Raw genomic sequence first — 569,154 nt, 5'->3', positions numbered from 1 at the left:
GACAGGAACGGTCGATGACATGCCTCGCTCAGGCCGCCCAATGGCTACTACTGCAGAGGATGACCGCTACCTACGGATTATGGATTGGAGGAACCCTGACAGCAACTCGACCATGTCGAATAATGCTTTTCGTGCACCCACAGGACGTCGTGTTACGACTCAAAGTGCACGCAATAGGCTGCATGATGCGCAACTTCACTTCCGACGTCCATGGCGAGGTCCATCTTTGCAACTATGACACCTTTCAGAACGGTGCAGATAGGCCCAACAATATGCCGAATGGACCGCTCAGGATTGGCATCATGTTCTTTTTCACTGATGAGTGTCGCATATGCCTTCAACCAGACAATCATTGGAGATGTGTTTGGAGGCAACAACTCATGCTGAACGCCTTAGACACATTATCCAGCGAGTGGGGCAAGGTGGTGGTTCCCTGCTGTTTTGAGGTGGAATTATGAGGAGCCGACGTACGTCTCTGGTGGTCATAGAAGGTGCCGTAACGGCTGTACGATACGTGAATGCCATCCTCCGACCGATAGTGTAACCATATCGGCAGCATATTGGCGAGGCAGGCGTCTTCATGGATGACATTCGCGCCCTCATCGTACACATCTTGTGAACGACTCCCTTCAGGATAACAACATCGCTCGACTAGAGTGGCCAGCGTGTTCTCCAGGCATGAACCCTTTCGAGAATGCCTGGGATCGATTGAAAAGGGCATCTTATGAAGGACGTGGCCCAGCAACCTGTCTGAGGGATCTACGCCGAATCGCCGTTGAGGAGTGGGACAATCTGGACCAACAGTGCCTTGATGAACTTGTGGATAGTATGCCACAATGAATGCAGGCATGCATCAATGCAAGAGAACCTGCTACTGGGTGTTAGAGGTACCGGTGTGTACAGCAATTTGGACCAGCACCTCTGAAGGTCTCGCTGTATGGTGGTACAACATGCAATGTGTGGTTTTCACGAGGAATAAAAAGAGCGGAAATGATGTTTATTTTTATCTCTAGTCAAATTTTCTGTACAGGTTCCGGAAGTCTCGGAACGGAGGTGATGCAAAACTTTTTTCGATGTGGGTGGTTATCTACTTAATAGAGACAGTGGTTTTCCTCTTAGTAGGACGTGAAGCCCTGTACTGTCCAGCAGCAAAACACAACGTTTTGCGTTGCGGGCGCCCGAGTGTCTGAAAATAGTGTGTGCCTGCAATATATCGTTACCGGCGGTGTTCTACTAATGGTGGCGCTGCCAATCCAATATTGGTGGGCGGCAGCTGTGGTGAGCATCGCATGTGTCGTGTATGGTCTGTCTAGGACGATTTACAGTCTTGGCATCATGAAAGCAAGACCACCCCAATGTCATCCCAGCATCCCCAACCTCCTCGGACAACACACTGTAGAAGTCCTGGATCCGATGGGAAGTGACCACTTACCAGCACTCCTCACGATCTCCTAGACACAACCTCATCCTCATACTCCCCATTCCAGTCTCCATCCAGGAGACACCCCAGACTACTTCAGGACCGACTGGAACCCAGATTAGAAGCCACTCGCAGACCTTCCAGCAACTTTTCGATATCTCTCACGCCGCATCCTTCCTGTAGCAGACCTTGTCAGACAATATATCCATCCACATTCCTACCAAGGTCATATATCTTCTACATTCCACCCTTCTCTCATCAGCCCTACTCCTCCTTCGAGAATCCCATCAGGTGTACCGCTTCTTGCTGCGAATTCGTGACTGGGATACGCTCACATGCCAATGGCAAATACAGAGACACATTAGGAATTTATGAAATGCAGAAAAAACCGATACTGGTGCTAGACATGCATCACACTGTACGCTACACTCTCCATAAACTCTTTCAAGTATTGGAAGGCATTCCAACGACTCACAAGCGATAACCCCATACCTCACTACCTGTTACTGCACAACAACCGTCGCTTACCTGATAACCTGAGGGAACATGACCTTTTTGTACCATATATCTCCCACATTTTCTCCATCCCTGACGACCGTCATTTTGATTACTTCGTTCCATACCACCCACGAATGTACTAACACTCCTGCCCCGCCTCTGGCTCCCAGCTTTGAGTACTTGTGTAACATATCACACACAGAAGTAAATACACAGAACATGACGTAAAACACATACTTCACAGAAAACGCAACACTTCCCCTGGTCAGGACTAAATCACCTATCAACACCTTAAAGAATGCCCCCCTCTCCTTTCTCGTCACCCTTCTGACCCTTTATACCACTACCCTTTCCACAGGCTACAATCCTGAGCTCTGGAAAACCTCAAAAATCCTACTTTTCTTCAAACCACACAATACCCCAACTGATGCTTCCTCCTACCGGCCCATCTGCTGCACGTCATTGTTCAGCAAAGTCTTCGAATCCACCCTCTACTAACTCATCCATCAACACTTGAACCAGCACCAGCCCCTTCTAACTAACCAGTATGGCTTCCGACCCAGTTTCTCTTCTGATGACCTACTCCTGCACCTCACCCATCTCCTATCCCTCCAACTCAACTCCCGTAAATCTGCTATTTCTGTGTCCTTCGACCTAGAGAAGCCTGTAATCATTTATGGAATTCTAATCACCTTTTCAAACTCAGACAGATGTACTTTCAATTAACTATGTCCACTTTATTGCATTCTTCCTATATAATCGCCGATCCTTTGTCATTATTAACAATACCAGTTCTGGTACCTTCCATCTCCGTTAACCTCTCTACACTGTTGATACACGCAGCTCCCCCCCCCCCCTCTCAAACAGTCAATCTCCTTCAGTATGCTGATGACACTGCTTTCCTCATTCTGTACCCTACACTCCCACAAACCCAAAAATCCCTCCAAATCCACCTCAATCTGTTTACTTCCTGTTGTAACCAATGGGCTCAACCCCTCCAAAACCAAAGCATTAATTTTAGGATGAACCACCCACATCTTTCACCTCCATGACTTCTACCTCACCATTTGTGACCATATACCCAGTTAATTATTACACTTAAATATCTTGCACGAGCCACTGACCTGGAACTAATATGGAAACCTCACCTACTAACCACCCAACAGAAACCCCACAATAGACTAAAATTACTAACTGGTCAAACTTGGGGTTACTCCCCTCCACTACTCTCCACACTTACAAAATCCTGCTCTGACCCATCCTCCTGCAATTGATGCATGGATATCCACCTCACCAAATTTCTGTAAATCCCTCCAGATACTCAATTGCCATGCACTCTGTCTTGCTTTCTGCATCCGTTTACCTTCTCCCACATGGATCCTCTGCGATCTCATCAAATTCTCATCTCTCCTCACACACATTGAACACCTCCTCATCTCCGATATTATCCGCAAACTAGATTCCAGTAACCCCATTGTGTCGCCTCTCATCATAACCCTGGTATGCTGCCAGGCCTTCTCAGACACAACCATCCATCCTTACACCTAAATGCCTATCTCAACGCAATTTCAACCAACTCCCTCCTCCAGGCAATGAGATCCGCCCTAATATTTATCCCTCTTGGTAACTTTAGCCCTTCTCCGCCTGTCCCACTTCACATAAGAGCTCTTTTCTCATTTTCTCTCTGCACCCAGCCCTATTCTTTCTTCACTCTACGCCGAGTGAGATGGCGCAGTGGTTGGCACACTGGACTCACATTCGAGAGGACGACAGTTCAATCCCGCGTCTGGCCATCTTGATTTAGGTTTTCTGTGCTTACCCTAAATTGCTTCAGACAAATGCTTGGGTGGTTCCTTTGACAGGGCACGGCCGACTTCCTTCCCCGTCCTTCCCTAATCTGATGAGACTGATAACCTCGCTGTTTGGTCTCTTTCCACAAATCAACACAACCTTTCTTGTACCACTGCCTTCCTCACACAGCATTACTCCTCCTCACCCTCTGTCTTTCCCACAATCTACATTTCGACTATCCACTTTATCTCCTACCTATAATCTCCATAGTTTCCCCACCTAACAGACCCACATCCTTTTACCCACACCCCTTAACCTCTATAAAACATATTCTCTCCTCCCACAATTATCATCTAGGGCAGGTCCCTCTGATGTTAAATGAAAGTGCAGTGCTGCAGTGCTTTCTTCATAGAAGAGTATCGACTCATCACAATTTTGTTCTTTAAACTGTGTATTTTTTCGTCATTTTAGCTGTCTGTCATTAATCTTTTTAATGTATAATCTAAACCATCTACATACATTTTTCTGTCTTCTTTGTTATATCTTATGAATGCTTTTGGTTGAGGAGCGGAGTATTGTACTGCTGGCGTCCACCCTCCCCACACCTCCCCCTCCCCCGCGCCCATTTGGGGCGTGGGCGATGAAATAACAATAAATAAAAAAACAAAACGCGTGGGCATCAGTTTTCAGTGAGACTCAATAGCAGCAACATTCCACCGAAGATGGCCAACAAACAGATCGTCGAAATATCGAATCATGTTGCATTTTTGATCCGGCAGCAAACTCGAGGAGGCTATCAAGAATTATCACGCCGGGAAAGCCTATGAAGTTACATATAGTTACATAGATTAGATGCTGGCGCAGGTTGTTCGATGTTCAAGACCTCTGTTCATAAAGCTTACATTGATGTCGACGTCTTCTACCTTGTAAACAGAAATTATGAAAGGGAACGGAATTATGTAAATGTTCCTTAGGAGCAGCATATTCTCTAGTGAAGAAGAAGACAAGTCTATGTAACTGAAGGTATGGTTGACTGAGGAAAATCTTTTAAAGAAAACATTCAGGATTGCACACAGAGGACTCAGAATATAATTACAGTTTAAATTTCACATTTACTTTGAAAAAAGTAAACTGAAAGGCCAGAATGTTTTAATGTGTCAGGTAACAGCGCAGACATTAATAACAGGAGACATGTAGAACAATTAACAAGGGAAGTGCGTGACCATGAGCGTTCAGAACCACTCGAAACATGCTAGGATAATAAATAGCTCATTCCAGAAACAATGGTACGAGTAATTCCAATGTAAAACTTGCGTCTTACCACGAGAGGCATTTGAATGGTCACCTATTCAAGATCTAAGAGAGAAATTTCAGTAAAGCGAAGAAAGAAAATGTTATGTGGAGGAGCTTATATTTCCTCTTTCGCTGCTTGCGACAGCGGAGACGGAAAACTATTTACGGGATGGATACCAAATTCCACAGGAATGATGTTCAGACTGTGCCCTGCAGGCCTTGAATTGTTAGTAGTGTTTGTGTCACGACTTCCCGTTAGGTGTCGGTACTGGTACGGCGACGTAGGGTTGAAACACAGACATCAGTGTGCATTACAGGTGCGGACATCAGCATGAGTCTAGACAACGTTAGCGGGGCCTTAATCTGAAAGTTGTTTTATGAATACAACAGCAACAGAGATGATGCTCTTTGAGAGTATCGACGCATTAGGGGCGTATGGAGAGGTTCTTTCTCTATATAGGGGTTGAAGAACATGATTCAGAAGTTCGAATCAACTGGCGACCTGGGAATTGCTACTAGGATAGGCCGGCGGCCTATTGCGTCTCAGATTGTTGAAGATGTTAATGTTGTCATGGATGAGAATGCTGGACGCAATGTGCGATCTTCAAGCAGGAAACGAGCTGCGTCGCGACAGCTGACATTGCATGGTCCACCGTTGCGAACAATGTTGCGAACAATTGTAAAACTGTATCTCTAGTGAGGTCCCAGGCTGTTGTCGATACAAATGGTTGTTGCGAGGGGTCTCCGTGCGGTCTAAGGCGTCTTGTCACGCTTCGCGCGGCTCCCCCCCCCCCCCTCCCCCCCCCCCCCCCCCCCGTCGGAGGCTCGAGTCCTCCCTCAGGCATGGGTGTGTGTGTGTTGTCCTTAGCGTAACTTAGTTTAAGTTAGATTAAGTAGTGCGTAAGCCTAGGGAGAAGTTTGTGGCACAACTTGACTAGAAGAAGGGATCGGTTGGTAGGACATGTTTTGAGGCATCAAGGGATGACAAATTTAGCATTGGAGGGCAGTGTGGAGGGTAAAAATCGTAGAGGGAGACCAAGAGATCAATACACTAAGCAGATTCAGAAGGACGTAGGTTGCAGTAGGTACTGGGAGATGAAGAAGCTTGCACAGGATAGAGTAGCATGGAGAGCTGCATCAAACCAGTCTCGGGACTGAAGACCACAACAACAACAACAAGCCTAGGGATCGATGACCTCAGCCGTTTGGTCCCATAGTCCTTACCACAAATTTTCAGTTTATAAATGGTCGCCACATTGAGCAACGTTTGTAATCTGGAACGTAAACACTAACACTTTTAAAGGCACAGCGAGAGTAAACTTGTAGTGAAGCTTCAGCTCTCGGCTGATACACATCTACACCGCGGCAAGTTAAGAGTTTATATTTTTGCTGTATTTTACTCGTATTTTTTATCAAACATGACACTCATTGAGTGTCTTTGTGCATGCATCCTGCTGATAATTCCCTTGGTACTTAGTAAAATTTCATAACATTACAACAACCTAAACCATACATTTTTTAGATCTTATTTTAAGAACCTGAGACCAAGAAAATTTAGTAGTGACTTGATTTCAAGTATTTGTCAATATAAAATCAATTTAAAATCTGTTTTAACTGATATTTAGATAGTGTTCGTCATTGTGATACCTTACATCTATCTCACAGTTCATAATTACTAGAATGTCCATAATATTTAAAATATTTTGTTTTATGGAAGTCCTATCTTTCACTCATACTTTGTTTATATATATATATATATATATATATATATATATATATATATATATATATATATAATTTTGACTTAGTCTTTTTGTCTTTGCTTATACAGTTTAAGGTCCACAGTATTCCTCACTCCATACTTCCTTCTTGATTTGGGAAATATCAAATATTATGCATTGGAATGCAGTATATTCGCCACCTCAAAGCGTCCTTTACATATGTGGAAAAAATTGGAAATCTCAGCAGCAATTTCTTTAGATTTTTCATGTGATTTCACAATAATCACTTCACAAATTAGTATTTTGGTCAGTCTACCCTGTCCACCATGCCTTTTCTTACCTTTAACACTTTGCTTAAATGCTCTCTAGCCAAATTCTTCTTTTCATCCATATCCATGTCCATCCGAGTTCGAAATAGAATATTCTCCTCAATAGTATTTGGCTCTGTTATTTCCATCATAATTTCAGTGGGTGTAAACCCTGTACTCTCATGAGTAAATTGTTTAACACTTCTATCTGACACATATTTTCCCCAAGTACTGTGTTTATCAGCACAGAATGTCTGGCACAGCCTGCCTATTTCTCTTATACAATTCTTGGCTTGATTACTTGTGACATGGTAAGCTGCTATGTATTTTAACTCTACTCCCTGATATCTCATACTACTTTTCCATTTCTTGGAGACAAACTGAGATCCGCTATTCATTAAAATGCCTTTAGGTTTGCCTGCTTGTATAAGATAGCCCTTGATCATCTTATCATTCACTGTTTTCCAATGGCTTTTCTCAAGGGGTGCAATCTGATAAATTTAGAGAACGCATCCACTGCTGCTAAAATATAACGGAAAACACATGTTTTTCTTAATATTGGATCAAAGAGATCCAAAGCAACTAATTCTAACACATCATTGGGCAATATAGGTTACATGAGACCCCTACTCCTTTGGTTGGTGACCTAAGCTTTTTGATATAAGTTAGAGGTCTTTATTCACTCATGCACTCTCCTAGTCACATTACTAAAATATACTAATTCCATTAACTTTTCTACGCTCTTTTTACTCCCACAATGCCCGTAACTCTCATGGATAGAGTCAATTAAAGTGATCACATGTTTTTCTGGCCATCACACCTTCCACACATCAGTAGTCACATCTTTCCTTCTGAACAGTAGGCCATTAAATATACACTAATACTGTGATACTTTATCATTCCTCATTTTACTAAGTTCAGATTTTACCAATTTCAGAAATGGTTCACTTTTCTGTTCCCTTCTCAAGTCTCTACAGATACTTTTGATTTCCTTCTGTGGCTTAACTCCTTTTATGTAATAAACCCTTTTCCACCCTTCAGTTCCTAAAACCATCCTCAGTGTCTTCCATACCTATTGGTAACTTTGGTAATGCATCTGCTACAACAATCTATTCATCCTTTATATAATGTATTTCAAAATCAAACTGTAGTAAATATAATACCGATCTGGTTAACCTGTCGTGTAGATGTTTACATTGTGTCAGAAATGTCAGTGCCTGATGATCAGTATATATTACCACTGTATGTCCCCATAAAACGTTGTACAACTTTTTAAATGCTCATTAATTGCTAACGCCTCTTTCTGGTGTAGTGTAGTTGTGCACATATATACTTAACGTTCTACTGGAAAATGCTATATATTTCCTTTCCTCTTTCCCATCTTTGTTCCATATTTCAAATAGATGTACTCCTAAGCCATAGGAACTGCTGTCTGTCTCCAGGCAAAATGGTAGTCCTAAATCCAGATGACTCAATATGCTTCCCTCACTCAGTTTAGCTTTAAGTTGTTCAAATGCTGCTGACATTCTTTCTTTAACAAGCCATTAAGTGCTAGACTGTTAAAAGCTTGCTCAGATACAAACTTTCTATAAAAACTACATAATCCTAAAAATGATCTTAGCTGTTTCCTACACTTTGGAACTCGAAATTCTTTTATAGGATTAATTTTTTCTGGGACTTTCCTGATTCCTTCATTCGATAGCAAGTACCCTACAAACATAAACTCAGTTTCAACAAATTCAGATTTCTTTAACCTCAAAGTCATTCCATGTTTTCTCAAAGCTTGGAACACTTCCCTTACTAACAAACAATGATCTCCCCAATTCTTGGTGGCCATGAAACATCATCCACATACACTGTAGTTTTACTACACAGATCTTTTCCTAACACTCTATCCAATGCTTGTATGGATATGGATACAGATATATTCAATCCAAATGGCACTACATAGTACTGGTAGCATTTTCTACCAAACGAGAAAGCAGTATACTTCCAATGTTCCTTAGCTAATGGGATCTGCCAGTACCTGTCAGTTAGGTTAAGACTGCTCAAATACTTAATTCCATTAAAATTTTGAATTATTTCATCCAAACTATCAGCTTTGTCACATTCCCATTCAGTAATATTATTCAACTTCCTTGCATCTAACATTACTCACATTCCACCATCTTTTTTTACAAGACACATGATTGGTTTATTATAGTTGCTATTACTTCTTTCTATCACTGCCAGTTTCTCCATTGTATCCAATTCCTCAGCTACCACTTTTTGCTACTGGGATCCCAAGAGGTTTCATATAAAAAGGAGCATGTGGTTTGATGTTAAACCAACACTCAAATCCAATTACTCTCCCTGGTTCCTCTGAAAATACTTCCTTATTTTCCATCACTACTTAATGTGTTTCTGACCTTCACTTATTATCAATTTCAGTAATTTCAATAACTTATTGCCTAAATATTTCCTCTTTGGTTTTTACATCATCGTTATTTTTTACAGGCTGCTCATATTCTGTATTGTCGTAGTAATCTCCACACAGTGCTTCTATAACCCTCAAGCAGCCTAATGGTTGTGTGTCACCAACAACCTGTCCCATGAACTTCACCTTCTGTTCTATACCTAGTTATTTGAATGACATTAACCCTTGATCACAATTGATAATTACATCATTGGCATTCATCCAACCTGAGCCAAGAATAATATTCATGCTCAGATTAGGAATTACTGAGAACATACTTTCGATGATACACTTTCCAATTTTGAATGAAAAATATGCTTGTTTCCTAATGGGCGTACTCAGTTTTCCTGTAGCAATAATTATCTTTAAACCAGACACAGACATATCTGCATTATTAGTATTCTGAGCCAAATGTTTCCATAAGCTCTCTACAATACCTGTTACTTCACTCACTGTGTCTCCCATGTAACTTTACTTCAGTTATCTGTTGTCCTACTTTAGTTGACGTCTTTACCTCCTTTTTCTTCAATAAATATTGTTCTATCGCCTCATCAGTTCATTTGGTCAACATAACATGGCCTACTCTATTAGTCTTATTGGGTGGTTTCTTTGTCTGTCTAATTTCTATTCGTTTGGAGATATGTGATTTTCCCTAGCATCTGATTCAGTCGACCTTCCCTAAATCAATCTTAACTCTTATCTAGGGGCTTCTTTCTTTTCCTGCCTACATCCTCACATATTCTTTTTGTGGTGTCCACTGCTCTTCCCTTTCTTTCTGAAATTCCTTTACAGCAGATCTATCATCCTCCTTTACACTTTCCTCATCACTATTACTTTCATTACGCCTATCCCTTCACATTAAAATTACATTTACTTCGTCTTCTGCGGTTTCTCGCTCTGTAGTTTCTAGATAGTCTGACCCCAGGGCTTTTTCCAAGGTTCACTGTCCAATGCCTGGTAGACTTTCTATATTTCCTGGCCTACAAACTTCACTGATTGTATAGTCCCTGACTATTTTCTCTTTAGTTGCCTCATTTACATCATATTCCAGTAAATTATCACCTGGTAGTTCCCCATCATCCATTACACCTATATTACATAGCTCATGTTCATTTACAGTAGCACATATACTAATAATCTCCTCATCCTTATCCTTCCTATCACTATCAGTTTATTCACTATGGTCACTGGAACTCACTATCCTCTGACTCCTCACTATCATTCGCAATGGCAGTACTACTTTCAATATTGTCTGCTGTATTCACATTGCACATTTCTTCGAATTTCTCCTATATGTTCTTCATATTCTCTCCCTTCCCCTTCACATATTCAATTACATTTGCACCTAATCTGCATAATGTATGTACCCAGTGATCATATTCCTCAGTCTCTACATTACCAGAGCTCTCATTGGTTTCTGTTATAACACTTCCTACCATATCTACTACCATCGTGTGCTACGTCTCTGGAAACGCAGTTTGCCTTTTGGAATATTCTTTCCTTAGTTTTATATTCCTCTACTGGAAAAATATCATCTATGCATACCTGAAAAGCCTTCCTCAGTATATGATATCTCTGCATCTCCTGTTCTGTAAGCATTTCAGTCAAAATCCTGTACCCATCTTAATTTAGATTCCCATTCTCTCTTTCACCAGGATTTTATGTCTTAGTCACACTAAGCACAGTATTTATCATTTCTATTTTTAAATTCGCAATTAATTTTCGATTTATCAGTCTATCTTTCACCATAAGATCTATTCATCTTGAACACCCTTTAATTAGTTTACCTTTGCTGTTGTGGTGTCCTATCTTCTCTATCTGCTCCAGTTCTGTCTGTCACTGTTGCGACCGATTGTTTCCCTTATCACCACGTGGGTAATAGGTCCTAGAACTGTAACCAACTCTATGTCCATGATCTCTTCACCTCTCCTACCTCCGTTTGACATCACTGCTCTGACAGCATATTCCTTATTCTCATTTCTGTTATTATTATTGTGGTTATTGTAATTATTGTTGGATCTGTTTTGATTATTGCAATAAGATCTCTATTCATTAGCTCTATTCCATGCATCAAGTTCATCTACTGTCCTTAAGAATGTTGCTGTATCACAGTTGCCCAAACTGACATAAAGCTGTACACTCCAAGGCAGCATCCTAAGCAACACATGCAATGGATGTTCTTTGCTATCAATCCCTTGACATGTTCAATCATTCTACATAAACCTTCACAATACTCTCTCATACTTTTATCGCCTGGCTTCTATATGGCGGTATATCTAAACATAACTGATAAACTTCACTTTGTTTACTACTTGACCAAAGTTCTTCCTAAAATTTATGCAAAAATACCATCAAAGCTTCACATTCTTCAGTAACTTTAATGACCCCGTTACTAACATCGCCATTGAGACTATTTTCAGCTGTTATTACTCTCTGTTTTTCTTGGAGTTCTTTAGGGATCAACTTCCTACATGACATCATAAAACTCATTGGATGAATTTCACCTTTTGGGGCGAAATTTTCTATTTCAATCCTTAACTGATTTTGGCATGCACCTCCAAATGCAATATGAGGTGCTAACATACTTTTATTCTTTAATACAGTAACTTTTTTCTGATAATGAATTATTTTTATTATCTACTTCAGTATTTATTTTAGTAACAGTTTCATTTAATCTCTCAGGCACAGATTTTCCAAAGCACTGAATTTTAATATCAGTTTCAGTTTGTACTTCCTGGACAGTAGTTTCTACAGTGCTTATCCTTTCCTCGCAACTGCCTCTCCTTTCATTAACTACCTGTTTTGTTGCTTCTTCATTACTTTCTGGTCTACAAACTCCATTACCTCTTCCTCCAGTTCCTCTTTTAATGACTTACACATTAAGCCTGCATTTTCGTCTAACTTCCCACCCAGTTGTGTGACCTTATCTATTAGTGTTTGTATGGCCTGTTTGTGTTTAATTGCAAACGCCTCTATTGACTGATTTATATGAGTTATCAGTGACTGTTGTAATTGATTTACCTTTTACGTGGTTTGATCTTGTTTAGCATCCAGTGCTTGTATTTACTGGATATGTTGACTAAATTTCGCACCTACAGTTTGCATAGTTTGACTCAATTTTGTATCTACATTGAGCATAATTTTAATTTCCTTTTGTATTGTCTTACTGAATTGTGTCTTCATTTGTGACGACATTGCCTGCAACACGCTCATTATTGGATTATCCCTATCGAATGTGTTCAGACCTACTCCCATTTTCACTGATCCTACTTCAGTAGGATGTATAATTGCCTCGTGTACCTCTTTTTGGTCTGAATCTATTTTTTCTTGCTCGATATTCGAAAGTGGATACATAATTGAATCTTCTGAACTTCCCTGGTCGATATCTATCGGCGCTTGCTTCACTGTTATAAATTCTGTACCTTTTGTACTTAATGCACTATCTTGTACACTGTTGATGTTTGCTTTCCCGCCTATGGCATCCGCTTTGTCCATGTCTGCTAATAGTCTATGATCCTCTTCTAGTGACTGCTTGTCGCCATCCTGAAAAACTTTCTAATATTACATAGCCAAAGTAAGCAATTAATTTTTAAAATGTTCCTGTTCACACTTACTAACTTCCGATTAATGTGTGAACACTTCTTAACACTGTTCTTACCTAAATCCTCTTTAAAATTTTGTTTCCTAACTTTCGCAACATCTTTGCCTACATGTTCTCTCAACGCTAGGTCCAAGTAAGAAAGTCCCATCACCAGGAAGTCACGTGCGGTGCCCCATCCAGTTCTATCCTTATATGCATCAGTTTTCGCTTATAAATGACAATGGCCGGCGATCGGAGTCATAATTATAATGGAGGACACTCACATGCAGTAAGAAATCAGTGTTGATTTCACTAATCGCTCTAGGCGCTGCTGAGCTAATCTGTTACCACACAATCTTTAATTTAGAAACCGATGTAGTAACTTGACAAGTAGGCAGTGGGGAGGAGAGCACATAATATAAGTAATAACCACTTTGAAATAGAGACATATACTGCTTATGGACAATATGAATCCTACTCATGTATCACTTTCATTGCCGCAGAAAAAGACACTTTCATCTGTACAGAATGGATCTGTTTTAAACTTGAGACACTTTTATGTAAAACAACACTGAAATGTAGAGTGAAATGATCCTGCTAAGCATTAAAGATCCATAGCTACTGTGGTGGTGTTTTTCAAGTTCTTGTAACTTATAAACATCTTCCTTTGATATTATCTTTACATAGAATTGACCACTGACTGAAAATGACTTTTTACACCCATGTTTTCTGATAATTTTCAGCGTGAAGAATTTTTGAACTGAGTACTTCAGTGCAATGTAACAACATTTTCCTGCACTTTTGTTGAAACATCAATTTAGTTTGTCACATGCCATGAATCAGTAAAACCGTATGTTCTGAACACCACAGCAATAATCTCTTTGTAATAATGAAAATATGCACAATACCTTTTGTTGCCTTCTTCTGCAACAGCCATTATTATGCTTGTCAATGTGATAAAATAGCTGGTACTTACAACACTGTCTGATGCTTTGCTTACTATGGTAATAATAATTTCCAGCGCTTTATATATGCCTAAGTATATTCGGCTTATGACCTTAAAATGTTGCTAATTAAATATCACGGTATATGAAAAGGACATACTAAACATGTACTGAAATAACAACACTGTGATGAAAAAAAATGGCTATGAGCACTATGGGACTTAACATCTGAAGTCATCAGTCCCCTAGAACTTAGAATTACTTAAACCTAACTAACCTAACAACATCACACACATCCATGCCCGAGGCAAGATTCGAACCTACGACCGTAGCGGTCGCGCGGTTCCAGACTGAAGCGCCTAGAACCACTTGGCCACACCGGCCGGCACTGTGATGAAGCATGTTTTGTTTTTAAACGCTTGTATTACTTAACTTGTAGAAGAAGATGATCAATCATGGTTTTTGCAATATGTCAGTCACTATGGAAAATAGAATATAATTAACTTCACCATAGAAATAAATACGTCAGTCCTTTTGTTGTGTTGAGCAACATGTTGCAGCCTCCAACGAGATTTTGCTAGTGACAGATGGCTTAACAGATTTCACACAGTGGCTTCCACGTTGTAATTCCCATTCTAATATTGTCCAGTACAGTGGGTAATGCAGTAACATAATGTTTGCCTCCTTCACAGCAAACAATGACTTCCCAGTGGCTCTCGTAACAATATTGCCACTTCTGCTTGGTTCAGAAATAGCAGCTTAATATCGTAGAATTATGTGTAGCAATAACTTCCCGTCCATCCAAGGTCATTTAACAATGATCATGCCCCTCTTAATCACCACATAATACAGTACGTGGGCATCACACCACACATTACTTCACAATCTTTTCGACTCACAAAGTGAACTGTTCTGGAGCTTTTTGTCACAATGTTTCTCCCAACTTATCCTTCTGTGGGGGAATCCCTTTAAATTTTAACTTAAGCCTAAACCCATGATTCGTTTCAGTTGTCATTACGAAGTTTCTTAATACTTTTAAGGCTAAGATCTACTTAACAATATATAGAAATTAACACAACAAACTTTATTTACAGCTATAGCTCGCGTCATGTAAGACAGCGTTTCTGCACGTAGAGGCAGATCAGTGAAGGGATGAGAACTGCGCGTGAGTGGCAGCACAGAGCGGGCAAACAAAGTCCACATTGCTGAATAGCTTTGCTGCAGACAACATTCAGGCTCATTTGCCTACAGTACATCGTATTATACGTTCAAATCTATGAGGGGAACAGTAAATATTAAAACCAATTTCGATCAGTCGTCATGAGAGAAATATTAACTTACATCTTGAAGACGTTGCGTCCACTGCTCCACAGATTTACTCTGCGTGAAGTCAGGAGGCGAAAACCGCTGACAGCTTTGTAAAATCGTGAAGTACAATTTTCCTGAAAATGACTATTGTCTAACGACAAGCTCATTGAAACTGCTTGCAATAATTATCATTTATTGTGATTTGAACTGTATTATAAGTAAAAATTTAATACACAACAAAATTAACTTAAAGCACAAACCGAAATCGTTAATTTGTTTGACATCTGCTTCTACTCAATAGAATTTTTAAAAATGTGTGTGTTGATGTGTTTGACTGTAATTAAGTGTAATCACTGCTCTTAAAAAGAATTAGTGGTAGTAGAAAAGACTATTGTAAAAATGGTCACATTTTTCGCTGTTAATGGGTTATTATGAGTGTAAACTAACTCGTTCGACTTTACAGTGAGAGATGGCATTGAACAAGCAAAAAATCAATCATCATCTGCGAATAACTCCAGAGAATGATGACCGATAACAGCGAAAACCACCAATATCTCGACAAGTAACAGTTATTGTCATTTTAAGCCGTTATACAGTTCATGCCTTGAAAATGACAGGGGCTTACATGTGGAATTATGGACTTTTAATAAAAGCTGCATTCTCGCATGTAATTAGAGCATACAACGTGATGGGAGAAGTTTAACATCTCCTTGGGCAAAATGTTGAGCATTATAGTAGATGTAATTCAAAGGTTAGAACGTCCTAATCAAAAAAGCTTGGAAGTTCTCATTATTATGTACGCAACTGATACTTTGACAAACACATTTTTAAACCACAAGTCTTTAAAACTAAGAAATATTATTACTTTGTTCCAAAAAGTCTACATCGCTCTGCTACCATCGCTTCTATTTGAATATGTTTCCAAACAATCTGATTGTAAATCTACAATGATAGGTTCAAGGCTATCCATCATCACTTTCCTGTAAAATTATTCTTTCTGAAGCTTTTCAGCATGCCGCAAGAACTGTGCCCATGCTACAGGTGGGGTATTGCCTACTGCCTCATGCACAAGCGATTCAGTGAATGTTATCTTAAATGTTTTTTTTCTTCTCCCACATAGCCTTATCCTTTGCCAAAACTATGCGACCCCATTCACGTGCAAGGATGTCAAGTTTGTATGTTCTGTCACTTGACTTGTATAAATTAAGGAAGTGCAGGAGATCAGCACGAGTGGGGTTTATACTGTGCTTAATATTTTTATTTTGAAGCCAGGGAAAAATACCCGCCTTTCTGATGTTTATTCTTGGTGTTTTCTCTGTAACAGTTGAATTATAACTAGCAGTGAATGTCTTCGAAGCAAGGTATGCCAAGAATTGTGAATCACGTCATGAAACTGACAGCATTCATTTCTGAATGATAGTCACTGCTGATTTTTTAGATGTAAATACAAGTTTACTCCCAGAAACAAAACCAGAAGAAGAATCAGTATGCAGAATCATTATCCTCAAAGACACGAAGAACTTCTAAAATTTCTTTGTAGTAATATTGGTTAACTGTTTGTCCAGGAGGCACCCACTCTTTATCGATGTGCTGCTTCGACTAGAAGCAGCTAGTAGACCAAGGCCAAAGATTTGTTCCTACGCAAGCCTGTGGGGTTGCCACTTCTTGCAAAGAAAATCAGTCTCATTACTTTATTGTCACACCTCCTATAGTTCCGTATAAACCAATAGAGTTCATTGACTATGTCTTTTTGATCTGTGGGTATTGCCTCATTTTCAGCTTGCAATTCAGTGACAGACATCAGGAGGGACAAGTATCGAATCAACAATATTGGCAGAAATAGGTGTGGAGTCTACAGAAGCAATATTTTAAATCCTAGATTGAGAATCCCGAAAAAACATCGGGCTGCGCCAGAGTGTCGTCAACATGTGATGACCACAGAGACTGAGGTGATGTCAACACCACCTCGATCGAAAGTTGCGGCTCATGTGCTGACATCGTGGCGGCAAGTTTGATGCCATCAGGCATAACCGGAGTCACCGTGGTAACGGAAACCGGAATATGTGGGGGAGATTCCGGAAACATTTTTTCAGATTCCATAATCTGTTGCGAAGCATCTACTACGCTGTCAATGCTACTAGCATCCCTATTATGGCAGTCTTTATTATTTAAGAAAGAAGTTATCGGTAGAGGAGCACTGTTACCACGTCTAGTCGAGGGCGGAACGGGGGAAGACCTACATCAGAGGAGGATGACAGCTCTCGTTAAGAATCTACTGCAGAAGGCTGGTGGGAAACGGTGGAAGAAGCCTCTGCAACAAGGTCGGCAACCATTAATTTTTGGCGCTGTACTCAGCCATTTTTAAGCACAATTACCCGTTTAAGACAGTTAGTGCGTACCAACTTGCCCCTCATAAGTATGAAGAACACAGTAACCGCAAATAACCAGATGGGAGGGTGTATTTACTTTAATGTGCATCTCAACTGATCGAACACCATTACAGCATTGCAATTTATGTTGTGCAGACCAACGTTCATTACGAATCAATTGAACAACACGCCACCGCAGCTTCCTTGAGATAATTGTAATCTACTTCTGGGGGTAAACTATCAATCCGAACTGTGCTAACAGAACCACCCCTGTGACGAAACGACACCTGCTCACAATGTTTTATGCAAAAACTTACCTAGCAAAACAGGGATAAAGAACTTCACAAAAAGGCAGTTAGGGTCAATAGGAAATATACTAACTGTATCTGGTCCGATGTAATGCAAATCGTGTCCACTATCCATTCATGAGTTTCCAACGAAGTTGACTGAACATTGCTGATTGACTTGTTAAACTGATAACTGGGCGTACTCTTCCACAGAAACAATCGGGTAGCCATGGCAGTATGCGCAAAAGTTGCTAAACAAAACATTTCACAACACAAACAGTAAAATTACGAGACAAAGGAGACCAGCGGACAAAGAAACGCCACCCACACAATCTAAATATTCACAACTCGAGCAGGACGTCCAATCTCTGTCGTGTCTCAAGCGCAGTTGTAGACCTACGAGCCCTGTGATATCACGAACGCGAAATATTCTGGTGCAGACCATCCCGCGAAATCGTCCAGGGGTGCACTATAGATATGGTGTCAGTTGGATGGATTGGGGGTGGGGGGGGGGTGCTTTTTGCAGACGCTGCTCAATTCGACAGAATGTGTGGCGACATGGTGCATTATTGGAAAGTGCTGCTGCCCTTCCATAGAGTTCATGGCGACACGGAGCATTATTGGAAATGTAAAGAAACTGGTTCTCTACATCTAAAAAGAAAACCTTTTAAATAATAAAACATGACCTATAAAAGGGATCTGATTACCCCTTTTAGTCATGGACGAAAAAGAAAATACTTCAGTACAATTATTATAGAGATGCGATAAAAATCACTTTAACGGGGGGCCAAATGAACAATTTAAGTCAATATAATTCCAGTAACCTGCAAAAGTAAAAACATATTACTGTAGGGGCCTACATAGACATCGCGCATTTGCTAGATGCCCACGAAATGCGTAATTTTCTATTGAAGCTGACAGCCAATGAGAAAATAGGTGCGGTTTTCAAGCAGTAATGGCGGACAGCATCAGCTGGTAATATATGTAATTTTATGGTAGCTAATGTTACCACACAAAAAATAAAATATGTACTCCCTCCAAAAGAAGTTACAAACAAACATTAAAATAAAATTATTATGAGCAGCAAAATGTCTGAGAAGAATTTTGAAAGAAAATTATTAATTGAACTTTGGCGGGTTTTCAACACTGTCAACAAGACGAAACAATGGAAAGAATATTTATTGGAACTAAACAAAATTGAGATGTTGTGACAGTAATATTCAAACAGTTAATTTAACTGCAATTGTCTTTAATCTTGAAATGAGAGAGATCGTAATAATTTTCTATTTAATGTCTTAACCGTTGCTGCAGGCAGTGCGATGACGTCAGCGGTAGTCCGCGCGGACAATGTGTGAAGTGAATCTTGGCTCGTGGCGTGAAGATAATGATAGACCCTCCTGTTTCATTAATTTGCCAGTTACGACGGTGGTCCACGTCTCCGTTGTAGTCGAATCAGCTGGCAGCACTGGCGTGATAATAATAGTTCCAGTATGTGCGTTGTTACGCGTGCGACGTTTTATTATTAAAAGTTTATTAATCACGCGGTGCGGGTAGGTTGGAATTATGCAATGTCTTTAGTATTTAAGATATATATCCGGTTAATGCCAATACTTCGCACAGGAAAACAGTCACATGTGTTTTTCACTATAACAGTCCGTTAAACATCAGTTCAATTACGTCGTCGTCTTTACGACAGTTTGAATGATATAATAAATGTTTATTGATCAAATCACAGCACTGTTCTTTCACTTAACACTTTGGTTTGGCCCATTTTCACGCAATTCTAACAGTTAGTGTCTCCTCACGACAATGGTGTCTGGTTCCTGGCTAATTCTCACAAGTTCACACAGTTCGTAAAATCGTCACCGCAAACACTCAATATACTTTTCAGGTTTTACTGTTCACTTAATAATGCACGATCTCCTATTAACACAGCGGACACACCGTAATTAATTGTTCCTCCGCGTATCACCGTCTTTCACGCCGAAATTTACAACGTTTTACACCCGCAAACCGACCACGTACCACAACACACTCGCATGCGCTCTATCGATAGTCGTTCGCTCCCTCTCTGACACAATACTTCTAGATTAGATTAGATTAGATTAATACTAGTTCCATGGATCATGAATACGATATTTCGTAATGATGTGGAACGAGTCGAATTTTCCAATACATGACATAATTAGGTTAATTTAACAACATACTTAAGTTAATATAACAACTTTATTTTTTTGTTTTTCTTTATTTTTTATTTTTTTTATTTTTATTTTTTTTATTTTTTTCTTTTTGTTTTTTTTTCTTTTTTTCTTAATTTATATCTAAAAATTCCTCTATGGAGTAGAAGGAGTTGTCATTTAGAAATTCTTTTAATTTCTTCTTAAATACTTGTTGGTTATCTGTCAGACTTTTGATACTATTTGGTAAGTGACCAAAGACTTTAGTGCCAGTATAATTCACCCCTTTCTGTGCCAAAGTTAGATTTAATCTAGAATAGTGAAGATCATCCTTTCTCCTAGTATTGTAGTTATGCACACTGCTATTACTTTTGAATTGGGTTTGGTTGTTAATAACAAATTTCATAAGAGAGTATATATACTGAGAAGCTATTGTGAATATCCCTAGATCCTTAAATAAATGTCTGCAGGATGATCTTGGGTGGACTCCAGCTATTATTCTGATTACACGCTTTTGTGCAGTAAATACTTTATTTCTCAGTGATGAATTACCCCAAAATATGATGCCATATGAAAGCAATGAGTGAAAATAGGAGTAGTAAGCTAATTTACTAAGATGTTTATCACCAAAATTTGCAATGACCCTTATTGCATAAGTAGCTGAACTCAAACCTTTCAGCAGATCATCAATGCGTTTCTTCCAATTTAATCTCTCATCAACGGATATACCTAAAAATTTGGAATATTCTACCTTAGCTATATGCTTCTGATTAAGGTCTATATTTATTAATGGCGTCATACCATTCACTGTACGGAACTGTATGTACTGTGTCTTATCAAAATTCAGTGAGAGTCCGTTTACAAGGAACCACTTAGTAATTTTCTGAAAGACAGTATTGACAATTTCATCAGTCAATTCTTGTTTCTCAGGTGTGATTACTATACTTGTATCATCAGCAAAGAGAACTAACTTTGCCTCTTCATGAATATAGAATGGCAAGTCATTAATATATAATAAGAATAACAAAGGACCCAAGACTGACCCTTGTGGAACCCCATTCTTGATAGTTCCCCAGTTTGAGGAATGTGCTGATCTTTGCATGTTACGAGAACTACTTATTTCAACTTTCTGCACTCTTCCAGTTAGGTACGAATTAAACCATTTGTGTACTGTCCCACTCATGCCACAATACTTGAGCTTGTCTAGCAGAATTTCTCCGAGGCTAAGCAAAGATTTACATAGCGTATAGAACCAGAACATTCATATTCGTACAATATAAAATATAAAACAGTAGCAAAATGAATGAAGAAACAATGTGACGTATTAACAAATAAAGAATAGTTGAAACACATAGCATATAGAACCAGAACATTCATATTCGTGCAATATAAAATATAAAACAGCAGCAAAATGAATGAAGAAACAATGTGACGTATTAACAAATAAAGAAGGTAATGCACAAAAGAAAAAAAAATTATCTACTTTCGGGGATAGCAATGTCTTAACAGCAAACACTGTTTTCGGAGGCGCTGTGGCTCGCAGAGGGCGGCCTTCCGGTGCTATTGGTATCTGCATGTAGGGCTGAGGCTGGACTCGTACTGCCTGCTGCTAAGTGAGTGTTTTTTGTGATATGGCTTGCAATAACGACTGCGCGCAATGCCGCTATCTTGTTCGGGATGCAACGGTAGACACGTGTTCGAACGTCCTTTAGACATCTTGAGCCCTAAGCTGTGATGAGTTTCAGGCAGTCGAAAGTACTGTCTATCAAGACTGCGTAAGCAAATGGGTGAGAAACTCAGGCATCTTCGAATGGTTAAGTTTTGAATTATCGTATCCATCGTTTTCGTAGAGTTGGAGTTATCATGTCTGGTTCGCATGCAAAAAGTCTCCATTCTCTCCCGGACAGGACTACTGTTTTTCTGCTTCTGTCGGATTCTATTGAAATAGCGCTCCTGTAAGCCTGGCTGAATCGTCCGCCATGTTTTCCCCAACTCTGACATTTTGGCAATGTTTACCTTGCGGGTGGTTAACCTATTTACGCGACTTTTTACAATATTTCTTATAGAAGATTAGGTATTGCATGTATGAAGTTCACCGAACGGTAATTCATGTTTAGAGAGATCTTTCAAATGCCATTTTTACATAACACAAGAATTGAAATGTATTATTACATGGCAATGAAATGTAGTCTCAGAACTTCCGCGGTATTTCGTAAATATTAAATGTGATAAGTAAAGAACTCAGTCCCAATGTTCTTCAAAATCAAATATGAGCATTATGCAGTAACAACCTCAGGCTATTTATTATTTTTGATCTGTATATAGGCACTTGCAGAAGCGGTATTGTTTTTCTAATTATAAGTAGGTACTTTAAGAAATGCGGCATTTTTATTGTAAATGGGGGAGGAAATAATATTGTATCATGTTCCAGTGAAACGAATTTTTATTAATAATTTCCTCTATCATTTAATCAGTATTCATATTGTGTACTTCATGATAGGTCTGTACAACTCAGTGACAGTGTTCAAAAAATATCAGAAAATAGTTCTGTAGCTCTATCTACGTATAACACACTATCATAAAGCACGGAAGCCACTGTGTTACATTGCCCTAGATTCTGTTTCCACAGAATTAACGTCTATAATTTTGGTTTGTTAGGTATTCAAGATGAGTAGATAGCCTGTAGAGTCAGTGCCTTTGCATAACTCTCTCCTGGAACATTGTGATACAGATAACTGTTTTTCGTATATCTGTGTTTGCTGTAGAGCTTGTGTATGCAAACTGTGCTTTGAGTGGATACCCAGTGTATATATTTAATAAAAGTTTGCTTGGCTAAGTTAGGGCTTATTAGGACATAGCCAGATTTCTAACAACAAAATTGTCAAGACTGTAACAGATTTAATGTGAATGCAAGCATTGATTGGGAACAATATTTACAATTTCTATTCCATTTATATTCCAAAGTTTTCATGCATATATTTCACAGCTTAACATTCACATTTACTGTATTCATTTCTAATCAGAAAATGCCATAGTTTATCCAGATCCACAACATTGAAATATGCAAGTAAAATTGGTGGTTTTATTGTTACACTTTGCAAGATGGTGGGCAGTGCCAGTTTTCAGGAGTGGGGAAGAGGTTTGCTTTTGACAATGTATTTAGAAAACAGAAATAAATGAGTTTAGCTGTTTTATTCAGCAATAAAAATAATCATAGTAAAAAACAATTTTATTAACAATTAGCACAAAGAATTTACATACAATAGGTTGTAGTACAAAGTTTTACATTTGTAAACTACACACATGAAATCCTAGAAAGGAGAACAATACACCAAATGTACAAACTTAAGCCCACAAATAAAAATACCAAATAAATGTATGGTTTTAGAAAGAGAACATATACATATTGTTCTTTATTTATTGTAAATTTTAAAATAGAATCTTTAATTTACACTTTGAAAGTGGTTTGCAAACATTTATATTATGAAAAATGTAAAATTCTGAATTGAATTATCCACTGAAATTTATACAATTTTCCAACATTTGAAATGTAATTGTAAGAAGACATTCAGATGTAAAAATTTCTACTTAACAGACTTACAAATGAGGAACATCACAAGGATTTATTTATTTTTATTACTTTATTTTAACTCCGCCATTTTTCTCTAAGGCCTCATCTCACAAATAATGAGGGAGGAGAATGAATCACTTTAAAAAAACCTGGGTGGTTCTGGCTCCAGATAGCAACACCTGCTGAGGGTCCCTGCCTGGTGTTACAAGTAAAGTCCCAAAATCCAGACATGCCTGTGTGATAACCACTGGTAAAACCTAAACACATACCAATAATCATGAAAGGACAGCAGGAAATAATCCACTACCTGGAGCACTAGTCAGTTGTGTAGTGGAACTGATCATTGGATTCCAGAAGAGAAGAACTGATGCTTGTCACAACCCTAAATATGTATTACACAGGAACACTTAATTTGAACACACTACCAAAACTAGGTAAATTGAAACAACTGGCAAACACCATAGATTAATTCAATTATTAAAGTTATGGCACTACAGGAAACAAGATCTTCAGGTCAGACCACTGTGTGTCTGAAAAGTACGGGATGTACAAAGGGAAACTAGCCATAACCACAGTAGACTTAGCACCGGCTTTTCTTCGTGCTTGATAAAATACATTTTCCAAACCATTCTGCATCAACCTTCCTGGCATCAGAAATTTGAAACCCTTTTCAAAAAGATCTCTTGCAACGTTCATTACACTAATACTAGGCATTATAACTCCTGTCTGAAGAGGTTTCAATCCTTTCCCAAATTCTGTGTCTTGGAAAATTTAAAGAACAGATGTGAAGAATTGAAATTTCTTTTCACTGTTCTTCCCTGTTATAGACTTCTTCAAGTATCTAGCAGACATGATAGTAAATCACTCATGCACTAACCTAATCCACCAAGCAAAGGATAGAGCATCTTTACTTATTTGTTGTAAACTAACAGCCTCCTCTAAAGCTGCAGCAGTTTTAATGGAAAACAGATTAACAGCTGGTGCAACATTCATGGTGTTAAAATGGGTTGGAAACAAATGCATCCTGCTTAAATGACAGAGCGATCTCAAACGTTCTTCAGACACTGTTTCCATTTCCCAAACCTCTTTAATGTGTCCTCAAGATACAACTTTAGTATTAGACTTTCTGCTTCGCATATTTCCCAAGGTGAAATGATAATACGAGAAAGAAAAGCAGATCATATGTTTTTTAATAAATGAGATACATCTGCAAAAGTGTGCATATTTTGAGAACCATCTATTTGAATTGTAGTATTTCTAGTGCTCCTGTTAAGACAGACTCCCAGAGAACTCCACAGTGCCTTGTTATTGCTCCCCATATCTGACAATCGAGCTCTAACACTGAGACCAAAAGCTCTAACAGCAGTAACTGAATTTGTAATCACCTGCTTCATCTCTATGCCAGTAGTAGATGGGCCTGTAATTTCATGAGCAATAACATGTTTCCATCAATTTTTAAGTCCTCCAATCCTTTCTTTGTATCCCAGGGTAACATGTCCAGTAAATGAATTACTTACAATATCATAAGCCGTACCTGCACACAGTTCCATTGCATCCACAGACATGCAGCATTCCCTGTCATTAAAGTCCATGACCTCTATTTTTGTTTTGAGTAGTGCTATTATGGACTAAATAATCCAATAATTTAAATATATGCCCCTCATTCTCCTACTGAATGTGCTGTAGTGTGGCGTGGTATATCCACACGATCTTAGGAAGTTATACCCATACTTACCTAAAGCTAAACATAGCTTCAGGCCTTCAATAATTCCCTCACTTGACCATTCAAATATTGAATGTCTCTCAGTTTTTGTCATTTCAGTCTGCTCTGCAGATAAAAATTTCAGCATGCTTTTATTTTGTACTTCTAACTCAGTTTTTAAGGAAGCGTTCTCTCTTTTCAAAACTGTAATTTCCTCATTTAATGCAGCCACACTAGTGTCATCAGCATGACCCTGAAAACGAAGGAGCATTTATTATTATATTGTATGAGAATGAAAGTCACATACTAAAATGTAATGAATAAGTGTAAATCTGGGATGGAATTCATTCATTCCATGCATTAACTGTTTAATTCATGTCATTTTAACAGGTAATTTTTATATGTTATGTGCAACTATTCTGAAATATAAGAGCGAGATCAAATAATGGGAGAACCATAATAATGGATATTGAAAAAAATCAAATATTAAAATTACGAAGTATTGCGACATGAAAATCCTAACCAGCGTATTGAAGAGTTATTATAGCCCTTTAGGCCCCTACCCCCACGATCGTGAGGGTCTGGACTGACTTCATACTTTTTGTTCCCTGGAGCTAGAATGCAACTGAAGCCGGGAACGAACGATCGTGAGGGCTACTTTGGTTCATGAAGTACCGCCGAACGCCGCTAGATCGCAGCTCCGTCCACTCTGCTGTTTTGGCGGGCTTCTTTGTCTTCAGGTGTCGTTGCATGACGTGTAGCAGTTGTGTTTGCGTGTGATTCTGAGGAATTGTTTGGATTCAGTCTGTTTCTAGACATCTCAAATAATTTGTGTATTATCGAAATATCCATTTTGTGTGATTATTGCGGCTGTGGTGCTCGAAAGTGTCTCCACCATCACATTCGCGAGGGTTAGGCGTTGCCGCAGTTTTGACTTATTGACGTTAGTTTTACTCTACTACCTTTTTTCGCATTCTTGCATGCTGATTAATGCAATGTATATGGTGTAATGTATTGGAACATTTTTAGATAATGAAGCGACTTACTGAGGAAGATATTTTGTAGTTGCTTGATGCATCAGACTTAGAAGTAAGTGATGAACACGATTCTGAAGATTCGTTTGTGGCAGAAAATATTGGTGTATCGAGTTCTGATTCCGATACAGATGAAATACCAGTTCAAACTGCATCAGAATCGTCAAGGAATAATAATCAACTGAAAGTAGACACTCTCAGTTCTCCACAAGTTATAAAGAAGAAAAACCTATCAGGCGGAAAATATCTGTGGAAGAAAAAATTATTTAAAGCTAAGCATCACCCAGGACCATTGAACTTTTCTAGAATGCAGGTAAAATATACGCCTTCTTTCTGGGTTACTGTAATATATTTTGTTCTGTAAATGAGAATTTGGTCCATTGTAAGCTGTTTGTTCTGTTTTCAAATCAATTTTCTTTTCTGTTTACAGATCCATTGTGTACTCCTCTCCAGTATTTTACCACATATTTTGCAGATGAAGTCTTTAAGATTGCTGAAGAACATACGAATCGTATACTGTGTGGAAGCATGGAAAAAGCATTAAAACAGATGCAACAGAAGTTAAAAAATTTATAGCTGTCAATCTGATTATGGGTTGCATCAAACTTCCTCGATTGAGATTATACTGTACCACTGAGTATGGCTATACTCCAGTTTCGAGAATCATGTCAAGAGACAGGTTTCTGGCACTCAGAAATGCTTTTCACGTGGTTGATGCTTCCTCTGCCCCAGATAATAATAATAAACTGTGGAAAGTACAGCCAGTTCTTGATGCAATAAGAAATGCGTGCCTGAGTCTTCCACAGGATCATGTTACTTATTCAGTTGATGAACAAATGATACCATTTACAGGTCGCTGCCCACTGAGGCACTTTGTAAAAAACAAACCTCGACCAGTTGGATTAAAGAACTTTGTACTTACTACATCTGCTTGTCTTGTATTAGACTTTGAAATATATCAAGGTGATTCAACTACTCTACAGACTAACGAGTTTGGATTAGGCCCTTCTGTGATATTAAGATTGACACAAACTTTACCTCAAGAAAGCTTCATCTACTTTGGTAGATATTTTACATCATTGCCTTTACTGGAGAAATTGACTGAAATGAAGCTCTGTGGAAGTGGAACAATAATGGCCAACAGACTAAAGGGCTTGCCTCTCACTGATGCAAGTAAGAGGGTTCATGGACAGAGTATAGAACATGTTGCTGAAAACTGTGATTCAGTAGTTGTAGAATGGAAAGACAGCAACAAAGTAATCATGGCTTCAAACTGCTGTGGCTCCTCACCGACTGAGCCTGTGCAACGTTGGTCCAAAATTGATAACAAACACATTGAAGTCGATTGTCCTTCTGTGGTGTGCAAATATAATCAAAACATGGGTGGAGTTGACGTTTGTGACCAGCAGATGGAATGCTACAGAGCCTGGTTCAGAACTATGAAATGGTCGTGGAAAGTAATTTTGTACTTTGTGGACCTTGCTGTGGTAAATGAATGGAACTAATACATGAGAAGCATCAAAGGGAACAATATTCCAAGAAAAGAACAGAAAGATTTGCTTCACTTCAAATGAGAGGTAATGGATAATTTGCAATACCACATTATTTTATGTTTACGTTAATGTTATTTGATATTGTGTTATTTGATATAGATATTTGAAGTTATGTTATTTGATATTATTCTATATTTCTAGGTAGCAGAAGGACTGCTTGCAGTTCTACCTGAGGATAGGAGGGTATTAAGTGACAGTGAGACTGAACAAGAAGGAGATGCACTTCCTGCAGCCAAAAGGTCTAAAGTCTTTAATCAACCTGCAAATCTACCATGCAGTGACAAGCGCTATGATGGATATGAACATTTTCCAATTTCTGATGATATGCCAGCACCACGCACTTGCAGATACGAGCCATGCAAAAGTTGCAGCAAAATGCGGTGCAAAAAGTGCAACGTATACTTGTGCCTGTCGAAGGACAAGACATGTTTTAAGGACTTTCATGTTCCTCCCAAATAGAAACAAAGAAGGCAAACATTCATTTAAAACTGCTACAACAAGAGTTTTGTACATTTTTGTAAAGATTTACAAGCACAATACATGTTGCATTCTCTAAAGTATTTTGTATTCGTATTTACCCTCACGATCATGACAGTACCGCCCCCCCCCCCCCCGGAAAATTTTGAACTCCAAAATTTTTCTTAGTTTTCTAGTAACATTTAAAGCTAAACAAATATGGAAAAGCATTGGGAAATGAAATCACTTTTTAAAAAATCTTCAGGTTGTAACAGGATAGCTACAGAATGCAATGAAATAATATAAGATAAAACTTACACCTGTATCTATATTTTTTGGAATAATTTCAGCAGGTTGTGCACATGTGGCAGGGCCATTTTCTATTATCTCAATGGACTGAAAATAAAACCAAAGTTAAAAATTACCTCTAGGGATGATTTTGCATAGTTGTGAAAAATCGTTTCTTTCTTAAGGAGTCCCTGGCCCTTCTTCCGCTTACTGGTTAGTAACTTTGGAGGATTGGGTACATCAAATATAGTTGGCACAGCTGTTTGCTTAACCTTTTTCAAGTCTGTTGTTCTCAAACTGTGACTCTTCAAAATGAGCCTGAAACAAATATGTATTATTAGTGTAAAACATGTACTATATTGCTAAATGATAGAGAAGATATTATTTGGAGAAACATACAGCCTACTTTTTATTGTGTAAATAAAGTGATTACCGGCATTCTAAATTGTGTGTGTGTGTCATCCATTACAAATAGTCACTTTTTGTTAATCCAAACAGTACATGTGTTTAGTACTGTCACACCAATCAAGCAATAAAAATTATAGTTTTAGGAGCACCAAAGATGAAAAATTTAGCCAAAATAGTCACAAAGGTTAAAATTGCATTGAGGTGGTTGTGGTTCCAAGTGCACTTAACAGTAGTCTGTACCTATAACACAGCAAAACAATATACTGTATTTTCAAAAAAGTGGTTTTCATTAATAGCTCTAGTGTCACTCCAGCATCCGAAGAGACTGAGTGTGATTTTTTGTATTGGTGTGTTTCTGAAAAATTATTTTCTGAAACAACTTATGTCCTTTGGAAATATTAATATTATTAAATAAATATACTGTAAGTGACATTTATTTTGCAGTCTGGTTAATCTACTCCTTTGGGTTTGTCAATTTCATGCACCATGTAGTCTAGATACAGGTTTACACAGCAAGTAGGGTGCGAACAGGAATGTTCCAGATGGTGTAGATGTTTTCAGCATTTTTCCCATATTCAAATTCATGTGAAGATTTTGTGTTTATTATAAACACCCCTATTCACGAGTACTCATTTCCATTTGACACAATATACTAAATTCATTCTGTATTCTCCCTCCTTTTACCCTTGAGAGAATTGTTGACAGACTGCAAGTAACCACAGAAGATGAGATCCTAAAATATCATAAATGCACCTTTCGTTTATCATACTATCATCATAGCTCAAATTGTTCTGCCCTTAGTGACTCCAAAATGACTGTTATACAGGACGAAAACCATTCTAAAAGACAATTACGTATAAAGACACTTTTCGTGCTTTCCTTAGAATTATTTTTCAATAATTTTTCAGGTGCCCTTTTCTCACAAGTTTCGCAAGTATTTTAGACAATTTTCTTATCAAAGATTCTGTTAACATCACATTACTTACAGAGGAATCAGTATTCACACATTGTTCATGCAGAAAGCAAGTAAGGTCGTTTTTGAGTATCAAGGCGCAATATTAATACCGTGGCAAAACTTTACAGAGGGCCGACTGCGTTTTTGTCTTCGAGTTTGTGGATATAGAAAAACATTTGATACGAGCTGTCAAAACGTGGGACAATCTTGGGCATAAATGATCAATATTTTTTGATTAAAGCCATGATATAGAATTCATACTGCTATTAAGTCACTTTGTTATAAACACACAATAATTGTTGCTTGTTGAGTTATGGTCAAAACTTTTTATTGAAGATTACCGTATGTTACATTTGCATAACAACCAATCCACTATAAAAATACCTTAACTGTCATTCGTCGTTCTGTACCTATATAAGACATGAGTTTAAGTATTATTATTCAGTTTGTGTATGTATGCATATTTATGATAACGACATACAAATACAAAACAATAAATATTTTTGAAGGATATCATTTTCACCAATGACTGTATTTTATTTTACACATTGCAGTTTAGGCTGTACAGCCATTTTCAAGTGTTGCTGAAAACTACAAAAAGTCACCATAATGAATTCCTCTCCATTTTGCTACTTCCGAAAATTCTCAGGCCTCGAAAAATTTTGAGACCAACAGCTACAGCACAGTCTTCGACTGGAGGGAAAAACGTAATTTTATAGAATAGTTTTCAGGTTTATAACTACTTTCATTAACATAAACTTCCCATACACAACTGAGCGCCAGGTCCTGGTTCCCAATTCTCTCAGCAGCAATTATGGCCCATCTTTCTCTTCGGTCAGGGTCTCTCGGAAAACTGAACATGGGAAAACCATTTTTGCAATGTTACTGCAGTTCACAGCTTAGCAGCCACCCATTTTCAATACGTATTCTTCTCTAGATTCAATGAAAATACTCCATGGCTATCGAGAATCGTATATAAACACGCAGCAGTAGGCAATACTTTGGGGCAAAGATGGCGGACACTTCATCTTGGTTTATAGGAGACTTATATTGCAGTGAACCACATCATTTGTGGATTTGCTGCGTATACCTCATTGTGCAACTACTGCATTTATTGGATTTTTAGCACGTATGGGGTCCTTGGAATTTTGGCACGTGGGGGTTCCCTGGTTCAACTGTGGGCGGAAGCACTTCCTCAAGACTTAGAAAGGTATAGTGACATTCATTTGCTACTATCTCTGCCCAAAGCCTTCGAAATCACCCTCATACATCTGACCAGTATTTGAATTGCTCGCATCACTGCCGCTGGGCTCGCAATGCCTTCTGAAAAAAAAAGGGAGTGCTTATTTTGCTGATATGACTTGCAATAGCGACTGCTCGAAATGGCGCTGTCTCGTTCTGGATGATACGGCAGACAAGTGCCCGACCACCCGAAGGCCGATTGAGCTCTTAGCTAGGACAGGTTACAGGCAGTCAAAAGTACTATCTACAAGGGTTGCGTGCACAAACGGGGAGATGCTGAGGCTTGTGCCAGTGCACTAGTTTGGAGTTATTGTGCCCACCGTTTCCATTGTGTAGTGGTTATCACGGCTGCTTCACGTGCAGAAGGTCCCAGTTTCGATACTGTACATGAACACGATTTTCCTGCCTATGTCTAATTTTACTCCAGTGAGCCACATCATGTATGGATCTGCTTCATATGGATTCGTTGCACAAGTACCACAACATCACTACCGCTTGGTTTGCACTACCTGCTGCTAACAAAGTGATTGTTTTTGCTGATATGACTTCCAATAACGACTTCGCAAAACGGCGCTATCTCTTTCGGGATGCTATGACAGACATGTGCTGGAGTGCACTGAAGCCAATTTGGACAATATCGGAGTTATCATGTCCGTTCTTTCCATAGTGTAGTAGTTACCACATCTGCTGCTGATGCTGAAAGTTCCCATTTCGATCCCAGGCGGTAACTCCATTTTCCTGCTTCTGTCTGATTCTATTGCAGTAAGCCATGTCATATGTGGATGCACTGCATATACCTTGTAACACTTGATTGAAAACACATGCAGTCGATTAGCACAAATTTATTTTAACTCACGACCTTCAATCATCACATTACATGACTCTCCTAGCAGGCAGTGGGAATAAATTGCGTTTATGTGGAGTAAAACATGATAAATCAAAATTAATTCTTATCGACTGACCCAGGCATAATGCGAAGTGCGAGAAGAATTCTACAATACACGGCCCATGAAACCCTCGTGGAAACTTTGCCGGCGTGATCCAACAAATTAATCAGTGGCCTAACTCAAGCCAGAATGGGCGCAATATCAACGAAATCAGTGTGGCGGGCGTCGTCGTTGTGAGGACGTTGGCCAGCCTTGTGGTGCTGCAAGGCTGCACTCATCTATTCACTCCTAGCTATCTTGCTCAGTACATAGCTGAACGAAAACTTTCTACCCCCAAGCTCAATCGTTCTGTTTGCTAAGTCCTAAACTGCAGAGATGCTCACTCTCTCTCAGGCAAGCTGAGTAAAGAACGCCACGTCCGCACTCTAGACAATCTGGGAACAGAAGACCTCTACAGAGACTTCTGCCAGTCTGCTCATTGCCTCGGCTTCCCCTCCAGCAAAATCACTTACGCCAATTGCAGCACAAGTCGCGTTAATTACGCGTCGCTTCCTAGCGCCGAACAACGTCTGCTCTGGGAAGAACAAATTCGCACAAAATTTCCCTTCCTCTCAACTTCTGCTATTTAGCTCCTCCCAGGCCACCCATCAAGGCTAGCATCTGCATAAAACACCAATTTTTCCGAAATTCTGACTCCCAGGAGAGTACTTCAAATGCCTTGGTTCTACGTTCCCATCAGAGGCCGGCGTATTTCATTCTGTCACTCTTCACCTGATTTACTTCTGACTCTGCAGACTGTGAATTCAGCATGAAGTTGCTATAGTCACGAACACACATATTTCGGCCTCTGTTGACTGCTCCACCATAGCTTTGCGCAGCTTTCTCGCATGTTTCACTGAAAACGGGATGACGGACATTTAGCAACAAGCTTACAAGTTCTCCATCTGCTTCTCAGTACACCAGCATGGGGTCAACCACCCCCTCACTGTCACTCATCTTAAGGCAGCTGGGGGCTGCGCCCTGTTACTGCTTTATCAGAGTTTGACCCACCCTAAGCTGCCTATTGTCGCTTCCCTTCGCCGCTCCCCAGCTGCGCACCACCACCCGGCTGCAGTCAACTCTGAATACTTCCCTTGGGATAAACTAGCCTCCAGTAAATCGACACGTTTTCACAAACTTTTCACGTTGCGTGAATTACTTTAAAACCGTCACCCAACATTAATTATTCCTATACGTCCATACTATACCCTCTACAAGATGCATTGTGCTTTGTCAGTCATTTTTGTTCAGCCCTACTGTTCGCTCAACGTGAATTCGGTGATCTTTAATGACTTCATGTAAGGGGCGTAGTTCTTGCCATCTTACAACCTTAGTTGTGCAAGTACTGCATGTATTGGATTTTTAAGCTAAAATGGCACCCTCGCTACACGTTTACTGTGAAGCAGACTGCAGAACAGCAGTTATCGTAGCATAGCGGTTTATGACATTTGCCTAACTTCCAGAAGGTCCCTGGTTCGATTCCGGGCCATAACACTTTTCCCACGCTGCAGACGTGCTGACATTCGTATGCTACGATCTCTTCGCAAAACCTTCGAGATCACCATCATACATCCGACCAACATTTGAACTGCTCACATCACTGCCGCTGAAACACTTTTTCCCGTCACTAAACAAGACGACTTAAGATTCATTTGCTACGATCTCCACCCGACGCCTTCGAGATCAGAGTTTGAATTGCTCACTTCGCTGCCACTGGGCTTGCCCAACCTGCTGCTAACAAAGTGATTTTTTTTTTTTTTTTTTTTTTTTGAGATATGACTTGCAATAACGACTGCACGAAACTCAGCTATCTCGTTCTGGATGATACAGCAGACTCCCTCTCGAGCGCCCCAAAGACTTGTTGAGCCCTCACCTGTGAAGGGTTTCAGGCTGTCAGAAGTACTGTCTATCAAGGTTGCTTGCGTAAACGGGAGGGAATCTGAGGCTTCTTTGTGTGCACAAAGTTGGAGGGGGAGGGATTGTGTCTGTCGTTTCCGTATTGTAGCTGTTACCATGTCTGCTTCACATGCAGAAAAGGTCTCCGGTTCAATCCCGCGTGGGAGCACTATTTTCCTGTCTATGTGGGATTCTAATCCAGTGAGCAATGTCATTTGTGTTTGTGCTGCGTATACCTTCGTTGCACAAGTACCGCATTTATTGGATGGCATCCTCTCTACAAGTTCACCATCAAGCAGAGTGCAGAGAGCAATTTCCGTGGTGGTAGCGGTTATCGTGTCCGCCTAGTACGTGGGGGTCCATGATTCGATTGTGGGTGGAAGCACTTTTTCAAGGCGTTAAGCAAGGCATAGTGACATTCATTTTGCCACGATCTCTAACTGAAACCTTCGAAATCGTCTTCATACATCTGACCAGTGTTTGAATTGTTGACATCACTGCTGCTGGGCTCGCACTGCCCACAGCTATCTTTTTTTTTTTCATTTGCTTAGAAGTGCTTCCGCCTATGGCGGCTGGACTTCATTTATAGTTTTCAACATAATTTTATTTCATTTCACTTTAGTAGGGCATTTGAGCTGTTGTCGCCCCTTAAGCCTAATATGGTGATTGCTACAGTTTTTATGTAGTCTATTAACTCCTTATGATGGCTCTGGGAACTCTCACTCTGTGCCATTCTCGGAGTTCGAACGCTTCCAGCATATTCTAGGTATCTGGTTCTATTTCTTAATCGGTCCATTTTTTCCAACGGTTTTCCAGTTTTTCCTGTGTTTGTTGTGTGACTTTTGGCATATTGCGTTCAACATGTAAGTCGTTTATTTCAGTCCACCAAAGGCCTTTGAGCATTATCCTGAATCATCGCTTTTGGACTTTTTGCAGCATTTGATGGTTTGTGTTGCAAGTTGTCCCCTACGTTGGACAACTGTATAATAGAGCTGGTAGTATTGTTGTGATACACAGTTTTAATTTTGTTCGGATTCCCATTTCTGTGCTGGCCAAAAGTGGGAATAATGTAGGGCTATGTACTAGTTTGATCATTTTCTCTTTTTTATATACGATCTGTGTTTTATAGGTCAGCTTATTATCCAACATTACTCCAAGATATTTGTCCTGATTTCTCCAGTTTGTGAGCCGGCTGGTGTGTCCGAGCGGTCGGAGGTTCGAATCCTGCCTCGGGCATGGATGTGTGTGATGTCCTTAGGTTGGTTAGGTTTAAGTAGTTCTAAGTTCTAGGGGACTGATGACCTCAGATGTTAAGTCCCATAGTGCTCAGAGCCATTTGAGCCATTTGTCAATTTATGTGTGTTCCATTTATTAGTAATTTGTCTCGTAGTTCTGCCCTCTTCCTCGTAGACATTATTGCTTGTGTCTTTCCTGCGTTTAATTTGACATGGTTTTCGAGTGCCCATTCTTCTATGGTGTTTAGCTGTCTTTGCATCTTCGTGATCACAGTGGTCATTCTACTAATACTTACATGTTAGGCGGTGTCGTCTGCAAATTGAACCAATACTACGTTGGGTGACAGAGGTATATTGTTAACATAAATTATGAACAGTATCGGCGATAATACCCACCCTCGAGGAATTCCTTGTTCCAAAGAATTTATGCTTGATTGTTGTTTTTTACGAAGAATTTCCTGTGCTATAGAAATTCATCCATGCATCTGCGGTGAAATTTAGATTTTGTAGTTCTACGATAAGGCGATCTTTCCAGACTTCACCATAAACTTTCTCTACATCTATGTTATCATAAGCTTTCTCTACACCTAGGAAAGCTGCTGCCGTGTAATAGCTCCTATTAATCTTATATGTAATGTTTTCGGATATGCGTGAGAGTTGCATCTCTGCCGATATTGTAGTCTGAAATGCAAACTGTTCTCGACAAATGATCTCACTCTCAAGCAGTGGTTGTTTTAGCCTTTGTAGGGTTACTCGTTCGAAAACTTTGGTTCCAACCTTAGCTGGAAGGAGGTTCTGGGATAGTTCTAAATCTTTACCATGTTTTGGTATTGGTACAATTCTAGATGTTTTCCATTGCGCCGGGAAATCTTAGTGTCTGAGACGTCCATTGAAAGTTCGTGTTAGCAGCACTATCGATTTTCTTGGTAGCTGTTTTAATTGTTCATTTGGTACGCCGTCTGGGCCTCGGGCTGATTTTTTGCCCAAATTGCTAGTTATTTTTCAGAACTCAGTCGGGGTCGTCAGTAGTGGCCCTTGTATGATCGGTGTTCTAATGTCTTCGGCGTATGGGTTTTCTTTGTCAGGGATCTCTGCAAATATATACACTTTAAATAACGGATCGAATACTAAGACTGCTGCTTCCTCGATGGCACTCTTTGGTGGTTTTTGGCAGCGAAAACATATAACAGTGTTCCAGTCCTCTCTGCTTTGTAGGAGGAAATGGTCAATTCTGTCTTCCCGCTTTCCGATTCTCCACTCAAGTGCACGGCATGTAGTTCTCGGGATGATTGTCGTAATTCTCTGTGGTTGTCAAGGTTTCGAAATTTGAGCCATCTTTATCGATCTCTGTTCTTTAAGGTCTTCAAGTCTTGAAGGAGAGGAGAAAACTTTTCATTGAGCTGGTTTTCGCTTGTCCATGTTATCATGTCTCGTCTGTACACTGTTTGAATTTTATTTGTGGGTGTTGCTATCGTTTCTTCTATCTCTTGTCTATTATTTAATGCCAGTGTTGGCTGTATATTATTATTGAGGTACGCGTTATATTGGTCCAAGTCTCTATGTGTTTCTGGGTGTGGGAATTTTGGATCAACTGCTTTCGTCAGCTTTAACTGGATCGTGTTCTGAAATTAAATCGTTGATTATGGTTATTCTTAGGTTTATTCTTAGGTTCTTTATCAAAATTATGTCAAGGACGTCTGGTCTATGGTTGTGTGCTGTCGTGAAGTGAGTCGGTTCTTCCGGGCTAAGAGTGATGCACTGGCGTTATTCTTCCATTTCATGTAATTTTGTTCCCCTGGGATTGGTTCTCCGCGAGCTCCAGGCATAATGTTTAGCATTTAGGTTCCCCTCCCCCTCCCCCCCCCCCCCCCAACAGAATTTTGTCATATGCATCAAAAATGTGAAATAAGTCCTCTTCGACTAGTTGCTAATTGGAGCTGAGATATACAGCAACAAATGTTATTCTTCCATGTGCTGCTTCAATCCCCACTGGTGTTCCTTCTAAGTTCGTTAGTTGTGGTAACAAAGTGCTTGCTTTTTTTTAAATGACTTGCGATAACGACTGCGCAAAACTGCGCTATCTCGCTCGGGATGCTACGGCAGATACGCGCTCGAACACCCGAAGACTTTTTGAGCCCTCGCCTGTGATGGGTTTCAGGCAGCCAAAACTATTGTTTATGAAGGTTGCGTGCGTGAACGGGAGAGAAGCTGAGGCTTATTCTAGTGCATAATGTTGGAGTTATCGGTACGTCGTTTCCGTACTGTAGCGGTTATCCACTCTGTTTCACACGCTGGAGGTCCCCAGTTTGATCCCGGGCGGGAACACAAACGGGAACACTATTTTTCTGCCTATGTCAGATTCTACTCCAGCGAGCCACCTCATGTGAGCATGTGCGCCATCTACCTTCGTTGTGCAAGTACCCCATTTATTCGATTTTAACCTAAAATGGCAACCTCGCTACAAGTTCGCTATGAAGCAGAGCGCACAGTAGCAGTTTCCGTAGTGTAGCCATTATCACGTCTGCCTTGTACTTAGAAGATCCATGGTTTGATTGAGGGCGGAAACACTTTTTCTCCACGCCATACATACAAGACATACTGACATTCATTTACTACGATCTCTACCTTAAATCTTCTTAATCATCTTCATAGATCCTACCAGAGTTCGAATTGCTCAAATCAAATATGAAATTCATTCGATACCAACGAGCAGCTTTTTGCGCTGATTTGAGGATCTGCAAATGCGGTAGATAACCACCGACGTGCGATTAGTTTGCTGAAAACAACAGTGCTCGCCGGGGATTTGAGCTCGGAACCTCCTGCACCCGAAGCAGAAATCATGTACCATTTCTAGCCCGTCCATACGCAGCCGAAGTTGTTCTCATTATCTGGCTACTCCGCCAAGTAGAATTTTTGTTCAGTAGTGTTTGGTATTCATTTTTGCGCGGGTGTAGGCCTACTTTTTTGCATTTTTTTTATTTTTCAGTTACCCAATTTCATAGAAAATTGGTCCCTCTCTTAATAACGGAAGAAAATTATGTTAAAGTGAAATATGCGTCAAGCCTCTCAGATTCATAAGAAAAACGTAAATTCTTTCTACCACTTGAGGTTAAATTTTTTCAGAAAATAGACCTTCTCTGCTTACGAAAGAATGTGATTAAAAAGTAAAAATAAAATATATATTTTTGTCGTAGTTTTTCATGAGAACTTAGTCTCACGCTTCTTGCAGGAACTTGGTTTCTTTTCTAGAATGTCTCGGGAAAGGAACTAAGAAATTCGTGAGCCCCTTATATGTAATCGTACAAAGGTAACAACTATGCAGTTCGTCTCAGTCTTTTTCTGTTACAGTGCACTGAAGCATTTTGTACCATTTCTCTGTTTAGGAGGCACGCATAAGTTTTTGTAGTTTTTAGGATATGGTACTGCATCTGGAGCCAGAAAATCTGCGGCGGTGTAGACGTTAGGAGATGTTCTGTTGCTAACTTCCGATTGACTATAAGCCAAATGTCTTTTACCCTTTCAGACATACATCTGCGTTCTCCAGTATCAAGAAGATTGCATGACGCGCACGTGGGCGAGTTTGTGAGATGTATAGTATGCAGCTTTGAATTAGTTGGTTTTTTCCTGTTGACTACATTATACGAAGTTGCTTTCACTTTGGAGGGTAAGTTCCGGTCGTGGATGTTTTCCTAACTGCAGACTAATCGTTGTTAGGATATTTTTTAGTGGTACTAGTTTCCTTGGTTTCCAAGTATGAATAAATTTCCTTTACTTTCGTCACCTGCTGTTCTCCGAGACTCGATGAGATGTAACTGTACTGAACGAGAAAACTTTTAGATGACAAAGACCAGTTGGTATACTACGCACATTAATTGGCGGCTGGAGACTGGCAGAAGCAATTCGTTCAGCGAGTGGGCCGTTAAGCTGTCTTCCAACTGTTCCTGCTGCTTGTACATTCGACACAGGTATAACGCTCGTAACTTATAATTGACATCATCGAAGTTCTGTCCTCCTTTCCTTGTGGAGAGCGATGGTGTATCGAACTTGACTTTTAAAATTTTGCCTTGGCTCATTAAGCTTCCTATTACCGACATAAGTCTTTTGGCTGTTTCTAAGAGTATCGGCAAATCTTGTGCAAAGTAGTTAAGCTTGGCTGTTGTACATACACTCATCTTCAGGAAAAAAAACCGAACCCCTTGAACGACAGGATATATGACGTTCATATTCTCTGTTCATGTACATTAGTATGTTTCGCAGAAATGATTACTGAACAGTGTCGGCTAGCAGGTACGAAGTCAACATCGATATCGCTGCGCAACACCACCTACCGGTAAACTATGCCTGTGGCCTCGTTGTCCATACAAACTGGAGGTAACTGATAAGTCTGCCTTGAGCAGGCGAACAGTACGCCTCGTAGACGTATGCGCGAACCGTACCGTCATATCAGTGAGTCTGAAAGAGGGCACTTTATTGTCATGAGAGAATGTGATGCATCCATCCGGGAAATTGCTGCTCGTGTGGAATGTTTCGACAGTGAAACGGGTGTGTGCAGAATGGTTCACGGAAGGCCGTAAAACACGACGAGATGGGTCAGGTCGCACCAACCCCAACACTTCATCTTTATTCGTGAGCAGGACGCCCACATCATTTGCGTAGGCATTGTACACTATTTTCTTGCCATTTATGTACAATCCTTGTAGGGGATGCGCCAGTGTCGTGACGAGAGGTTCTATTGCTAATGCGAAAAAGGCCATTGATATTGGGCAATCTTGTCATACGGATCCAGTCATCTCAGTCTCTTTACTGAATTGACTGTTTACCGTTATTCGTGCTGTGCTGTTTCTTAATATTTGTTAACCAATCATCACGAATCATGGTAGGAATCAAATTTCTTCCATGAATCCGAGAAGATAGCTATGATCTACTTCTACTAAGGGCCTCCTGGAAGTATAATGACACTAAATGCACTTTTTATTCGGGAGACATCTGCAGTTGGTATTACCCTTATTCGCATATATTCTGATGGATGTTTCTGTCTCTGCCTACACGTCTTTGGTAGGGAGCAAGTTGTAGAGTGCATTACATTTTCATTTTTCTTGCTAATACGTGGGCCACGATCTTGCAATCACTATCGACTGACTTGACTGCGGGCAAGTTTTCAATTCCTTTGCTAATTGAATTTTTAGGAATTAGAGTTATCATCCCATTAGGAAATTCTCTAAGAGCGCCCACGTTTCCATTCATCAGTTCGTTGAACACGTACAGCAAATCGCTGTTCATTTGTGGCCAGAACACTTGCTAGAATTCACGGGGATATTATCAGCTCTCGCAGATTTACTTTTAGAACTCCGTGCTATTGGATCTTTCAGTTCGTGCTCCTCTGGCTCAGTTGAGAGATTTTCTACTTTCTGTGCGCTAATTCTGCCTGATAACGATCCTAACAAGATATTGCCACGCCTCGTCGTCGCTAGGTTTGTTGGACATTATATCTGAGGTATGTTTGTGAACTGCGTCTTTAATTTCACTCTGTTTTGCGAGACTGGTTCCATCAGTTAACTTCTGTCAAAATGGTTCTGTTTCCTCTCTTATTCTCACGTATCACATGGTACATATCTGTTTCTTCCCTGTGTACGATGTTTCGTATCCTCGTTCACATTTTAAAACCTTCTGATGGTCGCCACTTCAGAACTAAAAGTTTTGTTTTGATTTTCTGAATCAGTGTATAGGTCTCTACTACTCGTATGTTCAGCGTGTTCAATCTCTAAGGCAGCTAAAATAAGACTCAGTCGTCTTTTTAATCTAGAAGCTTTTCTGTAGTGAGTTGTCAATCAGTATACTTCTTATTTTAGGCTTAGCACACTGCATCCACCAAGCTACAGCGGAATTGTATAGCGGGAATCGTTCTTCGCATTCTTTCCCTATATTAGTAAATGCCACGTGACACTCTCATCTTGCAGGTGTTACTGTTAAGTTTCCATACGCCCCTCTCTCGGTAAGTCTCTTGTTTCTTCTCAATTTCTTGTGATCGTGTACGCAGCGCAGTCAGAAAAGATAGCGGGCCTGACCTCTGACTGATAGCGGGCCTGACCTCTGACTGGTGTTCATGCTTCTTTAAGTTGGACGATACTGTCCAGCCTGCTTGCTGAGTGACTGTTAAAATATGTGAAGGCGGGCTCTGCGCCATGGTTATTTTCCCACGTGTCGGTTTACTGCAATTGGTGGACTATTCGTTGCAGTTCTATAGATTTGTTGAAATTCGGTGTCTCGTCTTTCGGGCTGAGGGCAGAATTACGTAATCTTGATTATTATCGAATAGAGGAACGATTTCACTTTTAAAAAATTTTGCTATTGCGCGCCTGTTATTGTTGCCACACGGTGCGTAAACGTTGTGATGCGGGCGTTATTAACGGTCGCCGCAGTGCCTCTACGGTTTGCAAGCTGTTCTGTTTGCGTGACATGGATGTCTTCTTCCGTGAGAATAGCGGCTCCCAGTTCTTCATAGGCGCCACGGTTGATTTGGAGTTGTGCCCACGTATCTTCTATAATTTAAAATATGTTACTTCCTGTAACAATAGTATATCAACATCAGCTTCTTATAAGAAGTCTTGCAGATGTTGTAAATGCTTGGCGATGTTGTAGGCTTGTGCTGCGTTCATATTATCTTTTTCATTATCGATGTCAACGTTCTTCGTAATCTAGTCCGGCAAAGTTGTATCCATCGTGTTCGATTGATCTTCTTGTTGGTCAGGAACCTGTCCCACTCCTGCAGTTTCAGTCATTTCCTCATCTCATTTCATTTCGTCCGACTCGAAGTGTTATTTTACTATTTTTAATTTCGGGGAGAACCTTCCCTGTATCGTAATTGGCTCTCACTTCAAATCTTTCAGGTAAAAAGTGGTCCAGTGGTATGGGGCATGTAACGCCGGAAATGCATATCCTTCTATTTCCGTCTATTGTACTATAGATTTTTCCTTATTTTGTTACCTGAAGATATGACATTTCTGTGTCTTTATATATTGTAATTGTTTTACTATTTGTATATATATATATATATATATATATATATATATATATATATATATATATTTATGCTTTTATGTCGATTTGTAATTGATTTGTTTGTAAATACTATTTGTATTTTTACGCTGGGTCTTGCCTAGGGAAAACTATGCTATTGAACGAATACATCGATAGGTCGTGTGGAGAACCAAAGTGTTTAGGATCTTTGGTAGTGTTAACTCTGCCGCGTGGAGCGCGGGCAGAGGAGTCTGGCTGGAGTAGTGCGGTTGAGCAAGTGTGTTGTGTGACGCTCCCGCGAGTTGCCGCGCTTTCGGGGTTTGGCAGCATGTAATTGCGTTCGACTTGCTATGATAGTTTCTGACACGGTGTCGCGGACGGGAAGCATTAGCTGGCGTACATCAAGAGCCCATTTCGCCTGGTGACAGTGTCGAGAAGAAGGCGCGCCAACATCCAGCTTCTGCAACAGCGACGGCCGACAATGAGTGGCTGTCGCCACCTCCTCGACCGACGACTTCAAACCTTCAATCAACCAACAAGGAAGACTGGAAGCACGTAAAGTTTTAGAACTGTATGGCAGACCTCAGCTTTTCAAACTTTTAAAATTATTGCATCACAAAATTACAGCAACTTAGCATGAACGTTTGTTGCTCATTGTCCCAATTGCATTACCAAGCAGGGTCCCTTCCTTTTCCGGAATGAACCCGAGTGTCGTTGAAATTCAAACGCCAGCATCAGTCGATTTCACTGCTTTAATTTCAAAGTTCAGTTAAGGTATTCATAGCTGGCTACAATATTTAGACTACACAAGCACAAATGAAGAGTGCGAGTTTTGTTACCGTATTTTAGCTTACCTGTGACTGCAGCTCAGCTTGGTACGTACTAAATGTTACTATTGTTAGTTGTCCAGAATCATTTAATTCAAGTTCAAAGTTAAATCTCTTATTTCTAAATTGCGTAGATTGAAGTAGCTTTTGAAATGATTGTTGAGGTAGCCCAAGACTAACCTTATTTTATTGAATTTCGTAGTGCTTCAGAAACAAAGTTCACTATTAATTTCAGTCACTAAATTAACTTTCAATTTTCCGGTTTTATTAATTCTTTTGCTAAATTAAGTCAGAGTGTAGCGAAATTTATTACTTCTGACAAACATTCAGTGTTCACACAACACATGTCAACCTTCAGTTGCCACGCTTTTCGTGCTAATTATATGCGCATTAATCTTTCATTTTCAGTTATTATAGTAGTTGTCCATAGGACTGGCAACCGTAATTTTCCCCAAATCTCACATATCCAATTAACACCAATTAATTGTTAACGTAACGACCGCACATTTACTTTCTTTATTAATTTTACCCTTTTCTCAAAATTAATTTTCACCAATTTCATTTTCATTTTTCCTTTCATTTAGATGTAACCCTTTCCTCCCTCTTTACCGACAAATTAACTTCGGTGATGATTGTTTTTCCCAAATTTCCATTAGGTGCATGCAGTTTAATTTTTTACTGTCATTAAGGTCGATAAGTGAGGGGGAGGTTACAGGCATAGTGTAAAATTTTTCGCTTGCAACGGAACAGAAGCACGCATACTCAAAACAGGTGGTTCTTCATGTGCTCTGTTGCTGATTTGCTCTGCCTTTTCTCACAAAGCTGGTGCGAGTTGTTCAGCGCCCTTGTCTCCTGTTTTTATGCTTTTCTGAACGACTGCCTCTTGTGAAGGTTTCAGCGTTTCTCCTTGCCGCATTTGTTTCCTGCTCCCGATCCTGTTTGCTGGTAAGTGGAGACCCGGTTTCCTTGTTGTTTCCTGGAGTGTGCTTCTTCTGAGGGGACGTAGTCAATTCTAGGGTTTTTTTTTTTTTTTCGTCAGAGCAGTTGTATTAGGTGCTTGTTCTTGGCGCTTCGGTTGTGTTGTCACTGTCGAGAATCTGACGTGCATTACCAATTCCCTGTCGCATTCATTGTCGTGCTGGGTAAATTCAGGAGCGTGAGGTATATGGATTTGTCTGGTGGCTTCTGGTGAATAAGTTAAAGAAAGGTAGCGTTGACATGGTCGGGGATCTCACAGCTTCACGGGCCGCTAGCTAGGCCACTTGGCTCTCTACACATCACGACAGACATGGCCTGCCTGTACGCCGCACGACGCTCAGGTTCCTGGCTGAGCATCACGTATTACGATAGCACGATAACCATAGACATTTAAGTATGAGGGTATGTGCTTGTATGAAAGTACGTGCTTGTGTAAATCTACTTGCAGTTGCCTAATTCCACTCATGACGGGAAACTTGTGAGCAGAAGACCGCTTTTCCACAAAATTGCAGATTATTCTTCTGTAAGGAGCTTATCACTGAACTGGTCCGATCAGCAGTGATGTCAAGAAGTAGCTCAAAGATACGAGCAGTGCTAATTCCAAATCCAACATGCCTAACACAAACTTCACTAATATTGCCTTCGTGATGTTTGTACTTAAATGTTCCACCACTAGGTTCTACAATTTTGTCACACATTTCCTTGTTTCTAAGCTGTACATACACTGTGCTGCTTCTCAAAAGAAATTTTCGCAACTTCTTCTAGCCCTGTCTCAGTTTCCAATGAATTCGGTCTCTGAACGTTCTAGTTAAACATAAATTCCCATGCCTCTCTTCTATTAGGCTGATTCATCTCTCCTGCTGATATGAATCCATCAAGAGTCTCAAATAAAACAGCTAACTACTGCAACAGGAGCTTTGACTTGCCGAGCGAAGTGCAGCAGGTCGCTGTGGATAGCACACGCTGGAAGACCGAGCGAGGTGGCACAGTGGTTAGACACTGGACTCGCATTCGGGAGGACGACGGTTCAATCCCGCCTCCGGCCACCTTGATTTAGGTTTTCCGTGATTTCCCTAAATCACTCCAGGCAGTGCCGGGATGGTTCCTCTGAAAGGGCACGGCCGACTCCCTCCCCATCCTTCCCTAATCCGATGAGGCCGATGACCTCGCTGTCTGGTCTCCTTCCCCAAACAACCCAACCCAACCCCACACGCTGGAAGTCCGCTCGTCACTGCCGCCAAATGCCGACCTCCCCTAGACCGGCAAGTCCTCTGACAGCACGAACACGAAATTTTCCACTGCAGTCTTTCCCAAGGAATTCTCTAAGGGCGCAACATGAATCTGACGTAAATTGGCAAGATAAGAGAAGCGCCTTCTGCGGGTGGTACTATCCTGTGGCGACAGGAAATATTGCAAGCAACCCTCATGTCAGGAAGCGGCGTGGCTCGCGGTCGGTGGCCTTCAGGAGCTATTGGTACCTCCTTGAAGTGCTGTTACCACGGTGACCGCACTGTCTGCTACCAACGAATTGATTCTTTTTGCTGATATGTTTTGCAGTAATGATTGGTCATAACGGCGCTATCTAATTCTGGACGCTACGGAAGATACGCGCTAAAGCACCCCGAAGTCTTTTTGAGCGCTTAGTTGTGATGGGTTTCAGGCAGCCAAAAGCTTCACTTTTTCACCGCGCTAAACAAGACATACCTGCATATGTTTACTACGGTATCTTCCCGAAACCTTTGAAATCATCTTCATACGCCCTACTAGAAGGTAGATTACACATATCAAATATGAGATTTATTCAATATTGAACGGGCATTTCTTGCGATGACTTGGAGAGAATCGAATGCAGGAGGTAGCCACCGACGTGCGAGCAGTTTGCACAAAATGCAAGGTCTCGTCCGGGATTTGAACCCGGGACCTCCTGCACATGGAGCAGGAATCATACCCTTTTCCTTTTTTTCCAAAGACAATAATACTCATACAATTACATCTTTCCAAATGCAAAAAAACAACATATACAGAAGACTGTGTGCCGGACCGAGACTCGAACTCGAAGCCTTTGCTTTTCGCGGGCAAGTGCTTTACCATCTTTTTTACCTAGAACCGCTTTTTTACCACTTTTTTAATTTTTAATTTTTTATAGTTTTTATTTTTGCACAAACGGATAAGGGAATGCCGTTACTCTTCGGTGACATAACCAGAATAATAAAGGTCGCCCCTTTACGACACGAGGATGCTCCATGCTATAGCCCACTGCGGATTTTCCGATGCCTGTCGTCTCGTCAGTGTGTTGCTTCCGTTGTTTGTTCAGTCTCATTAATGAAAGGAACTGGAAAGAGGTTCGAAGGTTATCTTCTCATGTCATTGATAATCCAGCTGCGAGGTGGGTTGTGGAATGTGCTCCAAAGAAAATTAGAAAAATGTTGCCTGTATTCAGGGTTCTAGACGATCGCACAATGTCGTTCGCTGAGGTAATACCAAAAATCGGGTGCGGTTGGTTGGTTGGTTGGGGGAGGAGACCAAACTGCGAGGTGATCGGTCTCATAGGATTAGGGAAGGAAGTCGGCCGTGCCCTTTTCAAAGGAACCATCCCGGCAATTGCCTGAAGAGATTTAGGGAAATCACAGAAAACCTAAATCAGGATGGCCGGACGCAGGATTGAACCGTCGTCCTCCCAAATGCGAGTCCAGTGTGCTAACCAATGCGCCACCTCGCTCGGTCGGGTACTGTCTTTTCGCCATTGCCGCAATAGGCAGTGGACAGCGTGGCCGCTAATCCACGTCACAGAGTTCATTTTTACTCTTGGAAAATACACCCCATCTGGGAAAAGAAGTGATCGTATAGTTATCCTGTTGGGAGTCGTGCGTGTGAGAAAAGCCAGTCTCTGATGCACCAAATACCAAACGTCCTTTGCCGGCCCACATTCGAAACGACGTTCATCCGTGTCAGTCACTTGGCATGTGGCACACAAGTGTGAGTCGGCGAGGTGGATGTGATGTAGGCAGGATTGGCACAACTGTTTCCCATAAACAGTTACGTACCATGCAGATTGCACGTCAGTATCAAGGGTGGTGGCATTCACTGCCTGCCACACAGCACGCCACTTTGTAGTGGGGTGTTTGCTTTCAATCACATTCGGCGTCCTGTTCAGTTGCATGGCAGCATGTATCACCATCGTTGTCATCGAGTGTGTGGGTAGTAGTGCGGTGTGAATGTAGCTTAAATCAAGGAAGAATTAGCTAATGTAGAAGAAAGGTTACAGAAGAATGCTGAAGATTAGATGGGTAGATCACATAACTAATGAGGAGGTATTGAATAGAATAGGGGAGAAGAAGAGTTTGTGGCACAACTTGACTAGAAGAAGGGATCGGTTGGTAGGACATGTACTGAGGCATCAAGGGATCACCAGTTTAGTACTGGAGGGCAGCGTGGAGGGTAAAAATCGTAGAGGGAGACCAAGAGATGGATACACTAAGCAGATTCAGAAGGATGTAGGCTGCAGTAGGTACTGGGAGATGAAGAAACTTGCACAGGCTAGAGTAGCATGGAGAGCTGCACCAAACCAGTCTCAGGACTGAAGACGACAACAAACAAGAAGAAAGGTGCTCGGATGTCCGATATCACAGGGGGTGTGAGTGAGGTGGGTCTTAAGGCCTCCAGTAACATACTTGTGAGGCACCTCGATCTTCATCACCACAGGTGCAGGTGACAGCTGACGAACAGGGCCTTGGCTTTGTTCTGAACATGACAACATGACAAAGGCCTAAAACCCTCTGCTCCTCGGGAGAGGTTAGGGACTCGTAAAAAATCTTAAATAACATGCCTGTACTAACAACAAAGGATCCCAAAACCGCCAACATGCAGTGAGCCAGAGTAAGTGGTATCGGGAGTGGGTGATGCGTGACGCCAAATATACGTTATATCGCATCCGTTGCAGGAGGTCTGGATTTCTAAGACGGTGGTCACTTATTCCTGCTCTCATCTGATTCAATAAACGCCTGTAGTTATGGGCTGTCGAGCGCTTCACGTCAGATGAGAAATCAATGCCAAGACAGCGATTTGTGTCACTGAGCCATAGTGGTGCGACGCTCTCGTCGGATAGACCTCTGCCTATAGACAGGGCGTGCGATTTATGGACATTGAGATTGCTCCCAGATGCCGCGCCGTAGGTGGCCACTCAAGCCAGTACTGCACGAACATCGTCATTACTGAAAAGAAGGAGTACCAGATCATAGGCAGTGCAGCAAAAAGTGTGTCAACCAAGGGACAAAAAAATGGCTCTGAGCACTATGGGACTTAACATCTGTGGTCATCAGTCCCCTAGAACTTAGAACTACTTAAACCTAACTAACCTAAGGACATCACACACATCCATGCCCGAGGCAGGATTCGAACCTGCGACCGTAGCAGTCGCGCGGTTCCAGACTGCGCGCCTAGAACCGCTAGACCACTGCGGCCGGCCAATCAAGGGACATCCCAGTCAGGCATTGTCGTAGGCCACAGAGTAGTGGTTCCAGGACGAGGGCGTACAATATCGCCGAAAGAGGGCAGCCTTGTCGCACCGAGCGCTGGATCTGTATCGGCGGCGTGACACGGCCATTATATAACACCTTGGACGTCGCGCCGCGTAGGAGACGCATCACTACCGCAACTATGATGTCCAGATACCCCATTTGTCGCAGTATCTCCATCAAAAATGTGTGGTCGACTCTGTCATAGGCCCGGCTGAAGTCGAGTGAGGCAAAAACTCCTGGCATTTGACGAGCGTTGGCTAGTGTGATCATATCTCGATATTGGCATAGTGCAGTGAAAATATTGTGTTCACCACCTGACGATGCCTGGTTCTGCGATACAACACAATGGACCGATCACTTTAGGCGTGCTGCCAGAAGCTGGGTGAAAATCTTCATGTCACTGTTGAGTAAGGTCAAGGGGCAATAATCACTGAGCCTGAAACCGCCTCGTGGTTTGTGTATGGGCACAATCAGTCCTTCTAGGAACGCCCCAGGGATCTGTGCCGTGGGAGACATAAGATTGCTGCAAATATCAGTCCATGCTGGTGCCAGCAGTTGCTGGTATGTCCGATAAAATTCCAGAGGAAGCCCATCAGGTTCCAGAGACTTATGAGCAGCCCCCGCCTGTATTACTTCAATGATTTGCTCCTCCATTACAACTGCAGTCAAATCTGTTGCCGCTGTCGGAGAGATCGTGCCATAAGTGAGTTGAGAGACTGCGGCGATCACTCTGGGGGATGTCGGTGTTCCGAGTACAGTCTAGTGTAGTGAGCATGAAGGGCATTTCCTTTATCGCTCTGGGTATCAAGGTGTCGTCCGGCTTCCGTCGTGATAGCGTGGATCAGTGTCCTGCGTCGGCGCCATCGTGGTACATGGACGGTTCCCCCTGGGCCACTCTGTCTTGAGTGCACGCTCTGATGATCGCACCCTCAAGGTGGCAATGTGTAAATCTGAGGATCTGTGCCTTGGCACGGTTCACCGTCACCTGCCTGGCAGGTGTGTATGGCAATGTTGTACATTCCCTTAAGATGCTGTAATAAAAGTACATGGTATGTCTCTTCCCAGCTGCTACATCTCGACCATAGCCTATCAAGGTCTTCCGGAGGACTGGTTTAGCACAGAGTAACCACCACGACAGAGTAGACCAGTAGGTGCCACGCCGGTGACTACAGGAATCCCACGTGTTCAGCATAAGTCGTCGACATTCACAAGAGGCTAGGTGGGCGACGTTCAACTTCCAAGGACAACAGCTCGGCCATACCTTCTGGCGGCCGAGGGTAACGGCGCAGATTCAGGCGTCGTGGTCAGTAAACGCTGTGGGCCAAACTTCGGCAGCTCTCATCACCACAGCTATGGAGCGCGAGATGTAAATCCGGTCGATGCGGCTGGAGGAATGGCTGGTGTAGTGCATAAATCCGGGCCGATCGCCACAAACATGTTTCCACGAGTCCACCATTTGAAGATTATTTATAACTGTCAAAAGTTCTGTGCAGGGAGAATGGTGTGGTAACTGAGCCTTAGGTGCTACAGTTGAAGTCCCCTCCTAATATCAAGGCGTCCTGAAGGCCCAGAAGGAGGGGCGTGATTGTATGAGCTTGGAAGGTGGAACGTTTGCGATGCCGACTAGGACCCGACGGCGCATAGATGTTAATAAGTTTGACTCCTTTGATAGTAAGAGTCATGCCACTGGCGTCAGGGAGATACTCGACGGCTTCTGCGGGTGTATCTACGCGGAGGAGGTTCGCCACACCACTGCCATTGGCCGACGCATGTGAGACCCACGTCTTGTAGCCATAGGGTTCCTTGAAGTCTTCGACATACACCTCTTGAAGGAGCGCAATGTCGATGTCTGCTGCATTGAGCAGATCCTGTAGCATGGCTAAGTTATGTCGGGCACGTATGTTATTGATGTTAATCGTTGCTAGACGGCATGTTTGGTCAGCCAGGTTGGCAACTGGGTTTTTTAGGGGGGCAGGTGTGGGCGGCAGGGGCGGCCCCACAGAGGCTGACGGTACAGCCGTATGCACTGTGGTTGGTTGGTGCTGGGTACAGCTGAGGGAGCATCTCTGCCCTCGGCATCCTCTGGGCACTGTGGCTCACCCTCGACATCATACGTCCAAGAATCAGATGCAGCAATTGGTAACTGTTGATTAGTGCTGTCATTAGAGCGCTCACGCGCGTGTTCAGTAGCAGAAGTGGTATTGTCCGTCAGAGGCTCAGGATTTGTTTTCGCCGTAACATCGTGACGGGATGGGCGGGTTGTGGTGGTAGAGTCCTGTGTGTCATCTGACGCTGGTTCTTCATCCTGGTCACACATCCGAAGCAGGCGATCATCGGCTGGCGTACGGCGCCGTTTCTTGTGCTTTCGTGGGGACAGTTGTTTTCGGACATGTTCTGTGTCAGAGTGCGGGCGGCAATAGTCCGATGCGATCTCCATTGGCAGGAAGGCAGAAGTCGGGACAATTTCTGTTTCTACTTCCATCTTCTCTTTGGGCTCATCTTGTTGGCACAATTGATCACTATCTTCAGGCAAGTCTGCCGATGACGTCGTGGAGGGAGATATGGTGTCCGCAAAACTGTCATCGACCATTGACTGCAGTATGGTGTTTCGATCCTGGGCAGGAAAAGCTGTTGCGTTTGCTGCCGTTGCATACGTGATGGGAAATGAAGTAGGTGTTGCTGGGGACGGAACTTCACCAACCAGTGTCTGAGTCAGTCGGCGTTGAGTACAGGCCGATCGGACACGTCCTTCCTGGCCACAGCCAGCAGAAGTACGTGGTTGTCCTTCGTACATGACAATGGCCCTGGAGCCTCCAATTACTAGATAGGATGGTACGTGCTTTGTCAGTGCAATCTTAATTTGTCGCAATTCGTTTAAGACAGGGCATGTCTCAAACGTTTGCCATTTTTCAGCCAGGTGGCTTAGCACGTTGCCGTACGGTTTGAAAGCTGTCACCACAACATCTGGAGGGACTTGGAATTGCAGCTCGAAGACCCTCAGAGCGCGAAGGCCTAATCCAGCGTGGTCGATCGTTACAGATCCTATGTGGCCATCAGGACGTTTAAATTTATGTCCATGAGTGTGTCGGCACACAGCATCAGTGCAAGCCTCTTCATTGATTAGTTTTATGTATACGACACTGTTTGTTATAGAAAAGTGGATCCCAATGGTGTCTTGAGGTGCAATACGAAGTTCTTCCCGGATGAAACGTTCAATGTCAAGTGCTCGAGGTCTTGTGTAGTCCGCTTGAAATGTGATCTTAATTGTGGACTTGCGGTACGAGTGCGCCATGGCATACCGGGGGACGTACGCGTTACACTCGCCGCACCGGAAGGTAAACAGGAAAACAATCGCGCGCGCGGTACGCTAACAGGCGGGACACGGGCACTACGTCCTTGTCCCACCGCTACTAACAGCGAGCTTAACCCTTAGACCACTTTCTTTTCTCTCTCTTTCTCTAAAAGACACAGGTTTTCCTCCAGGGAACGTGGTAATCACCTGCCCGCTAGTTGACGTCAGTTTTAAAAAATTCACTTTTTCACTTTGTAGCATGGCATACTCCGGACATATTTCATGATGACGAACGCCAGCAGTCGTGAGTTCAAATAGCATCGATGAAACCTGTTGTTGCACCAACGGTGGTATTACGATTCACAAAACAGACACTCGCGCTTTGCTGCGCTGTATCCTTTGCAGATGATGAGCGCTCTTGTCTTCCACACAGGAAACAGGAGACCTTTGGCAGTAGTGGGTTCGATCCAACACCTGCGAAAAGACTGGTGACCGAAACTAGCTCCTTAGATCGCGTTTTTAATTACTTTTTCCTTTTTTACAGCCAGATATTCTAGCAACTTTTTTTATCAGGTGTTCTATCCACTTTTTCCCTCTTTTCTTACAGAATTAAGAAATCGAACGTTAAACAGGCAATAATGTTGGCCGTCAGCTGCAGGCCGGTGGTAACGATACGGGCCGGCCGCTGTGGCCGAGCAGTTCTAGGTGCGTCAGTCTGGAACCACGCGGCCGCTACGGTCTTCCCATGTGAAAACACTTTCTCCCAAGTGAAAATACACTTTTTCCTGGGTGAAAATGGATTTAATCTCTGTTATGTGACAATATACTTTCCCTCGGTGCTGTAAAACGCATTAATCCTTCGAATCATAAGACCAATGCAGAACTTCCTGCAACTTTAGGAAACGAAACCTAGCAAAAAACGATGCATTTTGGAAAGATATTTAATGGTGTTGCTGAGGGAATTAGATTAGGAAATGAGACACTCAAAGTAGCAAAGGAGTTTTGCTATTTGGGGAGCAAAATAACTGATGGTGGTCGAAGTAGAGAGGATATAAAATGGAGACTGGCAATGGCAAGGAAAGCGTTTCTGAAGAAGAGGAACTTGTTAACATCGAGTATAGATTTAAGTGTCAGGAAGTCGTTTCTGAAAGTATTTGAATGGAGTATAGCCATATATGGAAGTGAAACGTGGACGATAAATAGTCTGGACAACAAGAGAATAGAAGCTTTCGAAATGTGGTGCAACAGAAGAATGCTGAAGGTTAGATGGGTAGATCACATAATTAATGAGGAGGTATTGTACAGAACTGGGGAGAAGAGAAATTTGTGGCACAACAAGACTAGAAGAAGGGATCGGTCGGTAGGACATGTTCTGAGGCATCAAGGTATCATCACCAATTTAGTATTGGAGGACAGCGTGGAGGGTAAAAATCGTAGAGGGAGACCAAGAGATGAATACACTAAGCACATTCAGAAAGATGTAGGTTGCCGTAGGTACTGGGAGATGAAGAATCTTGCACAGGATAGAGTAGCATGGAGAGCTGTATCAAACGAATCTCAGAACTGAAGACCACAACAACAACAACAACATTTAATCTTTAGCAACATTTACGCTGCATAATTTCGTATTACGAAAGTATTAACAAAAATTCCAACGAATACAGCACCGTAGCTTCTGAAGCGTTGAAATCCAGGTTGCAATCATCGTTTGTCAGCCATCATAGCTGATGTTATGTGATTTCCCAAGCCAATGACAGCAGATATTCAGAGCATAGGGCATGTGATATAGTCAGAAAACAGGAACATCGTCGTTACGTAGTATGAACACAAAAATAAGAAACGTTAAATAGTTTAAATTAATATAGATACACAGTGTAGCTGCGTGAAAAGCTAAGCTTTCACATATAATGTTGGTCGACAAACAGTTATTGCTGTTCTTTTTTTTTCAGTTTGTGGTTAGGAAGGATCTTAAGTGCACAGCTTAAATTGGAGTAGCTGAATATTTCTGACAAGAACAATTATAAATTTCACTGCTGTGCACGAAACATTTTGGGGTTACTTGACTGAACACAAGTTTCGTCAAGCACTTACTTTTCCATACAAAGGCCAGTTAAGTGTGGAATTACCCAAGAGCTCACTTCATGCTTTTTTATTTAAACATAAATATACTCTTGCCATCTTTATTATATAATATGTAATCTATGAAAAACTATAATAAACATAAAAACATAACATTGAAACTTCGTCTTTACCTTTAAAGAAATTTCAAATACAAATGTATCAGTAACATTTTAAGTACCGGTAATAGCATGAATGGTTGGTCTTTTGGGCCCGAAATTTTTCTGAGTTGTTGGTCCACAATGTTAGGCTTTTCGTAAGGCTCTAACACTTCATGACTTATGAAATTCGTCGCACAGTCTCACGTGTAACATAATTCATCTTACATAAAAGGAAATGTATCTTGAAAGTAATGGTTTGCAAAAGACCATTCGCAACGTTTTCCTACGACCTGTCAGAAATGTAAGCAGTTGTGGCATCACACACTTTGAAGTGAGGTCCACGTGAAAAATGCATCAAAAGTACTTTGTCTTTACAAACGATTGCATAGTCTCTGGAACATTTTGCTGTCGGTAGACACTTGTGTTCATTGTCTTTTGTTGTTGTATATGGCGCATTTTCTTTGCAACTGCAGTTTTATTTTGGTGCTGTTGCTCCAGATTGTCCCACTCCTCAATGCCGATTCGGCGTAGATCCCTCAGAGTGGTTGGTGGGTCACGTCGTCCATAAACAGCCCTTTTCAGTCTATCTAAGGCAAGTGCGATAGGGCTCATGTCTGGAGAACATGCTCGCCACTCTAGTCGAGCGATGTCGATATCCTGAAGGAAGTCATTCACAAGATGTGCACGAATTATGGCGCGAATTTTCGTCCATGAACACGAATGCCTCGCCAATATGCTGCCAATATGGTTGCACTGTCAGTTGGAGGATGGCATTCATATATTGTACAGCCATTATGGCGCCTTCCATGCTTACCAGCAGCGTACGTCGTCCCCACATAACGCCACCCCAAAAGAGCAGGGAACCTCCATCTTGCTGCACTCTCTGGACAGTGTGTCTAAGACGTTCAGCCTGACTGGGTTGCCTTCAAACATGTCTCCAACGATTGTCTGGTTGAAGGCATATGGCACACTAATTGGTGAAGAGAACATGATGCCAGTCCTGAGCAGTCCATTCGCCATGTTGCTTGGCCCATCTGTACCACACTGTATGGTGTCGTGGTTGCAAAGATGGACCTCGCAATGGACGTTGGGAGTGAAGTTGTGCATCATGCTGCCTACTGCGCACTGTTTGAGTCATAACACAATGTCCTGTGGCTGCACGAAAAGCATTATTCAACATGGTTGCGTTGCTGTCAGGGTTACTCCGAGCCATAATCTGTAAATAGCAGTCATCCTCTGCAGTAGTAGCCCTTGGGCGGCCTGAGTGAGGCATGTCATCGACAGTTCCTCTCTCTCTGTATCTCCTCCATGTCCGAACAACATCGCTTTAGTTCACTCTGAGACGTCTGGACACTTCCCTTGTTGAGAGCCCTTCCTGGCGCAAAGTAACAATCGAACCGTGTTATTGACTGTCTAGGCATTGTTGAACTACAGACAACGTGAGCCGTGTACCTCCTTCCTTGTGGAATGACTAGAACTGATCGGCTGTCGGACCCCCTCTGTGTAATAGGCGCTGCTCATGCATGGTTATTTGCATCTTTGGGCAGGTTTATTGACATATCTGAACAGTCAAAGGGACTGTGTCTGTGATACAATATCCACAGTCAACGTCGATCTTCAGGAGTTCTGGAAACTGGGTTGATGCAAAACTTTTTTTGATGTGTGTATTTTCTTGCTTATGTTTTATTGCTGCAGTATTATTCTGCAGTAGCAGGCTGCAGTAAAATGCTTTGGTAGAGTATCAGTTCTTATCAGTTAAAATTACAAAAATTTAACCAAAAACTAAAACAACGAAAATTTAAAAAATTCCCAGAATTTTAAACAATTCTGGGGCTTTTCTTGGGTTTCTCCTTAATCAAAAAATTCTCAGGTTTTTCATGGATTTCTCAGTTCTGACGCAATTAACCTTTTTCGCAGTAAAGTGTGAGGAATTGAGAAAATAGCACTGTGTTTGCAATAATTGCATTTAAAATATAACACACAAGCAAGACCTACATGCATCTTTCTTTTCAATGACATACCACAAATTTGTTTGCAGCACAAATTGTTCTCCGAAACATATGATAAAAAAGACCCATTAATTATCTCATATTTTGTAGTCTCAGCATTTAATTACTTGTATTGTTATCTAGTTCCAATCAGTTTTCTTCTTGAAGAACTTTCAGTGGCACCACCATCAATCAAAGTATCAGTATCAATGTCGAGGTTAGACACTACTAGGCATCAAATATTGGTGTAGACGATGAAACAGACGCATTATGAATATCCTATCAGTTACTTTCTTGCACCAGTGTACATGCTTTTTTAAACATTTTCAGACTGTGTCCTCAATCTCTTGGCGCATTTAAGGGAGGAGAACTGTGTGACTTTGCCAAATACGACTTTCACAACAAGCACATGGATTTTCTCACAAAAGAAACAATACAAATGCCACAGAATCGATTGTCAACTGTTTTGCAGCGTAGCCAACAGAACGGAAAACTCCCTTATGCTCAATTATATTTCTGGTTAGGCAGGCTATGTCACACATGTTTGGTGTCTGATACACTGTACAGAACATTGTGTGCCGCAATTTTTAAAAAAATTAAATGCTTCTGTGCACATCATCTCTTTATTTTATACAGTTTTAAATAGGAAACCTTAAATATTTCTAAACTGCATTTGCCTGCTAATTGGGTAGGTCGAAATGAAGCGGTTCAATAAAAATTATGTTGGTTGCTTGACCGTTTTGAAATATTTAATTTCTTTTATATATGATTACCATATAATTGAGAAGTTCAAAAGAGTTTTTAAGAAAATTTTAGCTTTCACCTTTACTGCATGGCGGCCATTTTTGTTTTTAAGTGCATGACTATTTTTCAGTTTAGAGACATTAGCAAAAATATGAATATCTCTGCACTGGGTTAAGTTACAAAATTGCAATTGACATGATTGTTTTTAGAAAAGTGTCCTCTAAAACATTGTGTATTACACAAAATACCCTTAATTCAAAAATAACCAGTCAAAATGACCTCTATATGATAGCAATGTACTGCAAAAATTTCAACATTGATATCTGACTGTGAACAAAGATATGAATTTTTGAAAATGAGGAGATATTCACATTACTCTACAACTGATCTTATGGTTGTTGCCTATTCATGTGTGATATTGGCGGGATATACTCAATTACTATTGAAGTAAGGTACTGAATTATTTACAAAAAGTGGAAAATCACTGAAATTAACATTTATATTATTCTGACATACTAAAATAAATATTTTCAACAAACATTCTTCGAGATGTGACTGTTCCTAAACCTGGTGGTGAATGTTAAGAACACTTATTTCTTCAGACAGCTTCTGTGATATAGAATAAGACCTCCCAGTTGCTGTGGTAAGCTCAAGCACTAAAAGTTTCCTTAAAACATTTTTCATTGGTATCCAAACTTTGTCACTAGTGGATTTTTTGAATGATGTTCTTAGGCCAGCAGGGTGGTAAAACTGAATGTGGACCGTTGTAAAAGGGTATGAAAGACAATACTTACATTATGTGAGGTACCAAATAAGCCACTGTAAATGTAGCTTAAAGGAAAAACGCTCATACGTCGTAATAAAACGTCTAAAAGCTATAAAACTACTTTGCAGCAGTAAAGAAAGCAATTCCATAGTTGTTTTATTTTATTTATTTATTTTATCCATCTTTCAGCATTAACATGCAATCGATGTCATCAGAAGAATTACAGCTATTTGTACATTATGTTTCATACAACAAAATATTACATGGTAAAAAATATAGCAGTGTTGTACCCTATTAGCTTATAGCTGCCTCTACACCCATACCTGTACACAACAGTATGCCTTAATTTATCAATAAATTAGGTCATCTTCACAACTATTCTGAAATCATTCTATACTATAGAAAGTATTTTCCTTCATCCACACTTTGGTTTTAGTTTTGAAAATATCCAGTGAAACCAACTGAGCCAGTACAGGTAATGTGTTGAATAATTGTATGCCTATGTATTCATAGCTAGATTGGGTTTTCTTAAGCCTGGTTGTGGGTATATCAATCATATTTGTTTGTCGAGTATTGTGCTGATGAACAGATTTCCTTATAGTGTAGTGGTTTTTCTTTTCTGTTTAATAGACAATAATTTATGTAAGGAGATAGGACTGTGAGAATTTTTAAGTCTTTAAAATAAGGCCTACATGAGGTCTTGTTGTCTGTGATTCCATAAAGACGTCTAATTGCTTTTTTCAGCCAAGTTAAATCTTTTTTGGCTCCCAGGGAGTTACCCCATAAAAGAATGCCATATTGTAGATAGCAGTGAAAGAAGGCATAGCATGAATGAAATAACAAATCTTGTCCAACACAAGTGTATAGTTTGGTTAGTAGGTAGATAACTCGTGATAACTTTAGACATACATAATCTGTATGTGTGTCCTACGATAATTTCAAGTCAATGTGTATTCCTAGTAGTTTAACACATGATAACTCAGTGTTTCTGTTTGATATGCTGAAGATTATCTTGACAGTCTTTTCATGGTTCATTAGCTTTAAACCAGATATTAGTTATTTTGAGACATTCTTCACTTTCCTCCTTGAATTTGTTTATATCCTTTCTGAAATTAGCTAATGTTGTGTCATCAGCATAGACGATAGATTTACAGGGTAAGTTACTCAGAAAGTCATTTACAAATAATATAAGTAGTAGAGGGCCAAGCACTGAGCCCTGAGGAACACCGTGTTTTAAACTTAGTCTGTAACTTTTGGCCATTGTACTTTACAATTTACCTATTTTCTATTGCTGAGGTATGATCCAATTAGTGAGAGTTCCAAGTGTTTGATTCCATAGCAACACAGTTTACCTAATAATGTGCAGTTAATTGAGTCAAAAGTCTTACTCAAGTCAATTTTGATGGCTTCAACAGATAATTCTAACTCGAATGAGCTTTGTACAAACGACATAAGATTTTCAACTACTTTGACTATTGATAAGTTTAACCTAAATCCGTACTGAGAATCATTTAATATATTATTGTCTCATAGGTGTATGCATATTTGCTGCAGTGTGCAATATTTTATTATTTTTGAGAGAATAGGCACAAGTGAAATTGGTCTATGATTATTGATACAGGACTTGTCGCCCTTTTTGTAAAATGGTATGACAACTGTCTTTTTGAGACAGTCTGGAATTTGTTCACTTGAGAGCATCCAGTTTATCACTAGGCAAAGAGGATATGAAATGAGATCTACAATTTTTTAAATTGTTGCTACATCTGAGCCATAAACGGCAAGAATCTTCAACTTATTCGCGTTTGAAGCAAAAGTAAGTACATTTACAAAAATATTTTTGTATGAAGAAGTCGAAAGAAGTCTAAGATTGAGCAAACCATTAGGCTCTATAAAAAAATTGTGTGTCAGGGTAAGTGTCAGACAACAAGAGAAATATATGCTTTTGGGCATGAAATATATATTTACATTATCTTGTTGTTAAGAAAGTAAGCTACAGTTTACAAATTCAAAGGTTTCTCTTCACGAACAAGTCACAGTTTACGTCACTGAAATTCGGCTGTTTTTAGATTTTTGTATCCCTTGGCAATTTAGAAATGCATGGAACGCAAAAATATAACAATTCTTCGTTACTTAATCACAAAAATAAATAAAGTGAAATCGGCCTTAGGACATCGAACTTTTTGTCTCATTCCATGTAAAATTCAGTATTGTTAGTTATGGAAGTTTTTAATCTCTTGTAAGTTGTCATAATGTTTTGAAGTGTCTAAGCTGCCTACACAGTTTTTAGGACCTATAATGTGCTTTACAGAAAAGCTCTTGAAGATATACCCAACAAACTACAAATTCCATTTTTTATTACCTTCAATGACTAATTCTATACGTTTATGCGTGTTGAGGATTGCGCAGATAGATTGGTGTGAACCCTGTTTTCTCACAGATGTCTGCACAAACTTCATGGCCACTACTTTCTCTCCTTAAGCTGGAGTTGAATTTGATCTTTAAGTAGCAGAGATTTATGTATTTCTCTTGAGAAGTTCATATCCAACTACAGCAGTTTAGTAGCTAATGGTTTTATGTAATATCCTTTTCAGCAGAGTGAATTTGCCAATGGCACAAAGACCATTGTAACTATATTTCATATTCCTGGAGATGGAGACGTATCTATCGACATACTTGACTGGAATGGAGACCCAGTAACAGCTGTCTGGTTTTGTGTTGTAATCTAATTAGCTAAATGAGTCTATTATTAGAGTAAGATCTACGCAACCATGTTTACGTCCTTTTTGCAAGTGTTTGAAATATTTCGAAAAGTGGGCGAACTGTTTCTATAGTCACAGCAGTAGTGGTGCAGAAAATTATTTGTTTAAGATTTTTCGCAACATGGAATAGCCTGTAAGATACACTGTGATGCAGGAATTCAGGATTATTAATAATACTACTACAGCAAAATGGTATGAATTATGAATAAAAACTGCCTGTGCTGTCTGATTGGCATTAGTGTTTTGCCAATAAGTAAAAAGTAAATTAAAACTGTCACTTCTAATGACAGTGAATGAAAAAATAAACAAATTGTCAAACACATTTTTTGTGCTGAGAATCATGATAAAATAGGTGACTGTACATGGGATTCATAATTTTACACAGGTCTCGGAAACGAGGTATTTAAGGATACAGGGTACTTATAAATGGTGGAAAAATCGAAACTTTTTATGACTTTATTAAATTCTATAGTGTATCCTGATTACATTGATACACATTTTATAGGGTTTCAAATGAAAAATGCCCTACATATACCAAATTTTAAAGTTATGATCACGTATGCCGCCATTCCCCCTTTATTTCTGTTACAGAAACCAGTATTATTCCGAAAATAACTGTGAACTTTCTGCTTCCAGCGATTAAACAAATGATAAACTGTATATGTTGGTAACACTGCACATTTCTAGTGCCTGTAAGTGATTATCTTTGCTAGTAATTACTTTTGTTTCGCTGAAGCAGTTTATTCACGTGTTACTGAATGCTGCCCAAGTGCTACGTGCATTTGTGGAAGTACATATATTTTCAATAAAAGGAAATTCTGTGGTAACCAGTTCACAAACAAAGCAAGCCACACTGTTGAAATTAGCAAGGTCAATTCTAGTGACCGATTCTACCCGTCAGCTTTGACCAATGATGGAGATCCATATGTAGGGGGACGTGATTCGAAAGATTGAGGCTGACTGTAGAAGTAATAGTCATGCTAACCTACTATTTTTCTAATCTGTCATGCATGAAGCAAGGGCTTCGTGTGGCACTGTAGTAGGCCAGTTTTTATTTTGTAGAGAAGTCTGTAGGAAATTTATAAAGTGTAGGGGATCATGTCTATGTATCAGTTCTTCAGGGAAAAACTCACACATGGCACACCCCCTGGTGATGCAAATTTTTGTGTTAACAGTGATGCTATTTGTAGTGGATTTGTTCCTGTTGATGTCGGCATCTTATCTTCCTTGATAAATGGAGTGGAGAAATGTTAACAATGTGATGGTGTAGGCTGTCTGGAAATAACTGAACTACAAAGATAGCAGGAAGGGTTTAGCATCAAAATGAGTTGTTCAGTGTAGATCCTGCAATAAATCTACCTTGAAAATTGTGCACAGTTCATATGATGTGAATTTGAAGTTAGTGTATGCAGTGCATGCAATAGGATAAGGAAAGAAGGCTGCTCAAAGGTTTTGTGGTTTGATGGACCTTCCTCCTCCTCCTCCTCCCAGTAGGTTCAGCAAGTACATAAAAATACTTTTAGGTGCCTTGATGGTTGTGTCTAAAGCACCTATGAAACATGCAGTAGAAGAAACTGTAAATATTAGTGGACTCAGAGACATTTCTGTTGCACTCGATGGGACATGGTAACATCGAGGATTCATTCCTTGAATGGTGCTGTAAGTGCTACATCTCTGGAGAATGGTAAAGTTGTTCATGTTGAGTGCTTATCTAAGTACTGCCACACCTGCCATGGTAACACTGAAAGATATGTTGAACATCAGTGTTCTAAGAATTATTATTGTTACAGTGGAAGTATGGTGAGTGATGGAGCTCTAATGATATTTCAGAGGTCGGTGCCCATTTATACCATTTGATATACTAGGTACCTAGGCGATGGGGCTCTACAGCTTTCAATAAACTTAATGAGTTCAATGGTTATAGTTATACATTGGTAACAAAACTGGAGTGTTGTGGACATGTGCGAAAGAGGATGGGTGTTAGATTGTGGAAGCTGTGAAGAGAAATGAAAGAAAAGTTGCTATCTGATGGAAAATCTCTTTCTGGCCGAGGCAGATTGACAGAAACTGAAGTAGACCTTCTTTGGAGTTATTATGGACTGGCCATTAGATGAATGCAGCTCTGAATGATGTTACAGCAATGAGAAAAGCTGTATGGGCCACCTACTTTCATAAGTTGTCCACAGGTGACCACTCTGTTTGCAAACTTTGCCCTAAAGGAGCAGATTCTTGGTGTGGTTACCAAAAAGCAGCCAAAAGTGGTCAAATATACCATCATAAGCATTCTCTTCCTGAGCCTATTATGAATCAAATAAAGCCAATTTTTAGAGATCTGAGTGACCCTTTTTTGCTTAGTCATTGTCTTCAGGGGGGGCACTCAGAATACAAATGAAAGTTGCAATCTTTGCACACAGGAAAGATTAGCCTAGAATGTTTCTGTAGGACTAAATAACATTAAAATTTGGTGTACTAGATGCAGTGATTTGTTCCAATGATGGAGTGATAGGAAGGTTGCAAGTCCTGAGAAATTTAGGCATGAAATGTGGCTTCATATGGAAGATCAATTGCTTGCGTGTGACAAGACAGTGGGTGCATAAAGCTGAAAGATTTGCTCTTCAAGTTACCAAAGAAGCAAGAAGTGCTAAAAGGAATGCCAAGACAAAACTTGAAGATGAAGAAATGCTGGATGATGAAGACTATGCTGCAGGGATGTTGTCAGGCACCGTTTAATTGGACTCATATCTTCATTCGCAATTTCCCACAAGTTGTATTTTTCAGAATTCAGACACAAATGATTCCTAAAGATTATAAAGCATTGCTCTAATTTTTTTCTGTAACTTGCAATAGTCCATACTTATGTAGTAGACCTAAGCGTTATTGCAGAATCAACTACATTATAGAAAAATAACATTTTTACTAGGAAAAAATTATAAAAATTAAAATGTAAGAGGTGATATTTTTATCCCTGTAATATACATAATTGGTGGAATTAAATAGGTCTTGTACCTCAGGCATCATGTCATGCATATCTTGTAAAAATTTGGTCTCCTTCAGATGTTTAATATTGGATTAAATGGTACCTCAGTTTGAGGAAACATTTTGGAAAAAATGCATCAATTTTTTTATAATTGTTTTAATAACCATAAGTAGGTTCAAAAATATTCCAAATACTTCTAATTTCTTTAGAAAAGGTGCTACATTACCTGATGCCAGCAGAAAATCTGTAAAACATATACATTGTAAACAGTGCCTAAAAGAAATAGTTGTTGATTTTTGCATAATATTGAGCTGGGAAAGTACACTGTGTCCTTAAATTGCATATAAGGGAAATGAAACATTCTATATCAGATTATTCAAACAAATATTTTTTATCAGTTTTGATGAAATCTTGTATAAATTATACACATGAAAAGCTTAGTATTTAGCATGCAGGAGATATAACTTTGTGGCAACATAATTCTTTGCGCACTTTCCTGGGATAGAGAAGTCTGAGACTTTCAGAATTACAAGTCAGGTGAATGGTCTTGAAATGTAGTCTGCAGTAAGGCCAAGCATGTTAAAGAGAAACCTGTGTGTCTCAGCTTCTCAAACGATTTTTCACTCTCCTACAGCAATGAAAAAATTTGGAAGTATTGTTAATTTCTAATAATATTTTGGTTGTCATGCCTGTATCTTGGACAATTTGGCGATATTAAACCTCTATCACTGCCCTATGTTTTTCGATTTTTCCAAATGAAAGTTGTATTAATATACACAAATGCACTATATCCAAAACACAAGAACAGTGCGCAAGTGTCTTCTGTACGCTTTTGCTACAAAACTGAAGCCAGCCGAGCACAGACTATTGGAACCAAGATTTGCTGTCGCTAGACATGTCTTTGAGGAACAAAACCAGTGACAGTTTCCTCAGTTTGCCTGTGTTGTGACACAGTAAACAAGGTTTGAATGTGAAACTTCCTGGCAGATTAAAACTGTGTGCCGGACCGAGACTCGAACTCAGGACCTTTGCCTTTCGCGGGCAAGTGCTCTACCGACTGAGCTACCCAAGCATGACTCACGCCCCACCCTCACAGCTTTACTTCTGCCAGTACCTCGTCTCCTAGCCAAGTCAAGCAATTGAAATAAAGCTACCAAAGCTGGTTACATTTTATGTCCTCATTTATCTCATTTCTTTATGACACTAACAATATGTATGATGCAACATAACAGTTCATCTAAAATATTTACCTTAAATTTTTGCACTTCTGCTTTCAGCAACACCTAAATCAAAATCTAATAGTGTTGTATTTGAAGACCTTCATGATCAGAGATTGGCAATACCATGACCAAACCACTTATTAGAGTGACTGAGATGTTGCCTTGCATACAGTGTAGAAAGTGGAGCCCCATCATGCTGCAAATGTATTGCAGTCCATGTACCCAGCACAACATCCTCAAGGTCAAGTAATGTATTTTCCAAGAGCATGGTTTTTGTCTTGTAATTTATTCTGCCAAAATAACATAACTTATTGACATTGCCTGGTGAATCATTCACATCATGTGGTGTAGAAAAGTAAAATTGGAAATTTGATTTCACTGTACAGTGTGGACTGCCCTCATAGCTTGGTTCTGTACAGTGCAAGTGGTTTTGTCAATAAATAGTATCAACAGAAGCACATCAGAACTGGCATTTAACTGGTAACCAAATGAAACATTTGGGGTATTGTTGCATGTGTGAAGACGTTGTGCATGCTGCATGTGAAATCTGTACAAGCTTTTTCAAAACAATATTTGAATCGGGGTCAGTATGAGAACATTTTTCCATGTAACTGTCTTAACATTTGGTACCTACCTCTCTGCTGCCTTTTTTTCTATCATGCTCTTTGACCTGAGTCAGTTTTCACAATTAACTGTGATATACACATTGTACAAATTTTGCACTAGGGCACCTCTCACTTAGCACCCCAAGTGGGCACTACGATTTCATGAGACATCCTATGTAGAAATCTTACAGTTGTGGTGCCCCAAGCAAAGGCTTGTGCCACTTGGGCCTTAAACCAGTGCTAGTTTGAAATATACAGACAAGAAACATCAAGGTGTGCTAGTTGGAATGGTATTACAAGTCTCTGGCCATAAAGGTCCTCAAATCTAACACTATGAGATTTTTATTTACAGGGTTCATGAAGGTAGAAGTGTAAAAAATAATGGTAAATATCGTAGTTGTTAGAACATATTGTTGTTCCTCCTGTTTTGTTGAATTCCTCATTCAGATAAAACATACACTGCACACCTTTCCACTTACATGCATTTTGAAGAAAAACTATCAGGTTTCCACCCAGGTGGCAGTAGTGAGATACTCTGACATTTTGAGGAGTATCATACAATCACCTCCAAACCCCAGAACTTTTCATCAGTAGTATTTGATGAAAAGTCTACATCCACACTTTTATGCAGTGTGTTTTAAAACTCTGCTAAACACAATACACTGAAATTCAGTTTGTTTGGGTGTGTCAACCACATACTTCAACAGCAATAGGACTGACACCATCTTACGCCATATGTGCATTTTTGCATTTGTGGCGCCGATAAACTCATCACCAGAAATGTCGATACATAAACAACCCATCTTTGCATTGTATTTCATCTCTGACTTCTTTGCTTCCCTCCATGTTAAAGTTCAGTTCCGTATGTGTTGTTCTGCCATGATGTGCAATAAAATATAGCTCTCAACATGTTGGTGTATTCTCTGGAGAAAACCACCCTGAATCCACCACAGTGGTGACCCCGAATTTCTTTGTTTTTTGTTTTTGCTTTCTGACGGTGCCTGCGACGGTTATTTTCGTGTGTTTTACAACAACAGTGTTCAAACAATGACTTCGTCTGCATGCCTAACACCCGATATTGTGACAAATATGATGCACCATGTTGCTGGTGATGTACACCTGCCAGGATTGCAACATGATGTTTCTTCTTCGATGGCTCCCCTGGTGTCGCTCGATATTTTTGAGCCTGTAATAACAAGTGAGGTTAGGAACGCGCATGACTCTGGTTACCAAATGCCTTTGTTCTCACCACCTCATGTATCTACCTCCATCAACCATGCCACCACTACTTACGACTCTCGATGCAGTGCGCTACAAATGTCAAACTCCATTAATGTTTCATTGGACAATTTTCCACTGCCGGAGCAACAATTCTCGATGCCCTACTCCATGATACCCCACATTAACTACAGCCACGTGATCGGCACTGCCAAGCTCACGGGCTTTGCACCTCAGCTACCAACCACACGTGCTGCTACTTCTGTCCCACATCAATATGTGCCTTCCGACTTAGGCACAACAGCCTGCAACATGAACAACAAATGGTCTAGTGGGCCTAACAACACCCTACGTTCTACTACTACGGCCCAGGGCTCTGTGCCTCAGCTCTCACCTTATCTGAACGTGATTTCCAGTGGAGTGACTATGAACAATGAACCATTTTACCACTCACCCCATGTTCAGCATCACTATACACATGGTGCTTCGGTTCAGCCAACACCTCCGCTGCCTCCCTGCCACACAGGTGATTACGGCTCAGCTCTCTCGCGAGCTATCAGCATGTTAACATGCGCCCACAGTCCATGAATTATTTCTCACCTGTTGCATCTGCGCCGGCTCCAGTTGAGCTTCCGCAACCATTTTTGGCACAGCCGGGTGACTCTTCTGCATCGGCCATCCGCGACGTGCCACCTTCCATGAAACACATCTCTCCTGTTGCATCTGCGCCAGCTCCTGTTGAGCTTCCGCATTCGTTTTCGGCACAAACCGGTGCCTCATCCGGGTTGGCCTTCTGCAACGTGACAACATCATCCTCCACCACAATGTGCCACCTTCACTCTACCACAGGGCCAGTTCACAGCTCCATCGACCTCCCTGACCACGCCGTGAAGGCTCGAGAACGCTACTGCCGCCCACGCTTTGGACTTCACATCTCCTTCCGCACTTCACCCCCAGGCTGCTTCGAGGCTGCCACCACTTGCGAAACTACTCAAACTGACTGCGTTCTCCATCGAGAACCCCGAAGTTGAGCAGATCTGTCAATACTATTCGCTTGATGGCCACTCACGGTATATTTGTCTCATGAACAATCTCCACGACCATGCTGACTTGATTCATGATTTAGTCACCACTCCTCCTCAGGTAGACGTATACGCTTCTGTCAAGAGGACGATACTGGAATGTGTTACACGGATGTCGACTGAGAAGGTCCAGCAGCTCATCTAGGAGGAACAACTCGGCGATTCGACTCCATCACAGCTGTGGCGCCGTCTCCGACTCCTTGTTAAGAACCAGGCCATGCCCGATAACACGCTGTTGTCAATCTGGATCAAGAAATTTCCTCTTTCTGTCCAGACTGCCATCTCTTGCCTTGAAGATCAAGCGACTGACGTACTTATCCACGCCGCTGACCGAGGTCATTCTGCACTACAACGCGAGCTTCACACCCGGCAAACAGAACCCACCTCCCGCCAACAGTTTCACCCTCCCCCTGCACACCGCAGATGCCGCATTAATTTGGACACCAGTAACCACTCACCAGCACCGCCGACGGCCTCACCCCCTCCTGCAGTCAACTTTTCGGCATGCACCGACCCTCATCTTTCCCCCTTGGCTACGGGCTCTCTGCAGGATGCACATCCACATTACCCCTACTGCTACTTCCACACACGTTTCGGTGATGAGGAACGCTGGTCGCAGGTAAGTTCACGTGCCGCCTCCTGCGCACAAGACAGGCACCTCCCAGTGCTTCACTCAGTTCATAAACGACCTAACATTTGTTATATGTCAAAGACATGTCTTCAGGACAACTGTTCCTCATTGACACGGGTGCTGATGTGTCCCTACTGCCCACGTCTCTAGCATCCGAGAACATTCGTTCCCACCACACGTCACTACTTGCCATCAACTCCACTGAACTGCAGTGCACTGGTTCGACATCCCACTCTGTTACGCTCTCTACGAACTGCAAGCTCGAGTGGACTTTCCTAGTCTGTGATATTGACGAACCTATCATAAGCACTGATTTCTTGCGCCGCCACAAACTTTCCCCGGACATAGTGCGCAACACCGTGTTTCATCACCTGACAAACACTCACTTTCCCTGTGCATTGTTGAGCCCTCACTCCTTGGATGCATCTGTTCGTGCTCAACTAGTACACACATGCTCGTCTCTTTCGACTGCGCTGCTAGAAATTACACACAAGTGTTTCATCGAGCAAGAACAGTTCGCTTGCCTACGCAACAAAAATTTCGAGCTTGCCCGCCGAATCCACAAAAAGCAGTTTGAGCTCTCCATCGCTCTCAAGAAATTAAAAACACTTCAACAAGAACAAATCAAGGTTAATAAGTGCATCGACTGTACAGACAATCCTATTTTCGTGTGCTCCTCATCCATCACCTCTATCAACTGTGCTGTCACCGCAATGTCGTACACAGACATGTGTAAACTAGGCCCCTGTACTGCTGTCGCCACATGTACTGACAGCCCCATAGTGCCACGCCCTCCTTGCACCACAGTTGTTGACTCTGACTTGTGTACCATTGGGCATGCATGCCACACCTCACTTCAGCCTGGCCTGCCCCCAGTGGACGATCTTGCAAACTGTGAAACCACTGCTCCTGCGCGCCACCGTGTGAACTCAATGAACTACACAGACATTCCACTCGCACCTGAATGCAATTCACATTTATTGACCGAGACCGTGCTGCCACAGGCTGCACCTACGGCCGCTGTGCCTACTAGCGATTCACGAACCCAATCAAACTTTCACGATTCCCGAGTTTGTGCTTCGGGCCGGTGGCCATCTTGTCGCGCTCACTCCCGGGACATGTCGCCACCTCGGGTTCCTTCAGAAAAGCTGACCTACACCGAATGCAGTAATCCTGCTCCGTCTGACTCGCATGATGCGAGCAGTACACAAACAGCCTCCCTTGCATCAGGTAACATCGCTGTGGTTACTAACGGAACAATGCACAGATTGTGCCTCACACCGGGTCCTCCCATCTCTAGTAAACCCCGGAGACTTTGCCCCGAGTGCCTTTGTGATCTCAAAAAGCAAATCACAGAGCATTTAAACACTGATGTCATTGAACCCTCCACCAGCTGCTGGTCCACTCCCATTCATGAGATCCAAAAAAGACGGGACCTGGCGCATGTGCGGGGATTACCGTCGCCTGAATGCGAGAACTATTATGGACAACTACCCTGTACCAAACATTGCCGACTTCACCAGCGCACTATCGGGTGCATCTGTTTTTTCCGTCATCGACTGTAAACGGGCTTACCACCAAATTCCAATGGCCCGTGAGGATATTGAAAAAACAGCAATCACCACGTCCATATGCCTCTTTCAATTCCGATTCATGCCTTTTGGATTCAAAAACGCCACACAGACGTGGCAACTCTTTATTAACGAGGTTTTTTTCGGACTCATATTCTGTTTTGCTTACCTCGGCTACATACTTGTATTCAGCTCCTCTGTTGAGGACAATCTACATCACGTGCAGAACTTTCTAGACACCTTGAAAGCCGCAGGCATCGAAACCAACCCCGACAAACTACAGCTGCAACAGCCTGCTGTCATCTTCCTTGGGTTCCAGGTATCGGCTGACGGTATCTCACCTTCACTGGAGAAAGTACAGTTCATCTTATATCTACCAAGACCTTCTTCATTCAAAGAACTTCGGCGTTTTCTTGGCACCATGAACTACTATCGAAAACACCTACCCCGAGCCGCAGAAATCCAAGCCCCGTTAATCGACGCTTTGGCAGGAAAAAACACCTCCAGAACCTGGCCTGTGCAGCGGACACCAGAAATGACAGACTCTTTCTCAGAACTCAAGAAACTCCTCGCCAAAACCTGCACAACCGCACATCCCCACCCCGATGCGCAACTTTTCATAACAACAGACGCCAGTGACTCTGCCATCAGCGCTATTATCAGCCAGACAGTCTACGGCCAGACCTCGCCCCTGCAGTTTTTCTGCCGAAAGCTCAACAATGCCCAATGCAAATATTCCGCGTTCGATCTCGAACTGCTGGCTGTGTAAGAGGTGATCAAACATTTTCAAACAGACGTCGAGGGGCGCTCATTCTATGTTCTCCTTGACCACAAACCCTTGGTAGATGCTATAATGAACCCCCCGGCCGACCCTCAACCACATCGCTTACGTTATTTCGACTTCATTTCACAATTCACCACCGATGTCAGGCACATAAAGTGTGCTGACAATATTGTTACTGATTTTCTTTCCCGTGTTGATGCTGTATCTTTCCTTTTGGATCTTCTGCTCTCCCTGAACTCCAATCCTCTGACGAAGATACACAGAAATTAATCTCCCATCCAGCTTCTCCTCTACACCCTGTCCTTACCACCATTCCCGGTATTTCCGGCGAAGTCTGGTGCGATGACAGCAGGGGCACACTCCACCCCATTATCCCCCGCATGCTCCGTTGAGCTGTTTTCAATGCTCTTCACAACTTTGCTCACCCTGGCATTCGAGCTTCAGCCCGCCTAGTCTTGGAGCACTTCGTTTGGCGAAACATCAATGAAGGCTCGCAACAGTGAGCACGCGAATGCCCTGCGTGTCAATACAACAAGGTACACGAACACACCTCTCCCCTTCTCGGCACCTTGGAAGCTATTCCCCCTGGGCGATTTCAGAACGTGCACATCGACATTGTGGGCCCTCTTCCCGCCTCCAATTGTTTCCGGTACATACTTTCCACCACTGATTGTACTACTCGTTGGGTCGAAGCCGCCCCTCTTCCCAACATTACTGCAGAAACTGTCGCTCGTTCTTTCACTGAGTCGTGGGTATCACCTTTCGGTTGTCCCTCAGTCATTACCACTGACCAGGGGCATCAGTTTGAGTCGGCCCTATTCAATGGCATTTGCCATACCTGCGGAATCCGACGCATACACACAACTGTTTACCATCCACAAAGCAATGGCCTCATTGAGCACTGGCACCGCACCCTCAAGGCGGCTCTCCACTGCCACAACTCCTCATGGACGGAGGCCCTGCTGCTTGTACTTCTCGGTGCTCGTGCAACCTACAAGGAAGACATCAAAGGGACAGTTGCAGAATACGCATTTGGACAAACCCTGGTCCACCCAGGAGAACTTGCCTGTCCTCCTGCCTGTCACTCTCTTTCACCCCTACCCTCGTTCATTGAACATGTGAAATCCCACTTCTCCAACCTGCTGTCCCCGCCCCCCCCCCCCCTCATCTGCTCACACATCTCCAACGGTCTATGGGTCTATGTACCCACTTCCCTTTCCGACTGTAATTTTGTCATGCTCCGGGACAACTCTGTCCGAGCACCTCTCCAGCCCCCATACTCTGGACCTTATCGTGTGCTTCGATGATCCACGAACATGTTTGACATCCTGATAAAAAATTCTCCCATCACTGTGTCGTTGAACAGACTCAAACCAGCTCATGTTGAGCCCGAATCTATGCCATCACCTGACACAAGCACTTCACTCCACCTACTACCACACGACGCTCCACCTTTGCTCCCTCCCTCGAGCGATCACTCACCGTCGTGTGCCCGAATCTATGCCATCACCTGACACGAGCACTTCACTCCACCTACTACCACACGACGCTCCACCTTTGCTCCCTCCCTCGAGCGATCACTCACCGTCGTGTGCATCTCAGAACTCCTCATCGAGCTCGTTGCTGAGCTCCCCGCCAACCACACTCTCTCAATTGAGCTCACAACCCACAACCACAAAACTACTCACCGCTACCTGTGTCGAGCACATCCCCGCCTTCGCCTGCCTCACCGTGTTGAGATTTTTCTCCCCCCACTCCCCTGGTCAACACACCCTCACTTGAGGTGACAGTCCCTGTGCCCTCTGACATCATCCACGAAATTTCTATAATACTCACGGACGATTTGCTATTTATCATGTGTTTCTCATCTCCCAGTGATAATTCTGTGATACCATGCCACTTGATTAAGTGTGTCCCTCTGCCGCCTGACGTTGACCTCGAAACGCTCCAGGCATTCGTAACACCTTCGGCCGACATCGCCGTGATTGCTCTGTACAGGCCCACCTCCTCCCAACTCACACGGCCTGTACGACAACCGGCTCACTTCCACGATTTCTATGTCAACTGGCCAACCCTCACAGCTCAACGACTTCCAACACCACTACCAGAGGACTCCTTCGAGCTTACTATTAAAGTTCAGTTCCGTATGTTGTTCTGCCATGATGTGCAATAAAATATAGTTCTCAACATGTTGGTGTATTCTCTGGAGAAAACCACCCTGAATCCACCACACATTAAAGAAAATACACTGTCAAATGAAAAGTATTTTAACATCCCTCTGGAATTCAGAACTGACCACTAGATGTCACAAGAGGCAGACCCACCAGTATAATAGGAGGTGGGGATTATTGTGCTGCCAATAGAAAAGCAGTAATAGCAGAAAAAGTCGGTGAGGACAGCTCAATAATTTTGATTGTGAACTGGCCATTGGAAGTCACTGGAGTAGCAAATCCATTAGGAACACTTCAACCCTTCTACAGCTGCAGAAGTTGACTGTTAGTGATGTGGTTATGGAGTGAAAACATGAAAGAACAATGTAGCTAAACCACGCTTAGACAGATCTTTTGTGCTGATGCACAGGACCATTGAGCATTGCAGAGGATGGTTGTAAACAATCACATAAAATCAGTGGAAGAAATCACCCGAGTTCTGAAGTGCTACCTGCAGTCCAGTTTGCATGACAACTGTATGTAGGGAGCTGTAAAGAATGGGGGTACAGTGGTCAAGCAACTCCTCATAAGTGACACATTTCTGTAGTCGAAGCTGAGCAGCACTTGAGGTGGTTTCAAGTGTGATGCCCCCAGACAATGGATAACTGAATGTAATGATTGAGCGAAGAATCATGCCAAACCCTGTAGCAATCTGACGGGAGTGTTTGGGTTTGAAGAATTGCTGGAGAACATTAGGTACAGTCATGTAATGCCAGAAGTGAAGTGCAGAGGTGGTGATGTTAGGATACAGAAGTGTTTTCTGTGGCTAGGGTGTTTTCCCCCTACTGCACTTAGGAAAATGGTAAATAATGAAGCATATGAACACATTTTACAGCATTGTGTACTGTTTACAGTAGAGGAACTGTTTGGAGGTAATGGAATGTATCAGTGCAATCTGTCTTAAATGGTTTCTGGACAAGGACATTCCTGAGTTGGACTGGCCAGCCCAGAATCCTCACTTGAATCCAGTGGAACATATTTGGGATGAATTAGAATGTTGACTTCACTACAGACCTCAGCATCCTACATTCCTACACTCTCTGCTTCCAGCTCTTAAGGAACTAAGGGCTCACATTCCTATACAGATAGTCATAAACAACATTGACAGTTTCCAGAATGAGATTTTCACTCTGCAGCGGAGTGTGCGCTGATATGAAACTTCCTGGCAGATTAAAACTGTGTGCCCGACTGAGACTCGAACTCGGGACCTTTGCCTTTTGCGGGCAAGTGCTCTACCAACTGAGCTACCGAAGCACGACTCACGCCCGGTACTCACAGCTTTACTTCTGCCAGTATCTCGTCTCCTACATTCCAAACTTTACAGAAGCTCTCCTGCAAACCTGGCAGAACTAGCATTCCTGAAAGAAAGGATATAGCGGAGACATGGCTTAGCCACAGCCTGGGGGATGTTTCCAGAATGAGATTTTCACTCTGCAGCGGAGTGTGCGCTGATATGAAACTTCCTGGCAGATTAAAACTGTGTGCTCGACCGAGACTCGAACTCGGGACCTTTGCCTTTCGCGGGCAAGTGCTCTACCATCTGAGCTACCGAAGCACGACTCACGCCCGGTACTCACAGCTTTACTTCTGCCAGTATCTCGTCTCCTACATTCCAAACTTTACAGAAGCTCTCCTGCAAACCTGGCAGAACTAGCATTCCTGAAAGAAAGGTTATAGCGGAGACATGGCTTAGCCACAGCCTGGGGGGTGTTTCCAGAATGAGATTTTCACTCTGCAGCGGAGTGTGCGCTGATATGAAACTTCCTGGCAGATTAAAACTGTGTACCTGACCGAGACTCGAACTTGGGACCTTTACCTTTCGCGGGCAAGTGCTCTACCAACTGAGCTACCGAAGCACGACTCACGCCCGGTACTCACAGCTTTACTTCTGCCAGTATCTCGTCTTCTACATTCCAAACTTTACAGAAGCTCTCCTGCAAACATTTAACATTAAAAGTGTCTCCAGTAGAGTTGATGTCATGATAAAAGCTTAGGGTGGACACACCCCACATTCTACTTCTGATCAGATACATGTGCCATTTTAGTGACCAAGTTGAAATACTTATCTGATACTTTATTTGGATGCACTTGCATTCCTGAAGATATTAGAAAGAACAATATACTGTAATATAGTAGTTTGATTTAAAGGGAGCAAAGATATTTAGGGCATTAATATTGTGTGTCAATACAGCAGGTAAGCAAGACAAAAACTACTTCATCAGTGACAAAATTAGTGTATAAACTTGTTTTCTGTTTTAAAAATGGATTTGAAAAGTATATAATTACCAGCATTTGTTTGCTTCAAATGGTCATTTGTATCACATTCCACAATACAACAGAATACTAACCAATAGATCAGGCATTGAGTGGCAGGCAGGTATAACGAAAAAGGCCGGCCGGTGTGGCCGAGTGGTTCTAGTTGGTTCAGTCTGGAACCACGTGACCGCTATGGTCGCAGGTTCAAATCCTGCCTCGGGCATGGATGTGTGTGATGTCCTTAGGTTAGTTAGGTTTAAGTAGTTCTAAGTTCTAGGGGACTGATGACCTCAGATGTTAAGTCCTATAGTGCTCAGGGCCATTTGAACCATATAATGAAAAATGCCAGCTAGAAATTATTAGCTATCAGACCAACCCCTTGATGGACATATAAAAATCAAAACACACACACATTCACAAATGCATAATTTACACACACATGGCCACTGTTATCTCTGACTGCCCAGGCTCAACTGGAACTGTATTTGAGGTGAGCAGCAATTTTTTTGGAGTAAGCTGTGGTGGCACAGAAGAGGTGTGAGGCAGGGATAGGATGTATGTGTGTGATAGAGGGGGGTGGGGGGGGAGGTTAGTGCTGTCTGTGGGGGTGTGCAGTGATGGATAGTATGGTATGCTGCTAAGTGCAGTGTTGGAAGATTGTGATAAGGGGAGGGGGCAAAAGGGGAGACAAAAGAAGTAGAGGAAGAGAAAGGACTATTCAGGTGTGCTGATGGGATGGAAAGCATGTGTAGGGCTGGAGTGGCTGCAGGCAAGGCAACAGGCAGATGGAGGACAGAAACTAGTGATGCTTGAGGACTGGTAGCTTATGGGAACAAAGGATATGTTGCAGGGAGTGTTCTCACTAGAATAATTCAGAATAACTGGTGTTTTGCCAATAACTGATGTTTTGTGGTAAGAAATCTTGTGGTACTGACTGCAAAACAGTCACTGAAGTCAAGCACATAGTGTTGGGCAGCGTGTGCATCAACTGGATGGTACAGCTGTCTCTTGATGATTGTTCAGCAGTGGCCATTGATGCAGACAGCCAACTTGTTAGTAGCCTTGTCCATATAAAATGTGGAAATTTCTTGTACTCTCTCTTTCCCAATCATATCCTTTGTTCAGTTAGAAAGGAGGACCTCCATCATGACTCAAGATCACCCAGGACTGAAGGAACTGAATCACTTCCTCCATCAGGGTTTTGACTACCTTCCATCATACCCTGACATGAGACATATGCTACCTATACTCCCACAGGGGCATCCTACTGCCCACCCAACCTATACAATATCCTTGTCTTTTTCTGTTCCACCCTTGCTCCAAACCTCTTGCCTCATATCTGTGCAATAGATCAAGATGCAAGAGCAGCATGATACATCTTCCCACTGTCACCTACTCCAGTACTGCCACAAACATTTCCTACATCACACTAAGGTAGCTACCAACTTAGCAGCAACCACTGTGCCACACTGTATGTGGGCGTGGGCACCAACAAGCTACCTGTTCACATGCATCTACAGTTACATCTATATTCTGCAAACCACTGTGAAGTGCATGTTACAGGGTAGTCCCACTGTACCAATATTAGGATTTTTCCATTCCATTCATGTATGGAGTTCTGGAAGAATGTTGTCTAAATGCCTCCAAGCATGCTGCAGTTAATCTAAACTAGTCCTTTCATCCCTACGGGAGCAATAAGCAGTGGGTGGTGTTTGTGTAGTCTGACAATCATCATTCAAAGCTAGTTCTTGAAATTCTGTAAGTAGGGTTTGTCAGAATGTCTTACGTTAATATTCAAGAGTCTGTCAGTTCAGTTTCCTCAGCATCCCAATGGCATTCTCCCATGGATTACACAAACTTGTGAGGCTCCACACTGCCCTTCTCTGTGTGTGTTCATTATCCTATTTGGTATGGTTCCTAGACACCTGAGTGATATTGTAGGATGGGTCACACAAGTGATTTGTAAACAATCTCTTTTGTAGACTGACTGCTCTTCCCAGTATTCCACCAATGAGCAGAGGTCTACCACTGAATTACCCATGGCTGAGTCTATATGATCATTCGATTTCATTTCCTTGCAAAGTGTTACATCAGGGGTATTTTCATGAGTTGATTGTTTCCAACCATGCTGAACTCATCTATGGCTGTGTCAAATATATTTTGCAAGTGCACAGTTTCACATCCATAAACATTTAAAGCAAGTTGGAAATGTCTGCACCACTTTGAAATCTTCCCAAGATTTGACTGAATATTTATGATGGTCCTTTAAGACAGTACTTCATTACAGATGACTGTATTACCTGCAAAACTCTTTTACTATTAACATTGTCCACAACATCATTAATATATAACATGAACAACAAGGGTCCCAACTCACTTCTTTTTGGTGCACTTCTACACCTGTTGATGACTCTCCATCCTAGATAACTTGCTGTGTACTCAACAAAAAATCCTCAATCCAATCACAAGTTTTGCTTGATACCATATACAATCATACTTCTGATAAAAAGCATAGGTTTGGTACTGAGTCAAATTTCTTTTGGAAATCAAGTAATACTGCAGCTATGTGACTGCCTTGACCCAAAGCTTTCAGTAGATCATGTGAGAAAAGTGCAAGTTGCTTTTCACATAATTGATGTTTCTGGAATCCATGCTGTTTGGTATGAAGGTGGTCATTCTGTTTGAGGTACCTTATTATATTTGAGCTCAGAATATGTTCTAAGAGTCTACAATGAGTCAATGTCAACGATATTGGATGGTAGTTTTGTGAGTTGTTCTATCACCCTCTTATAAAAGGACGCTATCAGTGCTTTTTTCAAACTATGGAGTACAGGTTTTTGTTCAAGGGATCTGTAGTAGATTATAGTTAAAAGAGGGGCTAACTCAGCTGCAAATTCAATTTAGAATCTGATGAGGATTCCATCAGGCCTTAGATGAATGGATAAATAGCCACTGCCAAATTGTGGGTAGTAGACAGTTGGATCATCCAGTTGCAGACCATAGTGCTCTGCCTTTGCCATTTAGATTCTTCCCACTGACATTAGCCTTATTGCTGTTGAAGAATATCATCAACACATTCAAACAAACTTAATTTCAGATTACTGCGGTTTGCAGAGTTTTATAACCCACTGCATAATGTGTGAATGTAGACTTTCCCAGCACATACTACTGATAAAAAGCTTTGGGATTTTGAAGTTGAGTGTGTGACACTCATCAAAATGTCAGGCTATCTCACTACTGCCACCTGGCTAGAATCCTAATAGCTCTTCATCGCAATGCATTTATTACTCAACCTATCACAACTTTCTAATACCTAGAAGTATCTATCATAAATAATTTAAGGTGGAATTGCCATATAAATCTATCAATGGGGAAGGGAAATGCCACACATATCTATTAAATGAATCCTGAGGCGGAGGAGGAGGAAGAGATTAGTGTACGACATCCTGTAGACATCAGGGTCATTGGAGACAGAGCAGAAGCTGAGATTAGGCAAGGACTGAGAAGGAAATTGGCCATGTGCTTTCAAAGGAACCATCCTGGCACTTGCCTGAAGCAATTTAGGGAAATCCAAGATCACAAATTTCAAAAAAATTCAAGAAAAACATTACATGCCCAAACATACATCCTATGTAAATGATATGATGCTAAACTTTAAGGAATTCAGGCTCATATTGACAATACGAGAGAAAGAAGGTTGCTACTCACCATATAGCAGAGATGCTGAGTTGTGATAGGCACAGTAAAAAGATTCACAGAATCATAGCTTTTGGCTAATAAGGCCTTTGTCAGCAGTAGACACACATACAGACATGCACACACACACACACACTAGTGCAACTTGCGCACACATCTGCGGTCTCAGAGAGCTGAAACTACACTGCGAGCAGCAGCACCAGTGCATGATGGGAGTGGCGACTGGGTGGAGGTAAGGAGGAGGCTGGGACAGGGAGAGGGAGGGATAGTATTTTGGGAGTGGCGGACAGTGAAGTGTTGCTGTTTAGATGGAGGGCAGGAGAGAAGGTGTGGATGGGGGAAGGGTAAGTAGCAGAAAGGAGAGAAATAAAAGTAAAAAGAAATTAAAAGACTGTGTGTGGCAGTGAAAGGAAGGCTGTGCAGTGCTGGAATGGAAACAGGGAGGGGGCTGGATGGGTGAGGACAGTGACTAACGAATGTTGAGGCCAGGAGGGTTACAGGAATGTAGGATGTATTGCAGGGAAAGTTCCCACCTGCACAATTCAGAAAAGCTGGTGTTAGTGGGAAGGATCCATATGGCACAGGCTGTGAAGCAGTCATTGAGATGAGGGGTATCATGTTTGGCAACGCATTCAGCTACAGGGTGGTCCACTTGTTTCTTGGCCACAGTTTGTTGGTGGCTGTTAATGTGGACAGAAAGCTTGTTGGTAGTCATGCCTACATAGAATGCAGCACAGTGGTTGCAGCTTAGCTTGTAAATCACATGACTGGTTTCACAGGTAGCCCTGCCTTTGATGGGATAGGTGATGTTAGTGACCAGACTGGAGTATGTGGTGGTAGGAGAATGTATGGGACAGGTCTTGCATCTTGATCTATACCACGGTAGGAGGGGGGGGGGGGGGGGGAGGATAGTGGGTAGGACATTTCTCATTTAAGGGCATGACAAGAGGTAATCAAAACCCTGGTGGAGAATGTAATTCAATGCTCCAGTCCCGCATGGTGCTGAGTTACGAGGGGAATGCTCCTCTGTGGCCAGACTGGTGGGAGACTGAAAAGATAAGGCACGGGAGATTTGTTTTAGTACAAGGATGAGAGGATAATTATGGTCAGTGAAGGCTTCAGTGAGACCGTCGGTGTATTTAGAGAGGGACTGTTTGTCACTGCAGATGTGACAATCATGGGTGACTAAACTGTACAGAAGGGACTTCTTGATATGAAACAGGTGGCAGCTGTCGAAGTGGAGGTATTGCTGGTGGTTAGTAGGTTTGATATGGACGGAGGTACTGATGTAGCCATCTCTGCGGTGGAGGTGGCTTGTTGGGTAGAGTAGGACCAGGTGAAGCAAATGGGGGAGAAGTTGTTGAGGTTCTGGAGGAATGTGAATAAGGTGTCCTCACCTTCAATCCAGATAGCAAAGATGTCATCAATGAATCTGAACCAGGTGAGGGGTTTAGGATTCTTGGTTTTTAAGAAGGATTCCTCTATATGGCCCATGAATAGGTTAGCATAGGATGGTGCCATGTGGGTGCCAATAGCTGTACTGCGGATTTGTTTGTAGGTAATGCCTTCAAAGGAGAAGTAATTGTGGGTGACGATATAGTTGGTCATGGAGACTAGGAAGGAGGTTGTTGGTTTGGAGTCCATAGGGCATCTGGGAAGGTAGTGTTCGATAGCAGTAAGGCCATGGGCATTAGGAATGTTAGTGTACAGGGAGGTGGCATCAACAGAGACGAGCAGGGCACCGTGTGGTAAAGGGAAAGGAACTGTGGAGAGTCGGTCGAGGAAATGGTTGGTATCTTTTATATAGGAGGATAGGTTCTGGGTAATAGGTTGAAGGTGTTGGTCTGTGAGAGCACAGATTCTCTCAGTGGGAGCACAGTAACAGGCCACAATGGGGTTTCCTGAGTGGTTGGGTTTTATGGACTTTAGGAAGCATGTGGGAAGGTGGGAGTGCGGGTAGTGGTATGGGTAAGTAGAGAGATAGACTCTGGGGAGAGGTTCTGGGATGGGCCTAAGGATTTGAGTAATGACTGGAGATCCTGCTGGATTGCTGGAATGGGATCACTGTGGCATGGTTTGTAGGTGGAAGTATCTGACAGCTGATGGAGTCCTTCTGCCATGTAATCCTTGCGGTGCAAAACTACGGTGGTGGAGCCTTTGTCTGCAGGTAGGATTATAAGGTCGGGATCAGTTTGTAGATGGTGGACTGCAGTTATTTCTGTGGATGTAAGGTTAGTATGCATGTTGAGGGATCTGGGGAATGGTGATGAGGTAAGGTCTGAGGATAAGAAATTCTGGAAAGTTAACAGGATGGTTTGGAGGCAGTGGGGGTGGATCACAGTTGGATGGAGGAGAGAACAGAGTTAGGCAAGGTTCAATATTGGTCTTTGGTTGAGTCTGATTGGTCAGGTTGGTGGTGAACAAGTGTTTCCACTGTAGGGACCGGGAGAAGGAGAGAAGGTCTTCTAGTCCTGCATGGTTGAATTTGGGAGTGGGGCAAAAGGTGAGGCCTTTGGAAAGGACTGATATTTCTGTGAGACTAAGGCTTCTGGAGGAAAGGTTCATGACTGTGTTGTGGGTCTGTTTAGGTTTTGAGTTCTGCGTGGTGGTGGGAAGGAGTTTTGGAGGGTGGGGTGAGTGTAATATGTCTGCGAGACAGGGTTTGTCAGCTATGAGGGGGCATGGGGGAGGTTTGGAGGTTGTTGTAGAAGTGATGGACAGCGGTACTCAGAGGCAGGAGTAGGAAGTGAGCAGGATAGAGAGCTTTTTGACGTGGCATTGTGCATGTTGCTCAAGTTCCTGCAGGGCAAGTGTTTCAATGTGTGTTATGGGTTCCAGGAATTTGGGATTACATAGCAGGAGAATTTTGCGGATGGAGAGAAGGTACTGCAAGGAGGATTGGGCTTGTTTGATTTGGTTTTGCAGGACTATGTTGGTGAGGGCTAAGGATTGGCAGAATCTGAACAGGCCTATCACGACTCAGCATCTCCGCTATATGGTGAGTAGCAACTTCCCTTCTCTCGTATTGTTACGTTCCAATTAGGCTCATATTGAGGAATACTGAAAGACTTTCAACCTGCACACCATCAATAAATGGAAGTGGGAAAATGATTCTGGTGCAACATGAACTCTGTGACACACACTGTGTGGCATCAGGAAATAAGGGGAGAGGAAGGTTAAAATATGAATAATGTAATACATGGGAACATGTCACTCACACTCCAATATTAAGAAAGATACTTCAAAACTACACAGGAGGAGAAACTTCATTTGCTCTTTTGTGTTCTGACAATAAGTAAAAAAGTATCAGTTTCTTATAAGCTTTAGTAAATGAAAGTAACCCCTGTCAGATGCAGCTTTTCAGAGTAGAAGATCTTTTCTCTTGTGTGACCTATTGTCATATTTTACAGCTTCAGGGTGGAACAACAACACACACACGCACACACACACACACACACACACACACACACACACACACAAAGACCATTGTTCTGGTGGTCACTGAGGCCGGACTCAGGCCTCGGTGGCCAGACACAGTGGTTTTGTGTGTGTGTTTGTGTGTGTGTGTGTGTGTGTGTGTGTGTGTGTGTGTGTGTGTGTGTGTGTGTGTTTAGGAGGCCTGTTCACAGCCTTAAAGGCACTTTAAATAAAGCCAAATAGAATGTTATCATAAAATCATATAACACGAGGAAGTGTAAGTCATTAATGAGTTATTCAAATAATATGAAAGTAAAACAAAGGTGATTGCCAGCAGTTTCCTTGAAAACTGTTATTCATCACAGCCACAGTGTTGCACATCCATAATGGATGAGAGTTTTTATTTTTTGAACAGTCCCTTAATTTTTACTGTTATAGCCAATCTGTCTTCAGTATATGACTTATAGGTAAACCAGATGCAATAGATAAACATTTCTTTGTGATTGTTGTACTAGACTGGACTATCCTGTAGTGTTACTTTATTTCCTTTTCTGTTGTATGATTATGGTTGTCAGTTGAATTTTTCTACATGGTGTTCATGCCTAATCAGCTGTGCTGGGAAAGTTCCTTTCATCCTATTGGTGCTGTAAAGTTTTATCACTTGAAAAGTTACTAATAATTCATAATTACTGAAGTGAGGTAATTAATGTGGATGAAATCATCATCGTCATCTCATTTTATCTGTGTATATATGATCTCACATTAAGTATTGGTAACTAGAATGTAAGGTTGATCGTTTGGAGGAAGAAAAAAAAAAGATGAGTTGCTTTGCCTGACACTTTCTTGATATTATACAATATGTAATCCTATATATTATGTAAGCATAAGGATGTATATTATAAGCATATGTATCACATACATACATTTCTTGTTTGTAGGTTTTCATCATAAAACTTATAGATAGAACTTTCAACTGTGGATACGGGGTGGAAATTTATGCCTACTGCTCTCATATTTATACAGATTTGACGCAAGTTACGTCTAACTTTTTTTCACAAAGAAGCTCATTACAAATTTTAACAATGTAGGAGTAGACAGATTACTACTTACGATAAAGAAGACACACAAAGTTACAAACTGGCACAATTAAAAGACACTTATGTATAGCCTTTGGGCACAGCCTCCATCAGTAAAAGACACACACACACACACACACACACACACACACACACACACACCATTCACACGAGTGCCAATTCCAGTGTCTTGACCTCCTGTGGCCGAAAGGTAAATGTCTTAATTGTGCCTGTCTGTAATCTGACATGTCTTCTTTATGGTAAGTAGCAATCTGTCTTTTCCTACATTGTTGCTATTCCTATCTAGAGTTTCCATTGTTTCATTACAAATTTTAGTATTTTAACTAGGTGTCTGTAACATTTTAGTATTAGCAAAAAAAGGGGGATGGGCACTGTTGGGTATTATACACATTGAAGTTATGGTGTTGTTGCTGTTGTTTTTGTTGTGGTCTTCAGTCCAGAGACTGGTTTGATGCAGCTCTCCATGCTACTCTATCCTGTGCAAGCTTCTTCATCTCCCAATATCTACTGAAATCTGCATCCTTCTGAATCTGCTTAGTGTATTCATCTTTTGGTCTCCCTCTACGATTTTTACCCTCCATACTGTCCTCCAATACTAAATTGGTGATCCCTTGATGCCTCAGAATATGCCCTACCAACTGATCCCTTCTTCTAGTCAAGTTGTGCCACAAATTTCTCTTCTCCCCAATTCTATTCAGTACCTCCTCATTAGTTATGTGATTTACTCATCCAATCTTCAGCAATCTTCTGTAGCACCACATTTCAAAAGCTTCTATTCTCTTCTTGTCTAAACTATTTATCATCCACGTTTCACTTCCATACATGATTACACTCCATACAAATACTTTTAACAATGACTTCCTGACACTTAAATCTATACTCGATGTTAACAAATTTACCTTCTTCAGAAACACTTTCTTTGCCATTGCCAGTCTACATTTTATATCCTCTCTATTTCGACCATCATCAGTTATTTTGCTCCCCAAATAGCATAAATCCTGTACTACTTTAAGTGTCTTATTTCCTAATCTAATTCCCGCAGCATCACCCGATTTAATTTGACTACATTCCATTATCCTCATTTTGCTTTTGTTCATGTTCATCTCATGTCCTCCTTTCAAGACACTGTCCATTCCATTCAGCTGCTCTTCCAAGTCCTTTGCTGTCTCTGACAGAATTACAACATCGTCGGCGAACCTCACAATTTTTATTTCTTCTACATGGATTTTATTTCAAACTCAGAATTTTTCTTTTGTTTCCTTTACTGCTTGCTCAATATACAGATTGAATAACATCAGGGATTGGCTACAACCCTGTCTCACTCCCTTCCCAACCACTGCTTCCCTTTCATGCCCTTCGACTCTTATAACTGCTATCTGGTTTCTCTACAAATTGTAAATAGCCTTTCACTCCCTATGTTTTATCCCTACCACCATCAGAATTTGAAAGAGAATATTACAGTCAACAATGTCAGAAGCTTTCTCAATGTCTACAAATGCTAGAAACATATGTTTGCCTTTCCTTCATCTATTTTCTAAGATAAGTCGTACGGTCAGTATTGCCTCACGTGTTCTTATGAAGAGAGGAAAACTACAATGCATTAATCTTCAAGTCATGAGATTTGTAATTTAAGTTCTTAATTAATAATGTATATTTACATCAAAATTAAAATGTTGGTTTTGTGTAAAGTAAGGTCACTTGATATTTATCAGAAAAAATTTTGATAGCGTATGTAATGAATTGATTTTAACAACTTTTTGGCTGAATATCTGAGTGTTAGATCTGCAGTCACAACATACACTGATGAATCCACAGCTAACCACATGAAACATTCCTGACTTCAGCTAGACAGTTAAAATATATGGCATGGGAGACTTAAAAAAACTTTTTACAAGTTGGTAATATGTTCATTAAGCTAACCATCTGGCCACACAATGCTCTCAATCCATGGAATAAAAGAAGAGACACGTGTATAGACTCCTGGTGAATCTTTTCCAGCACAGTAATTCCCAAATGATGTCACTCCAATAACATGATACACATCTTCATCTCCTATTTTGTATGATATCTGAAGTGGTCCACCAGAATCACCCTGTAAAATTAAAATTGTTAAAAAATTTATTATAGTAATGGAATAATGATTCAAGAGAAAAATTTTGGAATGCATTTAGTGTTAAGAAATTGAATTGGTTTTGGTGTTATTGAAAAAAGGCTTGGTAACTTACTTGTAAATGTTGAGATGCAAAACAAAGGATCTAATATAGTGAAACCATCTTTTCCATTTCAGGGAAAATACAGTTGAACTTTATGAACAAAGAGGACAATGAATTCTGTATATAGCAATTTTCACTCTAAACAATAAAGACAGCTAACTTTTAGTTGAATACTTTGAACAGCTACTGAACAACTTTGAACCATAAAACAAACTTGCAGCGTAATGCATACAATAGGACTTTGATATGAATATCACAGAAAGTCGAAATCAACATACTGATGGAAAGACACAATGAAAGGGACTGCTAAAATATTGAAGCTAGAACCCCGAGACAGTGGCCATGTATGTGCAAGTTGTGTTTGCATGAATGTGTGTGTTTTGCATTGCAGAAGGAGGACTTTTCTGAAAGCTTTTTGTTTTAACGGTCTGTTTCAGTGTGCCTGTTTGCAACTAAACACCTCCTATGTGTGCTGAGAAGCAATCTATTCTTTCCATGTTATTGTTATTTCACTCAGGACTTTCCATTCTCAGACTGGTCCTCCCTCAGTAGCAGTGTGGTCAATGCGACAGAATGTCAATCCTAAGGGCCTGGTTTCGATTCCAGGCTGGGACGGAGATTTTCTCCACTCAGGTACTGGGTGTTGTCTTGTCCTAATCATCATCATTTCATCCTACTTGATGCACAAGTCACCAAAGTGGTGTCAAATCGAAAGACTTGCACCCGGCGAACCCGATGGGAGGCCCTAGTCACATGACATTGTCAGACTAACAGAAACGCTTACTGATGCATTAAAAGAAAATAATAATAAATAAAAAAAATAATGGGGGTAACTGTACTGTTTTCATTAATCATTAAGGTAAATCACTACCACCAGATAACACAAGCTCCTTCCCTTGTCAGTAATGTTATTAAATGGACAAGCAGAACCCAAAATTAATGACTGTCAGACTGTTTTCAAAGATGGATGAGGATATGTGGAACAAATCAGGAATCTGAAAGCATTACTGAAGGACAGAAATAAGAAATACATAGCTGTATTTTTTACATTATGAAAGCTTATGGTATTTGTAATAGGTGTGTTCTTTATGAAATCCATATAGATACATAAAAGAGTACTAAGGTACTGCTACTAATAAAATGCATTGTCACAAGCATCATTGTAAGAGTTTTATTCATGAGTGAGATTTTGGGATCACTTGAAATGAAAATAAGACTGAAATGATAGTGTGGTCTACCTCCATTGCCTTAGAATAGTTTCCTCATTAAAGCCATCAAAGACTGGAGAAAAAACACTTGAAGAATAAGGAATTATGGGCGATATTACAGGTTGCAAGCAGCAGAACATTCCTGCCAGTTGATTATTATACATTGGTAATGAGGTATAATTGTCAAAATGTGCTGGAAAGTTCATTGTAAATTCATTCAATGGCATCATATCATTAATTAATTCTTTGAATGTGTGAAAAATGTACAAAGTGAAACCTACAACACTCTTAAAGAAACTGTTAATGAAACTCAAAGTGCTCCAATATCTGCTATAGTTGTGAGAAACGCATTTGAAGCCATTGCACAAGAGAAACTCTGACAAATGAAATTATTGAGAGAAGACGAAACAAAACCAAAAGTTTGTATATTTGCAGACAGCCAAGGATGAGATTTAGCCACTATTCTTATGAATATGCAATCTAAATATTCTGTTACTGACACAGCAAAACCCAGGGCCCCTTTCCAGCAAATAATTAAAGATTTAAACCCTCAACCAAACAATGTTTGTGTAATTATTACTGGAGCTAATGATGTTTATAAAAATGAGTCGTAAAATGCAATCACAGCATTGCAAAATGCACTGGAAAGAATCTTGCCAAGAAAAACAATCGTTGTTAGCATCCAACACAGACATGACTTAATAAACAGTTCATGTTTAAATAATGAAATCAAATTCATAAACAGAATGTTTCAAAAGGTGTGCAAGGCATTCGAGGATGTGGAGTTTTTGGACAGTAATTCCGAAGAGAGAAACCAGTTTACTCGACATGGAATGCACAGGAACCGGCTAGGAAAACGTGTACTTGCTAAAGCGCTATTAGCAGAAACATTCAAACTATTTGAAAACACCACTCCTCCAATCACACTAAAAGCACCTGTGCCCATTGAAACTGTACCACTGGAAGAAATACAGACAGTGTTGTCAAAATACTCGTTCAAAAGTAATGAAACAGCTGAAGGAAAGACTTCATATGCAGCAGCACCTGTATGTGAATCAACACAAACAGGTCTTCTATATAAAAGCAAGACAGCGCCAGCAGTTACAACTCAAGTGGGAAGAGTTAGTCCACTACCAACTTCTGATGCAGCAGCAGCCTTTAAGGAGGAAGAATGGTCGTCAGTAGCAGAAACAGCAACACCAACCTCCACGGGATCAAGTGTACCAGTTGACTGGGTAGAAACCACACCAATAGAAGATCCACCCTCTATGGCAAAAAGGAGCACAGTAGTGACTGCAGCTGCTCCACATGAGATCAAGCAAGTCCTCAGCTGCAAATGGAGATTTTTTATGGTACTGGGGCAGAAGGGGGAAGGTTCCAATCGGAATGTAAGTAATGCAGTTAATTACAACAAATGTGGGTGTTACCAGCACAACAGCTCCCCATTCCCTGCAGAAAACTGTTCCTGTAATACTGGTATGTCAAAAGAAACACAGTTAGACCAATTTATTGTAAATATTGATGAACCAACAGGCGCAAATTGTGCTCATATTCTCTGTCTGACAGAACACTATGCCACTGTTGGCATCGAAATGCTGAATATTCCAAACTATGTATTAGCTACCTCCTTTTGTAGAAAGCATATGAGCAAAGGAGGGGCAGCTACTTATGTGAAAAACAGCCTGTCCTTTGATACAATAGATGTAGAGAAATATTGTGTACAGAAACACTTTGAGGCATGTGTCACAGGAATAGTAGAAGCTAACAAGAAACTGGCAATCAAAGCAGTATACAGGGCTCCATCTGGTAATTTTAAAGTATTCATGAAACAATTAGATTCTGTGCTATTGCATCTCACAAAGCAATACAGGAATACTATAGTGACTGCAGATATTAATATAGACTTTCTCGGAAGCTCATCCTCTAAGACAGAGTTTGCAAATTTAATGCATACCTATAATTTTGTCTCCGCTGTCAGTTTTCCCACAAGAACTACTGCCACTTTCAGCACTCTAATAGACAATATCTTTGTAGATATGAGCAGAACTCATTACATCAACGTTGAAAAAGTCATAAATGGTCTCTTTGATCATGATAGGCAAATACTCACAATTGACAACTTTAATATAAATCAGAGCAAAGCTGGTGCATAGTGGAAAACCATTAGAAACACGAATGAGGAAAATATCCAAAACTTCAAATTATGCATTCGGGAGACTGACTGAAGGTATGTTTATCTTGCAAATGATGATAAAATATAATGTATTTACTTATGAATTATCAAGTATATTTGAAAGTGTCTTTCCAAAAAAGGTCTGCAGACTACAGAACAGGCAATCAAACAAAAAACTATGGCTCACCAAGGGCATAAATATCATGCCAGAGACAAAGAGAACTGTATATAATATCCAGACAATCCAATAATCCCCTCCATATGAACTATTATAGGACATACTGTAAAATTTCAACTAAAGTCATTAAAAAAATCTAAAAGTATGTGTATAGAATCTTAAATTAATTGTTCAAATATTAAAATCAGAATGATCTGGAATGTAACAAAAAAGGGAAACAGGTATTGCACCGTCTGACAATGCAAAAACTGCTGTCCTAAAAATTAACAATTTGGAAATAACTGATAGTAAACAGATAGCAGACACTTTTAACAACGACTTTCTAACTGTCACTTCTCAAATAGGTTGCAGTGGTGACCTAAGGGAGGCTGCAGATATTCTGAAACCTAACCTCCCACAAAGTTTTAATGATATAAACATACCACGCATAACTGTCAATGAAATAACAAAAATAATTCATTCATTGAAAAGTAAAGGATCTTCAAGTATCGATAACATCTCTAGTAAACTGTCGAAAGCCTGCAGTAAAGTGTAGTAGTTACTCACGTTTGTAACATATTTCTTTATGAGGGAGTTGTTCCAGAGAGAATGAAATATGCCATTGTGGGAACTCGTTTCAAGTCTGGCAATGCTATAGATGTCAAAAATTATTGTCCTGTCTCTCTCTTAACAACGTTTTCAAAGGTTCTTGAAAAGGCAGTATATATCAGGATTGTGGTACATCTTGATAAACTTAATATTATTAACCATAGACAGTTTGGTTTTTAAAAAGGGGTTTCCACAGAGCGTGCCATATACTTGTGGCGGCAGCACCGTCCAACGCACGGAGGGCTGAACTACGGCACTGCCGACACAAGTAGGGGCAGCTGTACCGTTATGCGGAATTTCGGCAACGGTGCGTCGCACACCGGACCACACGGGAACAAAGCTGCCACCAGTACGAGCTAGTCGACGCGACGCGACACACGTCTCCCCAGTTCTTCCGCCACGGACCACGTGCGTCGAGTCAACGTGACTCCGCCGTAAATGCATACGCGCGGTTGTAAACGCAGTCGCCGTTAAATTGTCTTTCGCTTCTTCGCGGACGTTACGGCGCCTCCGGTCGCGCCAAGAGCAGAACATTCTGTGACGCGGCCTTTTGTCTCGCTCGGTCCACGCGGCCGCGCCACGGCTCGTCACTGGAGTGTGCACCCTCCGGGATCGGTGACCGAGCCGTGCCACCAGTGCAACGCGCCTATATAGGCGGACATTAGCGAAGTATATTATTTGTCATTTATTGTAACGGCGGGAAAAATAAATGTGTCCTGTCCAGAAACCGCTTTAGCCATTTATTGCCACAAAGCCTCTCCCATGAGCATAGTGCGTGGGCACGGCGATAAATGCCGGTTCACTGCACATGAGCGACTGTAAGCGGGGATACAACACGTTCCCGCTTCATACTCATGCACAAATGATGTCTTGGAATCTATTAATAGTAAGAAGTGAGCAGTTAGTGTCTTCTGTGATCTTTCCAAGGCCTTTCATTGTGTAAACCATAAGATACCCTTGGGGAAGGCCTATCATTATGGAATCAAAGGGCCTATAGGTAATTGGCTAAAATCATATCTCGAAGACAGGAAACAAAAGGTGGTTCTAAATGGCTGCAAGAGAGGATATTCTGATCTAGTGGATTCTGAATGGGGCAAAATACAAAATGGCTCTGAGCATTATGGGACTTAACATCTATGGTCATCAGTCCCCTAGAACGTAGAGCTACTTAAACCTAACTAACCTAAGGACAGCACACAACACCCAGTCATCACGAGGCAGAGAAAATCCCTGACCCCGCCGGGAAGGCAAAATACAGCATGGAGCTCCCCAGGGATCTGTCCTTGGACCCCTGCTGTTTTTAATATATGTTAATTATCCCCCCCCCCCCCCTCCCCGCCCAAGAACCATGGATCTTACCATTGGTGGTGAGGCTAGCGTGCCTCAGCGATACAGTTAACCGTACCATAGATGCAACCACAAAGGAGGGTTATCTGTTGAGAGGCCAGACAAATGTGTGGTTCCTGAAGAGGGGCAGCAGCCTTTTCAGTAGTTGGGGGCAACAGTCTGGATGATTGACTGATCTGGCCTTGTAACACTAACCAAAACGGCCTTGCTGTGCTGGTACTGTGAATGGCTGAAAGCAAGGGGAAACTACAGCCGTAATTTTTCCCGAGGGCATGCAGCTTTACTGTATGGGTAAATGATGATGGCATCCTCTTGGTAAAATATTCCAGAGGTAAAATAGTCCCCCATTCGGATCTCCGGGCGGGGACTACTCAGGAGGACGTCATTATCAGGAGAAAGAAAACTGGTGTTCTACGGATCGGAGCGTGGAATGTCAGATCCCTTAATCAAGCAGGCAGGTTAGAAAATTTAAAAAGGGAAATGGACAGGTTAAAGTTAGATATAGTAGAAATTAGTGAAGTTCGCTGGCAGGAGGAACAAGACTTTTGGTCAGGCAAATACAGGGTTATAAATACAAAATCAAATAGGGGTAATGCAGGAGTCGGCTTAATAATGAATAAAAAAATAGGAGTGCGGGTAAGCTACTACAAACAGCATAGTAAACGCATTACTGTGGCCAAGATAGACACACAGCCTACACCTACTACAGTAGTACAAGTTTATATGCCAATTAGCTCTGCAGATGATGAAGAAATTGAAGAAATGTATGATGAAATAAAAGAAATTATTCAGATAATGAAGGGAGACCAAAATTTAATAGTCATGGGTGACTGGAATTCAGTAGTAGGAAAAGGGAGAGAAGGAAACTTAGGAAGTAGGAAGTAGGTTACAGTACGCTTGTTCGCCCAATGCTTGAATACTGATCGGCAGTGTGGGATCCGTACCAGATAGGGTTGATAGAAGAGATAGAGAAGATCCAACGGAGAGCAGCACACTTCGTTACAAGATCATTTAGTAATTGTGAAAGCGTTACAGAGATTATAGATAAACTCCAGTTGAAGACTCTGCAGGAGAGATGCTCAGTAGTTCGGTACGGTCTTTTGTTAAAGTTTCGAGAACATACCTTCACCGAAGAGTCAAGCAGTATATTGCTCCCTCCTACGTATATCTCGCAAAGAGACCATGAGGATAAAATCAGAGAGATTAGAGCCCACACAGAAGCATACCGACAATCCTTCTTTCCACGAACAATATGAGACTGGAATAGGAGGGAGAACCAATAGAGATACTCAAGGTACCCTCCGCCACACACCATCAGGTGGCTTGCAGAGTATGGATGTAGATGTAGATGTAGATGTAGGTGAATATGGATTCTACATCTACATCTACATTGATACTCCGCAAGCCACCCAACGGTGTGTGGCGGAGGGCACTCTAAGTGCCACTGTCATTACCTCCCCTTCCTGTTCCAGTCGCGTATGGTTCGCGGGAAGAACGACTGTCTGAAAGCCTCCGTGCGCGCTCTAATCTCTCTAATTTTACATTCGTGATCTCCTCGGGAAGTATAAGTAGGGGGAAGCAATATATTCGATACCTCATCCAGAAACGCACCCTCTCGAAACCTGGCGAGCAAGCTACACCGCGATGCAGAGCGCCTCTCTTGCAGAGTCTGCCACTTGAGTTTATTAAACATCTCCGTAACGCTATCACGGTTACCAAATAACCCAGTGACGAAATGCGCCGCTCTTCTTTGGATCTTCTCTATCTCCTCCGTCAACCCGACCTGGTACGGATCCCACACTGATGAGCAACACTCAAGTATAGGTCGAACGAGTGTTTTGTAAGCCACCTCCTTTGTTGATGGACTACATTTTCTAAGCACTCTCCCAATGAATCTCAACCTGGTACCCGCCTTACCAACAATTAGTTTTATATGATCATTCCACTTCAAATCGTTCCGTACGCATACTCCCAGATATTTTACAGAAGTAACTGCTACCAGTGTTTGTTCCGCTATCATATAATCATACAATAAAGGATCCTTCTTTCTATGTATTCGCAATATATTACATTTGTCTATGTTAAGGGTCAGTTGCCACTCCCTGCACCAAGTGCCTATCCGCTGCAGATCTTCCTGTATTTCGCTACAATTTTCTAATGCAGCAACTTCTCTGTATACTACAGCATCATCCGCGAAAAGCCGCATTGAACTTCCGACACTATCTACTAAGTCATTTATATATATTGTGAAAAGCAATGGTCCCATAACACTCCCCTGTGGCACGCCAGAGGTTACTTTAACGTCTGTAGACGTCTCTCCATTGATAACAACATGCTGTGTTCTGTTTGCTAAAAACTCTTCAATCCAGCCACACAGCTGGTCTGATATTCCGTAGGCTCTTACTTTGTTTATTAGGCGACAGTGCGGAACTGTATCGAACGCCTTCCGGAAGTCAAGAAAAATAGCATCTACCTGGGAGCCTGTATCTAATATTTTCTGGGTCTCATGAACAAATAAGGCGAGTTGGGTCTCACACGATCGCTGTTTCCGGAATCCATGTTGATTCCTACATAGTAGATTCTGGGTTTCCAGAAATGACATGATACGCGAGCAAAAAAACATGTTCTAAAATTCTACAAGAAATGAAAGAAGAAGCCGCCTGGTAGAATTTTGCACAGAGCACAACTTAATCATAGCTAACACTTGGTTCAAGAATCATAAAAGAAGTTTGTATACATGGAAGAAACCTGGAGATACTGAAAGGTTTCAGATAGATTATATAATGGTAAGACAGAGATTTAGGAACCAGATTTTAAATTGTAAGGCATTTCCAGGGGCAGATGTGAACTCTGACCACAATCTATTGGTTATGAACTGTAGATTAAAACTGAAGAAACTGCAAAAAGGTGGGAATTTAAGGAGATGGGACCTGGATAAAATGACTAAACCAGTGGTTGTACAGAGTTTCAGGGAGAGCATAAGGGATCAATTGACAGTATTGGGGGAAAGAAATACAGTAGAAGAAGAATGGGTAGCTTTGAGGAATGAAATAGTGAAGGCAGCAGAGGATAAAGTAGGTAAAAAGACGAGGGCTAGTAGAAATCCTTGAGTAACAGAGGAAATATTGAATTTAATTGATGAAAGGAGAAAATATAAAAATGCAGTAAATGAAGTAGGCAAAAAGGAATACAAAGTCTCAAAAATGAGATCAGCAGGAAGTGCAAAGCGGCTAAGCAGGTATGGCTACAGGAGAAATGCAAGGATGTAGAGGCTTACCTAACTAGGGCTAAGATAGATACTGCCTACAGGAAAATTAAAGAGACCTTTGGAGAAAGGAGAACCGCTTGTATGAATATCAAGAGCTCAGATGGGAACCCAGTTCTAAGCAAAGAAGGGAGAGCAGAAAGGTGGAAGGAGTATCTAGAGGGTCTGTACAAGGGCGATGTACTTGAGGACAATATTATGGAAATGGAAGAGGATGTAGATGAGGATGAAATGGGAGATATGATACTGCGTAAAGAGTTTGACAGAGAACTGAGAGACCTAAGTCGAAACAAGGCCCCGGGAATAGACAACATTCCATTAGAACTACTGACAGCCATGGGAGAGCCAGGCCTCACAAAACTCTACCATATAGTGAGCAAGATGTATGAGACAGGCGAAATACCCTCAGAAGAATATAATAATTCCAATCCCAAAGAAAGCAGGTGTTGACAGATGTGAAAATTACCGAACTATCACTTTAATAAGTGACAGCTGCAAAATACTAACACAAATTCTTTACAGATGAATGGAAAAACTAGTACAAGCCGACCTTGGGGAAGATCAGTTTGGATTCCATAGAAATGCTGGAACACGTGAGGCAATACTGACATTATGGCTTATCTTAGAAGCTAGATTAAGGAAAGGCAAACCTAAGTTTCTAGCACTTGTAGACTTAGAAAAAGCTTTTGACAATGTTGACTGGAATACTCTCTTTCAAATTCTGAAGGTGGCAGGGGTAAAATACAGGGAGTCAAAGGCTATTTATAATTTGTACAGAAACCAGATGGCAGTTATAAGAGTCGAGGGGCATGAAAGGGAAGCAGTGGTTGGGAAGGGGGTGAGACAGGGTTGTAGCCTATCCCTGATGTTATTCAATCTGTATATTGAGCAAGCAGTGAAGGAAACAAAAGAAAAATTCGGAGTAGGTATTAAAATCCATGGAGAAGAAATAAAAACTTTGAGGTCCGCCAATGACATTGTAATTCTGTCAGAGACAGGAAAGGACTTAGAAGAGCAGTTGAACGGAATGGATAGTGTCTTGAAAAGAGAATATAAGATGAACATCAACAAAAGCAAAACTAGGATAATGAAATGTAGTCGAATTAAGTCGGGTGATGCTGAGGGAATTAGAAGAAGGGATCAGTTGGTAGGATATGTTCTGAGGCATCAAGGGATCACCAATTTAGTATTGGAGGGCAGCGTGGAGGGTAAAAATCGTAGAGGGAGACCAAGAGATGAATACATTAAACAGATTCAGAAGGATGTAGGTTGCAGTGGGTACTGGGAGATGAAGAAGCTTGCACAGGATAGAGTAGCATGGAGAGCTGCATCAAACCAGTCTCAGGACTGAAGACCACAATAACAACAATGATTTACCCCTGTCCATTGGTAAAAATTGTGAATTCCCAATGTTTGCTTATGATACAAAGCTTTGTAGTAGATGGTAAGTTTACTGCTGATCTGGAGACTGATGTTAATGATATACTCAGAGAAGTTACAGCTTGATTTTCAATTAATTCTCTTTCAGCAAATTTTTAAAAAACTAATTTTATACAGTTCCACTCAAGAAATAAAACTCCAGAAAATATAGTAATTGCTCATGACAACCAGGAACTAGAACAGGTGCACTCCACTAAATTCCTAGGGGTTCACATTGACAGTAGGCTCAACTGTGAACTGCATGTGTCCCTTACTCTAAAAAGACTTTCATCAGAAACTTTTGCTTTAAGAATCATTGCTCATTTTGGGAACATCAACATTTTAAAATCAGCTTACTTTGGATACTTTCACTCATTAATGAGTTATGGAATAATCTTCTGGGATAAAAATAAATCTTTACTGCTCAGAAGAGAACAGTCAGAATCACGTGTGGGGTTCCTCCATGAACCTCATGTAAAAAACTTTTCACAAAGTTCGAAATACTGACTACAACATGTCAGTACATGTACTCTCTGATGAATGTTGTTAAATGTTCATACCATAACTACAACACTAGAGGTAAAGAAGATCTACATGTCGAACAAAAAAATTTGTCACTTGTACAGATGGGAGTAAAGTATGCTGCTATAAAGACTTTTAATGCATTGCTTAATAATATTACATGTACAAGAGAAAATGAAATGCTGTTCAAAGGCATTTTAAAAAAATACCTGCTTGGCCATCCGCTGTACTCCTTAGACGAATTCTTGTCCAGAAATAATGCACTCCCTTAATAATAGATGTATTTAGTCTCTTTGTTATTAGATGGATGATATGATATTACTATTATAGTGTGAATGTTATAGTTATAATGTTATAGTGTGAATTGCTATACTAGTTAAATGACAGCTTGTAAATGAGAAAAAGTGATACTTATCAATATCTATATCATTGTATTATATTACTATTCAATAGCATTAATTGTATTTGTACAATTGTATTGACATGTTCCACATCCAGGCGAATGACTCGCATGTACAGATCCATCGAATATGCGTACCAAATAAAAAAAGTAAAAATAAAATAAAACCACTTAATAAGTAGTAAGTCACATATATATGACAGAATACTAAGTAGTAGGCAAGAGTAAAGCATCAACTCTGTTGGAGACATCTCAAGAATTGGCAATAGTAATCAGTCATCATTTAGCAACATTCTGAACAGAAAAGGCAACTCATATGAAGCATGGTTTATCATTGTTAAAAAAATACTGCACTGTATTACAATTACAGAACTTTAAGGAAAAAAATGAACACTGTTGGCCATTAAAATTACAACACCAGGAAGGGCAGGAAATATTGATATTTTACTTACTGTGCATGTACAATATAGTAGTATGAATATATGATTGAATTTGTAGGTGATTTGAGGTTATAGAGTGTATAAAATTTAGTATACAGAGCTGCCACATCTGGTAGAAACAGTGGCTGTAACCTGAGTAGAAAATGAGTCAAATTCAACTTAGATGACAGATACAGGTACGTCATTCCACGCTGTTTCAACTTTATGTCAGACATTATCAATGTTAGTGGCTGACAAATAGTGACATGCCCATCTCTTGGTAACTTGTAACCAAACTTTTCAGTGGGTGCATCTATTTGTATATCTATATCCACTTGATAATTCTGCAATTCACAGTTACAGGCCTAGCAGAGGGTTTGTCAAATCACTTTCAAGCTATTTCACTATCATTCCACTCTCAAACAGCATATGGGAAAAATTAACGTTTACATATTTCGACGTGAGCTCTGATTTCTCTTATTTAATTACGATGACCATTTCTTGCTCTACAGGTGGGTGCCAACAAAGGAATTTCACTCTCTGGGGAGAAAGTTGGTGACTGAAATTTCATGAGGAGATGCTGCTGCAACAACAGATGGCTTTGTTTTAATGATCTTCACCCCAATTTGCATATCATTTCCATGACACTCTCTCCATTTTTTGTGATAATACAAAATGAGCTGCTCTCCTTTGGACTTTTTCAATATCCTTCATCAGTCCAAACTGATGTGGATCCACAATGCACAGCAGTACTCCAGAAGGTGGTGGACAAGTGTAGTGTAATTAAAGTCTGGAGTAGACCTGTTGCATTTTCTAAGTGGTCTGCCAATGAATCACAGTTTTTGGTTTGCTTTCTTCACAACATTATTTGTGTGATCATTTCAATTTAAGTTATTCAGAATAATAATCATTCAGTATTTAGATATGTGTGACTGAAATGTAATGGAATCATTTTAGTACTCATGTGAATGACTTTTCATTATTTAGAGTCAATTGCCACTTTTTGCACTGTATGCACATCTCATATATATCATTCTGCAGTTGGTTTTGATCACCTGATGACCATTATAGATGGTAATGACAGCGTCATATGCAAACAGTCTGAGAAAGCAGCTCAGATTGTCTCCTAAATCCTAGATCAGGAGCAGCAGAGGGCCTATAACACTTCCATAGGGAACAACACACATTACTTCTGTTTTTCTTTTTTTCTATTGAGCACTGTATATTGTGGCCTTTCTAACAGGAAATCCTGAATCCAGTCTCACAACTGAGATGATACTCCATAGGCAAGCAGTTTGATTGGAAATCACTTGTGTCAAAAGTCTTCTGGAAATCTAAAAATATGAAATCCACTAGACATCCCCTGGTGATCTTACTATAAACCATAAATGGTGTATCATGAAATGTCAATGTCAGATTGCATATGTTTTTAATGAGTGCTTTTCTTCTGTTGGAAAATCTGTCAATGACCATTTTAAGAATCTTCAGCATAGATATAAGGGCACTCCAGTCAAACAAAGCATATACTTGGACCCAACCAATAGCAAGGAAGTCAAAACATAGTAATGTCATTAAAAAAATAGAAAATCAGCAGGCTATGATGGATTGTCAATCAGTACACTAAAAAGATGTATAGATAACATATCTGACGCCATGGCCACAACAGTAAATGATGTAATTGCATCAGGTTGTTTCCCAAATAGTCTAAAGATAGCACAAGTAACCCCGATTTACAAGAAAGGTGATAAATCTAAAATTGAAAACTACCGACCCATCTCAATCTTACCTGCATTTTCTAAGGTAGTTGAGAAAGTTATTTATACTAGACTAATGACATTCCTGAGTCAACACAAATTAATATTTGAGAATCAGAATGGCTTTATGAAAAACAAGTCAACTTCAGTAGTAGCAGCACAATTAATAGACAAAATAATAACGGCCATAGAGAACAAGGAGTATGTAACTGGAGTGTTCCTTGATCTAGAAAAAGCTTTTGATTGTGTCAACATCACCATATTACTTGACAAGCTGTGGAATCTGGGTATCAGAGGAACTGGCTATGAGCTAATAAAATTGTATATGAGCAATAGAAAACAATTTGTCTTGCTTAAAACAAACAGTGGGTCATACAAATCTCAAATTACTGATATCAAATATGGGGTGCCTCAAGGTTCTGTGAAGAAGTTGTGGGTCAGGATGAAGCTTCATCCTGACCCACAACTTCTTCACTTTTGAAAGCCAGACATACCAACAACTAAAGGGAACAGCCATGGGTACCAGGATGGCCCCCTCGTACGCCAACCTATTCATGGGTCGCCTAGAGGAAGCCTTCTTGGTTACCCAGGCCTGCCAACCCAAAGATTGGTACAGATTTATTGATGACATCTTCATGATCTGGACTCACAGTGAAGAAGAACTCCAGAATTTCCTCTCCAACCTCAACTCCTTTGGTTCCATCAGATTCACCTGGTCCTACTCCAAATCCCACACCACTTTCCTTCACATTGACCTCCATCTGTCCAATGGCCAGCTTCACACGTCCGTCCACATCAAACCCACCAACAAGCAACAGTACCTCCATTATGACAGCTGCCACCCATTCCACATCAAACGGTCCCTTTCCTACAGCCTAGGTCTTCGTGGCAAACGAATCTGCTCCAGTCCAGAATCCCTGAACCATTACACCAACAACCTGACAACAGCTTTCGCATCCCGCAACTACCCTCCCGACCTGGTACAGAAGCAAATAACCAGAGCCACTTCCTCATCCCCTCAAACCCAGAACCTCCCACAGAAGAACCACAAAAGTGCCCCACTTGTGACAGGATACTTTCCGGGACTGGACCAGACTCTGAATGTGGCTCTCCAGCAGGGATACGACTTCCTCAAATCCTGCCCTGAAATGAGATCCATACTTCATGAAATCCTCCCCACTCCACCAAGAGTGTCTTTCCGCCATCCACCTAACCTACGTAACCTGTTAGTTCATCCCTATGAAATCCCCAAACCACCTTCCCTATCCTCTGGCTCCTATCCTTGTAACTGCCCCCGGTGTAAAACCTGTCCCATGCACCCTCCCACCACCACCTACGCCAGTCCTGTAACCTGGAAGGTGTACATGATCAAAGGCAGAGCCATGTGTGAAAGCACCCACGTGATTTACCAACTGACCTGCCTACACCGTGATGCATTCTATGTGGGAATGACCAGCAACAAACTGTCCATTTGCATGAATGGACACAGGCAGACAGTGTTCGTTGGTAATGAGGATCACCCTGTGGCTAAACATGCCTTGGTGCACGGCCAGCACATCTTGGCACAGTGTTACGCCGTCCGGGTTATCTGGATACCTCCCACCGACACCAACCTATCCAAACTGCGGAGATGGGAACTTGCTCTTCAATATATCCTCTCTTCCCGTTACCCACCAGGCCTCAGTGTCCGCTAATTCAAGTTGCCGCCACTCATACCTCACCTGTCATTCAACAACACCTTTGCCTCTGCACTTCCGCCTCGACTGACATCTCTGCCCAAACTCTTTGTCTTTAAATATGTCTGCTTGTGTCTGTATATGTGTGGATGGATATATGTGTGTGTGTGCGAGTGTATACCCGTCCTTTTTTCCCCCTATGGTAAGGGGGATTGGAATGACTCCTTACCCTCTCCCTTAAAACCCACATCCTTTCGTCTTTCCCTCTCCTTCCCTCTTTCCTGATGAGGCAACAGTTTGTTGCGAAAGCTTGAATTTTGTGTGTATGTTTGTGTTTGTTTGTGTGTCTATCGACCTGCCAGCGCTTTCGTTTGGTAAGTCACATCATCTTTGTTTTTAGCTACAACAAATATAATGTTGATAACAACAATATTTGTAATATTGTGATCGTATACTACCGAATGTAAAATGCATCAAAATGTAAAATTTATTAATACAAACAAATCTTTAGTTTGTAATTTATAAGCTGATGTATTCAGAAGAATAATCTGTATGATACCCTGAAACTGTATTATTTCTAGGGATTGTATTTGATTATTTGATGTTGAATAAATATTATTATTATTATTATTATTATTATTCATTACTTCGTGGGAATAAAAGGCTAGTATTTTCTGAATGCATGTTGGCTATTGGTTAATAAATCATTTTCTTCTAGGCAATTCATAGTGCTTCAACACAGTATATGTTTCAAAATCCTTCTGCAGATCAGCATTAGTGGTATCGGTCTGTAATCCAGCAGGTCACTCTTATTTCCTTTCATGGGCATTGGTGTGACTTGGGCACCTTTCCAGTCTTTAGGATCAGATCTTTCTACTGGTGAGCTGCTGCACATCATTGCTAAGTATGGAGCTACTGTATCAGCATACTCCAAAAGAACCTGACTGGTATACAATCGGGATCAGAGACCTTGCCTTTATTAATTGATTTAAGCTGCTTCACTACACCAAGGGTATCAACTTCTAAGTTACTCATGCTGGCATTTATATTTGATTCAAATTCTGGAGTACTTACTTCATCTTCTTTGGTGAAGAGACTTCTGAAAACTATTTAGTAACTCCGGTTTAGTGGCAATGTCATAAGTAAGATCACTGTAGTTCTTGTGTAGTGAGGGTATTGATTGTGTCTTTCTGCTGGTGTAATTTACATATGACCAGAATTTCTTTGGGTTTCCTGTCAGATTTTGAGATGGAGTTTCACTATGGAAATTATTAAAAGGATCTTGCATTGAAGTTCATGATGAATTTTGAGCTTCTGTAAAACTTAACAGATCTTAGTGCTTTTGCATTCTTATAAATTTGGCATGCCTTTCTTTCCATTGCTTTTGCAACATCATTTTGAGCTGTTTTGTGTACCATGGGGAATCAGTACCATCTTTTGTTAATTTATTTTGTTTATGTCTCTCAATTGCTACTGATACTATTTCTCTGAATTTAAGCCATATTTGGTCTATGCTTATGTAGTCAGATTGGAAGGAATTTCAGTTGTGTCTTAGCAAGGCATCAAGTGAATTTTTATCTACTTTAAAAAAAAAAATAGATGTACTTCTTGCATTTATTTTTCGGTGGTTTGGGTGTTGTAGTACTCAGTCTCACTAGAACAACCTTGTGATTGCTAATCCCTATATCTACCACAATGCTCCCTATTTGCTCAGGATTATTTATTCAAAGAGGGCAAGTATTTCATCACAACAATTTAAAGCCTAGATGAGCACCTGAAGTAAATATTCTACATAATTTTCTGAAAAAGCATTCAGTATGATATTGGATAATTTTTTTACGCCTACCACCAATCATAAACATGTATTTTCACCATTGAGGATAGATTGAAATCTCCACATGCTATAATTGTGTGAGTGGGGTACATATTTGATTTAACACTCTAGCTTCCTTTGAAGTGTTCAGCAACAGTACCATCAGAGTCAGCAAGTTGGTAAAAGGAACCAATTATTAATTTATTCCAGTTGTGATGTCACAGAAAATGTTAATGAAAAGACCCAATATTACAGTAGAACTAACAATGGAGTAGTGATTGATGGAACAAATGACAGCTACAGTGAAGAGGAACCATACATGGTTTGAAAAGTTGTTAATAAAGTAATAAAAAACAGAGTTCAGACAAAATTAATATTGTGTAGAATTCCATACATATATGATATTCCAAGCTAAAACCTCTCTATTTATAAATTAAACAACAAAATAACAAAACCAGCAGCTAAGCATGAGCACGTGACAATGACAAACATCTTTCTCAGCAGTAATGATTAAATAAGGCATAACTGCATATGGTATCAAAATGAAAAAAAAAAAAAAAAACTTTGTGTAACAGATTGTGTACATAATGTGATTTTCCACTGTGAGACAGTTTTGGAAAACGATGTTTAGTATTTAGCCTTTCCTACGTCATTTTCTGTTTCAGCACCATTATGGTCAGAGAGTAACTGAGATAATGACTTCAATCTGTTTCCTGATTTAATGTTAAGACCAGAAATTCTCAGGTTTTCTATCAAATTGGTAGATAGAGTTTTACTCTTTTATTCATCGAACAGTTCATGCATGGCCCTCCTCATACTAATTTTGGCTTCATTAAGTTTTTATTTGTGTGTGAGGTTTTGGTTACATACAAAATTTGCAGTGAAGCTTTCTCTACTGTTGTAGCAGCTTCCTAACATGGCTGTCAAACCATCCCTCACAATTCTGCTCAGTACATTTTCTAAAGTGTGTTGTATGATGATCTCAAACATTTGTCTATTGATGTTCAGTATTGTCAGTGCTCGACATGAAATTTTCATGATGAACTGTCCGGTAATCTGAAATCTGCATCTTGTCACACTTGCTGAACAGATAAATCTTCCTGTCTTTCTCTGTATTACTATTACAGCCATATTCCACCATGCAGTGATCACCATGTGATTATTAATTACCTGTTCTACATTAATTGAGTCACAGAGTTGAGGCCTGTTTGTCACCAGCCGGTCTAAGATGCTATCTTCACAAGTTAGTTCTCTGATTAACTGCTCAAGGTGATTTTCAGATAAGGCTCTTATAACCGTTACCTACCAAATGCCTGAGTCAGATTAGTCTCCCAATCTTTAGCTGCTAAGTTAAAATCTGCACCTAAATCTGTAACATCACCACGAAATTTTCGGAAAATATTCTCCAAGTTTCCCCTCAACTGTCTTGCCATTACTATTGCTGAGGCAGGGTATATACAAGTATCTGATGACCATGTTTGATGTACTTTTAAAACTTATTTTCACCCAAATTATTTTGTGTTGTGTACCCAATGACACTCCATACGCTCAAACCTGGTGCTGTGTCTACAGTGATCAGCAAGAACATTATGACCACTGACCTACAATCAATATAAACCCATCAAGGTGATAGCAGCATCACCTGGTCAGGAATGCTGCTAGTCAGACACACACACCTGGTGGATGTAGCATCAGTGAATGTGCTTTCCACATTTATGATGGGCAAAGCATGCAATCTATCTGAGTTTGACTGAGGGCAGATTGTGATGGCTTAGAGGCTTGCCAAGAGCATTTCAGAAACTGCATGACTTGTCCATTTTTCAAGGACTGCTGTGGTGAGTGTCTTCAGGACATGGTGAAACAAAGGTGAAACCATGTGTAGGTGTCACAGGGTTGGGTAGCCACCCCTCATTGCAGATTTTGGATGTCATAGGCTGGGCAGACTGGTAAAATAGGACTGGTGACAAACAGTGAAGGATCTAACATCGGACTATAATGCTCGGCAGAGTACAGGTGTGGCTGAACATGCAGTGTACCTAACACTTCTAACAATAGGCCTCTGCAACCGATCACCCACTGAATGCACCAATGTTAACACCATGACACCGGCAACTGTGACTGAAATGGGCACGTGAACATTGGCAGTAAATGTTGGCACAGTGGCAAAGCATTGCATGGTCTCCTGAATCCCAGTACCTTCTTCATGATGTTGATTGGAGGGGATAAATCTGTCATCTTTCAGGGGAACAGCTCCTTGACAACTGTAATGTGGAATGGAGACAAGCTGGTGATGGCTCCATTATGCTCTGAGCAACAATCATGTGGGCGTCCATGGGTCCAGTGGAGCTCATGTAAGGCACCATGTTGGCCAAGGAGTATGATACACTGGTTGCGGACCACTAACAGCACTATGACGATCATGTTTCCCATAGCTTCCATATTAGGATTTATCACCACTGTTGTCTGTGCCAAAGGTGGACATACCAGCTACTAGGTAGGCGGTCATAATCTTCTAGCTGATCAGTGTGTATGACAATGATAAATGCTATCTGGTAATATTCATCCTTCTTAGAGCCTCCATACATGGATGCATCCTTTGTGAAGCTGTGGTGCCACACCTCTATCCGGTTTTGTCATAGGCAACATCACTGACTATCAGTCTGCCCCTCTGTTGTTGTGTTAAGAAAAGCTGCAACAACGGTCACCATGCTGACAGTCTATGATGCAACAGCCATCATTGCTCTGTCTGTGCGAATATGTATCAGTTGCTGTGAACAACCCCATTTCCTGATTCAAGGTAGGTGACATCACTGTGGGCTCCTTCATCCCTTAGTGAACAATATGTCTGCCTTCTCAGGTGCTAGTTATACAGGGAGTGGAGTTTAGTATACCTGAAACCATGATTTCATGTTTGCATGACAGTCACAGGAACCTTATCAATGCAATATAGTGAATCAATAAACTACACCTACATCTACATGGAAACTCTGCTAATCACATTGAAGTGCCTGGCAGAGGGTTCATCAAACCACCTTCACAATTCTCTATTATTCCAATCTCGTATAGCGCGTGGAAACAATGATCACCTATACCTTTCCATATGAGCTCTGATTTCCCTTATTTTATTGTGGTGATCATTCCGCCCTACGTAGGTCAGTGTCAACAAAATATTTTCGCATTCGGAGGAGAAAGTTGGCGATTCGAATTTCGTGACAAGATTCCATCGTAACAAAAAACGCGTTTCTTCTAATGATTTCCAGCCCAAATCCTGCATCATTTCTGTGATACTGTCAGTCGAGGCGGAAGTACAGAGGCAAACTCTTTGCCTTTACAAATGTCTGCTTGTGTCAGTGTATGTGCGGATGGATATGTGTGTGTGTGCGAGTGTATACCTGTCCTTTTTTCCCCCTAAGGTAAGTCTTTCTGCTCCCAGGATTGGAATGACTCCTTACCCTCTCCCTTAAAACCCACATCCTTTCGCCTTTCCTCTCCTTCCCTCTTTCCTGATGAGGCAACAGTTTGTTGCGAAAGCTTGAATCTTGTGTGTATGTATGTGTCTGTTTGTGTTTCTATCGACCTGCCAGCGCTTTCGTATGGTAAGTCACATCATCTTTGTTTTTAAATATATTTTTCCCACGTGGAATGTTATATATATATATGAATATAATAGAGGGAAACATTCCACATGGGAAAAATAAATCTAAAAATAAAGATGATGAGACTTACCAAACAAAAGCGCTGGCAGGTCGATAGACACACAAACAAACACAAACATACACACAAAATTCAAGCTTTTGCAACAAACGGTTGCTTCATCAGGAAAGAGGGAAGGAGAGGGAAAGATGAAAGGTTGTGGGTTTTAAGGGAGAGGGTAAGGAGTCATTCCAATACCGGGAGCGGAAAGACTTATCATAGGGGGAAAAAAGGACAGGTATACACTGGCACACACACACATGTCCATCCGCACATACACAGGCACAAGCAGACATTTGTAAAGGCAAAGAGTTTGGGCAGAGATGTCAGTCGAGGTGGAAGTAAAGAGGCAAAGATGTTGTTGAAAGACAGGTGAGGTATGAGTGGCGGCAACTTGAAATTAGTGGAGGTTGAGGCCTGGCGGATAACGAGAAGAGAGGATATACTGAAGGGCAAGTTCCCATCTCCGGAGTGCTGACAGGTTGGTGTTAGTGGGAAGTATCCAGATAACCCGGACGGTGTAACACTGTGCCAAGATGCGCTGGCCGTGCACCAAGGCATGTTTCGCCACAGGGTGATCCTCATTACCAACAAACACTGTCTGCCTGTGTCCATTCATGCGAGTGGACAGTTTGTTGTTGGTCATTCCCACATAGAAAGCTTCACAGTGTAGGCAAGTCAGTTGGTAAATCACGTGGGTGCTTTCACACGTGGCTCTGCCTTTGATCGTGTACACCTTCCGGGTTACAGGACTGGAGTAGGTGGTGGTGGGAGGGTGCATGGGACAGGTGTTACACCGGGGGCAGTTACAAGGGTAGGAGCCAGAGGGTAGGGAAGGTGGTTTGGGGATTTCATAGGGATGAACTAAGAGGTTACGAAGGTTAGGTGGATGGCGGAAAGACACTCTTGGTGGAGTGGGGAGGATTTCATGAAGGATGGATCTCATTTCAGGGCAGGATTTGAGGAAGTCGTATCCCTGCTGGACAGCCACATTCACACCGTGCAGCAGTATTCTAAAAGAGGACGGACAAGTGTAGTGTAGGCAGTCTCCTTAGTAGGTCTGTTACATTTTCTAAGTGTCCTGCCTATAAAACACAGCCTTTGGTTAGCCTTCCCCACAACATTTTGTATGTGTTCTTTCCAATTTAAGTTGTTCGTAATTGTAATACCTAGGTATTTAGTTGAATTTACGGCTTTTAGATTAGACTGACTTATCATGTAATCAAAGTTCAATGAGTTCCTTTTTATACTCATGTGGATGACCTCACACTTTTCGTTATTTAGGGTCAACTGCCAGTTTTCGCACCATTCAGATATTTTTTCTAAATCATTTTGCAGTTTGTTTTGATCTTCTGATGACACAACAGTGTCATCTGCAAACAACCGAATACTGCTGCTCAGATTGTCTCCCAAGTCGTTTATATAGATAAGGAACAGCAAAGGGACTATAACACTACCTTGAGGAACACCTGAAATCACTTCTGTTTTACTCAATGACTTTCCATCAATTACTATGAACTGTGACCTCTCTGACAGGAAATCGCAAATCCAGTCACATAACTGAGATGATATTCCATAAGCATGCAATTTTACTATGAGCCACTTTTGTGGTACAGTGTCAAAAGCCTTCCAGAAATCCAAGAATACGGAATCGATCTCAAAGCCCTTGTCAATAGCACTCAGCACTTCATGTGAATAAAGAGCTAGTTGTGTTTCACATGAATGACATTTTCTAAACCCACGTAGACTGTGTGTCAATAGACGGTTTCCTTTGAGGTAATTCATAATGTTCGAACACAATATATGTTCTAAAATCCTGCTGCATATTGACATTAATTATATGGGCCTGTAATTTAGTGGATTACTCCTACTACTTTTCTTGAATATTGGTGTGACCTGTACAAATTTCCAGTCTTTGGGTACGGATCTTTCGTCAAGTGAACGGTTATATATGATTGTTAAATATGGAGCTAATGCATCAGCATACTCTGAAAGGAATGAACCTAATTGGTATACAGTCTGGACCAGAAGACTTGCTTTTATTAAGTGATTTGAGCTGCTTCACTACTCCGAGGATATTTCCTTCCACGTTACTCATGTTGGAAGCTGTTCCCAATTCGAATTCTGGAATATTTACTTCATCTTCTTTTGTGAAGGCATTTTGGAAGGCTGTGTTTAGTAAATCTGCTTTGGCAGCACTTTCTTTGATACTATCTCCATTGTTATTGCGCAGAGAAGGCACTGATTGTTTCTTGCTGTTAACATACTTCACATACGACCAGAACCTCTTTGGATTTTCTGCCAGGTTTCGAGACAAAGTTTCATTGTGGAAGCTGTTATAGGCGTCTCGTATTGATCTCCACGCTAAGTTTCGAACTTCTGTAAAAGATCGCCAATCTCGGGGATTTTGCGTCTGTTTAAATTTGGCATGTTTGTTTCGTTGTTTCTGCAACAGTGTTCTAACCCATTTTGTGTACCAAGGAGGATCAGTTCCATCGTTTGTTAGTTTATTTTGTATAAACCTCTCAATTGCTGCCGATACTATTTCTCTGAATTTAAGCCACATCTGGTCTACATTTATATTATTAATTTGGAATGAGTGGAGATTGTCTCTCAGGAAGACATCAAGTGAATTTTTATCTGTTTTTTTGAATAGGTATATGTTTCGCTTATTTTTCAAGGATTTGGGGATTACAGTATTCAATCTTGCTATGACAACCCTGTGTTCACTAATCCTTATACAGTTTTGATGCTGGTTATTAACTCAGGATTATTTTTTGCTAAGAGGTCAAGTGCGTTTTCACAACCGTTTACTATTTGTGTGGGCTCATGAACTAAGCTGCCCGAAATAATTTTCAGAGAATGCGTTTAGCACAATTTCAGATGATATTTTATGTATACCTCCAGATTAAACATGTATTTTTGCCAACATATCAAGGGTAAATTAAAGTCACCACCAACTATTATTGTACGAGTCAGGTACATGTTTGAAATGAAACTCAAGTTTTTCTTTGAACCTTTCAGCAACTGTATCATTTGAACTGGGAGGTCGGTAAAAGGATTGAATTATTGTTTTATTCCAGTTGCCAACAATGACCTCTGCCCATACTAACTCACAGGAATTATCTACTTCAATTTCACGTCAAGTTAAACTACTTCTAACAGCAACAAACATGCCACCGCCAACCATGTTTAGCCTATCTTTTCGGAACACCGTTAGGTTCTTTGCAAAAATTTTGGCTGACCTTGTGTCCGGCTTTAGCCAGCTTTCAGTGCCTATAACGATTTGAGCATCAGTGCTTTCTATTAGTGCTTGGAGCTCTGGTACTTTCCCAACTCAGAGATGACAATTTACAACTGTTATACCAATGGTTGCTGTATCTATGTTCTTCCTGTGTTCAGCCTGCACCCTTCATGACTGAAGCCCATCTTGTTTTTTCCCAGGACCCTCTAACCTAAAAATCACCCAGTCCACACCACACAGCCCCTGCTACCCGTGTAGCCACTTCCTGCTTTTAGTGGACACCTGACCTATTCAGCAGAACCCAAAACCCAACCACCATTTGGCGCAAGTCGAGGAATCTGCAGCCTGCACGGTCACAGAACTGTCTGAGCCTCTGATTCAGACCCTCCACTCAGCTCTGTACCAGAGGTCCGCAATTGGTGCTGTTGAGTATGTTGCAAATGGTCAGCTTTGCTTTCATCTTGCAAGCAAGACTGGCAGTCTTTACCACTTCTGTTAGCCACTCGAAACCAGAGAGAATCTCTTCTGATCCAAAGCGACACACATCATCGGTACCAACATGAGTAACCACCTGCAGTTGGCTGCACCCCGTGCTCTTCTTGGCATCTGGGAGGACCCTTTCCACATCTGGAATGACTCCACCCAGTAAGCACACGGAGTGCACATTGGTTTTCTTACCCTCTTTGTAAGCCAAGTCCCTAAGGGACTCCATAATGCACCTAACATTGGAGCTCCCAACTACCAATAGTCCCACCCTCTACAATTGCCCGGATCTTGCAGGCTGAATGGTTTCCTCTGAAACAGGACAGGTGACAGCATTCGGACCAGTGACAGTGTCAGCCACAGACAGCACCTGGAACCTGTTTGTCAGACAAACCGGGGAGGCCTTATGTGCCACCGCCTGGGAAGTCTTTTGCTGCCTGCTTTGCCCCGGGGTGACCTACCACTCGACCAATGTGAGGGGTCAGCCTCAGTTTGAACAGTAACTGGGTTGGCCACCAGTGAGGACCGGTCAGAGGACTCTAATGCACTGGACATCTGTTGGATCCCCACGGCTGGCCCACAACAGTGGTGCCCATCCACTGCAGCCTCAAGCTGTGTAACTGAAGCCATCACAGCCTGAAGCTGAGAGCAAAGTGTCACAAACTCGGCTTGCATCCACACACAACTATCGCAGTCCCTGTCCTTACCAAAGACCGTGGAAAACTAAACTATGCAGATAAATTGACTATCGGCACGTGCTGCACAACTCTACTGTAGACCCTGATGAAAATGCACAAACTGTGTCTTGTAATACGCAGATATTCAAGAACTTAGCTACTGAAGCACTCAGGTGAAACTAAATAATTTTCCCCTGATAAGGGACTTGTAATATATCACAAAATCAGTTTACTGTGGCTATTAGATTTTAAATTTACACGCAGAACCTCAAGAAACTGAACTATTAAAGCACACAGATGATATAATAAAATTAGCTCCTGGTTAGGAACTCGTAAATGTCACAAAAGTGGTTTACTTATCTGTTACTGCATCTGTCATGGTCGGTTATTGCTCCTTGCCTGACTGACTAACGCCAACAAGCGGTCACACTCTGCAGTCTTGACAGACAACAGTCAGTACTGTTGAATTTGAATTACATCACATGATATATTTTTCTCTTTCTTGCACAAGGCATAACTTGATGTTTTCAGAAACAATCAACATTTAAATGCAATTTCAAAATGAGAAACCTTTTGTGTGATTTTTCCTAATACGCAAAATGTGGATGGCATTTCTCCTACCAATTTTTATGGTGCACTGAAATGCTAATAATCTTTATATGCAAGTATGTAGTACACTTTATACGTTTTTCATGTTGTTTTCATGGTGATAAAATTTTAATGGTCAATAATGAGTTTTATGTATTCCAGGAAACTTCTCTCCCCGTATCTAAGCATTTTTATTCTCCCCCCCCCCCCCCCCCCCCAATTAATCTCTATCTCATTGGGTAGAGGAACATCTGGCACCAGAAGTTGGTATTTGTCTTAAATTTTGTTTGTACTTCTGTTTTCTGATGCCTGGTAAAAAGGGTTCTCATTTTCCTCTAATTAATAATTTTCTTGATGTGGCGTACCACAATCATGTAATAATGCATAATTAAATAAATACAGGTAAACAACAGCTGAAGTGTAACCTTGTACAATGTCTGTTTAGATAGATAGTTACCATTTCCTTTAGTCTTTTCAAGATGTTTTCGTGTATAATCTGTGACAGTTGTTCAGCCGTTGAACCAAATACTAAACAATTTTTATTCATTGAAGTCCTAACTACATTAACAGATCTATTACACACTGCAGACATAATAGATTACCTGGGTTTGAAGTTTCATACATGCAGTAGTAAAGCATATTACAGTAACATACCTGACAAGTGTCTTTGTCTCCTGAACTGACCCCGGCACATATCATTGATGGTGCAATTCCATGAGGCAGAGATGTGATCTTGCCAAGACTTTTCCATAAGTTATTGCACTTTTCGTTATCTACTATATCAAGATTAACTTTCTGCAAAATGTCACTTGATTTTCCAGCTGCAAGACAGAACACCATCAAAAATGACAACAATATCTGACAGTAAGACTTCTATTTTAAGTGTGGATTTTAACATATTACTCACAATGGTCAGTGGGAGAGATCAAGAGGTTTGTTTCATCATTAAATATCATTTAAGTGTGAAGGCAGTGGTAGTGTCAGCACCCAGAGAAGATAGTTATAGCTAGGTATGTGTGTGCATTAACAATGTAACATAGACTAAAAAAATCAACAAAAATAATCAATTTTTGAAAATATAATATAAAAGGATAGAGAAAAAAATCTACTCACCAAGTGGTGGCAGGAGAACACACGCAGTAGTTGACAAAATATACAAGCTTTTGGAGACAATGCCTCCTCCTACTGGCTGAAGAGATGAAGGGGAAGAAGGAAGGATAAAGGGAAAGGACTGGTCATCCAGAACCGCAGATCAAGGGATGAGAAGCAAGTCTGGTAAGTATCCTCTGACCTGGGGTTTTGGGTGACTTTTTTGTAACTCTCCCTAGTTTCTAAAAGTTTCCAGTGCTTTTCCTTCATCCCTCTCCCTTCCCCCTTCAGCCCTTCTACTAGAAGAAGGAACCACTGCTTCTGAAAGTATGCACATTTAATTAACTTGTGTGTGTGTCTCCTGCCACCATTTAGTGAGTAGATTTTCTGTTATATCCAGTTAAAAATTAGATAAATAGTATTTAACTTCCAAGGGCTTGATACAATAATTGAATTGCAGAACTGGGCTTACTGTTGGATGCTTATGACTGTTATGTATTGCTGTTAAACTGATGTCTGAAATCAGATATCCTAGAAATACTGAATAATATCAAGGCGAAGGTTCAACTTTGGGTTTTGATCCAGTAAGCATATCTGAGCTGTCATGGATATTCTGTCAAGTAAATACATTACTTTTTGGTACCAAACCAATGCTAATTTTTACTGTAGTGCTTGTTAAAGAAATTTAGAATTATGTAATGGCAAAGCAGTCACCAATCTGAAAGTTGATTGGTTGGTTAGTTTCATGTTACATGCATCATTTTGTATGATACATCATAATAACATAGAATGAGTCATTTTACATTCCACTGCAAATTAATTTTTTATTATGGCTACATCCTGAACATTTGTAAGTTTTATCAAGAGTTGTCAATTGTATTGCTGTGTAAAATATGATTTGTTTCAGTATGAACCATGAGAAGAGCAAATGAAGTCAAAAGCCTACTTTTAACAACTTGTCAATAAAAGTAACATGTCAATGCAATCTATAAATGAAAGGTGATATTGTACATTTTTGAAACATGAAAATGACATGTAATCCCAAAATGTTTTCATCACATTATTCTTCAACAGTTTTGATAACTGTTGTATAAAATTAGGTATTTTAATTTTTGTTTCAATATGTAAAATAAAGGAAAGGTAATGACTCACGTACTGCAGTCTGATGTGTGGTGCATAGGACACATAACATAACAATGTGTTCAGTAGGTTTCAATCCTTCTGACACTAGTTCTAGTAGCAAGTACACTCATCAACATACAGAACTACACTGAGATCCAAAGGTACACAATCACAGCTATGGTGGCACTGATTATTGATTGTTGAGAGCACAGTTGCCTGGGTTGAGGACCTGGAGAAGGGGTAGGGAATAATGCGTGATGCAAGGATGAGTTATTGGTGTAGTGTGAATCAGTATCAGCCAGGATTGATGACTCAGTGGCTGCTCAAGATGGAAAGTGTCCCGCTACCTTCTACCACTGCAGTTAAGACAGACGCATTTCCATCACTGTAAAGGACAGGGTGACATGTGAAAGCTGCCATGCGATGTACCAGATATGTTGCTATTACTGTGCAACATTCCCTGTGGGTATAATAACAAAATAGACAACCAACTGTCTACTTGCATGAATGGCCCTTGCCAAATGGTGGTGAGCCTGTAAATCTGCAAATATGACTAACAACTACTTTTTGTGTGCCATTTGGATATCCCTTCCAACAGAAATTTCTCTTAACTATATAGGTGGAAATTGTGTGTCTAGGATATCCTTCATTCTTGCAGTCCCCCTCTCCTAAACCTCCACTAATCTGTTTCCCACTATCTCACCTTAGCTCTTTGCTTCTCTCACCTGTCTACTCCTCTCCTTCCTTTTTCATCACCATCTCACTTTCCATTCCTTGCCTTCCTGCCCCTTCTCACTCTCTCCCTTTTTTCCTCTCTACCCCCTACATGCTCTAACCTCTGATCTCCGTTCATCTTATTGTGCAGCCACTGAGTCATTTCGTGAAAGACCTGCCTCTCACAACCCTGCTACAACCTCCTTGCCTCATGTGTCCTACCCTGACCATCCCCACCTTCATCTACCCAGACAACTGCTTTCAGTAACTGATATTCAATTATCAGTGTCGCCACAACTGTATGTGTGTGTTAAAGCAAGTGCAACAGTTTTCTATTACATGTTTCTGTGCGCCTCAAACCAGTTCATTCCCTACATTACATGTAGGCAGTTGCATATTTATAGGATGATCACTTAAAACAGATCCCTGAAACTTACTAAGTGCCTTTCATGGGATAGTTTGTGTCCATCTTCAAGTATTTGCTAGCTCAGTCCTTTCAGCATCTACATGCCAATTTTCCATAGCTATAAAGAAAAATGGGAATGAAGAAAACAACAGGGACCATTCATGCCGCCCTTATTTCCAAATATTCAATATCTCATGTTAGTTCTATTTGGTGTGGAATTACTGTAAAATAAGGCAAATGTATGTGTGTTAGCAATCATCTTCGTAGGTTCATTGTATTTCCTTAGTATTCTACCAATGAAACAAAGTTTACTGGTTTTAATTGTGACTCACTGACTTGTTCGTTATAGGATACTTCATGTTTTTATTTTTTGATGTGTACTATTTTACAGTTCTGAACATTCAAAGCTAACTGAAAATTTTTACAGTACTTTGAATTCTTTATCAACATCTGGGAGCTGTCTTGCTTGCTTTCACCAAAGTCTTTTGTAATGGTTTTGCTGCATCTGCTAACTTCTTGGATAATTAGATTGTTCTCTTGAAATTTTTCCATCAGAGGATTTATTGTGCAGCAAGCATGACTGTAGCTGGGATCATGTGGGTTTCTGTGGGATTCTCAAGAGTAGCACTGTGTGTTGTGTGGGTCGCATCTAACAAAACTGGTTATAGTGAGATAAATGTACTACCCAATATTGGATGAAATGAACTGAACGATACCATGATGAAAAGGTAAAAAACAAAAATCCACTACTACAAAGCTATGCAAAAATGTTTAAATGTCAATGTTTACAAATACTTAATATAATTACAATGATGATTATGGACTTCTCAAAAAGATAAACAGTTAATTGTATTTTATTTATGAAATGTATGCCCCAAATATTATTATGCATAACTAGATCAATATATGATAGTAACTTCTTTGCTACATGTTGTTAGAGGAAAATCTTTGTTGGTTGCAACTTGCATGAGTTGGAAGTGTGAGAATGGAGAATGAGTTGTGTGTGTTTTATCGATTTGTATTGTGAAGTGAAATGGATGAAAATAGATGTGTGATTCTACAGAAAGTCCATCAGATTTCACATTATAATTGAAGTAGTAACTCAATCACCCTCAACACAATTATAGGAAGATGAATCACAGAAAGGAGGAGTACAAGGAGCCATCAATGTACATCAAAGAAGAGCAACTAAAAATATGAGTATTGTTTTATTAACATAACTGGTAATTAAAATTCAACTGTCCCTGTAACTCGCTGCAGTGTGTCACTATCTCATGGTGGCAAGTGCTGTGAAAATGCGACCAACTGCCAAAATTACTAACTTACTCCAAACATATCTAAGTTCAACACTGGACAAGAAGAGGCTGGGGATGGTCAGAGTATGGTGGCGTTGCCCATGATTTTCTTGAAGTGAAATGTGAATACTGTGTTGGACTATTTTTCTTCTTGGAGACTGAAAGATATTGTGAAAATTTTATGTGAACAATCAGCCAGATATGAACCATAGCTATCAAACAGCAAAATAACACCAAAAAAGGATTTTGCAAACAAGAAGCAAAAATGATGGAAAAAATAAAAAAGTGAGGTGAACAACTAACAATGTTGACATCCAACAACAAAGTTAAGTACTGGAAATACTTTATTTATTTATTTATTTATTGGTGAAGTGTTTCATTGTGTAAGTATTAACAATGACAGTAATGAAGAATCTGGACCAATAGGAAATAATACAGATATAAGAGACTTAAATAGTGTAGTGAAACAAGAACAGGAAAATATTAGTGATGAACTTGTTTAACAGCAAAAATTAAGGGATGAATTAAAACAAGATGGTGATAATGACATAAGTATCATGCTGTCACCATTAATCAAAATTAGCAGTGATAATAAGGATCAGTTAATAAAAATGATCAGTGATAGTAAGCATCAATTAATAAAAATGAGTAATGAACAGTTCACAAAATTCAGGCAGTCAATAGGAATGTTTTGTGATTGTGTTGGAAAAAATACAGCGCAATTAAATGATAATGAGAAGCAGTTAACAGAAATTGGTCATTTAAAAGTCTTATTGAATACTAATACAATCAAACAACACTCCTGATCAGTGTTTGATTGTATTGGTAAAAATACAGCTCAAATAAACAATATTAATCAAAAAATTGATAGATTAGATGTATGAATAGAATCTGTTGATTTATAAAAGAAAGAAATTGAACGTAACTTTAATGATGAAGTTAAAAATGTCAAAGATGAGATCACTGAAGATAGGGAGAAAAACAAAATTGCTTTTAAAATGTGCATGAGGAAGTGAGAACTGTTGACAAAACTGTAAATAGTCAAATTTGGACTTTGAAAACAAATGTTGATAGTAAACTGGTACTTGTTGAATGCAGTTTTGTTAACAGGTGAAAACAGTAGACAGCAAACTCACAGGAAATGCAAAATTAAGTAAAAACAAAACTAGCACCCTAGAAAGTAGTGTTTCTGTTTTGTGTAAAAAATTTGAAGAATTGTCTAGTAATGTAATTAATCAAAATTGTGTTAACAGTGTTGGTACCATGTTTTGCAACATTCGACTGAAAAACTTTTCAAGTGAAGGTAATTTACACTCTGCAGATTTTCTGCACAATTGCAGAGATAATTTTGTGTCTAATATGACAGATACTATGAAAATCAAGTTTGTTGAAAAGTTTCTGGAAGGTGAAGAATTAAGTTGGACAAATAAGTGTACTAACGATGATGGTGTGGTAACCCCTTGTCACCAGTTTGCCAAACCCTTGTCACCAGTTCTGTAGACCCTCTTTGCCAGTTTTGTGAAGGTCTCATTGCTACTGCTGTGGAGGCCAAGTTGCCACTGTTGTTACAGTAGGCTGAGTTTGTGAGTTCATGAAATGGCTTCTGGTGCAGTACACCACTAAGACAATTACTCCCTGTCACTATTACACAGCTATGCCTGAGGTCAAGTAACAGGACAGGAGAATGAAAGTTCTACAACACTCGAAAAATTTAGTAACAAAGTCAGACAAATGAGTTAAAAAGGTTTACTTATCTTTGCAACTTGTTGAATAATGAAGTCTGCAACACTGCATTAATGTAACACAAAAAGGCCCTCAATGGCTAAGTGCAAATAATCATGGGTAAATTTCTCAGTACATAGCAAATGATTTTCACAACAACTGTCTATCCACTTCTAAGAGTTCATTAAATGATGTTCCCTGTCTAAATGAGCCCTGGTCAATAGTCTATAGCCAAGTGAGTGAGAGCTGCTCTTCTATCGTCCAAGTAGGCTTCTGTCCATTGCTGTCTGGTCATTAGTGGACTGTACTCAGCCGGCAATTCGCTGAGGTGAAGTTGATATCCTCATCCTCAGTGCTGCCCATGGTGTAAGTGGCAAGTCTCTGTGGCACTGGCACCAGCTAGAATCTTTGCACCTGTGGTGCTTTTGCCCTGGCTGTGTCTTGTTTGAATGACACAACAGGCAAAACTTATGCACACTCTCAGAAAGGATTTTTAAGTATATTTTGGTCAAAGTTGGAGAAAACAAGGAAATACAACTACAATAGACACACACATTTTGAAAGTGTTACTAATCAAAATTGTCACAGTAATAATCACAACAGGAGAGTACACCATAATCACAGTGGTAACAATTATCATCAGAAGGAACAGAATAGAGTAAATGGTAACAATTTTCTTTCTGAAAAGCAAACACAGTTGTAGCAAAATGAGAAAGAAAAGAGAAAAGTTATATGTATCTGTTCCACAAAGCAATTGAATGTGGTAACGTATTAGTTTGGAATGTGCATGTTGTGACTCGCCGATCTTTCAAAGTGCCACCGCGCAGTTACGCGTGTCCTCTACATGCGGCGCTGCCTGCCAGCCATGCAGCAGCAGCGCCACCTAAGCTGCCAGCCAGCCAGCCTGTGGCCGCTAGACTCGGACTCAGTTATGATTTGACTGTTAAAGTGTACACACATCTTACTCTGTTTACTTGATCTGTGACTTTCATGTATTGCATCTTCCTTGAAATACACTTGTTCAACTTGAAGTTATAACAATTGGTGACGAGGTTGTGATTTTTCTTTTCCAACTTTCACCCACATGTTTCCACGGCTACTTTAGAACAACTATTGCAAGGTCTCATAGAACAGCAAACACTTCTCACAAATGCAATTCGTGATTTCGTCGCGGCATCAAATGCGGGGCGTCTCTCGTCATCGTCTCTACCTCCTTTTCCTCCTTACGATGAGACAGCGGAAGACTGGTCTGATTACGAAAAACGTCTTTGACAACACTTCTTGGCATTTCATGTTGTGGATGAACAAATATGTAAGTCTCTGTTCCTTTCATGGATTTCACCTCAAATGTATTGGTTGTTGTCGCAATTGGCTCCTTTGAACGATCCTGCGTCTTTGTCCTTTGCTGAAATGTGCTCACTTCTGTCCGTCTATTTTCAAAAGCAAACACATGTGGTAGCCCCTCATGTTGCCTTTTATCATTGTCAAAAACAACTGAATCAATCCTATCGTGCTTGGGCTACTGAACTTCACGGCCTCAGTAGAAAGTGTCAATTTGTTACTGAAGTTCACAAAGAATCCTACACCGATTCCATGGTACGGTATGCTATTATCCAATCGGTGCCCGACAAAGAAGTTAGGCAACATGCCCTTCAGTTGGCAAATCCGACTCTAGGATAAGTCTTATCCATTGCTCAGTCTTTTGAAATTCCTTGCGCCGCTGGAGTGCAAATATAGGCATGGGGCGACGTCGAGGAAATACAACCTCTGTGCGATGTTGATGAAGCGTGTGGCATGTCCTCACCAGCCGAGGTGACCGCAGTACACTCCCAAGTGCAGCCTCGGCCTAACTGTAAACAAACCTCTAAGAAACTGCAGCAAAACCCACGGCAGCTCCCTTCATGTCCGTGGTGTTTTACGAAACATTCACAAGAAGATTGTCCACAACATTGGGCCGTGCGTCACAAATGCAAAAAAAGGGTCATCTGTCATCTGTTTGCAAATCCGACCGCATACATGATGCTCATGAACATGACACTGATTCTGATTCTGTGTTGTCTGTCAATTCCACTTCTTCCCTTTCAGGGAAGTTATTCCTCACTGTCCAAATACTTGGTCGAGATGTTCGCATGCAGGTGGATACTGGTTCTGCTGCCGCTATCATCAATTCTCAGACTATATTCAGTTGGGTTCTCCAAACGTGTCACCAGTCACTAGGCAATTACGGACTTACAATAAACAGAACATTTCTCCCTTGGGACAATGTGATGCTGAGGTATCTTACAAATCTGTCATTCGCACTGTTCCCATATTTGTTGTCGATGGACCATTCCTGTGGCCCTTTGTGATCAGGTCAAACGGGAGCTGGATCGTCTCACTGCTTCAGGGGTCTTGCTTCCTGTCACTTCCAGTTAGTTGTCCTCTCCTGTCATTGTCGTTGCTAAGCCAAATGGTGATATTTGTCTCTGTGGCGATTTCAAAGCCATTGTAAATGCTCAATGCCTTATTGACACTTACCCTATGCCTCGACCTGAAGAATTGTTCACTAAACTTGCTGGAGGCCAGTATTTTTCTAAACTTGACCTGTCAGAAGCTTATCATCAACTTCCTCTTGACGCTGCTTTCTGACAGTTTCTGGTTCTTAACACGCCTTTTGGCCTCTATCAATACCAACTATTGCCATTCAGGGTTGCCAGCACCCCTGCTCTCTTTCAGCGATTCTGGGAACAATTATTGCTCACTGTCCCTGGGTGTATAAATTATCAGGACGACATTGTTGTCACTGGCTCCACCACTGACAAACATCTTCAAAATCTCCGCACACTTTTTCATGTCTTACAGTCTGCCGGTCTTAAGTGTAATCTTCAGAAATCAAAATTTTTTCAGGCATCTATCACATACTTGGGGTTTCAACTCTCTCGGGATGGTATTCATTCGCTTCAGCAAACTGTCGCTGCAATTGATGCCCTTCCTCGCCCTACATCTGTTAAGGAACTGCAGCCCTTCTTGGAGAAAATAGCATATTATTACAAGTTTTTACCGTCTGCTGCTTCGATGGCTAAGCCGTTGCATCGCCTGTTGCATAAAAACGTGCCTTTTCATTGGTCCACATCATGCGATGTGGCTTTCCAGAAATTGAAGACTATGCTGAAACAGGACCCATGCCTGGCTACTTATCGACCTGGCCAACATCTTGTTCTTGGCTCCAAACTGCTCACGGATGCCCAACAAAAGTATTCTCAAATTGAAAAAGAAGCTTTGGCCATTATTTATGCTCTTCATAAGTTTGGTGTTTTTCTCTATGGATCCAAATTTCATCTTGTTATGGATCACAAACCACTTGTTTCCTTGTTCCATCCATCAACGTCACTTCCCGACAAGGCTGCACACCGCCTCCCGCGTTGGGCTCTTTACTTGTCTCGTTTCAATTATGAGATTCATTTCCAGCTGACAGCTCAACATGCGAATGCTGATGCACTGTCTCACCTTCCCATGGGTCCTCATCTGGCATTCGATAGAGATGAACTTTTGTGTTTCCACCTGGATGTTGCCAAGCAGCGGGTTGTGGATGGGTTCCCCATCACCGGGGACTGGCTGGCAGCTGCTACAGGTTCTGACCCTACCCTCTCCAGGGTTTTACGCTGTATTCAGAAGGGTTGGCCAGATTGTCCATCTGCTAAGACTTCTGATCTGTTGCGGAACTACTACGCTTTGCGTTACCGCCTCACGGCTAGGGATGGTGTTATCCTCCTTTCCACTGAAAATGCTTCACCGCATGTTGTGGTACCTGTGTCTTTGCGTGCTTCGGTCTTGCGCCTCCTTCACCAAGGGCACTGGGATGTCTCTCGCACAAAATCTCTGGTGTCCCATCATGTGTACTGGCCCGGTATGGACTCTGAAATCGCACACACGGTCGCTGCCTGTGGCCCTTGCGCGTCACAGGCCACCACCCTGAAGTCATCTTTGTCACCATGGCCTTTGCCTGAGAAGTCCTGGGAGTGTATTCATGCTGACTTCGTGGGACCTTTTTTTAGGTACTTTGTGGCTTCTCGTTATTGACGCCTACTCTAACTTTCCTTTCATTGTCCATTGCACATCGCCTACCACTGCGGCAACCACCAATGCTCTAGCTGGCATTTTCTCTTTGGAAGGCCTTCCCTCTACTCTTGTTACTGATAATGGTATGCAATTTGCCTCTTCTAATTTTGCGGATTTTTGTGCCCGTCACGGCATCATGCATGTCACGGCCCCTCCGTTCCATCCACAGTCAAATGGTGAGGCTGAACGACTGGTACGCACATTTAAGGCTCAGATGAGGAAACTCCTGACTTCTTCTGCTGCTGATGATCTACCAGGAAGTTTCATATCAGCACACACTCCGCTGCAGAGTGAAAATCTCATTCTGGAAATATCCCCCAGGCTGTGGCTAAGCCATGTCTCCACAGTATCCTTTCTTTCAGGAGTGCTAGTTCTGCAAGGTTCACAGGCGAGCTTCTGTAAAGTTTGGAAGGTAGGAGACGAGATACTGGCAGAAGTAAACCTGTGAGGACTAGGCATGAGTCGTGCTTTGGTAGCTCAGATGGTAGAGCACTTGCCCACGAAAGGCAAAGTTCCCGAGTTCGAGTCTCGGTCGGGCACACAGTTTTAATCTGCCAGGAAGTTTCAACATTTATATAGTTCTAAACATAAATTTTATATAACATAAATTCAATTTTCAAATGATTTACAGTTTAAATGTTGGTTTAAAGACAGGGGTCTCAGAGACCACATCTCATAGTAAACATTACAGAAAGTGTTAAGGGTTAGTGGTGAACCGTAAAATGAGAATATTTTGTGAGAAGTGATAATTAATGAAAATGTCTTATGGTTTATGATGAGAATAATTATAATAATGGTGATTATGCTGGTGTACTGTGGAGAACTATGTTGAGGAAGCAATGGACTAGAGCGTTTGTATTACATATGGTAGTAATTTACAACCAGGAAATCGTGTAAAACATTATTGCTAAGTATCTGTAGGTGGAGAAAGTAGTTAATGGAGGAATCTAAGGTAAGAGTGAAAGTAAAATTTTAGCTTAGTTTTGAAAACATGAAACTATAGAACCATATGGAATAATAATTTAACTGAGCTACTATATAAAAAAAAATAGTTTCCAACTATATTAAGTAAAGAATGATATTAGAGGAAAGCAGAAATCAAACATTGTAGGCAGATTGTAGTGTACAGTGAAATGATAAATAGAGGTGAAATCACTGCTACTTGAGCTGTGGAAAATTTTCTACTATGGCCAAATTGACTATCTGATTTATTGTTTTTGCTTGTGTTTGTCTTCTACTGTCTCCGTGTGTGTGTGGTTCAAATGGTTCAAATGGCTCTGAGCACTATGGGACTCAACTGCTGAGGTCATTAGTCCCCTAGAACTTAGAACTAGTTAAACCTAACTAACCTAAGGACATCACAAACATCCATGCCCGAGGCAGGATTCGAACCTGCGACCGTAGCGGTCTTACGGTTCCAGACTGAAGCGCCTTTAACAGCACGGCCACTTCGACCGGCCGTGTGTGTGTGTGTGTGTGTGTGTGTGTGTGTGTGTGTGTGTTAGATTGGTTACTGCTGCTACAATGGCGGGTTATCAAGATTTGAGTCAGTCTGAAAATGGTGTTATAGTTGGGGCACGGGCGATGGGACACGGCATCTCCGAGGTAGTGATGAAGTGTGGATTTTCCTATGTGACCATTTCATGAGTGTACTATGAATATCAGGAACCTGGTAAAACATCAAATCACAGACATCACTGCAGCTGGAAAAATATCCTGCAACTACGGGACCAATGATGATTGAAGAGAATCACTCAATGTGACAGAAGTTCAACCCTTCTGCAGGTTGCAGCAGATTTCAATGCTGGGCCATCAACAAGTGTCAGTGTGTGACCTACTCAACAAAACTTCATTTTTATGTGCTTTTGGAGCTGAAGGCCGACACACGTACCCTTGATGACTGCATGACACAAAGTTTTATGCTTTGCCTGGGCCCGTCAACACTGACACTGGACTGTTGATGACAGGAAACATATTGCCTTGTCAGATGAGTCTCATTTCAAATTGTATCAAGTGGATGGATGAGTATGGGTATGGAAACAACCTCATGAATCCATGGACCCTGCCTGTCAGCAGGGGATTGTTCAGGATGGTTCTGGAATGGTGTAGGGCAAGTGAAGTTGGAGTGATATGCGACCTTGATATGTCCAGATATGACACTGACAGGTGACACATATGTACGCATCCTGTCTAATCACCTGCATCCATCCATTCATGTCCATCGAGCATTCTGACAGACTTGGGCAATTCCAGCAGGACAATGTGACACACCACACGTCCAGAACTGCTACACAGTCATTCCAGGAACAGTCTTCTGAGATTAAACACTTCTGCTGCCCACCAAATTCCCCAGACATGAACACTATTGAGAATATCTGGGATGCCTAGCAACATGTTGTTCAGAAGAGATTTCCACCCCCTCATACTCCTATGGATTTATGGACAGCCCTGCAGGATTCATGGTGTCCATTACCTCCAACATTGCTTCAGACATTAGTCAGGTGTACCATTTTTTTTGAATCTTCAATGTATGTGTGTGTGTGTGTGTGTGTGTGTGTGTGTGTGTGTGTGTGTGTGAGTCTAGTAATCTAACATAAATGAGCTTATATGTGTAAAAAAATTAAATTTTTGACATAGATGAGTCAGAGTGAGAAAATATGACTATAGTTAGTCATTGTTAACAATGCCAAAACATCTAGTATTTTAATGAATAAAAAAAAACTTATGAAAAATGAAAAAGTAAAAAATTTATAAGCTGTGGCAGTTCAGTGATTATTGTAGTTTCTTGCAAGGGAAAGGCATAATGAAGAGTGTTGTTTTTCAGACCATTGTGAAGTTAATGATTAATGTATTTTTTCTTGGCTTATAGCACATGTTTTACTATTATGAATAGAATACAAGACTTACAATGCAGAGCAATTTTTCTCTTTGAGGCATATTGGTAGTATTATGTGGTATTGTGTGCTATTATGTGATGTTGATGAGGTTTATGTTGAAAAGAAGTGCTGTGATATGTGAAGGTTTATTGTCTTATGAACTATAAAGAGTATGTGAAGTTTATGGGGTTTATAATGATGTTAGGGGAATGAAATACTGTAGACTTAATGGTTCTCTGTTTTGTAATGCATTGTTTTTCTGATGATGATGATGATATGCTGTAGGAAATTATGAGACATGAATACAAGGAAGTTAGGAAAAATGATGTTGAGCATTAGCCTTTGATTATATGGTTGATGTTTATGAGAGCTTGAGCTGGGTCTCAATTGTTGAAAATTTCTGAATTTTATTTAACAACGGTATGATCGATAGCACTGGCATGAGAAAGAGTTAGTACTGGTAGGAAATACCTTCCATACCATGCTGCTGAAAATAAAGTATTAACACATTATGAAGTCATTTCTATGTTAATTTTAGGCATGGTATCTGTGTAAAAAATGAATATGGAAGCTGAAAAATGATCTAGAATAATTTGTCATCCAATGAAACTTTGCACTTCTTGTGTTCTAGATTTGGGAATGTGTGTGGAAGGCAGCAAATCATTTCTCACAAAATAACTGAACTTTATTATTCTATATATAATTTACTTGTGTTTACTATGACAGATTTTCTATATTATTTTGTATGTCTTGAACTTTCATATTGTCCCGCTGAATCAGTGTTGTTGTTGTTGTGGTCTTCAGTCCTGAGACTGGTTTGATGCAGCTCTCCACGCTACTCTATCCAGTACCTACTGCAACCTACATCCTTCTGAATCTGCTTGGTGTATTCATCTCTTGGTCTCCCTCTATGATTTTTACCCTCCACGCTGCCCTCCAATACTAAATTGGTGATCCCTTGATGCCTCAGAACATGTCCTACCAACCAATCCCTTCTTCTGGTCAAGTTGTGCCACAAACTCCTCTTCTCCCAAATCCTATTCAATACTTCCTCATTAGTTACATGATCTACCCATCTAATCTTCAGCATTCTTCTGTAGCACCACATTTCGAAAGCTTCTATTCTCTTCTTGTCTAAACTATTTATCATCCATGTTTCACTTCCATACATGGCTACACTCCATACAAATACTTTCAGAGACGACTTCGTGACATTTAAATCATTACTCGATGTTAACAAATTTCTCTTCTTAAAAAACACTTTCCTTGCCATTGCCAGTCTACATTTTATATCCTCTCTGCTTCGACCATCATCAGTTATTTTGCTCCCTAAATAACAAAACTCCTATTCTACTTTAAGTGTCTCATTTCCTAATCTAATTTCCTCAGCATCACCTGACTTAATTTGACTACATTCCATTATCCTCGTTTTGCGTTTGTTAATGTTCATCTTATACCCTCCTTTCAACACACTATCCATTCCATTCAACTGCTCTTCCAAGTCCTTTGCTGTCTCTGACAGAATTACAATGTGATCGGCGAACCTCAAAGTTTTTATTTCTTCTCCATGGATTTTAATACCTACTCCGAATTTTTCTTTTGTTTCCTTCACTGCTCGCTCAATATACAGATTGAATAACATTGGGGAGAGGCTACAACCCTAAATCACTCCCTTCCTAACCACTGCTTCCCTTTCATGCCCCTCAACTCTTATAACTGCCATTTGGTTTCTATACAAATTGTAAATAGCCTTTCGCTCCCTGTATTTTACCCCTGCCACCTTCAGAATTTGAAAGAGAGTATTCCAATCAACATTGTCAAAAGCTTTCTCTAAGTCTACAAATGCTAGAAATGTAGATTTGCCTTTTCTTATTCTAGCTTCTAAGATATGCCGTAGGGTCAGTATTGCCTCACATGTTCCAATATTTCTACGGAATCCAAACTACAGTTCATAACCAATAGATTGTGGTCAAAGTCCACATCTGCCCTTGGAAATGTCTTACAATTTAAAACCTGGTTCATAAATCTCTGTCTTACCATTATATAATCTATCTGAAACCTGTCAATATCTCCAGGTTTCTTCCATGTATACGACCTTCTTTTATGATTCTTGAACCAAGTGTTAGCTACGATTAAGTTGTGCTCTGCGCAAAATTCTACCAGGCGGCTTCCTCTTTCATTTCTTAGCCCCAATCTATATTCACCTACTACGTTTCCTTCTCTCCCTTTTCCTACTACCCAATTCCAGTCACCCATGACTATTAAATCTTCGTCTTCCTTCTCTACCTAAATAATTTATTTTATTTCATCATACATTTCTTCAATTTCTTCGTCATCTGCAGAGCTAGTTGGCATGTAAACTTGTACTACTGTAGTAGGTGTGGGCTTCGTGTCTATCTTGGCCACGATATCAGAGTTATATATAAATTTTTCAGTTTTTTGGATGTAGTCACAATAATAAATTGTGACAGCAGCCTTCCCCTTGTTAGCTCCTGGTACATTTATAATTTAGGTGTTTAAGTGAGTCTATATGTTTTGTATCATTACATTTATGATGACCTGATCTGGATAGATATTGGCTAGCTTTTACTGCTCAGTCCATTTGTTTGAAGTTATTGAGTTTGCCTACACACAAACAATGTTTTTTTTCTACAATAGTGTTTTTATTATGCCTGGTCTCAACTAAAGCGTAATATTAAAAAGTATATCCTTATTTTGAAGATCCACTTCACTGTGTCATTTTTACATTCACAAGATTGACTACTTTGTCTGAAAACAATTTTTTAAACACGTATTGAAGGCAGACAGGAAGTCAAGTCAAATGGATATAAGGAAAATAATGTACTCAACATTTATAGCAAGTTATGGTCAAAATATGTGACAAGGAGACAACAGGTTCACATAACAAGAAGTCTGTTACTATGTCATACAACATTTAACTTTCGAAAAGAGTTGCACAGGCAGTCAGAAAAAGAAAAAAACTGGGTTTCAAACAAAAGGTACAGTTGGTTCAAGGTTATGCCACAAGGTTGGCAACAACAGCAACAAATATTTGAAATCCTGCATGTGCAAGATCAGCCCCAAGGACTGTGAAAAGTTTTATATCAATCAGATGGAAAAATTCACAAATCATTTTAGGGAATATGTATAACTGAAATAAGAGAGCATTCGGTAAACATTTGGGTAAAGAAAAGCATGTGACAGGAAATATGCAGGCAAACAGCAATGTACTGATAAGGTCACAAAATGACAAATGTTGAGTCTACTGTAGGAAATGGAAATTTATGTGTATGTTGTTGTGGTTTTCAATCCAGAGACTGGTTTGATGCAGCTCTCCATGCTACTGTAGCCTGTGCACGTTTCTTCATCTCCCAGTGCCTTCTGCAACCTACATCCTTCTGAATCTGCTTAGTGTACTCATCTCTTGTCTCTACAATTTTCACCCTCCATGCTGCCCTCCAATACTAAATTGGCGATCCCTTGATGCTTCAGAACATGTCCTACCAATCAATCCCTTCTTTTAGTCAAGTTGTGCCACAAATTCCTCTTATCTCCAATTCTAGCCAGTACCTCCTCATTAGTTATGTGATCTACTCATCTAACCTTCAGCATTCTTCTGTAGAACCACATTTTGAAAGCTTCTATTCTCTTCCTGTCTAAACTATTTATCGTCCATGTTTCTCTTCCATACATGGCTACACTCCATACAAATACTTTCAGAAACAACTTCCTGACACTTACATCTATACTTCATGTCAACAAATTTCTCTTCTTTAGAAACACTTTCCTTGCCATTGCCAGTCTACATTTTATATCCTTTCTACTTCAACCATCGTCAGTTATTTTGCCCCCCAAATAGCAAAACTCATCTACTACTTTAAGTGTCTCATTTCCCAATCTAATTTCCTCAGCATCACCCAATTTAATTCAACTACATTCCATTATCCTTGTTTTGCTTTTGCCGATGTTCACCTTATATCCTCCTTTCAAGACACTGTCCATTCTGTTCAACTGCTCTTCCAGGTCGTTTGCTGTGTCTGACAGAATTGCAAAGTCATCAGCAAACCTCAAAGTTTTTTTTTTTCTTCTCCATGGATTTTAATTCCTACTCCAAATGTTTCTTTTACTTCCTTTACTGCTTGCTCAATATACGGATTGAATACCATCGGGGATAGGCTACAATCCTAACTCACTCCTTTCCCAACCACTGCTTCCCTTTCATGCCCCTTGACACTCATAACTGCCATCTGGTTTTGAAAGAGAGTATTCCAGTCTAAAACTTTCTCTAAGTCTATAAATGCTAGAAACATAGGTTTGCCTTTCCTTAATCTATCTTCTAAGATAAGTGTAGGGTCAGTATTGCCTCACATATTTCAACATTTCTACGGAATTCAAACTGATCTTCCCCGAGCTCAGCTTCTACCAGTTTTTCCATTCATCTGTAAAGAATTCATGTTAGTATTTTGCAGCCATAACTTATTAAACTGATAGTTCAGTAATTTTCATATCTGTCAACACATTCTTTCTTTGGGATTGGAATTACTATATTCTTCTTGAAGTCTGATGGTATTTTGTCTGTCTCATACATCTTCCTCAGCAGATGATAGAGTTTTGTCAGGGGTGACTCTCCCAAGGCTATCAGTAGTTCAGTAGTTACATGTATAGAAATTGAAAACCAGGATAAGTGCTGAAGAAACAGAATGAGTTTAATCTGGATTCTTATTTATGATGTACTGAGAGCAGCAACCTGGCATGCAGCGTGTACAAAGTCCACCAGCAGCAAAGAGACTGGGCCTCCTTCTACAAGCTCTGCCATAGGGAAACAACAACTTCTAACAGAGAGGCCATTGTGCATGCTAGTTAGATTCCATTCCAAATGCATTACTGATTATTGAGATTTTAATTAAATAGTCATGGTTTTGTTGATTATATTCCCCTATGGTTATGTTTAATTGATTTGTCATGCTAGAATATTTCTATTAACACATTTGAGGTTACTGTTCCATCTTTTATTATGACCTTTACACAGTGATATGATATTTACTCTGGCAGAATAATGGCTTTCTAGTGTTACTGTTTACCCATTGTACATGGTTTTTAAGCATGGATTTTATTTCCACATATTGGATTTCAATTTATGTTTTATTGTCAGATGCTCTTTTTGCCATAGGAAAGAATTTTAATTAACACTTTAGTGTATTGCATTTTTTTACCTCTGAATTTACCCTACTGTTCACTTATGTACACTAGCTCAGTGGTCTGTACTGTTCTATATAATGTCCCCAGGACATCACCAGCATTTACTTTGTACCTATGTCTACAGATATTGTTGATATTTATATCTATATATTTTGCATTGTGGGGTGGTGGGTAATTATCCTAATTGATCATTACTTTGTTATGTCATTATAATAGACACTTAAATTGTCTGTGCATGCTTTACACCTACCTTTGCCATTTACAAGAGCCTGAAAACTGTTTTTTGCTGTCAGCCGGTAAGTGGTGGAGAACATACCGACTGTAATTTCTAACCTGCAAGTCGACATTACTCTTTGCGCTCACTGAAAGAAAGTGTTCCTACTTTCTATTTACTCATTGAGATCAGGAACTATGACTAAATTTTTTTTAAAATTTTAATTATTTGATATATTGCATAATAAACCACATGCACAAAATATTATAATATTCCTAATGTTAATAATAATACCCCTAAAGTCAACTCTGCCCAGCTCTGATGTCATCCAAGGCCCAATGCATGCAGACATTTGACTAACATGAACAAATTTCCATCTCAGAGTGAAGTGTCTTCTCCCAGTATCTGTCTAGCTGTATTTATATATTGGCACAGTGGACCACCAAATGAAACATGCCCTAGACAGAGGTAGCAGCACCTGATAGGACCCTTTCTAAGACCTGTATTAATTAATAGGTCTGTCATTTAACAAATAACTGTCTTCTTAATATTTACATAAAGAGAGTTATGTTTTCGTTACTGAAAAAGTTTTAGCTTGACTGCATTTAAACTTTGCCAGACAGAATTTTTAGAATGTAACCAACAGTAGAAGATGATCTCTGATCTGCCTCATTGATATTCCTTGTATTTATAGTTATTTATGATACATTCTTGAAATGTGGTGCAGATGCATTATTGTATTACTGTAATTGAGAGCTATAATCGGAAATTTCTTTTCCAAAAAATTGATTTATAATGAATAAGGACACATGCATTCCAAATTTGGTTTTTAGTGAATAACTTGAAAACTAATGGAGGTAGCTTATTGGTGTGACTTAGTTACTGTTTTTACATGAGTCTGAGGCTAAAGTATGAATTTTCATCTTTCTGAGTCTAATATTTAGCACCACCAATTTTTGTTAAAAACAATGACTTTGGTCAAAATATGCTGACATTTGTAAATTTTAATTATGATATACTTTTCCATATTCTGACCAATTTTAGCTGCCTAGTTTTATTATTTAGTGCCACAATTTTTTTTTTTTTTTTTTTTTTGCATTCGATATTTTGCATAACATATTAATTTGATCATTCTGAGACCTACAGTGTTAACATTAAAATACTGAAGCATACACTGACTAAGTTTGTTAAAGTATTTTAAATTTTAATTTTACTCTTAGATTATGGTATAATCCTGTGTATGTTAAGCACAGACACATTACGCTGATGTGACTCTGGTAGTAGTGAACTCAGCACTCTCTCTTGCCTCTGTACCTCAGATACTGTCACAGCAGTTGTTTCGCGTCAGTATGCATTGTTGTTAGTCATGTTATTGTTTTTTTATTTGTCACTCATGTATTTCTAGGCATTTTATAGATTATCTTCATTTAATTGGACGAGTTTATCATCCCGCTGTTGTTGTGTTCATAACAGATCTGAAGATTGCAACAGCTGGAACTGCAAATTGTACAACTTATGTGATCAAGACAGATCTTTACAAATAAAATGTATGTATGTCACCACCTAAATTATTATCTGACTACATTAAGCTGTCATAAATGACACTCACTGAATATCTACAGAGGAGGCAGTTCAATGGGTTTATAAATTTGCAGATACACATTGGTGCCTATATTTGTGATGCTCTGCAGCATCATTAGATGAGCTTTCTGGACACTATTATATCCTCACTTCATTCTTACAGGTATCTTCTACAATATATTTTGTATGTGGTTTTGGAACATTTTGTACTTTCAAATCAGGTAATAATTGATTACTTTTGAAGTATTATGCAAAGCAGTTCATTATGACTTCATGTTGCATTACTCATACAAATTATCAGGTAAATAATTTTTTGCTCTTACATATTTGCAATAGGGTGTATTTTTTTTTAATTTATTGCCTTTCACTTTTTATACTCACCATACTCAGTTTTACCCCAACCAGTAGCAACTGCCATGCTGACTGAGAATTTATCATGTGTGTAGAGACAAGCAGGTCGTATAGACCACGTGAAATTCACACGCTCACTAAGACGTAACAGAGCAATATCATTGTATTTGCTTGGTCCTTTGTATTCAGGATGGCGCACTAATTCTGCAATGTGATAATCCACAGGATGTGCTCCATCATGATCACTTTTCAGATTATGCTCACCAAGACGAACTATCACTGCAGGATACCTGTAATTTGTTAAAGCACCTTTTTGTTAAGAAATAAGTAAAAATAATGTGTTTAAAGACAAATTAGTAACATTTTCTATAACTGACATCAGTATGGTTCACAGTTTGTATATGAAACACTGCAAATAAAATGTTTCATTTTAGCAGCTCAGATGTAATGACTGTTAACAAAAATTAATGTGCCTTAAATAAAATTGTATCCTATTGATGGAAGATAACTCCCCTGCCTATGAAGATGTTGCTGTTACATACACTGTCTTCAGTGTTTGAAAATATCTTACAAATTCTTGAATGTTGTTAGTAATAGAATTTCCAGTAAACCATTTATTTAATTGGACTGTTGGCTGGTGATCATATTCATGTAAAATGTGCAGAAACTGCAGCAGAGCTGGTATATAACCTGTCTGCTTTCACTGGCAGCCCCACCTCTAATGGGGAAACAGGCCTGTAATAGGAGAGGAGTAGGATGTGCTGGGTGAGTGAATCTTGCAGGTTTTGCACTTGGGTCCTTTATAAGGATATGGCCCTTGAAGCAAGAGGTTAGGGGTGGATGTGGCATAGTGATAGGGATAAACTAGGTTATTGTGTACATTGGGTGGGATGCAGAAAACCACTTTCGGAGCATGGGAATGATTGTGAATAGGATGTTCCTGTTTTCTTGGCATAGTTAAAACCTTGATGAAGGGCAAAGTTCAATTGTTCCAGCCTGCAGTGGCACTGGGTTATGAGGGGTCCACTACTTTACAGCTGTCTCTTTAGAGTTGTGGAAGGATAAGGTGTGTGTGAGGGTGTGGCATGGGAAAATTGTTTGTAAACTAGGTTTGGGGGACAGTGCCAGTGAGAAGACCTTAGTAACATCTTCAGCACACTGGGCAAGGAAATTCTGGCCACTGAAGATATGACGTCCACAGGTGGCCGGAATATAGGGAAGTGATTGATGTGTTGGCAAATGTGCCAACACATTGTAGATAGAGGAGGCCGAAATCTAACGCAGACAGGCATGAATTCTGGAACAGGATAAGTAGTGAATGCTAATAAGAAAAGTATGCAGCTCCTCGAATACTTAACTTTTATTTATCCTTGTTGTGAATACAGCATTCCGGATGAGACATTTCATACTATAACTATCAAACTATCACTTGCTATGTAAGGCTAATGGCACCTTGCTAGGTCGTAGCCATGGACTTAGCTGAAGGCTATTCTAGCTGTCTCTCGGCAAATGAGAGAAAGGCTTCGTAAGTGTAGTCGCTAGCAAAGTCGTCGTACAACTGGGGCGAGTGCTATCCCGTATCTCGAGACCTGCCTTGTGGTGGTGCTCAGTCTGCGATCACACAGTGGCGACACGCGGGTCCGACATGTACTAAATGGACCGCAGCCGATTTAAGCTACCACCTAGCAAGTGTGGTGTCTGGCGGTGACACCACAGTGATCTTTTGGTGTGGAATGGATAACAGCTTTCTAAATGCAGGTACTTTGTTGGTTAGTGGGCTTAATATGGACAGAAGTATGCATGGAGCCATCAGGATTGCGGAAGTCAGTGTCCAGGAAGGTGGCGTATTGAGCTGAGGACGACCAGGTGAAGTGAGTAGGAGAGAAGGTGTCAGGGCTGTGGAAGACTGAGGATAGGGGTGTGCAATTGGAAGGATGTTGGAGAGGTAATGTTTGATAGCACAAGGCTGTGGACATGAGGGATGTTAGTGTCTGGAGATGGAATCAACAGTGATAAGTATGGACCCAGGTGGTAATGGAGTGGGAATTGTTGAGTGTCAGTCAAGGATGTGGTTCACATCTTTAACATGAGCAACTGGTTAGTGGTGTTCATTGACAGGAGCACAATATCTTTTAGTGGGAGCACAGTAACCAGCTACATTGGGGCGTCATGGATTGTTGGAGTCTACTGTTTGGTGAGCTGTTACCTTCTGTCTCAAAAAATTTACATTCTGCCAGGACTTTCCACACTACATTAATGAAATAAATGTTAAGTTCTCCAAAGTATCTTGAGATCTACTGTAATTGTTTTGTGCATGTCTTTTCAAAATGCAGTCTCAATGAACATCATGTGTTTAGTGCATGTATGGAAGAGGCACACGGGGATGTGGAGGGTGATGGTGATCCTAAGTTGAATTCCACTGTAGTGTTGATGCAGGTACATTCAGCAACAAATGCACAGTAATACAGCTGATGGTGACTAATTTTGAACTTAATTCACAATTTAGTGCAATCTGTGTGCTACTCATCATTTATACACAGGTAAGTCATTATCTTTCTAATATGTTGTTTTGTGTAAATGTGATCAGTAACTATATTTGGTGATATTTTGTTTAATTTTATTAAATTTACAACTAACACTAATAGACAATATTCATGAGAACACTTTTATTTCGTTCCATTGTGTCTTTGACTAATATGTAAAACAGCAATAATGGTTAGCAGAATACAATCCTAGTTGTGCTGAGGTCTATACTCACTTTCCAATATGTGTGCAGTGTGCAGCAGTAAGGACATAATATTCACTGATTAATGATCCCCCACAGTTCCATTCCAGATTACCATCAACTTGATAACCAATAGCAGCCTGTTAACATATATTGTTTATCACACATATGTAGCTAAGTAGTAGTAGAAGAGAAGTTTTAAAATGATAGGGAAGATAGAAAATCTTGTCAGTTGAGTATAGGATAATATCAGCAACAGCAGAACATAGTGTAATAGGATTCATGAATAGGAAGGTAGGCAGGGAGTGAGTTACTGTAAACAGTTCAGTTATAAGGTTGTTATCAGAATTGACACAAATGAACACCAATACTATAGTTCTGGTGCACATACTGATGCTGCAAGCAGGAAACGAAGAAAGAGAAAATGTGTATATGGATACTGAACAGGTAATTCAGTATGTAAAGGGAGATGAAAATCTAGTAGTCTTGGGGCATTGGCATGCAGATGTAGAGGAAGGAGAAGAAGAAAGGATCATGGGAGAATATGGGCTTGGCAGTAGAAATGAAAGGACGAAGACTCAATGCTGCCATATATTTCAGCTTTTAACAGCAAATACTGTTTTAAAAATTACAAGAGGAGAAGGTACATTTTGAAAAGGCCAAAAGGTATGGGAAGATGTCAGAAAGGTTACATCATAGTCAGGCAGAGATTTCAAAATGAGATATTGAATTGTAAGGCATACCCAAGAGCAAATATAAACTCAGATCACAATGCAGTAATGATGAAGAGGTACACTTCAGATTCTCTGTGGCTGTAGATACTGTCATGGTGAATAGCTCATTAGGTGCTTCAGTTGAAGGTGAATGGATACCTATAAAAACTGCAGTCACTGAAAGTAAAAATAAAAACCTTGGTACGAGGAAAGTAATTGTGAAGAAACCAAGGCTAACGGAAGAAATATTTCAGTTGAACAACAAAAGAACAAAGTGGAAAAATTTTCAGGGAAATTCATGAATACAGAAATAAAAGTTACTTTGGAACGAAATAAATAGGACGTACGTGGTCATAAGGCCAAACAGTTGCACAAAAAATGTGAAGAAATTGAACAAGAAATAATTGTTGGAAGGACTAACTCCATATATAGGAAGCCAAAACAACCATTGGCAAAATTAAAAGCTAGCGAGGTGACATTAAGAATGCAATGAAAATTCAAGATGGGTGGAAAGGGTATATTGAAGGCCTCTACAAGGGGAAGACTTGTCTGCTGATGTGTTGGAAGAAGAAACAGGCATAGACAGGGAAGAGCTAGGGGATCCAGTATTAGAATCAGAACTGAAAAGAGCTTTGGAAGAATTAAGATCGAATAAGGCAGAAGGGATAGTTCAAATTCCACTGGAATTCCCAAAATCACTGGAGGAAGTGACAACAAAACCACTATGCAGGTTAGAAAGTAGAATATGTGAGGTTGGTGGTATATTTTTGGAGAAACATCATCCACACAATTTTGAAGAATGCAAGAGATGACAAATGTGAGAATTATCCCACAATCAGCTTGGCAGCTCATGTATCTGAGTTGCTGACAAGAATAAAACTGAAAATCTGTTACATGATTATTAGATTGAATTTATAAAGGTAAAACTCGAAGTGAAAGGATATCAATGTTAAGATTTAGTAATGACATTGCAATCTCTGTGGAACTGAATATATATTTACAGAAACTGTTGAATGGAACGAGCAGTCTAATTAGTAAAGAATATGGGCTGAAACAAATTGTGGAAAGACAAACATAATGATAAGTAGCAAAAATGAGAATAAAAACTGATGATCGTGAAGCAGATGAAGTTAAGCAATTCTGGTGCATTGTAAGCAAAATAATTCATGACATATGAAACAAGGGATACATAAAAAGCAGACTAGCAGAACAAAAAGTACCAAGCATAGATTAGAGGAAGGAATTTCTGAGAATGTGCATTTGTACATTGCATAAAGATGTTAGGTAGTGAATCATGGACACAGGGAAAACTGGAACAGAAGAGAACTGAAGAATTTGAGATGTGGTGCAACAGAAGAATGTCAGCAAATAAGTAGACTAATAATGTAAGGAATGAGGTGGTTTTCAACAGAACTGAGTAAATGAATCTTTGGAATATATCAGGGAAAGCTTCCATGTTACTAGAGGGAACTGTTGATGATTTGATTTATTATTGGTCCTGTAGATCATACAATTTGTACAGCAAAGCACATCATGATATAGGACAAGTCAATTTGAAAAATTATGTTAAGATGGTATATGATGAGAGATGACAGTAGTGGCACATAACTCACATAGCAGAATACATATAAGAGATACAGACAGAATATGAGTAGCAAACAATAATTAAATTATCTTACTAAGTAGAAATATCTACAAGTGAATATACAGCTTATTACAAGTAATTAAAATATTGTGGTATAAAGTGCACATAGCAGAATAAATATATGAGATACAGACAGAATATAGATAAGATACAATAATTAAATTATCTTACTAAGTAGAAACATCTACAACTGAATAAACAGCTTATTGCAAGTAATTAAAATTTTGTTTCAAGAAATTCATGTATGGAATAGAAACAGTGATTTAGTAGCAATTCCTTTAATTTAATTCTCATTATTTTTGGGTTTTTGCTTGTTTTTATGTCTGTTGGGAGGTGCTTGTATATTTTAATGCCCATACATTTAACCCCATTCGCATATAATTTTGTGTTGTGGGCTATAATTTGTAACTGTGTGTTGTTTCTGGTGTCATGTGTGTGGCGGTCTGGATTTCTGTCAAGGGTGTCCCAGTGCCGTATTGTAAAACAAGCTAGCTCCAATATATAGAGGCATAGTAGTGGTAGGATTTTTAGCTGTTGAAATAGTGGTTTACAGTATTCAGTTCTTTTTTTACATTTGATTATTCTTACTACTTGTTTTTGTAACTTGAAAATTGTGAGAAAATCAGAGCTCTTTCCCCAGAAGATTAGGCATAGCTCAAGAAAGACTCAAACAGGGCATGGTACATTACCTTCAAGGTATCTACACTGGCTGTGTCTTTTAATGATTGTAATAGATAGCAGGTTTTACTAAGCTTTTGTGACAATGCCTCAATATGTGGTTTCCAATTTAGTGTGTTACTGATGGTAAGTCCAAGAAATTTGGTGTGCTGCCTGTTCCTAATGTCATCTTTGCTGATAACTGTAACTGCATTGAAGGGGGTTAGATTTTGTGTAGTATGGAAGTTCATACTTACAGTTTTTTTAGTATTTATGAGTAGTCTGTTTGCTTCAAACCATGATTGTAAAGGACAAGTAGTTTCATTAACTGCATCTTGCAATGTGTCACCTCTACTGGTTATCAGGATATTTGTGTCGTCCACATACAGAAAGGAGCTGGCATTGGGTATGTGTTCTGGGAGATTATTTATGAACAATATGAAAAGAGCAGGGCCGAGGACAGGCCCCTGAGGGACACCATTTGTTGTATGTAGTATATCTGACCTGCAGTTCCTGAATGTCTCTGATTTTCTTATTTCTACATATTGCTATCTTTGACTAATGTAGCTGTGGAACCAATTGTGGGCTACACCTCTAATCCCATACTTATGGAGTTTCATAAGCAGCAGTTTGTGGTCAGCCATATCAAAGGCCTTGGACTGATCAAGAAATATACTGACAGCAGGTTGTTTATGGTCAACAAAACTTCAGCAGTTTTCTCGAAATGCATACAGAGCATGTGTGATGGACCTATTTTTTCGAAATCTGTATTGGGAAGATGTGATTATGTTGTTGGAATTTAAACATATTTCTAATCTACTTATCATACAGTATTCAAATATTTTTGAGAAGGCAGATAGTATAGCAATTGGCTTATAGTTTGTCATGTCTGATAAAAACTGTAGAAGAAGTCAGAGTCCAGAATACATTCAGTAAACAGTTGAGAAAGCATGTTGCAAGTGCTATTCTAAAAGAATAAGCAAATGTTAGTATGGTGCCCATGTCTGCAATGGTAGTGATGCTAGTGCAAAGTTACACTTAGCAGATCATTGAGATTTTCTGATCTGCACCCACATCATTCAACTGTAGGTGAGTGGTTTCCTTTCCTATGTCCTGCCTGTGGTTTTCATTCTGGAATTCACATTACTGTAGCAACAACAAAAAATGTACTTCACATAAAGTCAGAAAACTTTACATCAACTAAAAACATCACTTATAATATAAACAAAATAATAAGTGGGAAAATGAACACTTAAATCTCTCTGTGTGAGCTCAGATCTCTCGTATTTTATTATAACAGTCATTTCTTCTTAAGTATGTGAAAGCCAACAAAATATTTTCACATTTGAAGGAGAAAGTTGATGATTTGAAATTTCATGAGAAACACTGTTTTAATTATTGTCAGCCCAACTCGTGTACTACTCTCTTCCATTTTTGCAATAATGCGTTTCTTTAAATTTCCTCAGTGTCCACCTTTAATGTTATCTCTGTAAGGATTCCATGCTGTGCAGCAAAACGCCAGGAGAGGATGGGTGAGCATAATGCAGACAGTCTCTTTAGTAGATATGTTGCAACAGCTAAGTATTCTGCCAACATAATACACTCTTTGGTTCTGAACCACATTTTCTATGTGAGCATTCCACCAGATTAGGCTGTTTGTGATTGTAACTCCAGGTATTTATGTGAACTGACAGGTTTCAAATTTGTGTGATTTACCATGTAACCAAAATTTAATGAATTTGCTTTTTTACTCATGTGGATGACCTCACAGTTTTTATTGCCACTTGTTGCACCTCACTCGTATCTTCTATGCATCATTTTGCAATTGGTTTTGATCTTCAGATGACTTTATTTGTCCATAAATTTCAGCATCAGCAACAAATAATCCAAGGGAGTAGCTCAGAGTGTCTCCTTAATGTTTATATAAATTAGGGACAGTAGAGGGCCTGTTACAGTTTCTTGTGGAACACCAGACATCATGTCTGTTTTAAACACTGACTTTCCATCAGTTACTACAAACTGTGACCTTTCTGGCTGGAAATCATGAATCCAGCTGCACAACTGTATCAACACTCTCTAAGCAAACAATATGATTCGAATCCACCCATAAGGAACTGTGTTTAAGGTCTTCTGGAAATCTAGGCATATGGACTTAGCTTAAGATCCACTGTTGGTATCATTCATTATTTCACGTGAACAAAGAGAGTTGTGTTTCATGAGAATAATATTTTCTGTGTGTGTGCTATGTACCAAATGCTCATTTTCTGCAAGTAATTCACACTCTTTGAACAAACTATGTGTTGAAATCAATTTTAGTGATGGGGGCCTGTGATTCAGCAGATTATTTTCTTTTCCTTCCTTAAGTATTGGTGTGCAACTTTTCAGTTCCTAAGTACAGATCTTTCAGGGAGTGAGCTATGGAAATATTGTGTTGACATACTCTGAAAGAAACCTAGTTGATATACAACATGGACTTGAAGACTTGCCTATATTTGGAGATTTAAGTTGCTTAGCTACACTGAGGACATCGACTTCTAAGTTACTCATGTTGGCAGCTGTTCTTGATTATAATTCTGAAATATTTACTTTGTCTTCTTTGCTGAAGGAATTTTGGAAAGCCATGTTTATTAACTCTACTTCATTAGCACTGTCACTGGTAACATCACCACTGCCATCACACAGAGAAGGTACTGACTGTGTCTTGGCACTGGTTGCATTTCGGTCAACGTATAATAGAAAATAAGAGAACAATATATGTTGAAACTGGTGATATGCAATATATTTAGGAACGCATTGCGAATGAAGAGTGCAATTTTGATTCTTCCCAGAATGAATCTTTCAGTCAGCAGTGAAGCGTAAGCTATTTAAAAACTTTCATGACTGAGGAAAACTGTTTGTTAGACCAGAACTCAAACCTGGAACCTTGCCTTTCGTATGCTATGCTCTTACCAACTAAGTGATACAGTCATGACATTATCAGCTCTCACAGAATTACTTCTTCCACTACAACTCTCATACTTACCAAACTTCACAAACTGTACATTGACAATCAAAACTAGACTCACAGCCTCAGGCTGTCACAAGATGCACATAAATCCTCAGCATGTAAGAGCACAGCAAGGAAGAGACAAGGTCCCAGTCTGGCACACAATTTTAATTAGTCAGGAAAATTTCAATTTTTATTTTAGTTTATAAGATCAAATTTTGCTGCTGTTAATATTAATATAATACTGGAAAATGGTGTATGGAATAAATATAATGAAATAATGTGAAGAGTCATGGTAACCATTTAGGATATAATTGAAAAGTTGATAGGCAGATAAACATAACTGGAATTATGACTAAGTTTTCAAATGCTTCATTCCTGGGAGCTAGTAGACATGCAAACCTTCCACCCCCCCCCCCCCCCTCCCACACACACACACACACACACACACACACACACACACACACACACACACACACACACACACACAAAACAAGCATGTGGAAATGTGCACAACAGCATGTGACTACACTTTCCTGGCATTTGAAATGTGTATGGGGGTATGTAAACTCCTTTACTGAAGTAGTTGATTGAAATCTCTGGTACATTTCATGATTGAAACTTATTTTATTTTTATTTACACACCGAGTTCCATAGGACCAAATTGAGGAGCAAATCTCCAAGATCATGGAACATGTCAGTACATGAAATTACAACATAAAAGTAATAACAGATAAAATAAAATGTTCACAAACACAAAAAAAGGCAATCCATAAGTTTAAGTACACACAATCAACAACACAACAAGAATCAGCTTACTTTTTCAAGGAACTCCTTGACAGAATAGAAGGAGTGACCCATGAGGAAACTCTTCAGTTTCAATTTGAAAACATGTGAATTTCGTGTGGTAGCTTATAGAAAATGGATGCAGCAGTATACTGCACACGTTTCTGCACAAGGGCTAAGGAAGTCCGATCCAAATACAGGTTCGATAGAGACACTAACAACTAGACACTTTGTTCACAACTGACCATATGGTTTTAATTTTATCCTGTGAATTAGCTATTCTATTTGCATACCACATACTCTTTGCCTTACTAATAACATTTTTAAGCACCTTACAATACTGTTTGTAATGGGCTACTTTAGCTTCATTGTGACTACTTCTCACATTTTGATATAATTCCCACTTTGTTTAACATGATATCCTTATCCCACTAGTCAGCCACCCTGGCTGCCTATTACTGTTAGTACTTCATTTCGAATGTTCTAATGGAAAGCAACACTCAAAGAGCATGAGGAATGTGTTAAGGAAAGCATTATATTTGTCATCTATGTTATTGGCACTATAAACATCCTGTCACTCTTTTTTCTTGACAAGGTTTAATAAAACTCTCTATTGCTGTTGGATTAGCTTTCCAATATAGTTTCTATTTATATATAACATTTGTTTGAGTACAAAAGCCTTTTAGTGTTAAACTTTGTGCATCATGGTCTGAAAGGTCATTCGCCGTTTTACTAACAGAATGCCGATCTAGTAATGAAGAATGAGCAAAAATATTGTCTATGGCTGTGCTACTGTTCCCCTGCACCCGAGTTGGAAAAAAAAAAAAAAAAAAAAAAAAACACACACACAATCTGCATCAGATCAAATGAATTTAGATCTACCAACATCCTTTTTCTTGCACCATCATACACAAAATTTTTATTTAATTCACCACATATAACTAATATCTGGTACTTCCTACAAAGGGAATCAGGAGCACTCTCTAGCTTGAGCAGAAATGCTCTGAAGTTGGAGTCAGGGGACATTTAAACAACAACATTTAAATATCTGTTCAGTGCAGTGATGTGACAGATCTATGGACTCCAATGAAATACTTTTTTTTATGTACATAACCACTCCCCCACCCCACAAGGAACTCCTTGAAAAACAGTCAGCTAATCAGTACCCATGTCAAGGGAGCTTCTGAATTGTCAAATTATTTAAGTGGTGTTCTGACATACCAATAATTTCAGAGTCAACATCTATAAGCATTTCACTAATTTTATCTCTAATACCTCTTATATTTTGATGAACTATGCTAAATCCTTCTCTACTTGAGAACATGACATCCTCTGAAGGTGAGCCCTTAGTTAGAGGGACTTCCTTTAAGCAGGTATACCTATCAGCTGGCTTCAATTTAAAAATGGTGTACCTCTAATGCCAATTACTACAGGAATTTTTCCATGAGTGATCCCACCACTACCCACTACACTGTCACCTAAAAGCTTTGCCACCCTCCCCTTCCCATACCTATTGAGGTGCAGGCCATGGCTAGTGAAACCTGATCTACTGATAGACTCAAGTGGCACTACTGTAATGTGACCCATGCCCTCTGCCATCAGTGACCCCTCCAGCCCCATGTTAACGTGCCTAACAGCCGCATTAAGATGATGCCAATCATGATGCTGAAACAGTTGCATAAAATGCACATTAGTGCCACCAGTTTGAGTAGCTATCTTTACAGGTGGCCACCTACATTATATTCTCCGTTCCTATCAAGACAGTTTCCTGCTTCACCCACTATCACTACCTGATCCTCCTTTGTAAAATTTCTACATAACTCCCCTGTGCTGTCAGTCACCTGAGCCAACCGTGCACTAGGCTTCAAAATGCTGGTGACCTGGTACTAACTCCCCAACACCTCCTGCAACTGCTTGCCCACACCTCTACTGTGCGAACTACCTAGCAGCAGAACTTTCTTCATTCTGTTTGACTTTGCAACTAACCAAGGCCTCCTAACTGCTGCATGTTGCCTACTTCTAAAGCAAGAAATTTACTAAACAACTTTAATACACAGAAAACACAGCAGTGAACATATGTAAAATTTATTAATACAAACAAATCTTAGGTTGTAATTTATAAACTGACGTATTCAGAAGAATAATCTGTATGATGTCCTGAATCTGTATTATTTCTAGGGATTGTATTTGATTATTCGATGTTGAATAAATATTATTATTATTATTAAACAGCACAAAACACCACTGAAAACTATTAAATTTAATAACCACATAGCAGTGCGCAAATAACTATGTTAGTACTTAGATTTATACCCGCTACTACAACTGCATGCCAAAAAATGTAAACACAGTTCTGAGACATGAGGCTCGGATGAACAACTTAAGCACACTCACAAATAACAGACCACTCAAGTCAATAACACAGGAAGGAAGACTGAGATAAATGAAAATCCACTAATAAGTTACTTTTTCAGCAAATGTTAACACTATTAACTTTAAAATAAGTAACTGAAGACAAAAACTTTATAAAATATTGATGAGCAACTTCAACAGCAGTCCAGTGTACATGACGTCACACTTACTAATGTATGACATAGTGTAGATGGTGATGTACAAGTAAACATTTCATTCAGTATGTATTGTAACTCTTACCTTCAAGTTACTGTCAAGTGCAACACAAATTTGTAAAATATAAGAAAAAAGTATTTCATTTCATCAGTTATTTTGAAACAGAAGAGATACTTAGAGATACGTAGGAAATCCTACCTACATGTTTAACACTGTAGTTCTCTATCACACAATCTATTAAATATGAAATAAATAATATTCAAAATTATATAAAAAAATAAAACGTTTTGGTTTGAAGGTCATTATTCAGTATTTAGTCATTAGTATCCTGAAACTAACAGTATAGTTAGGTTTGTTAAAAATATTGTATTTAAAGAAGAGAAATCACAAAATTATGATGTAAACAAAGTAGGAAATACCATCCTTCTCATACTGTCTGTTGAGTCTCCCTAACCTGAAGATCTGGGTGACTTTTCTGAACTCTCTCCATTTCCTAAATCTCACCAGTCCTTTCCCTTAAGCGCTCTACCTTCCCCTACAACCATTCTAACAGAAGAAGAAGCTACTGCCTCTGAAAGTTTCTAAATTTAAATGCCTTTATATGCTTATTACCCTCCTACTGCTTAGCAAGTAGACATTTTATTCATCTAGTTAAGTTGTATACTAATAATCAATCATAAGTATCTACCACAAACCATACCCAAAGAAATCATTACCTGTGCTATGCCTTAATCACATTGACAAATGATGATTTTCTTTCTCACTTTAATTTAAGCCCAAGAATTTCAATAGAAAATCAGACATTTGTTCACATGTGGCAATAAAAAAAAGAAAAAAAGTGTCTTAGGAGACACAAAAAACACACATTTAGAGAGAAGTAGGATAAAGCTTAACACAAATTTAAATACACATAAATAGCATTGTTTGTCATTACAACTTCACTACAGGATGCATATTGCCTGCATCATCTTGTTATGAGTTTGTTAAGGTAAGCAACATTGCCCGTCTCTTTGTTTATTGCCCTGAAATTATTTAATGGAGTGCAAAAAACTCATCTTCCTTTGTCCTGATGCCAGTGCTGGAGAATAAGAACCAAATCTTGTATTCAGTGCATGATACAACCTCCTCCAAAATTTTCAGAATGTTGTTGGGAATATGACAAATGACTACAGGAATGGTTGCAGCTCTGTTGCAGAAATGTTTTATTTATTACTACTAATGGCTGCAGAAAACTTCGGATGTAAGGACAGGTTATTGTAGGATAGTGACTTCTTAACAGTATCTTCAGATCATATGAACTCCCTGTAGAAATTGTTGTAGCTTTAGCTGTAGAATTAAAGACATTTTTAAACTCAAACTGAGTGTAATTTCACAAATTCATAGCTCTATTACATATGACAACAAATGCTCAAGTGGAGCCTTCCACATAGGTCATTGAAAATACTCTTCTTGCAGTATCTGAACACGATGATTGTTACAAATCAATTTAAATACTTTTCTGAACATTGTACAAATGCCCTTAATACTATAGTGACACAGTCACTACCTCAGTGGTTCCTTGGATGCAGTATAGGAGAGTCCATCTTTTATACATATGGTAATGATAGAAAAACTGAAGACTTGAATGTCAGAGTTTAATACTGTGTTGACTTTAGAAACAAAGCACAAGCTCAGATTAGGATAGAATGTGGAAAGGAATGAAACATGGCATTTTTCAAGGAGCCAACCTGTCATTTGACTCAAGAGGTTTAGGACATCACAGGAAAGTCTGACAGCATGGGTGAATGGGACTTTTAAATGCAACAGATCTATTAAAATGACTGCCTACACTATGGTTATCTATTCTCTTCTGGAGTACTGTCATTCAGTTAGGATCCTTACCAGGCAGGGTTAATGGAGTACCTCAAGAAAGGAATACCTCGAGAAGGTCCAGAGAAGGGCAGCACGTTTTGTATTATTGAATAATAAGGGAGAGAGTGTCATAAACACGTTATAGGATTTGGGGGGTGGACATCGTTAAAACAAAAGGATTTTCCCATTCTGGTGGAATCTTCTCACTAAATTTCAATGCCCAACTTTCTCCTCTGAATGCAAAATATTTTGTTGATTCCAGCTTACATAGGGAGAAATGATCATCAGCATAAACAGCTATGATCAGCATAAACAGCTATTGGTTAAGAATGTTCAACAGTCAGCAGATATTTCAACTACCCAATTTTAACTCAGTCAATGTGAAATGTCAGCTATCTTTATTGCATCAAAATATTAGAGGACTGAGAAATAAAATTAATGAATTAATTATCTGCATTGATGAATTAGAGTCTTCAAACCCAGCTGATGTAATCTGCCCCTCTGAACATCATGTGACCACTGGTATAGAACTTTTAAGTGTTACAGTGTTTAGGTTAGCATCTCACTTTTGTACAGAAGAAATGGAGAAAGGAGGAGTTGCCACATTCATCAGGAACTGTCATAAATTTAAGAACATAGATATTCATAAACTTTGCCTAGAACAGCATATGGATGCATGTGCAACAGAAGTAGAATTTCACAAAAAATTCTTCATAATATTAAGTGTATATCAAGCACCTGCAGGTAACTTTAATCTGTTCATAAACCACCTTGAAGCTGTATTGGCCAATTTAACAACGAAAAACAAAGAAATAGTGGTTGCTGGTGATTTCAATGTAGATTTCCTTAAAGACTCTCCCAATACGAAATTATTTGAGTTAGTAACACTATCATTCAACTTAATTCCCACTGTAAAGTTCCCCACTAGGGTAGCCAATTGCTCACAAACAGCCATTGATAATATCTTTATAGAAAAGACAAATGAACAAAATCATATTACAAAACCAATAGTCAATGGCCTCTCAGACCTTGACATGCAGTTCGTTCTGTTAAATGTTAATAATCAACAGGATATAAAATCTGTTAAATCTGAGCTGAACAGGGTAATCAATAAGGCAAAAATTGATTATTTTAGGACACTCCTCAGAGACATGCACTGGGCTGATGTTTACAGTGCTCATGGCATGAATGAAAAATATAACTCTTTTGCTAATAAAGTGCTCACCTTATCTGAACACTGTTTTCCCCCAAAACTAACCAAGGTTAGAGCAAATTCTACAAAGAAGCCATGGATTACTCAAGGAATAGGGGTATCTTGTAAAACAAAAAGAAAACTCTATCTGTCAATCTGAAACAGTTCTGATGTTGACGCTATAGCACATTACAAGAAATACTGCAAAATATCAAAGACTGTAATATGGACATCAAAGCAAATATATTACAAGGAAAAGATAGTCATATCAGATAACAAAATAAAGACAGTATGGGATATAGTAAAGGAGGAGACCGATAGAACCACACATGAAGAGGGACAAATAGCATTAAGAGTAAATGATACATTGGTGACAGATGTGTATAGTGTTGCAGAACTTTTTAACAAACATTTTATAACTATTACTGAAAAGATGGGGTTGTCAGGTTTTGTAGATGCTGCTATGGAATACGTCAGACCAGACATTTCAAGTAACTTCCATAATATGAATTTGACCCACACTACCCCAGCAGAAATAATGTCCATCATAAAATCTTGAAAATCAAAAACATCTAGTGGGTATGATGAAATTTCAACAAAGTTAATTAAAGAATGTGATTCAGAGTTAAGTAACATATTAAGCTACCTGTGTAACTAGTCGTTTATCAGTGGAATATTTCCTGAATGGTTGAAACATGCTGAAGTTAAACCTGTTTAAGAAGGGAGAGATAGCATCAAATTTCCATCCAATTTAACTTTTGCCAGCATTCTCAAAAATTTTTGGAAAAGTAATGTACAATCGGCTTTATAACCATCTTATCTCAAATTGCATACTGTCAGAGTCACAGTCCAGATTTCTAAAGGGTTCTAAGGCTATCTACACTTACAGTGAAAATGTACTTAATTCATTAGAGAAAAAATTGCAGGCAACTGGTATATTTTTTGATCTGTAAAAGGCATTTGACTGTGTAAATCACAATGACCTTTTAAGTAAATTTGAATATTATGGTGTAACAGGAAATGCTGCAAAATGGTTCAAATCTTATATCTCTGCCACAAAACAAAGGGTACCATTAGGAAATAGACATGTATTAAGTTATCAGGCATCATCCAACTGGAAACTAATTACATGTGGGGCCCCATAAGGTTCAATTTTAGGGCCCTTACTTTTTCTTGTGTATATCAATGACCTTTCATCAGTAACATTACCAGATGCCAAGTTTGTTTTGTTTGCTGATGATACAAACATTGCAATAAATAGCAAGTTAAGTGTAGTCTTATAAAGATCGGCAAATAAAATATTTGTGGACATTAATCACTGGTTCCTAGCCAATTCTTTGTCAGTAAACGTTGAAAAAAAAAAAAAAAAAAAAAAGCACACTACATGCAGTTCATAACTTGAAAGGGGTGTCCCACAAGAATATGCCTAACATATGATGACAAGCAGATAGAAGAATTGGACGGTGTTAAGTTCTTGGGATTACAGCTTGATAATAAATTTAACTGGGAGGAGCACACCACAGAACTGCTGAAGTGTATTAACAAATCTCTATTTGCAATGCGAATTGTGTCAGACATAGAGGATATAAAAAAATGAAAAAGCTAGCATACTATGCTTACTTTCATTCCATAATGTGATATGGGATTTTTCTTTTGGGGGGGGGGGGGGGGGGGGTTATTCATCAAGCCACGCTAAAGTTTTCCGACCACAAAAATGTGCAGTAAGAGTTACATGTGGTGTGAACTCAAGAACATCCTGCTTAAGCCTAGAACTAGGTATACTAACTACTGCTTCCCAATGTATTTATTCCTTAATGAAATTTGTCATTAAAAATATATCACTTTTTCAAATCAACAGCTCAATTCATGTGTGGCGCCAATGAAGTCGACACCAGTATCGATCTGAGTATCATCTTTGAACTAAGCTAAACATTATCTTTGTGCAGTTCCACCATCAAGTTCTTTGTAAGCCTTGCTTGTGTAAAGAGGTGAATAAATGAACTCCTGATAATAAGGTGGTGTTTGGTGTAACTGACTTGAGGATCCACCACACTGGTGACCCCGAGTTGTAACGTCTTCCGTTTTCGCCGTTTTACTGTGTCCGCGTTGTCCGCATCGGTTATTTTCGCGTGTATTACATCAACACAACATTTGAACAATGGCTTCGACCCAACACCTAACGCTGGACTTTGTGATCGACATGCATCGTGTTGCAGGCGATGTACACCCGCCAGGACTGCAACACGATGCCTCTCACTTGCCGATTACGCCAATTTTGCCGGACATTTTCGAGCCTGCAACAATAAGTGAGGTTAGGAGTGTGCATGACTCCGGCTATCAGACGCCTTTGTTCCCACCACATGTGCCCTCCCTCATCAACGGTGCAGTTACCTCTTACGGATCTCTGTGCAGTGCGGGACCAATGCCGATTTCTGCAAATGCTTCATTGGACAACCTACTACCACTAGGACAACGATTTGCCACACCACAATCCGGGGAGTACCATGTGGATTCCTGCCATGTGGCTGGAACTGCTTTGTTCACAGGTCAACCTCCTCAGCATCCAACCATGCCCGCACCTGCCTCGGTTCAGTATCAGCACATGCCTTCCTGCTTCATACCTCGGCCTGCAACAGGAACAATAGCTTGTTATCTGTGCCTGACCTCCAACTCCATCCTACTGCTACACCTCAGTGTTTTGTGCCATGTCATTCACCTTATCCGCACACCGTTTAGAGTGGTGTGACTATGAACAGTGAACATTCACACATTCCGTCCGACGTTCGACATCATTTCCACACTGTGCTTCTGGACAGCCCACACCTCCACAGCCTCCCTGCAACACAGGTGACTCTGGCTCTGTCCGCACATTGAGCTTTCCACGGACTAGCACGCATTTTCAAACTTTGAACTTTTTCTCACCTGTTGCCCTGCACCGGCTCCAGTCGAGCTTCCGCTTCCATTCTCGGCACATCTCGATGCCGCATCCACGTTGGTCTTCTGCGACACATCAATCCAAACACACCCGCAAAGTGTTGAACTTCCGCAACCGCAATCGACACATTATGGTGTCTCACCCGTGTCAGCCTTCTACGTCACGATGGATCGCGCTCAACCACAATGCGTCACCTTCATGCTGCCACCCAACCAGCCGTCGTCGCCACATACCTGGAGACACACTCTCCTGGAATACTGCAGCAACAGCAGCTCGTTTCAGGCAATGCCCCAATGAATTCAACTCAACCTGTTCTTCTGAACATTCTACAATGCTTACCGACGCTGCCGCCATTCAATCCCGACAGGGCAACAACCTGGTTCTTAATTGTGGATGAAGTGTTCGACCATTTCAAACTCGACGAGTCAACCAGATTTCTGTGCCGTATTACCCACCTCCACGACCAGGAGGACTTGATTGCTGACCCGGTCTCAGCTACCCGGTACACTCTGGCCAAAAAGACAGTTCCACGTCAGCTTGCGTGCTCAACTGAGACAGCAATACGGCAAGTGCTCCACGCTGAGCAATTAGGCAATGACAAACCTTCCCAACTCTGGAGACGGCTACGGGCCCTGGTCAGCGACGATCTACTCTCTGACACAGCTCTCCTTGCCATCTGGTCAGATAAACTACCTCCTCACATCTGCTTTGCTCTGGCTCAGAGGTCTCCCGAACCTGTCGAGCAACGAATGACAATTGCTGACAAACTACATCATGCATCACTGCTCTACTTTGCCAGCCACTGCCTACCTGGCAAGTCTTAGGTCCAGGCTCTTTGTCCCGCAGCCGGATGTGGCCAGGGCCGTACTGTACCGACTGTTCCGCTCGCTCCGGGAAGCAGTAAACAAGCAGCTGGGATGTCACCGGCTCCACCCATGGTCACGTCCCCTCCGGCATCCGAACCTGCTGTGGCCACCGAACCTCACTCACTGGCTCTGGCAGCGAACTTTCTGCAGGAAATACAACTGCACTACCCATACTGTTAATTCCACACACGGTTTGGTGAGGCAGACAAAACTGCAGACTACCCTGTTGCTTCCCAAACGCCAATTGCAGGTACGTCCGGGTGCCTGCTCATAACATGACAGGCACCTCCCAGTGCTCCATTCTGTCTGGGAACAATCGGATAATTACGGATGACTTTATATTAAAGACATTTCATCGGGATACTTTTTCCTAGTGGACACAGGCACCTACGTCCTTAGTGTTGTTGAACATACACCCTCATCATACTTCACTGCAAGCCGTGAATTCAACTAAACTACAATGCTCGGGTTCAACCTCCTACGTCGTCTCACTCTCCGCCAACTGCAATCTTGAGTGGACTTTCTTAGTGTGCAATATTGAGGAACCTATACTAGGCATTGACTTCTTGTGACACCATAAACTATCGCCGGACCTAGTGCGAAACCCCATGTTTCATCACCCATCCAAAACTCATTTCCACTGTGCTCCGTCAAGCAAACCCCCCTGTGACACATCGGTCCGGGCTCATCTCATCCGTACATGCTCATCTCTGTCGATGACATTACAAGAAACAACGCACAAGTGCCTTGTCAAGTTTGAAAAAGTCACTCGCCTACACAAGGAAAACTTTGAGCTCTCCCTCCGGCTCCACGAAACTCAGCTCCTGCTCTCCAACGCAGCAAAGGAATTACAGACACTGCAGCAAGAACAAAGCAAAGTCAGTAAGTGCGCCAAATCTGCTTGTAGTCCCAGCAGCCAAGCGTCCGTGTGCTTACCTCCTGCTACCCCTCACAACTGTGCTATCAAGTCTACCATAACATGTACTGAAAGTTCCACAGACCACACCCCCCTAACATGGCAGCATTTGACACTCGGCCGGACACGAGTGCGCATGCGCGACGAGCGTCACGTGTTCCCGAACTGACAGCTCCTACCCCTCCCCTTGTGGACAGCACCTCAAACTATGCAACTTGGGATCCTGTGTGACGCCGTGCGACCGCCACTGTCAACACAAACAGTGCACTCACGCCAAGTGCTTTGTCTGCGACCGTGCTGCCATAGGCCGCGCCCTCGGACAATTGATTCACTAACGCTTCACGAGCTCTACCGAGCTCACCCGACCATGGTGCCAATGCCTCGGGCTGGCGCTCATCTTGTCACGTTGACTCTTGGGACACTTCGCCACCTCAGCTTCCGTCGGATCCGCCGAGTGGCTCTGAACATCACGGCCACACCTCGCCTGCCCTGCCCACCACACATTGTAAACAAACCTCCTCCCATGCCGCCGGCAACATTTCCGCCAACACCAACAGCACAGTTCACAAGCTTCACCTCACACCAGGCCCTCCGATCTCCAGTAAACCACATTGACTTTGTCCCGAGTGCCACTCCGACTTTAAAAAGCAGATTTCTGAACTTCTAAGCTCCGGCATCATTGAACCCTCTGCCAGTAGCTGGTCTACACCCATTCACATGACACCCATGAAAGACGGGTCCTGGTGCATGTGCAGAGACTACTGTCGACTAAACGCACGAACATTTATGGACACCTACCCCATACCCAACATTGCCGACTTTTCCAGTTCCCTTGCAGGTGTGACCACGTTCTCGGTCATTGATTGCAAACGTGCCTACCATCAGATCCCGATGGCACCTGAAGACATCGAGAAGACAACAATCACCACCACAATTGGGTTATTTCAGCTCTGATTCATGCCCTACGGTCTGAAAAACGCAACCCAGACCTAGCAACGCTTCATGAATGAAGTGCTATTCGACCTACAATTCTGCTTTGCATACCTTGACGACATTCTTGTGTTCAGCCCCTCCGTCGAGGACAACATTCGACATGTGCAAACTGTTATGAACACTCCGCGGCAGCAGGCATCGAGACCAACCGGTTTTCGGGTCTCTGCCGACAGCATTTCACCACTCCCTGAGAAGGTACAAACAATACTAAACCTACCCAGACCTGCGTCATTCAAAGAGCTCTGGCACTTTCTGGGGATGGTTAATTATTATCGCCGACATCTACCTCGGGCTGCAGAGATTCAGGCTCCACCGTCTGATACCTTGGCAGGCACCCACACTTCTGGATCTCGGACTGTTCCATGGACTCCTGCTATGACTGATTCTTTCACCACCCTCAAAAGTCTTCTTGCCAATGCCTGCACCATCGTGCATCCTCACCCCAATGCGCAGCTTTTCATCACCACAGACGCGAGTGATACTGCCATCGGCGCTGTCCTTAACCAGACAATCGACGGCCAGACTTCGCCTCTGCAGTTCTTCTCACGCAAGCTCACCAGCGCACAACAGAAATATTCAGCGTTTGACAGGGAATTGCTCGTGGTCTATGAAGTGATCAAGCATTTTAAGACTGACGTTGAGGGACGCACTTTCTATGTATTAACGGACCACAAACCCCTGCCTGCAACCATTACAAACCTGCCAGTGGATGCGCCTCCTCGCTGCTTCAGATACATGGACTTCATATCTCAGTTGACCACTGATGTCAGACACATAAAGGGTGCTGACAATATAGTTGCTGATTTCCTTTCACGAGTCGATGCAGTTCATTCGCTGCTAGACCTCTCTGAACCGCCTAGCCTCCAACCCGCTGATGAGGACACACAAGACCTGATTTCAGACTCTACCTCTTCACAACACTTCATCCGCGCCACCTTCCCTGGCATTTCTGGCGAGATCTGGTGTGAAGACAGTACGGGCACGTTACGCCCGCTCATCCCAACCACACTCCATCGAGATGTCTTCAACACACTGTGTAATTTAGCCCACCCCGGGGTTCGTGAGTCCACACGCCTCATTGCAGAGCACTTTGTGTGGAGAAATGTCAACAAGGACTGCCAGCAATGGGCACACTTCTACGTTGCATGCCAACGCTGAAAAGTACACAAGCACACTTTACCCCCCCCTCGGAGCCTTTTCGATCCATCCTGGGCATTTACAGCATATTCATATTGACATTTTCAGCCCTCTCCCCCCCCCCTCTAACAGCTTTCGACATGTCCTCTCGTCTATCGACCGAACAACTCGCTGGGTCGAGGCTGTCCCCATCCCCAATATTATGCCAGAAACTGTTGCTTGAGCTTTCGTCGAGTCATGGGTATTGCGTTTTGGATGTCCAGCTATCATCACGACTGACCAGGGCAGACAATTTGAGTCAGCCCTGTTCAATGAGATTTGTAACATATGCGGCACCCGGCGCATCGATACCACAACATATTACCCGCAAAGTAACGGGCTAATTGAGCACTGGCACCGCACTTTCAAGTCGGCTCTTCCTTGCCACAACTCTCTATGGACAGAGGCCCTTCCCCTTGTGCTACTCGGCATTCGTGCGATCTATAAGGAAGACCTCAAGGGCACAATAGCCGAGTTTGTATACGGCCAAAACATTGTTCTCCCTGGCGAACTTGTGAGCCCTTCCAGTCCTCTCCCTCAGTCTGACTTACCTTCCTTCATGGACCACGTCTGACGCCACTTCATCAACCTCTATATCCCTCTGCCTGCTAGCCACTCCCACCCTAAGGTTCACGTCCCGAAATCTCTGGACAATAGCGAATACGTCATGCTCCGAGATGACACTGTCCGTGCTCCCCTCCAACCTCCATATACCGGCTTTACCGAGTTCTCCGGCGCTCAGCCAACACCTATGACATCCAGGTAAAATATTCAGCTGTCACAGTCTCTATCAACAGACTTAAGCCTGCTCATGTCGAGTCTTCTTCTACCCCCCTTCAGTCCAAGACCACGCCACTCACTGCCCTGGCTCACGACGCTCCAACCACTTCCTCCAGGTCGGACTTACACACTCAATCGAGTGACCTCCAGCTCCATTCATCAAGCTCTCCTCCAACCTCGCTCCCTACTCTGGTCTCACGCAGTCCGTCGAGTGCCCCATGCTCCCCACGTCGAGCTTACCTACGATCACGCCCTCGCTGCTGGGCCCTTTGCCAATCCCTTTGACCTCTCCCCATTCACCTGCCTCACCCTGTCGAGATTTCTCATACCCCCCCATCTTGAACATGCCCTCGCTCGAGGTGTTTGTGCCTGTTCCCCCAGACATAATCCACATCTCTATAATACTACCCGATACACTGTTCGTCGCTTGTTTCCCTTCATCCAGTGCTCATGACACAACCTCCACCATTCCCTACCACCTTGTGAACTATGTTCCCCTCTCGCCCGACGTCGACCTGGACATGCTTCGTGTGTTCGCCACGCCCACCAGAGACATCGTCGTCGTCGCTCTGTTCTTCCCACAAACTGCCAGCCTACCTGTCGCCGCATGACCAGGATGCCCAGTACGACGCCCAGTGCGCTTCTACGACTTCCAGGTTTGGTGGCTGGACCTTCCTTCACGACACAGCTACCCACACAGCTACCCGACGATACTGTCACGCAGACCGTGGTCCGGCTCCTGCGAAGGAGGGGGAGGAGGGGGGGGGGGGCGCTGTGTGGTGGCGATGAGGTCAACACCAGTATCGATCTGAGTATCATATTTGAACTAAGGTAAACATTATCTTTGTGCAGTTCTGCCATCAAGTTCTTTTTAAGCCTTGCTTGTGTAAAGAGGTGAATAAATGAACTCCTGATAATAAGGTGTTGTTTGGTGTAACTGACCTGAGCATCCACCTCACATTGAATCAATACTAGAAATAAGAATAATATTCACAGGGATTTAAAGTCACTTACTCTTGTACAAAAGGGTGTGCATTATTCAGGAACACACATTTTCAATAACTTGCCAGCAGCCATAAAAAGCTTAACAACCAACGAAATTCAGATTAAGAGAAGCCTGAAGGATTTATTGCTGGTGAACTACTTCTACTTCATTGATGAATTTCTCAGTAGAACCGACTGATTTGTGTGTGTGTGTGTGTGTGTGTGTGTGTGTGTGTGTGTGTGTGTGTGTGTGTGTGTGTGTGTTGTGTTCAATTTCAGTGTAAATAAGTAGTAGTTCTATTACATGTTTATTACCTTATAAATAAAAAAACTTTTTGATCTGGAAAAGGCTGTTCATATGGCAGACTCAATGGACACAAGATAATCAGTGATAGAGCAACCCTGGTGGAAGCCACCCTGACATGGAGCGAGCAGACCACGTGACTCCAGGACCCAACCCAACCGCCGACATACCATACTTTTCAGTAGCTTACAAATAACATTGGTGAGGCTGATGGGCTGATAGCTATCCACATAAAGCGGGTTTTTACTGGGTTTGAGCAGTGGAATGATGGTGCTCTCCTACCAATGCGATGAAAAGATGCCATCACACCCGACCCGGTTGAAGATGATAAGGATATGTCACTTGTAGTCAGATGAGAGATGTTTAAACATCTGGCTGTGGCTCTGACCAGGGCCAGTAGCTGTGTTGGGGCTATCTGCAAGGGCACTGAGGAGCTCCCTCTCTGTAAATGGGGCGTTATAGGATTCACTGCAGCACATAGTGAATGAGAGGATATTCCCTTGCAGTGGCCGTTTGAGTGCGTGAAAGGCTGGGGGGTAATTCTCCCACGCAGAAGCTCAATCAAAGTGCTCAGCAAAGTGCTCTGCAGTCACATTTGCATCGGTAGATAACACACCATTTATGGTAACCCCGGGGGACTCCTGTTGGGGCCTGGTACCCGAAGACGTTTCGTCTTTGCCGAGACTTGGGAAGGTGATGTGTTGCACCCAATGGTCAAGACGTTATCTCTACCAACACCCCTGCTTCTGTCATTTGATAAGGTAGTGAACACAGGCATGGAGCCATTTAAAGGCTATGAAGTGCTCGAGGGAAGGGTGCTGCTTATGCTGCTGTAGAGCTCGCCGACACTCTTTAATTGCTTCAGTGACTTCTGACGACCACCAAGGGACTGCCTTATGCCTTGTTCGCCCTAAAGAGTGAGGGGTCACATTTTCTACATCTACATCTACATCTATGTGATTACTATGCTATTCACAATAAAGTGGCTGGCAGAGGGTTCAATGAACCACCTTCATGCTGTCTCACTACCATTCCACTCTCGAACGGCACGCGGGAATAGCGGGCACTTAAATTTTTCCGTGCGAGCCCTAATTACTCTTATTTTATTGTGATGATCATTTCTTCCTATGTAGGTTGGTGCCAACAGAATGTTTTCACAATAGGAGAAAACTGGTGATTGAAATTTCATGAGAAGATTCTACCGCAACGAGAAACGCCTTCGTTTTAATGATTGCCACTCCAATTCATGTATCATGTCTGTGACACTATCTCCCCTATTTCATGTTAATACAAAACGAGCTGCCCTTCTTTGTACTTTTTCGATGTCATCCATCAGTCCCACCTGATGCAGATCCCACACTGCACAGCAGTACTCCAGAACAGGGCAGACAAGCGTAGTGTAAGCAGTCTCTTTGGTGGACCTGTTGCACCTTCTAAGTGTTATGGCAATGAATCATAGTCTTTGGCTTGCTCTACCCACAATATTATCTATGTGATTGTTCCAATTTAGGTTATTTGTAATTGTAATCCCTAAGTGTTTAGTTGAATTTACAGCCCTCAGATTTGTGTGACTTATTGTGTAATCAAAGTTTAGCTGATTTCTTTTAGTACTCAAGTGAATAACTTCGCACTTTTCTTTATTTAGGGTCAATTGCCACTTTCACACCATACAGATATCTTATCTAAATCATTTTGCAAGTAATTTTGATCATCTGATGACTTTACAAGACAATAACTGACAGCATCATCTGCAAACAATCTAAGACAGCTACTCAGATTGTCTCCTATGTTGTTAATATAGATCAGGAACAATAGAGGGCCTATAACACTTCCTTGGGGAATGCTGGATATTACTTCTGTTTTACTGGATGACTTTCCATCTGTTACTATGAACTGTAACCTTTCTGACAGGAAACCATGAATCCAGTCGCACAACTGAGGCAATACTCCGTAGGCACACAGTTTGATTAGAAGACGCTTGTGAGGAATGGTGTCGAAAGCATTCTGGAAATCCAAAAATATGGAATCAATTTGACATCCCCTGTCGGTAGCACTTGTTACTTCATGAGTATAAAGAGCTAGTTGTGTTTCACAAGAAAGATATTTTCTGAAACCATGCTGACTATATGTCAATAAATCATTTTCTTCGAGGTACTTCATAATGTTCGAATACAGTATATGATTTAAATCCTACTGCAAATTGATGTTAGTGATACAGGCCTGTAATCCAGTGAATTACTCCTACTTCCCTTTTTGGGTATTGGTGTGACTTGAGCAATTTTCCAGTCATTAGGTACGGATCTTTCTGTGAGAGAGTAGTTGTATATAATTGCTAAATATGGAGCTATTTTGTCAGCATACTCTGAGAGGAACCTGACTGATATACCATCTGGATCGGAGGCCTTGCCTTTATTAAGTGATTTAAGCTGCTTTGTTACACCGAGGATATCTACTTCTATGTTTCTCATCTTGGTAGATGTTCTTGATTGGAATTCAAGAATATTTACTTCGTCGTCTTTGGTGAAGGAGTTTTGGAAAACCGTGTTTAATAATTCTGCTTTAGTGGCCTTGTCATCAGTGACTTTGCGGTGGAGCGGTTCTTTCCGTCCCTTTTCGACGAACCTGCACCTACCTGTGAACATTGTCTCAGCAGATTAGTAGGAATGCCAAGTGAAACCTACTGTACTTTGATGTGAACCAGGCTGCAATTAAAGTCACTAATCTACGTTTTGGGAGAAACATGAAATGAAAGACTGGAAATTCTGTCCCCAATTAATATATTCTGAAACTTAGGTGAACAAGTATGACTGCCAAGCCCCTGCTAGTCTTAACAGAGTCACTCGCAATCCCTATCACTCACGTTAGCAAGTTTATGGTGTTGCATTTCCCGAAAACATAATAGCTACAAAAATACTAATTGTTTTTGATTGAGAATGCTCGCCAAATATTAAGTCTGTCGATACTAAATGCAGTCACAGTTTTTAGCCACCTGCTCAATACGCCATGTGGAATATATGTCTTTTCTCGTCACAAAATTCACTTAAAAATTCCGAAATTTCTACACACACATCGGAATAATTATGCCGTCACTTCCCAACACTTTTGATGTATGAAACACTGCTAGATCCAGCAATTTATCATTTTCATCGGAACTACTACTGCACACGTCCGATCTCTTTCATGGCTAGGCTTCGACTCTTTCTCTAGAACACTCTAAGTCTTCTCTACCAGCAGAGAAAAGTGCACGAAGAATATTGCTTTACCATTGGTCAGTTTACTCAACAGCCAATAGCAAAACAAAACTCTCCCGCGTCAGTCGGCGCTTTTCATCCATAACCAATCGCAAAATAGTAAACCTCACGACTGCACTTTTTACCGATGTAACAATCTAATATGCCGAAGTTTTGCTTGTGCATAAAGTTATTTACTAATGTTATTTATACCTGAATTAACTTTCTCTTTACCATAAACTTACTTTACAAATCTATTCTACAAAAATCCTCTTTGTCCATATCCATACTTCTTCGAAATGTTCCCAGACTAAATTCTACAACATAACTCATTAAACAATTATCTTCATATTAACCTTAAACCACACATACGCATCATTCATACTGCTAAAACACATTTACAACATTTTACATTCATAAAAAGACATAATAACACTTTATGAAAATATTAGAACAGTTTACGAAAAACATTCTATTACTTTAGTGCACTCTAGTGGGTACAATTGAAACTAAAATCACAGTCCCCCTATCCAATACTGTCCTCTATCGGCTGATAAATAAACTATGTGCGCGTCCAGTCTCGCATCACCATCTGTCACTATCCAGCTCTGAGACACATCTCCTACTTAACCGCCTCCAAGGCAGGATCGTTATACAGCGCTACGCCTCAACTTCACCGTTGTTATCGCACAGTGAAATTATTGTTTGTGTCTTGCCACTGGTGTGCTTTACATATGACCAGAATCTCTTTGGGTTTTCTGCCAGATTTTGAGACAGAATTTCGTTGTGGAAATTATTAAAAGCATCTCACATTGAAGTACGTGCCATATTTCGAACTTCTGTAAAACTTTGCCAATCTTGGGGATTTTGCGTTCTTTTAAGTTTGGCATCCTTTTTTCGTTGCTTCTGCAACAACGATCTGACTCGTTTTGTGCACCATGGTGGATCAGTACCATCACTTATTAATTTACATAGTATATATCTCTCAATTGCTGTTGATACTATCTCTTTGAAAACATTCCACAACTTTTCTACACTTACATGATCAAATCGAAAGGAGTGAAGACTGTCTCTTAAAAAGGCGTTAAGAGCATTTTTATCAGCTTTTTTAAATAGATATACTTTGCGTTTCTTTTTTATGGTTGTAGGTGTTATGGTATTCAGCCTAGCAGCAACTGCCTTGTGGTCACTAATCCCTGTATTTGTCACAACACTCACTATTTGTCCAGGATTATTTGTTGCTAAAAGGTCAAGTATGCTTTCGCAATCATTTACGCTTCGAGTGGGCTCATGAACTAATTGTTCAAAATAATTTTCTGAGAAAGCATTCAGTACAATTTCGGATGATGTTTTATGCCTGCCACCAGCTTTAAACATATAATTTTTCCAGCATATCAAGAGTAGATTGAAGTACCACCGACTATAATTGTATGACCGGGTTACTTATTTGAAATGAGACTCAAGTTTTCTTTGAACTGTTCAGCAATTTTTTCTGAGTCGGGGGGTCGGTAAAATGATCCAATTAATAGTTAAGTCCGATTGTCAGGTAAAACCTCTACCCATACTATTTCACATGAACTATCTACTTCAATTTTGCTACAAGGTAAACTACCTCTGGCAGCAATAAATACTCCACCACCAACTGCATTTAATGTACCCTTTCTGAACACTGTTACATCGTTTGAAAAAATTTCGGCTGAACTTATTTCCGGCTTTAGCCAGCTCTCTGTACCTACAACTATTTGAGCTTCAGTGCTTTCTATTAGGGATTGGAGCTCTGGTTCTTTGCCAACACAGCTACGACAATTTACAACTAAAAAACCAATTGTTTCTACAAATACCTTACTGTGTATTACCTGCCCACTTTCTGACGGATGCCCCTTCTGTGGTTCCCTGAGACCCTCTAACCTAAAAAACAGCCCAGTCCCTTCCACACAGCCCCCACTACCCATGTAGCTGCCTCCCGTGTGTAGTGGACTCCTGACCTATTAAGCAGAACCCAGAAACCCACTACCCAATGGCACAAGTCAAGGAATCTGCAGCTTACACGGTCACAGAATCACCTGAGCCTCTGATTCAGACCCTCCACTCGGCTCTGCACTAAATGACCACAGTCTGCTGCAGATGGTGAGCTCCGCCTTAATCTCAGAAACAAGACTGGCAGTCTTTACCATTTCCGCTAGCCGCCCAAAACCAGACAGAATGTGCTCCAATCCAAGGCGACACATGTCATTGGTACCGACATGAGCCACCACCTGCAGTTGGCTGCACCCTGTACTCTTCATGGCATCTGGAAGCACCCTTTCCACATCCAGAATGACTCCCCCCAGAATGCACACGGAGTGCACATTGGCTTCCTTCCCCTCCTTGGCAGCCATGTTCCTAAGGGGCCCCATTACGTGCCTAACGTTGGAGCTCCCAACTACCAGCAAACCCACCCTCTGTGAATGCCCAGACCTTGTGGACCGAGAAGCTTCCTCTGGAACGGGGTGGATGACTGCATCCAGCTCAGAGACATCGTCGGCCACAGATAATGCCCGAAACCTGTTCGTCAAACGAACTGGGGAGGCCCAACGATCGGCCCCATGGAAAGTTTTTCACTGCCTGCCAGACTTTGCAATGATCTCCCATTTGACCATGGGTGAGGGGTCAACCTCAGTGCAGGCACTTCCCAGGGAGGTCACAGCAGTGGACCAATCGGAGGACACGTGGGACGTGCTCGGCGTCCCTCACATCCCTGTGTCCGATCCCCCACAGTGACACCCCTTGGCAGCAGCCTCAAGCTGTGTGACAGAAGCCAACATAGCCTGAAGCTGTGAGTGAAGAGTCACCAGCTCAGCTTGCATCTGTACACAACATTCACAGTTGCTATCCATTACTGCACTCGTCCTGTTTGAAGCTCATAAAAATATGTAGGAAGCAAACGGTGTACTCGCCTTAGGAACAATTGTTGTAGACACCTGCTCAACCATCACATCAATGTTATCATGTGGGGGAGATTCAACATTGACAGCAGAGGTGAAAGTTTCCCGGTCTGCCTTGTTTAAAGCCCATCTGGGCAGGCAACTATGGGCCTGTCGCTGGGGCAGTGACAGGAAGATGGGGATGTGGTCACTACCACATGGGTCGTCATGTGCTCTCCAGTGGATATATGGGAGAAGTCCTGGGCTGCAAATTGATAAATCAATGGCTGAGTAACTACCATGAGCCACACTGAAATGTGTGGCAGCCCCAGTGTTTAAGAGGCACAGGTCGAGCTGAGACAGTGAAGTTTCAATATCTCTGCCTCGGCCATAAACCATGGTACCACCCCACAAGGGGTTATGGGCATTAAAATCTCCCAAAAGTAGGAAATGTTTAGGGAGCTGATCAATCAGTGCAGCTAACATATTCAGGGTTACTGCACCACCTGGAGGAAGATATACATTGCAGACAGTTATTTCCTGCATTGTTCTGACAGCCTCAGCTTCAAGAGAGGTTTGAAGGGACATATGTTCACTACAGACTGAGTTTAGGACAAACTCCACCTGACACTCGATTATAGTTGCTACAGTTCCTGTAATATCCCTTATAGCGGTGGAGGGCAGGGGTTCGCATTGCCGGGAACTAGGTTTTCTGGAGGGCAGTGCAGATAGCAGGTGTAAAGCTTAACAGTTGCTGTAGCTCAGCCAGGCAGTGGAAAAAACTGCTGCAGATCCATAGGAGGATGACATCATGAGACTGGGAAGGCATGGAACATTCAATGAGGCAGTTTACACCTCAGGGTCACCTGCTGCCACTGACATTTTGCCTGAGCAGTCTATATGCATTTTGTCTGAGGGTCTGGCGAGATCTAGGTCCCCAGCGGACACCAAAATCTCCACTCCATCCTCAGATGCAGAAATTGTAGGTAGCAGTGGTGTGGGTGCCACCGCAATTTCTATGGTCTTAGGGGTTCTCATTTTGGATTTCTCTTGCTGCTCCTTGGGTTTCCCTGGCTGGGAGGACTTCACTGATTCAATCTCTGGGACTTAGGATGAGCATGAAGCCCTACAACCAGCTGCTTTTGGGTTCTTCAGCCACAGGCGGGTGTCATATTTCCCACTACCAGAATCCTGGGAAGGGAGTGACCCAAGGGACCCGTTCCTAGTGAGAGAAGTTGAAGAAGACTTACGCTTCTTCAGCTTAGAAGTGGGGACTGATGCCCCCGATGGTTGGGGGTGTGTTGCTCCTAAAGTAGGTAGTGCAGGAGCAACAAGGAGGGAAATGCCCCCCCCCCCCCCCACCATCAAGGGGGCAGGTGTAGTCTTCCAGCTCTGACAGGTGACTTGGGTTGGTGGAACTGAAGGTGCCAGAACTGTTGTAGCGGCGGTGTAAGATGATGTCACATGCACAGGATGCAGGCTTTCAAATTTTCTCTTAGGCTCAGTGTAGGTCAGTTGGTCCAGGGTTATGGAGGATCCTGTAGTCTGGTGAGCAAGGCCAATGGTGCTCTCCACAGTTGACACAGATGGGAGGCAGGGCACATGGAATATTGGGATCTGATAAGCATCCGCAACCTCGGCATGTAACACTGGAAGTACAGCGGAAAGACATATGGCAGAACTTCCAGTACTTAAGGCACTGCATTAGAGGAGGGATATAGGGCTTTACAGCACAGCGGTACACCATCACTTTGACCTTCTCAGGCAATGTTTCATCCTCAAAGAGCGAGAAGAAGGCACTGGTGGCAACCTTATTATAACCTCTGACATGCTGGACGAAATGTACACCTCACCACTCTAAAGTGGCGTGCAGCTCATCGTCAACTGCAAAAGAATGTCCTTGTGAATTAGGATACCCTGGACCATATTTAACCTCTTATAGGGTGTGATGGTTACAGAAACGTCCCCCAGTTTCTCAGAAGCGAGCAACTCCTGTGACTGGGCAGAGGATACTGTTTTGATCAAGACTGACCCAGATCTCATTTTAGACACGCCCTCCACCTCCCAAAACTTGTCCTCTAATTGTTCAACAATAATCTGAGGCATCATCATCATGAAAGATTGCCCATCAGCTCTCGAACATACAAGGTACCGGGGCGAATAAGATCTGCTGCCATCCTTAGCCTGACGTTCCTCCAATGGTGTTGCCAGGGAGGAGAACGATTTGGGGTTGTACTTCTGTGCGCTGGATTGAACTCGCGATCGCTTAGAGACTGCTGCTGTTTCACCACCAGCAAGAGATGATAGACTACTCTTCATCATGTGTCATCCACCCTGATGCCACCCACTCTGACCAGGAGCCCTCCCCACGGGCGCCATCCAGCTGCAGCAAAAGCCACCTGACAGGCTGGCCATTGCCAGGTGTCCCGATGCCCCAGGGGGATGCCCCTTGGCATACATGGGGAGTTAACGGTGCAGGCATCAGCAGAGTGATCCCTATGTGGTCAGGGGGCTACAACCAATAGGGTACATGGCTTCCCCATCACAACAGACTGGCTACCGTACTGGACATCAGGTGCAGAAAAGTCCATGGTCATCGTCAATGCAGAAAGCGACTCTGCATATGCACGCAACTAGGAAAGTGTCCTCACCCAAGAGATGGAGAATGGGTGGGACTGCAATGCAAAGATGATAAAGTGGGCTAAAGATATCAATGCACAATGGCCATGATGCACCATGTAAGGCGTTTATCATTCAAGATCATACTAAGCAGTGAGGCAGCAGTTTGAGACTTCACTCAAATGTCTTTAAGTGCTAAGGCATTTTAGATGACAAATGTGGCCATCTCATGTCTTATAATAATTCAGGAGTTCATTCTTTCATCTCAGAGTTAGATACCAGATGATTAGTTTCTTTTGCAGTCATTACTTAGTTTTGAACTGGGATGATACTTCTGTATGAGACTCAAACACTAGAAAAAACACAGTGCCCACTGTGACTTTATAAATGTGCATCTCTGTGTGTATGCAGTCTGTTCCAGATTATTCTGAATAAATGTGTATTGACAAAATCTGTTCTTGTTTCTTGATGTAGTGCACATAGTTTTATTCCATATTACACCTTAATGACACAAGAATGTCACAATATAAAATTCCTATTAATTAAATTTTGTGTACAATGCATGTCTTAAGAAAAATATTCACATTATCCAGTATACAAGGGAACACCATGGAAATACACATTTGATAATGTGACAGTTCACAGCTAACACATAGAGTAAATCATAAGTCGTAATTGGTTGTAGTGCGCAAAAAATGTAAAAGTAACACTGATTTAGCCTACATTAAGTCAGAGAACATCAAAATTTTAATTTTAGTTTATGAAATAACATAATGTAATGAGAAATTTACTCTGCTCTACTTAAGTCTGCCATACTAAGCAATAATTTCATTATTTCATAAATAGTCAGTTATATACAAAATGATTTCATGTGAAAACTTATGCAGAACTGTGAAGATTTAATCTCAGCATGAGAACAATTTGAGTAAGTTTGGCAGTGGTTGTACTAATATAGTGCTAATCTACTGATAATCTAATCACTAATAACATAGTCAGAAGAATTTGCGAAGATAGTATGGACATGAGGCAGTTAGCCATTTGTGTACCAGCGACACTTCATTACAAGAGGAAGCATTTGCATTGAGTATGCTAAAATGAACAGACATCAATGATGCCAGTTCATTATGTAGGTGTGTTGTTAGTGAACATGGGAAGCTATGTCAGATATGTTTTTATTTAGCAAAAAACCAAAAGCAATTATAATCTATCAAGCATATACAAAGGAATGCCTCTAAACACTACAATGCCTATGAGTCAAATGACATCTTTGGGTAAGTGCAAAATCTCCTGTAACTGCTTGAGCCTTTAGCAATGACATTTGTGCTGTGTAATTAATTATGTCCACCTGCTAGTGTTATAGGTGTTGATTTTGTCCTACAAGGCAACAATGTTCTTCCACGAAAGGCCAACCTCACACTATTGTCCTAACCTAGTGGTAGTACATCATCTGGAATAGCCATCGTCTACCTAACTGGGAAGTGCAGCCACAGTGGTATGACCCCATGCAACTGCTCAACTGTAAGAAGTCGCATGACTATTATGTGTTACTTCTACAGCCAACTTTAACACTGTAGCTGAAACCCTAGTGTCAGATATGTATGTTGGTGTGCTTAATCCCTTGTTTACCTTATTCAGCTGCTGCTGCTGCTACATTTTTATATTGCTGTACATTGACTCAAGGTACACTTTTGATTGTGATTGTGCTAGTCACTGCAAATACTGATTTGGTTTTCTCTTCCACCTGAACTGTGCCCATTGCTTTGGCATCTAAGCTTTCCTATGACAGCTTACAGTAAATAGATTCAATTGTCCTCTTATCAGCAACTCTACTCAGAGCTGGGACAGCCCAACTACATTATGACATCCTGTCCATTACTACAGGCTTCACCCTCTCCATATCCACAAGTCACTTGTACTGCAGTAGCAGTGCTACATTTTTGTACTGGTTTCAGAAGTGGTGCTGTCCTACAATTAAATGTGATGTTCACCCCTACAACTACATGCTCATCTTTTACACCAAGCAATTCAGTGGTCATGTCAGATGCCTTAGATCATGTATGAACAAACGAAAAATATTAGTAGCACGCTCTATTACCAATAGTGTGTTTAGCTTATTCCTTCCAAATTGAATGTGTTACTGAGAGTTTCAAAATCATTTTCATTTCATTTTGAGTTTGTAGTTGGGAGAAGAATGACTGTATTTGAGGTAAAAAGTGCTTATTATGTTGATATTTTACTAAAATCATTCACTTCAAAATTCTGGTGATGTCTCTGTGTAGTAATAATTTATGATTTTCACTTATTACAGTGTTGAATATTAGAGTTGACTGCAGAAATGGAACTTATTCTGTGTCATAGTTATTCATAGTGAATTTTTCCTATTTTCTTCATAAACATAACAGTAAAGTAAATTTCAAATGGTTCAAATGGATCTAAGCACTATGGGACTTAACATCTGAGGTCATCAGTCCCCTAGATTTGTTGTTGTTGTTGTTGTGGTCTTCAGTCCTGAGACTGGTTTGATGCAGCTCTCCATGCTAATCTATCTTGTGCAAGCTTCTTCATCTCCCAGTACCTACTGCAACCCATTTCCTTCTGAATCTGTTTAGTGTATTCATCTCTTGGTCTCCCAATACGATTTTTACCCTCAACGCTGCCCTCCAATACTAAATTGGTGATCCCTTGATGACTCAGAACATGTACTACCAACCGATCCCTTCTTCTAGTCAAGTTGTGCCACGAACTTCTTTCTCCCCCATCCTATTCAACACCTCCTCATTATTTATATGATCTGCCCATCTAATCTTCAGCATTCTTCTGTAGCACCACATTTCGAAAGCTTCTATTCTCTTCTTGTCCAAAATAGTAATCGTCCATGTTTCACTTCCACACATGGCTACACTCCATACAAATACTTTCAGAAACGACTTCCTCACACTTAAATCTATACTCGACGTTAACAAATTTCTCTTCTTCAGAAATGCTTTCCTTGCCGTTGCCAGTCTACAATTTATATCCTCTCTACTTCAACCATCATTGCTCATCAAATAGCAAAACTCCTTTACTACTTTAAGTGTCTCATTTCCTAATCTAATTCCCTCAGCATCACCCGACTTAATTCGACTACATTCCATTATCCTTGTTTTGCCTTTGTTGATGTTCATCTTATACCCTCCTTTCTTGTCACTGTCCATTCCGTTCAACTGCTCTTCCAAGTGCTTTGCTGTCTCTGACAGAATTACAATATCATCGGTGAACCTCAACGTTTTTATTTCTTCTCCATGAACTGTAGTACCTACTCCGAATTTTTCTTTTGTTTCCTTCACTGTTTGCTCAATATACAGATTGAATAACATCGGGGATAGGCTACAACCCTGTCTCACTACCTTCCCAACCACTGCTTCCCTTTCATGCCCCTCGACTCTTATAACTGCCATCTGATTTCTGTACAAATTGTAAATAGCCTTTCGCTTCCTGTATTTTATCCCTGCCACCTTCAGAATTTGAAAGAGAGTATTCCAGTCAGCATTGTCAAAAGTTTTCTCTAAGTCTACAAATGCTCAAAACATAGGTTTGCCTTTCCTTAATCTATTTTCTAAGATAAGTTGTAGGGTCAGTATTGCCTCACGTGTTCCAGTATTTCTATGGAATCCAAACTGAATCCCCCCCCCCCCTCCGAGATCGGCTTCTATCAGTTTTTCCATTCGTCTGTAAAGAATTTGCGTTAGTATTTTGCATCCGTGACTTATTAAACTGATTGTTCGGTAATTTTCACATCTGTCAGCACCTGCTTTCTTTGGGATTGGAATTATTATATTCGTCTTGAAGTCTGAGGGTATTTTGCCTGTCTCATACATCTTGCTCACCAGATGGTAGAGTATTGTCAGAACTGGCTCTCCCAAGGCCGTCAGTAGTTCTAATGGAATGTTGTCTACTCCCGGGGCCATGTTTTGACTCAGGTCTTTCAGTGCTCTGTCAAACTCTTCACGCAGTATCGTATCTCCCATTTCATCTTCATCTAAATCCTCTTCCATTTCCATAATATTGTCCTCAAGTACATTGCCCTTGTATAGACCCTCTATATACTCCTTCCATCAGAGATTTAGGAACCAGGTTTTAAATTGTAAGACGTTTCCAGAGGCAGATGTGGACTCCGACCACAATCTATTGGTTATGAACTGTAGATCAAAACTGAAGAAACTGCAAAAAGGTGGGAATTTAAGGAGATGGGACCTGGATAAACTGAAAGAACCAGAGGTTGTATAGCGTTTCAGGGAGAGCATAAGGGATCAATTGATAGGACTGGGGGAAAGAAATACAGTAGAAGAAGAATGGGTAGCTTTGAGGAATGAAATAGTGAAGGCAGCAGAGGATAAAGTAGGTAAAAAGACGAGGGCTAGTAGAAATCCTTGGGTAACAGAAGAAATATTGAATTTAATTGATGAAAGGAGAAAATATAAAAATGCAGTAAATGAAGCAGGCAAAAAGGAATACAAACATCTCAAAAATGAGATTGACAGGAAGTGCAAAATGGCTAAGCAGGGATGGCTAGAGGACAAATGTATGGATGCATAGGCTTGTCTCACTAGGGGTAAGATAGATACTGCCTACAGGAAAATTAAAGAGACCTTTGGAGAAAAGAGAGCCACTTGTATGAATATCAAGAGCTCAGATGGAAACCCAGTTCTAAGCAAAGAAGGGAAAGCAGAAAGGTGGAAGGAGTATATAAAGGGTCTATACAAGGGCGATGTACTTGAGGACAATATTATGGAAATGGAAGAGAATGTAGATGAAGATGAAATGGGAGATACGATACTGTGTGAAGAGTTTGACAGAGCACTGAAAGACCTGAGTCGAAACAAGGCCCCAGTATTAGACAACATTCCATTATAATTACTGACGGCCTTGGGAGAGCCAGTCCTATCAAAACTCTACCATCTGGTGAGCAAGATGTATGAGACAACCACAATACCCTCAGACTTCAAGACGAATATAATAATTCCAATCCCAAAGAAAGCAGGTGTTGACAGATGTGAAAATTACCGAACAATCAGTTTAATAAGTCACAGCTGCAAAATACTAATGCAAATTCTTTATAGACGAATGGAAAAACTGGTAGAAGCCGACCTCAGTGAAGATTAGTTTGGATTTCGCAGAAATGTTGAAACACGTGAGGCAATACCCTACGATTTATCTTAGAAAATAGATTAAGGAAAGGCAAACCTACATTTCTGGCATTTGTAGACTTAGAGAAAGCTTTTGACAATGTTTACTGGAATACTCTCTTTCAAATTCTAAAGGTGGAGGGGTAAAATGCAGGGAGCGAGAGGCTATTTACAATTTGTACAGAAACCAGATGGCAGTTATAAGAGTCGAGGGGCATGAAAGGGAAGCAGCGGTTGGTAAGGGAGTGAGACAGGGTTGTAGCCTGTCCCCAATGTTATTCAATCTGTATATTGAGCAAGCAGTGAAGGAAACAAAAAAAAAAAAAATCGGGGTAGGTATTACAGTTCATGGAGAAGAAATAAAAACGTTGAGGTTCACCGATGATATTGTAATTCTGTCAGAGACAGCAAAGCACTTAGAAGACCCACTGAATGGAATGGACAGTGACAAGAAAGGAGGATATAAGATGAACATCAACAAAAGCAAAACGAGGATAATGGAATGTAGTCGAATTAAGTCAGATGATGATGAGGGAATTAGATTAGGAAATGAGACACTTAAAGTAGTAAAGGAGTTTTGCTATTTGGTGAGCAATGATGGTTGAAGTAGAGAGGATACAAAATGTAGACTGGAAATGGCAAGGAAAGCATTTCTGAAGAAGAGAAATTTGTTAACATTGGGTATAGATTTAAGTGTGATGAAGTCGTTTCTGAAAGTATTTGTATGTAGTGTAGCCATGTATGGAAGTGAAATATGGACAATAAATAGTTTGGACAAGAAGAGAATAGAAGCTTTCGAAATGTGGTGCTACAGAAGAATGCTGTAAATCAGATGGGTAGATCACATAACATGAGGAGGTATTGAATATAATTGGGGAGAAGAGGAGTTTGTGGCACAACTCGACAAGAAGAAGGGACCGGTTGGTGGGACATGTCCTGAGGCACGAAGGGATCACAAATTTAGCATTGGAGGGCAGCGTGGAGGGTAGAAATCGTAGAGGGAGACCAAGAGATGAATACACTAAGCAGATGCAGAAGGATGTAGGTTGCAGTAAGTGCTGGGAGATGAAGAAGCTTGCACAGGATAGAGTAGCATGGAGAGCTGCATCAAACCAGTCTCAGGACTGAAGACAACAACAACAACAACAACAACAACATCAACAACATGCAACAATTAACTACTGGCATATTTACCATGTGAGGAATCTCTCCAATATCAGCGTCCGTACCTCCAACAACGAAATGAAAAGTTAATGGATAAGGAATTTTAGCTTCCTCTTCCAAAGGCCTTTTATACTCATCACATTCTGAAAAGGAGTATGTAGAAATGTGTTATAATCTCAATGAAAATGTGATAAAAATTTAAACAATGAAAAATTCAGGATGGAATGTAAAAATGTTATGAAAAGAATAGTTGCTAATGACTATATAGCAGAGGTACTGTCAGAGACAGGCACAACAAAACGACTGTCAGAAAGTGAACTTTTAGCCACACACATGCACCTACTCATACAAATGCAACTCATGTGTGAATGAGTTGTGTTTGCATTTGTGTGTGTGTGTGTGTGTGTGTGTGTGTGTGTGTGTGTGTGTGTGTGTTCTATTTTTGACCAAGGCCTTGTTGGGCATCTCAACTGTGTGTTGAGAAGCAAATACCCCTTTCATAATATTGATAATAAATTTGGATGATACACAGGTTGACTAAAATGCAAGTAAGACAGCACATAAAATTAAAGTTCGATTTTGGTTTATCTTCGATTATAATGAAGTGTGCCAAAATAGAATGGTGACATCTTAAGCATGCAAGATAACAGAGCAAAGAGAGTGGCAGAGTATCAGGTGGCTAATCTTGTTGTTTAACAGAGCAGTGTGGGACTCTCCTACCTGTTGTTACAGCACTCCTTACATCAACATTTTTTTTTATTTTGTCTTCTTTTGTTAAGAGCAAATGGACAATAGTCACATGAAATAGCTAATTTCTTGTTCAAGCTTTATTTAATTGAAGTTTACTATTCACTGGAGAGTTTTCAGACTACTGATGATAGTGACACATTCACTTATTGTGAGCATATTTTCTTTGGATGGTTTACTATACATGTAAATGATGTGGAGAAAAAATTTTCAAAACTTCTGCAATTCCAATCTTAAATAATGATTATTTCCAAAACTCAGTACCACAGTTTCTTAGGCCTGATTTTTCTGACTCTAAAAATTTCTATTTCTAAACTTGTTAGTTTTTTATTACTCAATATGGAAAATTGGAATTTCTTGGCATTTTTGTTGCCTCTGGGAATCCTCACATATACAGAAATCAGAAACCATCCTTGTTAAGTAGTACATATTAGAAACAAATAAACAAACAAACACACACACACACACACACACACACACAAATAAAATTATTCAAATGGGATGGGAATTGGCAGCTGTGTGTAAATGTACAAACAAATGACTACAATTCAGAAGTATTGAATGATTTATTAAAGTGAAAGAGCTTCACAATTTGAGCAACTCAGTAGTGCATTGGTCCACCTCTGGCCCTTATGCAAGCAGTAATTCAGCTTGTCATTGGTTGACATAGTTGTTGGATGTCCTCCTGAACGATATCGTGCCTAATTCTGTCCAAATGGTGCATTAGATCATCAAAATCTTGAGATGGTTGGAGGGCCCTATCCATAATGCTCCCAACATTCTCAGCTGGAGAGAGAAATCTGGCAACCTTGTTGACCAAGGTGGGGTTTGGCTAGCATTAAGGAAAGCAGTAGAAACTCTCACCATGTGTAGGCAGGCATGACCTCACTGGAATGTTAGCCTAAGATGGCTTGCCATGAAGGTCGACAAAACAGGTCATGGAATGTTATTGCAGTACCACTGTGCTGTAGGTGACAAAGTAGTCCTGCTATGAAAAAAAAGATGCTTCCGAAAGATGGCGGCTCATACAGAAGTTTTAGTAAGTGGTTCTGTGCAAAATGCCTATATTGCAAATATAAAGTGCATTGTATGTAGTGAAAGACTTTTAAATGGTATTAGACTATGTTCAGTGTGCCAAAAATGGATTCATTTCAACTGTATCTCACCTTTCGATGAAGAAAACATGAAATGCGCCTGTGGTGTAATTAAATGCTGTTTGCGAATGGTGTATTTATAAAAACATGGTAGTGTACACGAAGGAAACATAGTTTCTACATTAGAACAGGACTTATTGTGTGCAAAGCAATTTATAAGTAATCTGGAAACAGTAATAAATGAACTCAAACAAGAACAAAAAGTGGAAAATGAGCCCTTTATTAGGCCTACAAAAAACTGGCGTGTGAAACAAAATGAAAAACACTTCGAATTAAAAACAATTAACAAATATGATCTGCTAGATAAAAATGAAGATACAGTCAACCAGGGAAATAAGAAAAAAGATTTCACATCTCCAGGAAGTACCTGGAAGAAGCAAGAAAATATTAAACATTTGCGAAATCTTGCGCCACGTGAGAAAAATAAGAAAGGTGATGTTTACATATTTTTAACTAGCGATGGAAAAGGCTTAGCAGGTATTATGGCCACTATGCAAAATAAACTAAAAGTAACTGGTTTTACCCGTCCGGGTGCCCCTCTAAATGAAGTTCTAAAAGATTGTGAAACAACAGTGATATATGGTTCCAAATGTGTTATTATTGGAGGAGGAAACGATGTTTATAAGAACAAAAGTGTAAATGCAACTAGGGCTCCAAGAAAATCGTTAGAAAAACTTATACATTCCGATGTATACATCGTAAGCATTCCACATGGACATGATCTGATAGAAGCTTCATGTGTAAACAGAGAAATTGTCAACACAAACAGAAAATTCAGGAAGGTATGTAGCTTTTTCTCTAATGTTACATTTACTGAAGCAACAAGATCAGTGAGAGAACATTTCAGAAAGCATGGCCTGCACAGAAACAACTATGGTAAACAAATCCTGTGCAAAGAAATATTAGAAAAAATTAGCAGGACACAAGAACAAGTACGTAGAACCATACCACTGTCAATGAGTGAAGTAATAGAAGATACAATACAGTATCCAGTACCAGACTCAAAACAACCACAAGATGGAAGAACGGAAGAGGAAACTACACTCTGCCCTGAAAAGGAGTTAAAAGAAGTGTCACCACCAGCAGAAAAAGAAGCAGTGTCGACACCAGCAGAAAAAGAAGCAGTGTCAACACCAGCAGGAAAAAAGCAGTGACCTCACCAGCAGGAGGAGCAGTGTCAACACTAGCAGAAGAAGCTGTGTTGTCACCTACACAAGAAGACGCTATGACAGACATCCCGCAGGCAAGATACAGGAGAGGAGAGAGAACAAGGAAGCAAAAGCATCTCAAGGACCAGGATTTTTTTGCACCAGCAGGTAAAGAGAAAGGTGCCATACAAAATCAAAAGATCAACACAAATATTAATAATATAAGAATCTTGCAGCAGAATGTACAGTATGCATCCAGTAAGTTAGAACAGACAGAAGTACTAGTAGCTGTGGAGTTACCACATATATTTATTATGTCAGAACATGGGCTGAAAGGAAATGAAATTAATGTTTACAACATACAGGAATATAAAAGAGTTGCAAATTTCTGTAGATCTGAACACAAGGGTGGAGGGATTGCAGTCTACGTACACAGTAAAATAAGGGTACTATTCCATGGTCAGTAGACAACTGTACAGAAATGCTGTTTGAAGCTGCAGCAATACAGACAACATATTATGGGGAGAAATGTGTGATAATAGGTATCTACAGATCACCAAACAGCCAGATAAATGGATTTCTAAAAGAGTTAGAAGTACTGTTGGATAAGGCTAGCAGGGAATTCTCTTATATCAAAAGCAAGATGGCGACGAGTGTAGTGATGCATAGTGAACGAGTGAATAAAAGTTACTGTTCTGTCGTAAAAAAGGAATCCTGTGTAAACTGTAAAAGTGAAATCGAAAAACTTAACGAACGCATTTCAAGTTTACAAAAAGTTGTAAATGTTTTAAGACGTGAGATTTCATATATAACTAATGAAAACTGTGAGCTGAAGAAGTTGTGCCATATTCTAAATGATAAAACAATAAAGCCACAAAACGGGAACCTGGTGAGTTATGAGAAGTGGAAAGGAAGCAATAGACAGGCATCAAAGGCAGCAAATGAAATTATAATTACAGATAAAAACAGGTACAGTGTTCTGTCGAATAGTAGTGATACCTGCAATAAGGATATGCAAAATGCTAGTGAAGTGATGCAAAACAGTGAAACAACGTTAGAGTAGATAAAAGTGTCACTAAAAGGTAATCCCTTGTCCACTAAAAGAATAACAAACTCCGTAAAATCTGTCACATTTTGCGATAAAAACAAATACGACGTTTTGCAACAAAGTGAAAATACAAATAAACAAAAACCGACGTGTGTGACAAAGAAGAAAGAATCAAAAGTCGACGTCTTTGGAGACAGTCACGCCAAAGGAATTTCTCAAGAACTGCAAGAAAATAGTAAATCAACTACAGTCACAAGCATGGTTAAACCAGGTGCTGGTTTCAAAGAAGTGACGGAAAACATCATAAAATATAACTATCACAAGCAGGACAGTGTTGTAATCTGCGCAGGAGCTAAAGACATTTACGAAAACAATGCTATGAAAATGTGTAAACAGTTCTTGAGTCTTTTGCTAGTACTGTCAAATACAATCATTTTACTGGTGAACTTTACCCACAGGCATGATTTACCTGAATGGTCATGTGTGAATAAGGAAATTCACAGAATTAATGCGAAACTTAAAAGTAGTTGTAGGCTATTCAGCAATGTGAAATTAATTGACTCAAGCACACTTGACAGAGAATGTTTTATGAAACATGGGCTTCACCTTAACAGAAATGGAAAGGCCAGGTTAGGAAACTTAATAAGGGAAGCAATTAAATGCAATTACAAAGTGACAGCCACTGAACTGGGATGGTATAAATCTCCAAAAGCAGAAACACCAGCAAAAACAGGAGCAGCACGCAAATGGACCATCCAAAAAACAGTAGCAACAGAGGAACCTACTACTGAACCAACAGCACGAAGAATCCTGTCAGCACCACCACCACATCCACTACCATTACCACCACCACCACTTCCAACCACAGAAGCACTAGCAGCAACAACAGCAGCAGCAACTGAACCAACAACAACAGTAGCAGCAGCAACAAAACCATCAACAACAGTTGCAGCAACACAACACTGCCTAAGGAGGAGTCAAGGACAAGGTACATCTACATCATTAAATAAGGATTTTTTATGGCTTCAGACAAAGAAATGGAAAAGATTGTGACAAATCAGCAAGAAAATTTGCAGATAAGTCACAACTACTATGGAAAAAACAGCACATTGCCAGGTAATGACAAAAGAGAAAATACTTGCAAAACAGTCAGGATAATGTGTCAGAATATTCAATGCCTCAGAAACAAAGTACTAGATCTAGAAGTAGCTTTAAATAATCTTGCTGATGTCTCTTGTATTTGTTTATCTGAACACTGGTGCAAGGCTAGTGAATTAAGTCTCATAAATATAAGCAAGTTTAATTTAGCAACACATTATTGCTGAAGTGTTTTTAAAAATGGTGGGGTATGCATTTACTCTAGGGTAGGACTGTAGTTCAAAGTGAAAACAGAATTGGACCATCTAAATATAGAAAAACATTTTGAATCATGTGCCATAGAGTTAAACACTGAGGAGAAGAGTGAAAAACTAGTTGTCCTTACAGTATATAGATCTCCACTGGGTGACAAAAACATATTCTTCAAAAAAATAGAAGCAGCATTAAACACTTTTTATAGTAATGAAGTGAAATTATTTTTATGTGGAGATTTTAATATTAACCTTTTAGTTGAAAGTGATGAAAAAAGACAGCTTTTGAGTATACTCAGCAGCTTCCACATGAAACCACTCTTTACAGATGCCACCAGAATAACAGAACTGTCATCTTCTCTTTTAGACAATATTTTCTCAAATATGGAGAATGGTATCACTGAGCCACTAAACGTAAACTTAGGTCTTTCGGATCACAATACACTATTAACAGACATAAATTACTCTATCCCCAAGGCAGTAAAATATAAGTGGAGATACAAAAGGCACTTCTATACAGAAAAAGTAAATACTTTCATCCAGTTGTTAGCTAATGAAACCTGGGAAGATGTCTTTGCACAAACTACAGCCGAGGAATCTTTCAATGCCTTTTCTAGTACATTCATGTCCCTATTTGGGATGTGTTTCCCAAAAAAGCTCACAAAGATCAATGTCATGCCTAGGAACTCAAGCCAGTGGATAACACCTGCTATTAGAGTATCTAGTCAAACACTAAAACATATCAGTCAACTCAAAAAGATAACAAAGATGAACACTTCACAGATTATGTTAAGACATACAAGAAAATTTACAGGAAGGTGATCAAAAAAGCCAAGACAATGCACAATGACAGTGTAATTGCTGGCTCAGCAAACAAATCAAAAGCTATATGGAATGTAGTAAAAAAAGAAATAGGCCCAAGCAAAAATGTTAGAAATCCAGATGACTTTGTTTTAAAAGATGATCAAGGTGTGCTAGTCAGAAATCATACTTTAGCAAATTACGTTAATGACTACTTCATAAATAGTCCAATCAATCTGCATAAAAATTGTCCTAAGATTAGAATAACATCAATCCCAGAAGAACAAAGTGTGAATTCATTATTGCTACCTCCCACAAACAAATTGGAAGTTAATCAAATAATAAAAACAATGAAGAATAAAATGTCCTCAGGGATTGACGAGATACCTTGCTCAGTCATGATGAGATGTGCTAGTGTCATATCAGACCCACTCTCACACATCATAAACATATCATTTTCAGAAGGTGTCTTTCCACAATGATTAAAAATTGCAAAAGTAAAACCATTGTATAAAAAGGGCAATATACATGAAGTGGGAAACTATAGACCAATAGCTTTATTATCAGTATTTTCAAAAGTAATAGAGACAGTCATGAAAAACAGAATTACAAATTACCTCGAGAAATTCAGTCTATTGTCTGTAAACCAACACGGCTTCCGCAAAGGAATGAGTTCAGAGTCAGCCATCACCCAATTAATAGAAAATATTGTAATGGGGCTAGATAAGAACAACAGTACAATAGGAATAAATTTGGACCTCTCAAAGGCATTAAATACTGTCCAACATGATATCCTGCTAGACAAATTAGAATATGTCGGTATACGAGGAGTAGCTAAAAAGTGGTTTCAGTCATATCTCCATAATAGGAAACAGGTAGTAGAAATTGCAACAACAAACAGTAAAAACCAAAGTATTGTTTACAGATCGGATATTCAGACTGTGCCAATAGGGGTACCGCAGGGGAGTGTTCTAGGACCTCTCCTATTTCTTCTTTACATAAATGATATCAAGACTCCAGTAAATAGTACTCATATAACCCTGTTTGCGGATGACACAAACATTGTAGTAACTGACATAAACCGGGTATTGCCAACATCTGCAACCAGAGGTATAGAATATTTGCCAAATTGGTTTGAAGTGAACAAATTAACCATAAATATCTCTAAAACTAATTGTATCCATTACAGGAAAGCAAAGTTACACTCTGATCTAGATCTCAGAATACAAAATAAAGAAATTGTGAGAGTTGCTACCACAAAATTCTTAGGTGTACATATAGATGAAAATTTAGACTGGAAATCTCATATCCTGTATCTCTCAAATAAGTTAAGCTCTGCTTGCTTTGTTTTACGCGTTATTAGCTTTGTATGTAGTAGGGAATGTAGCAGAGCTGTTTACTTTGCTTATATACATTCTGTTATTACCTATGGCCTCATCTTCTGGGGTCATAGTAAGAAAAATCTGAGAACCATCTTCACTCTACAAAAACGAGCTGTTAGAATAATTACCAACAGTTCAAGGCTAACTCCTTCAAAGCAATTATTTAAACAGCTGAATATTCTACCCCTACCGTGCCTCTATATACAGAAAAGCGTAATTAATATAAAACAAAATATTAACAATTTCCAATCCAACTCGGATCTACATACTTACAACACAAGAAAGTGCTATGACATTCATATAAAAAGAGTTAACAAGGCTTTGGCGCAGAAACAAACAAACATACAAGGAAGTAGATTGTATAACAAACTACCGGTAAAGATAAAAGAAATAAAAAAATTGTCTTCATTTAAAGAAGCAGTATTCAAATTTTTAATGACCAGCTGCTATTATAATGTAAAAGAATACCTGGAATAGCTCCATACTAAACAATTATATTTATGTACTCTGTGCCAATAGTAATTTTTATCTGACTGTTACTATGATCTAAATAAATAATATGTACAAAACTGCTAGAATTGTATGTGTTTATCTAAATATCAACTGTGTATTCCATGTAAAAAGTCTTTCTCATACATCAATGTAAATAATCAAAGTTGTACATGCTATTTCAATGTGGTCTGATGTTACGTAGTCTACTATGCACATCTGTATTTTGTATAGTATTGTTCACCCTATATGTGTGTATATATGTATATATACTATGTATTTTTTTGACAAAATCCATGCAATGTAAATTGTCTCTGGATGAGTAAACTACTACTACTACTACTACTACTACTACTATATAATTGTAGCTGGTGACCTAAATATTAACACGCTAAAAGACAACTGTTATACAAGGAGTTTTCAAGATCTGATTGAAACTTATGGACTTTATTTAGCAGTAGACAGTCCCACGAGATACTGTAAAAATACAGAAATATTAATAGATCATGTGATCACTAATGTGCAACAGAGCAGGCAGACAGTACAGGTCATAAACACAACTATTGTAGACCACTATGGGGTAGTAGTTGAATTAGTAGGCAACATAGGAAAGCCAGAAAAAATATTTAAAGAGTTTAGACAAACAAAGCAAATGAACATAGATAGGCTACAAAGGCTATTGGAAAGCGAAGACTTTAGTGAAGTATACTTAACAGAAAATGTAGATAAAGGATGGGAATCATTCTGCAAAACATTAGGCCATTACATAGATGTGGCATGTCCATTGTATGTAGAGAAATAAGTAAGAAGATAAATAAAAATTGGGTCACAGTAGAGGTAAAAAGGGAGAGGGAAGAGGTGAAAAGCATATATGAAAAGTGTCAGTTAAGGCCAACCCAAGAAAACAGGGATGCATATAGGGAAAGGAAGAAAACATACATCAAACTTATAAAAGACACTACATCAACATATTATGAAAACAAGATAGCAACTTCAACAAATATCACAGAGACCATATGGTCTCTCATAAATGAAAAGAGGAAAGGTGCAGGTGTGGAAAACACAGATAACATAACACATAAAGTAAATGGGGAGGGGGGAACTGAGGGATGCACAAAATGTCAGCAATACTTTAAACAAACACTATATATGAAAGTTGTGGACAAATTAATAACTCAAAATAATATTTCCAAAATAAACACAATAAAAATTCCATGCGAGACAAAATGTTTATTCCTGACCCCAACTAATGAATCAGAAACTGTAAAAGTAATACATAGCCTAAAAACAAAAAAACACTGAGGGACTTGATGGTATGTCCACTAAACTAATTGATTGCTGCTCACAATGGGTAGTAAAGCCATTGACCTGTCTGATAAACATATCTATAGAAAAAGGAATATTTCCAATGTGCCTGAAAAAGAGTAAAGTGATCCCTATACATAAAGGAGGCTGCAAAAAGACCCAGGAAACTACAGACCCATAACCATTACATCTGTACTCTCTAAAAAAAAAACCATAATAAAATACAGAATATTAAATTTTATACAAACATGCAGTATTCTAAATGATGAACAACATGGATTCAGATAGGGCAAATGTACCAAAACAGCAATAGCTGAATTCCTAACACTGGTAACTAAAGCACTTGATGAACAGAAGTAAGTCTGTGATATGTTCCTGGACCTATCTAAAGCATTTGATTGTGTACGTCATGACATCCTATTAGAAAAGCTTTATCTTCATGGTATAAGGGGAAAAGCAGCAGACATCATTAAATCGTTTTTGGAAAATAGAAAGCAGTGTGTAGCAATCAAGCAAAAAGTGAAAAATAATATTACAAGTGTCTTTTCAAATTATGAAATTGTTACATATGGAGTTCTATGTCATTTTTATGATGTACTACAAGGACGCTAATAAATTGAATTGAACCATACACTAACAGGCTCACTCTGTGACAAAGCAAGCTGGGATTTTTTTACTTCCCCTCTTGTTTTGCCATCTGCCTGTTTAAATTAGTTTTTCCAATTTTAACTAATTACCATACTATTAATGTACATGAGTATAATCTGCATTTTCATAAAAGAAAAGGTTGGCCCTCAGTTTTAAAGAATATAATACCAGATCTGATTTTGTGCTTAGCTTTAGGTATGTAATTGTTTTTCTAATTTATTTTGACTATTCCTCGTTAGTATCTATTGTTGCAGAGTGAAATTAGTAATAGTTTTTTAACTTAAATTCTATTGTTGACTTATAAACAATATAAAGTCTGCAATAATTATAAACATTTGGAAGACAAAACACTAGCATTCTTAAAGGATCTACTTGGCCCAATTCGAAAACATGTTAGTAAATCCATCCCTTAATTAATCCCAAAGTAATTAACAATTTTGTCAGAAGTATTGTTTGTGTAACAATATCTGTCAATTTCATCAACTAAACAAATAATTCGGCCTAACTCACGTAGTAGAAGAAACAAGAACAAATTTTTCAATGTATTCAGTTAGTTTAATGAGTAAAGTTTTAACTGTAATTTCTATAAATTAAACTTTGAACAATGTTTAGTTTCAGTACCTATTATTGTGAGGTTATATAAGGGCCCAAATCCATGGCCAATCAGACAGGAAACCTGTGTTAACTAGAACAACAACAATGCTTCAACTTAACTGTGAAATAACTGTTACACAATTAGGCCGTGTGTTAAAACAATAAGTGTCTGCTACATGTGTACCTTTCTATTCTTCAAGAACTGTAAACTTTGTAGTTAGGTTTCTACTTCTCATAGATGTTCAATAGTAAACTATTGTAGCAGTACGTGAAGGTTTGCCTGTAAATTATTAAAGAGGCTTATGGAAAGTTAAAACAATAGTGCACTGGCCACATACAACTGTGTTTTATTGGGGGCATGGGTGGGGGTGAGGGTTGTGAACAGTGAAATTAAAGTACTGTGAAATGCAACTGTGCACATATTGACTACAATATTTACAGTATTTCTTTTTATTTTTTATTTTATTGAACTGGGGACCTAGCAGTGGTTCACAATCCCACAACAGGCTACAGCAGTCCACCCCCCCCCCCCCCCCCCCCCCTTCCGGGAACATCTCACACCAGACGAGTGTAACCCCAAATGTTTGCATGGTAGAGTAATTACAGTGTACGTTTAAATGGAGACAGTTTTTGCACAGCAATCGCCGACATAGTGTAACTGAGGTGGAATAAGGGGAAGCAGCCTGCATTCATCGAGGCAGATGGAAAACCACCTTAAAAACCATCCACAGACTGTCTGGCACGCCGGATCTCAACACTAATCTGCCAGGTGGATTCGTGCCAGGGACCGGCATGCCTTCCTGCCCAGAAAGCAGTGCATTAAACCCCACGGCTAACCGGGTGGGCTTATTTACAGTAGTCAGCGTTGGAATTACAAATCCCATTTTTTGACCAGTGTAGCAATGCTTATCTATTTGACAATATTATAAATTAATGATATGAATTAGTAATTCCGTTTGGTAAGTCACATCATCTTGGTTTTTTGACAATATTATAATATTGATGTCAGCAACCAATGGAAATACGTAATTATCTGCATAGTATTTTTTAGCAGATGTTTCTGATTCGAGAACCATTTGTTTAAATATGTACACTAGTTATCTGAAATATGCTCGAGTCCCCAATTTGGAGCTTCTAGGCAGCTTGAACTGCACGCCACAGGAACTTAGCAGGAGGTGTGCCAGTCTTGTGCAGCTTTGTGTTGCTGCACAATAAACCCTGTGTGCAGCAACCAAGGTTTTTTTAATTGAATTAGGGGGATAGGTATGTGGATCAATTTATTAATAATGATACTACAATGTTACATCTCCAATTAATCTAAACTCTTCTACTGTACCATGTCCTCTCATCCAAGTAAACACTCCTGCTGGCCCTGCTGTTCTCCTATTGTATGTAGACAATGTTAAAGGCATATCACTGGTATAAAATGATTTACTGAAGTCCTTATTAGCAATTTCAGATGTACAAAATGTTTTATACACTACACATCCCTCTCATTAGCCCAGCTAAGGCAACAGATTTGTATCTACCCATAGCCACAGTAATCCATCCATTGTCATGACCAAGTGATCCAGTACCATCAATAGTGAAAGACATCCTGCACGAAACAGAAACATAAAGACCTGAAAGGAGATTGGTTTGTGGAGTTCCTTTGACAGGCCAGAGCCTCCAAAATTTTTGGTTTGTGCAGTTCCTTTGACGGCCCAGAGAATCCAAATGTTTTAGTGTACATATTGCTGAAAATCTAGATGGGAAGAAGCATATTACTGAGCTTCTCATACAATTAACCAGCTACTTTTGCTCTTCATACAACTGCTAATCTTAGAAAAATACTTATCAATCTCCTGACATATCTTGCTTATATCCACTCAACAACATCTTATGGAATAATTTTCTGTGGCTGGTTACCACTAAGCAAGAAAGCATTGACTGCACAAAACTGAGTGGTGAGAACAATATGTGGTGTTCACCAATACTTGTCACACAGGTACCTCTTCAAGCACATACGTATTCTATCTATGGTGTTATGGTACATATATTTGCTAATCAAATTTGTAATAAATAATCCATTACAATTTGAGAAAAAGAAGTGGTGTCCTTTCCTACATAACTAGAGGGAAAAATTACCTTTATTACCCATTGTTAAAACTGTCAGTGACTCAGAGTGGAGTCCAGTAGGCAGCAACAAAAATTTTTGATCATTTTCCCAGTATTCATTTTCCCAATACCATAAAATGTCTGATAGGTAGTGAAGCAAGTTTCAAATCTAATTTAAAATCATTTCTCTTGGACAACACCTTCTATCCTATTGAATATCTGCTTAAAAACTGGTAACCAGGAAAGAAGTAGTGTAGTTGCATGAATAGGATTAAAAATAATGATTTGTTCATTATTGGTAACAGTAAGCATGTAAACAAATCCTGTAAATAGACTTATTCCGCATCATTTAAATAAAAGGATCATTCAGATTATGTATGGAACATATAACTAACTAACAATATTTTAAGTGATAAACAGTGTAAAGACACTTTTTCGTCTTACAAAATGGAAAAAAAATTACAGTTCATCATGTAAATAGTGCAGTAAATATATTACAAAAGGCATAAACTGGGCAAAGTGCAACATTTCGCTTCATGAAAGTGAACAAAAATTAATTTCAATGATCACACACACACACACACACACACACACACACACACACACACACACACACACCACAAACACCATTCATGCGCAAATGACCACCAGCACCAACAGATAGTGTCAGGATGTTGTGGTGGGGGGAAAAGGGAGCAATAGAGGCAAGGAGTGGGAAACGACAGGCAGATTCATTGGCAGTGGGTGGCAAATAAACAGGATTGGATATAAGAATCAAGAGGAGATGATAGGACAGAAGGGATGGAAACTGTTGTGTGGAGAGTCTGAGGACTGTCTGTTACTGTAGGTTGAGGCCGGGATAATCACAGGAGTGAAGAATGTATAGTAATGATAACTCCCATCAGCGCAGTCTAGAATAGCTGGTGGCAGAGGGAAGGATACAGATGACTCAGATAGTGAAGCAGACATTGAAATCAAGTGTGTTATGTACAGCTGCATGTTGTGCACAAGACAGAATACTTTGCTCTTGGCCATGGATTGGATGTGGCTGTGCGTCCTTGTGAACAACTGGTTGGTAGTCACACCAATATAAAACACGTTCAGTGACTGCAGCAGTGCAGGTAAATGACATGGCTGCTTTCACAGGTGACCCAGCCATTGATGGGGTAGGATATAGCTCAGGCAGGCTGGAATAAGAAATGATGGGTGGGTGGATTGGGCAGGTTTTGCACATGGGTCTTCCACACGGATGTAATCCTTGTAGAAAGGGGTTGGGATTGGGAGTGGTGTAAGATGGACTAGGGTGTTGTGGAGGTTGGGTGGGTGACAGAATGCCACTTAATGAGGGATGACAAGTATCTCAGGTAGGATGTCCCTCATTTCATGGCATGATGATAAGTAATCAAAGCCCTGGCAAAGGATTTGGTTTAGTTGTTCCAGTCCAGGATGGTGGTGCTGGGAGATGAAGGGGAAACTCTTTCATTGCTGGTAATTGGGCATTTGGGGGGAGGGGGGAGTGGCATGGGAAATTTGATAGCAGATGAGGCTTGGGGATAGTGTCTATCTGTTGAGGCCTTGGTGGAACTCTCAGAGTACTGAGCAAGGGAATTTTTGTCACCGCATGTCCCCAGCTGGCCAAGCTGGATGACGGGGAATTTTGGCTGTAAAAGGGATGACAGCTATCAAAATGCAGATACTGTTGGCAGTTGGGTTTAATGTGGGCAGAGGTGCAATGAACCCATTACAGAGGAGGAAGTCAACATCTAGGAAAGCAACATGCTGGGTTCAAGATGACCACTTGAAGTGGTTGGAAAGGAATGTATTGAGGTTTCGACGGAAAGAAGATAGGATGTCTTGGCCATGAGTCCAGAGCATAAGGATATCATCAATGAATCTGAATCAGACTAGAAGTTTGGTGTTTTGGGAGGCTTGTAAGGACTCCCCTAGACGGTCCATAAAAAGATTGGCATAGAAGGGTGCCATGCATGTGCCCATGGCTGTACCATGGATTTGTTTATATATCTTCCCCTCAATGGAGTAGTAGTTGTGGGTTAGGGTAAACTTAGTAAGGTGAATGAGGAATGAGATAGTGGGTCTGGTATCTGAAGGACCTTGGGAAAGGTATTGTTCAGTAGCTGTAAGACCATGGGCATGAGGGATGTCTGTGTATAGCAAGGTGGCATCAACAGTGACGAGTAAGGATCCATGGGATGAAGAGGTGAGGGAATTGTGGAGAGTTGGAGAATGAAGTGTTTGGTGTATTAGTCTTTTTGACGTATTTTTTGCATGTTTTACATATTCATGTGTAATTCTACATATCTGTGCATACTGTTTCATGTCTGTGTGTATTTTTGCTTATCTGTGTGTATTTTTTCTTGCTCCATCTCTCTGCAGCAGCTGAGGAAAATAACCATTTCCCTGGCTAAAACCTAGTCTCACATCCTGTTTCTCAAATGTTGCCTAAATCATCAAATCCCCCCAAATGGCTTAACCATAAAGATTCCTGTCTCTCAATCCTACACCTCCCTTCACAATGACCTACACCTTTTCAAATTCTGCCAATCCCAGATCCTTACAAACCTGGTACTGTAAAAACACATCTCTGTAGCACTGGCATCCCATAACCACCTCTGTTCCCTCCAGAATATACTAATGCTCTGCAACCCCTATTCCATACATCACACACCGAGTGATGTGGCACAGTGGTTAGACACTGGACTCGCATTCGGAAGGACGATGGTTCAATCCCACGTCCAGCCATCCTGATTTAGGTTTTCTGTGATTTCCCTAAATTGCTCCAGGCAAATGCCGGGATGGTTCCTTTCAAAGGGCACGGCCGACTTCCTTTCCCATCCTTCCCTAATCCGATGAGACCGATGACCTTGTTGTCTGGTCTCCTTCCCCAAAAACAACCAACAACCAACATACATCACAGCTTTGAAATTGAGTCACTTGCTCTCTATTACCTGGAGGAGCATTCCAGACACCACCTACATAATTTATGCAACCTGCTAACATGCTACTGCTGCTTTGGGGCACCACTTTCCAACCCCCATTGTACCCACAGTGTTCCTATTCATCCATCCCTCACAGCAGCTAAACCTTTCCTAGCTGACATTTCCAACTTGCCACCCCTCCAACTTCCTTCAAACTCTCCACCAAATCCAGGGAGAAAACATACCTGTAACACTGTTGTTAACCTTTCCACCACAGGCCCTCAGCTCCAGAGAAGTTTCAGTCCTATCTAAATGGCTCACCTTTAGTCCTACATCGAAATTTAACCATGCTGGGCTTGTCAGAGATCTGCTCTTCTCCACCCAATCCCTGCAGTGGAGGCCCTTCTTTGCCACCAGGTCCTCCAAGCAAAACCGCCATAATTCCAACAATGAATTCTGCCTCTTTCATTTCATACCACCATCCAACTGTGATTTTTCCACTCTCTTTTCTAACCACTTGCTGTTCGCCCTCCAGGAATTACTTAACTCCAACTTAGACACACCATCCATTCCCAAGTCCCTTCCTCAGAACACCAACCTTTTTGCAGCAGAAAGTACAATTACACACAACCTTAAAACAAATCCTGACCAAATCATCCTACTTGCATACAAAGCTTCCACCACAGTTGTTATGAATCATAGTGACAACCTGGCAGAAGACTTCCATCAATTATCTGACTCATACCAACCACTACCTTCACTGTCTCTCCACCACCCCAACCATTTACTTCCTGGATCTCTACTTGTCACTGATGATGCCACCTCCCTCTACACCAAAATCCCTCATGCCCACAGTCTTACTGCTGTTTAACACTATCATTCTCAACGTCCTTCAGACTCCAAACCCACTAGCTCATTTAACATATACCTAACTAACTTTATCCTAACCCGAAATGACATCTCATTTGAAGGTAATGTATATAAACAAATCTGCAGCATGGCCATGGGCACCCGCATGGCACCCTCCTACGCCATCCTTTTTATAGGTCATCCAGAGGAGACCTCCCTAGCCTTCCAGAACACAAAGACCTTCATGTGGTTCAGGTTCATTGATGATATCTTCACAATCTGGATTCAGGACCAAGACACCCTATCTTCGTTCCTTCACAACCACAACACCCTCTCTCCAATCTCCTTCACATGGTCCTCCTCAACCCAACATGCCACTTTACTAGATGTTGACCTCGTCCTCTCTGATGGCTCTGTCCACACCTCTGCCCACATTAAACCCAACAACTTCAAACAGTACCTGCATTCTAACAGCTTGTGATGAAGCAAATTGGGGTATTTTTACTTCCCCTCTTGTTTTTCCATCTGCCTCATTAAAATTCATTTACTTATGTCTGACTAATTACCGATAACATATGTGAGTATAATGTGCATTTTCATAAAAGAGGAAGGTTGGCCCTGAGTTTTAAAGAATATAATACCAGATCTAATTTAGTGCTTAGTTTTATGTATGTCATTGATTTTGTAATTTATTTTGACTATGCCTAGTTAGCATCTCTTGCTGTAGGATAAAATCAGTAAATGTTTTGTAACTTAAATTCTATTGTTGACTTGTAAACAAATATAAATTATATAATAATTATAAACTTTTGGAGGAGTAACTAATGGTATTCTCAAAGGGTCTATTTGGCTCTATTCAAAAACATGTTAGCAAAGCCAGCTCTTAATTAATTCCAAAGTAATTACCAGTTTTCTCAGAAGTATTGTTTGTGTAACTGTATCTGCTAATTTCATCACTTAAGCAAATAATTTTGGCAAACTCTTGTAGTAGAAGAAACTGTTACAACGATGCAAGTTTTTGAAGTATTCAGTTAATTTAATGAGTTAAGTTTTAATTGTAATTTCTTAAATTAAACATCAAACGATGTGTAGTTTCAGTGCCTACTATTGTGAGGATATATAAGGGCCCAATTTTTGGTCCCGAGACAGTCAGTCCGTGGCCAAGTTTCAGACAAGAAACCTGTGTTGGTTAGATCAACAACTATGCTTCAACTTAACCATGAAATAAGTGTTACACCAATAGACCATGTGTTAAAACAATGATTTCAAATGCATACAATGCACATTCTTTCACAGACTGATAGATAGATAGACAGATAGATAGAGAGATAGATAGATCAGTCAGCCAGTATGTCCATCAGTCAATCGCAACATCTGATAATTCAAAAACCTTAAGAAAAACTGGAACTTACTCTCTTCACTAACACGCTTCCTAATTTGCTGACTTGAAGTGTTACCAGATTGTGTAGTGGGAGACTGGAACTTTGAGACAAGGCTGCTGTTTGGTGAAGTGGTTGTTGAGTCAGGTATTACATTTGGTTGTGTGTCAGGCTTCCTGTAGGAATAAATAATTCCAATTAAGCTATGAAAATAGGACACAGGAGTAACATCTGTTGAAAAAGTCTATATCTTATAATATTGAGAAATATGTAAATTTCATAATTTTGTGACCTCTCAGCACATCAATTGTATGTGCCTTATATTTAGATGCTAGCCTAAGATGAACAGTCCTTTAGAAAAATTAGTATGATGTTTCCATTTAACACCACATTTGAAAACAGACAAATAATTTTGTATGGATTATTGCTGAGGGATGCTTCAATAACAAATAAAACTAACTGAGACCTATTTAGAGCAAAGTATATAATCTGTAACTCAATGTCTGGGCTACAGGTTTTATTTGTCACATCAGTTATCTTCCCTGAAGTATTGTGTGTGTTCTGTTTTAAAGATTCCATTCAAATGTTCACTATGTTGCACTGTAACCAGATTGCTTATCAGTTATGTATTGTGTTCTTCAATTTTAATGGCAGTATCAGAGAAGACATCCACTCACTACACAGCATATTATTTATCTTGTCTGAAGTGATTTAGGTAAACACAGAAAATGTAAATCATATGAGTAATTGTCTTTCCTCATTCCATTGTTTGTATTCTATCACTGATTTCCAAGTACTGTGTTACTTTACTTGATTTCAAATATTTCTATGCATTATATGCATTATTGTTACGGGAACTGCACTATTCATTCACTCATTCATTCCTTCATTATGATCTGACAATCAAATAATCAAAGAGACTGTACCAGGATTTGGCACAAACAAAGGTATAAACAAATGTAGTGAAGCAGCCATTAGGAACTGAATTACTGACTGCTATCAACCATTTATGTTTACCTGAGCTAAATTTAACACAGTAAAACTAACAAGAAACTTTGACTCTGAAAAGGGTTGCAGCTTCCTTATTTGCACTACATAAATGATGCTGATCTCTTTCTAGCTTGTTACAAAGAAGACCATATTGCTGTTCCTCACAGAACAACAGTTCTATTTGTACACTTATTATTATTCTCACTACATGTTTTGGAGAACTGTATCTTGGTCATCAGATCTTGTGGCACTACGCCACCATATTTTATGTTAATTGTGATTTTTGTTTTATTCCTGTAGCGTATTTTGTCAATATTTTCCTTAGTTCCCTGCAATGAAGCTGAAGCGTAGCCATATTTACGTATGCAAATGTTCTCTTGGTACCAGCACCTCCATCAAATGTGGTTGAAAATTTGTTATGTGGAGCCAATATACTACAAATAATGTGGCCCAAAAAGGATTTGCAGTTCAAACACTTTGCTTGCACTTCAGTTGCTGAATGAACTACTGTTTATGGCCAGATCATGTGTCACCTACTATAATTTATGCACCGATGAACAGCTTGCCACGTACTACACTCCTATAATGTGACTGAGTGCAATAACCTAGTACTTAAGTGATTAAACACAATTATTAACATGCAGCAAGTAAATTAATAACACAGTTACCAAGTAGAGATCACAAATCACTGTCCTTGCCATCTAACAGTCAACTTGACTGGTTGGTTTAATGTTTAAAGGGACAAAACAATGAAGCCATCAGTCCCTCCTACCTGAAACAGACAATTCAACAACACTACACATAATTGAAAGGGATACATAAAACCCAAGAAAAGAAAACCCCAAGGTTTATCAGAGCTCAACAAAGCCTAGAAAGAAAACAAGGAAGAAGAAAAGAGGGAAAGGAAGGAAGTCTGGTGAGGTGCTCAGTCCAGGGAGCCGCTGAAGGCCCTCAAAGGCAGAAACTGTGAGAACATGTGAGAAAGGGAAGAAGAGTGAGGAATAGATAGGGCAAGGTCTGAAACAGAGCATCAGGCACAGACAGCCATTGCCCAGTCAGGACAGAGGTGGCAGGGGGGTGTCCTGTCAACTTTCCATGGGCTGACAAGGCTGACATCATCCCTTAGAGAACGTGATAAAAGCCTCTATTATCAATAAACTATAAAACCAGTTCAGCCACTGAGGCATCATCTGCTAACACCAGGGGTAGTGAGTGAGGAGGATTGAGTCCACTGCAGGGTGACTAGGTTAGGACAGTCCAAAAGGATTACAAATCCTTAGAATTTGGTGGCATAATATTGATTGAAGGTTTGGTGCCAGAATACAAATCTCAAGAGGCGGCCTGTCAATGAATTCATTCCCTGGGATCTTGATGTGACTTAAGGGTCCAGACAGAGCTCACCAAGCATCCACATTGTCTGTTGGCGAATAGGGAATCATGGATCATCAGGACCAAGAAATGAAAAGGAAAACACTGGTAAACACCTTATAAACTGCTCAAGGAGTCGCTACAGATGGGGAAGGATTCACCAGTGCAGGAATGAATATGCTCAAGAGCACGAGAGATGGCTATCAACTATGCAGTGGAAACACTGCAGCCATTTGGTAAGGAGCAGAATTCATTACATCCCACATGATTGTAAGTAAAGCCAGTATGTTTGGCAACCATCATGCCACCAGTACAGACTACTTCTGAACCATAAAACATGCCTAGAACGATGAAGAATTGCAGCTGAGGACCTCAGGCAGAGCCAAGTCTTTCAGACCTTATGATAGGTCAAGACAGAGCTGTGGATGGGGGATGCACCATGGAGATGTATGTGAGCAGGCTCAGAGAAGAAATGATAAATGGAAAGCTGCAGTTTTGAAAAAAAGGGATGGGATGCAGATGGTGGTCATAACCTCAGACTTGGGCCCTCATTGTGAGAGGCATATCTCTGTATCTGGGAAGAGGGGATGGCAGTTTGGGTGCTCCAAGGAGCAAAAGATGCAGAACACATGAGCAATCAACTGTTGCTGGCAGAGAACTCACAAAAGGGGAATCCCTGCCTCCACTAGAAGGCTGATCATGGGGCTAGTCTGAAAGGCAATAGTTGCCAGTCAGTCACGCTACACAAGGAAAAGGCAACCCAGTCCACATTAGTACAGGCTCACCTGGGACGCTGTCCAGGCAAGTGCTGCTGAAAGAAAGATAAGATGGCCAGAAAATGATCACTGTCATACAAATCATGAACTTCACATTGAATGGAATGGAGGAATCCAGGGCTACAGATTGAAAGATCAATTGCTGAGGAAAAGCCATGTGCCACACTGAAGAGTGGGCACTCTAGTGTTGAGGAGGCAGAGATCAAGCCCTGCTAGCAGGCCTTAACAGCCCTGCCCCCATCAGTGGTCACAGTACCGCTCCACAGACGATTATGGGCATCAAAACCAACAATGAGAAGGATGGTAGATGGGAGATGTTGAAGGAGGGGAAGAAGAGCAGGAAGTGTACAAGGCCAGTTGGGGGGGGGGGGGGGTGTTATAAAGATTGCATATCGTTACTGCACAGTGTAAATGGATCTGAATGGTTACCATTTTTAGTGCGGTATGAAGAGGAACCATGGAACTAACCACGTCTGTGGACCAACGTACAGACACCACTGGAGGCTTGCAAAGGGCTGGCCTACTTCCGGCAGAAGGCTTGGAAACCATGAAGAGTCAGTGAATGAGTATGCGTGAAATGAGATTCCTGCAATACAAAAAAAGCTCCAGAGTAGGGAGAAAGAAGAGACTGCAATTATGGAAGGTCATGGTAGTAACCATTACAGTCCATAGGAGGACAGTAGTTGTGCCTGCCGCTGGGGCCAAGCGGTTCTAGGTGCATGAGCCCGGAACCACACTGCTGCTTAGGTTGCAGGTTCGACTCCAGCCTCGGGCATGCATGTGTGTGATGTCCTTAGGTTAGTTAGGTTTAAGTAGTTGTAAGTGTAGGGGACTGATGACCTCAGATGTTGAGTCCCACAGTGCTTAGAGCCATTTGAACAGTAGTCATAGAGTCTGTAACACCTCCAATTTACGTATCTCGACCCGATCGGATCTGATAGCAATAGCAGCACAAAATAATTATTAATTAATGTGACCGTGTACCTAATGGGGCTGGCAATCGGATTTGACTGCTACGGAGTTGTTACATTCCATTTTTGTCCTTCTCAAATGCTGTAATAATGAAATGTCTGGTGACAAGAAGAACGCCAACACAGCTTCATTAATCAAGAACCTATATTCGTCTCTAAAACACAAGAAAAAGGAGACAGCCACTGCCTTCGTCATACATATTTAATAACAGCTAATCTTGGCACAGGCTTCTTCGTTATTCATAATTGTCACACGCTAAATACAATCATTGCAATCCAACACTGCAATCCAACATTGCAATCCAAATGATGCCGGTGCGGTAGACGCAAAACCACAAATATCGGCACAGAAATATCACTGATCACTCTCGTAATTGTACTTCTTCACTTTCCCGTATTATTCTAAGACAAAGGGGTTAAACCGCAGCGATGGCCACTCCCTTTGTCGGTCAGCCTTGTATTACCACAACAGGTCTCCACACGGCTCGGCCCGCAGCTTGGGAACTGACTCAACTCACACTCGCTCTCGCAACCCGACACTATCGATTGTTTGCCCTGTCGACCTGTGCCGAGTGCAAACTTGTAGTAAGGGCCTATGAACCCCTTACAAGTCCAAATAAATTAGAGGGATGGGCCAATACACCCTGGGATGATGAGAAGTCTCATCCCAAAACTTCTCCTTTGGAGGGTGAGAGGAGGTGTGGCTGGGAAGAGAGTAAGTTGTAGCATTATCAGGAACTGAAAGCCAATGAGCAGCCTTGAGGTCCACAGAGTATGGGTTACACATCTGACACAAACTAACAGGCTGGAGACAGTGGGTAGGGGGCTCCTAGAGAGACCCCATCCCCAGTGGGGCCAAGAGAAATAGATTTTAAAATTTTATGAAGCATTTTGCAATTGGAGCAAAACAGCAATTGTATAAAATGCTAAAAATCAAATAAAAACAGGCTCAGCGGCATCTTCAGATTTTTATTCATTATCAACCAGTTTCAGCCCTTTCCTCAGACAATCTTCATGTTTTCCCTGGTGAAATTCAGTAACAATATATATTATTATAGAGGGATGAAAATACAGCTAAGCAATATCTAACATATAAGCTACAATGATGAAAAAGTATGATGTTACATGTGTTATCACTTGCACGGACTGTAAGTTACTGTTTAAGGTCCTGGTTATAAAATTGGACAATGTTATCTTCAAAATCTCTACGTATTACTTAGTATTAATGAAATATTCCTATAATCATGTAATGCTGTATTGATGTAATGTTGTAGCAGTGGGTGGACTCTTATAACAAAACATACTAATCTGCCTTTGAAAGTACTGTGTGTTATACTGGAATTCATGATATGGTCTACATATGAGACATGGTCATGACAGATGTGATGATGTGGCTTACACTGTTTCAATCCTAATCTGTGAAGATGATCTGTGACTGAAACTCGTTGATATTTGGGTTTTAAATAAAAAGGCAGCTGATAGCCAAACATGCATTTTATACATTACCTGATGGCTGTTAATAGTCAACTTCCAAAAATGACCAAAAGTATAGTTCCACCAATAGACACATGTGAAAGCAAAAGGGACAAACTATTTAGCTTTGAGAACTAACAGGTTCTTCATTGGCAGGAGGGGGTATACATTGGGTAAGGCACCTCACTCAGAACCTGTGAATGAGAGAATGTAATGGACCTGGTTTTCTAACATAATCTTCTCTTTACAGAAATAGGTGATGCCATAGAAATATTTCTGAATCTTGTGTAAATTAAAATTATCTCAGCTGTTTCAATAGAAGAACTTCATATGAATTTGTATACAATGTGTTATGTTTCAGGTTAAAATATGTAAAAAGAAATTAATTTGTTAGCACTCCGTATGTACAGTTAAAATTACTCTTCTTTTAGAAATATTTGAAATTAAGAAATATCAGGCATACTTCATGTTCATATTATTAATTGCATAATCTAACACTAATTATTAAATTTATTTCTGGATTCATTTATAAAATAATGTTTTATTTTGTTGATGATTCTTCTTTTGTCAAGAATGTTTGTAAACTCTTTCACTTTGTAATCTCTTTCGAATATTGTGAGTACTGCAGAATATAGGTAGGATTAGTGGACATGTCTCTGATGGAAACAGACATGTTTTTATGATAAATACTAACAATGTGATCTGCGGTGTGATAGCAGTGTTAATTGTAAAGACGGTGTGATATTAAAAAATGTGACAAAGAATAAAATTCAATATAATACAGGCATATCTTCATCAGTTATTTAGTCATCTGGAACTCACTAAGTCAAAATTCCAGCCACAGTAACGTACCCCTAGATGTGAGAACTGCAGCTAACAACAACAACAAGAGAAAACGAAGATAGGTAAAAAAGTTTTTCTTTTATGTATCTTATGCCTCCAAAGCTTTCTAAACTTATGCAGAGAGAGAGAGAATTTTAATAGAGATGTGTGGAAGGGTAAGATTACAAAACCCGCTTGTAGTGAGAAAGAGAGTTGTTTGACTCATTACTTACCTGTTATATGTTGTATGATTGTTTTAGGAAAGAACACCAGAATGATGTACAAAACTACGGGTCTAGTGAAGCAGAGGATACAACCCATCGGCTTTGACCAATGATGTCAGAATTGGCCAGAGAGCATTTATTACACAGATGAAAGAGCTGACAAGACCATTCAGAAACAAAGGAATACAAGAGATGAAAAATATGGTTGACATATATCAAGGCAAGTAGTATTTTCACGTTGAGGATATCGCATGTTTGTATTGTATTATTTCCGTGGAAAATGCAGGGGAAAAATGTATGGAAATACTGGTAGCACAGAATACCTCATGTTACATATATATGGGTTGTATCTTGAACCTCATTAGAACTGTATTGGTTAACTGCACTAGGGGATACAAGTTTACCGTATGTTGATTTCTTCATTTTCGTTAGTAGTAATATCCTGTTGTTCAGTTGAACTATATAGATCAACTGAAGCTCAGGATACAAAGTATCGATAGTTGAACTGTGGCAAGGCCCAACACAGATACCGTGGCAGAGGGTGGAATGCTGATGGGTAGCAGAAATCTGGTAGCTTGGAAGTTGATCTTTGTGCTTCACTTTTGCTATTAGCATCAAAAGCGGAAAGAAAAGGGAAAGAAAAGTAGCCCATAATGAAGTACGGGATACAAATTGTATTTGTGTCATCTAAATGCCTCTTCGCGTTGTTCAACTGAGGTACAGGTTGCAAATGTAACATACATCCATTTCCACATTTTCGTTAGCAGTGTGTGTGTGTGTGTGTGTGTGTGTGTGTCTAACAAAGATGATGTGACTTACCAAATGAAAGTGCTGGCAGGTCGACAGACACACAAACAAACACAAACATACACACAAAATTCAAGCTTTCGCAACAAACTGTTGCCTCATCAGGAAAGAGGGAAGGAGAGGGAAAGACGAAAGGATGTGGGTTTTAAGGGAGAGGGTAAGGAGTCATTCCAATCCCGGGAGCGGAAAGACTTACCTTAGGGGGAAAAAAGGACGGGTATACACTCGCACACACACACATATCCATCCACACATATACAGACACAAGCAGACATATTTAAAGACAAAGAGTTTGGGCAGAGATGTCAGTCGAGGCAGAAGTGCAGAGGCAAAGATGTTGTTGAGTGACAGGTGAGGTATGAGTGGCGGCAACTTGAAATTAGCGGAGATGGAGGCCTGGTGGATAACGGGAAGAGAGGATATATTGAAGAGCAAGTTCCCATCTCCGGAGTTCGGATAGCCACCGTCCGGGTTATCTGGATACTTCCAACTGACCTGCCTACACTGTGACGCATTCTATGTGGGAATGACCAGCAACAAACTGTCCATTCGCATGAATGGACACAGGCAGACAGTGTTTGTTGGTAATGAGGATCACCCTGTGGCTAAACATGCCTTGGTGCACGGCCAGCACATCTTGGCACAGTGTTACACCGTCCGGGTTATCTGGATACTTCCCACCAACCTATCCGAACTCCGGAGATGGGAACTTGCTCTTCAATATATCCTCTCTTCCCGTTATCCACCAGGCCTCAATCTCCGCTAATTTCAAGTTGCCGCCACTCATACCTCACCTGTCATTCAACAACATCTTTGCCTCTGCACTTCTGCCTCGACTGACATCTCTGCCCAAACTCTTTGTCTTTAAATATGTCTGCTTGTGTCTGTATATGTGTGGATGGATATGTGTGTGTGTGCGAGTGTATACCCGTCCTTTTTTCCCCCTAAGGTAAGTCTTTCCGCTCCCGGGATTGGAATGACTCCTTACCCTCTCCCTTAAAACCCACATCCTTTCGTCTTTCCCTCTCCTTGCCTCTTTCCTGATGAGGCAACAGTTTGTTGCGAAAGCTTGAATTTTGTGTGTATGTTTGTGTTTGTTTGTGTGTCTGTCGACCTGCCAGCACTTTCATTTGGTAAGTCACATCATCTTTGTTTTTAGATATATATTTCCTACGTGGAATGTTTCCCTCTATTATAACTATATATATATATATATATATATATATATATATATATATATATATATATATATATATATATATATATATATATATATATATATATATATATATTGGAATAGGTAGTGTTGAAGGACGGGATACAAATTTTAGTTGTGTCAGGCATTTCGCCTTCAATGTCGGTAGTACAGATTCGAAAAAATCTGTACTGATACTAGTGCTGGGAAATGAAAGAAGAACGACAGCTGCAAAATTTCTATTATGTACTGGAGAACACGAAAACTTACGTAATGGTGTAGTAAAACAATGAAATACATCAAAATAGTCAAATGCAGTAAAAGAAAAAAAACTGGAAAACTGAACTTACCACATGGGAACTTCTTAAAAGAACTGAAGCTCAAATTATCTAACATTTTTTGGACGGTACATTTGCCCAACACATTTAACAAAACATTTAAGTGGGCAATATGTTTAGGGAATACTACGCCTCCATGAATATTCGTCTAAGTGACTTTAAGTGTGGAAATCTGGCATTTCCCCTTCCCTACAAGAGATTCCACAGCTGACCCATAACCCTCTACGCTGTTTGTGCAAGTCCCTGTGGATAATGATCTGAACTCAATATTGTGATTAACTATTAGATGCTTATAACCCCTTTCCCCTAAACCCTTATATGAAGAAAAACCATCTGAACTTACAATGGAACCCTCTGCAACATGATCTTCAATTAAACTGACCAAAACGTCCTTCCTTTGATTGGGTACTACTTTAAACACTACCTCATCACACTCTTGACCTAAAGCTGCAGCCCCCCAAACCCATAATCCCACTGGAGGTTCCCCCCTGTTGTGCTTCCTTTTGCCAAAATGCGACTCGTCAATTTCGACCACAACAGATTTTTTGAACCATGTCCCTCATCTAACGGACGACCACAACCAATCTTTGCTGCAGCACCATACAAATAAGTCGTGAGTACAGCAATGAGATAAACTTGTGAGGCGCATAAGTTTGCCGCACTCACGACATCAAACATACTCGGCAGTGAGACCACACATCTGTAAAATAAACAAATCATGGCCAACATGTCTACACCCATAGCCTCTCTCACATCATCCAGGTTCATTGGAACAGATAAATCCATATCTACAAACGAAAATAAGATACTAAAATTTGTCCTAAAATAAGAAACTAATAGTCCAAATTACCACAATATCACTAAGAATGAAATTAATACCAAATGAATAGCAAACAATTATTTAAATAAATGCACATGAAGAATATTTTGAGCAATATGTAGTTATCTCCTTTAAAATCACATTCAGTTATTTTAATGTACAATGATAGAGCTTATCTGGAACAAAGAACTGTTTTATTATCTATGGCTGAAAGTGACGACATTATTATCTATGACTAATGTATGACATCATTGGTCAAAGCTGATGAGTTGTATTGCCTGCTTCACTAGACACAAAACTACTCCAGACCATGGCACATCATCTTAAATAAATATTAATTGTGACCATTCAGCCATTTGTAACAGTACAACAGAGGTGACTGCAAGCAAATCTTTTATCTATCACTGGCAATAGATATGCAATGGAGTCTGTTTTACAATTATTGTAGTTTAAGTAACTTATTTTTGTGAGACTGAAAATAATGAAACTGATCTGTTATTAATGGTGATTTGATTATTTTCATTTTTATATTTTGATGTTAAGTCTTCATGATTCTGTCTACTAACAGTACAACAGAGGTGAATGCAAGCAAATCTTTTATCTATCACTGGCAATAGATATACAATGGAGTCTGTTTTACAATTATTGTAGTTTAAGTAACTTATTTTTGTGAGACTGAAAATAATGAAACTGATCTGTTATTAATGGTGATTTGATTATTTCCATTTTTATATTTTGATGTTAAGTCTTCATGATTCTGTCTACTGGAAAAAGGTCTTGAATCATGAAATTATAGTAAAGATGTCTGAAGGACAGTGCTGTATAGTTGGCACAAGATTTTAATACTCTACTAGAGAACATGACTAGATCTTGGAGACTTATGACTGATTAGTGTAAGGTTTTGGAGTTTTTTGGGCCATCTCTTTTGAAAAAATAGTTCTCGGTTGTGTAATCTGTGCCTGTTTGACTAAATCTAATACATCTGTATTTCGCTCATTATAAATAGATGAAAAGTTTGCTGTCACTGTAAAGAAGTCACCACAGAGTCTAGTGATCAATTGTTTCAGTGTGTCATTGTTTCTGGCACAGTATCAACAAAGGACTCTTCGTTTCACCGTTCATGAGAAAAGTCGTTTTTAATAATCCTGCAACAATACAAGTGACATACTTTTTTCTTGTGGGTTATGACTGGCAACCAGGTATAGTGCAGTCATCCTTAAACTACAAAGTGTTTAGAAAAACTGTTAATGAAAACAATCTCTGAAAGTGACACGGTGTAAGGTAAGTATTAAATTGGAATTACTGTGAATGAAGACTATGGCACTATGTATTTCAGTATTGAAGAATGACCACTGGGTACAGCAAATTTCTTACATATGATGCAGAGTAATGAATGATAAATACTTGAATAAAACTATATGTTTTTTATAACTGCTTTCAGGTGATCGGAATGGTTCACTAAAATGAATCAAATATGATATAACATACAATGTGCTCATGAAGCAATTTTCTCTGTCATGTTCCCTCCTCCAGGAATGAACTACAGATGTCCTAGGGCTTAAGTAATGGAACAGAATGGTATACACGATACCAGGCAGCAGCAAGCTCCTTGGAGGATGGCCGTTATAATATGGAGCCCCAACAGCAGCTGAATGCCACAGGAAGTGCACCTCACATGTGCATACTGGGTTCAGAAGGCCAGGAGAATGGCTCAGCCATGATAGAACCTCGCCGTGGTCGCAGACAACATAAAGAACTTCAACAGAGCCATGATAGTGCTAGGATCGCGCCTATCGGGTGCGGACCCAATAGGGAATGCCTTGTGTTGTCCACTACCTCAGAAGAGTGACACAATGGGCACGGACCAAAGAAGGAGCGTCTAGTGACTGATACCACTGCCAGAAATGGAGACAGTGGGCGCTGATGGCATAGGGAGCACCACACACCACCCAGGCATAAATATGGGACAAGGTCAGCTCGTCAACCAGTCTCAGGGAACACCTGATGAAGACGCCGAGTTACGACATTGAAATATCGTGTTGGGAAGTCGCAGACCACCAGCAGTACACCTAATTCTATGAGATGCCTTTGTGATGTATGGCACTTGTGTGTCAATCACGCTTACAGTACTCCTTACAACTATCCCTTAGTCAACACAGCTGAGGAACATTCAGTACGATTGTACCTACACGCAGCCATGACATAATTTTAATGCAAGATATTATTTGACATCGCATCCAGCAAGAATGTAGCACATGATGTACTTAAAGCTGTCAGCCGTCAATCAGTTATACTAGTATTTACTAGTATCTACAGTTTTGACAACAGTGGAGTGCAACATGTAAAAAGAGTTGTAAGGTAAGATTTTTTACCTGGGTGGTTGATCTCCTGCGATTAGTTGATTGGAGGCAGCAGGATCTTCACAACACACGATAGCTACACTGCCTTGGAAGCCACATATGTCCAGCTCAATACCTTTGTACACCTTGTGGATAGCTGATGGACATAAACTGATATACAGGCACTTCCCAGAGCCTCCATTCTTTAGCTGGCACAGTTCACCTTCTGTAACAATAAAAATAGGTGTAACTGAAGTAACAATGCTCCTTTAAATGATCTAAAGCCACCTGCAGTTGTTCTTTTTCTCTATTTGTTGTATAATTCACCTTTAAAAATGATGCTAGGAATATGAATTTGATTGTGACTATGTGCCATCAACAAATTTTTGGTGAAGACATTTGATTAAGGGCTAAGATCAAAATTGTGTAATTGCATCGCAAATATACAAGATTGTGACAGCTTCATGCAACATTAAATCATTTAAAAGATTCAATACAGCTGTGAACCCAGCATCAATGGAGATCATCAAACGATATTCCCTTGTAGTAGCTACATGAACATAGGGTAGAAACCACTAATCTAATGGCTATAAGCTATCACTGGTAACTACAGCATGCCACAAGTTTCATAATAATTTCTGAAGCCCTTAAACATATTTTCAACTGCCTACCCCCATGAACCATGGACCTTGCTGTTGGTGGGGAGGCTTGCGTGCCTCAGCGATACAGATGGCCATACCATAGGTGCAACCACAATGGAGGGGAGTATCTGTTGAGAGGCCGGACAAATGTGTGGTTCCTGAAGAGGGGCAGCAGCCTTTTCAGTAGTTGCAGGGGCAACAGTCTGGATGATTGACTGATCTGGCCTTGCAACACTAACCAAAACGGCCTTGCTATGCTGGTACTTGCGAACGGCTGAAAGCAAGGGGAAACTACAGCCGTAATTTTTCCCGAGGGTATACAGCTTTACTGTATGGTTAATTGATGATTGTGTTCTCTTGGGTAAAATATTCCGGAGGTAAAATAGTCACCCATTCGAATCTCCGGGCGGGGACTACTCAAGAGGACGTCGTTATGAGGAGAAAGAAAACTGGTGTTCTACGGATCGGAGCGTGGAATGTCAGATCCCTTAATCGGGCGGGTAGGTTAGAAAATTTAAAAAGGGAAATGGATAGGTTGAAGTTAGATATAGTGGGAATTAGTGAAGTTTGGTGGCAGGAGGAACAAGACTTTTGGTCAGGTGAATACAGGGTTATAAATACAAAATCAAATAGGGGTAATGCAGGAGTAGGTTTAATAATGAATAAAAAAAATAGGAGTGCGGGTAAGCTACTACCAACAGCATAGTGAACGCATTATTTGGCCAAGATAGACACTAAGCCCATGCCTACTACAGTAGTACAAGTTTATATGCCAACTAGCTCTGTAGATGATGAAGAAATTGATGAAATGTATGATGAGATAAAAGAAATTATTCAGGTAGTGAAGGGAGACGAAAATTTAATAGTCATGGGTGATTAGAATTCGAGAGTAGGAAAAGGGAGAGAAGGAAACATAGTGGGTGAATATGGATTGGGGGAGAGAAATGAAAGAGGAAGCCGTCTGGTAGAATTTTGCACAGAGCATAACATAATCATAGCTAACACTTGGTTCAAGAATCATAAAAGAAGGTTGTATACATGGAAGACTCCTGGAGATACTAGAGGGTATCAGATAGATTATATAATGGTAAGACAGAGATTTAGGAACCAGGTTTTAAACTGTAAGACATTTCCAGGGGCAGATATGGACTCTGACCACAATCTATTGGTTATGAACTGTAGATTAAAGTGTGACAATAGCATTTAAAACTAATAACCCCCTACAGATGAAACTGAAACACACAATTGGAGACTCAAATAGATACCAAAAGTCAGGCGTTTATAAAATAATATGTAATGACTGTGAGAAACAGTATATTGGCCAAACTGACCGTAACTTTTTAACACGTTTCAAAGAACATACTACTGGTACTGCACATACCAAATGAATATTTGGTCAACATCTTGATGGATATAATCATTCTGAGTGTTGCATTTCTAGCAATTTGAGAATATTACATACTGTGCCAAAAGGACCATTGCTAAATACCTTAGAAGAAATTGAAATTTTTTCACTTCACAAAAGTAATCCATTATCTGTTTTAAACGAACAACTTCAGTTCAAAGACAAACATTTCTTTGAGCTTTTCGATGGTCTGCTTTAGAATGTTTACTCTTCTGTCCTTTGTTTTAAAAAGCTTTTTTTAAATTTTTTTTAAAATTTTTAAAAATTATTAAGACTTTTAGCAAATATTTTATCTTTACATTGTAATTGTATTTTACCAAACATTATTTTATGATTGACTATCTGTTTTAAAATTTTTGCTTATATGCTTTTAGACTGCATATTGCTAATTCACATCGTTTTATTTCTGACACTGGCTCATAATTTTATAATTTTAAATTCTTTCATTGTTATTTGCTTATATGACTGTCATATAACTTGAGGAATAGCAATGCCTTTATAAAAAAAAAAAAAAAAATGGCACATGTAATCTACATATCAACTTCACAGATAATATTTCATATATACGGACAACTACTTCGTATCGTAATTGTGCAGCATGTAGTATACATGTCAGCTACAGATTATTGTAGCTTACTCTTTAAAAATCGTTTCAATTAAAGAGATGTTGCTGCTCAATAATACATCGTCCGACATGACAGTCTTTGCCATTCCACTTCGCAACAACTTCATTGGAAAGAAGCCTGCTGCCACATCTTTGCACTGGCGTTTGTCCTCACCATGGCAACCACTAGTTTGACTATCAACTTTACAACAACTCAGTGAAAAAAGCCTGCTGCTTCATCTTTGCAACAGCATCCAACTTCACCATAGCAACCAGTGGTTCCAAATGGTTCACTGACATGCCTTGAGAGGGCAACCCATGTACTGCCAAACCAAAGTTCATTTTCCTACATATTTAAATATTTTTAACGCTTCTTAATTGACAACAACTGTTTAATAAGCTAAGTTTAGTGTGTATTTATTTCTAATTCTTGACAATGTTCTTCTTTTAACTAAGAAATTTTAAATTATAATTCGACTTATAACTCATTGGTTAGTAATGACATCATGCAGTCAGGAGTGGGTGGAGCCTCCATTATACATAGCAAGACGTGCACTGGTTTCTCCAGTATTGATTCTCCAACAGAAAGAGGTTCCTACTCAATGGTAATTCAACGTTTTATAGCTTTATAGCTTTATAACTTTATGTATTTTCTTTAATGTATGTAGCCCGCTTATTAGAGCTTTGTATACAACTTGTAGGTCTGAAGATGACCACAGTAGTGGTCGAAACTGGTCACCTTGTTAAATAAATCGTGATCAAGACTGTTTTTAATAGTAATTATCGCTATATCTATGCTGAAGATTCTTAAAATGGTCATTGACAGTTTTTCCAACAGAAGAAAAGCACTCATTAAAAACATTTGCAATCTGACATTGACATTTCATGATATGTCCTTTATGATTTATAGTAAAATCACTTGTTGATCTGTCCTTACAATCCCTAAAGCTATTTATTACTTTCCAAACAGCTAAACCTGTGTTTGTAGAGTAACTTAACATTGTGGCTACATATTTACTTTTAGTTTCTAGCAGAAGATCTTTATAGTAATCCTGATAGTTCTTAAATTCTACCTTTAGTCTATTATTATTGTTATTATTTATCATTTCATATTGGAAAAGTCTAAGTTTCTCTCTTGCTGTTTTTACTTCATGATTTATCCAGTTATTTTTTTGTATCTTTTTGCAGTCATTTACTGTAAAGGTCATTTCTGGACATGAGACATTGAAGCAATAATAAAAATCTGATGAAAAATCACTGAAAGTAATGCTGTTTTATTCACCCCATTGTAAGCTTTCCAGCAAACTGTTGAAATCTTTAACATTTTTGTCATTGGTGATTCTTTTTGTCACATATAGTTTCTCTTTTCTATTGACATGAAGATTTTCAGCTTCTATCAATACCTGTACTGCGTGGTGGTCAGAAATGGCAAGCTTCAAAACTGATGCACTGTATGTAAAGTGGGACATGTTAGTTATAATGTTGTCAATGCATGATTTTACACTATTGACCTCTCTAGTGGGCTCGTTTATCAGAAATGTTAAGTTAAATTGAGCTAGTATTAGCATTAGTTTTTTAGATACAGGGTCATTGGACAGCAAGTCAATGTTTATATCTCCAGTTAGTATTATGTTAACCCAGCCATATTTATTGCAGTGTTTACTGACAATGTCAACAAGCAGGTCATTAAGAACATCAAAGAAACTATCTAGGCTACCAGATGGAGGTCAATGAGAATCTAACAGTCATGGGAGATTTGAATGCAGTTGTAGGGGAAGAAGTAGATGAAATGATTATAGGAGAACATGAGTTTGGTGGTAGAGATGAGAGAGTATAAAGACTAATTGAGTTCTGCCATAAATTTCAGCTTGTGACATTGAATACTCGGGAAACAGCTGGGAGAGACAGGAAGATTCCAGATAGAATGTGTCATGGTCAGACAGAGATACCAAAATATAATACTGGACTGTGAGGTGTACCCAGGACAGATTTAAACACTGATCAATATTTAGTAATAAAAATGAGTAGGCTGAAGTCAGTAAGAATCAATGTGCAAAGAAGTGGGATATGGAAGTGTTAAGGAATGAAGACACATGCTTTAATAACTCTGTGGCTATAGCTACTGTGACACTGAATAGCTCAGTATGCAGTTCATTTGAAGAGGAATGAACATCTATGAAAATGGTGGTCATAGAAGTCAGAAAGAAGAACATAGGTACGAGGAAGGTAATTGCAAAGAAAGCATGAGTAACAGAATAAATACTTCAGCTGACTGCATGCGTGCCAACTACTTGGCATGTCTGGGCTTGTAGACCAGCATACATAATCTTGTGGGTGCACCGCATCCACAAAATATTTAGTTTGATAAAACAAAATAAAATAAATACTTCTCACTTGCCTTTATCAAAACATAATGAGCTATTAAAATGCTGAGATGAAAGCTAAAACTTCTGCCCTCTAAAACATATCTGTTTGTCTGAGATGTCACTGTGCAAATGCAACTAACACACTCCATGCTCCCCCCTTCCTTGGCTTTCTCTGTCCAAGTTGAAGGCACTCCCAAGAATAACAACTGCACTGTACAATGAATGGGGCCTATCTTTTTGGCTTGCTTTCATGTTTTGTTACAAGTGGCATGCTACAATATGCTGACTCTATTCATCAACAATTATTTTAAAATAACTGCTTGTCACTACTGGGCAATAATAAAGAATGATTTGAGACACAAGGAAGCTGATTGTTACAGACTAACTAAATAGTAATTTTCTTTTTAACATGACAGCAGTGTCATTTATGGTTTCAGCGAAATTGTTTTCATGTAATCTGGATTGTTATCATTTTGTTTGTTGAGACAATGGTTTGAAGCACATGGTAGCTTATATTGTAGACTTAAGGGTATTAGTGCATTGATAGCTAGTACAAAGTAGAGGTCTACTGATGGAATGCGGCGGTCAAAAACTCTTCGTCAGTCAAAAATTACCTCAGTTTTCAAACGTTGTGTGATTACTGGATGTGTGTGGACAGCTGAAACACAATATTGAGAATTGCTTCTGTACATATCTCTTTGTTTATATTGCGTGGGAATTACAACACACTCCTTTAAATTTCTATTTCTATCTACTGTAATGAAAGTTACGTTAGTTTATGATACATTACACATTTTATATTAGGAGGTAAGGATTTTTATTGCATACATGATTGAGAGTTTCTTCAACTTTGTCTCTCAATTTGTCTGGTGACTCATCACTGATAAGGATGCTGCTATCATCTGCAAATAGTATTGCTTCCCTGTATTTGACACTCTGGGGAAAATCATTGATATATATTAGGAAGAGTATTGGCCCAAACACACTTCCCTGAGGGACTCCTATGTTAATATGTTCTGGTTTGGAAATGTGTTTTGTCAATCTACTGAACTTTGTATGTGAGATCTCTACACACTGTACCCTATTTTCCAAGTACGATTGAAACCAATTATTTACTGTTCCCCTTATTCCTAGTGTCTCCATTTTGTTTAGTAGTATTTTGTGGTCTACCGTGTCAAATGCTTTGTTAAGGTATAGGAATATGCCTGTTACATGTTCACCTTCATCAAGTGCTTCTAAGACAAAATTTGTGAAGTGAGCTACTGCTGAACCTGTGCTTCTTCCTGGCCTGAAACCAAACTGTTCTTTACACAGTAGGTTGTACTTGTTTAGGAAATCCAGTAGTCTCTTTTTCATTATATTTCCTATTACCTTGTAAAAGGATGAGAGTAATGAGATGGGCCTATAGTTTTCTATATTTTCTGGATCGCCTTTCTTAAATAGAGGCAGGACTTTTGCACATTTTAAGTATTCTGGGAAGCAGCCTGCAGTGAATGATTCATTTATGATGTGTGCCAAAGGATGTTGTATGCTGTCAATGCAGTCCTTCAGTAAGCACACTGGCACTTCATCTAAACCTGCTGATGTTTTATTCTTTAGATTCTTCACAACCATCCTTACTTCTTCTGTAGAAGTCAGTAACAGTGAGTTATCCATATAGTTCAATTTTTGTTCAGGCTGTTTTTTGCCAAACTTTTGCTGTAGCTTGGTAGCAACACTGCTGAAGTACTCATTTACAGTATTTACTAGTGTATTTGGGTTATGTATAATAGCACCATTATGTTTAATTTGAATGTTTACTGTTTTTAATTTATTACTGTTTGTTTCCTGTTTGGTAACAGTCCAGGCTGCTTTAATTTTATTTTCTGCCTTTTATATAATACTGTCATTGTGGGCTTTTTTTGCATCTCGTAATACTCTTTTGTATATTCTTTTGTATGTGTGGTAGTAGTTTAGGAAACCAGGATCACTATGGTAGTTTTTTAACCTGTTCAGTTGTTTGAGTGTTGCAGAGGATTTCCTTATTCCTTTGGTCAGCCAGGTATTTCTTTTGTGTGAGTGTACTGCAGTTTGCACCTTTGGGAATGCTTCATCAAATCTGAGTTTAAATAGTGACATGAATTTAGAAAATTTCTTATTTACACTAGTTTCAGCATACACTTCTTCCCAAGTTATACTGTTTATTTGCTTGGCAAATTCTGATCTGTCTGGTTTGGAGAAAACACTTCTGTATGTGTATGTTTTAGTTTTATTGTCTACATTTATGTTTAATTTTAGGATTTGACAGGAGTGATCAGAAAGGCCAAGGTTATCGACAATAATTTCACAACTTTCTTTATCTATGTCTGTGATGATGTGATCAATTGTTGATGATGAGTTTTTGGCTATCCTCATGGCTCTGTTAACTAATGGTGATAACTTATAACAGCGCAATATATTCAAGAATGAGTTACAGAATCTATCTGGGTTTTGTGTGTTTATATTTAAGTCTCCACAAATGAGAACCAAATACATTTTAACCAGAGTTTGCTCTCATTTCTACAGCTTTTAAGTCAGGTGTAGTACTGACTGAGTTAGGGCAGTCTCAACATATGCTTGTAGTACCAGTATATTTTACTTCATCACAGCACAGATCTTTATGAGACAGGTAGTGTTCATAAAAGATCATAAATGAAGGATAATTATTTTTAAAAATGTCGAGATTCCCCAGAAAACACATACTACATGCCACCAATGGTATGTACCCACAGAAATTTTGGAAAGTTGGTGCCCTTGCTTGACTGACAAAAGAAGGAAGTATAAAAATGTTCAGGCAACTTCAGGAAGTCAGTTAGGAATGAAATAAATAGTAAGTGCTGGGAACCTAAGATGACACAACTGAATGAAAAAATATGAAGATATCGAAAAGAAATGATTTTCAGTACAAACTCAGCATATGGGCAACTCATAAACTTTGGTGAAACTAAAAGCAACAGTGATAACATTAAAAGTGCATTGGGGATTCCTCTGTTAAATGCAAAGGAGATAGTGAATATTTTGAAGGAGTACACTGAAGGTCTCTATGAGGTGGAGGATTCATATGATGATATGATAGGAGAAAAAGCAGTGAGAGCTGGTGGGGATCCAGTATTAGAACCAGAATTTAGAAGAGCTTTGAACACTTAAGACCAAATAGGGCAGAAGAGATAGTTAACATTCCACTGGAATTTCTAAAATCATTGGGAAACCAGCAACAAAACGATATACGAGGGCTATCCACAAAGTACATTACGTTTGGGAATTAAAAATAAATAAAGTATTGGAATTTTTTTTAATTTTATACAGATGAAAGCCACACTTAAATACTACTTTTCTACATAGTTGCCATTTAAATTAAGGCACTTATTGTAGCAATGGATGAGCTTGGAAATTCCTTCGTTGTAAAATTGTGATATCATCAGCGAATAATGTGAATTTACATGCCAGACTAGTACATGATGGTAGATCATTTATAAAAACCAGGAATAATAGTGAACCAAGAATTGAGCACTGAGGCACTCCAAATGTAATGGAACTCCATTCATAATGTGAGGAAACATTACATACACCATTCAAGACAACTTTTTCTTTTCTGTCTTGGAGATATGACTATAGCCAATTGCCTGCAACTCCACTTATTCCTACTAACTCTGCTTTTTGCAAGAGAATCTGGTGATCAACACAGTCAAACACTTTAGACAAATAACAGAATCTCATTAACATTTTCTAAAACTTCATTTGCAAGTGCATAGATTGTGTCTTCTATTGAATGGCCCTTTTGAGAGCCAAATTGGCTCTTGCTGAGAACTGTATTCTTCATGAGATGATCAGTAATTCTTATGTGTATTAGACTTTCTAGAATATATATCTAAAAACAAAGATGATTTGACTTACCAAATGAAAGTGCTGGCAGGTCGACAGATACACAAACAACCACAAATATACACACAAAATTCATGCTTTCGCAACAAACTGTTGCCTCATCAGGAAAGAGGGAAGGAGAGGGAAAGACGAAAGGAGGTGGGTTTTAAGGGAGAGGGTAAGGAGTCATTCCAATCCCGGGAGTGGAAAGACTTACCTTAGGGAGAAAAAAGGACGGGTATACACTCACACACACACACATATCCATCCACACATATACAGACACAAGCAGACATATTTAAAGACAAAGAGTTTGGGCAGAGATGTCAGTCGAGGCAGAAATGCAGAGGCAAAGATGTTGTTGAATGACAGGTGAGGTATGAGTGGTGGCAACTTGAAATTAGCGGAGATTGAGGCCTGGTGGATAACGGGAAGAGAGGATATATTGAAGAGCAAGTTCCCATCTCCGGAGTTCGGATAGGTTGGTGTTAGTGGGAAGTATCCAGATAACCCGGACGGTGTAACACTGTGCCAAGATGTGCTGGCCATGCACCAAGGCATGTTTAGCCACAGGGTGATCCTCATTACCAACAAACACTGTCTGCCTGTGTCCATTCATGCGAATGGACAGTTTGTTGCTGGTCATTCCCACATAGAATGCGTCACAGGTTATGCAGGTCAGTTGGTAGATCACGTGGGTGCTTTCACACGTGGCTCTGCCTTTGATCGTGTACACCTTCCGGGTTACAGGACTGGAGTAGGTGGTGGTGGGAGGGTGCATGGGACAGGTTTTACACCGGGGGCGGTTACAAGGGTAGGAGCCAGAGGGTAGGGAAGGTGGTTTGGGGATTTCATAGGGATGAACTAAGAGGTTACGAAGGTTAGGTGGACGGCGGAAAGACACTCTTGGTGGAGTGGGGAGGATTTCATGATGGATGGATCTCATTTCAGGGCAGGATTTGAGGAAGTCGTATCCCTGCTGGAGAGCCACATTCAGAATCTGATCCAGTCCCGGAAAGTATCCTGTCACAAGTGGGGCACTTTTGTGGTTCTTCTGTGGGAGGTTCTGGGTTTGAGAGGATGAGGAAGTGGCTCTGGTTATTTGCTTCTATACCAGGTCGGGAGGGTAGTTGCGGGATGCGAAAGCTGTTGTCAGGTTGTTGGTGTAATGCTTCAGGGATTCCGGACTGGAGCAGATTCGTTTGCCACGAAGACCTAGGCTGTAGGGAAGGGACCGTTTGATGTGGAATGGGTGGCAGCTGTCGTAATGGAGGTACTGTTGCTTGTTGGTGGGACGTGTGAAGCTGGCCATTGGACAGGTGGAGGTCAACATCAAGGAAAGTGGCATGGGATTTGGAGTACGACCAGGTGAATCTGATGGAACCAAAGGAGTTGAGGTTGGAGAGGAAATTCTGGAGTTCTTCTTCACTGTGAGTCCAGATCATGAAGATGTCATCAATAAATCTGTACCAAACTTTGGGTTGGCAGGCCTGGGTAACCAAGAAGGCTTCCTCTAAGTGACCCATGAATAGGTTGGCGTACGAAGGGGCCATCCTGGTACCCATGGCTGTTCCCTTTAATTGTTGGTATGTCTGGCCTTCAAAAGTGAAGAAGTTGTGGGTCAGGATGAAGCTGGCTAAGGTAATGGGGAAAGAGGTTTTAGGTAGGGTGGCAGGTGATCGGCGTGAAAGGAAGTGCTCCATCGCAGCGAGGCCCTGGACGTGCGGGATATTTGTGTATAAGGAAGTGGCATCAATGGTTACAAGGATGGTTTCTGGGGGTAACGGATTGGGTAAGGATTCCAGGCGTTCGAGAAAGTGGTTGGTGTCTTTGATGAAGGATGGGAGACTGCACGTAATGGGTTGAAGGTGTTGATCTACGTAGGCAGAGATACGTTCTGTGGGGGCTTGGTAACCAGCTACAATGGGGCGGCCGGGATGATTGGGTTTGTGAATTTTAGGAAGAAGGTAGAAGGTAGGGGTGCGGGGTGTCGGTGGGGTCAGGAGGTTGATGGAGTCAGGTGAAAGGTTTTGTAGGGGGCCTGGGGTGCTGAGGATTCCTTGAAGCTCTGCCTGGACATCAGGAATGGGATTACCTTGGCAAACTTTGTATGTGGTGTTGTCTGAAAGCTGACGCAGTCCTTCAGCCACATACTCCCGACGATCAAGTACCACAGTCGTGGAACCCTTGTCCGCCGGAAGAATGATGATGGACCGGTCAGCCTTCAGATCACGGATAGCCTGGGCTTCAGCAGTGGTGATGTTGGGAGTAGGATTAATGTTTTTTAAGAAGGACTGAGAGGCAAGGCTGGAAGTCAGAAATTCCTGGAAGGTTTGGAGAGGGTGATTTTGAGGAAGAGGAGGTGGGTCCCGCTGTGACGGAGGATGGAACTGTTCCAGGCAGGGTTCAATTTGGATAGTGTCTTGGGGAGCTGGATCATTAGGGGTAGGATTAGGATCATTTTTCTTCATGGCAAAGTGATACTTCCAGCAGAGAGTACGAGTGTAGGACAGTAAATCTTTGACGAGGGCTGTTTGGTTGAATCTGGGAGTGGGGCTGAAGGTGAGGCCTTTGGATAGGACAGAGGTTTCGGATTGGGAGAGAGGTTTGGAGGAAAGGTTAACTACTGAATTAGGGTGTTGTGGTGCCAGATTGTGTTGCTTGGAATTTTGAGGTTTTGGAGGGAGTGGAGCTGGAAGTGGGAGACTGAGTAGATGGGAGAGACTGGGTTTGTGTGCAATGAGAGGTGGTTGAGGTTTGCTGGAAAGGTTGTGAAGGGTGAGTGAGTTGCCTTTTCGGAGGTGGGAAACCAGGAGATTGGATAGTTTTTTGAGGTGAAGGGTGGCATGCTGTTCTAATTTGCGGTTGGCCTGTAGGAGGATGCTCTGAATAGCCGGTGTGGATGTGGGAGAGGAAAGATTGAGGACTTTTATTAAGGATAGGAGTTGACGCGTGTGTTCATTGGCTGAGTTGATGTGTAGGTGAAGGATTAGGTGGGTGAGGGCAATGGATTGTTCAGTTTGGAACTGGTATAGGGACTGATGGAAAGAAGGGTTGCAGCCAGAGATGGGAACTTTAAGTGTGAGGCCTTTGGGGGTTATGCCAAATGTCAGACAAGCCTGAGAAAACATGCCTTCACCCTAGTACCCTCCGCAAACATGCCTTCACCCTAGCACACCTTCTAATACCATGTCACCCTCACAACACCCCCACAACGACCCCATTAAGTTTTATTTACATTCCCTCCGCAAACATGCCTTCACCCTAGCAACAACCATTTCAGCTAGTTCTAATAACTTTTACTTTATTTCCACTTCTGTTTTTCGCACATCACTGATCATTTTTAGCCGCTCCCCACAGGTTTTAACGTCATTATTCACATTTGTTAGCCCCATTTTTGTAATCTTTCACCACAACACCACTCCTTTTAATACATTTACACGTTTTTTCGAAATTTTCCCGAATTTCTCCGTCCTTTAACGTGTTTTAGCGGCAACACAACCACCTAACCTTCATGCACATCGCTGTCTACCTTCCCAAGTTCACCACAGGATCAACTTAACCAACACTTCTTCGCCTTTTTTCATACCAGATCTCCAGTTACTTTCTATTTCACCCTTATCTCTCCCCATATATTTTTATCTTTCATTTTCATTTCAACCTCATGTTACACTTTCCACCTTCTAATACCATGTCACCCTCACAACACCCCCAAAACGACCCCATTAAGTTTTATTTACATTCCCTCCGCAAACATGCCTTCACCCTAGCCAGATTACGCTCGCATATTTTATTTTCCCAGGCTTGTCTGACATTTAGCATAACCCCCAAAGGCCTCACACTTAAAGTTCCCATCTCTGGCAGCAACCCTTCTTTCCATCAGTCCCTACACCAGTTCCAAACTGAACAATCCATTGCCCTCACCCACCTAATCCTTCACCTACACATCAACTCAGCCAATGAACACACCCGTCAACTCCTATCTTTAATAAAAGTCCTCAATCTTTCCTCTCCCACATTCACACCGGCTACTCAGAGCATCCTCCTACAGGCCAACCGCAAATTAGAACAGCATGCCACCCTTCACCTCAAAAAACTATCCAATCTCCTGGTTTCCCACCTCCGGAAAGGCAACTCACTCACCCTTCACAACCTTTCCAGCAAACCTCAACCACCTCTCACTGCACACAAACCCAGTCTCTCCCATCTACTCAGTCTCCCACTTCCAGCTCCACTCCCTCCAAAACCTCAAAATTCCAAGCAACACAATCTGGCACCACAACGCCCTAATTCAGTAGTTAACCTTTCCTCCAAATCTCTCTCCCAATCCGAAACCTCTGTCCTATCCAATGGCCTCACCTTCAGCCCCACTCCCAGATTCAACCAAACAGCCCTCGTCAAAGATTTACTGTCCTACACTCGTACTCTCTGCTGGAAGTATCACTTTGCCACAAAGAAAAATGATCCTAATCCTACCCCTAATGATCCAACTCCCCAAGACACTATCCAAATTGAACCCTGCCTGGAACAGTTCCGTCCTCCGTCACAGCTGGACCCACCTCCTCTTCCTCAAAATCACCCTCTCCAAACCTTCCAGGAATTTCTGACTTCCAGCCTTGCCTCTCAGTCCTTCTTAAAAAACCTTAATCCCACTCCCAACATCACCACTGCTGAAGCCCAGGCTATCCATGATCTGAAGGCTGACCGTCCCATCATCATTCTTCCGGCGGACAAGGGTTCCACGACCGTGGTACTTGATCGTCGGGAGTATGTGGCTGAGGGACTCCGTCAGCTTTCAGACAACACCACATACAAAGTTTGCCAAGGTAATCCCATTCCTGATGTCCAGGCGGAGCTTCAAGGAATCCTCAGAACCTTAGGCCCCCTACAAAACCTTTCACCTGACTCCATCAACCTCCTGACCCCACTGACACACCGCACCCCTACCTTCTACCTTCTTCCTAAAATTCACAAACCCAATCATCCCGGCCACCCCATTGTAGCTGGTTACCAAGCCCCCACAGAACGTATCTCTGCCTACGTAGATCAACACCTTCAACCCATTACATACAGTCTCCCATCCTTCATCAAAGACACCAACCACTTTCTCGAACGCCTGGAATCCTTACCCAATCCATTACCCCCAGAAACCATCCTTGTAACCATTGATGCCACTTCCTTATACACAAATATCCCGCACATCCAGGGCCTCGCTGTGATGGAGCACTTCCTTTCACGCCGATCACCTGCCACCCTACCTAAAACCTCTTTCCTCATTACCTTAGCCAGCTTCATCCTGACCCACAACTTCTTCACTTTTGAAGGCCAGACATACCAACAATTAAAGGGAACAGCCATGGGTACCAGGATGGCCCCTTCATATGCCAACCTATTCATGGGTCACTTAGAGGAAGCCTTCTTGGTTACCCAGGCCTGCCAACCCAAAGTTTGGTACAGATTTATAGATGACATCTTCATGATCTGGACTCACAGTGAAGAAGAACTCCAGAATTTCCTCTCCAATATCAACTCCTTTGGTTCCATCAGATTCACCTGGTCGTACTCCTAATCCCATGCCACTTTCCTTGATGTTGACCTCCACCTGTCCAATGGCCAGCTTCACACGTCCCACCAACAAGCAACAGTACCTCCATTACGACAGCTGCCACCCATTCCACATCAAACGGTCCCTTCCCTACAGCCTAGGTCTTCGTGGCAAACGAATCTGCTCCAGTCCGGAATCCCTGAAGCATTACACCAACAACCTGACAACAGCTTTCGCATCCCGCAACTACCCTCCCGACCTGGTACAGAAGCAAATAACCAGAGCCACTTCCTCATCCACTCAAACCCAGAACCTCCCACAGAAGAACCACAAAAGTGCCCCACTTGTGACAGGATACTTTCCGGGACTGGATCAGATTCTGAATGTGGCTCTCCAGCAGGGATACGACTTCCTCAAATCCTGCCCTGAAATGAGATCCATCCTTCATGAAAACCTCCCCACTCCACCAAGAGTGTCTTTCCGCCGTCCACCTAACCTTAGTTCATCCCTATGAAATCCCCAAACCACCTTCCCTACCCTCTGGCTCCTACCCTTGTAACTGCCCCCGGTGTAAAACCTGTCCCATGCACCCTCCCAACACCACCTACTCCAGTCCTGTAACCCGGAAGGTGTACACGATCAAAGGCAGAGCCACGTGTGAAAGCACCCACGTGATCTACCAACTGACCTGCCTACACTGTGACGCATTCTATGTGGGAACGACCAGCAACAAACTGTCCATTCGCATGAATGGACACAGGCAGACAGTGTTAGTTGGTAATGAGGATCACCCTGTGGCTAAACATGCTTTGGTGCACGGCCAGCACATCTTGGCACAGTGTTACACTGTCCAGGTTATCTGGATACTTCCCACTAACACCAACCTATCCGAACTCCGGAGATGGGAACTTGCTCTTCAATATATCCTCTCTTCCCGTTATCCACCAGGCCTCAATCTCTGCTAATTTCAAGTTGCCGCCACTCATACCTCACCTGTCATTCAACAACATCTTTGCCTCTGCACTTCTACCTCGACTGACATCTCTGCCCAAACTCTTTGTCTTTAAATATGTCTGCTTGTGTCTGGATATGTGTTGATGGATATGTGTGTGTGTGCGAGTGTATACCCGTCCTTTTTTCCCCCTAAGGTAAGTCTTTCCGCTCCCGGGATTGGAATGACTCCTTACCCTCTCCCTTAAAACCCACTTCCTTTCGTCTTTCCCTCTCCTTCCCTCTTTCCTGATGAGGCAACAGTTTGTTGCGAAAGCTTGAATTTTGTGTGTATGTTTGTGGTTGTTTGTTGTCTGTCGACCTGCCAGAACTTTCATTTGGTAAGTCAAATCATCTTTGTTTTTAGATATATATTTCCTATGTGGAATGTTTCCCTCTATTATAACCAGACTTTCTAGAATTTTCGAGAAAGCTGTCAACAAAGAGATAGGTTGATAGTTGATTCAGTTTTATCGTCATTTTTGTACAGGAGCTTCACTATGGCATACTTAAGTCTACTGGGAATAACACCTTTCTGAAGACAAGCATTGGAAATATGACAGAGAAAGTCCCTTATCCACACAAAAGAATATTTCAATAAATTACTAGAAATATTAACAACTCCTGCAGAGTTCCTGCTTTTTAGAGATGTGATGATTTTTCGAATCTCATCTAGAGTGACAGGATTAAGGCATCTTTCTGGAATTGTGTTTGAATATACAGCTTGACAAAGAGTTACGGCTTTAGAGACATTGGGCTTGCAACCAATCTGTTGATTTTCTGTTAGGAAATGTTTATTAAAAATTTGAGCCATACTTTTGGGGATATCTACTGGGGTACCTTATATCTGATTTTATGTAGATCTTGTTTATTTGTTGTATCTCTTCCTGTTTCTTTTTTTTTTTTTTTACAATGCTCCAAATTTTCTTTATTTAATTATTAGAATTATCTATTTTCTTCTCATAATAAATGGCTTTTGATTTGTGTATTCGTTTCTTTAAAATTTTACAGTATAACCTACAGTGTTCATATTGTTCTACATCTTTAAGTAATCTTATTACAGCATAAGTTTCCAATTTCGTTTTACATTACTGTTTTATACCTTTTATCATCCAAGGCTTACTTACAGAATTGGAAGCACTGTTTCTGACCCATCTCTCTAGAAATATTTCTTCAAAAAGAGCACAGAATGCATTAATAAAACAGTTAAAATTGGCATCAATATTATCAAGGCTACATACTGAAGACCAATCCATTTGCTGCAACCTGTGGTTGAAAGTTTTCTTTGCCGCTTCATTCATTAAGAACAGTACTGTAAGTGCAGAATGGTAGAACACAGAGTTTCAGACTAGCAACTTGCAAGCAACTGGATAAGGCACTTTTTTCCTCCATCCACATTTCCTGGATGGCCCGCTCATCCATATACATGGGACAATCTCGAGAGGAGGCAGAATGGTCGCCATTACAATTGGTACAACAGGGAGAAGCAGGCGGACAATCACCCTCATGAGCATCACTACCACAGGTTACACATTTGGCCAGGTGTCGATATGACATTCAAGTGTGGTTGTAATGGAGACACTGATAGTAGCACATCAGGTTCAGAATGCATGGTCGTTTTATGATAACTTTGTAGCCTGCTTTGATCTTTGACAGAAGCACCACTCTATCAAAAGTGAAGAAAAGAGTGTGTGTGGTTACTAAGGATTTATCTATCTTTTTTGTCACCTGATGGACTCCAATGACACCCTAACCAGAGAGATATGTTTGGATTTTTGCCTCAGTCAGGCCATCGAGCAGCCTAGTGTAAATAGCACCATGGGAAGAATTCAGGGTTTGATGGGCCTTGAAACAAATGGGATAGCTGTGGAGGAACAAAGCTGCAAGTAGTTGTTGTGCTTGACAATCAGAAGTTGTCTCCAAATCCAAAGTGCCATTGCATTAATGAGAGCAGGATGTCACAGGGCCAGAAATATTTCATTCTCTACCCATTTCCGAAACAGAATGTTCCATACGTCCACCTCCAACTACTATTCCACATTCGGTGTCCCGTCATGTGGTCATAATCACATCAGAAACCTTTTCACATGAATCACCTGCGTATAAATGTCAGCTCCACCAATGTTATTTGTGTAACCAATCTCTTATCAGCGGAACATTTCTAGACTGGCTAAAATATGCTGAGGTTAAGCCTCTTTACAAGAAGGGGAAAAAAGAAATACCATCAAACTATCAACCATTTTTACTTTTGCCGGCTTTCCCAAAAATATTTGAAAAGATTGTGTTCAAGCATCTCATTAAGCATGTGACTGCGAATGATATATTGTCCAGTTCACAGTAAAGCCAAGGAAAACAACAATAATAGTAACAGCAACAGTATAGGGTCTACATTTTGTTTTTCCTGATTTTTTTTCCCCTTTTTTCCTGAATTTTGGTGTGACGGCAGTTTCACCTGAAGGCATTATTTTCCTGAACTTGAAGCAGTTTTTTAATAACTGCACTGATTATAGAGAAGCTAACATTATTGTTAGACAGAAGCCTTGACTATTTTACTGGCATGCTTTGTATTTTTAGATTTCATAGATACAATATTCGCATACAGATGATAAACAATGCCAATGATTCTGTGAGGGAAAATTTTTTTCTGGGATATAATAGTACATTTTGTGGGAAATATACCACACAATTGTGCAAAAAAATGTGACTACTAAAAGTAGGTGGGTGCTATCCAATTACATTACAGCAGGGACTAAGGGAATCAGCCACATACTCACAGCATGCATATTACCCTTAAGATTTATATCGGGGACAGCATTAGAGGAAACAGATATGGATGTATGCACCACACTTGAATGGAATGCTTTATGAACCACATGAAGAATAACAACTGCCAATGCTGTCCAGAGAACTTTGGTGAAGGAATTTTGGAAAACTAATAACTGCTTTAGTGACACTATCATCATTAATATTACCATTGAGTGAGGGTATGCAGTGAGGGTACTGACTGGTGTACTTTACATAAGACCAGAACGTCTTTGGATATTCTGGCAGATTTAGTAACAGTTTTTCATTTCAGAAGCTATTAAAAGCTTCTCACATCAAGTCCACACTAAGATTTGAACGTTGTTAAAACATTGTCAGTTTTGGAGAGAGTGCTCTTTTCAGATTGTCATGTTTTTTTTTTTTTTTTTTTTTTTTTTGTTACATAACAGTTCTGAACTGTTTAGGTACTGTGGGTGCTGAGTACCACCTTTAATTTGTTTTGTATAAATGCCTCACTTGCCACCGACACTATTTCTTCCAATTCCAGGCACATCCAGTAGTTGGGAAATAGTGGAGTAAGACAGTGGCGCGTGTAGCCGTACTAATAAACCGATCCGTGAAAAATTACGAGTTTTTAAATCCTGTGTGTGTAAAATGCAGTAAGAAGGTGAAATATGGTGTTAAATTATGTTCGTGGTCACAGAAATGGATCCATCGTCAATGTTTAAATGTCTTAGAGGAAAAAAACATGACCTGTGACTGTGGAAATGTGCACTGTAACTATCGTCATATCGTGTGTTTACAAACGGAATGCGAAGAAGAATGCACGACTTCTTCATTAAAATATGATCTTATGTTAGCTAAACTATATGTAGAGAAGCTTAGATCAGTGATAGATGGTGTACAGAAGCTGGAAGAAGTGATAGACCATTCAAAGGGTAGTGAAACAGTTGTAAACAAACAAAACGGTAACTTTATTAGGCCTAAAAAGTTTTGTCATGTTAATCATGACGAAAACAACTTTCGTCTCCCACAAGCAAATAAGTTTGAATTTTTAACGTGTGGTGAATATGAAATATGTGAAAAGAGCCAAAGAAAGGAAGTACTTTCATCAAATGCAGCGACCACAAATCATTTCAGTAGGCCTACGAAGTCCTGTAATAACAAGAAAGGAAATACCAGAAAATACATGGCACATACTTATCATGCAAACAAGATATCTACCAATACAGGTAAGAAGAAAAAAGAAGATATTTTCATACTTTCAGACAGTCATGGAAAGGGCTTAGCTGACATTTTGTGTAACATGCAAAGTATATTCAAGGTTAGTGGAATGACGAAACCGGGTGCCCCTTTGTGCAAAGTTTTAAAAGACTGTGAACATTCTTTGAAGCTGGGAAGCAACTGTCTAATAATAGGAGGTGCTAACAATGTTTATAGGAACGAGGGCAAACTCGCCACAAGAGCTCTAAGAAGTACATTACAGAAAATTACAGATGTCAACTTCTTCATTGCCAGTATCCCACAAAGTCATGATCTTATAGAAGAATCCTGTGTCAACAAAGAAATCACAGTTACTAATAGGAAATTTGAGAAAATCTGCCGAAGCCTCCCAAATGCCACATATGTGGACATACCATCTGCAGAGAGAAGTCATTTTACAAGGCATGGGCTTCACAGAAATAAACTCGGAAAATCATTCATTAGTCGAGAAATCCTTAATGCAGTGAAGGCAGTTAAGGACAAGAATAGCACGACCATACCACTTCCACCACCAAACACAGCAACTGAAAATTTCCAACAAGAAAATGAAACTGAATCACTGACAACAGGTCCAGCACTAGAATCTCCACTTTCTTCAAAAACAGCTGAGATAAATGATTCAACTAGGACAGAAGTTTCCAAAGCAGCTTCAACAGAAGCATCTACATACTATGAAACTGCATCATTAACAAGAAAAAAAAACACCTGATGTGCCAACAGCCAATGACCTTTCATCAGTCTTGGCTGCTCCTCAGTCTTCAACAGTGAAAGACTTTTCACCAGCTTCACCATCATCAGCAGTAACAGAAGCTAACAGAAGAAGCACAAGAACCAGGAAACTTTCAACTCTGCAGGATTTTTGGTACCCGGCCTCAGTTACAAGACTAACATAAGGCAGATACCTTCAGATACACCAACTTCCAAGTCAAACCGGCAACAGACTCACCTCCACTGTCATCAACAGAAGAATAACCATGCCACCAGCTCATTTAAAGGATTTTTTAGCATCAGGTCTAAAGGGAAAGGCACCACCAAGATAAGTGAAAACAAATGCCTAACAGTGTTTCACCAAAACATTCAAGCCATAAAGAACAAAGCACAACAGCTAGAAGTAGAATTGGAAAAATTTGATAGCCAAATTTTGTGTATCACTGAACACTGGTGCAAAGGGAAGCAAATTGAACACATTGCATTAGCCTCATTTGACCTTGCATGTTACTATAGCAGAATCTCAATGAATGGTGGAGGTTCATGTATCTATGTAAAAAAAGGTATGTCATTTAAAGTAAGATATGATCTTGTAGATCTATGTGAGGGCAAACATTTCGAACTTTCCGCTGTTGAAATAATAGGACCTGGCATAGCAAAAAAATTAGTCATATTTTGTGTGTACCGCTCTCCCAGTGGAGACATTGATATATTCTTCTCAAAACTGAATCAAAGCTTAGACAAGGTTTCTGGACTAAAAGCAAATGTAATTATCTGTGGTGACTTAAACATTAATATGATGAAGCCTGATAAGGCTAGCAACATATATGTGAATATTCTAAGCTGTTATGGAATATCCTCCCTTGTTAATTGTCCAACTAGAATAACGAAAGAATCCTCTTCATCTATAGATCATGTAGCTACAGATATTGATAGTAAAAAATGTCATATTGTTGTCCAAAACCTGGGCCTAGCAGACCACCTCTGCCAGATCTTAAAAACTAACATTCATGTAGAAACTCCTCCTAAACTTTGTACATACAAAAGAATGTTTTCCAAATCAGCCCTGCATCAGTTTAAATCCCAACTAGAATATGAAGATTGGAGGGAAGTCTATGCAGAAACCAACGCTAATCAGAAATTTATCAAGTTCATGTCAATTTTTAAACTCAGATTTGAAGAGATGTTTCCCAAAACTCTTTATCAAATTAAAACTACAAAGAGAAATCAGTGGGTGACTACAGGTATCAAAAAATCCTCAGAAACTCTTAGATATCTCAACTCCATAAAAAATAATCAATCTAACCCAGAAGCTCTGCAATCCTACAAAAAGTACAGGAAAATTTACAGAAAGGTGTTACTAGCCGCAAAAAAACTTTCAAACAACAAAATATTACTTGAAGCTGAAAACAAGAGCAAAGCAGCCTGGAACATCGTCAAACAGGAAACATTTAACTCTGCTAAAAAGGACCTCAATTCACGTATTAAAAACAAAGATGTACCAGTAGGTAACCCTAAAAAATTAGCTGATTTTGTAAACTCATGTTTCAGTAGTATTGCAAAAAAAATTACAGCAGAAATTTCCAGATACGTATGATTTACCTACTCAGAACCAGCCAATAAACTCAATGGTGCTCTTGCCAACTACAGAAAGGGAAGTGGCACTAGTAGTACACCAACTAAAAAATAAAACTTCAGTAGGACTTGATGAAATCCCAGTCTGCGTAATTAAAGATTGTATAGACTCCATAAAGGGCCCATTAACAGACATAATTAATGAATCTTTCGAATCTGGATACTTTCTGGAGTACCTAAAACAAGCAAAAGTTATACCTATCCTTAAAAACGGAGATGTGGAAAATGTAGAGAACTACAGGCTGATCTCTATACTGTCTATCATTTCTAAAATAATAGAAATACTAGTCAAAAAGAGACTGCTAAATTACCTGAATAAATATAATCTTCTTTCCAATGACCAATTTGGTTTTAGGGCTGGAAAAGGCACACAATATGCTATAGCACAGTTCACTAAAGTAATTTTAGAAGCACTGGACAAATGTGAAAATGTAAGTGGTATCTTTTTAGACTTGTCCAAGGCCTTTGATACAGTTGACCACAAAATCTTACTTCATAAATTAGGGCAAATAGGAATAAGAGGTGTGATAAGGAAGTGGTTCAAATCATACTTGGAAAACAGAGTTCAACGAGTTGAGATATAACAAGTTTCAAACAATTCCCTTATAAAACACCTGTCTGACCCAGAAAATGAGAATATAGGCGTCCCACAGAGAAGTGTATTAGGCCCAATATTGTTTCTTATATACATTAACGACTTCCCACAAAGTATCAGACATGGCGAAAAAATACATTTTGCTGATGACAGCAACATAGTAATAACAGGTGAAAATCCAACACAACTGTCAGAAAGAGCAAACGAGGCTCTCAATGATGTCCACAACTGGTCATTAAAAAATAAAGTAACCCTACATGTAAAGAAAACTAACTATATTAACTTCCACTTGAACAAAAAACACAATGGCACTAGAATAAAAGTTAATAATAATGAATTAGAATGTGTAACAAGTACCAAATTCTTAGGGATGAATGTAGATAGCCAACTGAAATGGACCATGTCAACATTTTGGCAAAGAAATTATCCACAGCATGCTATGCTCTTAGAATCCTTGCACCGGTATGCAATAATACCTGTCTTAAAATAACATATTACGGATATCTACACTCAGTCCTCAGCTATGGGATCATGTTTTGGGGAACAAGTGCCAGTAACATACAAACTGTGTTCAAAGTACAAAAAAGAGCCATAAGGATGATAACAAATAGCAACAACAGGGCCCACTGTCTAGAATTATTTAGAAAGCTAGGAATTCTAACTGTTTCTTGTGAGTATATCTTTCAGAACATAATGTTCACTAAGAAAAATCTCAACATGTACAACACAAACAGCCTGTGGCGTAGAGCACCATAAAAATCGGTATTTGTTCTGTGCGTAAGTGTGCTATCTTTGAGGAGAGGGCTTTGGAGAGCATGTTGGACGCTAATGACAGTTAGCCTCCGGACTTGTATCTGTGTAGACGCTAAGTGTGAATAAATCTGTATATGAGAGAATTCTAGTTGTTTACCTACAACTATACCATATTCCCTCACTGGTGACCCCGTTTTTGTGTAATACGCGTCAGAGTTACCACCTGAAGGTTATTTACACGTCTACCGCATCGGGTTTCTCCGCGATCGCGAGGGCCTTTGTTCAGCTCCAGACAATGGCCTTTCAGCATTCACCGCCGCCCGGATTCCAGCAACATCTCTCCAGCACTCCTGCCGCCATAGTGGACATGCCGCAAGAATCTTCGGAATCCTTCAGCCAGAACATGCAGTGGAATTCATCGAGTGCTGCCAGTTTCTTCCAACCGCCAGCGGTCGTGGACTCTGGCTTTGTTAGCCTGGACCTTCCCACGTGTTCTCCACAGAGTGTTGGTCGGAACATTTCTACTCCTGTGTCGAACACACAATTCAATACAGTTCATGGCGTCAAGCAAGGTTTTGCTACTTTGGAAAATCCAGTAGTAAATTCAAACTCGAATCAGTTCCCGCCACGTGTGTATCCTGCGCCGGCTAGTCAACAGGTGTTCAATGCTCGCCAAACAGCAAATATCACACTGAGTGTGCATCCTAGTGGACATGTGTGGGATCCTTGTGTTGCTTCTAATCAGGTCAACAATTCTGTGCTGGACAGTAATTACTCCGACATCTACAACAAGCCCCACCACTCACGGTCGAGTGAATACTGTGTGCATAACAGACATTCACCGGCGTACTTAAGCACTTGTGGCTTCTCTCCGAGCTACCATGTCAATGAGAATGCACATTTTGACTACGATCCTCACACCGTTCGAGCGTCCGTCGCTTCTCAGCTGCCCCCCCGGCGTCAAGTGAATTTCGCGATTCCCACATTACGGGACGCCAATAATCCGGACTCGCAATCTTCTGCATGCTCTACTTCCGTCCGATGTAATAGGCACACCTCCGCAGTGACTGCAGTGCCGAATCTGCCGAAATTACCAGACTTCAAACCCGCTCACCCAGAGTTCTGGTTTAACCTTGTTGAGCAAACATTCAATGTGTGTGCCTTGGACGACGATGCACGCTTTGCCTGCCTCATGAACCATCTTCACGACCGCGTCGATTTAATTTATGATCTGGTCAAAGCACCCCCCCCTAGCAGGGAAGTATGCTGTGGCGAAACAAACGACACTGGAGCGCGTCTCTAAAACCAGGAGAGAAAATGTGCGACAGCTCATCTACGAAGAGCGTCTCGGCGACAGGTCTCCGTCCCAGCTGTGGCGGTGCATCTGTCTTCTCGTCGATGAGCAAGTTATGCCTGATGACATGCTCGCAGAAATCTGGACTGAAAAGCTGCCTTTGCCTGTCCAGACTGCAATCTCTGCGTATGAAGATGGGCCAGTAAATGAACGTTTACGCGCCACCGACAGAGCATACTCCGCCAGGCAACGTGAGCTCCGTGCACTGCATTCTGGACGTGACCGCACTAAGATGCTTTCTGACGCCACGCCCTTGTCCGGTGCTGCTGATAACAAGTTTTTTAAACTAGCAGCCCTGCCTGCACCTTCAACTCCTCGCAACGACAGTGCATCGGCCTCTGTGGAAGACTCTGGGGCACGTACTCCATCACCTAGCAACTACCCACAGGAGCACAGGCCCGCCCAACCTTACTGTTTCTTCCACGCAAGATTCGGGGAGCAAGCTCGCAAATGCCAGTCACCGTGTTCTTACCCAAACTCCAACCGCAGGTAGGCTACGGTGCCACCTCCTGCGATGTAAACAATGGGCCCCATCCCATGTTGCACTCCGTTTCTGACAATAACAGTAAGTGTGGTCGATTCTATGTTCGCTATTTACGATCAGGTGTATGTTTTCTGGTAGACACTGGCGCAGATGTCTCTTTGCTGCCGGTTTGCGTAGCAACCAATAAAGTGCAACCACACAAAAGAGTACTTCGTGCAGTGAACTTGTCTACCCTACAGTGCTCGGGTTCCACTTTGTATACAGTGAAACTTTCGCCCGAGTGCAAGCTGGAGTGGACGTTTCTAGTGTCAACAATTGAAGAACCTATTCTCGGAATTGATTTCCTCAATTGATTGTCACTAGATTTTGTGCAAAATACTGTGTTTTACCCCTCCCTTAACAAACATATTCCTTTCGCTTCGCCGAGTGACAGTTCGGCCAACACCAAACATGTGTGCTGTGCTAAGAAGTGTGTAAACCTATCCTTGGAGCTGCAATCCTGGACAAACAAGTGGCTAGTGGAGTGCACCAAGTCTTCTAAGTTGCGGATGGAACGTATGGAAATGCTGCTGCATCTCCGCGACATACACCACGAGTTGGCCTCCACACAACAACGCCTCGCGGCACTACAAGCAGACGACTCGTCGGCTACAGACAAGGTCAGTCCATGCCAATCTGGTGTTCCCGTGCCCACGCACGTTAACGACAATGTTGTGAACTCTCTAAACTGTGTCAGCACCCCCTTTTGTAATGATAGGGTATGCCCGAGTGCTCATGCTCCTTGCGTTCCGAAGGGACAATTAACTTGCCAAGCTCGTGCCAATGAACTACGGCCATCTGCTGTCCGGCCACGCCCACTCGTGCCTACAGCGCTTGTAGCGGCACAGCCCGCTACCAAGAACCAGTGTACCAACCTCGCCCATGTTAACACGTTTGCGGCCTTTACACAGCCTACGAGCGGGTGGCACACCTGTACTTCCGTGCCCTCAGCGCCACAGCTTGGCCCGTCCGCCACTGCCTACTCCGCTTCACGGACATCTGACTATCGTGCTGCGCCACGTATTGCAGTAGTCACTAACGGCACAGTTCATCGGTTACGTCTAACCAATGGGCCGCCCATATCGCAACGTCCACGCCGCCTCAAGCCGGAATTTATGAAAATTGCAAAAGAACAATTGGACTATCTGTTACAAAAGGGAATAATTGAACATTCTTCCGGTTGCTGGGCTAGTCCTATCCTGTTTGACCAAAAGAAAGAGGGTACTTGGCGTATGGTCGGAGACTATAGGCGTTTAAATGCCCGCACCATCATTGATAAATATCCGGTCCCATACATCGCAGACTTCAATCATGTGCTCGCAGGTGCAAAATACTTCTCTGTTTTGGACTGTAAGCACGCATTTCATCAGATTCCTATGGCTCCAGAGGACATTGAAAAGACTGCCATAACCACTCCCTTCGGGCTGTTCCAATACAAATTTATGCTGTTTGGGTTGAAAAATGCCCCCCAAACGTGGCAGCGTTTCATCAATCAAACTTTATCCCATCTAGACTTTTGTTTCGTATATATGGTCGACATATTGGTTTTTGCTTCTACTTTAGAACAGAGTGAGGAGCGTGTTCAAGTCGTGACAGATATTTTAACAGCCGCTGGAATTGAACTGAACAATAAAAAGACTCAATTGCACCAGTCATCCGTCACATTCCTAAGTTATGTTGTGTCATCGGACGGTCTGACACCACCACAGGACAAGATCAAGCCTGTTCTCGAGATGCTACGCCGTCAGACCTACATGGAATTACGCAGTTTCATCGGAACAGTTAATTATTACCGGAAGCATTTGCCAGCCGCTTCTGCGGTGCAGGCTCCTCTCACAGATGCTCTCGCTGGCCCACAAACTTCTGGCACCCGCCAGGTACCATGGACACCAGACATGGACAAGGCATTTAATGAACTCAAACAGCTGTTGGCCTCTGCTGTCACTATTGCTCACCCACGGGCGGACACCACAATGTTTATCACTACTGACACTAGTGACAATGCTATCGGCGCAGTACTGAGTCAGACATACAACGATGTTACGACCCCCCTGCAGTTTTTCTCAAAAAAGCTAAACAACGTGCAGAAGAAATACTCAGCATTCGACAGAGAACTACTTGCAGTTTACGAGGCCATAAGACACTTCAGAACTGATGTTGAGGGACGAAATTTCTATGTGCTCACTGATCACAAGCCGTTGGTTCCTGCCATAAAAAATCCTGCGGCTGATCCGCCCCCACAACGCTTTCGTCACATCGATTACATCTTGCAATTTACAAATGACATTCGCTACATCCGAGGAGCGGACAATGTGGTCGCTGATTTTCTCTCGTGTGTTGGTGCTGTCACAACCTTAATTGACTTAACGGACCTACCTCGGTTGCAATCGGCAGACCCCAATACCATGCAGTTAATTTCAGACCACAGCTCCTCTCTCCAACTGGTACGCTCTACTTTCCCTGGCATATCTGACTTAGTGTGGTGTGATGAATCGACTGGTACATTGCGGCCATTCATTCCTAAGCCGTCCGCCCCAGTAGCTGAGTGGTCAGCGTGACGGATTGCCGTCCTCTGGGCCCGGGTTCGATTCCCGGCTGGGTCGGAGATTTTCTCTGCTCAGGGACTGGGTGTTGTGTTGTGTTCATCATCATTTCATCCCCATCCAGCGTGCAGGTCGCCCAATGTGGCGCCGAATGTAATAAGACCTGCGATATGACGGCCGGACCTGCCCCGCGAGGGGCCTCCTGGCCAATGACGCCAAACGCTCATCATCATCATTCCTAAGCCCCTTCAACGCCAGGTCTTTGACAAACTACACACATTAGCACACCCTGGTGTCAAAGCCTCCACCCGTCTGATAGCTGAACGGTTTGTCTGGAGAAACATGCGCCGTGACTGTCAGACTTGGGCAAGGGCATGCATGGTGTGTCAACAGAACAAAGTTTCCAGGCACACTTCTCCACCCCTTGGCTGTTTTGCCCAACCTCCAGGCCTGTTTCACCATGTTCATGTCGACCTCGTAGGCCCTTTGTCCCCCTCCGAGGGTTTCCGTTACTTGTTTACAGCTATTGACAGGATGACTCGGTGGGCTGAGGCTGTGCCTATTCCGAACATTACCTCTGAGACAGTAAGTCGAGCATTCTTAGATTCGTGGATCTCTAGATTTGGCTCACCTGTTTACCTCACCACTGACCAGGGGCGACAATTCGAGTCTTCAGTTTTCTCTGACTTATGTAAAATGGGTGGTATTGTCAAAATTCATACTTCTGCATACCACCCCCCAAAGCAATGGGCTTGTCGAGCGATGGCATTGCACTCTGAAGTCTGCCCTGCGTTGCCATGACTCACTATGGACAGAGGCACTGCTCTTCGTGCTTCTTGACCTTCGTGCGACTTTCAAGGAAGACCTCAAGGGGTCCGTAGCCGAGTTTGTATATGGCCAACCTCTGGTTTTGCCTGGAGAATTAGTCACTTTGACCCCACTTCCATGGCCCTCTGAACTCCCTTCACTTCTCGAGTGGGTGCGCTTGCACTGCAGCAAAATTCAGCCGCCACCTCCGGCTGCTCATACACCTTCGCACGTGTACGTACCGTGCACGCTAGACTCTTGTGAGTACGTGTTTCTCAGAGATGACTCAGTCAAAGCCCCGCTTCAGTCGCCCTACACAGGTCCTTACAAGGTCGTCAAATGCTCTGAGAATAACATGGATCTCCTCATAAAAGACTCTGTAACCACGGTCTCACTCAACCGAGTGAAACCAGTTTTCATTGAGCCTCAGGTGAACCTCCCTGATTCTGCCCCTATTTCTCCCACTCCTGCTTCGAGCGGCCATCTATCTTCCCACACCATGCATTTGGGTATTTATTTTCCACAGCGTGTTTCTCTGCCGAGCACTGCTCCTTCTCCGCGTTCATCTAATTCGAGTGGTCAATGTTTTCGGGGCTTCACTCCTCACAGCCCTCGCAGTCGAACTGCCAACCACTCGGATTCTGCCATTGTGTTACCATCTTCGTGTGACAGCTCTTTGTCACGCCGTTCAATCCACGCTGGCTCCTCGTTACCTTTGGTCATGCTCCCTCGTCTGTCAGCTGATCGCCCGAGGTTGTCTCTTGCGCAGTCCAGTGCACCTGCCACCCCCCTCTTAGCAGATGCTTCCCCCAGCCATGGATTTCCCACACCTCCCTGCCTCCCTATCATTACTCGTACAGGTGCCATCCAAGAATTCACAACACATGTGCAGCCTGATGACATACATAAATTATCTGTTGTAGCAGATGGTGATACAGTGTGTGTGGTACTCGCGTGTGACAATATGGAGGGAGGAAGTGCAGAATCTCGTGTGGTGCGCTGCTTTAAATTGAGCAGAAGTGCTGCGTGTGGCAATTTGCGTGCCTTTGTTAGGCCTTCTGGCAAGGTGATTCTCCGCCTGCCGGCTGACGAAGTGCTACACCTTCACTCCAGGACGGGACGTCGTCTTCAGCCGCCGGCGTCGCTTGCTGACTTCACCGTCGATGTACCGGGCTTCACCCCCCGGTCTCCTACCAGTTGACCACTTCCGCCTGACGCAGAAGAACTGTGCGTTACCTTCCTAACTTCTCACCCCCCCCCCCCATTCACAGGGACGTACTCCATCCTGCACAGGGGGCGGGGGGGGGGGGGGGCTATGTGGCATAGAGCACCATAAAAATTGATATTTGTTCTGTGCATAAGTGTGCTATCTTTGAGGAGAGGGCTTTGGAGAGCATGTTGGACGCTAACGGCAGTTAGCCTCTGGACTTGTATCTGTGTAGATGCTAAGTGTGAATAAATCTGTATATGAGAGAATTCTAGTTGTTTACCTACAACTATACCATATTCCCTCAAGCCTAATACATGACCATGAAACAAGAAAGAAGGACAGGTATACACTCGCACACACACACATATACATCTGCACATACACAGACACAAGCAGACATTTCATATGTCTGCTTGTGTCTGTGTATGTGCGGATGGATATGTGTGTGTGTGCGAGTGTATACCTGTCCTTTCCCCCAAGGTAAGTCTTTCCACTCCCGGGATTGGAATGACTCCTTACCCTCTCCCTTAAAACCCACATCCTTTCGTCTTTCCCTCTCCTTCCCTCTTTCCTGACGAAGCAACAGTTTGTTGCGAAAGCTTGAATTTCATGTGTATGTTTGCATTTGTTTGTGTGTCTATCGAACTGCCAGCACTTTCGTTCGGTAAGTCACATCATCTTTGTTTCAGATAAATTTGTAAATACTTTGACTTGTCCTATATCATTGAAAAAAGATATCTAAGGATGAATAAAGCTGCTGCTACTACTACTACTACTACTACTACTGTGATCCTCCCCCTCTTCTACCTAATCACCTGCTGCTCACTCTCCAGGAATTCCTTAATTAGCCACACCTTCCTTCCCCAGGTCCCTTCTCCACAACACAAACCTTTCAGCAGTAGAAAGACTGAAGACACACGACCTCAAAACAAATCCTGACCTAATTGTCCTACCTGCTGAAAAAAGGTTCAACCACAGTTATAGTGAATCACAGTGACAATTTGGCAGTAAGGCTCCATCAATTATCTGACTCCTCCACATATACACTCCACAACAGTGATCCCATCCCGTAAGTCCAATACATCTTGCAATGCCTGCTTAAAGACTTAGGCCCTTCCCAGCCCATCTTCCCTGAATCCATTTCCCTCTTGACCAGTATGACAACCTTCTACATGCTCCCCAAAATCCACAAATCCAACAATCCTGGATGCCCCATTGTGGCTGGTTATTGTGTCCCCACTGGACGAATTTTGGCCCTAATTGATGGACACCTCCTACCTATTGCCTGTAATCTAGCCTCCCACATCAAAGATACCAACCACTTCTTTCACTGACTCTCCAACATCCCTACCCATTTACCTCCTGTATCCCTACTTGTCACTGATGATGCCAACTCCCTGTACACCAAAATCTATTCTCAACGTCCTTCAGACTCCAACCCCACTACCTCTTTTCTCATACACCTTACTAACTTTACTCTAATCCACAACTACCTCTCATTTGAAGGGAAGGTATATAAACATATCTGCAGCACGACCATGGGCACCTGCACACCAGCCTCTATGAAACCTTTTTAAGGGCCATCTACAGGAGACCCTTCTAGCCTGCCAAAGCACCAAACCCCTCATGTGGTTCAGATTCATTCATGGTACCTTCATGATCTAGACTCAGGGCCAAGACACCCTATCTCCATTCCTTGACAATCACAACACCCTCTCTCCCAGCCACTCCAAGTGGTCCTCATCAACCCACCACATCACTTCCCTAAATGTTGACCACCTCATCTCTGATGGCTCCATTCACACCTCTGCCGACATTAAACCCATAATCAACAGTACCTGTATTTTGACAGCTGTCATTCCTTTCACATTAAAAGATCTCTCCTGTACTGCCCGGAACCCCAAGGGTATCCTATCAGTGGTGACAAATACTCCCTTGCTCAGTATGCTGAGAGTCCTATGATAATGTTACGGCCTCCTCCAAAATCATTATGAACTGTCTGATACCACCTTTTTTTTTTACATGGACCCATGTATTTATCATTCGATTCAGTGCTTCCTAGGGCCTTTTGTGTGTATTTTTATTAGTATTGTTCAGTTCAGTTTGCCCAAAAAACCTATTTTTATTTGTAAATGCATATAGAATATTCTGAAATGACGTAAATTCTTGTGATTGTTAATAGATGGTTGTCATTAAAAAAAAAAATATACATATTCCACATTGAATACCAAATCATGAAACTGAAGTAACAAATATTTGGCAACAAATATTAAGAGGCTGTAGAAATGTTGGCATAAATAACTGATGCCTCTAATTACCATAATTGCAACTGGTAAATTAGCTAACACAAAAAACCTCAGTCAAATTCAAAAGAAAATAACAATTATCATCCAGTTATGTCCCGAATGAAAAATAGCCCACAGTCAATTTGAGACAATTTCATAACGGTTGCTGGTGTTGCTGCCATGATGAAAATAATCCAGTGATGTAATTTGATACATTATTTATTTTTTATGTAATTCATTGTAATTAATGGTGCTTTTAAATTATGCTCTTGTTACACTACCCTAGTTTACAAAATTCTGGCATCTAAGAAAACGTGTGTATTTAATTTATGTAATCTGGTGAAGCACAGTGTGTATATTTCGAACAAATGTTAGCAATAAAATCCAAATGTGTGTATTTAATTTATGTAATTTGGTGAAGCACAATGTGTATACTTCAAACAAATGTTAGCAAAAAAATCTATACAGTCACTAATTATGAAATTAAGGTAAAATCAAAATAATTGTTGAAATCAGATTGTGAATTAATTTTCACATGTAAAACCAAAGATGATAAATATAATATGTTATTTTACATTATAAGTTATAACGTGTACAAATGTAACAACAGTTAGTTTAGATGAAATTGTTTTTAATTGTGTGTGTGAAATCTTATGGGACTTAACTGCTAAGATCATCAGTCTGTTTTTAATTGTAAGTTACATTTTGTTTACCTCAGGAGTCTGTGCAGTTTGATTGTAAACTAATGTCAATAAGTAATTTTGTCAAACTTGAAACTTTAGTAATGCTCTTATCAATCATCAATGAACCAGGCAAATACAAATTTAAGTTAAGTGCTAATGATCCGAAGAGATTGTTACACCACCAAGGCCTACACAGACAGAAACTATCACACCACCAAGGCCTACACAGACAGAAACTATCACCCAGCCTAGTCTGCTAACAGATCTCCCATGCCATTTCCCCTCACATCCTGCAATCATCCCACCACCCCAAGCACCAGCTACAAAGGAATGTCCCTTCATCACCCAGTACTACCCTGGACTGGAACAACTTAACCACATCCTTTGCCAGGGCTTAGTTACCTATCATCATGCCATGAAACGAGGGGCATCCTACCAGAGATAGTTTCAATCCCTAATTAAGTAGTTTTCTGTCAGCCACCCAACACCCACCCAACCCCCACAACACTCTAGTCCATCCCTACACCACTCCCAATCCCAATGCCTTACCACAAGGATTACTTCACTGTGGAAGACCCATGTGCAACACCTGCCCAAACCACCCACCCAGCATTTCATATTACATTCCTGTCAGAGATTTATCCTACGCCATCAGGGGTTGGGCCACCTGTGAAAGCAGCCTCGTCATTTACCATTTCTGCTGCAATCATTGCACACATTGTTATATTGGTATGACTACCAACCAGCTGTCCACCAGGATCAACGGCCACATCCAAACTGTGGCCAAGAGCAAAGTAGGCCATCTTGTGGCTCGACATGAAGCTGTACCTAACATACTCGATTTCAATGGCTCCTTCACTACCTAAACCATCTGTATCCTTCCCTCCACCACCAGCTATTCTGAATGTGCGGATATGAGTTATGTTTACTACACATTCTCCACTCCCATGATTATCCCGGCTTCAACCTACAGTAACAGATTGTCCCCACACCCTCAACCCAACAATTTGTACCCTCTGTCCTACCATTTCCTCTCCATTATCATCTCCCATCTTGTTTATTTGCCACCCACTGCCAATATATCTGCCTATCTTTTCCTGCTCCTCTTCTTGTTTTCTCCTTTTCTTCCCTGCCTCACTGCCCAACAAACACTTGAGGCTGTATCTGTGGGCATTCTAATCTCTGCCACTCTACCAGACAGCATTTGTCTCTCTCCCCAACCATAGAGTACTGTCCCTTCTCCCTACCGATTGCTGCTCGCATTCCACATGATACTTGCATTCTCACCCGGAAAGCTGGAGCTTGTGGACATGTGTGCCTGAGGTGTGCTTGCCTGTGTGTATGAATCGTGTGTGCCTCTCTTTTACTGATGATGGCTGTTCCCGGAAGCTTCATGTAAGTGTCCTTTCAATTGTGTGTGTCCGCAAACCTAACATGTCATCTTTATGGCAAGTAGTCATCTGTCTTTTCCATTATTGTTGATAATTCTACCTAGTGTTTCCATTGTTTCATTTCGACAAAAATGTGTTTAAAATTCATAAGTGGTGATTTTCCTTGGTTTGCTCTGAGTGTTTACAGTGTGAAACAACTGAGCTATTGTTTACAGTAAAGTCTAGAGATGAAACAATAAAACTGTATCTCTCAGAAAGGAGATTAAATCCTTGAAAAAATCAAAGTATCAGTTAGCAAGTGACTCAGCATACTGTGTACGTGGAAATTCATTGCCAAGGGCTACAGAAAATTGTGAATATTAGCATGCACAAATTGCAGCAGAAAAGATGCATAGAACTTATCACTTGGAAAATCCATAAATAAATGCAGCTGGAGAAGAGTGACAAAAAAGCAAAAAGAAAAACATGGAATTGATTTGTCTGACAAGATAACAGAAATAAATTTCTTGATATTGGTAACTCAATATTGAAAATGTGGTGGTTCCAAATTGTGATATTTTTGTTCACCCTGGCATGTGATCACAGCAAATGTGCAGACATTTTCAAAATATTGTCAACACAAAACATGCCAACTACAAAAATATAAATGATCCTGAGATAAAGTTCAAAGATTAGATTCGATTCACTTTTCATTCCATAGACCCAGAAAATGAGATGATTCTTGTGGGTGTTGACCATGTTTGAAAGTTAAACATAAAACATTTGAATATAATACTTACTATCCTGATCATTTGTCAGGAAATTGTCGAAACAGGTGATTACAATGTGGTAAACTGGAACAGCTAATATTTACAGAATCAGAATGAACCATTGGTATGCACTATTAATAAATTTATCATACACAAAATACCTGATCTTGACTTTTGTGACCAAGTGCTGTCAAAACAGAAATCTAGCAGATTTTACTTAAGTGGCTTAACAGTCTCTGTTAAACTATTCAGCTATAGAGTAGGAGTTGCCTATCAAAAAAGTCTTTCATACTCTATTTCAACCATGATTTAAAATTCATTTTGGGACAAATTCTACTCATAGCAGCAGCCAGGAAGAAATTGTAAACAAAGCACAAAATTTAATTTTCTCAGCTAAAGTATGTACACAGGCTCAACACTGGTAATTAGAGTGACAAGCTTGGAGCAATGTTACTTTAATAAAACAAACTTCTGAGCAAAAAATGTCTGGGGAGGGATGACATGCACCTAAATAGACTAGGTACAATGGCTTTAAGTAAAATGCTTGTGGATATTTGTAAAAGAAAACTTTGAAATAAGGGAAACTGATAGGGTCTGAAGGGACTGATATACATAAAATGTCCTCTGAAAATGAAATACATGAATATGTTTGAAATGATAGAGACATCAAACTCATTCAAAAGGACAACTGAACAAGAAGAAGAGAAAGTGCTGAATGTAGTAAAAATAAACTAACAATCTTACAATAAAGTATACAGTGTCTAAAAAACAAACAATTAGCGGTTGAACTGGAGGTCATAGAAGGCTATGTTGCCTGTATCACTAAACATTAGTGCAAAGAATCAGAAATTAATCATGTAATCTTAATGTCTTACAAATAGTGCATGTATTAGAACATGTATAAAGTGTGGAGACTGTATCTATGTGAAAAAAACTATCCGTGTAATGTTAGAAGAGATCTATGTGCAGTTAGTGAAGAAAAGCATTTTCAGTTAACTGCAATGGAATTAAGGGACCAATACAAATGTAAATAAACTAATTACTTATGTTTATGCTGATAATCTAGTGGAGACATTAATATAATGGCGTTGATAGGTCACATCGACCATACAAATTACAATCTTTGGAATATTAACTGCTCTGATGAGCCGCCATGTTTAATTCAGTCTGCCTTTGTACTTCATGTGTATCAGTCTTTATGGTAAAATATGTCTGTATACAAAAAACTTGAGAACTGTTTATTATGTATACTATGATTCGTATTCAGAATCCCATATTGGTGCCCTGGACAAAAAAGTTCTACGTCTTCCGCGACTTCCACGCCGGTCATATAGATTCAACAGGTTTCACGTCTGACACCAAGGGTACACCACCGAACATTCTTTATGAAGATTTGGAGGCCCAGCTCTTGCAACCAGGCCAACACAACCTTCTGCCGTCGGTTATTTCTCAGCTAAAGGACAATGATCTATGATCTCCGACGAAGATAACCTCTACTTTAGCAACTCCATAATGACCGAGTGTTACGCAGTTACCTCAAACAATGGACTCAGGCTTTATTTTACTGGATTACGCACAACAACAAGGGAAAAGTGAAGTGGATGATCTGCTAAATAGTGTGACGATCGATCACTCGTATGAAGTTCAAAGGGACTGAAATTTGCACACATGCTTTGATCCTCTACGTGCCGCAATGTCAGTTACAGTAGTGCCATGTGCAACACCACCATTTGTGCAAAATGCACACGCAGTCAACTATTACCAAGTTATGCCAGCATCACCTTCCTCACAAATCAGTAACAGACATTTTTATGCATCCAGTTTGCCACAACAAACCACCAGATCGGTGGCCCAGTTTCGCAACCATGTGGGTACAATAGCAGCCAACATTGCCTCTTCACCCAGCAACATTGTACTACAACTGTGTGACTGCCAACAGGTTTCACCAGTGTTTTATTGTCCTACCACGAAGCGTGCGTGGCCAGTGTGTGCGGAAAACTCTCGTTGTTTCCATTTTAAGCTCCAGGCAATCTCCCCCCACCCAGGGGGGGGGCCTCCATTCCGATCATACTACCACTCACTTCTTCCTCAGTACCGTCTGCATCTGCCACGCTGACCTTCCACATCATTTCTGAGTTGGACAATGTCAGTGCTATTTCTGCAATTTCCAGTCCAGTTTACGGGTCCTCATTACTCACCGCTCACACGTTCACTCCCACGGTACTGACAGTGCCTGCCGCATCTTGTTTTCAGGCATCTTCAGAGACTTCCAAGATACGCCGAAGCCACCTTTGTCTCCACCTCCAGGCCGCATACCCAAGCTACCTCCCCTATACAAGAACAATCCAGTTTCATGGTGGAGCACCTCTTCGAGCTGCATCAAGTGACTGATGACAACTCCAAGTTCCTATGTTCGGTCACACACCCTCATGGCCACTTGGATTTAATTTGTGATCTACTTGTGCCTCCAATGCGACTGAAGTATGAATTCACCAAGAAAATGTTATTGGACTGACTTGCCTGCTCACCACAAGAATTGATAATCAAGATTCTGTACGAGGAGCACCTGGGGGACCACACTCCATAACAACTTTGGCACTGCCTCAGGTTACTCGTGAGTGAACACACAATGCCAGACATCACTCAGTGGGCGGTATGGTCTGCCAAGTTACCTACCGACCTACAGATACACCTACTGCCGTACTCTTTTGAGTCTAACGGTTCTCGCCTATGCATCACAGATCAGCTGTATGTGCTCCTGCGCCAGAAACACCCAGCTCATCCCCCATCTCTGTGTGACACGACACCTCCTGTTTACCAGCCGTCTGCAGGCAGGGGCAGGGCCTGTTCTGCTTCCACACCTTCTTCGCCATCAGGCAGTATTCATTTGCTCTCTCCTCTTTCCGAGCACGCAAGACTTTATCACACTCCATACGTCCTGGTCTACATCCCAGAACAGAGCATTGAGGACAAGCCTCCCCTGCTATCACAGTCACCACCACCACCACATCCGACTCATCCATACTGTTGGTACCACAAGATTTTTGGGGCTAAGGCCAAGAAGTGCAGGTTACCTTGCCAACACCCAAATGACAACTGCAGGAACTAAGTGATACCGAGTCTTGCGGGGAACTTCACAGGCATCCCCTAACATTGCACTCTGTCCACTCATCCCCTCAGCCAAGCAGTAGTTTACACGTGACAGACCTTTCGTCACAGTTTGTTTATCTAATTGACCTAATTGAAACTGGTGCTAATGTGTCTATCGTACCTCAATCATTGGCTCCTACCGACTTGTCACCGACAAGATGTCAACACATCAACGTTACAAACTGTCGGTTCTGTGAAAGTGATGGTGCATCTATCCCCTTCTCTGCATTTCCTGTGGACCTCGTACATCACCGATATTTACGAACCTATTCTAGGTATGGATTTTTTGTCCCATTGCAAGCTCTCCCCGAATGTAGTCCAGTGTTCAGTGTTACACCACCTGTCTAACACTCAGATACCATGCTCCAGCACCCATACTCCTTTTTCCATTTCTGCCACAACATGGGATTTAGTTCACGAGTGTTCTGCCCTCGCAGGCAACATTGTGAACTGCATCACTAACCTACTTTCAGAATATGACTCAGCAGTGCACCTCCACCGGGAGAATGATGAGCGGAAACAACACATTGCTCACACTTCAAATGAGCTCGCTGCAGCCCGCACCTTGGTGTTGAAACTGCAATCTGCAGTTCCTTCACCAGATTGAACTTCATCACCAAACATCAGTTCGAACACTCATCAGGTTAGTTCAAAAACATTCAAAGCACTTGAAGATTCGTGTTCAGTGACTTCCCCGCTGCCCAAGCACCCACTGCGTGCAGTGCCTCGAGTTTCAAACAGTGTCTCTAATAACAGTCGCTTATGCAGCACAACCATGCCCACTACGCAGGCAGCTGCCCCACTTATTGATAAACATTCCCCCTCTCCCATGCACCAGCCGAGCAACTCGATGGCCATCACTGTCCCTCGCATGACGCCAGCGCCTCTCTCACCCTCGCCGGTTACCCAAGGAAAAGTTAACAACAGACAGTCGTTGCTCACCCCATTCCACTCCATGCTGTGCGTGCAGCTCTACAAACATGCGCATACCGTGCTCGCGTAATTGGCATGTGACTTTCACGCTGCCTTTTCCCACTCATGCTAACGGCTATGCCTCATCGCACCACACTCATCCCAAAACTCCATGTCAGAATGTTACTCAACATCATATGGAGTTCTCAGTCTCTCCCATCACTGACAGAATGACACACAAGATAATCACCAATGCCAGTCCTCCTATTAGACACAAGGTTAGACACCTCAACCCCATTAAGTTGCATGTGGCCTGGCAGCAAATTAACAAACTTCTGGAGGCAGGCATTCTACAGCCATCAGATAGTAATTAGTCTTTTCACCTTGTCACCAAACACAATGGTTCTTTTCGAATGTGTGGTGATTACAGACGTTTAAATGCTTGCACTGTCATGGAAAATTACCCCGTGTCAAACATAAACGATTTCACTCATATGTTATTGGGCGCCATAATATTCAGTGTGATTGACTGCAAACATGCCTATTACCAGATTCCCATAGCACTGGAAGGCATTCCAAAGACTGCAATCATCACACCGCTCGGTTTGTTCCAGTAGAACTTCATGCCATTCGGTTCAAAGAATGTGGCATAAATGTGGCAACATTTCATTGACTCAATCTTACAACTATTCGAGTTCTGATTCACATACCTGGATGACATACTCATTTTCAGCTAATTGACTGAAGGCCACGAAGATCATTTATCTCAAGTCCTCCAGACTTTGGCATCCAACAATGTCAAGGTCAACAAAGGAAAATTCCAATTGTGTCAGTCTTCTGTTACAGTTCTGGGTTACACTGTCTCCGCAGATGGAATACAGCCTCACAAATCCTGTGTACAAGCTATCACGTCATTGCCACCCCAAGCCATGTACAAAGAACTCAGACGTTTCCTAGGTACTGTAAATTACTTCCACCATCACCTACCTTCTGCCGTTGATGTGCAGGCCTCGTTGACGGACTTGCTCTCTCACAAGCAAACTATGTGCGTTAAAACCATGCTAGAGGCTTTCAGTGCTCTTAAAACAGCTTTAGCTCACACAGTCATACTCGCCCACCCTGATCCATCTGCCGATTTGTTCATCACTGCGGATGCCAGCGGCATTGTGGCTGGGGCAGTATTACAACAGAGCAAAGGTGACACGGTTTCACCACTTCATTTCTTCTCCAAAAAACTGTCTACAGCACAGAAGAAATATACTGCTTTTGATAGAGAGCTTCTGGCGGTGCACGAGGCCATCAAACATTTCTGCACTGATATCGAGGGCCTTCCTTTCTTCATTCTTACTAATCACAAACCACTGGAGGATGCCTTCTGCAACCTGCTAGAGGATCTTCCCCCCCCCCCCCCCTCTCCTGACATTTCCGCCACTCCGACCTGGTCTCTCAATTTACTATGGACGTACGCTACATCAAAGGCATGGAGAACATCCCCACTGATTTCCTCTTGCGGATCAATGCCGTTTCAAGTATCGTCAATTTATCCAACCTCGCCACGCTACAGGCTTCAGACGAGGACACTCAGGTTTTGCTCACGGACCCGCAGTCTTCGCTCCTGTTTACCAAGGCTCAGTTCCCTGGCATTTCACATGAAGTGTGGTGCAACTCTTCTATGGGCATTCTGCGGCCTTTGCTCCCAGTCACGCTGTGCCGAGAGGTTTTTGATACCTTGCATAATCTCACCCACCCCAGCATCTGAGCCACCACTCACCTTGTCACCAAGCATTTTCTGTGGGAAGATGTGAAACGGGACTGTCAAACATGGACATGCAGCTGCATTTCCTGTCAACGAAACAAAATAGGACGTCACACCTCTCCACCACTTGGCAAGTTTGACATCCCTAAGTGACACTTCCGTCATGTATGTATCGACCTTATAGGTCCCCTGCCTTTGTCAGAGGGCCATAGGTATATCCTGCCCACAATAGATCAAATGTCTCATTGGGTGGAAGCCGTCCCCTGACCCATCATCACAGCAGAAACTGTGGACAAAGGATTAGTTTCTTCTTGGATCGCTAGGTTTGGCTGTCTGTCCACCATCACAACCAACCAGGGTCAACAATTTGAATCTGCACTTTTTACAATTCTCTGTAATCTTTGTGGTATTAAAAAGATCCATATGACAGCCTACCACCCACAAAGCAGTGGGTTGGTGGAATGATGGCACTGCACCCTTAAAACTGCACTCAGGTGTCACGACCATCTCTGGTCCGAAGCGCTTCCGTGGGTGTTTGTGGGCCTATGTTCTACATGTAAACCAGATTTACATGGGACGATTTCCGAATTCGTTTTTGGCGAAAACCCGGTTTTACCTGGGGAACTAATTCTCCCCCAAGATCCCGGGGATTCCCCCTCCTTCCCAGACTTTATCAGAATGTTGCATGCACACTTTAGAAACAGACAGCTACACCCACCTGTCAGTCATTCCCTACCTGACACTTACGTGCCGACCACACTCAGCTCTTGCTCACATGTCATGTTCAGGGATGACTGTCAGACAACCCTTACAAACCCCTTACCTCAGCCCCTTTGAAGTACTATGGAAGGGTGAGATGACGTTTGACATTATGACAGAAGATCACCTGCAAACCGTTTACAGAGGCTTAAGACTGTCTTTGTAGACTCCAACACCCCTCTGCCATCCCAGTCAGACTGCCTGAGCACATGTTCTTTTGACGAACTTGCTAACAAGTCCATTCAAACTACAGTTGGGTTTGCTCCATCCATAGAATGATTCACCACTGCAGTTCGCAGGTTCCTCTGACATGTCATCATCACCCCCATTCACAGGTTTTGAAGACATTTCTGGCAATAGAGATGCAAATGCCCCATCCTTTGTTTTTCACTGCAACATACCAACTGACCGTGTCAATGACATGTCGATTATGGCATTACATAATTGTGTGCTTGTACTGCTCATCAACAGCACAGACCCGACCCTCACTGAGGAACTCAATGTCAAGATAGTGGACAATTTGTCCCTTGCACAAGAGTGCAACCCGTCATGTGTTCGAGCTTTCATTTCTTTCAATGGCCCAGTCCGCATTTGGAGAAGGCACTCTCACAAGGTGCCTCCTCTCCCATACCGCTACTCCCGAGTTGGCCGACACATCATCCCCCCGCCCCACTCCTCCGCTGGTTTTTGGATTATGAGTTGGACCAGCAGCCGCCCACTGCACGCCACCTCGATGGAGATGGAGCTTCCGGTCATGCGCCTGCCGCCTCGCACCACTCACGCCGACGCTGACACCTACACGACCACCCCTCAGGTCTCATAGTACTCATAGTACTGCGATGGGGGGGGGGGGGGGGGGCTGTGAGGCATTGATAGGTCACATCGACCACACAAATTACAATCTTTGGAATATTAACTGCTCTGACGAGCCGCCATGTTTAATTCAGTCCACCTTTGAACTTCATGCAGTATTCATTTGTATCAGTCTTTATGGTAAAATATATCTGTATATAGATACCTTGGGAACAGTTTATTACATATATTATGATCCATATCCAGAATCCCATAATATATTTTTGTATAAACTAAATCAGGTTCTTGATATAATATCCACTGTAAAGGGCAACTTCCTGATATGTGGAGACTTAAATATAAATACACCGAAAACTGATGCAACCTGTAATATTTTCTTAAGCATCACTCAAAGTTTCAATTTATTGCAACAAGATTACTAGACCAGTCAGCAACAGCTATTGATGATGTGCTAACAAATTCAGGTAAAGTAAACTGTAGTGTGAATGTAGTAGATCTAGGATTATCTGACCATTCCAGTCACATTGTAAGTACTAAAGTGGCTGCAGTAAAAACAAAGAAAATGCATATATGTAGATGGAAATTCTATAAACCAAAAACTCATGAGTTTATCAAACAAATAGAATAGCAAACACAGGAAGCAGTATGCACAGAAGTAGATGCAAGTCAAAATTTAAAAGATTCGTGACTCTGTTCGAACTAAAATTTGAAGAGATTTTTCTTAAAATATTATGTCCATTGTCTACAGTGGAACGAAACAAACGGATGAGAATAAGCATCACAGAAAGTGTCTCAAACACTCAAGTACCTCAGTCTATTAAAAACAGCCCATCTAATCCAGTCTTCTGTACTTTTATTAATGGTACAGTCAAATATACAGGCAAATGCTGCTTGCAGCAAAGATAGCTCATAATTCCAAATGGATACTTGTGCTGAAAACAAAAACAAAGCAGTATGGAAGTCTGTGAAGCAGGAAGCAGGTACCAGAAATTTGAAAAAATCAAATGTAAAAATCAAGGACAAATGCACTCTATTAAAAGATTCAAATGATTTGGCAAACTATGTAAATAAACACTATATGACAACAAAAATAATGCATTTTTGACAATATAATGCAACTGTGGCAAACAACCACTTCAGCAGTATAGGAAGAAAATTGCAGGAAGAAATTCAAACAGCCACTTATGCCACAAAGCCAAACAAATATGTTCTGCATTCAATGGTATTACTGCCCACAATGAAGGAGGAAGTCTACAAAGCAATTCACAAATGGAGAAACAAAATTTCTGTGGGTTAGGATGAAGTACCAACTTGTCTAATTAAGAACTGTATTAAGAACCTAACATCACTATTATTTGACATTATAAACTGATCATTTAAAAACAGTGTTGCTTTTCTTACTACTTATAATATGCTAAATTACTACCTCTCCTCAAAAAGGATGACACTGAAAATACAGAAAATTGTATGCCACTCATTACTTTCTGGCTTTGAAAAAACAATAGAAACTAAAATAAAAAGATAGACTTATGAACTTTTGTTGTTGTTGTTGTGGTCTTCAGTCCTGAGACTGGTTTGATGCAGCTCTCCATGCTACTATATCCTGTGCAAGCTGCTTCATCTCCCAGTAACAACTGCAACCTAATTCCTTCTGAATCTGCTTAGTATATTCATCTCTTGGTCTCCCTCTACGATTTTTACCCTCCACGCTGCCCTCCAATACTAAATTGGTGATCCCTTGATGCCTCAGAACATGTCCTACCAACCGATCCCTTCTACTAATCAAGTTGTGCCACAAATTTCTCTTCTTCCCAATCCTATTCAATACCTCCCCATTAGTTATGTGATCTACCCATCTAATCTTCAGCATTCTCCTGTAGCACCACATTTCAAAAGCTTCTATTCTCTTCTTGTCCAAACTATTTATTGTCCATGTTTCACTTCCATACATGGCTACACTCCATACAAATACTTTCAGAAACGACTTCCTGACACTTAAATCTACACTCGATGTTAACAAATTTCTCTTCTTCAGAAATGCTATCTTTCCCATTGCCAGTCTACATTTTATATCCTCTCTACTTCGACCATCATCAGTTATTTTGCTCCCTAAATAGCAAAACTCCTTTACTACTTTAAGTGTCTCATTTCCTAATTTAATTCCCTCAGCCTCACCCGACTTAATTTGACTACATTCCATTATCCTCGTTTTACTTTTGTTGATGTTCATCTTATATCCTCCTTTCAAGACACTATCCATTCTGTTCAACTGCTCTTCCAAGTCCTTTGCTGTCTCTGACAGAATTACAATGTCATCGGCAAACCTCAAAGTTTTTATTTCTTCTCCATGGATTTTAATACCAACTCTGAATTTTTCTTTTGTTTCCTTCACTGCTTGCTCAATATACAGACTGAATAACATCGGGGAGAGGCTACAACCCTGTCTCACTCCCTTCCCAATCACTGCTTCCCTTTCATGTCCCTCGACTCTTATAACTGCAATCTGGTTTCTGTACAAGTTGTAAATAGCCTTTCGCTCCCTGTATTTTACCCCTGCCACCTTCAGAATTTGAAAGAGAGTATTCCAGTCAACATTGTCAAAAGCTTTCTCTAAGTCTACAAATGCTAGAAATGTAGGTTTGCCTTTCCTTAACCTAGCTTCTAAGATAAGTCATATGGTCAATATTGCCTCACATGTTCCTATATTTCTACCGAATCCAAACTGATCTTCCCCGAGGTCGGCTTCTACTAGTTTTTCCATTCGTCTGTAAAGAATTCGTGTCAGTATTTTGTAGCCGTGACTTATTAAACTGATAGGTCGGTAATTTTCACATCTGTCAACACCTGCTTTCTTTGGGATTGAAATTATTATATTCTTCTTGAAGTCTGAGGGTATTTCGCCTGTCTCATATATCTTGCTCACGAGATGGTAGAGTTTTGTCAGGACTGGCTCTCCCAAGGCTGTCAGCAGTTCTAATGGAATGTTGTCTACTCCCGGGGCCTTGTTTTGACTCAGGTCTCTCAGTGCTCTGTCAAACTCTTCACGCAGTATCATATCTCCCGTTTCATCTTCATCTACATCCTCTTCCATTCCATAATATTGTCCTCAAGTACATTGCCCTTGTATAGACCTTCTATGTACTCCTTCCACCTTTCTGCTTTCCCTTGTTTGCTTAGAACTGGGTTTCCATCTGAGCTCTTGATATTCATACAAGTGGTTCTCTTCTCTCCAAAGGTCTCTTTAACTTTCCTGTAGGCAGTATCTATCTTACCCCTAGTGAGATAAGCCTCTACATCCTTACATTTGTCCTCTAGCCATCCCTGCTTAGCCATTTTGCACTTCCTGTCGATCTCATTTTTGAGACGTTTGTATTCCTTTTTGCCTGCTTCATTTACTGCATTTTTATATTTTCTCCTTTGATGAATTAAGTTCAATATTTCTTCTGTTACCCAAGGATTTCTACTAGCCCTTGTCTTTTTACCTACTTTATCCTCTGCTGCCTTCACTACTACATCCCTCAAAGCTACCCATTCTTCTTCTACTGTATTTCTTTCCACCATTCCTGTCATTTGTTCCCTTATGCTCTCCTTGAAACTCTGTACAACCTCTGGTTCTTTCAGTTTATCCAGGTCCCATCTCCTTAAATTCCCACCTTTTTGCAGTATTTAAATAAATATGACCTCCTTTCCAATGCAGTTTGGTTTCCAATCAGGAAAAGGTACTGAATCAACACCAACTTATGTAGCGGAAAATATACAAAAGGTATATACTTCTAACTAACATAAGCATTGAAACAGTTGGGCACAAAAAATTGTTAAATAATCTAGACGAACTGTGAATAAGTGGGGGGGAGGGGGGGGGCGGGGGGTGAAAAAAGTGATTCCAGTCATTCCTATAAAACAGAGTGCAGTTAAGTGAATTTAGATACGTATCAAGTAGCTCCAAATATATTGAAAAAACCTACTTATTATGACCCTAAATACGTAAAAACACAGGTACTGCATGGTATTGTGCTAGGTCCAGTTCTGTTTCTTATTACGTAAATGATTTCCCACAAAATATCAAGCATCGTCAAACAATTTTGTTAGTAGATGACTAATGTACTGATCACTAGTAGATTACTAGGAGCACTAAGAGAGAAAACTGAAGACACACTTAGCAACATACATGAATGTGTAATAAACAATAAAGTCACCCTTAATATACAGGAGAAAAGCACTACAAACTTGTAACAAATAGCCAGACTACAATCACCTAAAATTAAATAATGAAGTTACACAATGTGTGGAAAGCACAAAACTTCTGAGAATATATGTTGACTGTCAGTTAAGGTGGGCAGAACATGGGAAAATACTGAGTAATAGAATGTCTACAGCATGCTATGCCATCTGAATTCTTACATCAGTATATAGTATTTCATGTATCAGATCAGTGTATTTTGCTTTTATTCATTCTGTTATTAGCTGTGGCATAATTTTTGGGGAGCAAATAAGTAAAATATTTAAGCTGTATTCAGCCTGCAAAAAAGAGCTCTAATGACAAAGAGTAGAAACATGGCTCACTGCCTCAAACTTTTTAAATGCTTGAAATATTGAGGGTACTTTATGAACATATTTTTGACAGTGTTATGTATGTCAATACGTATTGACCACTACGTTAAAAATTGCTTAGTACATGATTATAAAACCAGAAACTGCTACAATTTGTTTCTGGACATATAAAACATAAATTAAAACTCTGCAGAGGTAACTGTACAATGCCATTATATTATATAATAATTTACCACAACATATAAAAGACATAGATACTGGCTACTCTTTCAAAACAAAACAAAGATTATTCACAAAATAAAAGTTTTTACTGGGTAACGGAGTGCCTGAATTAAAACATAAAACAGGTTACTTCTTATAAGAAGTACTGTTTACAATGTGTATTTGCTCATCAAACAGCAAGCTACATAGCTCATTAATGCATCAGCATCAATGATGGCACATCAGGAGGCTAGCAAGTTGCATATCTACAATTCAGTCTGCTTTCATAGTTTACTTCTTAGTCTTGTCAGATGGTTAGGATGTGTGTATGACGTGTGTGGGTGAAGGAGCAGCTACCTGCAGTTTGTGGACAGCTGAATGTGCTTTTGGCCATGTTCAGTCAATTTCAGGCTGCTGCCTCAAGGTGTAGCATGGAGAATCTGGCTCATTACATAGGACACCTTAGTTGCCACTTATTTTGACCACAAGCTTTGCTTGCAAGGCATTTACTAGTTCTGCAGAAGGGTGCAAGCAGGCACTCGAGGGGGAAGGGTTTACTAGTTATTGAACACCAATGTTAGGTGCATTATGGAGAACTTTAGGCAGATAGTGTTCAGGACTGGAAGAAACCCAATGTACACTCCGCATGTCTGCAAGGGACCTCATCTGAGATGTAGAGGGGGGTTCACTGCGGCTATTGAGCATGCAGAGTACAATCGTCTACACGTTGTGCCTCACATCAAAACCAATGATGCCTGTTGTGTGGGTTCTGAGATCATCCTCAGTTCATACAGGCAGCTGGTGGAGGTGGTGTAGACTTTTGGCCCAATGTGTGGGGTGCAGGCAGAGCTTACAATTTGCACATTGTTCCTAGAGTTGATCGAGGATGTTTGATTTGGACCACAAGAAGGGTCTCAGCCAAAGGCTTCATTAACTCTGTAATGCCTTGGCTGCAGATTCCTGGACCTGCAGTATCATGTGGTTATTTGTACAACTTCCCTTGATAGGTCAGGAGTGTGCTACACAAAAGAAGCAGCTACTCGGGTAGCAAAGTACATGTGGAGTGCATGTGAGGTTTTTTTAGGCTAGACGGTAGTTTGAAATGTTCTGATGAACACTCCCAAATCACTAAACAGCAAGGTAAGCCTGACAGCATTCACAATAAAAGCCCTTTGACTGACAAAATTATATCATAAACTGTTGTAGTATTTGTAATAAAGTTCCTAAATTTACTGGTCTCCATGAAAGATCTGAGACTCATATTATTCTTGGGACCAAGAGCTGGTTCAAAACCTGAAGTGGAGAGCTGAGATATTCAGAGAGTCATGGAAAGTATATAGCAAAGACAGACCAGAGGCCATAGCCTCCTATGGCCTCTAATCTATCTTTGTGATATTGCAGTTGAAAAAGTATTGTCTGGTATCATTTAAGAGGTATAGGTGAAAGCAACTTAATTGTTGAATGTTTTTACCAGCCACCTGATTCTCCTGTGACAGTTCTAAAGTCATTCAAAGGAAGTCTATGGTCAGTAGTGCATAAATACCCAAATCATGGAATGCCAGTTGGAGGCAGTTTTAACTTACCGAGTATATACTGGGATGTCTATGGATTCATTGCAGGGGGTATAGACAGACAGTCATTCAAAATACTTTTGAACTAGTTTTATGAAAACTACTATTGAGCAGTTAACTCAGGAGTCACACACAAAGGAAGTATCTTAGACCTTATAGATACAATCATGCTGGATGTAATCAACAGTGTCCTACAGAAACTAGAATTAGGAATCATAATGTCATTATAAGGAGAGTTTTTCTATCAGATAGAGCACACAAACAGTTGTTAGCATCTCATGTAGACAGTGAACTGACATCACTTAGTTCCAGTATTATGGATGTAGAGGAATTATGAGCAAAGTTTAAGTAGACTGGAATTCATAGTCTGGAAAGTTATGTGACTAGTAAGTGGATAAAGGATGTGATCTGGAAGATGCTGAGGAAGCAGAAGAGAATGCACAACTGACAAGCAATGGTTAGTACAGATTCATGTGTCTGTCAAAAGAACTATGTGCAAAGCATATGACTACTAGCATCACACCTTAGCAGAAGATGTGGCAGAGAACCTGAGAAAATTCTGGTCCTATATAAGATTGCTAAGCAGGTCTAATGCTTCCATTCAGATCCTTGCTGATAAGTCTTCCATGGCAGTCGCAGACAGCTAAACAAAAGCCAAAATTTTAAATTTCAAATTCAAGAAACTGTTCACACAGCAGAATCATACAAACATACTGTCACTAACCATCAGACAGACTCCCATATGGATAACACAGTAATGAGCATCCCTGGCACAGAGAAACAACTGAAATATTTGAAAGCAAATAGGTCATTAGGTCTGGATGGAATCCATGTTCATTTTACAAATAGTACTCTATAGCACTGGCCCCTATCAAGCCTGCATTTATCATGAATCTCTCATGCAGCACAAAGTCCAAAGTGACTGGAGAAAAGCACAGATGACTCCAGTATGTAAGAAAGGTAAAAGAACGGTCCCACAAAATTACAGACCAATATCCCCAACATTGGTCTGCTGCAGAATCCTTCAAGATATTCTCAGTTCAGATTAACAAACTTTCTTGGGACTCATAACCTTATGTCCACGAACCAACATGGTTTCAGAAAGCATCACTCGTACAAATCTCAGCTTGCCCTTTTCTCACATGTTACATACTGAACAAGGGCTGAGGGGCAACAGGCAGATTCCATGTTTCTAGATTTATGGAAAGCATTTGACATGGTGTCCCATTGCAGGCAGCTAATGATGGTATCATCATATAGGTTAAGTTCACAGATATGCGAGTGGGTCAAAGATAGAACCCAGTATATGGCCCTCGATGACGAGTGTTCATCAGGCACAAGAATATTGTTAGTAGTGCCTCAGGAAAGCGTGACAGGAGCACTTTTCTTCCCCATACACATAAATTATTAATGAGATGCTGGACAGGATGGGCAGCTATCTTGGTTCTTTGTTGATGATGTTGTAGTTTACAGTAAGGTGTCAAAATTGAGTTGCTGTAGGAAGATACAAGATGACTTAGACAATATTTCTAGTTGGTGCAATGAACGGCAGCTTGCTCAATGTGGAAAAATGTAAGTTAATGCAGATGGATAGGAGGAATAAACCTGTAATCTTTCGGATACGGTATTACTAGTGTCCTGCTTGACACAGTCAAATCATTGAAATATCTGGTGTAACATTGCAGATCAATATGAAAGGGAACAAGCATGTAAGGACTGTGGTGGGAAAGGTGAATGGCTGACCAGTTTATTAGGGGAATTTTAGGAAATAGTGGTTCGCCTGTCAAGGAGACTGCATATAGGATGTTGGTGCTACCTACTCCTGAGTACTGCTCAAGTGTTTGGGATCTGTACCAAGTCAGATTGAACGAAGACATTGAAGCAGTTCAGAGGCAGGCTGCTAGATTTGTTACTGGTAGGTCTGATCAAAAAGAATGTTAAGGAGATGCTTTGGGAACTTAAATTGGAATACCAGGGGAGAAGTCAACATTCTTTTTCAGAAACAATTTGAGAAAATTTAGAGCACTGGCATTTGACACTGACTGCCGAATGATTTTACTGCCACCAACGTACATTGCATGTATGTACCATGAAAGTGAGATATGAGGAATTAGTGCCCATATGAAAGTGTATTGGAATCCTTACCCAATCCGTTACCCCCAGAAACCACCCTTGTAACCATTGATGCCACTTCCTTATACACAAATATCCCGCACGTCCAGGGCCTCGCTGCGATGGAGCACTTCCTTTCACGCCGATCACCTGCCACCCTACCTAAAACCTCTTTCCTCATTACCTTAGCCAGCTTCATCCTGACCCACAACTTCTTCACTTTTGAAGACCAGACATACCAACAATTAAAGGGAACAGCCATGGGTGCCAGGATGGCCCCTTCGTATGCCAACCTATTCATGGGTCGCTTAGAGGAAGCCTTCTTGGTTACCCAGGCCTGCCAACCCAAAGTTTGGTACAGATTTATTGATGACATCTTCATGATCTGGACTCACAGTGAAGAAGAACTCCAGAATTTCCTCTCCAACCTCAACTCCTTTGGTTCCATCAGATTCACCTGGTCGTACTCCAAATCCCATGCCACTTTCCTTGATGTTGACCTCCACCTGTCCAATGGCCAGCTTCACACGTCCATCCACATCAAACCCACCAACAAGCAACAGTACCTCCATTACGACAGCTGCCACCCATTCCACATCAAACGGTCCCTTCCCTACAGCCTAGGTCTTCATGGCAAACGAATCTGCTCCAGTCCGGAATCCCTGAAGCATTACACCAACAACCTGACAACAGCTTTCGCATCCCGCAACTACCCTCCCGACCTGGTACAGAAGCAAATAACCAGAGCCACTTCCTCATCCTCTCAAATCCAGAACCTCCCACAGAAGAACCACAAAAGTGCCCCACTTGTGACAGGATACTTTCCAGGACTGGATCAGATTCTGAATGTGGCTCTCCAGCAGGGATACGACTTCCTCAAATCCTGCCCTGAAATGAGATCCATCCTTCATGAAATCCTCCCCACTCCACCAAGAGTGTCTTTCCACCGTCCACCTAACCTTCGTAACCTCTTAGTTCATCCCTATGAAATCCCCAAACCACCTTCCCTACCCTCTGGCTCCTACCCTTGTAACCGCCCCCGGTGTAAAACCTGTACCATGCACCCTCCCACCACCACCTACTCCAGTCCTGTAACCCGGAAGGTGTACACGATCAAAGGCAGAGCCACGTGTGAAAGCACCCACGTGATCTACCAACTGACCTGCCTGCATTGTGACGCATTCTATGTGGGAATGACCAGCAACAAACTGTCCATTCGCATGAATGGACACAGGCAGACAGTGTTTGTTGGTAATGAGGATCACCCTGTGGCTAAACATGCCTTGGTGCACGGCCAGCACATCTTGGCGCAGTGTTACACCGTCTGGGTTATCTGGATACTTCCCACTAACACCAACCTATCCGAACTCCGGAGATGGGAACTTGCTCTTCAATATATCCTCTCTTCCCGTTATCTACCAGGCCTCAATCTCTGCTAATTTCAAGTTGCCGCCACTCATACCTCACCTGTCATTCAACAACATCTTTGCCTCTGCACTTCTGCCTCGACTGACATCTCTGCCTAAACTCTTTGTCTTTAGATGTGTCTGCTTGTGTCTATGTATGTGTGGATGGATGTGTGTGTGTGTGCGAGTGTGTGCCCGTCCCTTTTTCCCCCTGGGGTGGGTCTTTCCGCTCCCGGGATTGGGGTGGCTCCTTGCCCTCTCCCTTGGAGCCCGCTTCCTTTCGTCTTTCCCTCTCCTTCCCTCTTTCCTGGTGGGGCGGCGGTTTGTTGCGAAAGCTTGAATTTTGTGTGTGTGTTTGTGTTTGTTTGTGTGTCTGTCGGCCTGCCAGCGCTTTCATTTGGTGGGTCGCATCATCATTGTTTTTAGATATAAAAACAAAGATGATGCGACTTGCCGGGTGGGGGTGCTGGCGGGTCGACGGACACACGGGCAGGCACGGGCATGCACACGAGGTTCGGGCTTTCGCAGCGGACTGTTGCCTCGTCAGGGTGGGGGGGGGGTTTGGTGGGGAGGGTGGGGAGTCGTTCCGGTTCCGGGGGCGGGGGGACTTGCCTTGGGGGGGGGGGAGGGGGGGGGGGAGGGACGGGTGTGCGCTCGCACACACGCACACATATCCATCCGCGCATGTGCGGGCGCGGGCGGGCATGTTTGGGGACAAAGAGTTTAGCCAAACTCTTTGTCTTTAAATGTGTCAGCTTGTGTCTGTGTATGTGTGGATGGATGTGTGTGTGTGTGTGCGAGTGTATACCCGTCCTTTTTTCCCCCTAAGGTAAGTCTTTCCGCTCCCGGGATTGGAATGACTCCTTACCCTCTTTCCTGATGAGGCAACAGTTTGTTGCGAAAGCTTGAATTTTGTGTGTATGTTTGTGTTTGTTTGTGTGTCTGTCGACCTGCCAGCACTTTCATTTGGTAAGTCACATCATCTTTGTTTTTAGATATGTATAGATAGTTGTTTTTACTCTTGCTCTATTTGTGAGTGGAGCGGGAAAGGAAATAACTTGTAGTGATACAAGGTACCCACCACCACGAGCTGTACTGTGGCTTGCAGAGTATCTATGTAACTGTAGATAGAAGTAATAATTAACTAAAACTATGAAAAAGAAATATAATTACATTTTAAAAAATTGACTGCCATTTACTGCATCAGAAGTAAATTTTAAGCCATATTGATTTCAAATGCCTACAATGTAAATTTTTTCTTAGACAAATAGATAGACAGAACCATCAGTCAGTCTGTCCATAAGTTAACTGCAACAACTGATAATTAAAAAACTGTAAGAAAAATTGAACTTACTCTTTTCACTAATACGCCCCCTCATTTCCTGACATGAAGTGTTGCCAAGTTGTGTAGAGGGAGACTGGAACTGTGAGCCAAGGCTGCTGTTTGGTGGTTTGGTTGTTGATTCAGGTATTCCATTTGGTTGTATTTCAGGCTTTCTGTAGGAATAAAAAATCCAACTTAAGATATGAAAATGGAACAGATGTAAATTTGTTGAAAAGCATATTTCTTATGATAATATTGATAAATACATAGATTTTGTAATTTTTTGACTTTTCAACATTGACAATTGCAACAGAATACACTTAATATAAATTGAGTGTGCCCTATAGTTAAATGCTAGCCTAATATCAACAGTAATTTAGAAAAATTAGTACAATGTTTCCCTTTAACACCACATTTGAAAACAAACAAATAATTTTGTATGAATTGTTGCCCAGGGAAACTTGAATAACAAATAAAACTATTTGAGACCTATTTAGAGCAAAGTATTTCATTTGAAAATCAACATCTGCGCTACAGAGCTATTGTTTGTCACACCAATTATCTTCCCTGAAGTATTGCAGAGTGCATACCATGCCAGTATTGTGTGTGACCTATTTTAAAGATTCTGTTCAAATGCTCCCTATGTTGAACTACAACTAGATTGCTCATCAGTAATGTAGTGTATTCTCCAATTTTAATGACAGTATGAGAGAAGACATCCACTCACTCCACAGTAGATTATTTATCTTTCCTGAAATGATTTAGGAAAGAGACAGAAAACCTAATTCAGGTAAGTAATTGTCTTTCCTCATTCCATTGTTTGTATTCCATCACTGATTTTTCAAATATCATACTGATTTCCTTGACTTCAAATATTTCTATGCATTATATGTATTATTGTTATGGCAACTGTACTGTTCAGACACTCATTCATTCCTTCATTATGCTCTGACAATAATCAAAGAAACTACAGGGTTCTTGGCACTAACCAAGGTATAAACAAATGTAGTGAAGCACCCATTATGAAATGAATTGCTAACTGCTATCAACTATTTATGTTTATGTGAACTAAATGTGACACAGTGAAACTAACAAGAAAGTTTTACTCTGAAAAGGGTTGCAGCTTCCTTACTTACACTATATAAAGTTGATGATCCATTTCTAGCTTGTTGCAAGGAAGACCACATTCTTCTTCATTATAAAACAACAGTTCTATTTGTACACTTATTATTATTGTACACTACATGTTTTGGAGAACTGTATCTTTGTCATCAGATCTTGTGGTGCTGGGTCACCACTTTTTATGTTCGTCAATTGTGAGATTGCTTTTATTCCTGTAACGCATTTTGTCAACATTCTCCTTTGGTTTCTGCAATGAATCTGAAGCATAACCACATTTACCTATGCAAATATGCCATTGGTAGCAGCACCTCCACCAAATTTGGCTGAGAATTTGGTGGAGGAGCCAGTATACTACAAGTAATGTGACCCACAAAGGATTTGGAGTTGAAAACACTTTGCTTGCACTTCAGTTGCTGAATGAACTACTGTTTATGGCCAGATCAAGTGTAGTCTATTATAATTTATGCACCGATAAACAGCTAGCCATGTACTACACTCAGTTGATGTCCTATAATGTGTCTGAGTGCAATAACCTAGCACTTAAGTGATTAAACACAATTATTAACATGTAGCAAGTAAATTATTAACACAGTTATCAAGTAAAGTTCACAAATGACTGTCCTTGAAATCTAACAGTCAACTCAATTGGTTGGTCAATGTTTAAAGGGGCAAAACTATGACGTCGTCAGTCCCTCTTACCAAGAACAGAAAAGACAATACTACAAATCATAGAAAGGACTAGTGCATGAAACAAAAGGAAAGAAAATCACCAGGTTTATCAGAGGTTAACAAGGGCTAGAGAAAGAACAAAGAAGAAGAAAAGAGGGAGAGGAGGAAAGGCTGGTGAGATGCCCAATCCAGAGAGCAGCCAAAGGCCCTGAAAGGCAGAAACTGCAAGAACATGTGAGAAAGAGAAAGAGGAGAAAAGTGAAGAACAGATAGGGCAAAGTCTGGAGGAGTCCACAAAGCACAGACAGCCATTGCCCAGTCAGGGCAGAGGAGGCAACAGGGTGTCCTGTCAAACTTTCAATGGGCTGACAAGGCTGACACCATCCCTTAGAGAACATGATAAAAACCTTTATCATGAAGAAACTGTAAAATCAGGTCAGCCACTGAGTCATCATCTGCCAACACCACTGTAGTGACTGTGGAGGATTAAGAGTCCACTGCAGGCTGAATAAGTTAGGATAGTCCAAAGAATTCCAAATCCTTAGAATTTGGTGGCATGATGCTGACTGAAGGTTTGGTGCCAGAATACGAATCTCAAGAGGCGGCCTGCCAATGTATTCATTCTCTGGGATCTCAACATGACTAGAGGGTCCAGACAAAGCCCACCATGCGTCTGCACTGTCCGATGGAGAAAAGGGAATCCTGGATCATCAGGACCAAGAGATGATAAGGAAAACACTGATAAACAGCTTGTAAACTGCTCAAGGAGTCGCTACAGACAGGGAAGGATTCACCAGTGCAGGAATTAATAGGCTCAAGAGCATGAGAGATGGCTACCAACTCTGCAGTGGAAACACTGCAGCCATCCAGCAAGGAGTAGTATTCATTACATTGCACATGGTTGTAAGCAAAGCAGCGATTGGTATAAAAGGCTAAAAACCAAATAAAAACAATCTTGATGGCGTCTTCAGATTTTTTATTTGTTAACAATCATATTCAGCCCTTTCCTCAGACAATCTTCACACTTTTCCCCACTGCCATTCAGTAATAATACATATACAGTATACAGCGTTGAAAATAGAGCTAAACAATGTTTAACATGTAAGCTACAATGATGAAGAAGTAATATGTTACACCCATTATGGCTACTGTTGGTGGCAGATGGAACAAGATCAATACTAGTAAGGAGGTCACTGCCAAATAAGACTGTTTTTGTCGAAATTATATACTGTAAGCTCTGCCCATTGCCTGTAGTATTACATTATCGACAACCCATCATGCATGAGGTATGCTATATTGATTGGTATAGTTGAATTTGTAAGAAAAATAAATACAAAAATTACATAATTTAATTTCGCAATTCTAATTGTGTCATAATTAATTTAATTAAAAGAAACAGAATGACAGGCATGCTGTAAGTTTTATTGCACACAGGCTGCCCCCTGTGGGCGTTTATATGTACTCGCTAGAGCAGAGACAGCTATATTTGGCTGCTATAGCGATGGCTTGCAAATATTGATAGTTGCACTGTGGCAAGGCTCACCACAGATACCATGGTAATGGATGGGGTGGCTTGGAAATTGATCTTTGCACTGCAGTTTTGCTTGATGATAGTAATGGAGACTGACTGCCACTATATGGCCTCCAGTGGTCAGAATAAACCACTTACATGATAGCTTGCATGGACTGAACATTACTGTCAAAGATCCTGGTCATAAAATTGGACAATACTGTCTTCAAAATCTATTTAATATTAATGAAATATTCCTATGATGATGTAATGCTGTAGGCAATGGGTGGCCTTTTAAAGGCAAACACACTAATCTGCCTTTAGAAGTCCTGTGTGTTATATTGGAATTCATGATATGCTTTACATATGAGATGTGGCCATGACAGATGCGATGATGTGGCATGAACTCTTTTAACCCTGATCTGTGAAGATGATTTGTGACTGAAACTGGTTGATATCTGGCCTTTATACATTACTTGACAGGTTTTAATAGCCATCTTCCAAAATGTTTAAAAGATCAAAATTATAGTTCCACCAGTAGACATATGTGAAAGCAAAAGGGACAGACTACGTAGCTTTGAGAACTAACAGACTCTTCATTGAGCAGGAGGGAGGTATACACTGGGTAAGGTGGCTCACTCAGAACCTGTAAGTGAGAGTTTGTAACAGAACACCCCTTTCTAACATAACAACTTGTATTGAGGAAGAGGGTTGTGTCTGACTCATTAATCACCTCTATGTGTTGTATGGTTGTTTTAGAAAACAATGCCAGAGTGGTGTACAAAAACTACTGCGGACCATGCCACATCATCTTAAATAAATAATTGTGACCATTCAGCCATTTGTAACAGTGAAACAGAAAAGTATGCAAGCAAACCTTTTATCTGGCACTGGCAATAGATTTATAAAGGAATCTGTTTTACAAGTATCCTAGTTCAAGTAAGTTATTTTTGTAAGATTGATAATAATGAAATTGATCTGTTATTAGAGGTAAAATGGTTATATCCATTTTCACATTTGACATTAAATTCTTCATGATTATGTCTACCGGTACTGAAAAAAGGCCTTGTTTAATCAAATTATAATAAATATGTCTGAAGAACAGTGCTGTATAGTTAGCATAAGATTATCATTCTCTTCTAGGTAACACGAGTAGAACTAGGAGACTTATGACTCATCAGTGTAAGTTTTTGGATTTTTTTTCGGGGGGGCTATTTCTTTTGAAAAAATAGTTCTTGGTTCTGTAATCTGTGCCCATTTGTCAAAATCTAATACATCTGTACTTGACTGATTATAAGTAGATGAAAAGTTTGCTGTCACTGTGAAGAAGTCACCACTGAGTTTAGTGATCAATTGTTTCAGTCTGTCATTTTTTCTGCCACAGTACCACCAAAAGACGCTTCATTTCACCTTTCATGAGAAAAGTATTTTCAGTAATCTTGTATAACAATACAAGTGACTTACTTTTTGTTTTTGGGTTGTGGGCTGGCAACAAACTATGATGCAGTCATCTTTTAACTACAAACTCTGGTTAGAAAAACTGTTAATGAAAACATTCTCTGAAAGTGAGACAGTGTGAAGAAAGTATTAAGATGGAATTACTGTAAATGAAACTTCCTGCCAAATTAAAACTATGTGCCAGATCGAGACTCGAAATCGGGACCTTTGCCTTTCGCAGGCAAGTGCTCTACCAACTGAGCTGCCCAAGCATGACTCACACCCCATCCTCACAGCTTTACTTCGCCTACTTTCCAAACTTAACAGAAGCTCTCCTGCAAACCTTGCAGAACCAGCACTCCTGAAAGAAAGGATAGCCTACTGTGGAGACTCGGGTTAGCCACAGCCTGGGGGATGTTTCCAGAATGAGATTTTCACTCTGCAGTGGATTGTACACTGATATGAAACTTCCTGCCAGATCTGATGAGTATGGTTTAGTGAGAATGTTGAGTGACTGTGAAATGAGTGAAAATGCTGATACTGGTGATGTATGTGTGGAAGCTGATGTTCATGTGCTAGGCAATGAAAGTGAGAATGACAGAGTAATTCCAGATGAAATTGCAGTAGATAATAGACAGGGAAATGAGGATGTGGCAGAACAGAGTAGTCACAGTGTTGAGGTTGTTAAAGAAGTGTGTGAAGAGAGAAATGAGTTTGGTATTGAAAATAATATTAAGTGTGATGGTGATGTTTCTAATGAGAGTGTTTCAGATGATGATGATAAGGATGTTGATGATATGTTACTTACAGAACTAGACGGGATGGTATATGTAGAAGTTAAAGTTGATGATTTGCTGCTGAATGATTATGGAATTTCTGGTATGTGTTCGAGTAATGAGTTAGAAACAAGTAGAGCAGTGCCTGATAGATTAATGTTACCAGTTGATGTTTATGAAAATGGAAAAGAAGATCTAATTAGTCATAGAGTACTAAGTGAAGTCAATGACTATAGTAGCAAATGTCAGTATGGTGTTCAAAAGTGTAAGGTTTAAAGTGAAATTTGTCAAAGTGTGTACTCAGAGAATAAAATTGCCATGAAAAATATGGAACAGTCTCCTGGTGGTAATATGATTAGTGAATGTGTAGAATCTGTAATAAAAAGTAGTGATTGTGATAAAGGGGTGAATTTTTGGGATATAGAAGAGGATTTGTTATCTGAAAATGATGACAATGAAATGGGTAAAGAATTTGTAAGTCCATATATTGTAGTAGAGATTAATGATTGAAAAGGAAACTGTCTTCTCGATACAGGCAGCCCAATTACAGGAATATTGAGAAAGCTAAGAGACAGGATCAAAAATAATAAAAATTTCACAGAATTTATAATAACAGGGGTAAGGATAAAAGGGGCAACAGGAAAAAGCAGTAAGCTGATTACCAGACAAGTCTTACTTGAATTTAAGATTAATGATGTACAATTTACACAAGGATGCTTAGTATTTGATGAATCGAATGAAAACTTGATACTAGATATGAACTGGATTGTTAAGGCCAATGTAAATTTTATCTGGGGTGATATGAAAATTTCATTTCATTTCATTTTCATTTCATTTTATCATCTACCTGTATATCATTTACATGTTGTAGGAATTGTCACAACAAAGTTATCATACTAGTACAAGTACTACAGACATAATAATGGAATATCACTTTCAAGACATTTTTTAAAAGTACAAGTTTAGACATACAAATTAAAATTTTTGGTAATAAATTTACACACAATCAAAGTACTCATCTACATCATAGAAAGTTTTGCTTAAAAGGTAATTTTTAAGTTCAGTCTTAAATTTTACTCCATCTAGTATTGCCTTCATGTACACTGGCAGAGCATTGTAGAGTTTTATTCCAAAATAACTTACATGCTTTTGGGTTTGTGTTGCCCTTACCCTTTCTACATACAAATTCTTACGAGTTCTAGTATTATAATTATGGCAGTCCTCATTTGTATGTAGATTTTTCATATGTGCTCTTGTACACATAATGCTTTTAAAAATATACAGCGATGGTATTGTGAGTATTTTCAATTCTTTGAAAGGGGGCCTACAATGAGTTTTTGGAGAGTTATGTGTTATGATTCGTACAGCTCTTTTCTGAAATTTGAAGATATCTGTTAAGCTTGATTTAGTTTTACCCCAGAACACTATGCCATAAGACACGATGGACTGAAAGTAAGCAAAATACACTAGTCTAGTACAGTCTGTGCTGCATACTCTAGATAATATCCTCAATGCAAAACATGCCGAATTGAGCCTGTGGGATAAGTACTTGAGATGGTCTTTCCAGCTTAAGTTTTGATCAATGTGCATGCCCAAAAACTTTGTGGATTGTACACTCTCCCTTAGTTTTAACTGGAGGTCCATATCTTGAGTTGCTTTGCCATACTGTATATAATTTGTTTTACTTAGATTAAGTGTTAACTCATTAGCATTAAACCAATGTTGAATATATTTCAGGACTATATCAGTTGTGGTGGTTAATGATTTTTTAACATCACTTATAATTATGCTAGTGTCATCTGCGAACAACATTATTTTGGTAGAAATATTAGGATTTTTTATGTCATTTATATAAAGCAAGAATAATAAAGGACCGAGAACACTGCCCTGTGGGACACCTATTCCCAATTTCTTTGCATCTGAGACCCACTTGATTTTCTGATTTTTATGCTCTGCGATGATTTCTACCACCTGAGTTCTATCTTGAAGGTAAGATTCAAACCACTGCTTCACAACTCCCCTTACACCCATTGCCTCCATCTTGTTTAACAGAACTTTGTGATTTACTGTATCAAAAGCTTTAGATAAATCTAAGTTAATTCCCACTACACATTTTTTAGTGTCGAGGCTCCTGACAATCTCTTTGGTATAGGCATGGATATCTGATTCTGTGCTGTGGCCTGAGCAAAAGCCATGTTGATTGCAGTTTAGAAGTTTGTGAGCATCTAAGTAATTTATGAGTCTGGTTTTCATTAATTTCTCTAGAATTTTTGAAAATGATTGGAGAAGGGATATTGGTCTATAGTTTTCTACCTTGTATGGATCTCCTTTTTTAAACAGAGGTCTAACCTTAGAGATTTTCAACCTCTCAGGAAACACACCTTCGCTGAAAGACAAATTGGCAATATGTACCAGGGGCTTTATAATTTGTTGGGCAACTTTTTTTATTATTGACACAGGCACTTCATCCACACCTGCAGACATTTTTGATTTTAGACTCTTTATCACCTTTAATATTTCATTATCATTTGTGGGAATTAACAACATACTACTGTCTACTTTTGGGGCTGTTAATTTCTCATGTTTAGTAAAGTTTTTACTTAATGACACTGGTACACTTAAAAAGTAATTATTAATGTAATTTGCCAGAGTTTCATCTTTTAATTCAATATTTTCACTATTTTTGAGTACTATTTCCTGATCCTTGAGGCCCTTACCTGTTTCCCTTTTCACAATTTCCCAAATAGTTTTTGATTTATTACTTAGTAATTTTGCTTTTGTAATTACTTTTCTACATATTTTTTTGTAATTTGTTACATATTCTTTAAACTTGGCGTCAGTCCAACTTTTCAGTCTATAGTTAAGCATTTTCATGGTCCTGGAGGAATTTCTAATACCTGTTGTGATCCAGGAGTTAGCATGTGTATGCCCATATGTGTTTGTTTTGACAAGTTTCTTAGGAAAACACATTTCAAAATTCAACATAAACAGGGAAGAAAAAACATATGCAGTGTTTGTGCTAGTTTGTAACAGTACTTCTGCCCATGATTGGTTAGTCAGTGTATTTATAAAGTGACTGCAACAATTTGTGGAGAAGGTTCTTTTGTACATTTGGTATGAACTATTTTTGGTCACAGGGGCTATGGGAAATTTAAGGATAAGTGCACTGTGATCAGATATTCCTAGGTCAACATATATTACATATATATCTATGGCATCTATATTTGTGAAGATATTATCTACGAGACTTTTTGAAGAGTTTGTTATTCTTGTAGGGTTAGTTATATGTGGATACAAATTGAAGCTATGTAAAACATTCAGGAACTGATCTTTGGATGCACCTTCAGCCAATAAGTTGACATTAAAATCTCCACTTATAATTATTGTTGATTTTTTATGATGTAATATTTTGAGCAATGCCTCTAACTTATTTCTAAAAATTTCAGGATCACCACATGGTGATCTTTACACTGACCTTATTATTAATTTACTCTTTTGCATATTCAACTGTATTGCTGCAGCCTCAAAATGTTTTTCTTCATTCAAGGATTCAGTTACAGTCATATTTTTAACCTTTACTCCAGGTTTTACATAAATGCAAACACCGCCATGTCTTGTTTCCTTCCTGCAAAAATGGCTTACTAATTTGTATGGGGAAATGCAAATATTTTCTAGTTCATAACTCATGCACCAATGTTCTTGAATGCAAATACAATCTATACTAGCTTCACTGGCTGCAATCTCAAGTTCTAATATTTTATTTTTAATGCATTGTATGTTAAGGCTCATTATTTTTAAATTATTGAAATTAGATTGAGAGGAGTTTGTACTCATGTTTCCCAATGTTACCGGCTGTTCCTTGCCGAGGCTGGGTACCAAAAATCCTTAAGAATTACACGTTTCCTGCTCCTTGTATTTCTTACTCCTGGACGTGCCACCATACTTCTTGTATCTGTAGTTGTAGCTGCTGTTTCAGTGGATGCTGAAGGTGTTTCTGAAGCTGATGATTCAGTGGATGTTGGAGATGCCGCCAGTTTTGATGCTGAGTCTGGTTTTGTAAGTGATGTTCCAATTGATACTGGAAGTGATGTTCCAATTGATACTGGAACTTTTGCTGAAACTAACATTTGTTGAGCCAAAAAGTGGAATTCATCGGGAAACGAGTATTGTAATGGAAGATCATGGTCTAAGTAGTCAGATTAGATAGCTGCAAGAGGCTGACGGTAATGGTTATTGTGAGGAAGGGGAAGAATTTGGTATTGATGAGGGTAGTGCTAATTATTACAGTAAACTAGTAGCTAAAAAGGTACCTGAAACTGAAAGCTTTAATGCAGAGAACAGGAGAGAACTTGAAAATTTTTGTGGGATTATAATGGCATATTTGATATAAAACCAGGGAGAGTAAAAGGGTATCAATGTAGAATAAAATTGAAAGCTCATGACCCATTTTTGATAAAACTGTATGCTATCCCTGTCTGTAAGAAAAAGGAAGTAGAAAGAGAACTTCAGAAAATGGAAAGGTGGAAAATAATAGAAAGAAGTTATAGTTCTTACAATAACTCATTAGTGGTAGTTTTGAAACAAGATGGGGGTATTCGTTTAGTGCTTGACTCTAGATACCTGAATAAATATTTGGAGAGAGAAACTGACCACCCTGAATGTATAGATGAACTACTAGGCCTAAATAAGTTTGAAAATGTAAAATATATGACTAGCCTTGACTTGACTTCTGGATTTCATCAGATTGAATTAGAAAGAGATTCTAGAAAATACAATGCATTTTTGTTTAATGGGAAATGTTTTCAATATTGTGTTGTGCCATTTGGTTTAAATGTATCTGTAGCAGAATTTATTAGGGGATTGGACTTTGTTTTGGGTAAAGAATTCTTAGAAAAGCTAATTATTTATGTGGATGACATTTTGGTATCAAGTAAGACCTGGGAGGAACATATTCAAATTTTAAAGGAAATTGGAGAGAAAATGAGACAGGGGAGTATGATTATGAAATTAGAAAAATGTAAGTTTGCAATGAAAGAATTAAAATTTCTTGGGCACTGCATAAATGAAAAGGGGATTTTGCCTGGTGGAGAAAAGATTGAGGCCATTGCAAAATTCCCAAAAACCTAGAAATAAAAAAGGATTTAAAATCTTATTTTGGATTAGTAAACTTCTATCGAAAATATGTGACAACACAGGCACTTAATGCACCATGTTTGAACAATTATGCTTACTTATCATGTTTGTACAGTTATAATGTAGTTGTGTTAATTTACATCTTGGATATGATACTTTCATTGTGTTGATGATGTTGTACTCTCATTGTGCTGGAGATTTTGTGAAAAGTTGAGAAAATGTTTAGAGTTTACTTACGATATCTGTGTTGTTAAAGCAATATACTATTACTTTACAACTGAGATGTGATTAAAATTAGGTCAGACTGTTTGTAGCCTTATATTTATGTTCTCATTTGGTTGGTTCTGTTACTATACCTATTGCGTGAAAGTCACTGGATAAACGTTGATTTACTATCAAGTATGAAAACACTTTGTCATGACCTTGTCCTTGGCATGTATTAGATCTACTATGTAATTGGAAAAGGAATATTTTCCAGAAAGAAATTTATTATGTTTGTATTACTTCAGTAATCAGTTTAGATTAGATTAGATTAGTTTTTCGTTTCATAGATCCTTGTTCAGGAGATCCTCATGAATGTGGAACATGTCAATTAAAAAAAAAATGTTGAAATAACAATACTAATAGGATGAATATATACAACACATAATTTGTTTCTATTAAAAAATTCGTCAATGGAGTAGAAGGAGATGGCCACTAGTAAGTCTTTCAGGCTCCTTTTAAACTGATCTTTATTTGTAACTAATTTTTTTATGTTTGCTGGCAAATTATTGAAGATGAGTGTTCCTGAGTAGTGGACTCCTTTTTGAACTAAAGTAAGTGCTTTTAAGTCATTGTGCAGATCATTTTTGTTCCTGGTATTGTATGTATGAACTGAGCTGTTTGTTGGATAAAGAGAGATATTATTTAGGACAAATTTCATTAAGGAGTAAACATACTGAGAGGCAGTAGTTAGTATACCCAGTTCTTTGGAGAGGTTTCTACAGGACATCCGTGAAGTTACTCCACAAATAATATGTCTTTTACATTAAAGGACTCCTAAGAGTGTTTGATTAGTAAGATGGCGGCGCGTGTAGATGTACTAATAAACCGATCCGCGGAAAATTACGAGTTTTTAAATCCTGTGTGTGTAAAATGCAGTAAGATGGTGAAATATGGTGTTAAATTATGTTCGTGGTCACAGAAATGGATCCATCGTCAATGTTTAAATGTCGTAGAGGAAAAAAACATGACCTGTGACTGTGGAAATGTGCACTGTAACTATCGTCATATCGTGTGTTTACAAACGAAATGCGAAGAAGAATGCACGACTTCTTCATTAAAATATGATCTTATGTTAGCTAAACTATATGTAGAGAAGCTTGAATCAGTGATAGATAGTGTACAGAAGCTGGAAGAAGTGATGACCATTCAAAGGGTAGTGAAACGGTTGTAAACGAACAAAACGGTAACTTTATTAGGCCTAAAAAGTTTTGTCGTGTTAATCGTAACGAAAACAACTTTCGTCTCCCACAAGCAAATAAGTTTGAATTTTTAACGTGTGATGAATATGAAATATGTGAAAAGAGCCAAAGAAAGGAAGCACTTTCATCAAATGCAGCGACCACAAATCATTTCAGTAGGCCTACGAAGTCCTGTAATAACAAGAAAGGAAATACCAGAAAATACATGGAACATACTTATCGTGCAAACAAGATATCTACCAATACAGGTAAGAAGAAAAAAGAAGATATTTTCATACTTTCAGACAGTCATGGAAAGGGTTTAGCCGACATTTTGTGTAACATGGAAACTATATTCAAGGTTCGTTGAATAATGAAACCGGGTGCCCCTTTGTGCGAAGTTTTAAAAGACTGTGAACATTCTTTGAAGCTGGGAAACAACTGTCTAATAATAGGAGGTGCTAATGATGTTTATAGAAACGAGGGCAAACTCGCCACAAGAGCTCTAAGAAGTACATTACAGAAAATTACAGATGTCAACTTCTTCATCGCCAGTATCCCACAAAGACATGATCTTATAGAAGAATCCTGTGTCAACAAAGAAATCACAGTTACTAATAGGAAATTTGAGAAAATCTGCCGAAGCCTCCCAAATGCCACATATGTGGACGTACCATCCGCAGAGAGAAGTCATTTTACAAGGCATGGGCTTCACAGAAATAAACTCAGAAAATCATTCATTAGTTGAGAAATCCTTAATGGAGTGAAGGCAGTTAAGGACAAGAATAGCACGACCATACCACTTCCACCACCAAACACAGCAACTGAAAATTTCCAACAAGAAAATGAAACTGAATCACTGACAACAGGTCCAGCACTAGAATCTCCACTTTCTTCAAAAACAGCTGAGATAAATGATTCAACTAGGACAGAAGTTTCCAAAGCAGCTTCAACAGAAGCAGCTACATACTATGAAACTGCATCATTAACAAGAAAAAAAACACCTGATGTGCCAACAGCCAATGACCTTTCATCAGTCTTGGCCGCTCCTCAGTCTTCAACAATGAAAGACTTTTCACCAGCTTCACCATCATCAGCAGTAACAGAAGCTAACAGAAGAAGCACAAGAACCAGGAAACTTTCAACTCTGCAGGATTTTTGGTACCCGGCCTCAGTTACAAGACTAACATAAGGCAGATACCTTCAGATACACCAAATTCCAAGTCAAACGGACAACAGACTCACCTCCACTGTCACCAACAGAAGAATAACCATGCCACCAGCTCATCTAAAGGATTTTTTAGCATCAGGTCTAAAGGGAAAGGCGCCACCAAGATAAGTGAAAACAAATGCCTAACAGTGTTTCACCAAAACATTCAAGCCATAAAGAACAAAGCGCAACAGCTAGAAGTAGAATTGGAAAAATTTGATAGCCAAATTTAGTGTATCACTGAACACTGGTGCAAAGGGAAGCAAACTGAACACATTGCGTTAGCCTCATTTGACCTTGCATGTTACTATAGCAGAATCTCAATGAATGGTGGAGATTCATGTATCTATGTAAAAAAAGGTATGTCATTTAAAGTAAGATATGATCTTTTAGATCTAGGTGAGGGCAAACATTTCGAACTTTCCGCTGTTGAAATAATAGGACCTGGCATAGCAAAAAAATTAGTCATATTTTGTGTGTACCGCTCTCCCAGTGGAGACATTGATATATTCTTCTCAAAACTGAATCAAACCTTAGACAAGGTTTCTGGACCAAAAGCAAATGTAATTATCTGTGGTGACTTAAACATTAATATGATGAAGCCTGATAAGGCTAGCAACATATATGTGAATATTCTAAGCTGTTATGGAATATCCTCCCTTGTTAATTGTCCAACTAGAATAACGAAAGAATCCTCCTCATCTATAGATCATGTAGCTACAGATATTGATAGTAAAAAATGTCATATTGTTGTCCAAAACCTGGGCCTAGCAGACCACCTCTGCCAGATCTTAAAAACAAACATTCATGTAGAAACTCCTCCTAAACTTTGTACATACAAAAGAATGTTTTCCAAATCAGCCCTGCATCAGTTTAAATCCCAGCTAGAATATGAAGATTGGAGGGAAGTCTATGCAGAAACCAATGCAAATCAGAAATTTATCAAGTTCATGTCAATTTTTTAACTCAGATTTGAAGAGATGTTTCCCAAAACTCTTTATCAAATTAAAACTACAAAAAGAAATCAGTGGGTGACTACAGGTATCAAAAAATCCTCAGAAACTCTTAGATATCTCAACTCCATAAAAAATAATCAATCTAACCCAGGAGTTCTGCAATCCTACAAAAAGTACAGGAAAATTTACAGAAAGGTGTTGCTAACCGCAAAAAAACTTTCAAACAACAAAATATTACTTGAAGCTGAAAACAAGAGCAAAGCAGCCTGGAACATCGTCAAACAGGAAACATTTAACTCTGCTAAAAAGGACCTCAATTCACATATTAAAAACAAAGATGTACCAGTAGGTAACCCTAAAAAATTAGCTTATTTTGTAAACTCATGCTTCAGTAGTATTGCAAAAAAATTACAGCAGAAATTTCCAGATACGTATGATTTACCTACTCAGAACCAGCCAACAAACTCAATGGTGCTCTTGCCAACTATAGATGGGAAGTGGCACTAGTAGTACACCAACTAAAAAATAAAACTTCAGTAGGACTTGATGAAATCCCAGTCTGCGTAATTAAAGATTGTATAGACTCCATAAAGGGCCCATTAACAGACATAATTGATGAATCTTTCGAATCTGGATACTTTCTGGAGTACCTAAAACAAGCAAAAGCTATACCTATCCTTAAAAATAGAGATGTGGAAAATGTAGAGAACTACAGGCCGATCTCTATACTGTCTATCATTTCTAAAATAATAGAAATACTAGTCAAAAAGAGACTGCTATATTACCTGAATAAATATAATCTTCTTTCCAATGACCAATTTGGTTTTAGGGCTGGAAAAGGCACACAATATGCTATAGCACAGTTCACTAAAGTAATTTTAGAAGCACTGGACAAATGTGAAAATGTAAGTGGTATCTTTTTAGACTTGTCCAAGGCCTTTCATACAGTTGACCACAAAATCTTACTTCATAAATTAGGGCAAATAGGAATAAGAGGTGTGACAAGGAAGTGGTTCAAATCATACTTGGAAAACAGAGTTCAACGAGTTGAGATATCACAAGTTTCAAACAATTCCCTTATAAAACACCTGTCTGACCCAGAAAATGAGAATATAGGCGTCCCACAGGGAAGTGTATTAGGCCCAATATTGTTTCTTATATACATTAACGACTTCCCACAAAGTATCAGACATGGCGAAAAAATACTTTTTGCTGATGACAGCAACATAGTAATAACAGTTGAAAATCCAACACAACTGTCAGAAAGAGCAAACGAGGCTCTCAATGATGTCCACAACTGGTCATTAAAAAATAAAGTCACCCTACATGTAAAGAAAACTAACTATATTTACTTCCAATTGAACAAAAAACACAATGCCACTAGAATAAAAGTTAATAATAATGAATTAGAATGTGTAACAAGTACCAAATGCTTAGGGATGAGTGTAGACAGCCAACTGAAATGGACAAACCATGTCAACATTTTGGCAAAGAAATTATCCACAGCATGCTATGCTCTTAGAATCCTTGCACCGGTATGCAATAATACCTGTCTTAAAATAACATATTACGGATATCTACACTCAGTCCTAAGCTATGGGATCATGTTTTGGGGAACAAGTGCCAGTAACATACAAACTGTGTTCAAACTACAAAAAAGAGCCATAAGGATAATAACAAATAGCAACAACAGGGCCCACTGTCTAGAATTATTTAGAAAGCTAGGAATTCTAACTGTTTCTTGTGAGTATATCTTTCAGAACATAATGTTCATTAAGAAAAATCTCAACATGTACAACACAAACAGCCTAATACATGACCATGAAACAAGAGCTTGTCACCACCTCCACCTAGATAGAAAGAACAAGGCAAAGACGCAAAAAAAGTATATTTTAGAATGGGATAAAACTGTACAACAAATTACCACAAGAAATTAAAGAAATAAATGAGCCCCTCACTTTCAGACAAAAGCTTAAAACCTTTTTAGTAAGTAAAAGTTGTTATACTGTAAAAGAATATTTAACATAGATGTAGATTATTAGCAACATATGACATTATCACCAAAATAATATGTAATTATAAATATGTGTATGACTAGTTATAAAAACTACATAAAATATGAGAAACCTGTTTAATTGTAAATGTAAATGTGTGCTCATGTGTTGTAATCTGATGACATCCATACAATATTTATTGTTCCATGGATGAATAAATAAATAAATAAATAAATAAATAAAATAAATGTATTACACGCTTTTGGACTCTGAAAACTTTTGTTTGACTTGAAGAGTTACCTCAAAATATTGTACCATATGACATTATTGAATGAAAATAGGCGAAGTATGCAACCTTTATCATTTTTATGTCGCCTATGTCTGCTAACACTCGAATTGCAAATACAGATTTGTTAAGGCGTTTCTGCAGTTCTGTGGTGTACTTTTCCCAACTGAATTTATTATCAAGTTGTAATCCCAGGAATTTAAGACTGTCAACCTCTTCTATCTGCTCTTCTTCATACTTTATGCATATGCTGGGTGGAAACCTCTTACAGGTTCTGCATTGCATATAGTGAGTCTTTTCGAAGTTTAATGTCAGTGAGTTGGCTTTAAACCATTTATTAATATTCATGAAAATATCATTAGCAGACCTTTCTAGAACTACACTCAACATACTATTTATTGCAATACTTGTGTCATCTGCAAACAAAACGAACTCTGCTTCTGGAAGTGTAACTGATGAGAGATCATGAATGCACACAAGAAAAAGCAATGGCCCTAAGATGGATCCTTGTGGGACACCACATGTAATTTCTTCCCATTCTGATGATGACTTAATTCACTAGTCCCCTGCTCTGACACCCTTTGTTTCCTGTTAGTGGGGTATGACTTGAACCATTTTGCAGCACTGCCTGCGACACCATAGAATTCTAATTTATTTAAAAGGATGTTGTGGTTCACACAATCAAATGCCTTTGACAAATCACAGAAAATACCTGCTGCTTGTAACTTGTTATTTAATGAATTAAGTACATTTTCACTGTAGGTGTAAATAGTCTTTTCGATATCAGAACCCTTCAGAAATCCAAACTGTGTTCTTGATAATACGTTATTTGTGATCAGATGGTTGAGAATCTGCTTGTACATTACTTTTCCTAAAATTTTTGAGAATTCTGGCAAAAGTGAAATCAGTCTGTAGTTTGATGATATCTCTTTATCCCCTTTCTTGAACAGAGGCTTAACATCTGCATATTTTAGCCAGTCAGGAAATGTCCCAGTTATAATTGACTGGTTACACAAGTAACATAGAATTGTACTAAACTCACAAGAACATGCCTTAATTAACTTTGTTGATATTTCATCATAACCACTAGAATGCTTTGTTTTTAAAGATTTTATTGTGGAAGTTATTTCTTTTGGTGAAGTAAGTTATATATTCATGTACCTGAAGCTATTTGTAAATGCTAGTTTCAGATATTTCAGGGCATTATTTACTGATCCTGACAGTCCGTGGAGCATAAAAAAACCTAAACATCGAGGATTTGTATTCATGGTATAGTTATGGTTCTTGCCGACATTTACTTTCAGTTGAAGACTAGTGGATTCATTAATATGTATCTGATAAGGGAATATATATTTATCCTACCTTTTGAGTGGGTGAACCAACCATTTTAATCCTAGTATTAACCCATTCATATTTAACCACTAATACTTTACTCTATGCCTTAACCTATGTTGGATTTTTCCTTATCAGTGCCCAATTTTATTCACTGTCTGATCTGATGTTGCTACATCAAGTCAAATGTGGTGATGACCAACAAGAAATCTGTCAACTAGTTGTTGAATAGTATGTATTCTGGAAGTAACCTGCTGGTACTTAATTTGCCAATGTAAATCTGATTCTACAGTGGCATGTGGCCATGGTTGACCTCAGTATCTACGAGAAGATGCTGAAAATTTGGGATGATGACTTTAAAGCTACAAGAACAAGGTGCCTTCGACAGTTATTGTGGGCAAATCCCTTTATCTGTCCTTGTGGTTTCCCGATCTGAAATGTTCATGTCAGTTCAGTGGTTCTGGAGTCTCAGTTTGACTTTTAAAGAAATGAGGACGTTTAGTCCTACAAGTGGTACAGTCGTTATGTCTATGTGTATTTCAACAGTTGAAAACTGAAATAATTTTTCCATGAAAATAGATGTCTGAAAGGCTAACAATTATTGTTTATTGTAAATTGCTTGACAACTTACTATACATGAGATAATCATCCGTTTAATCTGGTCTATCTAGACTTAATACAATGATATACTGTTACATGCGGTATCATTTCTCTTAATCACTCATTGTCAATGTATTCTCAGACTTACGAGAGTTTATCTGTGTGTGCTGCTGCTTGTAATATTTTTTGCCTACACTTAATACAATGATGTACATTTCAAAATCTTAAACATGGCTGAAACAGCAACTATTGAAATTCTTCATGGTAAATGAACCACGGTTTCAGTATATCTAAATATACCTTCATCAGGAGTAAAATACACCTGAACAGGAAGACACCTTCATTAGCAAAAACTTAGCATCGGAACTGAGAAAGAAAAAACATTATAGCTTAAGTAACTGTAGAATTACCAGAGTATTACAGGCGCAAAAACTTTTAGTCACTTACTAAAATCACATCCTGCAATGGAGATTCATAAAACAATTGTGCCAAAGGCATCATCAGTAGTTAAAATATCATCTCCATCTATACAACATAATTATGGACATAGGGTCGATGCGAACACTGCTTAGCATCAGTACTTTGCCTATGAACTAGCGTGAAGAGGGTGTGAAAGCCCTAGGGCAAACAGTTTCACCGAGACAGGGCACTTGTGGTACATGGGAGACATTCACGCACATTAAAACCCATGGATACATACTGATGTGCATCAAAATTATTAAAAGTTGCTCTAATTCAAACCTTCTGTGTTAATAAATAAATAATTTTGTTGTATGTTGTCACCAAATTGATAAACAGTTTACTTATGTATTTATTTTGCTACATACCAGCACTCAAAGTTGTGAACACTTATAACAATAATTATTATTATTATAATAATTATAATAATAATAGCTCTTTATTCAACATCGAATGGTACACTGCACATGTACAAAGAAACAGTAATGATTAAAGTTATTTGTACAATACACAATACACATTCTTCCGAATATGTCATTAATTTACAACAGAATTACAATAAGATGTTTACTGATTTCTATTCACATAATTTCACAAAGCATTTGTTTTTCTTCATATAAATATGGTACTCTTCTAATGTGTAGAAAGGGTGTTTTACTAAAAATTTCTTAAGCTGATGTATCAGTTTAATTGTAGGAAGAGCCATGACTGTACTAGGCAGTGCATTAGCTAATTTTATACCTGCATACTGAGGCCCCTTTTCGTAAAGTGCTGTTCTGTGGCCGCCAATGTAACATCTCTCTTTATTTCTAGTATTGTACTGGTGGAAATCTGAATAAGTGTTTGGGTGCAGTCTTTTCACAAGCAATATGCCTTTTAGAATGTATGTGTTTATAACAGTTAACACCTCTGTTTTTGGAAACAAGTTGTGACGGGATTCCTTGTATTTTGCTCCACCCCTTTTTTGAAGAATGAGTAGCTTATCTAGATTAGCTTTCGTTGTTGCCCCCCAAATTTCAATAGCATAGTTCAAGTGAGAGGAGAAAAGAGCTTGGTATGCAGTCTTTAGGACTGCAGTATCTCTACAGAACTTGCTAAAAGAACTGATTGCAAATATATTTTTTGACAATTTAGTTGCTAGGGAGTCAATACGTGTGTCCCATTTCAGGTTGCTTTGGATTGTTACGCCAAGGAATTTTACTCTAGACTCTTTATTTACCAATTCGTTGCCAATGTATAATTTAATTTCAATATTCGAACTACTATTGTTAAACTCCATCAAACTTGTTTTACTAGTGCTTGCATTTAAGTGGCTTTCATTAAAAAACTGAACAATTTCTTTTGTCACATTATTACACTTGGCCTCTAGTTCATTACATGATTCCTTTTTAAACACAATGGCCGTGTTATCAGCATACAGAACAATTTTGGAATTTATAGTACAGTATTTAATACCTAATACATAGATCTAGAACAGAAGGGGGCCCAAAACTGAGCCCTGGGGCACGCCATATTTTATGGAAGTGATCTTCGATTTGTAGACACCACTTTCCGTTTTAACTAGAACAAACTGTTTTCTATTGCTCATATAACACTTTATTAGGTCATAAGCAGCGTTTCTAATTCCCATGTTCCATAGCTTGTCTAATAGGATGTCAATATTCACACAATCAAAGGCTTTTTCCAGGTCTAGGTATACACCTGCCACATGTTCCTTGCTTTTGATACCCCCTAACACCACTTCAGTTAGTTGAGCAGCTGCAGTGCTAGTTGATTTACCTTTTAGGAATCCATTTTGATTTTCAAACATCAGGTTGTGTTTGTTAATAAAGTTTATATAACTTTGTATATATAAGTTGTATATAACTTTCTCAACTATTTTGGAAAAGAAAGGAAGGATTGAGAGTGGTCTGTATTTTCAATTTTGTTGTTGTCACATTTCTAAAAATGGGTGTTACCTGTGCTATTTTTAGTCTGTCTGGAAAGGTGCCTGATTCTATTATATTGTTGACTGCTACAGACAGAGGTAGAGAGAAATTTTGGCTACAGGCTTTTAAAACATTAGTATTTAGGCCATCATGCCCAGCTGAATTAGAGGGTTTTAGAGAGCTAATGATGCCCATTATTTCTGCACAGTTTGTGGGGGCTAGATATATAATATGGTCACATGTATTACCTTTAAAACTGTAGTGCATGTTTTTATGTTTGTCATTTATGGCTTCCCCTACAGATGAAAAATTTTCATTAAAAATATTTACGATTTCCAGTAGGTCTTTTATGAGGATGCCATTGTGGTTAATAGTAAAGTCCATACAGGATTTGTCATTGTAGGTTCTAAAACTGTTTATGACTGCCCAGATGCCAGCAGTTACGTTGTGTGAGTTTTGAAGCTTATTTGAAACATGGTTGCTTCTGGTCTGTGTGAGTAAGTCCTTATAGTGTGCTTGATATATTTGAAGGCTTCCTTTAGTCAGGAATCTCTCTATTATTCAGCATTGCACTGTGGAGTAGTTTTAATTGTTCCCTCGCTTCAGTGACATTACTATTTACCCAAATATTTTTGTTTATATTTTTTGTTTGTTTCTTTTTTGTGATTACAACTGGGCATGTGGTATCAAAGCAGTAATAGAAGTCAGCAGCAAAGCTATCATATGAAAGCTATTATTTTCAAACCATTTTGTTTGTGCTAGCATTCAGTTTAGTCTATCTATGTTGTCATTATACATCATTCTTTTAGTGACAAACTGTTGCTTTGTGGTGACAGTGGGGGCCTTAATGGAGCTCCAATTTATGCTGTACTGCATGGTGATCTGAGATGGCTAGGTTTAAGACAGATGCACTGTGGGATAGGTTGGTCATGTTTGTTATTTGTTTATTTATTTTATTTATTTATTTGTCCATATAAATCTCTTTTTAAGTACATACATTGTACACAGGATATTGGACAGAAAACATTTTTTGGCTATTGGATTTTCAAATATCAAACATAAATTTTATAAATTTTTATGACAAATTGGATCTATAAAGTTAATAATTACAAATTTTTGAAATACTGTATATTTATAACTTATTTCTACAATTAAAGATACAAATTACATTTTTTCTTGCATAAGATACTGTGAGACTGAATAGTAGCAGTTTTTCAGAAGGTAGGATGTCACAGACTTTTTAAAGCTTTGTAGTTCAGTAAGAGATTTTATATGTCTTGGTAATCTGTTGTAAAGTTTTGTTCCTGCATGATATACACCTTTTTGGCATAATGTGGTGTTACAGTGATTGACATGTATGTCACTGTCTGACCTGGTACTGTAATCATGGACACTTTTGTTTTGAGGAAAAAGGTTTTCTTTTCTCAGTATGCTTTTTTTGACATGCGTGACTATTTCCAGTATATAAATACAGGGAAGGGCTAGGATCTTTAGATCTTTAAAGAAAGGTTTGCATGATTTTCTGCTACTCACTTGTTTCATTATTCTTATAATTGCCTTTTGTTTCCTGAAAACTGTTATGGCCTGATGTACATTTCCCCAGAAAATGATACCGTACTTCAGTATTGAATGTACACGAGCAAAGTATACAGCCCTAACTGTTTCTGCACTAGTACTGTTGCATAGAATTCTTACCACATAGCTCATTTTTGCTAGTTTTGAATTTAGGGCTGTGATATGAGTGTTCCATTTAAGATTTTCCTGGATATGAATCCCAAGAAATTTAGTTTCATTGACAGAACTAATGTTTTGGTTATCTATACATATTACAGGTTGTGCCGGATTTTTATTTTGATCAGTGTGGAAATTCATTAGTACAGTTTTTTGGGGATTAACTATTAGCCTGTTTCTGGTAAACCATTCAGACACTCCTTTTGTAATATCTTTTGCAGATGCAGTAAAATTTTCTTCATTATTCCCTTCAATCAATAGACTGGTGTCATCTGCAAACAGTACTGGTTCAGAATCCCTAACGTGTGATGGAAAATCATTAATGTAGACCAAAAAAAGAAAGGGACCTAAAATGGAGCCCTGTGGAACACCATGAGTTAGTCCACATGGTTCTGAAACGTGTACCTGGAGTTCATTTCCTTCTGTATACTTAATTTCAGTTACCTGAGAACGATATTCCAAATATGATTTGATCCACTGATTTGGCACACCTCTTACACCATACCAGTCGAGCTTCCTCAGGAGTATAGAATGATCAATCACATCAAAAGCTTTTGTTAGGTCCAAGAATAAACCTGAGATATTTCTGTGGTTGTCCACTGCATTTACGACATGGTTTATCAGATTGAAAGTGGCAGTTTCAATTGATCTCTGTGGTCTGAAGCCATGTTGACACCCAGAAATAATATTATTCTTGTCGAAGAATGTAATTAGTTTTGAAAGGAACACTTTTTCAATAATTTTCGAAAACCCTGACAATAGAGACACAGGCCTATAGTTACCCATACATTGATGATCACCTTTTTTATATAGGGGTATTACTTTTGCCATTTTCAGTTGCTGAGGGAAGACACCACATGATAAGGATGAATTGCATATGTCCAATAAAGGTGAAAGTATTTGTCTTGCTGTTATTTTTATAATATAATCTGGAATATCATCAATACCAGTTGAGTACTTACTCTTCAGTGAATTAATGGTATTTAGGAGCTCTGTTGGGCTTACTGGACTGAGGAACATGGATATATTATTTATTTCAATAGATGAAAGTTCTTTCCATGTTGTATTAGGTGAATTTCCAAATTTTTCCTTCACTAATTTCCCAGCAACAGTTGCATAGTAAGAATTGAAACTATTTGCAACTTCCCTAGGGTCAGTGACATTCTTGCCATCATGTGATATCACAATATTTTTGTGAGTTGTCTTCTTCCCAGTAAGATCCTGCACAGCTTTCCACATGGACTTAGTTTTATTGGATGACTTCATAATATATTTGTCATTTTCCTTAATTTTTGCATCCTTTATGATGCGTTTCAAAACTAGCTTGTATTTTTTGAAATAATTAATAAATTCTGGACTGCTGTTAGTTTTTGACTGCAGAAAAAGTTCCCACTTCCTTTTACAAGATACTCTGATGCCTGATGTAATCCAGTTTCTGAATCTATCTATGCTCTTGGAAATAACTTTCCTTTGTGGAAAAGCTATGTCAAAGTTATGCTTGAATATGTTCAAAAAATGTTCCATCTTTTCGTTAGTATTAGAGGTATCATATACTTCTCTCCAAGATTGTTCACTGATTAGGTACTGGAAGCATTCAATATTTTTCCCACTATAAATCCTTTTATGGATAACATTTTCTATACTGGTCGAAGTGTGATTTACAGGTATGGTCAGTAATTGTGAAAGGTGGTCACTATAGCCGGTATCAAAGTTTTCTGATGTACACTTGTCCATGTTTACACATACCTGATCAAGGAGAGTGACACTAGTTTTAGTTACATGTGTTGGAGAGCTAACAGTAAGACAAAGATTGTAGGCTTTTATAATATTTAAAAACGTTTCCCTGTGAGGGCTATGGCTCAGAAAGTCAATATTAAAATCACCACATAGTACCACTGTTTTCCCAGTTGTCTTAAGTTTGCCTAAAGCAAGGTCCAATTTTTTGAAAAAAACACTTATGTTGCTAACAGGAGATCTATACACACATAAAATAATAGTGTTTTCAGACATTAACTCTACAGCTGAGATTTCAAAGTCTCTTTCACAACCAAGTTTGCAAACAGATGTTATACTCTTATAATCTACATTTTCTTTTACATATATACAAGTTCCCCCATGTTTTGATTCCATTCTACAAAAGCAGTTTGCAAGGTTAAAATGTAATATTTTTAAGTACTGAAAATACTCATTTTGTAATCAATGCTCACAAAAACATAACACTGAAACATCTTTCCATTCACTATTGAGGAGTATATTTATTTCATCAACTTTGTTTGTTAATGACTGTACATTCTGGTGTACAATCTTCAGTCTATATTTGCAATTTAATTCTGCATCACATTTATTTGTGTTACAGTCTACTTCCCTAAAAAATGCCTTTCACCCTTTTTATAAGACATTGCATCTTTCTTTATGACCCATTTGTCCAAAGTACTTTGGACTGCTTCTATATTAGGCCTATTGTGATTCCAATTTACTAGACGACAGATTTCTTCAACCAAAAATTGTTTCCCAATGTGATTTAAATGAAGGCCATGGCTGGTGTGCATGGACCTGTCTAACGTGCTTACGTTTATTAAGTTCACGTACAGAAACTTTTTGCATACAGTATCTATCTCTTTGTTTACTCTTTCTATTAACTTATTTACACATGACCAAGGAGGAAGGTCGTATCTGTGTGGTTGATTTACAACAGCTACACTTGTGTTGCTTAATTTGGGTAGCACACTTTCAAGAACAGTGATGAGTTCACTACCTTTATCTCTGGCAACATCATTCGCACCTGCAAAAATTACGACACAGTCTTTTGGGTTAAGGTTTTCACACGATTTTACCACTGTTTTTGTCACTTCTGCAATGCCTGCTCCTGGTTTGACAAAGGCTTGGACACTTGCGTTAGTTTGTGTATCTGCTACCTTTTCTGCTATCTGACGTCCATGATTATCGGCAAAAATCAACACTTTTTGTTCTTTTTTGCGCACTTGAGGCCAGTCGACTGATTTTTTAATCACATTTCTTTGTTTAGGATGCGACATGCGTGAAAAATTTACAGTGCACGGCTGTTGTTGTTTGTAATTATTATCTGGACTCATATGTTCCTAATTGACATTGTTTGTGGAATCACGTTTGTCATTATAACTATTTGATGCACTTACTTTATTATTTCCAAGTTTTGTACTGGTTTCCACAGTAGTTCTTCCTTTGATTACATCACTCGTAGCTGATATTTCTTCCAGGTTCAGACCATGCTCTGTTTGTTGAGTTTTACAGCCAAGATGTTGCAGCTGTTTCTCCAATAAGGCTACAGTCCTTTTAAGTTTACTGATTTCACTGTTTTTTGCAGTTAAAACGAGACGAAAATAATCGCAATGTTTACATGTCGATGTCACTGAATTTGCATTTGCTACGGTTTTTTCACTAGATTTTGATCTTGTAATGATTTCGTTTGCGTTTTTTGCTTTAACTTCGCAGCAGTAACATTTTCCAGGTCGAACAACGATACTTTTTTTGCACTGAATACATAAAGACTCATTCTTTTTTACGTTTTTCGCGGCACTCGATTTTCGTGAACCTTTTTTCACCGCCACCTTGATGTTGTCAAGACATGTTTTACTATTGCCAATTTCTCTAGTGGGTTCCTGAATGAGTGTGGTCAGGTTAAATTCATCACACAGGCGAAGTAACTTTTTAGTGCTGACATCATTTGTTAATAAATCTATATTTATATCCCCTGTAACTATAATATTTACATGATCATTTGGCCCAGAAAATGTTGTGTCTATATATACAACAAGTCACAATGATTTACAAAAAAGGTATCTGCATTTGCCGCAGGTGGCCTGTAAACACCGATAACTGTTATGTTATCTCTACCACGTTTTAGGTTTATTGCAGCAAATTCTGAAACTCCTTCCAAGCAGAAGGCACTCACATCAATAACATTAAAACTACTTTCATTTACAGTGAATATTGCTACACCTCCCTGAGTCTTGTCTTTTCTACTGAAGGCTGTGCAGAATTTCATACACAGTGGTTGACTAATGCTAATCAGAGCTTCATTGTACCAATGTTCAGTTACAACTAATATATCGGGTTTGTCAATCAGTGAAATTACATCTAGATCGTTATGCTTATTTCTAAGGCTACCAAGATTCTGGTGTATGATTTTAAGGCTGAGTTTTACGTGCTGGACCTTAGAGGATAATTTTGGACTAGCAATGAGGCCAGCAGGCTTTACAAATTTCCCTGCCTTGCCGGCGGTGGCTGGTGTTATGGCAGATTTTGTTGAGGTGGGTTGTACCACCCCATGGCAATGGACTTCTTTTCATCACTTTGTGAACAATGTCGCCTGACTTCCTCAATAATTTTGCTACTAACAATCTTTTTGCCTCTTTTGTTCATGTGCAGACCATGAGATGTGTGCACTTCCCTTTCTAGATAGCTGACATTTACTAGAGACACATTCTGAAATTTATTACATAGAGCTTTAATATTATCATTTGTTTTATGAACTTCCCAGTTCACAATTGAGTGTTTCATAAGATCATGCCTCTGTGGAATGTTGACAACAATTGTTTTAGTGCCATTTAACTTACCCAGTACCATTTTCATATGTCTATTTGCATCATTTGCTTGATTTCTTGCTACATCATATGAACCTCCCATAATAACGACACAGTCATTGGATGAGAAGGAGTCACAATCCTGCATGCACGGTTTCACCACAGCAGAAAGAGGGACTTTAGGCTGGATGTGGCCTACAGCTGCAAAGTTGTCTTGCATATTTTCGATGTTTTGTGCTATTTCACGTCCATGGCTGCCTCCATGTAATAGAATCCGGTCCTGCTTGTGTTTCTGATTGTCGTCGGTTCTTCTGTTTTTCTCTAGTAGGGACGATTTCTTGCATATACTTTCACAGATTCCATTTCCTTGGACGGTTTATTTACGTTCAGTTTCACGTTTTGCACACGAGTTTGGGATTTTGTGTTTTCTGAACTTAACAGTGACAGTTTTTTTTTTCTTTTTTAGTTTGAAGGATTACATCTGGTTTGCACGGACTGAACTCGTTCTTGTTCCACTATTTCATCGAGAGTTTGAAACCTGTTTTGAGTAATGACGGCGGGAAAGCTTTCCTTGGTTTTTAGTTTAGGCCTACATTCGTTCATCAGGCGCTGTTGTTCAAATTCACACACTTTCTTATTTAAGAGAGTATCTTCAGCATTTAGGCTCTGGATTTCACTTACCATATCGTCGACTAGTCCAGATAACTCACACCTGCAGTCACAAATTTTTGCTTTATGATTGTTATCTGAGCTCTTAACGCAGCACTGACTACAGTTCCAGCATGTTATAAATTCATTATTTTCTTTCACAGATGATTCGACTTTTGCACACCGAAAATGATACGAGTTATTACATTCCTTGCACGTGATTCCGGTTTTCAGCACTTTTCCACATTTTTTACACTTTTCTCCGTCAAAACACGGGTTTTTACGTAAGCTAAGAACTTTACCATTACTATTTGCCGCCATTAATGTCTTGGTGATATTAAGCCGTTTTAATTCCCCAGCTGATATTTTAAATCTCCACTTACAGTACGCCTTGATTTGGTTTTCTTTTTCTGGCATAAATGCATGGTCTTCCATCCTTTTAAATAGTCCTACAGTAAGTCTGTCTTTTCTTAGAATGATAACACTATATTTTGTGTTTCTGTGTCTTTATGCCAGTGCTCAGTGACACAAACTCACTAACTACTGTGCAGTTCAAAGACTGGAACTCAATTTCCAATTGTTGTATGTTATTTTTTATTGAATGATTGTTTTGATGATGGATTGTTTAGTCTGCAAAATGCTCCATGTTACTTTCCGAATGATTGCTTTTCCTTTACGACACAGTATGTGTATTATTTGATTTTCCAGCCCACTCACTATCAATATATGGTCTTCCTTCAAAACATCCTTATGTAAAAACCTTAAGTCCTCTATCACTTGACTTACTCCCGAATATCATTTGAAAATGCTGGTGCCCTTGTGTACTGATCTTAAGCTTTCCTGCATCTGACGACCTGAACCTCAGTCACGCCTACTGTCTAACAGGAGCACTTTCTTCTTCCCAACACACTGAACATTCCTAGACTTTCTAATATCAGCTTAAATATGCTGCACATTTCTAGCTGCTACTCCTAACTAAGGGTCTTCTCAATCAATGAAGATTTAATGAGAAATAATGTAGACTTGGTGATTTTGTACTCTGAGAAAGCATTTATATTCACAATAGACAGTAAGTATGTTGCAATGTGAGCATTATGGTACAAGAGATACCTAACCATCATGTTGTATCAAGTAAACAGCAATATTTGGTCAGAGCTGCCTTTTTGATGTATGGCACTTGTTTGTTAATCATGCTTACAGTACTCATTACAACTTGTCACCACTGTTGAGGAACAGTTAGTACAATTGTATCTTCCTGCAGCCATGATATAATTTTAATGCAAGACATGCACATCCACCAAGAGTGTCGTACATGATTTACTTAAATGTGTCACCTGTCACTCAGTTATACTACTATTTACTAGAATCCAATGTTTTAACAACAGTGAGGTACAACATGTAAAAACAGTTGTAAGTTAAGGTTTTCTACCTGGATGGTTGATCTCCTGTGATTAGTTGTTTAGAGGCAGCAGAATCTTCACAACACACTATGGCTACCCTGCCTTGGAAGCCACATATGTCTGGCACAATTCCTTGGTACACCTTGTGGATAGCTGATGGACATAAACTGATATGCAGGCACTTCCCAGAGCCTCCATTCTTTGGCTGGCACAGTTCATCTTCTGTAACAATAAAAATAGGTGTATCTGAAGTAACAATGCTCCTTTAAATGATCTAAAGCAACCAGCAGTTGTCCTTTTTCTCTGTTCATTGTACAATTCACCTTTACTAATGATGCTAGGGGTATGAATTTGATTATGACTATGTGCCATCAACAAATGTTTTGGTAATACATTTGATTAAGGGCTAAGATAAAAGTAGTGCAGTTGCATCAAAAATAATGAAGAATGTGACAGCTTCATGCAATAGTAAATCATCAATAATTCAACACAGCTGTGGGCCCAATTTCAATGGAGATCATCAAACAATGTTTCCTTGCAATAGCTACATGATACATAGGGTAGAAACCACTTATGTAATTGATATAAGCTATCACTGGTAACTACAACATGCCATAATTTCTTAACAGTTTTGGAAGCGCTTTGACATATTTTCAACTACATTAATATGAAACTTTGATAGCAACCACACAGTTCTCTGTCATATTCTGGAAATCAGCAACAGGTTAGAGTACCCAGTGCACTGTCAATTTATGCTGTGTATATTTTAACACTCACTGCATTAGTTACAACACTCACAAACCTTATGACTATCACATCTGCTGGTGTACGGAGATAGTTTAGTACTTGTATAAAAGTAAACTAAATATGTATGTTGTACAATGAAGTGGACTCTTGCTTGTTCTATTGTGACTGTTGTCTGAACTGCAAGTTGCCTACAGCTGATGTAATACAAGCCTTATTTGATATTATTAGTAACATATACACATCAGTTTTATCTACTAAGAAATTCATCAATGAATCAGAAGCAGTTGGCCGCCAACAAATCCTTTAGACACCTCTTAAACTGCAATTTATTAGTAGTTAAGCCTCTTATGGCTACCTGCAAGTTACTGAAACTGGACACCTTTTTGGACAAAAGTAAATGGCTTTACTGATTTCAGGAAATAAGCTGTTGGTTTGAAGAGAGACCTGTGGTCTAGGGGTAATATCTTTGACTAGCTATCAAAACATCGTTAGTCCTAGTTTCAAACCCCACAATTGCTTATATTTTGAACAAAATCATCAGAAATGGTAGCCAAAGGCTTCCAGAATAAGAAGTCACCCCCAATCTGTGAAAAGCCTTGTCAAAGAGGATGGACATGGAGACAGGTTCAGTGACTCTTTAAACCTTGGGATAGGAAACTGCACCTAAAAGGCAGAAGAAACAGCTTTGATCAAATGCATGAGGATGCAGAAGGCAATGGAAACTGCTGCATTGAAGATACACAATGTGTACCCGTAAGACAAGAGGCCAGCAAATAAATAATTAAATGTATTTATTCTCTCTCCATTGGAAAAAGAATCTGGAAGAGTCCTCCATTTGGATCTTTGGGGGGGGGGGGGGGGGAAGGGAAGGACAATGCCATGAAGGAGTGGACCTTGAGGAAAACAGGGAATAAGCAACAATTTGATAACAATCTAAGAGCTCAAGCTTGGAACGTCAGCATGTCAGAAGTTTTAAATGGTAAGGAAGCTAAGAGGTCTGGGTTAGGTTGTTTGGGGGAGGAGACCAACAAACAGCAAGGTCATCAATCTAATCGGATTACGGAAGGATGGGGAAGGAAGTAGGCTGTGCCCTTTCGAAGGAAACATCCTGGCATTTACCTGGAGTGATTTAGGGAAATCAGGATGGCTGGACACAGGATTGAACCGTGTTCCTCCCGAATGTGAGTCCAGTGTGCTAAACACTGCGCCATCTTGCTTGGTAAAAAAAAAAAGTCTGGCTCAATCTAGATATAGTGGGGTTTGTGAAGTGAAATCGAAGAAGACAAGGATCTTACATCAGATGAGTACAGGACAATATTAACAGCATCAGAAAATTGTATAACGGGAATGGAATTCATTATGAATAGGAAGGTTGGCCAGGAGGTGGGTTATCGTTCACTGTTCAGTGACAGGGTGGTTGTTATCAGAATCGACATAAACTTACACCAACAACAACAGTTCATGTATATATACTGATGTTGCAAGCAGACGATGAAGGGATATAAAATGAGTATGAAGGTAAAGAATGGGTAATTCAGCTTGTAAATGGAGATAAGAATCTAATAGTCATGGGAGATTGGAAAGCAGTAGTAGGGGAAGGAGTAGAAGGTAGTATTATAGGAGAATATAGGCTTGGCAGTAGAAACAAGAGAGGATAAAAGCTAATTGAATTCTGATATACATTTTTAGCTTGTGACAGTGAATACTCGGGAAAAGGCCAGGAGAGGCAGAAAGATTCCACATAGAATGTGTCTTGGTCAGGCAAAGATATCAAAATAAGCTACTGGATTGTGAGGCATACCCAGGACAGATACAAATCCTGATCACTATTTATTAATAATGATAAGAGGCTGAAGTTCAAGAGACTAGTTAGAGAGAATCAACGTGCAAAGAACTGAGATATGAAAGTATTAAGGAATGAAGACACATGCTTTCATACCTCTGTGGTTATAGACACCAAGATAATGGAGAGCCCAATAGACAGTTCAGTTGAAGAGGAATGGACATCTACAAAACATGTGGTCACTGAAGTTGGAAAGAAGAGCATAGGTACAAGAAAGGCAACTGCAAAGAAACCATGAGTAACAGAATAAACACTTTAGTTGATTGCATGTGTGCTGACCACATGGGTGCACCTGGGCTTGGGCATCTGCATACATAATCTTGTGGGTGCGCCACATCCACAAAACTTTTAGTTTGATAAAAACAAAATAACATAAATATTTCTCATTTGCCTCTCTCAAAACGTAATGAACTATTAAAATGCTGATATGGAGGTGAAAATTCCTGCCCTCTAAAACATGTCTGTGTCTGAGATGTCATTGCGCAAATGCAACCAAGCCTTTCTCTGGCCAAGATGGACGCACTCCCAAGAATAACAGTTGCACTGTACCATGATTGGAGTTCCATCTTTTCAGCTTGCTTTCATATTTCCTTGCAAGTGGCATGTTACAAATGCTGACTCTATTCATCAACAATTGTTTTAAAATATCAGCTTGCCATAAATGGGCAATAATAAAGAATGCTCTGAGATATATGGAAGCCGATTGTTACAGACTGACTAAATAGTAATTTTTTGTAACGTAACAACAGCGACATTTTTGATCTCAGTGAAATCGTTTTGAAATAATCTGGACTGTTGTTGTTTTGTTTGTTGAGACAATGACTTTGGAGGACACAGTAGCTTATATTGTAGACTGAAGGGCTGTTAACACATTAATAGCTATAGTGCATTCATAATTACTTTAGGACTGACAGTTCGGAAGCAGCACAGGTGAGCCCGGGACAGAGTTACTAAGACCCGCACGGAACTTGTGCGTAATCTCATGTTTCATTCAACTCGCTCACACACTCTAAGTATTAGATCTTTAAATGTGGAGCCGATGGTAGCTCGTTGCGAAATAGATTCACAATGCGATGGTTTCATTTTTAGTTTTTTAAAATGTTTATGTAGACAATAAAACGATAGTTTTCAAGAAACAACTTTTCGATGACTTTATCAAATTTTCGACATGCGAATGAAATGTCAAGAAAACATCAAATTTTCAGCTGTTTCAAACCTTAACTGTGTCGAAGATCTCTAATGCGAGATACACGATTGTAAATAATATGAAGAGCAATCGTCTGCTCGCGTACAGTAGCGATAGGCAACAGATGTCTATATCTGTAAACACCTGATATACTTCTTATATGCATCCTTATTTCCAGCACAACAAAAAATAAAATAACGTTTGTTTGGTATCTTAAATTGGACAACATCTATTCTGAGAAAGAAAAACAATACAAAAACGATCAATGTATTGCAGACATTATTTTGTATACTGTAATATGTATGCACAGATTGAATTCTAGAAATGTACTTTCTTTGGAATTAATATTTGATAACGCCGTCATATTCAAATTTCAAAACTTAATGTGAATTAATTTTGTTATGCCAGTACTTACAAGTGCAAACTGCGCACTCGAAACGTGTAGCTGAATCCGTTTGTGTTGCATCTCTATGTGAATAATGGTAAAACCCCATTGACATCATTCTCGTCGCTTGAAGTTTCGCTGTAACTATTGCCATTTAGAGAGATAATCATCTCTTCCACTGAAGTCTCCAAAGCACCTTCATACTGCCATGCTCTATCCATAATGTTGCGTGTGTGTTTGACGGCTTTCTTCCAGTCTTCAAAGGTAACATGAGTAATAGCTTCTTTAGTACGTGCTTCTACTGCGGAGAGCGTAAATTTTTGGTTGTTCCTGGCAACGCAAACCTCTAATTTGGGACTATATCAACTCTATAGGGTTGAAGTGACAGAAGTATGGTGGCAGCCTGACGACTGTATGCCCATATTTTTTTGCCAGTTGGTCGATTTCATATTTTGGAAATTGCGGTGTATGGAAGTTTATTTTTGCAGGTGGGCCTGTGTCTAATTCGTCCAGATACATTTGAACCAGAGTTTGATCTCATTTTTGTTGCTTGCAAGTCAGCTGTGCTACTGACTGAGCAAGAGCAGCTCAGTGTATGCTTGTTCAAATGGTTCAAATGGCTCAGAGCACTATGGGACTTAACAGCTGTGGTCATCAGTCCCCTAGAACTTAGAACTACTTAAACCTAACTAACCTAAGGACATCACACACATCCATGCCCGAGGCAGGATTCCAACCTGCGACCTAGCAGTCGCGCGGTTCCGGACTGCGCGCCTAGAACCGCGAGACCACCGTGGCCGGCAGTGTATGCTTGTAGTACTGGTATATTTTACTTTATCAAATCACAATTCTTCATAACACAGGCAGTCTTTATAAAAGATTATAAATGCAAGGTAATCATTTTAAAAAATAATGAGGCTCTAAAGAAAACATATACTACATTCTGCCCCTGGTATGCACCCACAGAAATTTTGGAAAGTCGCCACCCTTGCTAGATCAACGAAAGAAGGAAGTACAAAAACGTTGAGGTAACTTAAGGGAAGTCACTAAGGAATGAAATAAATAGGAAGTGCTGGGCAGCTAAGGCGAAATGACTGCATGAAAAAAATGTGAAGATATCGAAAAGAAATAATTTTCAGGACAGACTCAGCGTACAATAAAACTCGTAACTTTTGGTGAAACTAAAAGCAAGGGCTATAACATTACAAGTGCATTGGGGTTTCCTCCGTTAAAAGCAAAGGAGAGAGTGAATAGGTGGAAGGAGTACGCTGAAGGCCTCTAGGAGGTGGAAGATTTATATGATGACATCATAGAAGAAAAAGCAATGAGAGTTGATAAGAAAGAGATAAGGGATCCACTATTAGAATCAGAATTTAACAGAGGTTTGAACACTTAAGACCACACAGGGCGGAAGAGACAGTTAACATTGCATCGACATTTCAAAAATCACTAGGAAACTGGCAATAAACCGACTATTTGTGTTGGTGTTTGGAATGTATGAGACTGTCGATATACGAGGGTAGTCTGAAAAGTTTTCGGAATGGAATAGAAAAAAGTACTTACATCACTGAAACATTTTTTAGTTTTCAATGTAGTCTCCTTGTTGATCAATGCGCTTGGTCAAACGATGTTCCAGTGCTTTGACCCTATCTCGAAAATGAGTTACCTCCAGGCCTGCAAAATAATTGTCAGCTCAAGTTATCAATTCTTGTTAAAGTCAATCTTCGTGCACCAAGAAAAATTTTCAGTTTTGGGAAGAGATGGAATACTGACGGAGACAAATCAGGTGAATAATAAGGGTGAGGCAACAATTCACACCTTAGTTCGTGTAATTTTGCCGTGGCGATGGCACGTGTGTGGGCGCGCATTGTCTTAATGAAGATGACTTTCTTCCTTGACAAACCTGGCCTTATTTGGCGTATCTTTTGTTGCAGTTTATCCAGGAGGTTAGCATAGTATTCTCCAGCAATTGTTTGCCAGCGGGGAGATAATGTACAAACAGAATCCCCTTCGCATCCCAGAACACTGATGCCATGACCTTTCCCGCTGAAGTAATTGTCTTTGATTTCTTTGGTGGCAGAGAATCAGCATGTTTCCACTGCCTTCGACTGTGTTTTATCTCTGGGGTATAGCAGTGCACCCAAGTTTCATCTGTGGTCACAAACTGGCGCAAAAAATCTTGTTCGTTTCTGCTAAAACGGGCCAAACATTGTTCCAGTATGTCCATTCTTATGCGTTTTTGATCCAGCATCAAGAGTCATGGCACCCATCTTGCAGATGATTTTTTCATTTCTAATTCTTCAGTTAAAATGTGATGTAGCCTTTCAGATAACATCTGGCAAATGTGAGCAATTTCATGCACTTTCAATTGGCTATAACACATGACTGTTCCGTGCACTTTTGCAATTATTTCTGGAGCAGTGACACGTCATGGCTGACCACTTGGCGAATCACCATCTAAGCTATCCCAACAAAATTTAAATTCATTTGTCCACTTGGCAACAGTTGACTATGAAGGAGCAGACTCCCCAAGTGTATTCTGGAAATGAGCATGAATGTCCTTTGCTTTCATACCTTTCTTTACGAAGTCCTTAATTATTCTCCATCTTTGCAAATCACTACACGGGAATTAGAACAAAGCGATGTCACCACCACAGCTCTCTTCCAAGAGCACTGATGTGGCACATGTTTACAGGCAATAGTCCAATGAATATCATGTGAACAACTCTGTTATTTATTTTATCCATCTTTCAGCATTAACATGCAATCAATGTTGTCAGAAGAATGACAGCTATTTGTAATTGTGTTACATAACAAAATATTGCATGGTAAAAATATAGCAGTGTTTTATCCTATTAGCTTATAACTGCCTCTGCATCCATATCTGTACATAACAGTAAGTCTTAATTTGTCAGCATTAACATGCAATCGATGTCGTTAGAGGAATTATAGCTATTTGTACATTATGTTTCATATAACAAAATATTACATGATAAAAAATATAGAGTGTTGTACCCTATTAGCTTACAGCTGCCTCTACACCCATATCTATACACAACAGTAAGCCTTAATTTATCAATAAATTAGGTCATCTTTACAACTATTCTGAAATTCTTCTGTACTATAGAAAGTATTTTCCTTCACCCAAACTTTGGTTTTAGTTTTGAAAATATCCAGTGAAACCAATTGAGTCTGTGCAGGTAAAGTTTGATTAATTTTTGCCCGTGTAGTCGTAGCTAGATTAGGTTTTCTTAAGCCTGGTTGTGGGTATATCAATCATATTTGTTTGTCGAGTATTGTGTTGATGAACAGATTCCCTTATAGTGTAGTGGTTTAAGTGTTCTATTTAATAGGCAACAATATATGTAAAAAAATGCGACTGTGAGAATTTTTTAAGTCTTTAAAGTAAGGTGTACATGAGGTCTTGTTGTCATTGATTCCATAAAGACATCTAATTGCTTTTTACTGTCAAGTGAAAATTTTTTTTGGCTCCTAGGGAGTTACACCTTACCCAATAAAAGAATGCCACAATGTAGATGACAGTGAGAGAAGGTGTAGTATGAATGAAGTAATAAATCTTGTGTGTAGTTTGGGTAGTAAGTAGATAACTTGTGATAACTTTTGACACACATAAGCTGTATGTGTGTCCCAAGTTGACTGCAAGTCAACGTATATCCCTATTAGTTTAACAGATGATAATGCAGTGTTACTATTTGATTGACTGAAGTTTATCTTGACAGTCTTTTCATGGTTCATAGTTAACTCAGTAGCTTTGAATCGGATATAAGATATTTTGAGACATCTTCACTTTCTTCCTTCAATTTGTTTATATCCTTTCTGCACTTAGCTAATGTTGTGTCATCAGCATAGAGGATAGATTTACAGGGTAAGTTACTCATAAAGTCATTTAAAAAATAATATAAATAGTAGAGGGCCAAGCACTCAGCCCTGAGGAACACCTCATTTTATACTTAGAGTCTGTGACTTTTGGCCATTATGTTTTACATTTTGTTTTCTGTTGCTGATGTATGATTCAGTTAGTGAGAGTTCCAAGTGTCTGATTCCATAGCAACACAGTATCTAATAATAATTTGTGGTTAACTGAGTCAATAAGAATGGCTTCAGCAGATAATTCTGACTTGAATGAGCTTAGTACAAAAGAGATAAGATTTTCAACTGCTTTGACTATTGGTGAGTTAGACCTAAATCCATACTGAGAATCATTTAATATATTATTGTGAGATAGGTGTATGCATATTTGCTGCAGTATGCAATATTCTATTATTTTTGAGAGAGTATGCACAAGCGAAATTGAGCAATAATTATTGATACAGGACTTGTCATCCTTTTTGTAAAATGGTATGACAACTGACTTTGAGACATTCTGGAAAGTTTCTACTAGAGAGCATCCAGTTTATCAGTATGCAAAGAGGATATGATATAAGAACTACAAGTTTTTTAATTACAAAGTTTGACAGGCCATAAACATCTTCAGATATGGCTAATTTAGAGGTTGCTTTAATTATATCAATTACTTGTACTTCTCTCCATTTACAAGCTGAAAGTATGTTTGCAACGTTTTGTTGAAAACTTCTGTCAGATGTTGGTTGAAAGATAGGTGCATGTGTAGAATTGGAATTCTGTTTCTCCTGCGTTGAGAGACTAAGGTTGGCAGAGTTGACAAAAAAGTGATTGAAATCATCAACAGTAATGTTAGCAGCATCTGTGTTGTCTTTATAGTTTATATCAATACCTAGCTCTGCTATTATTACTTTCCATGGGGCCTCACATTTATTGTGTGATTTTTTAATGAAATCACCATTTGCTTTATATTTGGCTATTTGAATTTCAGATCTGTATTTTATTTTCTAATTTTTGTAAGTTTCTGTATCTACTGTTCCCTTTTTGACCTTATCATGATAAGTAGTTACCAATAGTCCTAGTTTTTGTAATTGAGGTGAAAACCACTTCTGTAAGGTTGAGTAGCTAGGTTTCCTGACTGTTTTTTTGTTTTTTTAACAGTGGACAGTATGTATGGAAGATTTCAGAAATCATTTTGAGGAATGTGCTGAAGGCTTCATCCACATTTCTGGAGGAATGTATAACAGTATTCCAGTCTATTGACTTAAGTTCTTCTCTGAAAATAGTCTCACACACTGAGTTTGTTTCTGGCCTTCTTTTGGTTTTACAGTAGTTAGTTTCATCCATATACCTCTATGGTACGACAGGTAATCGGTATTAAATAAGCCTAGCTCGAAATGACATTTGTATACATTTGTTATTAGATTCTCAAGACAGAAGAAATGCCTTGTAGGACTTCATTAGCATGGAAGAGATTATAGGATCTTAATATATTTACTAAATTAACATTACTGGCTTTTATTTTCCTAATGTCTATGTTTAGATCCCCAAAAATTAATATTTTGTATTTAGCATTCTTTTCTATACTGATCGCAAGTTTTTCTAAACATTCTATAAATTGTTCTACATTACTTTCAGGAGTGTGATATAAAGAAAACGTTATGAGCTGTATGCTACGTATAATCAAAGCAGCTGCTTCAAAAACACCTTTAATGCATAAGTCACTAACTTCAAGAACAGAAAACCTTAAGTCTAGATCATTGCTAACATATATGGATGAACCACCATAAGATTCACTGGGTCTGTAGTAGTAGGTAGCTAATTTGAAACCTGATGGTACATACAGTTTATATCTTCTTCCTTTAACCAATGTTCGTTTACACATAAAATCATTCTTTTGTTACTTCTTTATAGTATACCAAGCTCATTCTCCCCCCTCCCCGCCTCCCCATGAACCATGGACCTTGCTGTTGGTGGGGAGGCCTGCGTGCCTCAGCGATACAGATAGCCGTACCGTAAGTGCGACCACAACGGAGGGGTATCTGTTGAGAGGCCAGACAAACGGGTGGTTCCTGAAGAGGAGCAACAGCCTTTTCAGTAGTTGCAGGGGCAACAGTCTGGATGATTGACTGATCTGGCCTTGGAACACTGACCAAAACGGCCTTGCTGTGCTGGTACTGCGAATGGCTGAAAGCAAGGGGAAACTACAACTGTAACTTTTCCTGGGGACATGCAGCTTTACTGTATGGTTAAATGGTGATGAAATCCTCTTGGGTAAGATATTCCAGAGGTAAAATAGTCCCCCCTTTGGATCTCCGGGCAGGGACTACTCAAGAGGATGTCACTATCAGGAGAAAGAAAAGAGGTGTTCTACGGATTGGAGCATGGAATGTCAGATCCCTTAATCGGGCATGTAGGTTAGAAAATTTAAAAAGGGAAATGGATAGGTTAAAGTTAGATATAGTGGTAATTAGTGAAGTTCGGTGGCAGGAGGAACAAGACTTTTGGTCAGGTGAATACAGGGTTTTAAATACAAAATCAAACAGGGGTAATGCAGGAGTAGGTTTAATAATGAATAAAAAAATAGGAGTACAGGTAAGCTACTACAAGCAGCATAGTGAACGCATTATTGTGGCCAAGATAGACACAAAACCCACGCCTACTACAGTAGTACAAGTTTATATGCCAACTAGCTCTGCAGATGACGAAGAAATTGAAGAAATGTATGGTGAAATAAAAGAAATTATTCAGATAGTGAAGCGAGACGAAAATTTAATAGTCATGGGTGACTGGAATTCGAGAGTAGGAAAAGGGAGAGAAGGAAACGTAGTAGGTGAATATGGATTGGGGGTAAGAAATAAAAGAGGAAGCCACCTGGTAGAATTTTGCACAGAGCATAACTTAATCATAGCTAACACTTGGTTCAAGAATCGTAAAAGAAGGCTGTATACCTGGAAGAATCCTGGAGATACTAAAAGGTATCAGATAGATCATATAATTTTGGGCACCCATCGTGCACAGAACTTACGGTAACCCAATCTTGCTGTCACTATCTCGTACAAGAGAGTCTTAGAAATCTGTGGAAAACCAGTAGACAACTCCGACGTTGAGAAACGTCGATTTTCACGAACTTTTGCATCAACTGTCTGAACGAGTTCGTCAGTCACCAATGATGGTCTACCACTCCTCTCTTCATCATGAACGTTTTCTCGTCCACTTTTAAATAAACGTACCCATTCACGGACATTTCCTTCACTCATAACTCTTGGTCCGTACACGGCACAAAGCTCACGATGAATAGCTGCTGCAGAATATCCTTTGGCTGCAAAAAACCTTATGACAGCACGCACTTCACATTTGGCGGGGTTTTCTATTGCAGCACACATTTCAAACTGCCACAAAAACTAAACTAGCGCAGGTACGACGTTCACTCGACCACGGCTTGATGCAGACTGACCTGTTGAGTGCGTGAACGCACAGATGGCGTTGCTACTCCCCCCACAACCCGCACTGTGACCAATCGAGGGCTAGCAGAAATCCTTGGATAACAGAAGAAATATTGAATTTAATTGATGAAAGGGCAAAATATAAAAACACAGTAAATAAAGCAGACAAAAAGGAATACAAACGTCTCAAAAATGAGATCGACTGGAAGTGCAAAATGGCTAAGCAGGGATGGCTAGAGGACAAATGTAACGATGTAGAGGCGTATATCACTAGGGGTAAGATAGATACTAACTACAGGAAAATTAAAGAGACCTTTGGAGAAAAGAGAGCCACTTGTATGAATATCAAGAGCTCAGATGGAAACCCAGTTCTAAGCAAAGAAGGGAAAGCAGAAAGGTAGAAGGAGTATATAGAGGGTCTATACAAGGATGATGTACTTGAGGACAATATTATGGAAATGGAAGAGGATGTAGATGAAGATGAAATGGGAGATATGATGCTGCGTGAAGAGTTTGACAGAGCACTGAGAGACCTGAGTCGAAACAAGGCCCTGCGAGTAGACAACATTCCATTAGAACTGCAGATGGCCTTGAGAGAGCCAGTCCTGACAAAACTCTACCATCTGGTGAGCAAGATGTACGAGACAGGCGAAATACCCTCAGCCTTCAAGAAGAATATAATATTCCCAATCCCAAAGAAAGCAGATGTTGACAGATGTGAAAATTACTGAACTATCAGTTTAATAAGTCATGGCTGCAAAATACTAACGCGAATTCTTTGCAGTCGAATAGATAAACTAGTAGAAGCCGACCTCGGGGAAGATCAGTTTGGATTCCATAGAAATATTGGAACATGTGAGGTAATACTGACCCTACGACTTATCTTAGAAAATAGATTAAGGAAAGGCAAACCTACGTTTCTAGTATTTGTAGACGTAGAGAAAGTTTTTGACAATGTTGACTGGAATACTCTCTTTCAAATTCTGAAGGTGGCAGGGGTAAAATACAGGGAGCGAAAGGCTATTTACAATTTGTACAGGAACCAGATGGCAGTTATAAGAGTCGAGGGACATGAAAGGGAAGCAGTTGTTGGGAAGGGAGTGAGACAGGGTTGTAGCCTGTCCCCGATGTTATTCAATCTGTATATTGAGCAGGCTGTGAAGGAAACAAAAGAAAAATTCGAAGTAGGTACTAAAATCCATGGAGAAGAAATAAAAACTTTGAAGTTCGCCGATGACATTGTAATTCGGTCAGAGACAGGAAAGAACTTGGAAGAGCAGCTGAAAGGAATGGATAGTGTCTTGAAAGAAGGATAAGAGATGAACATCAACAAAAGCAAAACGAGGATAATGGAATGTAGTCGAATTAAGCAGGGTGATGCTGAGGGAATTAGATTAGGAAATGAGACACTTAAAGTAGTAAAGGAGTTTTGCTATTTGGGGAGCAAAATAACTGATGATGGTCGAAGTAGAGAGGATATAAAATGTAGACTGGCAATGGCAAGGAAAGCATTTCTGAAGAAGAGAAATTTGTTAACATCGAGAATAGATTTAAGTGTCAGGAAGTCGTTTCTGAAAGTATTTGTGTGGAGTGTAGCCATGTATGGAAGTGAAACATGGACGGTAAATGGTTTGGACAAGAATAGAATAGAAGCTTTAGAAATGTGGTGCTACAGAAGAATGCTCAAGATTAGATGGGTAGATCATATAACTAATGAGGAGGTATTGAATAGGATTGGGGAGAAGAGAAGTTTGTGGCGCAACTTGACTAGAAGAAGGGATCGGTTGGTAGGACATGTTCTGAGGCATTAAGTGATCACCAAATTAGTATTGAAGGGCAGCGTGGAGGGTAAAATCGTAGAGGGAGACCAAGAGATGAGTACACCAAGCAGATTCAGAAGGATGTAGGTTGCAGTATGTACTGGGAGATGAAGAAGCTTGCACAGGATAGAGTAGCATGGAAAGCTGCATCAAACCTTGCATGCAGTAGAATCAGTCTGCCCCCCTTACCAGACAGCATTTGCATTGTTGCTTAATCGTATTGTCTGTCCACCCCCAATTAACTACGTGACCAGAATTAACTCACGTTTCATCGAACCAAACCACTTCATTAACATTTACGCTAAATATTTGTCTTGAAAATCAGCATCGCAATGCAGCAATATCCTCCCTTTCCATCAATAGCGAAAAGTCCTCATTCTTTAAGTGTCACCAATAACTTTGAGAGTGTGGGATGTTCCTTTCTGCGATATTAATTGTAAACATGTCGATGAACTGCATCCTCTGCAAATGAATCTAAAATTCGTAACACGCTTGTAACACGCTTATCCATAGAACGTTTCTTGCCGGGAGTACCAAGTTTGGATGGTTCACCAGCTTTCTTTTTGTCTCAAACACATCCTTCCTAATTTTTACGACAGTGTTTTTGTTGATATTCAGGGCTGCTGCCGTTCCATCTACTACCTTGCTAACGGAGAGTAGTGAACCACCATTAAGTTTATCACTCTCAAAGTAAGCTCTTAACGAACAAACCATTTCTCTACACTATCCTCGTAAAGCAGTCCCCTGTCCATGAGAACGACTCGAACTTTTCCACTTCTAACTTTCGATGCACTTTTTTCTGACATGTTAAAGAAGACAACGGGTAACTGTCACAGAAACAATATGGTACTCCTAACCCGCAACAAAACAAACACAGCGTGCAGCTATCGCACAGACTCATTCACTGCAGCTAAATCGCGGCACAGGTGGACGTGTTGTGGACTGAAATTTGGCTCCTCAGAGTGCACATGCCTGCTGGGCTGTGGCTACAGCCATCACGGGACTGGCTGAATCCGAGCCGTGCCTCCGCCGCGGCCTTCTCCCTACCACTTCCGTCGTAGCTGTCAATACTAAAGTGATTTTGAATAGACTATAGTACAAAGTAGAGGTCTACTGAGGGGATGTATGGGTCAGAAGCTCTTTGTCAGGCAAAAATTTTCACAATTTTCAAACGTTGCTTGATTACTGAATGCATGTGGAAAGCTGTAATACAGCATTGAAAATTGGCTTTGGGAAGGATAACGGCACCAGAGAGGCAGTTCTAGTGTTGCGACTGTTAATGGAAGCAAGACCAAAGAAAAACCGAGACCCGCTCAAACGATTTGTCGACCTGGAAAAAGCTTTTGACAATGAAAAATGGTGCAAGATGTTCCAATTTCTGAGAAAAATAGAGGTAAGCTGTGTGGAAAGATGGGTAATAGAAGAACGGGTTCAAATGGTTCAAATGGTTCTGAACACTATGCAACTTAACTTCCGAGGTCATCAGTCGCCTAGAACTTAGAACTAATTAAACCTAACTAACCCAAGGACATCACACACATCCATGCCGGAGGCAGGATTCGAACCTGCGATCGTAGCGGTCGCTCGGCTCCAGACTGTAGCACCTCAGTAGCTCGGTACGGGGTTTTGTTGAAGGTTCGAGAACATACCTTCACCGAGGAGTCAAGCAGTATATTGCTCCCTCCTATGTATATCTCGCGAAGAGACCATGAGGATAAAATCAGAGAGATTCAAAAATGGTTCAAATGGCTCTGAGCACTATGGGACTAAACTGCTGTGGTCATAAGTCCCCTAGAACTTAGACCGACTTAAACCTAACTAACCTAAGGACAGCACACAACACCCAGCCATCACGAGGCAGAGAAAATCCCTGACCCCGCCGGGAATCGAACCCGGGAACCCGGGCGTGGGAAGCGAGGACGCTACCGCACGACCACGAGATGCGGGCTCAGAGAGATTAGAGCCCACACAGAGGCATACCGACAATCCTTCTTTCCACGAACAATACGAGACTGGAATAGAAGGGAGAACCGATAGAGATACTCAAGGTACCCTCCGCCACACAGCGTCAGGTGGCTTGTGGAGTGTGGATGTAGATGTAGATGTAGGAAACATATAAAGCTTAACATGAAGCGTTGAGTGACTAGCAGGAAGAGTTTGTGTACCTTCAATTTTAAACTTTTAAAACATAAAAAATGAAATCCATTTTGGCCCTGAGAATATAAGTAAATGCAAAAAGCGCATAGATAAAACGCGGTAGAAGTTAAAATATTTACGACAGCCTAAGAAAGTTTTAATCCACTTCTAATGCGAAGAAAAATATACAGGGCGTCCCTCCTAAGAATCGTCATGCGCACTTACTCTGATGCTTCGACAGTTATTTGTAACCATTTAGCTGTATAAATCATTTAAAATTTGCAATTTCGTTTTTGTAACATGATGCTGGCGTCGCTACGTCTTTAATGCGACGCCCATGACGATAGAAAACATGGGTATGTTTTCGATTACAAACAAATTGGTTTTTACAGATGGTTTTTAAAGCGAAGCTTTACCGCCCATTCAGTAGTCTACTGGCGTATTTGTTTTTATCAGTATGTGTTAAGAGGGCAGCAAAACCGTAAAAATGACCAGTAATCCAGCAGTAACTGAGCAGCACTCTTCCGTGGCGGTTGAAGTAGTCGCGCGTCAGTTCGTGTTTTACTGCCCTGTTAATACATAGATAAAACAAATACCGCACTAGACTAATCTGAATGGGCACTTAAAGTACCTCTTTAAAAATCACTTTGTTTGTAATGGGAAAGAAACCGGCACTTTCCGTCGACAAAGGGCGACGCATGAAGGGCGTGATGAAATTAATTTGTTTGGGTTGTCTCCAGGGCTACATACTGCCAAATTTAAAGCGTGAAAATCTGCCGAACGTACCCCCGACACTTCGATCATTCACCCATTGACACTCTCTCTCACCCCCCCCCCCCCCCCAATTCCACAGCCCACCCCCACCCTCACCCACACACACAAAAAGGCGAGGTCGATTCTACTACGTGTAAGCCCTTATTTTTAAGCTGCATTAGAGTACGGTACACTGAAGCACTATCAACTAGAAACAGAAAATAAAACAAATACAGAGGGCTGCAATGACATCCAAAGCAGCTGGGAAAAAATAAAAACTGGTATTTTCGAAGCAGCAGCGGAAGTAATAGGAAAAGAAAGGACAGAGAAAAGGAAGGAATGGATCACTAATGACCTACTAAATATGATGGAAGTAAGAAGGAAATTAAAAAATTCTGTGAAGAGGGAAGACCAAGAGAAATACAGGAGTCTGAAAAACAGAATCAACAGAGAGGCAAAACAAGCAAGAGAAAAATACCTTGATGATCTCTGTATTTCAGTTGAGGACAACATGAGAAAGGGAAATATTGACAAGGCCTATGAATTTGTGAGACATTTCTTTGGAGACAGAAGAAACAAGTGTTGGGCTGTGATGGATGAAGATGGCAATATGTTGGATGACGATGATGAAGTTGCAAGAAGATGGAAACTATATATAGGAAAACTGTACAGAGGACCAGAAATGTCTGAAAACATCATGGAAGAATAAACAGAAGTAGATGCACACAAGATAGGTGAACCTATATTAAAGGAAGAGTTTTAACTAGCTCTGAAAACACTGAAAAACAACAAATCGCCTGGTATAGAAAATATCCCAGCTGAACTTCTGAAATATGGAGGAGCAAAACTGAATCAGGAGTTGTATAATCTTGTTTTCAACATGTACGAGCAGGGTAAAATTCCTACAGACTTTGAGAAAAACATTACGATCCCCATTCCAAAGAAGGCAACTGCTACAAGATGTGAAAATTATAGAACGCTCAGTCTAGTTACTCACGCCTCTAAAATAGTAACCTCAATTATCCTAAAACGCATAGAACAAAAAGTCGAAGCTACGCTCTCCAAAGACCAGTTTGGATTCCGGAAGGATAGAGGAACCAGGGAAGCAATATTTGCTCTAAAACTAATAATAGAGAAACGACTAGATAAGAACCTGACAACATACATAGCTTTCGTAGATGTAGAAAAAGCCTTTGATAATGTTGGATGGGATAAGATGTTTGAGGTACTCCAAAAAGTAGGAATAGACTATAAAGACAGAAAAATGATATGGAAGAGGTGCAGATACGGAAAGGTGTCCGACAAGGTTGAGCACTATCCCCTGTTATCTTTAACCTATACATTGAAGAGGTGCTGAAAAAAGTATGGGAAAATTCACAGACAGGTGTAGTAACTCATGGCCAACGAATAGATATGATAAAATATGCCGATGATATAGCTGTCCTAGCTGAAAGTGAAGAAGATCTTGTAGTTCTACTGAATAGAATGGATAAAGTTATGGGGGAAGAATATAACATGAGAATTAATAAAGCAAAAACAAAAGCAATTGCATTCGACAAAAAAGATCAAGTGAAAGTCCAAGTTAATGTAGGCAATGAACTGCTTGAATAAGCTGATAAATTTACTTATCTGGGCATTAATATTACCAGGAATGGAAGGAGCAAGGCAGAAGTGAGAAGTAGAAATGATCAAGCAAGGGCTGCTTTTAACAAGAAGAAAAACATCTTAACATCTAAGAGCATCAGCCTTGAAATCAGGAAAAGATTTTTGAAATCATGTGTGTGGAGTGTGGCATGCTATGGGTGTGAAACATGGACTCTCGGGACGGAGGAAGACCAGAAGCTAAATTCTTTTGAAATGTGGTGCTAGAGACGCATGCTCAAAATAAAACGTATCGACAAGGTCACAAACGAAGTGGTTCTGGAAAGAGCAGGCGAGAAGAGAAGCTTCTGAAATTTCATTGTTAAAAGAAGACTGCAATTTACAGGCCATCTATTAAGACATAATGGACTCCTGAACACAATCATAGAGGGATATGGCGAGGGAAAAAGACCAAGAGGAAGATCACGGCTGAGGTACATGGACCAAATCGTGAAAGACGTGGGATGTACCACCTATAAAGAAATGAAGAGAAAAGCTGAAAGACGCACAGAACGGAGACAAGCTGCCATTGTAGCAGTTGCAAACCAATCCTTGGATTGAGCACTACAGAAGAAGAGAAGAAGAGTACGGTACCATGGTTGTTTGCAGTGCGTTAATTAACAATCCTATCAAGTCATATGACCGACTACTGGCATACATTACCATAGCGCAGCGATAATATTCACATATCGCGTCAGTGACAGGCGTCACATTTTCTCCCTGTTTAGCCATATGCACACACAAGAACATTAATTATTCGTGGATTCAGATGTAGACTCACCAATGCTTCCGGCGTTGGTTGCCGCTACGAGGAGCAAAAGCACGATTGTAGCAGATGGCCACATCGAGGGTCCCACGCGGGACAGAAAACGTCGCGTTGTCATATCGCTAACAACCGAACGTGTACATGGCACGTCGTACTCCGCGGATGTCATCAGACGACTGAAGCGCCCCACAGACGGTACCCGGTTGGTGGCTGCGCTCTCGGCTGACGTCACAGTTTGGAAGCCCGCGCACGCGTGTAGAAAGCTGTCCCGTTCCCACCCGGATGTACCAGCCTTGTTGTTGGGGTGCAGCTCCTCAGAAACCATTCTGCCTCACCGCCGGCGACACTGCCTTCCTATCACCGTGATCTTCGCGATTCCGGTACAGGGTTAGTTGTTATTTCCACAGGTTGCCTCTTCATCTATACGTAAATATACATCTACATCTATACTAAGCAAGTCACTCTGCAGTGTGTGAGCGAGGATTCTTTGTGTGTCAGCGACACTTCCCTCTTTTTCATGTTCCGGTCGCGAGTAATTCCCGGAAAGAACGATGGCCGATAAGCCTCCGTGTGGTTTTGAATCACTCCACTTTTATCTTCATGGTCCTTCCGCGAGATGTACATAAGAGGAAACTGATGTGTTGGTAAATGTGCCAACACCTTGTAGATAGAGGAGGCCGAAATGCACACTATCTAACGCAGACGGGCGTGAATTCTGGAACAGGATAAATAGTGAATGCTAATAAGAAAAGTATGCAGCTCCTCGAATACTTAACTTTTATATCTTCATTGGTTTACAACGTTCTTGGTGATACAAGTGAGACTCTATCTTGAGGTACATGCAATGTTACAAATGGCGCCTTGCTAGGTCGTAGCCATGGACTTAGCTGAAGGCTATTCTAACTGTCTCTCGGCAAATGAGAGAAAGGCTTCGTCAGTGTAGTCGCTAGCAAAGTCGTCGTACAACTGGGGCGAGTGCTCGTCCGTATCTCGAGACCTGCCTTGTGGTGGCGCTCGGTCTGCGATCACACAGTGGCGACACGCGGGTCCGACATGTACTAAATGGACCGCGGCCGATTTAAGCTACCACCTAGCAAGTGTGGTGTCTGGCGGTGACACCACAGAAACATTACATTTTCTGACTCCTCTGGGAACGTATGATCTCGGAACTTTGTCAGTAAGCCATACCGCGATGCAAAACGCCTCTCTTACAGGGTCTGTCACTGGAATTGGTTGATCTACTGCGAGACACTTTAGTGCTTATAAGGGAACCTCCCCATCGCAGGCCCCTCAGATTTAGTTATAAGTTGGCACAGTGGATAGGCCTTGAAAATCTGAACTCAGATCAATCGAGGAAACAGGAAGAAGTTGTGTGGAACTATGAAAAAAATAAGCAAAATATACAAACTGAGTAGTCCATGCGCAAGATAGGCAGCATCAAGGAGAATGTGAGCTCAGGAGCGCCCTGGTCCCGTGGTTAGCGTGAGCAGCCGCGGAACGAGAGGTACTTGATTCAAGCATTCCCTCGAGTGAAAAGTTTATTTTTTTTTAAATTTCAGACAATTATCAACGTACAGGCACTCACACATAATTAACTTCGCTCTCCAAAATCCCAGGACATGTTCAGATTTGCTTGGACATATGCAGGATTTGACGGTATACACACGGAAAAATTTGAAAACGTTAAAAACATATGTTTTGACAGAACACAGGGTAAACTGTGCGACTGTGAAGCTGTTGCATTCATTTGTTACAGTTTATGTGAAAAACTCTTATGTTTTCATCACTTTTTTGGGAGTGATCATCACATCCACAAGAAAACCTAAATCGGGCAAGGTAGAAGAATCTTTTTACCCATTCGCCAAGTGTACAAGTTAGGTGGGTCGACAACATATTCCTGTCATGTGAGGCACATGCCGTCACCAGTGTCGTATAGAATACATCAGACGTGTTTTCCTGTGGAGGAATCGGTTGACCTATGACCTTGCGATCAAATGTTTTCGGTTCCCATTGGAGAGGCACGTCCTTTCGCCTACTAATCGCACGGTTTTGCGGTGCGGTCGCAAAACACAGACACTAAACTTATTACAGTGAACAGAGACGTCAACGAACGAACGGACAGATCATAACTTTGCGAAAATAAACTTTTCACTCGAGGGAAGACTTGAACCAAGAACCTCTCGTTCCGCAGCTGCTCACGCTAACCACCGGACCAGGGTTCATACCAAGTTCATACTATCCTTGATGTTGCCCATCTTGCGCATGAACTACTCAGTTTGTATATTTTGCTTACTTTTTTCATAGTTCCACACAACTTCTTCCTGTTTTCTCCATTGATCTGTGTTCAGTTTTTCAAGGCCTATCCACTGTGCCAACTTATAACCAAATCTGAGGGGGGTGCGATGGGGAGGTTCCCTTGTTAGTAAATGACGCTGCAACGAAACGCGCTACTTTTCTTTGGACCTGCTCTATTTCCTCTATCAGTGCTGTTGTTACGGATCCTAAAATGACAAGCAGTACTCAGGTACTGGTCGAACGAGTGTTGTAAGATACCTCCTTTGTTGATGCACTATATTTTCTGAGGATTCTTCCAATGAACCTCAGCCTGGCATCAGCGTTTCCTGCTATTAGTTTTATGTGGCCGTTCCGCTTTAAATTGCACCATGCGCATACTCTTTATTGTTTCATGGACGCAACTGCTTCCACTGATTGTTTTGCAATCGTTTAATCATACAATGAAGAGTCATTCTGTCTAAGTAGTCGCAATACCTGCACGTTACGTTTGTTTATGCTGAGGGCAACTGCCACGCGTTCCACCAAACGTTGACCGTCTGCATGTCTTCCTGGATTTCGCTACAATTTTCTGGACTAGCGACTTCTCTGTAAGCAGCAGTATAATCCATGAAAAGCCTCATAGAAGTCCAGATGTTGTTACTATTTAATTTACATACGGGGCGGGCCATTTTAATACATAGTGATGAGTAACTCGTGGCAGAGATGAGATACAGCGAAGTGTTTGTTGTAGGTGGCATAGAGGGGCACGCACTGATAATAATTGTCGTGCCAAGGTGATTCGGAGGTTAAAGTGATTTTTAAAACGGGAACCCTTGTATTGATTAAGATTTAAAAGAGTGCCAAATTTTACGTATAAAACCGTACATTTTTCAAAGTTATAGCAAGTTTCAATGAAGGTCAAATGAGCAAATATGGTTTTAGTTCTAGTAAGGATTAACTTGAAATACAAGAGGGATAAAGCAAAATACAATGTTAGATACAAATTGAAAGAGGCATAAGGAGTCATATATCTTACCAATAACTATGATGTTAAAGGTGACTACTGGAGGTTATTCGAAGGTTGAGGTTTGTTTCATAGTGAGCCCTATTTGTGACATCCGGTTTAGAAAGAGTGAAGAGAGATTTGAACTTTAAGTTTTAATTAACTAATTTACTGGCAAAAATCAACACATCACAACGCCTAAATGTTATTCTGACATTTGTGAGACAGAAGAAACAAATAAAACGTAGATAATTGTTTAAAAGACGTCGAGTGAGTCCTGTCACCTCTCATTCCTCGTGATGCTCAATTTAAAGAGTTCCCATCCCTTTCACTTTGCACCTGGAAATTAACCATTGAATATGTGGTGTCACCGCCAGACACCACACTTGCTAGGTGGTAGCTTAAATCGGCCGCGGTCCATTTAGTACATGTCGGACCCGCGTGTCGCCACTGTGTGATCGCAGACCGAGCGCCACCACAAGGCAGGTCTCGAGATACGGACGAGCACTCGCCCCAGTTGTACGGACGACATTGCTAGCGACAATACGGACGAAGCCTTCCTCTCATTTGCCGAGAGACAGTTAGAATAGCCTTCTGCTAAGTCCATGGCTACGACCTAGCAAGGCGCCATTAGCCTTACCTAGTTTGAGAGTTATCGTATAAATGTCTCAAGAAGAACGTTGTAAACCAACAAAGAATAAAGTTAAGTATATTCCAAAGCTACGTATTTTCTTTATAGCAGTCATAACGTATCTTGTTCCAGACTTGACGCCAGTCGGCGTGTGTGTACGCGTGCCTTTCGGCTCCCTTCTCAGTGTGGCGTAACTAGCTTGTTACGCCACAACAGAATATATGCTCAGAGTGACCAGCGTTTGCTTCAAATTATAAATTAATCCTCCGTAGGAAATATCTGAAAGCGGAAAGCAGGGTATCTCGTAGAATGGCTGCACAAGGTCTCAGGATACTTTCGGTCGTGAATTCTCTTGTCGTTGGCTGCTGCTCGTAACAAATATTTTTTGAATATACACACAGGCAAAAATCAGGGAAGTTAGGTAAGGTGAATAAGCGAGCCATACAGTGGTACGACCATGTCCAATCCATTGGTGCGGATATCGTTCATTTCAAAATGCCCTTTAGATCCGGTGAGTAATGTGTCAGTGCACCATCGAACTGCCCCAAATTCTTTGTCTGACCTCAAAGTCAACATCTTCAAGTAAGCGCGGTAAATGGTCTGTCAAGATTTCTAAGAAATCAAAAAAAAGGGACCTGTCAGATAGCCACTGACAATTCCACACTAAAAATTAAGGCTCCAACGATGCTGATTATCAACAGTTGTGTACAACTGTAGATGGACATCCGACCAGTAATGACAGTTGTGCCTGTTTAATTGACCAGTATTTGTAAATAAGGTTTCATCTGGAAGGGACGTGAACACCTCTTGATGATGTACAGCCCTGCGGCAAAATGCAAGGCATTCTTCGAGCTTCCGAAGCCTTAGTTCTTGCGTCATTATGATATGGAAAGGATGAAATCTCTGAGCCTTTAGGATTCTGAGAACCTTAGACTTCGATAATACTAGATCCGTTTGAATTTGTCGTGAACTAATATGAGGATATAGCTGTACCACAACAAGAACTGCTACGACTCGATTATAATTTTCCCGACATCCATTACTATGACGTACACGACGTAACTACCTTCAGGCTATGTCAGTCAGATGGCGAATAGTGACGTTACTTGGGAAAACGTCTAGCATCAGTTGCAGCCACGTGGACGTCTACACCCTGACGCTCTCCTAAAATCGTAATCATCTCTGCAATTCCATTTGGAATGTACTCAAGCGTTGTACACTACTGGGCAATAAATATGCTACGCCACGAAGATGACGTGCTACACACGCGAAATTTAACCGACAGGAAGAAAATGTTGTGATATGCAAATGATTAGCTTTTCAGAGCATTCACACAAGGTTGGCGCCGATGGCGACACCTACAACGTGCTGACATGAGGAAAGTTTCCAACCGATTTCTCATACACAAAGAGCAGTTGACCGGTGTTGCCTGGTGAAACGTTGTTGTGACGCCTCGTGTAAGGAGGAGAAATGCGTATCATCACTTTTCCGACTTTGATAAAGGTCGTATTGTAGTAGATCGCGATTGCGGTTTATCGTATCGCGACGTTGCTGTTCGCGTTGGTCGAGATCCAATGATTGTCAGCAGAATATGGAATCTGTGGGTTCAGGGGGGTAATACGGAACGCCGTGCTGCATCCCAACGGCCTCGTATCACTAGCAGTCGAGATGACAGGCATCTTATCCGCATGGCTGAAACATATCGTGCAGCCACGTCTCGGTCCCTGAGTCAACAGATGGGGACGTTTGCAAGACAACAACCATCTTCACGAACAGTTCGACGACGTTTGCAGCAGCATAGACTATCAGCTCGGAGATCATGGCTGCGGTTACCCTTAACGCTGCATCACAGACAGGAGCGCCTGCGATGGTGTACCCAACGACGAACCTGGGTGCACGAATGGCAAAACGTAATTTTTTCGGATGAATCCAGGTTCTGTTTACAGCATCATGATGGTCGCATCAGTGTTTGGCGACACCGCGGTGAACGCACATTGGAAGCATGTATTCGTCATCGCCATACTGGCGTATCACACGGCGTGATGGTATGGGGTGCCATTGGTTACATGTCTCGGTCACCTCTTGTTCCCATTGACGGCACTTTGAACAGTGGACGTTACATTTCAGATGTGTTACGACCCGTGGTTCTTCCCTTCATTCGATCCCCGCGAAACCGTACATTTCAGCAGGATAATGCACGACTGCATGTTGCAGGTCCTGTACGGGCCTTTCTGGAAACAGAATATGTTCGACTGCTGCCCTGGCCAGCACATTCTCCAGATCTCTCACCAATTGAAAACGTCTGGTCAACGGTGGCCGAGCAACTGGCCCATCACAATACGCCAGTCACTACTCTTGGTGAACTGTAGTATCGTGTTCAAGCTGCATGGGCAGCTGTACCTGTACACGCCATCCTAGCTCTGTTTGACTCAATGCCCAGGAGTATCAAGCCTATTATTACGGCCAGAGGTGGTTGTTCTTGGTACTCATTTCTCAGGATTTATGCACCCAAATTGCGTGAAAATGTAATCACATGTCAGTTCTAGTATAATATATTTGTCCAATGAATACCCGTTTATCATCTGCATTTATTCTTGGCGTAACTATTTTAATTTCCAGTAGTGTAGGCATATGATTCAACCAAATAAAGCGAAATCGAATCGCAGTTTTAGCGAAGTGAGGACTCGTATTGCCACTGACACAAGAACACTGTTCCAGCATGCGGACGTGTGTGACTCCTCTCTCTCATCCCGCACTCTCCGAGGGTCGAGCACTGTGGCTCCAGACGATCACCCTCTCGTTCGCTCTACCAGTGGCACCGTACAAGATCATCAAATTAGACTGTGTCACAATCTACAGCAATAGAACCACCTACTGGTAATCAGCAGTTACTTCATCTGATTCAAATTTAGTAAATAAACGAGACTATTATGCGTATAAGTTGTGTTACAATAGATCTTATCCATTTTATTGCCTTCTCGACTGAGCAACTTTTTATCCCTTGTACTACGGGTGCATTATTAACATTTATAAGCGAGAATAGTTCTGGGACCTTTGCATAGGTGCATATGTGTAAACATTTTGTTTCTCCGAACTGCTTTGACGAATCAGAACAAGTCTTATCGATCTTGTGGAGAGAATTCTCTGTCCTGAAAGACTCACATGTGCACGCCACACATACTCCACTACCGCAGTAACAGCTTCCCACGTGTATTGCGCGCCTGACCTGTTATAAGGAACCGTAAAATTCTCCACCCGATAGCGGATGTCAAGAAATTTGCATCCAAAACCGTCGCAGAATCATGCAAGTTTCTGATTTTTACGTTCGACTTTGCTCCAAACCAGAGGACCACGGTCGCTCAGGGAGCAGTGTTGCTAAACCATCGCTGTGCTTCCACCCCCGGGTGAATCTAGCTGTCTCCAACAAATCAGCCATCAGCTTGTGGGGACCGAGGCTGGTCTCTGAACCCAAGGGGCAAGAGTCGTTAGTGCCTTCAGTGCGCTCTATCGCTGCCGGCAGAGGCTCCTTTGACGTTCAGAGAACGCTATTCAGCGTGGCTCTTCGTCCAGCGAAGTCGGACTAGCATTTTCCAAAGAAATTATAATACCACGAAGAAAAGCATGGATTTACAATACAGTACCTCATGAAAAGCATTCGGACAACTTGTAGTGGATAATAATATGAAGTTTGTCCACCTTTCGCCTTTATGGTGGCTTGAACTCTCCTTAGGAATGTTCAATGAGTGATTGTCTGTGGAGAAATGGCAGCCCATTCTTCCTCAAGAGCCGAAACCAGAGAAGGTAGTGGATCGGATGTTGGGGTCTGAAGCGAAGTCGACGTTCTAACACATTGCTCTTAAGTAGCTACTTTATTTCAGGAAATTTACTGTCCGCCCACTACTTTGAAGCCCATGGTAATGACAGGGTGCACTGTCATAGTGGCACAAGCACTGAACCATTCCTTTGCTAGATGTAGTACACAGCACTGTAAAATGGTTCATCCCCTCCCACATTTAGCTTTGCCCTTAGCACAATGAGGGGACCACAAACTGACCACGGAAGACACCCCATACCGCAACATGACGTCTACACGGTTAATGTTCTCCAGGAAATCGCCAAACACAAATCTACATCTACATCTACATCCATACTCCGCAAGCCTCCTGACGGTGTGCGGCGGAGGGTACCTTGAGTACCTCTACCGGTTCTCCCTTCTATTCCAGTCTCGTATTGTTCGTGGAATGAAGGATTGTCGGTATGCCTCTGTGTGGGCTCTAATCTCTCTGATTTTATCCTCATGGTCTCTTCGCGAGATATACGTAGGAGGGAGCAACATACTGCTTGAATCCTCGGTGAAGGTATGTTCTCGAAACTTCAACAAAAGCCTGTACCGAGCTACTGAGCGTCTCTCCTCCAGAGTCTTCCACCGGAGTTTATCTATCATCTCCGAAACGCTTTCGCGAATACTAAATGATCCTGTAACAAAGCGCGCTGCTCTCCGTTGGATCTTCTCTATCTCTTCTACCAACCCTATCTGGTACGGATCCCACACTGCTTAGCAGTATTCAAGCATCGGGCGAACAAGCGTACTGTAACCTACTTCCTTTGTTTTCGAATTGCATTTCCTTGGGATTCTTCTAATGAATCTCAGTCTGGCATCTGCTTTACCGACGATCAACTTTATATGATCATTCCATTTTAAATCACTCCTAATGCGTACTCCCAGATAATTCATGGAATTAACTGCTTCCAGTTGCTGACCTGCTGTATTGTAGCTAAATGATAAGGGATCTTTCTTTCTATGTATTCGCAGCACATTACACTTGTCTACATTGAGATTCAAGTGCCATTCCCTGCACCATGCGTCAATTCGCTGCAGATCCTCCCGCATTTCAGTACAATTTTCCATTGTTACAACCTCTCGATATACCACAGCATCGACCGCAAAAAGCCTCAGTGAACTTCCGATGTCATCCACAAGGTCAGTTATGAATATTGTGAATAGCAATGGTCCTACGACACTCCCCTGCGGCACACCTGAAATCACTCTTACTTCGGAAGACTTCTCTCCCTTGAGAATGACATGCTGCGTTCTGTTATTCAGGAACTCTTCAATCCAGTCACACAATTGGTCTGATAGTCCATATGCTCTTACTTTGTTCATTAAACGACTGTGGGGAACTGTATGGAAAGCCTTGCGGAAGTCAAAAAACACGGCATCTACCTGGGAACCCATGTCTATGGCCCTCTGAGTCTCGTGGACGAATAGCGCGAGCTGGGTTTCACACGATCGTCTTTCTCGAAACCCATGATGATTCCTACAGAGTAGATTTCTAGTCTCCAGAAAAGTAATTATACTCGAACATAATACGTGTTCCAAAATTCTACAACTGATCGGCGTTAGAGATATAGGTCGATAGTACTGCACATCTGTTCGACGTCCCTTCTTGAAAACGGGGATGACCTGTGGCCTTTTCCAATCCTTTGGAACGCTACGCTCTTCTAGAGACCTACGGTACACAGCTGCAAGTAGGGGGGCAAGTTCCTTCGCGTACTCTGTGTAAAATCGAACCGGTATCCCATCAGGTCCAACGGCCTTTCCTCTTTTGAGCGATTTTAACTGTTTCTCTATCCCTCTGTCGTCTATTTCGATATCTACTATTTTGTCATCTGTGCGACAATCTAGAGAAGGAACTACAGTGCAGTCTTCCTCTGTGAAACAGCTTTGGGAAAAGACATTTAGTATTTCGGCCTTTAATCTGTCATCCTCTGTTTCAGTACCATTTTGGTCACAGAGTGTCTGGACATTTTGTTTTGATCCACCTACCGCTCCATGTCACTGCCATAGGATACAGTGTGATCCGTCACTCCAAATCACTCGTTTCCAGGCACTCCCTGTCCAGCAGTCCGCTCCTTACGCTACTTCCAGCGTCGCTTAGCACTGACGGCAGGAATGTGTGGCTCATGAGGCGGAGATCCACCACTGGGCTCCATCCTTTTTAGCTCCGTAGGCACAGTCATTGTGCTAGCTGGATTGCCGGCAGCACTTTGGAACTGACGAGTGATTTCTTCTGCTGATTCAGTGCGATTTTTTACAACCACCCTCCACAACGCTCGACGTTTGCTGTCCATCAGTACATGAGATCAGTCTTGTATTCGTTTATCTGTGATTGTTTCTCTACGGTTCCTCTTCACAGTCATATCACCAACTTCGGAAGTTTTAGAAGGGTTGAATGTATCCCCGGTGAATTAGTCACATGGGTGACACCCAATGACTAGTACACATTCGAAGACACTTGGGCTCTACTGACCGACCCACTGTTCTGTTACTGCTTCTCTATTGTTAACACAATCTGCCTCGTATTATATGGGCGCTTTCGCCTCTGGTTGACACGTAGTGGTCGATGCGCATTACACAGGGGGATCTGGATACTCCTGATCAGATAGCGTATCTAGCGATAGATTTACGAAAGCATACAATGAGATGCATTGACTGAAAAACATTTAATACGAAAGCACATAACATAAAAAAAATCGTTTAACACGAAATAGTTGAGGCTGTCCATAACTCCTGCTATCACTTTAAAAACCCATAACTTGGAAACTATTAGACAGTATATCGAGGTTTTATTTAAAACATTCTTGGTATTCTTGCCGTATCAGTTCTGGATAAAATCTCGAGCTTTCGACGATTACCTGCATCGTCATCGTCAGGAGCTGACTGTCTTCACTCCTTTTTTTTTTTCTTTATTGTGATTTCTTTCCCCTGCCCCATATTGGCAGAGGAGGGCTGTCAGCGGTACAATCCGCTGCTCTTCAGCCGAGTGACATGACAACTTAAAATAAAAATAAAATGTTACATACATAAGGCGATAAAGGGGAACTTAAAACAGAAAATGGGAGAAAATGGAGGTAAAAAGTAGACTAACACGGAGATGTTCATGGAGGACAGTTAAAAAAGTTACCAGAAAGTTAAAAAACACAGTTGGCGATTCTTCAGAACTCAGAGAAGACACTGAATGGACAAGCACAGGTTAAAAGTCGGCCACAGTAGTAAAAACACTCCGGAACAACACACTTAAAAGCCACTTGGAGCACACACGACGAAGAATAAAACTGCCAGGCGGGACCTGCCGAGGGAAAGGGCAGAGAGGATGGGAAAGGAGGGGAGAACAAGGGGCAGCAGGGGAAGCAGCGGGACGAAGAGAGGAGGGGCATCAGTGGGTACACGAAGAGGCCGGAGACACGTGGGGCGGGAGATGAAGGGGGAAGACAGGGCAGCAGGGGGTGCAGGGACACTGAAAGGAGGCACAAGAGATGGAGGGGGAGTAGTCTTCACTGCTGCTGTGGTAGCCTCTATATAGTCCGAAGACGGCTTCTGATTGGTCGGCTTATGATTGGTCGGCGATTATCTACTGCTGTCGCAGACGGTGTCACTGTGTGCGCCGGTGGCGTCACCGCTTCCGTTTGAACGTAAACCTTGGAAGGAACGTCTATGCTGCTTCTCTGCATCAAGCGCTCGTTTCCATGCACAGCTCAGATGGTATCCACTATCACGGTTAAAGTTCTTTTGGCTCATTCTTATTTCAACAGCCTCCTTAACAACAGAATCCCAGTACGTGGAGGCATGGGACAGAATTTTAGTTTCATCGAACAATATTTTTTGTTTGTTCGTGAGGCTGTGCTCCGCAATTGCCGATTTCTCCAGTTCTTTATTTTTAATATAGCATTGGTGCTCTGCACAGCGGTCGGAAACGGTACGAATCGTCTGACCTATATAACTGCTTCCACACTCACAGGGTATATTATAAACTCCATGGAACCTGAGGTCGAGATTGTCCTTAACAGGGCGCATCATCTCCTTAATTTTCTTAGGAGGACGAAACATCGGTCTACGCAGGACTCTCCCTATTTTGCTAGAAATCGCGCCACAAAAAGGAAGAACCGCAGTCGGTGTTTCATTCTGTGAGGTTGCAGCATTTTCACGTTTCCTTCTTTTGGATAACGCTGCCTTTGTATCGTGTGCACCATAGCCATTCTTTCGGAACACGTTTTTCAGATGGTTAATTTCGGACCTTAAGTGGTCCTCGTCAGAAACAGTTTTGGCTATATATACCAACGTGTTCAAAACGGCTCTCTTCTGAGCAGGATGATGGAAACTCTGTTCATTCTGTATACCGTAAGCCGACGCATACCGATTTATACCTGAATGCACCCCCTAAGAAAATTAAGGAGATGATGCGCCCTGTTAAGGACAATCTCGACCTCAGGTTCCCTGGAGTTTATAATATACCCTGTGAGTGTGGAAGCAATTATATAGGTCAGACGATTCGTACCGTTTCCGACCGCTGTGCAGAGCGCCAACGCCATATTAAAAATAGAGAACTGTAGAAATCGGCAATTGCGGAGCACAGCCTCACGAACAAACATAAAATATTGTTCGATGAAACTAAAATTCTGTACCATGCCTCCACGTACTGGGATTCTGTTGTTAAGGAGGCTGTTGAAATAAGAATGAGCCAAAATAACTTTAGCCACGATAGCGGATACCATCTGAGCTGTGGATGGAAACGAGCGCTTGATGCAGAGAAGCAGCAGAGACGTTCCTTCCACGGTTTACGTTCCAACGGAAGCGGTGGCGCCACCGGCGCACACACTGACACCGTCTGCGACAGCAGTACGTAATCAGCGACCAATCATAAGCCGACCAATCAGAAGCCGTCTTCGGGCTACATAGAGGCTACCACAGCAGCAGTGAAGACAGTCAGCTTCTGACGATGACGATGGAGGTAATCGTCGAAAGCTCGAGATTTAATCCAGAACTGACACGGCAAGAATACTGAGAATGTTTTATATGTTAGTACCGTCGCAAAAAACGTTTTGTTGTAAAATATTCAGCAGCTCAGATTGATTTTTTTTTTCTGTTATGCCAAAATTTCAATCCGTGTCCCACTCGTCGCTCGTAGAACATCGAAGCGGTATTCGCGTTCTGCCCTTGTGCGGGTCAGCAGTGGCGCATCAAAGGTTCTGATTGTACACTCACTCTTTGACGTAACCTCAAACAACCTGACGTCGGGAGAGAGCGGGTCCATACGACGAGATCATCACGATCCATCCGTCTTTCAGGAAGTGTGTCATACAGCACGTTCCACGCATTCAAACTTCAATGTCGGGCTGCACCATCAGAGTGAAAGACTAAGAACGGCTGCAGCTCTTCGATCTGCAGTAGCAGAAATTGGTCGTTCATGACCAGGTAAACATTTCCCGTTATGGTTTCTTTTTCAGCGAAGAAATATGGATACATCACCCTATCGTGCATTAGACCGCAACAGATATGATTAACGGTATCATGTAGGTTTTCGGAGCCTGCGACCCTTTGGTTTTGTCGATTCACATGTCCAGAAGTGTAAAACCTGCTTCATCTGAAAACAGGCACTTAGTCATCATCAGCATCCATGATGACCAACATGGAACATGCAAATGCATATCGCAGAGGACTATCTTGCATGGTGACCAATATGGAACACCCAGATGTGTACCGCAGAGGATTATCGTTAAACTGCAATACTTGGACCATTTGCATTACATACACAAAAATCTTCATGCGACAATAAACTAATGAGACTGATATGAAAAAAAAGTTACTTACCGTTTTAGTCAAGTTTAGTGTTGTCTCCTTCAGAGTAGTTCCCTTCTGATTGCACACACTTTTTCCAGCGCTTCTGGTGCACCATTTCTGGAACTCATCTTCTGGAATATCCTCCAAGACCCTCGTCACAGCTTTTTGGACATCTTGTGTTGTTTCAAAATGGTGTCCCTTGACCGCCGTTTTGACTCTTGGAAACAGAAAAAAGTCGCACTGAGCGATATCTGGTGAATAAGGTGGCTGTGGAAGTACTAAAATTTGTTTTGAGGTTAAAAATAGCTGTACTGACAGAGCGTATGGGATGGCGCATTATCGTGATGCAGAATCCATTATCAGCAGTGTTGGCATAGACACGAAGAACTCTTTTACGAAGTCTTTCTAAAATTTCTTTGTAGCAACATTGGTTAACTGTTTGTCCAGGAGGCACCCACTCTTTATGAACAATTCCCTTGGAATTAAAGAAGCACACATTCATGCATTTCACTTTTGACTGTGACTTGCGAGCTTTTTTTGGACTGGGTGATCCGTCTGAGCACCATTGCGAACTCTGGCGTTTTGTCTCTGGATCGTACTGAAAAAACCAACTTCCATCACCAGGGCACGTAAAGTGCCCTCCGCCACACACTGTTGGGTGGCTCGCGGAGTATAAATGTAGATGTAGATGTAGATAACACGGCTCAACAATTCTGGATTGATTTCCGTTTGCTCTAACATATCGGCTGCCACATTTTCCCGTGTTTCTCTCTGTTGTGGTGTGAAATTTTTGGGGACCATTTTTGTACAAATCTTTCTCATACCAAGATCTTCACTTATTATTAGACGAACCGTTTCTCGATTGATGTTCAGTTCTTCTGCAATCATTTTCACGGATAATATTCGATCAGATCGTACGAGTTCACGCACCCGGGCCAAGTTGACATCCGTCCTTGAGCTTGATGGTCGTCCACTGTGGTCTTCATTTTCAACATTCGTTCTGCCTTCACGAGCTCTTGACATAACCTCCTCTCCAAAAGCCTTCTGAAGCTTACCGTAAGTTGTCGTCGCGTTTTCAGCCAATTTAACGCAAAAAGAAATGGCATACCGTTGCGCAATATTATGCGGTTCCATTTCCTTGACGAGAGACACAAACACGTGTTAACTTATTACAGTACAACTCACGACTGAGCAGTTGCATCGATGTGTCTCTTGGAGTAGAAGCAGCTTATAGACCAAGGTTAAAGATATTGTGCCTACGCAAGCCTGCAGGGTTGCCACATCTTGCAAAGAAAATCAGTCTCATTACTTTACTGTCACACCTCGTATTCTCGCTGTATATTCGATTGCCGGTGTTCCTAAATTTTACATCAGCACAGTTATATTTTTCCTCATGACAAACAGAGGTAGTTTTTCAGATCCTAATGCTTAGTATCAGTGCCGTGTTGTGATCCACCACCTCACTTCCCTGTCGCCAAGCATTAAATGCAACGTAGACTACAACCCGTGACTGGTTGGTCACAGTGGCGAAGCTTGTTAACAGCTTTACCACAAGCATTATTTAATACTATTCCATTCCTTCTACACGTCTTCGTGTGTAGACGTTTTCATATGTTTTCTCTTTGGGTTGTACATACAGTGCTGGAATACTGCCACAACTTGATCTCCATTTTAAATTACCATTAACAGTATAGAGTTAGACAAGTGCAACTCTTTATACATTTGCATTTTAAACTGTTTTCCATCAACTGCCTTATCTTTAATTACCGCTGTTTTCATTCCAATTTATCTTACAGAGCGCGTAAAAACATAAATTTACCGTACCTATATTAGGATGAAAAAGCAAAAAAACGATTCTGACACAAAACCCGCTTATCTCAACACACAATTCAGCTACTTCGACACACTCATAACTGAATTCAAAACTTAACCAAAGTTTTTTGACAATGGTAGCATCCAAAGACATAAAAATGGCAGCAACCATTATTTACTTTGTTAGGCGTAATAAAATAGATAAGACAATAATTCTGGGTGATGTCGCGATCGCTAAAAACAGCTACATTTGTTCATTGCAGAAGAAAAATCTCTTCGTGTAAAACTATTTTTGTTTCGTATTAAAAAAATAAATCCTGAAATTCCGTAGCATTTTGTAGGGATCGCAGTACAGGGTTTACAAAAAGTCTCTTTATCACTTCAGAAAGTCCTAAATTGGGAACTATTAGTGATAGAGACAGTAGTTTGTTGTTAACTGGGTAGAAGACCTGGAAGTTTCTTTTATTTTTTGCTGCGGGTTTGGTTTGTTGTGCATCAGTACGGCTACAGACCAGGAGAAAGTGAAATGTCTCATCTGGTACGCAGATTCTAGACGTCAGTGTGGGAGGTCATCACAGGCAGTAAACAAATACAGTGAGATGAGTCAAAAACTGCAAAGAGACAGGCAGTGTCAAAGACCCGTCTAGAAACGGGTCTCCCCCATCTATTTCAAGCACGTGTTGACAGGGTGCAAGGTGCATTTCGAAGCAGCCCTCAGGAGTTAAGTCGCCGTGCATGACGCGGATTGCAGGAGGCAAGATCAGCTACCCATAAAGGCTCCCTTTATGTTAGTTAACAGCACATGAATTTATGTCACCGTCTGACTTCTACATTACAATCGATAGTTCAATACGAGTTTGTCTTTTTTTTTTTTTTTTTTTTTTGTACAGATTCCACGTTGCCAAAAACTCTACGAACTATCATCGAAGCAACGCGTACTGTTCCACTGTTTAGGCACCTTGCCTCGCTTCGGGCGGTTCCTCCCTTTGGAGGTTCGAATCCTCCTCCGGGCACGGATGTGCGTGTTGTCCTTAGCGTAAATCAGTTTAAGTCAGATTAAGTAGTGTGTAAGCCTAGGGACCGATGACCTCAGTAGTTCGGTCCCATAGGAACTTCCCACGAATTTCCAATATCTTTTACTGTTTACAATGCATTTTGTATCTGCCATGACGTTGTAATTCATCTCTAATTATCTCTCCAAAGAAAGACGACATTAACTTTCAACAGCTACCATTCAAAAATGAGAACAGTTAAACGAAATCGAGCAGGAAGAACCCCGTGAACAAGTGCCTTCCTTTTGTACTGTATTCTAAAATATTGGCAAAATCAGGCCTACAGCTCCTCTTCTACGAAATGAGGTATTCACTTCGCCCTTCACTGCTTTCGCACATTTGCATGACTCACAGACTGCAAAAGCATTTGTAAGCATGCAAATTCCTCCTGCAGCGATGGCGCAGTTTCCCTTGGCAGTTTCTCCGGGAAAGAAAAGGAAGTTATGAAATTTTATATACAGAGAATTAAAAATATCAGTACTGAAGAGAGGAAGTATATATTTATCTAATTAACAGAGACAGTGGTTTTGCTCTTAGTGGGACGTGAAACGCTGTACTGTCCCGCATTAAAAAACAACATTTTTCGCTGCGGCCAGCCAGTGTTCGAAAATAATTGAGTACGATATACCGTTGCCGGCGGTGTTCTTCTAATGGCGGCGCGACCGGTCCAATATTGGAGTGCAGCAACTGTGGTGAGCATCGCATGTGCTATGTACCGCAAGAAAGGAAGAATGAGTTGATTCTTGGTGTTAATAACGATCATCCTCGTTTACCTCCTCTGCATTACTGCAGATGACGTGTCACTGAGCTCATTTGTTCTGTGCATGCAGTACACGTGAGGCGCCTAGTTGCTTCCACTGCACTGTGCGGAATACGAGGTTCTGTTATAGTTCACTAACCTGCTGTCTTCAAGTTGATGTCCCCAGCGCAGAAAACAGCACGCAGGTCGTAGTTTCTGTATCTTGAGGCTGAAACTGACTTTTAGCGAGGTTCTGTTCTGAAATAATGTATCGCTTCTTTGGGATGCCACTCGCGTATTTTAATATAGCCACACGAGATGACTACGTGATCTTAATACACCACCTCCTGATACAGCAAAGTACATGATCAAACACAATGTTTACGAAAATGTATCTTTACACTATTTGCGGCACGTGTCTGTGCCTCACGACTACCGGAGTGAATCTTTTAATACTGAATACTGGCAAACACATCCTGCCACAGACTGTACGTCTCGACTGCCTAATCCAGAGTGACGAACAGGAACATAAATAAAAAATTGGAAACGCATCCTACGACAGACAATATGTCTGTTCTTCTCGACTGCTTAATCCAGAGTGACGAACAGCCCGAAACACTTCGCACGCCATACCAGAAAAGGCGTGACCGGAACGCTTCCCAAGTTCAAAAATGGCTCTGAGCACTATGGGACTCAACTGCTGAGGTCATTAGTCCCCTAGAACTTAGAACTAGTTAAACCTAACTAACCTAAGGACATCACACACATCCATGCCCGAGCCAGGATTCGAACCTGCGACCGTAGCGGTCTCGCGGCCCCAGACTGCAGCGCCTAGAACCGCACGGCGACTTCGGCCGGCGCTATTCCGAAGTGCTTCGTCTGAAATTTCGTCAGTCTTTTGTTTTTGATTTAAATTGTTCTTAATAATTCTAAAATGACTGATTGATAGTCAGCTGTTGAGAGATATTTATATTAAAAAGTGAAGTCATTCCAATGAGTAGTTTAACTAATAACAATAACTATGCTTTAACGTTTTGGCGCCCTTGCTCCGAACACAGCAGCCAATCACAGAGCAGTAGCATTATGCAGGCGGTCTTTCTCACGGAAATGGTACCGAATCTAACATCTATCACAGGTAGGTCACGCCACATTTCGTCATCTTTATTCTTCTTGCATCTGCACTGCTCTGGGAACAGCTTCTTGGAGCCTAATATGATGGGTGACTAAGCCAGAAATATTACACATGTAAGGTGCGAAGGGCTATGTAGGACGATTTACAGCCTTGGCATCATGAAAGCAACACCACCTAGATGTCATCCTATCATCTCCAATCTCCTTTGACGCCTCACTGCAGAAGTCCTCGATCCGATTGGAAGCGACAACTTACCAGTGCTCCTCACCATCTCCTACACACAACCTCATTCATGTGCACCCCATCCAACTCTCCATCCAAGAGTTATCCAAGACTACTCCAATTACCAACAGAAATGCCTACCGGGACTTCATAGAACCCAGACTAGAAGTCACCCCAAGGCCTTCCAACAACTTGACGATATTCCTCACGCCACATCCTCCCTGAGGCAGACCGTGTCAGAGGCAATATCCATCCACATTCCTACCAACAGCCTGCATAATCTCCGTCCCACCCTTCTCCCATATGCCCTAATCGTCCTTGGAGAATCCCATCACGTGTACCTCTCCTTCCTGCGAATTCGTGACTGGGATACGCTCACACGACAACGTCAAATACAGAGACACATTAGGAATTTATTAAATGCAAAAAAGTCGGGACTGGTGCCAGACATGCACCAGACTGCACGTTATACTCCCCATAAACTCTTCCAAGTATTGGAAAGCATTCTATCGACTCACAAGCAATAACCCCATACCTCACTATCTGCTCCTCCACAACAACCATCCCTTACCTGATAGCCTGAGGAAAGTTGACCTTTTGCATCCTATATCTCCGACCTCTTCTCCATTCCTGATTACTGTCATTTTCATTACTTCCTGTTGCAAGCCATCCACGAATGTACTAACGCTGGTGCCTTACTCCTGACTTCCAGCTTCCACTACTTGAGCAGTGTTGTGACTTGGCAAGACAGCCAAGCCACTATGAGATAGCTGAAAGGCACGCGTTTAAGCTCACGCAGGCTGGCGTGAGGTCTGGAACAGTTAAAGGAGTTGAGTCTAGTAAAAAAAGTACGTAGCTTCTGGAATACTTAACTTTAATCCATAATTCGTGAACATCGGTCTGACGGTACATTCATTTCAAGATAAATAGCAAATGATAATGGCGCCTTGCTAGGTCTTAGCGAATGACGTAGCTGAAGGCTATGCTAACTATCGTCTCGGCAAATGAGAACGTAATTTGTCAGTGAGCCATCGCTAGCAAAGTCGGCTGTACAACTGGGGCGAGTGCTAGGAAGTGTCTCTAGACCTGCCGTGTGGCGGCGCTCGGTCTGCAATCACTGATAGTGGCGACATGCGGATCCGACGTATACTAACGGACCGCGGCCGATTTAAAGGCTACCACCCAGCAAGTGTGGTGTCTGGCGGTGACACCACATTCCTCCCCCGCAAATCGGCGAACGGTTGTGGGGGAGGACCCCATGTTGACGTATGCGATGAGGTGGGGAGCCTAACAACAGGCGAGGCTGTGCCACCCGCACCCTGCCATTCGGTCCGAGGGGAGCTAGGAAACGCCTGAAAACCTAGTCCAGGGTGCACGCCAACATGCGGTGTATGCGCCCGTATAGAGACAGGAGGGGCCGAAGGGTCGACCTCCATCGGGTCGGGGCACCCGACGGGCGAAGACGCCATGTGGTCCGGAGTGGGCAAGAGGTCCATGGCGGAGGACAACTGGTCACGGGAAGCGATCGGTGGTGCGTGACCCAGGGAGGCGCCCGGCGGTTGCAGCGACGCGTCCACTGCGGGCGTCGCCGGCGGGAGAACAGGCGGCGGCGCGTCGCCATGGGGCAAAATGGAAGGCAGCGTCGGTAACACCTGGGGATGAGGCGAGCCAGTAGATGGGTCCCCAGGGCGCTGACCAGACAGTACCGTCGCTGAAAGCAGACGGTTAGCGGCAGAACCTGTGCGACGACAGAGGCGCAGCTGATTGAGATGCCGACGCACCTCACCAGAGGCCCCCAAAACCAGATACATAGCGCGGCCGAGGCAGCGAAGAATGTGCCCTGCAAGCCAACGCCGCGAACCTCGATAGTTGCGATAGTAGACAACGTCGCCCGGAGCAAAAGCAGGTGTCTGCCACTGCACAGGAACCTGATGCGGCGGATGTAGCAAAGACATCAAGGTTCGATGAGGGCGACCGTGAAGCAACTCAGCCGGCGAGCAACCATCTCGAGGCTGAGAGCAATACAGGGACAAAAAGGGCAATAAGGCGTCCTCCCGAGAATGCGACTCTTTCAACTTCAACATCTGTGACTTGAAAGTCCTGACCAATCGTTCAGCGGCACCGTCTGACTGGCGAAAACGGCGCGGACGTCAGATATTGGATACCATTGGCCTTGCAGAATGACTGAAATTCGCGGACATGAATTGTGGGCCATTGTCGGAAACAATAGTCTGTGGAAGACCTTCAATGCAAAAGATAGCCGATAACGCTTGGATGGTGGCAGAAGACGTCGTGGAAGACATCCGGACAACAAAAGGAAAATTACTGAAGGAATCGACAACAACCAACCATCGAGCATTCCAGAATGGACCAGCAAAATCGATGTGTAAGCGTTGCCAAGGGGAAGTGGCTTTTGGCCATGCAGAGAATTTCCGCGGTGGTGTGGAGTGTTGTTCGGCACACGACAAGCAAGAAGAGCACATATGCGTAATCGCGGCATCGATTCCGAACCAAGTACAGTGCTGACGAGCAAGTTGTTTCGTTCGCACTATACCCCAATGTCCTTGGTGGAGAAGCCGTAAGACAGAGGACTGTAACGAACGTGGGACCACGACCCTGGACTGATCATTATCGGAACGCAACAACAAAACACCACGTCATACAAAAAGTCTCTCTTGTGAGCGAAAAATCGGCGAACCAACGGATCCTCGATCCGTGACTTTGACAAGGGCCATTGCGTAGCAACAAAACGCAGAACGGAAGCAAGGACAGGGTCAGCAGCTGTGGCTGTAGCTACCCGACGAAAATCAATCGGAAACAATACGACCATGTCATCGGTTTCCGAATCAATGAACATGCAAGCAAGTTCAGAAGAATCGAATGCTCTATCCTCAGCAACAGTCAAACGGGACAATGCATCGGCGTTTCCGTGCTTAGCAGTGGACCGATACAAGATATCGTAGCGGTACTGCGAGAGAAAAATAGACCGGCGAATGAATGTCTGCGCAGTATGTGGAGGTACAGGCTTGGTCGGATGAAAAAGCGATGTCAAAGGTTTGTGGCCTGTGATGACGGTAAAGTGACGACCATACAAGAAATCATGAAACTTTGTAACACCAAATACAAGAGCCAAAGCTTCTTTCTCGATCTGTGAATAATTTCTTTGCGCAGACGAGAGCAATTTGGACGCAAAGGCAATAGGGCGATCGTGCGAACCATCTTTGTGTGCAAGCACAGCACCGATCCCAAAATCCGATGCATCCACTATCAACAAAAGGGGTTTCTGGGGATCGAATGGCGTAAGGCAGGTATTGGAAAGCAACGCCGATTTCAACTGGCGAAAGGCGCGTTCGCATTCCGTCGTCTAGACGAACGGAACACCTTTACGGCGTAAGCGATGAAGCTGAGCTGACATGGAAGAGGCGTGGCGCACATAGCGATGATAATAATTGATTTTTCCCAGCACACTCTGTAGCTGCTTCAAATTCCGCGGCGAAGGCAAGTCTTGTATGGCACAGAGGTGCTCGGGACTGGGATGTATGCCTTGGGCATTGAGTACATGTCCCAGATATGGTAAGTCCCGAGCAAAAAACACACATTTGTCCTTCCGCAAGCGAAGACCATTTTGTCGCAAGACCTGAAATAATGTTCTGAGATTGGCTAAATGTTCTTCTTCCATCTTTCTGGAGATCACAATATCGTCCAGATAGTTTGCTGCAGTAGGGACCGACGCACAAACAGTTTGTAGATAGTGCTGAAACAATGCAGGGGCGGATGCACACCCAAATGGCAGTCATTTGAATCGGTACAAACCAAGTGTAAGTAGGCTGTTTAGGTTTTTTTATTGGTAACGCCACCTCTGTATGAAAATCACTGGCTGTGCTGTGGGCAGTCTGTGTCTGCTTTGCATTGTTGTAATACTCGCCATTGTAGTGTTAGGCAGCTGGCTGTGAACAGCGCGTAGCGTTGCGCAGTTGGAGGTGAGCCGCCAGCAGTGGTGGATGTGGAGAGAGAGATGGCGGAGTTTTGAAATTTGTCATGAACTGCTATATTTATATATGATGATATCAAGGTAAATACATTGTTTGTTCTCTATTAATATCTTTCATTTGCTAACTATCCCTATCAGTAGTTAGTGCCTTCCATAGTTTGAATATTTTATTTAGCTGGCAGTAGTGGCGCTCGCTGTATTGCAGTAGCTTGAGCAGCGAAGATTTTTGTGAGGTAAGTGATTTGTGAAAGGTATAGTTTAATGTTAGTCAGGGAATTTTGAAAGTCAGATTGCGTTGCGCTAACAAAATATTGTGTGTCAGTTTAAGCACAGTCTTGTATAACTGTTCAAAGGGGACGTTTCATATGGCGACCCTGCCAGGATACCTCACTGGAATCTTCTGATTTTTTCTTGTAGTTTGTGTATTTAGTGTAGCTTTTGTTTATTGCTAGCGCGTAATTGTAGAGAGAATCTCCTTTGTAGTTGTAGCCTTTCATTGTTGTACAGTAAAACAGTTGTGGCATGCATGTAGATTTGCACCAAGTATTTCGCAGCTACGCTTGCAATTAACTAGATATTATTTTCAGTGCTATGTTAATGTGTTCTCCTATTTTTGCACTTCAAATTGTGCTTTTCTGTGTTATCGTGTGAAATATTGTGACAATTATGGCGTGTGAAAAACGTAACACTAGGCTCCAAACTAAACTGAGAAATAATAGTGACGACGAGCATAGCTTATCAGCGCCGCAGAGTAATGAATTAACTAATGTTCAAAGTAGTAATTAGGTAACTGTGCACAGGGAAATGGAGCGGGCGTCAAACAATGGCGTGGACAGTGAAACAATTAGTGAAGAGGGAAGCATTATCGATCGATCGGTCGGCAACAGCTCGCCTCAGGAAGCCGAAATGACACGACACGATCTCGCAAATACTGTAGATTCAGGTTTTGGATCCTCACCGTTTTCTCAAATAAGTCAAGACACATTTTCTGCTTGTCAAAATGTTTCCGGTGTAAATTCACTGCCGAAAAGCACTGAGGAACATGTTTCAGACACCAATGCATTGTTATTACAATTAATACAACAAATGGGACAAACACAGCAAAAGCTTCAAAAGTTAGACACAGTGGAACAAAATCTCAAAAAGTTAGACACAGTGGAACAAAATCTTAAAAAGTTAGACACACTGGAACAAAATCAGAGACAAACACAGCAACAGCTTCAAAAGTTAGACTCATTGGAACAAACTCTTGAACAAACGCGTGAAGATTTAACTACTGAGTTACATAACATTGAATCGAAATGTCAAAAAGTCTGTAATGACGTAAAAACTCAAATTTGTGAGCATTTTCAACATATTTTTTCGCGGCATGAAAAGGCATTACAGAATCACGAAGCAGCCATAAAAGAACTGCAAATTATTGTTCATGAAAATCATGAGACTTTGCAAGCTAAATTTGACTCAGTTGCATCTACCGATTCGGTTACGCAACTTGCAAAAACTCAGGAAAACTTAAAGAACACAGTAGATTCGATTTCAACACAAATGGACACTCTGAAACTTGGTTCAGAAAAACACATTGAGGAAATGTGTTCACTATCGGAGAAAGTAGCCGAACTTTCGGATCAGTTCACTAACTTATCTACGAAGGTAGATGATAATCTGAACGACACAAAACCAGTAGTCTTTAATGACACAGAAGAGTGCGAACAAATTAGGAAATTCAAACAAAATCAGAATCAAATTAATACGCAACACCAAAGAGAAATCCGGGAAGTACAAGATCAGCTGACTCAGGTAATACAAGAATTACGTATTTCAGAGGCCACTCGCGCTCCAATACGGGAAGAGGGACTTAGAAATACGGAACAACCACAAAATAATAACACAGTACACTTTGGAAGTTATGAAAGAAATTGGCAATGTGCACCGAATTTTGAAATGGAACCGCCGAAACGACGTAACAATGACCGATATGCAACTCGCCGACATGATGACTTTGACTATAAGCTGTTCATTACTACACGTAAATTCAAAACATTTAAGAATTCTGGCAACGACATTCATCCACAAGCATGGCTCCATCAATTCTCTCATTGTTTTCCTCCCAACTGGTCGTTGGAACACAGATTAGAATTTATGTGTGGCTACTTAGAGAATGAACCAGCTGTAAGAATGCAATCGGTCATTCACGATTGCCACAGTGAAGGAGAATTTTACCATGCCTTCCTCTCAGCATATTGGTCTCAAGCCACACAAGACCGAGTAAAACATAGCATCATAATGATGAAACGTTTCGAACAATCTGAATTTTCCAGTCTTATGAAAAATTTTGAAGACATGTTGCATAAGAATCAGTATCTTTCAAACCCATACAGCCCCTCAGAACTCATCCGCATTTGCTTAATCAAACTGCCTGAACATTTACGACATATTATTTTGGCAGGACGTTGCAAAGACGACATTGAAGCTTTTCAGAGACTCTTACAAGAATTAGAAATTGACACAGACAGTCGCGGGATGCGAAAACAGGAAAACAATCACTACAGGTCACATCCGTCACAATTCCGTGACGACAGAAACGATAACTGGACGCGACAAGGCTATTCTCACCACACAAATCGTGACCAAAACAGACACCACACGTATGACAATCGGTGGCAGAGTAGTAATAATTACAGGGAAAGATCACCTCTCCGCAGTAATGACTATCACAGAGACAATCAGAGAAACAGACCATATGGGAACCATAACACTTATTATTACGGGACACAACGGTCCACCGTGCAGTGATAATTCAGGGAGAAATTCTCCACCACTTAACCGAGAAGAAAGAAACTACAGGAACTACCGACATGACGACAGACGATATGATCGTAACGACAGACCTGAATTGCATCAGAACTGGCGGGATTCAAACAGAGCAGGGCCTTCTCGTCAGAGTGAATTTGTAGAAGTTAGGTCTCCAAATCCCAATAACGGCGCTCGCCAACAAAGAGACAGACAATGACTCGCACAGCGGGCAGCCGCGTGCGCCCGCTGGCTCCGAGAAAAATAACATAAGACGCTAGCCTTGAGAAAAATTTTAGCATTCTTTACCGACGTATACCGCATGACAATCGCATTCGAGTTCAAACTCTGAGTACTATGAAGAGTAAAGGATTTCACCACACTTCACATATAAAACCGCTTATTGAGAGATAATCTGCTTTTTAACTTTGTCTTTGCCATAAAACTTTTCACTTCACATTTATAGTATGCTTTGTCAGACTTAAGAAACTGTTAACATGCAACAATGTTTGAAGTGAAATATCCAGTCAAGAACCAAGAGAACTTATTTAAACAGAAATTACGAATGCATTGTTATAATGGACAGACGACACAGTGTTGTTAGTTGTACATTCTTGCTTGTTAGTTGCACGATTACGTAACGACTATCAGGCTTACATACTTAGGACACATACTGGTACTGCTAATGAGATTTTAATGGAACATTTTGGTTTACTTGAAAATACATTCTGGGTTTAAAGTACTTTCTGTGAGATACCAGAGGACACAGTGGTTAGTTTATGTGACAGCTACACGATATTATCACGACGCTACTAATGAGTGACAATTTACAATGTTGCTTTTGCAGTGTATCTGTTTTATATCTGCACAGTTTTCTGAATTCTTCTAGGAAGAAAAACATGTTTTAGTAGTAACTTTTGTGGTATAGCAACAATGAGACAGCCTTTTTCGTGGCATAACAATACGTTACTGTACAGTACTTTCTTCATCACGCCAATAAGCATAATAACTACGATATCTATACGCAAAGCATTTCACTTTTGTTTATCATGTGGTAAGTACATTGACTTCTGCAGAACTTAGCTTTCGGAGGACGATAACTACGACACTTCCACAGAGATTATGTTGCGGCAAGATGCACAGTTTAGCGCTACAGTACACGCATTTGAGTGATCAATCTTATACTTAAAACACTTATTTTTAAATATTTTTTTAATTACAAAGAAAGTTTTCCGTGATACATTTCATTCCATTGCTGTAATTTGTAATACCTGGGAGTATAATTACATTTATCCTCAGGTGGGTATACGCCTACTTTGTGTACCATGTGTGTGGCAACCACAAGGAACCCTAGCTAATATGGTATTTGCTTATACAACTTTACACATCGGTACCATATTTCTCTAACACAGAATTACACAGCTATCTGATCATTTAACTGAGAGATAAGCATTTTTTTACTACATCAGTGACAGATGTTTACGTAATTACACAGTTGGATAACTTCACACTTATGAAACTGTATTTTGTCTGTACTGTGTGAACTGTTCATATTTTTTTTGGAACCATTGTGATACTATGAGAGCTTTGAATGATGTATTTGGTATGGATTCATGATTTTTAAAGTACATTTGAGGCAGATGACACTTTTGACATGAGCAGAGAATTTTTTTAATTATTGGAGGAAGCTACGACGATTTTGAGATTTGACTGAGGTGTTATGATGTTATTTTTACGACGACGATGTGTATTATGCTGCTGAGGTATGTTTATGATTAATAGGCTGAGGCTATATGAGTTATTTGATTATGCTTCATATATATAATGACGAAATATTGACGAGTGTCGATGGATACGTATATGTGTAATAAGGTAAGGAGTGATGAATAGTGGGTAGGGACTCTTGACTTGTGAAACAGGATGTTGGAAACCAAGAATCGTACTTTGAGAGTCATGAAATGTGTGTAAATGCGTGAATGTATCACAATGCCGGCGAAAATTTTTTTGGACACTTATATTTATAGGATTTTGTTTCTACAGATTTGCAACGCTAATTCTTGACCTGTGAAATATTTTTATGTGAGACTGTCACTGTAGCAGAAACTGCTGTCGTAAATATTTCTGTAAGAAAGTTAAGTGACCACCTGCACGTAATACGTCGCGGGCACCCACCTGGGCGACAGCCGCCCGAAAAAAAGCCATTAGCCTTTCAGCGGCACAGGTAGAAAAAAAAAAGGGGGCGCCATTAACCTCGCTTCTGACATTCCTTTGCAGAAAGCATCGCAAAAACGACACGGTCGAACTTGAAAACATATGATTACACTAGCTCTTAATTTACGATATTTACTGAAATGCCTAATGAAATGACGAGAAATATTTTTACATCTGCACACCTGATTATGACAAGCTTCTTTCTACGAGAGTTGAGAGAGTTTCTACTAACTTATGAAATGTCACATGACTATTGAATGATATTTTTATGCTTTGCTTTTCATAGTTGCTTATTTCATTTGATATCTGGTTTCCAGCTGTGTTGCAGCATTGCTTTTATAAAATGAAATGCATTTGATAATGTGAACACTTTCTGTCAACAGATCTATTAAATAATTATTTTATGATCCACATTCTTTAAAAAAGGAGCACTTGGAAAGGAAAGAACAATAAGAAGGAACTAGTAACAGTAACACATAATTTTCTTTTCAAGTACATGGTAATATTTCTTTTTACAATCAGTTGTTGTGGTGCACCACTTTAATTACATAGATATTAAGATGTGAATATACATTTCCCTTATCTGCATTGTTGTTTTTACTGTAATATTTTTTCTGCTTGAGCTATGTCATGTTTAGGTATAAGTTACTGCTGTTTGCCAGGCGTAGTGTTACTGAATTTGACTTTGTGTTACTCTGCTAAGCCAATTTTACTACTCATTTATTTTTATTGTTGCTGCACGTTGGCTCATATTAGTTGTAATGTTGCATTGCTTGGTAATTTAGATTTACTGTAGCTTGCTTTGCTATTTTCCATTTTTTTTGGTCATTGTTGTTTGTGTTACTTATTTTGTGCTGCTGCACTGCCTCGTTCCTTAGTTTAGCATCTGAGCTCAGTAGATTTAAGTTAGCTTAAGAGGGGGTAGACTGTATAAGAAACTGACTATGGAGAATAGGTAAAGAATGCATTGCGAAGTTATATGAAAACGATTTGGGCCCAAATGAGTATTGTACAATCAGAAATAATTATTTTGAAAGAAATATGAACAGACTACAGAAAGCAGGCTTAGATAGGACTTTTTGGGAATAATGATGAACAAAGGGAGATCTCCATGCAAATGCCAAATACTGCAGTAAAACAAACCCTGTCCTTTCCCTTTTGTGTTATCCCACTATATGTTTGTGTACCCATGTGTATTTGTTTTCTTCCTGTCTCTGTGTACTGTTTCATAGAACATTTTTCTCTTCTAATACTAAGTTACATTCACTATGATGAGGAATACTGTTATCCTCAAATACAATTGGCATTAATAATGTGTTATTTACTTTGTAAAGATGTTTAGACATTATTTATTCTGTTTTGTGTTAATGCTCATGTGTGAAGTTGATGTTTCGAAAGTTATTCTGATCTTTTATGTATGTACTCATGTCATAATTCCTGTAACACTGATGTATATGTCTATTTCTATTCTTTTGTAACGCCTGTTTTACTACAAATGTTATCTGTATTGTTATGTTCTTTAATGATGTATTTTGTACCTTTGTAATTGTATTCTCATGTTATAAAATTGTAATTGACACCAGTTCATCTTATTATTAACTTGTAAGTTACATTTCACTGCACACGTTTCTGTTGGTCATAGTATATGGACAATATGTGAGAAGTAGGGACTGTTAGTGTTTGCACGTGTGTTAATAATTCAGCAAGGGACTGGATAACAGCATTGTTGGTTCTAAGGACAGTTCCAAAAACTTTGTGAGTGCACAAGTGGTGGTTTATGGACTTTCTGCATTATCCGCAAGACCCTTCAGTGGTGATTGTGCACCTGCACAGTCACAACAGATGGCTGCTGGCCATCTCTACAAGGACTACAGTGGGTCTACATCTTTGGTGGCCCACCAACGCCATTATTTCTACAAGGACTACAGTGGGTCTGCATCTTTGATGACCCACCAACGCCATTATTTCTACAAGGTCTGCAGTGGGTCTGCACCTCTGGTGGCCCACCAATACCATACTCTCTACCAGGACTACAGTGAGTCTGCTCTGTGATGACCTACCTACCAATATTCTTCCAAACTACGACTGACTCTGCTGTGGGTTTGCTCTGTTGTCGCCCATTATCTGTCAGCAAGTCAAGAGTCAGCACTGTCTTTCCGTTGGAAGGACAACACTACTTCTTCAAGACTGCATGGAAATCCACTACTTCCGTGTGCATTTTCTTTTACTGCTCAGACTTTGAGAAAAACACTGCAATTTTACTGTGACGAATGATGAGGACTGTCTTTATGGACTGTGAGAAATGTTTAGCTTTTGACCAACATTGTATCAATAAGTGTGTGCATTTGATTTCTTTGTTATTGTAATAATGAAAAATTTTTTTCAAATCTGTATTGGCCACTGCCCAATCCAATTTGTAAAAATTTTTTGTGGGGAGCATGGGGGCTATGTAAGTAGGCTGTTTAGGTTTTTTTATTGGTAACGCCACCTCTGTATGAAAATCACTGGCTGTGCTGTGGGCAGTCTGTGTCTGCTTTGCATTGTTGTAATACTCGCCATTGTAGTGTTAGGCAGCTGGCTGTGAACAGCGCGTAGCGTTGCGCAGTTGGAGGTGAGCCGCCAGCAGTGGTGGATGTGGAGAGAGAGATGGCGGAGTTTTGAAATTTGTCATGAACTGTTATATTTATATATGATGATATCAAGGTAAATACATTGTTTGTTCTCTATTAATATCTTTCATTTGCTAACTATCCTATCAGTAGTTAGTGCCTTCCATAGTTTGAATCTTTTATTTAGCTGGCAGTAGTGACGCTCGCTGTATTGCAGTAGCTTGAGCAGCGAAGATTTTTGTGAGGTAAGTGATTTGTGAAAGGTATAGTTTAATGTTAGTCAGGGAATTTTGAAAGTCAGATTGCGTTGCGCTAACAAAATATTGTGTGTCAGTTTAAGCACAGTCTTGTATAATTGTTCAAAGGGGACGTTTCACAAGATGCGTGTTAACCACTGAAACGTGCTGGGATTCTTCGTCCACCGGAATTTGCAAGTACGCATCTGCTAGGTCCAACTTCGAACAATATTTACCCGGGCACAGTTTGTCAAAAAAATCTTCTGGGCGGGGTAAAGGAAAAGTTGCAGTCACTAGTTGTGGATTCACTGTTGCCTTGAAGTCCACGCAAAGTCTCAATTTTCCCGAAGGTTTTTGCAAAATTACTAAGGGTGATGCCCAGAGAGAAGCCCACACACATTCAGTTACACCTTGTGATTCCAAATCGTGTAATGTCCTTGCGACCTCATCACGCAATGCGTGGGGAACATTGTGCGCTCTGAAAAATTTCGGTTGCGCGTTTACTTTCAGTTCCAAATGTGCCCGGTGCAAAAATGTCTGCAAATTCTTCACATAGACGAGAAACACTGGCTGAAGGTACAGTCTGGTTCACTGATAGGGTCTGAGTGACCATAACAAGTTAAACAACTGAAATAAATCTAAACCAAACAAGTTCACTGCAGAAGAAGAACAAAGGACGTAAAATGACACAAGTTTTGTTTGTCCCTTGTATGTTGCAAGAAGGCTGCACTGTCCTAACATAGGGAGCCCGTGACCTGAATATGTAGTTAGCTTAACATTTGCGGCACGCAACAGAGGTGTGCCCAGCTGTTTGTACGTGTCTTGATTGATCAGCTCCGGTATCGAGCTGGAACGGTATCACTTTGCCGTTAATGGCCAAGTCTACAAAATGTTTATTGTCCTGCTGACGACAAGAGCGACTGTCTCGTGCAACATGAACTGACACTGGTACAGAATCACTTGCGACATGACGGGATTTCCGGCGATGTCGACGCACACAATGTGTGGGACGAACACAGTCCCTGTGAGAGAGAGTGGCACTGGGCGAAGTGGAATGAACTACATGAATTTCCATGGGCGAAATTTCACGAGCCTGAGTACCCTTGGTTCGATTTCGATTCCAGCGCGAAGCAAAGGGCCTGGAATGGTTTTGAGCTCCCGATCGGAGCTTTTTCTGGCAAACACTTTGAACATGTCCTTTTTTATTACAGAAAAAGCAAATAGCCTGGCGTGACGGGCAGTTCCCACGCGAATGTCTAGTAGCACACCGCGGGCATGATTTAAGCACTGCATTTGCTTGCTTGCGTGGCAGACGTGGGCGGAGAGCCTGGTGGCAGCTGCGCGGACGGGCGCGAGGGCTGTTTACTGTTCCATGCAGCTCACCCGGCGGGCCGGTTAATGTGACACATGGCTGGTGAAGTTTCAAATGATGCCTGAGCAAAGTCAAGTGTGTCCTGCCGATCCAATATGTCCATCACTTGTTGAATGGAGGGATTGACTAGTTTCAAAAGCTGTTCCCGTATACGAACATCAGAAACGTTCTGTGCAATAGCATCACGTACCATAGTATCTGAATAAGGGAGGCCACGTTGACACTCAAAAGCACAATCCCTAGTAAGGCCTTGCAAGGTTGAAACCCACTCCCGATTAGTCTGACCTGCCGTACGTTTTGTACGAAAGAAGGTATACCTTTTTGCAACTACATTGACTGATTCTTTGAAATATGCATCTAATGCAGACAAAATTTTGTCGTAGGACAGCGTTGCTACGTCGCGTCAGGGAAATAATTTGACTATCACATGGTACGTGGTCACTCCGACGCATGCCAACAAAAAAGGCTGCCACTCGTTACCTTGAATTCTGTAGGCGGCGAGTTGAAATCCAAATTGGCGTGACCACTCCATCCAGCTTTCCAGTGCAGCATCAAACGGACGAAAAGGTGGTGCAACAGCGTGTTGTGGCTGTGGCAGCGGTGGAGCGGCGGCTGCTGCATCGTTTTGCATTGCACGTTGACCCTGGACGAGCTGTCCAAGGGCATCCAGTAACGCCTGCGTCTGCTGATTCTGTAAGCGATAAAATTCGGACAGTACACCTGGAGATTGTGGCGAAGCCATTACACAAGTAAATCAGTCTATCAATACGAACGCAAAATCCTCGTCGTCAAACTGTTGTGACTTGGCAAGACAGCCAAGCCACTATGAGGTAGCTGAAAGGCACGCGTTTAAGCTCAAGCAGGCTGGCGTGAGGTGTGGAACAGTTAAAGGAGTTGAGTCTAGTAAAAAAAGTACGTAGCTTCTGGAATACTTAACTTCAATCCATAATTCGTGAACATCGGTCTGACGGTACATTCATCACAAGATAAATAGCAAAAGATAATGGCGCCTTGCTAGGTCATAGCGTATGACGTAGCTGAAGGCTATGCTAACTATCGTCTCGGCAAATGAGAACGTAATTTGTCAGTGAACCATCGCTAGCAAAGTCGGCTGTACAACTGGGGCGAGTGCTAGGAAGTGTCTCTAGACCTGCCGTGTGGCGGCGCTCGGTCTGCAATCACTGATAGTGGTGACACGCGGGTCCGACGTATACTAACGCACCGCGGCCGATTTAAAGGCTACCACCTAGCAAGTGTGGTGTCTCGCGGTGACACCACTGGCAGCATACCACAAACAGAAGTTAATACACAGCACCGCGCATATACTTCACAGAAAACGCAACACATCCCTTGGTCAGGACTGCATCACCTATCGATACCGTAAAGAATGATCCCTCTCCTACTCTGTCACCCTTGCGACCTTCATACCACTGTCACCTCCACACGTTACTACCCTGAGCTCTAGAAAACCTAAAAAATCCTACTTTTCTTCAAACCCCACAAAACCCCAACTGATGTATGCGTAAATCTACTATTTTTGTGGCCTCGGACAAAGAGAAAACCTAAAACTGTGTATGGCATTCTGGTCACTTTTTAAAACTCCAGACATACACAGTTGCAATTAACTATGTTCACCTTATTGCGTATTTCCTATCTATCCGCCCACCCTTTGCCACTATAAACAATACCAGTTCTGGTACCTTCTGTCCCACTGCAGGAGTGCCCCAAGACTCCGACCTCTCTCCTCACCTTTAACTCATCTACACTGTTGATGTACATCACCCCGCCCCCCCCCCCCCCCATTTTCCCCAACAGCCCATCTCCTTGAGTGTGGTGATGATACCACTTTCCTCACCTTCTGCACTACACTCCAGCAGTCCCAACAATCCCTCCAAACCCACCTCAATGAGTTTACATGCTGTTGTAACCAATGGGTTCTCAAGATCAACCCCTCCAAAACCCAAGCACTAACTATAGGATGAACCATCTACACCTTCGCCTCCATGACTTCTACCTCACCATTTATGACCATCTATCCAGTCAACTAGCACATTAAAATATCTTGGACTAACCCTTGACTGGGAACTAACATGGAAGCCTCACCTACTAACAGCCCAACAGAAATCGCACAATAGACTAAAACTATTAACTGGCCAAACGTGGGGATTACATCCCTCTGCTATTCTCTGCACCTACAAAATACTACTCCGACTCATCTTCTACTATGCAAATGATGCATGAAAATCTGCCCTACCATATTTCTATAAATCCCTCCAGATCCTCGAATGCCATGCACTCTGTCTTGCTTTCTGCATCTGTTTACCTTCCCCCACATGGATCCCTTACTATCTCATCAAGTCCTCATCCCCCCTCACCTACACTGAACACCAGCTCATCTCCTATATTATCCGCAATTTAGATTCCAATAACCCCATTGTGTAGTCTCTTATCACCAACCCTGGTATGCTGCCACGCATTCTCAAACACAAACCTCCATCCCTACACCTCCATATTCTATCTCAACGCAGCTTCAACCAACTCCCTCCCCTAGGCAATGAGATCTGCCCTATTTATCCCTCTTACTGACTTTAAACCTGTTACGGTGCTCGCTTATTTCCAAGTCCGTCTCGATCTTAGTGCTGAGTTTTCACTCAGACGGCGCTTTGGCGTTAGGCGGTTGTTTCCGTGTGTGATGGCTGGCCGGGGCTTAGCTAGAGACGTGTGAGGAGGAGAGAGGTGGCTGCCTTGGCGTGGAGACAGTTCGGCTCGGCTGCGGTTGTTTGCGTCTGGACGCCGAGTGGGGCCCGATGGGAAGACCGGACCGTGATTTTACGGTTAATAGTGTGGACACCGGCGTGGTGTGCCGTTTAACTTGATTCGCAAGGGGAGCAAAATCTCGCCTGTTGTAGTTTGTCGAGCCTGAGTTTGGAATACCTTCTATGTGTGGCGGGATGTCATTTCGTCTTCCTGTCTCTCCGTCGCGAGCGGTTCAAGGCGCTACAGTCTGGAACCGCGCGACGGCTACGGTCGCAGGTTCGATTCCTGCCTCGGGCATGGATGTGTGTGATGTCCTTAGGTTAGCTAGGTTTAAGTAGTTCTAAGTTCTAGGGGACTGATGACCTCAGAAGTTAAGTCCCATAGTGCTCAGAGCCATTTGAACCATTTTCTCCGTCGCTGGGATTGCTATCCTCGTTTGCCGTACCACGGATGTATATCGATGGGGTACGCTGCTCTCCGTACTCTACTAGACGCTGGTGATGGAAGTGCGTCGTTCAGCGGCACTCTAGTCTGGGTGCTTTACGTTTGATCTTCAAGTGTGTAGTCTTCGAGTGGCACTCCTAAGAGTTTACTTTGCGCAGTTAGATTGGAGCTTATTTTGTCTTGTAGTGCTTCCGCTTTCCGATAACGAAGGTTAAGCTTGATTCCGCACTCCGTACGACGCTTGGCACCTCGGCAGGCGGATCGGAGCCACCTTCGCGACTAAACGGAAGCCTTTGGACTGAGAGGTCTTGTGTTTTGCATATTGTTCATAATTTGTTGTTTTAGTATTAAGTTGACTGAGGTTTCTTATGGATTTCCCGGCATTTGGTCGGTTGTCCGGCCCGGGCTAGGTCTCGTTATTTTAAAAGGCGGTCCTTGTTTTGGCTTAGTACGACTTTGGTTTACTGCCTGGTGGTTCTGGTAGTACGCTGGGTCGCTGTGGTTGTGTTGCATTTTGTATGGGGCTGTGTGCTCGGAGCCGTGGAGTATCATTTGTGTGAACTGCTTCACTGGGGAGTACTGATAGGGCCATTCTTGGTCCTCTGCTGTATGAATTGATTTCATTACTATTTTAAAGTAACATTATCACTTAAATGATTTAATTCTTGTTGCGTTCATTGCAACTTGGGTACTGAGAAATTTAGTAGCGTAATTACGGAAGATTTAATAGTGGCACATGCCCCTTTACCTGTTTCGTAATCTGTTAATTACTGAAAGACCTTAAGCTCATAGTCATATGATGTGATTTTATTGAATTATTGTATTTTTATGTCATGTTATTGTTTTTTAATTTGCTGATCACTGGTGTACTGTTCCAAGCATTAAAATGTTTCAGGTAGCTATTACTTTAGTGGAACGCGCGGAACCGCAACAGAGAGAGTAGTTGCGTGCCTTACGTCTCCGTTGTTGGCGCGGCCTGGTCTCCGTTGTTTGTTTTGTTCACCTGAGTTAAGTATTGTGTTGCCTCCTCCCTTGCGGACCCGTCGTGTTCTTCTCATAAACATTTCCTTCAAGGCATTTTAGTTAATTTTATGCTAGTATTATTTTAATTTCTTACATTGGTAAAATTGTGCTGCCTTCATTATGCACACTGTTTGTCATAGCGGAGTTGATGTGCCATTGTATTTTCTTAAACTCCATTGTGTGTGCCCTTCATGATACATATTGTTTGTCATAATAGATTTGAGTATGGCAATTATAATGTCTCATATATCATTATGTGCGTGTGTAATGGTGCAATAAATGGATGATTATTATTTCTGTTTTTGGCGCCCTTCATGCCTCCTTTCTTGCCCCTATTGGTACACTATCCCTGTACTTGTGTTGGTAAGCCACCCCAAAACCTTCCCCATCTTTCCCACTCCACATAAGGGCTCCTTTCTCCTTTTCTCTCTCCACCCACCCCTATTCCTTCTTCTTGTACCACTGCCCTCGTCATACACCACTACTCCTTCTCACCCTCTGCCTTTCCCACCGTCTGTGCTTCCACTATCCACTTCATTTCCTACTAACATCTCCATAGTTTACCCACCTAACAGACCCATATCTCTGTACCCAAACCCTCTAACCCCTATGTAACATTTTGTCTCCTCCCACAATTCCTCTCACCTAGTGCTGGTCCTTTAGATGTTAAGCCAAAGTGCAAAGCTACAGTGCTTTTCTCATAGAAGAGTATCAACTCATTGCAATTATGTTCTTTAAATTGTATACATTTTTCATCATTTTAGCTGTTCGTCATTAATTTTTTTAGTTTAAAACATAAACAGTCTCCACATTAATTTCCCTCTTTTTTCTATATCTTATGAATGCTCCTGGCTGAAGAGCAGAGTATTGTGCCACTGGCTGCCACCCGACCCCCCCCCCCCCCCATATGGGGCGTGGGCGATGAAATAACAATAAAGAAAAAAAAACAGCCTTGGCATCAGTTTTCACTGAGACTCAGCAGCAGCAGCGTGCTCCTCAAGATAGAGGACAAATAGATCGTCGAAATATCGAATAATGTTGCTTTCAGGATCCAGCAGCAAACTCGAGAAGAGTATCAAGAATTATTACACTGGGAAAGCCTATGAAGTCACATACTGTTACTGGATGCTGGAGCAGGTTGTTCGATATTCAAGGCCACAGTTAATCTTACACTGATGTGCACTTATTCTACCTTCTAAACAGAAATTATGAAAGGAAACGGAATTATGTAAATGTTCTTTAGCAACACCGTATTCTCTAGGAAGGCAATTCACACCGTGTCGACAAAGCCGTGAAAAGATAAATTCATGTATCTGAAGGTATGATTGAATGAGGAAAATTGTTTAAAGAAAACATTCAGGATTGCAGGCAGAGTCTGAATATCACAGTTACGTTGAGGCAGTAACAGATGCAAAACTGAAATACCGAAATGGTTTTATGAGTCAGATAACGGTGCAAACATCAAAGACAAGAGACACATAGAATAACTAACAAGAGAAGTCCGTGACACTGAACATTCAGAACTACTCGAAAATATCCTTAGAAAACAAATAACTCATTGCAGAAACAATGGTATGAGACATTCCCATGCAAAAGTTGCGTCTTACCCCGAGGGACATTTGAATGATCACCCATTCAAGATCAAACAGAGAAAATTCGGTAACGTGAAGAAAGAAAACATCTATAGAGAGTGTGGTTATATTTCCACTTTCTCTACTTGCGACAGTGGAGACGGAAAACTACTTACCAGATGGATACCTAATTTTAATGGAATGATGTTCAGATTGTGCTTTGCAGGATGTGCGTTGTTAGTGTCACCACTTGCCGTTAGGTGCCGGTACTGGTACGGCGATGTAGGGTTCAAACACAAGCATCGGTGTGCATTAAAGGTGCAGACAGTCAGCATGAGTCTAGACAACGTTAGCGGGGCCTTACTCTGAGAGTTGTTTTATGAATACAGTAGCAATAGAGCTGATGCTGTTTGAGAGTATCGACGCATTATAGGCATATGGAGAGGTTTTCATTCTGTACAGCTGCTGAAGAACATGATTTGGAAGTTGGAATTAACTCGCGATTTGGGAATACTCCTGGGAGAGGCCGACGACCTATTTCGCCACAGATTGCTGAAGGTGTTATTGTTGCCATGGATGAGATTGCTGGACGCAATGTGCGATCTTAAAGCAGGGAGCGAGATGTGTCGCGACAGCTGACATTCCGTGGTCCACTGTTCGAACAGTGCTGCGAACAATTGAGAAATTGTAGCTCTAGTACGGTCCTGGGCTGTTGTCGATGTATATGGCCGCCACACTGAGCAAAGTTTGTAACCTAGAACGTAAACACGAACACTTTTAAAGACACACACGAGAATGAACTGTGTAGCGAGGCTTCAGCTCTTGGCTGATACACATCTGCAGTGAGGCAAGTTAAGTGTTTATACACTACTAGCCATTAAAATTGCTACACCAAGAAGAAATGTAGATGATAAACGAGTATTCATTGGACAAATATATTATACTAGAACTGACATGTGATTACATTTTCACGCAATTTGGGTGCATAGATCCTGAGAAATCAGTACCCAGAACAATCACCTCTAACCGGAATAACGGGCTTGATACGCCTGGGCATTGAGTTAAACTGAGCTTGGATGGTGTGTACGGATACAGCTGCCCATGCAGCTTCAACTCGATACCACAGTTCATCAAGAGTTGTGACTGGCGTATTGTGACGAGACAGTTGCTCGGCACCATTATTGACCAGACGTTTTCAGTTGGTGAGAGATGTGGAGAATGTGCTGGCCACGGCAGCAGTCGAACATTTTCTGTATCCAGAAAGGCCCGTACAGGACATGCAACATGCGGTCGTGCATTATCCTGCTGAAATGTAGGGTTTCGCGGGGATCGAATGAAGGGTAGAGCCACGGGTCGTAAAACATCTGAAATGTAACGTCCACTGTTCAACGTGCTGTCAATGCGAACAAGAGGTGACTGAGACGTGTAACCAGTGGCACCCCATACCATCACGGCGGGTGATATACGCCAGTATGGCGATGACGAGTACACGCTTCCAATGTGTGTTCACCGCGATGTCGCCAAGCACGCGTGCGACCATCATGATGCTGTAAACAGAACCTGGATTCATCCGAAAAAATAACGTTTTGCCATTCGTGCAACCACGTACGTCGTTGAGTACACCATCGCAGGCGCTCCTATCTGTGATGCAGCGTCAAAGGTAACCGCAGCCACGGTCTGCGAGCTGATAGTCCATGCTGCTGCAAACGTCCTTGAACTGTTTGTGCAGATGGTTGTTGTCTTGCAAACGTCCCCAACTGTTGACTCAGGGATCGAGACGTGGCTGCACGATTCGTTACAGCCATGCGGATAAGATGCCTGTCATGTCGACAGCTAGTGATACGAGGCCGTTAGGATCCAGCACGGCGTTTCATATTACCCTCCTGAACCCACCGATTCAATATTCTGCTAATAGCCATTGGATCTCGACCAATGCGAGCAGTATTGTCGCGATACGTTAAACCGCAATCACGATAGGCTACAATCAGACCTTTATCAAAGTCAGAAACGTGATGGTACGCATTCCTCCTCCTTACACGAGGCATCACAACGTTTCACCAGGCAACACCGGTCAACTGCTCTTTGTGTATGAGAAATCGGTTGGAAACTTTCCTCATGTCAGCACGTTGTAGATGTCACCACCGGCGCCAACCTTGTGTGAATGCTCTGAAAAGCTTATCATTTGCATATCACAGCGTCTTCTTCCTGTCGGTTAAATTTCGAATCTGTATCACGTCATCTTCGTAGTGTAGCAATTTTAATGGCCAGTAGTGTACGATATTGCAGTGCCTATGCTATTGTGATTACGATAGAAAGCTCCTTTGGACATGCTGAAGCAACGGCCGCCTGTCCACTTAAAGAGAGGCTGGGCGAAACCAGACGATCAGTTCAAATGGTCTGAGCACTGTGGGACTTAACTACTGAGGTCATCAGTTCCCTAGAACTTAGAGCTACTTAAACCGAACTAACCTAAGGACATCACACACATCCATACCCAGGGCAGGATTCGAACCTTCGGCCGTAGCGGTCGCGCGGTTCCAGGCTGAAGCGCCTAGAACCGCTCGGCTACTCCGGCCGCCCAGACGATCAGTCTGCACAATGGCCCTCCGCCTCGAGCCACGCTAACGCGCTACCACCCGCCACTCACTGTTTTGTGAGGGCGGATCCACCGCGTCTGGTACACTAGGAGGCGCCTCGGTAGCAGAGCCGTGGCGAAACAAGCGACACGTGAGGTGGCCCGTGTGACGCGCCAGATCCTCCGCCACCGCTACACTCCGACGGAGCAGCCTGAAGGTGGCTGACTTTACCCAAAAGCGCATTCGGCTGTTCGCGAACTGCGGCCAGCTGCTCCTGCGCCCACATCCTACCGCTGCCGGCCGGGGTGGTGGAGCAGTTCTAGGCGTTACAGACTGGAACCACGCGACCGCTACGGTCGCAGGTTCGAGTCCTCCCTCGGGCAGGGATGTGTGTGATGTCCTTAGGTTGGTTAGGTTTAAGTAGTTCTAAGTTCTAGGGGACTGATGACCTAATAAGTTAAGTCCCATAGTGCTCAGAGCCATTTGAACCATTTTTGAACCATCCTACCGTTCCTACCGAGACCAAATGAGGAAGTAAACTATATAAGCAGACAATTGCTAGATGTGCAACACGCAGCCCTCCTAAGGCTTCACCAATATGCGCTGATGCCTGAGTGAGCTTTTTAACTAGCTGTTCAGAAGAAAAGAAAACTGCACTACAGACTGCTCGAATTTTCACATACAAAATATGAGCTTACACCTCTTAAGCAGAAAAACACGCACGAAATTTAATAAATATGCTACGAGAAAACACAGGAAAATACAGTAATGGCCATTAAATTGCCACACCACGAAGATGACGTGCTACTGACGCGTAATTTAACCGACAGGAAGAAGACGCTGTGATATGCAAATGATTAGTTTTTCAGAGGATTCACACAAGGTTGGCGCCTGTGGCGACTCCGACAAGGTGCTGACATGAGGAAAGTTTCCAACCGATTTCTCATACACAAACAGCAGTTGACCGGCGTTGCCCGGTGAAACGTTGTGATGCCTCGTGTAAGGAGGAGGAATGCGTTCCATCACGTTTCCGACTTTGATAAAGGTCGGATTGTAGCCTATCACAATTGCGGTTTACCGTATCTCGCGTTGGTCGAGATCCAATGACTGTTAGCAGAATATTGAATCGGTGGGTTCAGGAGGGTAATACGGAACGCCGTGCTGGATCCCAACGGCCTCGTATCACTAGCTGTCAGCCGGCCGAAGTGGCCGTGCGGTTAAAGGCGCTGCAGTCTGGAACCGCAAGACCGCTACGGTCGCAGGTTCGAATCCTGCCTCGGGCATGGATGTTTGTGATGTCCTTAGGTTAGTTAGGTTTAACTAGTTCTAAGTTCTAGGGGACTAATGACCTCAGCAGTTGAGTCCCATAGTGCTCAGGGCCATTTGAACCATTTTCACTAGCTGTCGACATGACAGGCATCTTATCGGCATGGCTGTAACGGATCGCACAGCCACGTCTCGATCCCTGAGTCAACAGATGGGGACGTTTGCAAGACAACAACCATCTGCACGAACAATTCGACGACGTTTGCAGCAGCATGGACTATCAGCTCGTATACCGTGGCTGCAGTTACCCTTGACGCTGCATCACAGATAGGAGCGCCTGCGATGGTGTACTCAACGACGAACCTTGGTGCACGAATGGCAAAACGTCATTTTTTCGCATGAATCCAGGTTCTGTTTACAGCATCATGATGGTCGCATACGTGCTTGGCGACATCGCGGTGAACGCACATTGGAAGCGTGTATTCGTCATCGCCATACTGGCGTATCACCCGGCGTGACGGTATGGGGTGCCATAGGTTACACGTCTCGGTCACCTCTTGTTCGCATTGACGGTACTTTGAACAGTGGACGTTACATTTCAGTTACGACAGTGGCTCTACCCTACATTCGATCCCTGTGAAACCCTACATTTCAGCAGGATAATGCACGACCGCATGTTGCAGGTCCTGTACGGGCCTTTCTGGAAACAGAATATGTTCGACTGCTGCCCTGGTCAGCATATTCTCCAGATCTCTCAACAATTGAAAAGTCTGGTCAATGGTGCCCGAGCAACTGGCTCGTCACAATACGCCAGTCACTACTCTTGAACGGTGGTATCGTGTTGGAGCTACATGGGCAGCTGTACCCGTAGGCGTCATCCAAGCTCTGTTTGACTCAATGCCCAAGCGTATCAAGCCCGTTATTACGGCCAGAGGTGGTTGTTCTGGGTACTGATTTCTCAGGATCTAGCACCCAAATTGCGTGAAAATGTAATCACATGTCAGTTATAGTATAATATATCTGTCCAATGATTACTCGTTATTCATCTGCATTTCTTCTTGGTGTAGCAATTTTAATGACCAGTAGTGTATAATGCTCGTAAGTAGGACGAAGAGAAGTAACGAACAATTAGGGCTCACTTTTAGGCATATAGACAGTCGTTTTTTCTCTTTCGTTCTACTTGCGAGTGGAACAGGAAAGAAAATGACTAGTAGTGGTTCGCAGCACCGTCCACCACGCACCCAAAGGTAGACTCCGGAGCATCGGTGTAGATGTAGATGCAGATGCAGATGTAGCGGTTGCCACGAAGAGTAGCCTGTCAATATAGCCGCGGACAATTTGGGCGCTGCTATGTACCCAATTTTTGACAGTGTTGTGTGTGTTCAATATTTAAAATTTTTTGCTGTGCGTGCAATACGGCTATGTGCCATAAATAGACTCCGCTGTAGTGTCTGTGGCGAAATTATTTCGACAAATAAGTGACCCATGAACGATAAACTCTGCTACTTTTATATATCAGTAGTTGTAAACCCAGAGCATAAACAAACTGAAAGTTATCTTAAAAAGATAAGAAATTTATTCATGTCTCATGTCATTGGCAGCTTCGCGTGTCTCGAGCGTCTATGTAACGCGGATGCTGCCTTTTACCTATTTCACGATAAATGCCACGTGGTGATGGGAAGAGAACGACTACATTCGTGAAACAGAACACAACCTCCACACGCCGATCATCCACAACATGAAGCTATCAAGTCTACATAGTACCGAATAGAGTCAAAATTTTACAATTCCTTCGCCATCACCTGCACTATATGAAAACGTCGAGTCGACGTAGTATTGTTTCGAGTCATAATTTTACAACCAATTCACCATTCTTAGGCCATGAAGACATTTAGTCTACATAGTATTGTGTTGAGTCAAAATTTTTAATCCGTCCTCAACCTATCAAAAGAGTGAAAAAAGAAAAACACTACTCAAAAACTTACGTGTGAAAATAAATTTGTACCTTTGGTAAACAACTCCCTCATTCAGAACCAATCAATCTGAGATTAAAATCAAATGATGTCTCGTGCAAATCGTCAGTAAAAGGAGATAAAGTAGTCTAACTTCTCTCACTATCTGTAAATATGTACTAATTGGGATTTTTTGAGTGCTTAAAAGTGAGAGTAATCGTAAGATAAGATACTTAACTTACATGCATAAAACCTCATAGAACATGTTTTAACCTCCGCATAGACTACGACCTTAATGTCAGTGGGAAGGTATCTGTGTCTCAGTGATCCACTAAGTTGTATTGGTGGGAGTAGTGCTGTTGCTAGTGTCGTCCAAGGTAGACTGGTCATTTGGTGACATCCCAGACAAAGGGGCTACCTTCTTGGGAGTACGTCAGTGATAACTACATTAATACCCAGATAACTGGTATGTAATGAAAATGGAAAAATGCTAAGAGATTTTGCCGCCTACATTACTGTACTCACTTTTTAAGAAAAGAGATATATGTAAGTATACCTAACCAGTAGATGTCTTGGATCAATTATTGACTACATTTTAGTACATGATAAGGTAGCAGGTCAAGTAAGCGATACAAGAGTTTTAAAGTGGACAAGGTATAGAATCAGATAATTTACTGCTAATCTCCAGAATATATCTCTCCCCGAAATGATAGATAATGACAAAGCAAATAAGCAACCAACAAGATCAAAGCGTTTATAAAGTATACTTGCTTGAAGAGAACGGCATCAAACATCTTTACCAAAGCAGATTAAATAATGAACCGGCAAAGTTGTAAACTAAGGATAATATAGATTAACGGCAACATCTAAAGAATGTGATATATAGAGTAGCGGGAGAAGCTGTCGTAAAAAAAAAAAAAAAAAAAAAAAAAAAAAAAAAAAAAAAATATCTATAAATTTGGAATGAGGATATAATAAAAGCTGAAAAAAGAACAGAATGACATATAAAATACTTAACAAACTCCATAGCAGAAAAGATGCAATCGTATAAGGAAAAAGAAATATTGCTGAATGTGAAGTAAGAAAAGTACACCGAGAAAAACGGAATACATTCACTTCTAATATAGAGAATTATATTCACAAGAGACAGCGAATGGCGTCAAGACATTAAAAATTTTAAACACGATGTAAAAAGAAAATATGGAGATTAACAATACTGACGAAGAATAATGGGTAAAATTATTACAAAGCATTATGCCATGATGATACAACACAAGAAACTGAAGTGGAAACAGTAGGTGACAAGGGATTAGATGAAATACAGTCTGACGAAATAACATCTGCCTAACATCACTTAAGAACATAAATGCCACAGGATGAGATGGTAATAATGCTGAATTGCTAAAATATGTAAGGATATATCTACGACTGCTGTATCTCTAACACAAATGTTGGACGAGCAACAATATCTCCAAAGACTGTAAGATCGCTAGATGATATCAATTTTTTAAAAAAGAGACAAAAGCCTATGCATTAACCATAGAGGAATAAGTTTACTGGACTTAGCATATATATGGTAAGACTTTAAACACAAGACTCAAAAACACAGTGGAAGTAGTACTGCATGAGGAATAAATGGGTTTTAGGAAAGTAGGAAAGAGGCCTCGACAATAAATGCAGTTTTTATATTACAACAGATAATACAAAAATGCAGGGACTATAACAAAGAAACACACATTTCTTTTATCGATTTTAGAAAAGCTTTTGACTCTGTCAATACGCAGAACCTTGGCAGATAATGGAGAATCGTGGGCACCCGAAACGTCTAATAACTGCGAAAAGTGGACATATGTAGGTGTACTGGACATTTATTTCGTGGTAGTATCAGAATGAGTGGAAAAATAAGCAGTAGCGTACGGCAGTGACAGTAGTATCTCTGAAGTTTTGTATCTTTGGCTCAGTAGTAGAGCGAAGAGTTGTTGAGTGTTGGACATGGAGTAAGCTGGTAGAATTTTTACTTTTTAGTGTAGTGGATATTGGAGGGGGACTTTGCTGAAGAAAATTGTTAGGAATTATTAATTTGATGGAAGGACTCACAGACGCAGCATTTATCGAACAGGGAGACTCGATTTACATTATGAGTAGGTTTTTAAGGTAATTATTTTTGCTGGCACGTTCTGATAATGTTAGTGATTGTTGCAACAGAGCAGTCCACCTCCCGACTTCGGTTTAGTTTAATTCATTTTGATTTGCCTAGTCGTAAAAACATTGCATTCTAAGACTTTTGTAAATAAAGTAAAGTTTTTGGTTTTTGTGTGAGTTTTATGTTCATGTGAAATAAGAGTTTAAAAAACAGTATTGTCATTTTAATGAACGGATTAGTATTTTCATTTCAAGTAAGAAGTATTTTTTGTATGAGAAAATCTGCCAAATCTTTCTCCCAGTAGTTTAATTTTACTTTAACATATTTTAGTTGACGCGATTGCTTCATGCTGTGCTGATTATGCTGTAATTTTTCAGGTGAGATTCTTTTCATATTTTTTTTTTTTTTTTTTGGTTCTTTCGTTTCTCATCTCACGTTTCCATTGCGCAGATACTAGGCAGTTTCTTTGTAAATCAGATTTTTAATTTGCCAGTGATTAGTGTGTCTTACAGGACTACTACATAATTTCAGGGTTTCAATTGTTTTGGCCAGTGCACAGTTTGATTTTGGTAGTGGTTTTTGAGTAATGGTTTCGATTTAGTTTCTTCCATAGCGAAGGCCATTTTCTTTTGTCTTTATGTAAATGTGTGCACTGAGACACACTGTTCGCAATAGCAGTTTCAGTTCAACCTCTTTATAACAGAGGACAGTGCTTTCAGTTTTACGTAAAAAGTGGGCAAATAATTTAATGCTCATGAACGAACGAACGATCCCGTCACAGCAAATAGCTTTCACTTGTCTAACACTGCTTTGAATTTTGTCCACTGACACAATTTCTTTGTTTTCTTTTACTACAGCACACAGCACAGCCTATGTTTTATGTACTAATAATTTCACCTTTCTTTCTTTTATGTAATTGTTACGAGTGAAATTTTTAAAGTTTTCAGGTACTTGACGTGTGACAAATATTCATTCTGTGTAACAAATATCCAGTACTTGTGACGAAGTTTCATTACGTGTAAAAATTTGACCATTGGATTTTGCTGTTCGCCAACGGTTTCGTCATATTTTCAGTTACTGCATTTAAAAAAAAATTCTTCTGGGCGATAAATCATATTACAGTTTTAGCGTTTTTGGTAATTGTTGTGAATCTCACTTTGTTACAACAGCAGCAGCAGAACCTGACGCAACACAGCGAAAGCGTGTCATTTAACTCGTTTAATAATGAACAGTTACCACTTTGCGCCAATACATCACTAAATGCAATCTAATTGCGCAATTACAGGGAAACATACCTACACCTTAAATAGAACGAAATTGCGAAACGAGCGATAGTTGTCTAACCAAACAATAATCGTTAGGCGATAGGTCACCAATGTATAATACACAAATCGGACCTCAAACAGTGAATACCACAGTTAACGATATGCAGTTTATTAATACAGATTCAGGTTTCGCATCGTTTGTTTTTAGTAGATCGAACTCTGTCACAATGTCGAACAATAAGAATTCAGATCAAAACGTAACATCGATGTTTCAGATGCTACTTCAACACCTTAAACAGTCGCAACTGCGAAGGAACCAACAAGCATACAGATTAAACAGACGCAAGAAGAAAATAATGCTCAGTTTCAACGGCTGAGGGAAGAAGGCAAACAGGCTCTAGAAAAGATACAAACCTTATCAAGCGAACTTAGGGAAGAAATATAGAAAGATTTTCAACAAAATTTTGACGATATTACTAACTGTTTAGAAGTTTTAGAAAGCGACCGCGCAGAAACAGTGGTGAAAATTAGCGAGGCCGTCCTTAATGAACAGTCACTGATGTAAAAGAGCAGACCGTACTATTACAAGAAAATGTCAAAGAGATTACCGAAAAATTCGAAATCTTACAGTTTCGATCAGAAGTACAGAAAGAATATATAAGTAACATCTCAGAACAAATGGATGAACTATGCACAAAAATGACAAATTTGTCTGCTAACAATGATCGAGATTCCGATGACACAGTGCCTGTGCACTTCATGGACACAGCCGAATACTATTGTTTGAAACATTTTAAGAAAATCATATAAAAATCAATAAACAACAAAAGAATGACACTGCAACCATACAGGTACAACTTTCGTGTATTGGAGAAAAATTGAACATTAATAACCATAGACAGAGTTTATACCTACTAATACAAGTCCACACTGTGAAAACCTAGACGACCATAGTAACTTACGGCATTTAGGAGATTACCAACGTGAACCATTCAACATGTGGAGACAAGACAGCAAACAGAGCGCTTGGCGCAACCCCGAAAGCACTGCACCAAGGCACAAAGGAACATTTGAATATAAACACTTCCTCACTGTACGAAAGTTTAAAGTTTTCCGAAATTTCACTAACGACATTCATCCTAGCGCGTGGCTTGATCAGTTTATCTGCGCATTACCACCAAACTGGTCCCTTGAACAAAAGCTAGAATTCATGTGTGGATACCTAGAAAATGAGCCAGCAGTTACAATGCGATCGGTTATAAGAGATCGTCAATCAGAAAAGAACTTTTACCAGACTTTTTTACTGCTTACTGGTGTACATCAAAGGAGGATATAATCATGTCGAACAACTTTGAACAATCGGAATTCTCAAGTCCAATACAGTATTTTGGGGACATGATGTGGCAGAACCAATACCTCTATCATCCGCTCAGCCCACGTGAGTTAATTAGAATTTGCCCCACAAAATTGTCAAAACATTTACGTCAAATGATCTTGGCAAGCAGGTGTAAGGACGATTTAGAAGAATTTTTGAGATTTTTGGAAGAGTTGGAACTATACAGTAATCATGCTGTAACAGGAAAATCAGCTGACCATATCATCTCCCAGTACCTACTGCAACCTACATCCTTCTGAATCTGTTTAGTGTTCGTTTCGAAAACAGTCATAAATATAATAACAACCAAATAATAGTCAAGGAGCTTCACGTAATCAGCAATTTAATCAGTGAGGTCAAATCACCTGGTACAACCATGGAAATTTAGGCAACAACAAACAGTAAAACAAGTCTATACGGCAGAACTATGGTAGATCATCGACACCTAATGACAGTCAGCGACAAGGAAAAAAAATAAACAATGACTTCAGGTCCTGGCAGCTGAAGGGAAAAGGCAGTGAACAGAAGACTTTGATACCATAACTATTGACTTTATGCATTTCGAAGATATTAGTGGCATTTTGCTCCAGTGAAACGAAGTTGGACCAAAACAAGTTGTACACCATGTAATCAACATTTGCATTGCTACTAATAATTTTTGGTAGTTTTGAACTGAGGTAGCGCAATATCAGTTATCAACGAGTCAGCATATAATAAATGTACAAAAACAATACTTTGCTGAACGTGACCTCTTACAAAAATTAAAATACAAGGTGCCATTGTGGAAAAAAACTGTTGATACTAAACATGACACCTTTCTGGATTTTAGTTGTCAGGGACATAGTTTTGCTATGAACTTTCTCATTTCTCTACTCAAATAATTTTAGGTCTGAATTTTTTTAATCAATATAAAACAGTAATGAACTTTAATGATTCAGAAATTAATCTAACAATTTCGGATAAACATGTCGTTTTAAAATTTGAAGATTAATTAAGTTCACAAGAAGAGATCAGCCACTTGTGTTTCCCAGAAGTATTCGGAACCGATACTTGCTGGAGAGGGATATAACCAACTTCTGTCAATACTAAGTGCCTTAAGCGCTCAGGTAAGTACACTAAATGTAAATGTGGAATCTGTAAAATACGACTTGGAATCTGCAAAGTCTGAGATAAAAAGCGAGATGAAAAAGATAGAAATTAAACAGAGTGGGGAAATGACTAAATTGAAAAAGGAATTGGATATTCGTTTTATTGAACACTTTAAGCAAATGAGAAAGGAATGGGAAACAGAATTTTCGGAAATGGACACTAAAGTAACGGAAAAATTAGTGTTTGTTCAGAACGATTGCAAACAATTAATTACAGAATCCACATCTGCAGTAGTGACTAAGTTTAAAGAGCATATAAGAGAATGCGATGACTTTCAGCTGAACAGGTAGAATATGAGCAAACTGTGGAAGGAAAATTAGTAGCTTTGCGTGCTGAAGGGGTCAAAAGAAAAATGTAGAGATAGTTAAAGGTGTTGTCTCTGAGATGAATCACGTAATTAGTGTGGAACGTGATAATAGGCAATCGTTTCCAGTCCACCCAAACTGCTCATAACAAAGTAGTTGAGAAACAAATATTTAATGTTAAAGAGCAAACCCGTAAATTATCACGTAAAGCTGTGCATTATCAGACCTCTGGTTCTGCAGATGCAGCTTTAATTAAGCGCAGGAAGTTATATTAGTTTGTTCCAAACGGTAAAGTGCATCCAAAAGTATTGATTCAAAGTTTTGACAAGGTTTTGCCCACCATAGGATATTTACAGGAAGATGATGTAATATGGACAAATGGTATCGCACTTTCTTGTAAAACTGTAAAGGAATTTCAGGAAAGGTTTTTGGAGAAATACTGGTCTAAAGAAATGGTATTGCTTTAGTCAAAAAAAAAAATGGTTCAAATGGCTCTGAGCACTATGGGACTTAACTTCTGCGGTCATCAGTCCCATAGAACTTAGAACTACTTAAACCTAACTAACCTAAGGACATCACACACATCCATGACCGAGGCACGATTCGAACCCGCGACCGTAGCGGTCGCGCGGTTCCAGAATGTAGCGCGTAGAACCGTTCGGCCACCCCGTACTATATCTCTTAAAAAAATAATAGTAATGTGTAACTAATATAGTTTAGAGGAAACACTCTCCTAGTAAATTTGTTTGTCCTTTGATTTATCGTGATCTGTTACTGATTTTTAGTGAAGTTAGTTTTTACATTTAGCTTTCAAAAAAATACAAAAGAGATATAATAAGGAAATTAATGAATTTCGTAGGTTGTCAATTACGTATTATATCTGGTTTTACCGAGCGCCAGGCTCCCTACAAATTACTGTAAATGCAATAGCGTAGTATTACTCAGCTCCAGTTCACTGATGTGAAATTATTACTATCACAGAAAATAGAAAAGTTTTAATAAAATTATTTCACTGGATTCCTTCAATCAATGTCACTGAATATTTTTACATTAATTTCTTCCGCTCCGGCTATCAGACATTGTGCTGTGAAAAAATATCTTTAAATGTACTGCGTAATGGCGGCTAATTGTTAACAGTCAGAGATCACTGTTACGCGCTCCGCAGCAGCTGGAAACATGCTAAATGGTTCAAATGACTCTGAGCACTATGGGACTTAACATTTATGGTCATCAGTCCCCTAGAACATAGAACTACTTAAACCTAACTAACCTAAGGACATCAGACAACACCCAGTCATCACGAGGCAGAGAAAATCCCTGACCCCACCGGGAATCGAACCCGGGAACCCGGGCTTGGGAAGCGAGAACGCTACCGCACGACCACGAGCTGCGGACGAAACAAGCTAAATAATTTTCATTTAATATTCTTTTCACAAGATAAATGTGGCGTGATGATGATGGTGATGATCATCATCAGGACACAGTTTACAGCATTAAATATTTGCAATTACGTTACGACAGAAACAAATGCACAATAGTTTGCGTACCTTATTCCAGCTAACACTAGAACGAACAGAACAAAACAGACTAGACAGAAGAATGAGCATTGCATTGTGTTTTATACTCTTACAAAGATAATAATACTTCTTTTAATTACTTACACATTACAATCTCAAACAATAAAAATAATGTCCTTTCTGCAGCTATCGATCTATATTGTATATTTTTACAGTTAGTGCTATTACCTTACGCAGATAAATCGATGTTTGCAGTTCATTTTGAGGCACATACAGTCATTTTTATTTATTTTTCACCTCGATATTGGTGAATATTGCAAAAGGGACACTACACCCGGCCGGCTTGCTTTAGTCAGTGGAATGCGTTTGATTTTTGGTTTTCCTACACTGGCTGTTGCAACGACTACCACAAACTTCATAGTAGTAGGTTTGGTCTCTGTACGCCATTTATTGTTTTCAGATTTCAGTTCTGATATTTCGGCCTGCAGACGCTGTATGAAAGCTAGTGCGTCAGGGTCTTTTGCCGTGGCTAGTTCTCTCTGTAACCTGTCATTTTCTGCTCGCATTTCTTCATTCTGTCCATTAAGTTTCACCTGTCCTAGAGCCAAGACCCATATTTTGTTCTTAATTGTTGCAGGCGCAACCGATGACACTCTCTTGTCTTTAAGTGTTGTCTGTAACTCTGTCTGTGTCTCGTCTGTAGCCTCTGTCATTCGCGTCTCCATAGTTCTTCGTTCAGGTGTTAGGTGGTCCCCCCCTCCCCCTCCCCCCCCAAGAATGTCTACGTGGTGTACCTTACGTTAATCTGTCCGTCGGGGTATCATGCACACTGTTCCTGCCGCCTCCAGTGGGGGTCCTATTCGCATCGGTAACGTTCACGACTGCAGACGGTTTTCATCGCTCCTAGTGTTCGCGTTGTTTACGCGAACAAGGGGCTGTTGGTCATTTGGGAAAGTTTTGCACACGTCCCAAATATTTCACAACATGAGATTTTAGGAGTTCGCTCCAGGTCTCCATTATTAAAGGTTTGTTACTACACTTTGGTAACAGCTCTAATACTTAAAACGTTCACCATACAGATATAAATTGGTGCGCCCATTTGAAGCTTCTTTGTCTGTAGCGTAAACAGATCGCACACTACAAAAATAAATCATACGCCGGTTGACATTTCGCGGCCTACTCACTTGCACGTGCAGATGCAGTTGTTGCTGACGCGTCAGCTGTTCTCGCATTCTCCGACGTCAGACGCCGTGCTGCTACGGTCGCAGGTTCGAATCCTGCCTCGGGCATGGATGTGTGTGGTGTCCTTAGGTTAGTTAGGTTTTAGTTCTAAGTCTAGCGGACTGATGACCTCAGATGTTAAGTCCCATATTGCTTAGAGCCATTTGAACCATTTCACACGCCGCATCGACGGCCGACTGCGTGTGAGCTGCAACGCCGCTGCTGCTGATGTAGGCTGTGCTGACGTTTCACAATCCGAAGTGACGCGCCACGCCAAGACCCGGGATGAGAGGAACGACTGTTACAAGCAGACGAAATTCACTAACAGTATTACACGCCTTTTGTGACCAGTGTTTTATCCGCACTCACGGTGGTGCTAACCGAAAGCGAACGTTAGTGGTCCCCGTTTTCCACTGTAAATGTATAGTACAATCGAAGCGGATAATAATCCATAATCCACTTACTCATACGGCGGCCATCTTGCCGGGAGATATCTGGCTTTCAGCCACGAGGCCCGGGTTCGATTCCCGATACCGGAGCGTATTCCTTCTGCCTTGAGTTTTGGATTCACCGAAGGCCTTTTCGATTTTCATTGTGATATGGTCTTTGAGGTCCAAGCATTAGACAAGAAAAATTCATCAAAAAAGACGGGTGCTTAAATGAATGGTAGGGCCATGATAAAGGTAGATGAGACGGTGGCTTATATATCGGACTGCTGACGCAGCCGTATTACGTAGCCTGCTAGCTCACTAGGTTTGAGCGTCGTGCTTGAACGTGAAAGCTGTTGGTTCTGTCCCAAGATGGGCCATTCCTTTTTTCGCCCTTAAAATGCAGTGCTTGCTTCAGCGAGAGACAGCCACATAAATTCCAAGTAATATACACAAGCTCTAAGACGTCTGCACGTGTGGTAACATTCTCGCCAAAGGCCATACCACGCTGAGTACATCGGTTCTCGTCCAATCACAGAAGTTAAGCTGCATTGGACGTGGTCAGTAGCCGGCCGGTGTGGCCGAGCTGTTCTAGGCGCTTCAGTCTGGAACCGCGCGACCGCTAAGGTCGCAGGTTCGAATCCTGCCTCGGGCATGGATTTGTGAGATGTCCTTAGGTTAGTTAGGTTTAAGTAGTTCTAAGTCTAGGGGACTGATGACCTCAGATGTTAAGTCTCATAGTGCTCAGAGCCATTTGAACCATTTGAAATACTTGGATGGCAGCCCGCCTGCCAAAACCTGCCAGTCGCGCGCTCCGCCCGTCTTCGTGTTTACATCGGATCCTGCCGCTGTGAGGGACAGAGGAGGCGACTCCGCTGCGCTTAGCAGTGTGCGTGCATTATTTGTGATATCTTGAAAACTCGGTGAGTAGCATGGCTGCCAACGCCTTAAGAACATGTATGAAGCAGTGTACTTCCGCTCGAAGGGCTTCGTGGTCAATGGTTCTTGAAATAGATACTTGGATACGCGAAGTTTTGAGAATACCTTGTGAAGAGTTACTACGGAAGTAGTTATGCTTTTATTCGTGTTCGTGCTTTTTGAAGCTACTTACTCCCGAGCACTGTGAACGCCTTGTTTCGGTAAATGATGGAATTCGTAAGATCAAGCATGTAGACGTTTCATTTCTTTTTATTTATTTACGAGTGAAGCTCTGTAGGACCAAATTGAGAAGCAAATCTCCAAGGTCATGGAAAGTGACAGCGCATGAAATTAGAACATAAAAGTAATAACGGGTAAAAATAAATGCTTATGAACCCGAAAAAAGTCAGTCAATAAGTTTAAGTAAACGCAGTCAACAATACAAGAATCAGCTTGATTTTTCAAGGAACTCCTCGACAGAAAAGAATAAGTGACTCACGAGGAAACTCTTCGTTTTCGATTTGAAAGCGCGCGGATCACTGCTAAGATTCTTGAATTCAAGTGGTGACTTATTGAAAATGGATGCAGCAGTATAATACACACCTTTCTGCATAAGACTTAAGGAAGTCCGATCCAAATGCAAGTTGATTTCTGCCGAGTATTAACTCAGTGAAAGCTGCTTATTCTTGGGAGTAAGCGAATATTGTGAGCAAGAAATGAGAGTAAGGAATATATATATATATTGAGAGGCCAATGTCAAAATACCCAGACTCGTGAACAGGGGCCGACAAGAGGTTCGTGAACTTTCACCACTTATTGCTCGAACCGCCTGTTTCTGAGCCAAAAGTATCATTTTAGAATGGGAAGAGTTACCCCAAAATATAACGCCATACGACATAAGCGAATGAAAATAAGCAAAGTAGACTAATTTTTGTGTCGAACGATCACTCACTTCAGATACCGTTCGAATAGTAAAAATGGCAGCATCAAGTCTTTGAACAAGATCCTGAACGTGGGCTTCCCACGACAGCTTAATATCTATCTGAACACCTAGAAATTTGAGCCGTTCAGTTTCATTAATAATATGCCCATTCTCTGAAATTAAAACTTCAGGTTTTGTTGAATTGTGTGTTAGAAACTGTAAAAAATGAGTGTTACTGTGATTTAGCGTTAGTTTATTTTCTACAAGCCATGAACTTAGGTCATGAACTGCACTATTTGAAACCGAGCCAGTGTTGCATACAATGTCCTTTACTACCAAGCTAGTGTCATCAGCAAACAGAAATATTTTAGAGTTACCCATAATAATAGAGGGCATATCATTTATATAAATAAGGAACAGGAATGGCCCCAACACTGATCCCCGACGCACCCCTCACTTGACCGTACCCCACTCAGGTCCCACTTCACAGCCGTTATCAACATTGTGAATAATGACCTGACATTGTGAATTAGTAGTGTTATTTTGCAACATTCATGCCACGAACTCCGTATTGATGCGTGTTTTTAAACACACCACCTGAGTACCCAAACCAGGAAACAGCCAATGTTTTCCACCGTATAGCAATGTTATTGGGATCGTATCGACTTAACGCAGGAACATTCCTTCGTACTTGCTCATAGGCTGCTGTCGGGTGTTTGTTTCCTACAGTGGACAACCGCTGACAAGCGGAATTTGTGATTCGGAAGGCCACATTCGAAATGATTGTCCCAATAAAGAGCGGCGTCCTGTTCCGTTGCCACGGCAAAGCTCAATTACCCTTCGGGTACAACCTTGGTTGAGTGGGATTGTAAAAGGTATCACGGCACCACCTCCCGAACAGCCGCTACCTACACAAGTTGTAGCGGAGGAACAAACTATTGAACAAAACCAGTCTGCAACTGTCGAAATTGCCGTTTCTGACACCGTACAAGAGGCCAAGGAGTCAAGCTTGGCTCTCGAGGCTGCCCCATAACCTGATTGAGGTGATGCATCAGCAGCTCCGAACGTTTCAGAATCGAAGAAACGGTGTAACAGGAAGGTCACTGCAAAGGACCCCCCCCCCCCCCTCCCAGTCCACCCCAAACACACACACACACACACACACACACACACAGATGAAAGTAGCACTGAGGGCGATCTGCAGCTGTCTTTTTCATCTCTGTTTGTAACCTCCCCCTCACTTATCAACCTTAATGACGGTGAAAAATTAAACCACGTGTACGTGATCGAAATTTGGGAAAAGCAATCGTCACCGAAGTTAATCTGTCGGTAAAGAGGGAGGAAAGGGTTCCATTTAAATGAAAGGAAAAATGCAAATGAAACTGGTGGAAATTAATTTTGAAAAAAGGTAAAAATAATGAAGAAAGTAAATGTGCGGTTGTTACGGCAAGAATTAATTGGCGTTAATTAGATATTTGAGATTTGGGGAAAATTACAGTCGCCAGTCCTATGGACAACTACTATAATAACTGAAAAAGAAAGGTTATTGCACATATAATTAGCACTACAAGCGTGTCAAATGAAGGCTGACACGTGTTGTGTGAAAACTGAATGTTTCTCAGAAGTAATAAATTTCACTACACTCTGACTTAATTTAGCAAAAGAATTAATAAAACCGGAAAATTGAAAGTTAATTTAGTGACCGAAATTAATAGTGAACTTTGTTTCTGAAGCACTACGAAATACAATAAAATAAAATTAGTCTTGGGCTACCTCAACAATCACTTCTAAAGCTACTTGAATCTATGCAATTTAGAAATAAGAGATTTAACTTTGAACTTGAATTAAATGATTCTGAACAATTAACAGTAGTAAAATTTAGTACGTACCAAGCTGAGCTGCAGTCACAGGTAAGCTAAAATATGGTAACAAAACTTGCACTCTTAACTTGTGCTTGTGTAATCTAAATATTGTACCAGCTATGAATACCTTAACTGAACTTTGAAATTAAAGCAGTGAAATCGAATAGTATTACTTTAATGCTGGCGTTTGAATTTCAACGACACTCGAGTTCATCTCGGAAAAGGAAGGGACCCTGCTTGATAATGCAATTGGGACAATGAGCAACAAAGGTTCATGCTAAAGTTGCTGTACTTTAGTGATGCAAATGGAACAGTTTGAAAAGCTGAGGTCTGCCGTACAGTTCTAAAACTTTACGTGCTTTCAGTCTTCCTGGTTGGTTGATTGAAGGTTTGAAGTCGTCAATCGAGGAGGTGGCGACAATCACTCATTGTCGGCCGTAGCTGTTGTAGAAGCTGGATGTTGGCGCGCCTTCTTCTCGACACGGTCACCAGGCGAAACGGCCTCTTGATGTGTGCCAACTAATGTTTCCCGTCCGCGACACCGTACCAGAAACTATCATAGCAAGTCGAGCGCAATTACATGCTGCCAAACACCGAATGCGCGGCAACTCGCGGGAGCGTCACACCACACACCTGCTCCACCGCACTACTTCAGCAAGACTCCCTCTACCAAAGATCCTAAACACTTTGGTTCTCCACACGACCAATAGATGTAATCGTTCGATAGCATAGTTTTCCCTAGGCAAGACCCAGCGTAAAAATACAAATAATATTTACAAAACAAACCAATTATACATCGACATAAATGCATAAATACATACATACAAACTGATAAAAAATTACAATATATAAAGATACAGGAATTTCGTATCTTCAGGTAACAAAATAAGCAAAAAATTTATAGTGAAATAGATGGAAGTAGGAGGATATGCATTTCCAGCGTTACAAGTTCGCCGTAGCGCCAAACGAATCTCGTCAACGTATCTCAAGGGAGCAACAAAATTTTGGACGAACTTCGCGCGAGGGAAGTTCAGTTGCGTGACAACGGAAGCTCTGCCTCAGCGCATGCGCAGGCACTCCCAACAACGGCGACGGCGGGACACAGCAACGCCGTCGGCGGTCAGCAGCCCCGCAGTGGCCAAGCTTTCCGTCATGGACTGGGCGGTGGACTTGGGAAAGGGGAAGGACTGGACCCTGACGAGATCTCTTAGCGTCCATCTGTTTTCGTGTCTTTCGCATATGTCGTGCTGAGCGACGGAGTGCCTTTGTCGTTACGACAGTGAATATTAACAAGATCGAGTGTTCTTTCAAACTGGAAACCTTGGGTGATTTTTTAAGGAGTTCTATGTATGGAGGTGAAACATGGACGATAAGTAGTTTGGACAAGAGGAGAATAGAAGCTTGCGAAATGTGGTGCTGCAGAAGAATGCTGAAGATTAGTTGGGTAGATCACATAACTAATGAGGAGGTATTGAATAGAATTGGGGAGAATAGGTGTTTGTGGCACAACTTGACTAGAAAAGGAATCGGTTGGTAGGACATGTTCTGAGGCATCAAGGGATCACAAATTTAGTAGTGGAGGGCAGCGTGGAGGGTAAAAATCGTAGAGGGAGACCAAGAGATGAACACACTAAACAGATTCAGAAGGATGTAGGTTGCAGTAGGTACTGGGAGACGAAGAAGCTTGTACAGGATATGTTAGCATGGAGAGCCGCATCAAACCAGGCTCAGGACTGACGACCACAACAACAACAACAACACAAACATAGCATTTTTAGCTGGCGGCAGTGGCCGAGCGGTTCTAGGCGCTACAGTCTGGAACCGCGCGACCGCTGCGGTCGCAGGTTCGAATCCTGCGTCGGGCATGGATGTGTGTGACGTCGTTAGGTTAGTTAGGTTTAAGTAGTTCTAAGTTCTAGGGGATTGATGACCACAGCAGTTGAGTCCCATAGTGCTCAGAGCCATTTGAACCATTTATTTTTTGTTACCGGAAGCTCACAGATATTTCGCTAACCTACTTCGAGAAATGGATGTCGTTGCCGACGCTGTGATTTGAAGCACCTTCTTTACGATCGTTCAACAGGAAATGAAGTTCAATTTTTTGAAAATCAGCGCTAGATGGAAGGTACCAGGGGCGGATGGCATATCCTTTGAATTTTATGTTCAGTTTTGGGATTTTCTGGTCGCAACGTTGTTGGAAAATGTCAATGATGCCTTCAAAGGTACTCTGATTCCCACAGCCAACAACACTATTGATCACCGATTACAAACTCGTTGCTCACTGCTTTGCCGTCCGCCTGGAAACAGCGATGAAAAGGTTCTCAGCGAGTGCGGCGGGGCGGGTTTCACTTGGTTCGTTCGTTGCACTGTTCACTGCTAAAGTTCCACCCACCTCAGTACGGCAGCAGATAACCAGCCCGTTTCTCTGCATACATATGTACTGTGCTGACGACGTAAAAGCAGCGTTGAAGAAAACGCCGTCAATACTTAACGTTGCAAAGTCCGCATAAACTCTGGTAGCAAGCTATCCTGTAAATTTTTATAATATTTTTCGGGTGGCAAGTGGTTGCTTCGTTCTCTCAGTAAAATGTCAAAATTGTGAAACGAGTCTTTTATTCCACTCCAGTTCGAAAAAAATACCTGCCATCAACCACATGTAACTGGCGAACCGCATCACTGTTCTCAGTTCACAGATCATGCAACCCAGTACTCACACGCAAGGAAGCCAGAAATGTACCTAAGTCCAACCCAAAGAATTATGCGATTTCACAGTCAATACTCCACTACTGTATATGAGTTTCACATTCAGTCCTTTTCAGTAGATTTCTATTAAAGAAATAGCTCGCCAAATATTCCATATACGGGTACGAAACGCGCCACGCGGAATTTTACAAAGGCCGAAAGTTCACACGCGTTTATCTTTCCAACAAAACAATTCTAGAACTTCCAAACTTCACAAAACTACCCGTAAATGCAACTGCTTCTACGGCAACAAAATCTGGACGTGAAATACCACCGGGCGAGGTAGCGCAGTGGCTAGCACACTGGACTCGCATTCGGGAGGACGACGGTTCAATCCCGCGTCCGGCAATCCTGATTTAGGTTTTCCGTGATTTCCCTAAATCACTCCAGGGAAATGCCGGGATGGTTCCTTTGAAAGGGCACGGCCGACTTCCTTCCCCGACCTTCCCTAAATCGATGAGACCGATGACCTCGCTGTCTGGTCTCCTCCCAAACACAACCAACCAACGTGAAATACCAATAACATCTTCATTTATTTTACACATTATGCAGACAGATACGTTCATGACTTGCACGTTCAATAGCTACCCAGCGACTCCTCAATGCTGCTCCTTCAACAAAAAAAAAAAAAAAAAAAAAAAAAAAAAAAGGCTCTCAGCACTATGGGACTTAACATCTGTGGTCATCAGTCCCTTAGACTTAGAACTACTTAAACCTAACTAATCTCAGGACATCACACACATCCAAGCCCGAGGCAGGATTCGAACCTGCGACTGTAGCGCCTAGAACCGCTCGGCCACACTGGCCGGCTGCTGCTACTTCCACAGCCCATAACTACCTGGCAGTGCAAGGGAACTGCTAAACTCTGATTAGTTGATCAAAATGACCAGCCAGTCAGAACAATTCTTCGAGATCATTCTCGCGCCAAAACTGTCCTACGCCAATCACTATTCCCAGTTGCATTTACGTCATTTCAATATGCAAATATTAATATGATGTTTAACAAAACCAAACGAAAGGAAAACTAATCTGGGAATTTATTTAGAAAACTATTACTACGTAAACGCCTGTTCTGTCTGCCTTCTTGCAAAAGCAAGTACTCTTAGGCTTACATCATCAGCAATGAGAGGAAAACATAACTTTCCCACTACTCAGTTATGTAATGTGATACAATATAGAATATTGAATTTCTACGTATGTCCCACTCTCACTCATTCTCATTCATTCCACAACAACAAAACAAATAGATATTAATTAAATAACAATCTTTTCTGGATTTTAAATTACGAGAATGAAGAGTAGTTAACGTTTTTAATATGAAAATCGAAATAGATTGACCTGACATTTTGTGAACTCCAGTAATGATTTCAAATGTTTCTAAAAGACGGACTGTTATTATTCCTAACTGAGTTTTTTTAGTCTAAGTGTCGGTATGGGGTGTTTTAGGTAATAATTTCCTCTAACTGTGAAACTATGACAGATAGAAGGCTGAAATGTTTATACCATATTCTCTCGAATAACAAAAGGCAGTGTATCGACTTTGAACAACATTAAATAATATTTAATATAGTTTATTTAGATTCTTCGGGGTTTGAATATTCAGTCGCTCGAAGTGACACAGATACCGTTTCCCAAGGCTAGCATAGCGACAGGTGCGAATGAGTCATTGCTAAGACACAACTGGCTGCCTCCTTCACAGCCAACGGCACGGCTCCAATGCTATGGGCTGTTCAACAAAGTAGCTTACTGCAATAAAGTTATCGCATAGTGACTCGCGATGTTACACGGGGATCAGTGCAGCGCGATTCCTGGCGATACCATCTTTGACGCCCTGCTCACATATAGAGATCTCACCGCCACTGTCACAACCACACGAACAACTTCGGCGATTCTTTCGGTGAACTTTGGCAAGGCCTCTGAAAAAGTCAACTTGAAGACGGTTATGTTGCGATCAGGTTCTGGTACAAAATTCACCACTGCAATGGTGAACATTTTATCTAACACCAAGTCACGAGTTATGTTAAACGGATAGCTGTCAAAGTCTATTAACGTCACGGTTCAGTAAAAGAGGGCCGCACTCTTTTCATGGCGCTTTTTGCAATTTTGCTGGACCCCTGCTGCGTGAACTTCATTCCGTGTGTCGGGGCATATCGACTGGCGACACACGGGTCTCCTGTCGTGCCTTTGCAGACGGCCTCGACCTGTTTGTTTGCAGCAGGGGTGACGTCGATGCTGCATGCTCCATCCTTCACTAATACCGGCGTGTTTCGTGACCCGACATTAGTCAGTGCAAGACTGTTTTGAACCCTATTCACATCGATCCTCGACAAACTGAACGCCCGTGGTTCCAGATCAACGACCGCCATGAAATCTTAGGTATGTCTTTTCAGGAAAATCTACAGACTACGACAACTAACAACTAGCGAATACTTTCGCACTCCATTAGAGCTTTAGCACAAATGCGTTTCCCTCGACACCTGGTATTGGCATACAAAGTACATCAACAGTGTCCTACTGTTCAAAGCTGGTTTTTGACACAAATCTTCCATGTGACAAAGGAAGTCGGAAGAGCCATTACGCAAGCTATGAACTGGATACTGTGCCGGGGAAGATATTCAAGTATCCCAGCTGCGTAGGGATGGCTCGTACCACAGAGATGTGTTACTCCGAAGATACCACACCAACTTTCCAGGTGGTTTGAATAGTTGCGAGGGTGGTCCCCTTTCATTTAGCGTATTTACGGCACTCCTACAAGCCGAAGAGTTACATAACGCCAGACTATGTGGAGCCCCGCACTGGAACGACGAAGCAATGAGAGGCCGGCCGTTGAGAAACAAATACGAAGTCCGGAAAGCACACCGCCACTGGAAGGAAACGTGGCGCTATATCTTCGCCAACTACTTGGCATCTCACGTCCGGACCACATGGTGTAAAGTGGTTAACAACACCATACCGACTAGTGACAACCTCTACAGGATCAAGGTTACTCCCTAGGCGCTACAGTCTGGAACCGAGCGACCGCTACGGTCGCAGGTTCGAATCCTGCCTCGGGCACGGATGTATGTGATGACCTTAGGTTAGTTAGGTTTAATTAGTTCTAAATTCTAGGCGACTGATGATCACAGAAGTTAAGTCCCATAGTTCTCAGAGCCAGCCATCAACGTTACTCCGTCCGGACTATGTGACGCATGTGGTGGGATCGCGTCAAATGCCCTAAATTCAAACCGAGGTGGGTCGCCACATGTTGCGGATTATCAGTCGCACCTCGATCGACACCTTTGACGTCTCCAGACTGATGACACCGGCTACGTCCCATTTCCAAACAGCAAACGAGCGCCTATTAATTGGACCGTAGCCAACGGAAGACACGCAGTTTTTAGTCTCGAACTTACAGATGCGGGCCAGTTCCTCATCTAGGTATGAGAGCATTACGGGAACACACAGAGCCATGTGCAGTATCGAGAAATGTTTCAATACTTTTTAAATGTAGCAATTCACTCCGCATTCCAAAAACTTGTACATGTGAGGTGTGCTGGCCGGAGTGGCCGTGCGGTTCTGGGCGCTACAGTCTGGAACCGAGCGACCGCTACGGTCGCAGGTTCCAATCCTGCCTCGGGCGTGGATGTGTGTGGTTTCCTTAGGTTAGTTAGCTTTAATTAGTTCTAAGTTCTAGGCAACTCATGACCTCAGAAGTTAAGTCGCATAGTGCTCAGAGCCATTTGAACATGTGAGGTGTACTACCTCCTATACAGGGTGTTACAGAAAGGTACGGCCAAACTTTCAGGAAACATTCCTCACACACAAATAAAGAAAAGATGTTATGTGGACATGTGTCCGGAAACGCTTAATTTCCATGTTAGAGTTCATTTTAGTTTCGTCAGTATGTACTGTACTTCCTTGATTCACCGCCAGTTGGCCCAATTGATGGAAGGTAATGTTGACTTCGGTGCTTGTGTTGACATGCGACTCATTGCTCTACAGTACTAGAATCAAGCATATCAGTACGTAGCATCAACAGGTTAGTGTTCATCACGAACGTGGCTTTGCAGTCAGTGCAATGTTTACAAATGCGGAGTTGGCAGATGCCCTTTTGATGTATGGATTAGCACGGGGCAATAGCCGTGGCGCGGTACGTTTGTATCGAGACAGATTTCCAGAACGAAGGTGTCCCGACATGAAGACGTTCGAAGCAATTGATCGGCCTCTTAGGGAGCACGGAACATTCCAGCCTATGACTCGCGACTGGGGAAGACCTAGAACGACGAGGACACCTGCAATGGACGAGGCAATTCTTCGTGCAGTTGACGATAACCCTAATGTCAGCGTCAGAGAAGTTGCTGCCGTACAAGGCAACGTTGACCACGTCACTGTATGGAGAGTGCTACGGGAGAACCAGTTGTTTCCGTACCATGTACAGCATGTGCAGGCACTATCAGCAGCTGATTGGCCTCCACGGGTACGCTTCTGCGAATGGTTCATCCAACAATTTCTCTTTACGGATGAGGCTTCATTCCAACGTTATCAAATTGTAAATTTTCACAATCAACATGTGTGGGCTGACGAGAATCCGCACGCAATTGTGCAATCACGTCATCAACACATATTTTCTGTGAACGTTTGGGCAGGGATTGTTGGTGATGTCTTGATTGGGCCCCATGTTCTTCCACCTACGCTCAATGGAGCACGTTATCATGATTTCATACGGGATACTCTACCTGTGCTGCTAGAACATGTGCCTTTACAAGTACGACACAACATGTGGTTCATGCACGATGGAGCTCCTGCACATTTCAGTCGAAGTGTTCGTACGCTTCTCAATAACAGATTCGGTGACCGACGGATTGGTAGAGGCGGACCAATTCCATGGCCTCCACGCTCTCCTGACCTCAACCCTCGTGACTTTCATTTGTGGGGGCATTTGAAAGCTCTTGTCTACGCAACCCCGGTGGCAAATGTAGAGATTCTTCGTGCTCGTATTGTGAACGGCTGTGATACAATACGCCATTCACCAGGGCTGCATCAGCGCATCAGCGATTCAATGCGACGGAGGGTGGATGCATGTATCCTCGCTAACGGAGGACATTTTGAACATTTCCTGTAACAAAGTGTTTGACGTCACGCTGGTACGTTCTGTTGCTGTGTGTTTCCATTCCATGATTAATGTGATTTGAAGAGAAGTAATAAAACGAGCTCTACACATTGACACCGGTGTGTCAGACCCACCATACTTGCTCCGGACACTGCGAGAGGGCTGTACAAGCAATGATCACACGCACGGCACAGCGGACACACCAGGAACCGCGATGTTGGCCGTCGAATGGCGCTAGCTGCGTAGCATTTGTGCACCGCCGCCGTCAGTGTCAGCCAGTTTGCCGTGGCATATGGAGCTCCATCGCAGTCTTTAACACTGGTAGCATGCCGCGACAGCGTGGACGTGAACCGTATGTGCAGTTGACGGACTTTGAGCGAGGGCGTATAGTGGGCATGCGGGAGGCCGGATGGACTTACCGCCGAATTGCTCAACACGTGGGGCGTGAGGTCTCCACAGTACATCGATGTTGTCGCCAGTGGTCGGCGGAAGGTGCACGTGCCCGTCGACCTGGGACCGGACCGCAGCGACGCACGGATGCACGCCAAAACCGTAGGATCCTACGCAGTGCCGTAGGGGACCGCACCGCCACTTCCCAGCAAATTAGGGACACTGTTGCTCCTGGGGTATCGGCGAGGACCATTCGCAACCGTCTCCATGAAGCTGGGCTACGGTCCCGCACACCGTTAGGCCGTCTTCCGCTCACGCCCCAACATCGTGCAGCCCGCCTCCAGTGGTGTCGCGACAGGCGTGAATGGAGGGACGAATGGAGACGTGTCGTCTTCAGCGATGAGAGTCGCTTCTGCCTTGGTGCCAATGATGGTCGTATGCGTGTTTGGTGCCGTGCAGGTGAGCGCCACAATCAGGACTGCATACGACCGAGGCACACAGGGCCAACACCCGGCATCATGGTGTGGGGAGCGATCTCCTACACTGGCCGTACACCACTGGTGATCGTCGAGGGGACACTGAATAGTGCACGGTACATCCAAACCGTCATCGAACCCATCGTTCTACCATTCCTAGACCGGCAAGGGAACTTGCTGTTCCAACAGGACAATGCACGTCCGCATGTATCCCGTGCCACCCAACGTGCTCTAGAAGGTGTACGTCAACTACCCTGGCCAGCATGATCTCCGGATCTGTCCCTCATTGAGCATGTTTGGGACTGGATGAAGCGTCGTCTCACGCGGTCTGCACGTCCAGCACGAACGCTGGTCCAACTGAGGCGCCAGGTGGAAATGGCATGGCAAGCCGTTCCACAGGACTACATCCAGCATCTCTACGATCGTCTCCATGGGAGAATAGCAGCCTGCATTGCTGCGAAAGGTGGATATACACTGTACTAGTGCCGACATTGTGCATGCTCTGTTGCCTGTGTCTATGTGCCTGTGGTTCTGTCAGTGTGATCATGTGATGTATCTGACCCCAGGAATGTGTCAATAAAGTTTCCCCTTCCTGGGTCAATGAATTCACGGTGTTCTTATTTCAATTTCCAGGAGTGTATTTTCTTTCTTTGTGTGTGAGGAATGTTTCCTGAAAGTTTGGCCGTACCTTTTGTAACACCCTGTATACTTGAAAAAGTTTACTGGTACCTCTTAGCAATTGTTGTTTTCACAGGTTCACCTCACAGAATTCGCTATCCCAAAATGGTTTAGTTACTCCACAATTGGAATTTGTATTTCAAACTCGCTTTGTTTCTTGCCGCTACTTTTACGTTTTACGCCTAAGGCCACAAATGAAGAGGCCCTTTCTTCTTTCGTTTCCCTAGTTGGTTTGTGCTGTTGCCTTTTTCTTACGAAGAAGTGTTAACTGTACCGCGTTGTCGACGCGCCTTTAAGGCGCAACACGTGATGCGACGCACGCTTTCTTCAACTACGTGTTTCTCCTCACGTAACTGCGTAATGCAGCCATCGTTTACTATTCCGCGGCACTTTGAAGAACTTTTTTTGATTTCTGCGACAATTTTTACTTTTATGTTTCGTTTAATCGTGGCAAGAAGTTTTTCATCACAACTGGAGTAAACGCAACAGAAGATAATTTTTCTTTTAAAACATTTTGCTCGAAGTTTTTTTACAATGTTGGTATTACCTATAGCTGCAAGAAAACAGCATCGTCCCGATGTCATTCCTCTCTTTTCCTTCGATTCTCTTCTGCTTTATTTCAGCTATGCCTACGTCAAGGAAGAAACCTAGTCACACCTCTGTTTTCATCGACTATGTTTCTGTTTTCATTCCACATTGTCGTCCCGAATGGAGCCGACAATACCGATCAAAGCTACAGAATATCACCGATGAAGGCATTAAAAAAAAACAAGGTGCTGTTAGCTCCCTTAATTTTTTTCTCCCCCTCTTCCCCTCTCGTCGTTTCATGCTACCGTGACATGCTGTCATTAGCATTAAATTACTGTGATTAAAAAGAAAAAAAAATTTAGCTTTTTTTTTCATTTTGCCTTTACCCTTCGTTTTCGGAGCTAGTGTGCAATAATTATGTGGTCCAGTACGCTGACCCCATTCTTGCATCTCGGTACACTAATGCTCGAATCTGCAGATACGGTGAAATGAAAGGGTCCGTTGTGAGTTTATCGATTTGCTCCCCTCCAGTCATGCTTCGCGCTTGTCCTCTACATACAGGATGAAAAGCATTTAAACCGACAAACTCTGGGAGGTTGTAGGGGACATCAAAACAAATATTTTTTCCCTAATGTCATTTTTTCCTATGAGGATTATTTAAGCCGGTGGAGGCCGTATTACGCTCTTCAGTTGTCAGAGGCCGTATTACGATCTTCAGTTGTAGGCAACTGCTGTCCACCAGTGTAGTACTGCATTGTCTCTGTTAACTAATAGAGCGATACACCTGTAGTGAGTACCTTGTTATGGTTGGTGCGTACTGGTTGCACACCACAACGGACGAATTGTACAGCGAGTTTGTCAACAACAATATCCTAATCGCCGTATCCCGCATCATACGACCTTTGCTGCTGTGCACCAACGTCTGTGTGAGACCGGGTCATTTAGCAGATATTCTGGACAGGGACGCCGTCGCACGGTAAGAACGCTGCAATTTCAGGAACGTCTTGCAGTATGTGGAGCGAGATCCTTCAATCAGCACTCGTGCAATTGCACGTAACATGGGGACGAATCAGACGAATGTAAATGGCTTCAAATGGCTCTGAGCACTATGGGACTTAACATCTGAGGTCATTAGTCCCCTAGACTTAGAACAACTTAAACCTAACTAACCTAAGGACACCACACACATCCCTGCCCGAGGCAGGATTCGAACCTGCTACCGTAGCGGTCGCGCGGTTCCAGACTGTAGCGCCTAGAACCACTCGGACACACCGTCCGGCTGCTACCTAGGCCATTAAATGACAGGCACTATTACAGTTTTCTCACCAGAGCATTGCCAGAATTACTGGAAGACGTCCCGCTCCCTACAAACGACGCATGTAGTTCCAACATGACGGGGCGCCGGCACATTTCAGCCGTCGTGTGCGTCGATTCCTGGACCGACGGTTCCCAGAAACGTGGACTGGCAGAGGTGGTCCTGTACCATGGCCTGCTCGATCCCCAGATATGTCCGCTCTGGACTTTTTGTGTGGGGAGAGATGCGCAAAATTGTTTACGGAACCCCTGTTGCATCAGAAGAGGATCTGGTTGCCCGGATAGTAGCAGCAGCAGGAACAATTCAGGATACTCCTGGGGTTTTTGCTCGTGTCAGACAGAACATGATCCGACTGTGTAACCTTTGTTTACGTGTCAATGGAGGCAATTTTGAAAATCTACTGTAATTGAAATTGGTTTGTGTTAATGTGTTGTCTCTTGGTCATAAAGAAATTGGAAAAATGTTTGTTGGTTTAATTAATTTGCCAACAGGAAAATCTTCCTCAACCGGTTCAAATACTCCTCACAGGAAAAAATGACATTAGGGGAAAATGTTTGTTTTGATGTCTCCTACAACCTCCCAGACTTTGTCGGTTAAATACTTTTCACCCTGTATATGCCAATTCCCAAGCGTCAGCCGAGCCAAGTCCACACAAGTCGACATATAGGAACACTCAATGCTGTGAATCGCAGTCTGACGATAAACGCACTAGCCTACATGGAGTGAGACGAGGGGCGAAGGAAAACTATTCGTACTGCAACAGTTCGGAAATTCGAGCATCGCGTGGCGTGGAACATGCACTCCTACATAAAAAGAAACAATCTTTCTGCAGTGGCCAAATTCGAGCTCTGATCAACTGCTTGGGAAGCAACCATGCTGACCGTTACACCACCACCACCTTCTGATCCGTCCCACTAGCACGGCTTCCCTGCTGTCGTCAGAGGCCGAAGACGATGGCGCTGTAGGCGCTCAATGCCACGGCAGAGGCGAGCACATCTGAACGCAGTGTCCAGGTACTGCTAGGGCGACGTACCGTAACTAGACGCAGAAGTGACTTCCGTTGAAAAGTCTGCCCTTTGATGTACGGCAGGGCGAAAAAGAAATATCTAATATGACGTACTTATTGACACTCCACAGACAATCATCACGTGTGCGTCGGTACCGTTGAAGGAAACGTTAACGTATCATAATGTTCAGCACATTAGTGCTATCCTCACCCGGAGAATGTCATTAGCTTCCCATTACGGCGAAGAAACCAGCGGAGCCGTTGCTAGGGAACGCCTTATCTCCCGTTTGTTACCATGTTTTTCTCTTTGCGTCAGTGTGATATTAACTAAATGTTGCACGTTCCAATAAAGACAGAAAGCACCGAAAAGTGTGGTCTAATGTGCCATATTTAAGCTCTGGTTCCGGAAAGGAAGGGTGGGTTCCAACCCCACATCTGCCAATGCATTTTAAATTTTCCAAAAGTAACATACTTTCTTCGCATCTAAAAACAATTATATGAAGATAATAACCGTTCTCGAAAGAACAGATACCATTGATGACCGTGCAGCTTCTCTAGAATATATGATGATTAATTGAAGCCGGCCGCTGTGGCCGAGCGGTTCTAGGCGCTTCAGTCCGGAACCGCGCTGCTGCGACGGTCGCAGGTTCGAATCCTGCCTCGGGCATGGATGTGTGTGATGTCCTTAGGTTAGTTAGGTTTAAGTAGTTCTAAGTCTAGGGGACTGATGACCTCAGACGTTAAGTCCCATAGTGCTTAGAGCCATTTGAGCCATTTTTTGATTAATTGAAACCCTCAGCTGCCGACTGGTGTTGTTGATGTACCTCGATGGGGACAGCTGAAAATGTGTGGCCCAACCGGGACTCGAACCCGGGATCTCCTGCTTACATGGCAGACGCTCTATCCATCGGAGCCACCGTATACACAGACGAATAGCACGAGTGCAGGTACGTATCCCTTGCACGCTCCCCGTGAGACCCACATTCCCAACTGTCCACAATCTACAAACGTGATGTTCCTAATAGATATTTGCTCATCCATTCATTACTCGCGCCAACTAAGGAATTGTCACCTTAATCACCTTAGTGGGCGCGAGTAATGAGTGGATGGGCAAATATCTATTAGGAACATTACGTATGTAGATTGTGGACAGTTGGGAATACTGGTCTCACGGGAAGCGTGCAAGGGATACGTACCTGCACTCGTGCTATTCGTCTGTGTATACGGTGGCTCCGATGGATAGAGCGTCTGCCATGTAAGCAGGAGATCCCGGGTTCGAGTCCCGGTCGGTGCACACCTTCTCAGTTGTCCCCATCGAGGTATATCAACAACAACAGTCGGCAGCTGAGGGTTTCAATTAATTATCAAAAAACAATTATATCACGGAAAAACAGGCTGCGGAGATGTTACTAGGGACGACAGTGGCTACGGAGCTTTTCATGCACGTCCAATTTCGGAGGTCATAAAGAAAAGAAAGTTGCTACAATATGTTGCTTTCAGCCAGGAGACCCGAGTTTGATTCCTGATTCCGGAACATTGCTTTTCTGTGATGATTCTTGGCTCCTGTCACGCCCGTTTTCGTTGTGTTGTAGCTTCTGGGGTCCAAGCATCACGCAAAAAAGTCAACAAAAAGAGATATGTGCTTAAATGAATGGCATGATCGTAATAAAGGTAGTGACATGCTGGATCGGGCATTGGTCTGATGACGCGGCCGCATTACGTAGCCCGCTAGCTCAGATGGTTAGAGCGTCGTGCTATGAACGTGAAGGCTGTCGGTTCCATTCCAATTTTTCTCCTCTGAAAGGCAGTGTTTCCAATAGCGAGAGACTGCCAGATAAATTCCTAGTGATCTGCACAAGAACTAAGTCGTCTGGACGTGTTGTTACATTCTCCTCAACGGCCATACCACGCTGAGTACACCGGTTCTCTTTCGATCACCGAACTTAAGCAGCCTTGGACGTGTTTAGTACTGGGCTGGCCGCCACCCTGTTCACATCGAGCTCTCCGGCGTAATGCGGACGCTGGTGTTAACAAGGGCTTTACGTTCGGCGGTTTGTTGTTCGCGGTGCCGGTTCTTCTGCGCTTTCCATCACATTTGTGAGTAGTATGGATTGCAACAATTCTGAAATACGTCCGAACAGTATTCAGTGCGATTATGAAAGATGCGTGCGTTGGCCGACTGCTTTCGAAATTCATGAATGCGTGAGAAATGACTTCCAGTTACCGAAACGTTACTTTCTTGGTGTACAACTAGACGCGTTCTTGTATTCGTTAATCTTGAAATCGCCCTCTTCCGAAATGTGTGAATCCTTAGTCAACGTAAATGGGGGTGTCCGAAAATTGAAGCACATTTTTAATGCGGGTTTTGGTCTTCTTCGGGTGTGTGTGTGTGTGTGTGTGTGTGTAGTCGTGTGACTAGGGCCTCCCGTCGGGTAGACCGTTCGCCGGGTGCAAGTCTTTCGATTTGACGCCACTTCGGCGGCTTGCGCGTCGATGAGGATGAAATGATGATGATTAGGACAACGCAACACGCAGTCCCTGAGCGGAGAAAATCTCCGACACAGCCGGGAAGCGAACCCGGGCCCTTAGGATTGACATTCTATCGCACTGACCACTCAGCTACCGGGGGCGTACATCTTCGGGTATTTAGCTTACATTTTCAGTAGCGGAACGAAACCATTGTAAGTAGGCTGTTTATGTTTTCTTATTGGCAACGTTACGTAGCGCTCTGTATGAAAATCACTGGCTGTGCTGTGTGCAGTCTGTGGCTAGTTTGCATTGTTGTCTGCCATTCTAGTGTTGGGAAGCGGCGGTTGGATGTGAACAGCGCGTAGCGTTGCACAGTTGGAGGTGAGCCGCCAGCAGTGGCGGATGTGGGGAGAGAGATGGCGGAGTTTTGAAATTTGTAATACTGGATATCATGAACTGCTATGTATATTACGATTTTTCAACACTATTAAGGTAAATACATTGTTTGTTCTCTATCAAAATCTTTCATTTGCTAACTATGCCTATAAGTAGTTAGTGCCTTCAGTAGTTTGAATCTTTTATTTAGCTGGCAGTAGTGGCGCTCGCTGTATTGCAGTAGCTTGAGTAGCGAAGATTTTTGTGAGGTAAGTGATTTGTGAAAGGTATAGTTTAATGTCAGTCAGGGCCATTCTTTTGTAGGGATTATTGAAAGTCAGATTGCGTTGCGCTAACAAAATATTGTGTGTCAGTTTAAGCACTGTCAGGTATAATTTTTCTAAGGGGACGTTTCACCATTTCTCGCAGATTAATTTCATGCGGAACTGTGCTTTCGGTCACCAAAAGAGAAATGGCCATCTGCCTATAATTATCAGGCTGAAAACAGAATTCGAAGTAACCGAATGGTTGTCAGGCGAGATATACCGTCTTTTGTATTTTTTGCTGGACATCGGGACTTTATACATTATAGTGGCCAACCGGCGACATGTTCTTTCTGCAATGGCGCCGGACATTTTCGATAAAACCACCGAAGCGTAGCCGTCCCGTGCAGTTACCGTGAGAAGACGGCCAGGGTGTGGTGACGCGCGCGGCGGAAGCGCTGGTCGCCTCCTGCACACGAGAAAGTCGCGTGGCTGGCCGCGAGATGGCGGCCGAAGCCTTTGCCGTGGACACTACGTACCCCGATCCTGCGACTGATCCCTCACCAGCACTGCGGTGATTGCTCTGACTGAAACTGTGGTAACACCATTGGCTGACCTGCAGGCTGTTGAAAGAGTTGCGCCAGCAGTACTATGTGAACCAGCACCGGTAGCCGCGACACAGTCCGAATCAGAATCCATTCTAGAGGCTGCTCCCTCTGTTGCGCCAAAGAGTGCGCCCACTGCTGCCCCTGTTCTTCTTCACCGTCAGGAAAGCAATGACGCCTCCAAGGACCCCAAACCGCGTCGGGGAACAACTGCTGAAAGGAGTGACGACGCAGCACCAGTAGTTCGAGTATTTTGGAGTATCTTTCACTCGCAAGGAGGGCACTCCGTCTCTGGCAGTGATGTATGTCCCTACCTACAAGTTTGTGTCGAAGCCAAAGAAATCTCAACGGGCCAGACAACGTGGAGATGTCGATTCCCGACATGTGTCGACTTCCGATCGCCGTCGGCAGCGGTCAAGCTCTTGTAGCCAGGCCGAGGCCTCGGTGAGTTCCGCGTAGACTAGGCAGGACGAGGCTGTTCGTCAGTTTAAGGTCATCCTCACTAAACAGGACATTGCCACGGAAGGCGATACGGCAGTGGACGTTATTTCGGACTTGCCTAGTGTACAGTTAGCAGGTAAACGTAAATGTAAGGACTCCCATCGCTGACGCATCCGCCGACAATCGCCGGACTCTGGATCGGTATACCACGATGACGCTGCACCTACCACGGCGACTCCTTCGGTCGCGGGTTCGAATCCTGCCTGGGGCATGGATGTATGTGATTTCCTTAGGTTAGTTAGGTTTAAGTAGTACTAAGTTCTAGGGGACTGATGACCTCAGATGTTAAGTGTGGTGTGCACACTGTAAGACATTCCGTACACACACCATCAGATTATTTGACTTGTCGCTCTAACGAAGTAGGTGAGTGTCAGCAATATGTCTTGTGGTCTTATTGTGGCGTGTTTATCTTCTGCTGTTAGGTCAGACGATAGAAATGCCACTTGCACGCTTAGAGTAGCAGATTGATGGTGACCAACGTTAAACAGAACTTGATTAATTTTCACACACATTTATTAAAATAATAACAAGCATAAAATTACTTAACTTGATTCTGGATGCTATTTGCAATTAACAATCTGAAGTTCCTTTGGTTTTGGTACGTTAATCTTATTCTCACATATCTCTGATACTTGACAAAGTGTCTATACATTTATCTTCATCGCTATGTACAGGAATATGATAATCTTATTAGGCGCAGACTGGAATTTGACTATAGAGTGATACAGACTAATGCAGACTCATACAGACTGGTGCAGACAAATGCAGACTGAGTAATCGGAGGTCTGTACACTCGTTATAATACCTCGCGCATTCAGGTATCACTGCACGAGTGTGATCCGTGAGGAGAAAAGGTTCTACATTAGCAGCAATCTCATTGGCTGCGTTACATATTAATACGCAGATCGGCGGAAGCAGAATTTGGTCCGTCTCTAAGGCGGCGGCATCTCATAGTGCATAGGCGGACGAGCGCTGTGCCTGCGCTGTTGTGCTTAGCGGGGCGCGCTCTAGTGGGAAAGTTGTGTACCCGCTGACTATGCGGAACTATGTACACAACATTAAGTCCCATAATGCTCAGAGCCATCTGAACCATTTGACTCCTTCGGGTGCCGTTCTTCGTATGGACATTGAGGAGGCCCACCCACCCCTGTTTTATAGTGAAATGTATGACTGGGCGGCGGACGTGGAACTAGATGGTGGAACTCAAACCGGTATGCGAAGTGCGACTATCGTTCTTTGCTTGGCGGCGCAAATCCATGCATCGTTATGCAACATTATATCCTGTGAACATTGACTATGTATGGTGTCTGACACCCGCCACAGAAAAATTTTTCCGAAATGAGTAGACTTAGTAACGCAAATGCAACCGTTGGTTGGCTGGTTGGTATGTTTGAGGGGACCAGACAGCGAGGTCATCGGGTCCATCGGATTAGGGAAGGATAGAGAAGAAAATCGACCGTGCCCTTTCAAAGGAACCATCCCGGAGTTTGCCTGAAGCAATTTAGGGATATCAGGGAAAACCTAAATCAGCATGGCTGGACGGGAATTTTAACCGTCGTCCTCCCGAATGCCAGTCCAGTGTGAAAACTGCTGCGCCACCCCGCCCGGTACAACCCTTGCGGTGCACGTTTATTTTTGATCTGTAGCAAGATGGCCCCCTGATAAACATCCCTGGCGAAGTGCTCCACATATTTCAAAAATGGTTCAAATGGCTGTGAGCACTATGGGACTTAACGACTGAGGTCATCAGTCCCCTATAACTTAGAACTAATTAAACCTAACTAACCTAAGGACACCACACACATCCATGCCCGAAGCAGGATTCGAACTTGCGACCGTAGCGGTCGCGCGGTTCCAGACTGTAGCACCTAGAACCGCTCGGCCACCCTGGCCGGCCCACATATTTCCCCGGTTTTTAGTGGTCACTCTTGAGTTTTCTTTGTGAAAGTGCTGTGACTGATTAACTGCAAAATGTACTCTACTGTGCACGAAAAATTTTGATTGTAATTGCTCAGATTCGGACCCACAAGCATATTCTAAATCCCATAAGCACGGCGTGTTAAGTAAGCTGTTGGAACAGTTTAACAGTTTATAATCAGTTTTAGTCGTTAATGCTGGCCGTTGTGGCCGAGCGGTTCTAGGCGCTTCAGTCTGGAACCGCACGACCGCTACGGTCGCAGGTTCGAATCCTGCTTCGGGCATGGATGTGTGTGATGTCCTTAGATTAGTTAGGTTTAAGTAGTTCTAAGTTCTAGGGAACTGATGACCACAGATGTTAAGTCCCATAGTGCTCAGAGCAATTTGAACCATTATTTGACTTCAGATGTTAAGTCCCATAGTGCTCAGAGCCATTTGAATTTACTCGTTAATTTGTATTTGATACTTTATTTAACGTACATTTAAGTGCTCAGTCACTATAATTTTGATTTCATTCTTTCTGGAAGGGATTCCAAAGTTTAAATATGCCAATGAAAATTTATTTGGCGGGAAGAGACTCTCTGTGATTATCTAATTTTTAGGTGACGTCATTTTGGCGGGAAGAAAACTGATAGGTCGGTCGATTCCAGCCCTGTGACTGGCTGTACCCACTACTATGTCATCAAGGAGGGAAAGGGCCTCATTGGCTGTCTAGTGAGATGATTTGCTGGGTCTTCTCTGCCTGCGTGTTTGGCAGTAAAATTTTATTGGACGACGCTCTGCGACCAGCTGATTTGTCAGTGGAAGTAGCCAAGCACAAACGCAACTGCTCTCTGGCTAAGCTGCAAACGCAAAATGAGAGGAAATCACCTTGACTAGTTAACAAGGGTGACAGTGGAACTTGCCACCAAATGGCGAATAACTATGTCTCAAAAATACATCGTATGCCCAAGAAATAGCAGCTGTTGAAGAAATATTAAGCGATTTTTCGGCGGAATTAAAAGGCAAAAATGTCTCCGCAACCGTCCCCCGGTCTGTAAGGAGTCGAGTATGGGCACTGGTATTGACGCCATCAAGATTAGCGGGTGAAATAGAAGTACTGAACTCAGAAAACGTCAGACTTAGGCAACAACTAGAAATACTACGTCGGTGAAGACTAGAACGTCACATGGATGTTCCGAAAGATGAAAACGAGACGTTAAGGCAACAGGTGGTGTAATTGCTATGAGAAAATGTGCCGGACGCGAAAGATAAAACAAAATATCAGAAGGCTGAACTGCAAAAAGTGTTAGATGAAAACAGTCAACTTAGAAACAAACGATACCTTACACAGGCTCTGGATCTGTAGTATCAACTGTGAAATCCAAATACAGTAAAATACCTACGGAAATAGAAAAAGCAAAACAGAAATAGGCCACAACACTTTTTATCAGATTGACGAACAAACAGAACACCAATGAGGTCAGAGACACGCTGAGAAAAGAAATTGACCCAGAAAAAGAGAAACTGAAAATTAGAGGAATAAGAACAAACAGAAACAGAAAAGGGCTGCGAAATTTTAGAGCAATAAGGACAACACGGACTGTAGTAATAGTAGAAACAACCACGCAAGAAGAGCGCAAAAAGCTATTCACAAAAGCAGGTGCTATCGGAAACATCAAATGCGAGGAGACTAAAAAGAGAAGACCGCTACCCGCAACACATGGCGTCCCAACAACAGTCATTGATGATGAACTCCTGTCACCGTTCCATAAACTGAACTTGGAAGAAAACCGTACTGAAGAAGAGTTTTCGGAAGAAGTGAAAATAAATTTTAAAACAAGGCAAAGAGAATGAGGTACAACAAATATCTTCCTGGAGGTTACACGAAAAGTACGAGCAATTCTCTTGCACCAAAGTAGGGTATACATAAATTTCCAAGCACTGACCACAGACGACTACTACGATAAAAATGTTTTAGATGCTGTGGGCTGGGACATTCGACGAAATACTGTAGAGAGCAACAATTAACCTGTGCAAAATACGGCGAGACTGGTCACAAACGAGCAGAATGTGCGTCCATGGATACCCAGTTGGCTGTATTCCATGCAAACAAAGAAAACGTGCTTGTAATAATGGTGGAGGACCAGACTGTCTAATATACAGGGTGTTTCAAAAAGAAAGAGCAGATTTCAAACATTTATTTCTCAAAAACTACAAATGATAGAAACACAATTCCAACGGTCCTTCACTCAATATGAGTACCAAATGTTACACAACAAATATCAAAACTGTACCTCAATATGAGCACCATTTGTTACACGACAAATATCAAACCGGTATCTCATTTCTTGCCACACACGACGCAACTGGTCTTTAGTTACCGAATTCACGGCCGCAACAATTCGATGTCGTACCTCTTTACCAGAAATGTGAAACGTTGATTCATCTGAAAAAATTAATCGTTCGGCAAAATTGTCCTCTTCCATGTCCTGTAGAATTGCAGTTGAAAATTCGAACCTTTTGTTGTGGTCGTCAGGACGCAATGCTTGCAATAACTGCAGTTTGTACGGCTTCATGTGCAGACGGTTACTCAGAACGCGCCATACCGTTGTTTTAGACATGTTTAGTTCGTGACTTGCCCGTGTCGTGGATTTTCTAGGGCTCCTTTCGTAAGCTGCACGGACACGCTCGACATTTTCATCCGATGTGCGTGGACGACCCGTGCTTTTTCGCTTGCAGATGCAACCATCTTCTACGAATCTGTGATGCCACTCATAAATTTGCTTATGACGAGGCGGCTGTTTGTTGAATTGACGGCGGAATGCACGTTGCACACCAACAATGGACTCTAACTTTGCAAATTGCAGCACACAAAATGATCGTTCCTGTGGTGTCGTCGCCATTTTCCTACAAACAAACGCCAGCGCCACTGCGGATTTGCATGGAACTTCTGCGCGGACCATTGAAAAACTTTGAACCTTTCTCTGACAAGAAACGTTTGAATTGTGTTTCTATCATTTGTAGTTTTTGAGAAATAAATGTTTGAAATCTGCTCTTTCTTTTTGAAACGCCCTGTATAAAATGTTACGTAGAAGGTTAATGGCTAGAATTCAATACGAGTAGCTCCGGAAACAGAAAAGGTCTGTGAACTTTATAACTAAACATGATAAACGGCACACTAGTAAGTAAGGAACTACCTAAGATTACAACTGAAGAAGGAATAGACGTTGCATGCGTACAGGAACCACACTCACGCAACAATACGTTGATATCGGCGCCAAAAGACAGTAGAACCGTGACTGGTTGTACTCCACCGGAGGCAGCCATGATCGTCGAACCTACTCACATAACGATTTCTAAGATATCACAGCTGTGCAACAGTCATACGGTAGCCGCTGACCACACAAGATGGAACGACACCTGGATAGTGGCCTCACTGGCCTCACTCTACTCACAATACTCCCACGATATCGAACTATACGCACAGTCGATTAAAATGACGCCCTGGCGTAACGACAATTGCCGGCACGACGATGAAGAACGGAACAGCAGAGAGGGCTGTGAGTCGACGTCAGCCAATAGTACGCTGACTAGGACGTCACCTAGACAGGAGCGGCATCTGTACGAAGAGAATATAAGCGTAGCGCCGCCAAGCCGCGAACTGCTACCCTACCTATAAACTCGTCCAAGTTCTGGTCAGCCTTCCGTCGCCTTACCGGAACTAAACCCTCCCCCTACTATCCTCTTCTCCATTATGATCATCCCTTCCCTGACACCCTTAGTAAGGCCAATCACTTTGCCTCTTACCTCTCCGATGTCTTTTCCATCCCCGATGATCCCCAGTTCGATTACTCCCTCTTCCCGGATGTCCGCGATCGTACTGACACCTCTGTCCCTCCCCTCGCACCTGGTTTCCAGTACTTGGACAACATGGCACAAACGGAACTCAATGCTCCTATCACTACACAGGATCTCATTGCTACACTCCGCACGGCCGGCCGCGGTGGTCTAGCGGTTCTAGGCGCGCAGTCCGGAACCGCGCGACTGCTATGGTCGCAGGTTCGAATCCTGCCTCGGGCATGGATGTGTGTGATGTCCTTAGGTTAGTTAGGTTTAAGTAGTTCTAAGTTCTAGGGGACTGATGACCTCAGATGTTAAGTCCCATAGTGCTCAGAGCCATTTGAACCATTTTGAACACTCCGCACGAAACGCAACACCGCTCCTGGTCACGATCGAGTCACCTACCGTCACCTTCGTGAAGCTCCTGTCTCTTTCCTCTCCACCCTGGCCAGGCTCTACAATGTAGTCCTCTCCACCGGTTACTACCCCGACCTGTGGAAAACCTCCCATATCCTGATGTTCCTTAAACCTGGTAAACCGCCGTCCGCCGTCTCCTCCTACCGTCCCATCAGCCTTACCTCGGTCTTCAGCAAGGTCCTGAAATCCATCCTCACCCGCCGCATCCACCAGCATCTCCGCCAGCACCGCCTCCTTCCTGCTACCCACTGTGGCTTTCGGCCGTCCTTCTCTTCTGACGACCTTCTCCTTCACCTCACTCATCTCCTTTCCGAACAGCAACTTCCTCTCCCTGGACCTTGAACGTGCTTATGACCGTGTATGGCATTCCGGTCTCCTCTTCAAGCTCCAAACCTTCGCCCTTCCCATTAATTACGTCCGTCTGATCGGCTCCTTTCTCTCCCACCGTCCTTCCTACGTCACCATCCATAACACGAATTCCTACACCTTTTTTCCCTCCGCCGGTGTGCCCCACGGCTCCGTCCTCTCCCCTCTTCTGTACCTTTTATATACGGCGGACATGCCGCCGCCGTCACCCCCCGTCCACTTTCTCCAGTTTGCCGATGACACCGCCTTTCTTGCCCTTGCCCCCACCCTGCAGCGCTCCCAACACCTTCTCCAATCCCATCTTGACTGGTTCACTGCTTGGTGCAACCAGTGGTTGCTCAAGGTCAATCCCTCCAAAACCCAGGCGATCATTGTAGGCAAAACCACCCCTTCCTTCCGCCTCCTTGATTTCTATCTCACCATCTATGGCCGTCTTATCGCACTCACCCCCACCCTTAAGTACCTTGGCGTCACCCTCGACCGTCGACTCTCCTGGACCCCCCATCTCCGGACAATCCAAGCCGAGGCACACTCCCGACTCCATCTCCTCAAGCTCCTTTCCGGCCGTACGTGGGGTCTGGACTCCTCCACCATACTCCACACCTATAAATCCCTTATCCGCCCTATCCTTTGTTACGCCCATCTGGCTTGGATCTCCGCCCCCCCTTATCTTTTATAAATCCCTTCAAATCCTTGAACGCAATGCTCTCCGCCTCGCCTATCACATCCGTCTCCCCTACCCCACGTGGATCCTGTACAATCTCATTCCGTTCCCCCACCTCCTCCATTTCCTTGAAAGGATACGGATCCTGTAGACCTCCCGCAAGCTCGATCCTACTCACCTGCTTGTCTCGCCCATCCTCTCCCACCCCCGCCCGCTGCCGCGCCTGTATTCCCACATCCCACCTGGTCTCCATCTCTCCACCCTCCTTACCCTCTCCCAAGGTGGCTTCCGCCAGCTCCCTCTCCCTGATGATGCCCTCCTCCCCTCCATCTACCCCTCCTACCAACTTTGATCCTCCCACCCTCTTCCTGTGTTTGCTCCTTTGGGCACCCTCCCTCCCTTCTCTCCCTCTTCCCTCCCTCCTCCATTTCTCCCCACTCCTTCCCTGGGCTTCCCCTCCCCTGTGCCTCTCCTTCTCCCCCCCCATCTCCTCAGCCATTGGCATCCTTGTTCTCCCCTCTCCCCCACCTCACCCTTATTCCTCTCTTGGCAGGTCCCCGGACTCGCACACACTAAGTGGACATTCGCGCGCCAGAGATCATCGCCATCAGTGTCTCGTGTGTGCCGTCGTGTTTAGTGTTCAGTGTTCACCGTCACACTCCATCGTTCACCAGTGCCATCGACATCTTCAGTGTTTATGCTTCGTGTGAACAGTTTATAGTGTGGATTGTCATCACGTGTGAACGGCTTCATGTTTTTTTATGTTCATGTGTCTACTGTTTTTTCCCCGCCATTTTGTTCCAACTCATGTGTCTTCTCTGTTTTTATCATTGTACTATCTTTGGCTGAAGAGCGGCGTATTGTGCTGCTGCCAGCCTACCTGTTCTACGGGTTTTAAAATCACAATAAAGAAAAAAAGAAAAAGCCACGGACGCAGTAGAAGACGAGCCGTCATACAAACGCGACAGCAGTGACTTATGAACTGTTTTCTTTTGCTTGCATTGAAATTGTATATACCGAAGGGCATTGATGTTTTTGCATGTCGCCATTTGCTTGCGACACCCCTTCATGAATATGCAAAGTTAAGTGTTATCAATTTAACGTACTGTAATAACCTCCATTAATACGATTTGGTTGAATTGTTGTCTAGCGATCCGAGAAAACTACTTCCTAGACACCCTATATTAGACGAGTGGGCAGGAAACTACATTGGTGACGCGTTATAAGCAAAACCCAGTACCTGGCAGCCACGGAATTTTCTTTTGTGTTTTGTTGGAGCCTTAATTCTCTCTTCTTTTCTTTGCAGGGATGTCTACTTACATTCACAGTCTGGTATCGTGCTTTTGCTAATCGGTGTTTTCAGGTGGGTGTTGCAGAAATGTTCTGTGCTTTTGTACTTATTTTTCTTGGTTGCCTTGTCTGGTTATTACATTTGTCTCTTCCAACATGCTCACCCCACCTATCCCAGGTGCGACAGCTGCAGGCGTTAGATGCAACACAGCTATTACAGATGTTTCAGTTCCAGACCCAGCAAATATCTACATTGATAAACGCGGTGCAGCAGCTACTGGCCAATGCTATGCACCCAACGGAACAAGCACCACCTACAGCAGACCCAGGTGCAATACCACCTTTTTGCCAGTTTCATGAACAAGAAGAGGAATGGTTAGTGTGGTTACAACAGTTTGAAGCCCACGTAATTGCTCACAACTTACCGATCTATTGTCCATGGTAGTGTGTATGCTTAGGGACTGATGACCTTAGCAGTTAAGTCCCATAAGATTTCACACACTTTTTTTTGTTCATGGTAGGCAATGTTAAGACTAATCCGAGTTAACTTTCGTATGATCAGTTTGTAGATCCGTTAACTATTATGACCAACAAGTGACTGTGGTGGCAGCTAGGTCTCAATTCTTTAATTGCAAAAAACGGTCAGAACTAACCTGTCACGAGTGGGTACGAATTTTTCAGGGTATGACGAGGAAATGCGGATTCAAATGTGCTTGTGGTGCTTCACATTCTTATGTTATGTTACATGATGCGATCGTGTACAATGTAATTGATGTCAAACTCGGAGAACAGATTTTGAAACAGTCCGATCCATCATTTCAGCAAGTAGTGCAAATACTAGATCAGTACGATTCAGGTGCCCTGTCGGGCGAAAATTTGGGCAGCCAGCAATTTGACAGGTTGAGTCCCTTGTCTGCGACTGTCCCATTCGGCAGCGGCAGTTTATGCTCCCCATGACGTGTAAACAGTTCGCCACGCCACGTAAGCAGCTCGTTAAACAGGCTGCTACACAGGTGAACAGAATTAAGTCATTCCTAGAGTGTTATTCACAGCACAAATGCCAAGACTGCCCTTTCCGACAAGCACAGTGTTACGCTTGTGGGAAGAAAGGACATGTACAACCCGTATGTTTCCCATAGAACATAAGAATTAGGCTCACTCACAAAAATATAGCCACAAGGCCCATACCATTAATGGAGTATATTCAACGTCTGCAACAGGCATTAGCAAAACTAGCAAGTGAACAGTTTCTTCAGTGCTACACCAGTCCAACAAAATTTTTGTTCAATTGCTTCTTTGTGGGAAACGTGGGAAATTTCAGTTGAACACGAGTGCCTCTGTTACGTTGCTGAATGGTCACACAAATGAAATGTTAGGCTGTCTCAAACTAGCACAAACCTGATGGATTATAATGGACAAGATATTCCCGTTTGCCTGCCACGTATCGCTAGCATTCACGAATAGTGACTTTTAAGGTGGTACAATCACGCGATTGTGAGAACATATCTGGCCATGATGGATTTGTTTATCTTTAATATTCAGGACAGTGTGTTGTCAGTGCCTACATGACATGCAAGAGATAGTGAAGCTAGCTTGCTGAAAGAATTTCCGGAACCGTTTTCTGAAGGTTTAGGCTAGGCTAACAATTTTGTTGCACATATTACTCTGAAAGATAATGCTCAGCTGAAATTTTCCCGGGCGACAACTGTTCACATTGCATTATGGCACAAAGTCTCTGCTGCTATTGCGCCCACACAAGCTAGTCAATGGACGAGTCCGCTGGTTTAGCTCCCGAAACCCACAGGTCGCATTCACCTTCGTGTTGACTTTAAATCTATAGTCAACCCACAAACTCTGATACATATCCATTGCCACGCCCAGAAGATCTCATGCACAAATTAGGCGCTGGTCGCTACTTTTCAAAAATTGATTTGCGCGACGCGTATCTTCAAATACCGCTCGATAAGGAATCTCAAAAAGTGTGTGTGCTGAATACTCATTTCGGGTTGTTTAAATATTTGCCTTTGGCAGTGCCATTTTCCAACGGTATTTGAAACAGCTGACTGCTCAAGTGCCAAACTGTTCAAACTATTTGAACGATATTGTCGTAGCAGGTCGTACACCTGAAGATCATACTGAAAATTTACGTGCTTTGTTTCGTATGTTAACTGATGAAGGACTTAAGTGTAGACCGGGAAACTGTGATGTTTTAATATCTCAGTTGCAGTAGCTTCGTCATGTCATAAACAGCCAAGGTGCACATCCTCTTCAGTCGCATTTGTTAACCATACGAGATTTGCCAGTTCCTCGCAATGTCCCACGATTACAATCAGTCTTAGGGAAAATGGACTATTAAATTCGGTTCATACCGAATGCTGCACAAATCGCAGTCATTCTTAGGCAAAATGAACTATTATATTCTGTTCATAGCGAATGCTGCACAAATCGCAGCTCCATTGTATCGCTTGCGTCGAAGGAATGTCTCCTTTGTTTGGACAGATGAGTGCCAAGCTGTTTAAAAGTTTAAAGATGAATTGCTTAGCGATCGATACTTCGTTGGCTTTGATTCTGACAAACCAGTTGTATTGAAAGTTGACGCTTCCTCTAACTGAAGCAGTGTTTTCACACAGAATTGGTGATAAAGACAGGCCTATCGCTTTCGTATCAAAAGTGTTATCCAAAGCTCAGGGTAAGAAAGAAGCTTTGGCTATTGTGTATCGTCTCACCAAATTCCACCACTATTTGTATGGCAGAAAATTCTACTTAGTAATGGATCACAAGCCTTTGCAGTCCTTGTTTCATCTGACGAAACCGGTTCCTGTACGAACTGTCCAAAAATTGCAAAGGTGGGCTTCGTTGTTGTCTCAATACCAGTACGAGATTGTGTACCGTCCGACAGCTCAACATGATATTGCGGAGGCACTTTCATGTCTTCCATTGGCCCTGATGCAGACTTTGAATTTGCTTCTGCTGCATATTGTTGCCACATCGATGCTCAGGATTCGGAATTGCGTCAATCCTTTTCTCTGAACTATCGGAAAATTGCACAGGCCATGGAAATTGATGCGGGTTCGAACATTTTATGCTAAAATACATTCGCACATCTGGGCTCGCTGTCTGCATGGCATAAAGAACTGTTTAGTGCACCGATACATTGCACGTCGTCATAGCTTCACTATACAGAAAGGTGTGATCCTTGTTGAAAATGTCAGTGGACAGTCACGTGTGTTGATCCATAAAGCTTCGCGAAAAGAAGTATTGCTGTTACTTCACCAAGAACACTGGGGGGATTGTTCGTACGAAACAGTTAGTGCATCGAGACTGTACTTGGCAGGGTATGGGCACCCAAATAGAACGGATGACGTCACTGTGTCACGCATGTGCGGAAAACCAGTCCACTCCGTCACAAAAATTCTCTGCTTGGCCTAAGTCGCAGTCACCATGGCAATGTGTGCACATAGACTTTGCAGGACCTTTTTGGAACACTCGTTTGTTGATTCTGGCTGATTTTGCTATGCCAATGAACTCGGCAGCGTCACGTAGCACTTTTCAGGAGTTGTCCTCAATTTTTTACCTCAAAGGTTTACCTGAATTCAGTGTCAGACAACGGCCCTCAGTCCACATCACATGAATTTGAAACATTCTGTGAACCCAGTAGCATACAGTATGTAGCTACTGCACCGTTCCATCCACAGTCAAACGTAGAAGCTTCAAGCAGCAGATGGCCAAACGTCGCTCCGTACACATCAGGCATCAATCATTGCAACTGTTTATCGCCTCCTATCGTTCGCTCCCACGAGATGGACCATCGCCGGTGGAACTGCTTCACGGCCGCCGCCATCGGACACTGCTCCGCCTGCTCCAACCTCCTCAGCATCCGGCGCCAAAGAAAGGCAGCAAGTATCGCTTCGTGCCGCATAATATTTTGTTTTACGGGGTTTTGAGCGGCAACATGTAACGCCGGAAATGCATATCCTCCTATTTCCATCTATTGTACTATAATTTTTTTCCTTATTTTGTTACCTGAAGATATGATATTTTTGTGTCTTTACATATTGTAATTGTTTTACTATTTGTATATGCATTTATGCCGATGTGTAATTGTTTTGTTTTGTAAGTATTATTTGTATTTTTACGCTGGGTCTGGCCTAGGGGAAACTATGCTATCGAACAATTACATCGATAGGTCGTGTAGAGAACCAAAGTGTTTAGGATCTTTGGTAGTGTTAACTCTACCGCGTGAAGCGCGGGCAGAGTGGAGTCTGGCTGGAGTAGGACGGTGGAGCAGGTGTGTTGAGTGACGCTCCCGCGAGTTGCCGCGCTTTCGGGGTTTGGCAGCATGTAATTGCGATCGACTTGCTATGATAGTTTCTGGCACGATGTCGCGGACGGGAAACATTAGCTGGCATACATCAAGAGCCCGTTTCGCCTGGTGACCGTGTCGAGAAGAAGGCGCGCCAAAATCCAGCTTCTGCAACAGCTACAGCCGACAATAAGTGATTGTCGCCACCTCCTCGATCGACGACTTCAAACCTTCAATCAATCAACAAGGAAGACTGAAAGCACGTAAAGTTTTAGAACTGTATGGCAGACCTCAGCTTTTCAAACTATTCGATTAGCATCACTAAACTACAGCAATTTAGCATGAACCTTTGTTGCTCATTGTCCTAATTGCATTACCAAGCAGGGTCTCTTCCTTTTCCGGAGTGAACCCGAGTGTCGTTGAAATTCAAACGCCAGCATTAAAGTAATATCATTCCATTTCACTGCTTTAATTTCGAATTTCACTTAATGTATTCATAGCTGGCTACAATATTTCGATTACACAAGCACAAATTACGACTGCGAGTTTTGTTACCATATTTTAGCTTACCTGTGACTGCAGCTCAGCTTGGTACGTACTAAATTTTACTATTGTTAAGCGTTCAGAATCATTTAATTCAAGTTCAAAGTTAAATCTCTTATTTCTAAATTGCGTAGATTCAAATAGCTTTTGAGATGATTGTTGAGGTAGCCCAAGAATAACCCTATTTTATTTAATTTCGTATTGCTTCAGAAGCAAGGTTCACTATTAATTTCAGCCACTAACTTTACTTTCAATTTTCCGGTTTTATTAATTCTTTTGCTAAGTTAAGTCAGAGTGTAGCGAAATTTATTACTTCTGACAAACATTCAGTTTTCACACATGTGTCAATCTTCAGTTGCCACGCTTTTAGTGCTAATTATATCTGCAATAAGCTTTCTTTTTCAGTTATTATAGTAGTTGTCTATAGGACTGCCGACCGTAATTTTCCCCAAATCTCAAATATCTAATTAACGCCAGTTAATTGTTAACGTAACGACCGCACATTTTCTTTCTTTATTAACTTTACCCTTTTTGAAAATTAATTTCCACCAGTTTCATTTGCATTTTTCCTTTCATTTAGATTTAACCCTTTCCTCCCTCTTTACCGACAGATTAACTTCGGTGACGATTGCTTTTCCCAAATTTCCGTTAGGTACGCGCGGTTCAATTTTAAACTGTCATTAAGGTCGATAAGTGAGGGGGAGGTTAAAAACAGACAGCGGGCGTGAGACGAGATCGTTCGTCGACTTGGCGCTTGAGGTATCTTATTTCAGGTCCAGACGGCTGGCAGCGTCGACATCACAATCAACTTCGCCACTGTTATGTGCACAGTTCTATGTCTCTTCCCACAGACTCACGGATCCCGAGGACACCGTGGCCACAGCAGCCGCCAGACGGTGTCATCACGACACCGCGGGACGACCCCAAGGAGACGGAGCCTTCACCTTCTCCGCCTCCTCTCGTCTTACCGATGGAGAGGTGAACTGGTCGTTCCCCAGGGGACGTTTCCACCAGTGCGAAGGCCGGAAGCTTGACTTCTCCTGCAGCCACAGCTTCCGGTCCAGCGAAGCGTCGACAATCCTGCCTGCCCCGCCGATGTCGCGCTCCTTACGTGACGTTTGTCCGTCGCTTTGGGAGGGGGAGGGGGGAAGGGGGGGGGGGAGGCGGGGTGGGAATGTTCCAGCTTAACAACAATTGCCGGCACGACGATGAAGAGCGGAACAGCAGAGGGGGCTGTGAGACGACGTCAGCCAGTGGCTTGCTCTCTAAGACGACACCGAGATAGGAGCGGCCTCTACAAGAAGAGAACGTAGGCGCCGCGCCGTCTAGCCGCGGCCGGAGTGGAAGACGAGCCGTCATACAAATGCCACAGCAGTGACTTATCAACTGTTTTGTTCTGCTTGCATTGAAATTGTATATAACGAAGGACATTGATTTTTTCCATGTCGTTATTTGCTTGCGACACCACTTCGTGAATACGCAAAGTTAAGTATTGTCATTTTAACTTACTGTGATAAACTTCATTAATACGAGGTGATTCTTCAGTTTCTCCCAGCGTATTTGTTGCTCGAACAGTCCACGGGTATACTGTCGGTTCATAGTGTCCAAAGGGCACAATATTTCGGCGATCAGACATGTCGCCATCGTCATGTGCGCTGACGAACTGAGCTCCTGGGGGCAGACGGCCGATTTAAATCCCCTGCCCCCGCGGGCCGCTCTCTTCGCTGTCCGCGCCCGCGCGCTGTCGGTCGCGAAGACGTGAGCGTCGGAATCTGTCGTAGCGTCGATGTGCTTGCTACGCCCGGCCTGGTCGCCAGTTCGTACTTCTTGCTGGGAGTCTTCTTAATTACATTCAATGCCGGGTCCCAAGCCTTGCTGAGATTATAGCCGCAATCTCGGTTGATAAGATCTTCCCTGATGCGAATTTCGATACCCTCCCTTATAACGCTTTCCCAATATTTAGAGGTCTGAGCCAGGATCTTGGTACGCTCATAATCCATCTCGTGTTTCTCGGAGAAACAGTGCTCTGCTACCGCCGACTTATTTTGACATTTCAGTCGAGTGTGCCTTTGATGTTGCCAGCCGCGGTGGCCGTGCTGTTCTAGGCGCTCCAGTCCGGAGCCGCGCTGCTGCTACGGTCGCAGGTTTGAATCCTGCCTCGGGCATGGGTGTGTGTGATGTCCTTAGCTTAGTTAGGTTTAAGTAGTTCTAAGTTCTAGGGGACTAATGACCACAGCAGTTGAGTCCCATAGTGCTCAGAGCCATTTGAACCATTTTTTTGCCTTTGATGTTCTCCGCTACGATCTTCGATGGTACGTACTGTTTGTCCAATATAGTCTTCCCACATCGGCCGCCCGCCCTCAGGAGCTCAGTTCGTCAGCGCACCTGACGATGCCGATATGTCTGATCGCCGAAATATTGTGCCCGTTGGACACTACGAACCGACAGTATACCCGTGGACTGTTCGAGTCCATTAATACGATTTGGTTGAATTGTTGTCTAGCGATCCGAGAAAACAGCTGCCTAGGCATCCTGTATTAGACGAATGGGCAGGATACTACAAATGGCAGCCGACTACGCAAGAGGAAAGAAACTTCTGGTTGCAGCCGACATAAACGCAAGATCCTCATTATGGCATTCGAACACCACAGATGGTAGAGGAGACACCATAAATGAAACTATTTCGAGCATAATCTATATGCGTTAAACAAAATAAGACAGCTACCAACATATGATAACAATAGAGCGCAGAGTGAAACAGACATAACAATTACCAACGAAAAAGCACTCTCCGACTGTTGCACATGGGAGGTGAAACCACACTTAACGCATAGTGATCGTAGGGCTGCAATAATACAACAGCAGGGAAGTGATTGCGCAGCAAAAGCAAATAAGATTAACAGAATATGGAAACGCAAAAGCAAAGCACAAGGACAAGCTTCTCAGTGAAACTGCATTGGATCAATTATGTCAAGATACAACATGCTGATAATGTTTGTCGCACACCTAGCAAACTACTAACAGAGAAGATCAAATCCCGCCTAACTTTATCAACACTAAAGCAAGAAAACGGAAACATTACGAAGGGATGGAGAAATACTTGATATTTAAACTTTTGCCGGATGATGACTGGACGTTGGACAACTTGGATCACGAAGAAATGCGATGTAATTTTAATGCTGATTACGTGACTGTGGCAGTAACTTCTCCTTTTACTAACGAAGAGGTACTATGCGCAATATACAAAGAAAAAAAAAACACCAGCTCCAGTTGAAATACATACAGAAACTTTGCACCTAGTAGACTCATAGATAACGCCGTTTCTAACTAACATACTAAATGAAGCCCTAATACTAGGAAAAGTTCCAGTAGCCTGGAAAACTCCGGACAGCGTAGTTATATAGAAGTCTGCAGATAAAGGTCCCTCTGGCCCTAGGTTCTATAGGGCTATATATTTGCCAAATTCACTAGCTTGGGTTCAAGAGAGATTGCTATGCGATCGATTACAAGCACGCAGGGAGTTAAGTGGCCTCAACGCAAATCAATTTGCGTTTCGCAAAAATAAATCTATTGACAATGCCATTAACCATATGTTCCAGTTCATTCATAAAACTGACAAGATGTATGTCATTGTGATATTTATCGGCATCCAAGGAGCATTGGCCGGTACTTTTCACTCACCTAAGGGAACAACAAGTATCGGCATCCTTGTGTCGCACCCTAAAGGACTACTGTAGCGACAGGTGGCGCAGTGGAGAGCAGGAAATCGGAAGTCGTGAGGAACTTGACAAAAACTTGTCCCAAAGGTTGGATCCTCGGGCGCAGTTTTTGGGACATGACAATTGACCTACTTTTACAACTAATGGAGGAGGATGGAAACATAAGCGGATTTGTGGGATATGCTGACGACTTGTACGTAGTGATTCGGCTAACAGAAGAACTGTAGAACAAAAGGCCAGTAGCACAATACATACAATGGCCCAATGGTGCAAAAGAAACAGGCTCACAATAGCTCCGAGTAAAACCTTAAACATGATGATGAAAGGTACCTTACAACGGAAGCATATGATACACCTCGGAAACAAAAACATAGAAAAGGAGAAAAGTCACCAGGTACCTAGGGGTGCATTTGGGTGAGAAATAAACCTTTAACTGCCATATAAGGCTAGTCACAGGTACGACAACCACAACACTGCACAAGCTAGCAAGGATAGACGCTGCCGAATATAGAACGCCACTATCGATGATAAAGACTTATTATTGTGCGGTTGTTGTTGTTGTGGTCTTCAGTCCTGAGACTGGTTTGATGCAGCTCTCCATGCTACTCTATCCTGTGCAAGCTTCTTCATCTCCCAGTACCTACTGCAACCTACATACTTCTGAATCTGCTTGGTGTATTCATCTCTTGGTCTCCCTCTACGATTTTTACCCTCCACGCTGCCCTCCAATACTAAATTGGTGATCCCTTGATGCCTCAGAACATGTCCTACCAACAGATCCCTTCTTCTAGTCAAGTTGTGCCACAAACTTCTCTTCTACCCAATCCTTTTAAGTACCTCCTCATTAGTTATGTGATCTACCCATCTAATCTTCAGCATTCTTCTGTAGCACCACATTTCGAAAGCTTCTATTTTATTCTTGTCCAAACTATTTATCGTCCACGTTTCACTTCAATACATGGCTACACTCCACACAAATACTTTCAGAAACGACTTCCTGATACTTAAATCAATACTGGATGTTAACAAATTTCTCTTCTTCAGAAACGCTTTCCTTGCCATTGCCAGTCTATATTTTATATCCTCTCTACTTCGACCATCATCAGTTATTTTGCTCCCCAAATAGCAAAACTCCTTTACTACTTTAAGTGTCTCAATCCCTAATGTAATACCCTCAGTATCACCCGACTTAATTCGACTACATTCCATTATCCTTGTTTTGCTTTTGTTGATGTTCATCTTATATCCTCCTTTCAAGACACTATCCATTCCATTCAATTGCTCTTCCAAGTCCTTTGCTGTCTCTGACAGAATTACAATGTCATCGGCAAACCTCAAAGGTTTTATTTCTTCTCCATGGATTTTAATGCCTACTCCGAATTTTTCTTTTGTTTCCTTCACTGCTTGCTCAATATACAGATTGAATAACATCGGGGACAGGCTACAACCCTGTCTCACCCCCTTCCCAACCACTGCTTCCCTTTCATGCCCCTCGACTCTTATAACTGCCATTTGGTTTCTATACAAATTGTAAATAGCCTTTCGCTCCCTATATTTTACCCCTGCCACCTTCAGAATTTGAAAGAGAGTATTCCAGTCAACATTGTCAAAAGCTTTCTCTAAGTCTACAAATGCTAGAAACGTAGGTTTGCCTTTCCTTAATCTAGCTTCTAAGATAAGTCGTAGGGTCAGTATTGCCCCACGTGTTCCAATATTTCTACGGAATCCAAACTGATCTTTCCCGAGGTCGGCTTCTATCCGTTTTTCCATTCGTTTGTAAAGAATTCGCGTTAGTGTTTTGCAGCTGCGACTTATTAAACTGATATTTCGGCAATTTTCACATCTGTCAACACCTGCTTTCTTTGGGATTGGAATTATTATATTCTTCTTGAAGTCCGACGGTATTTCGCCCTTCTCATACATATTGCTCACCAGATGGTAGAGTTTTGTCAGGACTGGCTCTCCCAAGGCCGTTCTCTTTTCTTTCAAAGGTCTCTTTAATTTTCCTGTAGGCAGTATCTATCTTACCCCTCGTGAGATAAGCCTCTACATTCTTACATTTATCCTCTAGCCATCCCTGCTTAGCCATTTTGCACTTCCTGTCAATCTCATTTTTGAGACGTTTGTATTCCTTTTTGCCTGCTTCATTTACTGCATTTTTATACTTTCTCCTTTCATCAATTAAATTCAATATTTCTTCTGTTACCCAAGGATTTCTACTAGCCCTCGTCTATTTACCTACTTGATCCTCTGCTGCCTTCACTACTTCATCCCTCGAAGCTACCCATTCTTCTTCTACTGTATTTCTTTCCCCCATTTCTGCCATTTGTTCCCTTACGCTCTCCCTGAAACTCTGTACAACCTCTGGTTTAGTCAGTTAATCCAAGTCCCATCTACTTAAATTCCCACCTTTTTGCAGTTTCGTCAGTTTTAATCTACAGTTCATAACCAACAGATTGTGGTCAGAGTCCACATCTGACCCTGGAAATGTCTTGCAATTTAAAACCTGATTCCTAAATCTCTATCTTACCATTATGTAATCTATCTGATACCTTCTAGTATCTCCAGGATTCTTCCATGTATAGAACCTTCTTTTATGATTCTTGAACCAAGTGTTAGCTATGATTAAGTTATGCTTAAGTTATTCTCTGTGCAAAATTCTACCAGACGGCTACCTCTTTCATTTCTTACCCCCAATCCATAGTCACCTACTATGTTTCCTTCTCTCCCTTTTCCTACTCTCAAATTCCAGTCACCCATGACTATTAAATTTTCGTCACCCTTCACTACCTGAATAATTTCTTTTATCTCATCATACATTTCATCAATTTCTTCATCATCTGCAGAGATAGTTGGCATACAAACTTGTACTACTGTAGTAGGCGTGGGCTTCGTGTCTATCTTGGCCACAATAATGCGTTCACTATGCTGTTTGTAGTAGCTTACCCGCATTCCTATTTTTTTGTTCATTATTAAACCTGTGGTGTCACCGCCAGACACCACACTTGCTAGGTGGTAGATTAAATCGGCCGAGGTCCATTTAGTACATGTCGGACCCACGTGTCGCCACTGTGTGATCGCAGACCTAGCGCCACCACAAGGCAGGTCTCGATATACGAACAAGTACTCGCCCCAGTTGTACGACGACATTGCTAGAGACAATACGGACCAAGCCTTCCTCTCAATTGCCGAGAGACAGTTAGAATAGCCTTCTGCTAAGTCCATGGCTACGACCTAGCAAGGCGCCATTAGCCTTACCTACTTTGAGAGTTATAGTATAAATGTCTCAAGAAGAACGCTGTATTCATCACATAATAAAAGTTAAGTATAAAGCAGCTACGTACTTTTCTTGCTACCATTCAATAGTTATCCTGTTCCAGAATTGACGCCAGTCGGCGTGTGTGTACGCGTGCCTTTCAATCGGCTACTCAAGTGGCGTAACAGTCTTGTTACGTCACTACAGATTGGCGACGATTTAAAGGTTTTTTCTGATTGCTTACATTTACTTGTGTCATGGCTTCGCCACATTCTCCAGATGTACTGTCCGAATTTTATCGCTTGCAGATTCAGCAGACGCAGGCGTTATTGGATGCCCTTGGACAGCTCGTCCAGGTTCAACGTGCCATTCAAACCGATGCGGCCGCCGCCGCTTCATCGCTACCGCAGCCACAACATGCTGTTGCACCTCAATTCCGACCCTTTGATGAAACCCACGAGACTTGGCAAGAGTGGTCCCGTCAATTCGCCTTCCATCTCGCCGCCTACAGAATTCAAGGTAATGTGCGGCAGCCGTTTTTGCTTTCTTGTGTCGGTGTGTCCACCTACCGTGTGATAGTGAAATTGTTTCCCCGACGCGACGTAGCAACTCTGTCCTACAAGGAAATTTTGTCTGCTTTAGATGCCTATTTCAAAGAAACAGTTAATGTGGTTGCAAAACGGTATACGTTTTTTCGTACAAAACGTACGGCCGGTCAAACTAATAGGGAGTGGGTAGCAACGTTGCAAGGACTTACTAGGGACTGTGCCTTTGAATGTGACTGTGGTCTTTCTTATTCAGATACAATGGTGCGTGATGCAATTGCACAGAACGTTTCTGATGTTCGCATACGGGAGCAAATTTTGAAACTAGTTAATCCCTCCCTTCAACAAGTGATAGACATATTGGATAGACAGGACACACTTGACTGTGCTCAGGAATCTTTTGAAACTTCGCCAGCCGTGTGTAACATTAACCGGCCCGCTGGACGCGCTGCGCGGCCCGGTAACCGGGCCTCGCGCACGTCGACGCAGCTGCCGCCGCGCGCTACGCCAGGTGTGCCGCGCCAGCACACACATGCAATGAAATCATGCCCGCGGTGTGCTACTAGACATTCGCGTGAACATTGCCCGTCACGCCAAGCTATTTGCTTTTTCTGCAATAGGAAAGGACATGTTCAAAGTGTTTGCCAGAAAAAGCTCAGATCAGACACTCTTAATCATTCCAGGCCCTTTGCTTCGCGCCGGAATCGAACCAAGGACACTCAGGCTCGTGGACCTTCGCCCATGGACATTCATGTCGTTAATTCCACTTCGTCCAGTGACACTTTCTCTAACAGTGACTGTGTTCGTCCCACAAAAACTGTGCGTCGACGTCGCCGGAAATCACGTCAATTAGCAAGTGATTCTGTCCCAGTGTCTATTCACTTTGCACAAAACAGTCGCTCTTGTCGTCAGCAGGACAATAAACTTTTTGTGGACTTAGACTTTGAAGGCAAAGTGATACCATTCCAGCTCGATACAGGAGCTGCAGTTTCATTGCTCAATCACGACACGTACAAACAACTGGGCGCACCGGTGTTACTAAGTTCCATGATTTCTTGTATGGTCGTCACTTTACCATCATCACAGACCACAAACCTTTGACATCGCTTTTTCATCCGACCAAGCCTGTACCTCCACGTACAGCGCAGAAATTCATTCGCTGGTCTATTTTCCTCTCGCAGTACCGCTACGATATCTTGTATCAGTCCACTGCTAAGCACAGAAACGCCGATGCGTTGTCCCGTTTGCCTGTTGCTGAGGATAAAGCATTCGATTCTTCCGAACTTGCTTGCATGTTCATTGATTCGGAAACCGATGAAGTGGTCGAATCGTTTCCGATTGATTTTCGTCGTGTAGCTACAGCCACAGCTGCTGACCCTGTCCTTGCTACTGTTTTACGTTTTGTTGCTACGCAATGGCCTTTGTCAAAGTCTCGGATCGAGGATCCGTTGGTTCGCCGATTTGTTGCTCACCAGGAGAGACTTTTTGTTCGACGTGGTGTTTTGTTGTTGCGTTCTGATAATGATAAGTCCCGAGTCGTGGTCCCACGTTCGTTACAGTCCTCTGTCTTACGGCTTCTTCACCACGGACACTGGGGTATAGTGCGAACGAAACAACTTGCTCGTCAGCACTGTACTTGGTTCGGAATAGATGCTGCGATTACGAATATGTGTTCTTCTTGCCCTTCGTGTGCCGAACAACAATCCGCACCGCCGCGGAAAGTCTTTGCATGGCCAAAAGCCACTTCCCCTTGGCAACGCTTGCACATTGATTTTGCTGGTCCCTTCTGGAATGCTCGATGGTTGGTTCTGGTCGACGCCTTCAGTAATTTTCCTTTTGTTGTCCGGATGTCTTCCACGACGTCCTCCGCCACCATCCAAGCGTTGTCTGCTATCTTTTGCATTGAAGGTCTTCCGCAGACTATTGTTTCAGACAATGGCCCACAATTCATGTCCGCAGAATTTCAGTCATTCTGCCAGGCCAATGGTATTCAACATCTGACATCCGCGCCGTTTTCGCCTCAGTCAAACGGTGCCGCTGAACGATTGGTCCGGACTTTCAAGTCACAGATGTTGAAATTGAAAGAGTAGCATTCTCGGGAGGACGCATTGTTGATCTTTTTGTCTTCGTATCGCTCTCAGCCCCGAGATGGTCGCTCGCCGGCGGAGTTGCTCCACGGTCGTCCTCATCGCACCTTGATGTCTTTGCTGCATCCGCCGCATCAGGTTCCTGTGCAGCGGCAGACTCCTGCTTTTGCTCCAGGCGACGTTGTATTTTATCGCAACTATCAAGGTTCACGGCGTTGGCTCGCAGGGCGCATTCTTCGCTGCCTCGGCCGCGCGATGTATTTGGTTTTGGGGGCCTCTGGTGAGGTGCGTCGGCATCTCAATCAGCTGCGCCTCTGTCGTCGCACGGATTCTGCCGCTCCCCGTCTGCTTTCAGCGACGGTGCCGTCCGGTCAGCGCCCTGGGGACCCATCTACTGGCTCGCCTCATCCCCAGGTGTTACCGACGAGGCCTTCCATTTTGCCCCATGGCGACGCGCCGCCGCAGCAGCCGCCGCCGCCGCCGCCGCCTGTTCTCCCGCCGGCGCCGCCCGCATTCGACGCTTCGCTGCAGCCGCCAAGCGCCTCCCTGGGTCACGCGCCGCCGATCGCTTCCCGTGACCAGCTGTCCTCCGCCATGGAACTCTTGCCCGCTCCGGACCACATGACGTCATCGCGCGTCGGCTACCCCGACGCAATGGAGGTCGACCCTTCGGCCCCTCCTGTCTCTTTACGGGCGCATACCCCGCATGTTGACGTGCACCCTGGACTAGGTTTTCAGGCGTTTCCTAGCTCCCCTCGGACCGAATGGCCGGGTGTGGGTGGCACAGCCTCGCCTGTTGTTAGGCTCCCCACCTCATCGCATACGTCAACATGGGGTCCTCCCCACGGCGGGCGGAAGCCTTATCTCACGACCGTTCGCCGATTTGCAGGGGAGGAATGTGGTGTCACCGCCAGACACCACACTTGCTAGGTGGTAGATTAAAACGGCCGAGGTCCATTTAGTACATGTCGGACCCGCGTGTCGCCACTGTGTGATCGCAGACCTAGCGCCATCACAAGGCAGGTCTCGATATACGAACAAGCACTCGCCCCAGTTGTACGACGACATTGCTAGAGACAATACGGACCAAGCCTTCCTCTCAATTGCCGAGAGACAGTTAGAATAGCCTTCTGCTAAGTCCATGGCTACGACCTAGCAAGGCGCCATTAGCCTTACCTACTTTGAGAGTTATAGTATAAATGTCTCAAGAAGAACGCTGTATTCATCACATAATAAAAGTTAAGTATAAAGCAGCTACGTACTTTTCTTGCTACCATTCAATAGTTATCCTGTTCCAGAATTGACGCCAGTCGGCGTGTGTGTACGCGTGCCTTTCAATCGGCTCCTCAAGTGGCGTAACAGTCTTGTTACGTCACTACAAAACCTACTCCTGCATTACCCCTATTTGACTTTGAATTTATAACCCTGTATTCGCCTGACCAAAAGTCTTGTTCCTCCTGCCACAGAACTTCACTAATTCCCACTATATCTAATTTTAACCTATCCATTCCCCTTTTTAAATTTTCTAAACTACCTGCCCGATTAAGGGATCTGACATTCCACGGTCCGATCCGCACGATCCGTAGAACGGTATACAAGTCGATAATATGCTCCGGTGCAAGCACATGGGCACACCGATTAAGTCTATCTATGTATGCAACAGCTGTCAGAAGAGGACAAAAGAATGTAGTCCTACAGCTGTCAGGGGTATTTAGCACCACATCTGCCGAAGTCCTATGTGTGGTACTCGGTACCTATCCAGTTGACCTGACAATTAAATAAAGAGCAGCATCGTACTGACTGAGACTTGGTCGCCACGAAAAAGTCGCACAAAAACGGATCTAAAAAGGTGGAGGATGAATGCGTGGCAACATCAGTGTGATACCAGCACAAAAGGAAGGTGTGTCTACTCGTTCTTTCCAGATGAAAAGAACATTTGAGACTGAAACACGCAGACCCAGGATGATTCACTTCCTTACAGGCCACGGACCATACCCCACATACTTCAACTGTATTAAACCAGGCGGAGGAGAAAACTGCACATGTGACACATTGGTTCGCCAGAACATGTCGTTCTAATATGCAATACGCACGAGACACGACAATTTCAGCTATCGTAAGATGACCTAAAAGAATAATTACGAGATCCAGTGAGGTGCCAAGAACTAAACGAAACAGCTGACAGAGTTTCAAGAGCCCTCTGAGATGAGTATAACAGGAAACGGTAACGGAGATCTGCACTATCAAGCCCACAACACCAATACGCTACAGATGAGGGCAGCAGCACAGATGCGCAAGATGAAAGTCAAACGAGAGCTCCACACAAGAAACACGAGAAATGGCAACACAAAACGCACACACATAGAAGCTGATCACACGCAGTTTATATGTAACTGCTTGGAAAATTCCAGTACAACCTCTTAACGGATCCGTATGTTTACAAATGATTGCAACGTTTTTTAAGAATGTTTTAATCATTTATTTAACCTAAAATAGAAATGTTTTAATGTTTTCATCTTTCAAATGAAAATATCATATAATATGCCTTTTTTCCAAAATGCATCTTATTGTATCTTAGACCCTAGGATAGAGTATCAGATCAGAAGAATTTTAATCTCAATGATTTATTGCATTTTGAAATATTTTAAATGATTGTATCAATTTTATTCAAAATGTTTCATTGTACATTCTTAATCTTTTAAATGATTTTATTAGACAACTACTGTTTCAAGATCTTTTAATTGTAATTTAACCATTTTAAATGATTGTATCACGTTAGATGACCACTAACTCAATACTTTTTACCATAATAACTGCCTTTAAGTATGTAGCAGAGATATACCAAATGCTGTAGGAGCTGTACGTTATATGTATTAAAATGTTAAAAAACATAGCTTAATGTTCCGTGTGGGTCCTCAAAAACAATCGGATACACAGTTACTTGGAAACGTATATCATTAAACGCTTTATTCAACATAAACGACTTGGTAAACAGCGTTGTGTTTAGTTTAAGTTTATTCTTCAGGAGAATTAAAACCAGGTTATAGACTCAGTGCAGTCGCATTAACCGTAGCCCAATCAAGATCATACGTAAAATAAGTTGCAAATAGTTAAATAAATATGGCAAACATTCACATTGTTGTTGTTGTGGTCTTCAGTCCTGAGACTGGTTTGATGCAGCTCTCCATGCTACTCTATCCTGTACAAGCTTCTTCATCTCCCAGTACCGTTTTAATTCAGTTTAATAACCTGTAACATTTAAATTGTACAGTTGTCTGTTTATCACTAATTTAGCAACGACACCCAGTGTATGATCATATCGCTCTGGGTATCGAATAAATAACCAGACCAAAAGTTTAAAGAAGAAGCGTCGTATGTATAAAGATGGCGGATTATGGTGTAGCAGCAGTGAGAAAAAGGGTGAATATGTTTTCTTTTGGTATCTGAACTGTGTATCTGACACCCATCGGAGGAATATTTTAACCATTAATGCCAACAAACTGAGTAGTTTTGGCAGCGCAAATTCATCCAACATTCTGCAAATTTATTTATTGTGCATTTTGACAGTGTATGGTGTCTGACACCCGTTGGTGGAACATGTTAACCACCAACTTCAATAGAATGCGTAGCCAGCATGAGGTGTTAGCTTTAAAGACCTTTTTATGTGAAACTCATTGCCATATTGCCTTTCTGCAAGAAGGGACCCGTGAGGCTTTGATGTTCCTTCACGATCTTACTGATTTCATTAGTGTTGATGATGTGGTGTCAGACCGTCATAAACACTGAGTGTCTACCTGACGGTCGTGCAATAGCATACACTATTGAAGGTGTTGCTTTTGTGAATGTTTATGCTCCTTCCGGCAACAACAACCCGGCGATAAGACTTTTATGGTCATGAGCTTTGACAGATTTTGCATGAGAACTGTGGTGATTTGATTATTGATGGTGATTTTAATGCGGTCTTTGATGATAGCGGCCAAGTGCCGCGCCCCAACAGGTGTTCGGAACATCGTACGTTCATTACTAGTTTTCGATTTCGCAATGCGTGGCGTGTGCTCCACCCGGTTGAAAGTCGGTTTACATATTTTATGCCACGGGACACAGAAGTCTCGATAGAATTTATGTGTCATCGTCATTAGCAGCCCCAGTTACTATGTTCGTGGTCAAACCAGTCATTTTTTCCAATACTGTGGTTATTATTGCCAATATCTTCTTCCATATGCTCGGCATTCTGGCCGCAAGAATATTTAGAAGTTCAACTGCAGTCTGCTCGACAATCATCGTTTTAAGCGATCTTTTACTCACATGTGGCACAAGCTGTTGCAGATCAAGGACTATGACAGAAGCGCCCTATAGTGGTGGGTTGGCACTGCCAAGCCTGCAATCAGAACTTTTAAAATCAACTTTAGTCGCTCAGCAGCGCAATGGCCTCTGCCGATGTCGCTGTTTTATCAGACATGTTTAAAGGACCTCGCCGGGAAAGTCACGACCCAGCCACGTTTTATTCCGATTTTTAAGAAATGAGAGGCCAAACTTTTAAATGACCCGTGGTGGAAGAGTAGAGGGCCGGTTGCACGGAGCCAGCTTGTGGTTGCTGTGGACGGGGAGCCGCTCTCTACTTATCGTCTCATCAGAGATCGGAAAATGTGCGAGCGATTGTGCATCGACGCGTGGATCACACGGGATGGTACGAAGACGTCCGACAGGGTGACAATTGAGATGGAAATTCGCGCGATTTTTGATGCTATTTCTCAAAATGTGGATGTCAATCCCGACGCGCTGCGCAGTCTTTTACAGAGGATTCCTCGTGTTTTAAGTCGCACAGACCGAGCTATGATCAACGAAGGTTTTACGTACGACGTCTTGGATGCAGCTGCGAAGCAGAGTCCTAGGGGGGAATGTCCCGGAATGGACAGCATCCCCGCTGAGTTTTATTTGCAGTTTTTTCACATTTTAAGTGACGCATTAATTTTCATCGCCAATGAAATTCGTAGTGGCACTCTCATACCACCGGAATTTGCAGTCGGATGTATTAAGTCCATTCCCAAAACGAATGCGACGCCGAACATCAATACTGTGCGACCAATAAGGTTGTTGAACGCTGATTATCGGAAGGTGCGTCGAGCACAGAATGGGGAAAGTTACGTAGCGAGTTGTAAGTGAACATAAAATGTGTACTGTGCGTGACACAAACGTATTCGATGGCCATAAATTTACGCATATGATCCAAAACTTTTTGCGGCATGCCACGTCGAGTGTTACAATTAACGTCTTTCTATGTCCATCGATACAGATTAGTCGATCGGTAAGACAAGGTTGCCCCTTGTCTATGACGATTTACGCCTTAGCGCTCTACCCGCTGCTACGATATACAAGGTGAATGTTACCTTCACTACTATTTAGAGCGAAAGCGTCATAGCTGACTGAAGTTCTCCCAGTATTGAAGCAGTTTGACCGTGCTATTAACCAGGCCGTTTGCTGGCTGCTCTGGAAAGGTTAAATCTTCAAATTTTCTGCGGCCACCTGCACCCTATGGCCGACAGATAGGTTGCTGGGTTTTGTGGACTTCTCCGCCAAATGCGCGGCGCTTCTCTTGAAATGGGCTACAGCGGTGTTAGAGAAGAGAATCAGCAGTGCAACGGTTATTTTGTTCAATAAATATCGCCCACACTTAGTGGTTGCTCCGGCCGCCGTCAATCATCTTCCTTCGACGCTGAACTACGTGCGTCATCTTTACCTACACAACAGCTACAGGGTGTTTCAAAAATGACCGGTATATTTGAAACGGCAATAAAAACTAAACGAGCAGCGATAGAAATACACCGTTTGTTGCAATATGCTTGGGACAACAGTACATTTTCAGGCGGACAAACTTTCGAAATTACAGTAGTTACAATTTTCAACAGATGGCGCTGCAAGTGATGTGAAAGATATAGAAGACAACGCAGTCTGTGGGTACGCCATTCTGTACGTCGTCTTTCTGCTGTAAGCGTGTGCTGTTCACAACGTGCAAGTGTCCTGTAGACAACATGGTTTATTCCTTAGAAGAGAGGATTTTTCTGGTGTTGGAATTCCACCGCCTAGAACACAGTGTTGTTGCAACAAGACGAAGTTTACAATGGAGGTTTAATGTAACCAAAGGACCGAAAAGCGATACAATAAAGGATCTGTTTGAAAAATTTCAACGGACTGGGAACGTGACGGATGAACGTGCTGGAAAGGTAGGGCGATCGCGTACGGCAACCACAGAGGGCAACGCGCAGCTAGTGCAGCAGGTGATCCAACAGCGGCCTCGGGTTTCCGTTCGCCGTGTTGCAGCTGCGGTCCAAATGACGCCAACGTCCACGTATCGTCTCATGCGCCAGAGTTTACACCTCTATCCATACAAAATTCAAACGCGGCAACCCCTCAGCGCCGCTACCATTGCTGCACGAGAGACATTCGCTAACGATATAGTGCACAGGATTGATGACGGCGATATGCATGTGGGCAGCATTTGGTTTACTGACGAAGCTTATTTTTACCTGGACGGCTTCGTCAATAAACAGAACTGGCGCATATGGGGAACCGAAAAGCCCCATGTTGCAGTCCCATCGTCCCTGCATCCTCAAAAAGTACTGGTCTGGGCCGCCATTTCTTCCAAAGGAATCATTGGCCCATTTTTGAGATCCGAAACGATTACTGCATCACGCTATCTGGACATTCTTCATGAATTTGTGGCGGTACAAACTGCCTTAGACGACACTGCGAACACCTCGTGGTTTATGCAAGATGGTGCCCGGCCACATCGCACGGCCGACGTCTTTAATTTCCTGAATGAATATTTCGATGATCGTGTGATTGCTTTGGGCTATCCGAAACATACAGGAGGCGGCGTGGATTGGCCTTCCTATTCGCCAGACATGAACCCCTGTGACTTCTTTCTGTGGGGACACTTGAAAGACCAGGTGTACCGCCAGAATCCAGAAACAATTGAACAGCTGAAGCAGTACATCTCATCTGCATGTGAAGCCATTCCGCCAGACACGTTGTCAAAGGTTTCGGGTAATTTCATTCAGAGACTACGCCATATTATTGCTACGCATGGTGGCTATGTGGAAAATATCGTACTATAGAGTTTCCCAGACCGCAGCGCCATCTGTTGTTGAAAATTGTAACTACTGTAATTTCGAAAGTTTGTCTGCCTGAAAATGTACTGTTGTCCCAAGCATATTGCAACAAACGGTGTATTTCTATCGCTGCTCGTTTAGTTTTTATTGCCGTTTCAAATATACCGGTCATTTTTGAAACACCCTGTATCTTGCGCATAGTGGCGACAACTGCGTTTGTGTCAGCGAAATGTGTTCTGAGGCGATCACCGACCAGAAACAGGTAGGAGTACCGCACGCAACGCACCGATTGGAAACTGGTTTGGAAACACATAGCCACACCTATCTTCCCTGCACCTGTTCGAGTGACGTGGTACAAAGTTGTCAGGCTGCAGCAGCCGGCCGAGACACAAGCAGCAACAGACAAGTTGGTTGGTTTAAAATGGAGGAGGGGAGGGGGGGGGGGGGTAGGGAAGTTTAATAAGTCACAGCTGCAAAATACTAACGCGAATTCTTTACAGACGAATGGAAAAACGGGTAGAAGCCGACCTCAGGGAAGCTCAGCTTGGATTCCGTAGAAATGTTGGAACACGTGAGGCAATACTGACCCTACGACTTATCTTAGAAGCTAGATTAAGGAAAGGCAAACCTACGTTTCTAGCATTTGTAGACTTAGAGAAAGCTTTTGACAATGTTGACTGGAATACTCTCTTTCAAATTCTGAAGGTGGCAGGGGTAAAATACAGGGAGCGAAAGGCTATTTACAATTTGTACAGAAACCAGATGGCAGTTATAAGAGTCGAGGGACATGAAAGGATGCAGTGGTTGGGAAGGGAGTGAGACAGGGTTGTAGCCTCTCCACGATGCTATTCAACCTGTATATTGAGCAAGTAGTAAAAGAAACAAAAGAAAGGTTCGGAGTAGGTATTAAAATCCATCGAGAAGAAATAAAAACTTTGAGGTTCGCCGATGACATTCTGGCAGAGACAGCAAAGGACTTGGAAGAGCAGTTGAATGGAATGGATAGTGTCTTGAAAGGAGGTTATAACATGAACATCAACAAAAGCAAATCAAGGATATCGGGATGTAGTCGAATTAAGTCGCGTCATGCTGAGGGTATTAGATTATGAAATGAGACACTTAAAGTAGTAAAGGAGTTTTGCCATTTGGGGAGCAAAGTAACTGATGATGGTCGAAGTAGAGAGGATATAAAATGTAGACTGGCAATGGGAAGGAAAGCGTTTCTGAAGAAGAGAAATTTGTTAACATCGATTATTGATTTAAGTGTTAGGAAATCGTTTCTGAAAGTATTTGTATGGAGTGTAGCCATGTATGGAAGTGAAACGTGGACGATAAATAGTTTAGGAAAGAAGAAAATAGAAGCTTTCGAAATGTGGTGCTACAGAAGAATGCTCAAGATTAGATGGGTAGATCACATAACTAATGAGGAGGTATTGAATAGAATTGGGGAGTTTAAGGCACAACTTGACAAGAAGAAGGGACCAGTTGGTAGCACATGTTCTGAGGCATCAAGGGATCACAAATTTAGCATTGGAGGGCAGTGTGGAGGGTAAAAATCATAGAGGGAGACCAAGAGATGAATACACTAAGCAGATTCAGAAGGACGTAGGTTGCAGTAAGTACTGGGAGATGAAGAAGCTTGCACAGGATAGAGTAACATGAAGAGCTGCATCAAACCAGTCTCAGGACTGAAGACCACAACAACGTGTTATTTCATAATAACTTGCTGCGTTGCAAATGGTATCGGTGGAGGTGAAAGTGTTCCAGTCAGCCTTAGTAACTGCCCACCTGGGCAAGCGTTCGGGGGAGTGACACTGAGGAGTGGGGGGCGCAGGGGAGGGGGGGGGGGGGAATCGAGGACAGGAAGAGTGGAAAGTAGTCCCTTAGGAATTCACGCACATTTAAACATTTTTCTGACCATTGTGCCAATGCCGTAACAATAAATCTCGACAAGCAACCAACAAAGAGGTTCAAAGAGCGTTGGATGTTCGACATTTCCCATCTTCAAGATTCAGAAGTCAAAGACGTTATCCGTGCAACACAGAATTTTTGTCTAAGCTCCATAAATCAACATAGAACTAAAACTAGAATGGTGGAGCAACACAGCTAAAAGAAAACTGCGACAATGTGTAGTCTCTTGCTGCTACCAGAAAGGGGAGGATGACGAAAGAACAATAGAACTTTACTACGCCGTTTTAAGAAAATTATAGGATAAATTTAATGAATCCGACCCTTACACAGCACAGATCAAGAGAGTAAAAGCGAAACTGATGAGCACTAAGCGAAGACGACTTGGTGGCCTAAAAATTAAATCGACGGCAAAGTCCGTCAGTGACAGAGAACTGACGTCATTGTACCATCTGATCAAGCACCGTTCCAATCGTGTACGGACCTTCATTGATGAACTAACAATCCCAGATGCTAACTATCTCGTTGTCCAAAAGGACATTGTGCAAGGTTTTCATCGACACCATAGTGATTTATACTCGGAAGATCAACTTGATAAAAATCTGGCGCCTGATTCAATTCAGACTCTGAACAGTAACATGACTGCAGAAGACAACGATGAACTTCTTGCCGATTTCGCCATCTCAGATGTCTTAGAATTAATTGTCAACTTTCCTGCGAGCAAGACCCTCGGGCCAGACGGTCTCTCCAAGGAATTATACCACAAATTTTGACAAAATATTGGAAATTATTAATGAAGCCTTCAGAGACATAAAATACCAGGGGAGTTGAAAGAAGGTAGAACAGTGCTCGTACTAAAAAAATAAAAATAGAAAATAAATTTAAAAAAACAAGAGACCACAAACGAATTGATAACTTCCGGCCTGTTATGCTATTAGATTTTGACTATAAGACTATTACCAGGGCGATAAAAAGTAGAATGATCTCAATAACCGAGCACGTCATCAAAAATCATAAGTCATGCATCCCAGGTAGAACCTTAATGCCCACAGCTGCAGAAATTAGGGACGTAATTTCGATCTCTGTAGCAACCAATATCAACTGTTCCCTACTTTTCTAAGGCTTTTGATCGTGTGAGTCACCGTTACAAACTGCAAATCATGGAAGGATTGTACTAGATAACAGAGAAATTACCGTGATCCACAATATCATCACAGACATTACCACAAGGTTGAGTATTAACGGCCAGTCGACGACACCAATCAAACTCAAGAGAGAGGTACGACAGGAAAGTTCTTTTTCGATGTTGCTCTTTGCCTTTTCGCAGGTACCCATCCTTAGAAAGCTGCAGTCCACATAACAAGATGCATCTATATCAGGAGCAACTTCTGCGGTCCGTGCATATGCCGATGATGTTACAGCAGTTATTCGTTGTGAAAATGACATAAAGTTGGTCAAAACGGAAATCGACAGCTACAGTAAAGTGTATGGAGCCAAAAGTAATGAAGGAAAATGCAACATGGCCAACCTGAGAGGACTTCAAGATGTACCCACAGCGTGGGCCCAGAAAGTGGACGATCCTAAACGACCAGTTATCGTCGTCGAGAAATGCCCAGTAAAAACGGCTCCATAAAACTGGAAATCAGTCACGAATAGCAAGCAAGGCTTCATTGTTGAAACCAACTGGCGAGCCGCGACTTTGATTGGAAGGATCAAGATTGTCAATATATGCACTTTTTCCAAAGCGTTTTACCTGGCACAAGTATTCCCCATACCTAAATTACATGCCATAAAAATGTAGCTATTATCCACCCAGTTCATGTGGAAGAGTAATATTTTTAAACTGGACTGTGCTGCGCTAGCAAAATCATGACCCAACGGTGGATTAGAGTTGATTGACATACAATGGAAAGCTAATGCCCTTTTCCTGAAACGAACCTCGAGACTGCTATACATTAAAGATTCAAACATAAGTGCGAGACTGTTCCAGGTGGTTCGCCCCGGAAACATGAAGCCGCCAGTAGACATAAACAAGATAAACTTCCAGCTGAGACATGTTCGAGAATATTTCGTTGATACACGTTACATAGGTAAGAGAATCTAAAGAAAACTTATCTTAACAAAGAACGAAGTAACGTCGAAACAGAGTATGGTGCATAAACGTAACACAGTAGAGACAAAAAAAAAAAAAAAAAAACATCTGGAAGACACTTAGGAAGAATATCAGTCTGAAATTTATACATGAGATGTCGCATCAACTTTGTACCAAATGATAAACAATACCTTCGCCACTTACGAAAAATTACACAGAATAGGATTACATCCATCTGAATAATGTGTTAAGTGTGGTTTAGTCGACTCTTTGCTTCATCGATTCACCTGCTGCGGACACGTATACAACTGGAGATGGGTGAGAGAAAAACTATCACTCTTGTCGAGGAGCCCGACAGCAAATCAAACGACCACCATACTCACGAATCCAGATAAGGACTTCTATCCTACGGAAAAGAATAATACAATGACGTGGATACGATTACCAGACGGGACGAATTTTTGGCATATATGTACAGTGCACATTGGAGGTTATACCAAAGAGAAAACTCGAGAAAAACCTTCGGCAAAATGTTGAATATTGTCTCTTAAAAACAAGGGATAAGTTAGCCTCTGACGATACAAATGCCACCTGCCACGCGTATCTAGAAAGGGGGAAAAAACAGGTTAATGAGACAAGATGGAGTTTAAAAGAATGTCAGTACACACTGATTTTAAGCTCAAACTTAAGAACATATTAAGAGACGTTTTAATTCTTTACTGAATAAAATTTTACTTTAGTTCTACGAAGAGGGCACATCTATTTGCTTTGATTCATTTTGAAGAAAAGTTTCCTTTTATTACATTACTATTTGCATGAGATTTCGAGGAACAAAACAAAATTCAAGAAGAATAAATAGGAGCAAGTGGCTAGGATGCCTGGCTTTCACTCAGGAGGCCTGCGTTCGATTCCTGGTAACGGAAAGGAATTTTTTCCGCACAAATCATGAAAGGTTCTGGCTCTCCGAAATAACGTTTCACGCCCTCCCACTCAGTGTATCCACTGGCTCACACAACAGTCAGTCGAAAATAGTCGAGAGAAACAGGCACATAATGAAATTACTGTCAGCAACGAAATAAAGTGAGAGGAGACGCTGGTCCACAATCCGACTGCTACCATCGAAATGTTGCATGACAATACGCAACGTGATTCCAGTGTTGCGCTGGTCGACTGCGTGTATCGAGGCCTGTTAGCTCAGTTAGCTAGCCTGCAAGGGGAAAAAAAAAACTGATTTAATGGAACGACGATGAACTTGCACAAGCGTCGTGGGACGTCCGCCCCGAACAAATAGAACGAACAGTCATGAACGAAATGAGATCGAGGGGAAAAGAATAGGTAAGAGACTCAGGCTAATAATGCGAAGGTCGTGGGTTCGATCCCTCACGGGCCACTATGATTTTACTATTCCCAAAAGACAACGCGATTTCGGCTGGAAATTATGGTGACAGAAAAATAATCAGTTTGTGTGGAAGCTAACAGGGGACCCGAAACCGACTTGTCGGGACACACTGCAACATTTGACTCGTCAACGGCCATACCATGCTGAAGCCGGCCGGAGTGGCCGAGAGGTTCTAGGCGCTGCAGTATGGAACCGCGCGACCGCTACGGTCGCCGTTTCGAATGCTGCCTTGGGCATGGATGTGTGTGATGTCCTTAGGGTAGTTAGGTTTAAGTAGTTCTACGTTCTAGGGGACTGATGACATCAGAAGTTAAGTCCCATAGTGCTCAGAGCCATTTGAACCAACCATGCTGAACACATAGGTCTCGCCCGACCACTGCAACTACGCAACGTTGGGCGATATCAGTACTTGGGTGCGGGGCCGCTTGGGAACACACGGTATGTCGACAGTTTTTAATTCCCATTTTTCTTCCTTCCTCGGTTTCGGAGCTGCAGCGCGATTCGTTCAACGGAATTGGCACCACATTTTGCCTTTCGGTATGCTAAGCCGCGCCGTACAGCTACAGTGAAATGAAGGAACGTGTTGTGTGTGCGTTGCCTCGCTCCACCATTAACTCTCTCAGTTGTTTCGCATCGTTGGCCTTGTGATACAGGCGGATCTGATAACGCGCTAGTTGAGCAAAGCCGAGACAAGTCTAGACATAAGGACACACTACAGGCTGGGCTGCAGGGGCCAAGTGGGGAATGAAACATTAATTGAAGAGGGCGCGACAGTCGTCTTCATACCCAAAAGTAACGGCCAGCTGCGGTAGTCGGTAATCGGACCCGGATCAACTGCTTGGAAAGTTACTATGCTGACCATTACACCACCACCACACAGCTACTCGCTCACACGCCGCGTTGTGTCAGCCTGCCGCCTGGTGATAGTAGCTGTGGACGCTTTACGAGGAAGGTGAGCACATTGAAACACATTCGGACAGCGCCTCCGTACACATCGCGCGGGGCGGTTAAGGCTTTGTTTACATCGCAGGGGGCGAGTTTTCCGAAGGTTACGTGTTCAAGTTACATCAAAAGTGAGTACCATGTCGACAGTTAATAGGGCGAACACGGCACAGTTTGTGTTCGATAGGAATGCTTTGCGGCCAACCGCGTTTGAAATCCATGAATTTATATTCGAAGACTTGAAAATACGGGAAAATTTTGTAGATACTTTTCAGTTGGATTTCATGCAATACTCTCTGTTTTTGAAATTTGTTTATGGCGGCATTTGTAATAAATATATAGAGAAATTTGGCGGTGTGCGAAAGTTCAAACATATAAATGGAACGGGCAGTGACGCGCAAATTGTGCCATACGGTTATGGTGTTCGAACTGTTCGCGTGTTTAATGTGCCTCCTGATTGTGGTGAAACGTCCCCTTAGAGAAATTTAGTGAATTACTGTGCTGATAAACCTCTATGTTATTTGATTTTCAACAGCTGAGCAAAACTGAACGTACTCAGACATTACTCTCTTTACTTATTCTGATCAACACTAAACTGACACGCAATATTTTTAGCGCAACGCAGTCTGACTTTCAATAATCCCTATGAAAGAATGGCCCTGACTAATAATAACCTATACCTTTCATGAATCACTTACCTCACAAAAACTTCGTTACTCGAACTACTGCAATACAGCGAGCGCCACTACTGCCAGATAAATAAAAGATTCTAACTACTGAAGGCACTAACTACTAATAGGCATAGTTAGCAAATGAAAGATTTTGATAGAGAACAAACACTGTATTTACCTTAATAGTGTTCAAAAGTCATAATATATATATCTGTGGTGTCACCGCCAGACACCACACTTGCTAGGTGGTAGTTTTAAATCGGCCGCGGTCCACTAGTACATGTCGGACCCGCGTGTCGCCACTGTGTGATCGCAGACCGAGCGCCACCACAAGGCAGGTCTCGAGATACGGACTAGCACTCGCCCCAGTTGTACGGACGGCGTAGGTAGCGATGCACACTGACAAAGCCTCGCTCATTTGCAGAGCAGATAGAATAGCCTTCAGCTAAGTCAATGGCTACGACCTAGCAAAGCGCCATTAGTAACATTGCATGTATCTAAAGAGTCTCACTTGTATCGCCACAATCTCCAGATGTACCAAAAGGATGGATTAAAGTTAAGTATTCCAGAAGCTACGTACTTTTCTTTATAGCATTCATTACGTATCCTGTTTCAGACCTCACGCCATCCTGCTTTGGCTTAGCGCGTGCCTTTCGGCTTCCTCTCATTGTGTCTAGGCTGTCTTGTCTAGCCACAACAATATCAGTTCATGACATCCAGTCTTACAAATTTACTGTCTCTGATGGGCACACGTCCAGATCATCTGCTCTCAAAACTCTGTCATCTCTCTCCCCACATCCACCACTGCTGGCGGCTCACCTCCAACTGCGCAACGCAACGCACTGTTCACATCCAACTGCCCGACACTACAATAGCGAATATTACAACAATGCCAACCAGCCACAGACTGCACACAGCACAGCCAGTGATTTTCATACAGAGCGCTACGTGACGTTACCAACATAAAAACCTGAACAGTCTACTTACAGTGGCAATGACTTAATTGCACGTGCTTTAATTCAGTACTGAGTGGTACTATCTGTAGTTAATGAGAAGTGGTCCAGTGCGTACCTATACAAGGTAAATAGTGGCGTGCGACGTGTAAGAATTGATTTAAAGAAACATATTCCCTCCTATGTTATGACTGCGGGCTGTCTTGCGCAAGTGACTTATATCGGACAGCCACCCACATGCTCTATTTGTCATTCAACCGAGCATTTACGGGTTGATTGTACTCGTAGACGACCTGTGCAACTCCCACGCGATGACGCTGCAGCTGCGGGCGACCGCTTTGTACCGTTAATGAGCGGAGTAGCAGCGGGCACGGTGTCACAACCCCGACATGCGTACCCCGTACGTGCTGAGGACGTGCCAGTTGTGGCCAATGCTACTGTTAACGAACCTCTACACCGGATGGAATCGCTTCCATTTTGTCCTCGGCAGTGGCAGAGTCGGATTCGTTTAATAAGGAGATCCTGGAGGTCTCGGTTAATACACCTGTTGATATGTCGGAAGAGATGGACACCTCGTTACCGCCACCTCGTCCACCTGAAAAGGTTCCCCTCGCACCGAGGAAAGGAGGTACAAAGAAAAACAAAAGTAAGAGTAGAAGGAGACAGAAGTCTGATGATTTGCTGAGCACTCCCGTTTTAGAGAGTGGCAGTGAGTGTGAGAATCAGACACCGTGGCCCCCGCCACCTGAAAGCTCTGAGCGCCAGGAACGCATGCGGCAGCAGACAGAACATCTAAAGGTTTTCTTAAATACGGCACGCGGACAGGGTGCGAATGCTGCGAAGCGCAAAAGCGAGCAAAGCAGCGAGCAGCTGCCGCAGCGCACACGTGCAGTCGCACCAAAAAGTGTTGGCACACGTGCGTATTTATCGTTGCTGGTTACAAACGCCGCACCTTCCGGTACACAGCACATGTACGTGCTACCTCACATACCAGACATTACAATTCTGCCCACAGTGCCTACCATTAACAAAGAAATGCAGTGTTAAGGGCAAACGTGTATCTCCTCTGCACACAAAAAGTATTGGCACACAGCGTGGTTTCTCGGTATATTGCTGGGTTTTCAGGAACCGGAACGCCATCTGCTGACGCAATAGACACTGTGTGTTGTTGACGGCCCAGTCGCTAGTATGTTCCTGTATTGCGCGATAGTGGTCAGCATGGGGCCGAGGAAGAAGGAACATTCAGTGGCGTTGCGTGAGAGAGTGGTATTGCTCCATTCACAAGAGAGAAGCTATCGACAAATCGAAGCAGAGGTGTCTGTTAGCTACACCACGGTAAGAGCCATCATTCATAATTATAAAGAGGCTGGAACAACAGTGAATAAGTGTCGTCCTGGACGTCCAAAAGTGCTTACAATCCGAGAGCGTCGCCGTATGATCGCACTTGCTCGGAAGAAACCTGCTACAAGTGCAGCAACTATTGCTGAGGTTGTTCAGACAACGTCCGACAAGACCGTTAGTGTTCAAACCATACTAAATGTGTTGAATGAGGCTGACGTGCATGGACGTTCTCCCAGGAAAAAGCCATACCTATCGGAAATTAACCGGCAGAAACGCCTGCATTTTGGTAAGGACTACATCAGCAAGCCGATGGAGTTTTGGAAAACTGTGATATTTTGCGACGAATCGAAGTTCAATGTGTTCGGATTTGATGCAGAAAAGAAAATTTGGCGCAAGCCCAATACGCACCTCGACATCAAACACATCCTTCCCACAGTCAAACACGGTGGGGGCGGTATCGTGGTGTGGGGCTGTATGGCGGCGAGCGGCGTTGGAAATCTAGCTGTAGTCCACGGTAAAATGGATCATTTGAGATACATCGACGTGTTACGAGGTAATTTACACGCTAGTGCACAATTATTGAGCCTTACTGGGGTCTTTCATTTCCAGCAAGACAACGACCCAAAACGTACCGCCATGAAAACCCGGGAGTGGTTACTGTACGATGCCTCCAGAAGTGTTCTATCACCACCTCAGAGCCCTGATTTGAACCCCATTGAGAACCTGTGGGCTCATCTTGACACACAAGTCAGAAAAAGGCGTCCGTCCGGTAAAAACGACTTGGAGAAAGTGCTCCTGGAGGAATGGTCGAAAATTACCGCTGATATCACCCGGAATTTAATACAAAGCATTCCTATGCGTTTACGTGCTGTTATATATGCTAAAGGGATGCACACTACCTATTAGAAGGTGAACATCAATAAAGAAAACGTGCACACTGTCCGATTCATACGCGTGTGCCAATACTTTTTTGGATGCAGAAGAGCGATGTTTATTTTCATATCACTGTATGTTACTTTGCGGACAGGTGATTTGGACATAAAAAATGGTTCAAATGGCTTTGAGCACTATCGGACTTAACTTCTGAGGTCATCACTCCCCTCGAACTTAGAACTTCTTAAACCTAAGCAACCTAAGGACATCACACACATCCATGCCCGAGGCAGGATTCGAACCTGCGACCATAGGGGTCGCTCGGTTCCAGACTGTAGCGCCTAGAGCCGCTCAGCCACTCCGGCCGGCTACACCAAGAAGAAATGTAGATGATAAACGGGTATTCATTGGACAAATATATTATACTAGAACTGACATGTGATTACTTTTTCACGCAATTTGGGTGCATAGGTCCTGAGAAATCGGTACCCAGAACAACCACCTCTTGCCGTAATAACGGCCTTGATACGCCTGGACATTGAGTCAAACAGGGCTTGGATGGCGTCTACAGGTACAGCTGCCCATGCAGCTTCAACACGATACCACAGTTCATCAAGAGTAGTAACTGGCGTATTGTGACGAGTCAGTTGCTCGGTCACCATTGACCAGGCGTTTTAAATTGGTGAGAGATCTGGAGAATGTGCTGGCCAGGGCAGCAGTCGAACATTTTCTGTATCCAGAAAGGCCCGTACAGAACCTGCAACATGCAGTCGTGCATTATCTTGCTGAAATGTAGGGTTTCGCAGGGATCGAATGAAGGGTAGAGACACGGGTCATAACACATCCGAAATGGTAACGTCCACTGTTCAAAGTGCCATCAATGCGAACAAGAGGTGACCGAGACTTGTAACCAGTGGCACCCCATACCAACACGCCGGGTGATACGCCAGTATGGCGATGACGAATACATGCTTCCAATGTGCGTTCACCGCGATGTCGCCAAACACGGATGCGACCATCATGATGCTCTAAACAGAACGTGGATTCATTCGAAGAAATGACGTTTTGCCATTCGTGCACCCAGGTTCGTCGTTGAGTACACCATCGCAGGCGCTCCTGTCTGTGATGCAGCGTCGAGTGTAACCGCAGCCACGGTCTCCGAGCTGACAGTCCGTGCTGCTGTAAACGTCGTCGAACTGTTCGTGCAGCTGGCTGTTGTCTTGCAAACCTCCCCATCTGTTGACTCAGGGATCGAGACGTGGCTGCACGATCCGTTACAGCCATGCGGATAAAATGCGTGACATATAGACTGCTAGTGATACGAGGCCGTTGGGATCCAGCACGGCGTTCCATATTACCCTCCTGAACCCACCGATTCCATATTCTGCTAACAGTCATTGGATCTCGACCAACGCGAGCAGCAATGTCGCGATACGAAAAACCGCAATCGCGATAGGCTACAATCCGGCCTTTATCAAAGTCGGAAACGTGATGGTACGCGTTTCTCCTCCTTACACGAGGCATCACAACAACGTTTCACGAGGTAACGCCGGTCAACTGCTGTTCTGTATGAGAAATCGGTTGGAAACTTTCCTCATGTCAGCACGTTTTAGGTGTCGCCACCGGCTCCAACCCTGTGTGAATGCTCTGAAAGGCTAATATTTGCATATCGCAGCATCTTCTTCCTGTCGGTTAAATTTCGCGTCTGTAGTTCGTCATCTTCGTGGTGTAGCAATTTCAATGGCCAGTATGGTATTTACCTTCCGAGTGGCACCGATCACAAAGTGCTCCGTCTGTATTTTTTAATCAAGAGGTGACTCCGTTCTTTGCCTCGAGCCGCAATGTAATTGTCGGCGGCGACTCCAACTGTGTTACTGCCTCAGTTGGTCAATTTCCCACGGCTACCATGTGTCCGGAACTTTCTCAGTTAATCGTAACCAATGCCGTAATTGATGTTTGGCGTCATTTTTATCCAGCTACGACGTAGCACACTTATTTTTATCAGAATGGTGCCAGCAGGATCGATCGCATTTATGTGTGACGGTCACTTCAAGACCATCTTTTAGTGATCACTGCGGCGTTGTGTGTGATGTGCAATTACAGGCCACTCTGCAGGTGCCACCTTCCCGCGCTTGGAAATTCGATACCCGTCATTTCTCTGCCGTCGTATTACGTTCCGAGATTCAGAACATGTGGCAGCTTTGTTCCGAAAAACGGTGTAGTTATGACTCGGTATTACACTGGTGGATCGAATTAGTCAAACCGCAGTTGCGCAGTGTCGCAATGTGGTATGCACGGGAGGTGTCGTTTTGGGAGAGGTGCACCATTGCATTTTATCAACAATTTCTTCAGGATGCGCTTGATGCACCCGTCGGCCCAGTTCAGAACTTTCGCGCGCGCTTAAATAGGATGGAAAGCAAGATACTCCATCTTCAACTCCACAAGGCAAAAGGTATTCTGGCGGAGCCGAACCCCTTGTGAGATGACTGACGAGGTGCCAACACTTTATCACTTGGCACGTGAAAAACGGCTGGCGCGCAGGAAAGTAATTACCAATCCCGCAACGGACACTGGTGCTCGTCTCACGGAAAAGCATGAGATCGTTGCTCACGTCTCCGACTATTTTCGACAGTTATTCCGACGGACTGACGCCTACGACGTAGGGCTTACTTTTATGTTAGACGAATTGGATTGTGTCCTTTGCTACTCAGACCGTCAGGCGTTGGATGAGAGCTTGTCACAGGACGACGTCCAAGCACATGTCGTAAAGGGAAGTCTCCGGGACCTGATGGTCTTCCAGTTGAGTTTTACCTGACTTACTGGGATATCTTCGGTGAAACGCTGACGACTACGGTCAACGAAATTGTTAGTGGTACTCCTGTTCCTTCAAAGTTTATTGAAGGGCGCATTGTTTTACTCCCGAAGAAACCTACAACATGCCGAGTTAAGGCGTTTCGCCCTATCACACTTATAAATGCAGATTACAAACTTGTGGAAATGTACCTTGCGACGAAACTCAAAGTGGTAATGGACAAGATCATCAGTCCCTTCCAGATATGTCGTGTGCCACATCGTAGCATTTTTCACGATGCAGCTTCATATCGAGACGTAGTCGCATTCACGGCCGTCAGTGGACTGTCAGCTGGCATTCTCACGATTGACTTTGCCAATGCTTTCGACCGTATCGGGCATGATTATCTTCTGTCCGTAATGACAAAACTGGGGTTCGGCGGCCACTCCCTCCAGGCGCACCGAGCGAGGTGGCGCAGTGGTTTGCACACTGGACTCGCATTCCGGAGGACGACGGTTGAATCCCGTCTCCGGCCATCCTGATTTAGGTTTCCCGTGATTTCCCTAAATCGCTTCAGGCAAATGCCGGGATGGTTCCTTTGAAAGGGCACGGCCGATTTCCTTCCCCATCCTTCTCTCATCCCGAGCTAGCGCTCCGTCTCTAATGACCTCGTTGTCGAGGGGACGTTAAATACTAATCTCCCCCCCCTCCCCTCCCCCCCCCCCCTCCAGCCTCTACGGAATATTTTAATGGTTGCGGAATCAGTAATTATTATCAATGAAACTTCCTGGCAGATTAAAACTGTGTGCTGGGCCGAGACTCGAACTCGGGACCTTTGCCTTTCGCGGGCAAGTGCTCTACCGACTGAGCTACCCAAGCACGACTCAAGCCCCATCCTCACAGCTTTACTTCTGCCAGTACCTCGGCTTCTACCTTCCAAACCTTACAGAAGCTCTCCTGCGAAACTTGCAGAACTAGCACTCCTGAAAGAAACAGTATTGCGGAGACATGGCTTAGCCACAGCCTGGGGACTTGAGTCGTGCTTGGGTAGTTCAGTTGGTGAGCACTTGCCGACGAAAGGCAAAGGTCCCGAGTTCGAGTCTCGGTCCGGCACACAGTTTTAATCTGCCAGGAAGTTTCACATCAGCGCACACTGCGCTGCAGAGTGAAAATCTCATTCTGGAAACATCCCCCAGGCTGTGGCTAAGCCATGTCTCCGCAGTATCCTTTCTTTCAGGAGTGCTAGTTCTGCAAGTTTCAAATCAGCGCACACTCCGCTGCGGAGTGAAAATCTCATTCTCAATTGTTATCAATGGTTGATAGTCGATGCCAATTCCTCTTGCAAGATCCGTCAGGCAGGGCTACCCTTTATCAATGCCCTTATTTGTAATTGCGCTCGACCCGTTTTGAGCAGTTGCTCAAATCATTGAAGGTATCAAGATCCGTCACGTGTCTCCAAAGCGTGCTGCCTACGCTGAAGACGTGGGGATTTTCATGGAGCGGACCCACGACTTGGATAAGGTCCACGATATTCTGACGTTGTACGAACGTGCCTCTGGCTCCGTTTTGAAGGCACGGAAAAATGTGTTGGTCCCACTAGGTCCGCGAGACATGTACACTGCGCAGGACTGGTTCCGTGTTGCTCGCAGCCATAGAATTTTAGGCTTCGACGTTGCTGCGTGCCCACAAGTTCTAAACTGCAGGCGAATTCTTGTAACTGTGAAGACCCTATGTCGCAGCCACTATGGTCGCTGATTCAATCTACATCAACGAATCGCTGTCATTCACACATTCATTTTATCTAATGCCTGGTACATCGCCCAACTGCTCAGCGTTTCGAAGCCAGGCGGCAGGGCAATTTCTAAAGCTGTCTCCTGGTTCCTATGGAGGCACGAAAGCTTGCAGACCAACAGTCCGGCAGGAACAACAGCAGCACTCCTGGAGCTCTGCCGCCTACACTCCGAAGGAGCGCCAGTCTCCCTCGCGGGTTGTTGTTGTTGTGGTCTTCAGTCCTGAGACTGGGTTGATGTAGCTCTCCATGCTACTCTACCCTGTGCAAGCTTCTTCATCTCCCAGTACCTACCGCAAACTACATCCTTCTGAATCTGTTGAGCGTATTCATCTCTTGGTCTCCCTCTACGATTTTTACCCTCCACGCTGCCCTGCAATACTAAATTGGTGATCCCTTGATGCCTCAGAACATGTCCTACCAACCGATCCCTTCTTCTGGTCAAGTTGTGCCACAAACTTCTCCTCTCCCCAATCCTATTCAATACTTCATTAGTTATATGATCTACCCATGTAATCTTCAGCATTCTTCTGTAGCACCAAATTTCGAAAGCTTCTATTCTCTTCTTGTCCAAACTATTTATCGTCCAAGTTTCACTTCCATACATGGCTACACTCCATACAAATACTTTTAGAAATGACTTCCTGGCACTTAAATCTATACTCGATGTTAACTCGCGGGTATCCCGTTTAAATTGTCATATGTCCGGGAGTACTTTTTAACTAGGAGTTATGCTCTGTCAACGGCTACCGACAGGAACAGGACAGCTCGCGGTCTCTATGTTGCCGTGACTGGACAACCTCCGCGTCATGAACTTGTGGTGCAGAACCCCACAATGGAACGGGTGAAGGTGTGGGCAGACTTCAACAACCCAGTGTTGCCGCCGGACGTGAGTGCGCTATGGCTTAAGATCGTCCACAACACCCTGGCGACGAATCAGCGGCTTTCGGACATCCATCTCCTCCCCTCCACCAACTGTGGAAGATGTGGTGATCCGGACACACGCAAACATCGTTTCGAGTGTAGCTCTGTGTCGACGGTATGGCGGCTCTGTCAACAAATGGTCGCCCACGTTAACAGAACGCCTCCACACCTAGTGACTGTTCGTCGTGTGATACTGCCTGTCTTCTAAGCCTTCCTGCAGACGAAGAATAATGTCACTGTCTGGGTATTAGGGCACACGATTTATGCAATTATAGATCTGACCGTTACTGATTAATGTGATATACCTGGATTATGTGTGGGCCCAGTATATGAAAATGAAAGATTGCGTCAACTATCGCGAACTGTTTACGAATATTTTGCAGGCGGCCTTCGATTATGGCTATGAGATGGCACTGCGGACAACACCTTGCACTGAGTTTTACTGAGTAGGCACGGTCCACGTTTTATTACTTTTCTCTTTGTTTTACTTGTTTCACTTGTGTTGTAGTTCATGCATTGCGCCACGTACTCACTACGGAACGTTCTGGTTTTATCTCTTGGAGAGAGTCACATTTTAATACGGAGGAATTTTATTTTGTTTCACCAGCCTTCATGAGTATACTGGAAGATACGACCTGTATGTTTGACACATTCATGGCTGCAGAAGTGTTTTTCCAGTCACTTCATTTCCGTTACCGGACTGTCACTACTTCATTTTGTTAATTTTAGATGATTTATTTTTCGTTAGTGTGATGCGCACAGTCATCAACACTTAGTTGTGCAGTATTGCCAACTGTTATTAAGACCTCTCCGTTCCATCGGAGTGGGTGACACTACTGAAGAGAGAAGAATAACATTTGTTTAACAAATAAATTTTTGTTGAAGAACGTGCAGCTGAGTGCAACTGCGGAAGAAAAAGACCGTCCGCGCGACTCCACAGTACTATCGATTTTAGTACTCCATTGTTCTGCAGAAGTGGACAATATCACATCCCAGAAGTACATGATTTAGTTTGTATTGTCCTTGCGTAAACGAAGTTCGAAAGATTAAGAAATTACAGCGTTGAGGCTTGCCGAAGAAAGCGTTACTAGGTGGAGCAAGGAGGGCTATAAAAGGGGTTGGGAGGCCCTAAATGACAAAAAAAGTGCAGCTGTTCTCATGTGATCACCGGACTTACGAACCGTTGGGCGTGGTTAGTACTTGGATGGGTGACCAGCTGGGAGCTCGATCTGCATTTGGCTTCTTTCATTTTGCCTTTTTACTTCGGTTTCGTTGCTGCTTAGCGTTAATGATTCTGTTCAGCACGCTGACGCCACTCTTGCCTCTCGGTAAACTAAGGCGCGAATCTGTGGCCACAATAAAATGAAAGGTTCTGTCGTGTGTTTGTCGTTTTTTGGTCTCTCACAGTCGTTTCTCGCGCCTGCCCTCTACATATATGCCCGTTTCGAAACGTTAGCTTTCGCGTCAGCCGAGACAAGGCAGTCAGAGACAAGTCGACACACGATGCTGGGAATCGAAATCCGGCGACTGGCGCCCTGGCAGCACGGAGTGAGACGAGGGGCGGAGGAAAACTATTCGTACCGCGACAGCTCACAGTTCCGAAGATCGCGTTTCGTTACGTGGAATACCCGTAGAAGAAAAAGGTACCTTTTGTGCGGTGGCCGGGAATCGAACCCGGATAAACTGCTTGGGAAGCAACCATGCTGACCGTTACACCACCACCGCGTTGTGCTGCGTCCCACCCACGCCCTGATCTGTCGGCTACCCTCCTGCCACCAGAGGCCGAAGGCGATGGCGCTGTAGGCGCTCAACGCCAGGGCGGAGGTGAGCACATCTGAACGCAGTGCGTAGGTGCTGCTAGGGCGATGTAGCGTAGCTAGAAGCAGAACTGACAGCCGTTGAAAAACTGCCCTTTAATTTACAGCAGGGCGATAAAACAAATATCTAATGTGACGTACTTACTGATGATCCAGAGTCGATTCAGCATATGTGTGCCAATCCAGAAGTAGAAAGCGCCTAAGTATCACAATATTAAGTTGGTTAGTTTGATGTTCGCCTGGAGCATATCATTAGCTTCCCCTGAGGGCGAAATGCACAGCGTAGCCGTTGCTAGGGAACGGCCTTTCCTGTCGTTTTTTGTTTTCTCTGCGTCAATGTGAATATTGATAACTACAGTTCTGCTCGTTCCACTCAAGACAGATGGCGACGGAAAACAATGGTGTAAGGCACCATGTTTAAGCTGTGGTTCCCGAAAGTGAGGGTGGGGTGGAACCTCACATCTGACAACTCGTTTTAAATACTCTAGAAAAAACGTATTTCCTTCACACAAGAAAAAACAAGCAAATTTCGCTGTCAGGCTCCGGAGATGTTGCTAGGAACGACGGCAGCATGTTGTTTGCGCTCGCAAGTTAGATTGGCCGAGCGGTCACAAGTCGCGCTTGAGACACGTTGCTATTCGGACGTGCTGAGAGCGCTGTTAACCGGTGTGTTTACGAGTTGTGTATTTGTGTTGTTTCTACTTTCTTTTGGAAGTGCCGTGATTATTTACCATTGATTGTGGTGGAGTTTCTAACCGTTTTCGTTGCTATTATTTAGCGGTCTCGACCGCTTGTTAATTTCTGATATGGCCAGTTTATTTCCCACGAAAAGTACCCTCCGCTTTGAATTTGAAAAGTCAACCCGTCACGTACAACCGACATCGCTGGAGATTCATGACTGGATAGTGGACGTTATTGGTATCAATTCTGATCAGGTGCACACTGCGTATTACGACATGGAGCAGTATTGTTTTTTTGTCAAATTACTGAACCCTGTGTTGCTGGATAAGATACTCCTGAAGCATGGCGGACGAATTGAATTCCGACATCGGGATAACTCTGTAAGTACCGTCACCGTTACTAATGCCGACGTAGAATATAAAAATGTACGTATCTTTAATCTGCCCCCGGAAGTTGAAAATTGTTATCTGAAAGATGTGTTAAGCAAGGATGGGGATGTCAAACAGATTCGAAATGAACGCTGGTCTAGCCAGCATCGGTTGCAATGTTTCAGTGGTGTTAGGTCAGTAGACATGCATGTAAAAGTCAATATTCCTTCCCATATTATGGTTTGCGACTACAGGGTTCAAGTTACGTACACTGGTCAAACTTTGACGTGTCACATCTGCAATGAGAGTGGCCACATGCGTCAAGATTGTCCCAAACGGGTTTTCGTCTTAAAAAATTCTTTACAGCAACGGAAACGGCTAACGCTCGCGGAGATTGTTACCGATAATCAAGCGGCAGAAAGTGCTACAGCCGGTGGTGTATCTGCGTTGCATGAACCGGAAGTCGTGCGCATTGAGGAATTTCCAACCTTGCCTCGGACAAGTACGGACGAACCGACACTTGCGACCGGAGACACTGCTACCAATAAACGACGTAGGACTTGTGACGGTAGTAGTTCTGAGGACGAAGCCCACAGTACACCAGAATCAAAGAGACAAGACTCGCAGGAACGTAGATCTGATATTAAATTCTTAAAAGGTCCCGTTCTAGTAGACGATTTTCCCTCTGGCATGTCACATAGTGACATTTCAGCTGCTGTCGCGGCGTCGCAGGGGACGGATGGTCGGCCCTCCAACCAACCACAGCACCAGGTTCCGGTGGACCGACCGACATGTGAACAGCAGGTCGCTGCAGGGGTTCAACACGGCGTAGACAGTTGTGATAGTAAACAGACCACACCTCTAGATGAGGATGCCGGACAGCCAACGGCGGCGGCTCGCGACATGGCAACACAACAGGAATGTTGTCATGACACGGAACGCGAACATAAACAGCAGTCGGTGACGGAAAATGTCAACAAACCACTTCATGTGGAGTTTGATAACAAACCTGTTGATAGCGAAAGTACTTCCGCAGCTGGGTTGCCGCCGGAGGACACGCCGCGAGTGGTTCCGGCCGTAGTGTCGCGACCGTCGTCGGCCGTTGACAATCCCCACGACCCGCCCACGCCGCCGTCTGCCGAGATGGCTCATAGTGGGCGCCGCAGGAACAGAATCCAACCAAATGTGAACGTTGTCCGAAAGAAAACTAAGAATAAAGATGCCGGGGGCAAACACAACGAGCATGGCTTGGCTTTACAACTGGATAAACAAATGGAATGGCATGACGATCCGACCGTTGGCGATGATTAATTCATCCCCGTTCCTGCATAGGTCTCAGTATGTCACAGGCATATAAAATAACAACGTTAAATATTAACAAGATCCGATCTGATGTCAAGGTGCGTGCTCTACAACAATATCTTTACGAGTCGGATACAGACATCGCCCTTTTACAAGAGGTGGCCTTGCAGCAAATAAACCTTACCGGTTTTGTTGCAATAATCAATTCTTTCTCGGAAACGAACGTGGGGACTGCCGTCTTAATTAGGGAAGGTATTCCGTTTGCCCACATTGAAAGATTAGAATCCGGTCGAGGACTGAGTGTCACTATTTTTGGCGTTACTGTTATTAATTTGTACGCGCCTTCCGGGAGTACTCGTAGAGCTGACAGCGCACGCTTTTATAAGGAAGATATCATTTATTTACTGCGGAACAATCCTACGCAGCTGATCATTGGAGGTGATTTTAATTGTGTATTGTCCAGAAAAGATCAGACACCAAATTTTAATTATTCACCTGATTTAAACCGTCTTGTTTATGATCTTAAACTCAAGGACACCTGGGAAGCTCGGTACCCAACTTTAGTGAGGTACACACACATCGTTGGAAATTCCTGTAGCAGGATCGACAGGATTTATGTGTCTGAAAACTTAGCAACTAACTTATTAAATGTAGAAACTATTCCTACCAGTTTCTCAGACCACAGTGGCGTGGTTGCGTGTATCAACTTACAACAACAACCCACGCGCTGGTTTAAAAATCAGTGGCATCTTAATCTTTCATTATTAACCGACTGAGACCTGGAGGAGGCCGTCAGGCGTGCTTGGGAGCAGTGCCTCCGCACTGTTCCTGCCTTCCCTAGCATTATAGCATGGTGGACCTATAAAGCGAAGCCCAAACTGCGCAGGGTTCTTATGTCCTTTGGTATTGAACGGGCTACTGGAATTCGCAGGACAATGGAATTTTATTACTCCTTATTAAGAGATTTGTATGACAGAGCGGATGCCACGGCTACTAGAATAGGGGAAATTCAGAGAATCAAAGCTAAATTAATCAGTCTGAAACGGGAGCAGTTAGAAGGACTTAAGGTTCGATCCAAAGTAAAATCAGTACGCGCAGACGAAACGGTGGCCTTGTATCACCTTGTCAAGCACGCGAAGAATAGAAGGAGGGCTTTCGTTGATGAACTTAAACTCGAAGATGGCACGACGGTCACAAATCAACGCGATATCGTCAGAGAACTTTACAGCTACTTTGTCAGGACTTATACTTCAAACGCTCCCCATGCAGACAGCGCTTCTCAACTCCTTGAAGTTCTTCCTCCGAGGATAACTGCAGACGAAAGTGAAAGTCTTTCTTCGGGTTTCAGTCACGAAGCCGTTTTCGACATCATCTGCAGTTCCCCTACTAACAAGTCCCCTGGGCCTGACGGTCTTCCCATTGAATTTTATAAAAAGTACTGGCACATACTCGGAGCGAAGATCACAGACATGGTGAACGAGGTCTTGCAGGGGCAGTCTGTTCCAGGAGAGTTTAAAGAATGTAAAATTGTTCTCCTCCCTAAGACCAGAGGTGGAAAATCTGTAACAAATCTTCGGCCGATATCACTACTGAATTCCGATTACAAGATTGTAGCTCGTGCAGTTAAGATGAGGCTTCTGCCGCTCACTTCCAACATGCTTTGCAAACAGCAAACATGTGCTTTTCGGCGGACTATACTGCAAACGGTTGCCTTTTATAGGGATATTATTGCGCTCGCTGACGCCAGCAACGTACAATGTGGTCTGCTCTTTCTCGATTTTTTTAAGGCATTTGATCTTGTCAACCACACGTACCTACTAGAGACACTGCGGCGCTTGGGCTTTTTACCGTCCGCGATCGCAATAATAAAAAATGTAGCCATCGGAATCACTGCAAAAATTTCAGTAAATTCGCAACTCACGAAACGGCTCCTCATCGACAGAGGTGTCCCTCAGGGCAGCCCCTTGTCGATGTTGCTGTTCGTCATTTCGCTCGAGCCGCTCCTCACGCACCTGCAGGCGAAGCTTAGTGGTTTAACGATCTCAGGAGTGAAGTCCGTAACAGGAGCCTATGCGGATGATGTTGGGATTGTTATCAGAGATGAGTCTGACGTCACTGCGCTTGAAGCTGTCCTCAAGACCTACTGTCAGGCGTCTGGAGCACACATCAATGACCAGAAAAGCAAGTTTTTAAATCTGCGAGGCCTCGACCGTCTTCAAATTTCGTGTGCCACACACGTCAGTGAACTGAAAGCTCTAGGGATAGTGTTGAAGGCGTCAATATTAAACATGACGGCGGCGAACTGGAGGGATGTGGCTCACAAAATCAACGGTGCAGTCATTGATAACTACCACAGAAGTCTGAACCAATTTGACAGAATTACGTTGATTAATACGTGTGTTTTATCTAAGGCCTTCTACACGGCGCAGGTTCTTCCTATTCCTGCAGGAGTGGCTCAAAATATCATGTCAAATGTTACGAAATTTCTATGGAAAGGCGAGATCTTTCGTGTATCTGCACGGACAGCAGCGCTACACCCAACGCATGGAGGGATGGGATTGGTTGACATACGGCACAGTTATTTCATGCTGTCCGGCCACATAGTCTTGAATCTCCGCTGAATGTTCAACCTATTTGTTACCGGCTTAAACATATCAGAGAGTATTATCTCGAGTATAGCTACCTTAGTCACCAGTTACGGCACACTCAGTCCTTAACGGCAAAAGCAATTTTGGCGGACAGGAGGGAACACGAAAGCCAGAATCCGATTGTTAGCAAATATAGTGGAGTCCAATGGGATGCAGTATGGCGAAACGTTGGTTCCACTGTTTTGAGCTCGGATGCTCGTACTGCGTGGTACAAAGCAGTCAATAATATCATAAGTACCAATGAGCGACTCCACCGGATAGGGCTGAGTGCTACCGACCTCTGTCTTCACTGCAACCTCACAGATACCGTGTTGCACAGATGCACCTGTGGGGAACGTCTCCACAACTGGAACTGGATTCAGCAACAAGTCGCCCTTATCACTCGCAGTGTTCCCACCAATGTCCACGCAATGATGATCTATCGGCCTGATTTTAAGTTTTACCCACAGACGAAAAATAATACTGTGGCTTGGTTACTGGGTAATTATTCTAGTTATATCTTTAACAAACTTGGGGATGATGATCGTGTCGCATTCAAAATGCATATGGCAATCGAATTTCACAAAACACTTCAATACAAGAATCATGGCAAGAACTTTGGAAATATGCTTAACATTGTATTCAAAAAAATGGGAATAGGGTAGTGAACCGGGAGTGTGGGGGTGGGTTGGGACGCGGAGCACCTGTAGTGCCGCGAAGAGGCCCCACTGCTTCTGCCTCGTGTCCTGACTTCAGCCACTGCGCCTCGGTACCTCCCTCCAACAGTGCACACGGATCACCAGAATACACTTGGATCCGAGATGAGAAAACATCTTTTTGTTTTTTTTCTTTTTAAATTCTTCTAGAACAACTCTTCACGGTGGTCCCTAAAGGAGGGGATTTCGATTAAAAAAAAAAAAAAAAAAAAAAAAAAAAAAAAAAAAAAAAAAAAAAAAAAAAACAAGAAAACCAAAAATTAATTAAAAGAAGAAAGATAAAAAAAGTGGAGCAATTGGTTAACGCACGTTACTCAGAAAAAGTAAAAAAAAATAATAAAAAAAATTAAAAAAAAAATGGGGTATGATTCCTGCTTCGGGTGCAGCAGGTCCTGGGTTCAAATAAAAAAAAAAAAAAAAAAGTGGTTAAGGCAAAAAAAAAAAAAAGCGGTCTAAGGCGCCAGATTTAAGCTCTGGTTCCCTAAGGGGAGCGTGGGTTCGAACCCCACATCTGACAACGCATTTTAAATATTCCAAAACTACCAATGTCGTACATGCGGGAAAACAAGTAAATTACGCGGGAACAGGTAGTCGCGCTTGCGACACCGTGCTGGTCGGACGTGTCAGAGCTCCGCTCCACCGCGTGTTCACAAGGCGTGTTTTCCACTCATATTTCTGTTTGCAAGTGTTGTGTTATTCTGCAGTTTATATCGTTTTCCATTTGTATTTTTGTTGCGGTCTTATTGTAGCGGGTTAACCGCTCGCTATCTGCTGCAATGTCCAGGTTATTTCCGCGAAAGTGTACACTCCGTTTTGATTTCGACAAGTCCACCCGATCTGTGCAACCGAGTTCACTGGAGATACATGACTGGATCGTTGATGTTATTGGGATTACATCTGACCAAGTGCACACCGCCTATTATGATACCGAGCAGTATTGTTTCTTTGTTAAATTACTGAATCCTGTATTACTGGAGAAGATCATGACGAAGCACGGAGGCAGTGCTATTTTCCGACACCGGGACGACTCTGTAAGTACAGTGCTCATTTCCAATGCCGATGTAGACTACACGAACGTGCGTATTTTTAACTTACCCCCTGAAGTAGAAAATTGTTATATGAAGGAGGTACTGTCCAAATTCGGTGACGTTAAACAGATTCGACATGAACGGTGGTCAAGCCAACATAGGTTGCAATGTTACAGTGGCGTTCGATCTGTAGAAATGCATGTCAAGCAGAATATTCCATCCCATATACTTGTTTGTGACTATAAGGCTCACGTTACTTACATTGGCCAAATACCGACCTGTCATATATGTAATGAGAGTGGTCACTTGCGTCAAGACTGCCCCAGGCGCATGTTTGTGTTAAAGAATTCCCTCCAGCAGCGTAAAAGGCTTACTTTGGCGGATGTAGTGGCCGCCAAGCCGATGACAGAAATTGGGCTCCCTAGTTCTGAAATGCCTTCGGAACAGCAACAAGAAACTCGTTCTGATGAGTTTCCGGTTCTGGTTCGGAGAGACAAAGGTGCGTTGCCCCCTGCAAAACTCGATGCCGCGACCAATAAGAGGCGCAGAACTTGTGACAGCAGTGGCTCTGATACCGACACCTCTAGTGCACATGAGACCGCGAAAAAGGACGATCGGGAATCCGGCTCGGAAGCGAAAGCTCCAATCGGTGAGGCTATTGTGGACGCTTCTCCTCCCACAATTTCAAGTGCCGATACTTCCGTGGAAGTTAAGCAGTTGCCGCTGGCTAGTGCCTTAGAACTTCCGCGACAGCCAACTCCGGCCGACCAACCTGTACGGGTGGCTCACATTGCTGCAGGAAGTACACACACAGAGGCCTGTGATGGTGGTATACAAACATCTCTGAGCGCCGACGGTACACATCACGTGGCAGCCGCTTCGGTTCAGGACTCACAACAAGGGGAATGTCAACAACTCCAGGAAATAATACAAACACAGCTGTCCGGGTCTGTCGGTGACAACAAACAGCTGCGGGTAGAGAATGTTGCCCAACAGGCTGATAGTGCGAGTGATAGTTCAGCTGCTCGCTCGCCGGCGGTGTCGCCGCGTGCCATCCCTTCGCGGGATGTGCCGGGAGAGCAGCTTGACATCACCCACGACCCTCCCACGCCGCCGGCTGCGGAGGTGCTCCACAGTGTCCGCCCCAGGATCCGAGTGCAACCTAATGTAAATGCTGTGCGTAAAAAGAGTAAGAACAAAGACGCAAGAATACAACTCAGTGACGTCACAGACACGAATTTCCCGGCCACAAATATGGAATGGCGTGAAGATGTTGCCCTTTAAAGATATTTGCTCCTTCCGCCTCTCCAACGTACTGTCATTATGTCGCAAGCCTATACGATCACGACATTAAATATTAATAAAATCCGGTCGGAGGTGAAACTGAGTGCCTTAAAACAATATCTCTATGAGTCGGGAACAGATATCGCTCTTTTGCAGGAGGTGGCCATGCCACACTTAACTGTTCCTGGTTTTGTTGCTATTACAAATTTTTCCCCCGACTCGAACGTGGGGACTGCCATCTTACTTAAAGAAGGCATTCCCGTCACTCAGGTTGACAAGTTAGATTCCGGTAGAGGTGTGGGTGTCACCGTTTTTGGCGTCACCATCTTTAACTTGTACGCGCCTTCTGGCAGTACCTATAGAGCGGAACGAGCAAACTTTTTTAAGGAACAAATCATCTATTTGTTACGGAAAAATCCCGAACGTGTTATCATTGGAGGTGATTTTAATTGTGTATTATCCCAGAAAGATCAGTCCCCGAATTTTAATTATTCGCCTGAATTAAAGCGTCTCGTGACCGACCTCAAACTGAAAGACGCGTTAGAAATTAGGTACCCGACCTTGGTACGATTCACACACATCGTCGCGAATTCCTGCAGCAGAATTGACAGGATTTATGTTTCCGACGTTTTAGAGAAAGTCTTGTTACGAATTGAAACAATACCCTCCAGCTTCTCTGATCACAGTGGTGTCGTTGCGTGCCTGAATTTGCTGCCACAACCAACGCGTTGGTATAAAAATCAATGGAACTTGAACGTCTCCTTATTAACGGATGCTGACCTAGAGGCGGCGGTGCGACGCGCTTGGGAGCAGTGCTTGCGCACTACCACAAACTTTCGTAGCACCATAGCGTGGTGGACTCAGCATGCAAAACCCAAACTGCGAAAAGTTGTTATATTCTTCGGTATTGAAAGAGCAGCCGCGATAAAGAAGACGATGGAGTTCTACTACACTGTCTTACGCGACCTCTGTGATACAGCCGACGCCGCGAACACCAGAATAGACGACATTCGAAAAGTAAAGGCGAAATTAATCAATCTTAAGAGGATGCAACTGGAAGGTATTAAGATCAAATCTAAAGTGAAGTCGGTCAGGGACGATGAAACAGCCGCTCTATACCACCTTGTCAAACATGCTAAGAACAGAAGGAGGACTTTTATTGAGGCCCTGAAACTCGGCGATGGCACGACTGTCGGCACCCAGCGAGAGATTATCAAGGCACTACACGACTATTTTGTTGACACCTACACGTCAGCGGCTACTCATGACGACTGCTATGACGAACTGTTTAGTGCCATTTCCTCTACTATAACTAGAGAAGACAATGACACCATTTCTTTGGAATTTAGTAATAAAGATGTTTTGGAGATTGTCTGCCACTCGCCGATCAGGAAGTCCCCTGGTCCTGACGGATTACCCATTGAATTTTACAGGAGGTATTGGCACATCATCGGGGACAAAATCACCCAATTAGTGAACAAAGTTTTTCAAGGGAAGCCTATACCACTTGCCTTTAAGGAATGCACAATTGTGCTTATCCCTAAAAGCAGAGGTACCAAAAATATCGCCAACTTCCGCCCCATTTCATTGTTAAACTCCGATTATAAAATAGTCGCCCGTGCAATCAACACGCGAATGATGCCCCTCACTGCAAAATTCATTGGACGTCAGCAGACATGTGCCTTCGGGAGAACTGTATTGCACACGGCAGCTTTTTATCGGGATATCATTGCTTTAACGAACGCCAGTAACATGAAGTGTGGGCTGATCTTTCTGGACTTTTTTAAAGCCTTTGACCTCGTCGCTCACGAGTACCTCCTTGAAACCATGAAAAGATTCGGTTTCTTGCAGAACGCGATTGACATGATCACAAACATGGCACTGGGGATCAACGCAAGACTTTCTGTCAACTCGCAACTAACCCAACCGATTCAAATCAACAGAGGGATTCCACAAGGCAGCCCTTTGTCCATGTTACTTTTTGTTCTTTCACTCGAACCTCTGTTACTCCAACTGCAGGCGAAACTCACAGGGCTAACACTTTCAGGAGAAAAAACTGTCGTAGGCGCCTATGCCGACGATGTGGGTGTGGTTGTCCGCAATGAGAATGATGTCACCACTTTAGCGGCTCACCTCCAGCAATACTGTTTGGCGTCGGGGGCTAAATTGAATGACAAGAAAAGTAAATTTATTAACCTCTGTGGCCTCCAGCATTTGCGAGTTGGCTACGCTCAGGAAGTCAGCGTCCACAAGGCTCTCGGCATCATATTGACGGCGTCCTCTTTAAAGATGGCGGCGGCAAACTGGAGGGAAATAGTGCGTAAACTTAACGGTGCTCTCATTGACAATTCCCACAGAAGCCTCAATCAATTTGATCGGATTCATCTGGTCAACTCCTGTATTTTATCCAAAGCCTTCTACACGGCGCAGCTCCTGCCACTGCCTGCAGTCATTGCTAAGCACATTATGTCGAAGGTGACCAATTTTATTTGGAGAGGGGAAATTTTTCGCGTGTCTGCCCAAACTGCGACACTCCACCCCCAGAATGGAGGGATGGGATTAGTAGATATCAAGGTGAAAGCGATGGCTCTCTATGTTACAAGGACGACCGCTATAATTAACAATGATCCTTCCGGCATTACAGCGCAATTATTCACTGCCGTCAGGCCGCAAAGTCTTGACCCACCGCTGAATATTCAGCCCATCAGTTATCGGCTAAAACATATCAGAGATTATTACCTTTCACGGAGCTACATCGGTAAAGAGGTCATAAACTCTCAACGTTTAACTGCACAAGCCATAATAGCGGACTGGCGACAACACGAAGGAACGAATCCTTTGGCAACGAAGCTCGGTGGCATGAACTGGGATATTGTATGGCGCAATGTCAGTTCCCGTGTCCTCAGTTCCGATGCTCGCACCGCCTGGTACAAGCCATCAATGATGTGGTTAGCACGAACGAGAGGTTACATAAAATCGGGCTCAGTGACACCCCTCTCTGTCGTCGCTGCCAACTGACGGATACAGTTATCCACCGTTACACCTGCGGGGACCGTCTCCAGAACTGGGTTTGGCTTCGACAAAAAATAGCTCTTATTACCAGGACTACAACCGCCAATGTTTCGTCAGCACTACTGTCTCGTCCTGATGTGCATTTTTATCCGCAGACGAAAAACAATGCAGTTTTGTGGTTGATGGGTACCTATTCCAGCTACGTCTTTAATAATTTTGGCGGTGACAATTATTTGGAATTCAAGATGTTTATGGATATCGAATTCGCCAAAACATGTACGTACCCGAATCATGGGAAACTCTTCGGCAATATGCTTAAAATAGCGTTTCATCGCATGGGTATCGGATAGGTCAACTGAGTGTGAAGGGGTGAGGCCGGGCCGCGGGACACCAGTAGTGCCGCGAAGAGGCCCCACTGCTTCTGTGTCGCGTCCAGACTCCCCCTCACACTGCGGCCTTCACTGACTCGCTGGACACTGGCTACAGGACCTTTCATTGAGTGAGATACGAAGCTGTGTTTATGTTACGTTTATTCTTCGAGCAGCACTTCTACTATGCCCAAGGGCGAAGTCTTTTCGTTGTCTTTTTCACCATTCCAATTTATTTTCATAGAAGGTTACGGGTTTCGTATTTCAAAAAAAAAAAAAAAAAAAAAAAAAAAAAAACGTGGCGAAATTGGTTAGCGCACGGTCCTTATAAGGCAGTAGCCGTGAGCAATGCCGGGGTTGTGAGTTCGAGCCTCACATGGGGCATACTTTTACCAATTGTTCCTTTTTTATGTGCTCTCGTTGTGTCTTTACATCCGCTTTTTTTTACTGCTGTGTGGAAATGACCGAGGTGGTCAATCGGCGTTTTCAGTTTCAATTTGGTTGATGTGGTGCTTTCCAGTTAAGGCTTTCCATGACGCACGGGTCGAATTATTTTAAATTTGAAGTCAAGGTTCTTGTTTTTACTAGTTTTTCTAGGGATGTTTTTTCTTTTTTCTCTTTTCCCTTTTTTCCCCCGTATGTGTGCTGTTCGCTGCATACCCATCCATTCCGTTGCATTACTTTGGAGGGATTTATTCATTTTTCATTTCGCATGTATGTTTCCACGTATTGGACCATCCGGAGGAACTACTTGCACTTAAGCAGGAATGTCTGGATCAACGGGGGAACACCCACGTTCATTGTCATCGGGGGAGCTACATCAAATAATTGTACAGCCACAGAAGCTCGCCAACGACGGCGGTTATCGAGAGCGCAAGGCCGGGCTATAAGGGGAGTTGGGAGGCCCGTCAAAAAAGAAAAAAAAAAAAAAAACAAAAAAAAGTTGGTCTAGGGGTATGATTCCTGCTTAGGGTGCAGGAGGTCCCGGGTTCAAATCCCGGACGAGCCCAAGCGTTTTGTGCAAACTGATCGCACCTCAGTGGCTGAGTCAGCGCAAAAAGCTCGCCGTCAATATCAAATGAATTTCTTATTCGATGTGAGCAATTGACACTCGGGTCCGACGCGTGAAGGCGATTACGAAGGTTTCGGGTACAGATGGTAGCAGATGCATGTTAGTAAGTCTTGCTTAAAGTGATGAAAAAGTGTTTCCGCCTGGGATCAAACCGGGGACCTTCTGCGTGTTAGGCAGACGTGATAACCGCTACATCACGGAAACCGCTTGTGTGCGCCTTATTTCGCAGACAACTTGTAGTGATGTTGCCATCGTAACTAAAAAATTCAATAAATGTGGTACTTGCAAAACGAAGGGACATGCGGCAGATCCACACACGAAGTGGCTCATTGGAGGACAATACGACATAGGCAGGAAAATACTGTTCCCGCCCTGGATCGAACCGGGGAACTTCTGCGTGTGAAGCAGACGTGATAACCGCTACACTACGGAAACGACGGACCCGAGGAGTCCATCCTTGTTCACTCGAACTTGCCTCAGCCTTTCTCCCGTCCGCGAATGCACTCACGATAGTTCATTTGTCAGCCTGGAACCCATCACAGCCGAGGGCTCAAGAAGTCTTCGGGGTGCTCGAGAGGGTGTCTGCCGTAGCACCCCTAACGAGATAGCGGCGTTTCGCGCAGTCGTTATTGCAAGTCATATCAGCAAAAGCAATCACTTTCTCAGCAGCAGGCAGTGCGAGCCCAGCGGCAGCTCTACATGAAGGTACCAATAGCCCAGGAAGGCCGCCGACCGCGGGAATTCGCGCCGCCCCCATCCCGCCAGCGTACACGAGACTTCCAGGGCACCCTGGACGACATCGAGGGACTGGAATAATTGGCAATCGCCGTGTCACAGGGCTCGTTGGTCTAGGGGTATGATTCCTGCTTAGGGTGCAGGAGGTCCCGGGTTCAAATCCCGGACGAGCCCGAGCGTTTTGTGCAAACTGATCGCACGTCAGTGGCTGAGTCAGCGCAAAAAGCTCGCCGTCAATATCAAATGAATTTCTTATTCGATGTGAGCAATTGACACTCTGGTCCGACGCGTGAAGGCGATTACGAAGGTTTCGGGTACAGATGGTAGCTGATGCATGTTAGTAAGTCTCGATTAAAGTGATGAAAAAGTGTTTCCGCCCGGGATCGAACCGGGGACTTTCTGCGTGTTAGGCAGACGTGATAACCGCTACACCACGGAAACTGTTTGTGTGCACCTTACTTCACAGACAACTTGTAGTGATGTTGCCATCGTAACTAAAAATTCAATAAATGTGGTACTTGCAAAACGAAGGGACATGCGGCAGATCCACACACGAAGTGGCTCATTGGAGGACAATACGACATAGGCAGGAAAATACTGTTCCCGCCCGGGATCGAACCGGGGACCTTCTGCGTGTGAAGCAGACGTGATAACCGCTACACTACGGAAACGACGGACCCGACGAGTCCATCCTTGTTCACTCAAACTTGCCTCAGCCTTTCTCTCGTCAGCGAAAGCACACACGACAGATCTTTTGTCAGCCTGGAACCCATCACAGCCGAGGGCTCAAGAAGTCTTCGGGGTGCTCGAGAGGGTGTCTGCCGTAGCACCCCTAACGAGATAGCGGCGTTTCGCGCAGTCGTTATTGCAAGTCATATCAGCAAAAGCAATCACTTTCTTAGCAGCAGGCAGTGCGAGCCCAGCGGCAGCTCTACATGAAGGTACCAATAGCCCAGGAAGGCCGCCGACCGCGGGAATTCGCGCCGCCCCCATCCCGCCAGCGTACACGAGACTTCCAGGGCACCCTGGACGACATCGAGGGACTGGAGTAATTGGCAATCGCCGTGTCACAGGGCTCGTTGGTCTAGGGGTATGATTCCTGCTTAGGGTGCAGGAGGTCCCGGGTTCAAATCCCGGACGAGCCCGAGCGTTTTGTGCAAACTGATCGCACGTCAGTGGCTGAGTCAGCGCAAAAAGCTCGCCGTCAATATCAAATGAATTTCTTATTCGATGTAATTGACACTCGGGTCCGACGCGTGAAGGCGATTACGAAGGTTTCGGGTACAGATGGCAGCAGATGCATGTTAGTACGTCTTGCTTAAAGTGATGAAAAAGTGTTTCCGCCCGGGATCGAACCGGGGACCTTCTGCGTGTTAGGCAGACGTGATAACCGCTACACCACGGAAACTGCTTGTGTGCACCTTACTTCACAGACAACTTGTAGTGATGTTGCCATCGTAACTAAAAATTCAATAAATGTGGTACTTGCAAAACGAAGGGACATGCGGCAGATCCACACACGAAGTGGCTCATTGGAGGACAATACGACATAGGCAGGAAAATACTGTTCCCGCCCGGGATCGAACCGGGGACCTTCTGCGTGTGAAGCAGACGTGATAACCGCTACACTACGGAAACGACGGACCCGACGAGTCCATCCTTGTTCACTCAAACTTGCCTCAGCCTTTCTCTCGTCAGCGAATGCACACACGACAGATCTTTTGTCAGCCTGGAACCCATCACAGCCGAGGGCTCAAGAAGTCTTCGGGGTGCTCGAGAGGGTGTCTGCCGTAGCACCCCTAACGAGATAGCGGCGTTTCGCGCAGTCGTTATTGCAAGTCATATCAGCAAAAGCAATCACTTTCTTAGCAGCAGGCAGTGCGAGCCCAGCGGCAGCTCTACATGAAGGTACCAATAGCCCAGGAAGGCCGCCGACCGCGGGAATTCGCGCCGCCCCCATCCCGCCAGCGTACACGAGACTTCCAGGGCACCCTGGACGACATCGAGGGACTGGAGTAATTGGCAATCGCCGTGTCACAGGGCTCGTTGGTCTAGGGGTATGATTCCTGCTTAGGGTGCAGGAGGTCCCGGGTTCAAATCCCGGACGAGCCCGAGCGTTTTGTGCAAACTGATCGCACGTCAGTGGCTGAGTCAGCGCAAAAAGCTCGCCGTCAATATCAAATGAATTTCTTATTCGATGTAATTGACACTCGGGTCCGACGCGTGAAGGCGATTACGAAGGTTTCGGGTACAGATGGCAGCAGATGCATGTTAGTACGTCTTGCTTAAAGTGATGAAAAAGTGTTTCCGCCCGGGATCGAACCGGGGACCTTCTGCGTGTTAGGCAGACGTGATAACCGCTACACCACGGAAACTGCTTGTGTGCACCTTACTTCACAGACAACTTGTAGTGATGTTGCCATCGTAACTAAAAATTCAATAAATGTGGTACTTGCAAAACGAAGGGACATGCGGCAGATCCACACACGAAGTGGCTCATTGGAGGACAATACGACATAGGCAGGAAAATACTGTTCCCGCCCGGGATCGAACCGGGGACCTTCTGCGTGTGAAGCAGACGTGATAACCGCTACACTACGGAAACGACGGACCCGACGAGTCCATCCTTGTTCACTCAAACTTGCCTCAGCCTTTCTCTCGTCAGCGAATGCACACACGACAGATCTTTTGTCAGCCTGGAACCCATCACAGCCGAGGGCTCAAGAAGTCTTCGGGGTGCTCGAGAGGGTGTCTGCCGTAGCACCCCTAACGAGATAGCGGCGTTTCGCGCAGTCGTTATTGCAAGTCATATCAGCAAAAGCAATCACTTTCTTAGCAGCAGGCAGTGCGAGCCCAGCGGCAGCTCTACATGAAGGTACCAATAGCCCAGGAAGGCCGCCGACCGCGGGAATTCGCGCCGCCCCCATCCCGCCAGCGTACACGAGACTTCCAGGGCACCCTGGACGACATCGAGGGACTGGAGTAATTGGCAATCGCCGTGTCACAGGGCTCGTTGGTCTAGGGGTATGATTCCTGCTTAGGGTGCAGGAGGTCCCGGGTTCAAATCCCGGACGAGCCCGAGCGTTTTGTGCAAACTGATCGCACGTCAGTGGCTGAGTCAGCGCAAAAAGCTCGCCGTCAATATCAAATGAATTTCTTATTCGATGTAATTGACACTCGGGTCCGACGCGTGAAGGCGATTACGAAGGTTTCGGGTACAGATGGCAGCAGATGCATGTTAGTACGTCTTGCTTAAAGTGATGAAAAAGTGTTTCCGCCCGGGATCGAACCGGGGACCTTCTGCGTGTTAGGCAGACGTGATAACCGCTACACCACGGAAACTGCTTGTGTGCACCTTACTTCACAGACAACTTGTAGTGATGTTGCCATCGTAACTAAAAATTCAATAAATGTGGTACTTGCAAAACGAAGGGACATGCGGCAGATCCACACACGAAGTGGCTCATTGGAGGACAATACGACATAGGCAGGAAAATACTGTTCCCGCCCGGGATCGAACCGGGGACCTTCTGCGTGTGAAGCAGACGTGATAACCGCTACACTACGGAAACGACGGACCCGACGAGTCCATCCTTGTTCACTCAAACTTGCCTCAGCCTTTCTCTCGTCAGCGAATGCACACACGACAGATCTTTTGTCAGCCTGGAACCCATCACAGCCGAGGGCTCAAGAAGTCTTCGGGGTGCTCGAGAGGGTGTCTGCCGTAGCACCCCTAACGAGATAGCGGCGTTTCGCGCAGTCGTTATTGCAAGTCATATCAGCAAAAGCAATCACTTTCTTAGCAGCAGGCAGTGCGAGCCCAGCGGCAGCTCTACATGAAGGTACCAATAGCCCAGGAAGGCCGCCGACCGCGGGAATTCGCGCCGCCCCCATCCCGCCAGCGTACACGAGACTTCCAGGGCACCCTGGACGACATCGAGGGACTGGAGTAATTGGCAATCGCCGTGTCACAGGGCTCGTTGGTCTAGGGGTATGATTCCTGCTTAGGGTGCAGGAGGTCCCGGGTTCAAATCCCGGACGAGCCCGAGCGTTTTGTGCAAACTGATCGCACGTCAGTGGCTGAGTCAGCGCAAAAAGCTCGCCGTCAATATCAAATGAATTTCTTATTCGATGTAATTGACACTCGGGTCCGACGCGTGAAGGCGATTACGAAGGTTTCGGGTACAGATGGCAGCAGATGCATGTTAGTACGTCTTGCTTAAAGTGATGAAAAAGTGTTTCCGCCCGGGATCGAACCGGGGACCTTCTGCGTGTTAGGCAGACGTGATAACCGCTACACCACGGAAACTGTTTGTGTGCACCTTACTTCACAGACAACTTGTAGTGATGTTGCCATCGTAACTAAAAATTCAATAAATGTGGTACTTGCAAAACGAAGGGACATGCGGCAGATCCACACACGAAGTGGCTCATTGGAGGACAATACAACATAGGCAGGAAAATACTGTTCCCGCCCTGGATCGAACCGGGGACCTTCTGCGTGTGAAGCAGACGTGATAACCGCTACACTACGGAAACGACGGACCCGACGAGTCCATCCTTGTTCACTCAAACTTGCCTCAGCCTTTCTCTCGTCAGCGAATGCACACACGACAGTTCTTTTGTCAGCCTGGAACCCATCACAGCCGAGGGCTCAAGAAGTCTTCGGGGTGCTCGAGAGGGTGTCTGCCGTAGCACCCCTAACGAGATAGCGGCGTTTCGCGCAGTCGTTATTGCAAGTCATATCAGCAAAAGCAATCACTTTCTTAGCAGCAGGCAGGGCGAGCCCAGCGGCAGCTCTACATGAAGGTACCAATAGCCCAGGAAGGCCGCCGACCGCGGGAATTCGCGCCGCCCCCATCCCGCCAGCGTACACGAGACTTCCAGGGCACCCTGGACGACATCGAGGGACTGGAATAATTGGCAATCGCCGTGTCACAGGGCTCGTTGGTCTAGGGGTATGATTCCTGCTTAGGGTGCAGGAGGTCCCGGGTTCAAATCCCGGACGAGCCCGAGCGTTTTGTGCAAACTGATCGCACGTCAGTGGCTGAGTCAGCGCAAAAAGCTCGCCGTCAATATCAAATGAATTTCTTATTCGATGTGAGCAATTGACACTCTGGTCCGACGCGTGAAGGCGATTACGAAGGTTTCGGGTACAGATGGTAGCAGATGCATGTTAGTAAGTCTCGATTAAAGTGATGAAAAAGTGTTTCCGCCCGGGATCGAACCGGGGACTTTCTGCGTGTTAGGCAGACGTGATAACCGCTACACCACGGAAACTGTTTGTGTGCACCTTACTTCACAGACAACTTGTAGTGATGTTGCCATCGTAACTAAAAAATTCAATAAATGTGGTACTTGCAAAACGAAGGGACATGCGGCAGATCCACACACGAAGTGGCTCATTGGAGGACAATACGACATAGGCAGGAAAATACTGTTCCCGCCCTGGATCGAACCGGGGAACTTCTGCGTGTGAAGCAGACGTGATAACCGCTACACTACGGAAACGACGGACCCGACGAGTCCATCCTTGTTCACTCAAACTTGCCTCAGCCTTTCTCTCGTCAGCGAATGCACACACGACAGTTCTTTTGTCAGCCTGGAACCCATCACAGCCGAGGGCTCAAGAAGTCTTCGGGGTGCTCGAGAGGGTGTCTGCCGTAGCACCCCTAACGAGATAGCGGCGTTTCGCGCAGTCGTTATTGCAAGTCATATCAGCAAAAGCAATCACTTTCTTAGCAGCAGGCAGGGCGAGCCCAGCGGCAGCTCTACATGAAGGTACCAATAGCCCAGGAAGGCCGCCGACCGCGGGAATTCGCGCCGCCCCCATCCCGCCAGCGTACACGAGACTTCCAGGGCACCCTGGACGACATCGAGGGACTGGAATAATTGGCAATCGCCGTGTCACAGGGCTCGTTGGTCTAGGGGTATGATTCCTGCTTAGGGTGCAGGAGGTCCCGGGTTCAAATCCCGGACGAGCCCGAGCGTTTTGTGCAAACTGATCGCACGTCAGTGGCTGAGTCAGCGCAAAAAGCTCGCCGTCAATATCAAATGAATTTCTTATTCGATGTGAGCAATTGACACTCTGGTCCGACGCGTGAAGGCGATTACGAAGGTTTCGGGTACAGATGGTAGCAGATGCATGTTAGTAAGTCTCGATTAAAGTGATGAAAAAGTGTTTCCGCCCGGGATCGAACCGGGGACTTTCTGCGTGTTAGGCAGACGTGATAACCGCTACACCACGGAAACTGTTTGTGTGCACCTTACTTCACAGACAACTTGTAGTGATGTTGCCATCGTAACTAAAAAATTCAATAAATGTGGTACTTGCAAAACGAAGGGACATGCGGCAGATCCACACACGAAGTGGCTCATTGGAGGACAATACGACATAGGCAGGAAAATACTGTTCCCGCCCGGGATCGAACCGGGGACCTTCTGCGTGTGAAGCAGACGTGATAACCGCTACACTACGGAAACGACGGACCCGACGAGTCCATCCTTGTTCACTCAAACTTGCCTCAGCCTTTCTCTCGTCAGCGAATGCACACACGACAGTTCTTTTGTCAGCCTGGAACCCATCACAGCCGAGGGCTCAAGAAGTCTTCGGGGTGCTCGAGAGGGTGTCTGCCGTAGCACCCCTAACGAGATAGCGGCGTTTCGCGCAGTCGTTATTGCAAGTCATATCAGCAAAAGCAATCACTTTCTTAGCAGCAGGCAGTGCGAGCCCAGCGGCAGCTCTACATGAAGGTACCAATAGCCCAGGAAGGCCGCCGACCGCGGGAATTCGCGCCGCCCCCATCCCGCCAGCGTACACGAGACTTCCAGGGCACCCTGGACGACATCGAGGGACTGGAGTAATTGGCAATCGCCGTGTCACAGGGCTCGTTGGTCTAGGGGTCAGTTCCGCCGCGGCCGCGGCCGCGGCCGTGTGCAGACGTGCGGTAGTGGTCGCGTCGCCTGTGCTTAAGGGTGCACGCCGCTGTTGGTATTGTAAGTACTTCTTCAAGAAAGTGATGGAGGATGAGTTGCGACGTTACACGATACGATTTGGATTTCCGTATGGCTATGCTCGACCACAGGTTCACGAACTCATTGACTGGTTTTACGATCGATTAGGACTGCGAGATGACGAAGTTCTTGGGTTTTCGTATGATTTTCTTGCGAACGCTGTTTATGTAAAATTGGTTAGTGATGATCCTTGCGTTCGTATTATGACCCTCACGGAAGGCACAGCGGATTTTGTTAACTCTAAAGGCGAAATTTGTAAAGTATCCGTTAGTCATGCTGGACTAGGGCTTCGAACCGTCCGTATATTTAATCTGCCTTTCGAAGTTAGCTTCGATAGAATTCGGCAAGCTTTGTCTCCCTACGGTAATGTCTTGCAAATTCATGCCGAGCAATGGAGGGGTTACAAACATTTCAATGTTGATAACGGCGTTCGGAATGCGAAAATTGATTTGACGAAGCACATCCCGTCCAACATTTTGGTGCAAGGTTTTCGAGCGCTGGTGATGTACGAAGGACAACCGCGAACTTGTGTAATTTGTGGTTCTACCGACCATTTAAAATCTGCTTGTCCCCGTGTCCGGGCGGGTCGCCGAGGAATGCAACATCGTCTTACACCTCTCGATGGGCACGATGGCAATCGGTTGTCTTACGCGCAGACATTGATGGAGTCGCCTACGACACAACCGACGCTCCACCAACAGGCTGCGGTGACCCCAGACGCCGGCGCGGTCATTGTCAACAACTCTGCGGCACCCCCGAATGTCCCGTTCGTAGTGATGTCACCGATATCGACAGCCACGCTGCACACCTGCAGGTTTCCCCGACTGTCGGCCTTCGTGCCGACCAGGCAGGACCGACTCCCGTCCCTACTCCAACTACGTCCGTCGAGCTGAAACAATTGTCGGATGGTGCCGACATGTCGCGCGTTTCCTGCCCCCTGACGTTGCGCTCCCCACACCCCTCCCTCTCGGCAGTGACCTATCTGCGGAAGGCTCTACACCCAGCCTCTTGACGGACGTCACAACCGTTTCGGACGCCGACGCACCTCCCCCAAGAACTGGGAAATCTAAGCGGTCGGCACGGAAGCAGAGTGAGGAGGAGATCCGCACTCTGGAAAAGAAATTACAGCGCACTATAAAGCAGATCCGAAAAGACGGCAGTGAACGCGGCGGCACAGATGAAATGGGTTCCGTCGCGCGCCACGTGGGGGAGGCCGATGTGGAGATGCATGTCGACCGTCCGAGTCCTGAGCTGATGGATACTGGCCATCAGCATACGCCAGTCGAGAAGTCTTGGGCAGACGAAAGTGAATAAAACGGGCCCTTTCTATCCCCACCATGCAAGATTATAAACTTGCCACAGTTAATTTAAATAGGATCGCATCCGATGTCAAACTTAAATGCTTGACCGACTATCTATATGCCGCCGACATAGATATAGTTTTCTTCCAAGAAGTTGTTTCCCCCAAGGTTGGAGAAATACCTGGGTATGATGCCATATTAAATCTTGGCGCTGAGGCGGGCACTGCGATTTTATTCAAAGCTGGCATCGCTTAATAACCCACAGCGATTTTAGAAACGGGACGCGGCATTGCCGCCCAATTACAGGATTTGCTTCTCCTGAACTTGTACGCCCCGACAGGGTCCGCTGGCAGAAGGGACAGAAGTGATTTTTTTAGGGCTGAAGTTGTGACCTTATTGACAAACGTTCGTCTCAAGATCATCCTGGGTGGGGATTTCAACTGCGTTTTACGCAAAGAAGATCAAAGTCCGAATTTTAATTTTTGTCCCGAGCTACTAATGTTAACAGATGGACTGCATTTACAAGATAGTTGGTGTCACCTTCGACCACACACGATGGGTTATACCTATGTGAGCGCTGCTTCTTCTAGCCGTCTGGATAGGTTTTATGTTTCTCAAGATCTTTTACATACCATTCGTGATTGTGAACTATGGCCGCTCAGTTTTAGTGACCACTCCGCATACCATCTAACGATTCGGCATGTGCGACAGAAGACCTTTTTGGGACGCGGCACGTGGCAGCTGAATGTCTCGCTGCTAGCTGAAGCGGACTTACGGCGTTGCCTCGTTGACACCTGGCAGCAGTGTCTCCAGAGGCAAGTTCGGTATAGGGAGCGCGTTCTTTGGTGGACGGAGTTTGTTAAGCCGCGGATTAAGAAATGTATTTGCCAGTTTGCCAGGACCAGGGCTTATTGGCGGAAACGGTCTCTAGAATTTTATTTCCTCGGTTTACGCCAGCTGTACAGCGATCCCTCTGCTTTATCCGACAACCTAATCCGCATCAAGCGTATTAAAGCCAAAATTACTGCTTTAGTTCGTGAAGCACTTGTTGGCAATCGGATACGATCGCGCTCTTCTGATGACGTCTCCCACGAGTCCGCATCGTTATTCCATCTCATACGGGAAACCAAACGTGGCAAACAACAAATTATTGCTCATCTGACGGATGCTGGCGGGAATCTGTACAATGAACAGGGTGCTATCAAGACGCATGTCTTCAATTATTTTCGACAACATTATTCCGAGTCAGATACCGATCTATCGGCGGGGGATGATTTTTTAAACGACATCGCTTCCACAGTGGATCAGGATGTCAACGCTGCTCTCTTGGCCAATGTCACCAATTCTGAAGTTCAGTCCATCCTTGCGTGCGCTGCCAAGAACAAAGCTGCCGGCTTAGACGGCTTGCCGGTCGAATTTTATTCACGGTTCTGGGATGTGATCGGCGGCGAATTGACCGCCATGTATAACGAACTGTTATCGCATGCTGCCTTCCCCCCGCAGTTCACGGAAGGCATGGTTGTCCTGGTTCGTAAAACATCCAATCCGACTATGTTAAATGACTTTCGGCCAATTACGTTGCTTAACTCTGATTTCAAGATCTTGACTAGGATTATAAACACCAGGCTTAAAGTACTTCTTGGCAAAGTACTTGGCCCTTATCAGACGGGTGCAGTCAGTGGTCGATCGATGTTGAATGCCCTGTGTGAATATCGCGACCTGACTTATTTAACTTGGATTACCAACACTGATTTGGCGTTATTGTTTCTCGACTTCGATAAGGCGTTTGACAGAATTAATCACGGTTTTTTATTGCGCACACTGAGTCAAATGGGATTCAACCAGCGTTTTCGACAGCTTATTCAGAACTGTATCTGCGGAACGTCTTCACGCGTGAAGGTTAACGGCCAGTTAACCGCCCCCGTGCCCATACGACAAGCAGTGCGACAAGGGTGCCCCCTTTCTATGACGTTATTCTCGATCGCTATAGAGCCACTTCTTAAAAAGTTTTACGTAACTTTACACGGGTTGCAAACGTTAAACACCAAAACGGTCTGCCACGCCTATGCCGACGATATCAGTGTGCTTATTACTAACACCGAAGAGCTGGGGTCAGTTCGTCGGATTGTCCATCAGTACTCTGTCGCTTGTGGTGCTCGACTTAATGCGCGAAAGTCCAAAATCATGCCGTTAGGTCGCAACCCCAATTCCATCGATATTTCTTGGTTGGACAGGACCGAAGACCTGTGGCATCTAGGCCTGGTTATATCACCGAACCCCCAGGCCATGCTCCACGTGAATTGGGAACGCAAGCTTACCATCTTACGTGCGGTGATCAAAGAACATAACATGCGGTCTTTAGACCGGATGCAGAGGGCACAGTTTATTAATAGTTACGTTTTCAGTAAGCTCTATCACACTGCCGCTGTTTTACCAATCCCGACAGCCATTGCGAAAAAAATTTTAGCACTTGCTTGCTGGTATGTCTGGCGAGGGAACATCTTTAAAGTTTCCTTTAAAGCTACCTCGTTACTTCGTTCCCGAGGTGGCTTAGGCGTCAAAGACGTTGAATCCCAATGTGTGGCGACTTTTTTAACTCGTACTTCCCGCATACTACACAGTAACCCAAATAGTCTCACTGCACGGCTTTTCAACACCTTACGTCCAAAGGATTTGTCTGCGCCAACGTCTGTGGGCCACATTCATCCTGAGCTTGGCTATATCCGGCGGTATTATGTGGAGCTAAGCTATGTTCAGGACAACCCGCATCCGTTCAACACGGCGGCGACCTATCGTGCTCTTACTCAATGGCAGCTGGAGAACCCAATTGAGAAGAAATATTTAGGCAAAAACTGGAGAAATGTCTGGAAGAACATTAGTTATCCGCTCCTTCGCTCCAGAGTTCGAGCTGTTTGGTATGACGCTGTCAATGAGGTGATTCCCACTGGAGAGAAATTGCACAAAATCAAGCTGCGGCCCACCCCGTTTTGTGAGAAGTGTAACCTAGTGGAAACGCTGCCGCATCTCTTCCACTGCAGGGATCAAACACAAATATGGCAGTGGACACGAAAGAAACTCGCTGTCATTAATAGGACGTCGGATACTTCCATTCAACTTCAAGACGCGCTCCAACCAGACTGGCAGCTTTATCCTCAATCAAAGAATAATAGTTATGTCTGGCTCATGGGCCAGTTCGTCTATTACATGCTTGTCCATACAACGCCAACGCTACACGATTATCAGATCTACCTCATCGAAGAGTATTATGCGATTAAGAAATTGCGACAGTATAAAGACCAGTTTCAAAATTTTCTCACTATTGCTTTAAGTGATGGACGAATTTAAGTTTACAGGTCCATCGGACGGAGTTTTCTTTTCTTTTTTTTTTTTCACTACTTTGTTATATTGTTTGTTTCCATGGATTTGGTCTGCTCCGCACCATCAGATGCGGGTGATTTGCATCATGGGTCACACGACGGTACAGAGTGCACTGCACTCGGCCTCGAACATTTAATTGTATTTGGGAGTTCCCTTTCATTTTCAAATGACAGCACTTTATTTTTGGTTCCGCAGGGCGTAACCCAGAAGAGGCACCTCATTTGTTTACTTTCATTTCGCATTATCTTTCATCAAAGCTGCACGACGATTTAGTACGAACCAGGAGTTTCCAGCAGCTTCTATTCCTCCTATGAAGAGGCTTTACAATACGGGAAATGGTTGTTCGGCATGTCCCTGCTCTTGGTGTCACCACGTTACCAGCGCTCATCTTCCAACGCATGGCATGCTCAGGGTTTTGAGAAGCAGCAATCCACAATCAACCATCGGGAAACCGAATGCAAAATACTAATCAACGACATGGACACTGGGACAATTACTCTACGTGAAGACCAACTTTGAGTATCTGCTGTGCTGGATTCATGGTGTGCTGCGTAATCCACAGACCAGACATGGATTTCTTTTTATCATTCTGTTTATATCTATAAAAATAATGGAACACACATGACGCCACATTGCAAATTAAACAAAATAGAATAATGAATACATAACAATAAAATCAAATAACAAAACCATGCAATTGGGTGCGGGGTATGGCGGTGACATCGTGGCCAGGCCTCCGGATTGCGACCCCTGCCCACCTTGCCGCCGGCTGCCCAGCACTCACGTGCAAAAAAAAAAAAAAAAAAAAAAAAAAAAAAACAAAAAAAAAAAAGGGGTATGATTCCTGCTTAGGGTGCAGGAGGTCCCGGGTTCAAATCCCGGACGAGCCCGAGCGTTTTGTGCAAACTGATCGCACGTCAGTGGCTGAGTCAGCGCAAAAAGCTCGCCGTCAATATCAAATGAATTTCTTATTCGATGTAATTGACACTCGGGTCCGACGCGTGAAGGCGATTACGAAGGTTTCGGGTACAGATGGCAGCAGATGCATGTTAGTACGTCTTGCTTAAAGTGATGAAAAAGTGTTTCCGCCCGGGATCGAACCGGCGACCTTCTGCGTGTTAGGCAGACGTGATAACCGCTACACCACGGAAACTGTTTGTGTGCACCTTACTTCACAGACAACTTGTAGTGATGTTGCCATCGTAACTAAAAATTCAATAAATGTGGTACTTGCAAAACGAAGGGACATGCGGCAGATCCACACACGAAGTGGCTCATTGGAGGACAATACGACATAGGCAGGAAAATACTGTTCCCGCCCGGGATCGAACCGGGGACCTTCTGCGTGTGAAGCAGACGTGATAACCGCTACACTACGGAAACGACGGACCCGACGAGTCCATCCTTGTTCACTCAAACTTGCCTCAGCCTTTCTCTCGTCAGCGAATGCACACACGACAGTTCTTTTGTCAGCCTGGAACCCATCACAGCCGAGGGCTCAAGAAGTCTTCGGGGTGCTCGAGAGGGTGTCTGCCGTAGCATGAGTTCCGCTTTAGACGCCGTGCAGTGTGGACGTGCCTAGTCTTCCGCTCCGCCGTAGCGTTACGTATAGTGGACTATCGTTTTTGTTACGTGTTGTGTTGCAACTTCTGAGAGTATTTCTCCGTCGTTGTTTCGTACCTTGTGTTACTTTCTGTCCTTATTTCAGTGTTTTTTGTGTAGCGGTTTCGACCGCATATTTTGAAAATGTCGTCCCAGGTTATTCCTCGTCAGGCTACAGTTAGTTTTGCTTTTGACAAGTCAACCCGCCATGTGCAACCTAGTTCTCTTGAGATTCATGATTGGTTGGTAGATACCTTTGGTGTTCATTCGGATCAGGTGCACACTGCTTATTTTGATACCGAACTGTATGTTTTCTTTGTTAAGTTTATGGACCCACTTCAGGTTGATAAAATTCTTTCTAAATATGGTCATCAAGTTCTCTTTCGGCATCGGGATGATTCTGTAAGTACCGTGCTGCTTTCCAATGCTTCCATCACGTATACCAATGTTCGTGTTTACAACCTTCCACCGGAGGTGGATAATGTCTATCTTAAGGAGGGTCTACAGAAGTATGGTGATGTAAAGAGCATTCGCCTTGAACGCTGGTCAAGCCAACATCGCCTGCAATGTTACAGTGGTATTCGTTCAGTCGAAATGCACGTTAAGCAGAATATTCCATCTCACCTGCAGATCGGTGGATATCGTGTCCATGTAACATATAGTGGTCAGGTTGGCACCTGTTTTTTGTGCAATGAAAGTGGTCACGTGCGTACCGACTGTCCGCGGAGAGTTTTTGTTTTAAAAAATTCTCTCGAACAGCGTCGCAAGTTAACGGTCGCTGACCTCGTTGCAGGTGGTTCTGCTCTTGGTGTAGCACAGTCCAGTGGTAGTAGCGCCCCGCCACAGGTTTTGCGCACCCCTGATACAGAATTTCCTCCTTTGCGTGCTAAATCTGATGTTGTTCCGTCTGTCCCTCAGGTGGGTGTGCCACTTTTGAATAATAAGAGGCGTCGCCCACACGATGGAAATAGTACGGATGAGGATCTCCCTGAGATGCCCCAGTCCGAGCGACCGGCATCCTCCGAGCCACTGTGTACTGTAGCTGCTCCCTGCCCTCCTGAGGTAGCGGTTCCGGTGGCGGCTGCTGGCGCCCCTCCGGCCTCCGACGCAGCTTCTCTCGAGTCGGGTCGTCGGTCGGGCCTGTTGGCGCCGTCTTCCGAACCGACTTCGATGTCACAACAAGTGGAGCCGCGACAACTTCCTGCTTCGCTGCCCCATACCTCTGCCAGCGGAGCTGCTCCGCTTCCTTCCAACTCTGCGGCCTCGGACCTTCCTGCTCACGTTTCGCCTCCGTGCAGTCCATGTTTGCCGGAAGCTAGTGCAGGTGTTGACCATTCCGTTTTGTCGGATGTTTCCCCCGCGACCCCGGATCCCGCATGTGGACCGGCGCGGGTGGTGTCGGATACAGAACTTGACCCTCCTACGTCACCGGCGGCTGAAGTTTCCTTGCCCTTCAGCCGACGCAAGTTACGCGTTCAGCCGAACGTTAATGCTGTTCGTAAAAAACCGAAACGTAAGGGATCCGCGGAACGGGGTAGCAGTCCCCCTCCCTCGGATGCCTCCGTCACCCCTGCTATGGACTGTGACGCTGGTGCGTCGGTGTAGGTGATTTGTTTTCTCGCTTTTCTCTCTATGGTTCAAGCATACACCTTTCTTACCTTAAATGTTAACCGTATTGAGTCCGACGTTCGCATTGCCTCTTTGCGGCAGTTTATTTACGACGCCAGTGCGGACGTAGTGTTTTTGCAGGAAGTGTTGTTTTCTGCTCTCTCTCTACCTGGATTTCAAACGGTTTTTAATGTCGCGCCGGAATATTCAACAGGAACTGCTCTTTTCTTTCGAGAGGGCATTCCTATTACTGACATTGAATTCCTTGACTCTGGCCGTGGGATTGGTTGTCGTCTTTTTGATCTCCGCCTCGTTGTTTTGTATGCCCCCTCTGGTTCGGGTCACACTGTGGCTCGATCGCGCTTTTATAAAGAAGAGCTTATTTATCTTTTGCGCCAGAGTCCTCGGAGTCTCCTGCTCGGAGGCGATTTTAATTGTGTTTTACGCCCTGCAGACCAGTCCCCCAATTTTAATTATTGCCGTGATTTACATGACTTAGTTCGTACGATGCATCTGCGTGATGTTTGGGAACACAAATATCCAACCCTGGTGAAATATACGTTTTTTACCGCGTCCTCATGCAGTAGACTCGACAGATTCTATTTATCTGATTTTTTATGTGATAAAATTCTTTCTGTCGATGTTATTCCTACTAGTTTTTCTGACCATTGTGCTTTTACTGCAACTGTAAATCTTAGTCGCCAACCTGCAAAACTTTATCGTTCCCAGTGGATGTTAAATGTTTCCCACCTTGCCGACAGTGCTATGGATGATGTTATAAGTGGCGTGTGGGAGCGATGTCTTCGCTCTGTCCCGCGATACCCCTCCTTGCTGGTTTGGTGGACTGCGTTTGCCAAGCCCAAGATTCGTCAGACTTTGATTTTCTACTGTGCTGCTAGGACGCGTGATTTTAAGAACACATATGAATATTACTACTCTGTCCTGCGTGAACTATATGACGCGGCGGGTACCTCTCCACTGCGGATCCATGATGTTCGTCGTATTAAAGCCAAGCTCTTGAGCCTTAAACGACGACAGATGGATGGTCTGCGAGTTAAGTCGAAACCTCACTCTCTTGTTGAAGGTGAACTGACATCCTTGTACCACCTGCTACGGCATCAGACTCGTCGTCGTCGCTCCTTCATCTCTTCTCTTACGGTGGATGATGGGCGACAGCTTAGTGCACAGGAGGAAATGGTTCGTGCTCTTCATCAGTATTACACTAGTCTCTATTCTGCCGATGATTCTGGTGAGTCTCTTTCGGATGATGTCTTTGGGGATCTAACTGCGACGATCGCGCCTGACGCGAACGGCGAATTTCTCCGGGAGTTCCAGGTAGATGATGTTTTCGATTTTATTGCTCGCTCTCCGTCCAGTAAATCGCCGGGTCCAGACGGCCTGCCTAAAGAATTTTATCTCCGTTTTTGGCCTCTTTTGGGTGGCATTTTTACGCAGATTTTAAATGAGGTTGTCAGAGGGATGGATGTGCCTGCCGATTTTAAAGTAGGGAAAATTGTTTTAATTCCGAAGTCCTCTGGTCGTTTATCTGCTGCCAATCTTCGTCCGCTCACATTGCTGAATTTTGACTATAAGACAGCTGCTAGAGCGCTCAATAGCCGGCTGTCTTCTCTGCTTCGGGGTGTGATTGGTGCACATCAATGTTGTTTTCTTGATAGATCTATTCTGACACCAGTAGCCGAATATCGGGATGTTGTCTCGGTTGCGGCGGTTACAAACGTACATTGTGCCTTTGCCTTCCTTGATTTTTATAAGGCTTTTGATCACGTCAGTCATGTGTTTTTAGATCGTGTTTTAGGTACAATAGGTTTTAACGCTTCATCACGTGGTGTTCTTGGCAATTTGTACAGGGGAATAACAGCTCGGGTGTCAGTCAATGGGCAGCTGACGCCGCCCATTGCTATCCGCCGCGGAGTGCCTCAGGGTAGTCCGCTCTCTATGTCTTTATTCGTTTTGTCCCTGGAACCGCTGCTTCGGACTATTGCTCTCAAGCTTCAGGGTATGTCCCTCTCTGGTGGGAAGCTCTCGGTTAAGGCATATGCGGATGATGTCGTTGTTCTCCTCCGTCAACGAGATGATATCCCGTTGTTGAAAGGGGCAGTTGATGCATACTGTCGTGTCTCTGGAGCGCGTCTCAATCAGGGTAAATGTAAGTTCCTTGATATTCGAGGATTTCGCGATGCTGACGTCCCTTGGGCCACTTTTGTCGATCGCCATACGTCCTTGGGGATTATCATTGATCGGTGTCCTCTAAAAATGGCGGCTCTCAATTGGAAATCTGTCACCGAGAAGATACAGGGGGCTCTGATGGTCCATGAGCAGCGCTCTGCTACCATTTTGCAAAAAGTCAGAATTTTAGACACCTACGTCCTATGTAAAGCTTATTATGTTGCTCAGCTGTTCCCACTTCCCATGATGGTGGCGAAAAGGTTGCGCCAATTGTCTAGCAGGTTTATATGGAAGGGCCATCTATTCAAGTTACGTTACGAGGTAATGACGAAACCGCGTCTCTCCGGAGGCTTGGGCCTCTCTGACATTACTCGCAAGGCGTCTGCTTTGTACGTCCGCCGAACGACTCTAATTGTTACGCAAGAAGTGACTTCAATTACATCCAGGCTTTTTACTGTTGTGCGTCCGGCGAGCCTTGCTCCACCTGTCGATGTCGGACGCCTAAATTTTAAGTTGAAACACATTCGGGAATTTTACATTGCGGTGAGTTACCTCGGTGACGTCTTCTTGCGGCGACCGGTGCCAACGACCAAGAGCTTGATTGCCCGCTGGGAGGGGCTGGCCAGTCCAAATCCAATAGAACTGGCGTCTCCATCCGTGTCCTGGAGGAACGTCTGGAAGAACGTTAGTCTGCCGATCCACTCTATGGCCGTGGCGTCCACGTGGTATAGGGTAATAAATAATTTGGTTCCCACCAATGTACGACTGCACCGTATTGGTCTTTCTGACACGGACACCTGTACTCGGTGTGGTCTCCTGGATACCCTTGAACATCGATTCACCTGCTGTGGGCACCTTGCTAATTGGCGTTGGCTCAGGAAACAACTTGCTTTTGTCACTAGGTCTGCTGAAGCCGCTTATACTATTGACATCATCGTCCGGCCCGATTCTTCCTTTTTTCCGCGGACGAAGCTCCATACCGTCATGTGGTTGATTGGCCATTTCGTACATTTTGTCAACAGTTGTCATGAAGAGGATGGACACCTAGCGTTTCGGCAGTACATGCTTACTGCTTACTGGCAGCGCTTGCGATTGCCAGGCCTCCGAGATGATTTTGCCAATATGCTTAGCCTGACATTTGAAAGAGAGGGTGTTGGCTAAGGTCACCTGTGTGAGCCATTTTCTTTTATACTGTTTCTGAATTTGCCGCCTTTATGTATGTTTCTTCTCTACACCAGGACTGAAGTTTTCGTGTTTTAACCTTTATTTCAGTAAGCAGATAATTCTTAAAAAAAAAAAAAAAAAAAGGGGTATGATTCCTGCTTAGGGTGCAGGAGGTCCCGGGTTCAAATCCCGGACGAGCCCGAGCGTTTTGTGCAAACTGATCGCACGTCAGTGGCTGAGTCAGCGCAAAAAGCTCGCCGTCAATATCAAATGAATTTCTTATTCGATGTAATTGACACTCGGGTCCGACGCGTGAAGGCGATTACGAAGGTTTCGGGTACAGATGGCAGCAGATGCATGTTAGTACGTCTTGCTTAAAGTGATGAAAAAGTGTTTCCGCCCGGGATCGAACCGGCGACCTTCTGCGTGTTAGGCAGACGTGATAACCGCTACACCACGGAAACTGTTTGTGTGCACCTTACTTCACAGACAACTTGTAGTGATGTTGCCATCGTAACTAAAAATTCAATAAATGTGGTACTTGCAAAACGAAGGGACATGCGGCAGATCCACACACGAAGTGGCTCATTGGAGGACAATACGACATAGGCAGGAAAATACTGTTCCCGCCCGGGATCGAACCGGGGACCTTCTGCGTGTGAAGCAGACGTGATAACCGCTACACTACGGAAACGACGGACCCGACGAGTCCATCCTTGTTCACTCAAACTTGCCTCAGCCTTTCTCTCGTCAGCGAATGCACACACGACAGTTCTTTTGTCAGCCTGGAACCCATCACAGCCGAGGGCTCAAGAAGTCTTCGGGGTGCTCGAGAGGGTGTCTGCCGTAGCACCCCTAACGAGATAGCGGCGTTTCGCGCAGTCGTTATTGCAAGTCATATCAGCAAAAGCAATCACTTTCTTAGCAGCAGGCAGTGCGAGCCCAGCGGCAGCTCTACATGAAGGTACCAATAGCCCAGGAAGGCCACCGACCGCGGGAATTCGCGCCGCCCCCATCCCGCCAGCGTACACGAGACTTCCAGGGCACCCTGGACGACATCGAGGGACTGGAATAATTGGCAATCGCCGTGTCACAGGGCTCTTTGGGCTAGGGGTATGATTCCTGCTTAGGGTGCAGGAGGTCCCGTGTTCAAATCCCGGACGAGCCCGAGCGTTTTGTGCAAACTGATCGCACGTCAGTGGCTGAGTCAGCGCAAAAAGCTCGCCGTCAATATCAAATGAATTTCTTATTCGATGTGAGCAATTGACACTCTGGTCCGACGCGTGAAGGCGATTACGAAGGTTTCGGGTACAGATGGTAGCAGATGCACTTTAGTAAGTCTCGATTAAAGTGATGAAAATGTGTTTCCGCCCGGGATCGAACCGGGGACCTTCTGCGTGTTAGGCAGACGTGATAACCGCTACACCACGGAAACTGTTTGTGTGCACCTTACTTCACAGACAACTTGTAGTGATGTTGCCATCGTAACTAAAAATTCAATAAATGTGGTACTTGCAAAACGAAGGGACATGCGGCAGATCCACACACGAAGTGGCTCATTGGAGGACAATACGACATAGGCAGGAAAATACTGTTCCCGCCCGGGATCGAACCGGGGACCTTCTGCGTGTGAAGCAGACGTGATAACCGCTACACTACGGAAACGACGGACCCGACGAGTCCATCCTTGTTCACTCAAACTTGCCTCAGCCTTTCTCTCGTCAGCGAATGCACACACGACAGTTCTTTTGTCAGCCTGGAACCCATCACAGCCGAGGGCTCAAGAAGTCTTCGGGGTGCTCGAGAGGGTGTCTGCCGTAGCACCCCTAACGAGATAGCGGCGTTTCGCGCAGTCGTTATTGCAAGTCATATCAGCAAAAGCAATCACTTTCTTAGCAGCAGGCAGTGCGAGCCCAGCGGCAGCTCTACATGAAGGTACCAATAGCCCAGGAAGGCCGCCGACCGCGGGAATTCGCGCCGCCCCCATCCCGCCAGCGTACACGAGACTTCCAGGGCACCCTGGACGACATCGAGGGACTGGAGTAATTGGCAATCGCCGTGTCACAGGGCTCGTTGGTCTAGGGGTATGATTCCTGCTTAGGGTGCAGGAGGTCCCGGGTTCAAATCCCGGACGAGCCCGAGCGTTTTGTGCAAACTGATCGCACGTCAGTGGCTGAGTCAGCGCAAAAAGCTCGCCGTCAATATCAAATGAATTTCTTATTCGATGTAATTGACACTCGGGTCCGACGCGTGAAGGCGATTACGAAGGTTTCGGGTACAGATGGCAGCAGATGCATGTTAGTACGTCTTGCTTAAAGTGATGAAAAAGTGTTTCCGCCCGGGATCGAACCGGCGACCTTCTGCGTGTTAGGCAGACGTGATAACCGCTACACCACGGAAACTGTTTGTGTGCACCTTACTTCACAGACAACTTGTAGTGATGTTGCCATCGTAACTAAAAATTCAATAAATGTGGTACTTGCAAAACGAAGGGACATGCGGCAGATCCACACACGAAGTGGCTCATTGGAGGACAATACGACATAGGCAGGAAAATACTGTTCCCGCCCGGGATCGAACCGGGGACCTTCTGCGTGTGAAGCAGACGTGATAACCGCTACACTACGGAAACGACGGACCCGACGAGTCCATCCTTGTTCACTCAAACTTGCCTCAGCCTTTCTCTCGTCAGCGAATGCACACACGACAGTTCTTTTGTCAGCCTGGAACCCATCACAGCCGAGGGCTCAAGAAGTCTTCGGGGTGCTCGAGAGGGTGTCTGCCGTAGCACCCCTAACGAGATAGCGGCGTTTCGCGCAGTCGTTATTGCAAGTCATATCAGCAAAAGCAATCACTTTCTTAGCAGCAGGCAGTGCGAGCCCAGCGGCAGCTCTACATGAAGGTACCAATAGCCCAGGAAGGCCACCGACCGCGGGAATTCGCGCCGCCCCCATCCCGCCAGCGTACACGAGACTTCCAGGGCACCCTGGACGACATCGAGGGACTGGAATAATTGGCAATCGCCGTGTCACAGGGCTCTTTGGGCTAGGGGTATGATTCCTGCTTTGGGTGCAGGAGGTCCCGTGTTCAAATCCCGGACGAGCCCGAGCGTTTTGTGCAAACTGATCGCACGTCAGTGGCTGAGTCAGCGCAATAAGCTCGCCGCCAATATCAAATGAATTTCTTATTCGATGTGAGCAATTGACACTCTGGTCCGACGCGTGAAGGCGATTACGAAGGTTTCGGGTACAGATGGTAGCAGATGCACTTTAGTAAGTCTCGATTAAAGTGATGAAAAAGTGTTTCCGCCCGGGATCGAACCGGGGACCTTCTGCGTGTTAGGCAGACGTGATAACCGCTACACCACGGAAACTGTTTGTGTGCACCTTACTTCACAGACAACTTGTAGTGATGTTGCCATCGTAACTAAAAATTCAATAAATGTGGTACTTGCAAAACGAAGGGACATGCGGCAGATCCACACACGAAGTGGCTCATTGGAGGACAATACGACATAGGCAGGAAAATACTGTTCCCGCCCGGGATCGAACCGGGGACCTTCTGCGTGTGAAGCAGACGTGATAACCGCTACACTACGGAAACGACGGACCCGACGAGTCCATCCTTGTTCACTCAAACTTGCCTCAGCCTTTCTCTCGTCAGCGAATGCACACACGACAGTTCTTTTGTCAGCCTGGAACCCATCACAGCCGAGGGCTCAAGAAGTCTTCGGGGTGCTCGAGAGGGTGTCTGCCGTAGCACCCCTAACGAGATAGCGGCGTTTCGCGCAGTCGTTATTGCAAGTCATATCAGCAAAAGCAATCACTTTCTTAGCAGCAGGCAGTGCGAGCCCAGCGGCAGCTCTACATGAAGGTACCAATAGCCCAGGAAGGCCGCCGACCGCGGGAATTCGCGCCGCCCCCATCCCGCCAGCGTACACGAGACTTCCAGGGCACCCTGGACGACATCGAGGGACTGGAGTAATTGGCAATCGCCGTGTTACAGGGCTCGTTGGTCTAGGGGTATGATTCCTCCTTAGGGTGCAGGAGGTCCCGGGTTCAAATCCCGGACGAGCCCGAGCGTTTTGTGCAAACTGATCGCACGTCAGTGGCTGAGTCAGCGCAAAAAGCTCGCCGTCAATATCAAATGAATTTCTTATTCGATGTAATTGACACTCGGGTCCGACGCGTGAAGGCGATTACGAAGGTTTCGGGTACAGATGGCAGCAGATGCATGTTAGTACGTCTTGCTTAAAGTGATGAAAAAGTGTTTCCGCCCGGGATCGAACCGGCGACCTTCTGCGTGTTAGGCAGACGTGATAACCGCTACACCACGGAAACTGTTTGTGTGCACCTTACTTCACAGACAACTTGTAGTGATGTTGCCATCGTAACTAAAAATTCAATAAATGTGGTACTTGCAAAACGAAGGGACATGCGGCAGATCCACACACGAAGTGGCTCATTGGAGGACAATACGACATAGGCAGGAAAATACTGTTCCCGCCCGGGATCGAACCGGGGACCTTCTGCGTGTGAAGCAGACGTGATAACCGCTACACTACGGAAACGACGGACCCGACGAGTCCATCCTTGTTCACTCAAACTTGCCTCAGCCTTTCTCTCGTCAGCGAATGCACACACGACAGTTCTTTTGTCAGCCTGGAACCCATCACAGCCGAGGGCTCAAGAAGTCTTCGGGGTGCTCGAGAGGGTGTCTGCCGTAGCACCCCTAACGAGATAGCGGCGTTTCGCGCAGTCGTTATTGCAAGTCATATCAGCAAAAGCAATCACTTTCTTAGCAGCAGGCAGTGCGAGCCCAGCGGCAGCTCTACATGAAGGTACCAATAGCCCAGGAAGGCCACCGACCGCGGGAATTCGCGCCGCCCCCATCCCGCCAGCGTACACGAGACTTCCAGGGCACCCTGGACGACATCGAGGGACTGGAATAATTGGCAATCGCCGTGTCACAGGGCTCTTTGGGCTAGGGGTATGATTCCTGCTTAGGGTGCAGGAGGTCCCGTGTTCAAATCCCGGACGAGCCCGAGCGTTTTGTGCAAACTGATCGCACGTCAGTGGCTGAGTCAGCGCAAAAAGCTCGCCGTCAATATCAAATGAATTTCTTATTCGATGTGAGCAATTGACACTCTGGTCCGACGCGTGAAGGCGATTACGAAGGTTTCGGGTACAGATGGTAGCAGATGCACTTTAGTAAGTCTCGATTAAAGTGATGAAAATGTGTTTCCGCCCGGGATCGAACCGGGGACCTTCTGCGTGTTAGGCAGACGTGATAACCGCTACACCACGGAAACTGTTTGTGTGCACCTTACTTCACAGACAACTTGTAGTGATGTTGCCATCGTAACTAAAAATTCAATAAATGTGGTACTTGCAAAACGAAGGGACATGCGGCAGATCCACACACGAAGTGGCTCATTGGAGGACAATACGACATAGGCAGGAAAATACTGTTCCCGCCCGGGATCGAACCGGGGACCTTCTGCGTGTGAAGCAGACGTGATAACCGCTACACTACGGAAACGACGGACCCGACGAGTCCATCCTTGTTCACTCAAACTTGCCTCAGCCTTTCTCTCGTCAGCGAATGCACACACGACAGTTCTTTTGTCAGCCTGGAACCCATCACAGCCGAGGGCTCAAGAAGTCTTCGGGGTGCTCGAGAGGGTGTCTGCCGTAGCACCCCTAACGAGATAGCGGCGTTTCGCGCAGTCGTTATTGCAAGTCATATCAGCAAAAGCAATCACTTTCTTAGCAGCAGGCAGTGCGAGCCCAGCGGCAGCTCTACATGAAGGTACCAATAGCCCAGGAAGGCCACCGACCGCGGGAATTCGCGCCGCCCCCATCCCGCCAGCGTACACGAGACTTCCAGGGCACCCTGGACGACATCGAGGGACTGGAATAATTGGCAATCGCCGTGTCACAGGGCTCTTTGGGCTAGGGGTATGATTCCTGCTTTGGGTGCAGGAGGTCCCGTGTTCAAATCCCGGACGAGCCCGAGCGTTTTGTGCAAACTGATCGCACGTCAGTGGCTGAGTCAGCGCAATAAGCTCGCCGTCAATATCAAATGAATTTCTTATTCGATGTGAGCAATTGACACTCTGGTCCGACGCGTGAAGGCGATTACGAAGGTTTCGGGTACAGATGGTAGCAGATGCACTTTAGTAAGTCTCGATTAAAGTGATGAAAAAGTGTTTCCGCCCGGGATCGAACCGGGGACCTTCTGCGTGTTAGGCAGACGTGATAACCGCTACACCACGGAAACTGTTTGTGTGCACCTTACTTCACAGACAACTTGTAGTGATGTTGCCATCGTAACTAAAAATTCAATAAATGTGGTACTTGCAAAACGAAGGGACATGCGGCAGATCCACACACGAAGTGGCTCATTGGAGGACAATACGACATAGGCAGGAAAATACTGTTCCCGCCCGGGATCGAACCGGGGACCTTCTGCGTGTGAAGCAGACGTGATAACCGCTACACTACGGAAACGACGGACCCGACGAGTCCATCCTTGTTCACTCAAACTTGCCTCAGCCTTTCTCTCGTCAGCGAATGCACACACGACAGTTCTTTTGTCAGCCTGGAACCCATCACAGCCGAGGGCTCAAGAAGTCTTCGGGGTGCTCGAGAGGGTGTCTGCCGTAGCACCCCTAACGAGATAGCGGCGTTTCGCGCAGTCGTTATTGCAAGTCATATCAGCAAAAGCAATCACTTTCTTAGCAGCAGGCAGTGCGAGCCCAGCGGCAGCTCTACATGAAGGTACCAATAGCCCAGGAAGGCCGCCGACCGCGGGAATTCGCGCCGCCCCCATCCCGCCAGCGTACACGAGACTTCCAGGGCACCCTGGACGACATCGAGGGACTGGAGTAATTGGCAATCGCCGTGTTACAGGGCTCGTTGGTCTAGGGGTATGATTCCTGCTTAGGGTGCAGGAGGTCCCGGGTTCAAATCCCGGACGAGCCCGAGCGTTTTGTGCAAACTGATCGCACGTCAGTGGCTGAGTCAGCGCAAAAAGCTCGCCGTCAATATCAAATGAATTTCTTATTCGATGTAATTGACACTCGAGTCCGACGCGTGAAGGCGATTACGAAGGTTTCGGGTACAGATGGCAGCAGATGCATGTTAGTACGTCTTGCTTAAAGTGATGAAAAAGTGTTTCCGCCCGGGATCGAACCGGCGACCTTCTGCGTGTTAGGCAGACGTGATAACCGCTACACCACGGAAACTGTTTGTGTGCACCTTACTTCACAGACAACTTGTAGTGATGTTGCCATCGTAACTAAAAATTCAATAAATGTGGTACTTGCAAAACGAAGGGACATGCGGCAGATCCACACACGAAGTGGCTCATTGGAGGACAATACGACATAGGCAGGAAAATACTGTTCCCGCCCGGGATCGAACCGGGGACCTTCTGCGTGTGAAGCAGACGTGATAACCGCTACACTACGGAAACGACGGACCCGACGAGTCCATCCTTGTTCACTCAAACTTGCCTCAGCCTTTCTCTCGTCAGCGAATGCACACACGACAGTTCTTTTGTCAGCCTGGAACCCATCACAGCCGAGGGCTCAAGAAGTCTTCGGGGTGCTCGAGAGGGTGTCTGCCGTAGCACCCCTAACGAGATAGCGGCGTTTCGCGCAGTCGTTATTGCAAGTCATATCAGCAAAAGCAATCACTTTCTTAGCAGCAGGCAGTGCGAGCCCAGCGGCAGCTCTACATGAAGGTACCAATAGCCCAGGAAGGCCACCGACCGCGGGAATTCGCGCCGCCCCCATCCCGCCAGCGTACACGAGACTTCCAGGGCACCCTGGACGACATCGAGGGACTGGAATAATTGGCAATCGCCGTGTCACAGGGCTCTTTGGGCTAGGGGTATGATTCCTGCTTAGGGTGCAGGAGGTCCCGTGTTCAAATCCCGGACGAGCCCGAGCGTTTTGTGCAAACTGATCGCACGTCAGTGGCTGAGTCAGCGCAAAAAGCTCGCCGTCAATATCAAATGAATTTCTTATTCGATGTGAGCAATTGACACTCTGGTCCGACGCGTGAAGGCGATTACGAAGGTTTCGGGTACAGATGGTAGCAGATGCACTTTAGTAAGTCTCGATTAAAGTGATGAAAATGTGTTTCCGCCCGGGATCGAACCGGGGACCTTCTGCGTGTTAGGCAGACGTGATAACCGCTACACCACGGAAACTGTTTGTGTGCACCTTACTTCACAGACAACTTGTAGTGATGTTGCCATCGTAACTAAAAATTCAATAAATGTGGTACTTGCAAAACGAAGGGACATGCGGCAGATCCACACACGAAGTGGCTCATTGGAGGACAATACGACATAGGCAGGAAAATACTGTTCCCGCCCGGGATCGAACCGGGGACCTTCTGCGTGTGAAGCAGACGTGATAACCGCTACACTACGGAAACGACGGACCCGACGAGTCCATCCTTGTTCACTCAAACTTGCCTCAGCCTTTCTCTCGTCAGCGAATGCACACACGACAGTTCTTTTGTCAGCCTGGAACCCATCACAGCCGAGGGCTCAAGAAGTCTTCGGGGTGCTCGAGAGGGTGTCTGCCGTAGCACCCCTAACGAGATAGCGGCGTTTCGCGCAGTCGTTATTGCAAGTCATATCAGCAAAAGCAATCACTTTCTTAGCAGCAGGCAGTGCGAGCCCAGCGGCAGCTCTACATGAAGGTACCAATAGCCCAGGAAGGCCGCCGACCGCGGGAATTCGCGCCGCCCCCATCCCGCCAGCGTACACGAGACTTCCAGGGCACCCTGGACGACATCGAGGGACTGGAGTAATTGGCAATCGCCGTGTCACAGGGCTCGTTGGTCTAGGGGTATGATTCCTGCTTAGGGTGCAGGAGGTCCCGGGTTCAAATCCCGGACGAGCCCGAGCGTTTTGTGCAAACTGATCGCACGTCAGTGGCTGAGTCAGCGCAAAAAGCTCGCCGTCAATATCAAATGAATTTCTTATTCGATGTAATTGACACTCGGGTCCGACGCGTGAAGGCGATTACGAAGGTTTCGGGTACAGATGGCAGCAGATGCATGTTAGTACGTCTTGCTTAAAGTGATGAAAAAGTGTTTCCGCCCGGGATCGAACCGGCGACCTTCTGCGTGTTAGGCAGACGTGATAACCGCTACACCACGGAAACTGTTTGTGTGCACCTTACTTCACAGACAACTTGTAGTGATGTTGCCATCGTAACTAAAAATTCAATAAATGTGGTACTTGCAAAACGAAGGGACATGCGGCAGATCCACACACGAAGTGGCTCATTGGAGGACAATACGACATAGGCAGGAAAATACTGTTCCCGCCCGGGATCGAACCGGGGACCTTCTGCGTGTGAAGCAGACGTGATAACCGCTACACTACGGAAACGACGGACCCGACGAGTCCATCCTTGTTCACTCAAACTTGCCTCAGCCTTTCTCTCGTCAGCGAATGCACACACGACAGTTCTTTTGTCAGCCTGGAACCCATCACAGCCGAGGGCTCAAGAAGTCTTCGGGGTGCTCGAGAGGGTGTCTGCCGTAGCACCCCTAACGAGATAGCGGCGTTTCGCGCAGTCGTTATTGCAAGTCATATCAGCAAAAGCAATCACTTTCTTAGCAGCAGGCAGTGCGAGCCCAGCGGCAGCTCTACATGAAGGTACCAATAGCCCAGGAAGGCCACCGACCGCGGGAATTCGCGCCGCCCCCATCCCGCCAGCGTACACGAGACTTCCAGGGCACCCTGGACGACATCGAGGGACTGGAATAATTGGCAATCGCCGTGTCACAGGGCTCTTTGGGCTAGGGGTATGATTCCTGCTTTGGGTGCAGGAGGTCCCGTGTTCAAATCCCGGACGAGCCCGAGCGTTTTGTGCAAACTGATCGCACGTCAGTGGCTGAGTCAGCGCAATAAGCTCGCCGTCAATATCAAATGAATTTCTTATTCGATGTGAGCAATTGACACTCTGGTCCGACGCGTGAAGGCGATTACGAAGGTTTCGGGTACAGATGGTAGCAGATGCACTTTAGTAAGTCTCGATTAAAGTGATGAAAAAGTGTTTCCGCCCGGGATCGAACCGGGGACCTTCTGCGTGTTAGGCAGACGTGATAACCGCTACACCACGGAAACTGTTTGTGTGCACCTTACTTCACAGACAACTTGTAGTGATGTTGCCATCGTAACTAAAAATTCAATAAATGTGGTACTTGCAAAACGAAGGGACATGCGGCAGATCCACACACGAAGTGGCTCATTGGAGGACAATACGACATAGGCAGGAAAATACTGTTCCCGCCCGGGATCGAACCGGGGACCTTCTGCGTGTGAAGCAGACGTGATAACCGCTACACTACGGAAACGACGGACCCGACGAGTCCATCCTTGTTCACTCAAACTTGCCTCAGCCTTTCTCTCGTCAGCGAATGCACACACGACAGTTCTTTTGTCAGCCTGGAACCCATCACAGCCGAGGGCTCAAGAAGTCTTCGGGGTGCTCGAGAGGGTGTCTGCCGTAGCACCCCTAACGAGATAGCGGCGTTTCGCGCAGTCGTTATTGCAAGTCATATCAGCAAAAGCAATCACTTTCTTAGCAGCAGGCAGTGCGAGCCCAGCGGCAGCTCTACATGAAGGTACCAATAGCCCAGGAAGGCCGCCGACCGCGGGAATTCGCGCCGCCCCCATCCCGCCAGCGTACACGAGACTTCCAGGGCACCCTGGACGACATCGAGGGACTGGAGTAATTGGCAATCGCCGTGTTACAGGGCTCGTTGGTCTAGGGGTATGATTCCTGCTTAGGGTGCAGGAGGTCCCGGGTTCAAATCCCGGACGAGCCCGAGCGTTTTGTGCAAACTGATCGCACGTCAGTGGCTGAGTCAGCGCAAAAAGCTCGCCGTCAATATCAAATGAATTTCTTATTCGATGTAATTGACACTCGGGTCCGACGCGTGAAGGCGATTACGAAGGTTTCGGGTACAGATGGCAGCAGATGCATGTTAGTACGTCTTGCTTAAAGTGATGAAAAAGTGTTTCCGCCCGGGATCGAACCGGCGACCTTCTGCGTGTTAGGCAGACGTGATAACCGCTACACCACGGAAACTGTTTGTGTGCACCTTACTTCACAGACAACTTGTAGTGATGTTGCCATCGTAACTAAAAATTCAATAAATGTGGTACTTGCAAAACGAAGGGACATGCGGCAGATCCACACACGAAGTGGCTCATTGGAGGACAATACGACATAGGCAGGAAAATACTGTTCCCGCCCGGGATCGAACCGGGGACCTTCTGCGTGTGAAGCAGACGTGATAACCGCTACACTACGGAAACGACGGACCCGACGAGTCCATCCTTGTTCACTCAAACTTGCCTCAGCCTTTCTCTCGTCAGCGAATGCACACACGACAGTTCTTTTGTCAGCCTGGAACCCATCACAGCCGAGGGCTCAAGAAGTCTTCGGGGTGCTCGAGAGGGTGTCTGCCGTAGCACCCCTAACGAGATAGCGGCGTTTCGCGCAGTCGTTATTGCAAGTCATATCAGCAAAAGCAATCACTTTCTTAGCAGCAGGCAGTGCGAGCCCAGCGGCAGCTCTACATGAAGGTACCAATAGCCCAGGAAGGCCACCGACCGCGGGAATTCGCGCCGCCCCCATCCCGCCAGCGTACACGAGACTTCCAGGGCACCCTGGACGACATCGAGGGACTGGAATAATTGGCAATCGCCGTGTCACAGGGCTCTTTGGGCTAGGGGTATGATTCCTGCTTAGGGTGCAGGAGGTCCCGTGTTCAAATCCCGGACGAGCCCGAGCGTTTTGTGCAAACTGATCGCACGTCAGTGGCTGAGTCAGCGCAAAAAGCTCGCCGTCAATATCAAATGAATTTCTTATTCGATGTGAGCAATTGACACTCTGGTCCGACGCGTGAAGGCGATTACGAAGGTTTCGGGTACAGATGGTAGCAGATGCACTTTAGTAAGTCTCGATTAAAGTGATGAAAATGTGTTTCCGCCCGGGATCGAACCGGGGACCTTCTGCGTGTTAGGCAGACGTGATAACCGCTACACCACGGAAACTGTTTGTGTGCACCTTACTTCACAGACAACTTGTAGTGATGTTGCCATCGTAACTAAAAATTCAATAAATGTGGTACTTGCAAAACGAAGGGACATGCGGCAGATCCACACACGAAGTGGCTCATTGGAGGACAATACGACATAGGCAGGAAAATACTGTTCCCGCCCGGGATCGAACCGGGGACCTTCTGCGTGTGAAGCAGACGTGATAACCGCTACACTACGGAAACGACGGACCCGACGAGTCCATCCTTGTTCACTCAAACTTGCCTCAGCCTTTCTCTCGTCAGCGAATGCACACACGACAGTTCTTTTGTCAGCCTGGAACCCATCACAGCCGAGGGCTCAAGAAGTCTTCGGGGTGCTCGAGAGGGTGTCTGCCGTAGCACCCCTAACGAGATAGCGGCGTTTCGCGCAGTCGTTATTGCAAGTCATATCAGCAAAAGCAATCACTTTCTTAGCAGCAGGCAGTGCGAGCCCAGCGGCAGCTCTACATGAAGGTACCAATAGCCCAGGAAGGCCGCCGACCGCGGGAATTCGCGCCGCCCCCATCCCGCCAGCGTACACGAGACTTCCAGGGCACCCTGGACGACATCGAGGGACTGGAGTAATTGGCAATCGCCGTGTCACAGGGCTCGTTGGTCTAGGGGTATGATTCCTGCTTAGGGTGCAGGAGGTCCCGGGTTCAAATCCCGGACGAGCCCGAGCGTTTTGTGCAAACTGATCGCACGTCAGTGGCTGAGTCAGCGCAAAAAGCTCGCCGTCAATATCAAATGAATTTCTTATTCGATGTAATTGACACTCGGGTCCGACGCGTGAAGGCGATTACGAAGGTTTCGGGTACAGATGGCAGCAGATGCATGTTAGTACGTCTTGCTTAAAGTGATGAAAAAGTGTTTCCGCCCGGGATCGAACCGGCGACCTTCTGCGTGTTAGGCAGACGTGATAACCGCTACACCACGGAAACTGTTTGTGTGCACCTTACTTCACAGACAACTTGTAGTGATGTTGCCATCGTAACTAAAAATTCAATAAATGTGGTACTTGCAAAACGAAGGGACATGCGGCAGATCCACACACGAAGTGGCTCATTGGAGGACAATACGACATAGGCAGGAAAATACTGTTCCCGCCCGGGATCGAACCGGGGACCTTCTGCGTGTGAAGCAGACGTGATAACCGCTACACTACGGAAACGACGGACCCGACGAGTCCATCCTTGTTCACTCAAACTTGCCTCAGCCTTTCTCTCGTCAGCGAATGCACACACGACAGTTCTTTTGTCAGCCTGGAACCCATCACAGCCGAGGGCTCAAGAAGTCTTCGGGGTGCTCGAGAGGGTGTCTGCCGTAGCACCCCTAACGAGATAGCGGCGTTTCGCGCAGTCGTTATTGCAAGTCATATCAGCAAAAGCAATCACTTTCTTAGCAGCAGGCAGTGCGAGCCCAGCGGCAGCTCTACATGAAGGTACCAATAGCCCAGGAAGGCCACCGACCGCGGGAATTCGCGCCGCCCCCATCCCGCCAGCGTACACGAGACTTCCAGGGCACCCTGGACGACATCGAGGGACTGGAATAATTGGCAATCGCCGTGTCACAGGGCTCTTTGGGCTAGGGGTATGATTCCTGCTTTGGGTGCAGGAGGTCCCGTGTTCAAATCCCGGACGAGCCCGAGCGTTTTGTGCAAACTGATCGCACGTCAGTGGCTGAGTCAGCGCAATAAGCTCGCCGTCAATATCAAATGAATTTCTTATTCGATGTGAGCAATTGACACTCTGGTCCGACGCGTGAAGGCGATTACGAAGGTTTCGGGTACAGATGGTAGCAGATGCACTTTAGTAAGTCTCGATTAAAGTGATGAAAAAGTGTTTCCGCCCGGGATCGAACCGGGGACCTTCTGCGTGTTAGGCAGACGTGATAACCGCTACACCACGGAAACTGTTTGTGTGCACCTTACTTCACAGACAACTTGTAGTGATGTTGCCATCGTAACTAAAAATTCAATAAATGTGGTACTTGCAAAACGAAGGGACATGCGGCAGATCCACACACGAAGTGGCTCATTGGAGGACAATACGACATAGGCAGGAAAATACTGTTCCCGCCCGGGATCGAACCGGGGACCTTCTGCGTGTGAAGCAGACGTGATAACCGCTACACTACGGAAACGACGGACCCGACGAGTCCATCCTTGTTCACTCAAACTTGCCTCAGCCTTTCTCTCGTCAGCGAATGCACACACGACAGTTCTTTTGTCAGCCTGGAACCCATCACAGCCGAGGGCTCAAGAAGTCTTCGGGGTGCTCGAGAGGGTGTCTGCCGTAGCACCCCTAACGAGATAGCGGCGTTTCGCGCAGTCGTTATTGCAAGTCATATCAGCAAAAGCAATCACTTTCTTAGCAGCAGGCAGTGCGAGCCCAGCGGCAGCTCTACATGAAGGTACCAATAGCCCAGGAAGGCCGCCGACCGCGGGAATTCGCGCCGCCCCCATCCCGCCAGCGTACACGAGACTTCCAGGGCACCCTGGACGACATCGAGGGACTGGAGTAATTGGCAATCGCCGTGTTACAGGGCTCGTTGGTCTAGGGGTATGATTCCTGCTTAGGGTGCAGGAGGTCCCGGGTTCAAATCCCGGACGAGCCCGAGCGTTTTGTGCAAACTGATCGCACGTCAGTGGCTGAGTCAGCGCAAAAAGCTCGCCGTCAATATCAAATGAATTTCTTATTCGATGTAATTGACACTCGGGTCCGACGCGTGAAGGCGATTACGAAGGTTTCGGGTACAGATGGCAGCAGATGCATGTTAGTACGTCTTGCTTAAAGTGATGAAAAAGTGTTTCCGCCCGGGATCGAACCGGCGACCTTCTGCGTGTTAGGCAGACGTGATAACCGCTACACCACGGAAACTGTTTGTGTGCACCTTACTTCACAGACAACTTGTAGTGATGTTGCCATCGTAACTAAAAATTCAATAAATGTGGTACTTGCAAAACGAAGGGACATGCGGCAGATCCACACACGAAGTGGCTCATTGGAGGACAATACGACATAGGCAGGAAAATACTGTTCCCGCCCGGGATCGAACCGGGGACCTTCTGCGTGTGAAGCAGACGTGATAACCGCTACACTACGGAAACGACGGACCCGACGAGTCCATCCTTGTTCACTCAAACTTGCCTCAGCCTTTCTCTCGTCAGCGAATGCACACACGACAGTTCTTTTGTCAGCCTGGAACCCATCACAGCCGAGGGCTCAAGAAGTCTTCGGGGTGCTCGAGAGGGTGTCTGCCGTAGCACCCCTAACGAGATAGCGGCGTTTCGCGCAGTCGTTATTGCAAGTCATATCAGCAAAAGCAATCACTTTCTTAGCAGCAGGCAGTGCGAGCCCAGCGGCAGCTCTACATGAAGGTACCAATAGCCCAGGAAGGCCGCCGACCGCGGGAATTCGCGCCGCCCCCATCCCGCCAGCGTACACGAGACTTCCAGGGCACCCTGGACGACATCGAGGGACTGGAGTAATTGGCAATCGCCGTGTCACAGGGCTCGTTGGTCTAGGGGTATGATTCCTGCTTAGGGTGCAGGAGGTCCCGGGTTCAAATCCCGGACGAGCCCGAGCGTTTTGTGCAAACTGATCGCACGTCAGTGGCTGAGTCAGCGCAAAAAGCTCGCCGTCAATATCAAATGAATTTCTTATTCGATGTAATTGACACTCGGGTCCGACGCGTGAAGGCGATTACGAAGGTTTCGGGTACAGATGGCAGCAGATGCATGTTAGTACGTCTTGCTTAAAGTGATGAAAAAGTGTTTCCGCCCGGGATCGAACCGGCGACCTTCTGCGTGTTAGGCAGACGTGATAACCGCTACACCACGGAAACTGTTTGTGTGCACCTTACTTCACAGACAACTTGTAGTGATGTTGCCATCGTAACTAAAAATTCAATAAATGTGGTACTTGCAAAACGAAGGGACATGCGGCAGATCCACACACGAAGTGGCTCATTGGAGGACAATACGACATAGGCAGGAAAATACTGTTCCCGCCCGGGATCGAACCGGGGACCTTCTGCGTGTGAAGCAGACGTGATAACCGCTACACTACGGAAACGACGGACCCGACGAGTCCATCCTTGTTCACTCAAACTTGCCTCAGCCTTTCTCTCGTCAGCGAATGCACACACGACAGTTCTTTTGTCAGCCTGGAACCCATCACAGCCGAGGGCTCAAGAAGTCTTCGGGGTGCTCGAGAGGGTGTCTGCCGTAGCACCCCTAACGAGATAGCGGCGTTTCGCGCAGTCGTTATTGCAAGTCATATCAGCAAAAGCAATCACTTTCTTAGCAGCAGGCAGTGCGAGCCCAGCGGCAGCTCTACATGAAGGTACCAATAGCCCAGGAAGGCCACCGACCGCGGGAATTCGCGCCGCCCCCATCCCGCCAGCGTACACGAGACTTCCAGGGCACCCTGGACGACATCGAGGGACTGGAATAATTGGCAATCGCCGTGTCACAGGGCTCTTTGGGCTAGGGGTATGATTCCTGCTTTGGGTGCAGGAGGTCCCGTGTTCAAATCCCGGACGAGCCCGAGCGTTTTGTGCAAACTGATCGCACGTCAGTGGCTGAGTCAGCGCAAAAAGCTCGCCGTCAATATCAAATGAATTTCTTATTCGATGTGAGCAATTGACACTCTGGTCCGACGCGTGAAGGCGATTACGAAGGTTTCGGGTACAGATGGTAGCAGATGCACTTTAGTAAGTCTCGATTAAAGTGATGAAAAAGTGTTTCCGCCCGGGATCGAACCGGGGACCTTCTGCGTGTTAGGCAGACGTGATAACCGCTACACCACGGAAACTGTTTGTGTGCACCTTACTTCACAGACAACTTGTAGTGATGTTGCCATCGTAACTAAAAATTCAATAAATGTGGTACTTGCAAAACGAAGGGACATGCGGCAGATCCACACACGAAGTGGCTCATTGGAGGACAATACGACATAGGCAGGAAAATACTGTTCCCGCCCGGGATCGAACCGGGGACCTTCTGCGTGTGAAGCAGACGTGATAACCGCTACACTACGGAAACGACGGACCCGACGAGTCCATCCTTGTTCACTCAAACTTGCCTCAGCCTTTCTCTCGTCAGCGAATGCACACACGACAGTTCTTTTGTCAGCCTGGAACCCATCACAGCCGAGGGCTCAAGAAGTCTTCGGGGTGCTCGAGAGGGTGTCTGCCGTAGCACCCCTAACGAGATAGCGGCGTTTCGCGCAGTCGTTATTGCAAGTCATATCAGCAAAAGCAATCACTTTCTTAGCAGCAGGCAGTGCGAGCCCAGCGGCAGCTCTACATGAAGGTACCAATAGCCCAGGAAGGCCACCGACCGCGGGAATTCGCGCCGCCCCCATCCCGCCAGCGTACACGAGACTTCCAGGGCACCCTGGACGACATCGAGGGACTGGAATAATTGGCAATCGCCGTGTCACAGGGCTCTTTGGGCTAGGGGTATGATTCCTGCTTAGGGTGCAGGAGGTCCCGTGTTCAAATCCCGGACGAGCCCGAGCGTTTTGTGCAAACTGATCGCACGTCAGTGGCTGAGTCAGCGCAAAAAGCTCGCCGTCAATATCAAATGAATTTCTTATTCGATGTGAGCAATTGACACTCTGGTCCGACGCGTGAAGGCGATTACGAAGGTTTCGGGTACAGATGGTAGCAGATGCACTTTAGTAAGTCTCGATTAAAGTGATGAAAATGTGTTTCCGCCCGGGATCGAACCGGGGACCTTCTGCGTGTTAGGCAGACGTGATAACCGCTACACCACGGAAACTGTTTGTGTGCACCTTACTTCACAGACAACTTGTAGTGATGTTGCCATCGTAACTAAAAATTCAATAAATGTGGTACTTGCAAAACGAAGGGACATGCGGCAGATCCACACACGAAGTGGCTCATTGGAGGACAATACGACATAGGCAGGAAAATACTGTTCCCGCCCGGGATCGAACCGGGGACCTTCTGCGTGTGAAGCAGACGTGATAACCGCTACACTACGGAAACGACGGACCCGACGAGTCCATCCTTGTTCACTCAAACTTGCCTCAGCCTTTCTCTCGTCAGCGAATGCACACACGACAGTTCTTTTGTCAGCCTGGAACCCATCACAGCCGAGGGCTCAAGAAGTCTTCGGGGTGCTCGAGAGGGTGTCTGCCGTAGCACCCCTAACGAGATAGCGGCGTTTCGCGCAGTCGTTATTGCAAGTCATATCAGCAAAAGCAATCACTTTCTTAGCAGCAGGCAGTGCGAGCCCAGCGGCAGCTCTACATGAAGGTACCAATAGCCCAGGAAGGCCGCCGACCGCGGGAATTCGCGCCGCCCCCATCCCGCCAGCGTACACGAGACTTCCAGGGCACCCTGGACGACATCGAGGGACTGGAGTAATTGGCAATCGCCGTGTCACAGGGCTCGTTGGTCTAGGGGTATGATTCCTGCTTAGGGTGCAGGAGGTCCCGGGTTCAAATCCCGGACGAGCCCGAGCGTTTTGTGCAAACTGATCGCACGTCAGTGGCTGAGTCAGCGCAAAAAGCTCGCCGTCAATATCAAATGAATTTCTTATTCGATGTAATTGACACTCGGGTCCGACGCGTGAAGGCGATTACGAAGGTTTCGGGTACAGATGGCAGCAGATGCATGTTAGTACGTCTTGCTTAAAGTGATGAAAAAGTGTTTCCGCCCGGGATCGAACCGGCGACCTTCTGCGTGTTAGGCAGACGTGATAACCGCTACACCACGGAAACTGTTTGTGTGCACCTTACTTCACAGACAACTTGTAGTGATGTTGCCATCGTAACTAAAAATTCAATAAATGTGGTACTTGCAAAACGAAGGGACATGCGGCAGATCCACACACGAAGTGGCTCATTGGAGGACAATACGACATAGGCAGGAAAATACTGTTCCCGCCCGGGATCGAACCGGGGACCTTCTGCGTGTGAAGCAGACGTGATAACCGCTACACTACGGAAACGACGGACCCGACGAGTCCATCCTTGTTCACTCAAACTTGCCTCAGCCTTTCTCTCGTCAGCGAATGCACACACGACAGTTCTTTTGTCAGCCTGGAACCCATCACAGCCGAGGGCTCAAGAAGTCTTCGGGGTGCTCGAGAGGGTGTCTGCCGTAGCACCCCTAACGAGATAGCGGCGTTTCGCGCAGTCGTTATTGCAAGTCATATCAGCAAAAGCAATCACTTTCTTAGCAGCAGGCAGTGCGAGCCCAGCGGCAGCTCTACATGAAGGTACCAATAGCCCAGGAAGGCCACCGACCGCGGGAATTCGCGCCGCCCCCATCCCGCCAGCGTACACGAGACTTCCAGGGCACCCTGGACGACATCGAGGGACTGGAATAATTGGCAATCGCCGTGTCACAGGGCTCTTTGGGCTAGGGGTATGATTCCTGCTTAGGGTGCAGGAGGTCCCGTGTTCAAATCCCGGACGAGCCCGAGCGTTTTGTGCAAACTGATCGCACGTCAGTGGCTGAGTCAGCGCAAAAAGCTCGCCGTCAATATCAAATGAATTTCTTATTCGATGTGAGCAATTGACACTCTGGTCCGACGCGTGAAGGCGATTACGAAGGTTTCGGGTACAGATGGTAGCAGATGCACTTTAGTAAGTCTCGATTAAAGTGATGAAAATGTGTTTCCGCCCGGGATCGAACCGGGGACCTTCTGCGTGTTAGGCAGACGTGATAACCGCTACACCACGGAAACTGTTTGTGTGCACCTTACTTCACAGACAACTTGTAGTGATGTTGCCATCGTAACTAAAAATTCAATAAATGTGGTACTTGCAAAACGAAGGGACATGCGGCAGATCCACACACGAAGTGGCTCATTGGAGGACAATACGACATAGGCAGGAAAATACTGTTCCCGCCCGGGATCGAACCGGGGACCTTCTGCGTGTGAAGCAGACGTGATAACCGCTACACTACGGAAACGACGGACCCGACGAGTCCATCCTTGTTCACTCAAACTTGCCTCAGCCTTTCTCTCGTCAGCGAATGCACACACGACAGTTCTTTTGTCAGCCTGGAACCCATCACAGCCGAGGGCTCAAGAAGTCTTCGGGGTGCTCGAGAGGGTGTCTGCCGTAGCACCCCTAACGAGATAGCGGCGTTTCGCGCAGTCGTTATTGCAAGTCATATCAGCAAAAGCAATCACTTTCTTAGCAGCAGGCAGTGCGAGCCCAGCGGCAGCTCTACATGAAGGTACCAATAGCCCAGGAAGGCCGCCGACCGCGGGAATTCGCGCCGCCCCCATCCCGCCAGCGTACACGAGACTTCCAGGGCACCCTGGACGACATCGAGGGACTGGAGTAATTGGCAATCGCCGTGTCACAGGGCTCGTTGGTCTAGGGGTATGATTCCTGCTTAGGGTGCAGGAGGTCCCGGGTTCAAATCCCGGACGAGCCCGAGCGTTTTGTGCAAACTGATCGCACGTCAGTGGCTGAGTCAGCGCAAAAAGCTCGCCGTCAATATCAAATGAATTTCTTATTCGATGTAATTGACACTCGGGTCCGACGCGTGAAGGCGATTACGAAGGTTTCGGGTACAGATGGCAGCAGATGCATGTTAGTACGTCTTGCTTAAAGTGATGAAAAAGTGTTTCCGCCCGGGATCGAACCGGCGACCTTCTGCGTGTTAGGCAGACGTGATAACCGCTACACCACGGAAACTGTTTGTGTGCACCTTACTTCACAGACAACTTGTAGTGATGTTGCCATCGTAACTAAAAATTCAATAAATGTGGTACTTGCAAAACGAAGGGACATGCGGCAGATCCACACACGAAGTGGCTCATTGGAGGACAATACGACATAGGCAGGAAAATACTGTTCCCGCCCGGGATCGAACCGGGGACCTTCTGCGTGTGAAGCAGACGTGATAACCGCTACACTACGGAAACGACGGACCCGACGAGTCCATCCTTGTTCACTCAAACTTGCCTCAGCCTTTCTCTCGTCAGCGAATGCACACACGACAGTTCTTTTGTCAGCCTGGAACCCATCACAGCCGAGGGCTCAAGAAGTCTTCGGGGTGCTCGAGAGGGTGTCTGCCGTAGCACCCCTAACGAGATAGCGGCGTTTCGCGCAGTCGTTATTGCAAGTCATATCAGCAAAAGCAATCACTTTCTTAGCAGCAGGCAGTGCGAGCCCAGCGGCAGCTCTACATGAAGGTACCAATAGCCCAGGAAGGCCGCCGACCGCGGGAATTCGCGCCGCCCCCATCCCGCCAGCGTACACGAGACTTCCAGGGCACCCTGGACGACATCGAGGGACTGGAGTAATTGGCAATCGCCGTGTCACAGGGCTCGTTGGTCTAGGGGTATGATTCCTGCTTAGGGTGCAGGAGGTCCCGGGTTCAAATCCCGGACGAGCCCGAGCGTTTTGTGCAAACTGATCGCACGTCAGTGGCTGAGTCAGCGCAAAAAGCTCGCCGTCAATATCAAATGAATTTCTTATTCGATGTAATTGACACTCGGGTCCGACGCGTGAAGGCGATTACGAAGGTTTCGGGTACAGATGGCAGCAGATGCATGTTAGTACGTCTTGCTTAAAGTGATGAAAAAGTGTTTCCGCCCGGGATCGAACCGGCGACCTTCTGCGTGTTAGGCAGACGTGATAACCGCTACACCACGGAAACTGTTTGTGTGCACCTTACTTCACAGACAACTTGTAGTGATGTTGCCATCGTAACTAAAAATTCAATAAATGTGGTACTTGCAAAACGAAGGGACATGCGGCAGATCCACACACGAAGTGGCTCATTGGAGGACAATACGACATAGGCAGGAAAATACTGTTCCCGCCCGGGATCGAACCGGGGACCTTCTGCGTGTGAAGCAGACGTGATAACCGCTACACTACGGAAACGACGGACCCGACGAGTCCATCCTTGTTCACTCAAACTTGCCTCAGCCTTTCTCTCGTCAGCGAATGCACACACGACAGTTCTTTTGTCAGCCTGGAACCCATCACAGCCGAGGGCTCAAGAAGTCTTCGGGGTGCTCGAGAGGGTGTCTGCCGTAGCACCCCTAACGAGATAGCGGCGTTTCGCGCAGTCGTTATTGCAAGTCATATCAGCAAAAGCAATCACTTTCTTAGCAGCAGGCAGTGCGAGCCCAGCGGCAGCTCTACATGAAGGTACCAATAGCCCAGGAAGGCCACCGACCGCGGGAATTCGCGCCGCCCCCATCCCGCCAGCGTACACGAGACTTCCAGGGCACCCTGGACGACATCGAGGGACTGGAATAATTGGCAATCGCCGTGTCACAGGGCTCTTTGGGCTAGGGGTATGATTCCTGCTTTGGGTGCAGGAGGTCCCGTGTTCAAATCCCGGACGAGCCCGAGCGTTTTGTGCAAACTGATCGCACGTCAGTGGCTGAGTCAGCGCAAAAAGCTCGCCGTCAATATCAAATGAATTTCTTATTCGATGTAATTGACACTCGGGTCCGACGCGTGAAGGCGATTACGAAGGTTTCGGGTACAGATGGCAGCAGATGCATGTTAGTACGTCTTGCTTAAAGTGATGAAAAAGTGTTTCCGCCCGGGATCGAACCGGCGACCTTCTGCGTGTTAGGCAGACGTGATAACCGCTACACCACGGAAACTGTTTGTGTGCACCTTACTTCACAGACAACTTGTAGTGATGTTGCCATCGTAACTAAAAATTCAATAAATGTGGTACTTGCAAAACGAAGGGACATGCGGCAGATCCACACACGAAGTGGCTCATTGGAGGACAATACGACATAGGCAGGAAAATACTGTTCCCGCCCGGGATCGAACCGGGGACCTTCTGCGTGTGAAGCAGACGTGATAACCGCTACACTACGGAAACGACGGACCCGACGAGTCCATCCTTGTTCACTCAAACTTGCCTCAGCCTTTCTCTCGTCAGCGAATGCACACACGACAGTTCTTTTGTCAGCCTGGAACCCATCACAGCCGAGGGCTCAAGAAGTCTTCGGGGTGCTCGAGAGGGTGTCTGCCGTAGCACCCCTAACGAGATAGCGGCGTTTCGCGCAGTCGTTATTGCAAGTCATATCAGCAAAAGCAATCACTTTCTTAGCAGCAGGCAGTGCGAGCCCAGCGGCAGCTCTACATGAAGGTACCAATAGCCCAGGAAGGCCACCGACCGCGGGAATTCGCGCCGCCCCCATCCCGCCAGCGTACACGAGACTTCCAGGGCACCCTGGACGACATCGAGGGACTGGAATAATTGGCAATCGCCGTGTCACAGGGCTCTTTGGGCTAGGGGTATGATTCCTGCTTTGGGTGCAGGAGGTCCCGTGTTCAAATCCCGGACGAGCCCGAGCGTTTTGTGCAAACTGATCGCACGTCAGTGGCTGAGTCAGCGCAAAAAGCTCGCCGTCAATATCAAATGAATTTCTTATTCGATGTAATTGACACTCGGGTCCGACGCGTGAAGGCGATTACGAAGGTTTCGGGTACAGATGGCAGCAGATGCATGTTAGTACGTCTTGCTTAAAGTGATGAAAAAGTGTTTCCGCCCGGGATCGAACCGGCGACCTTCTGCGTGTTAGGCAGACGTGATAACCGCTACACCACGGAAACTGTTTGTGTGCACCTTACTTCACAGACAACTTGTAGTGATGTTGCCATCGTAACTAAAAATTCAATAAATGTGGTACTTGCAAAACGAAGGGACATGCGGCAGATCCACACACGAAGTGGCTCATTGGAGGACAATACGACATAGGCAGGAAAATACTGTTCCCGCCCGGGATCGAACCGGGGACCTTCTGCGTGTGAAGCAGACGTGATAACCGCTACACTACGGAAACGACGGACCCGACGAGTCCATCCTTGTTCACTCAAACTTGCCTCAGCCTTTCTCTCGTCAGCGAATGCACACACGACAGTTCTTTTGTCAGCCTGGAACCCATCACAGCCGAGGGCTCAAGAAGTCTTCGGGGTGCTCGAGAGGGTGTCTGCCGTAGCACCCCTAACGAGATAGCGGCGTTTCGCGCAGTCGTTATTGCAAGTCATATCAGCAAAAGCAATCACTTTCTTAGCAGCAGGCAGTGCGAGCCCAGCGGCAGCTCTACATGAAGGTACCAATAGCCCAGGAAGGCCGCCGACCGCGGGAATTCGCGCCGCCCCCATCCCGCCAGCGTACACGAGACTTCCAGGGCACCCTGGACGACATCGAGGGACTGGAGTAATTGGCAATCGCCGTGTCACAGGGCTCGTTGGTCTAGGGGTATGATTCCTGCTTAGGGTGCAGGAGGTCCCGGGTTCAAATCCCGGACGAGCCCGAGCGTTTTGTGCAAACTGATCGCACGTCAGTGGCTGAGTCAGCGCAAAAAGCTCGCCGTCAATATCAAATCAATTTCTTATTCGATGTAATTGACACTCGGGTCCGACGCGTGAAGGCGATTACGAAGGTTTCGGGTACAGATGGCAGCAGATGCATGTTAGTACGTCTTGCTTAAAGTGATGAAAAAGTGTTTCCGCCCGGGATCGAACCGGCGACCTTCTGCGTGTTAGGCAGACGTGATAACCGCTACACCACGGAAACTGTTTGTGTGCACCTTACTTCACAGACAACTTGTAGTGATGTTGCCATCGTAACTAAAAATTCAATAAATGTGGTACTTGCAAAACGAAGGGACATGCGGCAGATCCACACACGAAGTGGCTCATTGGAGGACAATACGACATAGGCAGGAAAATACTGTTCCCGCCCGGGATCGAACCGGGGACCTTCTGCGTGTGAAGCAGACGTGATAACCGCTACACTACGGAAACGACGGACCCGACGAGTCCATCCTTGTTCACTCAAACTTGCCTCAGCCTTTCTCTCGTCAGCGAATGCACACACGACAGTTCTTTTGTCAGCCTGGAACCCATCACAGCCGAGGGCTCAAGAAGTCTTCGGGGTGCTCGAGAGGGTGTCTGCCGTAGCACCCCTAACGAGATAGCGGCGTTTCGCGCAGTCGTTATTGCAAGTCATATCAGCAAAAGCAATCACTTTCTTAGCAGCAGGCAGTGCGAGCCCAGCGGCAGCTCTACATGAAGGTACCAATAGCCCAGGAAGGCCGCCGACCGCGGGAATTCGCGCCGCCCCCATCCCGCCAGCGTACACGAGACTTCCAGGGCACCCTGGACGACATCGAGGGACTGGAATAATTGGCAATCGCCGTGTCACAGGGCTCTTTGGGCTAGGGGTATGATTCCTGCTTAGGGTGCAGGAGGTCCCGTGTTCAAATCCCGGACGAGCCCGAGCGTTTTGTGCAAACTGATCGCACGTCAGTGGCTGAGTCAGCGCAAAAAGCTCGCCGTCAATATCAAATGAATTTCTTATTCGATGTGAGCAATTGACACTCTGGTCCGACGCGTGAAGGCGATTACGAAGGTTTCGGGTACAGATGGTAGCAGATGCACTTTAGTAAGTCTCGATTAAAGTGATGAAAATGTGTTTCCGCCCGGGATCGAACCGGGGACCTTCTGCGTGTTAGGCAGACGTGATAACCGCTACACCACGGAAACTGTTTGTGTGCACCTTACTTCACAGACAACTTGTAGTGATGTTGCCATCGTAACTAAAAATTCAATAAATGTGGTACTTGCAAAACGAAGGGACATGCGGCAGATCCACACACGAAGTGGCTCATTGGAGGACAATACGACATAGGCAGGAAAATACTGTTCCCGCCCGGGATCGAACCGGGGACCTTCTGCGTGTGAAGCAGACGTGATAACCGCTACACTACGGAAACGACGGACCCGACGAGTCCATCCTTGTTCACTCAAACTTGCCTCAGCCTTTCTCTCGTCAGCGAATGCACACACGACAGTTCTTTTGTCAGCCTGGAACCCATCACAGCCGAGGGCTCAAGAAGTCTTCGGGGTGCTCGAGAGGGTGTCTGCCGTAGCACCCCTAACGAGATAGCGGCGTTTCGCGCAGTCGTTATTGCAAGTCATATCAGCAAAAGCAATCACTTTCTTAGCAGCAGGCAGTGCGAGCCCAGCGGCAGCTCTACATGAAGGTACCAATAGCCCAGGAAGGCCGCCGACCGCGGGAATTCGCGCCGCCCCCATCCCGCCAGCGTACACGAGACTTCCAGGGCACCCTGGACGACATCGAGGGACTGGAGTAATTGGCAATCGCCGTGTCACAGGGCTCGTTGGTCTAGGGGTATGATTCCTGCTTAGGGTGCAGGAGGTCCCGGGTTCAAATCCCGGACGAGCCCGAGCGTTTTGTGCAAACTGATCGCACGTCAGTGGCTGAGTCAGCGCAAAAAGCTCGCCGTCAATATCAAATGAATTTCTTATTCGATGTAATTGACACTCGGGTCCGACGCGTGAAGGCGATTACGAAGGTTTCGGGTACAGATGGCAGCAGATGCATGTTAGTACGTCTTGCTTAAAGTGATGAAAAAGTGTTTCCGCCCGGGATCGAACCGGCGACCTTCTGCGTGTTAGGCAGACGTGATAACCGCTACACCACGGAAACTGTTTGTGTGCACCTTACTTCACAGACAACTTGTAGTGATGTTGCCATCGTAACTAAAAATTCAATAAATGTGGTACTTGCAAAACGAAGGGACATGCGGCAGATCCACACACGAAGTGGCTCATTGGAGGACAATACGACATAGGCAGGAAAATACTGTTCCCGCCCGGGATCGAACCGGGGACCTTCTGCGTGTGAAGCAGACGTGATAACCGCTACACTACGGAAACGACGGACCCGACGAGTCCATCCTTGTTCACTCAAACTTGCCTCAGCCTTTCTCTCGTCAGCGAATGCACACACGACAGTTCTTTTGTCAGCCTGGAACCCATCACAGCCGAGGGCTCAAGAAGTCTTCGGGGTGCTCGAGAGGGTGTCTGCCGTAGCACCCCTAACGAGATAGCGGCGTTTCGCGCAGTCGTTATTGCAAGTCATATCAGCAAAAGCAATCACTTTCTTAGCAGCAGGCAGTGCGAGCCCAGCGGCAGCTCTACATGAAGGTACCAATAGCCCAGGAAGGCCGCCGACCGCGGGAATTCGCGCCGCCCCCATCCCGCCAGCGTACACGAGACTTCCAGGGCACCCTGGACGACATCGAGGGACTGGAGTAATTGGCAATCGCCGTGTCACAGGGCTCGTTGGTCTAGGGGTATGATTCCTGCTTAGGGTGCAGGAGGTCCCGGGTTCAAATCCCGGACGAGCCCGAGCGTTTTGTGCAAACTGATCGCACGTCAGTGGCTGAGTCAGCGCAAAAAGCTCGCCGTCAATATCAAATGAATTTCTTATTCGATGTAATTGACACTCGGGTCCGACGCGTGAAGGCGATTACGAAGGTTTCGGGTACAGATGGCAGCAGATGCATGTTAGTACGTCTTGCTTAAAGTGATGAAAAAGTGTTTCCGCCCGGGATCGAACCGGCGACCTTCTGCGTGTTAGGCAGACGTGATAACCGCTACACCACGGAAACTGTTTGTGTGCACCTTACTTCACAGACAACTTGTAGTGATGTTGCCATCGTAACTAAAAATTCAATAAATGTGGTACTTGCAAAACGAAGGGACATGCGGCAGATCCACACACGAAGTGGCTCATTGGAGGACAATACGACATAGGCAGGAAAATACTGTTCCCGCCCGGGATCGAACCGGGGACCTTCTGCGTGTGAAGCAGACGTGATAACCGCTACACTACGGAAACGACGGACCCGACGAGTCCATCCTTGTTCACTCAAACTTGCCTCAGCCTTTCTCTCGTCAGCGAATGCACACACGACAGTTCTTTTGTCAGCCTGGAACCCATCACAGCCGAGGGCTCAAGAAGTCTTCGGGGTGCTCGAGAGGGTGTCTGCCGTAGCACCCCTAACGAGATAGCGGCGTTTCGCGCAGTCGTTATTGCAAGTCATATCAGCAAAAGCAATCACTTTCTTAGCAGCAGGCAGTGCGAGCCCAGCGGCAGCTCTACATGAAGGTACCAATAGCCCAGGAAGGCCACCGACCGCGGGAATTCGCGCCGCCCCCATCCCGCCAGCGTACACGAGACTTCCAGGGCACCCTGGACGACATCGAGGGACTGGAATAATTGGCAATCGCCGTGTCACAGGGCTCTTTGGGCTAGGGGTATGATTCCTGCTTTGGGTGCAGGAGGTCCCGTGTTCAAATCCCGGACGAGCCCGAGCGTTTTGTGCAAACTGATCGCACGTCAGTGGCTGAGTCAGCGCAAAAAGCTCGCCGTCAATATCAAATGAATTTCTTATTCGATGTAATTGACACTCGGGTCCGACGCGTGAAGGCGATTACGAAGGTTTCGGGTACAGATGGCAGCAGATGCATGTTAGTACGTCTTGCTTAAAGTGATGAAAAAGTGTTTCCGCCCGGGATCGAACCGGCGACCTTCTGCGTGTTAGGCAGACGTGATAACCGCTACACCACGGAAACTGTTTGTGTGCACCTTACTTCACAGACAACTTGTAGTGATGTTGCCATCGTAACTAAAAATTCAATAAATGTGGTACTTGCAAAACGAAGGGACATGCGGCAGATCCACACACGAAGTGGCTCATTGGAGGACAATACGACATAGGCAGGAAAATACTGTTCCCGCCCGGGATCGAACCGGGGACCTTCTGCGTGTGAAGCAGACGTGATAACCGCTACACTACGGAAACGACGGACCCGACGAGTCCATCCTTGTTCACTCAAACTTGCCTCAGCCTTTCTCTCGTCAGCGAATGCACACACGACAGTTCTTTTGTCAGCCTGGAACCCATCACAGCCGAGGGCTCAAGAAGTCTTCGGGGTGCTCGAGAGGGTGTCTGCCGTAGCACCCCTAACGAGATAGCGGCGTTTCGCGCAGTCGTTATTGCAAGTCATATCAGCAAAAGCAATCACTTTCTTAGCAGCAGGCAGTGCGAGCCCAGCGGCAGCTCTACATGAAGGTACCAATAGCCCAGGAAGGCCACCGACCGCGGGAATTCGCGCCGCCCCCATCCCGCCAGCGTACACGAGACTTCCAGGGCACCCTGGACGACATCGAGGGACTGGAATAATTGGCAATCGCCGTGTCACAGGGCTCTTTGGGCTAGGGGTATGATTCCTGCTTTGGGTGCAGGAGGTCCCGTGTTCAAATCCCGGACGAGCCCGAGCGTTTTGTGCAAACTGATCGCACGTCAGTGGCTGAGTCAGCGCAAAAAGCTCGCCGTCAATATCAAATGAATTTCTTATTCGATGTAATTGACACTCGGGTCCGACGCGTGAAGGCGATTACGAAGGTTTCGGGTACAGATGGCAGCAGATGCATGTTAGTACGTCTTGCTTAAAGTGATGAAAAAGTGTTTCCGCCCGGGATCGAACCGGCGACCTTCTGCGTGTTAGGCAGACGTGATAACCGCTACACCACGGAAACTGTTTGTGTGCACCTTACTTCACAGACAACTTGTAGTGATGTTGCCATCGTAACTAAAAATTCAATAAATGTGGTACTTGCAAAACGAAGGGACATGCGGCAGATCCACACACGAAGTGGCTCATTGGAGGACAATACGACATAGGCAGGAAAATACTGTTCCCGCCCGGGATCGAACCGGGGACCTTCTGCGTGTGAAGCAGACGTGATAACCGCTACACTACGGAAACGACGGACCCGACGAGTCCATCCTTGTTCACTCAAACTTGCCTCAGCCTTTCTCTCGTCAGCGAATGCACACACGACAGTTCTTTTGTCAGCCTGGAACCCATCACAGCCGAGGGCTCAAGAAGTCTTCGGGGTGCTCGAGAGGGTGTCTGCCGTAGCACCCCTAACGAGATAGCGGCGTTTCGCGCAGTCGTTATTGCAAGTCATATCAGCAAAAGCAATCACTTTCTTAGCAGCAGGCAGTGCGAGCCCAGCGGCAGCTCTACATGAAGGTACCAATAGCCCAGGAAGGCCGCCGACCGCGGGAATTCGCGCCGCCCCCATCCCGCCAGCGTACACGAGACTTCCAGGGCACCCTGGACGACATCGAGGGACTGGAGTAATTGGCAATCGCCGTGTCACAGGGCTCGTTGGTCTAGGGGTATGATTCCTGCTTAGGGTGCAGGAGGTCCCGGGTTCAAATCCCGGACGAGCCCGAGCGTTTTGTGCAAACTGATCGCACGTCAGTGGCTGAGTCAGCGCAAAAAGCTCGCCGTCAATATCAAATCAATTTCTTATTCGATGTAATTGACACTCGGGTCCGACGCGTGAAGGCGATTACGAAGGTTTCGGGTACAGATGGCAGCAGATGCATGTTAGTACGTCTTGCTTAAAGTGATGAAAAAGTGTTTCCGCCCGGGATCGAACCGGCGACCTTCTGCGTGTTAGGCAGACGTGATAACCGCTACACCACGGAAACTGTTTGTGTGCACCTTACTTCACAGACAACTTGTAGTGATGTTGCCATCGTAACTAAAAATTCAATAAATGTGGTACTTGCAAAACGAAGGGACATGCGGCAGATCCACACACGAAGTGGCTCATTGGAGGACAATACGACATAGGCAGGAAAATACTGTTCCCGCCCGGGATCGAACCGGGGACCTTCTGCGTGTGAAGCAGACGTGATAACCGCTACACTACGGAAACGACGGACCCGACGAGTCCATCCTTGTTCACTCAAACTTGCCTCAGCCTTTCTCTCGTCAGCGAATGCACACACGACAGTTCTTTTGTCAGCCTGGAACCCATCACAGCCGAGGGCTCAAGAAGTCTTCGGGGTGCTCGAGAGGGTGTCTGCCGTAGCACCCCTAACGAGATAGCGGCGTTTCGCGCAGTCGTTATTGCAAGTCATATCAGCAAAAGCAATCACTTTCTTAGCAGCAGGCAGTGCGAGCCCAGCGGCAGCTCTACATGAAGGTACCAATAGCCCAGGAAGGCCACCGACCGCGGGAATTCGCGCCGCCCCCATCCCGCCAGCGTACACGAGACTTCCAGGGCACCCTGGACGACATCGAGGGACTGGAATAATTGGCAATCGCCGTGTCACAGGGCTCTTTGGGCTAGGGGTATGATTCCTGCTTTGGGTGCAGGAGGTCCCGTGTTCAAATCCCGGACGAGCCCGAGCGTTTTGTGCAAACTGATCGCACGTCAGTGGCTGAGTCAGCGCAAAAAGCTCGCCGTCAATATCAAATGAATTTCTTATTCGATGTGAGCAATTGACACTCTGGTCCGACGCGTGAAGGCGATTACGAAGGTTTCGGGTACAGATGGTAGCAGATGCACTTTAGTAAGTCTCGATTAAAGTGATGAAAAAGTGTTTCCGCCCGGGATCGAACCGGGGACCTTCTGCGTGTTAGGCAGACGTGATAACCGCTACACCACGGAAACTGTTTGTGTGCACCTTACTTCACAGACAACTTGTAGTGATGTTGCCATCGTAACTAAAAATTCAATAAATGTGGTACTTGCAAAACGAAGGGACATGCGGCAGATCCACACACGAAGTGGCTCATTGGAGGACAATACGACATAGGCAGGAAAATACTGTTCCCGCCCGGGATCGAACCGGGGACCTTCTGCGTGTGAAGCAGACGTGATAACCGCTACACTACGGAAACGACGGACCCGACGAGTCCATCCTTGTTCACTTAAACTTGCCTCAGCCTTTCTCTCGTCAGCGAATGCACACACGACAGTTCTTTTGTCAGCCTGGAACCCATCACAGCCGAGGGCTCAAGAAGTCTTCGGGGTGCTCGAGAGGGTGTCTGCCGTAGCACCCCTAACGAGATAGCGGCGTTTCGCGCAGTCGTTATTGCAAGTCATATCAGCAAAAGCAATCACTTTCTTAGCAGCAGGCAGTGCGAGCGCAGCGGCAGCTCTACATGAAGGTACCAATAGCCCAGGAAGGCCGCCGACCGCGGGAATTCGCGCCGCCCCCATCCCGCCAGCGTACACGAGACTTCCAGGGCACCCTGGACGACATCGAGGGACTGGAATAATTGGCAATCGCCGTGTCACAGGGCTCGTTGGTCTAGGGGTATGATTCCTGCTTAGGGTGCAGGAGGTCCCGGGTTCAAATCCCGGACGAGCCCGAGCGTTTTGTGCAAACTGATCGCACGTCAGTGGCTGAGTCAGCGCAAAAAGCTCGCCGTCAATATCAAATGAATTTCTTATTCGATGTGAGCAATTGACACTCTGGTCCGACGCGTGAAGGCGATTACGAAGGTTTCGGGTACAGATGGTAGCAGATGCACTTTAGTAAGTCTCGATTAAAGTGATGAAAAAGTGTTTCCGCCCGGGATCGAACCGGGGACCTTCTGCGTGTTTTTTTTTTTTTTTTTTTTTTTTTCGCCTTAACCACTTTTTTTCATTTTTAACCCGGGACCTCCTGCACCCTAAGCATGAATGATACCCTTTTTTTTTTTTTTTTTTTTTTTTTTTTTTTTTTTTACTAGAGTCCACCGCTCTACCAACTTTTTTTTTTTTTTTCTTCTTTTTTATTCCGTTTTTTGCCAGAGACCGCTTGGTTTGTTTTTGCGTCTTTTTGGAAGCCATCAGTAGGCCCATGACGGGGACAAAGAGGGCAGGGGTCAGAGAATTCGAGGCCTGGCCACGATGCCCCCGCCATTACTCCCACCGAATGGCTCCTTCAGTACATTTTACATGTTATAGAAAAGCGGTTGTAGTCGTGTGTGGTCTTTGCCTGCTCTCTTTATTATGGTGCGGAGCACTGTTTGTACGACGTCTGGATGGAGATCTCATTGGAAGGCTGTCATTCGAGTGATCATTCAACAATCATTCGAGTAGGAAACATGTTATTTTACCTCAATAAACCTCCAGCATTTATGAGACACATATTGGGGGGACCGACATAACAGAAATGGATAAAAGAAGAGGCATTTCCTTCAGCTTGAACGTAGATCTCATACTTCATTCCTTCAGTACCCCGAAAATAGTAACTTTATTGTTAGACTGTGCTTTTTAACCAACACCTATTCTTTCGAATAAAATGATCAACATGTTTCCATACATTTTCCTGTGGTCTGCATAGTGCTTAACTTTACTGTACTCCATTTTCATAAAAAGCTTGAATTCCGTTTCATCGTCACCACCTATTTTATTGAGAATGTAGTGGACGAACTGTCCCATTAACCAGTGTATTGCATTATTTTTGGTTTTGGGGTAATACTTAATTTCAGGTCTGAGAAGCATCATAGGAGTAATAGAATTGGGTGACGTTCGTTGCAGTAGTGCAAGACTTTTCCTGAGCCAAATCCAGTTGTTGAAATTTCCACCACACGTGAATCTATGAATCACGGTGTCAACCAGTTTACATGTCCGACATAAGGGGGTTTCAGCTTTCCCAATTTTATAAAGCCGTTCGTTGGTGCTGACAATATCATTGACGGCTTTGTACCATGCCGTTACCACATGTGAATTGAGTCCGTTAAAACTAATATTCTCCCAAATTGCATCCCAGTTGTAATTCATATATTTCGTGGCAATTTTATTTTTGCCTTCGTATTGTTGTCTTTCTCTCATGATATCTCGGGCTGCAATGTGCAGTGAAGTTCTGAGTTTCTCGTTAACATAGCTCAATTCTGTGTACAAGATTCTAACGTATCGCAGTCGGGGATTAATCTTTTGTACGTCTGCCGGTGGCTGAAGGCTTTCTGGTTGGACACATTGAAACAATTGTGTAGTAATACTGCCTGGGTTGGCGTGAAATATGCTTAAAGACCGTTTTATGAAAAGCGCAGAAGCTTTATTACGTATGTCCACCAGACCGAGGCCTCCATTTCTAGGATGTAAGGTCGCAGTTTTTAGGTTAACCCTGTAGATTTCCCCCTTCCATAAGAAATTTGCCACTCTCGACATTATTTTCTGAGCTATCAACTTCGGCAAGGGAAAAACTTGTGCCATATAGAATGCCTTTGAGAGAATGCATAAGTTAATGAACTTGACCCTCTGAACCTGGTTCATAAGTCGTTGTGTGTTCTCAATGAGGCCGCCTTGAATCTTTGTGGAAACCTCTTTCCAGTTGAGGGCTGTCATCCTCATGGGACATGCCGTCAGGATTGTCCCCAGGGTTTTGTGGGTGGTAACTGACTTCGCCCAATCGATGTGTATCCGGTCAAAACCCCGCATTCCCAAGATTGTACTTTTATTGTCGTTCTTTGTCGCACCCGATGCGCGGCAGTAAGTTTGAAGAATGGCCCCTAGTCGAATTACATCATCTTGCCCTCTTATGACGACACCAACATCGTCAGCATAGGCTCGCACTACAGTTTTCCTACCAGTTATAGTTATGCCCTTTAACCTTTCATGAACACTTCGAAAAAAGGGCTCTAACGACACAACAAACAAAAACATAGATAAGGGACTTCCCTGTGGAATGCCGCGGTTTATTGGAATTTGCCGCGACAGCTGACAGTTGACGGCTAATTTAGCGTGCAGACCAGTAGCAATGTTTTTTAAAACATTAACAGTTTTGTGGACGAATCCCATTTTTGTCAGTACCTCAAACAGGAAACGGTGATTCACCGAGAGTAGAGCACATTTGATATTGGAAACTGATGCTAAGGCGATGATGTCTCTATATTCAGAAATTGTATTAAAAATACTTCTATTTGCTGCACATGACTGATGTTGACTAATTAATTTGTCGGTCAGAGGGGAAAGTCTCTTTTTTAAAATACTGCATACTATTTTGTAGTCAGAGTTTAAAAGTGAAATAGGGCGGTAATTGTTTAAACTTTTCGTTCCTCTGTTTTTCGGTATAAGTACAATTTTGCTAGCTTTAAAATCTTCAGGTACCGTCTGCTCGTTAAAAATCTCATTGACAATGCATGTAAAAGTGTCACCAATTAAAAACCAGAATTTTAAGTAAAATTCTACAGGCAGTCCGTCGGGTCCAGCAGATTTATTTAACGGGGACTTGGTTATTATCTCACGAACCTCTTCCTTACTGACTTCAGAAAGGATTTCGTCGTTTTCAGAACTCGTCAATTGTGGGGATAAAACACTGAGAACCTCTTGCAGAGACCCCTCGTGAGGTGGGCTGGAAGAATATAACCCGTGGTAGTATTGGTATACTGCATTGAGAATCTCCTTCTGAGACGTGAGTGTAGTCCCATTGGATGTTTTAATTTCACTAATGACAGTTCGTCGCCTATTCTTTGCATGCCGAAGCAGATGATATAAGGATGTTGTTTCATCATCTACCACCGACTTCGCCTTTGACTTCAGTTTTAAGCCTTCCATCTGCTGTCTTTTAAAGGCGAGTAATTTCGCTTTAGTGTGTTTGATGTCGTGTAATCTAATGGGTGACACGTTTGCCTGTGCATAGAGGTCCCGCAACAATCTGTAATAGAATTCCATACTGTTTTTGAACTCCTGCGCTCTTTCTCTGCTGTATCTGATACACACTTTTCTCAGTCTCGGTTTTGCAACCTTAATCCACCAATCTAATACTGTGGGGTGCCTGTCGATCGATCGCAGACATAAGGTCCACGCTTCTGATACTGTGTCTGCCAAATCTTGCTCTTTTAAGAGAGAGACATTTAGATGCCACTGGTTCCTAAAAATCTTAATCGGCTGTGGAGCTAAATTAATGCACGCCTTCATACTGCAGTGGTCACTAAAATATACAGGTACGATTTCGGAATTAAGGAGAGATCGTTCTAAGTTTTGGGAAACATAAATTCTGTCTATTCTACTACGCGAAGTCTGTGTTATATACGTATATTCAACATTCGTGGGATATTTTAGTTCCCATGCGTCCTTAAGTTTTAAGTCGGTTACTAGGCGTTTAAGTTCCAACGAACCGTTAAAGTGTGGTTGTTGATCCTTACGATTTAACACACAGTTAAAATCACCGCCCATTATAAAACTGTTTGGGTTTCGACGTAATAAATATATAATTTCCTCTTTATAAAATGCTGCCCTGTCCTGTCTATTACTATTTCCTGAGGGCGCATATAAGTTAATCAATGTGGTACCTAAAACGTTTATACTAATGGCCCTTCCAGATTCCAAACGCTCCACTTGAGACACGGGAATTCCTTCCCTGAGCAGAACCGCTGTTCCTGTATGTGTTTCACAAGATACGTTAACAATGGCGGTATATCCTGGTATTGCAAGAGACGTCGTTGCAACCTCCTGTAGCAACGCGATATCGGTTCCAGAGTCATACAAAAATTCCTTGAGAGCAGCTAGCTTTAATGAGGTTCGAATTTTATTTATATTTATCGTTGTGATAGTGTATGCTTGCATCTGTAACTGGCTATTGGCCACCTAAAACCTTGGTCAAAAACTGTTATACTTTTGGTATGCTGAAATCCGTTTTAGAACTACAGTCGTTTAGAATTCTGCATTATTCCCCGTAACACGGTTGCTAAACGTTAGCTTGTCTTCCATTGTCATCCCGTACCTTAGTACTGAGGGGCTGTTCGACATTGAGTGTATCAGGAGGCTCATCTGGAGCACCCTCTCTGACAATGTCATATCGTATATTTTTCTGCGATTTCACATCTGACTTGTCGGCTTTTTGTTTGGGTTGGGTGCGAGAAACAGTAAGATTCGGTTGTGGTTTTAGCGTACGGCGGTGGACGCCCTGAAAACTCTGACCTGATTTTGTTGTGGCAGCACTCGGCGTGGCCGCTTCAGCAACAGTGTCGCGAGAGATCTGGTTTGTAAACACTGCCTGCTGTTTACATGCTACCTTCGTGTGTTGTGATGCTTGCGACGGTGTTTGCTTATTTTCCGGTTCAGGAGTAAACACTTCCTCGTGTTTACACTCTGGTGCCGGTTGTTGTGCTGTTGCGGTGTCGCGGTGTTGTTGTTCTACCGCTTCCGCGAACTTCCCGTCTGTAAACAGCTGATTATCGCTGTTTACAGCTGGGCAAGTTGTCACTGCCACGGGGACTTCTACTTTATCGCTGTCGGAGGCGGCCGTTTCATTTTCTGGCAATGAGCGGGACGTATCAGAAACTGTGATTAAATCCACTTGCATTTCGCCTTGGGGCACAGGCAGAGTTTCATCGCTAGCTTTCTGTTTACGTACAGCAGGAGATTGTCGGGAGGTTTCATCATCGGATTGATCATCTGTATGTTCAAGTGGTCGCTTCTTGTTTAGTACGTCCAACTCTCGGGCAGAAGAATCACAATTCAAGCGTGGTACCAGGGGTGGAAAATCACTACCATCAACAGCAATATTTCCAGAACTAGGTACAGGATCCGAACCCTCACCCTGTTTGGCTGTATTATCAGTTGCCAAAACTTCGCTCAAGGTCATCTTGCGCCGTTGGACTAAATTCGTTTTTAGTACAAAAACACGACGAGGACAGTCCTGCCTTAAATGACCCGATTCATTGCATATATGGCACGTAGGGGTTTGACCAGTATAAATCACGTGGGCTTTATGCCCGTCAACAGTTATATGAGATGGGATATTAGACTTTACTTCCATCTCTACCGAACGAATACCATTGAAGCTCTGAATTTTAAATTGCTTCGACCACCGTTCGTTAACTATATCCTTAACCTCACCATATTGAGACACGGCAACCTTGATTTTCTCATTATCTATCTCGATAGGTAAATTTAACACCCGCACAGATCTATAAAGAGCATCAGCTCTCCTAAGAGCTACTTTACTTGTAGTGCCGTCTCTATGCAAAAATTCTACATGATACCCGAATTTTCCAATAATCTTATCCACCGAAACGGGGCTCAAAAATTTTACGAAAACACAGTAGTTGTCAGTGTCTAGCTGAGTGGTATGCACCATATCAGAATTAATGCCAAGTACCTGATCGAGCCAATCATGAATTTCCAGAGCAGTCGGCTGAACACGTCGTGTGTCCTTGGCGAACGCAAAAACCAGCGTATTCTTCCTCACAGTTGTAGCCATGGTATGCAGAAATCAAGGGGAGATTCCGGTAATTACCGAAAACTCCACAAACGATAAATGAACGTCGGTAGAAAACACACAACAGAACACAGTAGGCAGAATAATCACAAGTTACACACGAAGAAAAATCACAAAAAACAAGGACACCGAAACGCAAATGTAAACACTGGCGAAGCACTGACTACGCGCAGCAAACGGCGGCACGTCCGTACGCGTCGGCAGCTAGAGCCAGAATGTGATAGGCAGACGTGATAACCGCTACACCACGGAAACTGTTTGTGTGCACCTTACTTCACAGACAACTTGTAGTGATGTTGCCATCGTAACTAAAAATTCAATAAATGTGGTACTTGCAAAACGAAGGGACATGCGGCAGATCCACACACGAAGTGGCTCATTGGAGGACAATACGACATAGGCAGGAAAATACTGTTCCCGCCCGGGATCGAACCGGGGACCTTCTGCGTGTGAAGCAGACGTATTAACCGCTACACTACGGAAACGACGGACCCGACGAGTCCATCCTTGTTCACTCAAACTTGCCTCAGCCTTTCTCTCGTCAGCGAATGCACACACGACAGTTCTTTTGTCAGCCTGGAACCCATCACAGCCGAGGGCTCAAGAAGTCTTCGGGGTGCTCGAGAGGGTGTCTGCCGTAGCACCCCTAACGAGATAGCGGCGTTTCGCGCAGTCGTTATTGCAAGTCATATCAGCAAAAGCAATCACTTTCTTAGCAGCAGGCAGTGCGAGCCCAGCGGCAGCTCTACATGAAGGTACCAATAGCCCAGGAAGGCCGCCGACCGCGGGAATTCGCGCCGCCCCCATCCCGCCAGCGTACACGAGACTTCCAGGGCACCCTGGACGACATCGAGGGACTGGAATAATTGGCAATCGCCGTGTCACAGGGCTCGTTGGTCTAGGGGTATGATTCCTGCTTAGGGTGCAGGAGGTCCCGGGTTCAAATCCCGGACGAGCCCGAGCGTTTTGTGCAAACTGATCGCACGTCAGTGGCTGAGTCAGCGCAAAAAGCTCGCCGTCAATATCAAATGAATTTCTTATTCGATGTGAGCAATTGACACTCTGGTCCGACGCGTGAAGGCGATTACGAAGGTTTCGGGTACAGATGGTAGCAGATGCACTTTAGTAAGTCTCGATTAAAGTGATGAAAAAGTGTTTCCGCCCGGGATCGAACCGGGGACTTTCTGCGTGTTAGGCAGACGTGATAACCGCTACACCACGGAAACTGTTTGTGTGCACCTTACTTCACAGACAACTTGTAATGATGTTGCCATCGTAACTAAAAATTCAATAAATGTGGTACTTGCAAAACGAAGGGACATGCGGCAGATCCACACACGAAGTGGCTCATTGGAGGACAATACGACATAGGCAGGAAAATACTGTTCCCGCCCGGGATCGAACCGGGGACCTTCTGCGTGTGAAGCAGACGTGATAACCGCTACACTACGGAAACGACGGACTCGACGAGTCCATCCTTGTTCACTCAAACTTGCCTCAGCCTTTCTCTCGTCAGCGAATGCACACACGACAGTTCTTTTGTCAGCCTGGAACCCATCACAGCCGAGGGCTCAAGAAGTCTTCGGGGTGCTCGAGAGGGTGTCTGCCGTAGCACCCCTAACGAGATAGCGGCGTTTCGCGCAGTCGTTATTGCAAGTCATATCAGCAAAAGCAATCACTTTCTTAGCAGCAGGCAGTGCGAGCAGAGCGGCAGCTCTACATGAAGGTACCAATAGCCCAGGAAGGCCGCCGACCGCGGGAATTCGCGCCGCCCCCATCCCGCCAGCGTACACGAGACTTCCAGGGCACCCTGGACGACATCGAGGGACTGGAATAATTGGCAATCGCCGTGTCACAGGGCTCGTTGGTCTAGGGGTATGATTCCTGCTTAGGGTGCAGGAGGTCCCGGGTTCAAATCCCGGACGAGCCCGAGCGTTTTGTGCAAACTGATCGCACGTCAGTGGCTGAGTCAGCGCAAAAAGCTCGCCGTCAATATCAAATGAATTTCTTATTCGATGTGAGCAATTGACACTCTAGTCCGACGCGTGAAGGCGATTACGAAGGTTTCGGGTACAGATGGTAGCTGATGCATGTTAGTAAGTCTCGATTAAAGTGATGAAAAAGTGTTTCCGCCCGGGATCGAACCGGAGACTTTCTGCGTGTTAGGCAGACGTGATAACCGCTACACCACGGAAACTGCTTGTGTGCACCTTACTTCACAGACAACTTGTAGTGATGTTGCCATCGTAACTAAAAATTCAATAAATGTGGTACTTGCAAAACGAAGGGACATGCGGCAGATCCACACACGAAGTGGCTCATTGGAGGACAATACGACATAGGCAGGAAAATACTGTTCCCGCCCGGGATCGAACCGGGGACCTTCTGCGTGTGAAGCAGACGTGATAACCGCTACACTACGGAAACGACGGACCCGACGAGTCCATCCTTGTTCACTCAAACTTGCCTCAGCCTTTCTCTCGTCAGCGAATGCACACACGACAGTTCTTTTGTCAGCCTGGAACCCATCACAGCCGAGGGCTCAAGAAGTCTTCGGGGTGCTCGAGAGGGTGTCTGCCGTAGCACCCCTAACGAGATAGCGGCGTTTCGCGCAGTCGTTATTGCAAGTCATATCAGCAAAAGCAATCACTTTCTTAGCAGCAGGCAGTGCGAGCGCAGCGGCAGCTCTACATGAAGGTACCAATAGCCCAGGAAGGCCGCCGACCGCGGGAATTCGCGCCGCCCCCATCCCGCCAGCGTACACGAGACTTCCAGGGCACCCTGGACGACATCGAGGGACTGGAATAATTGGCAATCGCCGTGTCACAGGGCTCGTTGGTCTAGGGGTATGATTCCTGCTTAGGGTGCAGGAGGTCCCGGGTTCAAATCCCGGACGAGCCCGAGCGTTTTGTGCAAACTGATCGCACGTCAGTGGCTGAGTCAGCGCAAAAAGCTCGCCGTCAATATCAAATGAATTTCTTATTCGATGTGAGCAATTGACACTCTGGTCCGACGCGTGAAGGCGATTACGAAGGTTTCGGGTACAGATGGTAGCTGATGCATGTTAGTAAGTCTCGATTAAAGTGATGAAAAAGTGTTTCCGCCCGGGATCGAACCGGGGACTTTCTGCGTGTTAGGCAGACGTGATAACCGCTACACCACGGAAACTGCTTGTGTGCACCTTACTTCACAGACAACTTGTAGTGATGTTGCCATCGTAACTAAAAATTCAATAAATGTGGTACTTGCAAAACGAAGGGACATGCGGCAGATCCACACACGAAGTGGCTCATTGGAGGACAATACGACATAGGCAGGAAAATACTGTTCCCGCCCGGGATCGAACCGGGGACCTTCTGCGTGTGAAGCAGACGTGATAACCGCTACACTACGGAAACGACGGACCCGACGAGTCCATCCTTGGTCACTCAAACTTGCCTCAGCCTTTCTCTCGTCAGCGAATGCACACACGACAGTTCTTTTGTCAGCCTGGAACCCATCACAGCCGAGGGCTCAAGAAGTCTTCGGGGTGCTCGAGAGGGTGTCTGCCGTAGCACCCCTAACGAGATAGCGGCGTTTCGCGCAGTCGTTATTGCAAGTCATATCAGCAAAAGCAATCACTTTCTTAGCAGCAGGCAGTGCGAGCGCAGCGGCAGCTCTACATGAAGGTACCAATAGCCCAGGAAGGCCGCCGACCGCGGGAATTCGCGCCGCCCCCATCCCGCCAGCGTACACGAGACTTCCAGGGCACCCTGGACGACATCGAGGGACTGGAATAATTGGCAATCGCCGTGTCACAGGGCTCGTTGGTCTAGGGGTATGATTCCTGCTTAGGGTGCAGGAGGTCCCGGGTTCAAATCCCGGACGAGCCCGAGCGGTTTGTGCAAACTGATCGCACGTCAGTGGCTGAGTCAGCGCAAAAAGCTCGCCGTCAATATCAAATGAATTTCTTATTCGATGTGAGCAATTGACACTCTGGTCCGACGCGTGAAGGCGATTACGAAGGTTTCGGGTACAGATGGTAGCAGATGCACTTTAGTAAGTCTCGATTAAAGTGATGAAAAAGTGTTTCCGCCCGGGATCGAACCGGGGACTTTCTGCGTGTTAGGCAGACGTGATAACCGCTACACCACGGAAACTGCTTGTGTGCACCTTACTTCACAGACAACTTGTAGTGATGTTGCCATCGTAACTAAAAATTCAATAAATGTGGTACTTGCAAAACGAAGGGACATGCGGCAGATCCACACACGAAGTGGCTCATTGGAGGACAATACGACATAGGCAGGAAAATACTGTTCCCGCCCGGGATCGAACCGGGGACCTTCTGCGTGTGAAGCAGACGTGATAACCGCTACACTACGGAAACGACGGACCCGACGAGTCCATCCTTGTTCACTCAAACTTGCCTCAGCCTTTCTCTCGTCAGCGAATGCACACACGACAGTTCTTTTGTCAGCCTGGAACCCATCACAGCCGAGGGCTCAAGAAGTCTTCGGGGTGCTCGAGAGGGTGTCTGCCGTAGCACCCCTAACGAGATAGCGGCGTTTCGCGCAGTCGTTATTGCAAGTCATATCAGCAAAAGCAATCACTTTCTTAGCAGCAGGCAGTGCGAGCGCAGCGGCAGCTCTACATGAAGGTACCAATAGCCCAGGAAGGCCGCCGACCGCGGGAATTCGCGCCGCCCCCATCCCGCCAGCGTACACGAGACTTCCAGGGCACCCTGGACGACATCGAGGGACTGGAATAATTGGCAATCGCCGTGTCACAGGGCTCGTTGGTCTAGGGGTATGATTCCTGCTTAGGGTGCAGGAGGTCCCGGGTTCAAATCCCGGACGAGCCCGAGCGGTTTGTGCAAACTGATCGCACGTTAGTGGCTGAGTCAGCGCAAAAAGCTCGCCGTCAATATCAAATGAATTTCTTATTCGATGTGAGCAATTGACACTCTGGTCCGACGCGTGAAGGCGATTACGAAGGTTTCGGGTACAGATGGTAGCAGATGCACTTTAGTAAGTCTCGATTAAAGTGATGAAAAAGTGTTTCCGCCCGGGATCGAACCGGGGACCTTCTGCGTGTTAGGCAGACGTGATAACCGCTACACCACGGAAACTGTTTGTGTGCACCTTACTTCACAGACAACTTGTAGTGATGTTGCCATCGTAACTAAAAATTCAATAAATGTGGTACTTGCAAAACGAAGGGACATGCGGCAGATCCACACACGAAGTGGCTCATTGGAGGACAATACGGCATAGGCAGGAAAATACTGTTCCCGCCCGGGATCGAACCGGGGACCTTCTGCGTGTGAAGCAGACGTGATAACCGCTACACTACGGAAACGACGGACCCGACGAGTCCATCCTTGTTCACTCAAACTTGCCTCAGCCTTTCTCTCGTCAGCGAATGCACACACGACAGTTCTTTTGTCAGCCTGGAACCCATCACAGCCGAGGGCTCAAGAAGTCTTCGGGGTGCTCGAGAGGGTGTCTGCCGTAGCACCCCTAACGAGATAGCGGCGTTTCGCGCAGTCGTTATTGCAAGTCATATCAGCAAAAGCAATCACTTTCTTAGCAGCAGGCAGTGCGAGCAGAGCGGCAGCTCTACATGAAGGTACCAATAGCCCAGGAAGGCCGCCGACCGCGGGAATTCGCGCCGCCCCCATCCCGCCAGCGTACACGAGACTTCCAGGGCACCCTGGACGACATCGAGGGACTGGAATAATTGGCAATCGCCGTGTCACAGGGCTCGTTGGTCTAGGGGTATGATTCCTGCTTAGGGTGCAGGAGGTCCCGGGTTCAAATCCCGGACGAGCCCGAGCGTTTTGTGCAAACTGATCGCACGTCAGTGGCTGAGTCAGCGCAAAAAGCTCGCCGTCAATATCAAATGAATTTCTTATTCGATGTGAGCAATTGACACTCTGGTCCGACGCGTGAAGGCGATTACGAAGGTTTCGGGTACAGATGGTAGCAGATGCATGTTAGTAAGTCTCGATTAAAGTGATGAAAAAGTGTTTCCGCCCGGGATCGAACCGGGGACCTTCTGCGTGTTAGGCAGACGTGATAACCGCTACACCACGGAAACTGTTTGTGTGCACCTTACTTCACAGACAACTTGTAGTGATGTTGCCATCGTAACTAAAAATTCAATAAATGTGGTACTTGCAAAACGAAGGGACATGCGGCAGATCCACACACGAAGTGGCTCATTGGAGGACAATACGACATAGGCAGGAAAATACTGTTCCCGCCCGGGATCGAACCGGGGACCTTCTGCGTGTGAAGCAGACGTGATAACCGCTACACTACGGAAACGACGGACCCGACGAGTCCATCCTTGTTCACTCAAACTTGCCTCAGCCTTTCTCTCGTCAGCGAATGCACACACGACAGTTCTTTTGTCAGCCTGGAACCCATCACAGCCGAGGGCTCAAGAAGTCTTCGGGGTGCTCGAGAGGGTGTCTGCCGTAGCACCCCTAACGAGATAGCGGCGTTTCGCGCAGTCGTTATTGCAAGTCATATCAGCAAAAGCAATCACTTTCTTAGCAGCAGGCAGTGCGAGCAGAGCGGCAGCTCTACATGAAGGTACCAATAGCCCAGGAAGGCCGCCGACCGCGGGAATTCGCGCCGCCCCCATCCCGCCAGCGTACACGAGACTTCCAGGGCACCCTGGACGACATCGAGGGACTGGAATAATTGGCAATCGCCGTGTCACAGGGCTCGTTGGTCTAGGGGTATGATTCCTGCTTAGGGTGCAGGAGGTCCCGGGTTCAAATCCCGGACGAGCCCGAGCGTTTTGTGCAAACTGATCGCACGTCAGTGGCTGAGTCAGCGCAAAAAGCTCGCCGTCAATATCAAATGAATTTCTTATTCGATGTGAGCAATTGACACTCTGGTCCGACGCGTGAAGGCGATTACGAAGGTTTCGGGTACAGATGGTAGCAGATGCATGTTAGTAAGTCTCGATTAAAGTGATGAAAAAGTGTTTCCGCCCGGGATCGAACCGGGGACCTTCTGCGTGTTAGGCAGACGTGATAACCGCTACACCACGGAAACTGTTTGTGTGCACCTTACTTCACAGACAACTTGTAGTGATGTTGCCATCGTAACTAAAAATTCAATAAATGTGGTACTTGCAAAACGAAGGGACATGCGGCAGATCCACACACGAAGTGGCTCATTGGAGGACAATACGACATAGGCAGGAAAATACTGTTCCCGCCCGGGATCGAACCGGGGACCTTCTGCGTGTGAAGCAGACGTGATAACCGCTACACTACGGAAACGACGGACCCGACGAGTCCATCCTTGTTCACTCAAACTTGCCTCAGCCTTTCTCTCGTCAGCGAATGCACACACGACAGTTCTTTTGTCAGCCTGGAACCCATCACAGCCGAGGGCTCAAGAAGTCTTCGGGGTGCTCGAGAGGGTGTCTGCCGTAGCACCCCTAACGAGATAGCGGCGTTTCGCGCAGTCGTTATTGCAAGTCATATCAGCAAAAGCAATCACTTTCTTAGCAGCAGGCAGTGCGAGCCCAGCGGCAGCTCTACATGAAGGTACCAATAGCCCAGGAAGGCCGCCGACCGCGGGAATTCGCGCCGCCCCCATCCCGCCAGCGTACACGAGACTTCCAGGGCACCCTGGACGACATCGAGGGACTGGAATAATTGGCAATCGCCGTGTCACAGGGCTCGTTGGTCTAGGGGTAAGTCTGGCCTCGGCGGCCGTGCCGTGCGGATGTGCTGTGTTTACGTCGCCGCTGCTGTTGGCCGAGCGCTGTTTGTGGTGAGTTAAACGCTGTAGAGCGTTTCTCTTCTATCTGTCGACGATTCGCTCTTGAAAGTGGTAATGGCTGAATTAGTACGAAAAGATACGTTGAAATTTGTCTTCGACAACCATTTCGCGAGACCTACCTCATTTGAAATAGAGAGATTTCTTGAGGAGACAGTACAGTTAACGGGTGATGATATTATTGGCATTCATTCATCGATCTGCAGTAGTACGGTGTATTTGAAGCTCAGGTGTGCGACTAAATGTGACCAAGTTGTTGAATCCTGTGGAGGTACTTTCAAGTTTAAGCATTCTGATGGCAATGTGGGCGAGGTTACAGTTTCTCATGCTGGTTTTGGTGTGAGGACCGTTCGCGTTTTCGAACTGCCATTTGAGATAACTGCTGAACAAATTAATTCCGTTTTGAAGCCTTATGGAACTATCATTAGTAATGTTGCCGAGCGGTGGTCCTCTGCACATAAATTTCAAGTTTTAAACGGTGTTCGACAGATCAAAATCGATATGGTCAAGCATATCCCGTCTTATGTCAGTGTCTGTGGCTACAGAGCTATCGTGATATACGAGGGGCAACCGCGAACATGCGCGGGTTGTGGTTCTGCAGGACACGTTCGTGCTCAGTGCCTGCAAAGGCGCGTAACACAAATACCGACCGGAGAGGCAGGAGTCCCACACGCCATGTCACAGCTACCGCTGACATACGTTGCGGCGGTGCGCACGATCTCGTCCACGACCAAAGCGACCGAGAGACCTGCTTCCGAGGGCGACTTAATTGACTGTCAAATGGCCATCACCGAACCGGAAGCCGGCCAGGAGGTCATCGTTCCTGCACAACCAGCACAACAAGACCATTGCCCCTCAGCCGATGTTGCGCGTAACAGCTCTCCGGCAGGCTCCCTGAACATAACTGTCGCTGGTGAGAACCATTCAGCGGCTGGTCTCGACGGTATAGTAGCAGCAGATAGACAAATCGACAATCATACCAAGGACACTAAGAAGCGCAGGATTGCTCACCAGGGAGCGGCCGAAACTGCCCCTGTCATGCGAGACAAGATCAAACAGGTGAAACAAAAAATGACCGACGTCCCACCAGCACCACAGGACGGTAATCGCAAACCGTTGAAGAAGTCGCGGACAGGAGCATCATCCGACAGTGGCACTGACGACCTTGTGTTCTCCGCGTCTACACAGCCGACTCCAAAGAGTGACATAGTACCTGAGCCGCAACCTACAGACGCTTGCCCACGACTCAAGGAGAATCGAAACGACACTCGTTCCCCACACTGGGCTGATGATCACGACGATGAGGATCAAGATCAAGACATGACGGAAGACAATGCTGCACCGGACCTTAGACTTAGCGGAGGGGACTCTAACCAACAGCGACGCCCCTCCTCACGAGGAACGGGCACTGATGATGACGCCGATTTCTATTAACTGAACATTCGATCATTAGTAGAGACAAAATATATCTAGATCCGTAGGACGATAGGCAGTCAGTTCTTTTACACACTTACGTTCAAGCAAATTTGGCGGGCTTACAAGCTTACCGGATTGCAACATTAAATATTAATAAGATCCGGAGTGCACTGAATTTGCGGAATCTCCAGGACGTTGTCTATGCAGCTGACATCGATATCGTATTGTTACAAGAAGTGACAGATATTGACCTAGAGCACATACCGGGCTATAACGCTATTGTTAACCCCAGTAGCAATAACGAACTTGGAACGGCTATATTATATAAAGAAGGTATACTAATCCGCAACGTTGAGAAACTACCCAACTGTAGAGGTATAGCTGGCACCGTCAATGACACCCGAATCATTAATATCTATGCACCTTCCGGATCTGGTAACAGACAGCGGCGAGCCGTCTTCTTCAAAGAAGAGATAGTTCCACTGTTCGGAACGGGTCATGATCACATAATATTTGCCGGGGATTTTAACTGTGTTATCCGTCCGAAAGACCAAACGCCGAACTTTACTAAATCACTGGAGCTTGAAACCATCATCACTGAGTTGGGACTTATTGACACGTGGGAACATCAGCATGGTGACGCACCCGGTTTCACACACGTCACTAGCCATTCTGCGAGCCGTTTAGACCGGATCTATACAACAGCTGGTTTGCAGTCCAATGTGCTACACTCCGAAATCTGGCCCACCATATTTTCTGATCATGCCGCGTATATTTGTACCATCAATTTAGCGAAACAAGGCACCTACAAAGCCAGGGGACAGTGGAAACTTAATGTTGCTCATTTATTAGATCCGGCGTGCCGCGTAGCATTTAACAATACGTGGGACGATTGTGAAACACGTTTCCCGCAGTACAACTCGCCGCTCATTTGGTGGATCAAGTGCGCCAAACCTGCTATAACGAAAACCTTGAAACGCTACTCTCGCGAGAAGGCTGCCTGGCAAAAGGCAACTGTGGAATTTTATTTTCAGTGCCTCCGTGACTTGCATAAGCCGGATGTGACGATAATAGACAATTATGCACAAATTAAACGAATACAAGCAAAACTATTGACTTTAAAACGACAACAACTTCAGGGTTGCCGCATTAGGACTCGTTTGCAAAACACCGTTCCGAACGAAGCGACCTCCATGTATCATGTGATACACGAAAATAAACGGAACATTAGGAAAATAATTACTAAACTGACAACCACTGATGGTCGATTATTGACCAAACAGTGCGAGATCAAGGACGAAATCTACAAGCATTATACAGAATTGTTGGCCACCACACCAACGGATGACGTGGCGCAAAGGGAAGTCATCGACGGGATAACAGGTAGACTCAGTTCGGATGAAGCTGGCACCCTCACTACCGCTATAACGGAGGACGAAGTGGTGGACGCCATACTGAGAGGTCCAAAGAACAAATCACCCGGACCTGATGGACTACCTGCCGAACTGTATCAAATTTTTCGACAAAAAATGGCAACGAAGCTGACGTGCATATGCAATGAACTCATGAATCCCAGTGCCCCCCTCCCAGAAGAGTTCTGTGAGGGGACGGTGGTCCTGGTCCCCAAAAAGCCAGGAGGCAAGGGAATTGGTAATCTTCGACCTATCACCTTATTGAACGGCGATTACAAAATCTTCGCCCGCGTCATCATGCAACGGCTGCACTCCGTAATTACCACGGTTACAGGATCCTACCAATCGTGTGTTGGCAAGCATAGAAAGATATATCAGACCTTAAGTGATTACAGGGATGTCATTTCCATAGCGGCGACTTGCAGACTCCGATGCGCCATCGTATCACTCGATTTCGAACAAGCATTCGACAGAGTGAGCCATTCATACCTTTTCAGTGTAATGCGGAAAATGAATTTTCCTCCGAATTTTTTAGCCATGCTCAACTCCGTGCTCACGAATGGTACCTCTAAAATCCAGATCAATGGACAACTCAGTAGCCCAATTAAGGTTCGTAGCTCGGTACGACAAGGTTGCCCAATGTCCATGGTATTGTTTGCAATAGCAATCGAACCGCTCCTGTTCAATTTAAACAAGGTTCTGCAAGGATTACACATACACGACCACAAAGTCACGTGTAAATCATACGCTGATGATGTCGGTTTCCTAGTCAGGAGTAACCAAGAACTAGACACTGCGCTCCAAATTACGAAGAAGTATGAACTTGCTTCCGGCGCTAAAATAAATATGGCGAAGTCTGGAATTTTGCCGATCGGCCGCGGAGATGACATTGGAGCTCGAGAACACCTGAAACGCCTTGACACACTGAAAAGCCTCGGCATAGTATACACGCGCCATATCCGACGAACAGTTGCTATCAACTACAGGCGCATTTTGACGAACATGCGGGCGTGCCTCCACCAACACAGTCTACGGAATCTGGACGCTATGCAGAAGGTACAGCTCGCCAATACCTATATCACGTCCAAAGTGAACTACGTCGCCCAAATATTGCCATTACCACCAGCAATAGCGAAACGAATGCTGGCAGCGCTCGGCCATTATGTTAGTAGGGGTCATATTTTCAAAATTAAATATGCAACGCTGACGTTACCAGCCAACAAAGGTGGTCTCAATCTTACCGATATTTACTGTAAAGCACAGGCACTGTATATTTGCAAGACATACCGACTGTGGAAAGAATCGCCGAGTAATCTAGTGGGTCATCTTCTGAATGAAATACTCCCGCTCAGTCTGGATCCGCCTATCGACGTGCACCACCTCCCGACGGAGCTTTCGCACCTCAAACATTTTCTCATTGAATACAGCTACATTCCGAGAACGCTTTTCCACAACGGTACGCCAACAGTCAAAGAAGTGTACAAGACCATGATTGACGGAAAACCCAGAAACAGCATCGAGGGGAAACTTCAACAGTATGACTGGAATACGATTTGGAAGAATATTCATGATCCCCGATTACCGACTAAGGTGAGAGCCGTATGGTACTTTGCTGTTAATAGAAAACTGCCGACGAACTCTAAGTTGCACGCCATACATCTGGCAGAAACGCCAAACTGCACTACCTGCAACGTCCTCGATACCGACGAACACAGGTTTACATATGATACGATCAGCGACGTATGGTGCTGCATTCGGCGCATGCTAGCAATTATACTCAGAACTTCCGATAATGCCATAACACCGACTAACCTCCTCAATCCTGAGGGCGTCCCCTACCCCAATACTAAAAGAAATGCTGCCAATTGGTTGATGGGACATTCAGTTTTCTATATTCTCACACAAGAAGACCGGAGCGAAGAAGATTTTTTGACATTTCTGCGCATTCAGCATCATCAGCTTGAACAAATACGAGATTATAGATTGAAATATGCTAATTTTCTCAAGAGAATCTTGGTGTAGAAACCAAACCAATCTCGATGAAAATTCAAAAAAAAAAAAAAAAAAAAAAAAAAAAAAAAAAAAAAAAGGATAAGGCATAAAACTAAAGTGGTTTAAAAAAAAGTGGTAGAGCATTTTAACTTCAAAAAAAAGTGGAAAAAAAAAGTTGGAAAAAAAATGGATAAGGCAAAAAAAAAAAAAAAGTGGTTAAGGCGTCTGACTAAAAAAAAAAAAAAAAAAAAAGAAAAAAAAAAAAAGGGGTATGATTCCTGCTTAGGGTGCAGGAGGTCCCGGGTTCAAATCCCGGACGAGCCCTAGCGTTTTGTGCAAACTGGTCGCACGTAGGTGGCTGAGTCAGCGCAAAAAGCTGCCCGTCAGTGTAAAGTGAATTTCATACTTGGTGTAAAGAAATGACCGTCTGGTCCGACGTATGAAGGTGATTGCCAAGCTTTAGGTACAGAACGTGGCAAATGCTTGTCGGTATGTCTTGTTTAAAGTGATGAAAAAGTGTTTCCGCCCGGGATCGAACCGGGGACCTTCTGCGTGTTAGGCAGACGTGATAACCGCTACACCACGGAAACTACTGCTTTCGTTCTTGCTTCTCAGAGAACTTGTAGCAAGGTTGCCATCGTAACTTAAAAATTCAGTAAATGCGGCACTTGCATGACGAAGGTAAATGTAGCAGATCCACACACGACGTGGCTCACTCGAGTAGTATGCGACACAGGCAGGAAAATACTGTTCCCGCACGGGATCGAACCGGGGTTCTTCTGCGTGTGAAGCAGACGTGATAACCGCTACACTACGGAAACGACGGATACGCTCTGTCCATCCTTGTACACTCGAAGACGCCTCAGCCTTTCTCCCGTCCGCGCATGCACACACCATAGTTCATTTGACAGCCTGAAACCCATCGTAGCCGAGGGCTCAACAAGTATTCGGGGTGCTCGAGAGGGTGTATGTCGTAGCATCCCCAACGAGATAGCGGCGTTTCGCGTAGTCGTTATTGCAAGTCACATCAGCAAAAACAATCACCTCCTTAGCAGCAGGCGGTAAATGCGGCACTTGCATGACGAAGGTACATGCAGCAGATCCACACACGACGTGGCTCACTCGAGTAGTATGCGACACAGGCAGGAAAATACTGTTCCCGCCCGGGATCGAACCGGGGACCTTCTGCGTGTGAAGCAAACGTGATAACCGCTACACTACGGAAACGACGGATACGCTCTATCCATCCTTGTATACTCAAAGACGCCTCAGCCTTTCTCCCGAACGCGCATGCACACACCATAGGCAGACGTGATAACCGCTACACCACGGAAACTACTGCTTTCGTTCTTGCTTCTCAGAGAACTTGTAGCAAGGTTGCCATCGTAACTTAAAAATTCAGTAAATGCGGCACTTGCATGACGAAGGTACATGTAGCAGATCCACACACGACGTGGCTCACTCGAGTAGTATGCGACACAGGCAGGAAAATACTGTTTCCGCCCGGGATCGAACCGGGGACCCTCTGCGTGTGAAGCGGACGTGATAACCGCTACACTACGGAAACGACGGATACGCTCTGTCCATCCTTGTACACTCGAAGACGCCTCAGCCTTTCTCCCGTCCGCGCATGCACACACCATAGTTCATTTGACAGCCTGAAACCCATCGTAGCCGAGGGCTCAACAAGTATTCGGGGTGCTCGAGAGGGTGTATGTCGTAGCATCCCCAACGAGATAGCGGCGTTTCGCGCAGTCGTTATTGCAAGTCACATCAGCAAAAACAATCACCTCCTTAGCAGCAGGCAGTGCGCACCCGGCGGCAGCTCTACATGAAGATGCCAATAGCCCTGGAAGGCCGCCGACCGCGGGCCACGGCACCTCCGAGAACGGTGCTGCCCGTGACCCACGGTGTCGCCACACAGTCTGTCGAAGAACAGCACTGCCGGCAGAAAGCACCTTCCCCATCCCGCCAGCCGCACCAGATTCAAAGAGCACCCTGGACGACTTCGAGGGATGCAGTTTGCTGAAATAATTGGCGTTCACGCTGTCACAGGGCTCGTTGGTCTAGGGGTATGATTCCTGCTTAGGGTGCAGGAGGTCCCGGGTTCAAATCCCGGACGAGCCCTAGCGTTTTGTGCAAACTGGTCGCACGTAGGTGGCTGAGTCAGCGCAAAAAGCTGCCCGTCAGTGTAAAGTGAATTTCATACTTGGTGTAAAGAAATGACCGTCTGGTCCGACGTATGAAGGTGATTGCCAAGCTTTAGGTACAGAACGTGGCAAATGCTTGTCGGTATGTCTTGTTTAAAGTGATGAAAAAGTGTTTCCGCCCGGGATCGAACCGGGGACCTTCCGCGTGTTAGGCAGACGTGATAACCGCTACACCACGGAAACTACTGCTTTCGTTCTTGCTTCTCAGAGAACTTGTAGCAAGGTTGCCATCGTAACTTAAAAATTCAGTAAATGCGGCACTTGCATGACGAAGGTACATGTAGCAGATCCACACACGACGTGGCTCACTCGAGTAGTATGCGACACAGGCAGGAAAATACTGTTTCCGCCCGGGATCGAACCGGGGACCCTCTGCGTGTGAAGCGGACGTGATAACCGCTACACTACGGAAACGACGGATACGCTCTGTCCTTCCTTGTACACTCGAAGACGCCTCAGCCTTTCTCCCGTCCGCGCATGCACACACCATAGTTCATTTGACAGCCTGAAACCCATCGTAGCCGAGGGCTCAACAAGTATTCGGGGTGCTCGAGAGGGTGTATGTCGTAGCATCCCCAACGAGATAGCGGCGTTTCGCGCAGTCGTTATTGCAAGTCACATCAGCAAAAACAATCACCTCCTTAGCAGCAGGCGGTAAATGCGGCACTTGCATGACGAAGGTACATGCAGCAGATCCACACACGACGTGGCTCACTCGAGTAGTATGCGACACAGGCAGGAAAATACTGTTCCCGCACGGGATCGAACCGGGGTTCTTCTGCGTGTGAAGCAGACGTGATAACCGCTACACTACGGAAACGACGAATACGCTCTGTCCATCCTTGTACACTCGAAGACGCCTCAGCCTTTCTCCCGTCCGCGCATGCACACACCATAGTTCATTTGACAGCCTGAAACCCATCGTAGCCGAGGGCTCAACAAGTATTCGGGGTGCTCGAGAGGGTGTATGTCGTAGCATCCCCAACGAGATAGCGGCGTTTCGCGCAGTCGCTATTGCAAGTCACATCAGCAAAAACAATCACCTCCTTAGCAGCAGGCAGTGCGCACCCGGCGGCAGCTCTACATGAAGATGCCAATAGCCCTGGAAGGCCGCCGACCGCGGGCCACGGCACCTCCGAGAACGGTGCTGCCCGTGACCCACGGTGTCGCCACACAGTCTGTCGAAGAACAGCACTGCCGGCAGAAAGCACCTTCCCCATCCCGCCAGCCGCACCAGATTCAAAGAGCACCCTGGAGGACTTCGAGGGATGCAGTTTGCTGAAATAGTTGGCGTTCACGCTGTCACAGGGCTCGTTGGTCTAGGGGTATGATTCCTGCTTAGGGTGCAGGGGGTCCCGGGTTCAAATCCCGGACGAGCCCTAGCGTTTTGTGCAAACTGGTCGCACGTAGGTGGCTGAGTCAGCGCAAAAAGCTGCCCGTCAGTGTAAAGTGAATTTCATACTTGGTGTAAAGAAATGACCATCTGGTCCGACGTATGAAGGTGATTGCCAAGCTTTAGGTACAGAACGTGGCAAATGCTTGTCGGTATGTCTTGTTTAAAGTGATGAAAAAGTGTTTCCGCCCGGGATCGAACCGGGGACCTTCTGCGTGTTAGGCAGACGTGATAACCGCTACACCACGGAAACTACTGCTTTCGTTCTTGCTTCTCAGAGAACTTGTAGCAAGGTTGCCATCGTAACTTAAAAATTCAGTAAATGCGGCACTTGCATGACGAAGGTAAATGTAGCAGATCCACACACGACGTGGCTCACTCGAGTAGTATGCGACACAGGCAGGAAAATACTGTTTCCGCCCGGGATCGAACCGGGGACCCTCTGCGTGTGAAGCGGACGTGACAACCGCTACACTACGGAAACGACGGATACGCTCTGTCCATCCTTGTACACTCGAAGACGCCTCAGCCTTTCTCCCGTCCGCGCATGCACACACCATAGTTCATTTGACAGCCTGAAACCCATCGTAGCCGAGGGCTCAACAAGTATTCGGGGTGCTCGAGAGGGTGTATGTCGTAGCATCCCCAACGAGATAGCGGCGTTTCGCGCAGTCGTTATTGCAAGTCACATCAGCAAAAACAATCACCTCCTTAGCAGCAGGCGGTAAATGCGGCACTTGCATGACGAAGGTACATGCAGCAGATCCACACACGACGTGGCTCACTCGAGTAGTATGCGACACAGGCAGGAAAATACTGTTCCCGCCCGGGATCGAACCGGGGACCTTCTGCGTGTGAAGCAGACGTGATAACCGCTACACTACGGAAACGACGGATACGCTCTATCCATCCTTGTATACTCGAAGACGCCTCAGCCTTTCTCCCGAACGCGCATGCACACACCATAGGCAGACGTGATAACCGCTACACCACGGAAACTACTGCTTTCGTTCTTGCTTCTCAGAGAACTTGTAGCAAGGTTGCCATCGTAACTTAAAAATTCAGTAAATGCGGCACTTGCATGACGAAGGTACATGTAGCAGATCCACACACGACGTGGCTCACTCGAGTAGTATGCGACACAGGCAGGGAAATACTGTTCCCGCCCGGGATCGAACCGGGGACAGCCTGAAACCCATCGTAGCCGAGGGCTCAACAAGTATTCGGGGTGCTCGAGAGGGTGTATGTCGTAGCATCCCCAACGAGATAGTGGCGTTTCGCGCAGTCGTTATTGCAAGTCACATCAGCAAAAACAATCACCTCCTTAGCAGCAGGCAGTGCGCACCCGGCGGCAGCTCTACATGAAGATGCCAATAGCCCTGGAAGGCCGCCGACCGCGGGCCACGGCACCTCCGAGAACGGTGCTGCCCGTGACCCACGGTGTCGCCACACAGTCTGTCGAAGAACAGCACTGCCGGCAGAAAGCACCTTCCCCATCCCGCCAGCCGCACCAGATTCAAAGAGCACCCTGGACGACTTCGAGGGATGCAGTTTGCTGAAATAATTGGCGTTCACGCTGTCACAGGGCTCGTTGTTCTAGGGGTATGATTCCTGCTTAGGGTGCAGGAGGTCCCGGGTTCAAATCCCGGACGAGCCCTAGCGTTATGTGCAAACTGGTCGCACGTAGGTGGCTGAGTCAGCGCAAAAAGCTGCCCGTCGGTGTAAAGTGAATTTCATACTTGGTGTAAAGAAATGACCGTCTGGTCCGACGTATGAAGGTGATTGCCAAGCTTTAGGTACAGAACGTGGCAAATGCTTGTCGGTATGTCTTGTTTAAAGTGATGAAAACGTGTTTCCGCCCGGGATCGAACCGGGGATCTTCTGCGTGTTAGGCAGACGTGATAACCGCTACACCACGGAAACTACTGCTTTCGTTCTTGCTTCTCAGAGAACTTGTAGCAAGGTTGCCATCGTAACTCAAAAATTCAGTAAATGCGGCACTTGCATGACGAAGGTACATGTAGCAGATCCACACACGACGTGGCTCACTCGAGTAGTATGCGACACAGGCAGGAAAATACTGTTCCCGCTCGGGATCGAACCGGGGACCTTCTGCGTGTGAAGCAGACGTGATAACCGCTACACTACGGAAACGACGGATACGCTCTGTCCATCCTTGTACACTCGAAGACGCCTCAGCCTTTCTCCCGTCCGCGCATGCACACACCATAGTTCATTTGACAGCCTGAAACCCATCGTAGCCGAGGGCTCAACAAGTATTCGGGGTGCTCGAGAGGGTGTATGTCGTAGCATCCCCAACGAGATAGCGGCGTTTCGCGCAGTCGTTATTGCAAGTCACATCAGCAAAAACAATCACCTCCTTAGCAGCAGGCAGTGCGCACCCGGCGGCAGCTCTACATGAAGATGCCAATAGCCCTGGAAGGCCGCCGACCGCGGGCCACGGCACCTCCGAGAACGGTGCTGCCCGTGACCCACGGTGTCGCCACACAGTCTGTCGAAGAACAGCACTGCCGGCAGAAAGCACCTTCCCCATCCCGCCAGCCGCACCAGATTCAAAGAGCACCCTGGAGGACTTCGAGGGATGCAGTTTGCTGAAATAATTGGCGTTCACGCTGTCACAGGGCTCGTTGGTCTAGGGGTATGATTCCTGCTTAGGGTGCAGGAGGTCCCGGGTTCAAATCCCGGACGAGCCCTAGCGTTTTGTGCAAACTGGTCGCACGTAGGTGGCTGAGTCAGCGCAAAAAGCTGCCCGTCAGTGTAAAGTGAATTTCATACTTGGTGTAAAGAAATGACCGTCTGGTCCGACGTATGAAGGTGATTGCCAAGCTTTAGGTACAGAACGTGGCAAATGCTTGTCGGTATGTCTTGTTTAAAGTGATGAAAAAGTGTTTCCGCCCGGGATCGAACCGGGGACCTTCTGCGTGTTAGGCAGACGTGATAACCGCTACACCACGGAAACTACTGCTTTCGTTCTTGCTTCTCAGAGAACTTGTAGCAAGGTTGCCATCATAACTTAAAAATTCAGTAAATGCGGCACTTGCATGACGAAGGTACATGTAGCAGATCCACACACGAAGTGGCTCACTCGAGTAGTATGCGACACAGGCAGGAAAATACTGTTCCCGCCCGGGATCGAACCGGGCACCTTCTGCGTGTGAAGCAGACGTGATAACCGCTACACTACGGAAACGACGGATACGCTCTGTCCATCCTCGTACACTCGAAGACGCCTCAGCCTTTCTCCCGTCCGCGCATGCACACACCATAGTTCATTTGACAGCCTGAAACCCATCGTAGCCGAGGGCTCAACAAGTATTCGGGGTGCTCGAGAGGGTGTATGTCGTAGCATCCCCAACGAGATAGCGGCGTTTCGCGCAGTCGTTATTGCAAGTCACATCAGCAAAAACAATCACCTCCTTAGCAGCAGGCGGTAAATGCGGCACTTGCATGACGAAGGTACATGTAGCAGATCCACACACGAAGTGGCTAACACGAGTAGTATGCGACACAGGCAGGAAAATACTGTTCCCGCCCGGGATCGAACCGGGGACCTTCTGCGTGTGAAGCAAACGTGATAACCGCTACACTACGGAAACGACGGATACGCTCTGTCCATCCTTTTCACTCGAAGACGCCTCAGCCTTTCTCCCGTCCGCGCATGCACACACCATAGTTCATTTGACAGCCTGAAACCCATCGTAGCCGAGGGCTCAACAAGTATTCGGGGTGCTCGAGAGGGTGTATGTCGGAGCATCCCCAACGAGATAGCGGCGTTTCGCGCAGTCGTTATTGCAAGTCACATCAGCAAAAACAATCACCTCCTTAGCAGCAGGCAGTGCGCACCCGGCGGCAGCTCTACATGAAGATGCCAATAGCCCTGGAAGGCCGCCGACCGCGGGCCACGGCACCTCCGAGAACGGTGCTGCCCGTGACCCACGGTGTCGCCACACAGTCTGTCGAAGAACAGCACTGCCGGCAGAAAGCACCTTCCCCATCCCGCCAGCCGCACCAGATTCAAAGAGCACCCTGGACGACTTCGAGGGATGCAGTTTGCTGAAATAATTGGCGTTCACGCTGTCACAGGGCTCGTTGGTCTAGGGGTATGATTCCTGCTTAGGGTGCAGGAGGTCCCGGGTTCAAATCCCGGACGAGCCCTAGCGTTTTGTGCAAACTGGTCGCACGTAGGTGGCTGACTCAGCGCAAAAAGCTGCCCGTCAGTGTAAAGTGAATTTCATACTTGGTGTAAAGAAATGACCGTCTGGTCCGACGTATGAAGGTGATTGCCAAGCTTTAGGTACAGAACGTGGCAAATGCTTGTCGGTATGTCTTGTTTAAAGTGATGAAAAAGTGTTTCGCCCGGGATCGAACCGGGGACCTTCTGCGTGTTAGGCAGACGTGATAACCGCTACACCACGGAAACTACTGCTTTCGTTCTTGCTTCTCAGAGAACTTGTAGCAAGGTTGCCATCGTAACTTAAAAATTCAGTAAATGCGGCACTTGCATGACGAAGGTACATGTAGCAGATCCACACACGAAGTGGCTCACTCGAGTAGTATGCGACACAGGCAGGAAAATACTGTTCCCGCCCGGGATCGAACCGGGGACCTTCTGCGTGTGAAGCAGACGTGATAACCGCTACACTACGGAAACGACGGATACGCTCTGTCCATCCTTGTACACTCGAAGACGCCTCAGCCTTTCTCCCGTCCGCGCATGCACACACCATAGTTCATTTGACAGCCTGAAACCCATCGTAGCCGAGGGCTCAACAAGTATTCGGGGTGCTCGAGAGGGTGTATGTCGTAGCATCCCCAACGAGATAGCGGCGTTTCGCGCAGTCGTTATTGCAAGTCACATCAGCAAAAACAATCACCTCCTTAGGAGCAGGCAGTGCGCACCCGGCGGCAGCTCTACATGAAGATGCCAATAGCCCTGGAAGGCCGCCGACCGCGGGCCACGGCACCTCCGAGAACGGTGCTGCCCGTGACCCACGGTGTCGCCACACAGTCTGTCGAAGAACAGCACTGCCGGCAGAAAGCACCTTCCCCATCCCGCCAGCCGCACCAGATTCAAAGAGCACCTTGGACGACTTCGAGGGATACAGTTTGCTGAAATAATTTGCGTTCACTCTGTCACAGGGCTCGTTGGTCTAGCAGTTCCGCTTTAGACGCCGTGCAGTGTGGACGTGCCTAGTCTTCCGCTCCGCCGTAGCGTTACGTATAGTGGACTATCGTTTTTGTTTACGTGTTGTGTTGCAACTTCTGTGGGTGTTTCTCCGTCGTTGTTTCGTACCTTGTGTTACTTTCTGTCCTTATTTCAGTGTTTTTTGTGTAGCGGTTTCGACCGCATATTTTGAAAATGTCGTCCCAGGTTATTCCTCGTCAGGCTACAGTTAGTTTTGCTTTTGACAAGTCAACCCGCCATGTGCAACCTAGTTCTCTTGAGATTCATGATTGGTTGGTAGATACCTTTGGTGTTCATTCGGATCAGGTGCACACTGCTTATTTTGATACCGAACTGTATGTTTTCTTTGTTAAGTTTATGGACCCACTTCAGGTTGATAAAATTCTTTCTAAATATGGTCATCAAGTTCTCTTTCGGCATCGGGATGATTCTGTAAGTACCGTGCTGCTTTCCAATGCTTCCATCACGTATACCAATGTTCGTGTTTACAACCTTCCACCGGAGGTGGATAATGTCTATCTTAAGGAGGGTCTACAGAAGTATGGTGATGTAAAGAGCATTCGCCTTGAACGCTGGTCAAGCCAACATCGCCTGCAATGTTACAGTGGTATTCGTTCAGTCGAAATGCACGTTAAGCAGAATATTCCATCTCACCTGCAGATCGGTGGATATCGTGTCCATGTAACATATAGTGGTCAGGTTGGCTCCTGTTTTTTGTGCAATGAAAGTGGTCACGTGCGTACCGACTGTCCGCGGAGAGTTTTTGTTTTAAAAAATTCTCTCGAACAGCGTCGCAAGTTAACGGTCGCTGACCTCGTTGCAGGTGGTTCTGCTCTTGGTGTAGCACAGTCCAGTGGTAGTAGCGCCCCGCCACAGGTTTTGCGCACCCCTGATACAGAATTTCCTCCTTTGCGTGCTAAATCTGATGTTGTTCCGTCTGTCCCTCAGGTGGGTGTGCCACTTTTGAATAATAAGAGGCGTCGCCCACACGATGGAAATAGTACGGATGAGGATCTCCCTGAGATGCCCCAGTCCGAGCGACCGGCATCCTCCGAGCCACTGTGTACTGTAGCTGCTCCCTGCCCTCCTGAGGTAGCGGTTCCGGTGGCGGCTGCTGGCGCCCCTCCGGCCTCCGACGCAGCTTCTCTCGAGTCGGGTCGTCGGTCGGGCCTGTTGGCGCCGTCTTCCGAACCGACTTCGATGTCACAACAAGTGGAGCCGCGACAACTTCCTGCTTCGCTGCCCCATACCTCTGCCAGCGGAGCTGCTCCGCTTCTTTCCAACTCTGCGGCCTCGGACCTTCCTGCTCACGTTTCGCCTCCGTGCAGTCCATGTTTGCCGGAAGCTAGTGCAGGTGTTGACCATTCCGTTTTGTCGGATGTTTCCCCCGCGACCCCGGATCCCGCATGTGGACCGGCGCGGGTGGTGTCGGATACAGAACTTGACCCTCCTACGTCACCGGCGGCTGAAGTTTCCTTGCCCGTCAGCCGACGCAAGTTACGCGTTCAGCCGAACGTTAATGCTGTTCGTAAAAAACCGAAACGTAAGGGATCCGCGGAACGGGGTAGCAGTCCCCCTCCCTCGGATGCCTCCGTCACCCCTGCTATGGACTGTGACGCTGGTGCGTCGGTGTAGGTGATTTGTTTTCTCGCTTTTCTCTCTATGGTTCAAGCATACACCTTTCTTACCTTAAATGTTAACCGTATTGAGTCCGACGTTCGCATTGCCTCTTTGCGGCAGTTTATTTACGACGCCTGTGCGGACGTAGTGTTTTTGCAGGAAGTGTTGTTTTCTGATCTCTCTCTACCTGGCTTTCAAACTGTTTTTAATGTCGCGCCGGAATATTCAACAGGAACTGCTCTTTTCTTTCGAGAGGGCATTCCTATTACTGACATTGAATTCCTTGACTCTGGCCGTGGGATTGGTTGTCGTCTTTTTGATCTCCGCCTCGTTGTTTTGTATGCCCCCTCTGGTTCGGGTCACACTGTGGCTCGATCGCGCTTTTATAAAGAAGAGCTTATTTATCTTTTGCGCCAGAGTCCTCGGAGTCTCCTGCTCGGAGGCGATTTTAATTGTGTTTTACGCCCTGCAGACCAGTCCCCCAATTTTAATTATTGCCGTGATTTACATGACTTAGTTCGTACGATGCATCTGCGTGATGTTTGGGAACACAAATATCCAACCCTGGTGAAATATACGTTTTTTACCGCGTCCTCATGCAGTAGACTCGACAGATTCTATTTATCTGATTTTTTATGTGATAAAATTCTTTCTGTCGATGTTATTCCTACTAGTTTTTCTGACCATTGTGCTTTTACTGCAACTGTAAATCTTAGTCGCCAACCTGCAAAACTTTATCGTTCCCAGTGGATGTTAAATGTTTCCCACCTTGCCGACAGTGCTATGGATGATGTTATAAGTGGCGTGTGGGAGCGATGTCTTCGCTCTGTCCCGCGATACCCCTCCTTGCTGGTTTGGTGGACTGCGTTTGCCAAGCCCAAGATTCGTCAGACTTTGATTTTCTACTGTGCTGCTAGGACGCGTGATTTTAAGAACACGTATGAATATTACTACTCCGTCCTGCGTGAACTATATGACGCGGCGGGTACCTCTCCACTGCGGATCCATGATGTTCGTCGTATTAAAGCCAAGCTCTTGAGCCTTAAACGACGACAGATGGATGGTCTGCGAGTTAAGTCGAAACCTCACTCTCTTGTTGAAGGTGAACTGACATCCTTGTACCACCTGCTACGGCATCAGACTCGTCGTCGTCGCTCCTTCATCTCTTCTCTTACGGTGGATGATGGGCGACAGCTTAGTGCACAGGAGGAAATGGTTCGTGCTCTTCATCGGTATTACACTAGTCTCTATTCTGCCGATGATTCTGGTGAGTCTCTTTCGGATGATGTCTTTGGGGATCTAACTGCGACGATCGCGCCTGACGCGAACGGCGAATTTCTCCGGGAGTTCCAGGTAGATGATGTTTTCGATTTTATTGCTCGCTCTCCGTCCAGTAAATCGCCGGGTCCAGACGGCCTGCCTAAAGAATTTTATCTCCGTTTTTGGCCTCTTTTGGGTGGCATTTTTACGCAGATTTTAAATGAGATTGTCAGAGGGATGGATGTGCCTGCCGATTTTAAAGTAGGGAAAATTGTTTTAATTCCGAAGTCCTCTGGTCGTTTATCTGCTGCCAATCTTCGTCCGCTCACATTGCTGAATTTTGACTATAAGACAGCTGCTAGAGCGCTCAATAGCCGGCTGTCTTCTCTGCTTCGGGGTGTGATTGGTGCACATCAATGTTGTTTTCATGATAGATCTATTCTGACACCAGTAGCCGAATATCGGGATGTTGTCTCGGTTGCGGCGGTTACAAACGTACATTGTGCCTTTGCCTTCCTTGATTTTTATAAGGCTTTTGATCACGTCAGTCATGTGTTTTTAGATCGTGTTTTAGGTACAATAGGTTTTAACGCTTCATCACGTGGTGTTCTTGGCAATTTGTACAGGGGAATAACAGCTCGGGTGTCAGTCAATGGGCAGCTGACGCCGCCCATTGCTATCCGCCGCGGAGTGCCTCAGGGTAGTCCGCTCTCTATGTCTTTATTCGTTTTGTCCCTGGAACCGCTGCTTCGGACTATTGCTCTCAAGCTTCAGGGTATGTCCCTCTCTGGTGGGAAGCTCTCGGTTAAGGCATATGCGGATGATGTCGTTGTTCTCCTCCGTCAACGAGATGATATCCCGTTGTTGAAAGGGGCAGTTGATGCATACTGTCGTGTCTCTGGAGCGCGTCTCAATCAGGGTAAATGTAAGTTCCTTGATATTCGAGGATTTCGCGATGCTGACGTCCCTTGGGCCACTTTTGTCGATCGCCATACGTCCTTGGGGATTATCATTGATCGGTGTCCTCTAAAAATGGCGGCTCTCAATTGGAAATCTGTCACCGAGAAGATACAGGGGGCTCTGATGGTCCATGAGCAGCGCTCTGCTACCATTTTGCAAAAAGTCCGAATTTTAGACACCTACGTCCTATGTAAAGCTTATTATGTTGCTCAGCTGTTCCCACTTCCCATGATGGTGGCGAAAAGGTTGCGCCAATTGTCTAGCAGGTTTATATGGAAGGGCCATCTATTCAAGTTACGTTACGAGGTAATGACGAAACCGCGTCTCTCCGGAGGCTTGGGCCTCTCTGACATTACTCGCAAGGCGTCTGCTTTGTACGTCCGCCGAACGACTCTAATTGTTACGCAAGAAGTGACTTCAATTACATCCAGGCTTTTTACTGTTGTGCGTCCGGCGAGCCTTGCTCCACCTGTAGATGTCGGACGCCTAAATTTTAAGTTGAAACACATTCGGGAATTTTACATTGCGGTGAGTTACCTCGGTGACGTCTTCTTGCGGCGACCGGTGCCAACGACCAAGAGCTTGATTGCCCGCTGGGAGGGGCTGGCCAGTCCCAATCCAATAGAACTGGCGTCTCCATCCGTGTCCTGGAGGAACGTCTGGAAGAACGTTAGTCTGCCGATCCACTCTATGGCCGTGGCGTCCACGTGGTATAGGGTAATAAATAATTTGGTTCCCACCAATGTACGACTGCACCGTATTGGTCTTTCTGACACGGACACCTGTACTCGGTGTGGTCTCCTGGATACCCTTGAACATCGATTCACCTGCTGTGGGCACCTTGCTAATTGGCGTTGGCTCAGGAAACAACTTGCTTTTGTCACTAGGTCTGCTGAAGCCGCTTATACTATTGACATCATCGTCCGGCCCGATTCTTCCTTTTTTCCGCGGACGAAGCTCCATACCGTCATGTGGTTGATTGGCCATTTCGTACATTTTGTCAACAGTTGTCATGAAGAGGATGGACACCTAGCGTTTCGGCAGTACATGCTTACTGCTTACTGGCAGCGCTTGCGATTGCCAGGCCTCCGAGATGATTTTGCCAATATGCTTAGCCTGACATTTGAAAGAGAGGGTGTTGGCTAAGGTCACCTGTGTGAGCCATTTTCTTTTATACTGTTTCTGAATTTGCCGCCTTTATGTATGTTTCTTCTCTACACCAGGACAGAAGTTTTCGTGTTTTAACCTTTATTTCAGTAAGCAGTCTACATCATATAGTCATGTTTTAGGATTTTAATTTCAGTACTGTACTTCTTTTGAAGTGGCTGTGTGGTGGATATTCTTTAATATTTTTTTTTCAATAGATATATTCGTTCGAGTGGTAGAGTGTCTGCTTCAAAAAAAAAAAAAAAAAAAAAAAAAGGGGTATGATTCCTGCTTCGGGTGCAGGAGGTCCCGGGTTCAAATCCCGGACGAGCCCTTGCGTTTTGTACAACGGTGTGGTAACAAATGGCATGGCGGCGGCTGTTTCGCGCATTTCCAGGCCTCCAAGTCAGCGCTAAAATCCGACAACCAGTTCTGAAACCGTTTCATGTTTCATTTGAGCCATGTGCACCCTGCTGATGGAACGTTTGAAGTTGATTTAAATGGTCACAGTAGAGATCGTAGCAAGTGTGTTGCTGAGTGCGACGAAAACGGGTTTCCGCCCGCAATCGAGCCGGGGACCTTCTGCGTGTTAGGCACGGCGCCTGGGCTCGGCGGCAGCAGCTGCTAAGAAAAAAAAAAAAAAAAAAAAAAGGGGTATGATTCCTGCTTAGGGTGCAGGAGGTCCCGGGTTCAAATCCCGGACGAGCCCTAGCGTTTTGTGCAAACTGGTCGCACGTAGGTGGCTGAGTCAGCGCAAAAAGCTGCCCGTCAGTGTAAAGTGAATTTCATACTTGGTGTAAAGAAATGACCGTCTGGTCCGACGTATGAAGGTGATTGCCAAGCTTTAGGTACAGAACGTGGCAAATGCTTGTCGGTATGTCTTGTTTAAAGTGATGAAAAAGTGTTTCCGCCCGGGATCGAACCGGGGACCTTCTGCGTGTTAGGCAGACGTGATAACCGCTACACCACGGAAACTACTGCTTTCGTTCTTGCTTCTCAGAGAACTTGTAGCAAGGTTGCCATCGTAACTTAAAAATTCAGTAAATGCGGCACTTGCATGACGAAGGTACATGTAGCAGATCCACACACGAAGTGGCTCACTCGAGTAGTATGCGACACAGGCAGGAAAATACTGTTCCCGCCCGGGATCGAACCGGGGACCTTCTGCGTGTGAAGCAGACGTGATAACCGCTACACTACGGAAACGACGGATACGCTCTGTCCATCCTTGTACACTCGAAGACGCCTCAGCCTTTCTCCCGTCCGCGCATGCACACACCATAGTTCATTTGACAGCCTGAAACCCATCGTAGCCGAGGGCTCAACAAGTATTCGGGGTGCTCGAGAGGGTGTATGTCGTAGCATCCCCAACGAGATAGCGGCGTTTCGCGCAGTCGTTATTGCAAGTCACATCAGCAAAAACAATCACCTCCTTAGCAGCAGGCAGTGCGCACCCATCGTAGCCGAGGGCTCAACAAGTATTCGGGGTGCTCCAGAGGGTGTATGTCGTAGCATCCCCAACGAGATAGCGGCGTTTCGCGCAGTCGTTATTGCAAGTCACATCAGCAAAAACAATCACCTCCTTAGCAGCAGGCAGTGCGCACCCGGCGGCAGCTCTACATGAAGATGCCAATAGCCCTGGAAGGCCGCCGACCGCGGGCCACGGCACCTCCGAGAACGGTGCTGCCCGTGACCCACGGTGTCGCCACACAGTCTGTCGAAGAACAGCACTGCCGGCAGAAAGCACCTTCCCCATCCCGCCAGCCGCAACAGTTTCAAAGAGCACCTTGGACGACTTCGAGGGATACAGTTTGCTGAAATAATTTGCGTTCACGCTGTCACAGGGCTCGTTGGTCTAGGGGTATGATTCCTGCTTAGGGTGCAGGAGGTCCCGGGTTCAAATCCCGGACGAGCCCTAGCGCTTTGTGCAAACTGGTCGCACGTAGGTGGCTGAGTCAGCGCAAAAAGCTGCCCGTCAGTGTAAAGTGAATTTCATACTTGGTGTAAAGAAATGACCGTCTGGTCCGACGTATGAAGGTGATTGCCAAGCTTTAGGTACAGAACGTGGCAAATGCTTGTCGGTATGTCTTGTTTAAAGTGATGAAAAAGTGTTTCCGCCCGGGATCGAACCGGGGACCTTCTGCGTGTTAGGCAGACGTGATAACCGCTACACCACGGAAACTACTGCTTTCGTTCTTGCTTCTCAGAGAACTTGTAGCAAGGTTGCCATCGTAACTTAAAAATTCAGTAAATGCGGCACTTGCATGACGAAGGTACATGTAGCAGATCCACACACGACGTGGCTCACTCGAGTAGTATGCGACACAGGCAGGAAAATACTGTTCCCGCCCGGGATCGAACCGGGGACCTTCTGCGTGTGAAGCAGACGTGATAACCGCTACACTACGGAAACGACGGATACGCTCTGTCCATCCTTGTACACTCGAAGACGCCTCAGCCTTTCTCCCGTCCGCGCATGCACACACCATAGTTCATTTGACAGCCTGAAACCCATCGTAGCCGAGGGCTCAACAAGTATTCGGGGTGCTCGAGAGGGTGTATGTCGTAGCATCCCCAACGAGATAGCGGCGTTTCGCGCAGTCGTTATTGCAAGTCACATCAGCAAAAACAATCACCTCCTTAGCAGCAGGCAGTGCGCACCCGGCGGCAGCTCTACATGAAGATGCCAATAGCCCTGGAAGGCCGCCGACCGCGGGCCGCGGCACCTCCGGGAACGGTGCTGCCCGTGACCCACGGTGTCGCCACACAGTCTGTCGAAGAACAGCACTGCCGGCAGAAAGCACCTTCCCCATCCCGCCAGCCGCACCAGATTCAAAGAGCACCTTGGACGACTTCAAGGGATACAGTTTGCTGAAATAATTTGCGTTCACGCTGTCACAGGGCTCGTTGGTCTAGGGGTATGATTCCTGCTTAGGGTGCAGGAGGTCCCGGGTTCAAATCCCGGACGAGCCCTAGCGTTTTGTGCAAACTGGTCGCACGTAGGTGGCTGAGTCAGCGCAAAAAGCTGCCCGTCAGTGTAAAGTGAATTTCATACTTGGTGTAAAGAAATGACCGTCTGGTCCGACGTATGAAGGTGATTGCCAAGCTTTAGGTACAGAACGTGGCAAATGCTTGTCGGTATGTCTTGTTTAAAGTGATGAAAAAGTGTTTCCGCCTGGGATCGAACCGGGGACCTTCTGCGTGTTAGGCAGACGTGATAACCGCTACACCACGGAAACTACTGCTTTCGTTCTTGCTTTCAGAGAACTTGTAGCAAGGTTGCCATCGTAACTTAAAAATTCAGTAAATGCGGCACTTGCATGACGAAGGTACATGTAGCAGATCCACACACGAAGTGGCTCACTCGAGTAGTATGCGACACAGGCAGGAAAATACTGTTCCCGCCCGGGATCGAACCGGGGACCTTCTGCGTGTGAAGCAGACGTGATAACCGCTACACTACGGAAACGACGGATACGCTCTGTCCATCCTTGTACACTCGAAGACGCCTCAGCCTTTCTCCCGTCCGCGCATGCACACACCATAGTTCATTTGACAGCCTGAAACCCATCGTAGCCGAGGGCTCAACAAGTATTCGGGGTGCTCGAGAGGGTGTATGTCGTAGCATCCCCAACGAGATAGCGGCGTTTCGCGCAGTCGTTATTGCAAGTCACATCAGCAAAAACAATCACCTCCTTAGCAGCAGGCGGTAAATGCGGCACTTGCATGACGAAGGTACATGTAGCAGATCCGCACACGACGTGGCTCACTCGAGTAGTATGCGACACAGGCAGGAAAATACTGTTCCCGCCCGGGATCGAACCGGGGACCTTCTGCGTGTGAAGCAGACGTGATAACCGCTACACTACTTTTTTTTTTTTTTTTTTTTTTTTTCTTTTTTTTTTTTTACCGTTGTGATCAAGGAATGTAATTGCTAAAAAATCGTAAGAAAGTCTGCGTCTTAGGAAGTGTTTCTCGTATTCTGCACACGACGTCGTCGTTTCACAACTCACAGGGTTTGCTGTCGACGCTGAATCAGCGCACCCCAAGATTAATGATCGAGCTCGAAGCACCCAAGAAAAAGAATAATTTTAGCAGAGCGTGGTTTCGATCCACGGACCTCTGGGTTATGGGCTCAGCACGCTTCCACTGCGCCACTCTGCTGTGCGGAGAGAGGCGCGCTCTTCGGAGCGTGACATGGGACACTTGGAAAAGCGTTGTCTGCGTCGCCTACCGTTTAATTAACTGTGTAGCATCTCCCAGCTTGACTTGTCTCGACTTTGCTCGACTGACGCTACGCTGACGCTTGCACGAAGCGATATTTACCGCGATCGTCTCGAGATGCAGCTGCGAGATGCTCAGGATTAACATTGCACTCCACGAAGGTGGAGACATTCGAATGCACTGCCTAGCTACGCGCCCGCAACTAACAAAATGCCGACCCTGCCAGGATTCGAACCTGGAATCTTCTGATCCGTAGTCAGACGCGTTATCCGTTGCGCCACATTTTTTTTTTTTTTTTTTTTTTTTTTTTTTTTTTTTTTTTTTAATTCCGTTCCGGTACCGGGAATCGAACCCGGGCCTCCTGGGTGAAAGCCAGGTATCCTAGCCACTTTTTTTTTTTTTTTTTTTTTTATTTTTGTGATATTTTTTTCTTTATTCATTTTTTGTTTTTTTTTCGAAACTCTTGTGTGAAGCAAACGGAGAGTGGTCAGGTCCTGGCAGGTGGAGACAAGGCGGGCAGGGGTCGAAACCCGAGGCCTGCCCGCGATGGCTCCCCCCACCCATCCCCGATGCACTCCTTTAAGCAGACACTTGTTATAAACCTTTGTTTCTTATCTTTGCTGTTATATAATTATTTTGTCGGTTAGAGTTGTTAACCCTCTGCTCCGAGGTATATAGTGCTGACACATTTATAAATAAACATTATTTCTTTGTTGTGTGTCGTTTGTGTGTATTGGTCCATATCCAAAGACATTCCTCTTCCATTAGAGGTGTGAAATTGTCATGAATAAGCAACAAGGAGAGGGAGACTATTGAAAAGAAATACATGGACCAGGTATAACAGAAAGTATAACTTAAGAAAAAAGAAATATAGAAATAAAACAGAATACATTTCTTCTTGACTGGCTTCCATCGTCCAATGTGGTCAGCCTATGCCATGTTTCTCAAAAGTGATGTCCATCATGTTGCCGAATAATTTTTTACTGTCAGTGACACATTGAATTTTCCAGTATGCCAGCTCCATGTAGGTTAGAAAACTAATAAAATCGTCCTCTCCACGAACATTAATGATATAGTTAACATAGTGCCCCAGGATCCACATTACCGTATTGTTTTTCGTGGCAGGGTAAAACTTTTTGTCGGGTCGCAGTAGGATATCCAGCTTCAGATTGTCTTCCGCGCTCCTTGAGAGGACGGCGATCCTCTGCTTGACCCATCGCCAATTCAGGGCATGGCCACCGCAGGTAAACCGATGGATCAGAGAATCGATGAGCCCACAACAGAGACAGAGATTTGTGTCACTTAACCCAATTGCATGTAGCTTTTCATTGGTGGCAATCGTGTTATTTACCACCCTGTACCAGGTTGAAGTAACATCCGAAGAGTGTACTTTTAAGCTGACGTTGGCCCACACCGTTGTCCAGTCGGTAGTCGGATACTTCTGTTCTGTTGTATTTGGGGCCGCCGACTTTTCCCACTCACGTTGCAAGTCCCGAGTTGACAGTGGTCGTCGCTGTAGAACACCCACATCTGCATAACTAACATGAAGGAAAAATTCTCTGATGTGTTTCAATTTGTAATGGATTTTTCCGACGTCAATCGGTGGTCGCACACTCGCTGGACGCACTGTGAGGAACAAGTTTTGAGTAACAGTGCAGTGGCTGTCATGGAGTAAAGTCGTGGTCCGCTTGATGTACAAGGCCATTGCCTTCCCGGCGATGTTAACTAACTCAAGCCCACCAGTAGTTCTCGACTTGGCCAGCGTATCGGAGGACAATTTAAATATGTTTCCCTTCCAGATGAATTGATTGGCAACCTGCATGATCTTTCTGGCCTGAAGCTTGGGAATGGGAAAGAACTGTGCAACATAATACGCCTTGGAGAAGACGTAGGTATTGAGAATCCTGATTTTTTCGACAATGTTCACAGCACGCCAGCGACATTCGACAATGGTACCTTGTATCAGATGCGTCACTGACTTCCAATTGGAGGCCGCCATTTTGAGAGGGCACCTATTCAAGGTGATGCCTAGTAGTTTGTGAGATTCCACAACATGCGCCCACGGTATAGTTAAGCTCTCGAAACCCCTGATATCGAGCACTTTACATTTCCGGTCACTTAGTTGTGCTCCAGACACTTCACTATATTGGTCGATCGCCCGTTTAATACGGATCACCTCGTCGTCACTGCGTAACAGTACGGCAACATCGTCAGCGTACGCACGGACTATGAATGTGTGACCGGAGATTGACACTCCTGACAACTGGTGATAAAGAGACCGAAGGAAGGGTTCCAGTGACAGCACAAAAAGTGACATAGAGAGTGGACTGCCCTGGGGGACACCCCGCTGAATGGATATCGGTTGCGTCAGCTGTCCATTGACTTGTATCCTCGCTGATATACCAGATATCAAATTGCGAAGGACTGTTATCACCCCTGCCTCGAGTCCTATTTTGTCCATTATGTGAAAAAGGTATCGGTGGTTCACATGATCAAAGGCTTTATGAAAGTCTAGAAAAAGCAGCGCACAATTCAGGTTGGTGACTGAGGCAATGGAGATGAGGTCCCGAATTTCAGACATCGCAGACATGGCATTCCGTCCAGGCACGCAGGCCTGGTGCCGCCGGACAACTTTGTGAATGAGCGGAGACATTCGGGTGTTAACAGCTCTGGCTATGGTTTTGTAGTCAAAATTGAGCAGGGTGAGCGGACGCAGATTATCAAATCGCTTACACCCTCTGCGTTTGGGAACAAGGACAATTTTACCCTCCTTCATCGCACCAGGAACAGGCGCCCCAGCAATGATTTCATTTAAAATTTCTGTAAAAGTAACACCAATTACATCCCAATACCGAAGATAAAACTCCTTGGGAAGGCCGTCCAGTCCTGGGGCTTTGTTAGCTGGCGACTTAACAATAAGTTCTAAAGTCTCCTCGACACTAAACGCAGCCAGAAAGTCACGATTATCATCCTCAGTAACAGACGTGTCCAGCAACTGGAGTACAGTAGCAGTCAAGCCATCATTGGTTGGGAAGTCCGAGTACAGGCCGTGATAATAGCTCTGGATTGCCGTGACTATGTCAGGTTGCCGAGTGAGAAGTTCCCCGTGATCAGTTATCAGTTCGTCTATAAATAAGCGTCTACGGTTCATCTGATGCTTAATAAGATGATACATGGAAGTTGTCTCAGATTGAACAAAAGAGTTGACTTTTGACTTGATTTTTAATCCTTCTAGTTGTTTACGTTTGATACTGAGCATCTTAGCCTTAATTTGCTTTATTTGAGCCGTGTAAATATTATTGACGCCAGATTTGTCGTAGAGCTCCCTTAAAATCGAATAGTAAAATTCGGTGGTCCTCTTTGCATCCCTTGCTTGCGTATTACAGTACGAAATCAAAGTCCGACGCAACTTTGGTTTAGCAAAGGACGTCCACCACTCTACTTTCGTACGGTATCTATTGACAGAGCGAAGACAAAAAGTCCAAGTCCGTGTGACAAGTACCTCGAGATCGGCGTCCTGAAGGTGGGAAATATTGAACATCCAGTGACTTCTGAAACGTTTGGTGGGTTGTCTGTCCAATTGTATAACGGCGGCGTAGGCGCAGTGATCGCTACATGGGACGGGAATGACCTCCGAGTCAACAACATGTTCTCCGAGCTGAGAAGACACATATATTCTGTCGAGGCGGCTACTCGAGGTGGAAGTGAAGTATGTAAATTTCACAAGGGTAGGGTGAAGGAGTTCCCACGTATCCTTTAGATTCATGCGTAAAACCAGATCATGAAGCTCCTTACAATAGTTAAAATGCGGCCGCTGATCTTTTTGATGTACAACACAGTTAAAATCTCCTCCTAAAATTAAGGCAGTTGGATTTTTACGAAGCAGGTAAATTAGTTCATCTTTAAAGAACTCGGTCCTTGCGAACCTGTGTCCACTCCCTGAGGGCGCGTACAGGTTCACGAGAGTGACGCCGAATATTTTGCAGCATATGCCACGCCCCGACTCCAGTGTTTCAACGTCTGAGACGGGGATGCCTTCACGCACGAGAATGGCTGTACCAGTGCTAAGTTCGAAGGCAACATTGGTAATACAGTGGAAACCGGGAATGACCAGATCGGGAACAAGGAATTCCTGCAATAGAAGTATATCAGCGGCAGACTCATATACGAACTGCCTAAAGACTGCAAGTTTCAATTCAGACGTGATCCTGTTAACATTAACACTCAGGAACTTGTACGCTTGCGCCATGGAATTGACGGAGCTACTTTAAATTAACGTGATCATCGTCACCGGCAAACCAATCCATTCGTGAACCAGCTGGTGGAGAGTGGCCATCACCATCGGTCGCATCCGAGAGGGCTTGCAGTTTGTGTTTGCTGCGTGGTACATTCAAGTTCGGTTGGAATTTCTTTTTGTTCCTCCCGACGCTTGCGACTTTTTCCGCAGAAAGAGGCATCGGAGAATCGACACAGGTCTCCTGGGAAGGTTGCCCTGCTACAGCAACCTGCATGTGCGTCTCGCCGGAGAGTCCTCCCGGAGACGCGCTAAGTTCTTGTTTACCCACACGTTGGGATTGTTTGGAAACACTCTCCCGGTCAGGTTGTTGACAAGCAAGGCTAAGATCTCGCTCTGTGTTGACACACTCGTCAGCGTGTTCGTTGTCAGTGTCGCGTGGCTGTGATACGAGTTGGGGACCTGCGCACAGCCCGTCGACGTCACTGTGGGCAACGTGCTGAGGTTCACTATCGGGTTGTTGGGGAACCGACTCGACAGACGTGGACGGTAAGCAAGAACCAACCTGGGACGTAGCACTACCGTCATCGGGCGAAGAAGTATTAACATCAACACTTGATTCTGGTATAGCGTCTTGCGAAAGCTCAATGTTGCCTGCCGGTTGTTTGATATCAAGTGTGGCAGGTGTTACCGGTACAGAGACGCCATCATCCGAACTACTACTGTCGCACGTTCGACGTCTCTTGGACGCTACCGCAGTGACGGGACGGGCGAGAGGGTTCTGATCCCCGCCCTTCGCAACAGGAATAGCAGGGAACTCGTCGTCAAAAGGTTTTTCATGTACAGTCACAGTGTCAGTGGAAAGGGACGGCTCATTACTTGGTAATTGGGTGCCTGTCACTAAATCAGCTAAAGTGAGCCTCTTACGTTGTTGGAAAGTAGGCTTTAAGACGGTCATTCTTTTAGGGCAATTTTGCCGTAAATGACCACTTTCATTGCAGTGAAAACACGTAGAAGCTTGCCCAGAATATGTAACCTGCACCTTATACCCACAAACAAATACATGGGAGGGGATGTTGACTTTAACTTGCATCTCAACCGATCTGATGCCAGAAAAACATTGCAACTTATGTTGCCTGGACCACTTTTCAAGTCTAATGTTACGCACATCGCCATATTTCGTGAGCACATCTTTTAGGAAACAATTGTCTACTTCAGAAGGCAGGTTGTAAATACGCACGTTAGAGATCTCGACATCCGCGTTAGTAACTTGGACAGTACTCACAGTGCCATCGCGATGCCGGAACTCGACGCCGCCGCCATGTTTCTGCAAAAGTCGTTCCAGTAGGAGGGGATTCAGGAGCTTCACGAAAAAGCAGTACAAATCCAGGTCGTAGTAAGCAGTGTGAACTTGATCAGTGGTGATGCCTATGGTATCGACGATCCATTCATGAACTTCCAGCGAACTTGGCTGAACTGATCGCGTAGCCTTGTCAAACTCGAACTGCAGGGTATTCTTCCTTGGAATCGTGGGAACCATCGTGCAAATTAACCCAAATGGGCTAACTGCATACAGCAAAACACTGAAAACAATGACACTAACACACAACAACGCAAAATCACGTGAAACAGAAAGCACAAATGCAACGTAAACAAAGCAAGTGACACTGAGCCCTCCGAACGTCCGCACACTGCCGCGTCTCAAGCGGTAATGCCGTGTGAAGCAGACGTGATAACCGCTACACTACGGAAACGACGGATACGCTCTGTCCATCCTTGTACACTCGAAGACGCCTCAGCTTTTCTCCCGTCCGCGCATGCACACACCATAGTTCATTTGACAGCCTGAAACCCATCGTAGCCGAGGGCTCAACAAGTATTCGGGGTGCTCGAGAGGGTGTGTGTCGTAGCATCCCCAACGAGATAGCGGCGTTTCGCGCAGTCGTTATTGCAAGTCACATCAGCAAAAACAATCACCTCCTTAGCAGCAGGCAGTGCGCACCCGGCGGCAGCTCTACATGAAGATGCCAATAGCCCTGGAAGGCCGCCGACCGCGGGCCACGGCACCTCCGAGAACGGTGCTGCCCGTGACCCACGGTGTCGCCACACAGTCTGTCGAAGAACAGCACTGCCGGCAGAAAGCACCTTCCCCATCCCGCCAGCCGCACCAGATTCAAAGAGCACCCTGGACGACTTCGAGGGATGCAGTTTGCTGAAATAATTGGCGTTCACGCTGTCACAGGGCTCGTTGGTCTAGGGGTATGATTCCTGCTTAGGGTGCAGGAGGTCCCGGGTTCAAATCCCGGACGAGCCCTAGCGTTTTGTGCAAACTGGTCGCACGTAGGTGGCTGAGTCAGCGCAAAAAGCTGCCCGTCAGTGTAAAGTGAATTTCATACTTGGTGTAAAGAAATGACCGTCTGGTCCGACGTATGAAGGTGATTGCCAAGCTTTAGGTACAGAACGTGGCAAATGCTTGTCGGTATGTCTTGTTTAAAGTGATGAAAAAGTGTTTCCGCCCGGGATCGAACCGGGGACCTTCTGCGTGTTAGGCAGACGTGATAACCGCTACACCACGGAAACTACTGCTTTCGTTCTTGCTTCTCAGAGAACTTGTAGCAAGGTTGCCATCGTAACTTAAAAATTCAGTAAATGCGGCACTGGCATGACGAAGGTACATGTAGCAGATCCACACACGACGTGGCTCACTCGAGTAGTATGCGACACAGGCAGGAAAATACTGTTTCCGCCCGGGATCGAACCGGGGACCTTCTGCGTGTGAAGCAGACGTGATAACCGCTACACTACGGAAACGACGGATACGCTCTGTCCATCCTTGTACACTCGAAGACGCCTCAGCCTTTCTCCCGTCCGCGCATGCACACACCATAGTTCATTTGACAGCCTGAAACCCATCGTAGCCGAGGGCTCAACAAGTATTCGGGGTGCTCGAGAGGGTGTATGTCGTAGCATCCCCAACGAGATAGCGGCGTTTCGCGCAGTCGTTATTGCAAGTCACATCAGCAAAAGCAATCACTTTCTCAGCAGCAGGCAGTGCGAGCCCAGCGGCAGCTCTACATGAGGGTACCGATAGCCCAGGAGGGCCGCCCCCATCCCGCCAGCGTACACGAGACTTCCAGGGCACCCTGGACGACATCGAGGGACTGGAATAATTGGCAATCGCCGTGTCACAGGGCTCGTTGGTCTAGGGGTATGATTCCTGCTTAGCGTGCAGAAGGTCCCGGGTTCAAATCCCGAACGAGCCCTAGCGTTTTGTGCAAACTGATCGCACGTCAGTGGCTGAGTCAGCGCAAAAAGCTCGCCGTCAATATCAAACGAATTTCTTATTCGACGTGAGCAATTGACACTCTGGTCCGACGCGTGAAGGCGATTACGAAGGTTTCGGGTACAGATGGTAGCAGATGCATGTTAGTAAGTCTTGCTTAAAGTGATGAAAAAGTGTTTCCGCCCGGGATCGAACCGGGGACCTTCTGCGTGTTAGGCAGACGTGATAACCGCTACACCACGGAAACCGCTTGTGTGCGGCTTATTTGGCAGACAACTTGTAATGATGTTGCCATCGTAACTAAAAAATTCAATAAATGTGGTACTTGCAAAACGAAGGGACATGCAGCAGATCCACACACGACGTGGCTCATTGGAGGACAATACGACACAGGCAGAAAAATACTGTTCCCGCCCGGGATCGAACCGGGGACCCTCTGCGCGTGAAGCAGACGTGATAACCGCTACACTGCGGAAACGACGGACTCGAGGAGTCCATCCTTGTTCACTCCAACTTGCCGCAGCCTTTCTCTCGTCCGCGAATGCACATACGACAGTTCTTTTGTCAGCCTGGAACCCATCACAGCCGAGGGCTCAAGAAGTCTTCGGGGTGCTCGAGAGTGTGTCTGCCGTAGCACCCCTAACGAGATAGCGGCGTTTCGCGCAGTCGTTATTGCAAGTCATATCAGCAAAAGCAATCACTTTCTCAGCAGCAGGCAGTGCGAGCCCAGCGGCAGCTCTACATGAGGGTACCGATAGCCCAGGAGGGCCGCCCCCATCCCGCCAGCGTACTCGAGACTTCCAGGGCACCCTGGACGACATCGAGGGACTGGAATAATTGGCAATCCCCGTGTCACAGGGCTCGTTGGTCTAGGGGTAAGTTCCGCTTTAGACGCCGTGCCGTGTGGACGTGCCTAGTCTTCCGCTCCGCCGTAGCGTTACGTATAGTGGACTATCGTTTTTGTTACGTGTTGTGTTGCAACTTCTGAGAGTATTTCTCCGTCGTTGTTTCGTACCTTGTGTTACTTTCTGTCCTTATTTCAGTGTTTTTTGTGTAGCGGTTTCGACCGCATATTTTGAAAATGTCGTCCCAGGTTATTCCTCGTCAGGCTACAGTTAGTTTTGCTTTTGACAAGTCAACCCGCCATGTGCAACCTAGTTCTCTTGAGATTCATGATTGGTTGGTAGATACCTTTGGTGTTCATTCGGATCAGGTGCACACTGCTTATTTTGATACCGAACTGTATGTTTTCTTTGTTAAGTTTATGGACCCACTTCAGGTTGATAAAATTCTTTCTAAATATGGTCATCAAGTTCTCTTTCGGCATCGGGATGATTCTGTAAGTACCGTGCTGCTTTCCAATGCTTCCATCACGTATACCAATGTTCGTGTTTACAACCTTCCACCGGAGGTGGATAATGTCTATCTTAAGGAGGGTCTACAGAAGTATGGTGATGTAAAGAGCATTCGCCTTGAACGCTGGTCAAGCCAACATCGCCTGCAATGTTACAGTGGTATTCGTTCAGTCGAAATGCACGTTAAGCAGAATATTCCATCTCACCTGCAGATCGGTGGATATCGTGTCCATGTAACATATAGTGGTCAGGTTGGCACCTGTTTTTTGTGCAATGAAAGTGGTCACGTGCGTACCGACTGTCCGCGGAGAGTTTTTGTTTTAAAAAATTCTCTCGAACAGCGTCGCAAGTTAACGGTCGCTGACCTCGTTGCAGGTGGTTCTGCTCTTGGTGTAGCACAGTCCAGTGGTAGTAGCGCCCCGCCACAGGTTTTGCGCACCCCTGATTCAGAATTTCCTCCTTTGCGTGCTAAATCTGATGTTGTTCCGTCTGTCCCTCAGGTGGGTGTGCCACTTTTGAATAATAAGAGGCGTCGCCCACACGATGGAAATAGTACGGATGAGGATCTCCCTGAGATGCCCCAGTCCGAGCGACCGGCATCCTCCGAGCCACTGTGTACTGTAGCTGCTCCCTGCCCTCCTGAGGTAGCGGTTCGGGTGGCGGCTGCTGGCGCCCCTCCGGCCTCCGACGCAGCTTCTCTCGAGTCGGGTCGTCGGTCGGGCCTGTTGGCGCCGTCTTCCGAACCGACTTCGATGTCACAACAAGTGGAGCCGCGACAACTTCCTGCTTCGCTGCCCCATACCTCTGCCAGCGGAGCTGCTCCGCTTCTTTCCAACTCTGCGGCCTCGGACCTTCCTGCTCACGTTTCGCCTCCGTGCAGTCCATGTTTGCCGGAAGCTAGTGCAGGTGTTGACCATTCCGTTTTGTCGGATGTTTCCCCCGCGACCCCGGATCCCGCATGTGGACCGGCGCGGGTGGTGTCGGATACAGAACTTGACCCTCCTACGTCACCGGCGGCTGAAGTTTCCTTGCCCGTCAGCCGACGCAAGTTACGCGTTCAGCCGAACGTTAATGCTGTTCGTAAAAAACCGAAACGTAAGGGATCCGCGGAACGGGGTAGCAGTCCCCCTCCCTCGGATGCCTCCGTCACCCCTGCTATGGACTGTGACGCTGGTGCGTCGGTGTAGGTGATTTGTTTTCTCGCTTTTCTCTCTATGGTTCAAGCATACACCTTTCTTACCTTAAATGTTAACCGTATTGAGTCCGACGTTCGCATTGCCTCTTTGCGGCAGTTTATTTACGACGCCTGTGCGGACGTAGTGTTTTTGCAGGAAGTGTTGTTTTCTGATCTCTCTCTACCTGGATTTCAAACTGTTTTCAATGTCGCGCCGGAATATTCAACAGGAACTGCTCTTTTCTTTCGAGAGGGCATTCCTATTACTGACATTGAATTCCTTGACTCTGGCCGTGGGATTGGTTGTCGTCTTTTTGATCTCCGCCTCGTTGTTTTGTATGCCCCCTCTGGTTCGGGTCACACTGTGGCTCGATCGCGCTTTTATAAAGAAGAGCTTATTTATCTTTTGCGCCAGAGTTCTCGGAGTCTCCTGCTCGGAGGCGATTTTAATTGTGTTTTACGCCCTGCAGACCAGTCCCCCAATTTTAATTATTGCCGTGATTTACATGACTTAGTTCGTACGATGCATCTGCGTGATGTTTGGGAACACAAATATCCAACCCTGGTGAAATATACGTCTTTTACCGCGTCCTCATGCAGTAGACTCGACAGATTCTATTTATCTGATTTTTTATGTGATAAAATTCTTTCTGTCGATGTTATTCCTACTAGTTTTTCTGACCATTGTGCTTTTACTGCAACTGTAAATCTTAGTCGCCAACCTGCAAAACTTTATCGTTCCCAGTGGATGTTAAATGTTTCCCACCTTGCCGACAGTGCTATGGATGATGTTATAAGTGGCGTGTGGGAGCGATGTCTTCGCTCTGTCCCGCGATACCCTTCCTTGCTGGTTTGGTGGACTGCGTTTGCCAAGCCCAAGATTCGTCAGACTTTGATTTTCTACTGTGCTGCTAGGACGCGTGATTTTAAGAACACGTATGAATATTACTACTCTGTCCTGCGTGAACTATATGACGCGGCGGGTACCTCTCCACTGCGGATCCATGATGTTCGTCGTATTAAAGCCAAGCTCTTGAGCCTTAAACGACGACAGATGGATGGTCTGCGAGTTAAGTCGAAACCTCACTCTCTTGTTGAAGGTGAACTGACATCCTTGTACCACCTGCTACGGCATCAGCCTCGTCGTCGTCGCTCCTTCATCTCTTCTCTTACGGTGGATGAAGGGCGACAGCTTAGTGCACAGGAGGAAATGGTTCGTGCTCTTCATCAGTATTACACTAGTCTCTATTCTGCCGATGATTCTGGTGAGTCTCTTTCGGATGATGTCTTTGGGGATCTAACTGCGACGATCGCGCCTGACGCGAACGGCGAATTTCTCCGGGAGTTCCAGGTAGATGATGTTTTCGATTTTATTGCTCGCTCTCCGTCCAGTAAATCGCCGGGTCCAGACGGCCTGCCTAAAGAATTTTATCTCCGTTTTTGGCCTCTTTTGGGTGGCATTTTTACGCAGATTTTAAATGAGATTGTCAGAGGGATGGATGTGCCTGCCGATTTTAAAGTAGGGAAAATTGTTTTAATTCCGAAGTCCTCTGGTCGTTTATCTGCTGCCAATCTTCGTCCGCTCACATTGCTGAATTTTGACTATAAGACAGCTGCTAGAGCGCTTAATAGCCGGCTGTCTTCTCTGCTTCGGGGTGTGATTGGTGCACATCAATGTTGTTTTCATGATAGATCTATTCTGACACCAGTAGCCGAATATCGGGATGTTGTCTCGGTTGCGGCGGTTACAAACGTACATTGTGCCTTTGCCTTCCTTGATTTTTATAAGGCTTTTGATCACGTCAGTCATGTGTTTTTAGATCGTGTTTTAGGTACAATAGGTTTTAACGCTTCATCACGTGGTGTTCTTGGCAATTTGTACAGGGGAATAACAGCTCGGGTGTCAGTCAATGGGCAGCTGACGCCGCCCATTGCTATCCGCCGCGGAGTGCCTCAGGGTAGTCCGCTCTCTATGTCTTTATTCGTTTTGTCCCTGGAACCGCTGCTTCGGACTATTGCTCTCAAGCTTCAGGGTATGTCCCTCTCTGGTGGGAAGCTCTCGGTTAAGGCATATGCGGATGATGTCGTTGTTCTCCTCCGTCAACGAGATGATATCCCGTTGTTGAAAGGGGCAGTTGATTCATACTGTCGTGTCTCTGGAGCGCGTCTCAATCAGGGTAAATGTAAGTTCCTTGATATTCGAGGATTTCGCGATGCTGACGTCCCTTGGGCCACTTTTGTCGATCGCCATACGTCCTTGGGGATTATCATTGATCGGTGTCCTCTAAAAATGGCGGCTCTCAATTGGAAATCTGTCACCGAGAAGATACAGGGGGCTCTGATGGTCCATGAGCAGCGCTCTGCTACCATTTTGCAAAAAGTCAGAATTTTAGACACCTACGTCCTATGTAAAGCTTATTATGTTGCTCAGCTGTTCCCACTTCCCATGATGGTGGCGAAAAGGTTGCGCCAATTGTCTAGCAGGTTTATATGGAAGGGCCACCTATTCAAGTTACGTTACGAGGTAATGACGAAACCGCGTCTCTCCGGAGGCTTGGGCCTCTCTGACATTACTCGCAAGGCGTCTGCTTTGTACGTCCGCCGAACGACTCTAATTGTTACGCAAGAAGTGACTTCAATTACATCCAGGCTTTTTACTGTTGTGCGTCCGGCGAGCCTTGCTCCACCTGTCGATGTCGGACGCCTCAATTTTAAGTTGAAACACATTCGGGAATTTTACATTGCGGTGAGTTACCTCGGTGACGTCTTCTTGCGGCGACCGGTGCCAACGACCAAGGGCTTGATTGCCCGCTGGGAGGGGCTGGCCGGTCCCAATCCAATAGAACTGGCGTCTCCATCTGTGTCCTGGAGGAACGTCTGGAAGAACGTTAGTCTGCCGATCCACTCTATGGCCGTGGCGTCCACGTGGTATAGGGTAATAAATAATTTGGTTCCCACCAATGTACGACTGCACCGTATTGGTCTTTCTGACACGGACACCTGTACTCGGTGTGGTCTCCTGGATACCCTTGAACATCGATTCACCTGCTGTGGGCACCTTGCTAATTGGCGTTGGCTCAGGAAACAACTTGCTTTTGTCACTAGGTCTGCTGAAGCCGCTTATACTATTGACATCATCGTCCGGCCCGATTCTTCCTTTTTTCCGCGGACGAAGCTCCATACCGTCATGTGGTTGATTGGCCATTTCGTACATTTTGTCAACAGTTGTCATGAAGAGGATGGACACCTAGCGTTTCGGCAGTACATGCTTACTGCTTACTGGCAGCGCTTGCGATTGCCAGGCCTCCGAGATGATTTTGCCAATATGCTTAGCCTGACATTTGAAAGAGAGGGTGTTGGCTAAGGTCACCTGTGTGAGCCATTTTCTTTTATACTGTTTCTGAATTTGCCGCCTTTATGTATGTTTCTTCTCTACACCAGGACTGAAGTTTTCGTGTTTTTAACCTTTATTTCAGTAAGCAGTCTACATTATATAGTCATGTTTTAGGATTTTAATTTCAGTACTGTACTTCTTTTGAAGTGGCTGTGTGGTGGATATTCTTTAATATTTTTTTCAATAGATATATTCGTTCGAGTGGTAAAAAAAAAAAAAAAAAAAAAAAAGGGGTATGATTCCTGCTTAGCGTGCAGAAGGTCCCGGGTTCAAATCCCGAACGAGCCCTAGCGTTTTCTGCAAACTGATCGCACGTCAGTGGCTGAGTCAGCGCAAAAAGCTCGCCGTCAATATCAAATGAACTTCTTATTCGATGTGAGCAATTGACACTCTGGTCCGACGCGTTAAAAAAAAAAATAAAAAAAAAAGTGGCTAGGGTACCTGGCTCTCACCCAGGAGGCGCGGGTTCGATTCCCGGTACCGGAAATGCGCATTTTGTTGCTCCTCTTATGCGACTTGGCTCGACTTAGCTCGACTGACGCTACGCTGACGCTTGCAGAAAACTACGTTAAGTACGATTCGTAGTAACAAGTGACGGCGAGAGCGATGCGACACCTGTCCACCTCTTATCGAGGCACCTAACTGTGGTCAACAAAGCTGGAGGACTGCAAGACATTGCCACGGGGGTTGAATGCAGCTAACCACACTGCTTAGTGTCCTAACAGTGGAGACAGGTTCAAAAAAAAAAAAAAAAAAAAAAAAAAAGGGTATAATTCCTGCTTAGGGTGCAGGAGGTCCCGGGTTCAAATCCCGGACGAGCCCTCGCGTTTTGTGCAAACTGATCGCACGTCAGTGGCTGAGTCAGCGGCAAAAGCTCGCCGTCAATATCAAACGAATTTCTTATTCGACGTGAGCAATTGACACTCTGGTCCGATGCGTGAAGGCGATTACGAAGGTTTCGGGTACAGGTGGTAGCAGATGCATGTTAGTAAGTCTTGCTTAAAGTGATGAAAAAGTGTTTCCGCCCGGGATCGAACCGGGGACCTTCTGCGTGTTAGGCAGACGTGATAACCGCTACACCACGGAAACTGCTTGTGTGCACCGTCCTTCACAGACAACTTGTAGTGATGTTGCCATCGTAACTAAAAAATTCAATAAATGTGGTACTTGCAAAACGAAGGGACGTGCGGCAGATCCACACACGAAGTGGCTCATTGGAGGACAATACGACATAGGCAGGAAAATACTGTTCCCACCCGGGATCGAACTGGGGACCTTCTGCGTGTGAAGCAGACGTGATAAACGCCACACTACGGAAACGACGGACCCTACAATCCATCCTTGTTCATTCAAACTTGCCTCAGCCATTCTCTCGTCGGCGAATGCACACACGGCAGTTCTTTTGTCAGCCTGGAACCCATCACAGCCGAGGGCTCAAGAAGTCTTCGGGGTGCTCGAGAGGGTGTCTGCCGTAGCACCCCTAACGAGATAGCGGCGTTTCGCGCAGTCGTTATTGCAAGTCATATCAGCAAAAGCAATCACTTTCTCAGCAGCAAGCAGTGCGAGCCCAGCGGCAGCTCTACATGAAGGTACCGATAGCCCAGGAAGGCCGCCCCCATCCCGCCAGCGTACACGAGACTTCCAGGGCACCCTGGACGACATCGAGGGACTGGAATAATTGGCAATCACCGTGTCACAGCGCTCGTTGGTCTAGGAGTATGATTCCTGCTTAGGGTAAAGGAGGTCCCGGGTTCAAATCCCGGACGAGCCCTAGCGTTTTGTGCAAACTGATCGCACGTCAGTGGCTGAGTCAGCGCAAAAAGCTCGCCGTCAATATCAAATGAACTTCTTATTCGATGTGAGCAATTGACACTCTGGTCCGACGCGTTAAAAAAAAAAAAAAAAAAAAAAGTGGCTAGGGTACCTGGCTCTCACCCAGGAGGCGCGGGTTCGATTCCCGGTACCGGAAATGCGCATTTTGTTGCTCCTCTTATGCGACTTGGCCCGACTTAGCTCGACTGACGCTTGCAGAAACCTACGTTAAGTACGATTCGTAGTAACAAGTGACGGCGAGAGCGATGCGACACCTGTCCACCTCTTATCGAGGCACCTAACTGTGGTCAACAAAGCTGGAGGACTGCAAGACATTGCCACGGGGGTTGAATGCAGCTAACCACACTGCTTAGTGTCCTAACAGTGGAGACAGGTTCAAAAAAAAAAAAAAAAAAAAAAAAAAAAATGGGTATAATTCCTGCTTAGGGTGCAGGAGGTCCCGGGTTCAAATCCCGGACGAGCCCTCGCGTTTTGTGCAAACTGATCGCACGTCAGTGGCTGAGTCAGCGGCAAAAGCTCGCCGTCAATATCAAACGAATTTCTTATTCGACGTGAGCAATTGACACTCTGGTCCGATGCGTGAAGGCGATTACGAAGGTTTCGGGTACAGGTGGTAGCAGATGCATGTTAGTAAGTCTTGCTTAAAGTGATGAAAAAGTGTTTCCGCCCGGGATCGAACCGGGGACCTTCTGCGTGTTAGGCAGACGTGATAACCGCTACACCACGGAAACTGCTTGTGTGCACCGTCCTTCACAGACAACTTGTAGTGATGTTGCCATCGTAACTAAAAAATTCAATTAATGTGGTACTTGCAAAACGAAGGGACGTGCGGCAGATCCACACACGAAGTGGCTCATTGGAGGACAATACGACATAGGCAGGAAAATACTGTTCCCACCCGGGATCGAACTGGGGACCTTCTGCGTGTGAAGCAGACGTGATAAACGCCACACTACGGAAACGACGGACCCTACAATCCATCCTTGTTCATTCAAACTTGCCTCAGCCATTCTCTCGTCGGCGAATGCACACACGGCAGTTCTTTTGTCAGCCTGGAACCCATCACAGCCGAGGGCTCAAGAAGTCTTCGGGGTGCTCGAGAGGGTGTCTGCCGTAGCACCCCTAACGAGATAGCGGCGTTTCGCGCAGTCGTTATTGCAAGTCATATCAGCAAAAGCAATCACTTTCTCAGCAGCAAGCAGTGCGAGCCCAGCGGCAGCTCTACATGAAGGTACCGATAGCCCAGGAAGGCCGCCCCCATCCCGCCAGCGTACACGAGACTTCCAGGGAACCCTGGACGACATCGAGGGACTGGAATAATTGGCAATCACCGTGTCACAGCGCTCGTTGGTCTAGGAGTATGATTCCTGCTTAGGGTAAAGGAGGTCCCGGGTTCAAATCCCGGACGAGCCCTAGCGTTTTGTGCAAACTGATCGCACGTCAGTGGCTGAGTCAGCGCAAAAAGCTCGCCGTCAATATCAAATGAACTTCTTATTCGATGTGAGCAATTGACACTCTGGTCCGACGCGTTAAAAAAAAAAAAAAAAAAAAAAGTGGCTAGGGTACCTGGCTCTCACCCAGGAGGCGCGGGTTCGATTCCCGGTACCGGAAATGCGCATTTTGTTGCTCCTCTTATGCGACTTGGCCCGACTTAGCTCGACTGACGCTTGCAGAAACCTACGTTAAGTACGATTCGTAGTAACAAGTGACGGCGAGAGCGATGCGACACCTGTCCACCTCTTATCGAGGCACCTAACTGTGGTCAACAAAGCTGGAGGACTGCAAGACATTGCCACGGGGGTTGAATGCAGCTAACCACACTGCTTAGTGTCCTAACAGTGGAGACAGGTTCAAAAAAAAAAAAAAAAAAAAAAAAAGGGTATAATTCCTGCTTAGGGTGCAGGAGGTCCCGGGTTCAAATCCCGGACGAGCCCTCGCGTTTTGTGCAAACTGATCGCACGTCAGTGGCTGAGTCAGCGGCAAAAGCTCGCCGTCAATATCAAACGAATTTCTTATTCGACGTGAGCAATTGACACTCTGGTCCGATGCGTGAAGGCGATTACGAAGGTTTCGGGTACAGGTGGTAGCAGATGCGTGTTAGTAAGTCTTGCTTAAAGTGATGAAAAAGTGTTTCCGCCCGGGATCGAACCGGGGACCTTCTGCGTGTTAGGCAGACGTGATAACCGCTACACCACGGAAACTGCTTGTGTGCACCGTCCTTCACAGACAACTTGTAGTGATGTTGCCATCGTAACTAAAAAATTCAATAAATGTGGTACTTGCAAAACGAAGGGACGTGCGGCAGATCCACACACGAAGTGGCTCATTGGAGGACAATACGACATAGGCAGGAAAATACTGTTCCCACCCGGGATCGAACTGGGGACCTTCTGCGTGTGAAGCAGACGTGATAAACGCCACACTACGGAAACGACGGACCCTACAATCCATCCTTGTTCATTCAAACTTGCCTCAGCCATTCTCTCGTCGGCGAATGCACACACGGCAGTTCTTTTGTCAGCCTGGAACCCATCACAGCCGAGGGCTCAAGAAGTCTTCGGGGTGCTCGAGAGGGTGTCTGCCGTAGCACCCCTAACGAGATAGCGGCGTTTCGCGCAGTCGTTATTGCAAGTCATATCAGCAAAAGCAATCACTTTCTCAGCAGCAAGCAGTGCGAGCCCAGCGGCAGCTCTACATGAAGGTACCGATAGCCCAGGAAGGCCGCCCCCATCCCGCCAGCGTACACGAGACTTCCAGGGCACCCTGGACGACATCGAGGGACTGGAATAATTGGCAATCACCGTGTCACAGCGCTCGTTGGTCTAGGAGTATGATTCCTGCTTAGGGTAAAGGAGGTCCCGGGTTCAAATCCCGGACGAGCCCTAGCGTTTTGTGCAAACTGATCGCACGTCAGTGGCTGAGTCAGCGCAAAAAGCTCGCCGTCAATATCAAATGAACTTCTTATTCGATGTGAGCAATTGACACTCTGGTCCGACGCGTTAAAAAAAAAAAAAAAAAAAAAAGTGGCTAGGGTACCTGGCTCTCACCCAGGAGGCGCGGGTTCGATTCCCGGTACCGGAAATGCGCATTTTGTTGCTCCTCTTATGCGACTTGGCCCGACTTAGCTCGACTGACGCTTGCAGAAAGCTACGTTAAGTACGATTCGTAGTAACAAGTGACGGCGAGAGCGATGCGACACCTGTCCACCTCTTATCGAGGCACCTAACTGTGGTCAACAAAGCTGGAGGACTGCAAGACATTGCCACGGGGGTTGAATGCAGCTAACCACACTGCTTAGTGTCCTAACAGTGGAGACAGGTTCAAAAAAAAAAAAAAAAAAAAAAAAAAAAATGGGTATAATTCCTGCTTAGGGTGCAGGAGGTCCCGGGTTCAAATCCCGGACGAGCCCTCGCGTTTTGTGCAAACTGATCGCACGTCAGTGGCTGAGTCAGCGGCAAAAGCTCGCCGTCAATATGAAACGAATTTCTTATTCGACGTGAGCAATTGACACTCTGGTCCGATGCGTGAAGGCGATTACGAAGGTTTCGGGTACAGGTGGTAGCAGATGCATGTTAGTAAGTCTTGCTTAAAGTGATGAAAAAGTGTTTCCGCCCGGGATCGAACCGGGGACCTTCTGCGTGTTAGGCAGACGTGATAACCGCTACACCACGGAAACTGCTTGTGTGCACCGTCCTTCACAGACAACTTGTAGTGATGTTGCCATCGTAACTAAAAAATTCAATTAATGTGGTACTTGCAAAACGAAGGGACGTGCGGCAGATCCACACACGAAGTGGCTCATTGGAGGACAATACGACATAGGCAGGAAAATACTGTTCCCACCCGGGATCGAACTGGGGACCTTCTGCGTGTGAAGCAGACGTGATAAACGCCACACTACGGAAACGACGGACCCTACAATCCATCCTTGTTCATTCAAACTTGCCTCAGCCATTCTCTCGTCGGCGAATGCACACACGGCAGTTCTTTTGTCAGCCTGGAACCCATCACAGCCGAGGGCTCAAGAAGTCTTCGGGGTGCTCGAGAGGGTGTCTGCCGTAGCACCCCTAACGAGATAGCGGCGTTTCGCGCAGTCGTTATTGCAAGTCATATCAGCAAAAGCAATCACTTTCTCAGCAGCAAGCAGTGCGAGCCCAGCGGCAGCTCTACATGAAGGTACCGATAGCCCAGGAAGGCCGCCCCCATCCCGCCAGCGTACACGAGACTTCCAGGGAACCCTGGACGACATCGAGGGACTGGAATAATTGGCAATCACCGTGTCACAGCGCTCGTTGGTCTAGGAGTATGATTCCTGCTTAGGGTAAAGGAGGTCCCGGGTTCAAATCCCGGACGAGCCCTAGCGTTTTGTGCAAACTGATCGCACGTCAGTGGCTGAGTCAGCGCAAAAAGCTCGCCGTCAATATCACATGAACTTCTTATTCGATGTGAGCAATTGACACTCTGGTCCGACGCGTTAAAAAAAAAAAAAAAAAAAAAGTGGCTAGGGTACCTGGCTCTCACCCAGGAGGCGCGGGTTCGATTCCCGGTACCGGAAATGCGCATTTTGTTGCTCCTCTTATGCGACTTGGCCCGACTTAGCTCGACTGACGCTTGCAGAAACCTACGTTAAGTACGATTCGTAGTAACAAGTGACGGCGAGAGCGATGCGACACCTGTCCACCTCTTATCGAGGCACCTAACTGTGGTCAACAAAGCTGGAGGACTGCAAGACATTGCCACGGGGGTTGAATGCAGCTAACCACACTGCTTAGTGTCCTAACAGTGGAGACAGGTTCAAAAAAAAAAAAAAAAAAAAAAAAAAAGGGTATAATTCCTGCTTAGGGTGCAGGAGGTCCCGGGTTCAAATCCCGGACGAGCCCTCGCGTTTTGTGCAAACTGATCGCACGTCAGTGGCTGAGTCAGCGGCAAAAGCTCGCCGTCAATATCAAACGAATTTCTTATTCGACGTGAGCAATTGACACTCTGGTCCGATGCGTGAAGGCGATTACGAAGGTTTCGGGTACAGGTGGTAGCAGATGCGTGTTAGTAAGTCTTGCTTAAAGTGATGAAAAAGTGTTTCCGCCCGGGATCGAACCGGGGACCTTCTGCGTGTTAGGCAGACGTGATAACCGCTACACCACGGAAACTGCTTGTGTGCACCGTCCTTCACAGACAACTTGTAGTGATGTTGCCATCGTAACTAAAAAATTCAATAAATGTGGTACTTGCAAAACGAAGGGACGTGCGGCAGATCCACACACGAAGTGGCTCATTGGAGGACAATACGACATAGGCAGGAAAATACTGTTCCCACCCGGGATCGAACTGGGGACCTTCTGCGTGTGAAGCAGACGTGATAAACGCCACACTACGGAAACGACGGACCCTACAATCCATCCTTGTTCATTCAAACTTGCCTCAGCCATTCTCTCGTCGGCGAATGCACACACGGCAGTTCTTTTGTCAGCCTGGAACCCATCACAGCCGAGGGCTCAAGAAGTCTTCGGGGTGCTCGAGAGGGTGTCTGCCGTAGCACCCCTAACGAGATAGCGGCGTTTCGCGCAGTCGTTATTGCAAGTCATATCAGCAAAAGCAATCACTTTCTCAGCAGCAAGCAGTGCGAGCCCAGCGGCAGCTCTACATGAAGGTACCGATAGCCCAGGAAGGCCGCCCCCATCCCGCCAGCGTACACGAGACTTCCAGGGCACCCTGGACGACATCGAGGGACTGGAATAATTGGCAATCACCGTGTCACAGCGCTCGTTGGTCTAGGAGTATGATTCCTGCTTAGGGTAAAGGAGGTCCCGGGTTCAAATCCCGGACGAGCCCTAGCGTTTTGTGCAAACTGATCGCACGTCAGTGGCTGAGTCAGCGCAAAAAGCTCGCCGTCAATATCAAATGAACTTCTTATTCGATGTGAGCAATTGACACTCTGGTCCGACGCGTTAAAAAAAAAAAAAAAAAAAAAAGTGGCTAGGGTACCTGGCTCTCACCCAGGAGGCGCGGGTTCGATTCCCGGTACCGGAAATGCGCATTTTGTTGCTCCTCTTATGCGACTTGGCCCGACTTAGCTCGACTGACGCTTGCAGAAACCTACGTTAAGTACGATTCGTAGTAACAAGTGACGGCGAGAGCGATGCGACACCTGTCCACCTCTTATCGAGGCACCTAACTGTGGTCAACAAAGCTGGAGGACTGCAAGACATTGCCACGGGGGTTGAATGCAGCTAACCACACTGCTTAGTGTCCTAACAGTGGAGACAGGTTCAAAAAAAAAAAAAAAAAAAAAAAAAAAAATGGGTATAATTCCTGCTTAGGGTGCAGGAGGTCCCGGGTTCAAATCCCGGACGAGCCCTCGCGTTTTGTGCAAACTGATCGCACGTCAGTGGCTGAGTCAGCGGCAAAAGCTCGCCGTCAATATGAAACGAATTTCTTATTCGACGTGAGCAATTGACACTCTGGTCCGATGCGTGAAGGCGATTACGAAGGTTTCGGGTACAGGTGGTAGCAGATGCATGTTAGTAAGTCTTGCTTAAAGTGATGAGAAAGTGTTTCCGCCCGGGATCGAACCGGGGACCTTCTGCGTGTTAGGCAGACGTGATAACCGCTACACCACGGAAACTGCTTGTGTGCACCGTCCTTCACAGACAACTTGTAGTGATGTTGCCATCGTAACTAAAAAATTCAATTAATGTGGTACTTGCAAAACGAAGGGACGTGCGGCAGATCCACACACGAAGTGGCTCATTGGAGGACAATACGACATAGGCAGGAAAATACTGTTCCCACCCGGGATCGAACTGGGGACCTTCTGCGTGTGAAGCAGACGTGATAAACGCCACACTACGGAAACGACGGACCCTACAATCCATCCTTGTTCATTCAAACTTGCCTCAGCCATTCTCTCGTCGGCGAATGCACACACGGCAGTTCTTTTGTCAGCCTGGAACCCATCACAGCCGAGGGCTCAAGAAGTCTTCGGGGTGCTCGAGAGGGTGTCTGCCGTAGCACCCCTAACGAGATAGCGGCGTTTCGCGCAGTCGTTATTGCAAGTCATATCAGCAAAAGCAATCACTTTCTCAGCAGCAAGCAGTGCGAGCCCAGCGGCAGCTCTACATGAAGGTACCGATAGCCCAGGAAGGCCGCCCCCATCCCGCCAGCGTACACGAGACTTCCAGGGCACCCTGGACGACATCGAGGGACTGGAATAATTGGCAATCACCGTGTCACAGCGCTCGTTGGTCTAGGAGTATGATTCCTGCTTAGGGTAAAGGAGGTCCCGGGTTCAAATCCCGGACGAGCCCTAGCGTTTTGTGCAAACTGATCGCACGTCAGTGGCTGAGTCAGCGCAAAAAGCTCGCCGTCAATATCAAATGAACTTCTTATTCGATGTGAGCAATTGACACTCTGGTCCGACGCGTTAAAAAAAAAAAAAAAAAAAAAAAGTGGCTAGGGTACCTGGCTCTCACCCAGGAGGCGCGGGTTCGATTCCCGGTACCGGAAATGCGCATTTTGTTGCTCCTCTTATGCGACTTGGCCCGACTTAGCTCGACTGACGCTTGCAGAAACCTACGTTAAGTACGATTCGTAGTAACAAGTGACGGCGAGAGCGATGCGACACCTGTCCACCTCTTATCGAGGCACCTAACTGTGGTCAACAAAGCTGGAGGACTGCAAGACATTGCCACGGGGGTTGAATGCAGCTAACCACACTGCTTAGTGTCCTAACAGTGGAGACAGGTTCAAAAAAAAAAAAAAAAAAAAAAAATGGGTATAATTCCTGCTTAGGGTGCAGGAGGTCCCGGGTTCAAATCCCGGACGAGCCCTCGCGTTTTGTGCAAACTGATCGCACGTCAGTGGCTGAGTCAGCGGCAAAAGCTCGCCGTCAATATCAAACGAATTTCTTATTCGACGTGAGCAATTGACACTCTGGTCCGATGCGTGAAGGCGATTACGAAGGTTTCGGGTACAGGTGGTAGCAGATGCATGTTAGTAAGTCTTGCTTAAAGTGATGAAAAAGTGTTTCCGCCCGGGATCGAACCGGGGACCTTCTGCGTGTTAGGCAGACGTGATAACCGCTACACCACGGAAACTGCTTGTGTGCACCGTCCTTCACAGACAACTTGTAGTGATGTTGCCATCGTAACTAAAAAATTCAATTAATGTGGTACTTGCAAAACGAAGGGACGTGCGGCAGATCCACACACGAAGTGGCTCATTGGAGGACAATACGACATAGGCAGGAAAATACTGTTCCCACCCGGGATCGAACTGGGGACCTTCTGCGTGTGAAGCAGACGTGATAAACGCCACACTACGGAAACGACGGACCCTACAATCCATCCTTGTTCATTCAAACTTGCCTCAGCCATTCTCTCGTCGGCGAATGCACACACGGCAGTTCTTTTGTCAGCCTGGAACCCATCACAGCCGAGGGCTCAAGAAGTCTTCGGGGTGCTCGAGAGGGTGTCTGCCGTAGCACCCCTAACGAGATAGCGGCGTTTCGCGCAGTCGTTATTGCAAGTCATATCAGCAAAAGCAATCACTTTCTCAGCAGCAAGCAGTGCGAGCCCAGCGGCAGCTCTACATGAAGGTACCGATAGCCCAGGAAGGCCGCCCCCATCCCGCCAGCGTACACGAGACTTCCAGGGCACCCTGGACGACATCGAGGGACTGGAATAATTGGCAATCACCGTGTCACAGCGCTCGTTGGTCTAGGAGTATGATTCCTGCTTAGGGTAAAGGAGGTCCCGGGTTCAAATCCCGGACGAGCCCTAGCGTTTTGTGCAAACTGATCGCACGTCAGTGGCTGAGTCAGCGCAAAAAGCTCGCCGTCAATATCAAATGAACTTCTCATTCGATGTGAGCAATTGACACTCTGGTCCGACGCGTTAAAAAAAAAAAAAAAAAAAAAAAAGTGGCTAGGGTACCTGGCTCTCACCCAGGAGGCGCGGGTTCGATTCCCGGTACCGGAAATGCGCATTTTGTTGCTCCTCTTATGCGACTTGGCCCGACTTAGCTCGACTGACGCTTGCAGAAACCTACGTTAAGTACGATTCGTAGTAACAAGTGACGGCGAGAGCGATGCGACACCTGTCCACCTCTTATCGAGGCACCTAACTGTGGTCAACAAAGCTGGAGGACTGCAAGACATTGCCACGGGGGTTGAATGCAGCTAACCACACTGCTTAGTGTCCTAACAGTGGAGACAGGTTCAAAAAAAAAAAAAAAAAAAAAATGGGTATAATTCCTGCTTAGGGTGCAGGAGGTCCCGGGTTCAAATCCCGGACGAGCCCTCGCGTTTTGTGCAAACTGATCGCACGTCAGTGGCTGAGTCAGCGGCAAAAGCTCGCCGTCAATATGAAACGAATTTCTTATTCGACGTGAGCAATTGACACTCTGGTCCGATGCGTGAAGGCGATTACGAAGGTTGCGGGTACAGGTGGTAGCAGATGCATGTTAGTAAGTCTTGCTTAAAGTGATGAAAAAGTGTTTCCGCCCGGGATCGAACCGGGGACCTTCTGCGTGTTAGGCAGACGTGATAACCGCTACACCACGGAAACTGCTTGTGTGCACCGTCCTTCACAGACAACTTGTAGTGATGTTGCCATCGTAACTAAAAAATTCAATTAATGTGGTACTTGCAAAACGAAGGGACGTGCGGCAGATCCACACACGAAGTGGCTCATTGGAGGACAATACGACATAGGCAGGAAAATACTGTTCCCACCCGGGATCGAACTGGGGACCTTCTGCGTGTGAAGCAGACGTGATAAACGCCACACTACGGAAACGACGGACCCTACAATCCATCCTTGTTCATTCAAACTTGCCTCAGCCATTCTCTCGTCGGCGAATGCACACACGGCAGTTCTTTTGTCAGCCTGGAACCCATCACAGCCGAGGGCTCAAGAAGTCTTCGGGGTGCTCGAGAGGGTGTCTGCCGTAGCACCCCTAACGAGATAGCGGCGTTTCGCGCAGTCGTTATTGCAAGTCATATCAGCAAAAGCAATCACTTTCTCAGCAGCAAGCAGTGCGAGCCCAGCGGCAGCTCTACATGAAGGTACCGATAGCCCAGGAAGGCCGCCCCCATCCCGCCAGCGTACACGAGACTTCCAGGGCACCCTGGACGACATCGAGGGACTGGAATAATTGGCAATCACCGTGTCACAGCGCTCGTTGGTCTAGGAGTATGATTCCTGCTTAGGGTAAAGGAGGTCCCGGGTTCAAATCCCGGACGAGCCCTAGCGTTTTGTGCAAACTGATCGCACGTCAGTGGCTGAGTCAGCGCAAAAAGCTCGCCGTCAATATCAAATGAACTTCTTATTCGATGTGAGCAATTGACACTCTGGTCCGACGCGTTAAAAAAAAAAATAAAAAAAAAACAAAGTGGCTAGGGTACCTGGCTCTCACCCAGGAGGCGCGGGTTCGATTCCCGGTACCGGAAATGCGCATTTTGTTGCTCCTCTTATGCGACTTGGCCCGACTTAGCTCGACTGACGCTTGCAGAAACCTACGTTAAGTACGATTCGTAGTAACAAGTGACGGCGAGAGCGATGCGACACCTGTCCACCTCTTATCGAGGCACCTAACTGTGGTCAACAAAGCTGGAGGACTGCAAGACATTGCCACGGGGGTTGAATGCAGCTAACCACACTGCTTAGTGTCCTAACAGTGGAGACAGGTTCAAAAAAAAAAAAAAAAAAAAAAAAAAATGGGTATAATTCCTGCTTAGGGTGCAGGAGGTCCCGGGTTCAAATCCCGGACGAGCCCTCGCGTTTTGTGCAAACTGATCGCACGTCAGTGGCTGAGTCAGCGGCAAAAGCTCGCCGTCAATATGAAACGAATTTCTTATTCGACGTGAGCAATTGACACTCTGGTCCGATGCGTGAAGGCGATTACGAAGGTTGCGGGTACAGGTGGTAGCAGATGCATGTTAGTAAGTCTTGCTTAAAGTGATGAAAAAGTGTTTCCGCCCGGGATCGAACCGGGGACCTTCTGCGTGTTAGGCAGACGTGATAACCGCTACACCACGGAAACTGCTTGTGTGCACCGTCCTTCACAGACAACTTGTAGTGATGTTGCCATCGTAACTAAAAAATTCAATTAATGTGGTACTTGCAAAACGAAGGGACGTGCGGCAGATCCACACACGAAGTGGCTCATTGGAGGACAATACGACATAGGCAGGAAAATACTGTTCCCACCCGGGATCGAACTGGGGACCTTCTGCGTGTGAAGCAGACGTGATAAACGCCACACTACGGAAACGACGGACCCTACAATCCATCCTTGTTCATTCAAACTTGCCTCAGCCATTCTCTCGTCGGCGAATGCACACACGGCAGTTCTTTTGTCAGCCTGGAACCCATCACAGCCGAGGGCTCAAGAAGTCTTCGGGGTGCTCGAGAGGGTGTCTGCCGTAGCACCCCTAACGAGATAGCGGCGTTTCGCGCAGTCGTTATTGCAAGTCATATCAGCAAAAGCAATCACTTTCTCAGCAGCAAGCAGTGCGAGCCCAGCGGCAGCTCTACATGAAGGTACCGATAGCCCAGGAAGGCCGCCCCCATCCCGCCAGCGTACACGAGACTTCCAGGGCACCCTGGACGACATCGAGGGACTGGAATAATTGGCAATCACCGTGTCACAGCGCTCGTTGGTCTAGGAGTATGATTCCTGCTTAGGGTAAAGGAGGTCCCGGGTTCAAATCCCGGACGAGCCCTAGCGTTTTGTGCAAACTGATCGCACGTCAGTGGCTGAGTCAGCGCAAAAAGCTCGCCGTCAATATCAAATGAACTTCTTATTCGATGTGAGCAATTGACACTCTGGTCCGACGCGTTAAAAAAAAAAAAAAAAAAAAAAGTGGCTAGGGTACCTGGCTCTCACCCAGGAGGCGCGGGTTCGATTCCCGGTACCGGAAATGCGCATTTTGTTGCTCCTCTTATGCGACTTGGCCCGACTTAGCTCGACTGACGCTTGCAGAAAGCTACGTTAAGTACGATTCGTAGTAACAAGTGACGGCGAGAGCGATGCGACACCTGTCCACCTCTTATCGAGGCACCTAACTGTGGTCAACAAAGCTGGAGGACTGCAAGACATTGCCACGGGGGTTGAATGCAGCTAACCACACTGCTTAGTGTCCTAACAGTGGAGACAGGTTCAAAAAAAAAAAAAAAAAAAAAAAAAAAAATGGGTATAATTCCTGCTTAGGGTGCAGGAGGTCCCGGGTTCAAATCCCGGACGAGCCCTCGCGTTTTGTGCAAACTGATCGCACGTCAGTGGCTGAGTCAGCGGCAAAAGCTCGCCGTCAATATCAAACGAATTTCTTATTCGACGTGAGCAATTGACACTCTGGTCCGATGCGTGAAGGCGATTACGAAGGTTTCGGGTACAGGTGGTAGCAGATGCATGTTAGTAAGTCTTGCTTAAAGTGATGAAAAAGTGTTTCCGCCCGGGATCGAACCGGGGACCTTCTGCGTGTTAGGCAGACGTGATAACCGCTACACCACGGAAACTGCTTGTGTGCACCGTCCTTCACAGACAACTTGTAGTGATGTTGCCATCGTAACTAAAAAATTCAATTAATGTGGTACTTGCAAAACGAAGGGACGTGCGGCAGATCCACACACGAAGTGGCTCATTGGAGGACAATACGACATAGGCAGGAAAATACTGTTCCCACCCGGGATCGAACTGGGGACCTTCTGCGTGTGAAGCAGACGTGATAAACGCCACACTACGGAAACGACGGACCCTACAATCCATCCTTGTTCATTCAAACTTGCCTCAGCCATTCTCTCGTCGGCGAATGCACACACGGCAGTTCTTTTGTCAGCCTGGAACCCATCACAGCCGAGGGCTCAAGAAGTCTTCGGGGTGCTCGAGAGGGTGTCTGCCGTAGCACCCCTAACGAGATAGCGGCGTTTCGCGCAGTCGTTATTGCAAGTCATATCAGCAAAAGCAATCACTTTCTCAGCAGCAAGCAGTGCGAGCCCAGCGGCAGCTCTACATGAAGGTACCGATAGCCCAGGAAGGCCGCCCCCATCCCGCCAGCGTACACGAGACTTCCAGGGCACCCTGGACGACATCGAGGGACTGGAATAATTGGCAATCACCGTGTCACAGCGCTCGTTGGTCTAGGAGTATGATTCCTGCTTAGGGTAAAGGAGGTCCCGGGTTCAAATCCCGGACGAGCCCTAGCGTTTTGTGCAAACTGATCGCACGTCAGTGGCTGAGTCAGCGCAAAAAGCTCGCCGTCAATATCAAATGAACTTCTTATTCGATGTGAGCAATTGACACTCTGGTCCGACGCGTTAAAAAAAAAAAAAAAAAAAAAAAGTGGCTAGGGTACCTGGCTCTCACCCAGGAGGCGCGGGTTCGATTCCCGGTACCGGAAATGCGCATTTTGTTGCTCCTCTTATGCGACTTGGCCCGACTTAGCTCGACTGACGCTTGCAGAAAGCTACGTTAAGTACGATTCGTAGTAACAAGTGACGGCGAGAGCGATGCGACACCTGTCCACCTCTTATCGAGGCACCTAACTGTGGTCAACAAAGCTGGAGGACTGCAAGACATTGCCACGGGGGTTGAATGCAGCTAACCACACTGCTTAGTGTCCTAACAGTGGAGACAGGTTCAAAAAAAAAAAAAAAAAAAAAATGGGTATAATTCCTGCTTAGGGTGCAGGAGGTCCCGGGTTCAAATCCCGGACGAGCCCTCGCGTTTTGTGCAAACTGATCGCACGTCAGTGGCTGAGTCAGCGGCAAAAGCTCGCCGTCAATATCAAACGAATTTCTTATTCGACGTGAGCAATTGACACTCTGGTCCGATGCGTGAAGGCGATTACGAAGGTTGCGGGTACAGGTGGTAGCAGATGCATGTTAGTAAGTCTTGCTTAAAGTGATGAAAAAGTGTTTCCGCCCGGGATCGAACCGGGGACCTTCTGCGTGTTAGGCAGACGTGATAACCGCTACACCACGGAAACTGCTTGTGTGCACCGTCCTTCACAGACAACTTGTAGTGATGTTGCCATCGTAACTAAAAAATTCAATTAATGTGGTACTTGCAAAACGAAGGGACGTGCGGCAGATCCACACACGAAGTGGCTCATTGGAGGACAATACGACATAGGCAGGAAAATACTGTTCCCACCCGGGATCGAACTGGGGACCTTCTGCGTGTGAAGCAGACGTGATAAACGCCACACTACGGAAACGACGGACCCTACAATCCATCCTTGTTCATTCAAACTTGCCTCAGCCATTCTCTCGTCGGCGAATGCACACACGGCAGTTCTTTTGTCAGCCTGGAACCCATCACAGCCGAGGGCTCAAGAAGTCTTCGGGGTGCTCGAGAGGGTGTCTGCCGTAGCACCCCTAACGAGATAGCGGCGTTTCGCGCAGTCGTTATTGCAAGTCATATCAGCAAAAGCAATCACTTTCTCAGCAGCAAGCAGTGCGAGCCCAGCGGCAGCTCTACATGAAGGTACCGATAGCCCAGGAAGGCCGCCCCCATCCCGCCAGCGTACACGAGACTTCCAGGGCACCCTGGACGACATCGAGGGACTGGAATAATTGGCAATCACCGTGTCACAGCGCTCGTTGGTCTAGGAGTATGATTCCTGCTTAGGGTAAAGGAGGTCCCGGGTTCAAATCCCGGACGAGCCCTAGCGTTTTGTGCAAACTGATCGCACGTCAGTGGCTGAGTCAGCGCAAAAAGCTCGCCGTCAATATCAAATGAACTTCTTATTCGATGTGAGCAATTGACACTCTGGTCCGACGCGTTAAAAAAAAAAAAAAAAAAAAAAAGTGGCTAGGGTACCTGGCTCTCACCCAGGAGGCGCGGGTTCGATTCCCGGTACCGGAAATGCGCATTTTGTTGCTCCTCTTATGCGACTTGGCCCGACTTAGCTCGACTGACGCTTGCAGAAAGCTACGTTAAGTACGATTCGTAGTAACAAGTGACGGCGAGAGCGATGCGACACCTGTCCACCTCTTATCGAGGCACCTAACTGTGGTCAACAAAGCTGGAGGACTGCAAGACATTGCCACGGGGGTTGAATGCAGCTAACCACACTGCTTAGTGTCCTAACAGTGGAGACAGGTTCAAAAAAAAAAAAAAAAAAAAAAAAAAATGGGTATAATTCCTGCTTAGGGTGCAGGAGGTCCCGGGTTCAAATCCCGGACGAGCCCTCGCGTTTTGTGCAAACTGATCGCACGTCAGTGGCTGAGTCAGCGGCAAAAGCTCGCCGTCAATATCAAACGAATTTCTTATTCGACGTGAGCAATTGACACTCTGGTCCGATGCGTGAAGGCGATTACGAAGGTTTCGGGTACAGGTGGTAGCAGATGCATGTTAGTAAGTCTTGCTTAAAGTGATGAAAAAGTGTTTCCGCCCGGGATCGAACCGGGGACCTTCTGCGTGTTAGGCAGACGTGATAACCGCTACACCACGGAAACTGCTTGTGTGCACCGTCCTTCACAGACAACTTGTAGTGATGTTGCCATCGTAACTAAAAAATTCAATTAATGTGGTACTTGCAAAACGAAGGGACGTGCGGCAGATCCACACACGAAGTGGCTCATTGGAGGACAATACGACATAGGCAGGAAAATACTGTTCCCACCCGGGATCGAACTGGGGACCTTCTGCGTGTGAAGCAGACGTGATAAACGCCACACTACGGAAACGACGGACCCTACAATCCATCCTTGTTCATTCAAACTTGCCTCAGCCATTCTCTCGTCGGCGAATGCACACACGGCAGTTCTTTTGTCAGCCTGGAACCCATCACAGCCGAGGGCTCAAGAAGTCTTCGGGGTGCTCGAGAGGGTGTCTGCCGTAGCACCCCTAACGAGATAGCGGCGTTTCGCGCAGTCGTTATTGCAAGTCATATCAGCAAAAGCAATCACTTTCTCAGCAGCAAGCAGTGCGAGCCCAGCGGCAGCTCTACATGAAGGTACCGATAGCCCAGGAAGGCCGCCCCCATCCCGCCAGCGTACACGAGACTTCCAGGGCACCCTGGACGACATCGAGGGACTGGAATAATTGGCAATCACCGTGTCACAGCGCTCGTTGGTCTAGGAGTATGATTCCTGCTTAGGGTAAAGGAGGTCCCGGGTTCAAATCCCGGACGAGCCCTAGCGTTTTGTGCAAACTGATCGCACGTCAGTGGCTGAGTCAGCGCAAAAAGCTCGCCGTCAATATCAAATGAACTTCTTATTCGATGTGAGCAATTGACACTCTGGTCCGACGCGTTAAAAAAAAAAAAAAAAAAAAAAAGTGGCTAGGGTACCTGGCTCTCACCCAGGAGGCGCGGGTTCGATTCCCGGTACCGGAAATGCGCATTTTGTTGCTCCTCTTATGCGACTTGGCCCGACTTAGCTCGACTGACGCTTGCAGAAAGCTACGTTAAGTACGATTCGTAGTAACAAGTGACGGCGAGAGCGATGCGACACCTGTCCACCTCTTATCGAGGCACCTAACTGTGGTCAACAAAGCTGGAGGACTGCAAGACATTGCCACGGGGGTTGAATGCAGCTAACCACACTGCTTAGTGTCCTAACAGTGGAGACAGGTTCAAAAAAAAAAAAAAAAAAAAAAATGGGTATAATTCCTGCTTAGGGTGCAGGAGGTCCCGGGTTCAAATCCCGGACGAGCCCTCGCGTTTTGTGCAAACTGATCGCACGTCAGTGGCTGAGTCAGCGGCAAAAGCTCGCCGTCAATATCAAACGAATTTCTTATTCGACGTGAGCAATTGACACTCTGGTCCGATGCGTGAAGGCGATTACGAAGGTTTCGGGTACAGGTGGTAGCAGATGCATGTTAGTAAGTCTTGCTTAAAGTGATGAAAAAGTGTTTCCGCCCGGGATCGAACCGGGGACCTTCTGCGTGTTAGGCAGACGTGATAACCGCTACACCACGGAAACTGCTTGTGTGCACCGTCCTTCACAGACAACTTGTAGTGATGTTGCCATCGTAACTAAAAAATTCAATTAATGTGGTACTTGCAAAACGAAGGGACGTGCGGCAGATCCACACACGAAGTGGCTCATTGGAGGACAATACGACATAGGCAGGAAAATACTGTTCCCACCCGGGATCGAACTGGGGACCTTCTGCGTGTGAAGCAGACGTGATAAACGCCACACTACGGAAACGACGGACCCTACAATCCATCCTTGTTCATTCAAACTTGCCTCAGCCATTCTCTCGTCGGCGAATGCACACACGGCAGTTCTTTTGTCAGCCTGGAACCCATCACAGCCGAGGGCTCAAGAAGTCTTCGGGGTGCTCGAGAGGGTGTCTGCCGTAGCACCCCTAACGAGATAGCGGCGTTTCGCGCAGTCGTTATTGCAAGTCATATCAGCAAAAGCAATCACTTTCTCAGCAGCAAGCAGTGCGAGCCCAGCGGCAGCTCTACATGAAGGTACCGATAGCCCAGGAAGGCCGCCCCCATCCCGCCAGCGTACACGAGACTTCCAGGGCACCCTGGACGACATCGAGGGACTGGAATAATTGGCAATCACCGTGTCACAGCGCTCGTTGGTCTAGGAGTATGATTCCTGCTTAGGGTAAAGGAGGTCCCGGGTTCAAATCCCGGACGAGCCCTAGCGTTTTGTGCAAACTGATCGCACGTCAGTGGCTGAGTCAGCGCAAAAAGCTCGCCGTCAATATCAAATGAACTTCTTATTCGATGTGAGCAATTGACACTCTGGTCCGACGCGTTAAAAAAAAAAAAAAAAAAAAAAAGTGGCTAGGGTACCTGGCTCTCACCCAGGAGGCGCGGGTTCGATTCCCGGTACCGGAAATGCGCATTTTGTTGCTCCTCTTATGCGACTTGGCCCGACTTAGCTCGACTGACGCTTGCAGAAAGCTACGTTAAGTACGATTCGTAGTAACAAGTGACGGCGAGAGCGATGCGACACCTGTCCACCTCTTATCGAGGCACCTAACTGTGGTCAACAAAGCTGGAGGACTGCAAGACATTGCCACGGGGGTTGAATGCAGCTAACCACACTGCTTAGTGTCCTAACAGTGGAGACAGGTTCAAAAAAAAAAAAAAAAAAAAAAAAAAAATGGGTATAATTCCTGCTTAGGGTGCAGGAGGTCCCGGGTTCAAATCCCGGACGAGCCCTCGCGTTTTGTGCAAACTGATCGCACGTCAGTGGCTGAGTCAGCGGCAAAAGCTCGCCGTCAATATGAAACGAATTTCTTATTCGACGTGAGCAATTGACACTCTGGTCCGATGCGTGAAGGCGATTACGAAGGTTTCGGGTACAGGTGGTAGCAGATGCATGTTAGTAAGTCTTGCTTAAAGTGATGAAAAAGTGTTTCCGCCCGGGATCGAACCGGGGACCTTCTGCGTGTTAGGCAGACGTGATAACCGCTACACCACGGAAACTGCTTGTGTGCACCGTCCTTCACAGACAACTTGTAGTGATGTTGCCATCGTAACTAAAAAATTCAATAAATGTGGTACTTGCAAAACGAAGGGACGTGCGGCAGATCCACACACGAAGTGGCTCATTGGAGGACAATACGACATAGGCAGGAAAATACTGTTCCCACCCGGGATCGAACTGGGGACCTTCTGCGTGTGAAGCAGACGTGATAAACGCCACACTACGGAAACGACGGACCCTACAATCCATCCTTGTTCATTCAAACTTGCCTCAGCCATTCTCTCGTCGGCGAATGCACACACGGCAGTTCTTTTGTCAGCCTGGAACCCATCACAGCCGAGGGCTCAAGAAGTCTTCGGGGTGCTCGAGAGGGTGTCTGCCGTAGCACCCCTAACGAGATAGCGGCGTTTCGCGCAGTCGTTATTGCAAGTCATATCAGCAAAAGCAATCACTTTCTCAGCAGCAAGCAGTGCGAGCCCAGCGGCAGCTCTACATGAAGGTACCGATAGCCCAGGAAGGCCGCCCCCATCCCGCCAGCGTACACGAGACTTCCAGGGCACCCTGGACGACATCGAGGGACTGGAATAATTGGCAATCACCGTGTCACAGCGCTCGTTGGTCTAGGAGTATGATTCCTGCTTAGGGTAAAGGAGGTCCCGGGTTCAAATCCCGGACGAGCCCTAGCGTTTTGTGCAAACTGATCGCACGTCAGTGGCTGAGTCAGCGCAAAAAGCTCGCCGTCAATATCAAATGAACTTCTTATTCGATGTGAGCAATTGACACTCTGGTCCGACGCGTTAAAAAAAAAAAAAAAAAAAAAAAGTGGCTAGGGTACCTGGCTCTCACCCAGGAGGCGCGGGTTCGATTCCCGGTACCGGAAATGCGCATTTTGTTGCTCCTCTTATGCGACTTGGCCCGACTTAGCTCGACTGACGCTTGCAGAAAGCTACGTTAAGTACGATTCGTAGTAACAAGTGACGGCGAGAGCGATGCGACACCTGTCCACCTCTTATCGAGGCACCTAACTGTGGTCAACAAAGCTGGAGGACTGCAAGACATTGCCACGGGGGTTGAATGCAGCTAACCACACTGCTTAGTGTCCTAACAGTGGAGACAGGTTCAAAAAAAAAAAAAAAAAAAATAAGTATAATTCCTGCTTAGGGTGCAGGAGGTCCCGGGTTCAAATCCCGGACGAGCCAACGCGTTTTGTGCAAACTGATCGCACGTCAGTGGCTGAGTCAGCGCAAAAAGCTCGCCGTCAATATCAAACGAATTTCTTATTCGACGTGAGCAATTGACACTCTGGTCCGACGCGTGAAGGCGATTACGAAGGTTTCGGGTACAGGTGGTAGCAGATGCATGTTAGTAAGTCTTGCTTAAAGTGATGAAAAAGTGTTTCCGCCCGGGATCGAACCGGAGACCTTCTGCGTGTTAGGCAGACGTGATAACCGCTACACCACGGAAACTGCTTGTGTGCACCGTCCTTCACAGACAACTTGTAGTGATGTTGCCATCGTAACTAAAAAATTCAATAAATGTGGTACTTGCAAAACGAAGGGACGTGCGGCAGATCCACACACGAAGTGGCTCATTGGAGGACAATACGACATAGGCAGGAAAATACTGTTCCCGCCCGGGATCGAACTGGGGACCTTCTGCGTGTGAAGCAGACGTGATAAACGCCACACTACGGAAACGACGGACCCTACAATCCATCCTTGTTCATTCAAACTTGCCTCAGCCATTCTCTCGTCGGCGAATGCACACACGGCAGTTCTTTTGTCAGCCTGGAACCCATCACAGCCGAGGGCTCAAGAAGTCTTCGGGGTGCTCGAGAGGGTGTCTGCCGTAGCACCCCTAACGAGATAGCGGCGTTTCGCGCAGTCGTTATTGCAAGTCATATCAGCAAAAGCAATCACTTTCTCAGCAGCAAGCAGTGCGAGCCCAGCGGCAGCTCTACATGAAGGTACCGATAGCCCAGGAAGGCCGCCCCCATCCCGCCAGCGTACACGAGACTTCCAGGGCACCCTGGACGACATCGAGGGACTGGAATAATTGGCAATCACCGTGTCACAGCGCTCGTTGGTCTAGGAGTATGATTCCTGCTTAGGGTAAAGGAGGTCCCGGGTTCAAATCCCGGACGAGCCCTAGCGTTTTGTGCAAACTGATCGCACGTCAGTGGCTGAGTCAGCGCAAAAAGCTCGCCGTCAATATCAAATGAACTTCTTATTCGATGTGAGCAATTGACACTCTGGTCCGACGCGTTAAAAAAAAAAAAAAAAAAAAAAAGTGGCTAGGGTACCTGGCTCTCACCCAGGAGGCGCGGGTTCGATTCCCGGTACCGGAAATGCGCATTTTGTTGCTCCTCTTATGCGACTTGGCCCGACTTAGCTCGACTGACGCTTGCAGAAAGCTACGTTAAGTACGATTCGTAGTAACAAGTGACGGCGAGAGCGATGCGACACCTGTCCACCTCTTATCGAGGCACCTAACTGTGGTCAACAAAGCTGGAGGACTGCAAGACATTGCCACGGGGGTTGAATGCAGCTAACCACACTGCTTAGTGTCCTAACAGTGGAGACAGGTTCAAAAAAAAAAAAAAAAAAATGGGTATAATTCCTGCTTAGGGTGCAGGAGGTCCCGGGTTCAAATCCCGGACGAGCCCTCGCGTTTTGTGCAAACTGATCGCACGTCAGTGGCTGAGTCAGCGGCAAAAGCTCGCCGTCAATATCAAACGAATTTCTTATTCGACGTGAGCAATTGACACTCTGGTCCGATGCGTGAAGGCGATTACGAAGGTTTCGGGTACAGGTGGTAGCAGATGCATGTTAGTAAGTCTTGCTTAAAGTGATGAAAAAGTGTTTCCGCCCGGGATCGAACCGGGGACCTTCTGCGTGTTAGGCAGACGTGATAACCGCTACACCACGGAAACTGCTTGTGTGCACCGTCCTTCACAGACAACTTGTAGTGATGTTGCCATCGTAACTAAAAAATTCAATAAATGTGGTACTTGCAAAACGAAGGGACGTGCGGCAGATCCACACACGAAGTGGCTCATTGGAGGACAATACGACATAGGCAGGAAAATACTGTTCCCACCCGGGATCGAACTGGGGACCTTCTGCGTGTGAAGCAGACGTGATAAACGCCACACTACGGAAACGACGGACCCTACAATCCATCCTTGTTCATTCAAACTTGCCTCAGCCATTCTCTCGTCGGCGAATGCACACACGGCAGTTCTTTTGTCAGCCTGGAACCCATCACAGCCGAGGGCTCAAGAAGTCTTCGGGGTGCTCGAGAGGGTGTCTGCCGTAGCACCCCTAACGAGATAGCGGCGTTTCGCGCAGTCGTTATTGCAAGTCATATCAGCAAAAGCAATCACTTTCTCAGCAGCAAGCAGTGCGAGCCCAGCGGCAGCTCTACATGAAGGTACCGATAGCCCAGGAAGGCCGCCCCCATCCCGCCAGCGTACACGAGACTTCCAGGGCACCCTGGACGACATCGAGGGACTGGAATAATTGGCAATCACCGTGTCACAGCGCTCGTTGGTCTAGGAGTATGATTCCTGCTTAGGGTAAAGGAGGTCCCGGGTTCAAATCCCGGACGAGCCCTAGCGTTTTGTGCAAACTGATCGCACGTCAGTGGCTGAGTCAGCGCAAAAAGCTCGCCGTCAATATCAAATGAACTTCTTATTCGATGTGAGCAATTGACACTCTGGTCCGACGCGTTAAAAAAAAAAAAAAAAAAAAAAAAGTGGCTAGGGTACCTGGCTCTCACCCAGGAGGCGCGGGTTCGATTCCCGGTACCGGAAATGCGCATTTTGTTGCTCCTCTTATGCGACTTGGCCCGACTTAGCTCGACTGACGCTTGCAGAAACCTACGTTAAGTACGATTCGTAGTAACAAGTGACGGCGAGAGCGATGCGACACCTGTCCACCTCTTATCGAGGCACCTAACTGTGGTCAACAAAGCTGGAGGACTGCAAGACATTGCCACTGGGGTTGAATGCAGCTAACCACACTGCTTAGTGTCCTAACAGTGGAGACAGGTTCAAAAAAAAAAAAAAAAAAAAAAAAATGGGTATAATTCCTGCTTAGGGTGCAGGAGGTCCCGGGTTCAAATCCCGGACGAGCCAACGCGTTTTGTGCAAACTGATCGCACGTCAGTGGCTGAGTCAGCGCAAAAAGCTCGCCGTCAATATCAAACGAATTTCTTATTCGACGTGAGCAATTGACACTCTGGTCCGACGCGTGAAGGCGATTACGAAGGTTTCGGGTACAGGTGGTAGCAGATGCATGTTAGTAAGTCTTGCTTAAAGTGATGAAAAAGTGTTTCCGCCCGGGATCGAACCGGAGACCTTCTGCGTGTTAGGCAGACGTGATAACCGCTACACCACGGAAACTGCTTGTGTGCACCGTCCTTCACAGACAACTTGTAGTGATGTTGCCATCGTAACTAAAAAATTCAATAAATGTGGTACTTGCAAAACGAAGGGACGTGCGGCAGATCCACACACGAAGTGGCTCATTGGAGGACAATACGACATAGGCAGGAAAATACTGTTCCCGCCCGGGATCGAACTGGGGACCATCTGCGTGTGAAGCAGGCGTGACAAACGCCACACTACGGAAACGACGGACCCTACGAGTCCATCCTTGTTCACTCAAACTTGCCTCAGCCTTTCTCTCGTCGGCGAATGCACACACGGCAGTTCTTTTGTCAGCCTGGAACCCATCACAGCCGAGGGCTCAAGAAGTCTTCGGGGTGCTCGAGAGGGTGTCTGCCGTAGCACCCCTAACGAGATAGCGGCGTTTCGCGCAGTCGTTATTGCAAGTCATATCAGCAAAAGCAATCACTTTCTCAGCAGCAGGCAGTGCGATCCCAGCGGCAGCTCTACATGAAGGTACCGATAGCCCAGGAGCAGATGCATGTTAGTAAGTCTTGCTTAAAGTGATGAAAAAGTGTTTCCGCCCGGGATCGAACCGGGCACCTTCTGCGTGTTAGACAGACGTGATAACCGCTACAGCACGGAAACTGCTTGTGTGCACCGTACTGCACAGACAACTTGTAGTGATGTTGCCATCGTAACTAAAAAATTCAATAAATGTGGTACTTGCAAAACGAAGGGACGTGCGGCAGATCCACACACGAAGTGGCTCATTGGAGGACAATACGACATAGGCAGGAAAATACTGTTCCCGCCCGGGATCGAACCGGGGACCTTCTGCGTGTGAAGCAGACGTGATAACCGCTACACTACGGAAACGACGGACACGACGAGTCCATCCTTTTTCACTCAAACTTGCCTCAGCCTTTCTATCGTCGGCGAATGCACACACGACAGAACTTTTGTCAGCCTGGAACCCATCACAGCCGAGGGCTCAAGAAGTCTTCGGGGTGCTCGAGAGGGTGTCTGCCGTAGCACCCCTAACGAGATAGCGGCGTTTCGCGCAGTCGTTATTGCGAGTCATATCAGCAAAGCAATCACTTTCTCAGCAGCAAGCAGTGCGAGCCCAGCGGCAGCTCTACATGAAGGTACCGACAGCCCAGGAAGGCCGCCCCATCCCGCCAGGGTACACGAGACTTCCAGGGCACCCTGGACGACATCGAGGGACTGGAATAATTGGCAATCACCGTGTCACAGCGCTCGTTGGTCTAGGCGTATGATTCCTGCTTAGGGTGCAGGAGGTCCCGGGTTCAAATCCCGGACGAGCCCTAGCGTTTTGTGCAAACTGATCGCACGTCAGTGGCTGAGTCAGCGCAAAAAGCTCGCCGTCAATATCAAATGAACTTCTTATTCGATGTGAGCAATTGACACTCTGGTCCGACGCGTTAAAAAAAAAAATAAAAAAAAAAAGTGGCTAGGGTACCTGGCTCTCACCCAGGAGGCGCGGGTTCGATTCCCGGTACCGGAAATGCGCATTTTGTTGCTCCTCTTATGCGACTTGGCCCGACTTAGCTCGACTGACGCTACGCTGACGCTTGCAGAAAACTACGTTAAGTACGATTCGTGGTAACAAGTGACGGCGAGAGCGATGCGACACCTGTCCACCTCTTATCGAGGCACCTAACTGTGGTCAACAAAGCTGGAGGACTGCAAGACATTGCCACGGGGGTTGAATGCAGCTAACCACACTGCTTAGTGTCCTAACAGTGGAGACAGGTTCAAAAAAAAAAAAAAAAAAAAATGGGTATAATTCCTGCTTAGGGTGCAGGAGGTCCCGGGTTCAAATCCCGGACGAGCCAACGCGTTTTGTGCAAACTGATCGCACGTCAGTGGCTGAGTCAGCGCAAAAAGCTCGCCGTCAATATCAAACGAATTTCTTATTCGACGTGAGCAATTGACACTCTGGTCCGACGCGTGAAGGCGATTACGAAGGTTTCGGGTACAGGTGGTAGCAGATGCATGTTAGTAAGTCTTGCTTAAAGTGATGAAAAAGTGTTTCCGCCCGGGATCGAACCGGGGACCTTCTGCGTGTTAGGCAGACGTGATAACCGCTACACCACGGAAACTGCTTGTGTGCACCGTCCTTCACAGACAACTTGTAGTGATGTTGCCATCGTAACTAAAAAATTCAATAAATGTGGTACTTGCAAAACGAAGGGACGTGCGGCAGATCCACACACGAAGTGGCTCATTGGAGGACAATACGACATAGGCAGGAAAATACTGTTCCCACCCGGGATCGAACTGGGGACCTTCTGCGTGTGAAGCAGACGTGATAAACGCCACACTACGGAAACGACGGACCCTACAATCCATCCTTGTTCATTCAAACTTGCCTCAGCCATTCTCTCGTCGGCGAATGCACACACGGCAGTTCTTTTGTCAGCCTGGAACCCATCACAGCCGAGGGCTCAAGAAGTCTTCGGGGTGCTCGAGAGGGTGTCTGCCGTAGCACCCCTAACGAGATAGCGGCGTTTCGCGCAGTCGTTATTGCGAGTCATATCAGCAAAGCAATCACTTTCTCAGCAGCAAGCAGTGCGAGCCCAGCGGCAGCTCTACATGAAGGTACCGACAGCCCAGGAAGGCCGCCCCCATCCCGCCAGCGTACACGAGACTTCCAGGGCACCCTGGACGACATCGAGGGATTGGAATAATTGGCAATCACCGTGTCACAGCGCTCGTTGGTCTAGGGGTATGATTCCTGCTTAGGGTGCAGGAGGTCCCGGGTTCAAATCCCGGACGAGCCCTAGCGTTTTGTGCAAACTGAACGCACGTCAGTGGCTGAGTCAGCGCAAAAAGCTCGCCGTCAATATCAAATGAACTTCTTATTCGATGTGAGCAATTGACACTCTGGTCCGACGCGTTAAAAAAAAAATAAAAAAAAAAAAGTGGCTAGGGTACCTGGCTCTCACCCAGGAGGCGCGGGTTCGATTCCCGGTACCGGAAATGCGCATTTTGTTGCTCCTCTTATGCGACTTGGCCCGACTTAGCTCGACTGACGCTACGCTGACGCTTGCAGAAAACTACGTTAAGTACGATTCGTGGTAACAAGTGACGGCGAGAGCGATGCGACACCTGCCCACCTCTTATCGAGGGACCTAACTGTGGTCAACAAAGCTGGAGGACTGCAAGACATTGCCACGGGGGCTGAATGCAGCTAACCACACTGCTTAGTGTCCTAACAGCGGAGACAGGTTCAAAAAAAAAAAAAAAAAAAAAAAATGGGTATAATTCCTGCTTAGGGTGCAGGAGGTCCCGGGTTCAAATCCCGGACGAGCCCTCGCGTTTTGTGCAAACTGATCGCACGTCAGTGGCTGAGTCAGCGCAAAAAGCTCGCCGTCAATATCAAACGAATTTCTTATTCGACGTGAGCAATTGACACTCTGGTCCGACGCGTGAAGGCGATTACGAAGGTTTCGGGTACAGGTGGTAGCAGATGCATGTTAGTAAGTCTTGCTTAAAGTGATGAAAAAGTGTTTCCGCCCGGGATCGAACCGGGGACCATCTGCGTGTTAGGCAGACGCGATAACCGCTACACCACGGAAACTGCTTGTGTGCACCGTCCTTCACAGACAACTTGTAGTGATGTTGCCATCGTAACTAAAAAATTCAATAAATGTGGTACTTGCAAAACGAAGGGACGTGCGGCAGATCCACAATCGAAGTAGCTCATTGGAGGACAATACGACATAGGCAGGAAAATACTGTTCCCGCCCGGGATCGAATTGGGGACCTTCTGCGTGTGAAGCAGACGTGATAAACGCCACACTACGGAAACGACGGACCCTACGAGTCCATCCTTGTTCACTCAAACTTGCCTCAGCCTTTCTCTCGTCGGCGAATGCACACACGACAGTTCCTTTGTCAGCCTGGAACCCATCACAGCCGAGGGCTCAAGAAGTCTTCGGGGTGCTCGAGAGGGTGTCTGCCGTAGCACCCCTAACGAGATAGCGGCGTTTCGCGCAGTCGTTATTGCAAGTCATATCAGCAAAAGCAATCACTTTCTCAGCAGCACTCAGTGCGAGCCCAGCGGCAGCTCTACATGAAGGTACCGATAGCCCAGGAGGGCCGCCCCCATCCCGCCAGCGTACACGAGACTTCCAGGGCACCCTGGACGACATCGAGGGACTGGAATAATTGGTAATCGCCGTGTCACAGGGCTCGTTGGTCTAGGGGTAATATATGGTCGTCGTAAAATTTTTGTTGTCTTTGTACGTTGACACTTCTATTGCAGAATGGTAGCGAATGTTTTGGAAAATTATGTAACCGCAGTACACCGCATTTTAAAGCGGCTCAGAAAGGTGGGGTGTCTTACTGAGCCACAACAATAAAATTCTTGTAACAGCAACAAAGGATCTCCATACCTGATCTGAGCAAATGGGGGCGTGGTTATCAACATCAATTTTGATGGGTGGTTGGGTGTCAACATCCATTACTATGGGTGGTTGGTACCCCAACTGGTATTCTGCACCATCATCTCAAGAAGAGAATGAGAAAAACAGAAGAACCTTGGTCCATACACTTGACTGTCCATTATGTTTAGGTAACAGGAAATTTGGAGTAATCAGATGCAAGTATGGTCAAAATAAATGTAAGACATGCAGACCTAATGTTGGTTTGTGTCCATACTGGAGAGAATCTGTTCGTCAAAGGGTTAAATGTAAAAACATTGAATTTACGGCAAATGACAGGCTTCAGGTACGTAAACCATCCACTGTTGGTCGTAAAGTGCCACAAGGAGAGAGATTGGATCACGAAAAGAATCGTCACTTCAGTATTTACAAATGTGGTTTGGCAGTGTGAAGTTAAATGTGGTATAGTAAAATAAAAAATTTGTGAAAGGGTACCTGCACGTGTAATGTGTGGTATTATTTTGACAGAAGCTCAAAAGGTGCACAGTGCATTTTTTTTTATAGCTGTGATGTACTTGGAATTTGATATAATTCATGAATGTTCCAAGATTTCCATTATGTTGATAAAATGAGCCATATTCGCAACAGTTTAATATTAAATATTTTGTGTTATCAGTTTTCACACCATTATTGGAAGTATTAAGAGCAGCATCATATGAACATTATGCATGTATTCAGCAACCCATAGTTTACATATTTCTGTTCATACTGATTTCTGATACAAATTTCAATTCTAGAGATATCAAAATTAATTATTAATCCTGTAAATATTTTTGCAATTTCGGAATGCATGGGGCCCTGAAAATTGTCTTACCAATATAAGAAATATCTTTCTGATTCTAAGCACATGGTTTATAAGAAATGAAACGTGTCTAGCTGGCAAAGTGCAGCGATATTTATTTTAGTTCGTAATGTACTGTCAAAAGGAAGTTCTGTATCACAAACAGAACAACATTTTAAAGTAATGTGACATTTTATTTTGTGTTTCATGTTTGTCTGTAGTGTTGTTTAGCATACATAATCTTAGCTTCTGAATTTTTCAGTTTGTACTTAAAAAATTTGATTACTTTATTATTGCTGTGATTGAGTGTCAATGGAAATATGTGACTTTCATTGAAATGCTCACAGAAAAAAAAGTTTTGTACTTAATTTTTGACTTGCAGCTGGTCACTAATCATAGGCCTTACAGGCACAGAAAAAAGATTCTTTCCAGCAATGTGATACAATTCTCGGTTATTAAAATTGCAGTGTGTAGTAAATCATGATAGCACAGAATACTAAAACCCATAAATTACAGGGTAATACATTAGAAGCACAATATTGCACCTTACAAAGTCAGCTTCCTATTTGTTGTAAGAATTTTCTATGTGAGTGAGGGGACTGAGTGATTATTTTATGTATAATTTTCTAAATCACTACTTCAGGCAAGCAGTGTGTAGTGTGCAATGTTCCTTGAAAATTGTGAACTGCTATTTATTTTATTAATAAAATGCACAGCCATTGTGGCTTTAATACCAGTTCATGATGGTATGTTCCATTTATAGCAGTTTATGATTGTTGCTTTTTTAGTGATGTAAATATTAAATGACATTATTTTTTATTTTACATTGTATCAGTTATTTTGTAAACTTCTTTTTATATTTACAATTTTAATCAATGTCTGCAAGACAGTGAAACTGTGTCAGAAATAAATCATTTGAACAAACTAAAAAAAAAAAAAAAAAAAAAAAAAAAAAAAAAAAAAAAAAAAAAAAAAAAAAAAAAAAAAAAAAAGGGGTATGATTCCTGCTTAGGGTGCAGGAGGTCCCGGGTTCAAATCCCGGACGAGCCCTCGCGTTTTGTGCAAACTGATCGCACGTCAGTGGCTGAGTCAGCGCAAAAAGCTCCCAGTCAATATCAAACGAATTTCTTATTCGACGTGAGCAATTGACACTCTGGTCCGACGCGTGAAGGCGATTACGAAGGTTTCGGGTACAGGTGGTAGCAGATGCATGTTAGTAAGTCTTGCTTAAAGTGATGAAAAAGTGTTTCCGCCCGGGATCGAACCGGGGACCATCTGCGTGTTAGGCAGACGCGATAACCGCTACACCACGGAAACTGCTTGTGTGCACCGTCCTTCACAGACAACTTGTAGTGATGTTGCCATCGTAACTAAAAAATTCAATAAATGTGGTACTTGCAAAACGAAGGGACGTGCGGCAGATCCACAATCGAAGTAGCTCATTGGAGGACAATACGACATAGGCAGGAAAATACTGTTCCCGCCCGGGATCGAATTGGGGACCTTCTGCGTGTGAAGCAGACGTGATAAACGCCACACTACGGAAACGACGGACCCTACGAGTCCATCCTTGTTCACTCAAACTTGCCTCAGCCTTTCTCTCGTCGGCGAATGCACACACGACAGTTCCTTTGTCAGCCTGGAACCCATCACAGCCGAGGGCTCAAGAAGTCTTCGGGGTGCTCGAGAGGGTGTCTGCCGTAGCACCCCTAACGAGATAGCGGCGTTTCGCGCAGTCGTTATTGCAAGTCATATCAGCAAAAGCAATCACTTTCTCAGCAGCACTCAGTGCGAGCCCAGCGGCAGCTCTACATGAAGGTACCGATAGCCCAGGAGGGCCGCCCCCATCCCGCCAGCGTACACGAGACTTCCAGGGCACCCTGGACGACATCGAGGGACTGGAATAATTGGTAATCGCCGTGTCACAGGGCTCGTTGGTCTAGGGGTAATATATGGTCGTCGTAAAATTTTTGTTGTCTTTGTACGTTGACACTTCTATTGCAGAATGGTAGCGAATGTTTTGGAAAATTATGTAACCGCAGTACACCGCATTTTAAAGCGGCTCAGAAAGGTGGGGTGTCTTACTGAGCCACAACAATAAAATTCTTGTAACAGCAACAAAGGATCTCCATACCTGATCTGAGCAAATGGGGGCGTGGTTATCAACATCAATTTTGATGGGTGGTTGGGTGTCAACATCCATTACTATGGGTGGTTGGTACCCCAACTGGTATTCTGCACCATCATCTCAAGAAGAGAATGAGAAAAACAGAAGAACCTTGGTCCATACACTTGACTGTCCATTATGTTTAGGTAACAGGAAATTTGGAGTAATCAGATGCAAGTATGGTCAAAATAAATGTAAGACATGCAGACCTAATGTTGGTTTGTGTCCATACTGGAGAGAATCTGTTCGTCAAAGGGTTAAATGTAAAAACATTGAATTTACGGCAAATGACAGGCTTCAGGTACGTAAACCATCCACTGTTGGTCGTAAAGTGCCACAAGGAGAGAGATTGGATCACGAAAAGAATCGTCACTTCAGTATTTACAAATGTGGTTTGGCAGTGTGAAGTTAAATGTGGTATAGTAAAATAAAAAATTTGTGAAAGGGTACCTGCACGTGTAATGTGTGGTATTATTTTGACAGAAGCTCAAAAGGTGCACAGTGCATTTTTTTTTATAGCTGTGATGTACTTGGAATTTGATATAATTCATGAATGTTCCAAGATTTCCATTATGTTGATAAAATGAGCCATATTCGCAACAGTTTAATATTAAATATTTTGTGTTATCAGTTTTCACACCATTATTGGAAGTATTAAGAGCAGCATCATATGAACATTATGCATGTATTCAGCAACCCATAGTTTACATATTTCTGTTCATACTGATTTCTGATACAAATTTCAATTCTAGAGATATCAAAATTAATTATTAATCCTGTAAATATTTTTGCAATTTCGGAATGCATGGGGCCCTGAAAATTGTCTTACCAATATAAGAAATATCTTTCTGATTCTAAGCACATGGTTTATAAGAAATGAAACGTGTCTAGCTGGCAAAGTGCAGCGATATTTATTTTAGTTCGTAATGTACTGTCAAAAGGAAGTTCTGTATCACAAACAGAACAACATTTTAAAGTAATGTGACATTTTATTTTGTGTTTCATGTTTGTCTGTAGTGTTGTTTAGCATACATAATCTTAGCTTCTGAATTTTTCAGTTTGTACTTAAAAAATTTGATTACTTTATTATTGCTGTGATTGAGTGTCAATGGAAATATGTGACTTTCATTGAAATGCTCACAGAAAAAAAAGTTTTGTACTTAATTTTTGACTTGCAGCTGGTCACTAATCATAGGCCTTACAGGCACAGAAAAAAGATTCTTTCCAGCAATGTGATACAATTCTCGGTTATTAAAATTGCAGTGTGTAGTAAATCATGATAGCACAGAATACTAAAACCCATAAATTACAGGGTAATACATTAGAAGCACAATATTGCACCTTACAAAGTCAGCTTCCTATTTGTTGTAAGAATTTTCT

The 569,154-nt window shown here is 43.8% G+C and overlaps 1 protein-coding gene and 190 non-coding genes across 191 annotated transcripts; 40 read left to right on the top strand and 151 right to left on the bottom strand.

Annotated features, from left to right (window-relative positions):
• Positions 1 to 85,020: 85,020 nt before the first annotated feature.
• On the bottom strand, positions 85,021 to 302,173 carry LOC124774617 (serine protease snake-like). The gene is made up of 10 exons (XM_047249495.1): positions 301,864 to 302,173; positions 283,294 to 283,486; positions 254,100 to 254,242; positions 200,856 to 201,048; positions 188,733 to 188,875; positions 170,804 to 170,916; positions 134,374 to 134,480; positions 131,646 to 131,905; positions 111,603 to 111,769; positions 85,021 to 85,380 (listed from the first exon to the last, which is right to left on the bottom strand). The coding sequence occupies exons 1-10, from the start codon at positions 302,171 to 302,173 to the stop codon at positions 85,204 to 85,206; spliced, it is 1,806 nt and encodes a 601-aa protein (XP_047105451.1). The 3' UTR covers positions 85,021 to 85,203.
• A 116,312-nt stretch (positions 302,174 to 418,485) lies between these two features.
• Positions 418,486 to 418,560, bottom strand: Trnas-cga. The gene has a single exon. It is a non-coding gene; the product is annotated as a tRNA-Ser (tRNA).
• A 3,486-nt stretch (positions 418,561 to 422,046) lies between these two features.
• Trnag-ccc lies at positions 422,047 to 422,118 on the bottom strand. The gene has a single exon. It is a non-coding gene; the product is annotated as a tRNA-Gly (tRNA).
• A 12,681-nt stretch (positions 422,119 to 434,799) lies between these two features.
• Positions 434,800 to 434,872, bottom strand: Trnav-aac. The gene has a single exon. It is a non-coding gene; the product is annotated as a tRNA-Val (tRNA).
• A 158-nt stretch (positions 434,873 to 435,030) lies between these two features.
• On the bottom strand, positions 435,031 to 435,103 carry Trnav-cac. The gene has a single exon. It is a non-coding gene; the product is annotated as a tRNA-Val (tRNA).
• A 402-nt stretch (positions 435,104 to 435,505) lies between these two features.
• Trnap-agg lies at positions 435,506 to 435,577 on the top strand. The gene has a single exon. It is a non-coding gene; the product is annotated as a tRNA-Pro (tRNA).
• Positions 435,578 to 435,771: 194 nt separating this feature from the next.
• On the bottom strand, positions 435,772 to 435,844 carry Trnav-aac. The gene has a single exon. It is a non-coding gene; the product is annotated as a tRNA-Val (tRNA).
• A 157-nt stretch (positions 435,845 to 436,001) lies between these two features.
• On the bottom strand, positions 436,002 to 436,074 carry Trnav-cac. The gene has a single exon. It is a non-coding gene; the product is annotated as a tRNA-Val (tRNA).
• Positions 436,075 to 436,476: 402 nt separating this feature from the next.
• Trnap-agg lies at positions 436,477 to 436,548 on the top strand. The gene has a single exon. It is a non-coding gene; the product is annotated as a tRNA-Pro (tRNA).
• Positions 436,549 to 436,738: 190 nt separating this feature from the next.
• On the bottom strand, positions 436,739 to 436,811 carry Trnav-aac. Its single transcript has one exon. It is a non-coding gene; the product is annotated as a tRNA-Val (tRNA).
• Positions 436,812 to 436,968: 157 nt separating this feature from the next.
• Trnav-cac lies at positions 436,969 to 437,041 on the bottom strand. Its single transcript has one exon. It is a non-coding gene; the product is annotated as a tRNA-Val (tRNA).
• A 402-nt stretch (positions 437,042 to 437,443) lies between these two features.
• On the top strand, positions 437,444 to 437,515 carry Trnap-agg. Its single transcript has one exon. It is a non-coding gene; the product is annotated as a tRNA-Pro (tRNA).
• Positions 437,516 to 437,705: 190 nt separating this feature from the next.
• Positions 437,706 to 437,778, bottom strand: Trnav-aac. Its single transcript has one exon. It is a non-coding gene; the product is annotated as a tRNA-Val (tRNA).
• A 157-nt stretch (positions 437,779 to 437,935) lies between these two features.
• Trnav-cac lies at positions 437,936 to 438,008 on the bottom strand. The gene has a single exon. It is a non-coding gene; the product is annotated as a tRNA-Val (tRNA).
• A 402-nt stretch (positions 438,009 to 438,410) lies between these two features.
• Positions 438,411 to 438,482, top strand: Trnap-agg. The gene has a single exon. It is a non-coding gene; the product is annotated as a tRNA-Pro (tRNA).
• A 190-nt stretch (positions 438,483 to 438,672) lies between these two features.
• On the bottom strand, positions 438,673 to 438,745 carry Trnav-aac. The gene has a single exon. It is a non-coding gene; the product is annotated as a tRNA-Val (tRNA).
• A 157-nt stretch (positions 438,746 to 438,902) lies between these two features.
• Positions 438,903 to 438,975, bottom strand: Trnav-cac. Its single transcript has one exon. It is a non-coding gene; the product is annotated as a tRNA-Val (tRNA).
• Positions 438,976 to 439,377: 402 nt separating this feature from the next.
• On the top strand, positions 439,378 to 439,449 carry Trnap-agg. Its single transcript has one exon. It is a non-coding gene; the product is annotated as a tRNA-Pro (tRNA).
• Positions 439,450 to 439,639: 190 nt separating this feature from the next.
• On the bottom strand, positions 439,640 to 439,712 carry Trnav-aac. The gene has a single exon. It is a non-coding gene; the product is annotated as a tRNA-Val (tRNA).
• A 157-nt stretch (positions 439,713 to 439,869) lies between these two features.
• Positions 439,870 to 439,942, bottom strand: Trnav-cac. Its single transcript has one exon. It is a non-coding gene; the product is annotated as a tRNA-Val (tRNA).
• A 402-nt stretch (positions 439,943 to 440,344) lies between these two features.
• Positions 440,345 to 440,416, top strand: Trnap-agg. The gene has a single exon. It is a non-coding gene; the product is annotated as a tRNA-Pro (tRNA).
• Positions 440,417 to 440,610: 194 nt separating this feature from the next.
• Trnav-aac lies at positions 440,611 to 440,683 on the bottom strand. The gene has a single exon. It is a non-coding gene; the product is annotated as a tRNA-Val (tRNA).
• Positions 440,684 to 440,841: 158 nt separating this feature from the next.
• Trnav-cac lies at positions 440,842 to 440,914 on the bottom strand. The gene has a single exon. It is a non-coding gene; the product is annotated as a tRNA-Val (tRNA).
• A 402-nt stretch (positions 440,915 to 441,316) lies between these two features.
• On the top strand, positions 441,317 to 441,388 carry Trnap-agg. Its single transcript has one exon. It is a non-coding gene; the product is annotated as a tRNA-Pro (tRNA).
• Positions 441,389 to 441,582: 194 nt separating this feature from the next.
• On the bottom strand, positions 441,583 to 441,655 carry Trnav-aac. Its single transcript has one exon. It is a non-coding gene; the product is annotated as a tRNA-Val (tRNA).
• Positions 441,656 to 441,813: 158 nt separating this feature from the next.
• Trnav-cac lies at positions 441,814 to 441,886 on the bottom strand. The gene has a single exon. It is a non-coding gene; the product is annotated as a tRNA-Val (tRNA).
• A 6,290-nt stretch (positions 441,887 to 448,176) lies between these two features.
• On the bottom strand, positions 448,177 to 448,249 carry Trnav-aac. Its single transcript has one exon. It is a non-coding gene; the product is annotated as a tRNA-Val (tRNA).
• A 157-nt stretch (positions 448,250 to 448,406) lies between these two features.
• Positions 448,407 to 448,479, bottom strand: Trnav-cac. Its single transcript has one exon. It is a non-coding gene; the product is annotated as a tRNA-Val (tRNA).
• Positions 448,480 to 454,048: 5,569 nt separating this feature from the next.
• Trnav-aac lies at positions 454,049 to 454,121 on the bottom strand. The gene has a single exon. It is a non-coding gene; the product is annotated as a tRNA-Val (tRNA).
• A 157-nt stretch (positions 454,122 to 454,278) lies between these two features.
• Trnav-cac lies at positions 454,279 to 454,351 on the bottom strand. Its single transcript has one exon. It is a non-coding gene; the product is annotated as a tRNA-Val (tRNA).
• Positions 454,352 to 455,019: 668 nt separating this feature from the next.
• On the bottom strand, positions 455,020 to 455,092 carry Trnav-aac. Its single transcript has one exon. It is a non-coding gene; the product is annotated as a tRNA-Val (tRNA).
• A 157-nt stretch (positions 455,093 to 455,249) lies between these two features.
• Positions 455,250 to 455,322, bottom strand: Trnav-cac. Its single transcript has one exon. It is a non-coding gene; the product is annotated as a tRNA-Val (tRNA).
• Positions 455,323 to 455,724: 402 nt separating this feature from the next.
• Trnap-agg lies at positions 455,725 to 455,796 on the top strand. The gene has a single exon. It is a non-coding gene; the product is annotated as a tRNA-Pro (tRNA).
• A 190-nt stretch (positions 455,797 to 455,986) lies between these two features.
• Trnav-aac lies at positions 455,987 to 456,059 on the bottom strand. The gene has a single exon. It is a non-coding gene; the product is annotated as a tRNA-Val (tRNA).
• A 157-nt stretch (positions 456,060 to 456,216) lies between these two features.
• Positions 456,217 to 456,289, bottom strand: Trnav-cac. The gene has a single exon. It is a non-coding gene; the product is annotated as a tRNA-Val (tRNA).
• Positions 456,290 to 456,957: 668 nt separating this feature from the next.
• Positions 456,958 to 457,030, bottom strand: Trnav-aac. The gene has a single exon. It is a non-coding gene; the product is annotated as a tRNA-Val (tRNA).
• A 157-nt stretch (positions 457,031 to 457,187) lies between these two features.
• Positions 457,188 to 457,260, bottom strand: Trnav-cac. The gene has a single exon. It is a non-coding gene; the product is annotated as a tRNA-Val (tRNA).
• Positions 457,261 to 457,662: 402 nt separating this feature from the next.
• Trnap-agg lies at positions 457,663 to 457,734 on the top strand. The gene has a single exon. It is a non-coding gene; the product is annotated as a tRNA-Pro (tRNA).
• Positions 457,735 to 457,924: 190 nt separating this feature from the next.
• On the bottom strand, positions 457,925 to 457,997 carry Trnav-aac. The gene has a single exon. It is a non-coding gene; the product is annotated as a tRNA-Val (tRNA).
• A 157-nt stretch (positions 457,998 to 458,154) lies between these two features.
• Trnav-cac lies at positions 458,155 to 458,227 on the bottom strand. The gene has a single exon. It is a non-coding gene; the product is annotated as a tRNA-Val (tRNA).
• A 668-nt stretch (positions 458,228 to 458,895) lies between these two features.
• On the bottom strand, positions 458,896 to 458,968 carry Trnav-aac. Its single transcript has one exon. It is a non-coding gene; the product is annotated as a tRNA-Val (tRNA).
• A 157-nt stretch (positions 458,969 to 459,125) lies between these two features.
• Positions 459,126 to 459,198, bottom strand: Trnav-cac. The gene has a single exon. It is a non-coding gene; the product is annotated as a tRNA-Val (tRNA).
• Positions 459,199 to 459,866: 668 nt separating this feature from the next.
• Trnav-aac lies at positions 459,867 to 459,939 on the bottom strand. The gene has a single exon. It is a non-coding gene; the product is annotated as a tRNA-Val (tRNA).
• Positions 459,940 to 460,096: 157 nt separating this feature from the next.
• On the bottom strand, positions 460,097 to 460,169 carry Trnav-cac. The gene has a single exon. It is a non-coding gene; the product is annotated as a tRNA-Val (tRNA).
• Positions 460,170 to 460,571: 402 nt separating this feature from the next.
• On the top strand, positions 460,572 to 460,643 carry Trnap-agg. Its single transcript has one exon. It is a non-coding gene; the product is annotated as a tRNA-Pro (tRNA).
• Positions 460,644 to 460,833: 190 nt separating this feature from the next.
• Trnav-aac lies at positions 460,834 to 460,906 on the bottom strand. The gene has a single exon. It is a non-coding gene; the product is annotated as a tRNA-Val (tRNA).
• A 157-nt stretch (positions 460,907 to 461,063) lies between these two features.
• Trnav-cac lies at positions 461,064 to 461,136 on the bottom strand. Its single transcript has one exon. It is a non-coding gene; the product is annotated as a tRNA-Val (tRNA).
• Positions 461,137 to 461,804: 668 nt separating this feature from the next.
• On the bottom strand, positions 461,805 to 461,877 carry Trnav-aac. The gene has a single exon. It is a non-coding gene; the product is annotated as a tRNA-Val (tRNA).
• A 157-nt stretch (positions 461,878 to 462,034) lies between these two features.
• Positions 462,035 to 462,107, bottom strand: Trnav-cac. Its single transcript has one exon. It is a non-coding gene; the product is annotated as a tRNA-Val (tRNA).
• Positions 462,108 to 462,509: 402 nt separating this feature from the next.
• Trnap-agg lies at positions 462,510 to 462,581 on the top strand. Its single transcript has one exon. It is a non-coding gene; the product is annotated as a tRNA-Pro (tRNA).
• Positions 462,582 to 462,771: 190 nt separating this feature from the next.
• Trnav-aac lies at positions 462,772 to 462,844 on the bottom strand. Its single transcript has one exon. It is a non-coding gene; the product is annotated as a tRNA-Val (tRNA).
• Positions 462,845 to 463,001: 157 nt separating this feature from the next.
• On the bottom strand, positions 463,002 to 463,074 carry Trnav-cac. The gene has a single exon. It is a non-coding gene; the product is annotated as a tRNA-Val (tRNA).
• A 668-nt stretch (positions 463,075 to 463,742) lies between these two features.
• Trnav-aac lies at positions 463,743 to 463,815 on the bottom strand. The gene has a single exon. It is a non-coding gene; the product is annotated as a tRNA-Val (tRNA).
• Positions 463,816 to 463,972: 157 nt separating this feature from the next.
• On the bottom strand, positions 463,973 to 464,045 carry Trnav-cac. The gene has a single exon. It is a non-coding gene; the product is annotated as a tRNA-Val (tRNA).
• A 402-nt stretch (positions 464,046 to 464,447) lies between these two features.
• On the top strand, positions 464,448 to 464,519 carry Trnap-agg. The gene has a single exon. It is a non-coding gene; the product is annotated as a tRNA-Pro (tRNA).
• Positions 464,520 to 464,709: 190 nt separating this feature from the next.
• On the bottom strand, positions 464,710 to 464,782 carry Trnav-aac. Its single transcript has one exon. It is a non-coding gene; the product is annotated as a tRNA-Val (tRNA).
• Positions 464,783 to 464,939: 157 nt separating this feature from the next.
• Trnav-cac lies at positions 464,940 to 465,012 on the bottom strand. The gene has a single exon. It is a non-coding gene; the product is annotated as a tRNA-Val (tRNA).
• A 668-nt stretch (positions 465,013 to 465,680) lies between these two features.
• On the bottom strand, positions 465,681 to 465,753 carry Trnav-aac. The gene has a single exon. It is a non-coding gene; the product is annotated as a tRNA-Val (tRNA).
• A 157-nt stretch (positions 465,754 to 465,910) lies between these two features.
• Positions 465,911 to 465,983, bottom strand: Trnav-cac. Its single transcript has one exon. It is a non-coding gene; the product is annotated as a tRNA-Val (tRNA).
• A 402-nt stretch (positions 465,984 to 466,385) lies between these two features.
• Positions 466,386 to 466,457, top strand: Trnap-agg. The gene has a single exon. It is a non-coding gene; the product is annotated as a tRNA-Pro (tRNA).
• A 190-nt stretch (positions 466,458 to 466,647) lies between these two features.
• Positions 466,648 to 466,720, bottom strand: Trnav-aac. The gene has a single exon. It is a non-coding gene; the product is annotated as a tRNA-Val (tRNA).
• Positions 466,721 to 466,877: 157 nt separating this feature from the next.
• Trnav-cac lies at positions 466,878 to 466,950 on the bottom strand. The gene has a single exon. It is a non-coding gene; the product is annotated as a tRNA-Val (tRNA).
• Positions 466,951 to 467,618: 668 nt separating this feature from the next.
• On the bottom strand, positions 467,619 to 467,691 carry Trnav-aac. The gene has a single exon. It is a non-coding gene; the product is annotated as a tRNA-Val (tRNA).
• Positions 467,692 to 467,848: 157 nt separating this feature from the next.
• On the bottom strand, positions 467,849 to 467,921 carry Trnav-cac. The gene has a single exon. It is a non-coding gene; the product is annotated as a tRNA-Val (tRNA).
• A 402-nt stretch (positions 467,922 to 468,323) lies between these two features.
• Positions 468,324 to 468,395, top strand: Trnap-agg. The gene has a single exon. It is a non-coding gene; the product is annotated as a tRNA-Pro (tRNA).
• A 190-nt stretch (positions 468,396 to 468,585) lies between these two features.
• On the bottom strand, positions 468,586 to 468,658 carry Trnav-aac. The gene has a single exon. It is a non-coding gene; the product is annotated as a tRNA-Val (tRNA).
• Positions 468,659 to 468,815: 157 nt separating this feature from the next.
• Positions 468,816 to 468,888, bottom strand: Trnav-cac. The gene has a single exon. It is a non-coding gene; the product is annotated as a tRNA-Val (tRNA).
• A 402-nt stretch (positions 468,889 to 469,290) lies between these two features.
• On the top strand, positions 469,291 to 469,362 carry Trnap-agg. The gene has a single exon. It is a non-coding gene; the product is annotated as a tRNA-Pro (tRNA).
• Positions 469,363 to 469,552: 190 nt separating this feature from the next.
• On the bottom strand, positions 469,553 to 469,625 carry Trnav-aac. The gene has a single exon. It is a non-coding gene; the product is annotated as a tRNA-Val (tRNA).
• Positions 469,626 to 469,782: 157 nt separating this feature from the next.
• Positions 469,783 to 469,855, bottom strand: Trnav-cac. The gene has a single exon. It is a non-coding gene; the product is annotated as a tRNA-Val (tRNA).
• A 668-nt stretch (positions 469,856 to 470,523) lies between these two features.
• On the bottom strand, positions 470,524 to 470,596 carry Trnav-aac. Its single transcript has one exon. It is a non-coding gene; the product is annotated as a tRNA-Val (tRNA).
• A 157-nt stretch (positions 470,597 to 470,753) lies between these two features.
• Positions 470,754 to 470,826, bottom strand: Trnav-cac. Its single transcript has one exon. It is a non-coding gene; the product is annotated as a tRNA-Val (tRNA).
• A 668-nt stretch (positions 470,827 to 471,494) lies between these two features.
• Positions 471,495 to 471,567, bottom strand: Trnav-aac. The gene has a single exon. It is a non-coding gene; the product is annotated as a tRNA-Val (tRNA).
• A 157-nt stretch (positions 471,568 to 471,724) lies between these two features.
• Positions 471,725 to 471,797, bottom strand: Trnav-cac. The gene has a single exon. It is a non-coding gene; the product is annotated as a tRNA-Val (tRNA).
• Positions 471,798 to 472,199: 402 nt separating this feature from the next.
• Positions 472,200 to 472,271, top strand: Trnap-agg. Its single transcript has one exon. It is a non-coding gene; the product is annotated as a tRNA-Pro (tRNA).
• A 190-nt stretch (positions 472,272 to 472,461) lies between these two features.
• Positions 472,462 to 472,534, bottom strand: Trnav-aac. The gene has a single exon. It is a non-coding gene; the product is annotated as a tRNA-Val (tRNA).
• Positions 472,535 to 472,691: 157 nt separating this feature from the next.
• Positions 472,692 to 472,764, bottom strand: Trnav-cac. Its single transcript has one exon. It is a non-coding gene; the product is annotated as a tRNA-Val (tRNA).
• Positions 472,765 to 473,432: 668 nt separating this feature from the next.
• On the bottom strand, positions 473,433 to 473,505 carry Trnav-aac. Its single transcript has one exon. It is a non-coding gene; the product is annotated as a tRNA-Val (tRNA).
• Positions 473,506 to 473,662: 157 nt separating this feature from the next.
• Positions 473,663 to 473,735, bottom strand: Trnav-cac. Its single transcript has one exon. It is a non-coding gene; the product is annotated as a tRNA-Val (tRNA).
• A 402-nt stretch (positions 473,736 to 474,137) lies between these two features.
• Positions 474,138 to 474,209, top strand: Trnap-agg. Its single transcript has one exon. It is a non-coding gene; the product is annotated as a tRNA-Pro (tRNA).
• Positions 474,210 to 474,399: 190 nt separating this feature from the next.
• Positions 474,400 to 474,472, bottom strand: Trnav-aac. The gene has a single exon. It is a non-coding gene; the product is annotated as a tRNA-Val (tRNA).
• Positions 474,473 to 474,629: 157 nt separating this feature from the next.
• Trnav-cac lies at positions 474,630 to 474,702 on the bottom strand. The gene has a single exon. It is a non-coding gene; the product is annotated as a tRNA-Val (tRNA).
• Positions 474,703 to 475,104: 402 nt separating this feature from the next.
• Positions 475,105 to 475,176, top strand: Trnap-agg. The gene has a single exon. It is a non-coding gene; the product is annotated as a tRNA-Pro (tRNA).
• Positions 475,177 to 475,366: 190 nt separating this feature from the next.
• On the bottom strand, positions 475,367 to 475,439 carry Trnav-aac. The gene has a single exon. It is a non-coding gene; the product is annotated as a tRNA-Val (tRNA).
• A 157-nt stretch (positions 475,440 to 475,596) lies between these two features.
• Positions 475,597 to 475,669, bottom strand: Trnav-cac. The gene has a single exon. It is a non-coding gene; the product is annotated as a tRNA-Val (tRNA).
• Positions 475,670 to 476,333: 664 nt separating this feature from the next.
• On the bottom strand, positions 476,334 to 476,406 carry Trnav-aac. The gene has a single exon. It is a non-coding gene; the product is annotated as a tRNA-Val (tRNA).
• A 157-nt stretch (positions 476,407 to 476,563) lies between these two features.
• Trnav-cac lies at positions 476,564 to 476,636 on the bottom strand. The gene has a single exon. It is a non-coding gene; the product is annotated as a tRNA-Val (tRNA).
• Positions 476,637 to 477,300: 664 nt separating this feature from the next.
• On the bottom strand, positions 477,301 to 477,373 carry Trnav-aac. Its single transcript has one exon. It is a non-coding gene; the product is annotated as a tRNA-Val (tRNA).
• A 157-nt stretch (positions 477,374 to 477,530) lies between these two features.
• Trnav-cac lies at positions 477,531 to 477,603 on the bottom strand. Its single transcript has one exon. It is a non-coding gene; the product is annotated as a tRNA-Val (tRNA).
• A 402-nt stretch (positions 477,604 to 478,005) lies between these two features.
• On the top strand, positions 478,006 to 478,077 carry Trnap-agg. Its single transcript has one exon. It is a non-coding gene; the product is annotated as a tRNA-Pro (tRNA).
• A 190-nt stretch (positions 478,078 to 478,267) lies between these two features.
• Positions 478,268 to 478,340, bottom strand: Trnav-aac. Its single transcript has one exon. It is a non-coding gene; the product is annotated as a tRNA-Val (tRNA).
• A 157-nt stretch (positions 478,341 to 478,497) lies between these two features.
• Positions 478,498 to 478,570, bottom strand: Trnav-cac. The gene has a single exon. It is a non-coding gene; the product is annotated as a tRNA-Val (tRNA).
• Positions 478,571 to 479,238: 668 nt separating this feature from the next.
• Trnav-aac lies at positions 479,239 to 479,311 on the bottom strand. The gene has a single exon. It is a non-coding gene; the product is annotated as a tRNA-Val (tRNA).
• A 157-nt stretch (positions 479,312 to 479,468) lies between these two features.
• On the bottom strand, positions 479,469 to 479,541 carry Trnav-cac. The gene has a single exon. It is a non-coding gene; the product is annotated as a tRNA-Val (tRNA).
• Positions 479,542 to 479,943: 402 nt separating this feature from the next.
• On the top strand, positions 479,944 to 480,015 carry Trnap-agg. The gene has a single exon. It is a non-coding gene; the product is annotated as a tRNA-Pro (tRNA).
• A 190-nt stretch (positions 480,016 to 480,205) lies between these two features.
• On the bottom strand, positions 480,206 to 480,278 carry Trnav-aac. The gene has a single exon. It is a non-coding gene; the product is annotated as a tRNA-Val (tRNA).
• Positions 480,279 to 480,435: 157 nt separating this feature from the next.
• On the bottom strand, positions 480,436 to 480,508 carry Trnav-cac. Its single transcript has one exon. It is a non-coding gene; the product is annotated as a tRNA-Val (tRNA).
• A 402-nt stretch (positions 480,509 to 480,910) lies between these two features.
• Positions 480,911 to 480,982, top strand: Trnap-agg. Its single transcript has one exon. It is a non-coding gene; the product is annotated as a tRNA-Pro (tRNA).
• A 190-nt stretch (positions 480,983 to 481,172) lies between these two features.
• On the bottom strand, positions 481,173 to 481,245 carry Trnav-aac. Its single transcript has one exon. It is a non-coding gene; the product is annotated as a tRNA-Val (tRNA).
• A 157-nt stretch (positions 481,246 to 481,402) lies between these two features.
• Trnav-cac lies at positions 481,403 to 481,475 on the bottom strand. The gene has a single exon. It is a non-coding gene; the product is annotated as a tRNA-Val (tRNA).
• Positions 481,476 to 482,139: 664 nt separating this feature from the next.
• Positions 482,140 to 482,212, bottom strand: Trnav-aac. The gene has a single exon. It is a non-coding gene; the product is annotated as a tRNA-Val (tRNA).
• Positions 482,213 to 482,369: 157 nt separating this feature from the next.
• Positions 482,370 to 482,442, bottom strand: Trnav-cac. The gene has a single exon. It is a non-coding gene; the product is annotated as a tRNA-Val (tRNA).
• A 664-nt stretch (positions 482,443 to 483,106) lies between these two features.
• Trnav-aac lies at positions 483,107 to 483,179 on the bottom strand. Its single transcript has one exon. It is a non-coding gene; the product is annotated as a tRNA-Val (tRNA).
• A 157-nt stretch (positions 483,180 to 483,336) lies between these two features.
• On the bottom strand, positions 483,337 to 483,409 carry Trnav-cac. Its single transcript has one exon. It is a non-coding gene; the product is annotated as a tRNA-Val (tRNA).
• Positions 483,410 to 483,811: 402 nt separating this feature from the next.
• Positions 483,812 to 483,883, top strand: Trnap-agg. Its single transcript has one exon. It is a non-coding gene; the product is annotated as a tRNA-Pro (tRNA).
• Positions 483,884 to 484,073: 190 nt separating this feature from the next.
• Trnav-aac lies at positions 484,074 to 484,146 on the bottom strand. Its single transcript has one exon. It is a non-coding gene; the product is annotated as a tRNA-Val (tRNA).
• A 157-nt stretch (positions 484,147 to 484,303) lies between these two features.
• On the bottom strand, positions 484,304 to 484,376 carry Trnav-cac. Its single transcript has one exon. It is a non-coding gene; the product is annotated as a tRNA-Val (tRNA).
• Positions 484,377 to 485,044: 668 nt separating this feature from the next.
• Trnav-aac lies at positions 485,045 to 485,117 on the bottom strand. The gene has a single exon. It is a non-coding gene; the product is annotated as a tRNA-Val (tRNA).
• Positions 485,118 to 485,274: 157 nt separating this feature from the next.
• Positions 485,275 to 485,347, bottom strand: Trnav-cac. The gene has a single exon. It is a non-coding gene; the product is annotated as a tRNA-Val (tRNA).
• Positions 485,348 to 485,749: 402 nt separating this feature from the next.
• Positions 485,750 to 485,821, top strand: Trnap-agg. The gene has a single exon. It is a non-coding gene; the product is annotated as a tRNA-Pro (tRNA).
• A 6,252-nt stretch (positions 485,822 to 492,073) lies between these two features.
• On the bottom strand, positions 492,074 to 492,146 carry Trnav-cac. The gene has a single exon. It is a non-coding gene; the product is annotated as a tRNA-Val (tRNA).
• Positions 492,147 to 492,548: 402 nt separating this feature from the next.
• Positions 492,549 to 492,620, top strand: Trnap-agg. Its single transcript has one exon. It is a non-coding gene; the product is annotated as a tRNA-Pro (tRNA).
• Positions 492,621 to 492,814: 194 nt separating this feature from the next.
• Positions 492,815 to 492,887, bottom strand: Trnav-aac. The gene has a single exon. It is a non-coding gene; the product is annotated as a tRNA-Val (tRNA).
• Positions 492,888 to 493,044: 157 nt separating this feature from the next.
• Trnav-cac lies at positions 493,045 to 493,117 on the bottom strand. Its single transcript has one exon. It is a non-coding gene; the product is annotated as a tRNA-Val (tRNA).
• A 402-nt stretch (positions 493,118 to 493,519) lies between these two features.
• Positions 493,520 to 493,591, top strand: Trnap-agg. The gene has a single exon. It is a non-coding gene; the product is annotated as a tRNA-Pro (tRNA).
• Positions 493,592 to 493,785: 194 nt separating this feature from the next.
• Trnav-aac lies at positions 493,786 to 493,858 on the bottom strand. Its single transcript has one exon. It is a non-coding gene; the product is annotated as a tRNA-Val (tRNA).
• Positions 493,859 to 494,015: 157 nt separating this feature from the next.
• Positions 494,016 to 494,088, bottom strand: Trnav-cac. Its single transcript has one exon. It is a non-coding gene; the product is annotated as a tRNA-Val (tRNA).
• Positions 494,089 to 494,490: 402 nt separating this feature from the next.
• Trnap-agg lies at positions 494,491 to 494,562 on the top strand. The gene has a single exon. It is a non-coding gene; the product is annotated as a tRNA-Pro (tRNA).
• A 194-nt stretch (positions 494,563 to 494,756) lies between these two features.
• On the bottom strand, positions 494,757 to 494,829 carry Trnav-aac. The gene has a single exon. It is a non-coding gene; the product is annotated as a tRNA-Val (tRNA).
• A 157-nt stretch (positions 494,830 to 494,986) lies between these two features.
• Trnav-cac lies at positions 494,987 to 495,059 on the bottom strand. Its single transcript has one exon. It is a non-coding gene; the product is annotated as a tRNA-Val (tRNA).
• A 402-nt stretch (positions 495,060 to 495,461) lies between these two features.
• On the top strand, positions 495,462 to 495,533 carry Trnap-agg. The gene has a single exon. It is a non-coding gene; the product is annotated as a tRNA-Pro (tRNA).
• Positions 495,534 to 495,727: 194 nt separating this feature from the next.
• On the bottom strand, positions 495,728 to 495,800 carry Trnav-aac. The gene has a single exon. It is a non-coding gene; the product is annotated as a tRNA-Val (tRNA).
• Positions 495,801 to 495,957: 157 nt separating this feature from the next.
• Trnav-cac lies at positions 495,958 to 496,030 on the bottom strand. Its single transcript has one exon. It is a non-coding gene; the product is annotated as a tRNA-Val (tRNA).
• Positions 496,031 to 496,432: 402 nt separating this feature from the next.
• On the top strand, positions 496,433 to 496,504 carry Trnap-agg. Its single transcript has one exon. It is a non-coding gene; the product is annotated as a tRNA-Pro (tRNA).
• Positions 496,505 to 496,698: 194 nt separating this feature from the next.
• Trnav-aac lies at positions 496,699 to 496,771 on the bottom strand. The gene has a single exon. It is a non-coding gene; the product is annotated as a tRNA-Val (tRNA).
• A 157-nt stretch (positions 496,772 to 496,928) lies between these two features.
• Trnav-cac lies at positions 496,929 to 497,001 on the bottom strand. Its single transcript has one exon. It is a non-coding gene; the product is annotated as a tRNA-Val (tRNA).
• Positions 497,002 to 497,403: 402 nt separating this feature from the next.
• Positions 497,404 to 497,475, top strand: Trnap-agg. Its single transcript has one exon. It is a non-coding gene; the product is annotated as a tRNA-Pro (tRNA).
• Positions 497,476 to 497,669: 194 nt separating this feature from the next.
• Positions 497,670 to 497,742, bottom strand: Trnav-aac. Its single transcript has one exon. It is a non-coding gene; the product is annotated as a tRNA-Val (tRNA).
• Positions 497,743 to 497,899: 157 nt separating this feature from the next.
• Trnav-cac lies at positions 497,900 to 497,972 on the bottom strand. The gene has a single exon. It is a non-coding gene; the product is annotated as a tRNA-Val (tRNA).
• A 402-nt stretch (positions 497,973 to 498,374) lies between these two features.
• On the top strand, positions 498,375 to 498,446 carry Trnap-agg. Its single transcript has one exon. It is a non-coding gene; the product is annotated as a tRNA-Pro (tRNA).
• A 194-nt stretch (positions 498,447 to 498,640) lies between these two features.
• Positions 498,641 to 498,713, bottom strand: Trnav-aac. The gene has a single exon. It is a non-coding gene; the product is annotated as a tRNA-Val (tRNA).
• Positions 498,714 to 498,870: 157 nt separating this feature from the next.
• Positions 498,871 to 498,943, bottom strand: Trnav-cac. The gene has a single exon. It is a non-coding gene; the product is annotated as a tRNA-Val (tRNA).
• Positions 498,944 to 504,785: 5,842 nt separating this feature from the next.
• Trnav-aac lies at positions 504,786 to 504,858 on the bottom strand. Its single transcript has one exon. It is a non-coding gene; the product is annotated as a tRNA-Val (tRNA).
• A 158-nt stretch (positions 504,859 to 505,016) lies between these two features.
• Positions 505,017 to 505,089, bottom strand: Trnav-cac. The gene has a single exon. It is a non-coding gene; the product is annotated as a tRNA-Val (tRNA).
• A 333-nt stretch (positions 505,090 to 505,422) lies between these two features.
• Positions 505,423 to 505,495, bottom strand: Trnav-cac. The gene has a single exon. It is a non-coding gene; the product is annotated as a tRNA-Val (tRNA).
• Positions 505,496 to 505,762: 267 nt separating this feature from the next.
• Positions 505,763 to 505,835, bottom strand: Trnav-cac. The gene has a single exon. It is a non-coding gene; the product is annotated as a tRNA-Val (tRNA).
• A 488-nt stretch (positions 505,836 to 506,323) lies between these two features.
• Trnap-agg lies at positions 506,324 to 506,395 on the top strand. Its single transcript has one exon. It is a non-coding gene; the product is annotated as a tRNA-Pro (tRNA).
• Positions 506,396 to 506,588: 193 nt separating this feature from the next.
• Positions 506,589 to 506,661, bottom strand: Trnav-aac. Its single transcript has one exon. It is a non-coding gene; the product is annotated as a tRNA-Val (tRNA).
• A 158-nt stretch (positions 506,662 to 506,819) lies between these two features.
• Positions 506,820 to 506,892, bottom strand: Trnav-cac. Its single transcript has one exon. It is a non-coding gene; the product is annotated as a tRNA-Val (tRNA).
• A 333-nt stretch (positions 506,893 to 507,225) lies between these two features.
• On the bottom strand, positions 507,226 to 507,298 carry Trnav-cac. Its single transcript has one exon. It is a non-coding gene; the product is annotated as a tRNA-Val (tRNA).
• Positions 507,299 to 507,786: 488 nt separating this feature from the next.
• Positions 507,787 to 507,858, top strand: Trnap-agg. Its single transcript has one exon. It is a non-coding gene; the product is annotated as a tRNA-Pro (tRNA).
• A 193-nt stretch (positions 507,859 to 508,051) lies between these two features.
• On the bottom strand, positions 508,052 to 508,124 carry Trnav-aac. Its single transcript has one exon. It is a non-coding gene; the product is annotated as a tRNA-Val (tRNA).
• A 158-nt stretch (positions 508,125 to 508,282) lies between these two features.
• Trnav-cac lies at positions 508,283 to 508,355 on the bottom strand. Its single transcript has one exon. It is a non-coding gene; the product is annotated as a tRNA-Val (tRNA).
• Positions 508,356 to 508,688: 333 nt separating this feature from the next.
• Positions 508,689 to 508,761, bottom strand: Trnav-cac. The gene has a single exon. It is a non-coding gene; the product is annotated as a tRNA-Val (tRNA).
• A 695-nt stretch (positions 508,762 to 509,456) lies between these two features.
• Trnap-agg lies at positions 509,457 to 509,528 on the top strand. The gene has a single exon. It is a non-coding gene; the product is annotated as a tRNA-Pro (tRNA).
• A 193-nt stretch (positions 509,529 to 509,721) lies between these two features.
• Positions 509,722 to 509,794, bottom strand: Trnav-aac. The gene has a single exon. It is a non-coding gene; the product is annotated as a tRNA-Val (tRNA).
• Positions 509,795 to 509,952: 158 nt separating this feature from the next.
• On the bottom strand, positions 509,953 to 510,025 carry Trnav-cac. The gene has a single exon. It is a non-coding gene; the product is annotated as a tRNA-Val (tRNA).
• Positions 510,026 to 510,513: 488 nt separating this feature from the next.
• Trnap-agg lies at positions 510,514 to 510,585 on the top strand. Its single transcript has one exon. It is a non-coding gene; the product is annotated as a tRNA-Pro (tRNA).
• A 193-nt stretch (positions 510,586 to 510,778) lies between these two features.
• Trnav-aac lies at positions 510,779 to 510,851 on the bottom strand. The gene has a single exon. It is a non-coding gene; the product is annotated as a tRNA-Val (tRNA).
• Positions 510,852 to 511,009: 158 nt separating this feature from the next.
• Positions 511,010 to 511,082, bottom strand: Trnav-cac. The gene has a single exon. It is a non-coding gene; the product is annotated as a tRNA-Val (tRNA).
• Positions 511,083 to 511,415: 333 nt separating this feature from the next.
• Trnav-cac lies at positions 511,416 to 511,488 on the bottom strand. The gene has a single exon. It is a non-coding gene; the product is annotated as a tRNA-Val (tRNA).
• A 487-nt stretch (positions 511,489 to 511,975) lies between these two features.
• Trnap-agg lies at positions 511,976 to 512,047 on the top strand. The gene has a single exon. It is a non-coding gene; the product is annotated as a tRNA-Pro (tRNA).
• A 193-nt stretch (positions 512,048 to 512,240) lies between these two features.
• Positions 512,241 to 512,312, bottom strand: Trnav-aac. The gene has a single exon. It is a non-coding gene; the product is annotated as a tRNA-Val (tRNA).
• Positions 512,313 to 512,470: 158 nt separating this feature from the next.
• On the bottom strand, positions 512,471 to 512,543 carry Trnav-cac. Its single transcript has one exon. It is a non-coding gene; the product is annotated as a tRNA-Val (tRNA).
• Positions 512,544 to 518,965: 6,422 nt separating this feature from the next.
• Positions 518,966 to 519,038, bottom strand: Trnav-aac. Its single transcript has one exon. It is a non-coding gene; the product is annotated as a tRNA-Val (tRNA).
• Positions 519,039 to 519,196: 158 nt separating this feature from the next.
• Trnav-cac lies at positions 519,197 to 519,269 on the bottom strand. The gene has a single exon. It is a non-coding gene; the product is annotated as a tRNA-Val (tRNA).
• A 638-nt stretch (positions 519,270 to 519,907) lies between these two features.
• Trnap-agg lies at positions 519,908 to 519,979 on the top strand. The gene has a single exon. It is a non-coding gene; the product is annotated as a tRNA-Pro (tRNA).
• A 193-nt stretch (positions 519,980 to 520,172) lies between these two features.
• On the bottom strand, positions 520,173 to 520,245 carry Trnav-aac. The gene has a single exon. It is a non-coding gene; the product is annotated as a tRNA-Val (tRNA).
• Positions 520,246 to 520,403: 158 nt separating this feature from the next.
• Positions 520,404 to 520,476, bottom strand: Trnav-cac. The gene has a single exon. It is a non-coding gene; the product is annotated as a tRNA-Val (tRNA).
• Positions 520,477 to 520,964: 488 nt separating this feature from the next.
• On the top strand, positions 520,965 to 521,036 carry Trnap-agg. The gene has a single exon. It is a non-coding gene; the product is annotated as a tRNA-Pro (tRNA).
• Positions 521,037 to 521,229: 193 nt separating this feature from the next.
• On the bottom strand, positions 521,230 to 521,302 carry Trnav-aac. Its single transcript has one exon. It is a non-coding gene; the product is annotated as a tRNA-Val (tRNA).
• A 157-nt stretch (positions 521,303 to 521,459) lies between these two features.
• Trnav-cac lies at positions 521,460 to 521,532 on the bottom strand. The gene has a single exon. It is a non-coding gene; the product is annotated as a tRNA-Val (tRNA).
• Positions 521,533 to 528,763: 7,231 nt separating this feature from the next.
• On the top strand, positions 528,764 to 528,835 carry Trnap-agg. The gene has a single exon. It is a non-coding gene; the product is annotated as a tRNA-Pro (tRNA).
• Positions 528,836 to 529,028: 193 nt separating this feature from the next.
• Trnav-aac lies at positions 529,029 to 529,101 on the bottom strand. Its single transcript has one exon. It is a non-coding gene; the product is annotated as a tRNA-Val (tRNA).
• A 158-nt stretch (positions 529,102 to 529,259) lies between these two features.
• Trnav-cac lies at positions 529,260 to 529,332 on the bottom strand. The gene has a single exon. It is a non-coding gene; the product is annotated as a tRNA-Val (tRNA).
• A 380-nt stretch (positions 529,333 to 529,712) lies between these two features.
• On the top strand, positions 529,713 to 529,784 carry Trnaa-agc. The gene has a single exon. It is a non-coding gene; the product is annotated as a tRNA-Ala (tRNA).
• Positions 529,785 to 529,978: 194 nt separating this feature from the next.
• On the bottom strand, positions 529,979 to 530,051 carry Trnav-aac. Its single transcript has one exon. It is a non-coding gene; the product is annotated as a tRNA-Val (tRNA).
• A 158-nt stretch (positions 530,052 to 530,209) lies between these two features.
• Positions 530,210 to 530,282, bottom strand: Trnav-cac. The gene has a single exon. It is a non-coding gene; the product is annotated as a tRNA-Val (tRNA).
• A 6,461-nt stretch (positions 530,283 to 536,743) lies between these two features.
• Positions 536,744 to 536,816, bottom strand: Trnav-aac. The gene has a single exon. It is a non-coding gene; the product is annotated as a tRNA-Val (tRNA).
• Positions 536,817 to 538,218: 1,402 nt separating this feature from the next.
• Positions 538,219 to 538,291, bottom strand: Trnav-aac. Its single transcript has one exon. It is a non-coding gene; the product is annotated as a tRNA-Val (tRNA).
• A 1,397-nt stretch (positions 538,292 to 539,688) lies between these two features.
• On the bottom strand, positions 539,689 to 539,761 carry Trnav-aac. The gene has a single exon. It is a non-coding gene; the product is annotated as a tRNA-Val (tRNA).
• Positions 539,762 to 541,163: 1,402 nt separating this feature from the next.
• Positions 541,164 to 541,236, bottom strand: Trnav-aac. The gene has a single exon. It is a non-coding gene; the product is annotated as a tRNA-Val (tRNA).
• Positions 541,237 to 542,634: 1,398 nt separating this feature from the next.
• On the bottom strand, positions 542,635 to 542,707 carry Trnav-aac. Its single transcript has one exon. It is a non-coding gene; the product is annotated as a tRNA-Val (tRNA).
• A 1,402-nt stretch (positions 542,708 to 544,109) lies between these two features.
• On the bottom strand, positions 544,110 to 544,182 carry Trnav-aac. The gene has a single exon. It is a non-coding gene; the product is annotated as a tRNA-Val (tRNA).
• A 1,398-nt stretch (positions 544,183 to 545,580) lies between these two features.
• On the bottom strand, positions 545,581 to 545,653 carry Trnav-aac. Its single transcript has one exon. It is a non-coding gene; the product is annotated as a tRNA-Val (tRNA).
• Positions 545,654 to 547,050: 1,397 nt separating this feature from the next.
• Positions 547,051 to 547,123, bottom strand: Trnav-aac. Its single transcript has one exon. It is a non-coding gene; the product is annotated as a tRNA-Val (tRNA).
• A 1,404-nt stretch (positions 547,124 to 548,527) lies between these two features.
• On the bottom strand, positions 548,528 to 548,600 carry Trnav-aac. The gene has a single exon. It is a non-coding gene; the product is annotated as a tRNA-Val (tRNA).
• Positions 548,601 to 550,002: 1,402 nt separating this feature from the next.
• On the bottom strand, positions 550,003 to 550,075 carry Trnav-aac. The gene has a single exon. It is a non-coding gene; the product is annotated as a tRNA-Val (tRNA).
• Positions 550,076 to 551,471: 1,396 nt separating this feature from the next.
• Trnav-aac lies at positions 551,472 to 551,544 on the bottom strand. The gene has a single exon. It is a non-coding gene; the product is annotated as a tRNA-Val (tRNA).
• Positions 551,545 to 552,945: 1,401 nt separating this feature from the next.
• On the bottom strand, positions 552,946 to 553,018 carry Trnav-aac. The gene has a single exon. It is a non-coding gene; the product is annotated as a tRNA-Val (tRNA).
• A 1,397-nt stretch (positions 553,019 to 554,415) lies between these two features.
• Positions 554,416 to 554,488, bottom strand: Trnav-aac. Its single transcript has one exon. It is a non-coding gene; the product is annotated as a tRNA-Val (tRNA).
• A 1,402-nt stretch (positions 554,489 to 555,890) lies between these two features.
• Trnav-aac lies at positions 555,891 to 555,963 on the bottom strand. Its single transcript has one exon. It is a non-coding gene; the product is annotated as a tRNA-Val (tRNA).
• Positions 555,964 to 557,357: 1,394 nt separating this feature from the next.
• Trnav-aac lies at positions 557,358 to 557,430 on the bottom strand. The gene has a single exon. It is a non-coding gene; the product is annotated as a tRNA-Val (tRNA).
• Positions 557,431 to 558,823: 1,393 nt separating this feature from the next.
• Trnav-aac lies at positions 558,824 to 558,896 on the bottom strand. Its single transcript has one exon. It is a non-coding gene; the product is annotated as a tRNA-Val (tRNA).
• A 1,400-nt stretch (positions 558,897 to 560,296) lies between these two features.
• On the bottom strand, positions 560,297 to 560,369 carry Trnav-aac. The gene has a single exon. It is a non-coding gene; the product is annotated as a tRNA-Val (tRNA).
• Positions 560,370 to 560,929: 560 nt separating this feature from the next.
• Positions 560,930 to 561,002, bottom strand: Trnav-aac. The gene has a single exon. It is a non-coding gene; the product is annotated as a tRNA-Val (tRNA).
• Positions 561,003 to 561,160: 158 nt separating this feature from the next.
• On the bottom strand, positions 561,161 to 561,233 carry Trnav-cac. The gene has a single exon. It is a non-coding gene; the product is annotated as a tRNA-Val (tRNA).
• Positions 561,234 to 562,407: 1,174 nt separating this feature from the next.
• On the bottom strand, positions 562,408 to 562,480 carry Trnav-aac. The gene has a single exon. It is a non-coding gene; the product is annotated as a tRNA-Val (tRNA).
• A 609-nt stretch (positions 562,481 to 563,089) lies between these two features.
• Positions 563,090 to 563,163, top strand: Trnap-agg. Its single transcript has one exon. It is a non-coding gene; the product is annotated as a tRNA-Pro (tRNA).
• A 725-nt stretch (positions 563,164 to 563,888) lies between these two features.
• Positions 563,889 to 563,961, bottom strand: Trnav-aac. Its single transcript has one exon. It is a non-coding gene; the product is annotated as a tRNA-Val (tRNA).
• A 2,890-nt stretch (positions 563,962 to 566,851) lies between these two features.
• Positions 566,852 to 566,924, bottom strand: Trnav-aac. Its single transcript has one exon. It is a non-coding gene; the product is annotated as a tRNA-Val (tRNA).
• Positions 566,925 to 569,154: the final 2,230 nt, after the last annotated feature.

The sequence above is a fragment of the Schistocerca piceifrons genome, chromosome 2, assembly GCF_021461385.2.
Source record: "Schistocerca piceifrons isolate TAMUIC-IGC-003096 chromosome 2, iqSchPice1.1, whole genome shotgun sequence".
NCBI lineage: Eukaryota > Metazoa > Arthropoda > Insecta > Orthoptera > Acrididae > Schistocerca > Schistocerca piceifrons.
This window is presented reverse-complemented; position numbering and strand designations above follow the sequence as displayed.

Bases quoted from the DNA above. Each gene is read 5' to 3' on its own strand.
- LOC124774617 (XM_047249495.1), bottom strand. From the start codon at position 302,173: ATGGTTTCTGAGGAGCTGCACCCCAACAACAAGGCTGGTACATCCGGG. The intron at 283,487-301,863 runs GTGAGTCTACAT...TTATTGTTACAG, and splicing joins AACCAACGCCGGAAGCATTG to AAGATGAACTGTGCCAGCCA. The intron at 85,381-111,602 runs GTATGTTACTGT...TTAATTTTACAG, and splicing joins GAGACAAAGACACTTGTCAG to GGTGATTCTGGTGGACCACT.